This window comes from Rhamphochromis longiceps, linkage group LG15, assembly GCF_057381845.1.
Source record: "Rhamphochromis longiceps isolate RC_006_pf linkage group LG15, R_longiceps_female_GT1.1, whole genome shotgun sequence".
NCBI lineage: Eukaryota > Metazoa > Chordata > Actinopteri > Cichliformes > Cichlidae > Rhamphochromis > Rhamphochromis longiceps.
The window spans coordinates 7,718,979-8,295,694 of NC_140571.1; the positions used below are offsets into that span (position 1 = coordinate 7,718,979).

The 576,716-nt window shown below is 40.6% G+C and overlaps 18 protein-coding genes and 3 long non-coding RNA genes across 28 annotated transcripts in view; 9 read left to right on the top strand and 12 right to left on the bottom strand.

Moving 5' to 3' along the window:
- The window catches only part of LOC146651970 (estrogen-related receptor gamma-like), a 23,868-nt gene extending 25 nt beyond the window's left edge, over window positions 1-23,843 (bottom strand). The window contains exons 1-8 of one of the 3 annotated variants that reach the window (XM_085382277.1): window positions 23,457-23,843; window positions 19,220-19,471; window positions 18,942-19,099; window positions 17,586-17,702; window positions 7,781-7,891; window positions 7,002-7,184; window positions 1,807-2,076; window positions 1-1,692 (exon numbers count right to left, since the gene is read on the bottom strand). The exon at window positions 1-1,692 is cut by the window's left edge and continues 25 nt beyond it. In XM_085382277.1, coding sequence (XP_085238403.1) covers window positions 1,448-1,692; window positions 1,807-2,076; window positions 7,002-7,184; window positions 7,781-7,891; window positions 17,586-17,702; window positions 18,942-19,099; window positions 19,220-19,471; window positions 23,457-23,512 — 1,392 coding nt within the window. In that variant the 5' untranslated portion in view covers window positions 23,513-23,843 and the 3' untranslated portion in view covers window positions 1-1,447. Of the gene's footprint in view, window positions 1,693-1,806; window positions 2,077-7,001; window positions 7,185-7,780; window positions 7,892-17,585; window positions 17,703-18,941; window positions 19,100-19,213; window positions 19,472-23,456 lie in introns of all 3 variants that reach the window. The other 2 variants (XM_085382278.1, XM_085382276.1) reach the window with 2 other exon arrangements.
- Window positions 23,844-35,152: 11,309 nt separating this feature from the next.
- On the bottom strand, window positions 35,153-47,626 carry gpatch2 (G patch domain containing 2). Of its 2 annotated transcripts, none has more exons than XM_085382074.1 (10): window positions 47,419-47,626; window positions 46,358-46,601; window positions 45,434-45,984; window positions 44,549-44,613; window positions 43,408-43,605; window positions 41,290-41,410; window positions 40,938-40,977; window positions 40,614-40,678; window positions 40,399-40,487; window positions 35,153-37,741 (listed from the first exon to the last, which is right to left on the bottom strand). In XM_085382074.1, the coding sequence occupies exons 1-10, from the start codon at window positions 47,466-47,468 to the stop codon at window positions 37,572-37,574; spliced, it is 1,593 nt and encodes a 530-aa protein (XP_085238200.1). In that variant the 5' UTR covers window positions 47,469-47,626; the 3' UTR covers window positions 35,153-37,571. The 2 variants fall into 2 exon arrangements, with proteins under 2 accessions (XP_085238200.1, XP_085238202.1); XM_085382076.1 differs by having other exon boundaries at window positions 45,437-45,984; window positions 47,419-47,625.
- Window positions 47,627-48,424: 798 nt separating this feature from the next.
- Window positions 48,425-51,261, top strand: LOC146651972 (uncharacterized). Its single transcript, XM_085382693.1, has one exon. It carries the CDS (start codon window positions 48,530-48,532, stop codon window positions 50,168-50,170), a length of 1,641 nt encoding a protein of 546 aa, XP_085238819.1. The 5' UTR covers window positions 48,425-48,529; the 3' UTR covers window positions 50,171-51,261.
- Window positions 51,262-57,532: 6,271 nt separating this feature from the next.
- lpin1b (lipin 1b) lies at window positions 57,533-77,475 on the top strand. Of its 2 annotated transcripts, none has more exons than XM_085383197.1 (20): window positions 57,533-57,720; window positions 62,970-63,173; window positions 63,276-63,371; window positions 65,325-65,596; window positions 65,737-65,850; window positions 65,945-66,068; window positions 66,155-66,491; window positions 66,848-66,941; window positions 67,063-67,247; window positions 67,359-67,452; window positions 67,617-67,686; window positions 68,335-68,427; window positions 73,953-74,014; window positions 74,109-74,247; window positions 74,459-74,607; window positions 75,064-75,150; window positions 75,331-75,483; window positions 75,579-75,693; window positions 75,887-75,990; window positions 76,078-77,475. In XM_085383197.1, exons 1-20 carry the CDS (start codon window positions 57,646-57,648, stop codon window positions 76,250-76,252), a joined length of 2,742 nt encoding a protein of 913 aa, XP_085239323.1. In that variant the 5' UTR covers window positions 57,533-57,645; the 3' UTR covers window positions 76,253-77,475. The 2 variants fall into 2 exon arrangements, with proteins under 2 accessions (XP_085239323.1, XP_085239324.1); XM_085383198.1 differs by lacking the exon at window positions 57,533-57,720 and adding an exon at window positions 57,742-60,935.
- Window positions 77,476-78,884: 1,409 nt separating this feature from the next.
- gnpat2 (glyceronephosphate O-acyltransferase 2) lies at window positions 78,885-87,188 on the top strand. Its single transcript, XM_085383199.1, has 16 exons — window positions 78,885-79,033; window positions 80,743-80,943; window positions 81,034-81,210; window positions 81,380-81,509; window positions 81,658-81,785; window positions 81,892-81,967; window positions 82,827-82,978; window positions 83,075-83,205; window positions 83,595-83,836; window positions 84,340-84,597; window positions 84,673-84,752; window positions 84,987-85,127; window positions 85,941-86,040; window positions 86,140-86,233; window positions 86,352-86,413; window positions 86,618-87,188. Exons 1-16 carry the CDS (start codon window positions 79,022-79,024, stop codon window positions 86,668-86,670), a joined length of 2,037 nt encoding a protein of 678 aa, XP_085239325.1. The 5' UTR covers window positions 78,885-79,021; the 3' UTR covers window positions 86,671-87,188.
- A 95-nt stretch (window positions 87,189-87,283) lies between these two features.
- LOC146651975 (uncharacterized) lies at window positions 87,284-89,181 on the bottom strand. Its single transcript, XM_085383200.1, has 2 exons — window positions 88,619-89,181; window positions 87,284-87,993 (listed from the first exon to the last, which is right to left on the bottom strand). Exons 1-2 carry the CDS (start codon window positions 88,680-88,682, stop codon window positions 87,476-87,478), a joined length of 582 nt encoding a protein of 193 aa, XP_085239326.1. The 5' UTR covers window positions 88,683-89,181; the 3' UTR covers window positions 87,284-87,475.
- Window positions 89,182-89,236: 55 nt separating this feature from the next.
- fam228a (family with sequence similarity 228 member A) lies at window positions 89,237-96,152 on the top strand. The gene is made up of 9 exons (XM_085381960.1): window positions 89,237-89,421; window positions 89,692-89,815; window positions 92,289-92,477; window positions 92,556-92,633; window positions 92,760-92,948; window positions 93,121-93,204; window positions 93,303-93,369; window positions 95,745-95,916; window positions 96,008-96,152. The coding sequence occupies exons 1-9, from the start codon at window positions 89,237-89,239 to the stop codon at window positions 96,117-96,119; spliced, it is 1,200 nt and encodes a 399-aa protein (XP_085238086.1). The 3' UTR covers window positions 96,120-96,152.
- Window positions 96,153-96,255: 103 nt separating this feature from the next.
- itsn2a (intersectin 2a) lies at window positions 96,256-141,961 on the bottom strand. The gene is made up of 38 exons (XM_085381959.1): window positions 141,875-141,961; window positions 131,853-131,924; window positions 123,108-123,200; window positions 122,945-123,008; window positions 122,364-122,539; window positions 122,058-122,273; window positions 119,742-119,835; window positions 117,562-117,704; window positions 117,239-117,302; window positions 115,737-115,874; window positions 115,546-115,652; window positions 115,194-115,456; window positions 114,966-115,115; window positions 114,728-114,868; window positions 114,554-114,641; window positions 114,329-114,468; window positions 112,691-112,836; window positions 112,211-112,613; window positions 111,085-111,254; window positions 110,809-110,869; window positions 108,385-108,620; window positions 108,264-108,304; window positions 108,010-108,179; window positions 107,888-107,921; window positions 107,652-107,773; window positions 106,307-106,403; window positions 104,748-104,939; window positions 100,021-100,142; window positions 99,818-99,924; window positions 99,372-99,555; window positions 99,176-99,274; window positions 98,897-99,064; window positions 98,471-98,683; window positions 98,232-98,353; window positions 98,062-98,144; window positions 97,394-97,477; window positions 97,145-97,318; window positions 96,256-96,900 (listed from the first exon to the last, which is right to left on the bottom strand). Exons 2-38 carry the CDS (start codon window positions 131,857-131,859, stop codon window positions 96,749-96,751), a joined length of 5,064 nt encoding a protein of 1,687 aa, XP_085238085.1. The 5' UTR covers window positions 131,860-131,924; window positions 141,875-141,961; the 3' UTR covers window positions 96,256-96,748.
- A 1,732-nt stretch (window positions 141,962-143,693) lies between these two features.
- LOC146651978 (uncharacterized) lies at window positions 143,694-155,123 on the bottom strand. 2 transcript variants are annotated; one of them, XM_085382366.1, is made up of 3 exons: window positions 154,988-155,123; window positions 154,239-154,335; window positions 143,694-151,560 (listed from the first exon to the last, which is right to left on the bottom strand). In XM_085382366.1, the coding sequence occupies exon 3, from the start codon at window positions 151,533-151,535 to the stop codon at window positions 144,891-144,893; it is 6,645 nt and encodes a 2,214-aa protein (XP_085238492.1). In that variant the 5' UTR covers window positions 151,536-151,560; window positions 154,239-154,335; window positions 154,988-155,123; the 3' UTR covers window positions 143,694-144,890. The 2 variants fall into 2 exon arrangements, with proteins under 2 accessions (XP_085238492.1, XP_085238491.1); XM_085382365.1 differs by having other exon boundaries at window positions 154,226-154,335.
- Window positions 155,124-157,209: 2,086 nt separating this feature from the next.
- On the bottom strand, window positions 157,210-164,685 carry ddx1 (DEAD (Asp-Glu-Ala-Asp) box helicase 1). Its single transcript, XM_085383242.1, has 26 exons — window positions 164,484-164,685; window positions 164,311-164,362; window positions 164,149-164,212; window positions 164,034-164,063; window positions 163,808-163,904; window positions 163,609-163,656; window positions 163,414-163,497; window positions 163,211-163,294; window positions 163,018-163,094; window positions 162,853-162,925; window positions 162,665-162,741; window positions 162,464-162,578; window positions 162,179-162,317; window positions 161,920-161,980; window positions 161,663-161,761; window positions 161,449-161,538; window positions 161,143-161,331; window positions 160,893-160,944; window positions 160,567-160,713; window positions 160,333-160,424; window positions 159,852-159,924; window positions 159,656-159,728; window positions 158,703-158,745; window positions 158,523-158,618; window positions 158,109-158,229; window positions 157,210-157,918 (listed from the first exon to the last, which is right to left on the bottom strand). The coding sequence occupies exons 1-26, from the start codon at window positions 164,668-164,670 to the stop codon at window positions 157,788-157,790; spliced, it is 2,394 nt and encodes a 797-aa protein (XP_085239368.1). The 5' UTR covers window positions 164,671-164,685; the 3' UTR covers window positions 157,210-157,787.
- A 19-nt stretch (window positions 164,686-164,704) lies between these two features.
- Window positions 164,705-346,210, top strand: nbas (NBAS subunit of NRZ tethering complex). 2 transcript variants are annotated; one of them, XM_085383241.1, is made up of 53 exons: window positions 164,706-164,886; window positions 165,299-165,350; window positions 166,576-166,612; window positions 169,070-169,147; window positions 169,607-169,654; window positions 170,677-170,720; window positions 177,127-177,260; window positions 178,623-178,756; window positions 182,970-183,068; window positions 185,381-185,519; window positions 185,611-185,676; window positions 185,779-185,907; window positions 186,313-186,376; window positions 186,916-187,109; window positions 188,589-188,864; window positions 193,910-194,035; window positions 194,700-194,851; window positions 194,953-195,090; window positions 200,427-200,505; window positions 202,255-202,359; window positions 202,758-202,894; window positions 206,080-206,166; window positions 207,267-207,420; window positions 212,265-212,450; window positions 215,370-215,543; window positions 215,912-216,045; window positions 219,279-219,341; window positions 221,049-221,171; window positions 221,256-221,358; window positions 221,988-222,065; window positions 222,204-222,358; window positions 228,118-228,230; window positions 231,125-231,238; window positions 236,270-236,383; window positions 239,777-239,934; window positions 241,481-241,564; window positions 243,452-243,625; window positions 244,201-244,314; window positions 245,393-245,516; window positions 251,382-251,458; window positions 251,839-251,976; window positions 265,369-265,592; window positions 265,795-265,905; window positions 273,133-273,383; window positions 280,632-280,972; window positions 282,930-283,154; window positions 288,978-289,180; window positions 293,100-293,189; window positions 295,034-295,217; window positions 319,677-319,816; window positions 328,979-329,126; window positions 332,632-332,766; window positions 344,648-346,210. In XM_085383241.1, exons 1-53 carry the CDS (start codon window positions 164,794-164,796, stop codon window positions 344,921-344,923), a joined length of 7,119 nt encoding a protein of 2,372 aa, XP_085239367.1. In that variant the 5' UTR covers window positions 164,706-164,793; the 3' UTR covers window positions 344,924-346,210. The 2 variants fall into 2 exon arrangements, 1 of the variants encoding a protein (XP_085239367.1); XR_014907717.1 differs by lacking the exons at window positions 319,677-319,816; window positions 328,979-329,126; window positions 332,632-332,766; window positions 344,648-346,210 and adding an exon at window positions 293,858-294,459 and having other exon boundaries at window positions 164,705-164,886; window positions 295,034-295,164.
- A 24,570-nt stretch (window positions 346,211-370,780) lies between these two features.
- LOC146651981 (uncharacterized) lies at window positions 370,781-371,873 on the top strand. The gene is made up of 2 exons (XR_014907662.1): window positions 370,781-371,323; window positions 371,418-371,873. It is a non-coding gene; the product is annotated as an uncharacterized LOC146651981 (long non-coding RNA).
- An 8,117-nt stretch (window positions 371,874-379,990) lies between these two features.
- On the top strand, window positions 379,991-380,642 carry LOC146651982 (uncharacterized). Its single transcript, XR_014907607.1, has 2 exons — window positions 379,991-380,092; window positions 380,187-380,642. It is a non-coding gene; the product is annotated as an uncharacterized LOC146651982 (long non-coding RNA).
- A 23,022-nt stretch (window positions 380,643-403,664) lies between these two features.
- Window positions 403,665-410,617, bottom strand: lratd1 (LRAT domain containing 1). The gene is made up of 2 exons (XM_085382937.1): window positions 410,455-410,617; window positions 403,665-410,019 (listed from the first exon to the last, which is right to left on the bottom strand). Exon 2 carries the CDS (start codon window positions 409,980-409,982, stop codon window positions 409,194-409,196), a length of 789 nt encoding a protein of 262 aa, XP_085239063.1. The 5' UTR covers window positions 409,983-410,019; window positions 410,455-410,617; the 3' UTR covers window positions 403,665-409,193.
- Window positions 410,618-488,634: 78,017 nt separating this feature from the next.
- On the top strand, window positions 488,635-490,891 carry LOC146651984 (uncharacterized). The gene is made up of 3 exons (XM_085382298.1): window positions 488,635-488,932; window positions 489,121-489,183; window positions 489,535-490,891. The coding sequence occupies exons 1-3, from the start codon at window positions 488,831-488,833 to the stop codon at window positions 490,645-490,647; spliced, it is 1,278 nt and encodes a 425-aa protein (XP_085238424.1). The 5' UTR covers window positions 488,635-488,830; the 3' UTR covers window positions 490,648-490,891.
- A 553-nt stretch (window positions 490,892-491,444) lies between these two features.
- On the bottom strand, window positions 491,445-492,749 carry LOC146651985 (uncharacterized). Its single transcript, XR_014907659.1, has 3 exons — window positions 492,213-492,749; window positions 491,909-492,098; window positions 491,445-491,656 (listed from the first exon to the last, which is right to left on the bottom strand). It is a non-coding gene; the product is annotated as an uncharacterized LOC146651985 (long non-coding RNA).
- Window positions 492,750-493,234: 485 nt separating this feature from the next.
- On the bottom strand, window positions 493,235-497,870 carry LOC146651986 (uncharacterized). Its single transcript, XM_085382510.1, has 6 exons — window positions 497,562-497,870; window positions 497,311-497,373; window positions 495,037-495,462; window positions 494,770-494,830; window positions 493,733-493,828; window positions 493,235-493,505 (listed from the first exon to the last, which is right to left on the bottom strand). The coding sequence occupies exons 1-5, from the start codon at window positions 497,661-497,663 to the stop codon at window positions 493,770-493,772; spliced, it is 711 nt and encodes a 236-aa protein (XP_085238636.1). The 5' UTR covers window positions 497,664-497,870; the 3' UTR covers window positions 493,235-493,505; window positions 493,733-493,769.
- Window positions 497,871-549,975: 52,105 nt separating this feature from the next.
- lnc.lemp (lncRNA encoded micropeptide) lies at window positions 549,976-550,710 on the bottom strand. The gene is made up of 2 exons (XM_085382695.1): window positions 550,467-550,710; window positions 549,976-550,271 (listed from the first exon to the last, which is right to left on the bottom strand). Exon 1 carries the CDS (start codon window positions 550,638-550,640, stop codon window positions 550,470-550,472), a length of 171 nt encoding a protein of 56 aa, XP_085238821.1. The 5' UTR covers window positions 550,641-550,710; the 3' UTR covers window positions 549,976-550,271; window positions 550,467-550,469.
- A 2,598-nt stretch (window positions 550,711-553,308) lies between these two features.
- Window positions 553,309-566,519, bottom strand: scml4 (Scm polycomb group protein like 4). 2 transcript variants are annotated; one of them, XM_085382867.1, is made up of 6 exons: window positions 566,396-566,519; window positions 565,293-565,495; window positions 562,211-562,340; window positions 556,626-556,838; window positions 555,407-555,552; window positions 553,309-555,039 (listed from the first exon to the last, which is right to left on the bottom strand). In XM_085382867.1, the coding sequence occupies exons 2-6, from the start codon at window positions 565,488-565,490 to the stop codon at window positions 554,914-554,916; spliced, it is 813 nt and encodes a 270-aa protein (XP_085238993.1). In that variant the 5' UTR covers window positions 565,491-565,495; window positions 566,396-566,519; the 3' UTR covers window positions 553,309-554,913. The 2 variants fall into 2 exon arrangements, with proteins under 2 accessions (XP_085238993.1, XP_085238992.1); XM_085382866.1 differs by having other exon boundaries at window positions 566,349-566,504.
- On the top strand, window positions 557,629-561,350 carry LOC146651989 (uncharacterized). Its single transcript, XM_085382592.1, has 2 exons — window positions 557,629-559,026; window positions 561,346-561,350. Exons 1-2 carry the CDS (start codon window positions 557,709-557,711, stop codon window positions 561,348-561,350), a joined length of 1,323 nt encoding a protein of 440 aa, XP_085238718.1. The 5' UTR covers window positions 557,629-557,708.
- Window positions 566,520-575,976: 9,457 nt separating the features above from the next.
- Window positions 575,977-576,716, bottom strand: part of sec63 (SEC63 homolog, protein translocation regulator) — a 14,617-nt gene continuing 13,877 nt past the window's right edge. Inside the window, exon 20 of the mRNA XM_085382021.1 lies at window positions 575,977-576,716. This exon is cut by the window's right edge and continues 1,380 nt beyond it. The gene's annotated coding sequence lies outside the window, so the exon portion shown is untranslated.

The following is a 576,716-nucleotide window of genomic DNA, read 5'->3' on the forward strand; positions in this document are numbered from 1 at the left end:
GGAAAACAAAGACAGAAAAACGACTCTTCACACAAAACACGCTAACAGATTAACAGAGCGCCATCACCAATTTCCTCAGACTTTATGGCTAAAAGGAAAAGTAGTGCACAAATTTGATCCTACACAGACTTCTATCATAGAAAAGACATCGAGCGCCTCCCTAATCCAGATTATACAGTATGGCAGCCATTATTTATTTTTATTTTTGTATTTTTTACATAGTTAAAGTTATATCTATGGGTCTACACAGCTCTACGACATTATGATCTTCAAGTACAGACTCCACGTTTAATCACGCTGTCTTTCATTTTTAATGATATGATGTTGGTATCAGTGCTGTAGCAGAGAAGCTGGTAAAAAATTATCTTACAATGATATCATTTAAAAATCTTAAAAACAAAAATCATTATCCACTGCAATTGCTCATTAATGCCACATTTATTAAAAGAAAAATAACAAAAGAGCAGAGCCACTTTCTAAATAAATATCACTTCAGTTGCATCATGATATACTCTTTCCCTGAAATTTTCTCTAAACTCCAGATATCAGTTGTTGTTGTATTAGGTGCTGATCATTTAATTGCTTCACTTTAGTCACTGATGTATGAAAGTAGTAGATATGTATATATATATATATGTATATATATATATATATATATATATATATATATATATATATATATATATATATATATATATATATATATATATATATATATATATATATATATATATATATATATATATAAATAATAAGATATTTTTGCAATAAACCACAGAGCAGGGATGAAGGTTTATGTGAATGCCTTACAGGCCACATCATATTACTGTGGATATTTGCTGGTATTATTCAATAATATGAGTCTCTACTCTTTGGCAAGACTTACTCTAGTACCTCCTAGGACATGTATACCTTTTCTATACAAAAAGGACAAACAAAACCCAAGTCATAGTAGGTTTTCTAAATGCACTAGAATGCATATTTTACAGGCTTCGAGATGAATAAAGTAATCCACAAGGATTTTCAAGTATCATGTGGTCATTTGAGAAAAGAAGCTCTAAGTTTGGCATGTAACCGTAGATATCTCTAGAAGGCGACTCTTCTGCTTTTAACGCCACCTGTCCATTTGTCTTCATCCTTTGAAGCGGGTCAGCACTCTTAGTTCGGTGTCACAAACGGCAAAGACGACAACGGCCTTGTCACTAAGACACAGCTTGCCAGTTTTACAGCTTTCTTTTCCGCTTTAATTGAATATTTCATTGGTGGAAGGAAGGGTGTGGCTTAAAAAAAAAACGTTCCTGCCACTTGCAAATTTGAGACTTTACTGTCAAATGCGAACTGATGTGGACAAAAAAACATGGCGTGAAACCCCACGATTACCCGTTATCCTTTACTTCCTCACATGCTAACCCCTGCAGGACGAAGCGAATGGCTGTCTGCGTTCAGGTCAGGCTTTAGCCTCTAGAAGTTCGAGGAAGAGTTTGTGCATAGGCACACGACCGTCCTGCTTGATGCTGCAGAAGTGCTGGATGGCACGAGCAGCTGTCTGACGGAGAAGTGGAAGGGTCATGATCATTTTGCCCGCTCGCCGAGGATCCTCCGGGTGGTGGATGGTCTCGTAGTCCTGCAGGGCTCCGTGAAGGACATCCTGGAGCCTCTGCACTGCCTCTGAGTCCTCAATATGCATCGAGTCTATTAGGAGAGATGAAAGTAAGATCTTAAGCTATGTCAAGAAATTAAAAGGTTTTACTGTAAAAAGAAATGTACAAATTCAGAGGCCAATCTTCATAATAAGAAGCTTCATACCTGAGTTAGCAAGTGCAATAGCTTTGAGTACCACAAACTCCTCCTTCTCTAGCCCCATGGCTTTGTATTTCTTCACCAGCTGCAAGATAGCATTGTTGAGGTCAAGCAGGCCAGCTAGCTTTGACTGCTCCTCATCCATGATGTAATCCTCAGCATACACAAGCTTGTCCTCCAAGGCCAGCGAGCGAAACACCACTCGAAGAATCAAAATCTCCATCCAGCCGCTCTGCAGCAGACTCATCTGGTCCGCCAGAGAGAGCGAAGGGAAGCCTGAAAGGAGAGAGAATAAAGAAAGATTTCCCACATGTCAGCTCACATGTCATGGTTAGTCTTACAAGGCCTGTACAAGACAAGAAACTTTCCTAAGTCTGTGAAAATAACTTCTTTGGATGGAAATAGAGACTTGTGACAGAAAAAACTCAAAAATGAACCTCCTTCATAAACTGAGTGTTGAGCTTGAATGAGGAGGGTATTTAACAGACAGAGAGGGTCTAATGGAAGATGCTATTAGGCTGTGCAATGGGAAGTTCAGTCCTGTCTCTCTACCCTCAACCCCAACTGGTCATAGCAGATGGCTGCCCCTCCCCAAGCCTGGTTCTGCTGGAAGTTTCTTCCTAGAAAAGGGATTTTTCCCTCCTAATGTAAGTGCTTCACCATAGGGCGTCATTTGATTGTTGAGGTTTTCTCTTTATTATTCTTGGGTCTTTACCTCACACTATAAAGCGACTCGAAGTGACTGTTGTTGTGATTTGGCGCTATATAAATAAAACTGAAAATTGAATTGAAGTACAGGATCCAGAATTTTGAAAGTTTAGCCTGATCCATCCTTCCTTTGACCTAGTCCTCAAGTTTTTTGGAAGGGTGGTTACTGGAGTAGTTCACAATTTCCTTTTGTTGCTGACTCAACCTTAAACCACTATAAATTAAATTTTGACTTTCCACATTGTGCAACATGCGACAGATCTCTTAACTCAAACAGATCTTAAATCCCAGCACTAAATACAGAAATTGCAGATCATTGTCTATCCTGAATGTAAAGATCTCGGCCATAACACAATTTCTCACTTTAATGAAACCAGTTTTATGAAAACGTGACTTGAATCTGATAACACTGACTTGCATCGCTTTGGCTTAGAGGGTAAAGCGGGTCACTGGTTGAAAGTCCAGCTCCACCAGTCCTTGTGTTGAAGAGTGCTTGGGAATAATACTAAACACCAAATTGCTGATGCATCAACAGTGTGAGTGTGTGTCCATATGATAAACTAAGCCTGTATAGATTAAATCATTTTATGAATGTGTGCATGAAGGTGTAAATGTGGCTTGTATTGTAGAGCTCAAAACACTACATCTATTTAACATAAAGTTCACTGTGTGGTTCTTACTGTCAAAGACAATTCTTTCCTGTGTCCTGTCCTGAGCCTTGACGCACAAAAGGACTTTAATAGGCTACAGTGGGATTAGGCTACTTATGGGAGTTCTTGCAGTGTTTTCAAGTGCGTTCCTATTTCATTAAACTAATTCAATTAATACATAATAAACCACCTGCAATGATAAACACCAAATGCTCTTTCTCACGTCTTTAGAGCTCCATGCCTATTATACATAACTGTACGGTGATGACACATTGTTATATTGTTATTAGACAAAGCTAACGTTTAGCGTTGTCTCTTAGTTATAAAGTCCTTTGCTTGTATACATTCTGGTCTTACTTTCTGTGAAGCTCAGCTTAGCATAAACCTGGTTATCCATGCTTATTAATATAAGCAATGATAGAGAATTTGCATAAAACAAAATGATTTTACACAAGGGAAGGCCACACGGCAAAGGGCATTACAAAGGACACAGGGAGTGAATAGGTGGTGAATCTAATTACTCTCTGTAGGACGTGCCTGCTTTGATTGACAATTACACCCCACAGGAGTATGATTAAACCCACCCACAGCCCCCGCATAAACCTACATTTACACACATACTTGCACACGTTTACTGTAATTAAATGAATGATTTTACAGAGCGAGGGAGCGGAGTGGGAGGTGTTTGTATTTTTGACACCACTGGTGATTGTTATCAGGATCCACTTCTCTTTACAATCAGTACAGGGACGTCAGTGGCACCCATTTCCCCCCACTATCACTCCCTGATTGATTGGAAAAGCTGTCTGTGCACAATTTTATTGGCCAATAGGGATCAGTATTCCGGCGCAGGATCATCGATCAGAGAGAAAGACCAGCACGAGTACGTGTTTGAGCCTGCATGATGAAATCGCAAGCAATATATTGATAGATTTTGAGGTAAAGTTAAACCATCAATAAAAAGAAAAGATCATGCATTAAATGGACCAGGCAAACATTTACCGAGGGCAACAAGGAGGAGAAAAGTCTTGCACGTGTTTGGATCATATCAACAACGGTGCATGGACAGTCACACTACAGTCACCCTTTAAGCATATTCATTTGACAGCCAACTTGCATCACAGACTCAAAAAGGCCAAAAACAAAGAGGGCAGTTGGTCTTTAGCCAGCTCATCTGCCAGTCCGGCCCTCAGACTTCAGACCACATCACTGTCAATCTGCCTGATAAGAGCAGACAAGGAGGAGGGGGAACAGCCAGGACAGTAGCCACATCACACTCACCTCCCCCTGGGCAAAGAACTCAGATGGCCCGGGCCACTTTGCCCAGGACCCCGATTCTCTCAACAGTGGGGGCCGTGTGTCCTGCCACTCACCCAGAGCTGATGTGACATGGCCATTACGCTGCTAGGAAAGGCCAGTCTTTTTTTAAATACTCGTATTCTGAGTGCATGTGTCTCTTCAATCTACATTTTCTCTTTGTTTCCTGTCAGCTGAGCTTTCTTTATATCTTTTACACCCTCAACCTGTTCCATAAAAGATCCTATTGTCATGTCTGTTCTTCCCTTTTTTGTGTCTTTTATTTTGAGATGCTTGTCATATCCTCTTTGGCCAATCTCATCTGTAATCTGCTTTTTTCTTTATCACCGCTGTGATTTTGATGCCTCTGACACGGTCTAGAAGGCTGAGCACTAAAGGGGCAATGTTTTTAGATAACAGAGTGGTGTCCAGGTTGGGACTTGAGCAGTAACTTTTATTCACACTTAAAAATATCAGATTATTTGAACAGGTCTCACCTGTTTCCACTCTTTATCACTGAGCTTGGCCAACTGGCTCCAGCTTTAAGTGGAAGTAGCATGGATCAATTTATCTAACGATATGTTATAGCGAGTGAAACGTGTGCTGAATACATAGCAGCAGGTTGGGCCTCAAGAGTCGGAATTCAGTGAAATGCCATTTAAAAAATATAATATAACAATAATAATGGAGCCCATGTATTATGTGATTTAAGATAAAAATATATATATCTACATATTAAAGGTTATATGACACTGAAGTAGTTAAAATATTTTCACAGCTTTTTTGTGACATTTCAGAAGTTTGATTAAGATGTGCTTGACATTTTGATTGAATTTTAAAAATCAAAGCCCCCCACCCCCACCCCAAGGTACATGTGCACCGCTGCTCCGCTCTCCCAGTAAACCTTCCACTGGCAAAAGGGCCACAAATACACCCATCACTCGGACTCCCATCTGTCTTGACAGTAAAGAGCCAAACAACGGGAGAAACGCAGACAGCAGGGGCCCCGGGAGGTGAGAAGTGGGTGAGGGGAGTGGGTATTATAAGAGAACAATGGAAACGCTGATGACGGACACCAAACACCAACACACACTCAAATGATTGCTTCATGTTCACTTCGTAGGGGCGAGCATGGAGGCGAATGTAGGTGAGAGAGGGGTTTTTGTTTGTATTGTAAGCATTTTAGAGATGAGGCATCAACAAAAAAAATCCCAGGTGTTTCCCCTGTCGTGTTTTGGGTCTGGACATATATATATATGTGTATATATGTGTATATGTGTATATATACATATATGTAAGAGCAGAATCAAGACCGATGATAAAACTGTCTGATGAGCTGGTGTGAATAATGATTCAGTTAACCTGCAGTTGAATTCAGTTCCACTGAATGTTAATTTTCCACCTTCACAAACTCACTATGCTGTATTTGCACATGTCAGGAACCACGACTCAAACTTAAAATAAAGGAAAACAAAATATGTTTTCACTGCAAAGCATGGATTTTTTGGATGAATGTCCAACTAGCAGGCCTTATCCTTTTTGTTAAATGATTGTTAGCCAGTCAATATGAAATTGAACAGACTTTTCTTTGAGTCACTACCACTTTCTCTGTTTGATCGCAAATGGAACATCTTTTTTTTTTGTACTGATGATTGAATTTTGAAGACATTAGCTTTAATGGTCTTTTTTTAAATACTATTTTCTGACAAATGAGTTGAATGACTAAATTAAATACAATCAGTAATGAAAATAAAGCCTAAAATGCCATCCCTGTTTTCCACAGTTATTACATTTTCACTTCAGCACCAATCTAAAGCAGTCTCCGTACACTCTGATAACGAAAGTATCCCACTCTTGAAGGCGCTGCAGGATTATGAGAACTCATTTCACCAGTTTGGAGCATCTTGTATCGAAAGGTGGTCCGAAACAACCTCTCAAAGTGTGTAAACTGCTTCTGAATTGTGTTCCTTTAATCATTCCTGGGTCTAAACCTGCAATATCAAAAGCAGATCCAGTCTGCATACCTCTGTGGCACATGATTACAACCATCAACAAAGCTGTATTAATCCCACTAAGCTTTTAGAATGCACTTCCCCTCTGCTTTCTACACGTGCATTCAAAGAAGGAAAAACAAATCTCCGGACATCCTTCCACTGTTCCTGTGTCAGAGGAGAAGCTAAGTGTGCTCCAAGTGCCAGGAGGATTTCCATAATTCAGACTGCACAGGGAGACGCCTGCGGCCCAGGAAATGAATTAAAACTTCCAGGTGGCCGCGGCTCATCTGGCTGATATATTAGGAGCACACTTTGGTCAGCAAGGGCACGGCGCATACACACACATACACGCACACACAGGAGCTTGACGGACAGATAACACGCAGCCAAGCCAACATTACCTCCCTCCTCTGGGCTTCCCGTGAGTGTCTTGGCTGCTACAAGTCAGAACAATCCTTCCACTGATCTGATTAGAGACTTAATGGAGCTAATGTGTGCGGTGTGCTTGTGCGAGGAGAGTGAGTGAGGCAGGGGAGACCAGCCGGAATCATACCTGGGATGTGCTTGGCCCAGCCGATGTTGACCACCAATTCTCTGTCAGCCAGGTCGCACAAAGTGGTCAGAGCCTTGATGTCGCTCTCGGGTACCGTGGGATCCGGCATGGCAAAGATGCCCTCTGGCTCAGCAACCAGCAGCAGAGATACCACCTTGTTCTCCACCACACCACCTACAGAGACTAAAATGAGTTAGAGTTTATTAATATCATAACTTTTGATCAATTGATCTCATTGATATTAGGATTTCCTTTGAAGAGAAGACACAAAAGACACACACACTCATGCAAAAGTTAAAAAAAGTGCAAAAAACAAGCATTGCATTGCTAGTGATGCCTGAACAGTCATTATAGTTTTGTATTTTCCTATTTTTTTTATCTGTGTTGCTGTTAACTAAAATGTTTTTATATCTAATTTTAGATTTTAGCTGAGTTTTAGTTGACTAGAATAACCTAAAAAACTTTGCTTTATCCTTGCTTTTCTGGCTTTACTACTGGAGCACGCTCATGTCAGGAGTGACGTCACTCCCAGCTCCAACATCTGACTTCAGAATGCACTGCTAACCTGATGTTTGAAAATGAGGTAGCTTTAAATAAGCACTTAGAATAAAACATTGAAAATTAATTGTATTATAAAGCAATAAAATTTTGTTTGCTTGTGCTTTGACAGACAAAATGACAGAAAACATTAGTGGACTGTTTTGGCTCCCAAACCACAACTTAAACCGTAAGAAATGACTCCATTAACACTTATTAGAACATTTTATTTTTACACTTACATGTTTTTTTCTGTGGCAAGGCATTCTGAGGGTGTAGATATGGGCTGTTCTCGGCATCTATTCTTCTCTTGTACTTTTGTCTGCCACCTCGGACCCGGTCCAGACGCACACCTACATAAACACAAACAGAGGACAATGATGTTTAGCATAGCCACAAACCAGTAATCTTGGAAACTTTCCCAAGCCCGGATAAATGAGGAGGATTTTGTCACGAAGGGCATCCGGCATAAAATCTTGGCCAATTCAAACATGTGGATCATAAAGAATGACAGTCATGTTATAAATATAGATGCCTGTTTGTCCTTTTTTTCATGCTAACGTCCACTCATTTACACAAAATAAATTACTGCCATTTCATTTTGAGTGACATTAAGTGTGTTTGAAACAAATCCTTGTTTAAACTAATGTTTTGAAGGTATATAAATGGCACAGGTAGCTGCTAAGTGTTATATTTAGTTTCTTAGCATTGTTTCACCTCGACCAGATGCTTTTGGTAGCTTGCAACAGAATTCTGACTGAATATTTGATCACTCTTCTTGGCACAATTGGTTGGAATCCAGTTGTGTTCAAGTTTTAACTGTCTAGCTCTTACACTTAGGTTATATATTTGGAGGTAGTCTTCCATACACTTGTGGACTGTACCAGTCCCACTGGCAGCAAAACACCCCCAGAGCATTGTGCTGCCACTACCATGCTTGGCAATAGTAAACACACTGAGCTATTTGACAATAACAGGCAGTAATCTTTGTCTTTTCTGGCCATAAAACTTTTCTCTAGAAGGCATTTGTCAGTGTGGGGAGCTGCGAATTTCAGTGGAGCTCGAAGATGTCAATTTTAGAGGACTGGCTTTTTTTTGGGTTGGCACCGTCTCCGTCCATGGAGATGTAAATCTTGCTTTCCAGTGGCTTGGGAACACTGGTGTTCCAGCAGTTTTCAATCTAAGGCTGGAGACTTGATGGTTCCTGTGTTATTCCTGAACATCATCTCATCTGAGGATGACTGGTTTTCCCATGGACCTTGTACATACATACAGTTGTTTGAACTAATCATCCTGCAATGCAGTTGTGTGCCCACCTAGTGTACCAAAAATACTAGCATTAGCTGATAGCCTAGCACTAAAACCTCTCACGCCAAAATAAAACAAGACAGACTCTACAGCATCAGTGCTGAAATTTCAGACTTTAAAATGGTAGCTTAGAAACCAGCGGTTGATGTCATGGTGGCTATGTCCATCTTTTTTATACAGTTTATGCTCAAATAGCAAATGAAAGTTTCTCATGATGACTAAAAAAAACAAAGTTTGGGTGTCAGGAAAATGCTTTTTTGTCAAACCCAATAAACCCACAGGAAGTTGGTCAATTACCAAGCAAAATATACTGACATCTCAAGGAGAATGGGCAGGACAAGTCTAATGCTGGCACCGCAGCATGCATCCTGTAACATGACACTCAACAACTTTAGAGCAGCTGGTGACAACTGCTCATCTTAACAAGCACTGTGGCAATAACCTAGTCACCATGACGATAGGGATTTAAGTGTGTGTGTGTGTGTGTGTGTGTGTGTGTGTGTGTGTGTGTGTGTGTGTGTGTGTGTGTGTGTCCAAATGAGGCAGTTCGACGAGGGGAAGCTGATGGGATTTATACTCATGGAATCGCCATGTGTCTCTACAAAGACGAAGCATGCATCCACTGAGGTGAACGTGACTCAGGAACTCTTCAGTAGTGGTGTTGGATTGCCCAATCTACACAGTGTAAATAGCCGTAGTGCCCCTGAATAGATACTTAATGGCATTGGCATCAGTAAGAGACACGCCAAGGGTATTTGCTCACTTGACACCTCACAGTAATACCCCACGCCTTTGAGCCTGCAGCCTTCTGTACTTAGTCTTACTTCTGCAGATATTTATGTACCGCTTACATCAACATTAAGAACATCAAATAAGGTTCTCTTAGTCGGACATGCAAGATGTGTTTTGCGGTTTTATCACTTGCATACCAGTGGTTTGTAAAGCTATTTTACAGGTGTGATTTACTATAACATATAATTCCATAGAATTTATTTAAAGAATTTCTACTTTATGAGTTAATGTACCATGAAGAGAGACAAAGGTGAGCTAGAGGAGAGGTTTGTGCATAGCAATCTGCCTGGTAACCTTTACTGTAAGCCAACAGGATATTAACAACTATCAAACTGCATGTGTTTACACTTTTAAAAAAGTGGACATGTCTGACACACAAACACCAAATCAATGTGTACTTATCTCTGCATCATCCACAAATTATATATTACACAGCGCCTATTATTCAGCCAGCCTCATTACAGTCAGAGTATTATGTACAAATTGACAAGTGTCTATTTGTACATAATACTCTCAGCAAATATATCAGTAATGAATACTTCACAGAAGTGTGCGTCGGAGTTTTGCTGTGTGATCTGCTCACTGGTTTGGCACCAGAGTTCAACAATATTTGCATTAAAATAAAAAACCAGAGTAGGGTTCCCAGATGTTTATCTATCTATCTATCTATCTATCTATCTATTTATCTATCTATCTATCTATCTATCTATCTATACACATTTTAGGGGTGCAACAATACATGTATCGGTATTGAACCGTTCGATACAGTGCTTTTCGGTTCGGTACGGTTCGGTACGCATATGCATCGACACAAAATTTTTAATTTATTTTATCAACTTTTCTTCTGACGATGCTGTCTGTGTTGAGAGCTCAGTGGATCTGCGTTTTACTACTCCGCCTAGGCTGCACTGTCGAGCGCAGATCCACTGAGCGCAGCGCAAGCTAGTGAGACAGAAGTTAAGCTTGTTGCAACATGGCAACTGCCTCAACGCTACCCAAAATTGAACCTACCCCACCCTCATTCAGATCTGGCGTTTGGAACTATTTCGGTTTTCATGTGAAGTATGACCCCGATGGACAAAAATAAAACAGTATGTTGGATGTGCCACGCAATGCTCAATTGGTGGGAACTAGTGCGTTAGCGCAGTTAGCTCGTTAACGTGTTGACGCCGTCCAGCCCCACGCACGGGGCGATCCGCGGTAACTCGTTAACGGAGATTTGCTGCGTTATGGCGTTAACGTAATTTTAATGAGATTAACGCTGACAGCACTAGTGGGAACAGAACGAATATGACTGCACATTTACTCCGACATCATCCTAGTGCAAAGACAAGTGGAAGCAGACAAAAACAACAAGCACGCATGCTACAAACTTTACCTGAGTCATTTAGACAGCCGTTAGCACATGATTCTCCTTATGGGGACCTGATATGTTTAATAGGCCTCTTTTTTTAAATTTGTTTACATATTTGGTAATATCCAGCTGTATAATTCAAAAGGGATTTCTTAGTCATTTTTAAGCTAAATGAACAGTTCTTTAGGTGCGACAAAGCAGTTTTCAATATCAACTACTCAAAAGAAGCTGTAATACATAAATGATTTGCATCTCTGTAATATAACTTACATGTGCAACAAAAATAGCATCCAACCATTCACCTAAAGTACAGAACCACGGGGTAATCATACTTTTAGACCGCACATAAAATATGAACACAGCCACTGTAACCTGCTTGAACCCTTGAGCTGAGCCATCAACATCTTACTGTTCAAGATACAAGATTCGAAGTGTTTATTGTCATGTGTCACAAGAGACAAAGGCATTTCTCTGTGCAATGAAATTCTTTCTTTGCTGTCCACCCACAGATTCCGATTAATATATACAATAGAAATAGAACATAAAAATACAAATAGTACAAATAAATAAATGAAGACAGAAAGGGAGACAAAATATGGAGATTTGAAACAGGAATGTGTGAAGACAAATGTGACATGCAAGGGAATAATTGGTAGCTGCTTCCTAAAACAGGGATGGGCAATTCATTTCTCAATGGGCCACATGAGAAACTGGGACTGCTGTGGAAGGCCACACACTAATATTGGTGAAACTGGGACTGTTGTGGAGGGCCACACACTAATATTGGTGAAACTGGGACTGTTGTGGAGAGCCATATGCCAGTATTGGTGAAACTGGGACTGTTGTGGAGGGCCACACACTAATATTGGTGAAACTGGGACTGTTGTGGAGGGCCACACACTAATATTGGTGAAACTGGGACTGTTGTGGAGGGCCACACACTAATATTGGTGAAACTGGGACTGTTGTGGAGAGCCATATGCCAGTATTGGTGAAACTGGGACTGTTGTGGAAAGCCACACACTAATATTGGTGAAACTGGGACTGTTGTGGAGGGCCACACACTAATATTGGTGAAACTGGGACTGTTGTGGAGGGCCACACACTAATATTGGTGAAACTGGGACTGTTGTGGAGAGCCATATGCCAGTATTGGTGAAACTGGGACTGTTGTGGAGGGCCACACACTAATATTTGTGAAACTGGGACTGTTGTGGAGGGCCACACACTAATATTGGTGAAACTGGGACTGTTGTGGAGAGCCATATGCCAGTATTGGTGAAACTGGGACTGTTGTGGAGGGCCACACACTAATATTGGTGAAACTGGGACTGTTGTGGAGGGCCACACACTAATATTGGTGAAACTGGGACTGTTGTAGAGGGCCACACACTAATATTGGTGAAACTGGGACTGTTGTGGAGAGCCATATGCCAGTATTGGTGAAACTGGGACTGTTGTGGAGGGCCACACACTAATATTGGTGAAACTGGGACTGTTGTGGAGGGCCACACACTAATATTGGTGAAACTGGGACTGTTGTGGAGGGCCACACACTAATATTGGTGAAACTGGGACTGTTGTGGAGAGCCATATGCCAGTATTGGTGAAACTGGGACTGTTGTGGAGGGCCACACACTAATATTGGTGAAACTGGGACTGTTGTGGAGGGCCACACACTAATATTGGTGAAACTGGGACTGTTGTAGAGGGCCACACACTAATATTGGTGAAACTGGGACTGTTGTGGAGAGCCATATGCCAGTATTGGTGAAACTGGGACTGTTGTGGAGAGCCATATGCCAGTATTGGTGAAACTGGGACTGTTGTGGAAAGCCACACACTAATATTGGTGAAACTGGGACTGTTGTGGAGGGCCACACACTAATATTGGTGAAACTGGGACTGTTGTGGAGGGCCACACACTAATATTGGTGAAACTGGGACTGTTGTGGAGGGCCACACACTAATATTGGTGAAACTGGGACTGTTGTGGAGAGCCATATGCCAGTATTGGTGAAACTGGGACTGTTGTGGAGGGCCACACACTAATATTGGTGAAACTGGGACTGTTGTGGAGGGCCACACACTAATATTGGTGAAACTGGGACTGTTGTAGAGGGCCACACACTAATATTGGTGAAACTGGGACTGTTGTGGAGAGCCATATGCCAGTATTGGTGAAACTGGGACTGTTGTGGAAAGCCACACACTAATATTGGTGAAACCGGGACGGCTGTGGAGGGCCACATACCAATATTGGTGAAACTGGGACTGTTGTGGCACAACAATATTGTTGTGCAGCCCTCCAAAACAGCCCCAATTTCTCATGTGGCACCTTGGACAAAATAAATTGTTAATGCTTGTCCTAAACTGTATGCCTTATTATCTATTGTAATCCAAATGGGAATGTATTTTACAAAATTTTGCAAATTCTTACAAAATTGAAATCATGTTGTATTAGGTAAGCCCTGAAACCTATGATCGGGGCATGAACCTAATGAGTTTAGATCATAAATCAAGTGAAAAGTAAAGTTATATTCCTATACACTTCTATATATTCTGACTTCCCTTTATAACCAGGGGTCGTGTTCGTCTTCATTTTCATCTTTTATATACAGTCTATGGTCATACTTTTAATATACTGTGCTTCACAAGAGCAAGAAAGAAAACTTAATATCAATATGGATGCAGAACATCAATGACATACAAATAAATTTAGATCACGTGTTCGCTAAGTTTTAAGATTTGTGAAGACTGAGAAGTTAAAGCTGAAGAAGATGAGCAAGGTATTAAAGGAGAGATTGGTTGTGGAAAGTTAATGCCCCCTGACCTGCTGGTGATGTCATAAAGGGCAAGTATGGATTAGCTGGATGAGGATGTGGGTGCCTCCTATGTGTTGTTATTAGATTTAACACCGTTGGCAAACGGGATTCAGTCAAACACTTTTTTGTGGTTTGATTAGTAGAAAAAAATGAGCTTTCATGCAGGTATATTTGTTTCCACTCACATGTGAGAGTTACAACACACATCAGAACTGAGTGTAAGTTTTCACAGTGGAATGTGCTGACAACCAGAGGGCCAAGAATAGCTTTTGTGGATAACAAAACAGATATTCACGCACACCTCCTTCCTGTTCCTCTGAACAGCCCATCTCAGTTTGATAAACAGGGAGTAGTCATATTTATTTTTTGCCTCTTACATCAGACCATCTTCCTTTGAAGGGATATGGACTTCCACATGAGACGCTTTTACAGGTTCCTAAAATGCACCCTGCATACATACAGGTGGTTGAGAAACAGAGAAATCCAGCCGCTGATCCAGACTGATCCTTGTTAGCGTGGTTTAGTGTTTAGTATAAACAATCCCAACACTCCTCGGATATTGCGACAAATATACACATGGTGCTACTAACAGCACTGTGGCGTTATCTTTCCTCTGTCCTGATGCTTTTCTCAGAATGCTGATTAATGCTGAATGATTAACACCCCTAAGAAAAGGTAACTCCAGCCGGGAGAAAGTAGAGATTAGACAGTAAGACAAAACAGAAAGGTGGGGGCTAGTCAGGGAATTGTTGCACCATTGGCCATATTTCTTAGAAACATAAACCATTAAGCCATAAAAACACAGAATCACATAGTTTCTGCTTTATAACATCTATTTTCAAAATAATTTTCACATTTCCTAAAATACTAATTTTTACTGTTCTGAGTAGCACTAGCAACTGTAGAAATGGGGACTAAACAAAGCTTAATCAAATCCTGCCTGAGGTCTATGTGTCTTTTAGCTGTGTTTTTAATATGGCTCTGACTCTCCCCATTAAACCTCACAGCTCCTCTGTCTCTGGCTTTACTACGGCCTCCCCAGGGAAGAGCGGCATTACGATACACGATGAAGCGCATTACGAGGGCGCTTACAGCCAGAGTTACGAGGGGCAGTTCCCATTTCATGGAGGTCCAGGAGTCCCACAAGGCATCTGGAGGAATTTATGAGGGAGGAGGGAAAGCAAAGAGAAGAGAGGGCTGAGAGGTAGACTGGGATGCTGCTGATGCCCCCACCCCTCCCCCGCCACGCACCCATCCCATTAAAAGCAGCTAATTTAGAAGAAGGGCAGAGACAGTCCTGCTCACAAGAACACAGTGGCATGAGCATAAATATGGCTGCTGCTGACTGACATGTTTAAACACAAACACGTGTAAAGATGCTATTATTCTGTATATCAATAACTTACAAGCACATTTATACACAGCTGCAATGACCAGATGCTGTTGTGTGCTTAGCAACGAAGAGGTGGTATTAAATTATCATTGCACTTTATTGCAACCTGGGTCGCATTTTAGCAATTGTTACCCATTGTTTCTATTGGTTTAGCATTAGACCAAAAAAAGTAGCTGGAGTCATCTGAGAAGTTGACAAACCAAACCAAACCAAAAGAGAGGCTGCCCGAAATTATGATAATCTGTCAGCAGACAGGCCATAATATATGCTCTCTAGGTTTTATATGATGGACATTAAGTCTTGAAATTTGTGAGACAGCGTACGTCACGGGAGAGTAGAAACTTGTCGGGCTACTCCCTTATTCCCAGCAGATAGATCCACATATTTGATTTGGCACAGATTTTTACGCAGGATGCCCTTCCTGATCCAACCCTCCAAGGCGTTTGTGTTTCGTCAAGGCCTCAAACTTGGAACATTTCACTTCTCAGTGAACAACACAATGAGCTATCAAATTCCACCGACAGCATCTCTGACTGCTCATATTCACTGAATTTGGGATCTAATCATTTATTTTGCAGACAGAGAAAGTTAGATCCACTTTTATGGAATCTAATGAGAACTTTCTGTGAAGCCCATCAACCTGCAAACTGCGTTTAACATTCAGAGGAGGATTGCAAATGCAAAGAGGTAACGGTATATCTGTTGCAGCAGCCATTGTTGTGTTATGAGCCTATGTTTTTAAGACATAACTCTTAAGGAAGAAAAAGGTCTTTAATTTTAAAAAGAAAATGGTAAAATCAATATAGAGATGAAATCAAACCAGAACAGTGCTGACCCAGAAGAAACAGAACCTTTACTAAGGAAAAAACAAACGCCAATAGCAATAAAGCAGCATGGTGAGTTTTTTGTTAGACCCTGCATGATGCACAGAGGTTGACATGCCTCTGATGCACAGGATTGGTCCGTTTTCTGGGGATCAGTGAAGATAATGCAATGGGTAACTACATCCCTCTTGTATTCTGCCTGTCACCAAAACATAATAAATGAGAAAATAAAGAGAAAAAGCACAGGTTCAGAAAGGTAGCTGACACTTCCCTCGCGTCTTCCACTTTGACCCACATGCCTTTGAAGATTAGAACGCCATCTTTCTAGCTTTCATACGTGGAGATTAAAATGGATGAAGCTATCACAACTGTGTACCCAGCTGAATTAATCCATAGTTTGAAAACACTGAATAAAGGTTTTTGATTTCAATATGGCTCTTGTGAATTACATGGTGTGTGATGCTGACAACAATGCCTAATAATTCTATTTACTCTCTCTTATGCCTTGGATTTCACCCCCCACCCACCCACTCATGCGTTTCATCAGCTCCCCTCTCTCTTCCTTATCTTCTCGTGGACATACGCAGAAGGCAACGAGTGGCCGGTACTGTAGGAGGTCGCTAATGTTTTCCTTTTTGAGTCACTTCTAAATCTGGATAATATGTCACACCGCAGGCACATAGTGACACTAAAGGAGCACCTGACCACACTCACAGAGTACCAGTGGAACATATTTACCACTGTCATCTCATGTTTTTGAGCATGTATGATGAAATTTTGCAGGGTGGACCTTAGCTATAGAAAAAAGGCAGGAACATGAAAGCTCATTGCTAAACTTATTTGATGTATTGTATTGTAGTAGTATTTAATAAGTATAAATACTCTGTAAGGTGACTGGGATCTGTTAGCACAGATCCTATAATTCTGATGTAAGAAGTGGCAGAATGTTATTGATTACTGCAAAACAGCAGGCTCAGTAGGCTTTAATAGGTAACTTATCCCATTCTAGTTTAATCTGCCCTTAAACTCTCTTCTGTTTTACATTTGATGCAGCTCACAGCGCGCTCTGTTATCTTAATAGCTGCTGCAGCACTGCTCACACACCTACACAAGTTGGCACATGTCCATAGGCTATTTCAGAGGAAGACTCATGAAGCAAAGACTGACACAGATGAGCAGTTATTAGCTTTCTCCTCCCTCTCTAAGACACAGCTCTGCATTGTTCAAACTTGTGTTTACCACACATACAAATTACCTACACACACGCACCTCGTAGCCGGAACAGAGGGCTTGAAGTTTAACTGTCAGAAGTTTTAGGTTTCATTTGAGTTTACACAACTACTGTCAAGGGTTTACTAGGTTATTGTTTAGAGGAATGCACTACAAAGTAATTGCAGTCAGACTTGTATTAGGCTTCACTCTCTTTCTCAACTGTCTGAAAGAGGAGATTTGAAATTCTGCCACCGACTGATCGATCTCAGAAAAAAAGGCAGCTCGAGTAAGGTTTTGACAAGGATCGGAAAAGGATTTTTTTTTTAGGATATAGCTGACCTTCTCTCAACATGCCCACTGCCAGACATTTCACAAATCGACAAGCCTGGCAAGATTTCCGTCTTCTCTTGGTGATTTCACATTCATTGGATGCTGGACAGCTGTATTCGATGTTACCTGGAGGATAACAAGTGAGAAGGGGGGAGGGGGGGGGGGGGACTTAGTAGTTGCTTTGCAAACAATGAAGCAGCAATTCAGTATTACTCATTGTCACTGCTATCTCAATGTTATGTCTGAGAAAGTGTTGAGATTACACAGCAAACCTCACTGGCATCTGTAAAGGATCTAAACTGAGGTACTTTTGAGAAACAGAATTTTTTTTCAAAAGGAAATGTTATAATTTAAACCAAGGCTGAGATACTTAGACTTAGAGCTTTTTATTGTCATTGTGCAGTTTCTTGCACAGCGAAATTGGGTAGATTGGGTAGATACGCTGACTTTAAGGTTGTAGTTCTTTAGACTGTTCCTTATTTGCACCATGTTGGATCTCAGGTTTTCTGTTATGTATTTGTGGTCTTACCCCATAACTGACTGATTACCCTAACAAGTTAATTTCACTATAAAGTTGTGGTAAATTATACCAGAGGGTTAATGTATTTGTGGTCTCGACTTGTAACTGACCCTGATTACCCTGATAAGTGATCCTGATTACCCTATTAAGTAAATTTCACTATAAGGTTGTGGTAAATGTCCACATTTTAAAAAAATACAAAACCATACATGTTCTCCACACTAACTGGCAACCCAAGGTGTATGTTAAGTCTGATGGCTTTCTGCCAGTTGGGGGTGCTTTTAGCTGCCACCCTTGATCAGCGATAGGAAGTATCTGATGAGCCAGATCTGCTTTGTCTGATGCGACAGCCAGTGAAGCTTGCTCTGTGAACTCATCTAGAGTAGCCAACTTCTAGAGGCCTAAACTAAACGCTTCCTGTCAGGCTCCTGAGCTGGGCCAAGAGGGGACAATCCCTTTAAAACACACAAACTGCATGCTGCCGGCTCTCCTTGCTGACTTCCTTCAGGGCTGAAGCGATTGCGCACACATGTCAAGCTTTAAACCTAAACTCAGCGATGTTGACTATACACACAGTGGTCTAAGTATAACTGCATATCAGCTGCTTGCGAGCAGATCTTTATTTAAAGCCTTTCTGCAGTTTTGAAGGCGGAAGCTTGTGAGCTAACTGATCAGGGCTTGTTTTTCCCAAAACAAATGATCAGGGAACATCTACACCTTGTTGCTCCTAAAACAGGTTTATATGATGCAGGAAGGCATTATCAGCCATGCTAATCACAATAAATGCGGTTACTGAAACTGAGCGTGTTTGTGAAGGTGTGTTTTATATACAGTGCCAGTCTCACCCTGGATGGTCCTCTTAAAGAAGGCCTTACAAGCTTCACAAGAGGCCACACCATAGTGGTAGCCAGACGCCACGTCACCACACACTAGACATAGGCGCTTGGCGACAGAGCCCAGCATGAATTCGCACTTGACTTGGCCTTCTTCCTCACCAAACCTCCTGGAGAGAAAAAGGAAGAGTAAAAATAAGGGTAAAACATAGATATAGTAATAATATCATTTCACATACAAAATGGAGTAAAACAGATGAAATAAAGGAGAATATGATACATACACCAACCTATTTGCTCCTCCATTACTGGCCAACCCCGCTGTGTGACTAAAGAGGCCTGGTGAGTCCTGCCCATTATTGTGATTGTGGCCTTTGGTGAGAGGACCGTAGCTGGAGTTTGTGTCCGAGGAAGAGCTTCCAGGACTGGGCTGGGCCGGGCTGACATCACCCTGAGAGCTGGGGCTGGGGCTGGAAGGCTCACGCTTTATAGAAGAGGGACAGGTGGGGTCCAAGCCCCTCACTGACATCCTGTCCAGATGCCTGGAGACAAAAAAAAAAAAGAAAAAAGAAAAAAGAATTTAATACATATGATGTGTGTATGCATCTTATTTTAATATATATCTATGTTGGAGAATTTGAAGTCATCTTTATTTAATGAGTCACTTTGATATTGCTATTAATATTTGCAGCTGACCTTCAGGTCGGTGGGCTTTGATTAGTTTTATATTAGTTTTATTAGTTCTGGCATCATCTACACAGATAGCAATCGTGTAATGAATATACTTGAAATTAATATATGGATTCACATCTCTTCACAAACACAGGTATGTATTTGTTGGCTAAAAGGTTTAAAAAAAGAATGAGAAAGGCCATAGTTTCTGTTGAATACATCAGTTTTTTAATTTCACAAATCCACAACGCTTCAACAACACCACATACCAGTTTCCACATCCGTCCGAGTGTTAGAGAAACCAGCCGTTTGTGATTTCCCCCATATGCAAAGCTGCTGTTCATTACACTGCTTTGTTTTCAGAGAAGCGATTGCTTAAGCAAACCTAGGAAAATAGCTAAACCAGCAATCATCCACACCGTCATGTTCAATCCAAATATACTCACATTCCTTCCACTTTTATTGCCTATTGTCTTCAATCTATTTTCTCTTTGTTTCTCTCATTTACCAAATTTGACCTGATAAACTGCCTGAAGCCTACACCAGATACAACAACTGAGCAGGTGTTTTTTGTAAGAAATATAAAGTGGAAAGTACAGCTTTTGTTAGAAGTCAATCCTTAACTAAATGAAAGAATGTATTTATATATTTAAATAAAATCTTTCCATTATTAGTTATATAATAAAAGCTGGAAATAAATCTTCTCCTAGGCCTGCATGTTAAAGTGTGTATCATGGCTCTATTATTGGATTAGGATGTGACCACAACAGACTCTCTGTCACCATGCCGAGGAGAAAAAGCATTTGAAACCAGCTGAAGCGTACAGTAGGCTTGCAGGCATGTGATCTGCGCTCACACACACACCTGCGCACACGCTCGCTCGCATTGTGGCGTCAGACTTTTGTGCGTGGATGTAAAAATAAAAAACGTAGTCTTCACCGCATACACTTCAGATTCCTACGATCGGGAACACACTACACCTCCTGGCACGCACATTCTTACGGACACATTGTCAAAGCATGTGTCTTCATAAACACCCTAACACTTACATTGCATGCAGCTCTTTGACGCCAGGCCTAACTTCCAAAACAAAAACCCCAAAAAAGAAAACTGCTGTACACACACCCCACACACTATCCGTACATCTCTCCCACTCTATTCTTGGCTTGTTGAGGTTGAGGTCCAATTCAGCCGGTTTCCTGCCATGTAAATCAGCAGCTTCCAATCACAACTTATTTGGTAGGCAAAAAGACTGGCTGCTTTTAACCACCCACTGAGTAAACCATGGCCACGCGCTACTGACCCCTCTACAAGCCCACAAAAACATACACGGACACGCACAGTAAGGCACTGAGCAAGACAACTAAGGTCTTGATAGGAAAACCAAACAACTGTACCAGTGTTATCACAGCGACTGCTGCCTTCAAAGAGCTTGGAAATCAAAGCTCAACTGCTTTGGTGCAGTAGAATAAATCCGAAGTAGCAGAATCAAAGACGTTCGAGCACCAAAAACTGTGGCTGAGCTTTTAACCAAGTTGCCTTCTCTAAATCAAATTACAACCTTTAGAAATACTGTTGCAGTTTGGCAACTTTTGCCCATTTACATATCAGAGTAGCATCGCCGTTCATTTGCGATCCTGTTACTCTTGTCTTCCAGCAGATAAAAAGTCTAGGATACACTCTCCTCTGAGCCCAAGCTGCTTTGCTCTCCCACAGCCACCTGCAGCTGGAAACGACCCCACACGGTGCTGCAGAGTGGAAGAATTTTCACCGCAGTACTTTTCAAAAAAAAGTGCTATTTTTACAATAAAATACTGTTGCTTATGGTGCCTTAAATGTTTAATTTTATCCCTATGATGCCATTTTGCTCCTGCACTCCCCGCCGCTGCATCTCCACCCTCTCCAATCCAATTCAAAGACTATAATAACAGCACAGTGAATAGATTTCAGTTTCCTTTTAAAATGACTCACTGGTAGTCTCAATGGCTATCCATCACAGGTGTCCATAATGCTGTGTCGAGTCCCTGACAGGTACAGAGTGAGGCATTTTGCTTTCATAATGAAATTGCATTAGAGTGGGGTGATCAGATGTGATGTGATATTCACTCTGACAGATTACTAATCTACAACTCCACATAAAAGCCCATCAAAAAACGGTTGGTGCAGCTTGTACAGCTCAGTGCAGCAGGGACAAATCATTGTGTGTGTGTTTGGTTGGGGTGGGGTATTCAAAGTTATTATACCAGTATCCAAAACAACTCTAACTGCATCTTGGCAACAGCAACAAGAAGACAAAAAGACGGAGAGACCGACAAGAGGCGGGAGGAAATTACACGGGAGGCAGACAGATAGAGGGAGCGTGAAAAAACCAGAGGGGGACGGAGAGAAAAGGGGCAGTCCTGAGGCTCATTAACCTGGGGGGTAAGGGAGGGGGGGTACTTTCTTTGAAAAGGAGCAAAGTCATAATGCAGACAACAATGACCCGGCTGCGTGGAGGCAGGGAATGAGATTGAGGGGAAAATAGGGAGGGAAGAAAATCTCAAAAACTGATCACAATACGCTAAGAAAATAGAGCAAAATAGATTTATTTAAAAGCCTCGAAGGAAGAGAAGTCTTTGTTTAATACTATAAAACCTCCCCAAAAACTTCAAGGGCCTGATGACTAACCTTTTAGCTCCAAACCTTAGGGAGAGCGATTGAGGTCAGCGGGGTCTCAGCAGTGTTTTTATTACTAATGATCCAGAGATGAGCAGGGATCAGAGGCACCCCGAGCGGCCGTAAGAGCCTTAGTCAGGCTTTGGATGAAGCACAGAGATGCGGCACCCGTGGCTGGAGCTTGGGTCGGCGGGAAACATGGATAGCGTGCCATTCACAGGGATCATCTGCGGCCGCCATCACCTTTTCTAACGTTCCTTATCCGGTTGCTTGTGTCACAAACAATCAGGGAAACAGCGCACTCACATGTCTGCTAGATTTCTGTCTTCGTTCCCGCGCTCTCCCGAGGAATCTTACTCTAAATCAAATATTCGATCACATTGATTACGCCGCCGTGATGATAATGAACCAATTTTTTGTGTTTCTGTTTGTGATTACAGACAAAACAAGCAATCAAAAAAAAAAAAAAACCCCTGCAAACTCGCAATCAAACAGCTGCTTGACTTTTCTTTTCCCATTTGCATTGTTCTTGTGGAGGATTTTTACCAGCCTTGGATGACACAAGCCACCACTAGTTACCTCTAACCTGGCCTTGCCTGCTTACCCTCACTATCAACAAACAAACAATGAACAATGGCAACTGTGATCAATCCAAACAAACCTTCACACTCATAAAAGTTTGATCTCAACGTACCCAAGGCACATAAAACGTTAATGAAAGTGTTCAAAGAGCAAGAGCTGGAAAGGACTGCAGGCCTAAATTAACATGAACGTGAACTCAAATATTTACACAACATCATGTCAAAAGAAGACAAGATGACACAGATAAGGGTGTGTGTGTGTGCTGATGTGTATTCTTCTGAACAGAACAATGAGAACAAGGTAAATGATCAAGACAAGATGAGCAACTTCTTTTTCTTTAAAGGTGGCGTAAACAGTGATGATGCTGCACCACAGAAAACACTTTTTTAACCCCCTCCCCCCGTCACCCTCTGCAATAAAGATTGTCACAGGCCACGTCTGTTTTGCAATAATGATTTGAGTATATCGCAAATACAGAGAAACAGTGAGTCAGTCGATGTGATGAAGCAGCTGTCAAGTATGGCGTGAACACAATCTTGGCTTCATCTGCACTTTGTACTGTTTGAGAGGACACCCTTCAGGTTCTGTGGAGTCATTCTGCTATAAGACAGTACTTACTCTGTGTTAGAGTGGTAGGTGAAACACTCCGGGAGGTAGAGGTCGACTAAATCCATGTGAACTCTGTCACCATGCTCTGAAGAGGAGGAAATGTTCTGTCCAGGGACGTCTGCTTCTGCCCGCCTCCTCCACCTTCCCTGGATCTGTCCTGTCCTTCTGCTCGACAGCTTTTATGCGCTATTATCTATCACTGCACCGTTTCTCACTTTCTATATATTCGGCCTCAAAAGTTTGTCTCCATCTACTGCCTTTCCCTCTATTGTATCACACTATCAGCTCCACTCATTCTCCCTGCGTCTGTATTCCTGTCACTCACTCTTCTCACCAACAGCCTCTGGCTGCCTTTGAAGTCCTGACTGTTGTGACTGGAAGCTGTGTGTGACAAGGGTCTCCAAGTAAAAGCCGGCCCTCAAGAACACCCAGCCACACAATTTGAATGGCCATCCCCCAGAAGGTTGAGCTTGCAACTGATTGGCTGCCCTCTAAGCCAATGAGAGACATGGCTACTGGGGCAGGTGGATAAATGGAGAGGATGACTTTAACATGTTTTAGTTATGAGAAAAATCCAAATATGTAACAGGTATTATTTACTGTTGTATTGCTACTTTAGATTAAAAAGACACTAAATATATCACAAATCTCTTAATATGCATATTAGTGTACATCTTATGGGATAATCTTTATATGGTTCTCTCAAAGCATCGTAACAACAACAACTACAGACAACTACAGGACATTTAAATTGCAATTCAATAGTGTGTGTCCAGTTTCTGCAGCTTATCAGATATATTTAGTCTAATTTGGTTTGAAGTTAGAATGAAAGAACTATGATCAGTAGTTGGTTTATATTTTAAGCAAAAACCTTATATACATATTGAATATTTCTAGGTTCAGGAAATAAGAAGTAAACCAACACTGAAAATGATTTTTAGATGCTGCATTACTCATATCCATTTTTTAAAAAAAAATCTATAACACAGTAGGTGTTACCAGCCATGTAAAATAATTTCTAAATGCTGAGCTGAAAAATGTCTTCATTCCCCTCCATCAATCAAAACAGGCGGCGCAATAAACAAATATATGAATGTCTACTCACACAAAGACATTTGCACGATTTCTACCTTGGCCTTAACTGACTTACTGCTGTTCTAATGAGCTATACCTGGAAGCCTAACGTGATGGCTTTCGCTCGCTAAGCACATGTGCATACAAGATAAGGAAACACAGTAGTTGTCCAGCACAGCAAAAGGCAAAGTTAAAGGATTATATGGTTAAAAGAAACAACACAGCACAGTAAATACAAGAAGAGATTTAACAAAAAAACAAAGTATCTCGACGTTAATGTCAGTGCTCTGATCATGTAAAGTTGTGGTCAGAAATTTACATATACTCATCATCGGCATGAATGTCGTGGTAATTTACTGTTCTTTGTCCCAGTTGGAACAGGTGGCTTTAGTGAACAAGTTTTAACTTATTTTCTATAATACACAGAGGGTCAAAAGTATACATCTCTTTTAACTTGACAAGGCCTTGTTAACATCTTGTTAGCGATCATGATTGACTATAGCCGAAAAGGATTTGTTTGACAGCACTCATTGGATCGACCTATACCCAGAATGATGGGAAAGTCCAAGGAACTCGGGAAAATCTAAGACTGAGTACTTGTAGATTTACACAATGTGGGAAGATTTCTTAGAGCCATTTCTAAACTGCAAATTCTAAGATCATCAGTGCAAACTATTTTATGCAAGTACAGATTATTTGGCAACACTTTGTCAAGGTCAGAGGACCCAAACTGTCACCCTCAGATGAGAGGAAATTGGATAGGATGTTCAGAAACAACCCAACAAAGCTTAAGCCTCCCATGAACTGGAAACTCCTTGAACCCCAGTGTCACCCTATACAGTGAAGTGCCATTACCATTGACTGAGAGGATACCGACCGAGAAAGAAGCCACCGCTCCAAAATTGACACCTTAAAGCTCAACTGAAATTTTGCAGGTACCCACATAGTCAAATGGCTTCTGGAGAAAAGTTTTATGGTTAGACAAGAAAAAGATTGAGCTATTTGACTACAGTGACAAGAGGTATGCTTGGTGAGGTGAGGCGAGGTGAGGCTTTCAAACATAAGAACACTGTACCAGCTGTCAAGCATGCTGGTGGTAGTATCACGCCCTGGTGCCAGTTGTTTCGGTGCCAGTGGTACTGGTACACTGCACAAAATGGATTTAATAATGAAAGACGACTATCTGCAAATTCTTCAAGTTCAGCTCAATTCAACAGCTAGAAACCTGGACACAGTTTAGTCCAACAGGACACACATCAAAACTTGTTTTGCAATGGATAAAGCAGGCTAACATTAAGCTTCTGAAAAGGCATTGCCAAAGCCCTGACCTCAACTACGTTGGAAATTTGTGGACTATGCTCGAAAGCTGGGTTTGTGCCAGAAAACCAATCAATTTAAATGAACTCTACCAATCCTGCCAAGACGACTGATCAAATATCCAGCCAGAATTATGCCAAAAGTTGGGTAGTGGCTACAAAAAGCATCTGATCAAGCCGTAACTTGTTAAGGGAAATTTAAGCAGATATGTTTATATACTTATTAAAAATCATCATCAATCATTCCAAAAAGTACCATGACATTCATGCTCACGATGAGTGTAAACTACCCAACACAAGTACAGGATGTAGCATGATGCTATATCAGAAATCCATCACAACTTTGCTTTATATTGTAAGTTTCTGCACAATACAATAATCAAAGTATTAAAACAGTCAGTCCTCTAATGAATCCTGCCATTCGTCCTGAGAGAGTGAAGCTACTCTAAGTAGCTCAAGGGTTAGATGGGTCTTAGGCAACGCGTGGTAACTACATCCTAATCCACTTTAATGACAAAAACACACATGAAGAGGTCAACAAAAGTCCCTCTATGTGAAGACACACAAGCACACGTGTACACGCAGACATCTGCCATGTAGTGTGTTTGGTTATGCTGCGAGAGACAGATTTACTCACAGTCAGTGTAATCAGTGTTAAAATCAAAACATGTAATTTTAACATTGTAGTGTATTATACCGTGTGACCACATGGTTCCAGTTCTATCTGAATTAACATAGGACACAATAAGTTTCCTGTGGCAACAATGCAGCAGTTTAATGTTTTCCACCGATGCACAACACAGGTGTTGAACATGCATTTTACTTTTTCAGACCAGCTGATCTGACCTTTAGGTTTGAAAGGAAGAAACAACACAAACCCTTGGCCCATCTCGTCTTCTCTGATCGTCACGATGTCGTGTTAGTGCTCTGAGCCAACCCCCTGCTAAACTTCCACAGGAATGAAATGACCTGCGCTAATCTGTAGCTCAGATAAAAGGCCAGACAGCAGACTGCACGGAGTGGGACTTTATCTCATTATGCACCACATGAAACACCCAGCCAACACTAACACACTCTGCATTAAAGCAGCCTCATACACAGATATGTGTAAACAAACATATCAATGCAAGCGCATGCAAACACAAAGGGGAAAGTACATAAGAAAACCTGTCAAGGATAAAGAGTGTGATTTCCAACGTAGACAATTTTATCACAACCATAAAACACAAAAACCCAGACAAGTATCACGAGTCACATCTCCTTAAAGCTGATGTAAGAGATAAAATATTTTTACGCTGAGAAATTATCTTCTATAAACCATTTAGGAAACTTAGAGTTGACATTAAAATGATTTTTATCTGTTTAGTTTGGCTCAGAAAGGGTCAAGATTTTTTTCCCATATAATAAATGCAGAAGAATGAAAAGTTCAGGTTGAAATTAAACAACAGATTAATTATTTTATCAGCAGTTAATATTTTCCTTGGCAACAGCCGAGCATTCTCGAGACACTCAACAACAATAGTAGGGTTTGCCTGAGCCAAGTCATAGCGGCGTCAATTGAACCACTTGAAAGAGAAATGTTCAGATAATTTCCTTATGACTTTGTGCCACTCTATGAAAAGGTGCTGTTTGTTCACTTTGCAGTTGATGTTTTTAAGTTAGACAGATAAGATGTGGCACTCATTAACTTCAGTCAGTTGACTAAAAAATTACAATCAAACAGGTTTAAAGTAAGTTCTCATTCAGACAGCAAGTATTACATATTTCTAAGGTAAAAGAATATGTAAGCAGCCGACCTTTCCTCTGTAAATTGTAAAAACTTACCGTTAACTTTTTTAACTAATTGAAAATCTTATTCTATCCAGTATTTGTCCAAACTCTTTTTAAAACTACACAAGTATACAACCCATTTAAAACATTCACCGGTCAGTCTATTGAGTACACCTGTGCAACTGCTTGCTAACACAAATATCTGACCAGTCAGTCACAATGGCAGCAACTCAATGCATTTAGCTTTGTAGACATGGTCAGGACAAGCTGCTGAAGCTCAAACTGAGTATCAGGATGGAGAAGAAAGGTCATTTACATGACTTTGAATGTGGCATAGTCTGGGTATTTCAGAAACTGATTAGTTACTGGGATTTTCCCCAAAACAACAATCTATACAGTTTCAAAAGTCTTAAAAAAAAGAAAGAAAGAATGAAAGAAAGAAAGAAAATATCCAGTGAGCAGAAGTCTTTAGGTTTAAAAAATCCCTTCTCAGAGGTCAGAGGAGAATGGCCAGACTGTTTGAACTGATAGTAAGACAACAGTAACTCAAAATAACTACTCATTACAACCGAGGTATACAGAAGACCATCTCTGAAAGCACAACAAACTTAATATAGATGCGGATGGGCTGTGGAAGCAGTAAAAACCACACTAGTTGGCACTTCTGTCATATAAGAACAGTGGTTTAGACACTATAACCGACCTGAGTGTTGTTAATGACCATGTCCATCCTTTTATGACCGCAGCATCATATCGGCTCTTAATCATCTTAAACTGGTTTCTTGAACATGAAAATGAGCTCACTGTACTCAAATAACATCGGCAGTCACCAGAATCCAACCTAATAGAGCAAATTTTGGAAGTGGTTGTCATGGATGTGAAGCAACTGTGTGATGTTATCTGTGGACCAAAATCTCTGAGCAATGTTTCTAGCACTTTTGTCAAAAAGTCAAAAGGCGATCCAGCCTCTTACTAGCAAGGTGTACCTAACAAAGTGGCCAGCGATTGCATTTGAGTGTGCTTCATTTGAAAGGAGTTTCTTTTTTGGCCAGAAAAAATGAATTATTTTCATATACACACACATATATATCTCCAAAGCTATCCCCATTGCTCTCAGTTGTACTTTTAAGCTTTTATTAGCAAATGTTAGCACACAGAAGCTAACACAGAAGCTAAACATACCATCTTTTTCATAACCACCAGGCTCTTTCTCTGCATAAACTGTTTTGGTTGTTCATTTTCAGCTAAACTGTGGCAATTTAAGAGTTAGAAGGTATGCTCACCGGAAATGACCGTGCAGTTTCACCATCAGATCCACCCTTTGATCATTAGTCCTATTTCAAAGCAGCAAGATGGTGAAAACAGCTGGAGGCTTCATAAAGGGACATTTAGGTGGGTTATTCCATCAGCATCAAGGCTAATTTATCAGTTTCTCGGCCTCGGGCTATTATAGCTGTCAACTTATATTCCATTGAGGCATCAATATTAATAAACCACATCAATGTAGTCTATGATTCATCAGCTAGTTAAAAAGCTAACTATTAGCCAGGATTTAAACAAGAAGTGACTAACAAAATGTAACTAATTTTTTTTTTTGACCCATTTGCCAATTTTGGCCCCTTTTTAACTATTTAAACAAAAACAAACAACAAATGACAAAACCTGACACTGAATAACAAACCAACTGGACAAACTTGGACAACGACATGAATGGAAGCAAACTGCAGCAAATGAAACCAAACACGCTGGGCTGCAGTTAAACATCAAAAGTATTTTTACACTGCTGAGCCTGAGCCGACGACAGGAGCTCAATATCTGCTCTGGAGGGATGCTGCATGTAACAAAGCACCCAGCTGTCAGGTATTGACCCCTCACACCACATGCATCCAGTTTGTCTGAGAAACACGAAAAAGTATGGGTTAAACAGGCACACTGCATATGTGTGTATGCATGTTCTTCCCAAAAATCACAGCCACCGTCTCTCAGCCTCTGGGTCCAGCTGTCGCATTGACTTCCAAAACTGGACAGTCACTCTTCAGCTCCAAACCCCTCCGTCATGCACATTAGCACCAGCCCTCAGATCTAGTGAGTGTAATCTACTTAGTTTATATCTGACTCACAGTCATCCATCAATTACTGAAACAATGGGAAAGACTATTGACAAACCCTGATGTCCCGCTGCTCCGACACAGCACCTCTCCGGCGCTTAAATGGGAGAGACGCATGAAAGTCAAAGGAGAGAAAGACAAAAGAAATAAGACTGAAAACAAATAAAGGAAACTGCAATGATAGCTCTGCCATGTGCTTTGTCGTTGGATGCCTTTAAATAGATGAATGGAAGGGAAATGATACATAAAATGACAGATTAAGTGGCAGATGAGCATTTGGAATCGGATCACTTTCCCTGTATTGATCTGTGGTACACTGCACAGGGATCAGAGGTCACACACACAAACGCATACATACATACACGCGCACACAGGCTTATGCCAGAAACCTGCGAAAGCCTCTGGGAGAAGCTAAAGCAACTATAGAAATGTCACTTAGAGCTGCTAGAACCTGCTGCAGCTATCCTTAGTGGGTCAGTGGTCTTGAAATGGTTTTTTTTTTTTTTTCACTTATCTAGAGATGTTAAGTCCCTCTGGGAGGGTGGAGGGGGTGAGCCATTCTGGGAAACATACACAGGAAAGCTTTCAGGAAGGCAGGATTTCATTAGGACTCATTTAAGAGTATTTTATGAATATTTGAGACCAAACGCACTGAGTAAGGGCTCGTGTTATTGGTTAAATGAATTGACTAGATTACCCCCTAGTGGAGGGATTGTGTGTGACATTTATAAAACGGGACACTGCTTTTAGCTGAACAAGTTTGATAAGGGATGATTATTCGAAAGCACCGTCAAGGTCCATCGAGGCGCGAGCTCAAAGTCAAATACGTCACTGGTCCGCCGTCCCGTCACCGTGCCATGTTGTCTTCTGGCAGGAGCCCATCTGGAGGTTCTTAGGGTGATTATGTAACCGAGCTTCTTCTAACAACATAATGTGGATTACTACAGCAAGTACCCTTTCGTATTCTCAACAAGCAGCAGCCTATTGGATTAACTGCTCAGCTTCTGGCCTGTGGTCAGCCGCCTCTGTTTCTGTGCGCTTTCCGCTGAAAGGGGAAGAAAACAGAAAAAAACAAAAAAACAAGAACATCTCCCGTCTCTTCTCCTTCGCTGTACGTAATGCCCTTGAGCCTCGAGTCCTCCTGTGCATATTGTCGAGGAGGTTTGGTGCATAGCGTCATTTAGAAGTTACTTGACGTCTTCTCTAAATAAAGTATGCTTGGATTTCATTTACTTAATATGATCATTATTGAAATTCTGTCCTTGGAGATTGATTCTCCTCTTTTTCCTCTGTGTTTTTTTTAAACCAGCATCACAAAACCAAAAAGCTTAAAGTAATTAAATAGATTAAGTAGGGAAAGCTTAATTCAGAAAACGTACCCACTTGAGTATTTGGAGTTTCTGCATTTTCTTTCTTACTTTTTAAGTTAATAAACTTTTTTTGTAAACTTGAACTTGAACTATTTAACTCTCATCCTACTGACACATTTAAATCACATGGACAACCAACCTATCTCTTACTATAGCATTATTAGCTATATGATTAATTTCATCTAAAGGAAAAAAAATAGATTGTTACTTTTGCAAAATTACAATTAGCTTCCATATTTCATTGACCAAAACTCGAAACCTTTCTTTAATATAACTTGCAGCTTATATCCATGTTATTACTTTAAAGCTTATTTACCATCTTTTGACTCTGGTATCAATTTCAAGTGAACATTATTTGTGTTGTATTTAAGTACACCAGTCATTTTGACCCGAATCAAAAATGAAAATAACGCACACAATGAGCCGGCTCCGAGACTTCATTTCTCCAGCTTGTCGTGGGTCTGCCTCGGGGCCTCTTCCAGGACATGCCTGAAACATCTTACCTAGAAGGCGTCCTAGCCGGATGCCAGAACCACCTCAGTTGACTCTATTTGATTAAGAGGTGTAGCGGATCTTCTCAAAGTCTGTCACTTGTAACTGTAATCTTATTTTTTCAGTCACTACCCACAGCTGACAGCCATGGGTGAGGGTGGAAATGTCGATCAGCCAGCCAGCTTCACTATCAGCTCTTCCTTTACCGTAACGGGCAGAAAACAGAGTCTACTACAGTAGAGGAGGGCAGATTGATAGATTGACCATTGTGAGGGGATTGATACTTTGTTTCTATCCTGTAAGTTCACTATGTAGTGAACTGTGTTATAATGGTGAAGTTCTTTAGAAATGAAAAATGTTCCTCAAACGTGCAGCATGTTCTGCACCAATATACCACTTCCCTCTTCTCTTACTCATATATATATGTAAATATCCACTTAGGACAGCAATTTATTCCTGACCCATAGTGGACACTCCACCCTTTTCTAGCTGAGGACCATGGCCTCAGACTTGCAGGTGCTAATTCTCATCACGTCTCCTTCACACTCATATACAAGGGCAAGCTGGAGGTCATCGTCCAATAAAGCCAACAGAACCACATCATCTGCAAAAAGCAAAGACATGTTCTGACAACTTTCTGTGTGAAACCATGAAGGTGATGAATGCGGTGATGGAGTCTTTCCTGTTTAAAATGCCCGACAGAGTACCATGACCCCCAACTGCATGCTGTATTTTGCTTTAATTCAGGACCCATGGCAAATATGACCTGTGAATAACTAGCTTCATTTATTAGAACTGCATAGATGGAATTTACATAGATGGCAGAACTAATGTGGCATCATTAGGATCAAATTCATTGATAAAGCCATAAAACATTAGAATGATAGAAAAGAAAACAAGCCTGTGAGATATGACAAAAAAAGAGAATAAAATACGACCACAAAATGCATAAAGTTCATTCAAAATGCATAATTTCAGTGTGATAATAACAATAATAACAAGAAGAAAATAAGGAAATCTTCAAAATGCTTTCTCAGTCTGACATTGTCGACATTCAAATTGTTAATAGGAGTAATGTTAGCCTAGAAGACTATTATACATGTAGTCCTACATTGTTATTAATGTAATCAAGAAAGGCAGGAGAAAGGGAGTAAAAGCAGGCTAATCTTACCTGTTTATATCCCCGAGCCTTTCCTTTAGTAGAGTTTTAAAGTGCAAGATTTTTGCATGTATTTTCACTGTTCTATTGGTACTTTTACTCAAGAGTATTATCTTTGTCATTGGTGCTTTTTCACAAGTTGTTAACCCTCCTTTACACAGATGCACAGACACGGTTATCCGACCGGTCTCTGGTGAGGATCCACTGATGCGGGACCGGGGCACATTAAATCCTGGGAATCAGCATCTCACACACCTAATGCTGATGTCAGGAATTATTATAAACATTTCACATACCCACACACACACACAAACATACACAGAAACACCATGCAGCCCATCTCATTATCTCACTTACATCTCCACAGGTGGCAAATTTTACCCTCGAGCTCAATGTCAGCATGTCTGCATAAACAAATCAACGCAAAACGCACATAGAGTGAAAGAGCTTATCCTGTCACATTATCCGTTTTTTTCCCTCTACCACAGCTTTATGAATTCACCCTCTGGCTCTCCGTCTATCTGCCCATCCGCCTCAAACCCAGCCAAACCCATTTTATCAGCAGCTCCACAGGTGAGCCTCGTCTCATTTCACAACGGTGTCTCGTACCACGTCGAGCTAATGCCAGGTCTCTTCCTTCAGTTATTTCACCTCCTTCCCTCTTCACACTGTGCTTCTGTTCTTTCTTTCCCCTTATACACCTCTGGTATATTTCAGCTTTTGAGGTGAGATGTGACACAATTAAACGTCTCCCCTTCCTGCCCAACTCTTTCACCAGGCATCGGGGGTGGGGTCCTTGCGGTGACCCCACCTTCCGGTCATCCCCTCAGCCCGTTAGCCCGCTCAGCACAGCGCACTTAATCCCGGCCGTGCCAAGGTAGACCAGTCAAAATGTAATTTTCTGCAAGATTACACATGATAATGACTCGCTTTGGAGGGCCGCCATAAATAATGACTTCCAATTATAGATGCATAACTATCGATCTGTCAACAGAAGCACCGAGGAAGAAGAGAGAAGCCCGGGGGTTGGGTGGTGGTGGTGGTGGGGGCAGAGCTGGACAGATGTTGTGTTTACTGACATTTTTTTTTTTTTTTTTTTTGGGGGGGGGGGGGGGGGGGGGGGGGGTAGCATGCAGACAAAAAAAGAAAAAACAAAACAGAGGACGCTGCCGCAGACACACTTAACAACTGCCCAACCGCTTTACAAAGTCTTACATGAAGGCTCAGAAGCAAGTGTTGATGTGAGCCAATAAAATAAAATTTAAAAAAAGCCTGAGAGATGAGTTCACCTGGGATCAGAGCAGACCTTCACCTGCTCTGGCACACGCACACACACAGACACACACTTCTGCTCCAATTCAACACCACACTGGACTGTTTCGAAGGAACAAAAACAGAAAACACACACACACAAAACCACATCACCAACACATTTGCTGCAATTAAAAGAAACCTTGCATCTACTACTTCTTCGTCCGCTCAGCCTTATTGCTCTCGCTCAGTACTCACTGTCAGTTTCATGCACTGGCTGGCTGGCTGGTCCTCCGCTCTATAGCCGCAGTCAGTCAGTCTCAAGGACAAACGCTCCAGCTCTCCTCGCCTCCGGTCTCTGTAGCTCAGCGATGCAGCAGCACGCGCACGCACGCACACACACTCCCAACACACAAAAATTTCATAAACACACACATTCCCCTCACCCTCCCTCCCTCTCTTTCTGTTCTCAGCGTCTCACTCTGATCCAGTGCTGAGTTTACCTGCCTACCTTGCTCGCAGGGGGAGTCCTGAGAGAGTGTGTCAGACAAAAAGTGTGTCTAAGAGCAGGGGTGGGTGGTGGGCAGACTGTTGGAGGGGTGAGGGAGAACACAAGCCAGCGTACCCTTATATGCAGAGGGAGGAGGTGAGTAGAAGGGAGGGTAGAGGACACACAGGGTTCCTGTATTCCCACAGATACAGAGGAGGGATTTCTATTGCAGCCTTGCAAAAGATGGGAGAAAAAGAGAGGAGGGAAGAAGACAGAGAGAGCAGGAGCATCATATTTCAGTGATGTTGAGTCAGCATGTGCATGGGATGTGTGCGTTTATAGAGTTGGAAATATTTCGAGGCCACGTTCTTATTTGCAGAAAGCTCTCTTCATCAAAAGGGAGCTGCGACCGTGCCGTCTCAAGAGCAACCAGAGAAGAAAGTTCTCCTGGTTTGTACTTAAAGGGCTCACATCCTGATCAGAGTAAGTTGCCTCATTGATGATGTACGTTTTACAACTTGATTTCAGTGTCCTAAACGACTGCGGATCCTGATGCTCTGTTCAACCAACTTCAAAGCCTCAAAAATATTGGTTTAACTCCACAGGACGACTCTCAAAATTCAATCCCGTTGTTGTTAATATGGGTAAATTAGTAAAAGAAATTAAACACTTAAATGCTGCATAAACTGCTGCTTTATTAAACCACTAATCTACATAATACTATGCAATTAAAAAGAGCCCATCATCAGGCCGAAAAAAGAAGAAACACAAAACCAGTCAAAGTTCTATAGGCAAAAAAAAACAAAGAAAATCAGCAATTTGGTACATTTTGGTGTAAGGAAGGCGCTGGTCAAGAGAAAAAGGCCTGAAAAACAACAGAAGAGAAAATTTGACAATCGCAGAATTCCTTTTCCTTGACAAAGAAAAACCTTTTCACAATAATCCAAGACAGGAACACTCTCCAGGAGGTAGGTATATCATTGTCAAAGTCTACAATCAAGAGACGCCTTCATGAAGGGAAATACATGGGGTTTACGACAATGTGCAAACCAACCCCTTCAGAACAAGAAGCCCAGATTAGACATTTAAACTATTAAATTTTTTTTTAAACAAACAAAAAACATAGATGTTCCTAGTGGAAACAGTTGATTTATGGAGAAGATAGGAAAGGCCCATTATCTACAACATAACCACAGTGTTAAAGCATGAGCATGTATGGTTCCAGAAGAGCCTGGTTACTTGGAGTGACGTGCTGTAGTGATGATGATGTGGCTGCTCACCGAAGCAGCAGGATGAACTGTGAAGTGTACAGAGCAATAGTCTCTGTGCAGATTCAGCCAAATGCTGCAAAGCTGATTGGACAGCGCTTCACTGTACGGATGTATAATGACCAAAACATACTGCAAAAGTAACCCAAGAACTTTAGGTCAAAGAAATGTAGTGCTCATAAAAATGCTGAGTCACCTTAACCTAAGTAATCAGGCTTTTCCCCCCCTTTCTTCAAAATCCATCCTCTACCTGGGGCTGCAGTAAAAATGTAGAGATTTTTTAACAAATTATAATCATCAGGAAGGTTACCTTTGAGCCTTCTTACAAAAAAAAGACAATCTAAAATCAAATTAATAAACAATTAATGCGTTAGACTTTTTTGCTTAGTTTCAGATTTAACAGTTTTGGTTTACAGAGGCTAAATTTCTACTGTATACCCTTTTCTTCCACATCAGAGCTCCACTCACATGTCTTTAAACTGTCACGAGTTTAATGAGGTAAGTTAGGTCCTAAGGTTAAAAGCTGTTCAGAGGAAATACTGCTACACTTTAAATATCCTGCACCATTTCTAATCAACATCTTTCTATTTTTTTTCTGGCCCCTTGATCTCTCAGCTGCACTTAAATTTACTTTAGCTATATATCCACAACAATCCGCTGTGTCTGGCCAATATGCTAATGGGGTTAAATTACCCAACAGCTGCATAGTAAATAATACAATTAGGTAAGCAGCCAACTTATTTTAATAAATGCGTCTGACTTCCTGTGTTGTGCCGCAGATGTCTGATTAGACGTTAGCCAGCCCGCACTTCCCCACAATCCTGCGAAAAGGTCTAATCAAGCAAATTAAGCGGAAAGCACCGGTTAAACACAGGTTCCTTCCTTCAAGAGTGTGCACTGAAACGCCAAAATGCTCATATCATACCGTGTGACTGTGTAAAGTCACAGAGCGTGCTTACTCTTGGCTACGTTTGCAGCAACACTGTTTAAAAACCTTAAATTACGTTCAATGAAACGAAAAGCAGGGTGTGGTGAAACTTCGGGCTTCGTGTGCAAATCTGTGCATACTGGTGCTAAATGAAGAGAAATTTGTAACTTGGATTTTCAGCCTTTTTCTTTTTTTTTGGGAGAGAGATTAAAAACATTCTCATGACAAGATTTCTCCAATTAAATCAACAATTAAGAAAAAAAAAAAAAAAAGGAATTGGGCGAGGAAAAACATCCAGATATCCAAACTTACATCAATAAAGCGTACCCTAAATTCATTACAATTAAAAAAAAATAAGAATAATCTTGAGGTATAGCCTTCTCAAACAATTGATTTTAAAATTATTGTGCAACATCAGACAAAAACCCTATCATTGATTCACTAACCAACACAGCCGACTGAAGAACCATTGCTGTCGTCACTGGCGACCTGAAGCAATACTATTTGTATGTAGTCAACAGCACCCCAGTTCTCTGACCAGTAACACTGGCATCTGAGGTAACGGATGAGACATCACATCACATCACTTTCTCCAACATGGAGTTTCTCAAGAAGACGCATTTGCCATTCTTGTCTGTGGATCACTTTCCGTCCTTTACTTTCACATGTTAAGGAGTCTGTGCAGAGATCTCAGTCTTCTTGCAGTTTCCCCAACATGGGAAAGTTTAATTTTTGTTTCATCTCAGGTCGTTTGCTATGATGAGCAGCGTCCTTCTCTTGTTGTTCGTGCGCCTGGATTATTCCAGACCTTTGTGTGTGTGTTTTTAGATAACCCTGAGGAGAATTTCATCTCGTCCCTCCTTGGTGGGGTATATTATCCTGGCCTCACTCTGGGTGTTCAGCTGAAACCCAAACCCGTGCCTTTAGGTCTCTGGGTGGCCCGGATGGGCTCGGTAATGCCTCTTCCCTCAGGACCCAGGCCCATCCCTGGACTCCAACCCATGGTTTGCAGCATGCGGTTCCCCATGTTGGTCTCAGGGATCGGAGGTGCGTTCTCCCCGACCACTCCTGAAAACAAAGTTCACTGATTAAAGAAAGCTAATAATTTCTGTCTACGCATCCTCACTCATACCATGTTAAACACTACGTACAAGTGTCAGCTATAAAGGAGATCTTCAAAGCAGCTCAGACAATGTACGCGTGAAATGAGTAAATAATAAAGTTAGTTTGACGTGCCCCACAAACAGTTTAAACACAAAGCTAGAGACAGTTATAGCATATAGCATTATAGTAAACAACATAACAGGAAATTCAATCACAGGTAAGTGGTACATAAACTCTTCTGATTACTTTCTCTCATCTGTAGACCGTAGCCATCAACAAGCAACAAATTTTTTCCTCCCCCAAATAAAGTAAGGTAGACCTGCCTTTTGTCCTTAGTGCCTTATTGCTATGTATTACTATTGCTATGTCTGTGAATGGAGTTCACAGTGTAAGGAGTGCTTCGAGTACTAAGTCAGAGTAAAGAACGGCTATTTATATAAATTTCAGTCCATTTAGCTGGGACTGTACTAGAAGGGGAAAAAGTACTGGTGGCTGCCAGTGATACCCTCTCAGTCTTCTGGTAGATGTGCATATGGTATGAATGTAGGTGACATCTTTGTTATCATAGGAAACTTGACCTCTAACCTTAATCTTAAAAATAAATAACTGGTTTATAAAACGATGACAAGATACATCAGAGTCAAGGAATACATGCACTGAATACATGAAATTCCTTGAACTACACAGGAATAAATTGGCACCAGAAAAATGTTAAATAACTAGTTTGTCATAGTACTATCAAACTGCTAGCTTTTTTTTTTTAGTCATATAAATCGAGGACAAAACATCTGAAATGTATCCAGTGGTTGGAATATTGAGGCAAAACAGCTGTTTTGAAGCTTTTTGAAGTTGATATGTGCAAAACAATTAGGTCCAATATTAGATCTGTTATGTTTTAATCACACAAGCTTAGAGATCGCTCAGTGAAAAATTTGTACATCTCAACCAGTTTGTGGCTGTCGGCTGTAGCCAGGGGAAATCGGTTGCAAATAAGGTGCTGCACCAAAAACCATCTTGTATTTGCTTTGGTTGCAACACACTGTCTGCAAGAGTGCAAGACTGTCTCGCTTCAAAGTTAAAGTAAAGAATGCGCTCGGCAAGTAATTTGCAGACAAGCATGCAAACTAGTGGCGGCCTGCTTGCGAACAAAGCAATTGCAAGAAGGTTTACAGTGCAGCACCATATAGGTCTTTTTACCTACTGTCAACCTACTTACAACCAGCAACCACTCGCCAACCTTTTTTTTAACATTATACATTTAATATGTGGCAAAACATTTTATGCTTTTTAGTCACTTTTAAAGAAATTAGAAGTGAAAAAAAAAGTTACTAGCAGTATTTTTTGGATTTACAATACATTAACCCTAAAACATTAAAATCCTCTTTCTTATTTACAGATCTGACGTTCTGTCTATCTGGTGGTTCAGCTTTAGTATAAACGTAACCATGTAATTGACTTGGCCACATTTTCAATGGTGTAACAAATGCAAGCAGTGAAGGGAAGATCATCCGTGTCTGTCTCAGACACTGATCATTTTGTCCTCCCTCTTCCTGTAAGTTCCCAGTCCAGTCACAGAGTGCAACCTATTACCCTTTTTAATCCTCCTTTCATTTGTATGCAGGGCAGAGTAAAGCTGCAAGCTCATTTCCAGACGCGACCGTCTGAGGGTTCGAGCACGCCAGGAAGGACATTTGGCCTCAGAGTACAAATATGCGCCAAGTGAGTGTCAGATATGTACACAATGCAACACTGAATATGCCACAATGATACTTTGGCAGCCCAGCAGACAGTGGTAATGTTTTCCATGTGCTTGCTGGGTGTTGCCGCCCTATTTAACTGATTTTATCCAAGTTTTTAAGCAGCCACCTTAAATAAGGACCTCATAAAGTTGAAATTAATCTTTGGTTACACTTTTTTTTGTCTGCCCAATTTCTTTAATGTGTGCTCCATTTCTTCTGTTTTTAAACACAAATGCTTACCTTTCTGTTGGACCTGGGCATAAATTAAAGAAGCCTGCACCTGAGCCAAAGCATGCATGACTCTTTAACCCACAAGTGACAGCCAACTTAATCTCATAAAACACTTCAGTACACTAATGTGGATACAATGTCAGCGTTTAGGTATAAATTACAATCAAAAACAAGATAAAGCTCCAAACTAAATACATTACAGGGCCAACATTAGCATTAACTCGTCCTTCCTCCTCCAAAAGGATAAACTGGCCCAGAGGTAAGAGGAGTAGTTTTTTTTTGGAGGAGGTGGAGGGGATGAGTGGAGGGCCTAACGGCTAATCCAGTATCTCTGCTGTGGAGCGTGATTTAGCCAGCTGACTCTTGTCCAGCAAAGCTTAGGAAGGAAAGGGCTTTATTAATGAGAGAAGGTTGTGCAGGAGGGAGGATATGAAGGGAGAAAGATCCGCTTTCTCAAAAATATGCAGCTAAAGCGCACACTTCATCCCAGTCTGTACAGCAGAAGGTGTGAAGGAAAGCTTGGACACATTGAGCTCAACGAGGAGGAGGGGGAGGGGGAGAGGAGAACAGAAGAGAGCCAAAAATACAATAAAAGGAGCAGTTGGTATAAAGTGCCAGATGGTGTGCTAGGTGAAGCTAGGTGTTCAATACCTGAAGGTGCAGTGGAACCAAGGGGGGCTGCTTTGCGCCTCCGCTTGATATCCCCTGTGCAGAGCGAGCCGAGGTGTCCGCTGGTCTGTCTGTAAAACCAGTCAAGACACGCAAAAATATGATAGCACCCATTTGATCTTAAATAACAAGAAAAGTTCTCATCCCTTAACAAAAACAAACAAACAAAAAACCCAACGAAGTCAAACTGTTCTCACCTGCTTGCTGTTTTTACTGAGCAGGTCCTCCGATGCCCTCTGTCTGAGAGTGGGTCCCAGTGCAACTGAAGGGGCAATGAGGGAGACACAAAAGAGCGAGTTACCCCTGGAATGAACTTTGTATTCTGCATTTTAAAGTCATTTTGGAGGCTTTTTTTTTTTTTTTTGCCTTTTTTAGGTGGGTGTAGAGAGGATAGGAAAGCTGGGGAGAGAGCACAGGTGAAGGAAGGACAGTGAATGGCCTCTGAGTGGATTCAAACCCTTTTATTCCACAATAAAAGGAATAAAAGGGAAAAAAAAGAAAGAGAGAGAGAGACAGCTTACCTGTCCGTGTTCTCTCCTTGAGCCTGAGCTGAACCACGGCCTGTCGGAGATATTATGGTATCATTACACAGAAACTATTGCTTCTCGTCAACCACAGAAACTAGTGCAGATCTCCCAAAGAAAACAGGATTATCAAGATCTTTCTCACATTAGCTAACACACAGGCAAAAGCTGAATGAGGTCTCATCATGCTTCTCTGTTGTCAAATAAAATGCTTTTATGATGTCAGTATAAAATTTATCATATCCTGCAGGTTTTTAAGTTACTTTTATTAATTCTTCAACACCAAGGTTACTTATTTAAATAGCATCTTTCATAAAATGGAAAAAGTGATCATGCAGAAAGAACTCACTCGTGGGTGTCCTGAGTTTGTCTGCTCAATCTTTCGCTGAAGCCCTGACTGGAGGTTCCCTGCAGCCCTGCCTCAGGTACCTGATGGTTGCCATGAAGGCGGCTCAACCGGGCCTGGAAACCTGACAAACACCAGCGCAGGTTCATCATTATTTAACCTTACGATAAGATCAGTGAAATCACTCAATCGGTTGGGTCAGGAACATTTCAAGGTAACAAAACACTGATACATCTTTTGAAATCCCAGCTTATATTTCAACAGGTTTGTAAACAGAGCATTATCCACTGGAAGCTGAGGTAATCTTAGTATGATGTATGGAATTCAACAAATTTATTAGACCACCTGACAATTAAATAGTCCTAATTCACACATAATTACCAAAACGCTTCATTTTTATGGCCTCCTTCGGAGCTTTCACAGAAATGGAAGCATACTGGAATCACCACCGTAGGTGCATTTCATCTAGCATTGAAACATTCTGGAGCTTTTCTTGGGCATAAACACAACAATGCTGACCAAAGAGATTAAACTTTAACTTTTACAGCCACAGTACCTTATTCCAGGCATCTGCAGTCCAGTGTTTGTGCTCCTGGATGTCTCAACAATGGCTTCTTAGCAGCTAGCCTTCTCTTTAAGCCTCGTTTTTTCAGCCCTCTGCTTATTGTCATCCTGAAGACCTTTATATCAGTAGTGATTTTCTTTCTGCCTTTAGTACTTAAAACTTTGAAGCACTGCACAGCTGTTTTCTGCCTCTTCCTCTGCACATTTTCCAAGCATCAGTCTCAGCAATTGATTGGTCCACAGCATACATGACCACACTGTGAGAACACTTTAAGTCTTGCCCAATGTTGTCTCAAAGCATACCCAGCATCAAGAAGTGCTTTAATGCAGACTCTTTTCTTTTCATTGAGTTCTCAACGATTTACCATTTTGAAAAGGATCGATGGATTTCAAACTGAATTCACTCATTTTTCTGTTTAGGAATTCAAGTGAATTAATTTGGCATCTTAATCAAAAATAAGCAACTTTAATATTTTTTCTATGTTTTTTGTAAAACAATACATTTGAAAAATCATGGCTAAGAACAACAATTATATTTTAACAATCATTTTGATTAAACAGCTTGCACATACTGGTGGATAATCCATTGCAGAAACATAAAAAATGGTTTTGGTAATGACAGTACCTTTAATGTAGGGTGGCTGTGGCATAAACCTGTGGTCTAACAAATCTGCAAAGTTGCTCCAGCTTTACGTCCAGCAACTATGCTGTGTGATGTGGGCTCCAGCTTTTGGGCACTGATGTGAAGGTTTCAGCTGAACACCCAGAGTGAGGCCAGCACCACGTTGGTTGGAAAATAGGTAGGAGATGATATGTCACGACTAACAAGGTGTGAAGGGGGGGGGAAGCTAGGTTAAAGGTACTGTCATTACCAAAACTGGAGGACACTCGAAAGAAAGCTTCATGCAGCACAAGTCTGAAAAATGTTCTTTTTGGTGCTGAACACTGCAAACAAAGCCTTTCTTCAGAGATACTCTCTTATTCCACACATCAGTTTATTGCTGTAATGCTGATATGTCAGTGTGAACCGTTTGCCTCCTAGTGGTCTTTAGTGAGACTGCAACAACTTTTCACTACAGTATCTTCACTTTGCCCCTCATACTAGATATTATATTACATTATATGTTAGAAAGCTACTCCTTCCATCTGCTCCAGCTAGGGGGCACCACAGGAGATCGTTGGTTTCGACCTAGTCCCCGTCCTCTCTCTGTCAAACCAACCACATTCATAAAACTCCTCTTTGCCCATCCTCTTGCCTAGGAGCATCATCTTCACATCCTTTTCTCAATGGAGCAGCATATCCCAGTTCTAATCCAGCTCAGAGAAATTCAGTACATGCTTGTTTCTCCCAGTGCAAATCTGGGCATCTTTAAACGAGCTAATGACTCCTTACATTCTTTTACATACAAACCTACAGTCTGTTCTTCACCCCTCTTTAGAGCCACCATTGCTTTGGATGGTTGACCAAAAAAGGGAGGGGGAGAAAAATAATTGCCATTGTGTCCAAGTTTCTAAGTGATTCAAATGTGACTGTGAAAGCAAGCACCAGAAGCCTACCTCTCTGTGCCCCAGGGCTCATGAGTGGGAAGGATCCAGTGAGAATGCTGTTAAAGACAGGGTCGGCTAGATCCAGCTCCTCTGACCCAGTCTCCCTCTCCCACCAGGGAACAACTCCTGCTATCCCACAAGCACCCCCGGGCCCCGGACCGGAGCCCGGCTCACCCTCGTAGAACCAGTCACTCTGCTCATCGTCACCTAAAAGAAGGAGTATGAAAAATGGGACCTCACAGAAAAGCTGCTTAAACTCATATACAAAATGAAATAAAAAGCAATTTCACCATATTTAGAAATAACTGGGACGGATCAATAATCAATAACGACAAAAGAGGAGAACACAGTTTCTAAAAGCTAGCAAGATGTTTGAGAGAAGTGCTTTTATGTTGTTTTTACACCTGCGCTGTTTTTTGCTGTTTAAACTGTACTCTGGTTCATTTCCCCCCTCAGTCCAGTTCACTTGTGCAGGTGTTAACAGGGTAATCGCACTCAGGTACAGAGCAAACAACCACACCAAACGCTTTTAGAGGAGGTGGTCTAAGTCCGATTCCAAATGGCGTGTGAATGCAATCTGAGTCAACTACCAGGTGCATGCTGCAAGTCTGAACTAAACATCTTCACATAGCCAGGAGTGCTTTGCATTCTGGGGTGCGGCAGAGTACCATAGTTATTCACAAACAGTACAAATAGTCAGTGCGTGTTAGCAACTAGCTGTAAAATTAATGTAAATTCCCCATGTTGGACACTCAGCCAGAACACAGCACCTTCATCTTCCTGTACTTAGTTTTTTTGCTCGAGCTCCAGACAAAATAAGTGGACTAAATGTTCTTATGTGGTTTGTACTGACCCATTTTGGTTCACTTTGACTTTTTTTTCTGCGTCAATAGAAACCAAACCACAGGAAAAAGCTACAAGTTACAAGTACAAACTCATCAACTGACTTGGACCAGGGTATGCGAGCTATAGGTGTGAAAATACCCTAAAATTAGATTGCATGCACTTCCTACAAAACACAACCCAACACAACCACTGTGTGCAGATGCGGACCCTTACCCTTTCACAAAATCCTCACTTCTGTGTGCACTTCTATGCAACATGCCAGACAGTTTTTGACACATACCTCAGTACACATCTCAGTACATACCTTGCCTCCCCTCATCATTTGTATAGAGGCCTCCATCACTGCTGTTACTCACACTGCTGGTCTCACTGAGGAAAAAATGGTAGAAAAGGAAATTCAACCAAGTGTTTCTCCACTGCATAACTATATCACAAATCCACATATATCCCATGCATTTGCAAATAACATTAATGCTAATAAATAATACCTTAGACACTTTGTGATAATATAAAACACAACAGTAACGTAAACTCCCCCATGTTGAACTACTGCTGGCAACCTTAATCTTTCCTCTGCTCTGCAGCCTTGATGAGCTCAGCACAGCTATCCACCTGGTGGCAATTTTTGTTCAAGTCCCCCTTCAGCTCACAAATGATCTCAAGAGTAGAATAAGGACTACCTCTGCCAGCTGCAGTTCATGATGGAAAAAGCCTGTCTAGCCCCAGGATGAGAGACTCCAGACAGTTCATTACCATCAAAGCCACAACAATAACCTTACTAGCCCTACAACGAGTAGGGAAACGCTAGATGGTAGTTAGCAAGTTTCCATTTAGATTTTTTTCTTCTTTTTTTCAACTATTTTTCATTCAATAAAATAAGTTCCCAATACATTCTAAATGAAAGCAGCCATCAAAGAACATGCATGAGAACTAACTAGTCTGGAACTGGCAACATTTTAGCTTTAAATAGTCGCTTCTTTTTGGTGATCTATGCACCAAACACATTTCAGACATTTCAAAAACATTTAAAAAAAGATATTAATTTTAGACAACCAGCCCCAAACACTCCCTTGCCTGCAGTACCACAAATTGACACTAAGACTCCATAAAAATCGCACACAGTAGTACATACAGAGGGAGCTACAACATCGGGAATTACGAGGCATAAAAAGAAAGGCAAAACACTAACCACCTGTCACTCATGTCCTCATCCGAGCCCTTTTGCTCCTCCAGCTCCATCTTGTCTTTGGACCCGTCTGTTGGAGAACAGACGGGGTCTTCACTCTCCACCACAACCCCTTCATCAGCAGCTTCCACTCCCAGCCGGTGTGTCGCCAGTTTCCTCTTTTTTACTCTGCTTTTGTTTCCACTTGGCTCTACCAGTCCACCTCCGCAGAACTCCATGGCACCTCTTCCCTCACTTGCACCCAGTCTATGTGGCTTGCCACCAACACGGGCTTTGGGTACAGGCGGTGGCCCAAGCATAGTGGAGGTGGGAGGTTCTGGATCTATGGGTGGGTCCACAGCCATGCGTTTGACCTTACGTCGTCGCCTAAGGCTTCGAGTCCCCTCTGCTGAGCCCAGGACACCCAGGTCATCCGGCCAGAGCGGCCGTTTACTTCGCCCCATGTCGGCTGTGTAGGGGATTCGCCGTTTGGGGCCAAGTTGTTCATCTGAGTCACTGTTGTCACGGGCATGGCTATTGGCAGCAGAGACAGCTCCTGTACTGGCACGGTAGTCCTGCAACAAATGACACTGTGGTGAATACCAGGCTGTGATGCTGATGCTAAATTAAGACACTTGCATCAACACGAGTATGTCAGCTAAGACAGAAGCAACAGCAGTGGGGCCAGATTTATGAAACACAGACACATTTTTACCCAAATAAAAATGTTTGCTATTGTCCAAAACGCCACACTATTTTAATATATTTTGGATCCCCCCCCCCCCAGTTACATTTTTCTCCTCTTCTCAAAACAACTACAGCAAGCCAGATAACTACATCCTCAAATGTAGTAAAACTGGCTCAGCTGGTCTTAGGTAACACTGTTGACACAGGGTTTCAAACAGATGTGTCTTGTCCACAGTCCCTATTCAATTCACCCTATCTCACCTTATGTTCCTCCACACTGGACTCTGAACCCTCACTGAGGTGGCCCGTCTCCCACGGTGGATGTGGGTTGTCTGAGCGTCGTTTCCTACCCCTCCGCTTCCGAGCCTGTCTCTTTAGCAGACAGCCCACTGCCAGTGCATGGTCACCTCCATCACCAAAACCACCACGGGCAGCTTGCTCTGAGCTCTCCTCCAGCGCTGACACCAGGTCATGGACCAGCTCGTCCATCGTTCGGCGAAAGTGCCTGAGATTAAGCAAAAAGGAGGGTAAATACAATTTTATCTCACACCAGGAGTGGACAATCAGATACCTAAAGCACTTACAAGCACTAACGATTTCGCGTGTGCACGTGTATTGGTATAGAGTATAAGAATGTAGCCATTATGTGTAGATTCCTATTGATGGGCAAACCGCAAGGAAACTTAAGAGACGACTCCTGACTAAACAGATGCAAATTGAAATGCTATCACGTCAGCTAGCTGTCGATAAGCCCAATTGACGGTGACAACTTTGGACATGGGAGTAAGCTAGCTGTAAAATATCTGAGACTATAGCCTGGTGATTATTCACATTACATAACGTCCATGTCTTCCCAGCAAGCAAAGCTAGGGCTAACACACGATGGGTGCACTGCTGAAAAACAGTATTAACAAATCTCAGGCGATACCATTTAACAGCCCGCGATTGTGGGTTGCAAGGTTCTCTAAATCGACGCTTGCTTTAGTTTGCACTTTAAGTTGTTAGCTTCGAGGGCTAACGTTTTCTTGCTACTTAGCCAAGCCCTTCCAAAACAAACCCTGAACTACAGAATTTAAAAGCTGACCAACTGCTGGTACGTAACAGCGTTAACATGTAATAACACTCACGGCATTAACTTATACTTAGTTTAAACAAGCGCCGCCAAAAAGTAAACAACAAACACACCCTAAAATATTCAGAAGAGCTTAGCTGCTAGCCTGTTAGCGCAGCTAGCCTTTTCTCTGCCTCTAGCCGGCTGATTCACGAGAGTGGAGTGGACGTGAACAATATGTTACGTCTCCGCGGTTTCAAACACCACCTACCAGCCAGTTCCCGCTTTGCCGATGGTTTTTAGATTAGCTGCACGGAACATGAAAGCCACCAAGTCCCCGCTATCCTTAGCCAGAAACAACGGACAAACACTGACACGCCACTGAAACCATTCTGACACAAAAGCTAACGATCAGCTAACTGGATCAATATGCGACAAGAGGAGGACACCGTGAAAGCAGCAGCAAGGTACTGTGTTGCCTTTGAGTGCTGAAGAAAATCTACAGCATTGCGATGGGAGAAAGAGATCGTCAGAACATAATAATATTAAGGAGCATTATAATTATTATATTTAAATACGCCAAAACTGGATAAAATATATGTATGTATGTGGTTGATAACAACATGTCGTATCTATAAATATTTGCGTACCATTAACTGTCATGTATGTACACAATAACTGAAAAGCTGCTGTTGCAATAATGTACATGAATGCAACATCAAGCGCTTGACTTCCACGTGTATTTACCTGTATTGAACACTAGAGGACGGTGTAGTATAAAACTGGATCCATGGTTGAACTCTGCCCTGATAGCGGCTGGAGGAGGACTATCCTCCGCCTGTGGGCACTTTGGCACGAGCGAGGTGCCCACGGCAGCACCCGCTGCTTGTTGAGAGTAAGAGCAACAAGCGCTTTCACGTCAAAAGTCGTCATAAATTAAGCCTCCAATAACACCAGAAGCTAGTCGCTTTTTAGGGAAAAAACGACGCTAAGGGGGTTTGAAAACTCCCTAAATATAGTGACAAAATCGCTAAGTTGGCAACACTGTTTTCAGGGTATTTAAAAAAAATTCAAAACAAAACAAAACCGTGCATCTCAATGGTATTCTCTGAGCATGCGCAGAATTACGCACAGTTGTCATGTGATCCTTTGAGCGAACAAAGGATCAAAGGCTCAAAGAGCGCTGACGTCATATTCGCAGCCACAAAAGTCTATAAATACCCCCTCTTCACCTTTGCAAACACAGTTTTCTTGGAACATTTTCAGAAACGGCGAGTTGTGTTTAGCAAACCAGAAACTTTTCAGAAAGGGACTATTTTTAAACTTAAACAATTAAGCAAACATTTTTTCTTGTGACACTTTGCATTAAAACGTTTAAAGAAATGTCACACGAAACATTTAATAATTCACAGTCTGACGGAGAGATTCGAGAGGAATCACAAAGACTGTATGGGTTGATGGAGAGAGAAATACCTGACCCTATGGAGCTTCAAATGAAAATTCAACAACTCCAGTTGGAGTTGAGCACCCTAAAGCTCAAAAAGAATTATTATAAAGATAATTTCCATCAGTCAAGAGATGAGCTTAAACACGTGAAGGCTCAGGCTAAAGAAAATCAGACACAGGTGGAATCTCTGGAGGCTAAACTCCAGGAACAGGAAAAGTACGTTCAGACAATGCACCATGACTTTTTGGAAAAGGCGGAATCTCTCATTGAGCAGAACAGCAGCATTGCTGCTCAGTTGTCTCAGATTCAAAGTGATAAAAACGAGCTAAAGAGACAGAACACAGATCTCAAGGACTCTTTAGAGAGACTTGAGCAGCAAGTGGGAGAAGCTCACCATGAAATAATAAAAAAAGAAGAGATAATAGAAAAACAACATAGGAAAGTATTTCGGAAGACAGAACTCACAGTTGAGCTGAAAAGAGAAATTTGTACTCTTCAGCGTCAGGTGAGACAGACACTTGATGAAAAGCAGTTGCAGGTCAAATCTCTGGAGGCTAAAATGCAGGAGCAGGTTAGCACAATTCAGAGGATGCACCGTGACTTTCATGAAAACAAAGAATATTTCCTTAAGGAGAACAGCAGCATTACTGCTGAGATAGACAAATTAAAAACAGCAAACACAAATCTCAAGAAACGTTTGCAAAATCTTGAGTATCAAGAAAAGACAACAGAAAGTCTGACACTGCAAATATTTTGGCTGGAAGAAAAAGTCAAAAAGCAAAATTTCAAGATTGTTCATAACAAAGATCTCATAGATGAACTTTATGAACATCTTAAAATGAAAAGAGAAATAATTAATAATCTTAAGGATGAGCTGAGACGGGAGGAGGAAGAAGAAATATTAGCTGCTGTTCACAACATCACTGGTGAACCTCTGCAGCTGGAGAATTTTGCTCCTGAACCCGAGGAGCTTGTTTCTCCTGTCTCAGAACCATCTCCTGATGTGGTCCCGACACAGGAGAATCTTGCCCCTGAACCCGAGGAGCTTGTTTCTCCTGCCTCAGAACCATCTCCTGATATGGTCCAGACACAGGACAATCTTGCTCCTGAACCTGAGGAGCTTGTTTCTCCAGTCTCAGAACCATCTCCTGATGTGGTCCCGACACAGGACAATCTTGCTCCTGAACCTGAGGAGCTTGTTTCTCCTGCCTCAGAACCATCTCCTGATGTGGTCCCGACACAGGACAATCTTGCTCCTGAACCTGAGGAGCTTGTTTCTCCTGCCTCAGAACCATCTCCTGATGTGGTCCCGACACAGGACAATCTTGGTCCTCAACCCGAAGAGCTTGATTCTCCTGTCTCAGAAGCATCTCCTGACGTGGCTCCGACTAGTGGTTCATGGCGTCATGGTGCCAAACGCCTACTTAAAATAGGTTTAGGCGTTGCCGCAGTAGGCCTTATTATACCTGCAGCTTACTGGGGCTTTTCAAAGCTTAACAGTGATAGCCTATTTAACTCTGTCTGTGGCCTCCTTGAGCCATATTCCTACCTTGATGATCGATTAGTCCCTTTTTAAAGACTAGTAATGATGGACTGCTTTTCATCCACAGTCCAGAAAATCATACGTTGTTCATGTTAGACAACATGAGCAACATTTAGCTAACTTGTGCTCTCATTTTTCTTTTCTTTTGCCTCTCACCCCCCAACCAGTCGCGACAGATGGCTGCCCCTTCCTGAGCCTGGTTCTGTCAAAGGTTTCTTCCTGTTTAAAGGGAGTTTTTCCTTTCCACTGTGCCTAGTGCTTGCTCACAGGGGATCATTTGATTGTTGGGGTTTAATTTGCTTGAACTAAAAAACTTCAACATTCTGGTGAGGGGTTCACATAGTAGGGAGCACTACAAAAGCTACAAATCTTTTAAAAAGATTTGTTAGCAGCAAATAAAAATAAAGAAAACTATTTTTGAAAAACATCTCTTACGGCTCTGTTTATTTGCTTAAATGAACACATATTTTTTGTCATAGAAGAATATACATTGTCTTAAGTATTTAATCATTTTAAATTTAGCCCTGCGCTGCATGAGATAAACTGAGATGAGATAAACTGTGGCACAGACGGCTGTCGGCCTGGCGAGGGAAAGTTCTTCTTCAACCTCCAAACTGAACCCAGTTTGTTACTCGCAGCATCGCAAAATTAGACACAGCAATTTCTTAGAGTCTGGTTTAAGTCCTGAAATGACATCTCCTTACCTGTCACGGTTCTGGGTCAGTTTGACCCAGTATTTTGAGTTGTTATGTTTTGGTGTGTTTTTTGCATTATGGATTGTTTTCTTATTCTCTTGTGGTGCTTTTGTTGGTTATGATGATGATGATGATGATGATGATGATGATGATGATGATGATGATGATGATTAATCTATGTTTTAGTTATTCTTGTTTAGGGATAGGTTTTGTGTTCTCATGTTTATTGCTGGTTTAGTTCAGTGTCTAGTCTGTCTCTCTCTGTCCAGTCCGTGTCTTAGTTTAGTGTGTATTGTTTCCTGTTTTATTTTGAAGGATTGTGTCTTATGTCAGTGTGTCCAGCTTCGATCCCCTGACTCGTTAGCCCCAATCTCTCCCAGCTGTGTCTCCCTCCTGTTTTCCATTCCCTGATTACTTCCCTGTGTATATTAACCCTGTGTTTGCCCTTCCTCAGTGCCACATTGTTGTACCATCGGATTATGTCTGTGTGTTTTATACTGTGTTCACTACCCTTGTTCAGTTCATGTTTTAATTTCTCCAGCAATAAAGTTGAGGTTTTGAGTTACAATTCTGTGTTCGAGTCCTGCATTTGGATCCTCATTTCTGCCTGCCCGCACACAAAGCCCTGACATTACCAGCATAGAAGCATTCACAGTCATTACACTGTATGTACACTATATGTGAAAAAAAAGAAGAAAAACAGAAAGCCAAATATGTCTGTGAGGGTTCTCAGTCATCCAGGTCATCGTAGTCAAGGGAGCTTGCAAAGAAAGGCGTCTGGACTTCTTTAAGTTACTTGAAAACGTTTCACCTCTCATCCAAGGAGCTTCTTCAGTTCTAAGGTCAAATGGTGGAGAGTCCCAGATATAAACCTAGTGGGAGAAAGCCAAATAAGAAATACTTCTAAGCAGTAGAAGGTTGTTGACAGTAGCAAGCTACAGGTCTCTCAATATCTTTCAATATTGCTCTCCCTGAGAACGCTGTGAACAGCTAGGTTTAAGGTATTCTCAGGTATTAGAATTTAACACATTTAAGTATACTGACATAAGTAAGTTAGTGGAAGTTTCAGGTGACCTCCTGCAGCTTGCTGGAATTCTTGTCTGGATTGCCTAAGCAAACACTTGCTTGGTTGGCAACAAGATATCAAGTTAGTGGGGCACCTGAGACACACTTTGTCTAATTAATTGCAGTGTTTTGCCATTCTCAGTGAGAGATGAGAGGCCTTATAAGTGGGTTTTGATAACAATGTCCCGGGGGTACAAGCTGCAGTTTCGTCATCGATCTCACCCTTTTCAGAGAAAGTGACTTCTGTCACACTCTGTGAAGACACTGGGCTTGTCATAGGAAATATGCTACAAAAGGGCTATCACAATAGTGCAATCAGAACACGGGATTAATGAGCAAGGGATTTTATTCCACTTACTTCTTGATTCCAGATACTATATGTCCTGAAGACCATCACTCCAGGAGAGTGGTTCACCTTAGTCCTCAATGATGCTTACTTCCATGTGCCAGTTCATTTTGAACACAGAAGGTTTCTGCATTTCACCTTTTGGGAAGTGTGCATCAGTTTGCTATCCTCCCCTTCGGCCTGTCCCTTGCCCGTTGGATTTTTACGAGGTGACAAGGCCATCCTTGACCTCAATAATCCTGCTGAGAATAAAGATCCCTGATGATTTGCTTATCTGCATCCCCTTATTAATTAACATTCCCAAGACCACATGGTGGTCTTGGGAATGTTAATTAGTTGGGCAAAGAGCTTCCTACATCAATCATAGCAGGCCAAGCTCAACCCTCCAAGACCCAAAGGTTAAAACTTTTCACTATATAAATAAAATGGAATTGCAATTTAATGAATATGTCAATAATTTATAGTGTTTTTAAATATTCCAGTATAGTAGATACATGGATGTTAATGCACAGTAATTGTACACAGCATTGTGTCTGACATTACCTCTAAGAGGGCGCCATGGAGTCAGTAACGTGTAGAAAAATGCATAGATAACAAAACTGGAATCATATAAATACGGTTACACCAGCAAAACAATGTGAGTTAACTGTTACTGTTTAACTTTTGTGTTAACTAGATTGACATTAATGAAGTCAAGGTTAAATTTTAGTAATGGTGGTTTCAAAATATTTTCAACGCACTGATAGGTGATCCAGAAGTAGAGGAGTCATCAGTGAATAATGAAACTGGAGATGTCACTTCTAGAGCAGGACATCTGACTTAATTCTAATGAACCACGTGCCATTCATTCTTCTTAAAAATTTATCACAGTAGTTCATTAAAGAAAACACGAGAGAGTGAGAGAGAGAGAATATGAACTTAGATTAAATAAATAACTCAAACAAGTAAGAAAGGAAACATTCTAAATTCTCATTGTACTGTTTTTGCATCGCACAGTTACTTTTTTTGTGACGTAATTGTGAGTAACTGTGCATCGCAATCAGTGTTGGTCAAGTTACATAAAAAAAGTAACTAATTACTGATTACTTCCCCAAAAAAGTAATCCTGTTACTTTACTGATTACTTATTTTCAAAGGTAATTAATTACTTAGTTACTTAGTTACTTTTTAAAAATAATAATAATAATAATAATAAATTTTATTTATGAGCGCCTTTCAAGTCACCCAAGGACACTTTACAATAGGATAAAACACTTAGTAAAACAATGGCAGAATAAGAACAATAAAATAAAGTACAAGATAAAATGAACAAACAGTGGATTCACAGTGAATATGCAGATTTGAACAGATGAGTTTTGAGTTGGGATTTAAACTGGGGGAGAGAACCAATATTTCTTATTTCAGGGGGCAGAGAATTCCACAACCTGGGAGCAGAGCAGCTGAAAGCTGTGCTTCCCATGGTGGTGAGGCGGAAGGAAGGTACAGTAAGCTGGACAGAAGAAGAAGAACGAAGTGAACGGGCAGAACAAGTGGTGGTTAACAGGTCAGAAAGGTAAGAAGGAGCGAGGTTATGAAGGGCCTTGAAGGTGAGCAGAAGAAGTTTGAAAATTATCCGGAATTTCACAGGGAGCCAGTGAAGTTCCTGAAGAACAGGGGTGATGTGCTGGTAGGAGGGGGTTCTGGTGATAATGCGAGCAGCAGAGTTCTGAACCAGTTGAAGCTTATGGAGGGATTTTTGGAGGAGACCATGCAGAAGAGAATTGCAGTAGTCAATACGGGAGGTAACAAGACTATGTACAAGAATGGACGTAGACTGGGTGGAAAGAGAAGGAAGCAATCTGTTAATGTTACGTAGATGGAAGTAGGCAGAACGGGTGAGGTTATTGATGTGTGATTTATAAGAAAGTGAACTGTCTAGGATGACACCAAGGCTCTTAACCTGAGGAGAAGGGAGAACTGTGGAGTTATTGATGGTGAGTGAGAAATGGTTTGCCTTCAAAAGGTTGGATTTGGTGCCAATAAGGAGGATCTCAGTTTTATCCTCATTGAGCTTTAGAAAATTAGAGGTAAACCAGGATTTTAACTCGGATAGACATTCTGTAAGGGAAGAAGGTGGGAGGGAGGAATCAGGTTTGCAAGAGAGATATAACTGGGTGTCATCAGCAAAACAGTGAAACTGAAGATCAAATTTGCGGAAGATGGTACCTAGAGGGAGGATGTATATTATAAAGAGAAGAGGGCCTAAAACTGAGCCTTGGGGTACACCAGAGGTGACGGGGAATAGACGAGAGCGGAATGATCTTAGTTGAATAAACTGGGAACGGTCGAGGAGATATGATTGAAACCAGGCGAGGGGTGTGTCAGAGATGCCGAGAGAGGAAAGTCTGCTTAGAAGGACAGAGTGAGAAATGGTGTCAAAGGCTGAGCTCAGATCTAAAAGGACGAGAATGGTGAGAAGACCAGAGTCAGCTCCGATTAAGAGATCGTTAGTGACTTTAAGTAGAGCAGTTTCGGTACTGTGACATGAGCGAAAACCAGATTGAAATCTCTCATAGATGTTATTATTAACCAGGTGTAAATGAAGTTGAGCTGCAACCACTTTTTCGAGTATCTTAGAAATGAAGGGTAGATTGGAAATCGGACGGAGGTTGTTAAAGTTGTTAGGATCTAAAGAAGGTTTTTTCAGTATAGGAGTGACTAGAGCAGTCTTCAATAAGGAGGGAACGATACCGGTGGTGAGAGAAGAGTGAATGATAGCACAGATGAGTGGGAGTAAAGAAGAGAGGCAGAATTTCACAAGCCCCGTGGGCATGGGGTCAAGATGACATGTGGCAGGTTTTGATTTACATATTAACTCGGAAATATCAGATAAATCAGGAAGATGAAAAGTGGAAAACGGCTCAAAAAGGAGAAAAGGTTCTGGAGAGGGCGTAGACACAACATTTGATCTGAGTTGCTGGTGGATGTTATCGATTTTCGTAGTCCAGAACAGCATCAAGGAGTTGCATGTTTCAGAGGAATAGAAGTGCGGTGGTAAAGCGTTGGGGGGTTGAATTAGTTTGTTGAAAACTGAAAACAGAGTCCTAGCATTACCCTCATAAGAACTGATAATACCAGAGTAGAAGCTTTGTTTGGCCTTGTTAATGGAGTCTTTATACTGAAGTACATGGTATTTATAGATTTCTGAATCAACAGTTAAACCAGATTTCTTATATTTACGCTCTAGCTGCCGAGCTTTGGCCTTCAGAGCTCGGAGGTCAGAGGTAAACCAGGGAGCAGAGCAAGTGAAGGAAACAGAGTGGGTTTTTACAGGAGCCAGAGAATCAAGGACAGTGCGTAGACAATTATTATAATATAACAACAAATCATCAGGAGTAGAATAGAAGTCTGGAATCTGAAGATTGTCCAAACTGGTAGTGAGAATGTCCATATCAATGTTCTTGATGTTGCGGAACGAAATGAGACGGGTTGGCTTGGTAGAAGAGCAGCAGAGAGTAAGGTTAAATGAAAGGAGGAAGTGGTCAGTTATGGGGATTTTAGTAGCAGAAAGATTCGAGGGAGTAAGACCAGAACAGCAGACCAAGTCCAGGGTGTGTCCTTTAGAGTGAGTGGGGAAATCGATAAATTGTTTAAATTCAGAGCCTTCGAGACAGGAGGAAAAGTCTCTGGTGAGCAGAAGGTCATTATTGTCCATGTGAATGTTGAAATCTCCCACCAAGATCACATTTGGGGAGAGAGATGAAAGATGGGTTAGTAGATTAGCAAAGTCACTGAGAAAGACAGGGTTAGGTTTGGGGGGGCGGTATACAGTAGCTATGATAGTGGGAATGGGTCCAGTCAGCTCACATGCAAGGACCTCTAGAGAACTAAAGGTATCAACATTAACCGGCAGGACTTTCAAGTGCTGGCGAAAAAGGATCGCGAGACCACCCCCACGACCTGAGCAGCGGGGTTTAGAAAAGTAAACAAACCCCAGAGGAGCAGATTCGTTTAGCTGAGAAAAGTCATCAGGTTGTTGCCAGGTTTCAGTTAAGCAGAAAAAGTCAAACTTACGGTCAGATAGGAGGTCTTGGATGAGAGGTCCCTTACTTGTCAATGAACGAATGTTTAGAAGACCGAAGTTGAGTGGAGTATCTTCTTTTTTGCTAATCGCAGTGGGCGCCCTGGGCAGGTGGGCTAGAGATCGATGGTTGACAGCCCGATCAGGGTTCCTGCGAGGGCGGCGAGTAGCAGACCAGAACGATTTAGTTCCATTGGAGTTATGGAAAATCCTGCGGCACCCGCGATGGATGTATCTCTGGCGAGGCTGGAAAGTGATGCCCGGGTGGTAGTGAAGCTCCCGGAAAGGACTGAAAATCTAGCAGCACAAGCACAGAGATGCTAACATTAGCGTGGAGGCTGTTAGGTCCAGAGTGAAGGGGAACGTCCTTACATGTTTAATAGACATTAAAGCTTTAATATGAAAGGAACAACTCTTTTTATCTAGCTGTAGTGTCACTTTTCAAGAAAATCTCACATGGTCAGGTGGGAGACATTTGATGAGCTGACACTGAATGACCTTTGTACCCTTCCTCAGTTCTGCACTCAGTTCTCCAACTTTTGTCATGATGAGTCTGGTTTGCACATTTCTGTGAAGGGAGTAGCAAACTCTACTCTTCTAATATAGCAAATACTTTATGAATACATTTAATCTCTTTAAAATTAAATGTGCTGCTGGGAATCCTTGGCACTCGTGTGAATGTCACTTTGACACATAACACCCACCAAACAGTGTTTTAGACTAAGGAGCCCCCCCATCCCCACCCCTTAGACTAACAAAGGTCATCAGTTCAAACACACTGTGTATAATAGTCTAATATTAATTACAGTAATCACTGGAAGAGTCACTGGGTACTTGGGAGTCTTGGATTTCACCCAATGCAACAGGTGGTCTTGTCTCAACGTGATGCAACAACACTATACTGTCAACAAAGGATCAACACCCACAACAGGTGGCACAGTCTGAACTAATGAGACATTTACATATTAAAAGGCACTGTCAGGCATGTCTTATTAGGTAGATCTCTGTGCCAGTGCAGCTTATTGTGTCATTCTTGTGTGATCATGTCTAAAGGGAAGATGCCCAGTTCCACTAAAATGCAATTTTAGCAGGTGTCCCCCTCATCAAATGCCTAAGAAATCAAAGGGTCTGGTGCATGATGACCACTCCAGACCCAGCTCAGGTTTCCAACCAGGGGGCCTGGGTAAATTTAGTAAGACACTGTTCACTTGCACTCAACAGTCAGACACTTGACATGCGCGGAGAGAGTAAGGATACAAGTTCTTGAGCAGACCAGACTCATATCTATCGAGAGGTGGCAAAGACCAAACATCTGCCGCTGGGATTAAACACACTATGGAATCATGATATCAGCAGAAGATGGAGACGAGTTAGATGAGGCTGCTCAGAACTATGCCACTGACACCACCTGGAGCTGGGTAAAGCGATTTAAGAAAAAAGAAAATCATCTGCATGTGTGGAAAAAAACACAAAAGCATGAATAACGCTTAAAGCAAGTTATACCCGTTTGTGTGTTTCAGCATTTGTGCAATGTGAACATGAATAAAATAGTCACGACAACCTTTCAAAGTCATGCAGTAGGTTCTCTGAGTAGAAGCAGGGAGAGCGGGGTTGTATTTTTCCATAATCCACCAGTGTAAGACTAGACGTTACCACTGAAACTGAAGATGACGGGCTCAGACTCATTAGGTCAAGTAAAAGTTACGAGATACCCTACAGCAGTTGTTATCAACTATATTCACAAATGCATCCACAACACCGAAAGACAGCAGATGTTTTCCTTTTTGTTTTTCCGTATTTGTTTGACATCTTACAGTTAACTTAAATGACTTTTTAAAAACAATCTGCAACCATAAGCCCTGGAAAAGCTCATTATTTTTCCTTTTAGTCTCTGAGTCAGAGTTTAGTCTTTTCAGCCTCTGTCTCATGATCCTCAGGCCAGAATTGCCTCAGCCAATCAGAAACCTATATTATTTTAACAACTGACTCAATTAAAATGTCGTTTAACAAGAATTAGTAATACCTGAGGCAAACTGTGTTGAGTAAGTCCGGTTTATGGTGGAGTCATTTGTAAAAAATGACTGTCAAGCACCTTTCGCTGCATTTTTTGTATGTATTAAAGTGCATGACCAGATCTATGACAGGACAAGCAAACATTTTACCTGTAAATCAGTAATTCATTTAAATGTTAAATGTAGCACGTTGTCTGCAGAATGGACAGTGTGCTATTACACCCTTACATTGTAAGTACAGTATGTGACCACTGCTTAGGAAGGCAGTGAACTGACATCTCACAAGTCATCACTTCCTCTTGGCCTCACAGGGTGTGAGAACACAAAAGCAAAAATGATTTCCCCTTAGCGGGGCTGTCCTAAAAGAACAAGAACAGCTTACATGTTCACCAGTTGAGGTCTATTACAACAGTGTAAATGCACCAAGTAGAAATTTGAAGCTGATGTTTTTCTTCAGCCGAGTAGGCAAGTGAGACTGTCACATGTCAGCAGGTTTCTTGTAGCCTGACACAGGTCACGTCTCTGACCATTCATGTTGAAAATTAAACTGATATCATGTGCTTTTTTAAAAGTGTACAACGCTGGCTGAGTTTGCCTGGCAAAACAACGTGTTCTTGGAAACATGTCGGCAGCTATGTGGCTCATGTATCCTCGGAGGGTCCAGTGACGCCAGCGTTTGTCACCGACATAATGTGTGTCCCGCCTGTTTACGTAGGCACTCTGGGATAGGCTTACCGATGGTACAGATATACATCGGTATGTGTAACATCGAGTGTTTAAAGGACAGGGTGTTTACTGCAGATATTTAAAATAGTTTATGTAAAAAAACAAAGCGAAAGTGTTTTGGCGTTCAGTGTAACAGTGTAAGCATAACATGTTTTACACTGATGAGTTGTTTTGACCCCTTTTTAGGTACACCTGCTTAAAAGGCTTGTTGCTTATATGTGATCATGTGGCAGCAACACAATCCATTTAGGTATGTAAACATGGTGAGGATCACCCACCAAAGTTCAAACTGAGCATCTGATTTAAGTGCCAGACACGCTGGTCTGAGCATTTCAGAAACTGATGATCGAGTGGGATTTTTCCATATAACCATTAGTAGGGTTTACAGAGAATGGTCTGGAAGTGAACAAACATTAATTGAGGCCAGTTCTCTGGGTGGAAGTCTCCTATTGATGCCTCAGGTCTGAGGAGAATGGAATCTGTACCATGAAGAATTAAGGCGCCCCTGAAGGCAAAACGAGGTGCTAACAATAAATAAAGTGGCCAGTGAGTAAAGATGACCATAGGGTGTAATAAAGTAAACTTCTGCAAAAGCGAGATTAAAAGCATCCTGGCCAAAAATATTTGCATTACTTCCATTTGAAATTTGCATTGAGGAAAAAAATGACTAAGAGCGCCTCATATTTCCTGACACCAACCGTCAGAATTTGAAAAAGGATGGTTGCGAAAGTGCAAACCTAAAACAATAAACGCTCATTTTAAGTTGTGATGGAAAACTACTATGAAGACACACACTCTTCCCCTTTCTGCCTCACAGTCTGGAAAAACAATTAGATCGTGTTCACTCAGAGACACATTTTCCCAGACACACAGGCTGAGCTTGGTTTGGTTGCAGAAGAGCTGCACGTGAGGCTTTTGTAGCGTGTAACCCCGTCCAGTATTTGTCCTGGAGCATGAGGGGAGAAGCAGTCTGCTGTCAGGATTTTGGGCTCTGAGGCACAGAGATACAGACAGAGTGGTTTTGGCAGTAATGTAATTGTACCATTAATGACAGTAGAGCCGCTTTTTTTAAATTAGAAATGAAATTGGTGCATTTACATCCTGACTTTGTTTCCTTCTCGAGTATGTTAGTCTTTGCAAACTCAGCGTTTGCATCTTTCTACATTAAATACCTATTTTTGCTTATGTTTAGTGTCCTAATCTCACTAACCACGAGCCGACCACATCCTCTTCGCACAGTCTCACTGGAGGGTCTCGCGCTGTAAGCAAACATGGCATGTGTTACGAGGCAGAGCTGTGATTGGCTAGAAAGATCACCTCACAGCATCAGACCTGACTGACAGACTGGTGACTTTAAACGCTTACGAAGCTTCCACTGCTTCCCGCTGTCAAAGACTTAAGTAAAGTGAGATGTCTTGCTGTAGATTTATTTTTTTTGTTATCAGGGTTACAAGTTTAATGCGACTGGATGTAAACGGTCACGAAAGAGCATAAAGTCACTCTGTAGGCACAGAAGAGCTCCGACAAAGTAAGAAAGAGGGTAATTTTGTTGCCACTGTGGCAATTGAATCGATTTTTTCTTTCTTCTTGGCAACTCAACAGCTCGACGCTGATTGGCCAACTAACGGGTCGGGGTTTTTTTTGCAAGTGACGTCACCCAGTGACAGGACTCCTGAGTGAGAGGAACAGACTCGCTTAGAGAGGAAGAGTCAACGCTTTAACTTAAACGGTAGCGTTTTTGCTCCATGCTCCCAGGAGCTGCATCCGGGCATCAGACATCACCTGTATCGAGGAACAGGAGGTCTTTTAAAATGTTTCGTTGTTTTATTATTCCCGGTTGATGAAACGCTCGTCTCCCGTGTGTTGGTTAAAAGGCAGCCCCTCAGCTCAAACAGGTATGTTTTGGATTGTTTATGTATATTTGACTGCACCTGACTCTGAGATGAAACCGATGATAAACTGTCTTTATTTACTCTGTAGATGTCTGTTATAACCACGCTGGCCACTTGTGTGTCTTTTATCTGTCTTTACGCTCATTAAGCTTTTTTCATTCATCACAAAAAATTCCCGTTTGCCCTGTCAGGAGGTATATGAGTCAGCTGTTTACCATATCGATTAGACCTTATTACACTTTTAGGTGTTTAAACATGCGTTATGGAAGCTGATTTGTCACATCACATGTTTTTTATTTAAACATTTAAATAAAGGAATTTCCTTACATGTAGAAGGTTTTATTTTCTTACATAATCAGGAATAGATTGCATCTTGTACTGTGTGTTTCTGTGTATTGATGTGGGACTGAACACATTATCTGCTAAGCTGTTCAGCCAGACTCTTCCAAATGAACATACCACAGCTAAACACAAGTGGATGGATGGATGGATCCTTTATTGATCCCACTGGGGAAATTATTTGGTCACAGAGCAGGATGTGCCACAGGCATATACTGTGAGCCTTATACAATGAAAAAATTTGCACACAACGGTGATTAAAAAACCCCCCAAACAAATATAATAAAAATGAGATTAAGTTGAATAGTAAACAGTAATCGTACCAGAGAGTAGTGCTAATTACATTAATGAATAGCATCCACACTATAATTCTAAAAATTAATTAATTAATTAATTAATACAAAGAGTGGATCTATTACTTTCTTCCATGTTTCCTGTCATATATACACTGTTCCAGTGGTGGATGCTCAGGCTTTATAAAGGCTCAGTTTAAGATAAATAAGGATTCTTTTCAACTGTGAATAATACTAAGCTATTCTAAAGGATACAAATGTGGCGCTGAAAAAGTGCATAAAAGGTCTTCTTTAGATGGAGGAGCTCTTTTTCTGAAACCCAGCCCAAGTATTTTGCTAGTGTTCAGAGACACTGAGATGAAACAAAAAGAGGAACAAACACAAGACATCTATTTTTAGATTAGGCTGCACTGTACTGTGTAACAGTATTTTGCACTAAAAGTCCTCTGCTTGAAAGTCAACAGTGTCGTAACACAACGCCCCGGTGGAAAATTCAGTTAATAATTTAATACAGCAAAGGTAATTTAGAAGAGATCTTTTATAAGATTTAACAGTCGGTGTCTCTGTTCTTCAGACAGGGCCTCGTCTCTTGTTCACATGTCCTCAAGGGGTAGGATATGTTGGCATTTTTCCAACATATTTAAGGCCATCTTTCCCTGGATCACCACCTCCAGCACTCTCATCCTGTCTGTTACAAGAAGCTATACAAATCGTAATAGTAGTCAGTCTTTACCCTCTGTAGCCTGCTTACGGCCAAATATAAGACGCTAAATATGTTCCAATTTTCACCAGCGCGGGGCTAGAAATGGAAGCTGAACTATTTATAAAATGTTTCTATTTACATTTGTTTTTTAAGGGGAACTCTAAATCCTGTTGGTGTTGAAAGGTTGTTTGACTCAAATGGGCTTAAAAAAAATACATAAGGGGGTGGATGGGGGTTTTATGCATTGAGTTCATGCTATATTTACTGTATTACATTATATACACATGACTTGACAGTCTGGTCTAACTTAGTCTGTCCTTTGACCTTTGATGTGTGAATGGAAAACAGTTGTAAGGCTTTACAGACTCACAGTATGAGGCCCGAGGGGATGTAAGATGTAAGAGAGACAGTAAGGTCAAAAGTGGTAACAGGTTCTTTGTACAGTTTGTAATTACAGATCAGGAAACAGCTTCAACTCCTTCTTCATCTCTTATCCATACAGAAAGCTTATTTTACCTCAGAGTGTTGGAATAGCTCGCCCTATTTCCAGCGGGGTGAGAGTTATGTCACCAGTGCTTTGATTCACGGGCTGAAGATTGCTACGGCAGATGCCCACTCATAAGCGCGTCCACTTTTGAAAGTTGGCCGAGTTCAGGAAGAGGTGACTTACGCAAATAATTTTAATCCGTTCACTTCCCCCAGACCCGTCAAACCATGAATTTCGTGGGCCAGTTGGCGGGCCAGGTGTTTGTCCAGGTCAAAGAGCTGTACCGAGGCCTCAATCCCGCCACCCTCTCTGGCTGCATCGACGTCATTGTTGTGAGACAGCCCGATGGCTCCCTGCAGTGCTCGCCATTCCACGTGCGCTTTGGCAAGCTGGGGGTCCTACGGTCCCGAGAGAAAGTGGTGAGAAGATAAAAAAAAAAACAACGACAACAACAACAAGGGCATCTTTAGAGGAAAAGTTTAATGTTCTAGTTTGTTCAGCTCTCACCCTTTTGCTTTTAGGTGGACATGGAAATCAACGGAGAACCAGTAGATCTCCACATGAAGCTTGGGGAGAACGGCGAGGCGTTTTTTGTGCAAGAAACAGAAAATGATCAGGTAACGATTGGGAGCGTTTCCGCGAAGCATAATCCTGTCTGCATGTAATTATATTTTGATTAACTAATTTGGCCAAATCATCTGATCTCATGTGGAACTGCTTAAATGAACAGGTGAGAAAATGACACAGCAGTGAAGAACTTTATATAAAAAACCCTAAAAGACTGTTATATTTGTAGCCATATAAAAGGCAGTACATTTCGATCGTGGCTCAAGAGTTGGGAGTTCGCCTTGTAATCGGAAGGTTGCCGGTTCGAGCCCCGGCTTGGACAGTCTCGGTCGTTGTGTCCTTGGGCAAGACGCTTCACCTGTTGCCTACTGGTGGTGGTCAGAGGGCCGGTGGCGCCAGTGTCCGGCAGCCTCGCCTCTGTCAGTGCGCCCCAGGGTGGCTGTGGCTACAATGTAGCTTGCCATCACCAGTGTGTGAATGGGTGGATGACTGGATGTGTAAAGCGCTTTGGGGTCCTTAGGGACTAGTAAAAGCGCTATACAAATACAGGCCATTTACCATTTCCGCCTTTATGTGGCCTTTTTGATTCAAATAAAACCAAGATTCAAATGATAACACTTTATTTACACCCTGCGCTCACACACTCCCCATTTGCAACTGAAAAGTGTTATCCAAACTTTCTTTTTCCTACTCGGAATGATAGTAGTTTGAACAAAGTCGCACTGTGTGCAGAGTTGGCACAGCACCCAGGAATTTCTCCCCTTTCCTTTTTTTAAAAACCGACTGCCTTTGTTTATCAGCGAGCAAGAGCTGAGAACGCAGAATTTACTCACCAAGGCTTTATGACCTGGAAGTATGTCAAACACTGGGAGCATGAGGATAAATCGGAAACTGGATAAATATGCTTCTGGAAATTTAAATGTTTGCGGTATTGCAGTATTTGTGAAACTGGCTTAAGTATTAGAGAAATGCTCAGAGCTTGGCGAGTTAAAGATATGTCAGAATTCCTCCAGTCTGACCTACATTTCTACTTTTTATGTTTACAAAACTTCACGGAAAGCCGTTTTTCCTCAGTTTTTTGGAAAGTCAGTGTTTAATTTTATTTTGGTTTTGCGAGGTTCAGTTGCAGCTTTAAAGAGCCTGGTTGCATGTACTCTCATCTTCTTTCTCTTTCTCTCTCTTTTTGGCTTTGTATGCACGTGAGGATGCATGCAGAAAAAGATAAAAACAAGCTCTAAAGTACTGAAGCTTGGGGCTGGCTGTAACGAGGGAAGTGTCTGATTTATTTTCCCCTGGGTGGTGTCAAATTCTCAGGCTTGAACGAGCAACTAGGGGAGGAGCGTTGTTTCTCTGAACCCATTTTCTTGGCTCAGGGAAGCAAAACGTGAGGCATTGTTGTCAGACCACAAATCATGGTGTTATACGTCAGTTTGTCTTCGCTTTCTGTTTTTCCCCTAAGTCTGCACACACATATTTATGTTCCCCTGGATGGACAGCAGGAGACCTCCTGGAAAACTCTTTTCTTTTCCTAGAAGGAGGGATCATAAAAGTGACCAGAACTGAGAAACAGAGTCTGCTTCTGCTTTGGCAAACCCTTTCCTCTGTGGAGGTTTTTGCAGTTTGGCAGTTAATTGCAAACCTATGTCTCAGACCAAAGTCATGCGATACACTAACTATGGAGTGGGGGATTTATTGCAATGATTATAATCTACTTTTATGCAGAGTGTTGTTATCTTTTGTTTCTCAGTGGTTGACATAGCTTCATGTCAAAGCAGGAGATAATAGCTGTGCAGGTTGCACTATCACATGTTGTTCTGCGTTACAAAAATCAAAGTGTGAACAGTAGGGGAGTCAGCAACACTCCTACAGCACCCAATTTCAGTGCAGACCTAAAGCTTTGACAGTAAATCCAAACAGATTTCCTCATGTGGGTAGTTTTTGGTGTAACGTTCAGGCTCTTTGTCTGCTCGGCATTGTTTCACTCCTGTTTCCTGTCTTAACAGGAAGTGGTTCCCTCCTACCTGGCCACCTCTCCTATCCTATCAGATGGACCTGTTTTGATGGGGAAGATCTCCGGGACACCCATACAGAATCTGTGCTCCGTGGCAAGCAATGGCGAGAACAGTAACATGATGATGAAGAAAAGGAGGAAGAGGAGGAGGAAGGCTCGGGCGGACAGCCTGAGGAGAGAGGAAAGTGGAGACTACTCCGCGGACGAAGACATGTTCCCCATAGACATCAGCTCGGATGAAGTGGCAGAAATGGAGAGCAACAGGTAAGAGCTGGCCGTGAGGAGTGAAGGGAAATGGTGAAGGACTAATCAAATACCCATGCAGAGGATGAGGATGATCACCTGACAGTGTAAGAGAGAGTAAAGAAAACCCTGACTAACTCGTCTTTGTGATTATACTCCAGGTCTTCATCTCGGGATGTCTCTAGAGAGGAGAACACAGTTGGTTCGACCAACAGTTCTTTCAAACAGGCTGGCATGTACACTCGTTCAGATGGGGAGTGGAGTCCCATTCAGAGGTGCTCGACTCACACAAAATACTTTCACACCTACAGTAAATGCTATAAATCCATGAAATAAATGTGGAAATGCTATAATCTCTTTTTCTTTTAGTCCTGGAAACTCTCGCCCCACATCTCCCAAGAGTGATTCTGAGCTAATTGGCAAACCGTCAAACACAGACAATCAGAATCCAGAAATGCACTGGGCGTGGGGAGAGCTGCCTCAGGCCGCCATGGTAGGAAAGCCTTAATCCTGATACCCTAATCTGCAGTGTTGTTATTTCTTCAGCTCATATCATCATCCTCTTCTCCACTCTTGTAGCCATCTGTCCTTCCACTGAAGTCCAGCCCTCCACCAGTTTGCCCCGTATCTATCCCGGTGTCTGAAAGCACGCACTTCCGTGTGATTACGCCTGAGGTGTCTTCGGAACAGTGCGGACCCTGCTCGGAAATACCAGCACTGCGACTGCTGATGCCGACAGAGACGATGCACACAGAGGAAATGGTCGATGCAGAATCCATTGGGATGGAGTCTCAAACGATAACTTCGGCGATGCAAGTTACAACAGTGGGAGGCGTGGCAGCTCGTATGGTGGCCGACATGGAGGACACTTCACCCCGTCCACAAGGCAAAGCAGACTCTCCGTCAAAGAAAAAAGGTAAACCTTAAAAAGGTTTCCCCACGTATCATTTAATGCACTGTGTTACGTCGAGAAGCTGCAGCTTCACACTGCAAATTGCTCAAACTCAATCAGTTGCTCTCCGTAGTATAAGATAAGATGCAATATAAGATGGATTTACAGCCAAAAATGTGTCTGAATCGCTGCATATGATTGCAAAGATAAACAGGGGCCAGGTGAACGGATCTGGTACTACAAGGAAGCTTACAGCCTCATAATAATCCATCTATAGACCCTCTCACAGAGATCAAGCTGGCAAATGATTTGCTTCTGGATAAATCAGTCGGGGGGGGAAAAAAATCTAAGAGGCTGAAAATGAATTTGCTCTTTTGCAGATAAAAGGAGTCGCCATCTTGGTTCTGATGGAATTTATCTAGACGACATCACTGAGCTTGAACCGGAAGTGGCAGCCCTTTATTTTCCTAAGAGGTATTTGGACATCACGCACGCTTTCATGTTAAGAAAAGTTTCATACAGTTGTATTTCTGAACTGTGCAGAATGATCAGCGAGATTCTTATCAAAAGTATCTCCTCTTTTTCTTTTTTGCAGTGACACTGGTGCAACAGTGAGGAGCATCTCGGATCCGGGCCTCCACAGCACCAGTCAGTCTCCTCAGTCTGTAAGCTCTGGAGGAGACAGTGGAGTAGACAGTTACTGCGATCCCATGTCTGACCTGCCATCAATTGCCATCTCTTTGTGTGGGGGGCTCAATGACAACAGGGAGATCACGAAAGGTAAACGATCACGTGACATGACACGACTCCAAGATGCACTTTAGACACTGTGTTGTAAGCATGGGGAATAAGTAACGTGTGGGTTTTTTTTCTTCTCCCTTCCTTTTACAGAGCAATTTTATAAGAAGACCGTGTCCTATCAGCAGTTCACAGAGAACCCCTCTATCATCGACGACCCCAACTTAGTGGTGAAAATTGGCTCAAAGTAAGACATTCGAGTGTACTGAATGGATTCATGTGTCACACACTGCGGGCAAAAACAGCAGCGTTAGCACAACTCTTTGGCCTAATGAGCTAAAATTGGCTGAAAAACATGTGTTTTGCTGCATTTATGGAAGGGTTAAAAATACATTTTGTTATCTCCCACAGGTACTATAATTGGAACACTGCAGCTCCGCTTGTGCTGGCTATGCAAGCCTTTCAGAAGCCTCTGCCAAAGGTAAGAGTTGATTGCAGACGCTGCACAGATATTTAGGAGTCAGTAAGTTGGGTTGGATTACATGAGAAGTATTCCCCCTTCTGACTGATCCCGGTACTGCACCACTTTACATAACATAAGGCCTAATGTGGAGTCTGTGGACCTCAAACCTCACTGTGTTCAGTTTTTGCTACTGCAGACAAAATTTACATTGTGTAACAAATGTCTTCCAAACTTTTGCTCTCAAGCTAAATGTTGTTTTCTCCTTTGTTCTCTCCCCGTCTTATTTTATTACTCCCTCCATCCATCTGTTAGTCCTCCTGCCCTAATTACATTCACTCAACCTTACAGTTCCTCCTCTGCTGTCTGACCAGTGTTCTGGGCTACAGCTCTGTATGTTTATTTTTTGTTTTAAACACCCCTCCCCCCTTTAATATCTCTACACAAGCTTTCACTTTTATTCTGTTGGTGTATTTCCCCCCGCTTCGGCCTCAGGCACATTCTTGGTTTTGCCTCAGTGTTTGTTGATTTACGGTATAGTTTGCTTTATTTTTTAAGTGTGTCTTTATGGCTTTGTGTTGTGGTTGCTTGGTGTGTGTGTGTGTGTGTGTGTGTGTGTGTGTGTGTGTGTGTGTGTGTGTGTGTGTGTGTGTGTGTGGTCTGCTTCAGGCTGCAGTGGAGAACATCATGGAGGAGAAGATGCCCAAGAAAGCAGGAAGGTGGTGGTTCTCCTGGAGAAGCAAGAACAGCAGTGCCAAATCGGTAATTTAAAGCGGCAGCTATGTTAATTGTGAACTAGAAAGCGAAAATTTCTGAAGAAATTTTAAGTGTGCCTATGCCGCCGCTAATCAGTATAGTTTGCCATTCAAACGGCTACAGAGAGCAAAACTCACCGGAGCAGCCATTCTCCACCATGAACTATGGTAAAACCAAACACCGCTCGCGCCTCACAGATGACAGCTTACAGTTTTGTGTAAAGATGAGGTGACTTCGTACAGCCCCAATTTGTAGACGCTGTGCGCAGAGGTTCATAAGCAGACCCGACAATGTTTGCATGAACACACTTTGAAGCATTACGTTATGGACCACTTTTCACACATAGTTGCTGTACCCACACAGCCGGCTGTAGCTTTTCATCTCATAGCCCGACACATACACAAAAAAAAAAAAAAAAAAAAACGCTGAGGTGGGTCCACCTCCCCTGCAGCGGCACTGCAGACCACGCCCTGCCACACACATCAAACACGTAAAATAAATATTTATGCACTTTTCATTCACTTTTTGTTTTTTGTTATTTTTACACAGTGTTCTGAATGATTAACAATGGTCTACAGCCAATCTTGTGTATTATTATACAAACTTTGGTTGTAAGATTCAGATAACTATTTAATAAAAGCTAAATATTTTATATGAGAGTAAGAAAGAAAAGTATATCTTTGTCTCATACTCTCATCAGACAATACATGAACCTCTCAATAAACAAAATATTTGCTCAGCTTAAATGACAAACCGCTATTTTACACAGTGGAACACTTATTTTTAAACAAAACCAATGCAGTTCGCCACTGACAGTGCTTACCTTTGCACATCACAGTAAACACTGAACCAAGATGGCGCCCACGCGAACGAGAAATCTGAACTACGGTGTCCTGCAGAGGACAAATGGTCAAAATTGCTAAAATTTACAACATATATGCAGCTCAACAGCGACACCTTGTGACTTATTCCAGTCACTACCTTACATATACATAACGTCTTACCTGACATTCAGTTCACCGGACACTCATACTGAATCACCAGCCCATATAAATGAAAAATAAGTCCAGCAGCCAACCAAGAGTCATCACGAAAGACTAGGGGTTACACGACAGCGTGAGCGGGCCTGGGTGTCAGCCAGCCCAGCCTGGGTGTCAGCCAGCCCGACCTGGGTGGCAGCCAAGCCGCGCTAGCCAGCTAGCCGCCATGCGGCGGTGAAACGAGAGCGTGAGCCGGCCTGGGTATCAGTCAGCCCGGCCTAGGTGTCAGCCAAGCCGCCCTAGCCAGCTAGCTGCCATGCGGCGCTAGCAGTAACATCGTGAGAGATATGGGACTTCTTGATAAAATATGGGACTTCTTGATAAAACGAGCAGATATTTGAAGTTTACACCCCTACATTCTCGCCTGAAAATAGGGGAGGCTGTCATAAAGTTCAAAATCAGTAACTTAGCGCGCACAGCTGTATAGAAACTCCGTCGTGCTAGCTAGCACGCAGTACAGTTATTGTAACTGTCAGCACAACGAAAATAAACTACACCTAAACTCGGTTTATATCTGACCCAAATAGAGTGCAGTTAATAACGTCTTACCTGAAATTCAGTTCACCAGCCGCCTGCTTCTCCTGCATTGGGTTTCCCTTATCCACGATTGAGCTCCGCGTTAGCCACCACCGGTCGATCGGTGTTTCTTTCCCCGCATACGAGGGGAAGAGACATATACCGGTGGCTAACGCGGAGCTAGCTAGCCACCGGTATATGAACAACTCAGTTATTTTTTCCACATCGACCAGCATCATCGGCCCATATAAACGAAAAATAAGTCCAGCTAAGACAAAGACTGTTTGCGGAGCGATCGGGGGTGAAAGGAGTTAGAGACGCCTCACTGAAAGCCAAGCCTGGGTGCTTTTGAGCGAAGCGGCGCTAGCTAGCCGAGCTAGCTAGCCGGCCGGCCAAACTAGCTAGCCGGCTAGCAGCAACATCGTGAGAAATCTGTTGCTAATATGGGATGTTTTGACAAAACGAGCAGATATTTGACGTTTACACACCTACATTCTCACCTGAAAACCGGTCGATCGGCGGCCGCCTCACATGTTTCTTTCCCCACATATGAGGGGAAAGAGACACATACCGGTGGCTAGCTAGCTCCGCGTTAGCCACCACCAAACAACTCAGTTAGTTTTTCCTCATCGACCAGCATCATCGGCCCATATAAACGAAAAATAAGTCCAGTGTGAAACAGTCGCTTGGCGAGCGATCGGGTGGTTTAGCGAGTGTCAGCCTCTTAAGTTTAAGACAAGCCCGGCTGCTTTTTAAGCGACGCGGCGCTAGCTACCCAGCTAGCGTCAGTACACAGGAACTACTTCCGGTAGTTATACAAAATAAAAGCGTCCACAGGGACACAGCGGCCGCCTCGCATTACTCCCGACATACCACTAGAGTGAGCCAGCACACCACAAATGAAGTTTTCTTGTTCTCCATTCATTTCAATGGGAAAAAACTTGCATTAAAATATTCATATTTAAAACACTATAGAAGTAATAAACACCAAAAGTCATAGCAACTCATTCCAGCTCCAGCTGCACACAATGATATATCATATGTGAACCTTGTCTCAAAACTGTGGGGCGAGTTAAGGTCCAAAATTTCAGGCGGAAAAAGAATAATAATAACTAGAAAGCGAAAATTTCTGAAGAAATTTTAAGTGTGCCTATGCCGCCGCTAATCAGTATAGTTTGCCATTCAAACGGCCACAGAGAGCAAAACTCAGCAGAGCAGCCATTCTCCACCATGAACTATGGTAAAACCAAACACCGCTCGCGCCTCACAGATGACAGCTTACGGTTTTGTGTAAAGATGAGGTGACTTCGTACAGCCCCAATTTGTAGACGCTGTGCGCAGAGGTTCATAAGCAGACCCGACAATGTTTGCATGAACACACTTTGAAGCATTACGTTATGGACCACTTTTCACACATAGTTGCTGTACCCACACAGCCGGCTGTAGCTTTTCATCTCATAGCCCGACACATACACAAAAAAAAAAAAAAAAAAAAGCAGAGAGAGCACAGACTTTACACCTGAGCGGCACTGCAGACCACGCCCTGCCACACACATCAAACACGTAAAATAAATATTTATGCACTTTTCATTCACTTTTTGTTTTTTGTTATTTTTACACAGTGTTCTGAATGATTAACAATGGTCTACAGCCAATCTTGAGTATTATTATACAAACTTTGGTTGTAAGATTCAGATAACTATTTAATAAAAGCTAAATATTTTATATGAGAGTAAGAAAGAAAAGTATATCTTTGTCTCATACTCTCATCAGACAATACATGAACCTCTCAATAAACAAAATATATGCTTGGCTTAAATGACAAACCGCTATTTTACACAGTGGAACACTTATTTTTAAACAAAACCAATGCAGTTCGCCACTGACAGTGCTTACCTTTGCACATCACAGTAAACACTGAACCAAGATGGTGCCCACGCGAACGAGAAATCTGAACTACGGTGTCCTGCAGAGGACAAATGGTCAAAATTGCTAAAATTTACAACATATATGCAGCTCAACAGCGACACCTTGTGACTTATTCCAGTCACTACCTTACATATACATAACGTCTTACCTGACATTCAGTTCACCGGACACTCATACTGAATCACCAGCCCATATAAATGAAAAATAAGTCCAGCAGCCAACCAAGAGTCATCACGAAAGACTAGGGGTGACACGACAGCGTGAGCGGGCCTGGGTGTCAGCCAGCCCAGCCTGGGTGTCAGCCAGCCCGACCTGGGTGGCAGCCAAGCCGCGCTAGCCAGCTAGCCGCCATGCGGCGGTGAAACGAGAGCGTGAGCCGGCCTGGGTATCAGTCAGCCCGGCCTAGGTGTCAGCCAAGCCGCCCTAGCCAGCTAGCTGCCATGCGGCGCTAGCAGTAACATCGTGAGAGATATGGGACTTCTTGATAAAATATGGGACTTCTTGACAAAACGAGCAGATATTTGAAGTTTACACCCCTACATTCTCGCCTGAAAATAGGGGAGGCTGTCATAAAGTTCAAAATCAGTAACTTAGCGCGCACAGCTGTATAGAAACTCCGTCGTGCTAGCTAGCACGCAGTACAGTTATTGTAACTGTCAGCACAACGAAAATAAACTACACCTAAACTCGGTTTATATCTGACCCAAATAGAGTGCAGTTAATAACGTCTTACCTGAAATTCAGTTCACCAGCCGCCTGCTTCTCCTGCATTGGGTTTCCCTTATCCACGATTGAGCTCCGCGTTAGCCACCACCGGTCGATCGGTGTTTCTTTCCCCGCATACGAGGGGAAGAGACATATACCGGTGGCTAACGCGGAGCTAGCTAGCCACCGGTATATGAACAACTCAGTTATTTTTTCCACATCGACCAGCATCATCGGCCCATATAAACGAAAAATAAGTCCAGCTAAGACAAAGACTGTTTGCGGAGCGATCGGGGGTGAAAGGAGTTAGAGACGCCTCACTGAAAGCCAAGCCTGGGTGCTTTTGAGCGAAGCGGCGCTAGCTAGCCGAGCTAGCTAGCCGGCTAGCCGGCCGGCCAAACTAGCTAGCCGGCTAGCAGCAACATCGTGAGAAATCTGTTGCTAATATGGGATGTTTTGACAAAACGAGCAGATATTTGACGTTTACACACCTACATTCTCACCTGAAAACCGGTCGATCGGCGGCCGCCTCACATGTTTCTTTCCCCACATATGAGGGGAAAGAGACACATACCGGTGGCTAGCTAGCTCCGCGTTAGCCACCACCAAACAACTCAGTTAGTTTTTCCTCATCGACCAGCATCATCGGCCCATATAAACGAAAAATAAGTCCAGTGTGAAACAGTCGCTTGGCGCGCGATCGGGTGGTTTAGCGAGTGTCAGCCTCTTAAGTTTAAGACAAGCCCGGCTGCTTTTTAAGAGACGCGGCGCTAGCTACCCAGCTAGCGTCAGTACACAGGAACTACTTCCGGTAGTTATACAAAATAAAAGCGTCCACAGGGACACAGTGGCCGCCTCGCATTACTCCCGACATACCACTAGAGTGAGCCAGCACACCACAAATGAAGTTTTCTTGTTCTCCATTCATTTCAATGGGAAAAAACTTGCATTAAAATATTCATATTTAAAAAACTATAGAAGTAATAAACACCAAAAGTCATAGCAACTCATTCCAGCTCCAGCCGCACACAATGATATATCATATGTGAACCTTGTCTCAAAACTGTGGGGCGAGTTAAGGTCCAAAATTTCAGGCGGAAAAAGAATAATAATAATAATAATAATAAATCCGAGCAATAGTAATAAGTGTGCCTTCGCATAGGCACACTTAATAATAATAATAATAATAAATCCGAGCAATAGTAATAAGTGTGCCTTCGCATAGGCACACTTAATAATAATAAATCCGAGCAATAGTAATAAGTGTGCCTTCGCATAGGCACACTTAACAAGTTACGCGCCAGATAAACACCAACCTGGCACTGTTTTTATTACCTATAGGATTCAGCCTCTGAGCGTGGGGCCTGTTGCACTGCTGAGCAGGTTGGGAATATGACAAGCAGGTAAGAGAGCATTCCTGGCTCAAAATTGTCCTTGCTCACTTACTGAGGTTTATATTGAAGCATATAAATGCCCTGTTCACCTCTCTGATGACAGACTGAAAGAAGAGTCATCCTCTAGTGATGAGGACCACCGGGAAGCCAAGCAGAACTCTTCCCTCATACAGACAGAGCCGGTACTCACAACGGGAGGCGTGTCTTATAAGAAAACTCTCCGACTCACATCAGAGCAGCTGGTGAGCACACAAGTTAAAGCACAAGTTTGGATATGATAGAGAGATAGCTCAAACATTAAAAAAGAAGCATAAAAGAATGAGTTACCAGCTTGAGCAAGATGGCAGCAGTAAAGATCCACCTGACAAGCCCAAATGGTGCAGCTATAACACAATTCTCTTCCTTTCTGAGTGGTTTTTCATGGATTTTCACCCCCTTCACCAAATTTCCCAGCTGTCTCTTCAGTTGCAAGACGGGCCTAACGATGTCGTGTTCAGCGTCACCACTCAGTACCAGGGAACCTGTCGCTGTCAAGGCACCATCTACCTCTGGAACTGGGATGACAAGATAATTATCTCCGACATAGATGGAACCATTACCAGGTGCGTGTGTCTTGTTTTTGTTTTTTTTAATGCATAATGGAGTTTAGTTTGGACGGCAAATCTACTGGAAGTGGCTCCAGTATTAGGTTCATCTGCATGCTGTACAACTCTGTGCACAGCAGGGTTCAGTGTGATGAATAAACTCTTCACGGCTATTCCATCTGTAACATTTATTCACTGCTGATTATGAGGCAATTTGTCATTCTGATCAGAAGATTAAATATGCAGCTTCTTGCAAAGGTAGCATTTAATAGAGAGCTAGCAGGTACTTTTCCAGTTATTGTGACAATTAAATCCTCTCTCAGACTAAACAGAGGATGCTTTTATATATTCCAACAATGAGAAGTATTCCAAAGGGTTTTAAATCTGGATGACTATGACATAAAACATCATTAGATTTTTACACAAGTGCAAAAAAATGCATTTTTAATAACGCTTGCTTGTATTTGTCTCCAGGTCAGACACATTAGGTCATATCCTGCCCACACTCGGGAAAGACTGGACACACCAGGGGATTGCTCAGCTGTACCACAAAGTCAGCCAGTAAGAACTACTTTGTTAACAGTCTACTCTCAGTTTTAAAGTAAAGCATAAAGGAGATTTTATAGAAATAAAATAAAGCTCTTAAAGAAATGCTTTTACAAAGTTAAAGAAATTATTTAGTAATTTCAACTCTCTATTGACACAAGTTGGTTAATATTAATCTCTTCCTCTCCACATCAGAAATGGCTACAAGTTCCTGTACTGCTCAGCCCGAGCGATCGGCATGGCTGACATGACTAGAGGTTACCTCAACTGGGTCAACGAGAGAGGCACTATGCTTCCTATGGGCCCCGTCCTCTTGAGCCCGAGCAGCCTCTTTTCAGCTCTGCACAGGTATTTCAGATCACAAACGTGCATCTGTTTTTCTATATTAGTACATGAGAGGATGCAGGAGGAACTCATCGTGCAGTGCTGATTGTGTTTCACAGGGAGGTGATAGAGAAGAAGCCGGAGAAGTTCAAGGTAGAGTGTCTCACTGATATCAAGAACCTCTTCTACCCCAACAAGCAGCCGTTCTACGCAGCATTCGGCAACAGACCGACGGTAACTCACATGCGGCTCTGCAGAGCTTACAAACAGTTATATTTGCTTATAGTTTAGTCTATTTCTCACCATAAAAGTGAGTTTGGATGTTCACTGAGGGTAAATTGAAGCTTTTTAGGTATTTTTTTGCACTGTTTAAGTCTAATATCCAGTATATCTAACATTAAAAATGCCCCTGTTCTTGTCTTTGTAGGATGTATACTCATACAAAGAAGTTGGGGTGTCACTAAACAGGATTTTTACAGTGAACCCCAAAGGGGAGCTGGTGCAGGAGCACGCCAAGACCAACATCTCATCGTAAGTCCTTCACCCAGGTCCCACTGGATTGCTCTCATGGCCCTTACAGCATCACTGCATCATCTCGCTCTCCTCTCTTCTCTTCAGCTACGTACGTTTGTGCGAGGTCGTTGACCACGTGTTTCCGCTGAAGGCCCGAGCGTCCTCCTCTGACTTCCCCTGCTCGGACACCTACAGCCACTTCACCTACTGGAGGGAGCAGTTCCCCCTGGTGGAGAGTCAGGAAACTACACCTCAACAGACCGCCAGCTCCAGCAGCTGACCGACTACCTCTGGCCTTTGGAGCAAGGACTAAATGATGGTGTGCTTGAGATGTAGCAGAGGGTTGGAGAATGATGTGTGCGAGTGTATAATTGTTGAGTTTTCGTTTTGTTTTTTCAACAGAAGATGGAGCACTTTATAAATGGACAGCGGAGAGTAAAACTAGTAAACGAGTAAAGCAATCTGCTGTGAATAGTCTTAATTCACAAGATGGATATAAGCACACTTTTATTAAAAGATGGACTTTGGGGTCATCTGACTAAAAGTATGTATGTGTAGTGAGGAATAAAATATTAGTATTTTATTCAGGCAGCTTAGTATGGATACTATTTTATAGGGAGTGTTGGCAATATATCAGTAGCTAGACTACAATGTATGACCTAGACAGTTCTTTAACACACACTATAGCTGAATTATGGCCTCTGTTTATCATAACGAGAGAGCAGGTTACTTAAATTTGTGCCAAATAGTCAACGTGGAATTTATTTTCTTACTGTGATCATCTGCTCTGCAGGGCCAGAAGTGGTGTAAACATTTCCACATACATACATGGCTTAAATTAAAACAGTATAGTTAAACCAGCATCTTCAGTTGAATTCTACATTTGGCTTCATTTCTGCGTTTATTTATATATTTATTTAACCGATGCCATTTTTTGTCCTCTTTAGTTTACACACAGCCTTCAATCAGCATGGAAGTGCAGCTCTCCACGTGCATTTGTACTATGTAGCAACACATATGTGAGGCGACCGAGCCAGTGAGTGTCAGGACAGAAAAGCACAACACTTTAAAGCATCGTCTTCCTTATTTGCGAGAGGGATTGGTGAAATATTTGTTTTTCTATTCAGAGTCTGCATGTGCTGTGGTGAGAATGTGATTTCAGTTTGTGAGGTGCAGTTTTTCGCCTTTCTGTTATAGTTCATGTAGTCTACGTTACTGTATAAGATGCAGACTGTGTAAGATGTAGCGTACACTTCTGCTACTGCTAGCAGCTAAGAGAGGTCATAGTATTTTAAGAAAAAAAGGGTCTTTATATCATATAATGCGGTCATATGAATATGTAAACAGGGACTGAGTCACTTAACAAATAAAATTGGCAGAGTATTATCAGCCTGTAGTATAGTTTCTAAGAGATGGTGTGTGTGTGTGTGTGTGTGTGTGTGTGTGTGTGTGTGTGTGTGTGTGTGTGTGTGTGTGTGTGTGTGTGTGTGTGTGTGTGTGTGTGTGTGTGTGTGTGTGTGTGCATAATGCTTTAACAATGCTATTATTCTTTCAATGAAAGAGCTAAAGTAGCGTGAAATTGTTTTTATTTTTGCCTTAGCTGTAAACGTGATCTGCATTTTGCTCTCTTTTGAACAGTTGCTTGTTAAACTGGTGCAGTCGGACTCATAAATGACATTGGGGTAAACACTTTATGTGTGAATAGAAACAATAAAGACTCCTCTGCTTGCCTAACTCATGAGATGATCATTGTTCGGCAACAAAAAAATACATAAATAAAATGAAGATTTACAAAAATGTTCACCTTCATTTTTGTGGTTGCTCTTCATTTTGAGACTGCTCACCACTGAAGAAACTGATACCAATTGCTCTTGACTGGTGAAGCATGTTTGAGTCTGTAGCTCGAGACTGAGTGGACAGAGGGGTGGAGGCCAGGGCGAAGGTCAACCAAAAGGACTTCAGTAGTAGTACTAGTAGTTCTACGTGATTTATTAGCTTGTATGGTCACCTTTAGCAGCAATAACTTTACGTCATTGTTTTCTGCATGACTTTATCAGTCTCTTACAACCCTGTGGAAGAATTTTGCCCCACTCTGTACGCCACCACTGTACAATGTTGCTTCATTTCATTGAGGTTTGTGGGCATTTACTTATGCACATCTCTCTTAAGGTCCTGCCAAAGTATATCAATTTTACTATCTTGACTTTGACGGGGATGCTGATAGATTTGCTGAAAGGCTTGGGATCATGGTCCTAATGAATTTCTCAGTTTTGACCAAGCTTTAGCTGTTGGACAGAAGGTCTAACATTTGCCTTCAGAAGACTTTGGTACACAGAGGAGTTCATGATTGACTCAAAGACTGCAAGCTGCCCAAATCATGACCCGTCCACCACTGTGCTTGCCAGTTTGCACAGATATCGCACAACAAATGTGGGGCTGTGCATTACCATCTCCACTTTGCTCTCATCTGTCCAAAAGGACATTGTTCCAGAAGCCTAGTACATTTAACATTGTAACTGAAGCCGGTACACCTGGAACTCTTGGGGGGTTTGCAGTTTCTCTGAGTGTTGCCTTTTAGGGTGAATTTGATGGGAAGTGCACTTCTGGGAAGATTGACAGCTGCCGTGAATGTCACATGTGAATAATCTTAAGCACATCTGAATGCTCCAAACCAGCAAAACTGACAAAAAAAACAACGATAATTTAATCAGTCCCTGTGGCGTGCACGCTCAGTTGATGTTTAATTCTTGGTTATGTTTCCTCCAAAAATATTCAGACATTTTTTTCCACATCAGACAAACTCGAGATCACTTAAAACATTAGCTATCGCACTCAACAGCGCGCGTGGGGTGAGGGGGGTTACTTGGGAGCAGAGGGTTGAGTATTACAATATGCGGGAGGAGTTTCCAAAACCCAGGCACACCATTGGCCCCGGGCCCCGAAGTGCTGCATATTTCACGCAGTGTGGAGCGAAGATAGCGTCCAAGCACAAGAAAGACAGTCATTGAGGCCAGTCACCAGTCAGCTTCAGTGTTAGTGTCCGCAAAGAATGACGAGTACGGTAAGAAGCAAGTTTTAAACGCGTCTGTTTTTATCTTCTCTCGGGCCCGTCGACGCTTTTCTTTAAACCTTTCAAAGTTAGCGGCGACTATAAAATATATAATACCCAGAAGGAGACCGCCTGAAGGAAACCTGTAGCGATGTTCGCTTTTGTCTGCCTTCAAGCAGGGCTTGTTTTTGCTGTTAATTATGCAGGCAGGGGTGTCCTGTGGAGCCTGGCCGCCTTAAGCTGCTCAAACTTTGGCCTACTAAGAAAAACAGCGACTGTATGTAAGCCGCTGTTGCTTAATAGTTTTTCACCAGCCAGTGTTGGCAGGTCACAGCAGCCTGCAGAACAGAGCAGCGAGGAGATAACGACTTTTATGGTTTTAACTCGATAAACTTTGTGATTTAATAATTTAATTTGTCTCAGACCACTTTTCCAAAGTAACAATACGTCAGTTTTTCCTTACTGTTAAAATAAACAAAACTAGTGCTTGTATAAAAGGTTAATAAACAATTAACACATTAATGGGATAACTATAGGGATGCGCCCGTTGTAAAATAACAGTTCAAAATAACAGTGTGGTGAATAGTTGTTGTCCACATATATTATCTTTTACCCCCGCCCCCTCTTTTTTATTTTATTTTATTTACCAAAGAAATAAAGAGTCTTACAAAACTACAGTCTGCTCTATAAGAATTATAGCATTTTTAAAAATGTATTTATTTCTGTAGTTTTTGTCTGTTTTTTTTGTGAGCTTGCAGCTTTAATTCAAGGGTTTTAAGAAAGTTTTGCATTAAGTGCCTTTAGGTTTGAATTTAATAGTTAAAAAGCTGCTCTGCTGGTTTGACTATTAAAGGACATCCCATTTATTTTTGCTTGAGATGCTTTTACCGTATGCTTTAGGTCATCATCCATTTGCAGTGTCCGATCAATTTTGCAGCACTTGACTGAGTCCAAGGCGAGAGTGTAGCCCTGTACACTTAACAGATCATCCGGCTTCTTCAATCAGTACTTACATCATCAAGAAACACCAGTGATCCAGCTTCACTAGCAACCATACCATACCATACCATACCATGCCATAATGTTACTGCCACCATGTTTGGCAGATGATGTGGTACGCCACGGATCATGTTCTTAGTCATGCTTTGGTCTTACTGTCATTCTGGTACAAGGAAATCTTTGTTTAATATAAATACACGCAAACTTTCGGAAGTTGTTGTGATTGGCAGTTTATTATTTTTGCAGAATGAACCAGATTGTAGAGTTTTTTACTATGTGTCTGATAGATTTATTTCAGTTTACATTTAACTTCTGTAATAAAAATTCAAGTGAAAAGCTACAAAATGCAAATTCACCAGTTGGAATCAATGCCACATATTTTATTAGCTTTATGTGTTACGAAATAACAAGGGAACAACCTAACCTTGTCATGAAATTGCTTATCAGTCAACTGTCCAATTAATTTATAACCTCTGAAAATGGGACGCTGTGCATACAAATGGATATAATTCCTAAATGGGTAATGCAGTAAATTTGTTAGACCCCTTGAATTAAAGCAGAATGTGTACAGTATAAAAAATGTGGTGCTAATAAATCCGTATTCAAAACAATCTTGCTCTGTACCCACGTTACTGAGTTGGTAGATTAGTAGTGTTGTTGTTGTTTTCTATCCAACATCTTAACTTTGAGACTTTTAACATAAACCTTACTCCTTCCTTCAGTATAAAGATTCAGGCACTGCAAGCCTGAAGGATGAGGAGGAGTTTACGGATATATTGGAGGAGAGGAGATGCACAACTGATCTTGGCTATGCCCTGAGAACCTTTAACCCTCAACCGTACAAAGGAGCCCCATCCAGCTCCACTTCTGACCTCAAGAAAGCTGTACTGGAGTCCCAGTATCTGCGCTATATTGCCAAAGAGGTCAGTCATTTTATTTATTAAAAAAATATAGTTTTTACTGTTTTGTTGTCAAAATAGTCAGTTTTTCCTCCCCTACATTTTCCCTCTCAGATTGCCTTGGAGACGGGGTCATCCGTGGAGAAGGTGAGACAAGAGGCTCGTGGGATTTTGGAGGAAATGTCTCACAATCTGCAGCTGGGGTTTATCAGGCTGATGGCCTACACTGTCAATAAGGTGTTCAAGAGACTCTTCAGAAGCATCTATGTCAACATGGAAGGACTCAACATGGTCAGGACTCATCAGAAATCAATACACTTTAATCAGTTATTGGCCAGTTTGTTTCAACAGTAGCTCTTTAGAGGTCACACAACCATTCTGATAGATTTGCTTTACTATAGTATTTACTACTATTTACTATACAGAGAACCTTGGAAGTTAAAATTTTCTGTCACTGCAGCTGCAGCAAGCCATCCAGGAGAGTCCTGTGATCCTGATGCCCAATCACAGGAGTTATGTGGACTTCTTGATTGTCTCCTTCATCCTGTTCACCTACGACATCCCAATACCTGTCATAGCTGCAGGAATTCGCAAGTATCTATTTGAATTAAGACAACAAAGTGTTATTTAAATCATACTAATTATACACAACATTATATCCATTTTGATTGCATCGTAGCATCCAAATATTATTATTATTATTGTTTATTTTTTTGTTCCGACTCCTTCTCTTTAAAGCTCTTGCAAGCATGAAGGTTGTTGGAGAGATTCTGCGTCGCTCCGGAGCTTTCTTTATCCGAAGAGCAATCGGCTCTGACAAGCTGTACTGGGCGGTGCTGTCAGAATATGTCCGAACAATTGTCAGGGTAAGACAAGGACTTTTTAAAAGTATTCCTAAGTGCATCTTTGGCAGTCAGCTTCTTTAACAATTAAAAGAAGAAGGCTTCCAACAGCTTAATGTGTTTTTTGTAGACAGGATGTGCTCCTTTGGAGTTTTATGTAGAGGGTTTCAGGAGTCGCACACTGAAGTCTGTGGTGCCAAAGCTTGGTAAGTGTCTAAATGTACACCTTTGTTGTTTTTGTTGCTGTTCCCCAGGATATCAAAGTGTGTGCATCTCATTATTTTGGACTTTTGTTTTTTTTTAGGTTTTGTTGCTTTAATTTTATAGCAGTTAAGCATGATGACCTTTTTCTATGGTGGCCCGGGGAGGTCAAATGCACTGCAAGATAAGAAAACACCAGAAAAAAGAAAAATCCAGCACAAGCAGACAAAATACAACTGAATAAAACAAAGCTGAAATGGTGAAAAAACAAACAAAGAAAAAACAACCCACAACAGAATTTGAATAAAACAATTGAAGTAGGGAAAGAAAAAAGAAATTTCACTAAATGCAACAGAAGAGTTTCTGGAGAGACAATAAGGTGATGGACCAAAACATGAAAACAATTACACTTAGACTCACTTAAAAGATTCATTTAATAATGTAGGTGTTTGCTATTAGCTGTTTACTGTTAGCTTGTCACTTCCACAGCTGGTCCGTCACATTATTGTCTCCCCAAAAACACTTCCATTGTGTTATGTGAGGTCTTTTTTGTTTTTTAGGGTTTGTTTTGTGAGATTTAGCTGTGTTTTTTCTATTTCTGTTGTGTTTTATTACAGGTTTGACCTTAAAGGGCCATTGTACCCTTTTCATTGTACAGTACTTTACTTTTGCACACCAAGGGATCATGCACTCACAGTTTAGGATATTTTAATTGTGAAAAGTCAAACAAGTTTACAGTATTTTTAGATCATTTTGTGTAATTTGAATATTCTTTTCAACTTATTTTTATTTCCATATGTATTTTTACATATTTACTTATACATGTTTTGAGCATCTTGGTGCCACATCTGCATTTGTCTGCAGGTATGATGGACATGGTGCTGGAGCCATATTTTAAAGGTGAGGTGTTTGACATTACGCTGGTGCCCATTAGTATCAGCTATGACAGAGTAGTGGAGGAGTCATTGCTTGCACTTGAGTTGTTGGGTGTCCCCAAACCCAAAGAAAGCACCACCGTAAGTTTCGTCTCATTGCTGACTTGATAACATTTCCCATGTAATCTTTGGTCCTGAAAGATATGAAACTACAGGCCTCTTGCTCTTTCACTGCAGGGACTGTTTAAAGCTAGCAGAGTTCTGCAGGAAGATTATGGCTGCATGCATGTGAACTTTGGCCGCCCCCTGTCTGTTCGACAGCTGTGTGAGGGAAAGATAAATCGGAGCGAGTACAATCTCATACCAAGGTACAGATTTGCTTTTTTTTTCTGTTTATGCAAGACATGGTAGCCATGTGTGCCAAAGTCACAATTGGCTGTAGCTAAAAATTGTGAGTACTGAGTATACACCAACCAAAGTGAGTATTAAATGATTTTATGATTTACCATTTATGTATTCTGTTAATGTAATCTCCATTAGTGATATATAAGCAGTTCAAATGAAGTGCATAAAACACCTTTTACATTTTTGAAATGTGTTTTTATTTATTTTTTCTTACTCATAGTGAGTGTAAAATGAACCAAATCAACAAAAGCATAACAAGTGTAACAGTGATACAACTTAAATGAATATTTTTGTCGTTGTAAACCTTCAAAGCCTGTATGTAACTTTAGAATCTACCTTGTTTTCTGTTTAGAGATCTTCCACAGAGACCAAGTACGGAGATCCAGGACTGTGTGAACTGGGTGGCTCATTTGATTGTGCGAACCCAGGAGGAGGGCTCATTGATCAGTCCTTGGTCTCTGATGGCTTGCCTGTTGCTCCAGGCTCCAATCACAACTTTAACAGAAGAGGGTTTGCAGTGGCATGGGCTCACGGAAAAAACACTCTGGCTCAGGAAGCTGGTGCTGGACTTCAGGGGCCGTCTGAACTGGCCTGGTGAGTGGGCCAGATGGATTTCAAAGATATCAATTTATTTTAATTATACTGTGTAGAAAGCAGCAGCATCAAGCTTAGGGTTAAGAACAATATAGGCTTTGCTTATAGTGGGCATTTAATGAAGCTTGCTTTCCCTTCAGTGACCAGCAGGTGTCCTTAGCATATTGCATTGCTAGACAACCAGACGCTGTTAATGCAGAGGAGTAACTGAGTAGTTTCCTTGCTGTTGCATAGGCTCCTTTTGACCCGGTCCTGTGTGGATCACAAAGATTAGGTGAATGCAAGTTGGCACAAGTGTCCAGAATCACTTAGGAGATGTTCAGTGGATTAATGCACTTTAAGTAACTTATCCTAAGAGGACTCCACTGAACTGTCTCACTTCACAGGTGTCCTGTGTGTGGACATTCACACATGCAGGCACGTGTGCACACTTCAACACACACACATGCACGCATGACTTTCTGAAGGTCATGTGACCCTCAAACTTTACACCCGTTTTGCAGCACACACCACAGACTCAGACGTGATGTCATCCACCGTGGCTCTTCATCACTCCATCGTCCATCATAAAGCGGGCCGTGTCTGCCTGGTTCAGGATGGAGACCCTGCGAGCCAAGATCCACTCAGCCCAGAGGAGGGTGTGATGAGGACGGCGGCGGCGGTGCTGATGCTGGTTTCCTACAGGAATCAGGCGTTGCATGTCTTTGTGCGTCCAGGAATACTTGCTACTGCCATCCACATCACAAAAAGCACACAGAAGGGTAAATGTTAGGTGCAGTTGCAGATTCTGAGTCTCATGAATGGACACATCTTGTTTAACTTTTTTCTGTTCACAGATGAGCTGTTCAGCTTCTTCTGCTTCCTGCGGGACGTCTTCGCCAATGAATTCATCTTCATCCCTGGCAGGGCATCGCAGGTAACAGCCATGTTTGTCGGGATCACGATTATTCTGTGCATGAACTGGGTAAAAGGCCAAGGTCACTGTAGCCTCTCGTTTATCCAATTCCCAGGAAGAGCTAATGAAAGAAATTTTGTGCTTATAGTGCTTCAGTGTTTTGCTACTATCATATTCATACACACTTGTGTGTGATTAACAATGAGACAGATTATTGTTACTCATATTGCATATGTCTGCCCCTCCATCATTTAGGACTTTGACGAGGCATGTTCACTCCTGCAGAAATGTGGAGCAGTCCACATGAGTGAACAGGAAGTGACCGTGTTGGAAACGGGGCTGGAAGTGTTATCCTTTCTGCAGAAGCTGCTGCAACCCTTCTTAGACTCATATCAGGTCCTTCTAACTTGAGTATCTCTCTCTGTGATTAAGTGTATTTCGTGGAGAGTGACTGTTGTGAAGATTCTTGGTTAGATGTTGTAAAGTTTTTTTTCTTATTATGGACCTTCTATTGTATTCTAAGAAATGTCATTAAACATTAACCACTGTTATCAGATAACAGATTATGACTAACAATCATGGCATAGTTTCTAATGAAATAAAGAGACATGCTGTAGGTGCATCTTTGAAACTTGAAAAATTATAAATATTGTCATTAAGACATTTTATGACCATAAAGAGTTCAATTTTGTGGGAGCTTATCTGCATTAGCAAAAGTATATCGAAAACTTTTTGTCTTTTAGTAAGACAAATACAGTTTTGTGTACTTCCTGGTTTACATATATTAAGATTATCTTTAGAGAGGAGATGCAGTTCATATCACTGAGTCTGAAACTAAAGACACGAGTCCTGCTTATGTGATTTAAAATGGATATTCCAAACATCAGTTTATTTCCATCTTGTGTCTAATGTTTATAGACTTATAGATTTATAGATGCACAGTACAATATTTAATGACTTCAAAGAATCTCTTGCAACTTCACAGTAACCATCAAATGGTGGTCAAGATGGTTTACAACTAAACTATTAACCATTTGGAAAACATTAACATCTGCTAACATGAAAATTATTTGTAACATTGTTAACTTACTATTGACTAAATTTTAGGCAAAGCATTTATTACTTTTTGACCATAATTTGACTTTATTTCCACATTAATATACCAACGTTTTAATGATGTTTTGGGGGTTTTTTTCCCCTCATGTCCAGCTGATCTTCAGGTACTTGTGTGAAAACGGAGCTCACGTGTTTACGGAGAAGCAGTTCCTACCTGCTGTGCAAAACCTGGCTACAAAACTCATCCTCTCAGGTAAAACTGAGTGTGTGGAATGACCTCTGAACTCTAGAGTTGTCTGCTACCTGGTAACTTGCAGATAACTCACAGTTTTTTGGGTTTTTTGTTTTGCAGGTGATCTTCACACCTTTGAAGTCCTCTCTTCTGACACACAGAAAAATGTTCTTTCTGCACTGCGGAGACTGGAGGCAGTGACAAAGTTGAGGGCGTGAGTAATGAGATTAAACCTACAGCCCTGTTTGGTTTTAAGCTCATTTTCTTTGGTGGTTTGAGAAGCTGTCCATAATGCTGATGCCAAAGTTACACATGCACTCTTCTCATCTCAGGTCCCAGCAGAACGAATACAAAGTGAACAAAGCAGCTGTCAGAAGAACTGGTGACATACTCTGTAAGATTATTTGTGATATTCCAGTAAAGATAAAGCTGCTGTTTTGTGTCCGTCTTGAGAATTTTGTTCTATTTTTTACCTTGCTGTCTTTAAAATGATCAGATTATTTTACATATACAATTACCGATTAGCTTACAGTTGTTTACTACACCCGCCTGAGGGATCTTTCTTATTTTTGTTTTTGTTCCTCTTCTTTCACTGTAGCTGGGAAAATCCCCCCTGAGAGCCTCCACGCTATACCTGACGCAAGACTTTAGTGTCAAGTAGAGTAAATTCATCTTCAGTATCAGCTCACAGTCCTGCTCCCCCCATCCCCAAACTTGCCTGTCTCTTCATTACTTCTTCTTCCTCATTTTCATCCCTGTGGTCTCTTTAGCAGTTTGACTGTGTAAAGATGCAAATGCAATCTGAGCTCACAGGCAAAATACTTGATCCCGGATGCCAGCCAGACTTAATCTACTGAATGTTGGCTACCTCTGTGTCCTTGCTGACATGCGTTTGAGACCTGAGAAGGCTGAGATGAAGCTAAAAAGCCCTGCAGGATAAATGTTGGTGGCCTATTACTGATTTAGTTTGACTGTAACCAGAATCAGTAGGTGAATAATAACATACTTTCTATTGCTGATCCTTATTTTTTTGGTAAATATATTGCCATAGATGTATTATTAATGACTGAGATAATGAATAAGAGAGCACTTTAAAATAAACTTGGTTGCCAGTAAGATTTGGTATAAAAGAATGTAGCAATAAAGCTCTAAAGGCCAAAACAAGCAAAGATGTCAGGTTTTGTTTGATTGAGACATTTATTTTCTTTACATTTCCATAAATGTGAAACAGTTGTAACAAAATGCACCATAGTTTTATTCGTCTTTTCCCACACGTGCTTAAATATAATTTATTTGATTCCGTTGGTAACTAATTCCCCTCAACAGTGAGTGAAAACCAGAAGTCAGAGTTCAACCTCCTGCCCTCCCTGCAAACCAATCAACACTCTGCTGTACTTCTAACCCCTCAGCAGTTAGAAGAAGGCCCCTTATGTGCCAATTAGCCACGGGAAAAAGATTATCTGTACACGGGTGGCACGTCAACCTTGATGCGTAAAGCGCTCACGGGGTCTTGACAAAACACCGAGATGTATTCCAGCACTTTGGAATTGAGCCTCTTCTCGCCCTCTTTCGCCCTTAGCCGCTCTTTGTCCCACCTCTCCTTCTCGCCGTTCATCTGTGAGAACAGGTTGATCTGGATGGTGCGCAGCGTGGCCGCCAGGATGTAGAAACCTCCCTGCAGCATATGACAGAAAGCGGCCCCGACGCTCAGCGCTGCGCCCATCATGTTGGGCACCGTCTCGCACACCACGCACATGCCCTCCAGAAAGTGTAGCGTGCCTTTCCTGGCCAGGGGTTCGCTCTGATGGAGGTAGCCTGGAGGAGAGGGGCCCTGCTGGGCATGGTTGACCCAGTACCGCGCGCTGTCGTAGAAGTGCGTGGCGGCTCGGCGCAGCGGGAGCAGGGCCAGGTACAGGTGACAAGCGGCTTTGGTCAGAGCGTGGAAGAGCAGCCGCAGCTCAAGCACGGCGTTGCCTGGAGATAAGAAGGTAACAGGGTCAAGCTGGAGTCTAAATTAACACCGTGGCTAATGTCGAGAACCACAAACAGCGTCTGCCACTGGATTAAAGTCTGCTCACCAGCCGGCTGGGCGGCGGGTATACTGAGCACGCAAAGCGAGCTTTCGGCAAGTAAAAGTACCCTGACAACCACCTGACCTAAAGCACAAACCATTCACTCTCTAAATAAATACTCAAAATTGTTTGTATTGCCCCCTCTCCCCGCCCCGTCATCTCGAAGCAATCAAGTGTGGTTGCCTCATCAAAAGAGTTTAATAAAACATTATTAATTATGTAATATATCTTATTTTTTCATTTAAAACGTACAGAAACGGGAGGTTTTGGTTAGTGACGCGATCTGCACCACCTGCGCCCATTTTAGCTATTTGTGTCATTTTGGGACACAAACTATTCCCTAATCTGTAGAGTCTCATCTGCTCAGTGCATCCACCTTTCGAGGGAATACACTCGAAATATGAGCTACAATAGAATCCACAACCACTTTAACATGTTATGTAGAGTGATTCCTGGTCTCTTGTGCCGTACGTTTATAGGTTAGTGGACAGGTGCCATAAAACCATTAAAAAGCCGTTTTCCCTTACCGTCTATAAAGCAGAAAATCCAGAGTAGGGCAATACTCGCTGCCAACAAAGTCCACCAATCCATGTAGCCTCCCCCCTGTGCTGACCCCAGCAACGAAAAGCGAGAAAGAAATGAAAAAGACGAAGTTATGATCTGGCCAAGCCCTGCCCTGCCTCTTTTACGCAGCTAATACCCAAACATTAAGTCGTCGCTTTCTCCGCAGGAGAACCGTCAAAGCGCACCTCAGGTGTCAACCGGCGCATTAAGTCCTAGAAGCAAGGCTACAACTCTTGAACCTACTGCACCGTGTAGCGGAAGTTTTTATTGGCTGGAAGACCCTCATCGGGCGTGAAAGGTGTCGCCTAAAGAGACTTTTCAACCTTTGGGACTTTAAACGAGTTTACCCTCTTATTTTTTTAAATATAAAGTGTTATAAGTAAAAATCTTATAAGAATATTTTTCTTCTTGAAGTGCATCTATGCTGAATTTTTTTGTAGTTTTCCCCACCTTTGCCCAAACATCTGCTAAATATGATGACCTCCTAACATTAGTTATTCAGCTGATCTCTGCGCACATTAAAGAGGATCCAACAGTCAGAGGGTGCATGACTCGTCTAGACTTGCATAATCTGAGCACAGATGTGGGGAAATCACTTTCCACAAATACAGTTAATGCAGAACGCAGAACCTTCGCCATTTACGTACGACGTCTCTGCGCGTGCTCGCCCCAGGCTCGCTTGCGTGTCGGCGTCATGGCAACGGAAACCCTCTTCAGACGGTGGTTCACCTGGAGGAGGTATCTCCTTACTGGCTCCGTTAGAAAAGTAAGTCTGAGCCCAGGGTAAAAGTTAGCAGTCTGCACACTTTTCCAAAATGATGTGTGTTGCACGTGACCTAAAAGCACGGAGAGTTTTGGTAAATTGGCCACACGAACTTCAGTCCTCAAATCAGCACAGGTAAGAAGCAACCACATTGTAATGGAGACGTGGGCTTTTAATGAAATTAAAGCAACTTAATTAGCAGGTATGGAGTAAGTGATGAGTAAATTCAGTCAGTGTTGTTCTTTGACACTGTCTATCGTTTATCACTACCAGCATGTCGCTGACTCCAGGCTGCTTGTTTTGTCGTGATGTAGAGATGAGCCACATGAAGAAGAAGGGTCCCAGTGGTCTGATCGCCGTGCACTCACCTTTTCCTGTCAGCCTGTTAAAATCAGAGGTAATAATAAATAAGAGAGCATCCTCATAAAAGTGGGAGTGTAGTAAAAAGAAAGCTCGGAAGTGGATTGTATATTACACAAAAGGAGCTACTGGGTGGCTCAATACCACCCCGCTTCCCATTATGTTAAATATACTGCTGTTAATGAAACTTTTAATTAAAGAGCATCGGCAGTGTAAGTGGTTTTGCTCGGCAGCACTGCAGTGGTGTTATGTTCTGTTTAAAATTTGGCTTTTGATGAGCACACTTTTTTCTTGTGAACACGGACACTCTGTGCAGTTTGCACTTCACAGCAGAGTGAGACTGTGACCTTTCACCACCTAATAATTTATCTCCAGTCTTTCTTCTTCTTCTGTATTTGTTCTCCTGCTCTCAGTATACGGTATGTGCACGCAGTGCTACGGAGGGCCTCAAGTGCCAAAGTGAATTAAATAAATAATTAAATAAATATATATAAATATTGAATTTTTAATTACACGTAATTAATTAATTAAAATGGGAAATAATTAGTTAAATATATGCATGACTTAAATGTCAATTCATTTTGTTTAAAACATTTAATAAATGAGTTATTTCCAATTTTAATTAATGAAAAATTTAATGAATGTGTAATTCATGTTTAATTAACCAAATCAGTTAATTCAAAGATGATAGTTTTTTTTTCTTCTTTTTATTATATTAAAATATCTCGGGGGTTAAATGTGTGGTTGATGTTTCACTGGCCCGGCCCACTTAAGATTAAAGTGCCCTGTATGTGGCTCACAATGTAAAATGAGTTTGACATGCCTGGCTTTCCTAACTGCACCTCTTCTTTTTCCTTTTGCGTATCATATCTGAACATACAATCTCAGAGTCTATTTTTAAAATGAATGAAAAGGTTTTAGTTTACTGACAGATACGGTAGCCACTGTTACCCGCACTTAAATAAGGACTAAAGGAGGCGCGCCGGATCAGGTTAAATGCAAAACAAAGAGTCTACCCTATCTACTGCAACAATAAAACCTAACAATAAGCACACGTACCTGTGCACTGATGCCAAAACCGCTGTCATAAAATGACCAGTGTCATTATCTTTTACACCAGAGTGTAAAAATGCACATATAACGTGTTACGTGTTAATGTAACTGCGAGAAGCTGCTCGTGTTTCCGTGTAGTGATGGGTGTGGTGGACTCTACATTCGTGTACACGGACATGATCTTCTCTCTATGTGAACTTTGGCTGGATTTCAAGAGTTCGGTCTACACAGGACTCTGCAGTCTGTAAATATATTCAAAGTACTGAATGCTGTGAAAACAAGAGATGTACATTACTGTGTAAAATTCTTGAGATACCCCTCTTTTTTAAATTATTTGCTTAGGAAATGGAAATCTTTGGATGTTTGCTGTTTTATATTCTGTTCTTTGCCAAGATGATCCCAGAATGCTTCAGTAATGTTGCAGTCTGAACTCTGGGCTTTTACTGCAATGGCAGTGTGTTTGGGATCATTGTCATACTGAAAAAATGAAGCTGACACCATTCAGACGCATTCTGGATGATATCAAATGGTGGATCAATATCTGATGGTGCTGTGTTTTATAAATTCATCAAATTTCACAAGATCTCCAACTGTAGAGACTCACTGTTGTAGCTTCCTGACCGCTTCTGTAAATATTGATGACAATTTTAACCAAAGCTCCAAGCTCCATCTGACGTGTTGCGACTGATTTTCAGACCAGTTCTTGTGTAATTTAGCATACCTCAGCCGACCTTCCAGTGAGACCATTTCTGATGAGGCTTCAATTAACAGTAGACTGGTCGACTGAAAGGCCAGATGCATCTCTCAGGTCTTTGCCTTTTCTTTTCCTTCGTTGCTTTTTTTAAAGTCCTGTTCCTTAAGAACGTGACTTTCATGTACTTTCGTGTTTTTCTAGGCCTGCCACTTTTTCTTTTGTCTTCCCCTTGTCCACTATCCTCAAAAATATTAAGGACACACGGCGCACTATGCCAGGATGTCTTCACAAAATAGCTCTTTGAGAATCAATTACCTGGTGCAATTATACTATTCGATCTATTTTATGTCTGTCGAACTGTGTTGTCTTTTGAATTTTCCATAGATTCAACTAAAGAAATGTGAAAGAAATTATGTGTTTTTGTAACACGCTGCTAGTAACAAAGTGCCTAAAGATACAGTTTAAAATTTGTTCTTAGCCATGATGTCCAGTATGTGTATATACAACATAGTTTCAGCCCTTGCATTAGGTGGCTTTTTTATGTCAAAATGTAATAGGTCAGTGTAAGTACCTTAAAAAAACAACAACAACCCATCACTCTGAAAATGGTAAGATACAAGGATAAAAAAATGAGTTGTGGCTCAAGAGCTTTGCACATCACTGTAGTTGGAACCATTCATTTATTATTCATACTGTAATTTCAAGCAAACTTTATGCACTGCACACAGTAACTACAGCGTACAATATACATCTGGTGTTTCAGGAGTGCGTTACAGATGTGAAGCACACCACGGAGAGCAAGAAGAGCAGAAGGAGCAGCTCACAGCAGCGTGAAAGGACGAGGAGCACCTGCAGGTCTGTAACGCCAGAGAAAAGGAATGAGGTGTCTTATGTGCCAGAGTGGGCCACCAAACGGGACTGGCTCTCTTACACCTCCCTCAGACAACTGCAGGTACTGCACTCAGTCGACTCACATCTTCACAGAAAAGATGGAAAGGATGAATTCCTGAATCTCTTTCTTGTCATTTAGGCAAAGATGAAGGCTGAGAAGCAGCAAGTGAAGGAAATACTCCAGCCATTACAGGAGACAGAAAATGGGTTTATCAAGGTAGGGTACTAGTTTTTATTGTACTGTAGTCCATCTAATACAATGACACAGCTTTTTTTCCCCTCACATTTTATTCTTCATTATTAAAAATACCTCCAATATTGATTGAAATGCGTTTTCATTCAGCAGTTGGAGTTTTACCTCAGTCAGCGTGATGTTACAGAGCTCAGGAGGAGAGAGCTGCTCCACAAACACTGGACTGAACATGTCTGGTTTCCCATCCAGCAGAGAGTGAAAGCGCATGTGTCCAGCTGCCCAGAGGCCAAGAGGCGCCACAACCTCTACAATCACTACCTCCATGTCTGTGACTCCAAGGTGGTGCTGAAGCTTAAATTAGTTTTGAAGTTAGGTCAATGACTCCTCATGTTGGTGCTAGAGTTTTTGCGTTGTTGTGGACAGCGATGTTTAGGTTTTGTGCCTATTACTGCAAAAACAGATGAGATGAATGTTTAACTTATTTCACTGCCACGTTATCTCTGATCCACAGGGGAATGTCTTTCTAGAGACCTACGATCCACAGGAGTACGATCCTTTACTTCTCAATATCAAAATGCAACAGGTGAACAACCAGGTGACTTCTGTGACTTGAATATTTCCCTTCAGTATGTTTCATAACAACATTAGAGTGTCTCACGTGTGTGTTACTGCTAATGCATTGATTCCTTAAAGGGGTCATTGGGCCTTCGTTTAAATGAAAGACCAACAGGAAAGAGATTCTACTCATCTTTGGGACCAGGTATCTATATATTTTCCCCTTTTTTGTGTTTTTTTCTAGCCAATCGGAAATTTAAGACAAACTATTATACAAATGCTTAGTCTTCAGTATTGGCTTAGTTATATATATATATATATATATATATATATATATATATATATATATATATATATATATATATATATAAGGTAATTATTATGCTTTTGTTGTCTGTCTTATACTGTTACCATGATGGATGCTCACAATAAACATGGCCAAAGTTTTTACCTGACACTTAATTAGGTACACCGTGCTAATTCTAGGTTGGACCTGCTTTTTCCTTCAGAGCTGCCTTAATTCTTCGTGGCACAGATTCAACATTTCTCTGAGATTTTGTTTCATACTGACATGATGGCATGACACAGTTGCTGCAGATTTCTCAGCTACGCATCCACTAGATCTCAATGGTTCTGTATTGGACTGAGATCTGGTAACTGTGGAGGCCGTTTGAGTACAGTGAACTCATTGTCATGTTCAAGAAGTCTGTTTGAGATGATTTGAGGTTTGTGATATGGAACGTTATCCTGCTGGAGGCTGCCATCAGAGGATGCACAAGGTGCACTGTGGTCATAAAGGAGTAGACATGGTTAACAACAATACTCAGAGAGGCTGTGGTGTTGAAACAGTTTTCAGTTTCAGAGGCCGAAGTATGACATTACATCATAGCGTTACACCAGTGGTTCCCAAAGTTTTTTCGCTAAGCCCCCCTTTCTTTTACAAGAAAATCTTCGCGTATAAAGAGCTAACATCTCCAAAATGTCATTACAGTTAGTCATTACAAGAAGTGTTTGTGAACTAAAAAAAATCAAGAATATGGAATACTGTTTGTCTGTGATTTGGACAGCCCAGCGTGTGCTCCCGACGCAGGTTAAACAAATTCTGTCGTGGAGACCTATCTTGGCACTTGTGCAGGTGAAGTCAAGAAGGCAAGATATGCTTCATCACATATCTAGTATTTGGCTTGGTAGGAAGTTGGTTTGGAAACATATTTGGCGAGGCTTCATCTTCTGCTTTGCGTTCATGTGGGGTCCCCTCTGCAATGGCCCTGGCCCCCCACTTTGGGAACCTCTGCATTACACCATAAGCACGGCTCATATAAGGATAGATGAATCAATGCATTCATGTTATTTACGCAAAAGTCTGATCCTATCCAAATGTCACAGCAGAAATCGAGACTAATCAGATCAGGCAGCGTTTCTTCAATCGTCTGTTGTCCAATTCTGATCAGCTGGTGTAATTGTAGCCTCGGTTTCCTGTTCTTTGCTGACATGGCACCCAGTGTGGTTTGCTGCTGTAGACCCATCTGCTTCAAGGTTTAAGGTGATATCTGTTCAGAGATGCTCTCAAGTGTTTGAGTTACAGTTGCCTTCCTATCCTATCAGCTCAAATCAGTCTGGCCATTCTCCTCTGACCTCTGACATCAACGAGGCAATTTTACCCTGAGAACAGCTGCTCACTGGATACTTTCTTTTTTTCGGACCATTCTCTGTAAACTAGAGATGGATTTGTGCAGAAATCCCAGTAGATCAGCAGTTTCTGAAATATTCACAATGCCCATCTGGCAGCAAACAACTGTGCAAAGTCACTGTGGCGTGGTGTGGTTTGTGGCTCAGCTACAGGGGAGCGGTGGAGCAGTGGGTTCAGGACATGGTGTCAGGGGAAGGCTGACCAGCACAGCTGATTTCCGTTGTATAATCATGCCTTCCCTATTTGAGTAGGATGCCGGGACCTGACCAGGGAGCTGGGTGTACTTGCACTGGAGACAAGCAGCTGTAAAGCTCCAAAAACGGAGTCACTGGAAACTTTGCAAATAAACATTCAACTGCTTGCAAAGCTACGCGCTGTGGGTCCTTTACATCACAGTCACTTAAATCACCTCACTTTTCCATTCTGACGTTCAGTTTAAACTTCAGCACCATCTTCACCATGTCTACATATCTAAATGCATTGGCTTGTTAGCATGTGATTGGCTAGATATTAGCTTTAGTAAGCAGCTGAAGAGGTGTACCTAATGAAGCCTAGGGTGAGTTTATAAATCAGCACAATAATGACAGAGTTGTTTTACTTAGTAAATATATATTTTTTTGAACTGTGAATTGTGTAAAGCAACTCTAGAATCCAAGAGTATAAAATGGAAATATGGAACTGAAAATGAGCACAACAGGTACCCTTAATTTTTTGCTGGATTAATTTATAATAGGTACTTCTGAAAAGTACTTATTAGCATTGAGCATTTTCATTAACTGCTCAGTGGTCTAGGAGTTTATCTCAATCTTTTGCTTTTTCAGTGTAAAATACTTTCAGGTCAAAACTTCTTCAAATGAGAGATTTTTTTTTTTTTCCTTTTCCTATCTTAGGGCAAAAACTCCACTGGACAAAAGCTGAACGGCGAACTAAAAGTCATCGACCTCTGAGTGAGTCTGTGAAGTCTCAGGCCAACAAACGTCTACATGCCTCATCTAAATATCCAGCCTGTGGGTCCATTAAAAGGCCAGTGGTCGTCGAGACTGATAGAAGCAAGTGTAGCAGGTACTTATATACTGTATTTGTACACTATAGCACCATACTGCTCACTGACAAATCCCACTAACAGTTTAAGTTTGAAATGTTTTTCATCCAGGCCTAACACTATACCACTGCACATCAGTGCAACAGCCACATCAGATGGAAGGTGCCACCAGACCAGCTGCTGGTTCTCCAGATGTGGATGTCTGCAGGAAACATCAAGTTAACAGTGACTTTGGCCACTGTGTGCATCCAAATAAAAAGAAACAAACATACATAAAAAACCTACTTCACAATTTTCCTGGACATCGTACTCGAAAGACAAACGCAGAAAAATGTTTTACTGTACATACATTTTATTCATGCCGGTGCCGTTTTCGGGATTTAATGGCGTACTTGCCATGAAACCTCAAGCTTACACCATAAGGCTAACCATTGACATTACATTATACAGCAGTGTGCAGCAGTTGTAATATAAAGATACGTGAGACAGTGTGCGACTGTCCACACGTGTGTGTAACTGGCTGATATGTTGTTATATTCTTTAATTAGCAGTGCGCCGGAAAAAAAAAAAAGAATTTACAAATCGAAAGTGAAATGTAAAAATCCGGTGAAACGTTGAGTCTCGTTTGTTACTTTCCATTTCTGGCTGGCGATTATGAAAATATTGGCAATCATCTCCGTGTTTTGGATCGTTTGAGGTCGCTGAAAAGCTCAGGGTCAGTGGAACAAGCAGGGACAGTAAAATCCCCATTATTGCGTAATGTGCAAGAGCATAAAAAAGGCACTTTAATGGTCCTTCATTACTATTATTAAGTGGTGTGTGTGTCTAATGGAGTATTCAGATGTATTTTCCTCATTTGGTTGGCTCGTAAAGCTGTAGGTCTAGTTTGACGTGAACTTCTCCAGTAGGGACTTCGTGCAGCAGAAGGCGACGGGTTGCTGCTCCTTTGCTCTCCATCTCTTTCTTTATCGTTGCCACGGGAACCTCAACGCGGCCGAGAAAATCTAAAGAGGAAGGAGGAGACTTTTATTTAGTAAGATGATTAAAATGAGAAAAAGAAACGCATCTCATCGGACAAAAAAGAAAAAGAAAAAAAAAAGAAGTTAAGACCGCTGATTTACTTTAATAGAGGAAAACCAAGACTTTAAGTGTTCCTTTAATTCTGTATAGGCAGGAAAAATTAGACAAAAAGCCTAATAATCAACTGTTTTATGCATGAGTGCATGTGCGTGTCCTTTATCCACTGACCATCTGGTGAGAACTGATCTTTCTCGGACACGGTGACGCAGAGGACATCCTGGTAGAGGTCTTTGATGAAAAACTGGCAGTTAAAATTCCACTTTGGGCTCAGAGTGTCGCTGATTGGTCGAGATGTGTAGCACTGAGCTCCCATTGTCAGCTCACAGTAAGGATTACTCTTACCTAAAGAGAAAAGGAGTTAACGGGACTTAATTACAAAGCATGCATTAGCACTGTCATGTTGCCACGGGGCCTCACCGTTGGGCTTACAGGCCTTGAGCTCCTGGGCTTCAATGACTGTCACCAGCAGCCGGCCGATTCCGCTGGACTTTAGAGAGCGTGCTAAAATAAGCAGAAGACAGTAAGATATATGACAAAAACGCAGCATCCATTCATAATTAGGATAATGTTTGAACAATACACACATGCATACTTCAAGGTTCAAATAAGAACACTTTGTTAACCCTGGCAGGGGGCTTGACTTATTGTAGATTTTTAATATGCAGACTGAAAAATGTCAACTCTGGAATAAAAGGAAGTAAAAATAAAGCACTCCATTCAAGCTCCAGTGCATGCAAATGACTACTCCAAAATTAAATGATACGATGCACGGTATAAATATGACACTGTAGGTGAAAACAGTCTAGTGGTCATAGGGACGAGTCGTAGAGTCTGATTTCCTGAAAACTTGTGAAGGTGCTGCACAGAGACCACCAAACAATCATTTTCAGATCAAGCAGATTCCAGGTCAGATGACACTAAGAAACTGCTTGTCATTATATCATTCAGCTCAAGCCGGCACTACAAGGAAAGTTAACAAGGGAGCAGCGGAGGAGATGATAGGAATACCAGCTTGCTCTGCAAAGGGATAAAGTCAATACACTCAATATTAGCTGACATATTTATGAGCGTGTAGCTGTGTTTACCTTGGTAAGCCTTCTCTCTCTTTTTCTTCTCTGTCTCTATGAAATGTTCAGATGCCGCTTTGATTTTCTGGACCCACGCTGCCCTAATGGAAGCAGTAAAAATGTGTGAGTGCTTCACGCAGAAACACGGACGTGTGGTTACACAGAACGCGAGATTTTTGCACACGTGCCTCTCGTTCAGGGTCTCGGTTTTGAGAGTGTAGACGCGATCGATGTGCGAGACGTGGAACAGCGGCTCGTCGCTGGACGGGTCGGGTGGCATTTTCACCAATACCTCGTTCAGGAAGAGAGGCTGGCGGAGATGAAATGCATATCGGCAAATGCAGAGAGAACGTAAACGATGAGAAAGAATAGTTCATCTGTGCATTTATATATATTTTTATATATATTATACCTTAGATTAGCTTACTGTTTTGTACATCTTGAGCTGTATGCTTGTTTTGGGGCTGAATAACTTGTCAGATCCTGAGGAGGAGAAGGGTTTGGCACTGTGTGTGAGGAGGAGGAAATCACTGAAGAGGAAAGCCCACAGCTCTCTGCTGCTTTTGGTCTTGTAGAGCCGACCGCTGTGGAGCAACTTGCGAGGCCCGAGGCAATTAGTCAGCGAGTTGAAGACCAAGTGCTGGGGGGGAAAAAGTGCAGAGAAAACAAGGCATGGCTGAGGAAAGTTGTTCGAAAATAAGCAAACTGTCAAGCGTTGTAGTTAAGAATGGAATTGTTGCTGTCCCTGCATAACAGCTCAAGACTTGTCAGACATGAAATGCTTTGCAGAGGCCATATTTAATATAGCAGCAGGGACTCGAGAGTCGAGATACTCGTTTCTGAGTGTCCTTACCTCTATGGGCCCCTCACACTGCATGTGGCTCTGTATCCATTCGAGCCTGTCTGAGTTCTCCTTCTCCCGAACCCCCTCATTGACCTGAGAGCACAGCTCCTCGGCTCGCTCCAGAGCTTCTCGGAGAGGGCCTCGGTCTGCGTGGCCATCTGGGGTGTGCTCCAAGATCTTACCAAGAAGCACAGCACAGGCAACAAATTAAGAGACATGGAGATGAATATTAAACAAGTGGTAGGCGGGATTCATGGAGTTACATATAAACAGCATTTCTCTGCATACATTTTTGATGAGTAGAGGGTAACGTGTAATCCTCTGCATGGGCTTGAGGAGGAAGCTGGACAGCGGCATTCCTTTACAGCGGTAGTTAGTTGCAATCTTCTGCTCAAGAGGAGGCAGAGATATTTTATTGCATCTGACAAAAGCAAACGTTTTATTTATTTTTCCTTTCACAATATCCATTATCCAAGGCTCGTACTTTGAGGAAGTCTTTAAAGTCAGGCTGGTTGTGGGTCTTGCTCTGCAGCAGCGCTGCGGCGTTGAGCTGGCAGGAGCAGAAGCGAATGTACGGCTGCATGTGCGCGAGCTCCGACGCCAGCAGGTCTCCTATTAGCTGAACGGGCATGTTCTCTCCTCCTGTCTTTTTACGGACACGCAGGGCTCTGGAGGGAGGTCACAGATGATCAGGATGTGAAACACCATTTCATAACCTCACAAAACATAAATAGATGGAGTATCTGATGAGTTCTGCAAGCCTTCAGAGTCTATGGACTTGCAGAAATGAAATAAGTGTCAGTTTTTCTGTGCATTTGCTTTTGATCGTTTTCACAGAAAGAGTTCATAAATGTTTATTCTAGCAGAGCAGTAGGGTTTAATAGTTTAGATGTCAGTATGGTTCATAACAATGTCACACGTGGGACCTACTTGAGCAATTTGGAGTTGCACATAATCAGTTCCCTCCAGTTAACAAAGATAACTGCCATCTCAGCTTCAGTCAGACGGCCTGACTCGGACATGGGCTTGTAGAAGACCTAAGAGGCAGAAACAAATGCAAACAGGTGAGGACGGGAAAAAAATGACAGAAAAGTGGTAATAATGTTCAAATATGCCGATGTTTCCGTCGGTACCTCTAGCACTAGCTCAAGATCCTCGACATAGGTCTCCTCGGTCTGGATGAGCTCGTGAATGTAACCCTGCCTTTTCCTCTCCTGAGGGGTCATTGTGTCGAGCGTCATCAGGTCAGCACACCCTACAGGAGCACATCCATGCGCATGCAAACACACGTGCAGACATGCATGCACGGACATGCACCGGCATGTGCATGGCAAACACAAGCACAAACACTTTCCTCTCAATCACTGATGTGGTGTGTGAGAAAATACAGCGAGCGTTCAAAAACATGTTAAAATCTCCCTTTATTATCACTTCGATGACGTCTAATTTACATTTAATGCACAGAGTGAGGCACATTGTAGTCGCAGTACATGAACATAAGCGATGCCAACGCTAACAACACTGCTACCAAGAACACTAAGGTAAAGAAAAATAAAGCACCTTTCATGGTGGAGTGCTCACTCCTAGTGATTGCATAGGTGTAAATGGATAAAGTAGCTAATGCTTGAGTGACAGAGCAGTGGAAGACTCAGCTGGTAGTTCAAGTCTTTGAGGTTCAATCTTGGCAAAAGGTGGATGTACAGTTGTGGTCAGGAGTTTACATACACGCATCACGAGCATGAATGTCATGGTAATTTGGGGCTTTTAATAATTAATTCCACAGTGGAAGAATTATACAACATACATGTTTAATAACTTTAAAAAACAAGAACTGATTCTAAATGCTTGACTTGATTTTGGAGCTTCTATAATCCACACAATGTCAAAAATATATGCACAGACTCAAACAAGGTTCTACAATAGCTTTTAACTCAACAAGACTGAGGCCTATTAACCTCTCATGATAGTTTCTACTACAACTGGTAGTTTCTCTTTGCCAACATAAAAAGGTTTGACAACTCTCATTCGATTGACGGATACTCAGAACAATGGGAAAGTCCAAGGAACTCAGAGAAGATATAAGAAGCAGAATTATAGAATTACACGAGTTGGGAAGATTTCTTGGAGTCATTACTAAACAACTGCCACTACTTTGGCAAAACCCACGATGTCACCCTCAGGCTGCGTCTACACTAGCTCGGATAAATTTGAGAACGGCGTATACGTCTGAAAACGCTCCACGTCCACACTATCGTTTTCATGCGTTTTCACAGAGTTGTTCAGCCACATCGAAACGGCCGAAAACGCTTACGTCCCAGTACTGCGCATGCGTGAAACGCAAGACGATTCGACCTGCCTTATTTCTGTCTGTCGTTTATTTACTTTCCGGCTCTTTGAAACGTCACGGCAAAATGTCGAGGAAAAGCACCGAGTTTTTTTTAAACGGACTAACAATGAGGTGGAGTTGTTGCTGCGAGTAACACAAAAGTACAAAGTTGCAAAAGCGATTGAGAGTCAAAGAATTTGAAGAAAAGCTACCTGAAGCATGTACAAACTGAATTAATCTTTAATAGGGCTGTCAGAATTGAGAGCACACAAAACAACTGCTGTGTGATGCCCTCCGCTCACACACTCACATGACTGCATCACATGACTAAAATGTGTCATCGTTTTCGAAAAGGCTCTGGGTTTGTTATCCACACTGCGACGCGAAAACTGCGTCTTCAAATGTATCCGCTTTGGAGAGCGCTCTTAAAACTCTGCGTTTTCCTTGACCGAAAATGCCGTCTCAGTGTGGACGGAAGGCCAAAACAGAGAGAAAAAGATACGTTTTCAAACAAAAATGTATTAGTGTGGACATGGCCTCAGATGAAAGGAAAATTAATTAGAATCTTCAAAAACAAGCCAAAAACCACCAAGGCTCAAACCTGACATGAACTAGAAAATATTGGAACACAGTGTCCATAGTGTGTTTTATATCACCATGGACAGAGACAGGGTGCCTACTCAGAAAGAAGCCCCTTGTCCAAAACCAACATCTTTAAGCTTGACTGAAATTTGCAGCTGCCCACATGGACAAGCCAAATTTCATCTGGAGAAAAGTCAGGCAAGACAAAGATTGAGCTATTTGACTACAATGGCAAAAGGTATGTTTGGAGGAATAAAGATGAGGCTTTCAAACCTAAAAACACTGTACCAATTGTTCAGCATGGCGGTGGTAGCATCACGCTCTGGGGCTGTTTCGCTTGTACTGGTACACTGGACAAAGTGAATGCAATGGTGAAGAAGGACTAATCTCCAAATTCTTCAGCTTCAACTCAAATCAGCAGCTAGATGGTTGGACACTTTAGTCTACAGGACAATGATCTCAAACACACATCAAATCTGATTTTGGAATGAATAATGGCCTTCCCAAAGCCCTGATGTCAACCCAATTGAAAATTTGTGGACTACGCTTGAAAGCCGGGTCTGTGCCAGGAAACCAACCAGTTCAAACGAACTACCAATCCTGCCAAGAAGAGTGCTCAAATATCCAGCCAGAATTTCACCAGAAGCTTGGTGATGGCTACCAGTGTGGTCAAAGTCCAACTTGCAAAGCGACGTGGATTAGAGAAAATCTAAAATAATTTCAAACCATTTCTTTTTAAGACATTAAAGATGTATGCTGTGCAACCTCAAAATTACGGCACCATTCTAGCCCATGATGAGTGCATTTAAACTTTTGATGATAACCCTATATGTCAGCAGTGTGGTAGATGTTTCTCTCAGACTATTCTTGATATGCTAATGTTTGCATGTTTTTTTATTTTCTTTTTTTAAATATGTATTTGCTGGTGATATCACAGTTCAGTACAGGGTGGGTGTCATTTTAAGTACTTGGAAGCGTCAATAAATGGCAGAGTGCATAAGCATCGAATAATAAAATCACAATCAATTTCATCTCAGTTGCAGTTCAAGCGATGCGTTAGCAAGCAGCAATCAAGGTTACCGGTGATTTAAGCAACAGCGAGTCTTCACATTGATCCATTTTTAGCAAGGTTTCAATGTTGTTAGTGCAAGAATGAGTGACCCTGTTAGAATACTCTGCATCATACTAACTTATAGCTTTAATTTAGAAAACTAAACCGATGCTTCTTACATATTATTTTCCATACTTTTGTAATCAAACTCTTATTTTCCTTTTATCTGTAGCAAAACTACGCTTTCCACACTTTTGTATCACGGGGGACAAAAGCTTTGAAAGCTCATGTCTAGCTGCCTCTGCCTCGCTCCCTTGGTTAATTAGTTAAAGAAACAGAAATGAAAACAAGGGAGAGAAGAGAGCGAGGGGGGGAGAGGAGGAAGGGGTGTACGGTGAAATAAATTTACATTTAAAGCTGAGAAGGTAGGACGCCAAAAACAAAAACCAAATAAAAAAAACAGGGTTTGTAACAGAGAAGCACAGAACACCAGAGTCCTAAACGGGTGAGGTGGAAAGTGCGGAGGTGGGCCGTTCTTGCTGGCGGCTGGGCTTCCTGTTGCGACAGGGCAATTCGGGATCGCTCAGACAGAAGGGGTGAGAAAGAGGAAGAGGAGGAAAAGGAGGAAGAAGAGACAGGAAAGCCAGCGTTACTGTCCTACAGAAGAAAAGGAGGGGAAAAAACAGATGAAGTGGAGGAATGGAAGGGAGGGAAGTGAGATGATGAAGAGATGGAGAGACAGCAGACGTTAATATAGCTTTAATATTAATGCTGGACACTCACATGCAGGCGCATTAATAATGCATTTCTGGAAATGTAAATGTTATTATTCATCGTATCAGCTGCAGACGGCGATTTCTCGCGCTCTTGTTTCGGCAGCTTGTTTCGCCGGCCTTACGTGTGGCGGGCGTGCGAGTGACAACGCCTTCGCTGGAATTAGAATATCAGAGCGTTTTGTGTCTGTGGCTTCGACAAGTTCATCCTAATTAAAGAGCTCGTGTGTTCACGCTTGTTAACAGCTGCTGCTGTGAGGAGAACACGCAAGCTGTGCATACTAATTCAGGCGCACACCTCTCATTAAGAAATCGGCCTTTTTAAAATTTCTCAGCAGCTACGTATGAATGAGCAGCGAGCGGGATACGCGTGAGGAAAATGACCGCCTTCCCGTGTGTTGCATTCAGAGAGGGAAAGCGAAGCTGCCGTTTCCAGAAATGTGACCAAAATGATGAAAAATGTGTCAGTTTGAAATCAGATCAGCTTTCGCTCTTTATTATTTTGTTGCCCGGGGTGATTTGTCAGCGGCATCTGTTTTAAAAGAACAGTTTGACATTCGTGGGATATACGCTTTGTTCACTTTGTGGTTGCAAGTTAAATTAGAAGATCAATACCACTCTCATATTAGTCTGCTTAATATAAAAACTGCAGCCAGAGCGTGGCTGGATTAAATTAACTAACAATACGATGAGAGAGGTATCCATCACGCTTCATGCCCAAAATGTCAAACTTTCCTTTTGATGATTTGAAATTGTTGATGTTGTCCGGGATACTTAAAAGGCCCAATCATTTTGCCTTGTGGAGAAGAAATTTAACATTTTCTATTAATCAATTTCAGAAGCTTTTTATGGGAATGAGCCTTTTAAGTGTAATGGTTATATGTTCACCAATTTCCTCAATGATTGATTGAACCAACTACTCGAGGCTTACCATCAGTGGTTCCATGGTCTGACATGGATAAGGAATCTACTGTACCTGGAGTGAGCCAAGCCAACCAACATTTTTGTTTGTTTCTACAGCTGATAAACACAACTTATCAGTTTCCATGTGTGCTAACTGTCTTATTATTTTTTATTTAGAAAAAAAAAAAAACAGTCCATCAGTAAGAGGATTAAAGTTTTACTTACATTGCTGGCTGGGGTCTGATTCTGTTGTCATCTTGACATAATTGGTGGGCAGCAACCCTGTTACCCCGTTGGCTTCTCCTTTCCACCAGTCGGGGTTGGTCTTGTCGAGGATGTTGATCAGCTGACCCTTGGAGAAACTCAGCTCGTCCTGATTGGCAGCCGTGTAGTCATACATTGCAATAACTTGACATACTGAGGGAACAGAGTTGACATATGAAGCTTAATCTGTTGCTGTAGATTTGTAGAATGACCCAATGAGGGCCAATGTATAAAAACAGAACTAAGAAAGCCTTAAAGAGACCAAGATGACATTAAAAGTAGGTGAAAATAGTGAAATGGTTTCCCTTGGGCACCAAACATTTAAAAATACTGGCAGCCTCCAGTCTTAAGCCTCAGCCTCATAGTAGATGCACCTCTGTGGTATCAATTTGAAAATCCTCTGTGGTCTTTTAGAAAATTTGACCTCTTATCTTGACCTTGAGGTCACTGAGATTTCTAGTAGATGCATCTATGATCTGAATTTTAAAATCCTACGTTACCTTGTTCTCGAGTTCTTGCATTCACAAACTTGAGTATTCACGCTGCCCACCCGGCCGGGCGACAACAACACCCCATCAGCCTTTTACGGCTGAGAGGTTCAACAACCTTTATTTTGGCTCATTCTACCATTTTATTTCTGCATATTTATTTATTTAGCCACAGACGTTCATGCACGGACATGCACCAGCATCTGCATGGCAAACACAAGCACAAACACTTTCCTCTCAATTACTATTTATTTATTATTTATTTAGCATATTTAGCCACAGGCCAGTCCCAACAGTCACCTCAAGAGGAGTTCGTGCTGGATTTTGGTCATTTTTAAGGCAGAGCCCTAGAATGCTATATGGCACTGCCAGGAACACTAGCTGCGTAGCCTGTTTGAGCTAAAGCTTGCAAGCTGTCATTGGCAGGCATCTGTCTGGAGGACTAAAATTGTCTGTGACTCATTTCTCCTAAATGCTATTGATATAATTAATGGCAAATACTGCCTAGTCTATTTGCACTACCTGGGCACATCTCATGTAAACATATTTGCACTTGTGTGTAATTCCACGTCACTGCATTCATTTTTGAGTTGCTGTTGGGGATTCATTGTGTGGACTCCTAAAACTAAAAACATCGCCATCTGCTTCTGCTGCTTCTATGATCAGTGCTAAATGCTGAATGTTTGCAGGCTGAGAGAGGAACCATGGTAAAGTCTGTGTCTGCTAAATATCAGCATGACAGAATAAGCAGAGGGTGCTAAATGACTAAATAACAGAAATGACACTGAAAGATTATGTTCTGTCAGCTGAAATTTGAGACAGGAATTTATGATTAATGAGCATTTTTACCAAATTAGTTTCAAAGTCATAGACATAAAAGCTTTCCAGCAGTTACTGTCGTGGTTGTTCAAGTAATTTCGACCTGCATCTCTCAGCTAAATATACAGATTTAAAAATGTAAATACAAACCTGACTTAAACAAGATCAGTTATAGTAAATCAAATGCTGTGTTTGCCGTGTGTCAGCATTCACCTGGCAGAGGAGAGGGGGAAGACTTGCTACTGGAGGGACCCAGGAGCTTAACGTGAGAGGAATGAAACCAGCCTCGCTGCCGCTTTTTCCCCCGAGCCTGGAGGGGAGAGAAGAGCCAGTGAGAGTGAACCAATCTTCTGCTGGATCGTTTCTGAATCCTAAATCGAAACATTAATTGATGAATTGATTTTTTTGACAGGCAGAGTTTTGAACCTTGAGAACGCTCTCTCATGATGGGAATGTACATTCACTCTATAAATTAAACTAAAGCTCAGCTGAAGTCTCTGAAACAGCCGCAGTAATGCAAGCTGCAAGCTGCTGAGGGTAATGCACAGATTGACAAAGCTGTGGAAACCCTCTGTTCTCGGACACTCTTACTCATATTGACTTATTGTCTGAACGTACTAACAGCAAATATGACTTCTGCTGTCGCACTCTGAGCTTCAACTCAAACTACAGCTGCAGCCTCAGCACGAAAACATGCAGAGAGAGATGACCCTTCACTTTGATGACCTTTGTAGACGACAGCACTGTTATATTGAATGGGTTGCATTGTTGTATTTCTGTCATGTTTCTCAGGTCTTTGTCTGAATTTCTACGAACATTACTGCTAAGGATTGTCTTATTGCATTGGAGTCACACTGGGTTAAATATGTACACTTGGGTTTTAAGGGGTATTTATTATTTTCTTCTTTTTTTGGGTTGTATGGAAGCTCCAAACGCAATTTCATTGTGACAATGACAATAAATAAATACTACTACTATACCTTAATTTGTTGATTGCTTTTTGCCATTTGACTGATTAACTAGTTTATTAAAACATCCATAGTGATAATGTCTTCATTTTGTTTGCTCATTTTGTCTGTCTATCCAAAACCAAAAGTTCAATTTACTCTCACTAAAAAGACTAAACAAATTTCAGGCGTTTTTTCCTTACAGGACCACCTTAATATTTAAGGAAATATCCACATATCTGCACTGTAATTTCCTCCACAATCATTCTGCTTCGCGTCTAATGGCAACAAGTTTTCAATGACCTTTTGTTAATAAAGCTTTTCATTCTCGTCGCCATATAATCCAGTAGGTGTCACATTATAATGTTCTAAATTCCTTTCACAGAGAGGCAGAAATGTGTCATTTGCAACCGGGAGGTGGATTTAGGAGAATAATGACTCATTAATTGTGCTTACACGGCGCTCGGCGGTGCGATTGACCTTCTGCACTTGCAGCCAAAGTAAAAATTTCTAGCTGAAATCGTAATTTTTCTGATGTTAACAGTTTCAATTTATCCATGGCTCTTTAAAAAAGAAAAATGAAAAAAAGTATAGCTTTTAGTATAGCTTACTTGCAGTTCCCCGAGCCACCAGCCGGTGGAGTTCTTGGCCAGCACCACGATCAGTTGCCCCGGAGACAGGCGAAGCTGATGCATCGTTGAGGCCCCAGTGGTGGTGACTGCCTGCGCAACCTCTGTTGACCAACCAGAAAAAGCCAACAGTGAATTTCGATCATTTAAATGTCAAGAGAATAACAGAATGAGTCATCAAACACCGACTAAGTGTCCGCCTGTGCGTTCATTCTCACCAGGTTTCTTGGTTGGACCTCCAGGTCTTGATGCCTAAAGTTAACAAATGAAATGTAAAGCAGAAATAAAGTAATAATTTAATTTGGCAATTTTTTTTCCACATTAACTCAGCTTGACTCACCTCTGGCAGTTCTACAGGTCGGACATAGTTGGAGGGAAAGAGCCCTGTCTGGTCCCCAACGCATCCTCGCCACCACTCTCCTTCTTTTTCCAACACCAAAACAACATCCCCCTCGACAAACGTCAAGTCCCCCACCTCTGGGCTCTCATATGTATACAAGGCCACGTATTCTGGTAAGGACAACAATAGTACCAGTTAGGAAACCTTCGCTGACTTTAACTAGACCTTATTTTCCACAGATAAACTGCTCTTACCTTCTAGTTGAACTGAATCAGATGTGTCCAACGCATCCACACTATGATGGGAAAAACACATGGTGAAGCAAGTCTTTCAGTTGTTAAAGGTTTTACACAAAAGGGATGTGCGTCTTCTTACTCTGTATTGCCAGCCGTCTCCAAAGCGACGTAACTTTTGGGGAACCATCCCTGCATCCCGTTGATCTGCCCCAGCCACCAATCTTCCCTCTGCTGCAGCACGCTGATGATGTCTCCCTGCGAGAAGCTGAGCAGTGTGGTGATGACGTCTGTCGCCGAACCGCCTGAAAGGCTGAGGTGGGTTTCTGAAGTGGCTGACCATGGCGAGAGGGCCCGAGCGAGCAGAGGAACGGAGGACTGAGGAGCGTGATCAAAGAAACAGCGATCTGTCACCATGGGTACATCTAAGAAATCAATCACTAGACGCTCCCCTCCCCTGGACTTGCAACACAGCTAATTTCACCTTTGGACCATGGGACATGACCTACAAACGCTAGAGCTGCCAACACTGATGTCATCAGACATCTGTAAATGTGTGTGACCCACAGAGAGTCAGAGAGAAGAACTCCCATTGGAGAAAAGCTATAAATATACAGCTGTGCTGTTTCTGAAGATGTGTGTTGATGTCAGCAGACCTATTTCTGATCATGCCACAGTCTAGATATACACTACTATAATAACACAGATGAACTAAGAAGGGAAACATGAAGATTAAATGATCTCATGAACCTTTTTCAGTAACAGAGTGATAACTTTTAGCCATGAAGTGAATGTGCTCTTTTGGTTGAATCAACCAGCAACTACAGGGCGGACGTGCCCTTGTGAGGTCAATCTACAACCACCATGGTGACTCCTGTTTTTGTGTGGAGATTGAGAGGTGTGGATCCAGGCGCAGACAACGATGCAGGAGAGAGTGTTCAAACTTAAAATGAGCCTTTATTGTGGCTGTAAGAATTACTACAAAACCACTACCAAAACCTAAACTGGGGACAGCTACAGAATGATACGCAGACCCTCCGACAAAGAACCACACACTAAATATACACACAAGGTAACAAGGAAATGGCACACAGGAGGGAGACACAGCTGAACCTAATTAGACAAGACAACGGGAAAGCATAACCCAAAACACTGAACACCAGACGGGGGACTCTCCAAAGTAAAACAGGAAATGCAAAACAGAAAACCACAATTCCCAGAATAAAACTTAAACCGAACACACAAAACACTGGGCTGCAGACCCAGGACTGTGACAGTTTTTTAAAACTATAACAACCATTGCATCAACCTTTTGATTTATCCAATACTGTAATTTAGTACCAGATACTTATTAAGAAATATTACCGTGCCCCATAAGCTTAAATTGCACTTTGAGCTTACTGGTAATTGGCCGGTGTTACAGGTAAGTCCATAATTTGTTGGATAAAGACACATTTTATAGTTTTACCTTTGCACACCAGAACAGGGATTTTAAATGAAACAATTAATACATGACTGAAGTGCAGGCTTTCGGCTTTAATTCGAGGGGTTTTACGAATATTTTGCCCAAACTGTTGACAAACTACAGCCATTTTTAATACCCACTCCCCTACAAACTAACACCATTTTAAATTTAAAGATCGTTTTAATACTTGTAAAAACATCATGTTTCCTCCCTCTATATAGTCTGCTGGGCCTTTGCTGCAGCCACCATCAGCTACTGCTTATTTGCCTTCAGTTTTGTCTTCAGTAACTGAAAAGCATGCTCTGGGTTGTTTTTGCAGTATGCTTTGGGTCATTATCCATTTGCCCCGTAAACTGCCACCTGATTGGTTTTACAACATATGACTGAATCTGAGCAGACAGTACAGCCCTGTACACTTCAGAATTCATCCTGCTACATTTATCAGCAGTCACACCATCAATAAACACTAGTGACCCAGTTTCACTGGCAAACACACCCATGCTATAACATTGCTTCCCCTATGTTTGACAGACAATGTGGTATGCAGAGGATCATGAGCTGACTTTTTCAGCCAAATGATGGCTTCCCCAACCTGCTCTGACTTGCTTTTTGGACCTTATATTTAACTTGTATATGTAATTGCAATGCAAACTGATAAAATCTGAACTGAATCAACTTTATCTGTTATTCTCTGCTTCATTTGTCTTGAAATAGCAAGAGAAAAGACCTCACCTGGCCATGAAACTGCTTGCCAGTCAACTGTCCGCTTATTGAGAAAATGGGTCGGTATACAAAAAGTCTGCAATTCCCCAAACAGCTCATGCAAATTATTTTCTTTTTGAAGCTTTTGAATTCAAGCTGAAAGTCTGCATTTCACATACAGAGCAAAAACTATAAAAACTGTCTCACAAATTATGGATCTAACTGTATCTTGCTAACATGCTAAACTGGAAAACTAAAGACCTTTTTAAACAAAGGCAAAAATGAAACAGGGCTTCATTTTTGCTGCTGAAGTAGGTCACAGTAAAGTTTACCTGCTCATTATAAAGAATAAGGAGTCATCTAGCCAGGAAATAAAAGTAAACAACAGTCAGGCTCTACCTGTGAAGCATCAGATTGGACAGGAAGAGGGCTGTCACCTTTTTCCACCACATCGGGGTGTCTGGGTAAAACAAGAGGGACAAACCATTAGGGGAGGATCCAAGAAAAGAATAAAAACAACCTGACAGTGCTATGGCATAAATTACAACGACCTAGGTGGCTGTTATAGACTTTCAGTCAGCAGAAAAAAAAAAAGACCCAGACAGTTCTATCTTTAGTGCAGAGGAGCTAAAAGCCTAGAAACAATCTCAATCTGCTCCTCCTGTTTCATGTTACCTTGTGTTTAGTGGTGGTGGCAGACAGGACATTTTTCCAGGTGAAGTGGGACCACTTTGAGTCGAGGCAGGGGTCAGACATTTCTCAGCGTAACTCTGGGGGAACCAGCCCCTGTTTCCGCGGTAACTTCCGCACAACCAGCCAGGCTCACCGACCGTGTGCTCATCCACCTGCATCACGGAAAACACAGTTCACTTGCAGTCAGTCATTCGCAGCGAGGGGATCAAGATAAACGTTTTGTGATCAGTCCTTAATTCTAACACTTTCAGAATTGATGCTCCTTGAGGAAACGGGGATAACGGGGATAATTGATTGAACTTTAACTCCATCAGTGATTACTTAAAATCAAAATATAATTATAGATTTTTAACCAGGGGTGCAGTGGTTAGTGCTGCTGCCTCACTGTGAGAAGGTCCTGTGTTTGAATACAGCCTGGGACCTTTCTGTGTGGTGTCTGCATGGTGACTGTGGTTAGTCTGCCTTCCTCCCACAGTCCAAAGACATGAGTGGGATTAGGTTAACTGGTGAATCTCAACTGACTGTAAGTGTGAATGCTTGTTAGCCTCTCTGTGTTTCTGTGTTAGTCCTGTGACAGATTGGTGACGTTTCTAGGGCGTACCCTGCCTCTTGCCCTCTAACAGCTGGGACAGGGTCTGGCTGGATAAGCCAATGGATGGATTATTAACCAAGCCAAGGGTGAAACTCTTTCTGTATTTCTTATTCCAAAAAGTAGGCCAACAAAAAGCCCAAAAAATAGCAAAAGAAATCACAGCTTGAAGCTGAGTTAACCTCGTATTCTAGAACAGGAATTGACACGCTGACAATTTGGAATCGTGGCAAATGTGCCAACGCTGGCAGCTGTACTTGACCGCTGTGTCACCTTTGATAAATCGAGCCACTGAACTGGACCGTGCTTGTGGTGTTGCTGCCATTTGGTGCATTTTTTTAAATGGACTGTAATGGAATTATCTAACGAGCCTGACACTGAGCCTAAAAAGCCAACAGATCAGGTCCCACAAAAACTAATTGATAATCAAAAGCAACAATATTTTGAGTAATACATATTAAATACATTTTAAAAAGACGAATATCCTGTGTGTTTGCAGCGCGGGTGTGTGCTTCGTACCTCTATGAGACAGTCTGCGTCTACACTCAGCTCATCTGCGTTGCGAGCAACAAAGGAGTACAGGGCTCTGTAGGTGGTTAGCTTGGGTGCCAACTGCTGCCCCATTTCCTGCTCTTCTTTCCTCCTCTTCTCCTCCTCAACCTCTTTCAGTCTCTTCTCCTCCTCGGCCTCCCTCCTCTTCTTCTCCGCCTCTGCCTCCTCCTCTCTCCTTCTTCTCTCCTCTTCTTGTGCTTTCTCCTGGGCTGCCCGGTGGCGAGCCTGGGCCTCTCTCTCTTCCTCTTCCCTCTGTCTGGCCCTCTGCTCCTCCAGAAGCCTCCTCTGCCGTGCCTCCTCTTCCTCTCTCTCCCTCTTCTCTTGTTCCCTCCGCTCCTGCTCTCTCTTTTCTTGCTCCAGCTTTGCCTGTCTGTGGGAAGTAAATGCAGCTTAATAAAGCCACATTATGTCTAAGCAAGAGTAATACAGACAAACCCTGAGATTCACCTGGCCGCCTCTTCTTCTTCCTCTCTCCTCCTCCTTTCTCTCTCCTCCTCCTCGCGGCGTCTCTGGAGCTCCCTCAATTTCTCCTCTTTGACTCTGTGCAGGTCGTCCAGAACAGCCTGCTGCCTCACCTGCTTCTCCCTCAGCTCCTGATGCCGTCACAGAATGTGCAACGCAAGGAGACATGTAAATATCTGTCTAAGACCTTTGTTCTTATCAGCCTTAAAAGTCTGAAAGAACCACAACACAACAGCTTCTCCACACGATGCACTTAGCATGACAAGATGAACATTGTTTTGCCATTTATGATTTCTCATAAACAGCAGCAACATTCACAGAAACACGCAGGCATGCTGTATGTGTATGTGTATATTTTTTTTCTTTCTAACACAGAAGTTGTGCAGGTTAGACATTCTGTGTGCGTGCGTTTTACCCTCGGAGTGCATCCTGTTTACACAGAAAACACAGACTAGAAAAAATCCCACAGAGAGAAACAACAGCGAAGGAAGAAGGCATGGTACCAACAAAAACCTCCATTTAAAAATAATTCAAAAGAGCAGGAAAAGATGAACGAGCAGATCAAATCATTGCGGGATGCAAAGGAAAGGAGATTTAAGATTGTTGCTTGAAGGGGGGGGGGAATGTACAGAGTGGGAAATAAAGCGACAGAGAAAGAGGGTTAACCTTGATGAGAAGGAAGAGCTGGCTGAGGCAGGCCAGCAGAGACAGAAGGCCTCGGAGGACACAGTCGTCCATATCTCCGAGCTATGGAAATAACAGTGTGACGATGGAGGGAGACAAAATGTTTAGACGATGGGTGAGGAGAGCAAAGAAGAAAAGTGTGTCACAAAGGAACAGGCAGAGACAACAAAAATAAAAAGTAAGAAGACACATCCAGGTAGCAGGGAGAAGAAGAAGACAAGAGAAAGAGAAGAGGCCAGGGGTTAAAAGCTTTAAAAGCTGCTTAAGAAATAAACAAACCAAGAGACAGAGACCAAGAGAAAGGGAGAGCAGGTGTTTTAGTGCTCCAGTTATTAACATCAGACTGATGATAAGACTCTGAAAGGACGTCATTCACAGCTATCAAATGATCAGGCTGTTTGATGACAAACGTAGACTTCAGAGACTGTATGTGTGCAAAAATAGTTTAAGTTTCCATTGCCCAAGGGGTGAAACTCTAGAGCTATTGTGACCAGTTGAACAAGATTTCACAGCAAGTTGAAAACGCCCTGTTTTTGTGCTATTTAATATCAAGCCAGAGCTGTGGGACAAAAACAACAGTATGCTTTTGCTTCATTTAACATCAGTGCAATCCATCTTAAAGCAATTTTGCTGCACGATTATATTCACTACTATGAAACTTCTCTTGCAAAATATGTTGACGCTAAATAAAGTCGGGGTATGAAAAACCCAACTTTAGCCTTAAAGTTAGTTTCATGAAGAAATAGTTTCAGATTGTGATGAATGATTTTAAAGAACTGCCAAGGGAGGCAGCTTAGTGTGCTACATACACGTCTCGGTACAAATACAGAATATAAAGTGCCTCCTACAATTTATGGGTGATATCAGAGGCTATGTTCTTTTTTTCCCCCTACAACTTTGGTCTGAATGAGTCTGTAGTGGCCTGAACCAAACACTGACCTTAAGCTCCTTATTGTACTGCTCCATCTGCGTCAGTTTGTCTGTCGTTTCCCTTTCCAGGATGTCAAGCTGGTCCTTCAGCCTCCGGCAGTTTACAGTCTTCTCCGTCACAGTCCCGGTCAGGGAGGTCAAAGTCACAGCTACAAAGATCAAAGGTCAGAGACATGTCAGACCAGCGGCCAGTGACTAATCTGTGTGACGTGAGAGGAGGCATTTGTCACCCACACGGGAGTTTGTTGAGGCTGATGTTTTGCAGCTTCTCACACAGTCTCTGTTGTTCTGGAACCAGCTGTGAGAGCTTCCTCTGCCACTCCTGCGACCAACCGAGAGGAGAGCGCGTAAAAACACACATGCAGAAAACTGACAGGGCAGAAAACCGAGAGAAACATTTCTGTTAACCTCAAACTCGAGCTGAAGCGCGTTAATCTCTGCAACGCGGGTGTCCCTCTTCTGATTGACGAGGTCCAGCTCAGCCTTCTGAATCCGCCTCTTGCTCTGAGCGTCGCGGAGACGGTCTGAGATCTGCTTGTGCATGTTCCCCTGTGAGACCAGGTAAATGATATCATGGTGCACCCATGCTTTGATTAGCACTGTGAATTGTAGGTGTGAATATTTATAAGTGTTAATGTAGCCTCACCACAGCCTCTAGCTCCAACTCCAGACTCTTCTTTTTCGCCCTTAGTCGAGAGATCTCCTCTTGCTCCCCCTCTTTCTTCCTGCCCAGCTCCTCTCTTTTCGCACGCTCCCACTCGTCCCTCCGCTGGCGCTCCATCTCCTGCTTCGCTGCCTGGAAGTATGAAGACAGAAGGTTATCAGAGAAGACCATCGATCCCAGACAGCATCACCCGACTGCTCCGGCACTCACCTCCTTCCTCTCCAGCTCTCTCAGCCTCTCCTCTTCCCTTTGTCGCTCCATTTCTCTCTGCCTCTCCAGCCGCCTCTCCTCCTCCAGCCTCCTCCGGTTCTCCAGCTCCCTGGCCTCCCTCTCCCTCCGTTCTTGAGCCTCTCTCTCCTCCCTCTCTCTCTTCTCCTTCTCCTTCTTCTGCTGCTCCTCAAGAGCTAGACGTCGTTTCTCCAGCTCTGCGCTTCCCTTTGCAAAGTTCTCCTTCAGCTTGTCCTCAAAGGACACTAAGAGGAGGGGAAAGAAATAGGTGTATTACAAAGTAAGACAGAGGACGTCCAATGGAACAAAACATGCAGAATTCACAAAGCCATACCGCTGCTCTTGTTCTTTTGAGCAGGTTCTATCTCTGCTGTGTCTATTAAACAGGGAGTTATGTAGGGCCCTGTTCCATTAACAAGCTCATTGGATTTAATTCCTCCTCTGTAACAAAAGCAAAAAGAACATTTGTTCATTTATCTATTTGGTTAATTTTTAAAAAAAATTGTAAATGAATCTCTGTGTTACCTCAGAGAGGGTGGTACTAGGTCTTGTGGCAGAGTGAGTGGTAGAGGGCGGCCCGTCTTAGCCATGTCCACCAGGTGCATGGCCAGAATGAACTCATCAGCCTGCAGCTGGCCATCCTTATCCACATCTGCCAAGGTCCTACAGACAAATCACACAGTGCTGTGTGTCAATAAGAACATCATGGTGAGAAGATAATGAAGTTAGAGATTTTTCACTGCAAGCATCCTTCTGCTGTTTCTGGCATTGGGACAGTAGTGGAAGGAAACTTGGGATATAAATCAAGAGTACTGGGCTCACAGACATTCATCAGCTGATAAAGCGGAGGAGAATGAGGGGATCATCACTGCAAACAAAAGGTTTCAGATAATAAGTAATGTTCTTAGTACTGTCAGATATTACAGCTATAACGTTTATAAAATACTACTGAGTCTTATTACTTCAAATGTGTTATTTGCTCCTTTTGTGGCTCACAGTTCCAATAAAATACAGTACGATGCAAAAGTCGTGAGTCACCCTTCATTTCTTTATATTTTGCTGCCAAGGAGCCAGACTTTCCTCTATATTTTAAAGTGGTTTTGAGCACTAGTTCTCCAGGCTTTCTGAAAGTCTGTTTCTTTAGAAGTTGGCTACTTTTGACCTCATTTTCAGTCTAATCCATGTATTAGCCATTTTCAGACTAATTTTTTTGTTGTTGCTGTTGTTTTTTAAGCCACTTAACTCTGACCTATGAATTATTCAAGCATGAAAGAGGTGTACTCGCTCAAGGGATAAACTAGTGTTGGGTGTACGCATAACATAAAACTTAGCAAATTGTCTGTTTAGGCACTTTGTTACCAGCAACCTGTGTCAAACTGACAGCGAACAGGCAGCCAGCATCCTGATTCCTTGAATGTCCTTCAAGAAGTCTGGAAGATTGCTTGCCTAAGGAACGTGTTGTAGAATAAACACATATCAAATATTGACTTTTAAACTTGCTCAAACTGTACAAACTCTGCTTTTGCCTCATATACAGAATTTATGTTTGCACCTATTTCCCATTTCCTAACAGTATAATGAAATGAGGGATGGCTTGAGATTTTTGCACAGTACTGTATAGTCAAATTAGAAATGCTTCAAAGCCAACTTTATAAGTGGTTAAACTCTTTTAACACAGTCAGCGTTGGTATTTACGTTGTCTGCAGAGCTCAATTTTATTATTGAAGCACATAATCAATTATCTGACCATTAAAGAGTGGTACACAGTATTTCACTTAATATAGTTCCATGCTTTTACTTAAGTAAACTCTCCTCTTAACTCTAGTTTACGGGTAAAATTAGCAAATTCTAACCTTTAACCTAAAACAGACTTCACAGACTTTGAGGTCTTGAAAAAAATTGGGGAAAGCGGCAAAAGGGTCCTCACTTTACCAAAATGTCCTTACTTCAATGGTCATAAACTGTCACTGGTCCTCACTACGATAGATAGGCAAGAACATACACAAACATACACACATTACACTCACCAGATGGTAGCTAACTGAGTCTGCGTCAGATTTGATGCCATCAGTGCATTTCTAACCTGAGGTCCTGCAAAGTAACACGTAGATCAGATCAGAACAGCAACGTGAACTCTTACAGTGAATACGTTTGTGTGCTTTCCAAGTTCTGTTAAGTGCAGTTAAGAGCAATTACAGGAGAACGGGAGTGCATGTGTGCAAAGTGAAACTGACCCTAAATTGTTCGCTTTTAAACTCTGACAGGAGCACTCATGTGGAGCCTAGTGGTCCTGAGAATTTCATGTTTGTTTAAATTCATGCGCGTATGTTTGTGTGTGCACAGGACTTACCTGATAAGTAGCCGGTCATGAGCTTGTCTAGTGTGTTGAACTGCTGACGGTACTTGAGTCTTGAGGCCTGAGAAACGGCCCAATCACTAGCGCCCATCTTTGGGGAGTTACTGGCCAAAGATGTGGTGGAGGAGGAATTGGAACTATGGTAAGAGACAAGAAAGGTGTGTCTATATGTCAACAAATCACCTAAAGGGAACTGAAAAAATATTATTATTATATTATATATGATCAGCCTTTTTCTTTCTCCTTAGACCACTAATTGCTTGGAGACTCCCCGGTGTTATTTCTCAGTTCTTAATTAACTGCAGAGGAAGCTGGCGCAAACAGCTAAGCAGACAATGACTTTTGGACAATGAAACAAGACAACATCATACTTTCGGGTTATCATAATCAGCCATTCGGTGGGGTGCGGTGGTTGAATTGTTAGCGCTATCAAGTGGCTGGCTCAAACTGGGTTTACTCTAGGTCCTTATTCTTACAGTCCAAATACATGCATGTTAGTTAACTGTTGACTCCTGGATATGAAGCAGATAAAGTGCTTAAAGTTTATAGAATAAATCATGTTATAAATGTATGGTTACATTTGGCTAGTAGTCAGTGAGACAAGTAAAGTGCTATATAAATACCAGTCCATAATGAGTATGCCAGACCACATGATAGTCATGGTTGAAAATTGTAGCAGAGTGGGAACTTGCAACACTCATTAAGGTTTCAGAAAGACAACAGGAGATGCCAAAGCATTGTTTTTCTGGGTGTATATACGCACAGTAATAAGATTGCAGAAGCACAGACCGGAAAAACCTCAAAGAACTATCAAGCATCTGTCCTAATATTAGAAAGTCTAACAGCTAGAACTGGAAGGTAAAAGCAGCTGTGGGATTAAACTGCATCTATTTTACTTCTTGGTATGCTGGTGCCCTTAATAATGCTTTCCTTACCACCTACACCTGAGGTCAGGGCTTATTGTGTGAAGCACTAAGCTATTCAAAACAATGAAATCAGATACTATTTGCGTTGTTTTCCAAACCCACTCAAAACACCATGAGGTGGACAAAGGATATTAGATATTCAAGAGGACTTGGCTGTCAGAGAAACTGCAAGAGGACCTTCCAAACCTCGGCTGATATTAAAGTACATCATGCCAAAACGGAGATGAAAGCTTCACTGGCACATAAGTAAAACTACAAACCCCTCTAGTCGCAGTCTTATATTTCATTTTAGACATGAGCTAAAATTCAATTTTGATTTCATTTTAGAAGTGAGCAGGCCAAAAACAAAGAAAAAACATCTATTCAGTGGGCACAAAACAGTATGAAATGACACACTATGAGATCATTGATGTGATGGCCTAATTCCCCTAAAGTCACCAGCTAAAAAAAAAAAAACAACCCCCACATGTTTTAAGCTGCAGCAGCAATTTGGGCTTATTTCTGGTGACGAAGATTCAAGTAACTTATTTAACATTTTGTTTGCCTGTTTTATGTTACCTAATATCTTACCCTGAATAGGAATGACTGAAATGGGGACACAGTGGCTTATGGAGACCACAGGGACCAATGATCTACCTACCTTATGTCTAGGTGACTATAGACAGATGACTATATAACATTTACAAAAAAAAAACATTGTAGTTGCTCAGAAAAATAGTCATGACTAATAAACCTTCATAGCATTCTAAGCATTTAAGATCTATAATGACCTCGCCCATTGAGAATGCTTTTGGATTCCTGTTCTCTGACGTTTTCGACTCTAAACAAGACAACTTCCTGCTATTGCCAAAACCCTCTGATTTCAAAATGTTTTTCCTGTACTCAGTGTTATCTGGGAGTTTCATCTCTGTTTGTGCTCTAATTCTCAACCCTTTCCTGCTGAAATCACGGCATGACTGCATCTGTCTGAGTGCTCAAACAAGCGTGTGTAGATAACAAACGGGATGTTTTAAAACCAGTAAACCCTAAATTTAACTGACATAAATATTTCTAAATTCGTCTTTCAGCATGACTTCACTTATGTAGTACACACATGCAGCATTGATCCGAATCTCCCGTTGCGCCACATCTCAAAGGAGCTCTACTGGATTGAGATCTTGCTTAGTTTGAAAGCATTTTCCTAGAGCCCAAGCACATCTTTATTACATGCTAATAACAGTTTAGTAATTTGCTCAGTAATAATCTCACCTGCTCGATCCCAGGTCGAGTAGAGAGTTGGCCTTTGACATGCCAGTGGACGGGGAGAAGGCCATAGGAGAGGAGAAGCCAGAGAGAGGAAGTCCTGTAAATGCAGTTGGAGACACTCTGTTAATGGTAAAATCTCCATTTGGTAAATTCAAAAGAATGTTTCAGTTTACACATGGTACTATATCCAGATCAATTTATGACATTCTGCGAACATGCAGACTGCTGCTGCCCTTGGTGGTACGTACGTCTAATCTTATCTGCTCATACTTTACAGTCGCTGCACACAGACCTCAACCAGCAAGGTTATTAACATCTGGGTAAGAGATTGTGGTTGGCTGCAACCACTTGCTAAAGAGAGTCTCAAGAGCTGTGGCACTGATATATTTTCATCAGAGAGGGAGAGAGAGAAAAATGGAGGAGGAACACCAAATAAAAGGCTAATCTCACACTAACTCTTATTAGATTGCTCATTTCACAGCCAGAAATCGTACTGGAACAGACTGAGTAAGATTAAAGAGAATGGCCACGGAACAGATGGAGGAGGTGAGAAATGAAGAGAACAGACTGAGATGTAAGAGAAATCCAAACAGAAGAACTGCTAATGTATATATAACATATATGTTCCCACAGTTGATATAAATTAACTTTCCTATCTGAACTGCAGCAAACACTGAGTGTGTGAAAAGCTGCAGTGCTGCATCTCACACACACACATACATATACATATACACATATACATATACACATATACATATATATATATATACACATATACATATATATATACATATACACACACATATATATATATACATATACACACACACATATATATATATATACATATACACACACATATATATATATATACACATATACACACACATATATATATATACATATACACACACATATATATATATACATATACACACACATATATATATATACATATATATATATATATATATATATATATATATAGACAGATATGCCTATACTAAATGCAAAGCATGCACGCATCACAAGACCAATATAAGACTTGAGGGAGTAGAAAGATAAGGTGCAGCTCTTTCATGTTCCAAGCGTAATCCTCACTGCTTTACTGCACCACTGAAGCTCAGGACATGAATAACTGACCCTTACACATAAAATATTAACAAATTAAATAAATAAAATCCTGTATGCACCATGCTCCATACTGTTCAACAAAAATCTAATCTCCCTGCAAAGCTGCTAAAAAAGCAGGAGCAAAGAAGTTGCAGATTTCAGCTTTATCAAAATACAAATCTGCGTATTTCATTTCACACGCAACCAAGTCATGTTACTGAATTACACCAAACATTTATGTTGGGTAAACTGGGGTTAGTTGATTAGCTGACAGGTGATTTTTGGTTTATTTATTTATTTTTACTTTGCAGAGAGCTGGTTTTGGTGAATCATCAGAAACATTTTCGGTGGTGAAGATGGTGGCGATACTTAAAAGTTTTGCAAGTATGCGTTTCAAAGTTGGAACATATTTGGAAATATGATTAGGCTAACATAGCTGAAACAATCTGATCATTTAAATGGATGCTCCTTATTAGAGCCATACTGATATATGATTTTTAAGACGATAACTGGTCATTTAAAAAGCCGATAATTCGATATAATTGTTTTTTTTTTAAAACAAGTTTTTAAGTCACTTTTTGGCAAAATTACTGTTAGTCTTCAACACAGTCTAAATTATCTTAAGTCAACTTTCTGGTAATTTCTTTAAGTAGCCTTCAGGCTTTTGAAATTACATTCAAAGCTCTTCTTTGGACGACAGCTATCTTTTGTTCCATTCATAATCTATTTATGACAGGCTGCTAGTAACAAAGTGCATAAAGAGACTATTTAAAATTGTTTTTTTCTCATAAGTTCTAATAAATTAGTCAGGCTCTAATTTTTTTGGTACTTTGTTTTATTTTTGTGAAATGTAAAATCTTCCTACTATACTGGTTTGTTAATCAGCTTTTTGCTGAGTGTCATTTTTAAAGGAATTTATAATATCGGTTTATGCAAGCAATAAGTGCAATCAGGTCATGGGACCTTGTTATGCAATGTGCAAAGTTATGAGCAGATTACAACTGCAGTGGCTTTATTTGCTTGTGAACAAGATAACATTGATGTGTGTCACTGAAATATCGTCATTAAGTAAAATGAAATGAAATGGCTCTGGAGCATGACTCAATATCTTCAGCCTATGTTCACTTTTAGGCTCATTGCTGGAGCTAATCCATTGATCGTTATCTATTTTGTTTTGCCCAGAATGGTTCCCACTGCAGAACCAACCTGCGTTGTTAGGAACGAGTGGTGGGGTGAGGAGGGTGCCGTTGTGGAGCCCACAGTTTCCAAGCGGGGCGATAAATGGCAGAGTCACAGGCGTTGGCAACAGGGGTTGCATTGAGGGCATGGGGGGGTTAACTGGGATGGGTGTGAGGATGGGCATGGCTGACATAGCTGACATGGATGACAGACCAATTGACAGGTTTGGCATAGAACCCATTCCTATATGGAGGAAACACACAAAAAAATCAATCATTTTGTAATTTTTTCAAATGCATAATTATCTAATTTTGGAGAAAAACATGCTTGTACCAAATCGTGCTGAGGAAGCGACGGTTGAACCGCAATTGGAAGCAGGAGGCTGCTTCATGACGACTGGCAAGGCGGAGGGCAAGTTGCGTCCTTGAAGTTTAAGTTTGATGAGCTTCATAGCAATGGAAAACTCCACTTTGTCCATTTTCCCATCACTGTCCATGTCGGCTAAGTTCCTAAAGGAGGGGAAGAAGAAAATCTGGAGTATGTAATGATCTGTGTGTAGCAAAGTGTACATTCCTATTTTTCTTTCCCTCTTTATTGAAACAATAGAAAAAAAATCACTGGGGACAAGGTTGTGGTGGGATTGAATTCCAGTCTCATTTCACACACACACACACACACACACACACACACACACACGCACACACACACAGAAAGCGAGTTCTAATTACAGGACGCCCCCGCCCTCTCTTCACTCACATAGTTTACTAGGTGTGGCAGGCTGTGAAGGAAATAAATGCTCAACAGGAAGCTGAATGCAAGCCAGTGTAACAAAATCTTGGACCTACTGACCCACTTGCTCCTGCTCAGCATTGAGTTGTGACAAGAACTTTGTCAAGTTGTCAGTCAGTGCTTACCAAATCTCAGCCAGGACAGAAGCAGGCAGGCCGGACTGCAGGAAGAATTTTCTTGCTTGTTCTCCTGCAGGTAAACAAAAAAAAAACAAAACATATGCAGCTCACTTACTGCTAATGACACAACCTCCCGTTAAACAGTCTGTTTCTTATGAGAACAGCCTACCTGAGATGTAACCGAGGACGGGGGAGAGGGTCTCAAACTGTTTGTCATGTTTCGCCCTCTCCTCGGGAGTAATGGCCCACACACTGGCTCCACCTGGACAAAATCAAGACACAGTTTTGGTATTTTAAATTCTAAACAAAAAGTGACATTAATGTTGTTGATGTGAGTCCAGCTGACACAAAATATAAGTGCTGGTAATAGCAGGAAGTCAAGTTTGAGTTCACAACCTATTTTTGGGCCTTGGCTCTTTAGTAATAATCTGAGTCTGCTTGTAACCCCTCTGCACAGGATGCATAACAGCATGCCAGGTTTGAATGGCAAACCTAAAGAGTCATCTAAATTCCTGGGTGCTGTACATTATAGTGTTTTTTAAAGATCTGAAGAAGTTAAATTATTTGAAAGGAAAATAGAAAAATAAAATTTGTTAGTCCATCCATCCATCCATTCGCTTCCGCTTATCCTTTTCAGGGTCGCAGGGGGCGCTGGAGCCTATCCCAGCTGTCATAGGGCGAAAAATTTGTTAGGCACCATCTAAATGATCAGTTACAAATGTTGTTTGCGTGGAGCTGCTTGAAAATCTTGTAATCTAATTTATGGCATCTAATATAGACAACAAATACACTTTCTATATAAAAGTACAAGCATACCAGAAAGGCACTATATCTCAGTATGAAAGAAAGTCACCCAGCTTCTCACATAAAATCGATTAATTCTTATTTTGCCTATACATCACTGCTTCATTAAACACTATTAAATCTGGACGAGTAGTTAGATAAACCTGTGGTCCTACAAATGCACAATATCAAGTGATGCATTGATGCGGTATGCTTGGTATAGCCCCCAGAACTTGGAAATAATCTGTAAGGAAGAAAAATGAACATAAAAGAAGAAAGCTCTACAAATTTAAGCTATTATGGGAGGGGAGTGATCCACCCGTCTCCACAAACAAATTCAAACACATTTAAAGTCAGCGATGGATCCCCGGGCAGATGCGCTAATACAAAATTCAGCTTAGTCTTTTATTCCTCTACCAAACCATACAAAATGTGTGCATAATTTCCAATCCAAATGAGATTTTCAGCTGAGATGAAAACTCTCTTAAGCAGCTCACGATGATGATTAATGTATAAAAATGTCCAGTCAGCTTTTTTTCACCCCAGCTGCACTCTTGCATATCTCAAGGTAAGTTGAGGGTTGGCCATGAATTAAAGATGAAGTCTGATGTGCTGTGTGACCGATTCGAAACTCAAGTCTTCCTCAATTTCACGGAACGACTTTTAACAGCGGGGGAGTGAACGATTATGTTCAAGGACAATAATCAATTCATCATAAAGGAAGAGCTTGAATCCATCCAACCATAACACAATCGGGACATATTTTACGCCTTCTCTCAAACTTCTTTCACGGAACTTGGAAGCTTTGAAGACATTTTGTGGCAAAGAACTGACGGTATGCACCGACGGCTCTCCCCTCATCGCAGCAACTGAACAACAGATGAAGATAAGGAGACAATGACAGATAATGAGCCTCGCAAGCGCGTACAGAAGGAGAGGGGTGTATAAAAGAAGTGACACTAGGCTAATGCAGCGAATCTAGAAACAGGTTGGAATGGGAAACCGACACAAACACGACTCAACTGGGACAAACAAACTTTTTCGTGTTCTTTTTTAAGCTCATCACTCTCTGCTCGACAGATGCGCTTTCTTCGTGCTGACAGCTGTTACCATATTGATCACGGTGGTACAGACATAAAGCAAAATGTGCACCAAGATTTCACAAATAAATAAATAAATAAATAAAGTGGGATCTAGTTTGGGAACGAAGGCAACATTAACTTGCAGTAAGGATCACGATCAAACCCGTTTTCTCACTTTTATAATAAAAATAGCTCAAACCAGAAAATGCTAGAGTCTCAAAGATAACAATCAACTTCTTATTGTTATATTAAATATAATAATATTATATTATTATAGTAAAAGGAGAGAAATATTGAAAGACACCTCAAAATCTAATCACTCTAGTCGATTATAAAATATTCAAACAGACAAAAACTGTCTTTTCAGAATATTAGTATAAAAAAAATTAATAAAAAAAAAGGTCTTTTGAGCGATTACGGGATCCTGTCTTCAGAGACATGGCTTCCAGGCTCTAATTTATTCAAGTGCTTCAGGAAATACCACCCTGCCCATGATGGAGCTTCCACTCTAGCTCTAACCCAAACAATCCACTGACCTTTGCTTAACATACTTCATATACAGAAGACTGACACAATGGAGTGTAGAGCTTCAGTAACAGCACGCTACGTAGCCAGAAAATGAAAGTAGAGCAACTTTAGAGTTAAGAGCAAGAAGATCCAATGTCTTTTTCTAAAAGTGGGAGCAGATACAATCAAACACTGATAATGGTTTGTTTGTTTGTTAGGAAATATTCTAGCCAAACCTCTGATATGGTTTCAGTGTCTACACAAACCGCCCGAAACCACCACCAGCAACACCTGTTAAGGTGGACGCTTCCCCCCCGATAAAGCCAATGTTAGCAGCACACAGCGGCCGACCCACTTTTAGCCACCGTCAGCAAAATGCTGCCATGAAAAGGAGAAAGTAATTAATCTCTCACAGAGATGTGAGTATTCTTCACATTGTCTCATTGGCTGTGAAAGCCCCCATTTGAAGCTATTGTAGGTAAGAAAAGGAAGGCGAGATTTAGCACAGTGCCACTGGGACATGTAGCTCGCATGGCCACATCCACAGGCCTGTCAGTCGATTCAGTCTGTGTGTCAGTGAGGGCTGAATGCTATGTGAGTAAGTGGGGCACTGCAAAGCTTCTTACACAGCCATGACCGAATCCATAGGGGTCTTCTGTGGCTTGATACTTATACTGGAAACATGTGGCCACTCGGTATGACTCCTGATAAAAAGATGGTACAGTTACGATTTACTAGTATACATAACCTGACACTGAACACCACAGGGTTCCACACTCTTGATACATATTCACAGTATTTGCAAATTTCAGGCACTTGTTATGAAATGTGGATTGGGTATGTAAGGATTTTACACTAATTTGATTGAATATGATTTATGCTTTTAATAAGGCCGTACAGTACTGAGTCACCCTCGTTTCTTTATATTTTATTGGGGAAATGAGAAATGTGTGCAGTAGTTTCATTACGTAAGGCATAAACAGACAATTCTAACATGGCACGCTTAGGCTGTCAAGGTTCTGGGTCATTCTGACCCAGCATCTTCTTTTTCTTGTGTTTTTGTATTATTCTGTATTATGGTTTAGGTTCTGATTCCTTAGTTGTGCTGTTCTGACTATTATTATTATTATCCTTGTGTTAGTGTAGTTCGGTGTCTAGTCTGCGCCTGCTGTGTTTCCTGTGTTACTTTGAAAGTCCGTGTCTCATGTCAGTGTGTCTAGTTTTGCTTCCCTTGTCTTGTTAAGTCTGATTTCTCCCAGCTGCGTTTCCCTCCTGTCTCCCATTTCCTGATTACTCCAGTGTGTATTTAAGCCCTGTGTCACCTCGTTAATGTACGTTCACACCCTCATACCTGGCTGTGTGTTGTGTCTGCCTGTTAAACCTTGTTGTGATTCCTAGCGTATTTAGTTTTCTGTTCTTTTGCTGTCCAGCAATAAAAGCTGCACTCTCAGTTTAATTTTGCTGTCTTGAGTCGTGCACGTTGGTCCTCCACTCCTGCCTGCTGCACACAGATCATGACATAGGCAAGCTTTCGTGCAACATTTTTAAGTAATTATCAAGAGGAGTTGTCTGGGACTTTAAAAAGCACTTTTGTTGGTGTTGGCTGCCTTTTGTTCATTTCTCTGTCACGATTAGTCCACACTGCATCATGTTGAAGTCCAGGCTCAAACTATGACTGAGCCTTCACCAGCTTTTACAGAAGACTGTAGACACTCAGTTTTACCGCTCTCGTCTGACCTCCTCTGCACATACTGACAAAAATTCGAAGCAAAAATCCTAATTTGGATTCATCACTCCATCAGACCTGCTGACACTGATTTTCCAATGCAGTCTGGTTCTTGTGTAATTTGGCATACTTGAGCCTTTTCTCTCCGTTTCGCTTCCTTAACAAAGTTTTCTTGACAGCCACCCTTCCACTGAGACCAGTGAGGCTTGAGTGAAGAGTACATGGATCAACAGAAGAGTCAGACAATTTTCCCCAATTTATCAAGGACATTTATCAAGAAATTAACTTTTAGATGCCGTTCGTCTGCTGTAGTTTTATAGGCCTACAAATGCACACCATGCTGACATATGCCAGGTTTTCAGCTAACACCTATTTGGGAATCACCTTGTTGGTGCAGAAAAACTATTTTATGCCTGTCACTGTGTCATCTCTTGACATTTTTCACAGATTCAACTCAAGTCTGTAATGTGTAGACACAACACTTGTTCATAACTTGAATTAGGGGCCTTTTTGTGATTGAATGATTCATAGGTCAGTTTTAAGCAAGTAGTCAAGTAGAAGAACTGGACTGAAAAAGAGACAAAAAGCAGTCAATGTAAAAATAAAACATTTAAAAAGACCTTCAGAAAGCCTCAAGAGCACTTTAAAAAATTACAATAAAGTCTGGCTCCTTGGAAGCAAAATATATAGAAAAGAGGGGTTGCTCAGTGTTATGTACTGCCATGACTGAGTCAGCCGGTATCAGTGTGAGTCAGTGTACTGTGTTGTCTTCTATACCTGCCAGTAGCAGGTAATAGCAGGTATTTTCTTAATTTAATGACAACAAGAAGTTTTTGAAAATCTACCTTCAGACATTATTGAGACCAAACAGAAAAAAAAAAAAAATCACGTCCCTAACTCTTACGGAACAGGATCCACAGCAACATCATCTACAGACTTTATTAAACCAACAGTACCACGGCTCACCTACTCAGCCGCCTTTACCTTGTGTGCTTTCACTTCCCTTTGTCAGCCTGTGTGCCGTTGTCTAGGTGGCTGCTAAATCCTAAGGAGACGCTCGAGTCAATACCCCAAACACCCAGCTCTCGTACTCCGAGGGAAACCACATCACTGCTTTTATAACTATTTACATATCAAACACCTCACCCGGGGAGGACAAGTTGATGGTTCAGATAACTGCATTGGATCAACAGTCTCTGCAAAGCTTCGGTGTACGCACAAACACGCACTTCTCCTCTACGACTGTTGCATAAAATTCACCTGTTTTTAAAATTCACTGACTAATGACTGTGCAAATGCCTCATTGCAGGCTCACTGTGTTAATGAGAGTGTAATAGCGCAAATAGCTCTGCCTCCCATATAATATGTTCCCTCGGAGGAGCTCATCATATACCGATTACATGTTTCTTGATTCTCCCCTCCGTGCCATTCAGCTGGATGGGATTAAAGCGCAGAGAGAGGGTAGTTGTGCGTTTTGGTGCTCTGTTAGACTGAAAAATTAGGTGTGTAGATAAGACGCACACGCAGACACACACATTCCCTCTTAGGGGTTTTCCACAGAGGGCTTTGAGGAACGGTAACTATGTTCTGCGATCAAAGGATGAAGACAAAACACACAAACACACACAAACACTACTGAGAACTGTGGTTCACAGAAAGGGCAAAAACGCTGAATCACCTTCAACTCGGAACAATAACAAAGACAGACACACAGAAAGCAGCTAGATAGACTTTCCTGTCATTTTTAATGTGCTCTTGAGCCTTTTCTAGAGCAGAAGGTCTTTTAAACTTTTCTTTCATTCCACTGCTTTTTCTCTTCTTCAATCTAGTCCTTGTACCGGACCACTTTCACAGGAATGTTTTGTTTTTACTTGTTTTTTTTTTGTTTTTTTTTATTTGTTGTTTGCCACCTAACACTGATGTATGAATCACTGAATCACAAAAAATGGCCCCTAACTCAAGAGATGAACTAGTGTTGTGTCTACACATAATAGCCAACCTAAAACTATCTAGATGAACAGCATCTAAAACTCATGTCCTTAAGAAATAGGAAACACACCAGGCAAAGACCTGACAGATACATCAACCCCTTCAGCTGATCCATCTACAGTTCACTGAAGAAGGGTGGCTGTCAAGATGTCATTCTTAAGGAAGGCTAACAGAGAGGACTGGGTATGAGGCTGAAGTGTGCCAAAATATACATGAACTGGACTCTGGAGTGATGGTTCTGAGGGAATCAAGAAAGGCAGAACATGGATTGTTTACATTAGGGCTGCAACGATTCATTGAGTATTTCGAATAATTCGATTACAAAAAATTTTTGACACAAATTCTCTGCTTCAACATTTTGTTTAATGAACAGTGGAAGATGACCTTTAAAAACTTTACTGGGAAAAAGTGAGCACCCATCAACAAACTCTGACTAGAGAAAAAAAACCCAAAATAGCCAACTCAGTAGCTGCTCCATCCGCTGTCACGCTGTCATCCACAGTGAAAAATCTGCAGTAATCCTCCAGAAGCTGTATTAAAATATGCAGATGAACTTTTAACTTGGTCTGACACCAAATTAAATTATAAAGTTTGCTGAAAGCTGACGGCAGCCATCCTTTTTTACATGGACTCGAACAGGGGTGAGTCTAAAGGGGGGCATGGTATGCACTAGACCATATTTATTTCAAGGGGTTATAACATTTTTAGACTGAAAGTGAATTTCTATAAAATACTCTCTCAATTAAATTGTGTTAATATTTAAAGATATAAAAATTAAAGTTTTTTCGCAGGCCAATAAAAATGTCCATGGGCCAGTAAAACTCTGAGCCTGAGGGATTTTAGGGTGGACACTGAATTATTGTTAATATTAATTAAGGTCTACACCATCATACTGTCGTGTTTCGTGTTTTCAGCAGCACAAAAACGTTGCATCAAAGCACAGGGCCAATTTCAGAACACTGATATGTTTGCTTCTCCTCACTATAGCCACCACATTCTCCTTTAAAGGCTTGCAAACACTTAAACATGCAGAAACACACGTACAAAAACTCAAAAGCTTTCCAAGAAGTCAAAGTGAAGATGAACTTTTTATGACTTAGTTTTGATTGCACATGTATTTTATTTGACTTTACTTTAGAGTATTTATACATTTTTGCATTTAAGAAAATGTTTTCTTAAAAAAGAAATTTTCATATGGCACAAGGGGGGGGGGGGTTGACAGATGAAACAAAAAACACTCAAATTTCTAAAATGAAAACAATAATCAGGATATTTTAAAAGTATTTTTTCTGTTTTGAATATTTACTATTGCTCAATAATAAGACAAAAGTATTTCTTATCCGATTACTCGACTAATCGATGGAATAATCATTAGATTAATTTATTACTAAAATAAATGATAGCTGCAGTCCTAGTTTACAGCCATCTGTAAAACATGGTGGAGGCTCCATCATGGTTTGGGGCTTTATCTGCAGCAAGTGTCCTGTGCTGAATTTGACGTCGTATCATGTGGAGCGCACCACAGTATTTGTGGCAGTTCTGATGCTCAATCATCAGAAAGTTTATTTTGTTCATGTGAAGTAGTGTTTTCAAAGGGAGAAACAGTTTGTCACTCATCCAAGTGACTTCTTCAGTCTCAGCTGACTGCAGGTTTTCCCAACCTTACAAAGAGTACATTTGCTGTGATGTCAGTTTCTTAATCATTAATATGCAAATTGTCACAACCACTGATCATTGATGAATGGCCATGAGTACCATTCACCATGTTAATGAATATACAGGATATACAGGATCTGCTGCTGCTGATATCTTGGGATGAGAAATCAAACAGAGATTATGAAACTATTTTACTATCTTTTAATTCAGTCACACTTATTTTGAAAGAACCATTTTACAATTACATTATCTTTTTTTTTTTTAAAAAGCTATCATTTCAAGCTTATTAACTTTTGTTTTTACCTTAAACACTGAATTTCCATGTAGGTTTGCACGTTTCAATAAATCACTGCAACTATTTTCCACTTTCCTAGCAAAATATAAAGAAAGGACTGGCAGCTCTAGGCTTTTGCATAGTACTGTATAGTGAACCCAGTGTCCTCCACAGAGAATGAAGTCCCAGTCCCTTTGTATCTGGTCAAGTTTCTGGATCGCTACTCCAACTGTGCATGCATCTAAGTCCACAGAAATCACTTCTTTGAAACTGATGGGGTTTATAAAGATACAAAAGTCAAAGTCAGAACCAAAGCAAGACAGCAGAGTTAGTCTGGAGCGCTAAACAGGCTGCTGCTGAAATGCCTGTTTTGGTTTGACGTGCAACTACAGTGCATATAAACACCTTTAAAATTAATGAAGACAATCCTGCCATATTACTTTAGACTGACCCTCTTTCCAGCAGGGGTTTGTACAAGCTACAGCTCAATAACTTCCCCCCCAAAAAAGTAGGATTAAAGATGGTTTTACTTAAAGCCTGAGCCTTGTCTCTGTTTGCAGATCAATATCCCATTAACATGATTTCACACCTCACACGTTACAGTCAAAACAAGCAGTCACTCGTAGCAAAAAAAAGGAGTTCAAGCTGACCAAAGCACAAAGCAGATGCGCTCGAATGTTCGGTCTTGGCAGGAGGACGGCCAGAGGGAGAGATTAAAGTTGAATGAGGCATAACACAAACAGCCGCTTATTGGTCTCAGACCTTTTTCTGCCCTTTAAAGTAAATTCCAGCCCTCATTATTGTCTCAGCAGAACCACAGATCTGCCTAGCATAGACAGAGATGTTATGAGCTCAAACACATGTCCAATAAAGACAAAAAAACCAAAGTGTTCTTACCATTCATGGTTGCAGGTGGAAAGCACGGGCAGAGAGGGAAGTCCTCTACTCAGCTGGCAAGCCCTCAGACATCTGCAGAGAAAGAGCGAGAGAGAGAGAGAGAGAGATGTGAGTGTGTTATGTGTGCATTTGAGCGTGTGTGTGTGTGTGTGTGTGTGTGTGTGTGTGTGTGTGTCACGAAGCAAGGGGGGTATAAGTGAGGAATGCAAGCAATGCAAGTGTGAATGGGGAAGACGGCAGAAATGATACACATCCATGCAGGAGCAAAAAAAAAAAAAAAGGGAAAAAAATCAGCTCCTTGTTAACAAAGCAAGGAAAGCAGAGTGAGTGGCCAACATGGTGAGGGATGACAGAGGAGGGGAAGAGGCAGAGGAGAAAACGAAAAGGATGGGGACCAAATAACAGAGAAGGCCTACAGACAATGCCAGCACGGAGCAGTACACAAGAAGAGGACAGACAGCTGAAGAATAGAACTGGGGGAAGAAATGATAGTGGTCTGGGAGAAAGGCTGCTTTTATTACTGCCTGCTCTGAGATTACAGATGGTGACTGTAGTTTGGAAATCTTGATGTATCAGCTTGTTTATTTTGTCTGTGACATTTTGCTTTCTATGTATCTCGTTTGTATACTATGTAATAATACAAATTTCTGGACCTTAATAAGGCGTATGGATGCTCTTAGACAAATATTTGTGTTTTACTGAGATAAATATAGATATATGACTCTAATAAAGCAAGTACAGTTTGAAAACAATAAGAATTTATCACTGTTTGGGTGCAGTCAGCATCTAAAGTGGTATGCCAACAGGGAGCCTGGCCCATCTGATGAGATTAATTGTTGGGATCTTTGGCATAGTCCCAGGAGCAGATAAGCCCATGCAGGTAACATGGAAAACTAGCTTTATGTGTAAGTGGTTTGATCCACTCATAAACACTGTTTGTGTAAGGCATGTTTGGAGGACTAAAAGTTAGGCTTTCAAGTAGGGCTGTTCGATATAACGATATATATCGGATGCTGATATGAAAACATCTATCGGCAATATTTTTTCATTGTTTTGATGGTCACTGCAGAATTTATTTCTTAAAGTTCTCTCTTTCTCTTATATTTAATATAACCACACTATGAACGAACAAGCGACTGTTTTTATGCGACGGTAAAACCATCGCATGGCTCCGCCGTCCGCTTGTTTATTTTCCACATAAACCTTTCACAATAAAGCTGAAGATCCTGTTGAGATTTTTCAAAATAAACTGAATCACGTGAAATAGTATGCACAGTGTTTACAGATGAGAAGCTAAAAAGAGCCGTCAGGTGCTAACAAATAAACCTTAGAACAGGCCAAAAAAAATTGCGGCCGTTTCAACTTACCGTATGTCTAAAAATGTATAGTAAATGTATGCAGTTTGGCCTGCATCGGTCAATCACTCGACTCCGGGTACAGGACGCCCAGCTGAAAACACTTGACACAAGTCAAGTTGCCCGAGATTCACAGAATTTACAGACAATGTAGAATTTTTGTGATATATATCGTTGTCGGGACGATAAATGTGTTATATCGGGATATGAGATTTTGGTCATATCGCACAGCCTACTTTCAAGCCTATGAAACCAGCTGCTAAGCATGGTGGTGTTAGCATCACACTCTGGGCTATTTTGCTGCCACTGCTACTGGTACAATGCACAAATTTGATGAAATAATGAAGAAGGAGGACTACGTCCAGATTCTTCAACTTCACCTGAAATCAACAGCTGGATAGTTGAAACTTGGACACGACTGGGTGGTCCAACAGGAACCCAAACACAAATCAAATCTGGTTTTGGGATAGATAAAGCAGACTAACATCAAGCTTCACCGACCCCACCATATTGAAGGTTTTTATACTATACTTCAAAGCCAGGTCTGTGTTAGAAAACAATAATTAAAAGCCCCAAATTACCACGACATTCAAGCTTATTTTGCATATAAACCACACCTATAGGTAGCAACTCTTTCAATCTTGTTGTTAAGATTCTGTTAGCCGCTCCACTTCACTCCATCCATTTCCTCCTTATTTCCTCTCATTTCTCTTTGCGTGCCTATAGCTAACAGGCAGTGTTTCTCCTCATCACTTTTGATTCTTGTCAGGTCTAAGCAATCTCCTTTTTTGCTTTCACTAAGTCCTTCCATCACAACTTTTTCCTCACTTCACCCCTCCCTCTGTCTTTTTTTATTTCAACTCCTCTATTTCTTATTCATCGTTCATTGAAACGTATCTCTTATGATTCCCACATAGTTTCTTTCCACTCCTACTCCCCTTCCGTTCTTATTACACTATTGCTCCATCATTTGCTTCCCTGTTTTTGTGTGAATTCCTGGAGGGGAGTCTGTGGCTATCTTGTAGTATAAATCACTGTCTGTACATGCCGGCACTGCCAATTACTTAAGAGCAATGAACAGCCCACTGAGGCTTATGCTTCGGTATATTTTGAGTGTCTGCGCCAGCGGCTCCGTGCAAACCCGCGCATATACAACATAGGCAACAAATAATTCACGCGCACTAGCAAACAATACTGACATTTATGAACTAAATTCCCAATTTTATGAAAAAAATACCAACTAAAATAGAAACACAGGAAGCAGTTACAGGAAAACAATTGTTTTATGGTGAATGGAGGCTGACACAAACTGTCTTCTGGGGATGAGTGATGATATAGATTTTAGGGAGTAAAATAATGGGGCTAATCTTCAGCAATGGATTTCACAAACTAGCTCCTTACGGCATGTTAAACAGTACAGTCAGAGTACGATCATCTTTTTCTGCATCACACTCTGCAATAGAATGGTCTTCGCATCAGTGCATTTCAGATAACATATACACACCAATATTTGTCAGTTCTATCAAAAGCAGAAATATCGAATTAACAAAAGAATTCATATTCATGTATCAATGCAGAAGTTATTTTTTGTCATTTATTTGTATGCTTGTAAGTTTTCTACAAGGGCATTTAATTAAATATCTGGATGCAATGCAAGAAATGTCTTACAGTTAGATCTATAACTAAAAGTCAGAGTCAATGTCATCGTCAGTTTTGCAATATGTACAGGACTAGGGCTGAACGATATATCGCATTTGCGATAATATCGCGACATGATCAAGTGCAATTTTCTAACCGCAAAGGCTGCGATTATACTCTGGACATGTCCAAATTCATGGGCTGCATCCTCCTGAGGCCGCATTTGTAGACCGATTACGTCACAGCGACGTGCCGAAGGCTGTCCAAATTACTACCATATCCCAGAATTCATAGCGCGGCCCAGCCAAACTCCAGTTTCCAGCAATGGCGGCCGCTACTAAGTTTTAAAATTACTCATACTAATCTTTCTGGGTCACAAAATAAACTTTTAACATATTTTCAGGCGAGAAAGTAGTTGTGTAAACATCAAATATCTGCTCGGTTTATCAAGATATCCCATATTTGCAAAAGTGCTTCGACGTTTTCAGAGGCGTCTGCTACCCACCAGCTCGACAGCTAGCCGGGAGCTCGAGGGTTACTGATGCGGCCGAGAACGGCACAACTCCCGGCACATCATTTTCAGATCACCGCGGAGTTTCGCTGCTCGGGTTAAACGTAATATATAAGTCACTTAGACAACCTAAAAATGTTATTGTTGGGCTTTTTTCAGTGTTTTGTTTGTTCGTGAGTAAATCGGTTTGGCTGAGATTAAAGTTATTAGATTAGATAAAATAAAACTTTATTAATCCCCCGGGTGGGTTCCCCCTTGGTTTTCACACAGCTGACTAAACGTCAAACAGAAAACTGATTAAACAGAAGTATGAGACAGTCGAGAATTTACGCCAGTGTCTGGTTATATTTTAGATAGCAAGAAGCAGACGGCCGAGTTTATTAAACTCCACCGAGACAGCGGTGACGCTAATCAGAACTAGACCGTCCAATTTCACGCCTTTAAATTTTAAAGGCGTGTTTGTGTGTGTGTTTATACAATTGCTATTATGTTTGCACTTTATGTGTAATGTTACTGACTGCAGAGATCAGTAAGATGTGTGTATTTTTTATTTATTAGTTTTATTTATTTAATATTATTTTTTAATTGAATGACTGTCTAGTAGTTCACAGATGTCGAAAAACTGAGTGTGGTAAAGCCACTGATTTTTTTTATGTATATTTCTGCAATCTGCACATTGTACTGACTTTCATTTTAATGTTTACACCAGGGTTCCTTGTCAGCACTTTATGCTCAGATGTTTGTAAGCTAAAAATAAACTATTGTGTATGTTCAAATATACTGTTGTGATTGAAGAAGTTAAATAAAAATGTCAGTCATCAATTCATGCATCACCTCATGTCATCATAACAGAGGTCTGTCTTCCAGGAAAGAACAGTTTAAAATTAATGTAATATAGTATTGGCCATACTATATGATGTATTGCTTGTCTTTGTTTAATAATACAGAAGACAAAGACCTTAAAAAATAATCGCATATCGCATCGCAATCTTGGGGCAAAAAAATCGCAATTAGATTATTTTCCATAATCGTTCAGCCCTATACAGGACTAACACAGAATCGAAATCCCATAGTGTACAAGAGAGCTATGGAAGTATGAGAAACAGATAAATATGAAGCATGCAAGATTGTGTCGAAATATTATTAAAGCTATACACATTACTGTAGTTCTTTGTATAAAAATATGCGAGTATACATGTATTTTGCACATTACTGCCATCTATGTACAGTGTGCAAAATAAGGGACCATATCAATATGAGACTGAATGTGTATTTTACATCAAACAAACAATATGTAATTTCAGCTTTAATTAAAGCGCATTGCAAGCGTACCGCATTAGCTATTTAAGAATTACAGCCATTTTTATACACATTTCTCTGAGCCTTAACAGTAATTGGATAAATCGATAGGTAGATCTGGAGTTGATTCCACTTGCTGAACTTGTATTTGGTAACCATTCAGTAAAAGTATGAATATGAGGTCCAGAGAGACATCAGTGCAAGTGAGGGAGGCTATCATTAGGCTGGAAAACCAGAGACAGATAGCAAGAATCAACAATCTGGTACATTCTTAAATAGAATGAATGCACTGGTTAGCTCAGCAACACCGAAATGCCTGAAATACCACAGAATTATTTCCATGGTTCTCAACAGCTTCACAACAACTTACAGTACCAATGCAAGAACACTCTCAGGGAGGCACAAACTCCATAAACAACCAAGTGTTTCTCACACCAAAAAAAAAGGATATTGTTCAATGGTCACTCAGTCAACACAACACAGCATACTCTTTAGTTACTGAAGTTGAAGCTGAATACAGAGGCCGACAAACAAGCAGCAACTGAAGGTGGCTCCAGTAAAGGCCTGATAAAGTATCTTAAAGGACCACACACAGCATTTGGTGATGCCCGTGGGTTTTAGACTTCAGACAGTTATTAACTGCTAAATATTCTCCAGCAATCCCCATATTTAAAATTATTTTAGTTGGACCAATTTCTTTTGAGTCTCTAAAAATGGGGGACCGTGCTTTTGCTAAATCCATTAAAGATAAAAGTCTGCACTTTAATCAAATGTTGATTATTTGACTTAAAATCCAGTGTAGTGGTATACAGATGCAAAATTACAACAAAGAATATGTGTCATTGTCCAAAAACATATGGACCTGACTGCAGCTTGTTCCACAAGCCTGAACATGACAACCCACGGATTGTGTGGGAAGTTTTATTTAACAAAAAACCCCCCCAAAAAACGAGATATAGTCTAGATATTATATTCTGGCACAAACTGCCTGTACATAGAAAATGCAGCTCGCCTTTACCGCAACACATTGCGATTAAGCTTATAGAAACACATTGTGCTGTACTTGCATGCCTCTTTTCAGTTCAGTGACTTTCTGGAGCCTCTGTTCCCTATCTATGACTCATCTTTGCTGGTGTGTGGATTCAAGCATCAAAATGATGATGCAAATTATGTTCTTTGGAAAAAAAGAAAGAAAGAAAAGAACAGAAAGCAAATACATGGACCTCTCTTTACACCCAGTAAAGATTTACAGTGCTCAGTCTCCCACTTCACTTGAAGTGATCTCACTTTTCCTTGTTGTTGCCATCTGTTGAAACTGTGTGGCTAACTCATCACCATGTACTAAAACCTCATCAGTGTCTCACCCGAGATGAGGTCCTCTAAGTAATGAAATATTTTCTTAACACATATATACACAGAAAGTTGGCAGTTTGCTCATCTATGTGTATGTGTCTCTGTGTGTGAGTACATGTGCACTAGTGGAAAAAGTAATGTCTTCAAAGTATTCTATGCAATCTTCTAAGAAAAACTAAGTATCCCTCATGATTAGGGATGCCATAGTGATCTGGTGCTTAGCACTGTTATTTTCATATGCAGTCTGGTTGCTGCCTTTCTGTGTGGAGTTTATTCTATCCAGGTACTCTGGTATCCTCCCCAGTCCCATACACAGGGTTAGAGTAATTAGTGAATCTAAATTGGCCACAGGTGTGAATGGTTGTCTTTCTCCATATTTAAGCCCTGTGACAGAATGGTGACCTATCCAGGGTGTCCCCTGCCTCTCTCTACCTATGACAGCTAACATAGACTCCCCTAACTCATTTGTTTATTCACAGCACCTTCAATGTCCCACTACAGCATTTGAACCAGGTTGAGTTCTGGACTGGGCCACGACTGGGCCATCGCAACACCTTGAATCTTTTCTTTTCAGCTGCTCTGCTGTGGATTTGCTGCTGTGCTTGGGATCACTGTCCTGCTACATTAGTCAAAATTCAGCTGTCAGACAGATGGACTCCCATTTGACTCTAGAATACTTTGGTATACAGAGGAGTTCATGGTTAACTCAGTGACTGCAAGGTACCCGGGACCTGTGGCTATAAAATAAGCCCAAATCATCACCCCTGCACCACCATCCTCGACCATTGGTATGAGAGGTTTGTGCTGATATGCTGCGTTTGGTTTTCTCCAAACATGGTGCTGTGCATTATGGCCAAACATCTCCACTTTGGTCTTGTCTGTCCAAGGAACATTGTTCCAGAAGTCTTGTCTAGTCTAAGCAATACTGCCATATTCCTTTTAGAGACTTTCTCCAGGCAACGCCTCCAAAAAAATCCATACTTCTACAGTCTTTTTCTAAGTGTACTCTCACAAACGTTAACACCTAACATGCTAACTGCGGCCTGTATGGTCTGAGATGATGTGTCACTGTGTTAACAAACAACTGAACTGCCAAAACGTCTGCCTCAGAGGTGCTCACACTTGATGATCATCAGTTAATCAAGTGCATTGGATTAGCACCACCTAGCTGCTTCTTACCCGCTTAAATGCTCTTAAAGGATGTACTTAGATTTTCCCAGGACTGCACAGAGTCCTGTGCAAACTTTCTTTTTCACATGGCTCTATGCTATTTGCGTGTACCTAACACTTCCATGTGCAAACATGTATAGGCCTTTAGCAGAGTTTCATCCACCCTTATACACAACCCTGTACCCTGAGGTGTACCTGGTGTCAAATATAACAATATCTCCCGTTGGCTAGGTTAGAGAAGAGACTCCACTGTTTAAACAGGACATGCTATATCCTGGATGACAACGGCACTGAATCAACAAAAGAGGAAAGAAGACACCCTCTACATCAACAGTGACTGTACCTGCACAGGTTCACAACAAAATGGTACACTGATTGAAGTCCCTTGGATGTCTGAAAATAACTTTAAAATGTCATTATGCGTCTTTGATTTGATTTACCTTGCAGCTCGGCCCCTGCTGGTATGGCAGATGTAGTGGAGAGAAACACAGTCATCTCACAATGCTACTTCAAATCATGCCAGATCCCCGAATGAACTTTTGGACACGAAATACTACAAAAATAATCATAACGGAAAATAAACCATTAAAAATTTGAGCATAGAACAAATTACTTTGCAGCGCAAGTTTAGTTCTAGTTTTGGCGTCTTTAAGAAGCAAATGAAGAACAAATGGCACATGCTATTTTCATACTTACACAGGTTGATGTTGCAAAGCCAGCAGTTGCAAAGCTAGCCTTGATGTTACACTGATGTTTAAAAATAACATTGCATTAAGCATTTTGAAAGTTTCTAATATGAGGAATAAGACATAAATCCTTTAAGGGCCAGCAGTGCTGAGGAACAAAATGAATCAAAGAACCTTTGACTCAGCCCAGCATGCTGATTGACACCTGTGTGCACCACACTGGACCGGTCTGACGTGAATATCAATGTTTCGGCCTGTGTGCGCGGAGTGTGTCCAACACACCCTCCTCACACAGAGGGGGACCCTGTTCTAGCGGACACAGCCCAGGAAGCTTTGCGAAGCCTGAGGAAGAAAGAAGCCTGTGTGCATGCGTGTGTCCTGTGTGCATGTGCTGGGATTTTCCTCCTATTCACAAGAGAGCAGACACACACAAGCGCACACATGCCACACACCTTCCCCCCAGTGGGCTGCAGGTGAAAATTGGGGACGCTTCCGACAGAAGAATCATTCTAATCCTTTTGGTACGTTTATGGGTCAGCTCAATGAAATGATTCACTTTTTTTTGTTAACTTCCTGTACACTCCCCCCACCCCCGAAGTGAAAAACACACACTCAGCAGTACCTCCAACCTCACCTTCTTCCCCACATACTTAAGACACAATAATAATAATGCCAAATTAACCTCAATACAGCATCCATGCCACTGTAACTGCTATATGAGAATGGACTCTGAAGCACATCAGGTTCCTCTTTCACCACACCAGCGAACACGCTGGTGTATTGTACACTTATGTGAACGTGTGGATATTACGCAACGCTTTGAGTCTCGGCAGGTGGATATGCAACAGTCCCTTCTGGGATAAAGCACAGATGTCACAGAAATTGCAGTCACATGGACTTTGCCACTTCAGCAAAGAAAGTCTCCTCGTTCTGTTTTCACCGAGGGCAGCAGAACACACACATAAACACACGCACACACAAAGCAATCTCTATAATTAGTCTTTGCTGCAGTGATTCAACACGTACGTGCATAAACATCCAAAGCTGCCCCAGTCATCTCATATATAAGAATGGAAATTCACACCTTTGCTCAACTATTAAACAGCTGATGACACTTTTTTATATCAGGAAAAATAAAGATAACAGACGCATTTGACGGGCTTCGAACCGGAGGCCCTCCTCGTGTTATATTTTCCATCTTTTAACGGAGGAAGCGCCAAATGTAAGTCACCTTTTAGGGAAATTGCTGGGCCTAAGAAGGTGAGCACAGACACCCAGCAGACCGTTAAAGTGACTTTGAGAAATATCACATAGATTTTCTCCCTCAGGTTAAACACAGCAGTGATTTTCAGCATGTTTAATAGTCACAGGGAAGCATGTCATTTCCTTTAAGTAGTACCTGAGGGAACACAGGAATAACCTTTGGAGTTACACCTTTTATCATAAAAACAATATGCCATTCCCTGCTTGTTGTTGTTGCACATAGTATATATATTATCAGACAGTATATATCTAATAATATACATAGATAATTATATTATCTTGAAAAAAAGACTAGTAATTTAGAGCCTAAATCTATTTTGACTGCTTTAAAAAATGAATTTCTCTTTAAATCCAGGTTAGTTTTCCTTTTCCTCTTCTCCGCCTTATTCAAACAAGCAAAATTAATGAGTAAACAGTGAAAAGATCTGAAGAACCAGTTTTCAGCCATATGGGGTGCTCTTCATCCATAACGCAGACAAAAGACTGGCACTAGTGGCTCAGAGACAGGTTTGAGAGCTCCACATATTTTCAGGATGAAACATTAACAATAGGCTGTACTGCAGGTAGACAAACCTCGTTGTTAATACGCTGCACTGCCTCGCCTTTTTAAATGCTGGGTTTAATAAAGCAGGACATCCCACTTACCTTGAAAGAACAGGTAGAGGGGAAGAAAATCTTCAGCGACAGTATCCAGCAAGTCATGCATTTTGTTCGGTATAAGCGTGGGAATGATTTCTATTCTTTTACCTGTTGCGGTAGAATAGCGGTGCTGATCGGCATCCAGGGTGACGATCCAGCTACTGAAGAGGGGAGGATCGATCCAGCAGCCGGGCGGGTGTGGACTGGAAATGGGCGTCTTCAGTTCCAAGAGTCAAGCTACGCGGAAGTGCGCGGAAGACTTCCGGCTTTGTCTTTCAAAAATAAAACTCAAAAGGGAACGAACTACTGTTCAACTCCTTCAGATGTACAGTGCTCTGAAAAAGTTTTAAGTATATTTTTCTGGGAGAATGTGAAAGAAGTAGAGAGATTTATGAAAACGTACATAGACACATAGAAAAAGAGAGGCAAAAACCACCTTAATGACCACCTTCTATTGACGCTTTCTTGTCATTTCTTTAATAATAATTATCCAGGCTTATTGAAGAACATTCATAGCTCTTTCTTTGGATTTTGGCTTTCTTTTCTTCCATTCTCCATCAATATGACCCCACATTGCTTCAGTATTGTCCACCTCCAAGCTCTGCGGAGGCCAATCCATGATCGATAGTGTTCCATTGTGTGTTTTTCTAATCACATATGCTTTTATTGCATTGTGAGTGTGTTTGGGATCATTTTCAAGCTGACAAATTAAACCGTTACCAATGAGATGAGTTCCAGATTGCAAAACATGGTAGATCAAAATCTGACTGTACCTTTCTGCATTCATAATCACATAATTTTTCAGGAGCTGTGTTTGACCTTAACTTTCAGATATGGTTCATCAGTCTTTTTTTAAGGCCTGCCACTTCTTGTTTTCTATTAGTCCTTTAGTTATCCAGGTAAAACTCTCATTGAGATTAGAAATCATTCTTCTTTTGTCCTCCAATTGTCCAGTTTCTTCAAATGTTTTAAGGACACCATGCACACCATGGTGAAATATCCCAAGTTTTAAGTAATAGTTCTTTGGGAACCACCTTGTTGGAGCAAAGATACTATTTTATCCCTGTCAAACGTATTTACCTTTGGCATTTTTTGTGCATCCAACAAAAGAAATGGGAACAAATTATGTTTTTATGACTAGCTTTTCGTAACAAAGTACGTAAATATGATGAATGACAAGAAATTCTCAGTTCTTGGAAGCAAACTATCTCAAAATACTGTAGATGGGTGACTAATTAAATGAAGAACTTTCACACTCTGCCCCTATTGAACTCTTAGATGTAAGGTTGTCTTGAGAGATTAGGTTTATCCAAAGGTGAAACATTTCCATTCTGATGTGAGTGGTGGCTCAGTCCGCATTCTGCAAAACCTCACTAAATGCTTTGCTGTGCATTAATGAAGTCAAGCATTAGGCCAGGGAATTTCTTTAGGAACAACGATGAGCATCCCTCCAGTAGCGTCCCAGAATCAGGGAATTTTGAGGGGAAAATTTAAGTATGCCTATGTTATGCAGTTTTCTGCTCTTGCTTTATATTTTTATATACTTTATTACCTTTACTTAAGTAAAATGTCTAAATACTCCAGCCCCCCACCTTCTACTAAACCATTATCCAAAGATTCCATTAGAATTTTTGTGCAGCTCCACTTCTCACATTAATCTGTAATAGGTCACAAGGCTGCACATAAGCCTGAAAGTTGTTATCTATACCAGTCCTTCACACTGATTTTGTCTTGCAGTAGACATTTGTGTCTTGCTCACAAATCACTTTTTTCTTTCATTTGTCACCTGTATGTTGGATTTTCAGCCACTTATATTAGTAATAATCAAAATCTACAAACAACTTATACAAAACATAACAGAGTGGCACCCCAAAAGACAATTTAGTGATTTGTCTTTTTGAATTTTTTATTTTAGTGAACTGGGGATAGAATTCCTTTTTAAAATCCCTAAAGCCATGTAGAAAAAGTCTTTTACTCGTTTTTCTTTTAATGGTTATATGGTTTGTAGAATATATAAGGTCCACAAAAGGAGTAAATTATGTTAGTATTGAGCACCACCAACGGCCCAATTTTGGCATTACATCAAAATCATACACCAAGTCTAATCTTTAAGCCTCTAATATGAAAATTTCAGCTACAATTAAATATGCAATACTTAGCAAATGTTAGACACATACACAAGAAAACCCAAATATTCAGGAAACCTGACAAAAACTTGTTTAAAAGTAAATATTATATTGTTGTTAATTAGGCACACTGGACTTCAGTAAGAAACTGATCAAGCATAACATTTAAACACCAAGACAATTTTTTTGGTTGGGAATACAAGTATTAATCACAAACACCTTACATTGGTTAGCGAGCTAAAAAATTTGCTTGCCACTGTAATATTTACACATATATATAAATAAAACACACCATGACGATATGACAGGTTCGAGCTTTCAAACCTTTATACAAAATGTACATACAGTGAGCTATCAATGTGTATATTACCTCAAATATGAATACATACATTTATTTGTGTTGCAGGATCAGTTTTAGTAATTTACATTATTGTTGCCATTCTGGAAAATTATCTGAAAAACTTTTGTATATACATATTTACACAATGACGTATTTCTATGTTTGCTCATTTATAAAGTGAAATACATACATATGTAAAAAAAAGAAAAAAGAAAAAAAAAAGAGTAAAATATATAAAACAAAAAGCAAGAGAATGATAAACATTTTACAAACAGTCCAGGATACCTCAATGGATAAAAAGAAAGAAGAAAAGGGAAAAAAAGGAAACAACATCTATGAAGTTCAACATCCAAATTCTTTGTTATAAATTAGAGTACTAAAAGGCTGCTACAGAAGGGAAATAACACATGTGGTTCCATGCTGCAGACATTTGCCCTGAAAGCTTTTGGTCAATATGAGCCATCTTTTCAGGCTTTTAACCCATAGCTCTACTATATTTGTATAGATTGAGATCGCTTTAAAAAAAAAAAAAAAAAGAAAAGAAAAGAAAGAAAAAAGATTGAACTCTCCTTCTCCATCAACAACAAAAAGCTTTTCACAGGGATTAAGGCAACATTATTCAAACTTAATGGTCTATACAAAAGACATTTTTTTTCCATTAACACTCACATTCCTGTTTAACATCCACTTCACTTTCTGCACTTCCAGCTGGCACATGTTCCTGCTCCTCTTTTATCTCTGTGTCCTGACCTACAGTTACCATGTAGTAATCCATGTATCCCTCAGTGTCTGACTCGGTTTTTATGACAGTCTCACTACTTAGAGATGCAGTTTGCACACATCCATCAGAGGGCTGTGATGACTTGCTTCCATTATTGCTTTCAGAGGTTGGACATGCGGTATGCCCAAGGGAGCCTGCAGGATGACCTGGGACTAAATTCTTGGCAGCCTCAGTGTTTAAGTCAGTTCTTACATCATCATTACCTTGGTGATAGTTTGTTTCAACATCCAGTGATGGCATATTGCCATAACGTGGATCATCTTCCTCCTCTTTAATTTGGAGGTTTCCTGGAAGAAAACCGTCACAACCTACAGTTGTGGTGGTACTGGTGGAGGTAATCGTAGGGGTATTCATGGGGGTAAGTGTAGAGGTGCTCATGGGGGCAATTGTAGGGGTATTAATGACGGTAACTGGAGGTGTAAAAATTGGGGTAATTGTTGGGTTAATCACAGGGGTAACCATAGGGTTGATTACAGAGGTAATCATAGGTGTAAAAATGGAGGTAATCGTAGGGATGTTCATAGGGTTGACATTCATCTGCATTATTGTCACTGGCTGCATTTGGATTGCATGATATGTTGCTGGCTGCACACATTGGTTTCCATCCACTCTATGAGCACTTTTATTATTTTGCAGATTTTGTGTTAAGCTCTGTGGGAGTTTGGGTCCAGACAGAAATGGTAACTTGAAGATCTTTTCTATTCCAGTATTTCGATACTGTCTGATCATCGAATGGAATTTGGTTGCAGCAGCGATTGAAAATTCCCAGCGCCTGTGATGCTGTGAGCTAATCTCAAAGTTATAGTCTAGGATGTCAAACAAAATAGCTGGGAAATACTGGTTCCTTTTCGTTGCTGCAAATTTCTGTATTTCCAACAGCACCGATGATGTCAGTAACTTCAAGTTCAGCTTTTTTTTGTCCGCTGATTTTGATGAAACATCAAGGTCCAGACCTATTTTCTTGCAAATAGGATAGAGATTTTTCTGCTTATTCTTTGTTAATGTCACAGCACTCAGAGTATTACTTAACAGCATGGCTTTTTCCTTCTTTGCTTGCATTTCCAGTTGTCTTTTTCGAACCGTTTCCTTCCATTCATTTCTCTGCACAGTGGGAAGCTCTTCTTCTGCACTCTCAATGACTTGAAATGTGCGAGGTGGCTGAATAATGAAAACTTCGCTGAACCAGGTGGGCTCTCCATCATGTGGATTCACTCTGTAGAACTGCACTGAAGGATTCATGTCTAGACTCTGCTTGTCCAAGCTGAAGTTGTGCTCAAGAACATCATTGACAAGCTTGTGCTTTGTCCCGCACAGTTTCCTGGCAAAAGAATACACCTCGCACATGACCTCCCACGTCAAAACACATGTGTCGAGTTTAAGTTTTGGGTGAGCTTTGTCCACACATAGGCTTAAACCTATTTTCTTGCAGAGAGGGTAAGTGTTCAATATTGTTTCTACTGATGCAGAAAAAGAGGTTTGATCATCTGGAGGCTTTTTTACCGTGCTGCTTGCGTTAGTAGAGATGACGCTGGTCACGGCAAGAGGATGGCAAAGCACATTACCAGAGTGAGATTCATCCTGGACAAGCTTGCCATTTTTATCTTGATGACATTTGGGGCAATCTGGAGTATATTCCTCAAAGAAAACTGACAGAGGGAGTTTAAAAAGCTTTTTCTTTTGAGGCAGGCTGAATTTTTTTGACTTCAGTGTTGTAATGGTTTGCATGAGCTGCTCTGCGAAGGCAATGTGAGATAGCTCACTGTTCAAATTTAGATCAAAATTATACTCCAGGATCTCCATGATGAAGTCTTTTGTGGATGACAGCATTGCTTCGGCAAATGTGTTAACTTCAACCATGACGCCGTTGGTCAATAACTTTGGGTCCAGATTTTGCTTTACTCCAAATCCGACATTAAAATCCATATCCAATTTCTTACATCTGGAGTAAGAATACAGTGGGCAATGTTCTCCATGAGGCACTGAGAGGATGCGTTGAATTTGATTGATACGCAATCTCCATAGAACTGAATTTAGGTCATTTTGTTGCTTGTCAGTGGAAGTGCTTACATTTTGGTGCTTGACTGTTCGAGTAGATGCAGCACTACATATTTCTGCATCTGGCTTGTATTGGCAATTCAGTTTCATGACTATTGGATAATCTCTTCGTGTGTTCTTTTGCTTTGCTTGGGCAACCCAGGTTGCCACATTTCTATGATCATTTGCAACAGGAATTTGTGCAAGAATATGTCTAGCAAGTTCAGAATTGACGTTTTGCAAATCAAGCTCAAAGTTGTGTCTGAGAACGTCCAGACAAATCTGCTCAAATGTCCCACACAACTTTTCAGCAAAGTTTGTCACTTCCATCATTGCTCCTTTGGTCAGTTTGTTGACATCAAGTTTGTTTTTCTGTTGACTGCAGCTTACATGCAACTTCAGACCAATCTCCTTGGAGAAGGGATACAGGTTCACACTTTCCTCGGATATTGTTTTCGGTGGACCAGCTGGTAAACCTGGTATAGTTGACACATGTGGGTCTGGTCTAGTTTCACCATCTGAATCAGGGGGATGTGAGGGTTCAACATCAGACTCATCCAATCTTGATATGCTGCTGTCCATGCTCTGGTATCTTGTGCCTATTGAAAACATGGAATCGGGGAGTTTAAATACCTCTTTTGAGAATTTGACTGGATCTTCATATTCCTGAAGCTGTCTTATTTTATTCATCAGTTCACATGCAATGGTGTATCTGTGGCTATTGCTCTCTAGGTCTAATGCAAAGTTCTTCTCAAGAATCTCCATGATGAATTCCTGCTGGGATGAACTCATTGCCAAGGCAAACCGAGCAACTTTATACAGAACAGAATTGGTCAGACAGTCAGCACTCAAATTTTTCTTGGGTCTAAACCCAATATTGAATTCTAGGTTAACTTTCTTGGGCCTGAAGAATGGACAGTACTCTTTGTCTAGGACTAGGAGGATTTGTTTCACACGGTGAGTACGCAGCTTCCACATGTTACTCTCCATTTCCTTTTCCTCTTCTTTCATGTCAAATTCATTTGGTACATCTGTTGGAATCTCTTCCTCCTCTTCATATTCTAGCAGCCCACTTTCATCTGGCTGACTTGGAGATGGCAGGTCCATATCTGTGTCTACGATTGCTGAACTGAAGGAACTATCAGTGGTGGTATGGAAAGGAGCAGAGATGCAAGATGATGTTGGGTTTTCTATGTCATCCTCATTCCCGCTGTTTTCTGAATCTGTGAGTGTGTCTGCTTCTATAGGACACATGTAGCAATAGTCCACTCCAACTGTTTCGTCTAGACTCAAACCCATTTCATCAAATCCAATCCTTCCTACACTATCATTGGCATAATCACTTGACACCATGGCCCTTTTCTTCTTTGCCTGCATGTCCAGCTGTCTTTTTCTGATCGTTTCTTTCCATTCATTTGTCTGCGTGGTGGATTGTCCTTCCCTTTTAACCCCAATAACAGGACATTTGCGAGGTGCCTGAATAACAAAAACATCATTGAACCAGGCATGCTCTCCTTCTCGTGGCTGTACTCTACAGAACAACATTGAAGGATTGAGGTCTAGAGTCTGTTTGTCCAAGTTGAAGTTGTGCTCAAGAATATCATTGACAAGTTTATGCTTTGTTCCACTCAGTTTCCTGGCAAAAGAATAAACCTCACACATAACACCCCAGATCAAAGCACGTGTTTCGAGTTTACGTTTACGGTGTGCTTTACTCACGCGGAGTCTTAAACCCATTTTCCTGCATGAGGGGTAACAGCTCATTATAGTCTTTCTTGTTGCTGCAGAAATAGAGGTTCGATCATTTTGAGTACTTTCTGCCTTTGCATCAGCACAAACATCTGACCCAGTTTGGGGCTGCTCAGGGACGCGACCAGACTGCGATTTATCTTGATGACGCTTAATTCTGTCTTGATAACATTTGGGGCAATATGGAGTATATTCATCTACAGATTTTGAGTCAGGCAGTTGAAAAAGTATTTTCTTCTGAGATGCAGCTAGTTTCTTTGTCTTCATTGCTCCAGAGTTTCGCATAAGCTTCTTTCCAAAGGCATTGCGACTTGCCTCGCTGTTCAAATTTAAATCAAAGTTGTACTCCAGGATTGCTGTGATGAAATCTTTTGTAGATGACAACATTGCTTCAGCAAACGTGTTAACTTCAACCATGATGCCATTGGTAAGTAACTTTGGGTCAAGATTTAGTTTTATTCCAGATCCTACATTAAAGTCGATGCCCAATTTCTTACATCTAGAGTAAGAATAAAGTGGGCAGTGTTCTCCATGAGGTACTGAGAGGATGTGCTGAATTTGAATACGTCTCAATTTCCACAGCGCTGAGTTGAGGTCATCTTGTTGTTCAGTGTCAGTGGTACTGCTTACATCTTTGTGTACATTTTCCTCAGTAGAATCAGCTCTACATGCTTCTGTATTTGGGTTATTCTGGCAATTCAGTGTCGGGAGAATTGGGTAATCTCTTTTCGGGTGCTTCGATTTCCCATGGGTTACACGGGTCACAAGATTTCTTTCTTCATTTGCAGCTGGAATGTGTGCAAGAATATTTCTTGCAAGTTCTGAATCGACACTTTGCAAATCAAGCTCAAAGTTGTGTCTGAGAACATCCAGACAAATCTGCTCAAATGTTCCACACAACTTTTCAGCAAAGTTTGTTACTTCCATCATTGCTCCTTTGGTCAGTTTGCTGATGTCAAGTTTGTGTTTTTGTTGACTGCAGCTGACATGAAGTTTCAGACCAATCTCCTTGCAGAAGTGATAAGGATGGACATTTTTCTCTGACTTTATTTCAGGTTTGGTTTCAGTATGTGGCTTGGGTTCAGTTTCATGTAGATGGACTGGTAAATCAGTTGTAGTTACATCATTTGGACTTAGTTTAGTTTCAGCTTGTGAGTCAGGAGAATTTGAAGGAGCGATATCAGATTCCTTCACATTCGATCTGCTGCTGAGGTCTGGGCTAACAATGTCCATTCTCTGAGATGTCATTCTGAATGATGGAACAGGACGAGGAAGTTCAAAAACTTCTTTAGAGAATTTGACCGGAACCTCGCATTTCTGAAGCTGTCTTACTCTACTCATGAGTTCACATGCAAAGGTAGGTTTATAAGACTTGTTCTTCAGGCCTAAGTCAAAGTTCTTCTCAAGAATCTCCATGATGAATTCCTGCTGGGATGAATTCATTGCCAAGGCAAATCGAGCAACTTTATACAGAACAGAATTGGTCAGATAGTCACCACTCAAGTTTTTCTTGGGCCCAAACCCAATATTGAATTCCAAATTTGCTTTATTGGGCCTGAAGAATGTACAGTACTCTTTGTCTAGTACCAGCAGGATTTGTTTCACACGGTTAGCACGCAGCTTCCACATGTTACTTTCCGTTTCCATTGTCTCTTCTTCCATGTCACATTCATTTTGCATATTTGCTTTTGAATTGTATTTTCTTCTTTTCTTCAAGCTCTCGTATAGAAGTTCTTCCATAGTCAGCTGTGTGGGAGCTCTTTTAAAGGGATTTGTCTCAAAGGAAAACGGCTCATTCTTAAAATGTGGACTTATTTTAGTACCAGTGCTCTTAAGTTTTTTTCTCCTTTTCAACAGTTGGGACACGCTGAACAAAACTTGCTTTTTGTCCTGTTGATTTTGAAGGTCAAGTTCAAAATTATGCTTCAGGACACTGAGAATAATAGAGCTGTAGGATGCAATCAGTACTCTAGTAAAGTCTACCAGTTCTACCATCATACCATTTGTCAATAAACCTGGATCAAGGCTTTGTTTTGCACCACTTTCAAAGCGCAAACCAATTTCTTCACAGTAAGGGTATGAAAATGGGAGAACATCTCCTCTGATTTCTTCTTTTAACTGCGCCCCTAAGCACTCAATTTCCTCTTCATCATCGCTGACATCAGCATGTAGTCGGTCAATCTTTTTTTCAGATGTTTGTGAGCAAGGAATTTTGCTTGTATGTCTACCATTATCTTCTTTCTTCAGCTGGAAACCGAAATACTGGCAATCGGCTCCCACATTCGGTTCTTTTTTGATGCTTCTGGCACACACTGGCACAAAAGAAGAACCAAAAAGAGCAGCAATGTCAAGTTTTTCTTTAGGAGGCCTCCTCATCAGGTCCTTGAGCTTGTGTGAAATCTGAGCTCTAAAATGAATCCGTTGTTGCTCATTTTCCAAACCAAGATCAAAATTGTTCTCCAGAATGTTCATGATAAAGTGGCTTTTACCCTTTGTAACCATTTTAGCAAAGTCACAGATTTCAAGCATGACCCCGTTTGTCAGTAATTGTAAATCCAGTTTCTGTGCCGTGGATCCAACATTAAAATCTAATCCAATTTTATTGCTGTAATGGAATGGTTCGGGGCTTCTTGAGTATTTTTTTACGTGCATAATCCGCCATTGCCAGACAGTGTTGGCATCCATCCTTTTGCTGTCCTTCAGTCTATTTGGGTTGGTGTCCTCCATCTTCAGTTCCATTTTCGTATCTTTGCGCCCCCTATTCCTGTGTGGAAACAAAAATAGTATACATTATATATGAACCATAACTCATTAACTCAGTCTAAATGTACCAATTTTCACACTATAACAGCCAAGAAAAATAATAGTGCACTTTATTCTACCCACTTCATTATAATTTTGTAAGCTTTGGGTTTTGATACCGGGGCACAGACATACTGCAAGACTACAGCTAGCTCAGTACATTGCAAGCCACAGTGTACAACAGTGTGCAGGACAAAAACAAAAAAACAAAAACGCACATATCGATAGTATTTTAACAGTACGGTAGTCCTACTGAATCAGAGCTCCATTAACTTTGGCACTGGTCTACATGTGAAACAAACATGCTTACGCTGCCAGCTTCCCTAAATATTTCTTTATTTTTTTCCATCTTTTACCTTTATCTTTGAGCATATTATCTGTTCTCATACTAGACATAGGGCTGCTGTTTTGAAACTTGACCCTGAGCTAAGAATATTTATTTGTGAAATTTTACATTTTAATTATATTATCTGATTTATACCAGTGCAGATCGGACTTTTGGACTCTTACTGGCTATGATAACAGTAAGAGGCCATGATGAGACAGCCAAAGTGGGACAGACACTTGTAACCAATTGTAGTCCGAAGCTTTGGCCTATTTGTTAATAGGGACTGAGTTCAGGGCCACAGCCATTCATAGCATGATCACATACGTTAAACTAAATTGGTGGGCAAACGGAGGATTCTGATCTTGAATTATTACCTAGAAATTCAGCAATAATGGCTTTTAGCCACATTGCCCAACCCCAGTTACGTCACAAAATAATTCCCAAAAGCAGCCCCCAATTTTTTTTAATATCATGAAGTAATGTAATTATATTTTAATATCATTATTAATGGTTTTTAGCATGAAGACTTTCATTTTGCTTTTGCAACCCCCCCTCAAAAAAAAAATAAAAATAAATTACAAATAAGCAAAGTTGTTATGATGTAATGCACAATTTTTAGAGCTTTTCATTAAGTTTTATTTATTAAGTTCAAGCAGCAACTCGAGGGTTTTTTTTTTAAATTTCTATAACTCTTGGGTATTTGATAACATCAAATAAGCAATGCAGTGGAGTTTTTTGCACTCAGAAATGACATTGCGTGTACTCTTTAGGCATAACAAACCTATTAAATAAGAATCCCTGCATGCAGACTTTTTGAATATTTACATGACTTCATTGTACATTGTGGTGGCTGTAGACCAATCATAACCTTGATGGTTCAATCTCTGCCTGCTCCAATCTCCAGTCTAATTGCCTAAGTAGTCTTGGGCAAGATACTAAACCTCAAGTTGCTGTCTGATCCATTCATCAGGATATGAGTGTGTGTGAATTAATAATAATAATAATGGATACTTTATTGATCCCCGCGGGGAAATTACTCTCTGCACTTGACCCATTCACTCAGTGAAGCAGTGGGTAGCCACTAAGCAGGCGCACCGGGGAGCAGTGTGTAGGGACGGTACCTTGCTCAGGAGTACCTCAGGGTACCCGTTCAGCGGATTCGAACCCCCGACCTACATTAGGATGTAGGCGACTCATTTCTTAGTTAATTAAATGAAGAAAAAAGTTAAATTAACTGACTAGTCTAAAACCAAGAAACAATCCTCCTGGTAGGATGTGCCCAGCAGCAACCAGGAGGTGCACCCAGGAGCTTTAGCTGTCTCTTTTTTGATGTGGAGGAGTAGGCAATTGACGTGTTAACCCCTCTCAAATGACTCAACTCCTCACCCTATGACTACGGGAGCGCCCATCAGACAAAGCTAATTTCTGATGCTTGTATTCGCGATTTCATTCTAATAGTTTTGACAAACAGATGATGCCTAGATTATCATATTTATGGTGTTTCTCAACAACGATGTGCCATCTGGTGGCAGATGGTTATATTAAGTGCTTTAATTCCTCAAGTAGAAATCTGCTACATAAGAATCAGTCCAAGTGTTCACAGCCTTGTTAGTTTGAGAGCTTTTCATCTCTGGTGCATGTTTCATTTCTTGACAAGCTACTGTAATTGGCTGGAATACCAAAAGCAGATGGTAGAAATGTTTTTTTTACCTTGAGCTAGGTGCAGCAAAACTATGAAATATGCACACCAGCCAATTGTGCTATACTAATGTGCATGTTACCGAGTCAGAATCCTTAAAAATCAAAAGGCTTTCATGCTTCATTCTGCAACCTCCCCATTTCTCTACACAACAAAACACATTGTCTAAAGGTGCAGTTTCCAAGTGGAAGCTGTGCACAAAAAAAATTACATTTGGTCCCTCCTAAACATATTTTTATTTATAATTTATTTCAAGGGGCTGTATTATACTTCTGCACTATTTTGCAGGATATATCAGAAACTTCTTTTTGTCCTGTTTTGTCTTTTTTTTGTGTTGACGAAAAGAAAGTAAAAAGTTATCCAAAACCCTACAATATTTTAGATGTTTTTGTTTTGAATATTTTTGTTTCTAATCATTATGATCATTAATTTAAATAAAAAAAAATGGGAATGAAAGATCGTATACTTTTAGTATCGTTCAGCTTGAAGATATGTGTTTACTGCTATCACAGTCTAAGGCACTTCTAAATTCGTTTGTACTGTATGAACAAATTCAGAGAAAAAGACGATGATCTGTGTGTGAAACTTCAGTGTACTTACTCTGGCTACTTACTCTGCCCAACATCAGCATATCCAGCATGTCTGGTACCTGCTCTGGTCCCTTTGCTGTCATCCAAGTAGCAAAGAGACCGTGTGGATACACTGTAGCCCTGCATGAAAAATGAAAAGCTTATTTGAAAAATAATAAATGTATTGATTCTTCAGCTCTTCCTTAAAGAACGATAAAAACATGCAGCCCTGTTAGACACCATCTCACAAACACTGTGGGCATGTGTTTGTGAGCTACACTTCAGTGAAAGTGGGGCCGTTAACCAGGAGAAAAACAAACCAGGTGTTCCTTTGACAAAAGGACAAACTGGGGGTATTTTTTGTCTACCACGGCACTTAAACGAAAGGATACAGACTCTTTAAAAAAAATGAGCAAATTCAACAATAATTAGTTAAAACAGCTTTACTGAATAAAAGTGAAACCTTTTGGACAGTCCTTTCCAAACAAAGCATTTTGACCAGCAGATGGCGATTATTTTGACTGCACCAAATGCTTCTGAACACTGAAGTGCATCACAATAATTCACTGAGCTATCTGGAAAAAAACACAGTCCAATTACTATTACTAAAAGGATGCCATCCATGTATTTAACACGGCAGCAGTGCTAAAAGTGGTCCAGCGGAAGAAAAACCTAATCGAGGGTTTGCATTTACTACTTTCCACCTAAACATGGCGATGTGAAGTCGTTACAAACAGCTACTTCAACGGCAAAGCGACGTCAAAAAGGAGCCCGCAAACAGGATGAAGCTTACCCAAAGTGTGCACAACATTCACACGGCCGTGGTTCTCACTTGGTAAAACTACGCACTTCTTTGCGGCACAACGTTTGAAGGATGCAGCGGAGTTGAAGTCCCTGAATTTCAGGAGGGAGACTATAGACGATGCACAGCACTGTTATGGAAGTGACGTCACAGAAGAGCACCACTACTTCAAAATAAAAGTGCAATACTTGATCGGCAAACTCAATACATTAGATGAAGCAAGGTTTGTTAAAAAACAAAACAAATGCTTGAAAAGTTGCACACAGGCTTGGATTAATCTTTAAAAAAATCTTGGAAATGGTGAAATTTAGTGTTGTAACTACGGAAGAGGATTAGGGCCACTGGGGGAAAAAAGTGGGCACGTCCTTTTTTTTCTTCTTTTCCTGAATTCTGAGGGGAAAAAGTCAGAATTCTGAGAAAAAAGAATTCTGAAAAAGAAAAAAAAGAAAAGATGTGAATGAAGTCGAATTCATTAAGTGGTACAACCGCTTAATAAATGCAAAGGCTGTAGTGACTGCTGTGTCACCTGCTGCTGTCCTAGTTTAGTTTACACTTGTAAGACTTTTATTTTGAAAGCGCATCAATTTGACCGTAGCTCTATGTCTGGGTTTGCTGAATCAGTACAAAGTTAAAAAGTTAAAAGTAAAAAGCTAAAACGATTCCATTTTCTGAGAGGCCCATGTGAAGAAGGGATGCAGTCATTTGTAAGTAATTGCATTTATAAGGCTTGTAGAACTTGTGAAGGTAGGTGGTCAAGGAAGGCGCTCAAGTGTTACACAATCTGATATTTTCATATATTGTTTCAGCTGATGAAATGATAGCTCAGAACAGGACAACTGTCTGCATATGCATACTCACAATCCATGAGATTTAAGCAAATAACCAGAAGCCACCAGGAGTCTTGATGCTTTAACTGAATTTAGAGATAAGCACAAAGAGCAATACACTACCACTAATCAATACTGCCTGATATACAATAATGGCATGTTATAGTTCTTTTTAGTAGTTTTATAAAAGAAAGATAATCAAAAGGATCTCCCAAACAGGTACTGGATCAAATGAATAAGAAAATATTGCATTTACAAAGTAAAATTCACCATCATGTAATTCTTTTCTATTATAAAATCACTAAAAGTGACTAAAGAAAGGAGAAAAAATGCTTAAATATTTTCAAAGAATCATACAGAAACCCTTTATGTCATTTCTGCAGCCATTAGCAGTAAAACCTGGTCATCTCTTCAGGCTTTCAACCCAAAACTCTATTTTTTTGAATCCTTTCCTTAGGTGTAAAGTATTCACATTTCCCCCGCCCCGTTTTTTTTTTTTTACTGCTCTCAGTTTTTGGACCTACAGTTCACATCCTTGTTGTGCAGCCTCAATTTCTAATCCACTTTCAAAGACTGGAAATTAGGCAATTAAACCACACCCAGAAGATCCTGCAGCTTCATCTTGGACTAAATACTCAACAAGCGTCCAGCTCTGTCATAATATGGATGATATTTTTTCTCGGTGTCCAGTTCTGTTATCATATTACCACAATGTAGATCATTCTCCTTCGCCTTAATATGTAGCTTTGCTATTGCAATAATGTTACACATAAGCTATAGAAAAGGTTATTTGACTATAAAGCATATAAAATATAAATAAATATATAAAATACAATTTCCTGTAGTCAATGCTTCAAACAGTTCATGTACAAAGGTGCCTTAGGGCAAGTGAAAATTAATAAAAATAAGGGACTGGGGAAAGGTGGTAAAACTCTGAGTGAAAACTCAGAAAAGAGCATTATTTCATTCAAGGAATGCTTCACTTTTAAAGGCTCAGGTGGAAATAAATAAATATTTGAACTCCTGGGATGAATAACTCAGAAAAAACATTATCGTAAATTTAAAAATTCAATCTTAAAAATTATTTTTCCCCTTTTTCTAAGTACCAATGCAGAAATGTCTTTTAGTGCATTCTTCCAGTGGGCTGCAGGTAATGTGGGCAGAAAAAAAGCAATCTCATTAAATGAATGGCTGTGAGGAAATGGCTACTTTCTATTTTCTCTTTCACGACCTCATTAAACCCCTTTCTTATGAGTTATTAGCCTCTGTATCACCTCTCACACTGTATTTAAGCAGAATGGCCTTCATTCTTTTATTATAAGTATGCTTTAGGGTAATGGACACCTTGTGATTGCCAAATTTAAAATATGACTTCTCAAACCAGAGTTATTTTTTTTAATAATAACATAGGTACCTTTTATTTAATCTACTGCATGTTTCTCTTTCCAAACATGTCCCCACTGCTTCTTAAAAATTTCTTCAAACTGAAATCACTGGACACAAACACAAACTAAATGCACAGAAAAGCTTATAACAAATACAGGTTTGTCTTTCTTTGCTGATGATTAAATGTAAGAAACCAAATCCAAGCTGAGAACGCCACTAACGTTTAATGGAGAAAAGAAAACAAAGTCACTTTCAGTGAAGTTTTACTATATAAATGTCTTAAATGATTCACTCAGCCATATAAACCAAACCAACCAATTAGAATTAAGTATACAGTATATACGGTTTTCAATTCAAGTGTAGCAGGAAGTGACGTCGAAATCATTGTGCCAGCCGTCTCAACAGGCCTTGGCGCTAAATGCAAAACAAAAAATAGTCCTTTGCCATTCAATGCTGAAATTCTGGAAATCCTGACACCTTTTCGTTTATAACTCATGTAAATTAAAAATCAGTTTTGTTTTTGTTTCCACATTGTATATGATTGGCATGTAGTGCTATTCTGCTAGCTGGAGTTAGGTTCAGAAGGCTCTGAATAGCTGGTTGGGTAGATAACCCAGGTGAAGAAAGGATGTTTGGGCTTCTCTCTCCAGGCTTGCCAGCTCCTGGACGGTTGGGGCCAGAACATCTACGTGACCCTTGTAGTTACCACCTAGACAAAGACGACAGGTTTCCTGGTCAAGCTCAACACACGAGCAGACATAATAAATACTACAACCTGCCTCATGATGCTTTAATGCTCATTATAATCCTTCCAAACAACAGATATACTTTAATGTGCATATGCAACCATTCCCGTAGTCTTGTGCAGACATGTTATCCTTCCTTTTTGTCACACATACCTCCCATCGCTCTGCGCTGCCCATAGGTCACCTTTCCATCAAACTCATCCACGGGTACTTTGATGTCTGGCTCACACTGGGTGATGGTGCACTTTAAATGTTCCTCGATTTCTGAAAGGAGCTGTGATCAGAGGAAAAAGGGGAAAAAGAAATGACACAAGCAGAGTTTAAAGTGCATGATGAGGATGTGTGAGTGAAAGTATGTTGTGTGTAACTTTACTTCCCAACTGGTTTTAAAGGTGAATGTATTGGATTATTAACCTGGCACACCCCAAACCTAAGAGTGATTATGAATGCATGTGCTGCTTATACAGTCCTTTCAAAAGAACTGCTGTATCACACATGTTTGTATTTCAAACAGTAAATTGGAGCTGCTGTATCAACCAGACTAGTTTTGTGTGCATCTTTATTCACCTCTTTTTCATTATACCAGATGGTGCATCCTCCATCCTCCTTCAGTCGTGTGTTGTAGCAACCTCTGCCTCGGTTTGGGCAAACATGGTACCACACCTGCACAGGTAGAAAAGTGTACTTAAAATCACATACAAAATTCAAACTTATATGGACTAAACAGACACCTCTACTCCACCTTACCTTCTCTTTCTCCATAGCAACTAAGGAGATAGCCAATCCCATTCTGTAAGTCGAAAAGAAATTACACAACATCAATGCTACGTAGAGATTACATTATAATTTATTGTTTGTCGTCACTCAGGCACGCCATGTGAAAGTTTGAGGTGGCAATGATGATGCAGATGATCTGCTCTTGTGACCTTTAAAAGGAACAGATGGAAGAGAAGAAGATGACAAAAGGAAGAAGAAAGAAAGGAAGTAGATGACTTTGCCTTTGTCATCTACTTCCAGATTGACTTTGGCTGATTACTCCTACTTATTTAGGAACTGCGTTCCATTTCGTTAATGCTTTCACCTTCATAAGGGGCAGCCGACTAGAGTGATAGTATCCTACGTTTATCGTTGTTTAAACAAGAACTCTGTCTTTTTGTTTTCAAAGTGGCGACTTGCTAGAATGATAAATTCTAACCTTGTTTTTTTTTCCCCTTCTTTCAGCTATTGTAGTACATACAGGGATGACTGTCCTTCTATGGAGGTTTCTTCCTGTTAAAAAGGAGTTTTTCCTTCCCACTGTTGCCAAGTGCTTGGTCAAAGGCGATCATCTGATTCTTGGGGTTCCTTTCTTTCGTTATAATATTGTAGGGTTTTACCTTAGAATATAAAGCAACTTGAGGTGGCTGTTGTTGTGATTTGGCGTTACATAAATGATGAACTGGTGTAATGCCAATAAAACTGGATTGAGTTGAATTAAATGCATGTTTGTTTTGCCCTTTAAAATCTAGACTGTAATTGGCCTGAATTATGGAAGATTTTTACTGGTGGAACTGCAGTTTGAATTTCCTGATTAACAGCAAGTAAATAATAAATACATTTATACATATATTTAACCAATACAACATAATCTTTCACACAAACTTATGAATATTAAAATGAATAAATAAGTTAAGTTATAACAAAATAAATTCAGTAGGTACCTTTCAGCTCTTCCCACTCTGCCGATACGATGGACATAGTTCTGCTTCTCATCTGGCAGAGTCACGTTAATCACTGGAGGAAGAAACCATTAACATAAATATATAAAGAAATATATAGCAACTCTTCTGTAATGTTCACTGAATATATAATTTTTATTTGTAAAGTAATATAATTTTCTAGCAAGCATCCATATACCATAAGGAACTCCGTGGATGTCAATTCCTCTGGCAGCTACATCAGTGCAGATCAACAGCCTCACTTCTTTTCTCTGAGAACACAAACAATCCTCAAAAACACTGACTGGTTGCACTTTGTTAACCTCCTAGGACCTGACGTCCACATATGTGGACATCACCTTTTGGGTTATTTAGACCAAAATAATCAATTTTGCTCTACAAGAGCCTGATATCCACTTACGAGGACATTATACTGCTACTGTTCTATCAAAATTTTAAACGAACATCCTCATATGTGGCTCTTATTTTTCTTAAAAACCAAAATAAGGTAAAACAAAAAATCTGGTAATTCTTTGTTTTTACATTCATTGGGCCCCAATATGCCCAAATATCAAAGAGAAATAAAAAATGCATGCCGTGGAAGAGTTCGGGTCTTAGGAGGTTAAACAGCATAAGCAGGTTATGATTTTTGCTTTGTTTAGCTTTTTTTGTTATTTTACCTTGAAGCGCTCCAGGTTATTTTTCCGCTCATTAGGCTTACGATCGCCATGGAGGCAAACACAGGACAACTGGTGACCTTTGCTATTTGGACCTGAAGAAGACACACATGAACTCAGCCATTTGTAACTGGGGGAAAAAGACCAAGTATTCATATTTAACTGTGTCTTTTTTCACTTTCTAAACTTCTGTAGTGGCTCAAACAAAAACATCTAAATTGTTCCAACACAGCCTACCTCCTCCTTGCTGAATGAAGTACTGCTCCATGTTGTCACAGTCAATTTTGGTACGACAGAAGATTATAGCCTGGTCCATTTTGTGTTCTTTAATGGCTCTCACTGTGTACTCGCCCTTCAGGATTTTGATGGCCTCTGACCACATTTCTGACTCACAAAAAGACACACACACACCTTTACTGAAGTTCATATTAAGGTAAGTGTTATCTGTGTTGTTTATGTGATGTGTATACTGACTGGAGTGAATGGACAATAATGATATTTTACACTTTCTATCAGGGTGATGAAGATGAGCGGTCTGAACTGTGCTGCTCAACTGCACCTACCTGCAGTATTGACTCCTGGTCTGGTGTTATCATTTGAATGAACTTCATCAGTCTACCCAGAGAAACAGAGGAAACAGCTAAATCACCACAACTCTAAACTAAGACAAAGACATGATAACAACATACATAGTGTAGAATAAAAAGGTGATTATTCCTCCACCCAAGTCTGAAACACAGCCGAATTGCTTAACTTGATGTTTCAGTACTTTTCTGTTTATTCGGTTTCCTTCCCCGAGCACGAGGAACTCACCCGGATGTGGTTCTTGCCGAGGCGCTCCCACAGATGGTCGCTCTTCGGATTGACGGGCACCACTATGTGGTGGACAGTCTCCGGAACAGAGTCCTCCCCCTTCAGATCCACCCAGGTGGGAAAGTGCATGATGCGCTCGGATAACTTCTTCACATCGAATGAATGCAGTGTCGCTGAGCATACAATGACCTGGAAAATAAAGAGATCGTCACCTAAACTACTAATGCCAGCAAACATCCTTCTACTACAACATCTATCATAGTACACAGGTTTAATTTCACACATGTAATTTATGCTCAGCATTACCTGCAGTCTCTTGCCATCAGAGGTGACCTGGGGGATTTGATTATGGATCCTGTTGATGAAGTCTGTATAACCTGCTGACAGGAGGCCGTCCTGAGATACACAAAAGACACAAAATAGTTAAGGGATTTTATGCTATATTATATATATCAACCATAAAAAACCCCAAAACAAAACATATGTGTAATCTATAAAAAAACAAAAAGAATTCACATACACACTCATCCAGCACCAGAAAGCGGACTTCGGACAAACTCAGTTTCCCAGTGGAAATGAAGTCATCCAATCTACCAGGTGTTCCCACCACAATGTCAATCTAATTATAAGATGACACCAGGAAAAAAAGAGGAAAAATGGCATCCAATTAAAAAACATATTTCAACAATTTGATTTACAGTAATTAAAACTACCGGTAAGTCAACGTTTTTTGTTTTTTTGGGGATGGGAGTAGGCGTAACTGTACGTGTCACATACCCCCTGTTCCAGAGCAGCCAGCTGGTCTTTGGCAGCCACACCACCAATCACCAGCAGCTCCCTGCAATGACAGACTGACAAATTACCAAAATAGCACGGCTCCATCTGGTGGTGTAAAAACGCAGGCAAATGATGTTTTTAAAGGGATGACAGAATAATCTGGATTGTTACTACAAATGCATTTTTATTTCTTTTTTTAAGTCGAGGTTTTTTTCAGTTTGTGTCACTCAGTGTCGATACCACCTCCATGGTGTCATACCTGAGTTTGGGATTATCCACATATTTCTTAAACTGCGTGACATTGTTGAGGGTTTGTTCAGCCAGTTCTTTAGACGGCTCAATGATCAGGGCTTTGGGTGAATTTGAGGATGTTTTCACCTGACTCACGTTGGCACTGCCTGCACAATCACAGAAGAAATATTGTACTTGGCATACTCAAATTTGAAAATGTACCTTGTTTTAACACCAGTGAGTGAAAGAAGGCATATACCGTAAAAGGAACAATCTTGTCTTAAGTGCCTGAAATGAGGTTGAAAGCACACACCTGTCTGAGAAGATTTGACAGCATGACCCTCTGGTGCCTGGTCCAGGGCAACAAATCCACTCTTAGGGGGGTGTTTAAAGTCTTCTCCTCCAAAGTTAAACTTTAGCTCTGCATTCTGTAAAACAGAAAAGATGATGGTGTCAGTCAGGCATCAGTTTTATATGTTCTCTGCCATCACTGTGTTGTCATATCCGTCGATACCTTGAGCACACAGGAAGCAAAGAAAGCTTGATTCTTCAGATTTTGAGGGATTTCAAAAGCCACACCCAGGTCGTTACCTGATGAAAAAAAAAAAAAACACAACATAAACCAATTATGAGTTATTTCTCTATTTCTAACAACTTTGAATAGGTTATTTATTTTTTATAATAGAAAAACTGGGACCATACCATTTTTAGAGAATGAAATTTGGCTCTTTTCTAGATCCAGGTAGCATCCAATAGTGTCATGCATGGTAAACTCCTAAAAAAAAATAGCAAAGAGAACCCATTTAAAAAAATCATTCCCAAATTTCTTTAAACGTGTAAATAATATGATCTTTCATTATCTGTTACCTCCCCATAGCTGTCAAACTGCTTGTTGTTGGATTTCTTTCCAGTCCCACCAAAACCAAACCCATATTTATCAGTTCCTAGAAAGAAAAACAAAGAGTCTGGTGTTAAATTACAGTAGTGCCCTGGTGAAATAAATTGTTTAAAGTGGAGCATTTTCTGCTGCATTAATACTGTAGATGGTAGAAAAGAATACCCAGGTCCAGAGCCGCCTGACTGGTAGACCAACCCACCCGGCACAGGCCCTGGTCATGGCAGGTCACCTCATAGCAGTACTTCCCTAAACAGAAAAACAAACATATAAGGACTGATAATAATTTACACTTTTATGTTTCTTGATCCATCATACGATTATTTGATTCTCTGATCACTCCGTAAGCACTTGTGTACATCACACACCTTTGGTGACACCTTTAGTGGAGCGACAGCCATGCCACTCTTTGAACTCCCTGCTCTGGCAGCACAGTCCATCTGACCCAATTGCTAAGAAGAAAAACATTAAAAGGCAATGAGCAGATGTTGTTTAAAAAATCAAAACAAAAAGCTGGAAAGTGACATTTACATAAACATTGCATGTTTATGATCTGTTCTTACCGAAGGCTGTACTGCGATCATAAGGATTCATCTGCCAGCTGTTGAAAACTGAGACAAAACAAAAGAAGAGCAGGTCAAACACCTGCAGAACACTCTATACTGTCTACCCAACATTAAAAGTCTTAATTTATATGCACACATTTAAGATGGGATATGAATCATGAAGCCTGAAACCAAATAACTGATTAAATATTCTCACTGGCTCCTCCAGTTTTAATAGAGGCTCTGCCCTTTTTGCCCTCCTGCTGATCCTTCAAGGTCTCGTACACAATCTGGATCACAGGGATACTGAAGGCCTGAGGAGGACAATGGGAAACTGTCATGACTCAGTAAGTGTGAAAATAAATATATACAGTGTAGACATACAAAGAAAAAAAAAAAAAGAAGGCATTTCTCCCAAGTTTGTGTCGCTGTTAAGTACTTACTCCTGTTTTGCCACTGCCAGTTTCCGCAGCCTTAGAAGACAGAAAAGTCAGATGTCAGCCTCGCAGCAGAGTGCAAATATCTGTGAGCCAAATGTGTCCAGAGAACCAAGCTTACCATGAGCACATCTCCTCCACCAAGGATGAGGGGGATGGACTCCGCCTGGATGTCAGTAGGCAACCTGAAAACCGATTATACATTTAGTCAGTTTGATATCAAATATTAAAATGTAAGCATACAACAGCATGCATGATTTTGCAAATTTGTAGCTGGACTCACAGCCAGTCCATCTCTTCCACAGCCTGCGCGATTTCAGGCATTACCCCCATTTCTGTTACATAAAAACACATATTAAATGGTTGAGTGGGCTTACGTAGCTTCAAAACGACAGTTGATGTGTAAGCAATTTAAAACCGTAACGTCAAAATTAAGTAGGAATGTAAAAATCTCACCACCAAACGCTGCCATTGCTGCTGCTAGTACAAGTGCAACGCAACCGGATGTGCCGGTCAGCAAATGCTCCCCCTTAACAGCCAAGAAAAAATAGTTCCGGATAGTGAACAAGTTCGTAAAAACAAAGCGGGGGGTTGAGAAAAATTGTCGCTTGTGGACTTGAGATACAAAAGCTAATATTAACATTTATAATAAGCCAAATAAAATCACAAAACCGCTTTTATAGACGGTTAGCAACAGTTCAATTACAAACGCGTTTCTTTATAATTTGTCCCTGCTTGTCGCCGTAGATTTCTGACAGCTGTAAACATGGCCGAAGAAAGCTTAATTGAGGGCGAAGAAGAAAACATTTTATACGATTTACTGGTTATTACTGAATGGCCTCCAGAGACGGACACTCAGGTTGGTAGCTTTCACTTTTGCGGTTTTTTATTCACGGCGTAGCTCTTGTGGTGAGCAGCTATCTGTAGAAATGACCAGCGAAAGACAACCGCCTTGAGTTTCGTGGGGTCAGCCGCCCAGAGCCACGTAGCACAAATACATGATAAGTTGCAGTTGGTTGTCTTGATAAACAAAGTTTCACCTTTCCGTCGCACGTCATACATCACACAGCAGAGCAGCAAGTGCTCATTTAGCACTAGTGTCCTGCATACCTTTCATTTACCTGCAGCTTTTATAATGATCTAAAATCAAAAATCTGCTCTGTCAGAGAAACGACCTATCACTAGGCTTCATTAAAACTCCAGAATGAAATTGGAAAATCAATATCAAAATATGGCAATCGCAGCTCATCTGTTACTATTTTACATTGCAGTTGCGAGGCAACAAGGAGTACAGCACCTCTCTAATTGCAAAAGCTGTGACAGGTAAGTTCTGATTTTCGTTGCCATGGTGTGATAATATGCATGCATGCATATGTTGCATATATACAGCTATACAGCACTTGCCCGAAGCAGTTACATCCTCACATTGATTGTAGCTATTCTAAAATGATCAATAAACTTACCAACAGTCCACCACGCCAATCTTTATATGTATTTTGCTTGATGTTCTTTTATTTATGACACCAGAATACAGTATGGAGATCATAGAGGCTGGAAGGCATACAATCTTCTTACTGAGATATTAAAGTCCATCCAGCATCCAGTACTGTGCAAAAGTCTTGATTCATGAGTTCATCTTGAGTTCATCTATTTTCATATTTCATTAGGAAAATGGAAAACAGGTGTGGTGATTTATTGACACTGCAAATTAAACAAAATCTGTGAAAGTCTATTTTCCTCATTCAAAAATGATCATATCATGTGATAGATCATATCATATTTTATCATATCACAACATGATGCTAGAGTCTGTTATAGATGACAGTTTCTCTTCATATTCTAATGTAAATGCTTCCAGAAACATTGATCCTGTTTGGCTTAATCTCTGAGACTGAGGCTAGTGTTGTCCAGATCTCAGCTGTTACTTTAAGCTGTGCAACTGAGGATTGTGTGTGGAGTTCTCTGATGTTTACATCAGTTTTTCCCCAGGATTTTCAGGATTCCTCCCACCAGAAAAACAATCTCCATGGTAATCTGAATCTCCAAATTGGTCCAAATAGTCAATAAAAAATCAAATAAACAAGCCAGGAACATTTCTGCAATTGTAGTCAAGGTGGAATAACAGAATACTATAAAAAAGAATAAAATTCTAGCCTACAACACTATTCTTAAGAAAACCCTGTTTAATAAACATCAAAATTTTATTGATAAGGCATCATTTTTAACATCATTCTGTTTGCGCCATGTCCCTTTAGCGTTGCCTCCTTATACAAGAGGAAAACCGCTTGCTTCAGTTTGGATGTGAGTGAAGTAAAGCTGAGTCTGTGCTTGTGGCCCAGAGTCCATATGCATATGAGCATATGATAGCATTAAATTTTAAGGCTGATAACAAATTGCCACGTGTGCTAGGATCTCAATAGTTTGCACCAGAAGTGTGTTTAAAAAAACAACAAGCAAGTAAAATCAGTAACAATGAAACAAAGAGAAAAAACTAAACTGTACGTGATCAGACATTTATTAATAACTACCTGTCATACATTTCTTACAGGCCCTTTCCGCTTGATCCTTCACTATTTGTGGTACAGGTAAGCCATTATTATTTTAAAAAGGATTGCTGTCTGCTCCAGGCATGACTTGCTGTTATTTCACCAGTGTAAACAACAAACATGCTGCATAAAGCTGTGACTCTTAGTGCTTAATATTAATCCGATTTTTACAGATACGCATTACATATTTCATAACAATCCCAAACCTTATGGATGAAGTAATGTGATTGTTTTTCTTTGGCTTTGACTATGAAAATCTTGTGTCGGGAAGACTTTTAGTAATGTGATGTACATAGTGACAAGAACTTTATTCTGATTTTGTTTTCTGTCTTGGTAAAAATATTTGAGTATTAAATGCGCTAAAAATTAACACGCTTCATTGCTGTTTTTTAAGTGACGCAATAAGCAGCAGCACTAACAGTGCTACTGAACTGTAAAAGGAATAGTGTCAACTCTTTTACTTTGAGACATTGTAGATCAACAGATGTAACTTGGCAATGCAGATTAAAAAATATCATAATTTTAGTTTTATTATAGGTGAAAAATAAATAATATTATTAATTATTGTGATTTTTAAATAATTAATAATAACATAGTAAAGCTAAATGACGATACAGCCGTTAACATTATATTGACATAAAGTCAAAACATTTCAAACAGAAAGTTCTTGGTATTTGAAATAAGGCCCCTTTCTTGTCTGCTATGTCTTTAAAAAAAATATCAAATTTATCAGAATTTGTTACAATGTACATCATGTTTCAAATGAGATGTTCAAAATGTGGACTTTTTGCATACTGTTTTAATCAGTATGTCCCTCTGAAAAAATGCTGCCCATGCATATATGCTATACCGTCTACCGTCTTAAATGTTTAATTGTAAAAGGCAATAAAAATGCTTTTTTTTTTTTTTCCTTTTAGACGTGTCTCTTGAATATATATTTATAGTGCTATAGTACATTATATTGCTAACTAAGATGACAGCTTACTGCAACCCATAACACAAGTCAGTCATTGGCTTAGGTCAGGGGTGTCAAACATAAGGCCTGGGGTCCAGAATCAGTCTGGGAAAGACTCAAATTTGGCCCACAACTTGGCCAACTAATTTACCCACTGTTGTGAAAAGAGAGCAGCCAAAAGTAGCTTCATATTGACCCACATGTTTTGTAGGTAAATGTTACATCAGTCTGAAAATATTCTTCTCACACTCTCCCGATATATAACACTAACACACGCAACGATTTTTCCTGCGGTAGATTCTGTAATTCTCTAGCACCAAGGCCTGCTTATCCTCTCAGCGGGTGGTTTGCTGGCAACATCAATAACCTTATTAAATATTTAAGAACTCCTCCAGCCATGTTTATGTCCCAGTTCCCCTTCTCTTTCTGTGGATGAGAACGTATTAGCAATTGTTTTGGATAGAATGAGGCTGTTGTCCACATGCTGTGCTATTTGCATTTGTTGAATGGGGGAACGTGTTCAGCCGAAAACACGTTTACACATATTTATATTTGTGTTTAAATATTGTAGAAAACATACGTGCTGTGGCTAATGTTGCTAACTACTGTATTCAAAAACGAGGCTGTACAGACAGGAAAAAAAATCTATATAAATTATGAATGAACCCCCCCCCCCCCCCCCCCCCCCCCCCAATACCCACCCACAATACAAAATTTTCTTTCCAGTCATTGTACCTGTTTGATTTCATAGTGATCTTTTTGCATTTGTTAAGTCACTTAACGCTGACCTTTGAGTAATTCAAGCATAAAAAGGCTCCTAACTAAAGGGATGAACCGTTGTTGTGTCTATACAAAGGACCAGTTTAAAACTGTAGCATTATCAAGAAAGCTCCTCACTGTGAGTGAAGACAAAGTAAACTGTGGCCAGGACGATTATGAAAATGTTCATAATATATAATTTAAATCACTCTCATCCAGCTGAATATGAACATTTTAAAGACTTTAACAAAGGCAAAGTAGGTAAAGCTAAAGCTGTCCAGAGCTCCAAGCCAACCATAATCCAGCAGCCTCAGTATGAGCAACATATCAAAGCAGGAAAGTTGTGGAGTTGAGTGAAAAAGAGAAAGACATTGATATGGTGTTATTGTCTGACGTTATTAACATAATGGATGCACGTAACTGACATTTGTTTTATTATATACAGTAAATCTGTTGCACCTGCCTTTGTTTTGGTAGAGAAGAAAATTGATTGATGAATATCCTGACAGTTATAGTTCTTGGAAAGGAAATCAAAATCAGCAAATCAAAGTCACTCATTTTTAAAATGAGTGACTTTGATTTGAGTTGACTTGATTTTAATAAAATAACATAATGTAGTTACATCCAACAAATTATATAAAACCTATATAAAATCACTTGTAATATAATTTGTATGCACTAGACCTTTTAGGTAAAGTACTCTGTTAATGTACCTACTGATTAATGGTTAACCTGTTATAATTTGTTTTTTCTTCTCGTTTATTTGACCTTGTGTTTCCCAGCCCCTCAAGCTCGTCCCTGCCTCTCGGTCTTGTCCGCCTGGCAAACAAGCAGATCAACTGGCAGCTGGTGCTTGCAAGGTGCAACAAAAACACACATGCTCACTTACAGACATGCTCCGTCTCTGTAATCAATACCTGAATGTGAGCTACTTTGTTGCTGACACACACTAAGTCTTTCTCTCTCTCCCCTTGCCTATCCCCTCAGCCAATCATTTAATTGCACTCATTACAACAGACAAACCAAGTAGAAAGGCAGTTTTTAATTGACTATCGATTCCACCATCCGAGACAGTGAGAAGCGTGGTCAAAGATGCTGCAGATGTCCATTAGTTTGATGTGGCTGATTTCCGTCTGCCCCTATATCTTTTCTCTCTCATTTCATTTCCTCTGAAACTCTTTTTGCTACGCTTAATGCTCCCGATTATTACTGTTCCTTCTCTTTATGTCTTTCTTTCTTTGCTCTTCTGCTTTTCTTCTGTTCTCTTTGATTTTTTTTTTTCAGTGATTCCTGACCCATTCTCTTGTTTTACTCCACAGCAATGGCAAACTGTTGGCAGTGGTTCAAGATCAGTGTGTGGAAATTAGGTAATTACTGAACTCTGTCTCTCTCTTTGAGGCTGTGTGTTTGTGTGTGTGTGAGTGATAGTCTTAATTAAGGGGGTGATTTATCACATCTCGCTTTAACAAAGAAGTCCAATGTCAGCTTGCATTTAAAAGATGAAAACTGTGTTTCGAGCATCAGTACAGAGTGTAATCCATCACAGGAAAATATTTGAATCAGTTTAGTGTACTTTCGTAGCACCCATCTGAAAAAATTCAAGCTAACAATGGAAACACCAATGCTTCCCTTTTCATTTGTGGGTGTATAAGGAAAGCGATCAAAACATACACACGCATGAATATCTGTGTGTTCTTTTTCAGTGCTTGTAATTATTTCCTGACATAAATCCAATTTCCCTGTGCGCAGAAAAAATGCACTCAGTCAGCAGTGTGCTTCACTGACATAATGTAGTGCTTTAAAATGAGCAAAATTTCAAAATGAAAATCTATAGCCGTGAACTAGATATATTAGGATGCCTTACTCTCTGGAGACTAATCGTACACTCATTGTAAAGCGTTTGCTCCACGTGACCCTTTGTGTAACTGGAAGGCGGTTTCATACATGGAGCAATATGAAAAAGCTGAATGTTTCTGTTTCTCAGTATGCTCAAATTTAAATGTAGTTGACCTTTTATGATCAAGAGCAGTCAGGTCTCTTCGCTTTTGCCTCTGCTTGATAGTGTGGGCTACTCTTTTGTCCTTTTTTCACACTGTTGTTGTTTAATCACAACGTTTTATAGCTGCGCTTCATGGCATGAATTGAGTTGTGTGAGTGGGTGTTAAGTCAGTTCAAGGCCTTATCCCCTGAGCTCCTTTAAGAGTCTGTCGAAACACTGCCTACCCCCACTTGTCTGCTTGATCTATTGAGCTACTTTAGTTGGCAGGCCGTCAGTGGCTGTTATAACCCAACTTATACCAGTTCGTATAAGAAGTGTATCAATGTCTCACTGTGCAATACCACCTCTCCTTACTTTTTTTTTTTCTGTGTGTGCACGTTTCCTCCTCAGGTCTGTGAGAGATGACTTTGGCTCACTCATTGGGAAGTGCCAGGGTAAGACCTTGTCCCTGTGTATTATCAGTCACATTCTTGTTCCTGGTAAATGACGATTAAATCGCCATAACTTACTTCACTAAGCACTCCATTTGTTTTATAAATGTGGGGGTTAATGTTGTAGAGTACAGTGTGTGTGCCCTTGTACTCCTTTATGTGGTATGTCAGATGCTTTGAGTTTATTTAAGAGATATCTGGTTTGTGTGTGTGTTTTCATATACCATGTAATGAACTACTCTAGTTACACGTATATGAATAGAAAAGATTGCAATTTTACTGTGTTAATGCCTTAAAGTCTAGAACCCAAAAATCCAACCTTTCGTTGCTTTATTGTTGTTTAATTTTGTATTTATTGTTCTGTTAGTCTGAGCGCAGGTGACTAACTCAGAAATAGAAAACATTTTTAAGGTCTCTGGTGGATAAACTATGCACCATCAACACTCTCCTATCTCTTCTTTTCTTAATTTTTTTATCTCTTGGTCATAATAAATGCCAGAAGGAAAGAATTGGTGAACATCTGCTTTGGTTCTTTTGTGGTTTATGAGCCCTTTTGGTGCTAGTTTTTAATAATGTAGGTTTATTTTGTGTTTTCAGCTTAATAATGGCATCCTTAATTTGCATCAACATCCCATTGGACCTCATGTTGAGAGTTGAACAGCTATGAAATACAAGTTTAATAAGTGAACGCATTTGCCTGAATCCGAGCAAAGCATAAAAAATCTTGAATCAACTCCAGACTTTTTATTTGCTTAATATTTCATAGCATAACAAGGGAACAGGCCTCACCTGGACATCAAACTGCTGGCTGTAATTCAGTTAATGCAATACTTTAGTAATCCTCCTTCAGTTAAAGCTGAAAGTCTGCACTTTGTTTGTGTTAAAATACACTCTAGTCTTGTAGAAAGGCAAAATTGCAAGAATTGTTATTGCACAAATACTCAGGATTCCAATTGTGTATTAGAAATGGTATACACATCACAAGCCTTGCAGCTGACTGACAACCTGTCCAGTCTGCCACCCCATGATAGCTGGGATACGCTCCAGCCTCCCAATGACCCTGAACATACTGTTGGTTTCACATTAAGTTACTGGACATATTAAATATCCTAGCTATACTGTTTTAGGATTAGGAATCCACCAAATAGCTACTGTGGCATCCACCTCTGATGTCAGTATGCCTCTGACAGCAGGCATTACACTAGTAGAATACAACCAGTGTAGCTAAATAATAAGCATTGTGTATTTACAGTGTTTTTATTTATTTAGAACTGTAGCATGTGTATACAAAACCTCATAAAATCAAATTGATGTTAACATCCCCTGAATAATTAGAAGAAATTATGTATTTGGATCAGCAGTCCTTAATTTGGAGACTTGTTTCTACAAATGATCCCACACAATCCTTCAGGGCATATTGTCAGATTTTCTAGATGCATAAATTAGAGTACTGTGATGACGTTGAACGGTGTCGATTCACTGGCGTCTGTGGATCACTGCAGAGTAAACCGCTGTTATGAATCTGCTGTGAATGAAAGCTGGGAAACAAAGGAATCGGAGCTGCTTCGTGTGGCATCTTTCCATCTGCAGCTATCAAAAGTCCACTCTGTGATTGAGGTTGACTCTTAAGCTGTAGTTCTAAATTCACTGTATGTAAATTGAACATTATGTTATGCACAATATTTGTTGTGCTTCTTAACGTCTGCTCTGAGCTTGGAGTGTGTGTGAGACTGTGTGAAAGACACGTGAACAGCATCCGGGATAATCACCTCGGTGTCTACATGATCGCTCATTAAACGCAGCCTTGTTGTGACAGATAAAAACAGTTATTCTTAATTAGACGATGAAATTGTGTGCTGTGTTAGTTTTATTGCCGTATCTGAACATAGGTAAGCCCCAACTTTCTGTGAGCTCAGACGTTTAAAACATATAATGCTGAAGTGTCTTCTAATGCAGTTGGACAGATTTAGATGTTTTATATTTATGGTTTGTTTATTTTTTGTTGTTTTTGTTTATTTAAGCCTACAGTGGTTATGTAACAAATCCAGATATAATCCACCCCCCAGCACTAATGGACCACTTGGTTCATAAATTACCTTACTCAACACCGTTTCCTACATAAGTGTAATAATTTTGATCTGATAAGCTACTGAATAATACTACATTTTAAGGCGCTATATCTAAGCATTTTACTCTGAAAGTTCAGCCATCCCTGGCCCAGACTCATGATCTACTTCTCCTATTTTGGACAGGGCACTATATAGTCTCCCTGTGAAGAGAGTGCACTTTAAGACTGTGAAATCGAACTTGGTTTATAAAATGCTTACATATATAAGACCTGTAGGTCCACTCAGCGAACACTTCAACAGGTCCACCTTGCTAGTACCCGCTTTTTGCCTTCAGAACTGCCTCAGCTCTTTGTTGCATTCAGCCTCAGTTTTCTGTCTGTAGCTGAAAGGAGTGGCTGCTGTAGCCCATCTGCTTGCAGTTCAATTTCATACATAAAAGATGGATTTAGTCTACATTTGCTGCAATGCTGGCATGTTTCCCCTGGGAACCCACTGCTGTTCCCACTGCTCATGCTGATCACAAACCTTTCAGTGCCTGTTGCAACTGCAGTAGAATTGAGCTCAAGCCAATCAAACACCCTCGTCTTAAACCAGGTTCTCTTTCTGACAGAAGCTGTCAGGAGGGGGTAAATCCAGGCAGGTCTGTTAGAATAACAGGCAATATAATGGGATGGTTACTATGGCTTCTAAAAGTGTCTGAACAATAAATTGACAATACTGGCGTCAATTCAAATATGAGAAGTGTCGCTGCCAGATTCCCTTTGCCGTCCTTTATGTTTCTGATATTTCTAGGCATTACAAACAAGAAGGCATTGGTCATGAGTGTATACACTCTTCTTTCACTTTGTTAGGTACAGCTTGCTGGTAATTGGTTGGACCCCCTTTTTCCTTCAGAACAACAAGGTGCATGAAAACATTCCTCAGAGACTTTGGTCCATATTGACATGATAGCAATCACACAGTTGCTGCAGATTGGTGGGCTGCACATACCTGTTGTGTTCATCCCAAAGGAGCTCTATTGGGATGAGCTCTGGTGACTGTGGAGGGCATTTGAGCTTTGTGACAACAGACATCAGAAGTAGTAGAGTGTGGTCATAAAGGGATGGTCAGGAATAATGCTTGGATATGCTGCAGCATTTAAATGACGGGGGACCAAAGTGTGCCAAGAATCACCACCACCAGCCTGAACAGTTGACATAAAGTGAGATAGATCCATGCTTTCACGTTGTTTACGTCAATTTCTGACCCTACCATTCCAATGTGGATGTATGCAGGAAAATTCAAGTAGATAAGCAATTTGTGAAATACTAAGACCAGCCAATCTGGCACCAACAACTAAGCCACATTCAGAGTCACTTAAATCGCCTTTCCTCCCCATTCTGATGTTTGGTTTAAACTTCAGCAGGTCTCTTTACCATGTTAACGTTCCTCAATGCATTAATTTGCAACTAGGGCTGTTCGATGTAACGATATATATCGGATGACGATATAAAAACGTCTATCGTTTCATTTTATGCTATCGTTTGTTTCGTGGTGTCGCAAAATAAACTGTTTACGGCAATATTTTTTCATCGTTTTGATGGTCACCGTAGTGGCTATATTCATTTTTTTAAAGTTCTCTCTTTCTCTTATATTTAATATAACCACACTACTGACGGACAAGCGCCTGTTTTTATGCGTTGTGGTTAGCAACAACGACGGTAACAGCATCGCGTGTCCGCTTGTTTATGTTCCACATAAACCTTTCACAATAAAGCTCAAGTTCCTGTTGAGACTTTTCAAAATAAACTGAATCACGTGAAAGAGCCGATTATTTACGGATGAGAAGTAAAAAAAAGAGCCGACAGGTGCTAAAAAATAAACCTTAGACTCAAACTTAAAACAAGCTTTTCCCCGCAGCACGCTGTGTAATAAATACTCACAAAGAAAACGGTGGCCGTTACAACTTATGTCTAAAAATGTGTTGTTTCATGCATCAGTTAAAACACTCGACTCCAGGTACACGACGCGCAGTCGAATTTACAGAAAATGTTACATTTTTGTGATTTATATCGTTATCGAGACGATAGAATTCTTATATCGGGATATGAGATTTTGGTCATATCGCACAGCCCTAGTTGCTACCATGTGATTTATGGTTTATGAGATATTTACATTAACAAGCAGTTCAACAGGTATACCTAACAAAATGGCCAGTGATTTATTTATTTATTTGGACCTATAGCTGTGTTTAAAATGGCAAACAAATCACAACATGTTTTGAATTCCAGTTTTGTGCCCATATTTTTTTTTCCATTAGTTTTTCATGTTTTATTTTTGTTTTTGTCATCTCTGCCGCACCTTCTCAGTCTGCATTGTGTCTATATTTGTTCTGTTCCGGCTAGTTGTCATTGTGGGCCGTTAATGGTTCAAAGTGTGGATAACAGTAGCCCCTGGGCCTGTGTAAACCTTAGCCTCCCTACTCTTTTTTTCAATTCATTTCATCGCTTTTTTCCCTCCATTTTTCTTTTACTTCATTTCATTTCACGGAGATTTGTCCTAATGGATTTCACTGTGATCCTGCCTTTAATGGCATTTGCGTTTAATGGATAAGTGTGTGTGTGTGTGTGGTGTGTGCTTTACCGCCTTTTCTTTTTCTTGTGCAGTCGTTTTTGTGTGTTCGTTTCAATGCGTCTACACCTGTGTATCACTCTGCCAGTCCAGTCCCCAACCCCCTCTTCAACTCGTCCTCATTGCCTGCTTCTGTTACAGCGGAGTTGTCTCTCACCTATGTGCATAATTCATAAGAGTTGAGTTCTGATAAATGCATCTGCAAGGCCTTAGATGGAAGGCTTCTGTTGGGTCATTGGGTGCAATTCTCCTCAACTTCAGCATCTGCCATCACTAGAAAAATAGACAGTAGCATCCAATTTTCCAGCTCCCCAAAAAAGCCATCTATGTGGAAATGGAGCCCTCTCAACTGCAGAACCAACATACTGTATACAATTCATAATGGGAGACAAGATGGCAAGAGAGGCAGTGTGAGAGGGAAATAAAAAATAAAAAATAAAAAAAAAAGAAAAAGAAAGAAAGAAAGAAAGAAAGAAAGAAAAAAGATTGAAATATAGAGCCTAAAAGAAAACTAGAAAAGAGTAGCGGAGGCACTTGGTACTTATGGTTTTCATAACGGCTACATGTTCTTGTCTGCTCCTAAGCTGAGTGTCTCAAAGGTGTGTTAAATTGCGCACTTCCTTCCTAAGGTACGCTCTGATACTTAGGCCTTCAAATCTGGGGAGCTATTGTGTCTCTCAGTGTGTCGGATTCATTGTTTCCCCCCTCTCTTTTTCGCTCAGCGCCCCCCTTTCTCTCATTTTCTCTCTCTCTCTTTGTCTGTCTCGCCTCCCACTTCTTCCCTTTGTTCTTCATTTAAAATTCTAGTCATACAATATCCAACGCCTCCATTAGTTTGCAGTATTGCCCACCAGGGGTTGCAGCAGCACTCTGCAGCCAAGAAATTCAGTACAGGAAAACGCCAATAGCGCTGTTATGTGATATCAACAAAAACATAACTTCCTTTTTAGAAATTTATTGCTTAGACACAGCACCCGTGGTATCATATTATGTTTCACACTGTTCTCCAACTGCAAAAATCTGAGACTGCGCTAAAACTTGCATCTAGTTTAATGCCTGAATGATTATTCTGCTGAGTTTGTGCTCATGTTTGCACAAGTCTTCGCCCATTTACCCCCCAACCGCTCCATACTGTTTAATGTGGCGATCAGGTATTCAAAACCGGCTCAGGATCAGAGGCCTGTCAGACTGCCCAGGCTCTTCTATCAGAGGGAAGGATGACAGCGAAGCCTTGAGAAAATGCCAGCAGGCACGGATGTGCTTCATCACAGCGATATGGTTACACTCACAGCACAGCTGAGCCAGCAGATTGCTAAAGCGTAGTCTATACTTCAATAAAAGTTCAATTTATGGTCTCCGTTCTCCTCCCCACCTTTCTCTCTGGCTCTACCTTTATCCTCATCTCCCAGTGTGTGTGTGTGTGTGTGTGTGTGTGTGTGTGTGTGTGTGTGAGTGAAAGTCTGTGTGCATGTCTTTGATAGACAATTACTGAGGTTTTACGTTTTGAGTAACCTTCCAAGATGATCTGGATCGGACCTTGCACACATTGTGTTGATGTGTCGCATTAGCCTTATCTGACTCCTCTCATCCATATTCATCATCAGCACACGTCGGATCACAAGGGATTATTCGCAGAGTTTTTCATCTGACTTAATTTGTAATCTTTGGTTCCTTGAACGTCTTGTCGTTCTTCCTTTCTGTTTTACGTTCTGTTTCATCACCTGCTACAGTGCCGAAGGACCCAAATCCCCAGTGGCGAAGGGTGGCGTGGAGCTATGACTGCACTCTGCTGGCCTACACTGACAGCACCGGCACCGTGCGCCTTTTCGACCTCATGGGCAGCGAACTCTTCGTCATTCCGCCGGTAACAGTTCTTCTAAGAAAAGAAAAAAAAAAAGTCAATGTTTCAAGCTGTGTGTGTGAGTCAAAGTGAAAACCAGCACCTTCCTGTTCTTAGTTTGATCCTCCTCTTAGCTCAGGATCCATCAGCACAACCGTGCAAGTATCATAGTCAGAGTTATTCCATGATTCCCATCTCCATAGTTTCTTCTATTTTCTCAGATGATTGCTTCGGCTACAGTATGTTATATCTTAACTGAATGCATTTGTGGTATGATATATGGAGGAAAGCATCAGTTTTGAGTTCTGGAAAATAGTTTCTTATTCTGCCAAATTGGAGATTCGGTGCTACTTCTGGCTGCAGGAGGATTCAGGCCCGTAATCTTACCTCCAGAGATGGGCTGAGCTGTGCCGTTTCAGTGCAGCACACATTTTGCTGGGCACTTTGAGCTGTCTGTCACTTTTGAAGAAAATGTCTCCTTGTCAGACACACTCTGTGCTCTCTTTGCCCGTCACTTCTGCTTTCTAATTCACTCTCTGTTTCTTCTTCTCCATTGTGTCCCATTTCTCCGCCCCCCATCTTCATCACCTTCCCTCTTTAATTTTTCATGCTAGCTTCTCTCTGTCTCCCCCAGAACCTCCTGTATTTCTCTCCTCTGTCATCCTTGCATGTGTCTCTCTTAGTACCTCTCCCTGCACTTTCAAGTCCATGTGCTATTCCTCCCTCAGTTTAATGCCCTCTGTGTGCTGCATATTATCATTCTTCTGTTTCTGTCCATCGTTCCTTTCAATTTTTCTATCCGCCCTGTCAGAGATGGCGAGCGCAGACGCCCGTCTTCTCCCTAGCCACGCACTCATCTTTCAAAGCCTGTGATCCTCATTCCTTTAGTGCATCTCTGCTTTGTGCTTGCACACTTGCATCAGAACCCCCCCCCCCCCCCCCCCCATCCCCCTCTTCTGTACTTTGTACTGTTCCCCTTGTTTGTCACTGTTAAGTTCACACAGTGGCGACTTAATGCTATTTCTGGAAGGGATGATAAAAAGTCAATTTGACAGAAAGTGTACGCGTGTATGAAAAAATGACAGTTTCTTCCCTTTTTCCCCCACGACACTCAGCTTTTGTCTGTCTTCTGCTTCTGTTGTTTTTCATTCCCTGTTTCATTACTTTCTTTTTTAATCTTTTGCCTGTTTTTTTTTCCTTTGGCAAATGCAGCTTGTGTGATGTAACTTTAGTTGTTTTTAAAAAAATAAAAATAAACAAGTAAAAAAAAAAAAATTTGTGAGGGCACAAAAATCAATACTAACGATTAAGCAAATTTTACATATTTTGATGTCTTTTGATACCATGTCAGTGATTCTTCTTTGTTTTCTTGCTTTTTAAATCCAGGTGGCGAGCTTCCCCGGGGATTTCAGTTGTGCAGTGGCAGGCCTGATCTTCCTGGAGTATACAGCTAGTGCTCAGTGGTCAGCCGAGCTCCTCGTGATCACATATGGTGGCAACCTCAAAAGCTATCTAGTCAGGTGAGACACAAAAATGCTGGATTGAAACTTCCTTTTTCCATTAGGCTGGGTCACACTTTGATTTTATGACTTGCACAACACCTTTGACCCATTAGAAGGCCTTTCATTACTTACTCTTCACATTACACTTCACCTGCTCTCACCACTTAAATTTCAATTACCACTTTTTATGTACTCCTCTCTTTGTCTGACTTTTTAATTCCTCTCACTGTCTGTGTTTCATTCCTATGTATCACTGAGGAGTAAGTCATGACAATAACTGTATTTTGTTACAAAAAAAGGAATATTACTGAATGTGTAATATGGAGTATGTAGTGGACTAAGGGCTTAAGTGGCAATTTCTTCCTCTACATTTTTGCTCCCAACCTCTCTGTGTGTTTGTGTCACTGTAATTGAGCATTAGGCCAGGTCACCGTTTCAGAGTGATGATGATGCTTATTAACCATATGTGCAATATGTCAGTTAGAGAGTCTGTTGTTGAACAGTCACAACACAATAAACCTGCATAAATGAGCCTTTTCTTCACTGCGCTGTCACAGCTTTACACTTTAGAACCACACAGTGTGCTGAATGATAATTGCAAATTGATGTGATCAAGATCATTCACAGCAAACAGATAATTGTCAGTTATCATTAACACCTCCCAATTAGAGATGTTGGTGCATTTCCAGTTTCAAGTGCCTGCTTATTGTTTATTGCTATCTAATTTCATTGCATTTTTTCAAGCTAACAACTCTCTTAGACGAGGAGACCTTTTCTGCTTTGTTACTATATGATCTAAATGCATGCATTCTAGCATTTATTCATTCTTATCACTTTTTTTGTTTAAAGCTTTTTGTGGTGTGTCTTAATACTATACTATACTTGAACATTTTAATACCATTTCCCTTTTCAAATCAAATCAAATCAAATCACTTTTTATTGTCACATCACATGTGCAGGCACACTGGCACAGCACATGCGAGTGAAATTCTTGTGTGCGAGCCCCACAAGCAACAGAGATGTGCAAACACAACAACACAAATGAGCAAAATACAAGAATGGCCAACCTGAAACTAATAAATATATGTACAATATATAATAGTGTATGCATTTCTGGATGTGTATACTAAATATTTTCCTGTGTGTGTGTGTGTGTGTGTGTGTGTGTGTGTGTGTATACACATTTTTGCAAATTAAATAGTAAAAAAATAAAATAATAATAATAATAATAATAATAATAATAATAATAATAATAATAATAATAATAATAATAATAAAATATATAAAATATACAGAGTTGAATATGTGCAAAACAAGTGGCATTTATATACAGTGTGGAGTGCATAATGTTGAAGTTCCAGTAGTGAAGCTGAGGTGTCTATGAAGTGTTCAGCAGTCTGATGGCCTGATGGAAAAAGCTGTCTCTCAGTCTGCTGGTACGGGACCGGATGCTGCAGAACCTCCTTCCTGATGGAAGCAGTCTGAACGGTTTATGGCTGGGGTGACTGGAGTCCTTGATGATCCTCCCCGCTTTCCTCAGGCACCGCTTCCTGTAGATGTCTTGGAGGGAGGGAAGCTCACCTCCAATTATCCGTTCAGAGCACCGCACTACTCGCTGGAGAGCTTTGCAGTTGTAGGCGGTGCTGTTGCCATACCAGGTGGTGATGCATCCAGTGAGGATGCTCTCAATGGCACAGCGATAGAAGGTCCTGAGGATGCGGGGGCTCATGCCGAATCTTTTCAGTCTCCTGAGAAAGAAGAGGCGCTGCTGCGCCTTCTTCACTGTTTTGTTTGTGTGTACTGACCACGTAAGATCCTCAGCCAGGTGTACGCCAAGGAACCGGAAGCTGCTCACTCTCTCCACAGCAGCGCCGTTGATGGTGATGGGGGTGTGTACTTCTCTGCACCTCCGGAAGTCCACTATCAACTCCTTTGTCTTTGCGACGTTGAGGGTGAGATGGTTGTCTTGACACCAGTGGGTCAGGGCGCTGACCTCCTCCCTGTAAGCCGTCTCATCACCGTTGGTGATAAGACCCACCACTGTAGTGTCGTCCGCAAACTTCACAATGATGTTGGAGCTGTTAGTGGCTGTGCAGTCGTAGGTGTAGAGTGAGTACAGGAGAGGGCTCAGTACACACCCCTGTGGAGCACCAGTGTTCAGTGTGATGGGGGATGAGGTGATGCTGCCCAGTCTGACCACCTGGCGTCTGTCAGACAGGAAGCTAAGGATCCAGCTGCAGAGGGAGCTGCTCAGTCCTAGATCCTGCAGTTTCCTGTCCAGCTTCGAGGGAACGATGGTATTGAATGCTGAGCTGTAATCTACAAACAGCATCCTCACATACGTGTCTCTCTTCTCCAGGTGTGACAGGGCAGTGTGTAGTGTCAGGGCTATGGCATCATCAGTGGACCTGTTGTGGCGGTATGCAAACTGTAGAGGGTCCAGTGAGTCGGGTAGTGCAGAGCAGATGAAGTCCCTGACCAGCTTCTCGAAGCATTTGCTTACGATGGGGGTCAGGGCTACAGGTCGCCAGTCGTTCAATGAGGAGATGGTGGAGGATTTGGGTACAGGGACGATGGTGGCCATTTTGAAGCAGGCTGGGACTACAGACAGAGAGAGGGAAAGGTTGAAGATGTGCGTGAACACTCCAGCCAGCTGAGCCGCGCATGACCTGAGGACGCGGCCGGGAATCCCGTCCGGACCAGTAGCTTTGCGTGCGTTCACCTTCCTGAAGCACTTCCGCACATCCTCCTCAGACACAGTGTGCGCACTGACGTCATCCGCGGTGCGCAAACTGTCCGGTCTCATGGTGTTCGCTGTGTCGAATCTAGCGTAGAATACGTTTAGATCCTCACACAGAGAGGCCGTGGTCTGCGGTGTGCTGGTTTTCCCTCTAAAGTCTGTGATCGTGTTTAGTCCCTGCCACATACTCCGAGGGTTGTCAAACTGTTTTCTTGCCACTCCTCATGCAAATGGGCATTTTGAATACTTGATTAATGACATTCTAATAGCTATGTGCTTTCCTAATAGCTGTGCACGCCTTCCTTTTAACATTATCACTGTTGCATTATTTCAGGGTCCCCCCCCCCCCCCCGATCTTGTTTGTTATTTTGCTAGCTCTCCAAGGCATAGGGTGAAAGTTTTAATGTGTGTTGAATCTTGATAAGACGGCTTTGAGCGTGCATAGCGGCGTTTGCTAATAAGACAAGGGGAAAGCTGATTTATTTTTCTATTAGAGGCGGATAAATGGTGTTGGATGCTTTTGAAACATCCAAACTCTGTGTGTGTGTGTGTGTGTGTGTGTGTGTGTGTGTGTGTGTGTGTGTGTGTGTGTGTGTGTGAGAGAGAGAACTAGAGAAGGAGAGAAGGGGGGTAATTAAGATGTGGGAGACATTTGCACCAGATTTCCTCTGAAAGTGTTTTTAAGCTTATACTCACTCTTCCTCTTCATATGACTGCATTCCAATATTGTCGCTCAAACAGTTTAAATTAGAATTTCAGAATTATAGCTGAGGTTTGACAATAAGTCACCTCTCTCACCCTCTTACACTGTGCCAGCATTTCTTTTCTGCGTGTGTGTGTGATTGGTTCAAGTATTACTGATGTTGTGGGGACCTTATTTGTTTTCATCATCACAATATAGGGATGTGTCTTCCTTATGGGGACAACATTAAAAACCAAGTCCCTTATTAAATAGTGAAATCATCAAATTTTCAGATGCAGACATGGGTTTATGTTAGGTTTAGGTTTATGCAAGTTGTGCTTTTTTGCATACATGTATATCTTCACATGCATGCTTTACTGTGGTACGAAGACGTGCATATGTAGAGGAAGCCAAAGTCTAGGAATTGTGCACATCCCTCGGCTATTTCCCTCGTTCTCCCTTTCTTTCCCTTCCTACCTTTCATAGTCTCTTTCTCTCCATACAATGTACACTGAGAGGAAACATTTCCCCAGCGAGATATCTAAACACAAATTACACGTCATCCCCTCTAGCACCAATCTAATTTAGATTGCCCACTTAAATTTGATTATTTATTTTGCTATGTCTCATTTTAATTGCAGCTGGGAGAGAAATTGCTCTGTCATCTTCCTCAAAACAGCTTTGTCGCATCATTAACACTTTCCACATGAACACTGGTGTTTTGATTGTTTATGTGCCAGAGTTCAATTATAGGCAACTTGCTATTTTAATATCATCTCTGTCGCTCTGTGTCACCCTCTCTGTTTCAGCATGGGAACCAATCAGAACTTTCAGGAGAACCACAGCTTCAGTTTTTCCTCCCATTACTCCCACGGGATCACCTCAGCTATTTACCACCCTGGCCACCGGTATGTTAAATGCTGCCAACACCCCGTCAGCCCAGATATCCTGTTGAATAAAGTTGAAATAATAAGTATTTTGATAAAGAAAAAAGAAAAGCTTTGAGCTTTTAATTTATCATTGGCACCCTAATTATTGCCCATAGCCTCGACTTGACACCCTTAGACATTTTATTCTTCTTGTGGCCTCTGCCATTCAAGCCCACTTCCATTAGAGCCGCGTTTCATCAAGAGTGTTTTTCATAGCTTTATATTCAGACATCTACAGACATCCTCATAAATCCCTTGAATCAATTTTTATGTTGAAACCCACTGCCGACCATGCGATGCAGAATGATTTCAAAGCCTTTCATCATTTGATATCTTGGGCCGTCGTCAATATGCTCCTAAATATGTATTATATTGATCAGTGAGCTGGATGTGTTTACTGCATTAAACAAACCTTTATTTTGCTAAAGGTTGCTTTGCAGAAAGATATATGATAGAATGTATAAAATAGATTATCACTTGGGAAGTCCAATAAATAAAACATTCTTGTACAGAAACACACATTCATATATGTATATTCTGCACAGGCAGAATATGTTACTCTATGGCAGCGGTCCCCAACCCCCGGGCCTCGGAGCGGTACCGGTCCGTGAGTCGTTTGGTACCGGGCCGCGAGAGTTGAGGCTCAGGTGTGAAATGTATGGTTTTCAGGGTTTTTATCGGTTTTCAGCGTTATTTTGTTATCGTTTTTATCGTTAACTCTGTTTTCCTGGATCTTTTCACATGTGTTATGAATAATTCTTCTTTTATTTCGGTACCGGTACTAGTTTATTTTGTTGTATTTATCCGCGACACCTTAAAGGCCAGTCCGTGAAAATATTGTCGGGCATAAACTGGTCCGTGGCGCAAAAATGGTTGGAGACCGCTGCTCTATGGAATAGGTCCAAGGGGTTGCTCAGGGATAAATTAACCAATTACTTTAATGTAGTACCTGCAGGAATTTCCTGTGGCAGCCGAGCAAATGTGGCCTTTTACACGGCTAGAATTAAAAAAGTCTGGCTTATATCCGTGACCTTACTGTTCTCACAATGGCACCCATTCTGCACAAACCAGATTTAGTTTGGCAGCTTAATGGATTTTGGCAGCTACTGTCTAGTGTTTTGCCAATTGATAGATGCGATAAAACTTTAATAATTCCCATGCGGGAACTGGGTTAGCATCAGAGAGAATTTGATAGATAAGGAAGGGAAGAAGGAGAAAAAGGTGATAAACTGGGTAAAAGAGAAAATATTTCAAAAACTGAGTGTAATTATGAAAATGGTGCATAATTTATTTTGTAATGCATGCACACCTTTGAGTGAGTAGTATCAGAGAATGTGCATCAGAGGGACAAGAGTCTGGCTGAATCCTTTTTCATGAAACAAGAAATCAGAGTATAGAAGGAAATCATATTGGAGGTTTTGCACACTCTGTCCTGTCCTCAGCTGAACTATGGACACGCACACACATGCATATACTGATAAGCACTCACTGACGCATCACCCTCCCTACCCCGGATCCAACGCCACCTCCAACGCTTACCTCCCCTCTGATGTGGACATCGGGTCAGCTGGAGGCGCAGTCGAAAGATTGCAGCGGTCCCAGATCAGATGTACACACTGGAACACTTTCCCATGTTGCTTGTCTGTGTTTATTGTGCTATGGTGTGTTGATATCTGTGCATTCCTGTATTATCCTTTTGTGTTACACATTTCGATGTTTTTTTTCCTCGCTACCTAGCCTGACCTGTCTCCCCAATGTGATGTTTGTGTATTGTATGTACGGTCGGCAAGGTCTGTCATCTCGGTTGTGGGCAAAAGACCTGCAACTGACAAATAAAGGCTATCTCATCTCATCTCTCATCTGCCAGTTTGCAAACTCATCTGTGAGATCTCAGCTCCAGCAAAACAGTCTATTTCTGTGCACCAGGGGGCAGTGTTGAGCTGAACAGCAGTCCACCATTCACGCCTATCTCTGAGTTCCTGATCAGTATTGTATCGGGCTCTTCTCACTGCAAAGAGAGAGCCTCTATCACTGTGGTGCTGCTTGTCTTAACTACTGACCCACTGATTCCAGTCGGACTTCTATCCGATAAATAAAACTGATATCCCCCGGTTTGCTAAATGGTGCTTTTATACTGTGAATTTTCACTGATCCCTTGGCTTTGACCCAGGCTGAGGATAGCTTCACAGTGACAATTTTAACTTTAAATCCTTGATATGCAGTTTAATTTGAACTTTTGGGGCACAGTCGCGAAGGTGGTATCCACAAATGTGTGTGTTCCTGTTTTTCAGATTGCTGCTTGTAGGCGGCTGTGAATCAGGCGATGACAGTGCATCCAAGGCCTCTTGCTGTGGCATCACAGCCTGGAGGGCTCTTTCTGGCTCACCACACTACAAGCAGGTCACCAGCTATGAGGACGATGTCAGCATGGCAAGAAGTCACACATGCACACACGTGTTTATGCAAAAAAATAGATATATTTATGCAGTATGTAACACATTACATATTCTGTTTGTGTTAGAATCAGAAAAGAGGTTTCTTCAGGATTCCCAGTTTTAGACTCTTTTCCAGACAAGGAGACGAAAAGGTAGGGCTGCCCTCCTCTGTGTGCCTGATGGAGAATTAAGCTCAAGTTGTGGAAGCTGGTGAATATTCTCTTTAACATAATGTGTGTGTCATCATTGGTCAGGACGGTGTGTTTCGCATGAGCCTGAGCCCTGACGGCACCCTGCTGGCTGTCATCCACTTCTCTGGTCGTCTGTCTCTCTGGGACATCCCGTCCCTTAAACAGAGGGCAACATGGAGTCAGGACCTGCAGGTATGCCTCTGACTTACTTGTGATTTAAAGCATCCATGATTTTGCTTAAGTAGAGTAAACCTGTGTGCACTTCCATTTGTGTGCCGTGGGAATATTTTGTACATTAGATGCTTGGCTTACTGTATTAATGTAATCTCTTTCTGGCCAAGGTGTGTGGTGGGAAAGATTGCGTGAATGTGTGTGTGCTTCCGTCAGGCAGAAAGTGACATGGCAAATGGAGAACTTATATTTTCAGAATGCTTTGCGGATTTATGCGGCGTGTAAGCATGTTCTGCTTCATTGCTGGCACAGCTTCTGTCTGTGTGTGTGTTAAAAGTGTAAACAGGGTTAGCCGATTAATTTCTTCTCCCATCGCTCTCTCTTCTTCTTTTCCTCCCTTCTTCATTCCTTCGTTCCTCCCCGCAGCCAGGATTTGAGGAGATCAACCCAGAGTGGAAGACATCGCTGGAGAGAAGGAAGAAAATAAAAGGTAGTTTGGCCCGAAGGGCGAAAGACAGCCTAGTTGGCTGCTGACATAGCAGTCCAGCCTGGATACAATTTAATGATCTTTGACGTGCCTTATTCACCGAATTATACAGTTATTAAACATACAACCATATAGTGTGTGCCAAGGATAGCAAAGGCTGCCCATGGCTGTGTATGGGTGCGTTTCTGTGCTTGTGTGTGTGTGTGTGTGTGTGTTCCCGTTTGTGCAGCTTTGACAGTTTTGGGCCAGTAGTGATGACAGCTGTGACAGCTTCTGTAAGCAATAATCTGTGTGATACTTCATCTCAAGAATGACAAATGATGTCACATGTCCACATGTGTAAATATATCTTAGAGGAGGAAAGTAATTCAGAAACACTGTGATCCCAGAAAGTGGGGCCACTGATGACAAAAGCTGTACAACGCACGCGCAGACAAACTTTTATTATAAGTAGGGGAACCATCTTTTCTGTTCCGTTTAGGTCAGCTTCCTCTGGTAGACAGTCACATCTTTAACACTACCCTTATGTCTCGCTGTCGCAGATAAGGAGCAGTTCTATCCGCTGGTAGATGTGAGCTGGTGGAGTGACAACGTGCTGATTTTGGCCCGCTGCTCTGGCTCTGTCACCGTCTCCTCTGTCAGGACATTGCGCAACCTTCTGGGGAAATCCTGTGAATGGTTTGAGCCCTCACCTCGAGTCACTGCTGCACATGATGGGGGCTTCCTCAGCTTGGAGGTAAAAAAAAGAAAGAAGAAAAACATGTAAAGATAGAGGTGTTCACGTGGTTAAGCAAACAGAGTTTGTACAATGGTGCAGGCCTCATGAAAGCATCCTTTTGCAGTTGTTAGATGATAGATTTTGGACTTCAGGGCTTTAAAATGCACATGGGAGAATAGAGGACAGTTCTTCATCTCTTTTATCAGTTTTCTACACTGCTTATTGAGTTCAGTGTGGCACAGGCCTGAAGCCTGTCTGAACAGGCAGTGGTCTGGAACAATGAAAGAGACTATATGGGCCACATGTTTGTCATGAGGACATCACTTATTTCATTAAAATTAAAGAAAAGTGTAAAATGGGTGTGACTGCACATTTTTAATAAAAGGTACACCTGCTAACACAAGTGTGTGCTCAGGTCCTCTGACAGCTGAGGTGATTGTGTGTGATTCATTTTTTTTTTTCTGCTAAAAAACTACATCCTTATATCCCTGCAGGTATTTCCAGTTTTCTAGTGTCATTGTGTGTGACAATGTGTAATTGTGTATCTGTAGTGGTAAAGGGATGAAAAATGATTTCCTGCATCTTCATCCTCAGACAAAGACCATGATATCACATCACCCTGCTCTTTGCTTAAAGTAGTGTGCTTTTTTTGAAAAAAATTTTGAAATCTGATTGCGTAGAGCACAATAAAAAGCGAGCAATTTCTTTAGCTGCTAACTCTGAGGAAAGGTTTCATCACCCTGTCTCAGTGCAGAGTGTGTGGGGACGGGGGATGGGCATCTCTTGTTGTATCTTACAGCAGCGTGTGCATTGATAATGCCCTGAACATGGGGTTGTGCGTATGTCTCCACAGATGTGGAGTATTTTCCCTGTTTCTATTTTATGATGATTGCTGCGCACAGCTGTTATACAGGTGCTAAACGTGTCACATTTTTATGAGTGAAAATCCAGAGGGGCATTGCTCCAAAATCTGAGTATTTGCCACAGTGCGCAGTTTTAAAATGGGCTCCCAACTGAGGCAATCACAGACCTACAGATCAGGTTAAGACAAGTGAGAGAAATCACTTTGGACAGCTAGGATTTAGATTTTTCTATTGAGCAGCTTGACCTTGCTGCTGTTTTGTGTTCAGACAGCCTGCTGAGCTAGCATGAGGGCGTTAAATTAAGTGTCCTTACCAACTTAAACACAGCTAGATGTAAACTGTGCTGGGTGCTTCATTTATCATCCGCCATTGAATGCTGGCACCGACGTGTCCATATGCAGCATCAGAAAGTCACTCTGGGCAAAAGACTGTAAATCTGAGGCTCAGTCAGTTGGAAATGCGTCGTCTTCTGTTTCACAGCCCTCATCTTATGATCTTGGCCAATGAAACAGATGTATTTTATGTGAAAAGACAACTGTGGCTTTATGATCACTTTTAAGCCATGTATTGGCAGTGTCATTCAAAGTCTTGCGCTTCCACCCTCATTTCAATTTGTCTTGTGTTTGTTTATCAGTGTGAGGTGAAGCTGGCCCAGAAGCGTGGGCGCCTGGAGAGCAGCCTCAGTGGGGGAGCCAGCGAAGATGAGGAGGGAGATGATGGTGGAGAATCTGATTCAGACGAAGAGTCCTCAGCCAAAGCCCGCTACTTTGGCTACATCAAGCAGGGCCTGTATTACGTGACAGAGATGGAACGGTTCGCTCCACCACGGAAACGCCCTCGCACAGTTATTAAGAACTACCGTCTGGTCAGCCTGAGGTCAACCACTCCGGAAGAACTGTACCAGAGGAAGGTAGGAGGCTAACACGGCTTGTAAATAAATGCAGTCTGATGAGAAAACGAACTCTTTTCTCCCACCCACAAAATACGTTTGTGGGTGTCACTCTAAAGGCAATAATTTTATTGAACAGGTAAAAGCTCACATTGTGCCCCACAGTGAGGATACCCTGCTATTTAGTCAGCAGGGTGAGAGCTAAATTTAATAAGTGGGTAGCAGATATAAGTTACGTGGGGTTTGTCTCTTGAATTTCAAAGACTTCCTCTGAAGCCTGAATCTCTATGGTTACATTTTATGTTTCACTTTGAATTGTGAAAGTGGTGGATCATGAGACCTTTGTATGGCTGCAGAATAAATCCAGCCCCTCTAGTAAATGGCTATCACTGAAAAGCTTGTGATGAAGCCTGTTGAAAAAGATGAATTTCCATTCAATTTTCTGGAGCCATTTATTGTATGTTCATCACTAAACAGTGAATCCTGGCTTTGATGATCCCCCGACTGATCTGTTGCCGATCCCCTGCATGAATCCTCCTGCAGATTAGGGATCTTTGATTCAGTTTACCATGCATCTCTATGCGTGATTACAACTTCAGATTTTCCTTTTCACTACTGCACATCATGCGTATAAAAAATATGGTCAATTTCCAGCTCGCCTATGCATGCTTATGTCTCAGCTCTGGTAGTTGCCACCTACGCCTCTCTAAACTGTTGCTTTCCAGTGTGCCTTGGTTTTGACAGGTCTGTGGATTGCATTCTCTTACTGTGCACCTCAGACAAGGAATATTTAGAGAAATATCTAAACTTAGACAAACTTATGTGCAGGGATGGATTTCATGACATTTATTGTGTATTTTACTTTATGTTTCACTTGCATTTGTTGCATGTTGTGGGTCTGTATGGCTGCCAGCTCTATTTTGGTAAAGACATTTTGGGACTTCCTCGAAAAAAAAAAAAAGGTTAATAATTTAACCATAAGAATTGTTATGATATTTGTGATAATATGGTGATTAACTCAACTAACTAAATCCACAAAATCCCAAATCTGTGGCCATCTACATTTACAACTTGCATTCAGAATCCAGTCAAAGCCTCGTTGATTTCAAATAGAAATTCAGAAATTCCTCCACAAATAGTGACCCAGGTGGCTGCTGCCACTCATTTAGGGCTGCTGAAAGTTTTAGTTGTCGAACTGTCCAGATGTCTCTGTTGAAAACTCTCTAGCATGATCTGCCTTTGGTGCATCAGCTGTGTGCTCGGCCAGCAATTAGGATGGTGGTAACTCAGTTCATATCGACAGTAAATGCAAATAACTTTGGTATTGTCAAGGGAACCATCTTTAAAGCTGAACTTGCTATTTTTTGTTTTTTTTGAAACATTCAGGGAATAGGTGCTGTTTGTAGACACACAAGGCAAAGTTTGACATTTCCTGTTGCAGCTGTGTTAAACAGAGTTCTCAGAGTGAGGTCGCACAGTTTTGGTGAAAGTACAGAGTCAGATTTCTCTTACTGTTTACTTATTCATTGCAGCACACGCAACAAAATGCTTACGTGTTTAGGTTGTGAAGAGCTGTCGTCAGTGCTCATGCTGAGGTGTCTTCATGTGTTGGATTTGAAGCCTCAGCAATCTAAACAACAATTCCAGTGCTGATGTGCAGTTCTCTGCCTTGTGTGGTTTTATAAATTCATACTGGGAAAGAAATTAATATTACCTACTTAACATGTCAAATATACTCCATTTCTAATTACACAGTCCTTTATGTAAGGCCTTTATCATATTAACACTGATACTGAGTCATATGTGCCTCAGTGCTGTGCCAGTTAATCTTTTTTTTTTCCAATGTTGGATATCACATTTAGCATGAAGCTCTTCATTTCTTTTTCAAATCAAATCAAATCAAATCACTTTTTATTGTCACATCACATGTGCAGGCACACTGGCACAGCACATGCGAGTGAAATTCTTGTGTGCGAGCCCCACAAGCAACAGAGATGTGCAAACACAACAACACAAACGAGCAAAATACAAGAATGGCCAACCTGAAACTAATAAATATATGTACAATATATAATAGTGTATGCATTTCTGGATGTGTATACTAAATATTTTCCTACGTGTGTGTGTGTGTGTGTGTGTGTGTGTATACACATTTTTTGCTACTTAATTTAGCAGCATCTGAAGAACGTCATCTGAATCCATTTGGCCATTGACTGAATTGTAACGGGCTGATCTGCAAAATTGGTTTCTGACTAAATAAATCCTGTGCCAGCTCAGTGAAGTGCTATTGTTTTGTTGGATCGGCTCCAAAGTGCCTTTGAAGAGAAATGAAAACCAAGCAAGATGTTCAGCCTGCTTTAACGCTATTTTTCAGACAGGGGATTCTCTGAAATGCTAATTGCTGCATTAGAAATATGGCTGTTGGTGCTAGTTGCTACAAATTGCAGCAAAGACAACAACATGCTTTATCATAAAGCCCAGTGAGAGTGGTATCGGCTCTCAACCGGCGCAAGTTTGAGCACGGTTCATCAGTCATTTTTATGACCCATCATCCACTGCCTTCTTCATCATTGTCATCATCATTAGATGCCATTAGTCATCACCATCAATCCTAACAGTGGAGAGTTACAAAGTAATACATCATTATTATCTCTTTGTAACACTTGGTACTAGCAGCACCATCCCAGCTGCTGCTTCTGCTCTCCTGTTTGATTTTTTTTTACATTTTTTTTATTTGTTTGGTTTTAATTTGTACAACATATAGCTCTATAAGTAATCATCATACACAATCATACACATATAATAAATATATGTGTATAATAAATATGTGAATATTTATTATGTGTATGATTGAGTTTAATGTGTGCATGGATATGGTATTTATTTATTTTTTTACATGCGTTTTAATTGTCTTATATATGCTTAGTTTAATTTGATATTTCAATAGCTACGCACACACAGACACACACACGCAGACGCTTTCACTCAGTCGCAGAAACCAGAATGACCCGATCTCTCCCCAGAGATTCACCTCAGCCAAGGTCTGTGCTGCAATTGACTGTGAATAGACTCGAACAAGTGATTCCAGGTTATTTCCTCAAGTCAGCCTGTTCATGTGTTTAAGAGTTTGATGATCCATTTGTTGGCGTAACCCTGATTGTATGAGTAGAATACTGGCAGAGCTGCTAACAGTTTTATTAGCTGAATCCAGAGAGAGAAGGAAACATTTTTGATGTCCTCCTACGTGAGGTTTAACTGTGTGGGGTTCTTATTGCCCTCCAGGAACCACAGTCTGGATAATGTGTTGCTTTGTACTCCTACACAGAAAAAGAGATGGATACTCAGTGTGTCTGTCAGCCAGTGTTCTGCCACATATGCACTTAAGCACAAATTGAGTGGGCTTGCAAAAAAATATCCTTTTGATATTGGGCTGAAAGATTTTGTGAGACATTGATATGATAAAAAAAATCTTTTATTATTATAATGTGCTGACATTTATTCCTAGCCAATAAAATATTATTAATAATGACAACATCAACAATAAATAGAACGGGACAGTAGCATGTGTCCATTTTCATAAAAACTCATAAGACCGTTACAGTTAAAATACGTGATTGTGCTGTTAAAATTTATTAATGTGGAAGCAGAAATGTTCCACAGAATCAGTTTGTCTGACTTGTTCACTGCTTTAGATTAATATCATCATAATCTGAATATGATTTTTAGCTAGCCTCTGCATGGTAAGTAATATGCTTTAGCATGCTAAATAAAACTAAATAAGGGTAGAGCTTCACTTTAAAATACTTACTAGCATGTGTTGTAAAATAGAAGCTAATGTCTGATGAATTTATTGGCAAGGTCATATTATCAGCTGTGTGACAATCTATTGGCAGTGACATTGTAAAGGAAGACGCATAACATTTTTAAAAAGGGAGAGTAAAAAGGAAGAGAAACACCCTTCAACCATGCTACGAGAGTTGTCATTGCAAGGTCTGTCCACCAGAGGGCAGAATACCAGAGGCTGTTATGAACATGTGATCTGAGCAGCCTGGTAGTGTGTGTGAGTGTAAAACTGAAAATAAGTAACGACACATAGCAAATGTTAGCGTCTGCTTATGTTTTTGGAGTCTGAAAGGAAAAAAATCTGAATATCAAGGAGTATTTAGATCACCAAATACTGCATTAGTTTTAAAAATCCTGTCTCAGGCAGGCTCTACTTTAAAGCATCCGCTGTGCCGATGGTCAGTTGTGATTGTGGTGTAGCTATTTTGGCTTTTTTTTTTTTTTTTTTTTTTTTTTTGAAAGATGGTGCTGATGCTTTGTGTCATTTTAAACGGCTTCTGATTTCTCCTTTATGTTTTCTAACTCGGGCTATTTGATTTTTTTTTTTCTTCAGATATCCCCAGACATGAAATTCCCTTCAGACATTCTCCTTCTCCCTCTTTAGCAAACCCAATTCAGTCTGTGTCACATTGCGCATTGCTACACTGATTGAAATCTGCATGTTCCAGCTGTTCCTATTCGGTCTTTGGGTATTCTGTGTGCATACAAAAAGGCTGCGGTGTAGGCATAGATTTATTCAATACCTTGACATCCTTGTCCTTCAGTGTAATGGAAAATATGTCTGTGGACAATGCTCCCTCTATCTTTTTTCCCTTTCTTTTTTTTTGCAGTGGTATTTTGTAGAAACATATACTTTAATGTTTTCTATTTAATTACATTGATTTAGGAACCCACAGCATGAATCATTTCGATACCCCTGGGATCAGGATTGAATATAGCAGAAAATGAAACTAATTGATCTTTGTTTTTGGGTGCTTTTATTCAAATTTTACATTAGAAACACATAGTTCCTCTTTGTCAGAGGTGCTGCTTGGCCAATTCCAGGACTAGCTTCTCATTATTTCCTTTTATTTCACAAACACTCATCATCATCCCTACTAAATCATTGTTGAAATGCTTGTCTTTCCTGATGATATGGATTTGTTTTAGTGCTGTCTGTTCCACTGTCTGGAAGAAACATTCATAATTAAAGAGCTCATATTGTGTTTTTGTTTATCTCGTAGATTGACAATGAGGAGTATGGTGAAGCCCTGTCTCTTGCCCAGGCATACAGTTTGGACTCTGACCTCGTCTACCAGAGACAGTGGCGGAAGAGTACCGTCAGCATAGCCTCGATACAAGATTATCTGGTAAGACATCAGTCAAAGGAGACACATACGTGTGAGGAAATGAGGAGGAGAGACGAAGGATTGTATCAGAATTTCTGGTGTTAATCACAGTATATTTTGTTGGTTGGCAAGGGGGGAAAAATTCAGTGCATTTATGTGAATGCGTGGGAGAGGCACACACTTAAATGGTAAATGGCCTGTATTTATATAGCGCTTTACTAGTCCCTAAGGACCCCAAAGCGCTTTACACATCCAGTCATCCACCCATTCACACACACATTCACACACTGGTGATGGCAAGCTACATTGTAGCCACAGCCACCCTGGGGCGCACTGACAGAGCCGAGGCTGCCGGACACTGGTGCCACCAGGCCCTCTGACCACCAACAGTAGGCAATGGGTGAAGTGTCTTGCCCAAGGACACAACGACCGAGACTGTCCAAGCCGGGGCTCGAACCGGCAACCTTCCGATTACAAGGCGAACTCCCAACTCTTGAGCCACGATCGCCCCACAGCCACGATCGCCCCACAGTGCAGCACAAGTCCCCATACTCTATTTCACGCATCATTTTTGCCAATTTATAGCAAATTTTTTCACCCTCTCATCCTATTTCTGTATCGTATTTTATCCCATCATTTCTTCTGAACTCACTCCATCTTCTTCTGTTTCCTGCATCCCACCTAGAGCAAGATCCGCAAGCGCTCATGGGTGCTGCATGAGTGTGTGGAGCGCGTCCCAGAGAATGTTGATGCAGCTAAAGAGCTGCTGCAGTATGGCCTGAAGGGAACCGACCTTGAAGCCCTGATAGCCATAGGAAAAGGGGAAGATGGGGGCAGGTATAAAAACCTCTTCTCTTCACTCACCATAGACTTACTCTGCTTGTCTCATTTTGTTTATCCGCGCTTCTTTTTTCTGTCATTTCTTTGCCGTCTCCCAGGTTCATCATGCCAGGCGACGTCGACCTCGATGACCTCCCTTATGAAGACATCCTTTCAGATGAGCAGGAGCTGGAGATGAAGAAGGAGAGGGAGAACAAGAAGAGACGAGAGCTGCTGGCCAAAGTTGACTTCAGCAGGTACACAGCCAGTCAGACTGCCGCTTGTTTAATCAAACAGCAGATGGACACATAATTGTCAGGGCAGACCAGAAATGCTGGCAGTTTTCCGAATAAACAGAATGTAAGAGAGGGTTCATTTAAACCTCCAGCTAAACTGGTAGTTTAGAGTCGAGCTGGCAAGCACGTCTCTTGTTTTAGTATCTTAGTTACTTAAGCTAATTACAATCTTTTTATTTTATAGTGTGATACTGTTTTTTGACTAAACCATTGGGAGTTTTTGAGATTATTTTTCTACTGATCTTTGAAGACAATGAGCTAAAACACCAGCTTTGTTCTTAGAAGCATTTGCTGGGTGGGTGGACTCATTTCTCTAGAGAGGAATCTGATGCTGACCTGTGTGAGTCACCTTGTTGGCAGGTTGTTACTTACTGTTTCTAAAGATTAAATTAAGTCATTGTTATTACCTGTATCAGCTAAAATATTAACTGTACTCCAAATGCTTGTGGGGAAAAATTGAGAAATTGTGATTTCAGTATTTAAGGTGTAGACCAGGAAACTGGGAGGAGGATGAATGGGTTAGAGTGCTGCCAAATTTATCACTGATTGTTTGACTGGGTTTCACACCAGAGAGGGGATCATAAAGGCAGGGATGTTAATGAGTTTGAGGAAAAGAGAGAGTGAGAGAGCGAGACGGAGAAAAAGCACTGGTGGAGATTAGTGGGTAATCTGCTGGAGGTAATTTATGCTTTTGTTTTCAAGTGCCCAGGGATAGACTAATGAAAAAGCCTTTAGTGATCACTAATCACCTCTCATAACACACATGCAAACAAATTCACTCATCCAGGTATCAAGAAACACTCTTAAGCTGAATTACACACAACTACTGAAGTGACCAGCCACAAAAAGGATGCGCTGGGTGCATGAGTTAAAGCGCTTGATGCACATTTAAATTCATATCCGTTCTATGTTTTTGCAAACAGGCTTTGTGCAGGCGCACATTTCAATCTTCTGTAGCTGGATCGGGCTTTTTCTTTTGTTCGTACAGTAAGCAGTGAGCCTCCTGACGGCTTTTAAATGAGGAAGAGCACAAACGTCGTTAATCCTTTGTAATAGCTGCCCTTCACGTCGCTGTTCATTTTTTTTTCCCTCCCTTTGGCCATTTGGTCATCTATATCTTACTGTGTAATAAAACTGTTGTGCTTTATTGGAGAACTGCACTCCACTGCAGCTAAATAAAAGATGGAGGATAAGAAAGAGGACAGAAGAGGTAGTAAAAAAAAATCGATAATGTACAAACATTAAAAAAAAACATTACATTAAATCTTCGGTGAATAAACTTATTTAAATATACCAGTTTTTCTCCTTTATCTGTCTTTGATGCAGAATGTCTGCCAGGCAGCTCACACACGTGCCCCCAGAATGTGTTTTTGTGTGAGTGTGTGAACACATTCGGGTTCCCCCACTAATGCATCTACCCATGTTGCCTTGAGGCCTGCGGCAGATAATAATTCTCTTAATTTCTTTTTAACTACACCACCATTACAGAAATGGCTCAGTATCGATCACAGCTGCTTCACAGTAGTACTGCATCTGTGCGTATTTTGTGTGGGTGACACGCATGTGTAGATAAGGACTGTATTTAACTAGTAAATGTGACTCAGAGTGCATCTTTAATCCTGCTGTGTGTGTGTGTGTGTGTGTGTGTGTGTGAGAGAGAGAGAGAGAGAGAGAGAGAGAGAGAGAGAGGGAGGGGGAGAGAGGGAGGGAGGGGGAGAGGGGGAGAGAGAGAGAGAGAGGGGGAGAGGGAGGGAGGGGGGGGAGGAAATTGTGTGAAGAGAGTATTGTCTGCGTGAGAGAGAGAGAGAGAGAGAGAGAGGGAGGGGGAGGGGAGGAAATTGTGTGAAGAGAGTATTGTCTGCGTGAGAGAGAGAGAGGGAGGGGGAGGGGGAGGGGAGGAAATTGTGTGAAGAGAGTATTGTCTGCGTGAGAGAGAGAGAGGGAGGGGGAGGGGGAGGGGAGGAAATTGTGTGAAGAGAGTATTGTCTGCGTGAGAGAGAGAGAGAGAGAGAGAGAGAGAGGGGGGAGGAAATTGTGTGAAGAGAGTACTGTCTGCTGCAAGGTGTTTATGTTCTTATCAGGTCAGAGTCAGACCTCAGTCAGAAGTCTAATTTTCTCATTTGTTCCAGCTTTGGACTGTGCTTGTGTCTGTGTGGAAGGCTGTTTATGCTTTTATTGTAGCATCTAGATGTATTAAATATATGTGTGCACATAGATCTTGAAGCAGTTAGTCTCTTTACCTTAGTTTACCGCAGTTATTATTATTTTTTATTTAAGAGCTATTTATTATAAGGGCAATCTGTTAAAAACACATAAAAACCTTTATAAAGACTTGTGCACTGTGCTGCCTTTTTAGTGTATAGCCAGGTGGGTCCATTTGTATGTATAACAGTGTATTACAGCACACACTGTTTATGCTGTATCTCAGTGGAATTCAGCTGTAAGATTAGCAATTTAAAAGCAAGAGATGTTGACCTGAATCAAACATCCAGCCATGTCTAAGCCATATTGGTGGCTGTTTCTGCAATACTGCACAATGGTGTTGCTTAAAAAAATGTTTTTTAATCAATGACCAGTCTTAAACTGGAAATTATATTCTGTATTTATTATTGTTATTATTATTAATATTATTATTTATAAAATTATACATTTTATTAAAAGATATATACATAAAGTCCGTATAGATACCGTTTTACAGTACTGACATCGGCATGCTTACAGCTTCTTAAAGCTGCTACCAGCACTATGGAGTTATTTCTATACATGCATGTGCAGCATGTTTCCTACTCCGTGCTTGACTGTGACCGTGTTTTTTGGGTCTCACTCATCATTTCTCATCCTCCAAACATGGTGGGTGGAGCTTATTCCTTATTCCATCTGACCACAGCACCTTCTCCCAAGCCTTCTCTGAATCATTTAGATGTTCACTGGCGAACTTAAGAAGAGCCAGGGGGACCTTGTGGGTGCTGCAGTATTTCAGTACATTGGACTGTGGTCCCGGCTGCCTTCAGGTCATTAACAAACTCCACCAGTATAGTTTTGGGTTGATCCGCCACCTTTCTCATCATCTTGCTCTTGCATGGAGCTCCAGACCGAGGGTGATTGATATTCATTTTATATTACTTCCATTTCCAGTTAATCACTTTTCAGCATTTGATCATTTTTTAAAAATCTTATTTTCATAATGAAATAAATTAATCATTTTACAATGCCCCCCAAACTGCAGTAACTTGGATGATCTTCTATCTCTTAAACAACTCTGAAAAGAAAGTGTTCTGCTCCTCATATCCACCTTTACCTGATATACTTTACCTCACCAAACAAAAGCAGGTGCAACAGATTTGTATAAGAAAAAGCAAATGCCAGGTACTTGCATCATTTCCCAGCAAATTTAGGATGTCACCTGTTCTAAACATTCTAGAAAAGGTTCAATGTCAGCAGCTGGGCATTGACCAATTTCTCTTTTTGATTTGTCGCCATAATTGCTCTTGTAATTGCTTCAGTCTTTTTTTACTGTTCACAGAGGCTCAATTCAGGCTGCTGTCTTGTGGCTGGCTCTGAGCTTTGGATAACATTAGCTTTAGCCAATTTTCCTTTTATTAACATCTTCAAACTGGGCGTATTCATCTGGGTGAAGGTGATTTAAGTGTTTCATTAGATTTGTTGTTACGAATGTTTTCATGATAGTTCCCTTACGGTTTATGGGCTGTGGATGTCTAATCCTTTGACATGTTTTTTTTATTTTTGGCATAACATTGGTTAAATACTATTCAAAGATGAGCAGAGACCTGTTGGAGTGCCAGTGTCTCAGTAGTGTTGCATATATGTTGTGTATATAGAAAAGGTTAAACGATAAGAGATCCAAAAGATATCAAGTAGCTACCGAGACATTTTACTTTAAATAATATCTACCTGCTCAATAAAGAAAACAAAGATGCCCACAGGGTCAGTAATATCTTTAGAACATACTCTATCACTTATAGCATGGCTAACAGTACATTTTGACACATTCTGTATTATTGCATGTCATTTAATAAACTATGTCAGAGTAATAGAAGAGCTTAGTCAGAACTCCTCTCAACCAAATGAAGTTAGAGATATCCTGTCACCTCCTTTTAGATTTCAGAGCCTTTCTTGGAAGTTATCATTAAGCCATCATTCAAAACCTCAGGAGAGCAGATGGCTAAAATTGCTTTCTAACATCTCATCTCTCCTCCTTCCCTCGCTTGCCACCGCTCTCCTTCCTCCATCTCCACTTTTCTTACGTTGCTCTGAAGAAACGAAGCACGGCAGTAATTACCACTAGTACTAGCACTAAGCCGGCGCTCTTTGATGTGCCAGAGTGTGTGTTGAGCCAGTGTTAATCTCTGTTAGTCTGTGTAGAGGACCCCGATAAGACCTGATAGCACACTCTGTAATGAGGGATTTGGGATTAAGACAGCAGTGGAGAGGTCAACTCCCCTGTGGTCACATCGCAGTTGATCCAGGTCAAGTTTATAAGAGGGGTTGCACCCTGCTTCACCTGGTTGGATTGTTTCTTTGTGAATTGAACTTGGAGGGTGTGTGAGCATGTGGTTAAAAAATGTTTTATTTTACCGTATGTTTGAACCGAGGGGGTGCATCTGACCACTCCTAGCCTTTTTCAGCCTTGCACTCTCTTTCTTTTGGTTGTACCTTGAGTGATTGAGTTTTAGGTAGAGCCTATATAGCACAGTGCCTTGGTGTTTGTGGCCATCCTCTTTATTTATGGTTGTGATTAAATGACATTGAAAATGGATTTGGTTCTCACTGGGCAATCGCTCACCTCATTGACGGCTTGCATCCTATACATAACACCTGAATGAGTGGCTCTTGTGGTCATAAGGAGTTGATTTGTTGCTGTTGGAAAATGATTAGGTTTAGAGGGCATGGTATGGTATTGTAGTCACCAGTCCCCAGCCTTATTATATAGGTCCCCGTGGGCTTACTGTGTAAGGTCAATTTACAGTTAATTTAAAGCTAGGGTGTGAGTTAGTGCAGACGACAGACTGAGCTTGGCGTTTGATTTGATTGCAGTTAATTTCTGTAGTCAAAGTCATTGTGTTGGAGGTCTCATGTCAATTCCCCGGGCGCCTGCTTAGTGGGCTGCCCACTGCTTCACTGAGTGAATGGGTCAAATGCAGAGAAAAACAAGTAATTTCCCCATGGGGATCAATAAAGTATCCATTATTATTATTATTATTATTATTATTATTGTGTTGAATTGTTTGTGCTGGTATGGTGCTGATTTGCGTGTTTAAATATGATTGCATGCTTAGGCTGACTCTGGAGCAGAAGGAACTGTGTCGGAGCAGACTGAAGCTTCTCTCCTACCTGGACCGGCTCGCCACGTACGAGGTAACAGCAATCAGCCCTTTGACTTAATGAACTCTCCACATTTTCCCATGTAAATGGATTTCATTAGGATTGCAACTAACCACAGTTATCCTTATCAAATCTTTTGCTGTTTACTTTTTCAGCCTGTCGAGTAATTAACTTGATGCATGTTTGAAGACTAAAGAGAATCTCAGTAAATATTCCTTTTGGGAGAGCTGGACCCAGTGAACTTATTCAACTGTTGCTTAATATTCTGTTGTTTAGCTGGGGCATAATATTCTCCCGAACAAGAAACTCATTAATTGAATTTCCAATATTCAGCCCCAACACTTTTAATTTTATTTACATGTAATGAAGAAATTAAGTAAATTGAGGCTCTGCGGATCAACAATGCAATATCATCTTCCTAGAATATTTAAATGTGATGCAAAAAAACATTAATTGAAAAAAGTCTGGTTTTTTTTTTTTTCATCATATTTAAAACTACTGCGAGCAGTGACTTAACGGGTTTTGATAACTAAACTCAGGAGAGACTTCAGAGGAAAGAGATTGCATTTGAGGAACCATTAATTATTATTACATTTGTATTAAAGTAGAGTTTATTTAATGAATCTAATATTAATGAAGAAAAAACTTTGTTTTCATTGTAGTCTTTATTTCATAGTTGTTTTCCTACTGGCAAACTAATGCGTTCGACTTTAATGAGCAGTCTGTTCAACACTAATAGGCTTTTCTCATCTGCCATCTATGATTATTTATACTTAACCTCCATTTTTTTTAAATTGAAATTATGTCCATGAAAGACATTTTAAGTATGTGAAGAATTTATACATGATCTGGTAAAAAGCTAGCAGTGACACTGAGAAGTATTATTTTAACTTCACTACTAATAGGAATCCAGTATCACTGCTTCAGCGCTACATAGATGGATAGATACGTGCTTAAAGCAGACACTTGCAACTACTGAAAACTGTGGATTTCAGATTCACAGTGAGTAATGTTAACATGCAGACCCTTATCACGGATGAACAGGACCCTACTCGCTCCCATACACGAGAGATGAGATTTTATCCTGCTAGATATTCGACTCAGACAGAATGACGTTTCTCTCTTCATTCGGACATTGTCATGGTAACTGCAGTACTCGTCAGATTCCTTTTGCCCCGATGCATTTTCTCTGGCTGTCTATGAATATGATATTAGCGTTTTTATCATCCAGACTTGGGCTGGCTCTGTCTGCATAGGACCCCATTCAAAAGCTATCCATCAGACACACACACGCCTCACACACTCTTCTGCACAAAGACAGACACACACACATGCTCTGGCATAATGGATACTACAGAGATTTTATAACCACAAATACACATAAATCCCTCTTTCCAGGACAACAAATGGTCCATCCTGACATATGCTCACACACACACATACACACACACGCACTTAGATGACTCCAACTAAAAGGACAAGACAGCTGTAAGCCACAAAAATTAAATAGCATCTCTGTTGGCTTTGCTTTAGTGCCTTCATTGGCAGTCACATCTTCTACTTGCACTTTCCCTCGCATCTTTACTCTGAATTCCTTTCCATTCATAACATTTATTCTGGAAAGATAACCCTCTGACTCACAAATTTCTTTTCATGAACTGTAAATGTATGCGTGTGTATGTGTGTGTGTGTGTGTGTGTGTGTGTGTGTGTGTGTGTGTGTGTGTGTGTCTCTCTCTCTGAGTATTTTCTCTTTCTTTCTCTCTTGCTTTATACTTTCCAGGAAATACTTGGCGGGCCTCATGCAGCGGAGGACAAATACGATGCAGACTTCTTCAAGAAGTTCCGAAGTCAAAACATTGTTTTGTCAGCAAGAAACTACGCCAGGGTAACCTTGGCCTCACACTCCTACAGAATGTCTCACTATTTATCTCTCTTTGCATCTTTTCATTTTAACTGTATGCGTCTTTGTTTGGAGCTAGGGATGTGACTGATTCTCTACTTTAGATCAAGCCTGCGATTTTTCGATGGAATATTTAGGTTGTTTTATCAGGCTTATATTATATTATAGTATTTTTTTAATGAGTGTACGTGATGTGTTGGTTGTATGTTTGTTGTTTGTTTTGACATACTGCGAATCAATTTCCCATCAGGGACAATAAAGTTACCATTGACCATTGACCATTGACATTGACCATTGGTTAGCTCGTTTAGACACACACGAGGGTAAAATCGAGGCACCAATTGACATTAAGCATTTTCTAACATACATTTTTTTGGCCACAGGAGAGCAACGTGCAGGCTCTTGACATTCTTTTCACATATCACGGAGCAGAACTCCTCCAACATCGACTAGCTATCCTTGACAACTTTCCGGAAACCACCTCTCCACACGAGTATACCACCTTGCTGCCGGAAGCCTGGTAAGACGTGCACAAATACGCACTTACAAGAAGGTCCATGTGTATTTACTTTATACAGACACAAATGGTTTACCAAGCGCTGCACTCTTGCATTATAGATGGGAAAAACTCATTGAGATGGTCTGATTTATTTGTCCTGCAAGAGTAAATGGAGGAAGCCTTTCTGTGTTGACTTTTGCTGAGACTCGGAGAGAACCAAATGAAACGACTCATTGAAAAATCATGTTTACTCCGAAAGCTAGAACATGCATTTGAAGCTTGGTGTGGTTCAAAGCGATATGAGCTTCATAACCAAATATCTGCAAAACAAATATAATCTGTAGGCAGGGACAAGATTTTTGGTACCTGAAATGCACCCAAAATCCCTGTGATGTCTGAGTTGTATTGAAGAGTCATGTTTGTGCAAGCTTTGCATGCAGGTAAATAGTCTCCATAAAGAACAAAAGTAGGATTTCATTTTTACTGAAGGAATAAACGGGTCTTGCATGGGGAGTGCCTTACTTTGCATGTAACAATATTTACGTGGCTTTTGTGTTGTGTGCTAAAGTGGCATCCACATGGACGACAGGACTCAAGGTTTCCCAGGAGAAGAGTGGATTATAACAATATGCTCGGAGTCGGTGGTTTAATTTTCTTGTTGCTGATGAGACACGAGTTGCTGTTTCCCAAACCGCTGAAGCGAAGGTGTTGAAGTAATCCAAATGTATTCTTTAGTCCCCTTTTACAACAATTCACACTCTCGATATAGAAACTGCATTGTTTAAAAAGAAAAAAGAAAAGTATACCGCCACTGGGATTTGCACCCTTTCTAATGTCAGAGAATCCACAGTCACACCTTTGTAGAATGCAAGAGTCGCACATCCCTCTACATTTTAAATTAAAATGACCTAAAACTGGAATCGCACCTCAGTCAGAGCGTGCACTCAAGAGTCTTTCTCACATTCTCACAGTGGGAATCTTTTTGCCGTCATTAAAAAGCACACACATACACAAGTTTATTCTGTCACTGCACACATGTACGCACAGCGCCGCAGCTAACGGGCTGGCAGAGACAGCAATGAAATAAGAGGAGAGAGACTTAATTGCTACTTCTAAATTTACATTCAAACAAAGCCGAACACCTTCAAATGATACTTGCTTGAACAAATGCAATTGTCTGTTATTACAGTGTTATTCCCCCTGGTTTTCACTCTACACTGCCTGTTTTGTTTTTTTTTGCTTTGGGCTTGGAGAAATGCTGAATAGGAGCGAGGAGTGATGGAGGGTTGTTTTGGAGGGAAGAAATCATTCCTCACCTCTTTATGTTTCACTAATAGCAGTGACTGGATTTAAATTTTGAAATGGAAAAGAACCAAGGAAAATAAATTTTGAGCAGCCAAACACAGTGTTAAAGGAATGTGATGCAACGCTGTTGTAAACATGGTCCTGGCCCGCCCTTTTTGAAACTGGCATTACATTCAAAATGAGCATATCATTTGCAGAAACAGGATTTTACAGATATATTCTCTCTGCCACTGCTTTATAAAGAAACCATGTATTTGAGGGTGGCAAATTCATCACCTTAAAAAAAAAAACCCCTACAGATATAGATATAATTTTTAATATAGTTTCCACATACGCACACTACAACACAGCTCCCTTTTATTAGCCGCGACTGAGTTTGTATGGAGGTCAGGTGCTTGTGGGTCTGCAGTGAGCATCCATCATGGCTCTGCCGCTGTGGGGCAGTTTCCTATTTTCCCCAGCTTGTGAGCACCAAATGCTGCTCCAACAGCGCTCGCTTCCACACTGCAGCAGACGGAGCCAGCTCAAGCCATCTGGTGCTTACTCCCTATATACTGAACTTGCTTCATTGGAAAGGGGGGGGGGAGGTAATACTCTCCTGTAATATTGATTAGGTCTGTGAAGGGACCTGTAGACTTGGAGAATACTGAATGTATTTTTTTTTAAGGAGTCTTTGCCTGTAGCTTCAAAGGGTCATCTCTGTGGAAACCAAAAATAAACTCCACCCCCAGGTTTGCTCTGCATCTCCTGTTTTCAATCCTGCTCCCCTGCCTCTCTGATGCGAAGTAGATCAGGGATGCAGGCACAGAATAATTCATTCCTCCTATCGATATCTGGCCGCTCACGCCGATATTTACTTTCCACTCTCTAACTACGCTGTCTTTAATGAGGAAAGAGCACCTGGGAGTTAGGGAATGTCATTAAAAAAAAAAAACCCACACTGAATGAGGCTGATTTTATGCGGGACTTCTCGATCTCTGTTATCCTAGTGTTGAAGTTCCAAGCTTAATCAATGAACTGGCGCTGGAGTGTTGGTGAAAAACCCTCCTGCTTTGGAGTGTTGACATAAATCAGAGCTGCTGCTTGCTTCTTATGTATTTTGTGATTGGAGAGAATTTATGACCGTGCTAGAAAACTGCTGCAGCGTGTGTGCACGCTCGGCCTTTAACTGCACCAAAGCTGTAGATGATTTGTAGCCCACGCTATCTCCTTGAGTTTTACAGCCACAGTACATATTTTTCTGTCCACAAACAAATAGATAACAAGAAGCCATGCATTAATCCTAGAAGAAAAAAGAAACAAACCCAAAGCAAAACTGCTTTTGTTCAGCCCGGCGTCTTAGCATTCGAGTCGTTACGTTGTCTGTGTCCAAGCGTCGGAGTCCTGTCAACGCTGACACGTGAAGCTACAGAGTCATTCTTCACTTTGGCTTTCTTTTTTTTGCGTGTCCCCTATTTATCTTCTTTAGACCTGTCACACTCAAGGAGACCAGGAAGAAGTAAAGCTTGGGACCAACGTGGCGTTTAGAAAATAAAACTCCCCGCTATTTACAACTGAGGCACGATTCAGACTCTCTTCAGAAGTTCTTTGACTTGTTTATTGTTGTGATTTTGTTTTTTTGCCTCCTCCCATTTCTTTTTCTTATTATACTCTGCTCTTTCCATTTCCCATATGTTGCTTGCTCTCTAGTTTTGCTGTAGTTTATGGCTATGTTTACTTTGAGACAGTAAATGCCTTTGCTGATTTATAAGGTCCCATTATGCCTGGGTGGGTAGATGTCGCATGTTGCGGTGTATTGCTATTGGTGTGCTTTTTCCTAAAAACTGACCCCTCTCTCTTGCTGTCTTTCTCCTTCTGTCCTCTCGTATATCTTGCTTTTTTTCATTTTCTTTCATTTACAGTCTGGATGACAGAGGTGAGCTGGTGTTGATTCCGTGGGACGAGCAAAGACACAGAGAGATGGACTGGTGTGAGGCAGAGGAGTGCAGGTAAACAGGTTACATCACCCCTGAGGCGAATGTACTGATTTCTAGCTCTGTGCATAAAGTATTATTAAAGCCAACAGTTAAACAAATGTGACGTAACGCGTCATAATTAACTCAGCCCGTGTCCGGGATAACAAAGCCCCTCGCAGTGTAGAACTGTTAAAATTCATGCTCCAAACAGGCCAGATGCTTGTGCTGGCATCATTTTGTGAAACAACACATGACATCCTATTATCCAAATGTTAAACACAGCCATAACCAACTAATACCAAATCTTGTTGCACTGCCAATTTATGCCATTTGCCTGCTTCTGTAGGGAGGCCGGGCTTCATTTACAATTTTATTTTTTATTTTTTTTGTTGCTCGTCTGTTGGGAGTCATAACAGCAGTCGCACACTGTGGTATATTTGGCCAGAAATTACAGGATGAATGTTTGATAATGTGATTGGAGCAACATTCCTGGCAACTAGGTTTAAGGCAGTGTTTTTTTTTGGTGGCTATGTTATATCTCTGCTCTTCCAGCTCTGTTTCCCTCCTTATCTCTCTCCCCTCTCTTTGCTCAACTCCTTTACCATTGAGTCAGGTGATATTCTGTGTTTTTCTTATCAAAAATCCTACAATGTTAAGACTGTCTTTTAAATACTAATATTTTGGCATCCCTCCCTGTGCATCTGGTTCATAAATGTGTTACTTTCATTTAAAAAAGGAAGAAAAAAGAAGCAAACAAACAGGCACTGTAGGTAGTAGATAAATTGTACATTTTTAGGGGAACATTTTCAGCAGAGGATCAGTTGCTTTTGTAATTATTCAGAGCAGCACGATCCTCTCTGTGCTATGTTTTTGGGTAACAAAATAGGTTTATGGCACAGGAGTAAGGCTTTGACTTTTGGCTCCATAAAAAATAATTGTATCAGTGCATTGTTTTAATCTGTTTGTAAGATTTTTTTCTTTTTCTTTTGATAAACACATAATTATGAATTAATAAAAGTCATTTTTCTCTCATTAACTGTTCCCGCTCTAGCTGATTAGCTAAAAATCATTAAAGGAATAAAGTGAAAATGCAAGGGAGCGCAACTCTTCATCCATGTCTTTTTCTTTTTAAGAGCGGTGCTGGAGCAGAATTTGTTTGACGATGACAGTTTCCTGTATGACGAAGCCTCAGACCTGCTGAGATTCCGCACAGCCACGCCCTCCAAAGAGCTGCTTACTGATTGGTACATTAGCAGAGCCCAGGATATCGACTCTTGCTCCAGACAGGTACAAACATTCTGTGTATCCGCTTGTAGCTTACAGTCAGTCACTATATGTTTATTTTACTATGCAAAAGTGTTGAGCCACCCCTCGTTTCTTTCACATTTTTCTAGGAAATTTGGCAAAACCAGAGTTTCAACAATTCTAATGAGCCTGAAAGTCAATATTTGGTATTCTTACCAATTTTTCTTCAGCATAGCCTGCACTGCCTTCAGCAAGCTTTCTTTTAATTTCTTTTACTAAGTAGTCTTCAGGAATAATTCCCCAGGCTTCTTGAACATTCAAAAATCTTCTTTGGATGTTGGCTGCCTTTTGTTCTCTGTCGAAATGATGTTGAGGTCCGAGCTCTGAGGAGGCCAATCCGTGACTGTTAACATTCCTTTTTATGTTTTTCTATCCACATATGCTTTACTGGATTGGGAGTGTATTTGTGTTCATTGTCATGCTGAAAAATGAATCCATTGTTAATGCTTTCTAGATGGTATTGTATGGTGGAACAAAAGGAAAATCTGATGGTAGTTAACTACATCATTTGACAAGATCTCCAACACCACTGGTTGAAATGCAGCGCCAAACATTGATAGAGCCTCCATCGTGTTTTAGAGATGGTCTTAGACACTGACTGTACCTCACTCCTGACCTCCTCTGTACATAGTGTTAATGATTTGAACCAAAAATTTAAAATTTGTATTTAACACTCCATTAGACCTCTTGCTGTCATACAATTCTTTCTTTCCACTAGTCAAAATATGCCTAATAATACAATTTTTGTATATATACAAAGTTGTCTGTTATGTGTAGACACAACATTCATTGCTTGATCTAGGTGTCTTTTTTATGGTTGAACGATTCAAAGGTCAGTGTTCAGTGGCTTAACAGACAAAAACATTCTTCTGAAAATAGTCGAGTACAAGGACTGGATTGAAAATCAGTAAAAAAAAAAAAAAATGCCAAGAACTGTTGCTCCAGAGCACTTTAAAACATTACAAGAATTTCTTACTTTGACCTGGAAGCAAAATTTAATGAAAGATTGCATCTTACCCTTCCTGTGACAGCAGAACTTTTACCTGACCTTGCAGACTGTAATAGCAATAAATGTTTTCCCGCTGACCTCTCATGGCCTTACAAAGCCTTTATTTGTAATTTCAACCTCAACGCTCAAGCATTCAAGCTGTTTTAGAGACTAAAATGATCAGGTGACCTCGCAACTTTTCAATTAGTTTGTTCATCCCTTATTACCGATGCAAATCATTTCCAACTGGTCATAGTTCTTCTGTTAGGGGAAACCTTTTACGTAGACTGTTAACGTTCCTTCTGCTCGATTGGATCTTACAGCTGGGCAGCGGCAGAAAGGAATTAATAGACATCTGGCTATTGAAAAGACAATTGGTTTCGCACACTTCTTTTAGATGATGAGGGCAGAAAAATATAACGACTGCAGACTGCAGAGGGTATGTTGCCTGTCTCCATCAGTCAAGGTCACTTTGATCTGATCTGTGACAGTTATTATCATATTTGCCATATGGACTTCTAATGAAGAGAACCCGAGGCTTATGTCATCCGCGTTCTGATGCTGCAAGTGAAAAATAAGACTTGATAGGACTTGTTTAGTGGAGTAATGGGACGTAAACGCTAGAGCAGCCCGATCTCTCCACCCACACTATCCACGCTGCAGCTCCGTCCCCTTTTTACCTCCATCAGAGTGATGGATCAAGGCTGTCACAGCACTCTCTTTGTCTTTGTGAAAGGACTAACTAGGGTGCAGTCATATCTTTCCCCTTCATTTCTCCGTTTTATCCCTTCCACTTGCTGTAAAGAGGCTGGCGAAATAGAGATTTTGGGGTCCATTGCTCATTTTTGAAGACAACTGGGGAATCGTGCCTTTCATCATCCACTCAAGAGAGAAGGAAAGGGAGAGATTCGAGTGCATGTGTAAAAGGAGGCCTTTGTTAGTCTCAAGGAATCACACCAATTCCCTCTTTCATTCTCTCCCTTGTTCATTTTTAATTAGACCTCATCTTCATTTGCTCTATCACATCTTACTCCAGGAGTCTCTTTGGACTGTCCCGAACTCTCACGTCTCTGGTTATTTCACACATTTAGTTTTTTCTTCACACGAGCAGCAGTGACACAGAAATACATCAGAAAATCTCTGCTGCCATTTGCTGAAGTGTTCTAAACCAGTCACAAAGTGGCAGGAGGCGAGACACTGATGGGAAGATTGACAAGATGACTCAGAGAGAGACACGAGCTAGGGCAAGCAGAGAATGGAAGTGCAGCCGAAAGAGGAGATAAATGCTGGGCCGATGCAACAGCCCTTGTTAGGTTAGTGTATTACAAACACAGAAAGAGGAGAGGGCAGCACAGATAGGTGTGGAGATAAAAAGGGAAAGCAATCTCATGGAAAGAGCTGTCTGTGGGGAAGAAAATCACCAGTTATAAGGGGGTAAAAGGGTAGGAATAAAGGATATTAAAACAAAGTGGTTGTTGTGCTGGCAACGAAATGGCACAAAATGAGAGGGTGGCTTTGAAAACAAGACAGAGCGTGGGGAGGCTGGCATACAGAAAAGGCAAAGGGGCAGGCTGGGAGTTCAAATGGAGGCTAGTGTGGTGACTGTTACTTCGAAGAGGTGGGAGGGAAGGGAACAGGATTAAAATTGAGCAGAGCTGATGAGAAAATGTAAAAATTCCGTTTGAAAGAAAGGAGTGTGATAGGACGAGGGTGAGAGACAAAGAAGCATCAAATTGAGTTGGAATATTACAGTGAAGAGTGAAATCTGCCGTTGTGGCGAGGGGGGGGAGAGCACAAAGAGAGAGGGTCGTGTTACAGAAAGACGAGGGGAGGGGATGGAGATGAGGTCGTAATTAAAAAGTGTGAGATTTCAACATCTGAATTGTCTGTGGTTAGCTGGGGAATCTATCTCTGGAGAGCAGGGAGGAGCGGAAAGAACAAGGAGGATCTACACTCACAGTTAGATCAATAGACTTCCCCCTCTCATTGTATCTAATTGCTCAGACTCTGAGTCAAGGTGATTTGGGTTTTGGGTTGAATGTGTGTGTGTTTGTGGGGATACTTTTTGCAAATGAAGACATGCAGTTATTTATTCAACAATAAGTAATGTGTGTTGAGATAAGCTGAAGACAACAAGATTGCATTGATTGTGTATCTGTGTTTCTGTGTGCCTGTGGGCACTTGTGCCTTTGTGTAGGAAAGATGCAGCAAGGATGTGTGCGCTGTCTCTAAAAGGTGTAGAAAAGGCAATCATCACCGCAGGACCCAGCAGCATCTGCTATTGATTGGCTAACATCCACAGGTGGCCGAGCATCAATTGGCTGGGCGTATTGCCGGCATATAGCTGGTTGCATATTGATTGGTTGCTTTTCTGGATGGAATTGTATCGATTAGGAGCAGCAGGAAGCCCAAAACCTCAATGTTTTATTGCTGAAGGTCTAATGATTGGATATTAGTAATGACTGACAGCTATTATTTGCTTTTGGATTGGACGGGATATTGTTTTTTCCACGTCCCAATCCAGTTATCTCGGCAACAATTTTTATTGAACGAACATTGCTGCAAACAGGCTTTTTATTTGCCTTCTGCCCAAGTGTCATGGTTAAGAGGTTGGGTTAGTGTGTGTGTGTGTGTGTGTGTGTGTGTGTGTGTGTGTGTGTGTGTGTATACACAGTTTGGCCCATAAGTATTCAAACAATAATGACTTTTCTAGTTTTGTTTCTGTACACCAACACTATGGATGTTAATTGAGCAAATCCATAAGTGATTGAAGATTTTTAGCTTTAATTCAAGGAGTTTAACACACCTTCATCAATAGAAGCACGGAGGCTTTAAAACAAGGCGAAAACCACTGGTTGCACAGAAGAAGAGGAAATTCGGGACAGAACATCTCAAAGAGCCTGCACAGTCCTGGAACACATTCTTTGGGAGTGTGAAACCAAGATTAGCTTGATTTCATTTCTATAGATGCCCCTAGAGTCTTCTCATCTAACTCACAACATGAAACTATTAAAGTGCTCCATAAATTACATAACATGCTCTCTGTTGACACATTTTATTGCCATTCAAGTTGCGGAGTCAGCAGTCTAAGCAGACACGGGGTACCAATGTGCTCTCCAGCCAGGTGAGAGATGTAATCTCAATAGCGTGTATTGGGATCTCCTCCCAGTAGGACATAACTACTCCAAGTCAGATGCCTGAACCACCTCCACTGGCTCCAGAGTAGTGACCCCTATAACTAACCTATTCAACCTGTTCCTGTGAGAGGGTGGTGTTGCCCCAAAGTATGCATGGCAAATTTTTCATCACTGTTGACAATTATGCTGTTGGTGGTTTATGAACGCGTTTCTTTTGTTAAACAATGGAAGTGCTGATATGCTCTTTATCATGTAAGCTAAAGGCCTGAGACAACAGATCTTGGTACAGCTGGCTGGAAATTCGTTCGTTCTTTCTCCCACGTTGCCAAAACGGCAGCCGCTGAGTGTACAGTGCATTGTTTCACACGCGACCGTTTGACCTTTATCAGGTCTTTTATCACAACACCATCTGTGTACTTGTGATACACAGTGTGAACGAATGCATGCACTGAAGATATTATGGAAGTATGAAAGTACCCAATCTGAGGCACAGTAACAGTGTGTTTAATATCTCACTGACAGTGCTCGTTCCTTAAAACGTCCAAGTATAGGAGACGTTAAGAAGTTAGTGAAAGTGTGATGTTGACCACTGATCTTGTCTTTTTTTTTTTTTTCTTTTTCAATGTACTTTTAAGTAGAATTCATGTAGTCAGCCTCCTCTAGCGTGTTTTTCATTTGGTTTTCTTTCTTTCTTGTCTCAGGTGGACTGCGCCCTGTCGCTGGTGCGCCTTGGGAAGGAGCGGGAAATCCCCGGGCTGGAGCGATTATGCGATGACTTGGTCACCATGGAAACACTTGTGTATGAGACATCATGTGAACTGGGTCTGACTCTTAAAGATTTTCAGCAGCTCAGCGACATTGACAAACTCCGCCTGCTCATGAAAAACGTACGTGACTTAATTTTCCACCTGCTTAACTGCACACTGGGAAAGGTTGACCCCCACCACAGAAACGGTTATACTTTTAGCTGCACAAAATCATGTATGCACAGCAGGTCTGGTAACTGAAAAGCTCTGTACAAAAGCTGGAAGATAAAATACCAATAAAAAGTTTGGACACATTCGGTACGTGTGTCCAAACTTTTTACTGTTTCTAATTGTCTTTGTTTTTATCTTCATTATAATGAATGTCATTCATTTCATAATTTCTTTCTTTTATCCTTTTCAAATGCAAATAATTTCTTTCTTTTTTTTTTTCTCAGTTGAAAAACGTTGTTTTCCTCACGCGACGCTGTTAAATTGCGTTTCCCAGCCCGCTTGCTTTGTTTCACAGCCTGTCTGGGTGTTCATTGTCTGAACAAATAGAAAGCTTGCCTCCCATTTCTCTGCCATTACATTTCTTCATACAGTTCCACGTTATAGTTACTTTATTGTCCTTGATTGTTGCTTAAAGAAACATAATTTATGCTAATTGCAACTAGAATAGGCAACAAACAGAAAAATTTAAAAGACTAATTGAACGGCAGCCTCCAAGTAAATTAGTTCCTTTTCATTCCTGAAATCACTCATATTTGATGATACGAGCTTCCTTTCCAACAGCAACATGAGAGCTATGAAAGCTATTCTATATAGCAGGTACTACAGTTACAAGTCCCCTTGGAGTACATAATATGAGCTGTCCTCTAAATTGTAGCTAATAACTGCCAGCTTTAGCCTATGAGGCCCATTGCCAGTAGTATCTGCCACACAGGCAGGCAGCCAGCAAATGTTGTTGACTGCACTAACACATGCTGTTTGACTGGTACTCCCTCTGGACGCTCTGTGTGTGTATGTACATGTGTCTGTGTCTGTGTGTGTGGTTGTGTGTGTTTGAGTGTTTACCAAACTCGCCTAGATTAAATCTCCCTCTTTGCCTGCGTCTGATGTCTTTCTTTATCAGAGAGACAGTACAGCAAAGCAAAAATGTTGCGCGTGGGTGTACAAGTTTGCATTTAGCATTCAAGTATTTATTTATTTATTTTTTTTCAATCTCATTTTCCCTGCTGATGCTCTCTTATCTGTATATCCTGAGTCAGAGCTGTCGCAAGGTGGGTGCAAGGCCTTGCACGAACTTGACATGCATCTGCTCAAATCACATCGCAGCCCACATACTGCAGCTATTATGGTTCAAGTTCAGGCTTAATTGCATGGCACAATTTCATGTAAATGCGGTTTGAAGTACTTTGCAATTTTCTAACAAACATTCAAAAACAGAGAAAAAAAAATATTCGACTAACTTTCCTTGATGTTCCACACACACGCACACACTCATGTCTTGCGTTCTTATCTGTAACACAGCACCATCGTGCAGACATCCCATCATTCCCAAATTCATTCTGCAGCTTGATAAACACACAGCAGTGTCAGTATTATTGTCTTGGTTAAAAGTTTAAACTTTTGGACTACATTCACTTTTAACCCTTAATTTGCCAGAAGAAGCAAAGACTAGCTTTCTGGGGATATGAGGTGAATCGTGGTTGCAGAAAGCATTCACAAGATAATGCTGTCTGAACATGGACAGGAAAAAAATCAGCCGTGTCAAGATTTTACAATGTACACATTTTGATATCGATTACTACCCAGAAAGACACATTAAGACAAAGTAAAACCACCTTTAGTAGTAGTTGTGTCTCCTGGACCGCTTTACGTAATGATGATACTCAAACTTATACACACACACACACGCACACGCACACACACGCACACTCATAGTCACAAGCTGAGAGCAATACCAACCATGCTGTTGCGGCTTGTAACAAGGAGCACTGCAGCAGATGGTATGACCCCCACAGAGCCTTGATCTCAACATCTTGGATTCAGTCTGGATGCCATAAAGAGATGGAGGCATTCGAGATGGCATAAATCCACTGAAGAACTGTGGCAAGTTCTTCAAGGTGATTAGAACAGTTTACCTGCCAAATCCCTTCAAAAAATAAATAAATAAAATGAGTATGAGTACCTCTTAAAGGCAAAGGGTGGCTGCATCAAATGCTTATTTGATTTTTTTTTCTTTTTACTGAAATCCATATAAAGTTAATTGAGCAATAAAAACTGATAATGGCTTTTTATAAAGCATTTTTATAGCGTCATTACTTTTAGTGCCCTAATGCCAAATGCCAAAAAGTCTTCACTGGTACAGCATCACAAAATTGCTGCTCCCAAAGTTGGCTATTGGAGAGGATGCTGTAGGAAATTTATAGGTGATTGGTGCAAAATCTGTCTTTTTCACTGTGGAAATTAGCTCAGCTTGTGCTATGTAACTGCTTGGTGTTTGGATCAGAAACCTGGTGACATGTCAGCAGGCTCTTAAAAGCCAGAAAGGCTTAGCTCAGTGAAATATGTGTGTCTCTGTGTTGATAGTTTAATCAGTGTGTGATTTAGAGAAAGCTCAGACCCCTTGTTATTTGTGATCAGTGCAGTATTTCCATTATTTCCATGTAGTTCACAATAATTTTTGTGCAACTGACAGATTGGCTTTCTAAATTTAGCCCATAGGAGTATATGCTATATGACTGCAAACAGAAAGGTATATAACTCATTAATAGTCTTTTATATAAAAGAAAACAAATGAATTTAACAACCATTCCACCCAGAGGTTCTCCTTTATTGGAAGAGCTAAGTTCATTTTATTTACATAAACATGTAAATGTAAAGCGCAACAAATGAAGAGCATAAAATCAGTGACTAGAGTTTCTTAGGCTAAAATTCCTACCAGTAGAATACTACTCACTTTAAGTGAATTATCTATTCAACACACTAGGTCACATTATTTTTAGTATCCTGCCTGAATTGCATCTTTAAGTATCTTTAATTTCTTTCTGTTATCAGTCCAGCACCGAGCACTACGTGAAAGACTCCTTCCAGTGGATGGTGCCATTCCTACATCGCTGTGAGGGACAGAAAGAGGGTTCTGCTAAATCTCTGCTCAGAGAATACCTGGTCAGCCTGGCCCAGGAAGACCTCACCCTGCCCCTCATCATTTTCAAGCACTCCAAACCTGATGCAAGTATCCGTATACATACACACACACAATGCACAAGTGTAGTCGGCGTCACACTTGGGTAACCATAAATGGAGAGACAGGAAAATGAAAGCACATCCACGCAGACATTGCAGCTCTGGCTGTTTGTGTGATGTCAAGGCCGATGTTGTTGCCCCTGCGCTGTAAATGCTGTATTTATGACCCCATAAGGACGCAGCCAAGGACAGGTCTCTGGGCCATTAGAAGCCATGAACCACACACACACAAACACTCCAGAGGAAGAAAATGCTTAAATTGATGCAATGCTTCAGTGTGTAGGTACAAATAAATTACGGGGTCAATCACACATTGATATGCACATACTGACTCTTATTCTTCTCTCCTCCAGTGCCAGCAGAAGATTATTGGGGACCCAGACCAGCTGATGGAGGTCGCTTTGGAGTGCATCTACAGCTGTGAGAGAGACGACCAGCTCAGCCTGTGTTATGAAATCTTGGAGTGTCTGCCACAGAGGGGCTACGGGTCAGACGCACGCATCCACGCACACAAATCGCACACAAATTGCACACACACGATGCCGTGCACGATAACGCACAAGTCAATAAGTCAATTGGGCATATTCTGGTAATGACAGAAGTAAGCTTTATACATTAGATAAGCCATGATATAAGGATATTAAAGCAGTCTGGCGCTGCCTCGCCCACAAGAATACATTGCTTCCAAGCAACCCACCTTTTTCCTTTCCTTTCACCTTTCCATCTCTCTTAGGACCTATCAATAAACCTAACTACTGCCTTAGGTGCTGCTCCTCTCCCCTTGTAACTTTCTTTCCCTCCTCCTCTTCTCTCTTTTACGCTTAGCTCTGACTCCAAGGAGCCATCAGTTAGCGTAGCTACAGTCTACACAGTATTTCCTACCTGATGGTATTGCTGTCTCTGCCTTTCTCTCCCCCACCTCTTCTGCAGCACATTTTATTTCATATAGCAAGAGAGGCTGTCCTTTAGGTTCCCCATGAGGCTGTGTGGGTATGTAGTGCATTTGAAGGAGACTGAGCGGATAGTGAAGGGCTGAGGATGGGAGGGGGGGGGGTCATTAGAGTGTCAAGAGTAGCTGAAATTAATCCTAATGACTTATTCTTGGAAGAATTATCCATCCAGTGTGCACATTATTTGAGAAATTAAATGACCACTTTTGGCGAGCTTTGTTGTTTATTGTTCACTTGCTACAGTATGACAGCCATGATTTTCAGCAATTAGATCTTTTTCCTTTAGCAACTGGCTCACGTAGCTCCAGTTTGATATGCATTGCTGTGAGTGGCATGTATTTATTTCCCCTAAATAATGCCACAGTGGGGATAACTGTACTGAAACAAGTCACTGTTATGGGCAACAAGCAATGTTTGGTTGGGGACATGATTTCAGCCGCAGTGCAGCCTTCCACTAAACTGAGCAAGTGTAACGCAGACAGATAAGCGTGTCGGTTTTACATTTTAAAGTTGTGAATTAAAGATACATTTTTTTAGCACATGTCATGGTGAGTTATCGATCATCAATCTGTCCATTTACAATTCACAAGAATTGTCACTGATGAGCTACTACATCATTGATGTTCTGGTTTCCACTTTTCCTTATCATAATATTCCATAATATTATTAATGTAGACTAATCTAAGCTATTTGCTGGGTTACTTTATTTAAATCACAAAAATGTATTTTCCCTCCTTAAAAAAACATGAACATAAACCTTTTTTATGATCTTATTAGCATTTCTAAGCAATCAGCAACAAACAAATTGTTGGATCTGTTTTTACCTTAATGGCACACTAGCTAATCCTGAAAAGCTACTCAATAATGTATACATTGCTAGCACCCGTATTAATATTACTTCTTTTACTATCAGTGAAGTTTACATCGATAAATGTAGCTATTTTATTGATTATCCAAATATGAGCACTGCTATTACTTTACACTGTATTTAGCTAGCTATTTGTTTTCAAAGATATACCCATGATCCATTTAAATGTGAAAAAGCTTCTCGTTGACAAATTGTTAGCAGACTTATTATAGTTTTGTATCCTCTAATGACATTTTATTTATTTATTTTCTTTGTTTTGTTTTTAGTTTAGTTTTTATTAGATTCAGTGTTAATTTTAGCCTTTTTAATTCTTCTTCTTATTGTTATTATATGTAGGGATATGAAAGAGGCAACACTTATAGAAATCAGTGCAGTTATTACAATAAAAACACAGAACCGTTTGAATGCTGTTGACTCACAGTCTTGTAAACATCCAGTCTCAATAAACATGCCCATCCATGCCTCATCAGGCATATTTTAATTTAATTGAATAGAGTTTTCCAAGTTTGCAAAATTGTTTTATTTAGTTAATTCCCCCCCCCCCCCAAGAGTTTATTTCCTTTATTTCTTTTTAAAAGTACCAAGAAAGTACCAAGTAGTTGATCTTTACAAAAAGAGCACAATGAAATGACAAACTTTTTTTTTTTCTCATGGCGCAAAGTAAAAAGAGGAGAATATTTAAATAGGATGCAGAAAACTGATTTCCTTATGTTTGCGACACGTGGTTTACTGCTAGTTGCATTGATTTTTAATGCCGCTTGATATTAAAATGAAGGAACTGACTACAGCTGTTTCTAGAAACAACCACAACTTTTATAGATCACCCCCAGTATATTTTACTGTATATTGTACAAGTTACCCTCTTTATGTCTCTCATTTAATATTTAATTGCTTTATAATATATAATAAATTGCAAGTTTTAATGAACACTCCATTAAAAAAAATCGCTTTATGGTTACACTTTTGCTTTCGGTGAGCATAATACCCATATATGCATTTCAGACTAAACATTTCCTTTCTGCTAGACAGGCCAGCTTTCTGCAGTGTTTGGTTTAGGAGTGCTGCAAGGTGCTATACTGTATATGCAATGCTTTCAATTTAGCATTTCTCTCAGGAGTGATGTGTCTGACTTACTAAGCTGAAAATTGCTACCCCGGCCAAGAATATTACAGATTTCTGCAAGCTAGGAGAGAAACCATGACTTAGTAGTTTCAACCCAATTTTCTGATATTTCTTGTGAGACAGCTTAATTAGGTCTAAATCTGCTCAGAAGAATGTAACGTGCGTTCACCCTTAGAGAGTGGGAAATCCAAAAATGGACAAGGGATTAGACAGTGATTGAGGAGAGGGAAAAAATAGAATGAGGGAGAAATGGGTATTAAAAAGAGGAAGAGCTGGAGGTGGAGATGCACAGACAGTCAGAGATGGGGGTGAAAAAGCAGAGAAATGGAAAGGTCAGATTTTTTTATTTTTAAATGAACAAATAAATAAATAGATACATTTTAAAAAAAAAAAAAAACTCACTCGCTCACTGACACACATTCACAGTCACTGATGCTCATAAACAGAAGGTTGTTTCATCAGGGTCAGTACTCTAGTGGGGCGCAGGCCAGCCTGACCCAAAATCCTTTGCCTCAAGGCAAAGCATCATGGGGTTTTATTTTTAGTGGAAAATCAGTACAGCCTCACTGGTTGACCACATACGCACACATTTACGGTACAGTGTAGAAACTGTACTGCCATAAATACGCACACAGGCATGCGCTTGGGGATTAGGCGTACACTTTATGATGCAAATCTTTTTCCTACTTTGCGTTCTACTTTATTTATTCCAATTTAATTTTAGTAACACAGACTTACAGAGAAGTAACAACTCTTTTTGTGTGTTTTATTGTTCTACAGGCCACAGACAGACATCACTCCATCACTCCATGATCAGGTGGACAAACTTGAGAAGCACCTGAGGTAAAGTAATACAGTCTGTCAGCTTTCACTTCCTCCTCTCTCTTGTTGTCTTCTGTCAGCACAAACAGTTGGATTTACAAGTCAGAGCTGGTTCCAGACTTTGAGGTATGAGGATTTGCTGCTTTTTCTTTTCCTGTAATAGACTCGATTTAACATTGTGTGTTTTGATCTTACTTTAAAAAAAAAAAAAAACTTAAGTATTCACACTCCAATGTTTCTTGTCTGTATTTATTGGCAGGGCACATAAATTGTTGGGAGGAACAGCTCTTTAGTTTTTGTGATTATTGCTGCAATGCTTTGGAAACGTTCAATGTGTAGAAATGCTTATTGCTTCCCTCCCTTTATATGTGCCTGATTGGATGGGGGTGGTGGGTGGGTACACATACAACTTGCGCACATGCTCAGTATCAAGAGTCCGGTGTGTGTCCCATGGCACAAGCTCAGGCAATTTCTCTGTTACAGGTTTAAATCGGCCATGTGCCTCTGTCTCTCTTTCTCATCCACCCTGCTCCTCTGGGTGAACTTGCAAACACAAAGCACTGATGAGGAGGAAGGATGAAGGTGGGGATTGGGGGAGGGAAGGAGGGCAGGAGCCTGAAGGAAATGGGAATGTGGATGATGATGAAGAGGAGGAGGAGGAAGCAGCAACAGGAAGCAGCGTTAAGGCTTAGTGTGTCCTTTCACATACAAGTTTACTCACATATTTGCACACAGACATAGGCAGCTATGCACAAACACACGCCGGGGTGGGAGGTGGGGGTAGTGTGTTCGTGTACGTTTGTGTTGAAGCGCAGTGACTCACACGCTCGTATCCAGATGAATCAGGCAGTAAATGCAAAGTGTCTTCTTACCGAGCGCCTCCAGAATGAAAGCCGTTTTCAGCTGCTGCCACTTGCTGGTGCATTAATATGTGCATAGGAACATGCAGACCCCCCCTCCTCCGACACACACACACACACACACACACACACACACACACACACACACACACACACACACACACACACACACACATGGACACTTCACACTTGAGCAAACATGCACACACAAACACAGTTGTAAATATCAGGGCTTGTTGTATGTCTTACACTCACACATATAGCTACACACACACACACACAGAGGCACCTGTTTACTATGGTAATGAGTTGCAGCAGAGAGTGAACATCTGTAGCAGCACGACCCTGTTGAGGCTGGTGGTGCCATGCTAATCCCTCACCGACACACATGCACACACACTTTCACTGTTTCTCTGTCCCTTGGTCATATAAGACTGCATGCATTCACGTGCTCCTAGGTGCTGTCACTTTGACGTGTAGTTTATCACGCTGCTCTTCAGTCTTGCTCTACGTTTGCTCCATCTGCACCGCGACTCGCAAATGACTTTCTGCTGCCAAAATAATAAACAGCTTAGAGTTTAAGTGTCTTCTGTCTCTCTCCCTTGGATCGCTCACAGGTATCATTTTGCCATGTTTTTGTCTTGCTTGGCGTTTCCAACTGTGACGCTTACTGATGCCAGTCATCCTGTCTTTGTGTTTTTTGTTTTTCCTGAATTAATGTTTTGAAAAATGTAACTTTTGTTTTTTCGTTGTGGTTTCATTGTGTGATTTTCCTAATCTTAGTTTGTGTGATCATATTAGTGGTTTCCCCCTTAATGACAACAGTGATTACATGTTATATTTGTCCATCTATTCCAATGCCTAACAGTGTGGTTGAGGTTCTGGAGAAACATGGTCTACAGAAGCCCATCTCGTATGTGAAAAACAGCCAGAACAATGACGAGGAAGCCCACCAGCTAATGGTCAAACTGTGTCGTCACACCGGCCGCAAGTATGAGCTTTGAAAAGTACACATGTATGAATAGACACATAGAAATAAATGCCACAAACATGCTGAACGTTTGTGTGTGTCCAGAAACCCTCCAGTGAGTGAGAATATGTGGAGAGTTCTACTACAGGACCTGCTGGATATGCAGCAGAACGTTTACACTTGCCTAAAACCAGAGACGTGCCATCAGGTAAAACACTTCAGCAATATTGGGAAGATTTGTGTTGGCAAGGTGCATCCAGTATTCACTCTGATTTTAATTGGGATTCTAATTTTAGCTAGAGACAGGTGGATCTCACTGAGGAACCAAAGACACTTTTTATATTTATTTATTTCACTCCAGTTGAGTTCATAATTTTCAAAACTGACATCAGGCTGTACTGTGGAAAACTTGAAATTAGCTAGCTAGTGTGATCACGATCTCATAACAAAAAGTTTTATTGTGGGTTTTGTAAACTTTTTGGCAAAGAATATTCACTTCAGCTGGCTAATGGGATGAACGCTTGTTTAGAGCAGTTCCTCATTAGCGTTATCTTGTTGTCCATTATTTATATACAGTTTTATTCAAAACACGCATTATCCATAGGTTGTTAGGACTTGTACTAACATTAAACGTGTAATTAAATGTGTTAATGTGCCTGCATTTTCATTTTGTGCCTTCGGTGACACTGTGGTCTATAATTCACACATTAAGCTGCATGTTACCGCTCTCAGGGAGAGTTCAGATAAAATACTAGAGTGCTACAATGTTACAACTTTTGTTCGGTTAAACGCTGCCTCTCCCTGCATAATATCTCTCCTCCTCCCTGACCGCTGCAGGTTTTTGTCGAGTCCCTGCTGTGCTCCAGCCGAGTGGAGAACATACGCCTGGCAGGACAGCTCATGCACTGCTCCAAGGTACATTAAATAAGACGCTCCTTCGCAGAATTACACTCCAGCTTCACCCTGGGTTGTCCGAATATTAAACTGCTTATTAATTTAATTAATTAATTTCACTGTCTCACTAATCCCCACATTTCGTATTAATGTTTCCAGGTCAGTCAGGATGTTCCTGTCAGCTTGTCTTTTCGGGGTAAAGGTTATGCTCTGAAGGTGGCCTATGACAACAGCGTGGAATTAGTGCTGGCTGCTGCCAGGGAGTACTTCAACTCATCCAAATTGCTAACAGACCCCTGCATGGGGCTGGCCAGGTGAGCAGGAAAAGAGAGAGTATTTCCTTTCCCCAGTTCTTTATCTTTAAGGTATTAAGGTAAATTAATTTTAAAACTTGTACAGTAACTACCAAAAAGAAGAAGTGTTTATTTGACACAATGTTTGCTTCTGTGTAGGTAGGTGAATGTTATTGCACTTCTATGGCACTTATGACCAGGAACAAAATAATGGTGTCTCATTATAATTTTTCACCTACTACATGAACTGTATACACAGTGCCATGAGTTTTTGTCCCCTAATGATTTCTTAGGTTTTAGCTTATTTGTCACTCTTGCACGCTTTGGATCCTCAAACAAGTAAAATTAGACAAATATAACTCGAGTAAATAGAAGATGCATTTAAATGATGATTTCATGTGTAGGGAAAAAAGATATACGAAAACAACCAGTTATTATTTTTATGGGGAAATTAGCATTTTCTCAATTAATAAATAATTCAAATTATCCTTTAAAAAAAACAGTTTTTATTTAAACAGGCTATATTTCTCCAATATTAAAACTGATTGATGATCTCAAACGTTTAAGTGCAAAAACCTAATAAATTAGCAAGGGCCCAATACTTTTTACAGCAGTGTATGTATGTGCATGTGTGTGTGTTGCTGGCCTCTGATCTCAGAGGGGGGCCGGTGGGTGTCTAACCTTGCCGTCTGTTCCTAGTGGGGAATTGGGACAGTAATTGGGTCGTCATTCATTTATAGGAACTAATACAAAGACCCCCCTCCACACGTTTGGACATCACCATCAATTGTAACACTTCCACTGTGTGTGCATGTAAATCTGTGCACGTGTGCGTTATTTGGGTGAGGGTGTTGGATAAAACATGGTGTGTTAAATGTCTGTGGTGCTTTGAAATTAATAGTCCACACATACTGGCTGCCCACCAACTAATGGTCAGACTGTGTCCTTTAGATTAAAATAACTGTTCCACAGACACACATTTTACCCTGTGTGCTAAATAAGACACGCACTAGGACAGTTAAACAAACTACACCTGACTTTGCCCTAAACAAGTGTGGTCAGTAGCAACGGGCAGAAGGACAAAGAGACTCGACTTAAAATAACATGGGGATCCCCTGAAACCGATAAAAATCTTTGCATCATAATTTTCTGGGAATAAACACACAGAAAGATAAAGAAAGAAAAGAACAAACATGATAAAACAGATTAGTACATGAATGAATTTACATATATATAAAATAAATATTTGTAATTATGCAAAATATAAAAAAGGGTATCCTTTGCAGTGATAAAACAACAAAGAAATTTAGCTGCTAGCATTGGCAGAGCAACGAGCAGTTTAGAAGGGCACAGTCACCATGGTAACTTGAGCCGATCAGGGTGCAGACGGCTAAGTGATGCAGTTTTTCGGACAACTTTTACGAAGGAGACCCCGAGTCTATAGACTGAATTAGTTTTTTGTTTTTAAAATCTTCTTTATTTCAGTTTTATTTATATATATTTTATTTATATAGCACTAAACCACAGCGATAGCCACCTCAGAGTGCTTTATATTTGTAAGGTAAAGACTCAAGAATAATTGAGAGAAAACCCCAACAATCAGACAGCCCCTTATAAGCAAGCACTTGGCAAAAGTGGGGAGGAAAAACTCACTTTTAACACAAAGAGACGGGGAAGGTCAGGGTGAAGGGAGGGAGACAGGACAAAGTAGTGTGGAAGAATAATATTAACTATTGCTTAAACAGAGAATGGTGTCTGAACACACAGGGACTGTAAAAAGGTGAATGAATTGGATATTACGTAATTGCAGGAAAGACGTCCTACATATTTGTTTAATATGTACATTGAAAGGCATATCCATCCAGAGTAAATATCTGGTTAGACACCATGTTAGGGCTGAGTACAATATTTCCACTAAGTGACCATCATAGTGACCCGAATGCTTTTTAGCATTAATATTTGCTGTTGAGGCTGCGTAATCTAAATACAAAGTGAAACATTACTTAACACTAACCTGCCACATTTAAAACTGGTTTGATCTAAATTTGATCAGTATGGTCGGTCAGCTTCGCTTGAGGTAAACACTTTTTGATCTTCTTCAAAAGAAATGTGAGCCTTCATGAGCAGGACTCACTGTGGTCATCTGAGGGTATCCCTGCTCCTTTTTTTGCAGGGCTTATGAAAGTTATTCAGCTGTTATTAGCTGGCTTAATTTGGAAAAAAAAAATCATCCTTTACTCAGAGTGCTTTTAATGCCTTTGAACACTGTTTACTTTTTATTACTATCATTTTCTGTTTCCTTACAAGGACTTTGATGACATTTCTAATATGTGCCTCACAGCAAGAAGATTAGGGCTTGAATCCAGCAGCCGGCTGGAGCTTTTTATCTGTGAGGGACGCGTTCTCCGGTGTCATTGAGGGTTCTCTCCAGATACTCCCATGGTCCAAAGACATGTGCATTAGGTTAATTTGTGATTCCAGATTGTCCATAGGTGTGAATGTGAGTGTAAAGGGCTCTGTGACAGACCGGCATCTTGTCCTGCTAAGCAGCAGAAAATGCATGGACAGACTAAAAAGAAAAACAAGTGTTAGTGTTGGGTGTTAAAAGTAAAGAAATCCTTTATTTTGGAAAGGATTTCTTGCTTCTTTTGCTTTTTTTTAGCCCGTATATTACCAGCTTCAACGGTCTGAGCAGTTACCATACTGCTTTTGTCTTTTAAAAGTGAAAACTTTTTCCTTATCATCCACTAATTATATTAGTTTAGCATTTTTGAAAGATTCTCTTTAATATTTCCATTTCCTGTGTATTTTTGCTTCCCATCTCCTGTTTAATAAATGTGTTTATTTTTCTATGTTGTTCTTTTTCCCAATCTGCTTATAAACTGCTTCCTGTAACACATTAAGTGTTACTTCTTCGTTGTCATTGTTCCAGAGGTAACTTCTAATAGCTTGTTGAATTTTTTCCCTAAATCTTATATCCTCTAATTAGGATTTCTTTAATCTCCATAAATCATTACATCTCCTTGTTTTCATATTACTGGAGCATGATCCTTAAGTCGTACTACTTAAATAAGCTTAATTTAATGGAGTTATGTTGCAATTTTTGTGAAAACATGCAGCTCAAAATGCTTCATATTGCAAGAATAAAACAACACAAAGAAGAAGGTGTATTTGTATGATCCCACAACTGTTATCATGACTGTGCCAAGAAGGACTGGCTGTGAAAAGAAATAAATGAGGAATGGCAGTTGAAACCTGTCACGTTATAGTCTGCATACATCAAAGTTTGATGATGTATCAAAGTTTATTAAATGGGAAGTCCCCAGTCTGCAGACACTTTTGTGTTTTGTCGTTGTATGTTCCTTACTTTTTACCTCATCAGCCATAAAAGGCTGATGAGGTATTGTTGTCATCCTGCCGGGCGGGCGGACAGCGTGGACACCCGAGTTTTTAAATTGGATAACTCGAGACCAATGCGACATAGGACTTTGAAATTCTACTCCATCTACTAAAAATCTCAAACCATTTTGAGTCCCGGTAACCTTGACATCAAGGTCAGATGAAGATGTAAAGTTTTCTGAAAAATCTTGTGAATGTGATAAATGAAGAATGTAGTCACCTGGGTTTTTTTTTTTTTTTAAATTGATGGCATACGTTTAGCTACTAAAAAACTGAAACAAGTTTGAATCTCAATGATCTTGAACTCAGGGTCGAGGTTAGAGGTCAACTTTTCTGAAAATCAATTAGAATTTTCAAATGTATACCATGGGTGCATCTAGGCTAGTGGATCTAATGTATCTAGGTAAAACTGTACTGGTGGCTGCCAGTGTTTTCTCCTGTAGCTCAGGAGCAGGTCATCTACTAATTGGGAGATTGGTGGCTGCTGGAGTCTGAATGCCATATATGTTAGATAGAAATCACCTATGCAGAAAAAAGGCGTAGCAAAAATGCTTGTGTGAGTAGATGTGAATGTATGAATGGTATGGATGTATAAAGCACTTTTAATGGTTGCTACTCATGCTGAGTAGAAAAGCGCTGTATAGGAGCCAGTCCATTCACCATTTACCTTCTCTTTCCCCTCAACCCTTAAGCGGGGATTGCTGCCTCTCCATGAGCCTGGCTCTGCTGGTTCTGCTGGAAGCCTCTTCCTGTTAAAAGGAAGTTCTGCCTTCACCAAGTGCTGCTGATAGGAAATTGCCTGATTGTCTCTTTAAGATTGTGGGGTCTTTACCCTACAATTCGTAGGGTCTTGATAGGACTTGATGCTTAAGTTGTTAAAACATCTTAGTGAGGAAAAAGAAAGGAGGGAGATAAGGCAGATGTAGGCCCAGCAGGGATGATTTTGATCCTTTTTGTTGCTGGTTGTTTCTGTCGTACGTGTGAAAGCTCCTCTCACAAGTCCTCGTGTGAGTAGGAAAGAACCTGAGTGTATATGACACAGAAATGTTGGAAGATAAATGGGGAAAAAAACCAGGATGTCAGTACACTTCTGTTTGATGTTCTGGTGCAAATGAAGGGCAAGGTCTGTGCTGCTGTGCTCCATTGATAACTTCTTTGCAAACTTGTGTTCTCGTGTGTCTGTTTAGCACAGAGTAGTTAATCTGGAAATCACAGTGTACATGCTGCAAAGCACATCATGACTCTTGAAAGCGAAATAGAAAAATTTTTTTTTTCCACTGATGTCTTTTCTAAGGCTGTGTCAATACACAAACACACTCACACACGCTCGCCTGGAGATACTTCACAGCACGAGTACATAATCAGTATGCCCTCTTTCTGTCTCTCATTCGCCCATCCACAGCCCTTTCCTCTGCTCTCATCCATGCCAGGACAAACCTCTTGTTCCTGGCAAGAACAGCAGCCATGCTCAAAGAGTGGGGAGCTGCGTGTGGAGTGCTTTCCAGAGTGTGTGTGTGTGTGCGCGCGCGTGTGTGTACTCTACTCAACAGTTTTGAGTCAGTGTGTTTTTAAGAAGTAGAGGTTGCATTTCTCATTACACTTACAAGGATTATGAGACATTTCTGTCAGTTGTCTTTGTTTACCCACCACGAGAGTAAAACACTCTTGAGCGAACACACATCCCAAGGACAAGTTCCCTCGTCTCCGCTCAACTGGTGCTGACGTCAGAACTCTTAAGCTGCAATTTTATCTGGGATTTGTGCTATTTGCAAATTAATCATTTTGCTTTTTTCTTCCTCTTTCACTCGCTGGTATATTTTACTTTGCTCTGTATACACTTGCAGGCACACACAATTTGCGCATTCAGTGTTATATATGCGGCATGATGTGCTACATAATCCTATTAAGGGTAATGAGTGCCGCTCGCGTTTCAAGAGAAAACTGTTCTATTGTAGATCTGTCAAATTAGTCTAGACTTTGTATTTAAATCCATTTGAAAAGTGTCGCCATGTTTCTCATCATGATGTTGAAACTTCACAGACTTCAGGCTAGATAATCGCTTTTTTTCTACAGCTCTGAAATGTGTACCAATTTAAGTAAAGCCCCTTTAGTTCTTCCCACTCATTTTATCAAGCGGTAAGTTATGTTTTGCAATAGTTTTCTGCAATGCTGTTAGATTAAATGGACCGAAGGTAACTACATCACTTTTTAGGTGCATCAGCTTTTCACTGAATTTTCACTTTCTGTGCTTAGAAAAGTTAAGTTTCTGTACTCCTAAAATTCAGACTTCCTCTTTGTGTCACAAGGTCATATGATTGGGTAGCAATGGAACAAATTATTAGTCATTCCCTGCTGTTTTAACTGCTTATTATCTTCATCAGGGGGTGTCTCCAGCTGATCACAGACTGTCCTCCATCCATCCAAGAGGAACTGGACCTCATCAACGCCCTCAGCCAGCTGGAAGACTTCAACGTCAGCATTCTGCCCCTGCAAGGTAGCATGAAGCGTTTGTCTGTCTGGGAAGCTGGGAGATTTCAAATGTGCGCTTTTGTGTGTATCTGAATGTGTTGTCGGTGCGTTTCAAATGGTTAGACATTCAAATGTTCTCATAGACGATTAAAGCACACCGTTCCCCACCTCCATCGCCTCGGCTCACTGTCCAGCCTGTCTCCCTCCCTTCTGTCACGTCACGTTCTCCGTTCCTCCATATGTTGCTGTTTCTTGTCACTGTATCAAAATATATTGTTATTTATGGATCGACTGTTGAGCAAACAACATCTGGCCAATGGCCTAATTAGGAATGAAGTGTTTAGTTTGGACGTGTGCGCTCTGTCTTACACACACACACACACACACACACACACACACACACACACACACACACACACACACACACACACACACACACACACACACACAATGTTTTATCCTTCAGCTGTAAAGCTGACCAATCTATATTCACCTCCATGTTCTTGCTTTCGTTCTTTTCTGGCACCCTACATCTGTGGTTCCAGGCTTGCCTCCCTTTTAAAGAAAACCTTGGCACCAAAATAAACCAGCTTGGCCCCTCATCGCCTCACCTTTACAGCGAGGTGTTGTTTGCCCCCAAGGCCTCCGTGCTCTCCCTCCTTTGCCCCCATCAAATCGAGCTGCCAGTATAAAACCACTGTGACAGAGAGAGCCATAAATTGCACGGTCTCTCGTTCCTTCCCACCCTCTCTTGCTCTCCGTCCCTCTCACCTTCTTTCCTCTCTTTACATTCATCACTTACCTCTGGGGTTTTCTTTCTTTTTCCTAGCTCCCTACTTCCTTCTCTTCTTCTTTTCACTGCTTGCTTAACGTGAAGGGCAGAGGGCAGAGCTTTGGAAGAATATGAAAGAAAAACAGTGGAAAAAAGAATGAAGCACTGCAATGGAGAAAAACAGAAACTGTTGTAAAAGAAAATGTGAAAATCTTGTTTTATTGTGACACATGCATGCATTAATTATTATGTCTTAGGTCAATATCAGTGCTTAGGGGAACATTGAATTCATGGCTTTGAATCAAGGTCATACTGAAAAGAACAGTTTTGTTTTCTCCTCAAAGTAATAGCTCTACTCTAAGTTCCCGTTCTCACAGATAAACATGCACAAATATGAAGTCGGAAGGATTTGAACATAGGTAATCCATCTTAGGCTGTCCCCTGCAGCCCTCCTATAGAGCCTAAGGCGATGCTTCATATAAACCACCCTACCCACAATTCCCTCTAGGCCTCGCCCAAAGTCATTCAAAGCCATAAAGATCCTCAGCAGGGTGCACAGAGGCCTGCAGAGGCTCTAAAGATGGCATTTCTCAGGGTTTCAATACAACTTTAAAGAAAAATGGAAATGCATCTGAAAATGTTTGAGGTGGTTTTTTTGAAAAGCACAAACTCCCTACTGTCCTGCGGATGATATGTGCTGCAGGTTGTTATCAGTGAAAAATGATGTCAAACAATATGCAATGAGTATGAAATATCTAAGACTGGAGACTGATTGTGAAAGATCAAAGGCTTGCCTTGTTGTAGTTTCTAAATCTCTCGCAGATTGGAGTACATGGAGATCCCAAACTTAAACTGTAAATAATATACTTGGAGTATGAAGTTTGTTTTAGTTTCTGTGCCACATGCAGCCCAATTGGATCTCGAGTGATATTACAGCATTAATAAAAAAAAATGTTCACTTTCTTTTAGTGTAAAGAAGTACATTCTGGAAACGTTCACACTTAATGAACCATCCATTTACAAAATGGATGATGAACAGCCTCGGATATCTTAAGAAAAAAATAAGAGCAATTTCCACAATATGTCTCAGTTTTTACACAGTCATACTCATTGGAATGAAATACTACTGTCATAAATCAAAGAAATGTGTCTGCACGGCTCCGCGGCTTAACCATCTACTCTACACAGTGGTGTGGCACACAGGTAGTGTGTGTGACAGGGACAAGGCTGTGACACTTAATGATTCAGACACAGGACTCTCATTCATTTAAAGGACGTATTTGGGATATATTCTAATTATTCTTATGACCTACAACACAATGCTTCCTAATGTACAACATATTGAAAAGTTCTACAGTTAATCAAATAACTAAGACCACCCTCATGCTTTTTTTTTTTTTTTTCAAATGCTTCAACTATCTAATGGTCTGATAGATGCTTCAGAGAACCCCTTTAATATTAAAACCACTCAAAATGCCTTATGAAAGATAATATTTTAGCACTGGCATGTGAATGACTGCTGTATACTCATGTTTTAAAGTACACACAATATTTTTGTCCAATTTTGGTTTGTTATATAGTTTTTTTCTTTTGTTTTTGTTTTTTAAATTCTGAAGTGGCTGCATCCAACAATTACTGCCATATTTGTTAACTATGTGTTCAATTTTCAGTATAACCGGGCAAAATCGTCCCATAGGAGAAGACAAACACAGTTTTGTTTTGTTTTTTGGACACTTGAATTTGTCATTGGTCCCACATGGATGAATTACATTAATCTGTTATTCTTTGAAGCTTACTTTGCTGTTTTTTTTAAAATTACTATTCAACACGTACCACATACAATTTTAATACTGACTAGATACATGGAAATTTTGACACATCCACGCCCTAATTTTAATAATATTTAATTATGCAGAATAAGTCAGCAGTATCCACCAGTCTATCACTGAACTAGGGCTGGGCTACATGCGTATGAATTATACAGCATTATATTATTTTTCTTGACATCTTGACATCTGCTGCTTTATCATTCACTGTTCATAATTTCCTATCACTTGGTCATCAGCCTTTACTTGTTCCAGATTGAATATAGTAATTAGCAAAACAAGTCTGAAACCCATCCCCGCTGTCTTCCGTGTTCCCTCCAGTGCGACTGCGATCAGACCGTCTGTCTCTCGTAGAGGAGTGCATCGCCCACTGCTCCACAGCTTACAAGCAGTCCACCACTCTGCTCAATCTGGCCTCACTCCTCAGAGTTTCAGGTACTTGCAGACACGCATGCACACTCACACGTGATCAGGCACTCTAACTCTAAATTTTATCAAGCTAAAATGTGTTTGACTATAATTTTCAATAAACCAGATCGAGGCAGTTTTCCAGCATAAGAAAAATCCATCTTCATAAGAGGTTTATTTATGTGTGCTTATGGCTTGCAAGCACGCAAACACACAGTACTGTGCAAACGTTCTCAGCCAGGTCTACTATCTTTATATTTTGCTAACATGAAACTAAATTGTTTTGTATTTTTTAAGTGGTCCTGAGTAATTGTTCTCCATGATTTATGAGGAGCTTTCAGAGTTATTTTTTTGGACATGGGCTGCTTTTTCACTCATTTTTAGTGCAGTATTTGTACCTGATCATTTTCAGAGGAAAGTTTTTTTTGTTTGTTTGTTTGATAAGTCACTTAACAGTGATCCATTAATCATTGAAGCATAAAAAGGTGCCTCCCTCAAAGGATGAACCAGTGTTTTACAGACAACTTAGCGAAGAGCCCATTTCAAGTTGTATCTTTAGGCTATTTCTTTAGTTTAGTCAAAGATAACACAGTTTGACAGGTATAAAAATAGTCTTCTTTCACCAATAAGATGATTCCCAAAGAGTATTCATCAAAACCCTGACCTAGCTCAGTGTGGTGTGCCGTGGATCATTAGAAAATTTGAGGTAACTGGACAAGTGGACGAGAAAAGAAGAGTGGTAGGCCAAAAACACCCCACCAAGTGAGGAGTATCAGAGGTATGCCAAATTACAAAAGACACTGAAATGAAAGTCAGCTGTTTGATTAAGTGATGAATAATAATTTGACATTTTTAGTTAGTCGTTATGCGGGGAGGATGTCGGGGAGAGGTACTACAGTGAGTGTCTGGAGCCATCTGTAAAACATGGTGGAGACTCTAGCATGGTTTGGGTCTGCTGTGTTCTCACAATTTATGGAATTCTGAAAAGTGTCGTCAGATTTTGATCCACCGTGCAGTAAAATCTAGAAACCATCTGATTAGTACAGCTTTATTTGTCAGCATGACAATGATCCCAAACACACTGCCATTGTAGTAAAAGAATACCTGGATTAAAAAAACAACACAAAGCAATAAAAACACAATGCAACACTATCTGTTATGGATCGACTTACCTAGAGCAGAGCCCTCAACATTATTGAAGGTTGATGGTCAGTGTGGAATTATAAACAAAAGTCAGCCAACAGCCAAGAAAGAGCTTTGGGTGTTCTTTAAGAAGCCTGGAAAACTATTCCTGAAGACTGCTTGGAGAAAAAATTATAAATCTGTCTAACAGAGACGTTGTCGAAACAAATATTTACTTTCAAACTCGTTAGAATTGTATACACTCTGTTTTTGCCTTATATACTGCATTTACATCTATGTCTGTATATTTCAATAAACCACTGCTTCTATTCAACATTTTCCTGGCAAAGTAAAAAGAAATGAAGGGTTACTCAAGAGTTTTGCAAAGCATTGTATGTATACTGAACGAGCAAACAGACTTACCTTGTGAGCTCTCAAAGCTGCCTTTTTTCCTGCTGTCAGGCATTATGCAGTTTGACAGTAAGAGACAGATTCTGTACAAGGCCATAAGGTGTGTATGTCAGCATTTGAAACTTTGTCAAGAGGCCTGCTGCTGCCTTGGAAAGGCAGCCTATTTATACGTTTTAAGTTTACCTGAAGAAGTCTTGATTTTGTTTTGTGGTAATTTTGTCTCCAATGTAGTCTCAACAGTGCATTCACTGTTCAATGAGTTGTTTATGAGACTGGCACGACAGCTGATCTACAGAGACTCTGTTCTCTTTTTTTTAATCCCATTATACTGGAATTGGCTGCAGTTAGAGTGTGATCACAGAGAATTCTCAGTGAATAGCAGCTAAAAAGCTAACATAAATATTTATACCTTCTTATAGACGTGGCCAAATTTGTTTAGAAATTGGAATTTTGGTAAATGTAGTATTGACTGTATGCCTAAATTAAGATGAAACATGAATTTTTTTTATTTTTTATGTTTTTTTATTTTTTATGATTTTTTTTTTTATTTATTTTTTTTTTTTACAGGGTTAAAAAAAAGAAACTATTTTGCTAATATATGCTGATTGGTTAAAGATACATGACAGGACAAAATCCGTTTATGACACCCTTTTCTAAACTATAACTATGGGGAGGGCAATTAAGTCAAAACAGAAACCTAGTAGAATATGTAAGTGTGACAAGCAGCTAGTTGTGGAGGTTTAAGGTGACAGAAATGCTTCTCATTTGGTGCATGAAATCAAAAGGCCAAGTGGCTCAGAATGGTTTGTGGCCTGATACTTACAGAAGGTGTTCTGCTATAGTCAAAACCCTGAACATTCAGTTTAATTCATTTTTGCACAGTTTTATTTGTACGGCACCAGCTCACAACAGCAGTCACCTCAAAGCTTGTATAAGGTAAAACACCGAAAATACTAGAGAGAAAACCTCAGTAAATAGACACCTTATGATGAAGCACTTGGCGATGGTAGGAAGAAAGAACTCCATTTTATCAAAAAGAAAACTGCAGATAACTGTTTTTATATATCTGTTTTTTATATTAATAATTTTTGTTGTTTTTTATATATATATATATTATATCTATATATATATTTTTTTATATCTCATGAACCCATTTTTAGGCTACAGTCTCATAGATCGTAGCCCTGGATCAACAGGCAAAACCCCCTGTGAAAGTGGAAGTTGCAAGATTGAGATTTCTACTTAAAACTTCTCTCCTTCTAAGATGTTCAGTTGTTGTGCCTGTCTTAGCTACTGTCTAGGCACCCCTTAGTCAGTCTCTTTGAAGCTGTTTATTGTCTCATGCTGGTTGAAAGTCTTGCAAAATATAAAAGCATTGATCTGTCTTTTAATGTTGACATAAACTTGTAGGGGGTATTCATCTTAATGACGTCTTTTTTACTTCAAAGTTGTCAGACTCATGTTTTGTAATTTGTAATATCTGCAAGACTTTGGCTATTATCCACATGATACTAATAGTAGAACTGAAGTTGTCGAAGAGCTATGCCTAAAGACTGAGCCAAAGGACAGACTTCAGTCCAATTATTTTGCATAACCTAGCACGTCTTTGACTGCTAATGAATGTGCAGTAAGTGCGAGAAAATGGGAAATGAAATGGTGTTTATTCTCAGTGCACATTGCAAATCCTTCCATGTGAAACGCAGCACTTAAAGCAACAAACTACAGTCACAAATCAAACAAGGTTAATGTACTACGTTTCAGCAAAGAGGTTTAATTTCCTTAAGATTTTCACTCTTCCTCTATACGTTCTCTCAAGTCGTCTGACTCTACACTGTCCTTCATCCCGTCATGTTTAAATTCCTCAGGAATTACCACGTTTACAGACTCTCGACTCGAAAAATCCTTGTGCAGTGTATTTGCAGTAATACCAAAAGCAATTTAATTCTTTATGTTTTTGTGGTATTTTTCATATCTCCTGCATGTTTGTCAGACCGCTGAGCTGTATTTTTAGCGAATGTGGCAACACGGTAATGGAATCCATTTTATGCACAAGATGTGACATGCCGACTTCAGTGCTTTCAAATCTTTTTTTTTTTCTTTTTTTTTTTGAAAGAGAACTACAAGAAAAAAACATGAATAGTAGAAGCTTGTATACTTTGACCATTTTAGTTCCAACCCCCACTTTTCCAATGCTGAAAAAGTGAAAACCAAGATGTCCTTTTTCTGCACAAACTGCACAAACTTTACCTCTGCCTCTGTGCCCGTGTTTACTGTTCATCTTTTAAGAATATAAGATAGACAGACACACAAAAAAGAGTCAGTCTTTCATGCTTCTTCCCTATTTTGTCTTCTGTCTCTTGGATTCATGGTCCTGTCGTTTCTCTCTGAGGCCTGTCACCAGCTAAAGGAAACCTGCTAACTGGTCTTGTGGCATTTCTGTGTCTTTGCTGCTCACATTCTGTCAGCAGGAAACCCTCGCTGTGTGGTTTCAGAAAGGGCGGAAAAAAAGAGGCAAAGGGAGATGAGAAGAGCAATAAACAAATTTTTAAATAAATAAATGCAGGAGGGAGGCTTTTGAAGGGTGCGTAGCTCTGGGGCTCTGTGGTGAATATTTAATGCAGGTATCACCAGCACGCCGGTTAAAAACCCTTAGGGTTCGGTTCCTGCCCCTGCAAAAAAGTGATCCATGAATCATTTCATTTTATGGCATAGAGGTGCAAACGTTGTTTATGTATGAAGTAATCGCTAATTATAATATTCCAAATGTAGCAAATTTTTCCGACTTGGGTAGATGATTGTTATAATCCACTGTAGGGTTAGATTAAACTACACACGCTCCTATTTGTCCTCTTTCGCACATTTTCATTAGAGTCTTTGGTTGGACCATCAAGGACAGGTAAAGGTTTCAATTGGATTTCCAAGATGTCTGATTTTTAGATCAACTTGAAATAAATGCCAGGGAATGTTTTGATTTAAAGAAAAAAAAAATGGTGGAAAAGAGCACAGGGTGAACAAAGATGTGCCGCCACACACATACACAAACCTTGTCTATATTGAGGTCTTGACAGCTTTTGAAGATGCCATTTCACCAGTCACCCTGAAAATATTTGACAAACACCTCTTTCCCTTCACAGTAAACACAGCATTTCTGTCATCACACGCACACATGCATGCACGCACGCACACACGCACAAACAAACAGCCACCGACCAATTCAGTGCCATCACATTTCTTCATCTCAACGCCAGTTCTTTGATCTTCAGCGCACAGGTTTATTCAGAAGTTGTTCCTGACCATGCCTCTTTTGATCGTCCCATCCTCTGCCTTTTGTTTATAGAGCTTACACACAGATCAAAGGTTGTCCTGAGCTGCCACATGAATGTTATGTAATATGCAGCCTTATGAGATTTGCGGTTTAGTTTTTGAATGTTGACATTTGTCAGGATTAAGAAAACAAATTCAAAAGACTTTTAAAAAAAATCCATTTGTACTCATTTAAATGAATATCTGTGTTTGCATGCCTAGGGGAAGATGAAGCAATGAGAAAAGGCAAAGTGCTGACCCTGCTTGCAGAGCAAGCTCTGCAATGTCTGGACTTCAAGGCGTCGTACATCCACTGTCAGGACCTCATGGCTGCAGGTAACTGTGAAGCTTTGCTCAGACCAGTAGAGGCTTTAGGGAAACTATAATATATGTGATATGTAAGTAGGATTTAAGTAAAATGACCACTGAAATATGAGAGAAATGTTTTACCTCATTGTTGATAACTGGTATCACTCTTAGACGGGGGCGTTAATTACTTTGCATGTTAAAACCTTACTAAAAAGAAGCCTTTTTTAATATTATTAAGCTTGTTACAACTCTCATGCAGTATAACAAGAACAGAAGAAGACTGACAGGCAATAGCATTTAGCAAAATCCATTGAGGTTGATGAACAATGGAAAAAGACAGAAGTCTTCAGAGAGAAAAGGGATTATTAATGATATTTAAATGATAACAATGGGCATTGACTGGCATCAAACGGGTGTCCTGGTTTTAAATACCTGGGTGGTGTATTGACTGTGATATCAAAGTATACTGACATCCAGTCAAATGAGCTACAGTGCTTAACAAATTTAAAGAGAGTATTAAAGTGCTTCCACATACAGGTGGATTAACCATTACAGACACATAAAAATGGTTTTGGTAATTACCAATGCTATTAATTTAATGGAGTTGTGTCATAAAACCTTTATTTGGTGGTGGTCTAAAAAATGGCTAAAGGTTCAAACATTGGAAGTCAACTGAACTCCCACACTGCACACTCCCTCAGCATCTCTGAACAAAGCTGGTCCCACTTGCAGTTCTCGCATCAGAATATGAAAAATATTTTTATATATGAACGTCTTTAGGATCAACCACCTCCATCAGAGTTTTTGATGCCTCTGATGACACTACAAGTCAAATAAAAAGGTTTCAGTTGATTATTATTTCTGCCACAATCAGTCTTCTTTTGTTTATGCCATCTTAATTAGTTGTACTCAGGACACCTAAGTTTATGAATGCGATAACTCGAGAAAGAGACGATGTAGGAACTTTAAATTGATACCATAGGTGCATCTACTAAAAATCTTGGATGAGTTTGAATCTCTGTGGCCTTGACCTGAAGTTCAGAGTACGTTTTCTGAAAATCTTATAACGTCAGAACAAGGTAACTTAGGATTTTGAAATTTATACTGTAGGTGTGTCTGCTAGGGAGGCTAAGGGGTAGTGTACAAGGCCGCTATTTTCCTTTAAACTCCTGCTCTGACCACCTGTAACATGCACGATTTCACCACAGACCTTGCGCAGAGAGCAAACTTCTACTTTTAAACTGATCCAAGTTTAATGTGTGAAATCATAAGAGAGCTGGATGTCCAAGCATGTCCAGTTTTCAAGTCTGAAGGCAGTGTGTTAAGCTAAGAGACAGAAAGGTCGAGCGATCATCATTTTTCTCAACACTGAGACAATGGGGGTGGGGATGTCTTGTTTGATGCTGTAATATTTTCCACCACAGAAAAATTAAGTCCAAGGGGGGAAAAAAACTTAAATTTCACTGTGTTGTTCTACAGTCCTGAGTAATGGGAGAGTGCTTAGATGAGAAAAAAGGTGTCTTAGAGAGAGAGAGGGTGTAATCAGATAAGCAACAGTATTCTCTCTCTATGAACACAGCAGGAATAATTGAATCTGTTTGTAAAAACGAAGTCAAGGCGGCGTGTTGGTTTCTGGCTATGATGAAGCTGGAACAAATGTAGCTCAGCTGTTATAATGTTTCAGGCTGATATTTTCTTCAAGGAGAAGTGTGCAAAAGTAAAGATTTAAGTATTTGTTAATGTCCCAAGGGCTTTGAAAGTTACTCTTTCCTGGCTCGTTATACAGGGTGGGCCATTTATATGGATACACCGTAATAAAATGGGAATGTTTGGTGATATTAAAGTCCTGTTTGTGGCACATTAGTATATGTGAGGGGACAAACTCCTCAAGATGGGTGGTGATCATGGTGGCCATTTAGAAGTCAGCCATCTTGGATACAACTTTTGTTTTTTCAATAGGAAGAGGACCATGTGACACATCAAAGTTAATGGTAATGTCACAAGAAAAACAATGGTGTGCTTCGTTTCAATGCAACTTTATTCTTTCATGAGTTATTCACAAGTTTCTGACCACTTATAAAATGTGTCCAATGTGCGGCTCATTGTGTTGGATTGTCAATGCAACCCTCTTCTCCCACTCTTCACACACTGATAGCAACACCGCCATTCAGCTGGCCCACGACGACCAATCCACTTTCCAGGAAACTGTTCATCTAGGAATGCTCGGACCTGGCACCCATAATGTGGTGGTGCACCATCTTGCTGGAAAAACTCAGGGAACGTGCCAGCTTCAGTGCATACAGAGGGAAACACATCATCATGTAGCAATTTCAAATATCCAGTGGCCTTGAGGTTTCCATTGATGAAGAATGGACCCACTATCGTTGTACCCCATGTACCACACCAAACCCTCACTTTTGTTGTTCCAACAGTCTTGGAGGGATCCATCCAATGTGGGTTAGTGTCAGACCAATAGTGGTGGTTTTGTTTGTTAACTTCACCATTCACATAAAAGTTTGCCTCATCACTGAACAAAATCTTCTGCGTGAACTGAGGGTCCTGTTCCAATTTTTGTTTTGCCTATTCTGCAAATTCTGTGCGCTGATCTGGGTCATCCTCGTTGAGATGCTGCAGTAGCTGGAGTTTGTAAGGGTGCCATTTGTGAGTAGCTAATATCTGCAGAAGGAATGTTCGACTAATGCCACTCTCCAGTCACATGCGGCAAGTGCTACGCTGTGGGCTCTTGCTGAATGAAGCTAGGACAGCCACTGATGTTTCTTAATCAGTGACAGTTTTCTTGCGTCCAAATTTTGGCAAATCCAACACTGAACCACTTTCACGAAACTTAGCAAGCAGTTTGCTAACTGTAGCATGAGAGATGGGTGGTCTCGTAGGGTGACCTGGTTACTGCGTTCACCAGATATCAACACAATTTCGATCTGCTCCTCACGTGTTAACCTCTTTGACATGTCAATGGCTGTGAACAAAGAGAGACTTGTGAATAACTCATGAAAGAATAAAGTTACGTTGAAACCAAGCACACCATTGTTTTTCTTGTGACATTACCAATAAGTTTGATGTGTCACATGGCCCTCTTCCTATTGGAAAAAAAACAAAAGTTGTATCCAAGATGGCCGACTTCTAAATGGCCACCATGGTCACCACCCATCTTGAGGAGTTTGTCCCCTCACATATACTAATGTGCCACAAACAGGACTTTAATATCACCAACCATTCCCATGTTATTACGGTGTATCCATATAAATGGCCCACCCTGTACTTTTTAGATTCTGTTCTTTGCTTTAATGTTCTGGATATTCGCGGATTATTTTACAATATGCATTTTGTGTTTGATGCTTTGTCATTATGTCTTGATTGGACTTGATCTTGTAGTTACATTCTCTTTTTGTTTCCCTCCAGGTTACAGTCCAGCATGGGAGGTGTGCAGTCTGCTCGGTCAATGTGACGGTTATGGAGACCTGGAGGCCCGGCAAGAACTGTTAGCCTTCTCTCTCACACACTGCCCCCCTGACAGCATCCACGGCCTCCTGGCCGCCTCCAGTGACCTACAAACTCAGGTAAACCAGCCAGGCGGTTTATTAACAGCATTGTTATATCGTTTTCATGTTTGGCTGCTGCTGTCATTTTGTTTGCCCTTTCATGTGTGTCCAAAATGAAAATGGTTTGTATAGTGAGCTTTTGAAGCAAATACGTGCAAGAAGAGAATTTGTGATGGTGGGAAAGTTGAAGGCTTCCAAGAATGAAAATTGAAATAACCAGTGGTAGAGCAAAGTGGGCGCATATGACAGTAGTGAGACACTACAGCTGCTAATGGGAGTGAAGGGGGAAATATACAAGAGGGTTACGAGCAAAACACAGGTTGGTTGTCCAGTATTAACAAGCAGTTACTGTAGCAACAAAAATATGAGAACAAGTCCTTTAATTTATATATGGGGCTGGATATACGTTAGCATAAGCATAGCATAAGCTGAACAGACATCTTTTTAAGATTTAGGTAAGATGTGTGAGTAGCTTTTCAAACGCGTTCAGAGGAATATCGTTGCCATTACTACTAAAAGAATTTACTGTTGACTTCATGTGTTTGTGCCTTTAAAGGGGCGGCTTTGCTATGGTGACAAAGCAGGTAGAGGTGATACGTAAACACATTTTTTGTATTAGCCAGTTTAAAAAAAAAGACGTTTGATAGAACCAGCAGTAAAATTAGGACTGCTAAGGAAGTTTTTAAATGATCAATGTAGACAACAATAAAAGTGCCTCCCAAGCCTGTGAGTCAAGGACCTTTAAGATAAATAAGATAATTAGACCTTAGTATACATATACAGTATACAAACGTTAAATCACCAATCACATGGAAGCAACTCTGTGCTTTTAGTCATGTAGACACGGTCATGACTTCTTGAAGTCCAAACAGAGCGTCAGAATGAGGGAAGATGATTTAAGTGACTTTGAATGTGGCATGGTTGTTGGTTGGTCTGAGTGTTTCAGAAACTGCTGATCTACTGGGATTTACAAAGAATGGTCTGAAAAAGAGAAAATATTCAGTGAGCAGCAGTGCTGTGACAAAAATACCTTGTTTGTGCCAGAGATGAGAGGAGAATGGCCAGACTTGATAGGAAGGCCAACAGTAACTCACTGTACCACTGGTTACAACCAAGGGATCCAGAAGAACGGATCTCTGAACGGACAACACGCCAAAGATGGGCTACAACAACAGAAGAGCATTACAGGTGTCACTCCTGTCAGCTAGGAACAGGAAAGAGAGGCTACAATTTGCACAGCTCACCAAAATAGAACAACAGAAGATTGGAAAAAGATTGCCTGGTCTATTGTGCTGCAACATTCAGATAGGAGGATCAGAATTTGGGTAACTGACAAGAAAGCATGGATCCATCCTGCCTTATATTTTTGGCATACTTCTTGACTTTTTAGTCTGAACACGCTTATCCCTTTATGACTACAGTGTACCAGTCTTATAGTTACTTTCCGCATGACAGCACACCATGTTGAAAAGCTTAAATCATCTCAAATATGGAGGAAACCGAATTTGTTATTTCTGGCAAAATAGCTCTAATCTCTTGTTTTCCTCCTCCCTCTATCCTGCAGGTGTTGTACCAGGCTGTTAACTATCAAATGGAGCCTGTAAATACAGAGACCGGACGAGAAGTTGACGAGACAGACTCTTTAAAGGTAAATGTAATTTTTTTCCTTACAACCCCCTCATTCTGTTTTCCATCACATGCATGTTCTTGTTTGAACTGCCTCCTCTATCCCTGTGTGGGTTTGTTTCTGTCCTGTTCAGTTTGTGTGTTTTCCTGCCGCTCCATATTTGATGAGGTGTAAATCTAGTGTTACGGTCCTCAGCTCCCTTGTTTTATTTATGCCTTCCTTTCTCCTCCCCTTCAGCACTGCCAGCTTTATGATGCCTTGAGTGGGTGTTAATGTTTCATGACTTGCATTTCATCCCCCTTTGTGTGCAAATAGGTGCTCATTTGAAGCTGTCTGTTATCATTTTATTATTGTATTGATGTCCCTCACTTGTATATGTTTAAGCTGCCCAAATGTGTTCTGTGTGTGCACCGTGGGCATGTATTTATGCAGCTTTCGGTGTATGTGTATGTACTGAATAGCTGATTTTTATTATATCTTTTTATCATGCGTATATGTTTTCTTCATTTCATGCTCTTACCCTTAATCCCTTGCTAAATAAAGTATTGATGAAAGGCACTAAATGATTTGGCTCCAGCCCACTGGATCTCCCAAGATGGCTTTGTAAAGATTTTCAAATGTATAGAAAACAGCACTTTATTGAATTTTGTGGTGTACTTATTAATGTACATTACATTGCAAAAGGATTGCAACTTTCATTTCCAAATATTAAATGTTAAAGATTTTTGTGGAAGAGGAAGCTCTCAGAGAAGATTAATAACTAAATACTGACGCTGCTTTGAGAGGGGTAGTTCAGAAGACCAACAGAACACAAATACCACAATTGTGACTTAACTGTGACAGCTTCTTTGACTACCTTACTCTGTTCAAAGTCAACAAAATAGACCACTTCTGAAGCACTCTATCTATATCTGAAAAATGTGGGTTAGGTGGCAGATGCTCCGTTTCACCAGCTAATAAAAAGTGGAGATACTAAGAAGTCCAAAACAGTTTTGTTTGGTTTCTATAAGCATGGAAGGATATAGAAAGGCTGGGATATGGAAGCAAATTAGGACAAAATATTCTTTTGATCATAATTTTGACTGTAGAAATCTGAAGGAAAAATAAGTCAGAAACCCAGGACAAACATAATTCAAGCGTTATTTTCACAGTTCTGTTATCTTAGAACTTCAAAATAGTCAAAATTACTGAGATAAAAGTCATAACTCTTTATCACTCATCTTTGAGTGTTTAGCCAACATAAAACTTCTAATCTTGAGCTAAAATTAGCCAGCACTGATCTTCAGCCCATACAGTGGTGTGCCTCTAAGATATATACTAGGTGTGTTTCGAGTGGATTGTCTCATCTAACTCTGTGTTAGATGAGATAAATTCTGTTGCTTTAAGAAGGAAGCTTTTGCTTTGTCAAGGAGCGAATCACTGAATAATATTTTTAATTCAGTTGTATAATCTTAGTGACGAAAGTATTAGTGACAGAAATACTTGTTGTATTATGAATCTGTTCTACATCTGTGTAGAATTTTCCTCTGCCTGTGTGACTTTTGGAAAGTTTTCTGAACAAACACAATACAGAATGTGTGTTTCAGAACCAGAAGGGCCCTGCTTGAATGCATATTGTAATTCCTCTATGCACTACATAAATAAACCAGTAAAAGAAAAAGAGCCCTGCACTTATTAAAATGGCTTCTCAGAAGTACCTAATAAAAAATAGAATACAATATTCATGGGTCTAATCTAGCAGTGCCGATCGAGCGATGCTGTGTTTTTATTTACAAAAAGGAGGTGTTGTATGCTGCACACTGTTCTCAAACTGTAAAGCCCCTTGTCGTGGGTACTTCTACAAAGGCTCCAGAGTGACACAGTAGAATATGTTTGCCATTAATTTTTCTTCTCTTTCTTTCTCTTCAGCCCCAACCTCGTGTGGGCTCCTCTGTGGGGACAGCAGGAGACCTCCTGCACAGGACTACAGCGAAGACCATGGAAGTCCTGACTACTACAGGACTGAATACCAAGGCTGTTTTGACTGCAGTCAGTGACCACCGCTGGTGGAAGGACTCACTCAATTACCTCCGGCCGCTGCATGTAAGAATCCATTGACTGTGTTGTTTTATTAATTCTTCGCTGCAGATGAAGATTTTTTTTGTAAAGTTCTTAATGGGTGCACTTACCACCTTGTAGGTTTAAAAAGTACAGTTTCTATGCATTTTACTGATATAAATGTATTTATATTCTGTGTAATAATCATGATCAATTAGCCAGCAACAGCGTAGCAGCGGTTATGGATGTATCCGCCTTGTTTTTAACTCTACAGACTAATGGGCTGCATAGACAGATCTCATGTCTGTCTGCACTCCCATACCTCACATACTTTTGCTCGCAGACTTCAAAAATAACCAATCAAGAGCTCATCTCCTGCATAATTAATTGGCCCTCCTGTTGAATATTTCAATATCTGGTGGCTGCACGGGCCCGACGGTCGCCCGGGTGGAGATTGATGGCGTCTCTGGTGTTGGCAGCAATTGGGAGGGGTGATCGTGATTGCGGCTTTCTAAAGAAAGAGGAAAAATTGCATGGATGTTAGCTGTGGGACAAGGAAAAAATATGACAGTGTTGAGGGCATGTTGTGAAAGTTTAATGATGTTTTGATGGCTCCTCAGGGTCGTGGTTCAGGAGCCACTAGCCAGGAAGGGGCATGTGAGAACGCCAACTTGGAGCGTCAAGGCTGCAGCCCCTTTTATCAGGATCTCATTGAGGATCCCTATGTAGACACGGTGAGTGGCTTAAGACCAGTGTTTCTCGTAGCTCTTTGCTTCGTACATTCTTATCAACCTTCTTTCTTCTTATGTTTTGTTTTCTCACCCCAGGGCATCCTTTCAAATTACAGCAAAAACTGCATGAGTAGGCTTATGACTGGGCAATTAATTAGATTTTCTTGCTATGACTTATACATTCTTTAAAAAGCAGCGTTGAGACAAAATGAATATTGATTTCAGACTGAACAATTATAATGCCAAGTACTAACAGAAGGGACTTTGGACTACTGGTATGATGCTAAAAATAATCCAAAAGAAAAGAATGTCAACAGAAGGAATTATAGGGATACAAAAGAGTAAAAGTAAGAAAAGGAGTAGATTGACCTTTGTACCTGGGAAGTGGTTGCCTCTGGGCTATGACTGGGCTTTTTACTCAGAGACACAAATCATACGGAGAGCTGAAAGAGCGGACGGGAGGGGAAACGGAGAAGGCCGATACATCTCCTCTTATGACATTTTAATAGGCTTCTCCAAATCCCTTCCTTCACTTCATCGCCAGCATCCATCCATCTTCCATCATCCATCTACCAATAATTACTCCCCACATCCATCTGCCCATGAGCTGGCTGATCAATGGGATTAGTTTTTACCTTAACAGTTGCAATGAAGGGAGTGGGGATTGAGGAGAGACTGATTGAGAGAGAAAGAGAGACAAATGCAACGGGACTGAAAGATGGATAGAGACAGAGTGGCGAAGACAGACAGGACACACTCTGCGTTGAAGCGATAGCTCTGAGACCGAGCAAGAGCAGAAACTTTATTGTCCGCCACTCAGACACATGAGAAATAACTTGTATACAAGAAACCTATAAATGACTTTTCAAAAGGGCCTGATTTTGAAATGCTTTACTTGGCTCTGAAGTTCATTTGTTCACTCAGTCTCTCATCTGTCTGACTCCTTGAGAATGAAGATATTCAGTCATCTTCATCATGTCTCGCTGTGCTTTTTCTAGTCTGCTCAGATATGGGGAGGGAGGGTTGCCTTAATATAAAGAAAAGTACTATATCACTCTTCCTTTGTCATTCTTTCTTTTAGAGTCAAGATGTGTATTCATTCTACAAAGAAGTGCCTGCAGAAAACTTTGCTGAGGTTTTGTTGAGGACTGGAAAACTGGCTGAGGCAAAAACTGAGGGAAAAACCCCGTTTCCTGCTACAGAAGGTAAACATGTGGCCTACATAGACATAGATTTTCTAGTGCATCAGCAGAAGCTTCTTTCTCCAACCCGAGCCTCTGATTTATTTTTGGTATTCAGGGTTTCTGACTTCTAATTTCATAACCAACCTTTAATAAAATTTATAACCTCACTGTTTGTTATTCTTGGTGTACTACAACTCAATTCTACTCCAGATTGGATTTTGGAATCAGGCTGAATCTGAGTGAGGTTTTTGAGGGCTAGTTGTTCAGACTTTTTGACCTTGTCTGTCGCTGCTCACTAAGTCAATGTGCTTACCACGGTTTTTGCTGTATAATTTAAATTTGAAATGGTAGTTATTGGTACATTGATTTGGCAAGATCTCAACTGTCAGGTTGCTTGTAAAAATTTTTTCCAGGATTTCAAATTATTATTATGATAATGCAGCTTCTAAGTGTTTGATTGAGGCTGAATTTTGTTTAACTTAGCTTTTTCCTCAGCGCTCCATCTTAGTGAAGCTGGATGGTATTTGCACAGCGTAGTTGGCTTCCTCCTTGACACCCTGCCCTCTCCTCTTCTCATCTATCTTAGCCTGGGAGCCCATATATGGTCGACTAGGGGACAACACGGGAAGAATAGCCTCACTGATTAATTAATGTATCCGCACGCATCCCACCGCATCAGTAAATAATGCTGCATCACTGCAGAGATACTAGAGAGATAGCATCAAGTCAAAACATCAAGGCCACACTGCATGATGGATCATAGCTGCTCGCAAAAATCAATGACACTACAAAAACAAACGTGTGTGTGTGTGTGTCTGCATGTAATACAAATGCATGTAAAATTCCACACTTGCAGTCACATTTTCACACATCCACACTTTTCAGCAAATCCAACTTCTCTGCAGTTGCCGCTGTCATTCAAATGAATATCTCTCTTTTCTTAAAAGTCACCTTCCCTTCGGAGCAGCTGCAGAGTGTGACGTGTCGAGAAAGAGAAAAGCCACTCTGGACAGCATCGCGTCCGATAACAACCTTCGATTAATGACTGGTGTGTCGGCCCGCCGCGCTGGCTGTCCTTAAAAAACAGACTAGGAGATGGCCTTTAAGAAAATAAATATATCGATTTTTCACCTGGCCTAGATAAGTTGGAGGTAATTAATGATGACACAAGTGGAAAGTGACTCAATGGGATTGAGCTGAGTAAGGTGCAGACACAAGCACTTGATGTGAAGACAAGTGGGGAGAAAGAGAGAGGTAGACACACACACATATTTGCACACATGACTCCAAACTCCACTGACACACAGCATGGAGTGCTGCCATTTGCCAAATGTTGACCAGGCTCTAATCAGTTGTTTTTCCCCACACTGCCTGCACAGGTGAAATAGTAATAGGTTAGTGTCTCACCGACCTACTAACAATGTGCTCGATTTAGCTGACACAGAAGCAGGAGTGTGTGTGTGTGTGTGTGTGTGTGGATGCAGACACACAAAAACAGCCCATCTAATGCACCCACTTCTCTGTGTGTTATCTCTATCACTTTCTCTGCACTCACTCACAAACGCACACACACAAACACTCACTCACTCACAAGAAGAAATGTTGTATGCTTTAAAGGCAGGGTTATCTATTTAGTGTGTGTGTCTGTGTGTGTGTGTTTACCCCTCTGGTAATTCCTGTCCCGATGGTATCTGTAGCTTTAGAGAGGCGTGTAATCAGCTCATTCTGAGGTGTAGCTCATTGAAACCCGTGGGGTAGGAGAGGAGGGGAGAGAAAAACGAGCAAAGGAGAAGGGTGGGAACACTGCTTAAGAGAGCTGTTATTTGTCCTTAAACTAGTTCATTACTTCGCTGCTGCTCGCACATGCAACGGCGTGCACCTTCAGCTATGCCCTTCCAACCATGTGTGTGCACATATGCATATTAGTGTGCATTTTGTTCTACAGTGTGACTCTTCCTGTGCCCTGCCTCTGTCTCCCTCCCAGTGTCCATGCTCTACTTTTCTCTGTCTGTTTCATTTTGTCTCGGGCTCTTATCACCAACGCAGGCTTCTGTTCTCCTTGGGTCTCAGACTACAAAGTGATTCTGTCTGATCCTCTCTGCTGCCTCCCGCTGTTTCCTCAGAGTATGTTTGTTGGTGATTGATTAACTGAGAGCATCCGTGCGCTTACAGTGTTTGGAATTTATCAAGTTCATCTACATATTTTTAATTGTAATCATGCGAGTGCTGTTGTGTGTTTTTGGTCTCATTGTGTCTAACTATTGTGGCCTAGAGGGAAGCTGTTTGGGTTAACTCCATCCTTGTGCCCAGAGCTCTGTAGACACTCCAAAACCCATCAGCCTTAGGGGCACTGCATAAACATGGACTGGTTCCCAGTTTCATACTCGTGCTAACTCTGAATGGGATTAGTTTTTGTTCACTTATGAAAAGCTAATCAATATGCATACTAATTAGTTCTCAATCATTAAATGTTTGCTGCTGCTGTACCACCATAAACCCCACAAGTTCACAAGTTCTGCACGTGAATGCAGAATTTTAAAAGTAAATTTTAAATGGTGATCGTGCAGCAAACATTTCAGTGTTTTAAAAAAATCTTTGTGATTCTGTTTGGGATTTTTAATACTGTGTTTATGTAATATTGGCAGGAAAAAAAGAACAGAAAAACTTCAGTCCCATTACCAGTCATGACAGCCCTGTTGCCCTGCCAGTGATTCTGAGTACTTTGGCATGGTCAGTTCATGATGGGCTTTCAAGTCCAGAGTACTGAGTTATAGAAGCTGAAGTTTCAGTGGCTAAGCAGCCATCTGCCCAATGTAGGGGTTAGTGTGTGTGTCGCCATGGCAGTTGAAAGGCATTTAAGTTGTGTCACATAATACCATACTTGTATCTGAATAACTACAAATAAGCCTCAAAGACTCATTTATGCTCGTAAGGGAAAACTTAGTGGAAGGCACGGCATTTCAGTAGTTATGCTATCACCTCACTACGAGAAAGTTCCTGGTTCCCAGTACACTGACTTCCTCCCACAGTCCAAAGTTATGCATACATATAAACTGGAGGTTAAATGACGTTTCTAAAATGTCTTTGGATGTGAGTGATTCAAGTGTATAGAACCCCGTAAAGCACTTTGATTGATCAGTAAGATTAAATAAATGCCAGTTCATGTATTAGAATGTGCTCTGAAAGCCTGCCTTTCATTATATATACAACGTTGTACATATAAAATCACATTACATTCATTATGCTTCAGAAGACTGCGACTGTGGAATACATGTTGGAAGCATTTACCTTGGTCTGTCATATGTATATACTGTGTATCAGGTGTCGTTTTCTTCTGTAGCTGCTTTATACAATAACTTATATGAGGTTCATATAGATTGAAATAATAAGATGAAACTTGCAATATGAAAAGAAGAAGCCTCAAGCTTAAAAAGCCGATATATAAACTGTATAACCAACTGTTTAGTCAGTTCATCTATATACTGTAGGCCTGAAAGTGCAAGATCAAATCACCAAATTACAAAACAACCGCAGGTGTGATTGAAACCAGAACAAAGGTTACGATCATAGATGGGTTTGGTCTGAGCCATATCTACTTGCAGGAAGAAAAGAGGGGCGATCAGCCTGCTACTTGACGCCTTTCATACATATTCTGTTTTATTTTTTTAATGTATTTGTGTTTGTGTATATATATTATGTATATATACTATTTTAATATAATTTAGACTTGATCATAGAACTCATAGGCGCTGTCCCATCACAATAGAATCTCACGTTTTTTACTACCTTCTTTTACTCATGCAATGCAAATAGCTTAGTTTAGTTAAGTTTGTGTTAAGTACTTAGTCTGCTTTGTTTATAGACCTGTTGAGGCCTGTAGTGAATCTCAATCTAATCTTTCTTATAAAGGCTGGTGTTGTTTTCACCTTGTGAGTCTGCCGGTGTTTAATCATAGCTAAATGTGGTCCTGCTGACAGCTTGTGTAGCTGTGATTGAACTGAGATGGCTGTGTTAGAATTGGAGAACCCTTTTGGGGGGCTAGGCTGCCTCCCTAAGAGAAAGGTGCAGCATACAGAGTAGGGCTGAACGATTATGGAAAATAATCTAATTGCGATTTTTTTGCCCCAAGATTGCGATGCGATATGCGATTATTTTTTAAGGTCTTTGTCTTCTGTATTATTAAACAAAGACAAGCAATACATCATATAGTATGGCCAATACTATATTACATTAATTTTAAACTGTTCTTTCCTGGAAGACAGACCTCTGTTATGATGACATGAGGTGATGCATGAATTGATGACTGACATTTTTATTTAACTTCTTCAATCACAACAGTATATTTGAACATACACAATAGTTTATTTTTAGCTTACAAACATCTGAGCATAAAGTGCTGACAAGGAACCCTGGTGTAAACATTAAAATGAAAGTCAGTACAATGTGCAGATTGCAGAAATATACATAAACAAAATCAGTGGCTTTACCACACTCAGTTTTTCGACATCTGTGAACTACTAGACAGTCATTCAATTAAAAAATAATATTAAATAAATAAAACTAATAAAAAAAAAATACACACATCTTACTGATCTCTGCAGTCAGTAACATTACACATAAAGTGCAAACATAATAGCAATTGTATAAACACACACACAAACACGCCTTTAAAATTTAAAGGCGTGAAATTGGACGGTCTAGTTCTGATTAGCGTCACCGCTGTCTCGGTGGAGTTTAATAAACTCGGCCGTCTGCTTCTTGCTATCTAAAATATAACCAGACACTGGCGTAAATTCTCGACTGTCTCATACTTCTGTTTAATAAGTTTTCTGTTTGACGTTTAGTCAGCTGTGTGAAAACCAAGGAGGAACCCACCCGGGGGATTAATAAAGTTTTATTTTATCTAATCTAATAACTTTAATCTCAGCCAAACCGATTTACTCACGAACAAACAAAACACTGAAAAAAGCCCAACAATAACATTTTTAGGTTGTCTAAGTGACTTATATATTACGTTTAACCCGAGCAGCGAAACTCCGCGGTGATCTGAAAATGATGTGCCGGGAGTTGTGCCGTTCTCGGCCGCATCAGTAATCCTCGAGCTCCCGGCTAGCTGTCGAGCTGGTGGGTAGCAGACGCCTCTGAAAACGTCGAAGCACTTTTGCAAATATGGGATATCTTGATAAACCGAGCAGATATTTGATGTTTACACAACTACTTTCTCGCCTGAAAATATGTTAAAAGTTTATTTTGTGACCCAGAAAGATTAGTATGAGTAATTTTAAAACTTAGTAGCGGCCGCCATTGCTGGAAACTGGAGTTTGGCTGGGCCGCGCTATGAATTCTGGGATATGGTAGTAATTTGGACAGCCTTATAATCGCAGTATAATCGCAGCCTTTGCGGTTAGAAAATTGCACTTGATCATGTCGCGATATTATCGCAAATGCGATATATCGTTCAGCCCTAATACAGAGTTGCTGTTGGTAGCCACGCAGAGGCAAATTTTGCATTCAGGGGATTCACTATTAAAGTGCACTTTGATTAAGTTTGTGCTCATCTGGAGAGCACTTATTAGAAAAGGACCCGTACTTTGTCTTTGACTAATAAATACGATCTGTATTTGAAACAGGTTGTGTGCTCGCAGAAATGAACACATTCAAAGCTAAGTCCACTGTATACAGGTAGATGTAGACATACATGCAGTAGTTTAGTAACCTTTCAGGGATTTTAAGTTTTTTTTCTTCATTTGTGTCCAATATTCCTTCTTCTAGTCCTATATAGTGTTTCCTGACATATTTCTAGAATATTAAAACATAGGGGTTTTTTTGGGTTTTTTTGGGTAATCAGTGCTTTAAAATCGTCTCACCTCTCTCTGTCTTTTACAGTATTGCTCCAGCTGGCCAACGATGCATTTCCCAGGGACATGATGCTGGCTCTGTCCTACTTACTTGCTCTGCCTCAGGTAGGGGGACACTCGCACACGTCCTGGTAACAAAAGGAGTTGGATTTTATTTTATTGAGACCATCAGATAGTTGAGCTAATGCATTTTGTCTGCATGATCTATTTCATTTGACATTTTACACCTTTGATTTGACCTCTCATGTTATTAGACATTTCACAAGTTGTAAATATGCATCTCTCTTTGTGTAACAGTGTGAGAACAGTCCACCGTCATAGGCTAGGCTGTGCAAAGACTGAAAACAGAGGCGAGATGTAATGCAGTAGTCTACTTTCATCTCAGGCCTCTTGATTTAGAATATGTTGAAAGCAAAGAGTCAATTTGTGAAAATGCCACTGTAATTGTTTGTCTTGCATGTCCTTATATTTGTTCTTACCTGCAGGTGCTGGATGCCAACAGGTGTTTTGAGAAGCAGTGTCACTCGGCCTTGTCGCTCCAACTGGCTGCCTACTACTACTCCCTGCAGATCTACTCGCGCCTCATGCCCTGCTTCAAGGACAAGAACCACACTCTTTACCAGGTCAGTGTATTTCTGTGTATGACGGAGTGTTTGGGTGGTTGAATGAATAAATGTTCTGATGTTACCTTGGGAAGACACTAGATGCATGTCTGTGATGTTGTGTAGCCAAAACTGTTTTGTTCCACAGCTCGGAAATACACAAAGAGCGTTTCAGAACTGGGGTGTTTGTTTGCACGTCATCTTTTATTTTGAAAAAGAAAAATCTCTATGCTGTTCTTGTGTATGACTTCTGCCCTGCCTCATCTGCTCTACAGCATGACTTGGCTTCTGTCAAAAATAGATTTACCACATATTTTTAGTCATGTGGTGCAGAAAGCTGCTTTTGGGATGCTTAGAAAATGCACTGCAGTGCAGCTGTTGAACGCACAGACAAAAGAATCCAGTTTTAAGCAGCTAGGACACAAAATCTTGATGTGTTGTGAACAGATTATTTTTAGGTCTAGGTCTTGAAACTTTAGAGCCTCAGTGCAGGATTTAGCTGTTTAGGCAGTGCATTTTACTGGTTGGGAGGATCATAGCAAAACAGTGTTTCACCTGTGGTTTAAGTTTGTTTCAAGGTTGCTTCAATAATAAGTGGAGTGAATATAGATGTGTGTATGGCTTTTGAAATGAAATTTTATGTATGCTTTTGTTTGACATTTATTTAAGGAGGAACTAGTATCATAGACATTAAATGTCAGAGCAAACTGTCCACAATCGCAAGAAATGCATCTGTGTGAGTCTGGGTGATCTAACAGTGCAAACGTGATTTGATTTATAAATAAAGATTGAGCCAGTTAATTTCAATAATAATCAGCATTCTACCATAAGCAGCTCAGATTTGTAAGTCACAAAGGAGCAGGTGAAGAAGGACAAGGAAGCCAGTACTGACCAGTATAATACAGTGGGAGTGTAGGTTTACTGCATGTGTGTTTCTGTCCAGAAAAAGCATGGCCATTCGCATCAATGAGAGGCAGCTGAAGGGGAATCAATATGTTTAGATAGGGCAAACCCCTTTGTTAGAAATTGATGGACACTGTGTTGGGTCTGGGAGGTCGGGTAAGTCTGACAGCTCAGGTGGAGGTCTGTATTATTACAAACTATACCTCCCTATGAACCTGAAATCTGTGTGTGACAGGAGGGTGCGAGTTTTTTAGAAGACTGGAGACGAGGCAGATCAACTCGATCATATAAAAACAATGAAATGTAAGAAAAGATGCATAATATTATCATCCAGTGTAAGGTTTATGCCACATAAATGCCCTAAATTAACAGTACTGGTAATTCCCAAATGCATTATTTATGTTTCTATAAGGGTTAATCCAGTAGTATGTGCAGGCTCTTCAAATAAAATGATATTTTTTAATGCAAAAATATAATTATTGTAATTATCTATGAAGTTTTGAATTCACTGTCATACTGTCAACAGAAACATTGTTTCATTGGTTGAATATTATGCTTGATGCAGCGTGAATTCTTTTTGTCTGCCAAAGTAAGGAGCAATATATAATTTTCAGTTTTAAATAGTTTTTTTTCATGTTTTCATGACACGTGTACTCACACTCATATATATATATACACACACTCACCTTTGTTTTCTTTTTCATACAACATACATTCAGCTCTATCCTAGCCCTTGACGTTTGCCATTATACTTCAGTATTACTCACCTTACCAGTTAGCTGTTCTCATTCTCATTTGATTCCTTCAGTTATCTTTCATTGCAAATAAATTAATGGATTTGAAGACTATTTCGCTGCACATTTTGTTATGACGACAGAATAGTGAGATCAGCGAGGCTACAGGCACAATTGACATGGTTCAAATGCCGCTTGGCTGCGCAGATGTAGGAGGACAAAGTAAGATTTTTTAAAAAAGAGTGACAAAAAAATGCCAAATAATAATTAGCCATCAGAAATGGAACAAACTGGGAAAATGACTGTAATTATTCTTTTAGACATCTGAATACTAATGCAGTTTAATTGTGCTTTAGTTTAAACCAGCAATGCATTGTGTACCAGCTATTGCTCTTGAAGAAGTTTTAAGCATGTTTCTGTGTGTACACAGCATCTTCTTTTTCTAAGTAAGGCAAGAAAAACAAGAGATCAGAAAATGTGATTGAGAAGTGAAAGAAGAGGCTGCAAAGTGGGGGTGGGGATGGGGGGTGATTGGCAGAGAATAACTGAAGAAATGGCTCTGACCTTTTCTTTGAGTGGACCCTGGCTCTCATGGGTTTTAGTGCAGGTAGAAGAAGGGAGGTAAAATGTTGAAATAAAAGAACAGAAAAAAGGAAAGAGGCCAGCAGAAGAAGTGGATAAGTGTGTCCCAGTTGACATTCAAGGTTAGAATTGCACGCTCTCACATTCCCGCTCACACAAGCACACCAGTAAGTTGCTCTCCGCGCACACACTCATCCGCACGCAGTGACGCACACACATCCTTCCTGCATCCTAATGGCAGTAATCACTCCCTGAACTCCTGCCTCAAGTGAAGTTCAAGTCCATTAACTTAAAATATATACAGCTTTTTCCTTCTGCTCCACACTTTAGCAGTTGTACTTTCATTTTTAGCTCATTTCTTCATTTTTTTCCTTTTTCTTTTTTTTTTTTAAAGTTGTCATTTCCTTTTCCTTTTTTTCCAGTCTTAGTATGTTCTACAAGAGTGAGTGCTTGTTATCATTATGTTCCAGGTCTCGTCTTCGCTCGCCTCTCTTATTGAAGAAGTAGTGGCCATTTTTACCATCAGTGAAAGAAGCGTTATTGGAAAAAAACTTTCAACCTATCTACTCTCTTTCTCCACTTTCACATATTTTTTCCTATTGGATTTTTTTCCCCTCTCTCCTCTGCTGTGTGCTTTTTTTATGTTTCCTTTTATGCCCCACCATTGTCAGTTAAGTCAAATGGTTTGCTTTGTTGGTATGACATTTCTGGTTTATGCGTTTCCATGATGCTTCTCTCCATCCACATTATGCTGCTCTGTCCGCTATCGTTTCCTGTTCATTCTGCGTTCGGTTTAGGCTTTTTTCCCAATAGGCCTGCCTCACTCTTGTTGAATCTCAGGCCTCTCTATTTACAATACTATCTTAACTGTGCATGCTTTATACAGTTTTCTTGTGCTTTCTTTAGCTCTTGCTTTCTCTTATCTATTAAGGCACACATTGTACTTAATGTGATATTGCATTTCAGATATGTATGACAGGGTGCGCGTATCTATATTTCATGCACACGCTTGCTTTGCATTGCAAATGAGGTTATGGGGGGAAAAATTACCTACCAAAGCATGTGTTTTTTATATTTGGGCATACGTGAAGCATTTGTGCGCCTGCTTTTGTTTTTTGCATTCATATATCACAGTTGGCACACATTATTGTATGCGCTCCAGTTTAAGATCTGTTTTCCTGTGACAGCGGGGGGCACATTTGTATGTGCGTTTGTGTGTTGTGGTGTGTCACGCTGTCTCACAGTGTTTCCCACTTGGTACTTGAAGAGCAGTAACACTGTCTCAATAACTCTCACGCTCTTTCAATTCTCTTGTCGCTATCACATAATTCCATGCCCAGGCAATAAGACGCCAAACACTCAAGCCACAGAAGTCATTCAATTGCAAATAGAAATGGAACTCTCTGTGGATTTACTCAAGGTGTTTGATGTGTTTTTAAAGCCTCAATGAACAGCTTGTTTTTATATTTTATTTTTTTTTAGATGTAGAGGTTTTGTAATGGGTACTGCCTTCAAAAGGAAAATTACAAAATACGATAAAGGAAATGATTACAATCAGTTTTTGGATCAAAACTAGTCAAACATACAAATGTTGCATGTTTGACTAGTTTTGATCACATTAATCACATTAAACATTCATAAAATGCAAATTAGTAAATGTTACACATGCTATATTAAAGCTCTTATTTATTGTTCACTGTCAAAAGGAGCCTTATCTAATCAGCGTATAACTCAGTATACAAGTATTATGTATAATACATAATACTTTTTGTTTTCACTGACATCATTCATACAGAGTTGCTTGGGCTTTCCATAAATGTCTTAGCAAGAGGTTAGCGTTAAAAATGCAATCATTAAAATCAACACCACTCACAAGTTGGTATATTGCTATAAATACTGAGTCTTGTAGGAATCCTAATTTTCCCAAGAATTATGCAATATTTCTATAATATCTGATTTATAAACCTGACACAACTCTAGGGGGAGTTGTTGAGTTGGTGTGTTATAGCAGTGTTTCCCAACATGTGCCGCGAGAAATAGTCAGGTGTGCCGTGGAAGATTATCTGGTTCCGCCTGATTAGTAATGGGCAGAAGAAATTACATGCTGTGAGACCACGCTGCGCGTAATAGCAATAGGTAAATATTTAAAAAGAAAACTAGTCAATCCGACCCAGATGAAGGCCCTAGCATGATTAGTGCTTAGAAGAAAGCAAAAAAAGGTATACTGGGGACAAACCGAGCCAATTCCGCTATACTTGGTGCTCGGGGAAAAATGATCAAAATGCTTTTCGTGACATTTTTGTTTGGTGATTTTTCTAATGTGAAATATGTGCCGTGGCTCCAAAAGGTTGGGAACCACTGTGTTACAGTATTTCAGCTGTATTTACCTACGTATTACTGCAGTAATTACCCAGTTGTATACTAAAACTAGTATTTATAATTTATCATGTAGAACATGAAGTCTTTGGGATCATATTGTACATGTTGTACATGATAAATTATCTGTTTGTTTACCATTGTTTAACATTAGACTTAATATTAATTGTTGACATCTGACAATGTAGCAGTTTTGCTAAGAAGAAGCTATGAAAAATATAAAATTACATAAGGTAAAAAATATCTGATGTATTTAGCAATGTATTCAAAACATTTAATTTACAATCATATCATTCTTTTCTCTTTGATTGCCTCTATTTATATATTTAAGGTAAAAAATCACTGTAATAAATTTGAGATTCATTTATTAGCATTCAGCATGTTCACTGAAGGTAAGGCCAAAGTCTTAGAGAGACTCTAAATACATGAAAGTATAACCGATATGCTTGTTGTCCATCATAAAACGCTGAGATGACATTTTCTGTCCAATTTTAAAATAGGAGTTTACCCATGTTAGCCCTGTTCAGCTGTTTTGTAGCACTCGCGGCATTTACATCTCCAAACTTCTTAAAGATTCTGTTCCCACTATTGACTTTGAAGGTCCTTAACTGTTACTTTCCCATCTGATTATGGCACCCAAGCATGACGGAGCGACTCGTGGCTTTGCGATACGGAGGCTGGGTTTCCATTATTCCCTAAGGCTTAATGAACCGATTTCCATTTGCTGCCACTGGAAGTTTTCATCAGAGTGGTTCAAGTGTTCATTTGCTAAATAGAGGTGCTCCTTATGTTAATTGCCCTGTTTATGGTTATATTGCAAAATAGCCTGTTTTTATGTAAGTGTTGCGGTCTGTTTACCTGTGCTTGTCAGTTTTGTAATGTGTGAGTGTGTGTATTATTGTGTGCGTTTGTGTGTGAGAATGCGTGTGCTTTGCATAATTGTAGCTGCGAATGTGGATCTGCTGTATGGCAATGTGCTGACTAGAGAGATTGAGATTTTTTCACTCACCCATTTATCTTTGCCTGGAGCTGCCATTCTCTCGCTTATTGAGTATTGATCACACACACACACACACACACACACACACACACACACACACACACACACACACACACACACACACACACACACACACACACACACAAACATTTAAAGCATACCCAATTGTACTATATAAACACAGAACCAGAGTATACGATCCGGAAAACCTGCTTAGGTCTTTGTATATCTCATTATGACATTTAGTTTTAGAATAAAAATCCCACTAATCACTATTAGATGCTTAAGTTTCAGTTTGTATTTGAAGATGGAGTCACTGAACTGGAAAAAATATTTCCACAGTTATTAACTTTATAGATTTGTTTCTGATTCAACCTGAAAGCAAAGCTCAAAGTGCTCTCTCCATAGCATTATGATGGGTTTTTAAACCAGCACCTTGCTTACATCTAGAAACTTTTGATACTGTTTGGTTATTGCATAGGGATTCTTTTCTTTTTTACAATTTCAAAAACGTCCACAGCAAAATTCCAGCTGCCCGTGAAGGGAGCTGACCTTGAAAGTGCTGGACCGCTGTGCCAGTTCACTGTAGCTGAGTTAAGTGGAGTAATGAGTTGGAAAGCACCACGATTCCAATGACTTTTCCTTCCTCTTTTTGTGCACATATCGCAATGGTACAAATTGCAGTCTTGTAGCACAATCATTAGCAGTCTATATTTTACCCATGAGAACTCTGTAAAGCAGAGCCACTGCAGAAAGGGTCCTATTAGACAAATATGTCCTCTAAAAGCACTGTTGCAGCTGACTGGGAATGCTTCAGACCAAGTAGTCTCCAAACCTTTGATTAGATGCATAAGTTTGACTCTGCTAAGTTACTCCTGCTCCTCTTGCTTGTGCTGCTTTTCTTACGATCACTCCCCTTCATGGTGTATTGTGACCCACAGTGCAGCCACGCCTATTTATGGAGTAATTATTCCTTCGGAGGTGATAACTCATTTTTTTCCGCCCTGTCTTCTCACTAATTATGCGCACATACTGTATACACCATTTACAGAATTAGTGCTAATGAGGCCACTGACTGTATAGCTAAGTGTTAAACAAGACATAAATAAAACTAATTACATCATTACTGGGATACTGTCTGGAGAGAGAGAGGGGGAGACTCTTTATGACTTCTATTCAATCCTTATCACAGAAGGCAAGAGAGAATGTGTTAAATACTAGGTTAATCAGAAAAATGTGCGCATATGAGTGTTCTGTAAATATAAATGTTACTATTCTGTTATTGATTGCACTGTTGGACTTTCAGACTGCTTGGAAGTTGAGAGGTAATATAGTTTCACCCACATTAGTGATGCGAATCCACAGGAGGTGATGTTTCTTGCAGCGTTGGGGAAACTTCTTTGCCAAACATCTAATTATTTTACACTGGAGTGAGTTGAATGACAACCAGTAAATCCTGGGAGGAAATATAGCTTAGCAAAGTAGAACATAAAGTACTTTGAACTTATTTGTTTAAAAAAAAAAGTGATGAATCGATAAATATTCATCACTTTTTACTCCCTGGAGTAAAGGAGACGGTCTATACGAAATAATAACTAAATGGAGAAAAAGTCACATGCTTCAGAAAAGGGAAGGAATGCCCATTTGCTCACTGGTTGACAGGCATGTGCCGTATCATATTTATATCATAATATAAATGTATGATACCATGATGACATAAATGATGTAGCAATGCCTTTTAATTACACTTCCCAGCAGGCAAAACAAGGAGACTAGTCTGACAAAACACAATAATATAAAAGCGTAAAACAGATTAACTTCACCAAAACACACCAAGTACAGCCAGGCTAATAAAAAGGAGACACTTGCAATAAAAAGGAAGAGAAAATGCTGCCTGGATGTTACTGATGGAGTTTCATGGTGGAAAAGGAGGGCTTTAAGTAACTAGTTTAAAAGCTTGAACCAAGATACAACGTCCCAGACAGCTTTATTATGTAATAATACCGTGCAGCTCCTGAAGACTTACAAGGCTAAGTCAATTTTAAGTGTCAAGCACTAGGGCTGAACGATATATCGCATTTGCGATAATATCGCGACATGATCAAGTGCAATTTTCTAACCGCAAAGGCTGCGATTATACTCTGGACATGTCCAAATTCATGGGCTGTATCCTCCTGAGGCCGCATTTGTAGACCGATTACGTCACAGCGACGCGCCGAAGGCTGTCCAAATTACTACCATATCCCAGAATTCATAGCGCGGCCCAGCCAAACTCCAGTTTCCAGCAATGGCGGCCGCTACTAAGTTTTAAAATTACTCATACTAATCTTTCTGGGTCACAAAATAAACTTTTAACATATTTTCAGGCGAGAAAGTAGTTGTGTAAACATCAAATATCTGCTCGGTTTATCAAGATATCCCATATTTGCAAAAGTGCTTCGACGTTTTCAGAGGCGTCTGCTACCCACCAGCTCGACAGCTAGCCGGGAGCTCGAGGGTTACTGATGCGGCCGAGAACGGCACAACTCCCGGCACATCATTTTCAGATCACCGCGGAGTTTCGCTGCTCGGGTTAAACGTAATATATAAGTCACTTAGACAACCTAAAAATGTTATTGTTGGGCTTTTTTCAGTGTTTTGTTTGTTCGTGAGTAAATCGGTTTGGCTGAGATTAAAGTTATTAGATTAGATAAAATAAAACTTTATTAATCCCCCGGGTGGGTTCCTCCTTGGTTTTCACACAGCTGACTAAACGTCAAACAGAAAACTTATTAAACAGAAGTATGAGACAGTCGAGAATTTACACCAGTGTCTGGTTATATTTTAGATAGCAAGAAGCAGACGGCCGAGTTTATTAAACTCCACCGAGACAGCGGTGACGCTAATCAGAACTAGACCGTCCAATTTCACGCCTTTAAACTTTAAAGGCGTGTTTGTGTGTGTGTTTATACAATTGCTATTATGTTTGCACTTTATGTGTAATGTTACTGACTGCAGAGATCAGTAAGATGTGTGTATTTTTTATTTATTAGTTTTATTTATTTAATATTATTTTTTAATTGAATGACTGTCTAGTAGTTCACAGATGTCGAAAAACTGAGTGTGGTAAAGCCACTGATTTTTTTTTATGTATATTTCTGCAATCTGCACATTGTACTGACTTTCATTTTAATGTTTACACCAGGGTTCCTTGCCAGCACTTTATGCTCAGATGTTTGTAAGCTAAAAATAAACTATTGTGTATGTTCAAATATACTGTTGTGATTGAAGAAGTTAAATAAAAATGTCAGTCATCAATTCATGCATCACCTCATGTCATCATAACAGAGGTCTGTCTTCCAGGAAAGAACAGTTTAAAATTAATGTAATATAGTATTGGCCATACTATATGATGTATTGCTTGTCTTTGTTTAATAATACAGAAGACAAAGACCTTAAAAAATAATCACATATCGCATCGCAATCTTGGGGCAAAAAATCGCAATTAGATCATTTTCCATAATCGTTCAGCCCTATCAAGCACTTATGTTATTCTTTTGTTCTTACATTTGATTTATGCTATTTATGTAATGCTGCTGCTGTAAATAAAGTCACACTTCATCTGGGTTGCCAGACCATAAGTCTGGAAAAGAAAGATGCAAAATGTGCTTAGTTTGGTTTGCACTAACAGATGCTGCTGTCTGCAAGGTCCAGTCACAAACTAGAATGTAATATAATGTTTTTTTTTTCTATATCATCATAAATGCAGTGCATATCACAAAATGTCTTGAAATATTGCATTATTTCTTACAACTTTGAGGATATATTGCTGACCTGGTCACAGCTGACTGCTAAATTACGCTGGAATAAAATATTAAACACTTACCATATGTGGAGCACAGATTTTAATGAATGGCTGTGCATTGAATGCATTGTCTGGGTGGGTCTTCTCTGAGGTTGGTATCAAAGACAAAAACGTTGTGGCACTTATAAGAGGAGTGTCCGACGTGGGTAATTTGGTCAGTGTTCTTTTGTTCAGATTTCCAGTTGAACCTCTTAAAATGTGGATGTTGAGGCGTTGATGTTGATAGTGATAAATGCCAGTCATCTAGTGTCGCACATGAGGTTGTGGATATTTATGAATCCCAAAAGCTTATATGTTAATAATGCCGTTGATCCCCTGACTTTTCCTACGGTGAAATTTCCTGAGTATAAGTGGATGAGATACCATAAAATTTGCAACACTTATTCAAGCTTGCAGCTGTCTGTCTGCTTTTTAATCTTGACATTTTACCTAAAACCGCTGTTGTGCCTACAGCCTCACAAAGCTCATCAGACCTTGTCAAGAACTGTCTACTCAGCCATACATTTTACCTGGATTTGTACAATATGCTATACCTTCTGAAAGTGTTCCCATGCAGTAGATATAAAACATGTTGAACACGCTCATATGACTTCTCATTGCGCCAGCGTGCATTAAAGTTTTACATGGTGCTATTATCTGCAGGCGAAACACTGGGAGGTAATGAGGAAAACGGCACTGAATGATAGCACATTAATATTTAATCAGGATGGCGAACTTGACAAACTCACAAATATCACTATGAAAATATTTTATTTGATAATTCAAAGGAGTTTTTGATGGGTACAGAGTTGTGACTGAAGTATAATAACATGGGAAATTAAGACTGAAATGAGAGCAGAAGCGTGTTTGAAAAGATTTGCGTGTGTGACAGAGGCTCTTTATTTTTACTCTGTTCCCTCTTAAGAAGCATCACAGTAAGGTGATGGTGCTGGTGGGGGAAAGAGCCTGCAACACCAGTGGAATAGCTGAAGGGAGAGGTCTGGCTCCCCCGTCCCTCCCAGCTGTGCACACACCTACCTTATTCCATTATACTTTACATACGTTTTATACGTTCTTCTCTTTGAAGGAGGACAAAATCCCTTTTGAAGATATTTTAAAATAATGAAAAAAGCAATCGCATACATAAGAGGAAAAAGAAGAAAGAGCAGAGGTCTTACTTGCTTACTTTGAAGATAACTGGGATCGTAAAGAATACTTATTAGAAAGACTAAGGATTTCAGAGATTCTTTAATAATGAGCGGTGAGGGATGGAAGTTTGTTTGTTTTTTTTATTAATTTTTTTTAAATTCAAGGGGAAATATTTTTTCAGAGGGGTAGCGGCGTAATCCTGATGGGGGGTAAAAGCACAGAGAGAGTGAGCGAGTTAATGCAAACAGTATTTCATCATGTTCTTCAAACATCAGCCTGTCCATCACAGTTTCAGCAGACTTTCTTTCTCACTCTGTGTTCTTTCTTTTTTTGTGTCATTCTCCTTTCTGTGAAAAACGGTGTCCAAGACGGTGCCAGCATTTAGAAAAAGAAAAAAACAACTCCCCCACCCATTCTACCCTTACTTTCCTTCTCTCATCCCTTGACTGCCTCCTCTGACTTCATATCTTTCCTTGCTCCACTTTTAATATTCTCCCCTTTCTACCTCTGTTCCTTTCCTATCCTGCTTTTGAACAGTGAATCCGCCACCATGTCTGCTGCTGAGGCCACATCTAAAGGCACACAGGGATAGCGAGAAGAGGAAGAGACGCAGAGAGACAGACATACACCTCTGTTTTCAAGCTCACACATTTCCAGCAGCCATAATTACCTTATGCAAATAAGATCATGAAGTAAACCATATCATCCTGCTGGGCGACAACATATAAGGTGCCAAAAACCAAATTCAGGGGCTTATTTAATTAGAACAGAGGCGATGAGAGAGATGCAACATTCACCTGCCTGTAAGTTTATATGCAGGGGTGCACATAAGTGGTCCGCAGGTGCGCATTCAATGTCAAAATAAAAGACGCGCACCAGATAAAAAGTTGCAAGGCGCGTTGGCGTACATATAAAAGGCACTGTTTTTGTCCGTTAGAGTGGGATGTTCACGGCATATTCTGCTCCACATCTCTGTGCGTTCATCATTTGTTTGAAGCCAGCTCACCTTCTGCAACCACTTTTCCGAGAATACGCGCTTCTTTTGTGGATCGGACTCCTTCTGATAGTTCTTTGGAGGTGGAGGAACACCAAAGTAATTGCTTAAAGGAGCTTCTTCGACATCTTTAAGAGTTCTAAACAAATGTCTGTCCTCCTCCAGAAAATCTTATGTACGCAATCGCACGTTGCAACTTCTTATCTGGTGCGTGTCTTTTATTTTGACAGCGAATGCGCACCTGCGGACCACTTATGTGCACCCCTGTTTATGTGACAGTTTTAATCATAAATGTGTAGCCACAATCTAACTTCCTATTGGCCTGAATCAAGGTGACAGCTACGGTTCCTGATACGTTTACCTGTAATCTGCCGATGTGGAATAGAAATAGGTGTATATTTGAAATTGCGTGATTATACTGGGCTGTACCAAGCAAATTGATATAAGTCTGGACCAAGATGGTCTGTCCCCACCTTTTTTCTAAATTATTGCCATTTTTGAAAATAGCCTCATTAGTTTTTCACAGCAAAGCCGCAGAAACCTGTGAAGTTTTACATGCCACGCAGTGCAGCAGTGTTTGAAGCTCAGTGTGTGACACTGTTTAATGATGAGCTTTAAGAACAGTGTGCATTTGGTCCAACATGGCTCTAAAACCGTATAGTGCACCCTAGAATTTTATTTCAAATCAAATTATGGGGAGGAAAGAGAGACTCAGTTTGTCTTTGCTGGATTTTATGTTAAGTTGCGCTATATACAGAGCATGACTTCTGAAGAAGTTCAGAAATTCAAAGTAATTTGCACAACAATCTGTGGTAATTGGACATTCGAGTGAATTTCATTTTTATTTTAAGCATAAAATACAGCCACGTTAAAAACAGAGTTTTAAATCACTCTGTGCAGTCCTGTGAAAAAGAAGTACATCATTGTTGCTTCCATAGGAATTAAGATAAATAGCAGCCAGGTGTACAATACCACAATATACCCAGGTGTGGACGTACAAGCAAAGGCACAATTGGAAAAAGACCGAACAAGAATGGCTTGTTTGGTCAAAGTTTCAATGGCCTAGTCAGCATCCACATGTGGCGCTCTTCCACATTGTTTCCTTTATCCCGTCTACCTCCCTTACCCCCAACCGGTTGTGGCAGATGGCTGCCTCCTTATTGTAGGGTCTTTACCTTCAAATATAAAGCGCCTCGAAGTGACTGCTGTTGTGATTTGGTGCTATATAAATAAAACTGAATTGAATTCCCGAGGCTGCTTCTACTGAAGGTGTGTTCCTGTTAAAAAGGAGTTTTCCCATTATCCTCAAGTGCTTACTCATGGCAGGCCATCTGATTGTTGGGGTTTTCTCTCAGTTATTGTAGGGTCTTTAGCTCACGGGGCCTTGAGGTGACTCTTGTGATGTGGCGATATGATACGATGAAAAGAAGAAGGGAAAAATAACGGAAAGGGGAAAATGAAAAGAAAATGAATTCCTGTGGCAGGACCATAAGAGAGCGGTGCAAAAACATCAATGAACTGAAGCAATGTTGTAAATACAAGTGGGCCAAAATTCTTCCACAACAATAAAGTCATACAGGAAACAATTACATCATGCTGTTGCTGCTAAAGGTGGTTCCACAAGCTGTTGAAACTATAAATTTCTGTAATGTAATATTAGAAATTGAAAAACTACAAACCATCTCCATTATACAGCAAAAACCATAAATTAAAGCCAAGCAGCCAAACTGCTAAGAGACCCACAGTGCCTGTACTTTTTCGTATACCGCTACTCCTCCTTCTACTGTTGAAGTCTAAAGCAGACCCTGGAACCATGAGGGTAAAAATGTGAAATTTATTTTCCTTCTCACAGGCTGATCCAAAGGAGCTGATTCGATTGGTCACACAGCACGTGTCCTCGTATTCAGATTGGCCCGAGGAGCTGCAAAAGCTGATCAGCCAGCTGCATATGTACAACGAGCGTCTGACAGACTTTACCCAGGCACAGGTGTTGCAGGGGCTCGGCCGTGGTGTGGACGTTCAGCGGTTCAGCTCTGACGCTGATTACAAGAAGGAGACCATACTTGGTCTCACAGAGTAAGTGTGGCTTAAATGTTGGTACTTTTGGATTTGCACTGTAATTGGAAAGGTGCACTTTTTTTTTTCCCTTTTCTTTGTTTCTACTCTGAAAGATTGTTCATACCACACACTTGGACATGAGTGGGAGATAATGTCAATTTCTGCTTTAATTAAATGAAATCTAAAGACTTTCTTTCTGTTTTTGTACCTGTGTGTTTAGGACACTGGATGATGGTGTGTACAGAATCGCTTTGTCTCTGGCTAAGCGCTACAGTGTTCCTCTGTGGGAGGTCTACATGACCCACCTCGAGTTCCTCTTTACAGATAGCGGGTATACACACACACACAAACGCGCACGCGCTCTGTTTAATTACATTTGTGCACACACATCTGTCTGTCTCTTTGTTTTCATCTTCAGATTTTAAACTCTGAAAAGTGTAGCGACGCTCCCTTTCAGTTATAACAAAACTTACCTACATAAAAAGCCAAAACACCGCAGGCTATATCAAACATGTTGGGAATATGTGTGTTTGTGTTTTGTGAGTGAGAGGATGTGAACCATCATTTATTTGCTCTCTGACTTCATAGCTGGGTGACTGACTAGCTCTGCACCTTTGCTTGTTTATACAGAATGCCAAAGCTGAGGTTGTGTATGTGTGTGTTGGTACGTGTGCACACATGTGGCTCCGTGATAAATATCCACCTGTCACATTCCGATATAAGGAAATGGTTTATGGATTCCACTTAACAATAAATTACAGCCTATACTTTTCTCAAACCTGATCACAGCTATTCTGTGTGTGTGTTTCCTTCAAAACCTCAAGATCATGACAAATGTGTGAGGAATATTCTGCATCTGCAAAAGGCTTATTGATTTAACAAAAGGATGCAGGGAATGTTATAAATAGAGAAGAAATTTAAAGGGAAGAATAAATAGTCAAAACGTGTGCAAAAAGAATTTAGACTTTTATTGATCGTTGTAGGCAAATAAATTGTTTATGTTTTACAAATCCCACATGTTTAGGAGAAGCAGTCAGCTACAGTGCAGTGCCCAACAACTGAGTCCTTTGCTGAGGCCTGTATTTAAGTAGCATGGTTCACTTTACTTTAACAGTTGACCTCATTGCCAGTTTGCATATCAACACTTTAAACAGTATTTTAAATAGTACAGTACCGTGCAGAAGACTTGAATCACACCTCATTTCTTTGTGTTTTGCTTCTAAGTTGCCTTTTATGTGTTTTTTTTTAAAGTGGTCTTGAGCAATTCTCCAGGTTTTCTGAAGGTCTTTCAAAGATTTTCTTTAAACATTTATGTATCTTAGCCTGGTGTCCTTAAAAAGAATTTGCGGAAACTGAACAAGTATAAGACAAAAAGAGGAGGTAGCAGGCTTAAAAACATTATCATAATACGATAACAGTAGCTGATCTTTGATTCCATGACCTGATCGGCACTGTATATTATCTGGGACGGAAAGGGTAAGGTTGTCAACAAACTTTTTTCCTAAGAAAAAAAAAAACAACAACAGCTACAAATAGGTTGGGGTTTGAAGCCTGTCACCTTTTAAAGTTTCCCTCAGAAACAATCATGAAATGGAATCTGTTTCTCCATTAGAGATACCAAACATTACTGTCTTTCAGAAGAGCTGGCAATTTTCCTTTCCCATGTGATGGCGGGGTAAATTGTTAAAATCACATTTTTTCGCTGACATAGATCAACGCTCTAAAGTCAATGTAGATCTCAATATGGTTACAGAAGAACAAAGTTAAAAGTCCATAAGTATATTTCAGATGAAGAGAACTCTAAGGACTCATTATTAGTTTAAAGCACATCCACAGAATCAGTGTGTGCTTAGGGGGTGAGAGTGGGAGGCAAATAGATGGCGGGAGAAGAGATGGATGATAGAGAATGAGTGTCCCTGAGACAGTCCTATTAACACAAAATGTATGCTTCAGAAGAATCAATGTGCTGCTAAACACTGCCGTCGTCAGCTGTTCTCTGCCTCCGTGTATAAAGCTTTGTAGATGTTTACAAGTTCTCTTTATGGACCTGCTTTTTAATGACATCCTAATGACAGCTATAAATCTATCGAAGAGACTTGTCCAAACACAGAAATGGGTTCACATATTGGTCAGTGGAACCATCTGTTTACAGTTTTGGCTTTAAATCTCATGTCTAGCTCCACCTTTACATATTTGTTTCACATAATGGTAACTTCTTCAAATATTGATGATTTTGTCTGTTGAAAAAAAGACTCATCTTGAGCCACGCCAACTGAATTTGTGAAGCACTTTAAAAACTGCAACCGCTGACCAAAGTGCTAAACATAGGAATAAAAATCACTACAACTAAAATACAAAAAAATATAAAATAAAAGCATCAATAAAACACAGAGCACAATTAAATATGAGTGAATCAATAAAATCAACATTTCAAAGTAGTTTGAAAGATGAGCAGAAGAGGTGGCTCTGAGGAGCGGATTTAAAAATCATCAAGTCCTATGAACTCCCATCAATGATACCACTTATATGTACTTCACTGTTTCAGATCTTCATATTGAGATTCAGTTTTTGAATTTCAGGTAGATTAATAAAACTGATCCAAACAAAACCTCATTTGACCCTCAAAACGACACAGCTCCAAGTTCCTCGTGTCAGTTCCTACCTGCTGCCAGCGGCTGCTTGTGATGTATTTTCTGCACATCACTGTGTTCCCATCATGAGAAATAAATAGTCTTTTGTGGCACGTTCCCTTCAGACTAATCCCCAGCCAAGATGTGTTTTGCTTTGAGCCTAATGAGGAATCCTCTGAGACAGAGAGAACACCTTTAAAGTTTGTACCAGCTCTCTTCAGGTGCACATCTGGTGACCTCATATGGCAAATTAAAGTTCACATCATATCAGATAATGGCTGTGTTCTAATGCCCTAACAGTACAGCTCCAAAGGTGCCAAATGTATATCACTATATAGTCTTTAACACTGAGTTGATTAGAACTGCTCCGTCCCAGCTGATAAAAATCCGAATCAACAAAAAGAACTTCAAGGATAATTTTTCTTATTAACTTATTAACTCCTACAATGTTAGAACCCAAACAGAGATGATGATCTCAGATAATATTTGTGTTTCTAAAATCAACTTCACCAGGACTTCTGCTTTGCTCTGTCCAACCTGGCCACTTGACACTTCAGACAGTTCAGGAATCTTGCAGGATGCAAATTATATTTATACTACATCTTGAAAAGAATATTAAGAAAACACAGTCTTCCTTTCCTGTCAGTTCAGCTGCACTTTAACTGCTATTTCTGAATAGATTTGTTTCTGGCATTATGCATATTGTGTATTTCAATACTTTTGTGCCAGATATGACTAATTAGCAAGTGACTGACTTGACTTTGAATTTTTTGAATTTTCAGTATAAATTAAATTGAAAAATAAAAATATCCTGCAATATATATTATGTTATATATTCCTCTCATAATATTGCATGCCCATAGATTGCATTTTTAAAAAATATTCTCAGCTAATGATGACAATTAAAAAAAAACAACCCACATTCCTAGCATTCAGGGGTAATGTGAATCTTGCTTTAGCTATACACAGGTTAGCTGCAGTACTGCCTGTATTGAGTTGAACGTGTTTGCTCTGTAGAGACTGTTGATGTACTCTGCACTGAGATTCTTTAAGGATTGAGCCTGGACTTCGACCATGACCTCGGGCATTATTCTAGGCATGCTTTTTGCTGTCATGGGGGACAACCAGAGAGCAGAATATGGACAGTGAGGTGCAACAGCATAACCTTTGGTTCCTCTGATGTTTTCACTTGTACAATAAAAGTATACCTGACCGTTAAAACAATGGATATTTTGGTGTCTTAGGAAGGTCATTTTGACATGCTGGCATTTATCCCTCTATGACATGTGCAAACTTGTGCCACAATCTCCCAAACAAACCAGACGTCCATCCCCAACTCAGCTGTTCCTGGGCTGTTTTTGAAGGTTAGATTCTGAATGTTATGAAGACATGTTTTTAAGCTATTCTAGAGGCAGGATTTGAATTTGATGAGTTATTTTGATTACAAAACATCTGTAAAAATAAAAGCTCTCAGATTTAACGTTATTTCTAATTTAAATGAGAATTGGAACCAGTTCAATGAGGAAAAAAATACGTGTATTTGTTAATGTGAGTTCAATTACAGCACACGCTCTCTGTATGTAATTACTTCTTCATAATAATAGTGAGAATTTGGTAGTGACATATTTTTGATGTGTTTCAAAATGTGTATCAGGGAGAAATATTTTGGAGTTTTTTCACTTTACATGACTCCAAAGTGCAAAAACACTTTCACAGCCCTGTGCTGGACAGTCATTTGTAACCTGGTTAATAAAGCAGAAACCCCCCCCACAATTATAACAGCACTGACATTTTAAATGATCATTACTACTCTTCCAAAGCTCACCTACACTTTTGTTCTTCTTGCCACTTTAATTAAATATGACTCACAATTTTATTATACACTTAGGTCTATCAAATGTGGTTAAAGTGCAGAATTTCAGCTTTAATTCAAAGGCTTTTACAACATTTACATTAATTGTTTAGGAATTACAGGCATTTTTATGCAAAGTTCCCCATTTTCAGAGGCTTTTTTTTTTTTTTGTCCAAAGGCTAAAAATTATTAGAAATTGCAATGTGAGACATGTTAACTTTTTATTTTATGTCAAATGAAGCAGACATAATATTAGAAGTGGATTCAAGGTGTTGAATTTGTATTTTTTTCTTCATTGTAATTTTAAATATGAGACCCCAAAAAGATGTCAGTCCAAATGAGGGAAGCCATCATTCGGATGAACTTAAATCAGCAGCTCAGCAATGCCAAATGATGGTGGTGGATGATGACACAAAACTTCCACTTAAATTTCAGCTAAAATACATGCAGACAGAATTAGTTTCTGGTGGGAAAAAAACCCATCTTCACAACATCTAATCAAGTCAAGAACCCCTGAGGAGGTACGACTATCATTGTCATGAATGGGATTACAAAAAGGTAAAAACCAGTGGGTCCACTCAAAATCAGGAGGGCCAGATTAGACCTTGCCAGAAAACATCTAAAACTGCACGCACAATTCTGGGAGAAAGAATCTCACTGGAGAGATGAAACCAAGATGAACTTGTACGAGAAAGAGCGAAACAGCTCAGGATGTGAAGTATATCACATCATCTGTCAAACATGGTGGAGGTAATGTTATAGAATGGCAATATGCGGCTGTCAGTGGAACTAGGTCACCAGTTTTACACCAGTAAAGAAATGGGATATTCTTCTATTTTTTGGGTTGGCTGTGGTTCAGAAGGTAGAGCAGGTGGTTTTATTCTTGGCTGCTCCAGTTTGCATGCCAAAGTACTGTTGGGCAACTAAACCCCAAGTTGTTTCCGACGTGTTCATTGGAGTGTGAATGTTAGGTAGAAAACACGCATAGAAAAAAAATGCTTTTATGAATGTGTGCAAATAGGTGAATGAGGCCTGTAGCAGAAAATACTTTGAGTGCTCAAGCAGAGTAGGAAGCGCCATAATTGAACTAGTTCATTTACTATTTACCATTTTAATGGTCAAGTTAATCTCAACCCAACAGAGTATATTTATTGAATTATGTTATTAAAATAAAATACAAAATTCATAAAGAGTCACAAACAAGCAGTAACTGAAGGTGGCTGCAGTAAAAGAAAGTAAAAGGAGGAAACAGCATTTGGTATCCATGGATTCAAAACTTCAGGCGATCATCGACTAAGTATAAAGAATAACCTTTTGTTTTAAATTCTGTTGTGCTTATCTATTAATTTTGAGCCTCTGAAATGGGGAAGGGTCTACAAATGTCTGTAATTTTTGAAACCCCCCTGAATCAAAGCTGAAAGTCTGCGCTTCAATCATAATATTGACTGATTTTAAAATCCACTGTGGTGGTGTACAAAGCTGACTTCATCCAGCAATTTATGGACCTAACTGTTATTCTCCCCTGGACAAATTGGCTCTTTACTTCAGCAGAGTTTTATAACAAACAAGAGAAGACTGCAATGTGACGCTCCGGATATCACAGAGAAATAACCACAACCAAGATAAAGTAGCAAACTGTGTTGTGTGAGCAGCGAAATGCCACCAAGCAAACGGCAGTAGGTAAGCCACTACGCAGCAAACTTTTAATAAAGCTATCAGGCTCTATATATGTTGACCGAAAACACGCTGCCAGCTGTGGATACTGAGAAGAAGATATGCTCCTAATGTGAGCAAAGATGCAGTGAACACCTTTTGTCAATTGAAAGAATAGAGGGGCAGGGAGGAGATAACAAAGCAGAGCTTGGCATGAAAACTGAGCACTCTCTGCCAGCTTCTGTGCCTTTGTGTAGTTGCTTATAATGCCCCTCAAAAAAAAGTCCTGGCTGGATAAGTCGCAATTTCTCTTGCAATTCTTCTTGCATCGCAGTGTTTTTAGGCACTTTGGAGCTAGCGTGATTAACTAGTGAAACATCAGACTTTGATTGGGGTGACGGGCCGCCTGCGTACGCTTAAGAGGGAGACGAGAGGAAGAGCGAGCGAGGGTGTCTTCACTCTAAGTTAGTCGTTCTGTTGACTCCAGCCTTATTAGAGCCCCTGTTGTGAGGATGATTAGTGTTATTTACATTATCGAGCTTATTGTCAGCTGCCGTGCCGCAGCCAGGCTCTATATTTTTTTCATTAGCGAAAGCCTGACAGAGAGCCCAGAGGAAGCATTGTTCCCTTTGATGTTGTCCCGTTCTGACAGATAAACAGACTTCCACTCACACAAACGCACTCCCATGAAGCCACAGATTGCTCGGAGCCCCTCGGTGACTTCAAGCAACTAGCTTTACTTCGCCTTTGCCTTTTCGTTCTTTGTATCGCTCCCTGCTTAACTTTTGTTTGTGGTTCTCCAAGTTTTTTTTTTTTGTCATCCTCTTTCCAGTGTTTTTGCTTGTGTTCTTTTCACTTTTTCTTTTGCTCTTTAGACCACCTGCTGATCTTGACTGAGATTTGTAGCAAAACACGCTTAGCAAGGATGTGCACACGTCTTGTGCAACCTGTATGCTTTGTGATAAGCCTGCAGATTGCTCTTGTGTTTTTGCACCACTGTTTTTAGCGCTACTGTTTTCAGAAATGACTTTGGAGCCAAATAGTCTCCATTGCTGGTAGTCTTCTCTTTGATTTTCTGTTGATGAAATGTGTGGGTTTTTCTTTTTTTGGTTAGCTGTGTTTTTTTCTCATCTCTTTCAGGCATAGTGGCTATTGCTGTCTATATGAAAGGCTCAGATCTTTTCCTTTCTGATGCCTGAAACTTCAAGTGTTCACACACTGCGTACCAATAGATATTTTTTTGTGAAGCCATTACAAACAGCAGGTTTTTACAACCACATATGTAAAAGCTTTAAACTGATAGTAGGCCAGGCTATTGTTGTGTGTTTACTACAAATCCAGCTATATAAAATTATATTTTCATTTCATTTTCTGCACATTTTTCCCTGTTTTTCTTATTCCATTCCCGTTTTCTCTTCCACAGCCTCTCCACCAAGGATATTGAAACCCGGAGCGAATCCCTCAGCTTGTTTGAGACTTTAAAGTGTAACCCTCAGGCCTTTTACAGCCACATGATGAAATATGTTCTTCCCACTGTGGAAGGAACCGACCTCAACCGCCTGCTCTACTACTACACCTTACTAGATGCTGCGGGCTGTGAGCCTTACGTCACCACCACCATTAAGCCAGACTCTCATGTTAAACTGCTCAAGAAGCTTCGAGCTGTTGCCAACGGTGAGGTGTACACTGTTTTTTATGGTGATTATATAGTATATGTAGTTCATAACTGGCATTTTGATTGTTGTTCTGACAAATCCCCCAGCTAAAACGTTTTGTTACTGACATAACCACGGTTCTCTGAAAACCAAGTGGGGAATCTTATAAAGGGGAAGTGACTTCTTGCATGACCAATCACAGGAGCTCCACTAACACCATGTTGGTCTAAGATAGACCAGTCACTGTAAGGACACAGGGACCCCTGACCCACTTTAAAATACATTTTAATCTATAACAGTTAGTCAGATTTATTTAGTACTAAGCATGCCATTACTGTTTTACAACCCTGTGCCAGGAAAATGATAGATATGAAGTCCAAGCAATAAATCAGATTAATTCAAGTGGAATTTATTATTATAAAACAAATAAAACGACAATGAAGCCTGCAGTATCAGCAATATTGGCAATGAAAAGATGTAGTTATGGTTTTAAAAAAATTCTTGGCTTTTATGTTTCAGGATTTAATAAAGATCATCTGGTCCTTAGCATGTTTTAAAGTTAGGCAAATACAGTTTCAGCTAAACTATAAAACATACACCACATCAACCCATGTCATTATTTAACAAAAACTAAGCCAATATACAGAAGCAGTGTGTGAGGAACTGAGTACGTCCCATGATTCCCTAGCTTGTAGAAGCACCTTAAGCAGTAATAACTTGAAGTAATTATTTTTTGTATGACTTTATTAGTATCTCACATTGTCGTGGAGGAATTTTAGCCCATTCTTCTTTACAGTGTGGCTTCAGTTCATTGAGGCTTGCAGGCACTCATTTATGGACAGCTCTCTTAAAGTCCCACCGCAGCAAGACTCCGGTTGAAATAATGGAGGTTCTGAATGTTGTTTCCCCGGGGACATTCACTGTGGCTCAAGTGAAAAAGAAAAGTTTGGACATGAAAGATGATATGAAAAAGTACTAACAGACTGCAAGAAAAAGAAGAAAGTAGGCAAAGGACAAGGAACATGTGATCCGTCAGCTCTAGAGGAGAAACTCACTGCAATGAAATATAAAGAAAAATCCAGATTCTCCAGCTAATAGCAGGATAATGTGAATGGTGACATTTCACAATAATATAAATAATTTTTAATGAAGATAATTTAAGAAAAAAAAAGAGATATTTTATACATATATTTTTTAACTTAAAATGTTAAAATTTACAGCCTCCCATTTAGTATTTTGCTTTCTTTACATGCAGTTTCATTTTTAATTTTTCTTATTTAACTGTAATTTTGGCTTATTGTGTTTTGGAAAACTGTAAATAATGACCAAATATGACGACTACTACTACTAATAATGATCATAATACTACTGCTAATACTTGTAGTAATAATCATAATAATGAAAACAATGATGATAATGATGATCATGGTATTAGTAGTACTGCTAAGGGTAGTATTCATTTTAAATACTTGGTTTTAGACATCCTAAGACAGCCAGACCTTCATTTGTTTGTCTGCATGGTCAGAGACTTTCTGAGAAATCATTGAAATGTTCTTACGCGTGATTTACGTACACACTGAGCGCGAGCGAGGGTTATTATTCCACAAGCCTTGTGGTTTGTTCTGATGTAGCTTTGTAAACCTAAGCCATGTTTCCATGTTGTTTTTAGGCAGAAGAGGCTTTCTCCTGGCAACCCTTCCATGCAAGCCTTGTTTGGCTTTTTTTTAAACTGTACTGCCATAAGCTTTAACATTTTACATGCTAACTGAGGCCCAGGGAGTTTGAGATGTAGATCTTGGGTTCTTTCATTTTCATTGAGTATTGCACTGTCTGACCTTGGGTGAATTTGCTGAAATGTCCACCCATGGGAAGATTGGCAGCTGTGAATGCATTCGCTTTAGAATGATGAACTTCAAATTGTTTGGAAAGGGCCTTATAACCCCGATCAGCAGCAACATTTGCTTCTCTGATGATATTGCTGATGTCTTTCCTCCATGGCCTTTTGTTAACATACACCTCAATGCTCCATTACCTGTGATAGCAGTAAAGGCGTGTTTAGCTTTTCACACAATGCTTGTGCATTGTGTCTTAGTTTTTGTTAAAATGATAATGATGTGGTGCAATATATCATGTGTTTTGGTTAATCTGGGGTTGTATTTACCTAATATAAGACCTGGTAATGAATTGCTATGTTTTTTTTAGTAAGTAGTAAGTTATTGAAGTTGCAAATGCAAATAGCTGATGCCAGGCACAGAGAATAGAATACAAAGTGCGTCTGTGGGCCAGCATTTTTAGACGGGAGGTCCCAGGTACACGAGTTGATGACCCTCCCATGTCAGGCAATTATCCAGTCCTACAAGGAATGCTAGACTCTTTGACAGGTTGTCACTACTGAAAAAAAAACCCAAAACAAAATGAACCAGAAAAAAAAAATCATGGCAACATTTCTTGCTTTTAAATTTCTGTATAATTCCACTTATTTAAAAAGCGTTTTGTGTGAAATCATGAGGGAAGTCATTTTGCATTCGGCAAACAGGGTTATACTTTAGAAAAACAGAGTGCTGCCATTTCTATTTGCAGACTAAATAATAGCCTTCGTTTACTGAAGAATGCAGTTTCTGAAGAGTGAAACGCAACAAAAAAAACAAATTCATAGGGATAGTGCACCTGTTACTGGTGGGTAAAAAACACCTCTGGCCTGTGCTGTCAGGAAGTAAAAGTCCAGACTTGAAGACAATCTGTCTCGACATGACTGATGACTCACACACAGATGCTGACATTGCTTCTGGTCAGCGGTTGTCATGTGGAATTTTAAAAAAACAACAACTGACCGTCTGAATAAAGCTAGTCGCTAACGTTTGACTGGGAAGAACAAATAAAACACCTCCGATGACATCCTGATAGTGCCAGTTACACATATTATCCTTTGTCTGATTCATCTTGCCCTTTGATCTTATTCTGCTTCCTTTTTTTTCTATTAGCTCATGTAGATGTTTTCAAAGATGAAGAGTAGCAGGGTTGAACCATGCAAAACTATAACGATATGGCTGTGAAGTGAAAAAGGAAAACAATTCAGCATCAATCCTATTGATATACCAAGGGTCTGAGAGAAAGCATTGCACTCGGTCCTCTCCCAGGACATCATGTCACTGGTTCAGCGCTCCAGGCTAGAGTGCTCAAACTTTGTTGCGTACGGGTGAAGCTGGTGTCACTTCTTGGAAAAGTTCAGTAAAGGTCAGCCAGGTGTCAGCTGTGTTTTCACGCCTCACTTCCTCCTTCTGCTCCTGATAGCGCCACAGCTTTTACTGGTGACACATGTCTCTGTTTAACACACTGAACCACACATGCCCAAATCACGTACACACACAACACTGAGACATCCACATCAAGACTGGGATGCAGTTTAACATAAAGTAAGAAAAATGAAATTAACTTTAAATGCACTAACTCCCACTGCTGCTTTTCAGTTTCACTAATGCACAATTACTGCCACATCACTATATTAGCATCTCGCTGTTTTCTCCCGTTTGTGCTTCTATCGCTTATTTGCAACTCACAATGACAGCGGCTGAAGGTTTACCACTCAAAGAACTGTTTTTCTAGGCTGAAGTTAGAGATGTATAAGGAAATTGCAATCACATGTGCAGGTGGTCTGAATGGGACCTTTTATGAAGCAATCCAAATATAAGCCCAGCTCTTCACAGGGGAGACATAAACCTTGTAAACAAAGCAAGATGAGGCTCAAACTGCATCTTCTGGGCAAAAGGTTCCTCAGCAGTTGATGATCTGTGTAGAAGATGAACAGAAGACTAGTTAGTCAATAGACAGAACAATATGAACTCAAGGCAATTTTACATTGTTAAGTCTACATTTATTTTTACAGTGTTGTACAAAACTCTTGAGCCTTAATTCCTTTTTGATTACCTCCACTGAGGAGGTTATAATGAAACTTTATAGAGCTATTTAAAACTGTTTCTTACTGCCACTGGTGTACTGACAGCATAGTGTAAATGTTGTCAGTACACCAAGTAAATTGTAAATCTGATGTCAATTTGGACCTCTGGCCTCTTCTTCAAGGTCAAATAAGGTCAGATCTTCATAAAATGCCTTTTATCATTAAAACTAGTAAAAATTATAATACCTTTTTTGTAATGCCAATATTTAGGGAATGATACTATTATATTGGTATTCTAAATATCTAATATTTCTTATAGTTTGTATGCAAATATGTCACATTTGACCGTATTTTTACATTTCACATCTGCCTTTCTTTCAAGTTGACCTTAAACTAAAAGTATTCGAATTAAAGCATTGTCAAGAGGAAGTTAGAAATATACTGTAGTATAATATTATATAATACCCTCAAGTTAATATTGTTATTAACAAATCAAGTCCCCTTATCTATTACCTACTCCAACATAATGTTTGTATAATCAGAGTCAATATCTGTTGCTACCCTTATCTGATTTTTACTGAACTACAAACTTCTATCAACTTTGTAGTTCTGCCTTGGTGGAGGTTTGCGCTCTGCTCCTAGAGTACTTCCTTTTTTATATTTTTCTCCCCACTAGCCAGACTTTCTTGTAATTTTTTTTAAACTGCTTGTGAGCAATAGTTCTTCAGGTTTTCTGAAGGTCTTTCAGATTTATACTTTGGACACTGCCTACTATATCACTCATTTTAAGCCCAGTCCTTGTACATGAGCATTTCCAGAGAAATGCTTTTTATTTGTTTAGCCACTTAACATTGACCTATGAAACCAGAAAAGGCCTAACTGAAGGGATGAAGCAGGGTTGTGCCTACACATAATGAAAAACTTGGCAAAGAACCTATTTTAAATTGTATCTTCAATTTTGGAGAACTTGTTACTAGCAGCCTGTCACAAAAACCAGCTGGTTTCATATGCTAGATGTGGCGTGACGATGAGACACCATAGAAAATAAATAACAGTGAGTGACTTCACATGGCCACAGGCAAAATAACCGCAGGCGAGCTCAGCACAGGACCTGATAATAAACTCCCAAGCAAGTGACTGAAGCGGCTACCAATGAGATTCATGAGTACTATTGATTGAAACATGAACTGGTAGTAAGTACATTAAGAGGTTACCTAGGTAGCCGGAGCCTTGCATGTCGACCGGATGTCACCTTCAAAGTAATGTCCGATGAGTGAATTGGTTTCAGTGGACTCAACTTTAGGAAAGGGAAACTGGGAGAGAAGGTTCAAATTACACAAGAATGCAGTCTTTGGAATGTCCTTCAAGAAGCCCGGAGAATTAATCCTAAAGACTACTTCCATAAATGACAAGAAAGCTTACTTAAAAGAGTTCAGGCTGTGTTTAATAAAGGTGGTCTTACCCAATATTGGCTTTCAAGCTCAAGAGAATTGCACAAACTCTGTTTTAGCCTTATTTACGATATTTGCATAAATTTTGCCACATTTCAATACATTTCGGCCCCTATTTCCCATTTGTCTAGTAAAATATAAAGAATCGAAAGGTGACTCAAGGCTTTTCCACAGTATTCTGTTTTTAAGAAATATTTCATACAGAATGCAGAATAACGTCTTGATTTCAGGGAAGCATGGATAGAGCTGCTAATGTTGCCCTAAACCAGCTTAAAAACACAGAAAATAAAAGAAAATGGATGCACTAGTTTTAAACAGGCAGCATAGGTGCTGACAGTTGCATAAATGCCGTTCAGCCATGGGGAGAACCAAAGTCCATGCTTTATTGCACCACATAAGCTACCAGGAGTTGCAGCATCATGAGTACTAATAGATTAATGCACACGCATATACACACTAAGCCAGATTGACTTTATATGCATGCACAAGCGCATATAGTGACTTTGTGACAATAACACTTTCACGCTAACACTTTCTGTACTGTATGTCTCGCTCTCACTCACTCATTCACACACATGCACACACATACTGTTGAAACATAACCCACGTATTCACACTTCCTGCAGCAAAACTGATACACAGGCTGTTGCCGTGTCTCTGGGGCCTCTAACTTTCTACCAACACTTTCCAACTCTTCTGACATGCTCATTCAAAATGACTCATTTGCAGTCCTGAACAGACACATGCAAACTAGCCCACCCAGATGTACTTACAGAGGCTTTCAGATGTGTTGGAGACAGGTGGTGCTCATCACATTTTCAGACACAGTACCAGGTGACCGTCTGAGCGGGCTCTAGTGGAAAGGGGGAAAGAGAGGCAATATGAGGAGTGGGTGGGGCAGGTGAAGCCGGAGGGAAAGAGTACATATGTAAGTATTTGTGGTTTACATGTCTGTCTGGGCCTGTCTGGAAGGTGTGTGTGTTTGTGTATGTGGGTTCAACCTGGAAAGTTTTGTGTGTGTGCGTGTATGCTTGTGATTGTGTGAATGATTTCAAGCAGCATTGACAGAACCTTCCCCACAGGCAGACCCGTGTTAAAATATTTAAAGCCCAGACAGGCCATGTAGCGTTGCTACAGTAATGCGTCTGTCTGATAGCGCTGGAGACCAAGAGCACACCACCGGCTCTCTCGCTCTCTCTCATACACACACACACAATGCCTACTCCGGGGGTACTGCAGTGGTAAATATGATGCATGCAGACAGTTTGACAGTCAAACTGTACATGTTTGCATGCAGGCAGAGACGGCCGGCACCCCTTTCACACGCAGGTCACACGCGATCCTTGTTGTTCACATCTGCTGTTTACTCTTTCCTGAGATGCTTTTCATCTCCTGATGCTTTTCTGTCATGTGATGGAATATTCAACGTCCTGTGCAAATCTCTCGTCTGCTTGGTTGTCACAGAAAACAGAAAGAATAGTAATACAGAAGCCATGCACTGTATGCACACTATAAAAATGGTACATTGTGTTCCCCTTCCGACACAATGCAATTTTATACTCTGCCGTGGAGAATAAACATGCTTATTGTTCATATGTAAATACTCTTTTTACAATTCCCATTATTGATCTTGATGTTGTAGCAGTAAAAGGACCTTTGTTATGCCATGTTTAAAGTACCTTGAGCTAAACATAAAGCTAATGTAAAGCTACTACAGCTTTTTGTAAGTGTTCAACATCAACCTTGCATAATTGAGACATACAAAGGAGTGTCAAAGATCCCAGTACACAAGGACAAGGGAGGAGCATCCAAGTATACTTGTTCTTTTTTTGATGATATAGCTTGAGACTTCAGTGAAGAGGCAAACACATTTTTAAGGTGAAAGTGTTGTAAACGTGTAATATGTCTTTCACGCTTGCAGGTTTGAACTATCGGAAGCTCACGGATGAATCCTCGGATCCACTGGCCACTCTTCAACCAGTGCTGACCAGTCAGAATGTGTTGTCCATCTCCAAACTTGCCAATCGTTTGCCTTTGCCCGGCAGTGGTGGGGCCACGGTGTCCGCCAGTGCAGTCCACGCAGTATGGCTGCAGAAGGTGTTCTGGAAAGGGGACCCCCAGCTGCTGAAGAGACCCCCTCAGAGCGACCAAGACTACCTACACGCTTACGACACTTGTGCCAAATACCTGGACAGGCTGGCCCCTGGCGACGCTGTCCGCTTCCTGGATAACATCACCTTCTCTCTTGATGCATCTAAAAACGTAAGCCTTAATTGGACCAAACAGAGGGGCATTTTTTTCATAGAAATTATTCTATGACGGGGGCGGGGGTCGTTTGAGCAGAAGAGGCTCTATTTTCTATTACTTTCTCAGGTAGGAGCTGTGATAGGTAGACAGTCTCTGGTTAATTGCAGCACAGAAGGTAGTTGGTTTCTGCCGCAAAGGAAGGATTCGTATTTGGTTAAAGGGAAGATTGCGGGGATTTTCACTCACTACATCAAACTGTCATTTTCCTCACTCCTCACTCATCATCGTCGTGCCGGTCTTCTCTAATGCATGTGGCCCAATTTCTGGAATGCCAAAAGCCCTCTCCTAATTTCAAATACATTATTCTGTTCCCATCCACTTTCTGCAGCCTCAAAGCACATACCAGTCATGATTTATAAAAGAAATTATAAAATTTCACAAGGAATGTCAGCCACATAATTACAGGACTGTGAAAAATTGTCCTGCAGTAGACTTAAAGTGCCTCAGTGCACCTTATCAATAGTAGCCTGCTGTTCTTTTTTTTCCTTCGCCCTGGCACCCTGCCATCACCCTTCTCCAGACCTTCCCTTTTTTTTCTATTTTTGTCCTGTGTCCCTTCTCTTTCCCTACCACTCCAAGAGAGCTAATTGATCCCTCTTGACTTCAGAGCCAATTAAACTCCAATTCCCAGGAGGCAATGTTTTCCCTTTGTGTTCTTTAACATGCAGATTACCTCTCAGGAAGACACCGTCCACTCCCTCTGCCATTACCATCCCTCTCTTCTCTTTCTTCTGTCCTCCTCGGACGTGCAAAGGGAAAATCGAGTCCCTTCTCACATTTGGGAATGTTTTCGACCTTTTGACCATTGGGTGGCAATGATGAATTGATTCACCGTTGCCATCGTTGATTAATTTCCTACAAGGCCAAGGATTGAAATGCATGCAAAACTTCCCATTGGACATTTTTTTCTGAAGGGAAACAGATTATTGATCTCAGCTAACCTCTTTGGTGGATGCATCCCATCTTACTCAACTTCTAACTTCTTTTCTAACCTTACCCGAGACTCTGACTGATGTTGGCTGTGAATACCTGGATTTGATTCAGTAGGATACACACTTCATAACACATTTGTACAAATACAAACAGAACAAAGGGCGATCGTGGCTGTAACCGGAAGGTTGCCGGTTCGAGCCCCGGCTCGGACAGTCTCGGTCATTGTGTCCTTGGGCAAGACACTTCAACTGCCACCTACTGGTGATGGCCAGAGGGTCCGATGGCGCGATATGGCAGCCTTGTTTCTGTCAGTGTGCCCCAGGGCAGCTGTGGCTACAACTGTAGCTGCCTCCACCAGTGTGTGAATGTGAGAGTGACTTAATAGTGGAATTGTAAAAAGCACTTTGAGGGCCCCGAAAAGCGCTATATAAATGCAATCCATTATTATTATTATTATTATTATTATTATTATTATTATTATTATTATTGTTAAATAAACTCAATTTAAATGAGCGTCTTACTTGCCAGAGAAATGTTCTGACGATCTCGGTGAAGATTACTGCAAATTCAAAATGGGGTATATGTAGCACATGTTGAAAGTGTGAATGTGTGTGTGTCTTGTCGGGGTCTAAGTTTGTGCGTTTCTGTGCAAGCATAAAAACCTCCTGTAGCCCGAGGCCCACTCTTCTCCCCATGAATGGTTAACCTGCTCAGTCTGAATAAAATCAATTACTCCAGGCTGGCAGCTATGATCCCTCTCACTCAAACACACACTCCTTATACACATGCACATGCTACTTAAGTTCCTGATAGTATTGAAATGCAGATAGATTAGGTTGTACCTACCTCTCTTTAACTCGGTCCATTTTAAATGAATTTACGAGTATAGAACTTGAGCACCTCTCTCTTTGCTCAATTCAACACCTCCCCAACTTCCACCTCTCTCCCATTCTCTTTCTTCCATCCATTTCATGTCCAGTTGAGCATCCAAGCGAGGTTGGAGGTGATAAAGCGAGCCACCAAAGCCCTGCGCCAGCTGGGTGAGAAGAACAGGAAGAGAGGAGGTGATGACAGTAGGGAGCAGGAAGGGACGGACCCTGCAGGAATGACTTTTGATGAGGCTCTAGCACACCTGCAGCAATCTCAGGCCCACCTGGACACTCTGAGTCATCCCTTCATTCTGTCACTCAAAGACAGCCAGGAGGTAAGCCCCATCTGCCAAACACTTGAGCCATTTTATTCTTTTTCGGAGAGTGAGATTTGCTCTTTGTGTAAATGTGCTTTTAATGATCCATTGAAAGAACACACAAAGTTTAAGAGCGATATTTGCCAGCTGGTTAATTAAATTGGGGACAAAATTATTCTTTAGCACGCAGTACAATGTATCATGCAATCATTCTAATCCACAAACTTAAGTGGTAAATAATTACAACTATTATCCAGCCAAACCCAGTTTGTTTTCATGGGAAACACAAAGAAACACAAAGAATTTGCATAAAAAATGATGCAAAAATCAAAAACGCATGAGCTGATCTACTTTTCAAAGAAATGAGGCATGTGGCTAGTCACACAAAAATGGTTCCAAAATAAAGCTAGCTTGTTTGTGTGGATGGATTATTAATATCATTATTTATGTTTTTGTGTGTACTGTATATATAAAAGAATCATTACTGTTAAAAGAGCAAATTCTTCAGTTGCTTCTAACTTCTGCTTTTAACTGATCAGCTGATCAGCAGCATCCATGTATAAACTCAGTCAATTCAGAAGTCTTACAGTCATAGTGCTGTGCAAAAGTCTTGAGCCACCTCTCATCTCTTTATATTTTGGTAAAATGGGGGAATGAGTTTAGCGATTTCTTGAAATGTGCAACCATTGATGCAAATACAGCATATAAGAAGAGTTTGTACCATTCTAACAGCCTGAAAGTCAATATTTGGTACAACCACCTTTATTCTTCAACACAGCTTGAACTCTTTCAGACAAGCTTTCTTGTAATTTATTTGAACAGAAAGCCTATTTTATGCCTGTCAAACTTTGTTATCTTTGGCATTTTTCATAGACTCAGCTAAAGAAATGAGAACAAATTATGTTTCTGCAACAGGCTGCTAGTAACGAAGTGTCTAAAAATAAGTTTTAAATGAGTTTTTTAAGCTGTCTGTTATTAGTAGGCACAACAGCGTTTCATCCCTTGAGCTCGGTGTATCTTTGGCTCCTTGGAAGCAAAATCAGTGAAGAAATGCAATCCCCACACAAATGCAATTGCCTATGGAACGGTAAGTTTAATAGGCCCTGAAGTGAAGAAGACATTTGACTCTCACTTCTTACTTCTTTGCCAGTTCATAAGGTCACCTTTGGCTGGACATACAAATGGTGCCTGCATATTTTATTTATTTATTTATTTATTTTTTAGAAAGAGGGGCAATACATATTAATGAACATTTTAACAAATGTAAATATGCCAGATTATAGCCTTGGGCTAATTTCCATCTGCATATACAGTACTTGTAACGCTTGTGTCTATGTGTGGGTATGTGTGTTGTATATTTTGGGGGTGGTTCTGCTCGGCTAAGCTCTTCCCAGCCTCAGAAAGGCCAGTCAAGGGTATATTAATGTAAATCTGTGGTCTGCTGTTTCAAATGAGCCCTGCCGTATGGACGCATATACAGTACAAGCACCATGCTGTATCTCATTAAGCAAAGTCACACTGACTTACCCCACTGTCACCTCGCTGTGGCTGTCTGTGTGTGTGTATACACAGTCTGAATCTGGGGCTAGAGGGAGGGGACATTATAACTTGGCGAGCTAAGTGTTGCTATGCGACAAGATATCATTGAAAACTGGTGATTTCTGACCCCCACACTGTGCAAGTTAATAATATTTTGTCCCAGTTTTAACTGTGTTTAAAAGCACATACCCTCCATAATAGAGTGGAAGACACAAGAATTACCAGGCAGAGCTTTAGGGCAGAGTCACTGATGCATACATGGGCGCACACACACATACACAAGCACACACACAAACACTGCATCCTCTATGTATAACTTTCCTTTTTTTGGTGGAGGATGTAATTGTATCCTTGGAGATGTATTAAAATAATGGATATAAGAACCAGAAAGGGGCAGATAGGTAGGGAGAGATAGATACAAGAAGCTCTGTAGGCTCTGTTTGGCTATACTGTGGTCGTTTATCAAGTGTACGTGACCAGCTGCTAGAAATATTGTTAAACCTTTCTAACACAAAGAATCTAACACAGAGGCCTTGACCTACAATAAGGACATCAAATGGCATGTTCTTGATATTGTAAATAGTGATTTTTAAACTATTAACTCGTGCAATTGTGAGAAAAACAGCAAAGAAAATAATAACAACAGATCGTGTGATTTGTCTCTGCAGCAGCAGGGCTATTCCTTTCTATGTTCCATATTCCTTTTGATGTGGTGAATCACATACTGTGGGCTATGAAAACCATGTCCTTGATAATTACACTTTAGAGTAGTATATAATATTAACAAAATTAACAATAGCCTTATTTTTCATCCACACACTGAGGCTGCACAATGATACACAGAGTGGCTAAGATCTCCATTATCCTACCAGCGTCCCCCGTATCCTCCAGGTGAAATGGGAATCCCTATTACATGCCCTTTTTTCCCCTAGCTGCTACTCTTTGGAGGAGCCTCATACCCGCTACTTTCTTTGTCCTTAAACTCTCTTGTGATCATAGCTAAGGATTGGAACAGAGAGCAATGAATTGAGAGCTTAGTTTCATGACACACTCATCATGTCATCATCATGTCCATTTCCTCTAACTGGCGCTTTACTTAAAGTGCTAATTTTTTCTGACAGGCATTCGTGGTCTGGCTCTTGGCACTGAGTGCTGCAGAATGCATCCGTGAAACTAAAAGGATATCCACAAAAGAGATGTTACACAACAAGACACTCTTCAGGCTTTAGCTGATATTATGCTTTGAAATTGAATATACAGAGAAAATATCATGCATATTTGATATTCCTAGCATAAATATGATGTCAACATAAGGAATGTATGTATTTGAGTAACCTGAATACTTACCAGCACATTAGTTCGGTACACCTGTTCAACTGCACATTAGGGCAAATATGCTAATCACAGAGCAATACCTAAGGGCATTTAAGTATGAAGACCGGGTCAAGACGACCTGCTGAGGTTCAAACTGAAAATCAGAATGAGGAAGAATGGTAATCTAAGTGACTTTCCACATGGCATCATTATTGGTGGCAGACAGTCTAGTCTATTTCAAAAACATCTGATCTATTAGGGTTATTCTGCAAAACCATTTCCAGGGTTTACAGATAATGATCCAAAAAAGAGAAAATCCAGTGAGCGGCAGTTCTTTGGGTGAAAATGCACTGTTGATGTCAGAGGTCACAGGAGAATTGCCAGACTGCTTTGAGCTGATAGGGATAGTTAGAACAAAGGTATGCAGAGCATCTCTGAATGCACAACACGTTGAACCCACAGTCATCGGTTAAAGATGGGCAACAGTTCACACAAGCTCACGTTGTCAGGTAGCAACATTGGGATAATAGAAGTCCAATTTAATGTAAACAATATGAATGTCGTTTATACACCACAATGAGCCTGATTAGCTGACTCATGTTCAACCCTTTGCGACCATAATGAGCCCATCTTCTAATGGCTCCTTCCAGTAGGATAACTCACCATATCACAGAAGCCCAAATCATGTCAAACTGGTTTCTTGAACATGACAATAAGTTCATTTCAGATGCACACCAGATTGCAGTTCACACCATATTTCAATCCTTTGGGGCATGATAGAATAGGAGATTCACATTATTGATGTGCAGCTGACATATCTGCAGAAAATATGTGATGCTGTCATGTCGATGTGAGCCAGAATCTCTGAGGAGTGTTTCCAGCACCTTGTTGAATCTGTTTAAACATGTGCCAAACACCTTCACTGTTAAAATAGCTTATAGATTTGGACGATTTCCAAGTGGTATTTTAATGGTGGATTTGGAAAAGACACACAAGACACAGAAAGCAGACATTACATTTCCTGATACTGCGACTGAACTGTCTGAATGTAGCTTCCTGCTGAGAGGAAAAAAAGCGACCTTAGTTTAGGAGGAGGGTCTTTCAATGGCTTGAGCTCAATTCTACTGCAGCTGCAACAGGCACTGAAGGGTTTGATTAGACTGAATGTTGGAAGGTTCCCTGGGGAACATGACAGCATTGCCGCAAACGCACACCAAATCCATCTTTTATGCATGAAATTGAACCGCATTTATGACTTCTGCAGCTGCCTGGGCTGAAGTTTCCTTCTTGCTCTCTGGACCTGTCTTAATTTTTTCTAGTGCTTGACTTGTTGTATGTCACTGACCCTGAAAGTATTTACAATGTTGTTTGAAATTGGACACATGAGGAACACATTTTAATTGAAGGTTTTTGCTCATTAATTAGTGTAAATATTGAACTGGGATGACCAGTAATCATCCCTCCAAAACAATATGCAGTGCTTTTACTTTATATGCCATGTAAAAAAAAAAAAAAAAAGGTTTATAGAATGAATAGTGAAAAGTGGCCATGGTTCAACAATGATTAATAAAACAAATCAAGATGGGATAGAGTAATTACTGAATCCTTTCATGCATATACTTTGAGAACTGGAGCGAGGTGTTTAAGTTCATGTTTTTCTTACAACTAATTAAAATATGGATATCTTTAGAAGTGCATTATTTTTCAAAACTTATTCTGAAGGAGTTATTTATTTGGTCATTAAAGTAGTAGTAAAAACAATATGCTGAAACTCATGAAGCATGTTTTTTTTTTTATATTAGGTGCACTTACTAACTGCTAGTACAGTGCCGTATTGGACACCATGTGTGAAAGGAGGAAAGTATCAGCAATTAAATAACCTTTAGCTTCTGGCAACTCCAAAGACCTTGTCAGCCTTATCCTCTGGCATTTATGCTTGTAGCGTTTAGCTGAAAAGTCAGATAGGGGTGTAAAATGTAATAACCAGAGGCATGTGACCATGCATTAATAGAGCCAAAAGCCTGATAATGACACTCACACATTGAAAATGTCTGCATGTGACACAGAAGAGTAAATGGTAATGTACAGTGCCAGGAAAAGCATTTGTCCTCTTTCTGATGTCTTAGTTTATTTGCATATTTGTCACACTTAAGCTTTAATATTAGACTCAGATACCTGATTAAATGCAAAATGCAGTTTTAAATTTTTCATTTATTAAGGAAAAAGGTTATCCAAACCTACTTTGGCCTACTGTATGTGAAAAAAATAATTAACTCCTAAACCTAATAAGTGGTTGCGCCACCCTTGGCAACACTATCGCCACCATGTTGGACTGGTGGGTTGATTTTTTTTTTTTTTTTTTTTTTTTAATGAATTGCTGTATTACTTTTAGATGTAACGGGACTCAAACCTCCCACTCATCAGTCCACAGAATATTTTCATATAGATGTGTTTTTCTTTGGTAATTGTGAGACGAGCCTTTCTGTTCTTTTCGGTCAGCAGTAGTTTTCGTCTTGAAATTCTCCCATGGATGCGTTTTTGCCCAGTCTCTTTCTTATTGAAGAGTCATGAACTCTGACCTTAACTAATGTAAGTTAGGGCTGCAGTTGTTCTGGGTTCTTTTGTAACCTCCTGGATGGGTCATCAATGCACTCTGCACAGCTTTAAATTTGCAAATTATTACATTCTGTTTTTCAAAAGAGGTTATGATTGTGAACCTAACTAAATACATTTTGTACTCCCTACGACACACGTGTCCTTGATCTCTGACAATTTTGTGCACTTTTTTCACAGTGCCTTTTCTCCCCTTAAGAACTCTTTCTGTCATCTCATTAATATTAGTTTGTCTCTAATGTCTTAATATTTTATGGCCCCTAAAAAGACTGTGATCTTGTACGTTGAGATTAAGTCTACTACCTCAGTCTTTAATCATTATTTTTAACATCATTGTGTTTCGCTACTTTTTTCCATGTTTTGTTCCTGTTCTAGGAGCAGCTGCGGGCCTACAGTCAACTTTACGATTTGTCCCGTTCTGAGAGGTCAAAAGTCTGCGAGTTAGCAGTCACTATGGCAACTGATGGACAGCCCCTGGAGCAGATTGGAGAGCTTCTGCGCGTCACTGTTGGATCCTTAGACCTGTCTCTCAAAAGTGTCCTTCACGATGCTGTGGAGAGAGTAGTCGCTGCACTCAGGTATTTTATTTTCGATGTCAAGGTTCTTGATGTTCTACAGTATATGCAAAAAAACTCTGAGGTGTCAAGTGCTGACAATACCTATGTACATACTGAGATAGTTTGCAAAGATATGCACTGCCAAATGTTAGTTAATCTTCTTTTAGTAACTTCCCAACAATGCCCCAACATGCACAATGACAGAGAATCTTGAATCTTGAAATATGCATAATTTTGAGAAAAACAGCACTTTCTGTAATGGCTTGGTAATAACATGTTAATAATGGATTAATGTTTGATAAGCAGTTTGTTAATAAAGAGGCATTAACTAAGTAAATGCAATATGCAATTACCAAATTAACAACCAAGTAGCAGCTTGTTATTACTAATGTAATAAGAGACCACAAATGGTAGTAATGTAGACATTTAAAAGGACCAATGAGGCAAAATGACTAGTGCAACAATGTAATAATCTTTTTTTTTTTTTTTTTTTTTTTTCTGGTTTGATTTTTTTTTTTATTTCAGCCTACAGTCATGTGAAGGAAGGAAGCTTTCACAGGACTCTAAGCAGTCCTGTGAAATATTAAGTACATCTTTACTGTTTTCAGAGAAGTTAGGATGGTAAATAGCAGTCAGGTGATGCTGATCAAATTTGTGAGCGCCTCAGTAAAAGCAGAGGTTTTGGCAGTTGGTGTAATAATGTAATAATAATGTAACAATGTAATAATCTTAATTATTAACTCTAACACATAAATATTACTGTTTTTATGGAACTGTAATATAAAGCGCTACTCACTTTTTTCCCAAAAGGTGGATGAGCTATGAAACTGTAATCATGAGGTGAGCAGCTTAGTTTAAAGCTGAAAGCAGGGGAAAACTTGTAATCTGGGATTCATAAAAAAACAAAAACAAAACCACAGCTTTCAGAGATTCTCCATCTCAAGACAACCAAACGTTGGTAACTCTGGTTCTCCTCTTAAAACATTTTTAGCTAAAGCTCTTTTTCAGTAGAAAAAACACACACACATAAAAAACCTGAAAAGTTGCCTTCAGCTGAATGCTCTGGACTGCACTCTGCCATTTCACTTTTACCATGCTGTAAGGGAGCTCATTCTGTAGTCTCTTTATAAATGCAGAGAGTGCTAAGACCTTCAAAGGCCGGGGTTTAGAAGCACCAGCATCCACAGTTGGCTGCATTGGCTGCCAATTGTGACCATTTCTCCACTATATATAAGTGTGTGTGTGGATTTTTTTTTTTTTTTTTGGAGAAAAGGGTGTCAATAGCATTCAGAGACCAGTTGATCAAATCCATAATTCTCTTTAGGTTTTAGAAACAGACTGTGAGAGAGTAGAACTAAGCAGGGAAGATAAGGGAGAGGAGAAAAAGTGTGTCCGCCTCCTCCGAGAGCCAAAAGGATCACATACAGAAACCTGTACAAAGAGATCAAACCGCTACACACCTCTTACTGCAATCAAATTCTTTACTGCAGCCTAGCTAAAATAGCAAAAATAAATAAACAATGTATACATCTCAAGCTTCAATTCAAGTCAAAAAAATATCTTAATTCTCCGCCTGATGTCTGAAGCTAGTGATTATTTTTGTGGCTGTAAATCATAGCTTGTGTTGCACAATGCTAGACCCCCTGTTAGTCCCAAGTTGTTCAGAAAATTGTTAATATTAGGACAGTGTTGAAAAATTACAGTTGTACAGTAATCTTGTGTGCTGTGTGCTATCAAACATACCACCAGCTGTGACAAGCAGAATAAAGGAATAGGAAAATTTAAGATGTCAGGTTGCTACGTGTGGCTCCCTTTTGTGCTAATTTAATCTTTTTTTCACATTCGCTGTTGCGCCTTGCCAAACAACATTATCATCTACACGTAACCCTTTCATTATCTGTCAGTGCAGATTGTATGGAAAAATTAATGTATTTTTATAACTATCCAGACAAAGCGAAGTGTCTACATTCAGCTCAAAAGCAGGCTTTTGAACATACTGTGCGCCACCTGCTGACACCACCTACGACCTGATCTTTGTTGGTTGTTATCTGAAAATATACTGTATATATATCTGTCCACTTTGGGCTGAGCATGTTGGTGGGAAGAACACTGTCAAAACAAATGCCTGAAGTGTTGAACTGAATCTGCAGTAGCTGCCTGTGGGAGTTGGGCTCACAGTCTTTTATTGGTGTTTTCCTGCTCCCAGAATTCAAAAGGAAGGCAGAGATGATTCACCAAGATGTGTCTGCAGATGTGCTAGATGTAAGGGCCGCGGTAAACACTTTGTATAACATTGTATAACATCCAACGAATACATGTATATGTTTGTTACTTAGTTTCTTGAGAAGAAGTGAGCTAAAACCCATTATAGAGAGTTGTTTTGATTTAACATACTGGAAGATGATTTTTTTAAATGATTTTGCTTTTTGCTCAGACAGGCAGACCAGCGAGCAGGGTTTTACTGACAAAACCAGATATCATCAGGCCATCTGATTGGCTTGATAAATGAGTATCACCCGCTGTGATTATAATCCTGCCTCATTTCCAGCTTTTTTTATAGCTGCTCAATGGTGCATGCTTCAGATAAATGGCACCTGAATCTGCAGACACACACACACGCACAGGCACTCACACACACATTTGTATTTGTATAGACTTGGAGGTCATTATCCCTAATGAACACACACACATACACACTTTATTGCACATGTTCTTCCCTTTTCTCTGATTCATTATCTTTTTTATAATTAATGCAGCCTGATACAGCTGTTCCCCTCCAGATCTCACTCTGCTCCCATACACACACACACACACACACACACACACACACACACACACACACACACACACACACACACACACACACACACACACACACACAGAGTCTGGGTGTGTGTGTCAGGTGCAAGACTGCACACAGAGAGAGTCCTATTTATTCTCTGGGGGTTTTCTTTACCTTGAACACGTCACTCCGTGTTCTTACATTATGAATATCCCTTTATGCGTCGACTGCGTGTGGCTGCGAGCGTGCGTTTCCGTAGTTTCGGGGCTTTCTTGAAGCATTGTGTTTGGCAGTTATGAATGAGGCGGTCTTGTTTTTGGCTCTCTCAAAGCCTTGAGTCTGGTACAGCAGGCATCCCTGAGCCTCACACTAATAGCCGTCTTTTGTATCTGTCATAACTGCTTTGTTTGTGTGTGTTTAAATTCAAAATGTAAGTAGTGAAACCCAATAAAGAAAATGCTGCGTCATCTTTCCACTTCTTGCCCAGATCATCTGTATGTTGTGTGCGTATAAAGCGCGCGCGCGTGTGTGTGTGTGTGTGTGTATATTGTGTAGGCAGTTATATGTATTGGCCGGGGCATACGTTTATTTGTGTATGTGTATGGATACAATTCCAGCAGAAAAGTGGAAGTGAGTCGGGGGAAATCACCTTTTTTCCCTCCCCTTTGTTTCTTTCTTTCGTTGTGAAAAATGGCCTGTGAACATATGGTGCACACACACACATACAGCAGCACCCAGAGCCACTCTACAAATGCACTAATGATGTACCTTCTTAAGCTTACCTACTATTATGTGGAACCTCATCTCATTACGCCTCTTTTTATCATCTTTAAATTATTAAAATTAACGTGTTCTTGTAAATTTCCACCGGGCTCGATGAGCTTGTCACATTGGAGATGGCTATTAATGGGTTTTTTTTCTGTTTCATCTTGTCTGTAAGACTTGAAATAATTTTATGATTGTTAATTTAACAAAGGTTCACTACCTTCAAACATTTAATTGCCGCCAGACACATTTTTAACTAACACCGTCCCTGAGAAGGAAGCCTTTGATTTTTTTTTTTTAAGTTGCTGTCCCTTGACATTGTGCTAATTTGAAAATCTTATCTTAATTAGCTGATTATGTAAGATGATCGTGGTGATGTGGTTTGTTTTTCAGTGGAGACCCATGCGCCCTGACAAATTACCCACAACCCCTCAGGGTCCTGGAGGCCATGGTGACTGCTGTGCACAACAGTGTGCAGAGTGGGTAGGTTACATCTGTCATCTCATACAACATACTTACAGTGACCCATTCTCTGATTTCCTTTGTAGTCCCTAAACTAAACTGTCCTCACACAGCCAATGTCACAGCACTTAATCGCTTGTATTTTGAGTTTTATGTAAATCAACTAAGCCTTAAAGATTTTCTTCAGCTTTTGTCACCCTCTCTTTGCACTCTGCATCTTTTCAGTTCTATTCAAGGGCTGAAATTAACACCTGCTGAGTGTTAAATATCTGATAAATAAATGAAGATAAACTGACAAAAGGCACCTGGCAGCCTGTCTTGTAGCTCTTTTTGACGACGAAAACATTTTGACAGCATCTATTGCACCCTGGTCAGCTTTTTCATGACAAAAAGACAAACAAGGCACATGAAAACAAGGGATCTGTGACAAAAGAACCTTAAATTAATGCATTATAGTGCAGTCATGCCCACTGCATTACTTTGGAAAATGTGAAATTTCAAAGAAGAATGGCATAAATAGTAGACTTTTAACTTCTTACTGACAAAGACATAACATATAGCCGGTTACATGCTAGAGTACGTAACAGATAACCTAAACTATTTGTTTTTATTATTGGTATTCTATTCAATGTAATAACCAAAGATAAACATATGGAGCTACCCACTATAGCAAACTCTTTTTTTCCCAGATTCCCTTCCTGACCCAAACCCAAAGTGAATTTCCGGCTGGAAACCTCCGCTTGCCAAGCAAAAGTGTTAACCACTACACCATTGGAGGAACCTTTGAATTCACAGACATTTGCTGTTTTTCTTAATTAATGATAAAGTTCTTAATTGTTTTGAAAATGTCCTTATTACTACACAAGCGTTTACATCATGTAAAGTGGAAGAATTGAGATATATTGTTAAAATTTCCCATTTTACTGTTAAGTCATCTCAGTAGTAATGGTAATTTTATTTATATAGCGCATTTCATTACATGTGATAGGTGAAATCCGCGAAGTAGTCAACTTAATTTTTTTACAATTATTATAGATGTTTTAAGGCTGTAAAACCCCTCACTATACACTTTATACATTTTTCTCAGACAGGTATGAACATTTTCACACTTTTCTCTCTTGTTTAAAGACCCTCAAAGTTCAAACCTTCGTAGAAAAATAAGTCGGTATTATAGAATGAAACCAAAGATCAAACCCTGTTTTCAGGTCCAAAACATGGGAATAGAGCAGCTGCGAGAGAATTCAACATTAATGAATCAATGGTACGGAAGTAGGGGAAGCAAGAAGAATGAGTTGAGTAAAATTTGACGTATCTGACTGTTTTGTTTCGCTTAATGTGCTTCATAATGCGACGTGCCTTATGGTCCGAAAAATACGGTAACTTCTATCTTCCTTTAGCATGTCCAGAAGTCCAACTTTTTGTGCGACGGTTAGCATCGTCCTCTGCCTTTTGGGTGCTACCGCAGGTGTCTTTGATGGTGCAAAAATTTCGTCGACATTGTTGTGTTTGTTGGGGAGAAAACTTACACAGATACAGGACTTCAGAGTCACATTGCTAGCGATCGAAGATTTATGTAAATTTGACAACTTTGACACAACGTAACTGTAGCTATAGTTGAATCATTTAGTTTGTAAAAAAAACCAACAGAATAACATACTCAGTTTCCTACAGCTCAGTTTAACGTCCTCAAATCTTTGTGCAAACTGTCTAACAGGCAATTTCTTGTTTCTTGAATGAAACAAGTAAACTACTTGGTAACATTTAGACATCTTAGTGTGAACTCTACACCTTGTCTCTCAATCTCTGTCTCTTTATCTGTACCTCACTTTGCCTGCTGTCAACCTCCCTCTCAAATCCTTCTGCAGTGACAGTACCGTCACTTCAGATGACCTCCTGGCTTGGCTGCGTCCATTCTGCGGTGACGCATCTCTGCCCGTTCGGCCTCGCATCGACGTGCTGCAAATTCTGGAGAGTAACTTCAGCCTCGGAGACAGTGACGTTCGTCTTCTGCTGCTTTACAGGACTCAGGCTGTTCTCAGGGACAGAGAGGTAATGTTACTGATGCTCTCACACGTGTTTGAAGTTATGAAGATTTAACCCTCATGCTAACAAAGTGAGAAATATACTTTACTTGACAAACAAAGTGCTCTACAGAAGCACATGGAAAACTATCTACAGATGGGTAGAGAGGTCTGAATTTCCTGTTGTCCATGCTTGTACAAAAGAAAATAGAAGCAGAGAAGATAAAAAGGAAAATGGAAAGAGAAGAGAATCATTAGTGTGAAGACATACAAAAACGAATGTGTTAATTTTAATAGCACCATCAAAAAATAGTATTAAATGGTTGTGATCATACAAAAAAACTTGAATATAACATCTCTGGGATTATTCTCGTTTATGATGGACTCAGACAGTTGGAAAAATCCACAGTCTCCAACCTAAAGACCACAGGGAGTCGTTTTCAGTGGGCACATGGCATGGATAACTTGCACAGCTTCATATCCAAGTTTTGGAGCAATACACTGTCGTCCAGAAAACTGTCTTGCTCATTTCAGCAATGCTCTGCTAGACAACATTTTGCATTTTGCAAATCATTAAATTATATTTTTAATTACATTTGACACAACTTTGTTTTCTCTCCTTTTTTTAAAAAACAAAAAACAAAAACAAAACAGGATGTCACATTTAGTGTAAAATAAAGTAGCTCCATTCTAAAAGATGTCAGTGTAGGAAAAGTGCCTCAGTTTCTTGACAACATGAACACATGTCAGTGGAATCTACTTAACTTTGAATGTGTGGAAACAAGTTCTTAGATGTAATTAGAGATAAAAACTGAGTCTGAAGCTTGTAACCCACAGTGGGTTTTGCACAAGCTCCTACAACCAGGTGTTAAAAATCATACTAAGGGATAAATGTTTAGATTTGAAATAACTGCATAAATATATGTGAGTATTACTAATCCGTATGTGTCATTTGCATATTTGCAGTAGTATGTAACATATGTATGTATGTATGTATGTGTGTGGCTGTGGCTCTCCCCTCCTCCCTCCCTGGTATAGCAGACAGCTGACTGGCTAGTCACTAAGTTATTTGACTGACTAATTAATGGCCCAAGCTGGATAATTAGTGTGTAAATGTATGCAGGCAGCCTTGGGCCATTGTCAGCGCAGGTAGACAGGTGTGTGGGCCCGGACTCTTTAACTAATTAGGCGAACTCCTAACATTTGGCAGGTTCTGATGAAATATACACACACACACACACGCACACTTAACAGAGCGTACATGCAAGGGATCTGTTAATTAATCTTTTAAAAGAAGTCACGTTGTAAGAACCAGACTCGTTTCAGATGAAGTGCCACTTTCTCTCATCTCTCCCTAAGGCAGCCAAAAGGCCTTTAAGTGTGAGAGTGGGGTTCTTGTAGCCAAATGTCTGTTTTAACGTTGATTATTCAAGATTTTTGACTGTTGAAAATGCTTTTTGTGTTTTCACATCTGTACTGACACTCTCGTCCAAACGCATGCACAACAACGCGCACTCACTCTTTTATTTATTACATTTTGCCTTAATAATTGTAGCAACTTTTCATTGTGTCAGCTGCTCGACTGGAAGCAGTTGCACATTAATCATGTTGGCTAGGCCGGTACCACCCGTAAGCAGAGCTGGCACTGACAGCAGGAAGCTGCCCCAAGGCCACGCCGGAGACTTTGTTGTGGCCCACTCTGACCTTATCATGCTGGCTTACAGCCTGAAAGGGAGAAAAAGTGTAGGAAAAGGGGAGAAGTGGTGCTCGCTTAGAAGAAATAAAAAAAAAGTCAGATTCTGACAAAGGTGACAGGGGAGGAAGAAGGAAGGAAAGAAGTTGGTAATGTTCCCCCTCTCCTCCCTGGTTCCATAACTAATCAGCGCAGCTCCTTCTTAAAAGCATCCCACAGACTACATATTCATAGAAAAATGCCACATCTATAATACGTACTAGTATATACCCAGCCCTCCTGTGTCATATGCACATATTACTCAGATAGACATGCAAAAGGGTTGCCTGCTGTGATTTCCATGACAACCACGGTCTCGAGCCACAGTTTGAATTGAACTGAAAGCACTAGTATGTTTCTGTAATGCTTCCTTTTCAGCTTCTGTGTGTTTGCTGTTCTGACAAAGATATCTGGATGACACTGTTTTCAGTGATCAAAGCACAGTCTGTCTCTCACACACACACACACACACACACACAGTCTTTGTTTGTCCTTCAAGCTCGAGCCCTGGGAGCGCTTTTGCGGTTGGTATTTCTCGAGCTACTCTTGTTCCTTCTTCTTCTTGCTATAACTTGGTATTGCTCTATCCGTATTTTTCACAGTAGAACATAAAAAAATTGTATCTACCTCTGCTTTACAAACAGCCTGTAAACAATGCTGCCCAATTCTTGGCTGATATAGATTTCTAGCTCCTCAACAGTCCTGGGTCGTCTTCTCAAATTTATCATTTCATGCTGCTCCAAATGTTTTCAGTTGGTGGAAGGTTTAGAGTGCAGGCAGGCCATTTCGTCACCGTTCTTTTTGAGCACTGATGATGCCTTTCAGATGTGTAAGCTGCCACCTCTATAGGTACTAATACACTCACACACCATCAGAAATGCAGGCTTTTAAACTAAGCAATGATACGAATCCAGATGTTCCCCCTCTACTTTAGTCTGGAGGACACAGGATCCATGTTTTCCTAAAAGAATTTCAGAATTCCACATTTCCTAAGTGGCTTTTCATGAGTTTTGGCCCAGAACAACTGTGCCATTTCTGGATCACGTATGGATAGTAGTAAAATAAACATTAAAAAAATCGATTTAAAATATATCAAAATGTATGTTAATGAGGTTTTGGAGCAAAGATGATAAAGTCATGGATACGAATGATAATGAAAGGTTATTGTTGGTCTGCTGTTATGCATTATAATTGTATTGTGGATCATCAGTCCTGTCAAACTGACTGCTAACCTTTTGGTGGAAGGGACAAGCTGAAAGAAACTTAATTTCAGTCATTAATACCAGCTCACAATGCAATTCCTTTGGTTGTAGACAGCTTCCAGGCTTTCAGCATGAAGACTCTAAATCAGAGAGCCAGGCTTTGCCTGAAGGTAAAATGAATAAACAAAACCACAGATTAAACAAATGAGATATAATATGCTAATCAGCGAGCTTTAGAAGATACTAGAAGCGGGATTTTGTTGAATTTAGTCAAATTGATTAACCGCTTCTCGCTCTGAAAGTAGATGTTTACAAAGACATGAATCGCACATTATTTTGGCATGTTGGAAGTTTTTTAAGTTATAAACTGCAAAATTTTAGTTACTGTTCTAAATTGTGCTAATAGGTCAGAGCTTGTCCAGTATATACTATATGCGGACAGTAGTTACTTAAAGACCATACAGTCAAAGGGACTTGTTGAAGGCAGCTGTCCACTGGGATGGTTGCCTTAAGAACTATACTTTTTTTAGTGCCTTTCAGACAACCAGTAGAAACACTGATATGATGTATTAGCCAACTTAGAGCTAGGCAGCAAGCATAACCAGCTGGAGGATATCGGTGATCATGATAACAACAGAATTGCAGGGGCGATGTGTGGTTGAAAGTACATGTTTTTTGCTCTTTTAAAGTATAGTAATTAACATTGCAAGTATCTAGTTTCCTGATATACGTCTTAAGAGTGCAAGGTGCCATTAACCTTAGACAGAGGCTTTCTCTGGCAAGCTGCTCCTGAATCAGCTGATGCATCTAAAACTTTGGAATAGGATAGAATATAATAGCTCTTTATTATCATTATACATGTACAACAAAATTGTGGATTTTGTACTTGCATTACAAGCACATGCCAATTCAGATGCCACTTTGTTGTAGGTTTATTTTTCTTTTCGTTAGGCTTAATGAGTTAGTAGCAAAAGCTTTCACTGTTTCTCTGTTTTTAGTTGAGTTCAGCTAATGTTAGGACTTTAACATTTTCTGTAATGTTAAAGCATGATGTTTCCAACCCCATGCTTCACAGTAGGTATAGTGTTCTTGGGATGCAACTCAGTATTCTTCTTCCTCCAAACACGACCAGTTGAGTTTATACCAAAAAGTTCTACTTTGGTTTCATCTGACCACATGACATTCTCCCAATCCTCTGCTGTATCATCCATGTGCTCTCTGGCAAACTTCAGACGGGCCTGGACATGCACTGGCTTCAGCAGCGGAACACGTCTGGCACTGCGGGATTTGATTCCCTGCCGTTGTAGTGTGTTACTGATGGTGACCTTTGTTACTTTGGTCCCAGCTCTCTGCAGGTCATTCACCAGGTCCCCCCGTGTGGTTCTGGGATCTTTGCTCACCGTTCTCATGATCATTTTGACCCCACGGGATGAGATCTTGCGTGGAGCCCCAGATCGAGGGAGATTATCAGTGGTCTTGTATGTCTTCCATTTTCTGATGATTGCTCCCACAGTTGATTTTTTCACACCAAGCTGCTTGCCTATTGTAGATTCACTCTTCCCAGTCTGGTGCAGGTCTACAATACTTTTCCTGGTGTCCTTCGAAAGCTCTTTGGTCTTGGCCATGGCGGAGTTTGGAGTCTGACTGTTTGAGGCTGTGGACAGGTGTCTTTTATACAGATGATGAGTTCAAACAGGTGCCATTCATACAGGTAACGAGTGGGGGACAGAAAAGCTTCTTACAGAAGACGTTACAGGTCTGTGAGAGCCAGAGATTTTCCTTGTTTGAGGTGACCAAATACTTATTTTCCACCCTAATTTACGAATAAATTCTTTACAAATCCTACCATGTGGATTCATGGATTTTTTTTTTTTCACATTCTGTCTCTCACAGTTGAAGTGTACCTCTGGTGCAAATTACTGACCTCTGTCATCATTTTAAGTGGGGGAACTTGCACAATCGGTGGCTGACTAAATACTTTTTTGCCCCACTGTATATGTGTGTGTGTGTGTGTGTGTGTGTGTGTGTGTGTGTGTGTGTGTATATATATGTATATATATGTATATGTAATCTATATGTAATATTGCCACTATTCCCCAAGAATAGCTTCTTGACAGCCACCCTTCCACTGAGTCCATTTCTGATGAGGCGTCAGTGAACAGTAGACATCTTACTTTCCTCACATATCCTAACTTGATTTACTGAGTACAGTGCCTGTAATATTTTTGTCTTCAGCTGGTTACGTTGTCATTTTTATGTCACACAGCCACACAGGCGCCCATGCATTCCGGTGTGCCAACTCATGATAGAGGCAGACGTGTGCTATTATGATGGATGCTGTTTTGTTCGGTGGTGACCAGACTGGGTCAAGTTGGGCTGTGTCAGTGGAAAGGCCAGTGCATGATTCACAGCCGCTGCTTCATAAAGACCCAGAGATGATACATCAGAAAGAGGGGAGAGAAAGGAGAGAGGGATAATGATGGATAAAAGATATGAAAAGAGAAAGGAGTGAAAGTTTCAGATCATGTTGAATGAGAAAAAGGCAACAGCGTTTCGCTTAGCTTCCCGACACATCCTCCTTAGCATTCCAACATACTATGTAGCCAGAAGACGTCTAAAAAGGAAGATATTAATGTGCCCAATTGTAATGCTGACATTTAGGCAGTGCAGGGTGGGGGTGAAATGGGAGGGGGTTGATACAGGAGAAGAGGCATAGAGACTGTAAGAGGTGAAGTCAGGCATAGATTTTGTGACTTAATTTCGAATGATTAGTCATAAGAGCAGGGCATTCAAATGTCAACACTGTCAAGATGTGAGGGTCTGTTTTGCCTCTTTGATGGGCCTTTGTGTATATTGTCCATTTGGCCTTTTTGTCACTAACAGCCGTGTACTTAAGGTTATTTCTTTATGACATTTCAAAGACAATCAGGAAACGTCGGAAAGCAAATATGCGTGTAAGTGTAGGTGTGTGCGCTTATTCTGCGTAGGTGCACACTGTACTTTGTGTGCACTGTGCTTGTTGACGTAGCTGCCATCTCTGCTACTGCCTTGATTTCGTATTGTGGCGATGTTAATTAGTATTCCAAATCCCATGGCAGTGCTAGCAATAATGGCCACACACACACCTACACACACTCAAGTGCAGTGAAAGAAGGTGGCTCTCTGCATTAAAGCCTTCATATAGCTTTTCACTGTAAATGTGAAGGAAAATCACATGCATGTCTGTGTGGGTGAATAAGCAGTGATCACAGATTGATGCGACGTGTCTCCGTCAATGTCATGGATCATTTGCCGTGAAACACTGCTTTGATGCTGTTTGGACCAAGCAGTGTGTCATCTATATAATAATATGGATGAAGTGAGGTGAGCAGAATGTGCTCTGCCATTCCCTCCATAAGCTTCTCTGTAGCTACACCCCCTCCCGACCTCACACATTAAATCCAACCTAGCCTGTCTGACTTTTCCCGAAGGCGGGTCTTCTTCTCCTTCCTTTTTTTCCCCCATTTCACATTTCAAAATGTCATGTCCTTTTCCCCACTTGCAATTCATTGATTATTTTTTATTCATATTTGATAAGGTTGAAATTATGGGTTAGTCGGCCAAACATATTCCCAAAGTATATAATTATTCAGGTCAATCATAAAAACACATTTTATTCTTTATATTCACTTTCTGCAGTATCCAATTATTTCCTCTTTGTCCGTTCTTTTTCATGGCCTGTCTTGATAGCAGAAAGTTATATCTAAACACACTCCTGATTCTTGTTTCCCGCAGTCTCTTTATCAGTCTTTGCTTTTGTTTCGTTGATAGAATTTCCATTTTTATGCACCAATTAAGCAGAAAATTATAGAATACATCTGTTTGTGGGCTTTCATGCATATGTAAACATGACAGGCACAATATTTGAAAAGGGCTTAAGACCTCAGTGTGTTTTAAGTGTTGTTACAAGTGCATATGGGTTTGCCAACACATGGACAAACATATATGTTTGCTCACACCTAAGTGCATCTGCCCTCCCGCCATATCATAAAACACCCCCATCACAGCTGCTGTATATTTAAATATTAAGGCAACCGTTTGAAGTATGCAACACCCGAGTGCTAAGATAAGCCTTTGCTTGACATGAAAGACGTTGAAGGATGGCATACTATTTTGTTGGAACTACAGTCTTTGTTTGATATGACAGGAATACAAACAGGAACACAAGTGGGATTGTTTCTGGTTGACAGAACAATGGTGTTGTTGATTATTAACAGGCACAACAAGGAATTGTGTGCAAAAAATAATAAATAAAAAAATAATTTTATAAAAATGACAGCGTGTTGCCGCGGTGGGGAACATGTGAAGAGGAGAAGCCGGACAGGGAAGCTGGGAAAGATTTGTCTGATGAAAGCGAATGAGCCTGTACTGTGGGAAGAGGGTTTTACAAGAACAAAGAGCGAGCAGAGTCTCTTTCCAAGTAGATAAATAATAAATGTGATGGGGTTGAGAAAGCTATCTTATGGCCACAGCCTAATGCAACAGATCAGGGGTCATTGTCGTGATGGCAAAGCCCCAGCTATAATTCCACTTGTTTTGGCAGCTTTTATCTATCCCCCTTGGGCTCTCTCTCTTTTTTTGAAAACTTTATTTATGCTCTGTTTTTAACTTGGAGCAAGGAGAGATGAGCACAGTGCTTTGTCATCTTGGTGGGATCACTGATGACTTGGAAAGAAGAAAAAAAAAAGACCCTAAACACCAGAGAGGAGGCAGAGCAATAAAATAAACAAGAAAAGAAGGGATGTGCAGAGGGAGACAGACAGGAGGAAAAATAAGAAGAAAAGAGCCCGAGGACAGCTGAAGTTATAGGAGTGGGCAGCGCGGTGCCAGATGAGAAAGAGGGAGAGAGACGGTGAAAACTGAGATGAAGGGGAAGGGACTCTTGCGATGTTATCTTTTTTGGCATGTTCTTTGCTGCTTCGTAGCGCCAGGTAAACGCAGTCTTCAGCTCACATCTACCTTTGAATTTTTGTTTAAACGAAATTTTACACATAAATAATTTAAGCAAATTCCCATCTTAAGTTACGCTATCTTCCTCACACCTCGAATATTCATCGAGCTATGTGCGCATGCATGATTAAGGAGAATGAGCAGTTGTAACACTGGTTTTAATATGTTACCGTGCGCCGCTGTGTGTCGAGATGGTTTTAAGCGACAAGCTTGTTCTCTCCTTCTAACACTGATCTACTCTTGCTTTCTAGCCACTCCTCTTCTGTGTTTTGTCTTCTGAGCTCTCCCCCCTCCGGTCTCTTATCTTACTCTTCTTCCTCTCTTGAGGCGTGCGCCATTATGTACACCCAGGTGTCATGTTATGCAACGTGGGTCTACTAAGTTAGTGCACAGAAAATGCAAAACGAATAGAGGGAGAGGTTAGAAAAGCTGTATTTGTTTGTCATTGCACTCAACTTGTCATGTCATGCATACACAAGGGTATTTGTGTGGGTTTTTGTTTTTTCTCCACAGGCCTGTGTGTCTTTATCTCTGCACTTATGTTTCCCCTGCATGTTTTATGCGTCTCACTTTCAACTCGTAATAAACTCCTGAAACCCCTACAGGCCTCGAGGCTTTGCCCTTTTGGTGTTTGCTTCTCTTTGCGCTCTCTCTCCCTCTTTTTTTTTTTTCTCCCCCTAAACCTGCCCCCTCTTATCAACTCCGCTCACTTCCTCTGCATCGCTCATTTTCTGCCTCACTCTTCCCAGCCCGCTTTCTCCCCTCTTGTGAAGTGTGCGACCTCTGTAACTTTATTTTGCTCGTCGCTGGGGACATTAGCCAGAGCAGGTCAATGAATATTGATGAGCTCATTCAGAGCGCTCTCAGTAAAGGCCAGACAACGAGATCTCTGCATCCCATGGCTCCGCTGGCACTCCCAGTCCGATACACTGACATGCCCACATCCCGTGTTCTCTCCCTTCACTTTTTTTTCTTCTTCTTGCCTCTCAGGTCAAGGACTGAGATAATTGCCAAGTCATAGAGAAGATTATCAGGTAGCTTTGTTGATGGGGGCAAAGGTTCACACAGTGTTTCACTAATAGCCCATGTAAATTTAGGAAGAAACGGAGCATCTGTGACTTGAATTTGATTTTGAAGAGAAGCAGACTCATGGGTCACATTAGCTGAACGAGGCTGTCAGGTGTAGTGTTGCTTGTGATGCAGAGTATTTCAAAAAAAGAGTTTACCATGCACATTTTTGTTAGTAACCATTTTTGATTAATCGGTGCATGGCAATTGCAATCATATGCATGACCTTATCATATCGTTTTAAATTTTAAAATGTCATCATGAATTACAATTTGAAATTAAGTCTAGAAATATGAAAAAGGTTAATTTTTTTGAAACAAAGGTCAAAAAGCAACATTCTCAAGTATTACCCAACAGAAAAGTACATTAACTGCACACTTAAGGGTGGAGATGAACTTGAACAAATTAGTGCAGTCTAACCTATGGGGATATTGTAAATAATGGAACTTTAATTTAATAGCCACAAAAACTTGTTACTTTATCAGCGGAAGTAAGGAAGAGGAGGCAAAGTATGGGGTTTTTTGTGGGGTTTTTTTTTTTTTTTTTTTTTTAAGAAACAATAAAATCTGGTTCAGAAATGTGTATATGTATAGCTTTTGAGATTAACTAGCCTTCCTGTCATGTTCGTGTTTAATCTGACCAATTTACAACTTAAAACACTCATAAATACCGTGTTTTACATCTGATTGCCTCAAGGCCTTATAATATCCTCCACACTATGCACATGAACATATAAAAGCGATGATCACGTCTTTCATTGACTTTTGAGTGTTTTAATCAACCTTGTTACATCTGTGGTGCGCCCCTGTGGGGTCGTTCAGTCAACAACCCACGCAAATGACCCACTGAACTGAATTTGGTGGTGAAAAATGTTTGTTATGCTAATTTAAGAGCTGTTAAAACAGACCGGTCAATTTTTAGCAGGAACACTAAAGTAAGGAGGTGAACAAAACTGGAGGGCTAGTGGAAAGACAAATTGTGTCTTGTAATTTATTGATGCTTTTATTTTTTGTTGTAATTGTATTATTTTTATTCCTATGTTCAGCACTTTGGTCAGTGGTTGCTGCTTTTAAAGTGCTTTATGAATAAAGTTGGTTGCTCACTTAATTTGGAGCAACTGGTCATGACAGTCCTTACCGCAAAACTTCCGCAAAACAGTTTCCTGGACCAGAAATTGGTTTGGGTGGTTGTCATTTACTTTACATAGACAACCACCCAACATATTACATATTGACGCAATTAGATGCCCAGGTATTTATAAAAAAAATGCTATCCCCCTTCATGCTGCTCGTTTGATAGAAAGGGGGAATTGAGAGTGCTCGTCGTCGTGATTGAAGTAAGATGTGATGAGTGTGGGAGAGAGCTGCCAAGACGGACAGTGATGGACAGCACTCATCATTAACCCGTCGACCACAGTGTCACACCGGCAGGTGATGATTTGTTAACTATATACTTCCACCAGTCACTCAGTTGCAAGGAGGGAACTTGTGAGGAATGAAGGGATGGTGTCATGTGGTGCTGGTCTGCATGCGTGTGGTGTGATCTAATAACTGCAGCATAAATGGAGTTTTTATTTAAAGTTGCACTGACGGTATGAATGAGCGCTGTCTTGAAATATCAGTGTCCTTATTACTTACATCTTTCCACCATGAGGATGATATTTTGGTAGGGATGGGTATCGTTTAGGTTTTATCCGATACCGGTGCCAAACCGGTACTTTTGAAACGGTGCCGGTGCTCAAACGGTGCTCAAACCGGTGCTTAAAGAATGGAGAACACAAAATTGGTCCAAAAACCTCTCATGGTCAGCTGGTTTTTTGTAAAAAGATAACAATGTTAGCCTTTTCTGCAGCTATGGGGCATATATGGTATCACTCTTGGCTGGAAGCAGTGCTTAAACAATGGAAAAAACACAAACTTTGTCCAAAACCTCTCATGTTTAACTGTTTCCCACTTTTTCTTTGGTCATTTTAGCCTTTTTGGCCAGGGTGAAGGGAGTATCTGCCATCAAACAAGAAGACAGCCGCATGTAGCTATGATGATGTTTGCTAGTTCACCTTACATGCATTAATGTAATAACGTGGTTAGCCTACTCAACGTAAATTACACACGAACAACATTAAGCTACTCACGCAGAAAAGAACGGCTGCTGCTGCATCATCATCCTCATCATTTCTGCTACACTGGCAGGGCTAGGGGCCAGGATTCTCCTCTTCGTGTTTTTGGGGGATGTTGCTAACTCCGGGTCCGATAACAGGCAACCCACCCGCAGTAGATGTGCTCGGTGTGAGGTCTCGCAGCAAGCTATCAAATACAGCGCATTTCTGGGCTTTTAAAAAAACCGCTATGCGTCGCCAGGTGTTTCATCGGATTCGAGGTGTTACCTCCTTTGACAGTATCACAGTATCAGCTTAAAGCACTTGTTGCAGGCTGCTGAGTTTGCATATTTTGCTGTGAAGTACAGCCAGGCTTTTGACCGCTTCGCCTTGGGCATTTTTAATCTGTAGCTCTGCTCTAAAAAAACGTACGTACCTGGACCCGCCTACTATCCTCGGAAACGTAAAATGATTGGCTAGAAGTGTATCACAGCTCAGGAAAAAAAAGCACCGAAATAAAGCACCGAAATGTGCGCTGCTTTTCGGTCTGGTTACTACCGTTTATGTCAGAACCGGTGCCACACCGGTACCCATCCCTATATTTTGGTGTTTGTTTTTACAACTGGAGGGAGGACTACCAAACAGTTTTTATCTTCAATGCTACCAACAATGACCGTCACAGGGCTCCTCTCAGTTACCATGACTGGCATGACAGTTTGTATAGTGTGTAGGGTTTTGTGTTATCTATTAGCAAAAATGGATTTTAGTTTTCTTAATTATGATAAAGTTATCGATGATTATTGTGTTTTGATTCATTCATAGTTCAACTTAATGTAGGCAGTAAGTCATCATCCAGTTAGCCAACCGTTTTGCTTTGATTGTGCAGTATGAACAATGGGGAAAAACAGACTGAAGGCATACAGAGATTCACATTTTACCTGATATCCTTGGGTCGTTTAGCTCAAGCAATGCTGTGCCTCAGTTTTCAAGTATTTGTGGCATTAGTTATTTACCAGTTAACAGTGAATTTGAAGTTTCTATTATATATGCCTATCTAAATACTCTATATATTATTTTTTTATATTTAGTGATGTAACATTATATTTAAGTTAGTGCTGTCAGCGTGCGTGGGGCTGCACGGCGTCAACGCATTAGTGCAGTTAGCTCTTAACGTGTTAGCGTCGTCCAGCCCCACCCACGTGGCGATCCGCAGTAACTCGCTAACCGAGATTTAATGCAGTTACTGCATTAATGTCATTTTAAGAAGATTAACGCTGACAGCACTAACTTAAATTTATATATGGGCTGTGCATGATTGTGTTATATAGCACATATTATCCACAATTGTTTACACTGTAGTCAGTGTTGTTCATTATAGATTCTAGCCATAGGGTGTTTTGTTAAGGCAGACAGAGGCAGAGCTGTGACTCTGTGCTGTTTTTCTAAAATGAACCTCTGATGAAAGTTATTGATGTTGAGAGTTTAAATGGTAATTATTAAACTTTAAAGAAACTTTAAAAAACCACTCAGAGCTTGACCAGCAGCACTGATTGTTGAGTCTAGGAGTTATTTGTCAGACTTCCCCCTTGCTGATTGTGAGTGATTGAGCTGTTTGTCTTCTACATTTACGGACAACTGAGATTTTATTTTTTTTGAAGCCATGATTTGATTAATTAATAAAAAAAAAACAACTAGTGCATGTTGAAAATGTAAGCATTAATCATCAATCACTGTCATCAGAGCTGTATCTGATACGACTGCAGTAGGTTCCTGTCTTGACTGTAATCCGTTTAGTCTGCAGGTAATATATATAAAAGCCTTTTACTGCATTAAGTAGTCGCTCTGTTTCACCGAATGTGAAAAGGAATGACTGCAGAAGTAGACGATAATTTAGTGGAGGTGGTCAACAGCTGTTGAATATTGCAGCCTTTTCATTTTCGGAGAGCTGTCAAAAGGAAATGTAGATATGAAGACTGTTTTCAGAACTCTGGTTGTCCCCTCAAACCTCCAGCAAGTAAGCAATTACTCCAAGGGTTGCTCTGTTAAATCAATAATTTAGGGGGCGATCGTGGCTCAAGAGTTGGGCGTTCGCCTTGTAATTGGAAGGTTGCCGGTTCGAGCCCCCGCTTGGACAGTCTTGGTCGTTGTGTCCTTGGGCAAGACACTTCACCCGTTGCCTACTGGTGGTGGTCAGAGGGCCCGGTGGCGCCAGTGTCCGGCAGCCTCGCCTCTGTCAGTGCGCCCCAGGGTGGCTGTGGCTACAATGTAGCTTGCCATCACCAGTGTGTGAATGTGTGTGTGAATGGGTGGATGACTGGATATGTAAAGCGCTTTGGGGTCCTTAGGGACTAGTAAAGCGCTATATAAATACAGGCCATTTACCATTTACCATAATTAAACCTCAGCCTATGAACACTTTGGTTAAAAAAAACCATGTGCAGTAGATTTTTGTCAAATGTTAAGCAGGCCCCTTATTTCCCTATGTTTACTGACCATGTGATCATACCTTTCTTTCTTTTATGTGAAGCTACAAAAGGTATCTACAGACTGCAACATCGTTATGCCCACAATCAGTTTTGAACTAAAAGAAGAAAACGTAGGGTCATAAATAAGTTTGTAGGGTCCTGGGAATTTGTTTTAATGGAGTAATGAGTAATTTGATGGGAGGCAACTTGTCTAGGAGCAATCGTTGTCCAACTTGGACTGACTGCAACCGCTCCCAGACAGTCTGCAAATAATTCCTGCCTAATTTATAAGAAGGCAGATTCCCAACCTGTTGCAATCAGTCTGAGTCACTCTGGATTGATGAGCACAACTAATCTGCCATGCTTCTGGCTATAAAAGCAAGATCTTTTTGCAGATAAGCTGTCTTACAGCAGCTGCGTCACTGCTTGTGGAGGAATTCCTCAATTTCTGTGAGGTTCTGGGTGAACTCTTGCTGGGCTTGCCGATTTATCTTTTATGACAGATAATTATCACAAACAAGACTGTATGTAATGGCCAACTTGACCCCATTCAATTGCAAACTTATAGCAGACTAACAGCAGCGTATTGCCATTTTATTGTCACCTTATTGCCGTCTTGGTTCACCAAGTGCTGCTGTGAAGATGGGATCTGACTGCGAATGGTTGCAGACCTGCTTCCCCATCTTTGAAGAAACCATTTCAAAGGCTGCAAGATCAAATGCTCATTTCACACAGTTGCAGTAATTCTATTTATCTGGCACTCTACAACTACTGTTGTCCCTAAATAGATTTTTAGCATTAATTGAAGCTTGGCAGTCAGTGGACTTTCCACCAACATAATCACCCCAAACATACACACGTGCTCATACACATATGCTCAAGTCAAATAAAGCCTGATTTGGCTTCTTTTTTTTTTTTTCCCCTTAAAATGTTGCTTTATGTCAGTTCCCGGTTTTAAATTTAAAAATTCCATCAGAATGCTGTCAGAAATTGAGCAACTACCAAAAAAATTAATGGGGTTAAATCTATGAACAGTATAATGATGTTATTATTGAATACTGACTTTGTAGGTTGAAGAACTGTGATTATGGGCTTTATGGAGTTCTATTTATAACACTTTATATTTTTACTATAACAATAATATAAAATATCAACAATTTACAAACTAGTGCAAAAATGAGTACTTTTCTGTCTTCTTAACATAAACCAACAAAGGAATACCAAAAAAGAAGGTTCCTCTGCTCTGTAGCTTGTGCAACTTTTTGAAGATATTTAGATTATGCACTAAAAAAAAAAGAGTCTAGTAACTCTTAACCAGCTCACCTGAAAGCACAAACATTAACACTAAGCTTGGTATGGCATAGCATGGCCTGGTTGGGCGTCAGAAACATAAGTGAGTGGCATAGGCCCTAAGCTGGCATAGCCAGGTGGTCAATTTAATGTATGGACCATCAGTCTCTAGTCTAGTCACTCGCATTAGAACATGTAGGCAGGGAGGGAGGGAGAAAACATACTGTCAACCTCAGGTGCAAATAATGCATTGCCAATTATGTCTCTGGGTCGTAACAAGAGGAGAGGCAGTCCTTCAAGCCTTGGCACCCACTATACTCTAACATAGCTTCATAGCTTCATGCTCAAGCAACAGCGGTATGTTTGCAAACTGTAATAAATGTTATGCCGTACCTGTCAGGCACTTAGTAATTACCTCAAACCTTGTCGTGCCCTTAAACATCTATGTTGCACTGTACACTGCTTTTAGGGTGGATGTTGACAGTCCTCAATAAAATGGGTAGAAGGCAGGTTTTTCAAGGAAAGGCAGTCCTTTGCTTAACTTTTATGCTCTTTACCTATAGACCATTTCTTTTAGTGTTGTTTTGTATGCTGACATATGAAATACATTAGCTAACATGTCAAAGCATAAAAATTTACTTTAACAGTATATAAGACAAAAACTTTAACCCATAAAACCCTGCTCAGGTTGGTGCTGTGACCTGCAATAATAGTGTTAATAATGGTATTTTTGCTTGTGTATTTTCATGCTTGAAAAATGAAAGTTTTTTACAATTTGTTCAAGTTGATTTAAATATAAGCCTTTTAATAAAGGAATATTTCTTTAGTTTTATGTGTACTGAACTAAGTCCTCTTAGTCACTTAACCAACAACAAGCTATTATAGATTTGTTCAGTTCATTTAAAAGGATGCCATAAATTGTAAAATGATAAAATGTACTGAAGACGGCATATGGGGCTCATTTCATTGGAATATTATGTTTACCCCTGAAGAATTATTGTTCAGCATTTAGGGTATTCGTTCTAAAATTATCTACAGTATTACCTTCAAGTGTGATGAAAGCCGTGCATATTTAACAGACCACAGCTGAACACTTTGATGCTGGAATATTTATTTAGTGGGATCTTATAGCTTAAGGAAAGACTGTGACATATGGTGAAAACTGTTTCACAGGCGTTTATGGAGCTTTGTTTCTTTGCTTCTTCTCTGCGTGCATGTTTGCATGGTCCTCATTGTGTTTTGTGTGTGTCTCCCCATTAATGGAGTGAAAGCAGTCTCATGCAAGTGACTCTTTCATCTGTCTACCCCCTCAAACACACTCGCATACATATATAGTTTCTCTTTCTAAAGCAGTAAACGTCAACTGGACTCGTCTGCTGCGGTATTTTATACTTCATCTCCATTTCTATCCTCTGAGAACTGTATGTGTTTTTGCCCATGAGGTTTCTGACAATCTTTTTTTTGCTTTGCTATTGATGTGGTCCTATCTCTTTCTCACACACTGGCACTCTTCCTGTCTTTTTTCCCCTCCTATTTTATTATCATATGCTGATAGCAGAGTTAGAATGCATTGCAATTTTTCAATTTGCAAAGCGAGAACCTTTTGGACTACACAACACTGTTTTTGGCAAACTACAACCAACTCTGATTACTGTTAGTCTTTTTCAAAAAGGTGAAAGCAGTTTTTTTTTTCAGCTTTAGGAAGATTTACAAGGTATGACATTTCAGTACACATCAATGGGCTTACTGAGTGTATCACAGGCTACATAACTTTCTGCACCGACTCCATTGTTCCAGCTCAGACTGTTCATTGTTACCCAAATAACAAGCCGTGGGTGACTAAGGACATCAAAGCCCTCCTCAACAACAAGAAGAAGGCTTTCAGAGGGGGCAACAAAGAGGAAGTGAGGAAGATCCAGGTGTTACTAAAGGACAAGATCAGAGAGGCTAAGGACAATTACAGGAGGAAGCTGGAGTGGAAACTCCAGCAGAACAGCATGAGAGAGGTGTGGAGGGGCATGAAGACCATCACTGGATTCAGGCCAACCAACAGCAGGGGAGCTGAGGGAGGTGAGAATAGAGCCGACGAGTTGAATCTGTTTTTCAATAGGTTCGACACCACAGTGTCTGCTCCCACCCCCACAACCTCACCTGCAGTCAGCCTGGAATCCAGAGCCACACCACTGTGCCAGCCTCTCTCTTCACATGTTGCCTCCTGTGAGATTCCTGACACCCCTCCCCCACCCATCACCTTCACTCAATACCAGGTTGAGATGCAAATGAGGAGACTTCACTCAGGCAAGTCTGCTGGACCAGACGGAGTGAGTCCCCTTGTCCTCAAGACCTGTGCCCCCCAGCTGTGTGGAGTCTTTCATAAACTGTTTATGCTGAGTCTGAGTCTGCAGAGGGTCCCGGTGATGTGGAAGACATCATGCCTCGTCCCTGTACCAAAGACGCCTCGTCCCAGTGGCCCCCAGGATTACAGGCCCGTGGCACTGACCTCCCACATCATGAAGACCCTGGAAAGGCTCATCCTGGACCAGCTGCGACCCATAGTAAGACCACATCTGGATCCCCTTCAGTTCGCTTATCAGCCTTGTCTCGGAACAGAGGACGCCATCATCTACCTGCTCAATCGTGTCTACACCCATCTGGACCAGCCGGCGAGCACTGTGAGGGTCATGTTTTTTGACTTTTCCAGTGCTTTCAACACCATCAGGCCGACCCTCCTGGGTGATAAGTTAGCAGCGATGCAGGTGGATGCTTCTCTGGTGTCCTGGATTGTTGATTACCTGACAGGAAGACCACAATATGTACGTCTCCCACAGTGTGTGTCTGACAAGGTGATTAGCAACACAGGGGCACCACAGGGGACTGTCCTCTCCCCCTTCCTCTTCACCCTCTACACCACAGACTTCAGCCACTGCACAGAGACCTGCCATCTTCAGAAGTTTTCTGATGACTCTGCGGTGGTTGGATGCATCAGCAGGGATGATGAGACAGAGTACCGGGCTGTGGTCGACTCATTTGTCACGTGGTGTGAGCAGAATCATCTGCAGCTCAACGTGGCAAAGACCAAGGAACTGATCGTGGACTTCAGGAAGACCAGGAAACACTTGACCCCTGTTTCAATCCAGGGGGTCAGTGTTGACATTGTGGAGGACTATAAATACCTTGGAGTACACATTGACAATAAACTGGACTGGGCTAAAAACACCACAGCACTTTACAGGAAGGGCCAGAGTCGTCTCTATTTTTTGAGGCGACTGAGGTCCTTCAACATCTGCCAGAAAATGCTGAGGATTTTCTATGAATCTGTTGTGGCCAGTGCGATCCTCTATGCTGTTGCATGCTGGGGGAGCAGGCTGAGGGTCGCAGATGCCAACAGACTTAATAAACTGATCCGTAAGGCCAGCAATGTTGTGGGGATGGAGCTGGACTCCCTCAAGGTGGTGTCGGAGAGGCGGATGCTGTCCAAGATAAAGACAATGTTGGATAACACCTCCCACCCACTCCATGACATGTTGGTCAGTCACAGGAGCTCGTTCAGTGAGAGACTGAGATTACCGAAAAGCACCACTGAACGACACAGGAAATCATTCCTGCCTGTGGCCATCTCCCTGTACAACGCATCCACTTAACACACTGTTTGCTGCTACAACTACACATGTTTCTTTTCCAAATATTTATTTATAAGTGACTTATGTATGTATGTATGTATATATTGTACTATTCTTAGTTAGCGTATTGTCTGTCTTGTCTTAATGTTGGTTTAAAATGGAGCACTGTAACAAAAAATAATTTCCCCCAGGGATCAATAAAGTATTCTGATTCTGATTCTGATTTCAGTCAATCTTTCTAACTCATGTAATGCTGTGTAAGCTTTTAGACGAGACCAAGAGAAGACTGCTGTAGATTTGAAAGGAAAATGTTTTTCCCATCTCCCTTAAAGCAGGAATTTTACCACTCAGCAGTGCAGCATGTTGATATGTAAGGCTCTCCTTGGCTGTTTTGTCTTCATTTCATAATGTGTCAGATATTCTTCTTGTAAAACAATGCAGACTTTTAAACTTTCAGTTATACTGATAAGTCATGTGAACAACTAAATAAACCCTAACTGCTTCCAAAAAAGGAACGTCTCATATATTATACAGCCCTTACTTATCATTTTAAAGTTTAAAGTTTATGACAATACAATTAGAAAAAATGTTAAAAATGTCCTTTGGACAGATGAGAAGAAATGTCAAACCAAGCACAGCACAAACGCCTCATACCAACTGCTGAGCTCGGAGGTGCAGGCTCATGATTTGTTTGGGGTTTTTTGTTTTTTCAGCAGCTGCACGTGAGGACCTTGCAGTCACTGACTTGCCTGTGCCAGAGTATTCTAGAGTAAAGTTTGAGGTTTTCTGTCCCACAGTTAAAGATTGGCCCAAACTGGGTCATGCAACAGGATAATGATCCCAAGCAGAGCAGTAAATCTAAAATCGAATGGCTGAGCTGAAAAAGAAAAAAAATGTGTGGGCCTAATATCCTCCACAATGATGTGACAGACTGAAGAAGTCATACAGAAGATGATCACTTCGTTATTGCTGCTAAAGGTGGTTCTACGAGCTACTTGATCATAGGGTGGTTCTACAAGACACAATTTGAAGATTTGCAAAAAGAATTCCAGATTTTTGATTTATCCATCATTGTTTACTGTTATGCAACGTTAAATACACTCAGGCAGAAGGTCAGAAGGCAGCAGAATTTGTGGCTATATTTTATATAGGTTTTTCCCTTTGCATGTTAGTGATTTAGCATATTTGTATTTTCGCTTACAGTGTTTCTGTCTGGGTTTCCAGAGCCAAGTCACGATTTCCAATACAGATAGTGTGTGTTATTAATAGAGACTGTGTTATCCTGGGGACCTGAATATTACTGCCATTCCCGCAGTTTTTCAGATGTTGGTGAACGCCTCATTTCTATCTCCCTGTCCCTACTTTTTTTAAACATGCTGGCTTCGAAATCATAATCATTTTAAAAAAGAGCCTCATTGTTTCTGTTTCAGTTTTTAGCGTTTTGTACAAAGTGTTTCTAAATCAATGATTTGTCTTGAAACTTCATAGCAAACATTAGTAGATGGAGATGGGCATTTTGCAGTGTCCCATTGCAATTGCATATCAAGACACACACAAGCAGTTTCAGTTCTTCATCCTGCTGAAAAGGCTGACAGAGGGTAATAAACCAGCTACTGGTAACTGCTCATTGTCATGTTTCATTTACTTCCACCTCCCCCTGTCTGCTTTCTTCATTTCCATGCTTTCTTCTTGTTCTCTATGTTCATGTATATCTTTTTGTTAGCACCGTGGCTACCTCCAGGCATAGTGGGCGAGCAGTTTAGCATGCTGTTGTCATAATTTAACAGCAGCGTTGGCTGTGCCAGCAGAAAAGAATTGGTTTTTTATACTTAAAATTACACGCAGTTTGTACTTTCACCCTGTGCAACCATTTCTCTCTGTCGGTATTATGGCATATCATATTGTTTGCTGATCTCTCAGTGGGAGCGGCTGCAAGTGGTTTACAAGAACTGAAGTCTTAATTTCTGTTTTTTTCCACACTTACTCAATTTGGTTTTAAGGGAAATGTGTGGTAGAAATTTTTTCTACACCTTATCTGTAATATATAGTATTTCCATGTGATTATTTAAAAGAAATTAAAAAAGAGCAATCCATACCATTTCTAACATACGTTTTACTGCCTAAAGTGTCTTTTGCTGCCTCTTCTTTATTGCTAAACAACTAAAGCTTTTTCAAGCACTGCTGGTTAAAGCTGCTGTTTTCGGTTGATTTGTTTTATTTTCACACAATAGAGAAATATTGCACAGTGGATATGGTATGGTATTTTTTCCTGATAACCTATAGCACTTTATGTTTTCCTTGGCTTTAAAAATAAACCATTGTTTCTGCAGCACTGAGGTAGTTCTATGAACATAGTAATGATTCCCACTTATGTGACACCTGATAAACACAACATTAAGGCCATTCCCCGTGCTTTTCTTTTATCACGCTTACTAAAGCCACATACACAGTACTTAGGATGGAAAAATCAATGCCTGACCTGCTGTTGCTGTGCTATGATTGGTTCTGTCTTGAGGGGGAAAAAAGTAAAAAAAAATAGTTACTTTACAGATGTTGTTATCCATACAGGAGATCAGTGCTTGATTTAAAAAAAAAAAAAAAAATTTACATAAAAAAAAAAAAAGACTTTTTAGATAGTAGGAATGTGGTGTGTGGGTATTTGCAGCCTTTGTATGCACACAGGAGATTTACAACTCCACCACTGGGAATGACACAGATCCACACACCACCTCACATCTGCAAAAAACACAATATGTTTATTAGTTTCACATGGCAACTAATTTGGTCAAAATCTTTGATGAAATAAAACAAAAAAATCTCAGCATTGATTTGTAATTGCGGTTTGAGTTTGGCTGTGGGCTGTGATTTGATACGTGACTTATAAATATGAAAACGTCCGACATATTCTCTGAACAACTTAAGATGAGAGGGGTGCACAACAACGCAAGATTATTGTATTAACAAGTATGTTGAGGTTAAAGACAGTATCACGAAGTTTACCCTTTTTAACTTATGACGAGTAAACCTAGTCTAAAGCAGGTTATGTTTAGAATTTCTGTTTAAAATCACATCTTTAAAAAAAAACACACATTTCAATGACTACTTTGATTTTTCATTCTCTACTGAGAGAATATGTTTTATTCTTGCAACATGGTGAGCCGCAGCTTAAAGAGGCATACTGTAAAGTTGGTCCACAGCAGAATTCAAGTTTATTTGATCCAGAAATTATATTTTCATATTCATCCTATATATCAGATCTATTTTATACAGATGAAATTAAACCTAATAGACCAGAGATTACAAAACTTTACAATGTCTTCACCTTTTAAATTTTTTTTATGACAGTGACTAAAGTAGGTTGCAGTTGATTGGCCAGTTTTTTGCCAAAAAATAGAGCTGACAAGTCAAATGTCCCGTTTAACTGAAGCAGATAGCTTGGGTTGACAAAGACAGCTTGATAACCAGTGTCGTGATTCGTTTTATCTCTGACTGAGATTTTAGGTTTTGCCAGGCCAGCTAACACAAAGAAAGTCTGGCTATTTAAAACTTGCTTAGTAGTACACATCTCATAAAAGCCTGCAAATGAGTCAGAGTCAGATTTAGGGTGAGTAACGTGGGGGCTACAGAGATTTAGGAAACTAATTCTGAAGAAAATCTGGGAGGAATTAGCAAAATGTGCTATTTTGAAAGCAAAAGAAAAGAGTGACGAAAGAATTTTCACTGCAGGCAAGCTGGTTTTAAATAATTGTCAAAAAACATAAACTTGATTATTACAGAGCTACCTGCGGGTAATTAAAATGCTTTATTTTGAGCACACCTGATGAATTACTGTTTCCAGGCATTACAGTATTTTGGTGCAACACCTTTGGCAAAGAAGAATAAATATAATTTGGAACAAGGACAAGGATCCTCGAGGCTTCGCTGCATGGTAATAAGGGGAAGAATAATCAGAACAAACACAATAGGGCTCCGGCTGCTTTGCTCCATGTAGGGTCTTAATTATCACATGCTATGTTGCCTTGCTGTCTAAAAGCATCAATATTAGAATGGGCAAAGGGTGGGAAGACGTGGAACGCAGATTGAAAGTATCTGACAGTGCTAAACAGTTTTTAAATAGTAAAGAAATTTTGATGTACATCATATTTACATTGGTTTATTTCCCTCGCTAATATATTTCATGGCATCTGCTAACAGTTTCACTCCCCCCTCCCTCTTCCGTTTGCCCTCCTGCACTCTGTTCATTGTACAACGCCACAGAGGAAATGTTGGTTTTAATCACTAGGCATAATTAATTGACATCCTTCCTTGTTAAGAAAATAAAAGCCTCAGAGCCACAAAGTAATTGACAGAGTTAATTTGGGGGACAACTGTAGGTGAGTTTTGACGTGTGTGTGAGTGGGCAAGTGAGACGATGCAATCTGATAGCCTTTTGTATGCGAAAGAGTTTCTATTTGGATGCATCTGGGTGCACTCACCGTTTATCATTTTTCCATTCCAGGGGGAACATATAATCAGAATATTATCGGGGAATCCCAAGGTCTCACATACCCTTGAATTTTCATAGATAATGAATAAATGTGTCCATAAAACTTTAAAAAGGCATCAATAGTTAGAAAATGTTCAGTATTCATAATGCATTAAAGCAGTAATAATGATGAACAAGCTCTGGGTTGCGGTTTACATTCAGGGATGGATTTGAGAGCTTTAGATTGCAGTGAGAGCTTTTTACAGGTAGATAAGATTCCATTTCTGTTTCCCAAGTGACCTCCATTTCCAGAAGGTCCAGAGCTTAAGCTTTACTCATTTATTGCTCCATCCTCCATCACAAGGCAATTGACTACAACACTGGGCGTGTATCTGTTATGCTGCCAGTGGTTTAGTGCATGATTAGACATTTATAACATGTCTCAGAAGAACTTTAGTCGATTGCCACGACTTTTGCTGTTTATAACAGCATTGTGCAGTAAAAATATGTTTCTGTATATTTTTGAGGTTGATTTTTCCATTGAAGCATATTTTCGAATGATTCTGGGTTCATTTTTCCCCCCCCCTTGGCTGTATATGAGTGCTTTAGAGCTAGATGTCAGCCAATAAACGAGTGGGATCTGTGCCGTGTGCATGGATTTAAAACCATTATACAAGTAAAGTATCGCTAGGAATAGAATACAAATCCAGTCGTATAAATGTGAGCGCTCCACCAAGGCTGACACCGTTCCCCGAGTCTGGCTGCTAGTGATGCATGTGTGTGCGTACATGTGTTTGTGTGTGTGACACAGCCTGTCTTGCAGCAGCCTTGCTTTGGCAGGTCATAGTTTTCCCCTCAGAAATCAGCCGCTCTCTGAACTGTTAAATCACACTAGAAGCCAACCTTTGAGAAGAAAATTAATTACTTTCCCTCCTCTCCCCCTCCTCTCATTTCTTCCATATTATCCCTCCCTCATTCCTTTTCATTCTCTTTTCTCACATTCTTTCCCCTCAGTCGTTTTTTCTTTTTTCAAATAAAGTTGGCCACAGGTGACTTTTTTTTTTTTTCTTCTTTTGGAAAATAACAATGAAATGTGCCATTACTCTTAAAAGCCTTATTCTTTCCATTTGCTGGCTTTGTAGCTTTGATGGAGCTCTAGATTGACTGCGTGTGACTGTGCAGTTCATTTGCATCTTGCTTTGGCAGGAATATCGTGCCCGCAATCTTTAGTGAAATCATTATGTTGTCAAGTTTGTTGAGAGCTTTCTTAATTTGAAATCAATGAAATGGGCTCTATCCATTTTTGCGTATGGTGTGTAGTGGAAATAGCCCGCGTACCCGATGACTAAGATGAGCGTCTCAGTGGATGATGCTGGCATTCGCTGTTATGTTTATCATCAACGACACACATAAGGCAGAATTTTAATAGAAACAGGCATGCTCGATGTTCAGTGTCCTGGGTAAAGCTTGCAGTCAATGTTCTCGAAGCTACCATTTTGTTTTCATTCCAAATTGATTTGCCTTCCTCACAACCCGGTTTCTCTTTTTACCTTTTTCTCAGATCCAGATAGAGGATGTGGAGAATGAAGAAAAACGATACAGCCTTTTCCAGGAGCTTTTGGAAGCGGCGCAGAAGTGGGAAGACTTTCAGTTGCTCATTCTTCTCCTCCAAGCATGGCCACCTATGATGAAAGAGGAAGTGTAAGACAAACGTCCATCTTATTTCGTGTTAATGATTTAACAGTGATGATTTAACAGGACAGTGCTGTCATGGCTTCTATAAAGACTGATTATCAGTTTAAAAAAAAAGTTAAGTATTGTAAGTGTTTAAAAACAGCTGTGGAGTAGTGAAGACTTATATGCTGAACCTTATCTTTGACAGAGCCAGGCTAGCTGCGCATCCTTCCAGTAAACTATGTGAGCTCTGCTGTTGGCTCTTGTCTAAAGTTCAGTGGACTGAATATGAGACAGAGCAGAATTAACTGTCAGCAAGAAAAGAAAAAAGCCTCAAAGTATTTTTTTGAGCACATCTATTGTGGTTGTTACATACTTTTTAAATGTTTTTTAAGCGTTTTTATAGTTTTTAAGGCTGTATTCGTGTTTTGCAAAAATCTTGTATCTAATTTCTTTATATTTTTCTTCCTAGTTGACTTTCTTATGATTTTAATGTGGTCCTGAGCAGTATTTCTCTAGGTTTTCTGAAGTTCTTCAGAAAGTTTGGAGCTTTTCTTTGGATGTTGGCTCTTTATCCACACATTCTCAGTCCAGTCCATGCACCTGACAATTTTCAAAAGAATGTTTTTATTTTTTTAAATATATATATATATATATATATATATATATATATATATATATATATATATATATATATATATATATATATATATATACACACACAGAAAGGGATTGGCAAGAATACCAGAGGCGCAAAACACCAGCTACTGGTAGACAGAACAATCAGCCGAGACTGCAAGACCAGACTGACCAACCTGTGCACTGCCTGGATTGATTACAAGAAGGCCTATGACTCAATGCCCCACAGCTGGATACTGGAATGCCTAGAATTGTACAAGATCAATGGGACCCTAAGAGCCTTCATCAGGAACTCAATGGGGATGTGGCGTACAACACTAGAGGCTAACTCCAAGCCCATAGCACAAGTCACCATCAGGTGCGGGATCTACCAAGGAGATGCTCTGTCCCCACTGCTGTTCTGCATAGGCCTGAACCCCCTCAGTGAGATCATTAACAAGACTGGCTACGGATACCGACTACGGAACGAAGCAGTTGTCAGCCACCTCCTGTACATGGATGACATCAAGCTGTATGCCAAGAGTGAACGAGACATCGATTCACTGATCCACACTACCAGGCTATACAGCAATGACATTGGAATGTCGTTCGGACTGGAGAAGTGTAGCCGGATGGTAACAAAGAGAGGGAAGGTAGTCAGAACTGAGGGGATTGAACTACCAGAAGGCAACATTGCAGACATAGAGGACAGTTACAAGTACCTGGGGATCCCGCAGGCAAATGGGAACCATGAAGAGGCCGCTAGAAAAGCTGCAACCACCAAGTACCTGCAGAGGGTCAGGCAAGTCCTGAGGAGTCAGCTGAATGGTAAGAACAAGATCCGGGCCATCAACACGTACGCCCTGCCCGTGATCAGGTACCCTGCTGGGGTAATAGGCTGGCCAAAGGAGGAGATAGAAGCCACTGACATAAAGACAAGAAAGCTCCTTACCATGCATGGAGGGTTTCACCCCAAGTCCAGCACCCTGAGGCTGTACGCTAAGCGAAAGGAAGGGGGCCGGGGATTGGTGAGTGTCAGCACCACAGTCCAGGATGAGACAACGAACATCCAAGAATACATTGGGAAGATGGCCCCAACTGACCGAGTGCTCAGTGAATACCTCAGGCAGCAGAAACCCAAGAAAGAGGAGGGAGACGAGGAACCATCATGGAAGGACAGGCCCCTGCACGGTATGTACCACCGGCAGATAGAGGAGGTGGCTGATATCCAGAAATCCTACCAGTGGCTGGACAAAGCTGGACTGAAAGACAGCACAGAGGCACTAATCATGGCAGCACAAGAACAAGCTCTGAGCACAAGATCCATAGAGGCTGGGGTCTATCACACCAGGCAAGACCCCAGGTGCAGGCTGTGTAAAGATGCCCCAGAGACAATCCAGCACATAACAGCAGGGTGCAAGATGCTAGCAGGCAAGGCATACATGGAACGCCATAACCAAGTGGCCGGCATAGTGTACAGGAACATCTGTGCCGAGTATAACCTGGAAGTCCCGAGGTCAAAATGGGAGATGCCCCCAAGGGTGGTGGAGAATGACCGAGCTAAGATCCTGTGGGACTTCCAGATACAGACGGACAAAATGGTGGTGGCTAACCAACCGGACATAGTGGTGGTAGACAAACAGAAGAAGACGGCCGTAGTGATCGATGTAGCGGTTCCGAATGACAGCAATATCAGGAAGAAGGAACACGAGAAGCTGGAGAAATACCAAGGGCTCAGAGAAGAGCTCGAGAGGATGTGGAGGGTGAAGGTAATGGTGGTCCCCGTGGTAATCGGAGCACTAGGTGCGGTGACTCCCAAGCTAGGCGAGTGGCTCCAGCAGATCCCGGGAACAACATCGGAGATCTCTGTCCAGAAGAGCGCAGTCCTGGGAACAGCTAAGATACTGCGCAGGACCCTCAATCTCCCAGGCCTCTGGTAGAGGACCCGAGCTTGAAGGATAAACCGCCCGCAGGGGCGTGCTGGGTGTTTTTATATAGTTAAGCCATTTAACCTGCTGATCATTCAAGGGATGAACAGACAATCCAAAATTATCAACTGAAATTGTCTTTTATGTGTGAGCACATAACTGCACCTAATTCTCAATTTTCTAGTAAAATATAAAGAAGCAAGAAGTGAGTGGGTCGAGACTTTTGCACAGTACTGTGTGAAAGTTTATTTCCCCCTGTTTGTAATTATATCTGAAATATCACTATGTGCCCAGAAATACCAAAGAGGCAATTTCTAGGAAAATATTTTATAAATATAAAACATAAATATCCAATAATGCAGTGTATTAGTGTAGCATATAATGGTGCTGGGTGGAGTAACTCTTCCTTTTAAGTGTTTAAATATATGGTGCTTCATGGCAATACATACGTCTTTTCAATTTGTTCATCATTACTTGCTACATATTAAATAAGGTTGAGTTACCATGGTAACATGTCTCCAGAAGGCAATATGACTCTTAGGAAGGCACGTGAATGGACTAATTAGTGGAGTTATAATGTGTTGACAATAGTATTCATATTCCATACATGATGCGTGGTATGGGATTTCTCACAATGCCATGTTGTTAGCCTTATTATTCACACGTTCATATGTACTGAATTTAAACTCAAACATGTAAATATTTCATTGTCTGTGGTTTGGAGGTAGTAATTAAAATATCCCATTGATGCTGACTGTGTGGAGAATACTATTAGTGTCGCGGCTCATATGGTGTCAATTAATTTTCTCTCATTTTTGTCGCCTCTCTCTGCTGGTGCCCTCTCAGCATCTTCAGTGAATTTAAAGTTAAAAATATAAGTGCTGTTTCTCTGCTTTGGGTCAAAGCAGCCACTTAAAGTGAGTGATTCTGTGTGTTTTGTTGCTTCACAAACACCCATAGACACTTTTTAAAATGTAGTTTCTTTATTAGATTTGTTGCTTTGGGAAATGGGAACGCATGAGGACACGGACATTTTAATGGGCAACTTCTATGGACTGCCTTTGCATTTTACTAAGAGCTGGCGGTGCCTTTTATCTCCTAGATGCTGTGTACATAGACTTTTAGACTCGGAAATCACAGAGCCTCGGGCTCTGTCCTTCTTGCACCAGCTGATGTCTTATGAGCCACAGTAAGGGTTGGCTATATTATCAATAAACCCTTATGATGTGATTGCTCTTCCCCTGCTCCATTGTTCTCAATTAAAAGCGAGCCGTTCTCTGAGGACCACAGAGACAAACTGGTTAATGTTCCTTGGATTTTATCCTTCCAGCTCAATCAAAGCAAGGTTCTTTTGCAGTAGTTGTAATACACTCGTGATAACTTGAAACTTTATTTATAAATGTGTGTATATTTTATAAGTGTGTGTAGGATCAGTCCAACTGCGCCTTCACAGTTAACTAAAAGTGAAAAACTAGTTCATGCATTTATTACTTCTCACATACAAGGTCTTAAATAATCAGGCCCCATCTTATCTTAATGACCTTGTAGTACCATATCACCCTATTAGAGCACTTCGCGCTCGCTCTGCAGGCCCACTTGTTGTTCCTAGAGTATTTAAAAGTAGAATGGGAGGGAGAGCCTTCAGTTTTCAGGCCCCTCTTCTGTGGAACCAGCTTCCAGTTTGGATTCAGGAGACAGACACTATCTCTACTTTCAAGATTAGGCTTCAAACTTTCCTTTTTGCTAAAGCATATAGTTAGGGCTGGACCTCCCTTAGTTATGCTGCAATAGACATAGGCTGCCGGGGGATTCCTATGATGCATTGAGTTTTTCCTTTCCAGTCACCTTTCTCACTCACTATGAGTTAATAGACCTCTCTGCATTGAATCATATCTGTTATTAACCTCTGTCTCTCTTCCACAGCATGTCTTTTATCCTGTCTTCCTTCTCTCACCCCAACCGGTCGCAGCAGATGGCTGCCCCTCCCTGAGCCTGGTTCTGCCGGAGGTTTCTTCCTGTTAAAAGGGAGTTTTTCCTTCCCACTGTCGCCAAAGTGCTTGCTCATAGGGGGTCATATGATTGTTGGGTTTTTCTCTGTATCTATGAAGCGCCTTGAGACGACTTATGTTGTGATTTGGCGCTATATAAATAAAATTGAATTGAATTGAATTAAATCTATTGACTCAAGGTGCCAGTAAGAGTAGCAGCAGGATTATAGTATCACATTAGTGACACAGCCTTATATACAGTGACAAATGTAAGCGCATAAGTAGCATGCTTAATACTTTAGTTTAAAAGTAAAAATAAGTAAAGTAACCAGGATGCTTTATCTTGGATAGAGCTTTTATACAGGTTGTTTATGTCATGGTCCTGGGTGAGTGACCCAGTGTTTTGTAGCTGTTTCATTTCATTTCTTGATTATTTGGTATTTAGGGTTGTCACTGTTAATATTTTTGGTTCTGTTCTAGTAATTCTTTTTCTCAGTTTTTGTATTTTGAGCTCCTTCTGTTCTGTGTGACTGTGCCTGCCCTGGTCCCACGTCTCCGTGTTTCCTCCCTGTTGCCATGTCTGATGTCTTAGTGTTAAGCTCGTGTCTGTGCATACCTGTTATATTTCCTGTTTTACTTTGAAGGTCCTTGTCTTATGTGAATGTGTCTGGCTTTGCTTCCCTAGTCTCGTTAGCCCTGATTTCTCCCAGCTGTGTTTCCCTCCTGTCTCCTATTCCCTGATTACTCCACTGTGTATATAAGCCCTGTGTTTTCTTCTGCTTGCTGCTGCTTCGTCTGTGTTGTCTCCCCCAAGTCTCTCTGTGTTGTCTCCCTGTGTAACCTCTGTGAGTTTCTCCTTCTGTGCATTCAGGTTTCAGTTCAGTTTCATTAGTTTTCCCAGTTTAGAGTTTCCTTAGTTTCTGCATATGTCATCTCCGCTCCTGTTGTGTTCTCCACTCAGCTCGCTCTCATCACAACCTCGGCCTGCATTTGGGTCCTTACCTCACCTCCACACAGCTTGCCTCGTCAGCCATGACAGTTTATAGCCCTCATTTTCTCCATGTAACGACATCAGTCATTTCCATTCAGCATTTGCTCCTTCTATCATATAAAATGCAGCTAACACGTGCTCCAGCGATACTCAGCTTGGTCCATTTTTGACTTCTGGGCTGCTAGTATTAATGCTTCACGTGCCTTCATAACCTGGTTGTACCCAACAGTTTGTTTTTGCCTCAACTAGTAAAACGAACTTGATGTTTTTAGCTGTAAAGCGAGCAGTTTTCTTGCATATTGTACAAGTGTTGCCTAAGCATTCTACTTTAGAGGTTGTTGAAGTAGCTCCCTTTTTACTAAATCATCATTGGAGGCTGACACGGCTCTCACTCTTAAACATGCTTATCTTGTTGTTGTGCTCGCACGGCGAAGCTATATCATTAATATTTTAATATGAAACTATTTAATTACACAAAAAATTTATACCGGTATCACGCACGCTACGATATGGTCAGTCTTCAGTTTAAACTTGGGAAGTGTCATAACCCCAGTTATGACAAATGTTTCAGCGAAATAAGAGTAAAAGCTTTCATTTCCACCACAGCTGGAGGACTGTGGAAATTAGGCACGTAAGCCCATTGTTGTTCAAGATTGAATGGATCCAGTGAATTAATTCAGATGTTTGATGATTATCTGTTTATGCTCAGTCGCGTTAAAAACAAGCGGCAGGTTAACAGCGTGTTAACACGTGCGTTCCTTTTTAAATATCTCTTTTTCTAAAGAAGGCAGTAAGCATTATCCACCTCTCATTCTCGTAGTGCGCCTGTTGACTTCGGTTTTATATAAATGGAGCTGTACAGTGTTTGATCAGCAGCTGTCTTCCAGTACAGCAAACTTTGACTCCACAGTAGTTTCATCTGCTGAAAAGCAGGTAAAGCTTCTGAGTCTCTTGGAAAGATCTGACTGTGGAAATAGGCAATTACTGTAGATACAAACTGGTGAAGAATAGATTTTTATTTTATTTTTCATCTGGACTCTTTTGTCTGTCAGTTTGAGTCATCTTCAAGCTCATGGTGTCCATAAAGTACAAAAGAGGATAAAGTTGGTTGTGGGAGATGAAAACAGTTTCCACCAGAAGAACATATTTTTTTTTTAGCTATTGGCAATTTAATGGACAAAATGAAAAACATTATTCAACAGTCCATTCATAATGGACACCAGGGATGTCATTAGATGTGTTGAGACTGATGTAAAAAGCCAACACACACACACACACACACACACACACACACACACACACACACACACACACACACACACACACACACACACACACACACACACATATATACATATTCAGTAGAGAAGCACTAGAAGAGATTAGGGGTTTGTTCAACTCTGCTGCTTCAAGGTCACCCCAATTTCCAATGAAACTCCACTGCTTTTGTGAGCCTGATAGCTACAGTCGGACCTCTGTGACAGTCAGCTATAATCATTTGTTTTAACCACAGACTGTTTTATCTGTTGTCTTGTTGCATCTGTCTTGTACATTCAAATGTGAGCGTAAAATCAGCCTGTACATATGTCTTTTTGTTTTTTCTCATTTGTTTTGGCATCCATACTTTGTTAATTTGCTACAACATGAATAAACAGCAACTGCGCTGTAATGTACTTACTCCAAGCCCGAAATTCTGCTCAGAGCCACATCTGCTCTGCATATTTTGTTCTTTCTTTCTTTTTGGTGCAGTGATGGCTACACGTGGAGCTCATAATTTGGAACACAAAACTCAGAATAGCTTAACCTTCAAACGCCTCATTTTAGATGCTGACTGCATGAGGACTTTATCTCTGTGCAGAACACATGGTTAACCTTAACTACTTGTCTGACTCAGCACTTAATCCTGGTCGGGATGGAAGTGTGCCATTGTGTGTGTGTGTGTGTGTGCGTGTGCGTGTGCGTGCCAGTATGAGGATTTGCTTCAGTGAGACCATAAGAGGCTGTTTTGGGAGCCATACTGAGTGTTGCATCTGAAAAGCTTCTCCTTTAGTCTGTCCACATAAACTGAGTCATGATTCAAAGCACGAATGGAGGCTGGCTGTGACTCACACTGCACCCTTTGACAGATTTGGCGAGCACACAGATGCTCAAAAAGTCGCATGCAGCAGTACCTTCCTGTCCCCTGGAAAAGTACAGAAAGCAGTAGCGTGCCAGCAGCACAAGCGGATTCTGTTTGTTCCCATGGCCGTATCATCCAAAGGTGAAGCAGCTCGTCTGGACAAGACACCCCGGAAGTGGGATGGAGAGCTGCCTCTTCAGCTAACAGACAGACACAGGAGCCCTGCTGTTCTCCCTGCTGTCTCTTTATCGCGCTCTGTCTCTTTATTTTGACGGGCCTTTCCATCGTTCGCTGACACTCGGTTCTTTTGCAGAGATGCTCACACACTCACAAGCCTACTTAAGAAAATGCTTAACCTCCTAATCTGACTCTAGAGTTTCTGCTTCCCATCATACGACCAAAGATCGGTCCGAATGCAAAACATTATCATTTGATACAAAGCGCATATTCATATCAGATTCCTCATGATCTCCTCTTCCTTTGCTCTCCCCTCAATATTTAATGCACTGCTTGTCATTTTAATCACATACACAACTTCCAGCAGCACTGGCGTGTCAACATGTATTTTCGAAGCACTCGAAGTGCCTCTACTTTTCTAACAAGTTCAAAATTTATTTATTTTTCTCCATACATTGTATTAATATTTACAACCTCACCAGGACTCAGAAATGTGCTTTGATTCCCCTCGTGTAGCCTGATGCAGATATAATGAGGCTTTGGTTTTGCATTAGACTACAACCTCCGCAGCCACTAAAATTAATAACTGTTGGCAGTTACAGAGGCACTAATATGACTCTGTGCCATGCTAAGGGTAATAGTAATAAAATTAATTACTTCAACAGGGTCAATGCATCAGTCGTGGCATATTTAAACCGATAATGAGTTGTTCCATGGTTTTTGATTTTCGTCTTCCATGCCCCCGTGTATTGATAAAGATCCATGAAGGTTACACCGGTGTTTGCCGGCTTTGGCTGAGGGCGCGCATGTGCTCTAGAGGTGCTAGCAAAGGTCTTAAGAGCTAATGAAAGATTGTGTAAATAGTGTGATGCCTGTCACTGGCATTAACACAGAGGTGAGGGAAAATATAGCGTGCAGGTGTTTAATATTAATTGCACGAGAATATGTACTTAGATGTTAGTGTTGGAATGAATTTGTTTAACTTTAGGCTTCTTGATCACCTTCTCTGCTTTCTTAACAGCCTGAGATTTGAATGGAAGTTGATGCTGTTATTTTTGCGCATTTTTGTACACTTTGGTGTATACGCAGTGATCATCTGCCAGTTGCTGTCTCACAGTATTACCATTTGGTCACATGGGGGTATGTACATAGGAATGGATGAAAAGCACTAGAGTAATTTTACATGTTGCACTTTTGTTCTTTTCCAACTTTTCTTGACATAAAGACACCATCAAAGGCAGCTGTTTTCCCTGTGTACTGTTTACCAGTGCATTTCCTCTTTATGTCAATCAGAGAGGACAAAGAAGCTCAACACAACTCTACACACAGGCACACATTTGTAAGTCTTTGTTTCTCTCTTGTCTGCAGGGCAGAGTCAGAGCATAACCCCTGGGTGGTGCTAACCTCAGCCTTACTGACCCGCTGCAAGGGATCAGAGGTCAAAACAGACCTGGGTCAGCAGGTTGTCACCATGGTGAGATCTCTCTATAACAGCAAACACAAGCTCCCTGTGCAGGTAATCAGATAATACTCTGTATTTTTTGTTTGTGAACGTCTAGCCTTTTCTTTGTTGCAGTAAACTTGAAAGTGTGTTAAAGCAGTAAATCTTTATTTATTTCAGGAAAATTAAATTGATATGGAAATACATTCACCAAAGTACTGCATAAGAGTCCTCTTACTCACCTGTACCTCTGCATAAAATGAAAATAACAGCAAAAGAAAATTCATTTTTTATTTAATGCCAGCAACACCTTTCGCTCCAGTTAAACAAGGGCATGTTTACCACTGCGTTGCATCATCTTTTCTTTTAATAACACATAAAAAGCATTTGGAAACTGAGGATACTATTGTAGTGTTGAAAGTGAACTTTTTTCCTCCCATTCTTGCTTGCTGTGGGAGTTCTCTTCTTAACAGATCAGGCTTCTTTTGTCATATTATTTTTATTCAGCTTCAAAGTGTGCCAAATGTTGTCAGTGCTTGAAAGACCTGGATTGCAGACAGGCCATTTCAGCACTTGCGGCTTTTTGAATTCACAGCTGCAGAAGTATGTATGGGAGTGTCTTGCTGAAACAAGCAAGAACATCTGAAAGGCAGTATATGTAGACGGTACAGCAACATCAACCCTCCTACTGACGTATTTCACATACACAGACTAATTGCTGTAACCTTAAGAATAATTTACTGCAAGAAGCAAATATAATTGCAAAGCAATATCAATTATGTAATTATTATTGGTAGCACTTTCTATTAAAGCTCAATAATAAAGGGGTAATAGTAGTGTAATAAGTGGGAAACAAGCTTGTAGCATGGTAAGTTATTATTATACAATTACCAAAGTAATAACCATGTAATATCCAAGTAATATATGGTAGTAACAGTGGTTACAGTTGAGTAATATTACCCTGAAATGTATGTAATTGGATAATAAGGGCCCCAAAACTGGGCGTAACAATGTCGAAATAGAGCTTGGTAATAAAGTGGTAATAGCAGGGTAACAAGGAAGAAACAAGAACGTAATAATGTGTCAATTTCAAAGTTATTACCAATCAATTACATGTGGTAGTTTCTGTGTAAAAAGCACAAAACAGACAGAAATAATAAATAAAAAGAAACAAAGAAAACCAGAAAACCCATACTCAAATATGATGAAACCAATCAGGGTAATTTTGAACCCCACAGAAAATAACTGAAGTAAACACAGATCCAGGCAGCGTGTCCCGAGTTTACCCCGCAGTTTTCTATACATGTTCAAAAGATCTCACCTGGGAGGCGCCCAGGAGGCATCTTGGTCAGATACCCAAACCACCTCAGCTGACTCCTTTTGATGTGTAGGAGTAGCTCCTCCAATGCTCCTTGCCCTGTCTCCAGGGCTGAGCACGAACACGCTTCACAGTAAACTCATTTCTGCCACTTGTATCTGTCATTTTATTCTTTTAGTCAATACACAGAGCTCCCGACAAACCGTAGGGTGAGGGTAGGAGCGTAGATCGACCAGTAAATCGACGGCTTCGCTTTCACGCTCTGCTCCCTCTTCACCACAACAGTGTCCTTATCACTGCCGAGACCAATCTGTCTGTCAATCCCACTCTCACTCCTTAACATTTTTAAAAAGCACTTATCAAAGGACAAATGGAAAACAATGGTGTGGCGTCATTAGGAACAAATTGAGTGGCAAAAGTCAAAAACTTGGACCCACCTATAAGGTTTAACAAAAACTATCCCTCTGGGGCACGCATGGACCCAGAGGGTCAGTAGGATGAGACTTTAATGGTGCCTTCACAGATATTAAAGTTAGCCATACCATAAGCACTAATGAACCCCATTACCATCTTTTGAACTGCCAGATACAAAACCAGCCGTTCTCTGTTTCAGTCCAGAGGATGCAGGTTTATTTTTGCACTTGTGGTAAACTGATAAACTGTGTTCACTGGTTTTAAAAAGAGTTTGTGACCCCAAGCAGTGATTTCCATTACAGAATCTGTTTTTAGTGCAGTGCTGCCCGAGGGGCCCAAAATATCGGTTTCATAATTGGTTTTCAGCCTTTGGGTACAGAGATTTCTCTGGATTCTCTGAATCTTTTAATCACAATGTGTACAGCACCTTCAGTAATAGCACTATCAAGCTATTTTCAAGAATTATTATTCTAATTATTTTTAAATTATTTGTATTTTTTTTCTTTCACAGAGTAGGTAACTCCTCCACATCTTTAAATCTCAAAGATTTGAATGTGTGTGGGATGTTTTTTATACTCAGTCGCGTCACTTACTTGTTTCTAATTAACCTAATTAGTCGTGAGCGCCTCTGCCCTGTCTTTTTAAAATGGATTTATCTAATTATTTACTTAAGCAGTACACAAGTTTTCCAATTGACTGTTATCCATAGTTTTTTTAAAACATATTTCTGGCATCAAATTCAACATGAATCAATTTTTTTTTTTTAGTTGTGTGTTCAGGTTTTTAACATTTGACGTGTCGTCTTTGTTATATTTTTACGTTTTGGGTTTTAAGTGTTTGCCAATTATTTCATGAAGCTGTTTTGTTGTTGTTTATTTACAATTCATAGTGCTCTGGGTTGTATGGGCATTTGTATTCCACTTTATGCTCCTACATTACTTCATGTGCTGTTGTGTTTAATTTATATGTAAAAGTATTCCAGTGATAGAAGATAAGCACTAACATGGGACTCTGAAAGGTGCATGATCTTTGTTTTCATCACTTACTATTTTAAAATTAGTATGGCTCCTAAACATCAGTTCATCTTTTGTCACCATTATTATATTTAGCTTGTTCACGCTCAGTAGAAACACGCTGCAGTGCCATCATTTTAACCAATATCTAAATACAGGAGGCTAAAGGTATTAAGTATGTAACCCACAGCAATGTGTTAGCATCAGCTCAGTGCTCTCTGCAGTGTACTATATGCACTAGCCTCCCATTGATATCTAACAGCTCCTAATGCTATTCATGCCCTGCTGAGCACCATGCAACTGCTAAGCCAAATGCCATTCTGTATGTCTAGGGCCAGCTGACTGTGATATTAGTTTAGCACTAATGCTATTCAGTGTGAATAGGCTAGTGTCTGCCAGCCTGTCTAATATTAGTGTGGGATGGGGGGGTGGGAGGTGGGGGAGGCCTTTTACTCTGTTCTGAGCAGCTTTAATTTGAATCTGCTGGAATGAAACCGGCAGAGCATGGGGGAGTCAGATTGCATTGTGATATCCGTACATTACTGGATGGGACTGTGTGTCTGGCGTGTGCATATGTTTGTGTGTAAACCTTTTTAAAAGTATTAGGTGCCTCTACATTATATGCACATCGATTAACCTTCACTGTTCTCTCTGTTTCTGCTTCCCTCTTTTCTTCTCCCTTCCTCATTTTGACTCTGTCCCCTGATTGCCTTGTGCTATTCTCATCTCTGCCTTCGCTTTTGTCGTTCACCCTCTGCCTTTCATCCATTCATTTGCACATTTATCAATTCATCTTACCCCCTCCCAAATCTGTCTCTCTCTCTCTTTTTTTCAGTGTATTAGACACATAGCTACCCTGCTGCTCCAAAATCAGCCAAGCCTCCTGCAGCCGGCACTGAAACTGATGTCTGAAAGCGGTGACGAGCAACTGCTTCAGCTGACTCTTGATCAGATCAACGGCATGAGCACAGTAAGTGTCATTGTAATAGTCTGGAGAGTTTGTGTTCAAATGGAGACACAAAGGAGTTTGCTTTATGAACTGCAGATTGGCTGGTGACATTTTTGTTGTCACTTATCCTTTAAAATTGTAAAATGTAAAAAGAAAAAGTGCTTCACGGCTTCCTGGAGCTCAAGGAGGTGTTCCAGATTTCTTTTCTTCTTTTTAATCAACTGTTAACCCTTTAAAGCCAAGCATATCATAATTGATGCATGTGGTTTTGAGACTTCTACATAATCAGTGTGACTTTTTTTTACCCTCAAAAAATGATATAATTTGCATGACACATTTTCAATGACTAAATTGCAAAAATATGGCTAATGTAGCGAATGTGATACAAATTAAAACTCATATATGCAGATTAAAGTTTGATATATTTTCATATATATTTTGTCTAAAGGTTCAATGTTGTGGAAGTTTCCATTCAATAAAGCCTGCAGACAAACGGTGAGCGATCGCTAACATCTTTTAATCAAAACAAGAACAAAAACCCAAGCTTGGTGAGAGAAGCCATCGCTGGGGCAGTCGATCAGTCTCTCCTGGCATGGCCCTGGGTTTAAATACTTCCTACAGGAACAAAAGGCTGTACACAGCTGTTTTCACACCTTTGGTCTTCCCCCAAAGAAAGTTCATACTCCCTTGCAATGTCTTACATTGGTTGAAGAGACAAAAGGCACTTCCCCCCACCCTGGGTTCTTTGTGTGTGAATGCTTCCCCCAAACTTCCTGAGATACAATCACCCGGCTGTTCAATGGCATGAATAAGGTGTGTGACATTGAGACATGCTTAAACCCAGTGGCACCAAAGCATTATACAATAAAATAATATGAATAATACATAAATGAAAGAAATTCCTCTACATTCAACAAACACTCCAATATCAAAAAATTAAAGATTTCTGGCAGTTATTTCATGGTTTAGGTTTTAAAAGGTTAAAACCCAAAAGTTTTCAGTGTGTAGTAATGGTGAAGAGCTCAAACTGTCTTAGCCCTGTCTGCCTAATAAATGGCTTAAAAAAGGCATCTAAATATCAAATTAGGTTAATGCGTAATATGAATTATTTGTTTATTAACCTTTATGGCTTGCGCTTTAGAAAAAAAACTAGTGTTACCCATTGTGTTTTTGGAGCCTTAAGGTTTGCCTTTTGACCAAAAAAGTGTGACTGACTGAGAATCCAGAGACACTGCATGCTGAAAAGAAGATAATGGAAAAAGGTCTGGTCTGTTGTCTGAACATCCTCTTTCCCACAGTTTAAATTAAGTTCTGCTAAATAATTTCAACATCCTTACAAACCCAATTTCTCTACTTGCCAACTTGTCCTCTAGTTTTGGGAGGCCACCGTCAGATAAGAGCATAATCGTTCAAGACTGCGCAGGTCGCTCTCCACTGTTTCTTCAATCAGATAAGCAATTGTCACAAAGTGGGCTTCTCAGACCCAGCAGACCTTCTCTTTGTTCCTGGATCAGATAAGAGAAAGCCACACTATTAACTGACAGAGCCTCCATTAAATCAAACGATCAAGCTGCTATATTGGAACACCTGCTCTTAAACCTCAGTGAATAAGACAGCGGAACTGAGGAAAGTTAGGGTTGCTGGAAGTGGTGAGAGAAAGGATTTGTGATTTAGATGTGGGAAGAGAAAGTCAAATGGAGCAGGAACGGGTGTCGAGACAGAGAAATGGGATGAGAATGGAAATTACAAGGACAGCAAATGTATAAATTGTAACGTTGAAAAGGGACCCGGGCTACAGTAGATAGCACGCGGGAAAGACAGAAAAGATAAATCAGGTAGAGTTAGAGAAGGGATATATGAATGGAGGAAGACTGGTGGCGTGTCGCTGCTTTGAGAAATAATCTTACGTCTGCCAAGTAAAAGCTGAATGAACGGGGGCATGTTCGGAGCGGCACAGAACAGTGTTCATCTAGAGATAACATCATCACAGACACAGAAAAATTATCTTACATCTAATACATCTGATAGTGTGTTGGCTCCACGCTGCTCGCTGCTCATTGTCTGCATGTGCCTAGTGCCTTTGTGCATCCCTTCAAGTGTGTGAGTATTTCTGTGTGTGTGTGTGTATGTAGGACTTGTTTTGATTTCTACATGTTTTCAAGTGCATTGCTTCTGATTACTTAAACTTGCTTTGAAGGTTGTGTTCACACAAATGCTATTGCAAAAAACAGAATTTTGCAAAAAGGACGTTGTGTGCAAGTCTAGTATGTTTAGGCTTTGGGCATAATGAAACACTCAGTCTGATTCAGTACCAGCGCTCCTCATTGACTGTATTTAAAATCTTAACTCGAAACTCATAATTTCCATTAGGTTACAGTAATTGAATAAACGAACTTAAGCTCTCGTGTGACATCGTGCACACGCTGAGAGCTGCCCACCATATTGGACGTGATACGACCAGCAGTTGTAAGGAAAAAATGTTTATTCTCAACTGGTCAGTGCTAGCTGTCATGAGGTTAAGGAAGTGGAGGCTGTACATTAATCAGAAGGTCAGTGGTTTGAATCTTAATGTTGAGGCAGTCTTGGGCAAAATACTTGTGCATTTGTGTGTGTGTGTGTGTGTGTGTGTGTGTGTGTGGGTGTGTGTGTGTGTGTGTGGGTGTGTGTGATTTGAGCTAAAAAGCACTTAGGCTTAGAATAACGTGCTTGTATAAATGAGACATGTAGTACAGGGCGCTTTTAGTGCTCAAGTTGTGTAGAAAAGCACTACATAAGTACCAATCCATTCAGAAACTACTGATTTAACTAAGTGAATCACTGTAAAGCTTAAATTATTTGCAAATTCAAAACTTTCTGAGCATGAAGTGTTTCCTTAGTTTAATGGGGAGAAAAATCTCACATAAAGTACTGCAAATAGTTTCTATCCATGCAGATAGATTTGCTTTTGATCTGCCAAGGGTTTAAAATATCCAGCTATACAGCAAAATATTCAACATTTTGGTTTTGGTGTATCTTTTTAAAACATCTGAAAAGTTACTTGTAAAAATGCAACTTGGGCCTTCAGAAGGAATTATCTTTGTAATCTACATTATCCTTGTAACATGCTGTTAACAGTTTTTAAATGCTTGCTTGTTTAATGCCAAGAAGTTCCAATAACATTTATTAGGTTTGTGAATAATTCATAGCGACCGGAAAATATATATTACTGGAGCTGAAGCACAGCAGGGTTAAATTGTAAACTGTCCACATGGTTAGTTACCACAGCGTGAGCTTTTTCATTTAATTTGATTGTTAGCAAGTGCAAGATTGAATGTTGGCACTGGCCGTCTCCAGCGGACGTCCTCCCTTTACACTTCAGGATATTGCAGAGCAACTCTGCATCGACACTCTGAGCCTGTGGGAGAAATTACAACACCTGCAAAGTTTGGGGGGAAAAAAAAGTAAAGTCTGCATGTCGGCAATGATGATTCTCAAAATGAAAGTTGGGTCAGCTCATAAGGTGATGTTTGCCTTCTGCACAAGCCTGAGGTCCACAAGGAAGCTGGAAATTGCAGATGCACACAGGGATCAATCCAAAAACACTGCAGCAACAGAGGAAGCTGTTCATGCACAAGAACTCGAAGGGGACGTTGGTTAAAATTGAACTGGTGATGGTTCTTGGACTCAAGGAAATTTTTGACCACACCTTGTAAAGTTCATGTTGATCCACTTCTAAACGTGATGGCTTACACATACTGTTTCTATTTTAGCAGCTCTACAAATAGCCAGAACTTATCAGGAGTTACTGTGCAGCTGCTGTTAGCAGATCAGTATCTCAGGAGGAACAGAAATAATTGATTTTGATCAATCAGAAAATTCACTGAGTCAACAGCCTGTTAATTGACTGCAGTTACTGTTCAGTTACTTTTGGTTTGCATTTCATTGAGATTTTGTGTTTAGCCACGCTTTGTTTCACTCCATCATACTAGACAAGGTGCTGCTGCTGTGAGTTTTATTATAGTTCTCGTTTAAATAACTAGCCCGAGGTTGCTTTTTGGTCACAGTGAACTATACATTTGTTTGCATATGCCACTCTGAGTGATTGGCAGACTTTATCTTAAAGCACTGCCTACAGTTTTCTCCTGGCAAATAGCTTTGTATCTAGTATAAATCATTGTTTACATTGTTTTACCATCAAAACTTTTTTGCCACAGCTGAAGGTCCCTGAGGTTATCATTAAGAAAAAGAAATTAATTTAGAGTTTAATTAAGAAAATGTAATTAAGAGAAATCACTTGACCTAGGAAGCGAATTCAAAACAGTAACTGATTCATCCACAGTGAGATATATGTATATGTGCAGATTTTCCTTCACTTTTCCTGTGTCTTGCGTTGCTGCTGTGTGGTAGGTGAGTAAATGGGTATGCTGAGCTCTGCAGGAGGAGACCACAGTGGGCGTTGGAGAACTAAAGAATGGAGGAAAGGAGTGGGAGTAGTGCAGATTATTTGAAAAGGAGACAAAGAAGTAGAGAGCAGGTTATGGAGAAGGGAATGTATTCTTGATGCCGAAAAATACAGTGGAGGCGTTTAATTCTCTGCTTTCACACTGTTCAAAGTGTCGACACACAAGTCTTCAGCTGTACTCTCTTCCATATTGTCCATTTCTCTCCTCCTCTTGAAGATGTATGGAGTTGGGAGGAGGGAGTCAGGAGTTAACACAAGCCTGACTAATGCGAGTTCTCCGTTCTGTCTGTAAACACACACACACACACACACACACACACTTATACAGATTCCTCTCAGTGCTGCAGCAGTCCTTGTGCCTTTTCAGCAGCTTATGTTTTTTGTCCAGGCTTTTCCATGATTCTACAAGGCTTACATTTTCTGTGTGGCACATGTTCGAGTCACAGTGACGACAATGGCATATTCAATAGCCTCGAAACTGCGGGTCTTTAGCCAAAAACCATAACATTTTCCATCTGAAGTGGCAATAGCAGGTTGTTTTGAACCGCGGCTGTCTGTGGCTCAGTGAATTGATAAAGTTGTTGTCTGCAGATGACTGGTTTCAAAAAGAGAACCATGTAAAACTAAATTTGCTTTTGATGGCTATGATATTTTTCTGAAATGGAAAAAAAAGTTGTGTATTTCTGCGTAGATCTACAGTACTGTGCAATAGTCACCCATCATTTTATTATATTTTGATACGAAATGGGAAATGGATACAAACATACATGGAAATATAGTATATAAGGCAAAAACAGAGTTTGTATCGGCAGTGGTAGTATGTTTGGGAACATTGTCATGCTGGAAAGTTAAGTTGTTAAACCGACGTGATCCAAACAGTAGGGTACACCTTTCGCCATCTTACAATGCTGTGATTGCAGCCATTCCCCAACTCTCTGCGAATGGTACTCATGGCCTTTCAGTGGGTTTTGGTCAGTGGTTGTTGATCAATGGTCATGAGAATTTGCATAATTATGTTTAAGGAACTGACCTCCCAGCCCATCGTTCCTTCAGTGGGCTGGTTTCAGGCATTATGCAAACATACTGTTTATAAGACTGGGGAAACCTGCAGTCAGCTGAGACTGAAGAAGTCACTTGGATGAGTGACGAAACGTTTCTCCCACAAAACGCTACGTCCAGATGAACAGAATCAACGTTTGGAGATTTACTTTCCTGGATGATTGAGAATGCATCAAGACAATTGTAGATCAAATTTCTTCCATTATGAAAAGGCATTTAAAAATTGTCATGTGTTTGTTAGGTATAGACACAACACTGGTTCATCCCTTGTTTCATAGATTCCTGCTTTGTTTGAGTGATTCTTAGGTGAGTTAGATGACTTGACAAACCAAAAAACATTCTTGTGAGAATGGTCAGGTACTAGGTACAGGTATAGTAGTGAAAAAGTAGCCAATGTCCAAAGAAAAACTTTGGAAGACCTTCAGAATCTCTCGGGACCTATTTTACCACTGTAAAACTGTCTCATTGGATGCAAAATATAAAGACTCAAGACTTTTGCATAGTCATGTAGTTTCTGTTGGTTTGAGTCTCAAAAGGAAAATGTACAATAATTCTGATAGTTAGGATAAATAGGCTGTTGGTTGAACAAACCAAGCACTTTAGTGGTGTCTCTGAGCTTTGGGGCTGTTTTCTGAATTTTTGCTCATGCTTTCAGTTGGATTAGAAAATCGTAGCCATTGTGAGGCTACTGAACCACTTTAGAGTAGCCACATTAGCCACAAGTGACCCGTTTGGTTCCCATGTGAAATTTTCCAGTAGCCAGAGTGCCTTCCAAAGCCTGACAGAAAAACAGCCAATCACAGGAGTGGCTCCCCAAACGCTGATCCAGTCTTGCCAAAATGATTCTGTGAAAATATTCACAGAATCAAAGAAAAGATGACATAGCCTAAACTAGATAGCTAGCTAGATAAACATGCTGTGTAATGCACTGCTACAGTGGTTTGTGGGTTTACTTGTGTTTACCACCCAATGATGGGCCAGTTTTAGTGGTAGTGCTTCATCTTTCTATCTTTTCTTTTTTGAATTTATTAACAGTTTTAATTCGAACTTGTGCTCCCTTGTGTATGTTTTTAATCAGTTAGAAAGAACTCAAAATCCCGTTGAAAGAGTTGGATGCACCTTGTCCATCTGCCCAGTGTAGTGAGGACAAAAGGGGCATGTGTGCTTGTGTTTGATTGAGTGATTATGTGTCTAATTGCTTGTTTAAGTGGGCTTGTTTACAGCTTTTTGTACCACATTGAACCTATTAATCTAGCTCTGTTTGCTTGCAGCTCACTGCGTTGATCCCTGAACTTCCTCACCGTGTGTGTGTGTGTGTGTGTGTGTGTTTGTCTCCTCGTATGCGTCAGAGCCCACTTTTATTTTTATTTTTTTGGCTTTAAAGCCTCTTCTTCTGTCACTTTCAATCATGTTGTGCTGCAAGCAAGAACTGTTTGGTGTCATTTGTGTGTGCGCACACTCAGTTTGGTGCACCGCTAAAGCCTGGGGACAGCTTGGATGGAGGGATAGGAAACAGAGCCTGGAGAAGAAGAAGAGGAAAGGAGATAGTTGTGTGTTGTCTGGCATTCCAAAGAAGCTTTATGATTTAAATGATAAAAGAAGGCTGGGGCCATGCATTATGTATTAGGCATTGTACGTGTTCAGTAATTCCAATTAAGCTCTCAGCTGGGTTTAGCTCAGTGAGAAAGAGCTGAGAAGGACGTATACAAGAAATGAGAGACATGCAGGGTAAGAAAGGCAAACAAGAGTTTAAAACACTGACCAAACTAATCAGGTAACGTTCAGTGGCCTCTCGGAACAAGCCAGGAAAAGACTACCTTTTTTTTCCCTTTCGTCTTTGACGGCGCGAGACAGCAAGAAATGAGAAGGTAATAAGAGCAAGAGGGGGGTTGGACATCTGATGGCTGCAGCTCAATGTGTCAGTTCTCTTGTCACTCTGAGTGTTTGTTCACTCACTCAGAGTGCACACCAGCTGCGGGTGCGAGCACACTCACAGGAGACAGAAGATGCCTCTTGTTTACGCATCTCCGAAGAGAGAGACTGGGTGTTGTTTGAACCCTCGAAGACGGGTCTTTAACCTGATATAGATGCAACACAGCTACACCCCTATGAACAAAAATAGATCCACCTCAGGACAGGTTTTCATGTTCTCCGAGCTGTTGACCTGTGATACAGAAAGAAAGGCATGATGGATGTATTCCCTGCACAATCAGATCCTATTCACACTGATCTGTTTATTAAGACAAGACCTGGACAGACTGCAGGGGGAACTCAAGAACTCGGTGAGAGAGAGGAGAAAGGATGATGAGGGAGGAAAGGGAGAGGGAAAGAGGCAGTATATAGTCACATATACAGGTTTGTCAGAGTTGCAGCAGATGGCTAGCTGTGGAGCTGAGTCAAAGGATGATGTTGTAATTGCCTTTCACATGAAGGATCTGAGTTTAAACAGATGTTGTGGCAAGCATTCACACTGCCAAAGTGTCCCTGAATGAGATCCTGAAATCCCACGAGCTGCAGTTGGAAAATAGATGCAGCTGCATTGGTGGGAAAAAAAAATATTTGGAAAGGTTTGAGCGAACAGTGCTGTTCCTCACTCTTGGACAGATGATTGGATGGAGACCAGATGCTTTGAATATGTAAAACAACACAGTGTATACGGTATAATGTATAAGAAGGATAGAAAGATTTAAAGTATTGATTGGTTTTTATTATCTGCAGCTTTTTTACAGTAGGGATAAGCACTTGAATGTGACACAGATGTTTGTGCAGTAAAAAAAAAAAGGATATGCCGTTATCTGCTCCACTTTGATATCAAGATTCCCCTCCATCCCTCCATCTCTCAGGTGCTTCTTCACATCTATTTCCAGCTCAACTGTCAATCCAACAATCCAACTGACTCTAAGACTCAAATCTGCTGTCTCTCTTGACACTGTCAAACAGTAATAGCCTGGGAGGGGTGGGGGTGTGTGTGTGTGTGTGTGTGTGTGTGAGAGAGAAAGAGAGAGAGAGAGAGAGAGAGAGTGAGTGAGTGAGAGTGTGTGATTCTGCATGGAGGACCAGGCCTGTGCTCGACTGATGTACTCGCTTTCTTTTTCCTTGCACAACTCCCATAACCAGGAAATGCAGAGGAAAACATGATTTTTTTGTGTTTATTTATTAGATTCAGTGTTTGTGCGCGTGTTTACAATATTTGCATATTTCTGTCCCTACACTGGTCACCGTGCACAGGAGCGGGGCTAGATCATTGTCCTCTAAATTCGTACACATCTCATGCAGCCACAACCAACTGCATCTGATAATTAATTTGTGTGTTGTAATGCTAATCTAGTCTCCTCTGCAGGTATGATATTTAGAGCTTCCGCAACTCTGGCGCTTTTGTTTCACACTCCCCAGTAGTTGATAGTGTGCTACATATCAGTCATAGCTGATAAGGTGTATAGCTTATTTTAGCCACACGTTATCATCATTGCATTTGCTATAGGCGTGAGCTCTCATTACAGCCAGGCTCCAGCAGGTTATTTCAGTGATTAACAGGCTTTAAGGTCCAATCAGATCAAATCTGAGGTTAATTGCACTTAGAACATCAAAAGGCACTACAGAGCTGCAGAAGATGACGCCTGCAGACTTATCGCGGGTTTATGAGCCCCTGACTTTTTTTCATACCACCACAATGAGGCTGATAGATTGGGTTTTCATTGGTCAAAAATATACTGGTTGGCATAACCTGCTCAGGATTAATTGTAATGATCATAATCAGATAAAAATCCTTATCAAATACATCTCACCGGACGATTAATTACATAAACCTTGCTAGTGCTGGGGTGGACCACATTTTCCTTCAGTACTGCATTAATTCTTGACGATATAGATTTAACAAGGTGCTGAACACTTTCCTCACAGATGTTGGTATGCACATCCATGATGTCACTCTCCCATTTCACCACATCCCAACTTATTCGATAGAGATCTGACGGTGATTGTGGAGGCCTTTTGAGCACAGCGAACTCATGGTCATGTTAAAGAAACCAGCTGAGATGATTTGAGCTTAAAGGGATGGACATGGTCAGCAACAACACTTGGACAGGAAGGCTGTGGCATTTGAACAGTGCTCATTTAAATGGTGTTTACTTGGTACCAAGGGCCCAAAGTGTACCAAGAAAATCACCTTTCTTCCTAATTCTGATGCTCAGTTTGAACTTCTGTATGTATGTGGATCTCATTTTTCTCAGAAACAAACAAAAAAAAAATAGCAAAGAGAAATTAAAAATGCTTGCCATGAAAGAGTTTGGGTCTTTGGAGGTTAATCTAAGATTCAATAAGTATTCCCCACATGAATAGATGAAGTACAGTAACAGTAGAAAAACTGATTTAAAAAAAATTGAGTCAAGCTTATTTGGAAGAAAATACTCCAACATGCAACTTTTTCTTCCAAATAAAGGCATTTTTGCAATCTGGCTAAACATTTGTCTTGTTTGCAGCCTGTTTCATCATCTCACCTTGTGTTTCTTGCCTTGTCTGACTTTATTGACACACTGTCTATGCGTTTTCACATCTCAAGAAATCCTTTCTTCAGTGTAGTGTTACCATAACCACTTGTTCTTCAGTGCCAAATTGCACACATTTATATAAATGACACTTTTTTTTCCTACTCACACTTCTGAAGAATAAGAATCAGTTGCTCTTTTGCATGTAAATTTAAAAAAAAAGTCATCATTCGTGACATTGATCTTCCACAAAGCTCCAGAAATCCCATGTAGAACATTTGTTCAGAGTCTCTGTTGAGGTTGCAAAATGAAAAATAAAGCTGAAGTGTGAAGGTGTTTTTGAAGTGCTTCTCCTCAGTTCTGGTGTGCATTCAGCCCCTGAAAACAGTCGGTGGATTTAAAAATGTATGTATCTGACTCTCTCAGTGCATGTCAGCCATTCTCCTCTATCTCTATGCCCCCCCCCCCCCCCCCCCCCCCCCCCCCCAAGCTCTCTTCATCATACATTTTCCACACTCCTAACCCCCGCTGTCTCTCTTGTAGTTTTTTCCTCCTTGATTCTCATTATACACAGATGACCTCCTCATCCACCTCTGTTCTAGGTTCAAAAATTTCTCAGTCTGTCATCTTTCCTTTCCCCAGCTTGTCATGATTCATCTGGTCTTGTCTCTCAATAGAAGGCCTAGAAATTAAATTAGTAGTCATGCACGTCACACTAGTCACATGCCGACTCTCTCTCATCCTTTGGCAACAGGGCAATAATGACCTGGCAGGGTTTAAAACGCATTAAATGGAAAATGCATTAAATCCACTATACTGATGTTCCTTCCCAGACCTTCTAACATTAGCACGAAGTAAAAATTACTTTAAGTTCAAAATATCAGTAATCTCCCCCTAGGAGACAATGTCATTGTAAGAGACAGCAGCTGAATAACTAATGCTTATCATCACATGAGCCAAGTGATCCTCTTAAAGGCTCTTTGTGTGTGTGTTTAAAGGAGGAATTGTCCATGCAGGGGAAAAAGATCGAGTTTTGGCTCTGCTCACCTTCTCCGCTACACTAGAGAAGACATGGGCTCCACATTTATAATTGATCTGCCTCAGCTCCAAAAATACCCCAACAAGGACACGCTGTTGTCTGCGTGTGCATGCACACAAGCGTGTAAAGTTGAGGAAGTGCAATCTTAATAATAGAGTTAGCAAACAGGTGAGAGGGTGCAGAGGAGAGGGGCTGAGTCATGGAGAGACGGCCCTCTCAACCCCAGCACTCAGCCTGGCTTCTGCATGGCCTGTAAACCACTCTTAGCTGCCCTAACGGCATTTAGCTGTTTGAATTTGCATGTAATTCATTGATGTAACCAGGTGGATGATGGGATTAAAATATTATATAAAGGTCTGTTTATGACTCTATGAGCATATGCTCTAAACACTTTTAGTAAGCGAGAAGCTGCAAATAAAAGGAAAAAGAGAGGAAAAAGAGTTGTGTGTGTGTGTGTGTGGGTGGATTGGTGGTTGCGAGAAGCTGTGTGTGATCGAAAGCACATGCGAGAAAAATGGCGGTCAGCCGCGGGTCAACACAGGATGTGACCTGACACTGAAAGTGTAACATTGTAATCATACATCATTCAAAGGTTCCTGCTGCCGCGGCTGCATTGAGCTGCAAAACGCAGTGGATGGTACAAATTCAACTCCACCAGCTGCTTTCAGTCTTCAGTCAGCCAGTAGATGTTTAGGGTTGATACCTGGAAGAGAAATTGGATACATTCATTCAAAATTTTTGGCTGTTTATCTTGACACGTGTTCTTTTCAGGGATAAAAAAAAAAACAGGATCACAGTTTAAAAGGAAACTTAGTTTCTCTTGATTCTATCCCCACATGTGTGTTTACACGTTCTCCTCCCCTTTTCTTCTTCCTCCAGGAGACGGCTTCCTCCTGTGATGAAGAGCTCCTTTCCTTGCTCCTAGATGCTGGGCTCCTGGTAGGCTGCGTCTCCTCAGCCCTGTACCCCCTGCTAAGCTCCCACATGCTGTCGCACCAGCAGGAGGGCGGTTGGGATGTGGAGAAAGCCGCCGCTGAGCTGATGGCGGCGGGCCACGGGCCTGAGGCAGGTTCCCTGTTGCTGGCTCACCGCGGAACCCACTCGGCCCAGTTCACCTTCAACTCCGCCTTGGCTGTTCTCGAGAAGTGGCTGTGAAAGGAGACGGGGAGACAGTTTGGACCGCAGCCACAGAGCGCTGTCGTAACCTAGCCTTAGGGAAAGAGTAGGAAGATGCTGAAAAAGGACTGCAATTAGATTGGAACGAGATCTGAAGAAGCAAAACTAAAAGCAGTCAATACCTCTACATTTACCGGTAGTTCTCTAATCAGGTTTGAGGTTCATCAACAGAAGACATTTCAATAGCGCTGTCATCTGTGAAGGTATAAGAGAGGATACCTTTAATCCTGAAACATCTGCTCAATTAGAAAGACGATCTTTCACACACAGAAACAACCTCTGCTGTCACTCAGTCATGGATGAACGTTGAGACCGAGGCCTAATCACAGAATGCAACGGCTGCTCGGATTTATTTGTGTGTGCGCCGTGTCCTATTGTGTGATAAAGTAATTGAGCAGTGGGTAGCAGTGGGTGGATATTAGCCTATTGTTCCGTGACAGGTTTGCCTCTTTAACGTCCCATCGTTAAACACCCTGCCTCTGCTCCATTGTTTTCCCCCTAATAATGTCTAATAAATTCCTTCTAAACAAATTAGCCCCGCAGCTGCCCCCGTGCTGAGTGTACGGATGCACAAATACTATATATGACACACACCAGTGAAGTTATGTAAAGCTTATAATGATGAGGAATAAACGTGCACGCACGTGTGTGTGTGTGTGTGTGTGTGTGTGTGTGCGTTGATGTTGTTAGGTTGCTTTGTTTCATTTGAATAAATAAAAGCGTAAAATGCGGCTCTATTTTGTCCCACCTTTTAGAACCGAAATAAAGAAAACTGATGAAAAGGAGCGATTGTATTATTTTCATTTTTTATTGTATTGTGTTTCTTTATTCATGGTGGAAGAGTGCACAGATGGGTAACGTTTCTTATCAGTATTTTTAGTTCTCTTTTTAATTGAATGGGCTTTAAGATTGTATCCGCCTCATATAATGAATGCATTCAAAACATTTGCATCATAATTACAGCATTTTGAGGAGTGATTTGCAGGGCAAAGATTTAGAAAATGAAATCCAAACCCCTGGTTTATTTATTAATTTATTTTCTGTCAAAGCATTGGAAGTATGATTTTTATTTTTAGGCTGCCTTCCAAATTAAACCAAAAGAGCGGTGCTCGCTGCAGGTCCCCAGAGCAGCAAATGAACTTTCTCCCTCGCACAGAAAATCACTTTAATGAATACAGGGTTTGGATACTGATTGTTTCTCTTCATATGCATGTCCTTTTAATCATGTATCATTGTGTTATGCCAGGACAAAAAAACCCCCACTGGGTCTACTTGGAAAATAATCAAATAGGAAAGTTGCAACATTGGAGTCAAAATGACATGATTCTAGTTGCATTGTTTGTTTGTTTGTTTGTTTTTATCTTCATAGATTTACAGTAGCGTGCACAAGTCTTGAGCCACCCCTCATTTCTTTATAATTTGCTAAAAGAAAAAGGAAATAGGTTCTGTCTTTTACAGAAATACTGAATACAGTATATAAGGCAAAAAAAATAGTTCATACAATAATACTAATATTCAGTTAAACCACCTTTATTCTTCAACACAGCCTGAACTCTGTTTTAGACAGGTTTTTTTTGTCATTTCTTTAAGTAGACTTCAGAAATGGTTCTCCAGGCTTCTTAAAGGACATTGAAAGCTCTTCTTTGGATGTTTCTGCCTTTTGTTCCATTCTCTGTCTAGATGATCTAGATGATGTTGCACTGTCTTTCAATCGACGTGTGCATTTACTGCACTGGCAGTGTGTTTGGGATTCTTTTCATCCTTAAAAAAAATGAAACCAATGCCAAACAGATGCTTTCCAGATGGTATTATGTGGTGGATCAAAATCTGATTGCACTTTTCGTGCACGTTTTGGCAAGATCCCTAACACCACTGGTTAAAATACAGCTCCAAACCATGGCAGAGCCTCCACCATGTTTTACAGATGGCTCTAGCAACTCACCGTTGTAAATCTGGCTCCTTGCAAGCATACAGAAATGTCATTTAGCTCTCGATTTTTGTACAGTGCTTCATCGATAGGCAATTTCTTAGTTATTTTGCTTTTTTACCTATAAGTTTTTCATACTATAATGGAAACAGGACAGGACACCATTAAATGTACATGACTAAATATGCAACATTCAGAAAGTTACATAAGCAAAAGAAAACATTTGTATTGGAAAGCATTTAACGCATTGGAACTGTGTGACTTAATCGCAGTGGACTGTGACGACAAAAACAGAAGAGCACCCAAAAAAAAGCATTAAATCTCTAAAATCTCTGTTTGGTTTGCACCATGTTCTTCAGGATAAGAGGCTTATTGGGAGAAATTGTTTAATTGACTTCATATTTAAAACCCATCTTGACAGGGGCTTTAAAAACACTGTACTCATGCCTGCATCGTGCCTTAGCTAATTATCCAGATGTTGAAAACCAGCAGTGACTGCTCTTGATGGCTACCGTATGGAATTGTGGCTTCGGTGACTTCGAGATGCATTTTATATCTGTTCAGGCAGTAATAAGCCGATCATGTTTCCATATTTGCTCGTTAACTTTCTCCAGCTGTACTTAATCCTTTAATTTAATGAATAAACTTCACAATGATTTCTGCATAGCTTTTCTGTAAAGACTCTTCTTTTTCTGCTGCCTCCAAAGACTTAAAAGTTAATTACCTGAAATTCCCCCGTGGTTCAATAATAGTTTTTGTTTGCGATCCCCTTATCTTTCTGCTCCATGAGTGCACAGTGGTATTTACCCGCCTAACCCCTTCTGTTGTTTGCAAAATACTTTTAGGCTAGCGAAAAATAAGAATATATATGATTTCATATTGTGAAAGTAATTCACTTTGGCATGCAACATTTAAAGTAGCTGCCGGAGTAGAGCAGCTTGTATTTCTGACAGGTTAGAAATTGAATAAAGGTCTGTTGCTTGGAGGTATTTACCCTGACAGCAATACTGCTGTATATCAAGCCCATTCATAAGAGATGGGCCAGTTGCGGGTGGATGGTCTATATATCAAACAAAGGAGTTATGAATCTCCCACCTGTGGAGGAGAATATAGGAAATCCTTGTGTCAGTTACGTGTCTTGTGAAAATACCAGCAGACACAAAGTTATGAGGGTTTTTTTCTGTGTTTTTTTTAGGCTTGCTTTTAAGGAAATGTCAGCATTAGAGTATGAGATGAAATAATACTGTAGAGATTAATGGTTCGCACTTACAGCATTCCACTCCTACTTTTCTACTCCTACACACAGGTACTCATTCCTTTGCAAATTCTGTCAGCCTTACATATTGAATTCAATTGGTCTCAGACGGTAACTGACCCAGGTTTATTCATACCCTTGAGCTGCAGCAGTGGCCTGCTTTTGGTCCTGGCCAACGTGAAATCAGCTCTTTGTGCTCAACTAACACAATTACACGAAGCCCTGCTGTAATCAGCGTGGACTGTTAAATCCTGAGGTCATCGCGTTGATCAAATCAACACGATCTGAAGCAAACCTTTAGCTTTTAACAAAGTGTCGCCACTTGTGTGAGGTTTATATAAAATACACTGCACTGGGCGAACACAGCCATCAGTACTCACAACAAGAAGGTCAGAATACCGCATTTTTGTAAGGCACCACCCAAATGACACTTTGATGGATGGATGCACTCAAATGTCCTGCCTGTGGAACTCTGGACCGGTTCCATGACGAGGACAAAATCCTCATTGTTTCTCCTGAATCCAAGGACTAACAGGTAGTTCCCTGGCATCGGCTTTACCAGGGATACTGAGGAGTGTGATCCCTTTGTTAAAGAACACTTTCGTTAAAACGGGATCCACCCCCTCAGCTGTCAATCCAGAGGTAACAACTTACAGAAGCTGGAACTCTGGACAAACCTCATCCACCCAACTTTACACTATGACGTTTATAGACATAGCTGCTGTCAAGGAGTGTCTGCGTTCCATGCTTGTGCGAGGTTAGTCATCACACTGTGCTACTCAAGATGTATTCAAACCAGCTAGGGTTAAACATGCTTGGACAGTGTACAGATGCAGTGTGATCGTTAAGGCTAATGAGCTGACAGATGATATCCCAGTGGGATTAAGCTGTGAAGACACGTTTCAGTTTTTTTTCCAGATTTTTTTTGATCAGTCAAGTTAAGTTATGCAGGAATGTGTCCCAAGTATATTTGTGTGTTTTCCCAGCTCCAGCTTTTAGTCTTCTTTCATTACGAGCGCTAACACCCTGTGAATCTATTTTAGAAATTAAAACCACCTTGTAAAACTGTCATTGTGCTGAAAAGCTGATGCCGATAACGCCACGCAAAAAATTAACCGGGCCCTGACAGTCTTAAAGCCCCCCTTTCAGCTCGCACCATCTCCCATAATTACCTGAATTATTATTTCACGTTTATTGACTTTCATCGCGGTTTAGCATTCAAGTCACACCTCTTTACTAACACGTATCTAATTCATATAGATTAGTGCTTAACATGCACTCAGAGATGTGCCACGAAAATGGGCACGTGTCTGTGTGCGAGATGTTCCTTTACTCATGACATTGAGTTTCACTGCTGATAGCCTGCTGTTACGTTAATGACTGGATCCATTTAGATTAATGGTGAAAAAGCCAAATGGTTTCAGTTACATCCAACTTGACTGGCTGTTTGTATGAACTCCTCACCTTTTTTTTTGGTAACATTGTTTGTCCCCAAGAAGTAAAAAAAACCCCCTGTTTTTCACTCTGTTTGTACTTGTGATTGTGTAGACTGCAAGAAACCCTGGGAAATGATGTTAAGGTCTACCTCCCCCACTGCTGAGGTTTAGTAAACACAGTGCTGCAACCTGTCAAGTGTCAGCATCCTTTTTCTGTATCTGTCAGACAAAGCTCTTGGTGCAGGTGGTGCGAGCCATCATCGCAATCCATCCAGAAGGTGAGAGAGCGGGGCGGAGGAGAAAAAGGAATTTGTGTCCCCTCAGGGGGAAGCTGAATGAGACTGGATCTTGCAAGCACTCTCTCCTGCTGAAGTGAGGGTATCTGTTTGAAACAAAAGAATTTAACTTGCATCTTCGAGCCCTTTGTAGAGACTGCAGTGTGAGAGAAGAGAAGCGCAAACATGAAAGGAGAGAAAGAGACTAAAAATATTGTATTCCAGGAAATCCCGCACAATCCCCCCTACCTTGACAACAGACTGAATCTTGGGAAATCATTCACCCTCCAAGGCTACGTTTGTTTCCTTTTGCTTTTTCTAGTTTTCATTCACACTGCCTTTGACCCGCAACCTTGCCCTCCACAGAGTGACTATTTGTCTATATTTGTAGTACACTAAAATACATGCATACAGACAAAACGCTTCTAGCAGATACTGTAGGTGCAAGACAGCTTTAAAAAAAGAAGTAAAGGCTGTAGTATTGACTATAAAGAATAAAAGAAAAGGTATGAAGTGGGAGGTCAAATAGGCAGGGGGGATGGGAAATGACCGAAGGTCAAAAATGACGACTGAAGAGAGAAAGAAGAGTAAGTAGGAGAAGGTCCTGCTGAAGATATTACTGCAAGATTCACAGCACATTGGCTTTAGTAAAACAGAATAGCAAAGATAAAAAAAACGAAATCTACATTATATAAATTTTTATATAACAGTAAAATGTGTTTCATACTCAAACATTAAACGACAGTACCGTGCAAAAGTCTTGAGCCATCAAAAGCAATGTGTTTATTTGTTAAGCCACTGATCTACAAATCATTCAAGGGTAAAAAAGTCCCCTAACTCAAGTGATGAACTGGTGTTGTGTAAGCACATCTTGACAAGCCCATTTTAAATTAATCTTTAGGTGCTTTGGTACTAGCAGCCTCTCACAAAAAATATGCAATTTGTTCCTGTTTCTCTTTTCTGAGTCTATAAAACATAACAGCTAAAACATAAAGTTTGAGAGGCATATAATTTGGTTTTTGCACCAACAAAGTGATTTTCAAAGAGGTATTAGCCAAAAATGTGGCATATCTTGAAATGGTTTCCAGCGTGTCCTTAAAAGTTTTCAAATTATCATCCAAATGTACAGATGAGGTCATCAGAGGTGCAACAGTGAGTGTCTGCAGACATCTGTGGATGACTTTAGTATTGCAGAACTTGTTAAAACTGATTAGTAAACAAAAGTATCTATTTATTTTGATGCCAGAAAACATGGCTTCGTTTTTCAGCATGACAGTTATCAATCATGGATTGGCCTCCCCAGAGCCCAACATTACCGAAGCAGTGTGGGATCATCTTGACAGAGAATGGAACAAAAGGCAGCCGACATCCAAAGAAGAGCTTTGAATGTCCTTCAAGAAGCCTGGAGAACTATTCCCGAAGTCTGCTTAAAAAAAATGACATGAAAGCTGTTCAGCGAGTTCTGACTGTGCTGAAAAATAAAGGTGGTCACACAAAATATTGACTTGTACGCTGTATTTCCAACTGTGTTTGCACATATTTAAATAAATCGCTGCATTGATTTCTCAGCAAAATATGGGATGTACTATACAGTTATCTATAAAAAGTGTCAATAACAAATACACAAAATAAGTAGTGCTGTCAGCGTTAATCTCGTTAAAATGACGTTAATGCCATAACCGCATTAACGCGGCAAATCTCCATTAGCGAGTTAACGTGGATCGCCCCATGCGCCTGTGCAGCCCCTCGCACAGGGCGATCCGCGCTAACTCGCTAACGGAGATTTGCCTCGTTAATGCGGTTATTACTGCATCTTACTGAGATTAACACTGACAGCTCTAAAAATAAGTATTGTCATGTAGTGTGCTAGTTTTGGTACTAGCTATACCTTTAACTTGAAATATCAGCATATTCAGAAACTCCGTATTTAAGGAATCTTCAACTTTACTTGTAAAGCTTTTATTCAATGCTTCTCACCAAACCGTGTCATTGTCATGTTAGTGCAATTTTAAAAGAGTAAACCGCCAACAACATTATAGACCGAGATTTTTCCAGTGACTCAAAGATTTCCATGAGCAAAAACCTGGAGACAGGTGGAGAGAAACCTTTTAATGGTAAAAACACATTGGTACAACCAGACTCAGGAAGAGAAGCAAGAACAGAACAAGAACAGTTTTCCAACCAGGGAGAGCTGGGCACCATGCAGCAGCAATTAGCACTTAAATCAGTGGAGGCAGTTCAAAAACTTCTAGCACAGGTATTTATTTCCTGCTGGCTCACAACTGAACTCAAAAGTGGACATACCACAGGCTGACTAAAGCTTGGTTTATGTGCACACAAAAAACAACATAGCGACCATGTAAAGGCTCTACTTGCCATCAAAAAAAATCCACATGACACCTTCAAGTGTCCACGGACAGCGATGGAGTGTAAAATTTGTTGAGCTACTTTTCCACCGAGTGCCAACTTCTGTTTATCTGAACGGTTCAGTGCGGAGAAATGTTAAGCTGACTACTTCCAGGTTTGTCTCATTTTCAAGCAGCCACAAATAAGAAAACACTTGAACAAGCATTTCTGTGAAGGATGTTGTTTGGGGCAGCTGCTTGTGGGGCTGACTGTTAATGCTGACTCAAGGTAAGCCCCAAACACCCACCCGCCAAGCAGCCTTTATTTTATATACCCCAGTATGTCTTCCAGTATCTCTTTTCTTTTCTTTTTCATAAAAATCATTAGCTCATTTCACATTTTATGACAGCAACGGGTCTCAGAAAAGTTGGGACAGGATCATGTTTACCTTGTGTTGCATCGCCTTATCTTTTAACAGCATTCTGTTAATATCTGACAGCCTGGGAGATCCAAAATTACAAACCTGGTCTCCTCTATTATGAATGATGACATATTCAAAGTCTTCATAATTTTATGTTTAATGTTTTTTGTGTTTTTCTGAAATAGTTGTAAATCTCGACCTTGTGCATGTATCAGCACTACATGATTCCCTAATGTGTCTACCGCTTGGCTCTTTAGGGACAGAGGCTGGAAAGCTACTATCTTTAGCATTTCTGGAACTGGAGCTTTTAGAAAAAGTGGACGTCACCATTGGGACCTATTTTTTCACAGATTTCCAGTCGATTCTGTTCCTATTGTAATGTGTGAGCATTCTGTGTTGTATCGACATGCTGGAACTACTTTACACCTTTTAGATGTATTATAAGGTACATCGATATAAACTGCACCACGGAATTAAAATAGTTAATATTGTCAGAATGTTACCTAGTAGACAAGGTTCAAGAATTATTCTGGCTTTGTTTACTGAACTCCAATAACAGAGTGAACCATTTTTCATGTCTTCTGTTAATATCTGTGTAAAAAGAAACATGAGTGGTAATTATCTGAAGAAAAATATGTAATTACACTCTTCAGCTTGAACAGAAGTATCTTCAGCTTTACAGTTTCTGGGGTCGGTTCCTAATGATTATCATTAGTGGAAGTCATGTGAAGTGATGCTAGAACATGTTAAGGATTGGTTTGTGGTATAACTAGTTAAGTTTACCATATGAGCTCATGAAACATGCCAACAAAGAGAAGCATGTTCCAAAAAAATAAACTTTTTCTTAACAGTCATTTCAAAACAATTATTTTCGTGGTTTTACTGTTACTATTTAATTTCAGTGGCTCTCTACCTTGAAACAAATGTTGAACCTTGATGTCTCTCTGACTCAATAATGCTGTTACTTTTGACTCTGGGAGAGAGCTGTTAGAAATCCTCTTTTCGACTTATAAACCATCTTACTCGAATTTTAAAAAAGTGTAAAAAATGAGGCCGATCACTGCTCAATAGTCAGTTCAAGCAAATCGATGCAATGAGCTGATTTGCACTGGAGACCTTTGAATTTCTCGCGCACAGTTGGTAGAAAGGGTAACATTTAATTATAGATCAATACGATGCCAACGTAATTCTGCTGAAGCAGTTTTGTTCAGCTTCTGCAAAATGCTAATGTGAGAATAATGCAGGAAATAAAAGAGACCCTCGTCTGCATTGCAAAATCCCCTTAATGTGATAAGACAGGAGAAGCACTGGGTTATGATGACACCCCACAAATGTCTGTGCGGTCGAGTAAACTGTTTCGATAACACCTGTTTTACGCCACTGAGAGTAAGAAAGAAGTCAGTAATAGATTGTGTTTCACACATTGGCGTCAACACCCCATCCTCTTTTACACGTCTTCACATCCTCCAAGCTGTTACTAACCGCTTGCCGTATGTTTCCCAAACAGGCAGACTCATCAGCTGTTTAGCGGGAAGAAAGAGGGAGCTGGGAAGGAGGATGGGATAGAAGAGTGTGGGTGGAAATGCAAAAACTGGGGATCCAGAATGACTGGAAGACTGTTTGTGCGTGGCAAGAAGCAAAGAGCGAGGAAGGTGAAGAGAGGGAAAGAGGATGTGAGTCAAGCTGATATGCCAAATCAAGCACGGGAGATTTCTCAGCCCTGCTGGAAAACTGTCGATTTTTTTTTAAACACATCACGTAGAGGCGGGTGGGAGTGAATGCAGGAAGAAATTGAGGGATGGAGCACTGGAATCAATATCTGGGTAATAGTTCATAATAAGGAGTAAAGGTTTCATCAGCAGTGTGTGTGTGTGCAGGCATGTATTTGGAAGCATGCGGCCACCTGTGTGTGCTTGCATGTGTATGCGTGTGCCGTTTAATGTCTCTTCTTCTGCAATCAGCGGTTCATTGACGTCGACCTCCTCAGCTGAATGAAGCAAATTACCTGCTTTGCCAGTGATTGTTAACTTCTCACCACTACATCACGAGTCAGAGTAGCCCCCCCAACCACACGCACGCACGCACCCTCTACCTAAAAACACGAGTCACTTCACATGAAGGTGAAGATAGAATTAAGAAGGCTTTTGATGTGTTCTGGAGTGTAGGCAGGAGGATTAGATTTACTGTTTTAGCATCCTAATTCTTTCAGGTTTGGATTTGTTGTGCAACTGAAGTTATGTAAATGCTTCAGTGTTTTTTTGGTTTGTTTTTGTTTCTTTTGTTAAAAACACTTTTAAATTACTCCCCCCTTTTTGGCCTCTTCTGAGTTGCTTAAAAAGAATTCATGAAGGACTTCTACGGTGACCCTGATGCCCTGCAACTGGAAAAAACCTAGAAAATAGTAGAAGAAAAATGCAAAAGCATACAAAACAAAACTGAAGTGCTTTTGGGGGAGACATTAACATGTGAATGACTGCACTGAGACACACTAAAAAGAAGCGGATGATTCATGAATGTTGTGAGGGGGAAAAACGGTGCAGGTAATGTGTGTTTTGATCGCATGACTCATATAATGCAGATGCATATTTGCTGTTTACTGTTAGCTTGTCACTTTCACACTGTCTTCACAAAACAATTCTGTTACATTTAGGGAGGTTTTTTAATGCTTTTGCAACATTTTCTTTTTCGTTTAGTTCAGTTGCAGTGCGTTTCACCTTTCAGGGCAACCGTAGACTCCATCCTGTGGTTGAGCGACAAAATCTCCAAAGCTCCAGCATGAGGACAACAATGAGTTTGAGCTGTTGACTTGGCCTCAAAATTCCCCAGATCTCGATCCAATCAAGCATCGCTGGGATGTGCAAGACAAATGATTTCAATTACCTGACAACTTACAAGACTTAAAAGATCTTTTACTAACATCTTGGTGTGAGATATCACAGCACATCTTTAGGGGTCTAGTGGAGACCTTGCAGGTATGTTTTGGCTGCAAAACAGGAGCAAACACAATATTATGCAGGTGACTATAATGATGCTTGACTAGTGCATGTCCTTCCATACTCTACTAGCTAAACACAGCTGTGTCTGTGAAGGTTCTCAGTCATCCAGGTCATCGTAGTCAAAGGAGCTTGGAAAGAAAAGCGTCTGGACGTCTTCAAGCAACTTAAAGAAGTCCAGACGCTTTTCTTTCCAAGCTCCTTTGACTAAACACAGCTGTCCAAACCTCCTCTCTTTGGAGCTTCCAGCATTTTTAGGGTTGACAATTAAGTTATCCTAAACCAGCAAAGAGACAGAGGGCATTACCAATCTGTGATGCACTCTACACATGTACACATGTACTTTCAAACTCGGGCTTCCTGACCCCAGACAGTAAAGGTGAAAGAACATCCACACATTTACAAGAATGAAGAAGAAGAATGATTATTTCAGGAACTTCTTATTGATAAACAAATTAAAATAGCATTCTTGAGGTTGTCCTTTTTTATCTAAAGGTGAGGCAAAACACTGTTCAGAGTGCATTCATAGTGCTGCCCATATATATTTGATCTTATTTTCTTTAACAAGTATGTTACCTTCGCAGGGGGACTTTGCTCCGAGCAAAACTTTTTTCAAACAATCCGACATAATGACAGAGAAACCAGCGACAACAGGAGCAACAAGTGTTTGGAGGGATTTAAGCTAAGGAAGAATGAGGCAATCAGTTACCATGGTGACGGGAAAGGAGTAGAAGGAGGAGTGAGGGGAGTGCAGAACAGTTTCATTTGGAGAGTGTCACTTACAGGCTTTGATGATGATAAGGACTGCTGCTGGGGTAAACAACATCGGAGCATTAAAATACTGACAGAATTGGGCACTCCAGAGGATCATGCTGCACTTTTCATGTCCTGGTTTTACTAATTTCTTCCTCCTTCTTACTCACCCTCTGAAAACAACCGGCTTTCCGGCTCAAAACCCCTCAACCCTTACAGTCCACAACAACACACCCAAGCATGTGCAGGCACTCGTCCGTCCGCCCTGGCTACCTGTTACGCTCTTCCCGCAGGTGTCTGATCGTCCTTGTGATGTAGAGCAAGGATGATCGTAACCATGGCAACACTCTGATGCAGGCTTCAATCGGTGTGCGGGGTGGGCATTTGATATATATGTATATATATATTTATTTACAGATGGAGTATATTTTGTTTGTGTCTGTTTGGCATTCTCTGTGTATAGGGGGAACAAAAAAGCCGGTCAAGTGTTTATCAGATGTTCTTTGAGGAGGGTGTGACGTCCTCCAGGGTTTGTTAATGCATCACGCCGTGAGTCACACTCATCCAGGATGGATGTCATCAGGCATGCTCCAGCGAGCAATTCGCTCACTTTCACAGGCTGAAAGTGGGAGGGACTGGGGAGGGAGGGGAGATGAAAGGAGAGTGATGGACTAAAAAAACAAGAAGTGAGGCAACAGATAAAGAAAAAAAGGGGGTGTGCCGAAAGTTCAACGAAGAGGAAAAAAAGCAAAAATAAATTAAATAAATAAAAAAAATGATGAGATAACACTTGTGCTAAAACCAGAGTGGGAGGATAATCTAGAGCAAGACGAAGAGATATGATGAATATAAAAAAGGAGTATGGGAAGAGAGCAATTGATAGGGGTGTGTGTGTGTGTGTGTGTGTGTGTGTGTGTGTGTGTGTGTGTGTGTGTGTGTGTGTGTGTGTGTGTGTGTGTGTGAAATTCAGAGTGAGAGAAAGCGAGGCAAACGTGAGCAATGGAGTATGTTAAGCTGAAATCTTAACTAACAGAAGCCTTGGTGTCACACTGAGAGGAAGCACTGAAACCAGACATCAGGGCTTTAGGCTAATTAAGAAAAGAAAGAAACTATATAAGAGTGTGTGCATGTGTGTGTGTGTCCTCTCTGTGGGCTAGGTGTGTGTCCCTGTGTACCTGTCGATGTGGAGAGCTGGGTGTTTGTGTTTGTGCTTCGATAGGTGTTTGTGCTCTCTTTGTCTAACCTCACACACTCCCAAGAAGAATCCCATTGCTCTCTCTCTTCTTTTCTATAATTACCTACTAACCGTATCTCACCCACATCTGCATCACATGTCAATCTGTTTTTCTCTTTGTTTATGTATTCCTATTCATGCGTGTGTGTGTGTGTTTTATCAGCTTAATTGCCAAAGATATACATCTGGCAGTGGAAATTAGCTTTGGAGATCAGGCAGCAACACAATTTTGTCTCCTTGTTAGCTGGGTCATAGTGTTGATTGCTGTTCAATGTGACTCGGCTGCAGTGACTTTGTGGAAGCTGTAATCCATTTAATAACATGACATTCATGTTCATTTTGTTCAAATCATTTTACTCGATAACTTCATGTCTAGAATATGCTGAAAATAGATGTTTCAACAGCGAGGACACAACCAGGCTGTGCACACACCAGGCTTATGCTATCTTAACCGATAAAAAAAACAGACATGGGTCACATTGAACCAAAACGATTTGTCCAATAATAAATGGGACTCTTCACTGTCGTTACCTTTGTGATTACCACTCTTGGTAAAAAATGAGTTTGGTTTGTTTACCTGCACTGCATTGCTCACCTTTTCTTGTCCTGTTGATGTACAGAGATGAGATTTTTTGCTTTTTGTGAAATTTTACAAGGTAAGTGTTCATCCATCCACCCATCCAATTTTTTCTGCTTATCTAATTCAGGGCCGTGGATCAGGATCTGCAGTCAAAGGTCGAAGGAACAGACATATTTATTTCAACTTGTGCTTCAAGCTCATGCCATCTTCTTAAACTTTGCTGCTTTACCAGAAGCCCAAACAGATTCAGCTTTGTTGAAGTAACACAAAGACAACTGTGATGTCTGTAAACCAGAGAAGCCCATTAACCACAAGTCTTCGCAGTCTGACTGGACAGAGGCACCAAACAAGCACACTCATTTAAAGAATTTTTCTTTCAAGAGTCATTTCCAGTGGACCAGCTTCTACAGTTTTTAACATATACGTGATAACAATGTTTCACTCCTGTTCAAAAGCACAAACGCAAACTACTCACCCATCAGAACTTCCTCTTGCTTGCTCTCAGCAAAGTCAAGTCCTGCCAGTATACTTAACTCCTTCTCTTCACTCCTTCCTCCTTTGAGCACTGCTTTTTTGCTTTGGGTTGCTAAACGTAATTTATAATGTTGCTACACCGACAAACTACTCTGTAAGATACTTGCTAAAGCACAAATTGTTGCAAAGTTGAAGTAAACAATTTCATGCACTTTTTCCACAAATAGCAGAGAGCAAGGTCAGGAAGTACAAGCAATATATTTCCTAGCATGCCTATTACCTACTACTAAAAGGCACCTTTTTATGATCAGTGAAGGGTAACATTTAATTAATAAGGAAAAAAAATACTGTATAATGGATAAATAAATTAAAGGCAGCGCCACGACTTAAACATATAATGGATTTTTGTAGAATCTGTCCAAAGTTAACTAAGGGTAACAAATACATGCACGTCATGCAATGTAGAGGAGCCCATAGAGCAGGGGTGTCAAACTCAAATACACATCCATCCATCCATTTGCTTCTGCTTATCCTTTTCAGGGTTGCGGGGGGCGCTGGAGCCTATCCCAGCTGTCATAGGGCGAAAGGCGGGGTACACCCTGGACAGGTCGCCAGTCTGTCGCAGGGCTAACACATAGGGACAGACAACCATTCACACTCACTCGCACATTCACACCTAGTGGCAATTTGGATTATCCAATTAACCTATCCCCACAAGGTGCATGTCTTTGGACGGTGGGAGGAAGCCGGAGTACCTGGAGAGAACCCACGCAAACACGGGGAGAACATGATGGTGGAATTGAACTCAGGACCTTCTTGCTGTGAGGCAACAGTGCTAACCACCGTGCCACCGTGCTGCCCATTTTTTAAAACCAAGCTCCTGTGGGTGTAATATGTAGGTGGCCCAGTATTTTTGTCCATTTACTGTTTACAATAGAGGTAAATGATTAAGAAAAAAACTTCAGAAGGCTTATTGTTTATACTTGCAGAGACTTGGCTACACTTTTTGACTCATTTTGGTGGGTAATACCAGCAGATTGCTTCTTTCAGTAGTAGTTCAGTGTCCATCAGTGGCAGAGTCAGGGTCAGTGTACATTTAGTTTTTGTAGCTCTTTTGCTTCAGCTGTCACACTTATAGCTTGTTGTCTCCGTGGCCCCTGGAGAGTTTCTGGTCAATTTTGCGTATCTTCTCACCACTCACATCACTTCTTGAACACCTGTACTCATTCTGTCAGCATTTCTGTGGCTTGGTCATTGTGACCGCTTGGTTCTCTTGTCACTGATGTCAGTGCATGCAGTTCATCTTTCCTCCAAGTGACTAAGCATGTCTGTCTAGATCTTGTTGGTTCCAGATGTCTGAGCATGACTTGAGGCAGTTTACTTGTCAAAAGTGTCATTGTCACGACTGTGGTCATTTTCAGGAACTCCAGTCTCCTCTTACCATCCCTCTCTCACACAGATTTTCTTCAGCTCTTTCACATTTTTCCTCACTTGGAGAATCTTATAGATAATAGATGTATTGATTGTATTCTTTTTTTTTTTCTTTTTTTGCAAACTGATTTACAGCAAAGGTCATGCACACTGAGTCAGCAAAGGGTTTTATTGCAGCTCAGTCTGGTAGATTAGACCTCTGCTCAGATTGACAGGAAGAGGAGATATGCTGGGATTAATTGAGATCACCAAAATTTATCTACATATCTCAAAACGATAAAGGAGATAATTACAGTCTAAACACTGTAAGACAACTTTGATGAATAAGTGAACAGTTTGAACACCTTTCAAAAGAAAATACTAGAAATCAGCAGATAAGCTAAACTCTTTGGATATCTTCAGTGTTGGGAAGGTTGCGTTTAAAATGTATTCCACTACAGATTACAGAATACATGCCCCAAAATGTATTTTGTAATGTATTCCGTTACATTTCTCAATGAGAGTAACGTATTCTGAATACTTTGGATTACTTAATATATTATCATGCTTTTTACAACTACATAAATGTACTATTGCTGTGTGATTTATTACTATTACTGAAGGTTACTTGCCATACCAATACCAACTAGATTGTTAAATCTTAATATAAAATGAGTAACAGTAGGGTGGACATTACATAAGGCTGCACTTTTTGCAGCGATCTCGTACTGAAAACTATTCTGCGCATTAGTAACACAGGTCCGCGGCTCCGAACCGTAGTAAATGGACCTCTGGCTAATATGTCGGGTTCCGTGTCGGGCTTGTAACCGAAAACGAGTTTTACTTTGTTGTCTGGGTCAACTTTGCTAGTGAGACACAGAAAGAGGCGTTGAAAGGCTGCTCTGATAGAATTTATTGTTTTGGAGGAAAACACGAACACAGTGTACAGTCGAGTCTTAATAGCTTACTTACAACTGGGCTCGTCAGGCACTCTTTTTGGCTGCAGTGGTTATTATTATATTTACGTGCTTCCATCTCACGTTTCTGGTTGGTGACGAACTCCTACTTTACGACTCTCCTTTTTCTCCCTCCTCGCGCTCACAGACACATAACTTGTATGACAGTCCCTGCAGCACGGACTACACTGCCCATGAGGCTATATTCTTTAGGGCTAATAGAGAGGGCATAGCCTAACATATGAAACAGGAAAAGACCACGGTGTATTCCATTTATTTCAATAAAGTAACTGTATTCTGAATACCACCTTTTTAAACGGTAACTGTAACGGAATACAGTTACTCATATTTTGTATTTTAAATACGTAACGCCGGTACATGTATTCCGTTACTCCCCAACACTGGATATCTTCCACAGAACCACAGAACTTCCTTTTTATGCCACTGCTGTCCTCATACTCCAGCACAACGAGGTAACAACGTCCAGAGAAAAACATCAGGAGAAATTCATGTTATCTTGGCAAACTTTGAAAGGTATCCTTTTGAGTTTTATCAGTTCAAAATGTATTTTTTCTTTACTTGATCTGTAATCACATTTTTGAGGCAGAATGAAAACTGCAGATTTTGTGCCTCATGTTACAATAAAATCACATCAGAAAGGGATCTTTTTGTGCTCATAGGAATGATTACAGCAACAAGTACCGACAAGCACCCTTCAGACATACTCGTGGGCATGTGAATACCAGCTTATGAACCTTTGCTTTATATTGATTTGCATATGGTGTTTTTGCCCCTACACCTTAGTAATGTGCAACATTACTTTTGCCAGCAGAAAAAAGAGTAAGTGTGGGACCGGATGTTGTAGAGGTCCAAACTCTGGCTATACATGCCTGTGTCAGTGCATCTCCAAAGAACAGTTAGAGTTGCATTAACAGTAAAAGTAAACACTAGCTGTGAAAGAAAGGACGTGCAGTGTAGCACAGTATGCTGCCTATGAGACTGTGTAGCCACTGAAAACCCACACTGTCAAAAGCACCTTTACCTCCTAGGACCTGGTGTCCACATATGTGGACATCACATTTTGGGTTATTTAGACCAAAATACTCAATCTTGCTCTACAAGGGCCTGATATCCACTTACAAGGACATTATACTGGCACTGTTCTATCGAAATTTTAAAAGAATATCCTCATATGTGGCTCTCATTTGTCTTAGAAACAAAAATCAGGTAAAAAAAATCAGGTAATTCTTTGTGTTTACATTCATCAGGTCCCAATCAGCCCAAATATCAAAGAGAAATAAAAATGCATGCCATGGAAGAGTTCGGGTCTTAGGAGGATAATGGGCACAATAACATCACAATTGGACCACGGGGCAATGAAAGAAGGTGGTGTGGTCTGCTGAATCATTTTCTTTTACATACTTGGACTCCCCCCCCCACCCACCCAAACCAATGTGCCGGTTACCTGGGAAAGAGATAGCAACAGAATGCACTGTGGGAAGAAAGCCACCAGAGGCAGGGTGCGTGATAATTCTATTCATATAGATTCTACTTTTACAGTCTACCTATTGTTGCGAACCACATGCACCCATTCAGAGCATAATCTTTTATGATTACAGTGACCTCTTTCTGCAAGATAATGCACACAACACACTGCAAAAAACTATCAGTTTTTGGTTTGAGGTGTATAAGAAAGAGGATAACTTACAGGACTTAAAAGGTCTGCTGCTAACGTCTTTCCACCTGCTACCATGGGGCACCTTTAAAATTCAGACTTTACCTTGAATGCAACTGTTTAGGAGGACGTGCACAGTACTAGGCTTACTATTGTATATTCGCATATTTCTGAATGTACAGAATTTACAATGAATTAATCAATAGTGAATATAATAATGAATGAATTGATAATGAAAATAAACATAGAGCTCTTATCATTTTCATACTTTGGTACCTCGTAAAGGTCATAATTGCTGTGTTAAGCAAGGCCCGCGGCACTAAGTAAACCGGTGTAAATTTATTCAATGCAAGCTTTAAATCAGGTTCATTTTCACTGCCTTCCAGTTTTTCCCCTTTGACCACATCCATCCATCCATCTTCTTCCGCTTTATCCGGGGCAGCCTAAGCAGAGAAGCCATTATTAAGGAAAGGAAACAGGTAGAAAAGGAACAGATATGCCAAATTACATAAGACTGGTCTGAAAATCAGTGGTAGCTGGCCTGTTGGAGTGATGATTCCAAATTTGAGATGTTTGGTTCAAATTGTCATCAATATGTACGGAGGAGGCATTTGTAACACACAGCGGAGGCTCTGTCATGGTCCGGGTCTGAATTTCAGCTAGTGATGGAATTACGATGGAATTACAAATGCAGAAAAGTATTGTAAATTTTGCCTTACATACGGTATTTCCATGTCTGCTTGCACATGTTTAATAAATTGCTGCACCTTTTCCCCAGAAATATGAGGAGTGACTCAAGACTTTTGCACAGTAGTGTGAGTGTAATAGATATTGTGAAGCAACTGTGAAACCTAGCATGTTTTAAAAGACATCTTGCCTGTCTCATTCCCAGTGTTGCTGCTGATTACCCGTCCTTTGTTTGCTCCCACACTCCTCATTCATCTCTTATAGCTCACATTCATGTTTGTAAATTGAATTGTAACACACACCTCTACAAATCAATGCGTGTTCACTTTTCAACCTTAATCTTCACCAGACATCAGTCAATGCGCACACACAGAATCAGCCCAGCACGATTGGTCGGGGTCGGGGCCGTGGCCTCGGTTCCACAGGGAGCTGCAGCCAGTCAAAGGGTGTTAACCTTAAACGATTGTAACACGGTGAGGAGATCAAAACAACATTTTCCCACCTATTTTCACAAATCGGATCCAATAGTGGTGAAAAATGAGAACTGAAAAAAACGATATCCGCGAAAGAAGACTGTGGCTATGGCTTGCTTTGGTTTCTTAGGAAACTCAGGTGTTGATTATATCTGAAAAGTATAATTGAGTTCAGACAGATTAATGCAGCTCTCTATTGCATCTAATTAAGCTGACATCTGTGGCAGTTTGTGTACTTCCTAATCCCCCTCAACAAAAACAAAATTTTTCTTGTGGCGAAGCCCTTTCTAATACTGCACTAATGGATGACACACTTACCTGCAGCGCATGAGCTTAGACTGACTGCCTCCCTTTCCTCTTTCTTTCTGCGCTCGCTGGAGCTAAGAGGTGCTGCATATTGGTCTGATTACAAGCTGATTGAGCCTACGCGCCTCTCTCTTTATACACAATCAGCAATGCATTGGACACAATAATGTAAAAGCTTTCTATCAATTTGCTCTTCCCATTTCATTACCATTGTGACTAAATCCAAAAACAGACCATGTTGGTTTGTATTTTTGTGCACTAATTTCACTGATTAGGCAAAAGTAAAAAGCCAAGATGAAAGTAAACAGCAATTTAGATCAATTTATGTTCCAGAATGGTTTTAAGAGTACCAAATGCCGACTCAGTAGACAAAGAGCCATTGTGTTTGTACCTTCCTCTTTCTGGATGCACACCACTTGAATCCTTCCCCATCTTTGAAAGGCAGACTTAATACTTTCCAATCTCTGAAACCAAAAGTTACTTTTTGGGTTGTCCATCAAGTGAGCCACAGTAAGCTTTCCTCTCGAAGGCCCTCACTCATTATTAGCTTGCCAACTGGAATTTTTTTCTCCCGACCGAGGTTTCAAGGAGTTGAAAGGCATGCATGCCTTGTGTGAAGGGAATGTATCAAAGCAAGAAAAAAAGGCCTGTGATATTTTCAGTGTCTGGAATGTTACCGTTTCCTGTAATGCGTTGAAATGTGTCAATATGTGATTAAAAACTACGCATCTGAGAAGACAGAGTGTATGTGTGTGTGCGTGTATCTGCGTGTGTACGTTTCCAAGTGGATTTTTAGTAAATGTATTCTCTAGTCTTGGCTGGCTGAAAGGATGATGACTGTAATCAAGCTGGTGCCTTTCCATCACACCAAGCTCAAAAGCAGCAATGACATTTCCAAAGGTGCATGCTAGATGGAATATTAAAACGCCGTGTCACGCCAACTCTTTTAATGGCTTGTCTTTGTGCCTTAAAAGCCGCTTGACATTTCCTATCGGGGTCCCTGGAGGTTTGGTTTGGCTTTTGAAGTTTTGCTAAAGTTTAATCCATTGCTTTGGATTTTTACATGCTCTGTGTGTGCGTTTTTTTTGTCTCCCTCTCCCGCTTTTCAGTCTTGCTGTGGCAAAATGAGCTCTAACTGAGTGAGACTAGCACGGGTTATTTTTTTTCTCTGTAGCTGACACAGATTACACAATGAATTTAAAGGATCCAAGATTCTCCGATGGGCTTAAGGAATGACAAAATATGTGTAGTAAAATGAGAAAAAAAATGTTGGGGAGCAGAAGGTAGGTCAGCATCTCTTCATTATTTTATCAGCTTGTTGACTGAAATGGAGCAGGACAGCCCCTCAAAATACTCTCTGTGCACACGCACACGCAGCAACACACCCGCTGCTGACCTGATAAGATCAGGGGTAACAGCATACATGCCTGCCAGAAACTGAAAAAATAGACCCCTGGGGTTCTTTGGGTAGTGAGTATCAATCACATCTTGTCACACTTTGCTCTCCCTCACTGTTGTTTTTCTTTTTTCGTTCCTCTCGGCAGTAGCCGCTGTCCTCTGTCCTCCCTCCGTCTGAAGCTCCTTTGCTTTCTGAGGATCATCCAGGCACCAGACACATGCTTGGAATCAATTGTCTGATTAATACTGGAGACAAACACAATTAAAAATTGATTTGTGGCTCATTATTGACCAGTGTGAATAATTAACCAAGGTCTCGCTACCGTGCACGAGAGCATGCTTTTGTTCCAAGTAGGGTGCATGCGTGGGAGTCTGCATCCACAGATTTTGCAGATGCTGTATGTTGCTTTATTACAAGTGGCGGCCGCATGCTGTATAGCTGCTGCAAATCTTTGTCACATCATTCTTGCTTATATGAAAACTGTCAGTGTCTAAAGTGTTTCAGGACTAATGAGTGTTGATTTTTAATTTTTTTTCCTGTGGTTCTCTCCGAAAGTGGACGAGTCTCTGGGGAGCATTCAGTGTAATATAAGTGTTAATGTCAAGTGTTAATTTCACACCTTTGTCAGCACTTACATAAATGCCCGTCAGAGCTCTTTTAACCCCGTTTTATGATTTTGGACTTTTAAGATGTGACCTCCAGAGATAATGTCCGTGTGTTGTTGAAGGGGAACACATGCCGCTGCATCTCTCAGACCTTTAAATCTGAGACATGGAAAAACGAATGTTAGCACTAATGGAAAAAGAAATCACACCGACAGCCTAATTGAGCACATTCTGGTGTCACTATATTTGCACATTGTTGATTGTTGGTGCAATTTCAAGGACATTTTGAAAGGCAGCCCATTTTGCACTTCTACCTATGAACTGTTAAAAGACCTCCTCTGTGGTCTCCCTCTTTTCTTCCTGTTTGTATTAAACAGACAGCTCCATATTCAACATCTTCTGTCCAGTGTGTCCACAATCTCTTCTCTGCACATGTCCAAACCATCTCTAACTTTGTCTGTGAAGGTTCTCAGTCATCCAGGTCATCGAAGTCCAAAGAGCTTGGAAAGAAAAGCATCTTGACTTCTGTAAGTTGCTTGAAGATGTTTCACCTCAAGGTCCCAGTTCACACGATAGCGTTTCATAGCGGGTTCACCTGAAACCTTGGCTGATTGTGACCTACACCCGTTTTCACACCTTGACTCGTGCGATTAGGTAGAGGATCAACAGGGGGTTCATGACCCCTTTGGGGGACACTCCCCTAGGACTTAAATCTGGGACTCTCCAGCATTTGACCTTAGAACTGAAGAAGCTTCTCGGATCAGAGGTGAAACGTCTTTAAGCAACTTAAGCAGCTTTGCCTTCCAAGCTCTTTAGACATCTCTAACTTTGTGTACAAACACTTAACCTGAGCTGTATCTGTGATATACCCATTTCAATCTTATCCCTCCTGGTTATTCCCAGTAAAAATCTTAACATCTTCAGCTCTGTCACCTCTCTTCTTCCGTCAGTGCCACAAACTGCAAATCATGCATCACAGCAGGTCTCTCTAGCACCTAAAAGCTTCCCTTTCATTCTTGCTGCTATCCCTCTCTCAACAATCACCCCTGCCACTCATCTCCACACACTCCACACATCTGTTGCTTCGGATGGTATTTAAACTCATCAAACTGCAGCGTCACAGTCACACCTGTCAGACACATGTATGACGTCTTGCTTTCATTAACTTTCATTGCTTTTCTCTCCAGTGTATACCTCCACTTCTCCAGGCTGTCTGCCAGCTGCTCACTACTCTCACTACAGATCCCAGTGGCACCTAAAAACGTCATAGTCCAGACTCCTGATTGACACATCTGCCAGCCTGTCCATCATCACAGCAAACATAAAGATGCTGATCCTTGATATAATCCCAACCTATCTGCCAGTCTTATTGCACCCCTCACCACTGCCTTGCTGTCCTGGTATGTGTCCTGCATAAGCCTCACGTTTTTCCCTGCCTGTCCTGAATATCAGCTCTGGGTAATCTAAAAGCTAAAATATTGACTCTGTATTGTTGGTATAATAACACCGTGACTCTGAATTGATGAGGTAAGAAAATGAATAGGTGGATGTTATCACAGTGACTGTGTACAGTCTGGAAGAACTTGCTGATAAGATAAAGATTTGTCATTGTTTCATATCCTGTTTACCCTCATAGTGGTTTTCAGCCTGCGATAGCTAATCAGTTTAAGATCCTATATTGCTTCATCTAAATACCTCAGCTTGAAGAAACAGGCCCAAACTGAGAAACTGATGATGTTTTCAGAGGGCTGAAATAACCTGATGTTAATAATTCAGATGTGACAGAAAGGTGCTGGAATGCATCCTTCTTCCTTTCTTTAAAAAACCACAACAAAAAGTCAGTGTCTCAGCTTAGCTGCTCCTTTGTAGATAAATTTCGTAATTTATTTTATTAAGGAATTCAGGACAAAAGAAATAGCAGCGATTACTGTGCTGAAGTATTGGATCCCGAAGTAGTCTAATTACACCACCATCGTAAAAAAAACCCCAAACACTAATGCAGGACTTATTTGACACATTATTCTGAACTGGTGCATGTCCATCCTCACACATAAGCACCAGTACATATTAAACCGCATCCCCTGTGAACAGCTGACCTAAAATCGTCAATCAAAATGAAAAATATAAGCGCATGTAACCACAGCTAATGATAGAGGTGTCATTTGTGCCACCCCACTGAGTGCAACAAAGCTCGCAGCACGCCACATACAGTGTATTTCTCATATCATTACTTGAGCTCCATCCACAACAGCAGGGAGAAATTGCTGCAATGTGTCCATAGCTGAATGCCTCTAATGCCCAACTACAAAGAGCAGTTTGTATTTAACCTGAGTTTTAATCAACTATAATAATGGTTCAGTAACATAATGAACAACCTGTTGCTGGTTTTAACTAAATCGTTAACTTATTAACATAAAGGCTGCACATGCTGCACATAAAGGCGTAATTGCAGAGAGGCGGACACTAAAGTGTATTTAAACAGCAGGAGCTAAGGAGATGACGGAAACATCCTATATTCAGTCTGCTGTGATATTTTTCTCCGGGGTGTCAGATTAGCTGTCCAGTTATGGGCATTTAGCATGTTTTAAGCGCTACACAGATTTGTGTTAAAACGGCAAGAAGAGTTGCTGTAAAAATATGGCACAACTGGATTGCAACTAACACACAAGCGAGGAGGATGTCAGTCAAGAACAGCGTGTACGCTGGCACAATGCAAGAAGAGATGTGATTGCTTGTGTGGGTGTTCCATAGGTGTGCAGGGGCTTTAAAGAACTTTTCCTTCGTACTACACAAACGGAAAATTAAATTTCCCAGCAGAACATGCAATAAAACCTAATCTTGCTCACTTCACACTTTTGCTTTCAGTCTTCCTTGGATGAATATGTTTGCAAACTGTTGATGTATGTCACCTTGTAATCACTGTCCCCTTTAGCCCCACTTACATCACCTCTGTGCATGTGTGTGGGCTGGGTGCATTATTGGTTACACAGAGTTTTTTCCCCCCCATTATCGCCTCTTATCATCAGAATAAACGAGATGGCCCCCGAGGTGTTACGCTGCATCCTTCTTTATTTCTTTATTAGACCAGCTTGTTGACCTGTTGGGGCCCCTTGCTAACTCTCTCTCTCTGATTCTATGCGTAACCTGGGTGTCTATTTGGATAGCTCCTTTAAGCTTGATAAGCAAGTATCATCCGTAGTTAAATCTGTTTTTTTTTCAACTGCGCCAGATTTCTAAAGCTAAGCATTATATACCACACAGGGACCTGGAAAAACGTATCCACGCTTTTGTGACCTCCAGGTTCGATTACTGTAATTCTCTCTACTGTGGTCTCCAAGCCTTCTCTCTTCGAAGGCTGCAACTCTTTCAGAATGCTGCTGCTCGCCTTCTTACTGGAGCTAGAAAATTTGACCCTATTAATCCGGCTCCAGTTGATCTACACTGGTTACCAATTAAATATCCCATTGAGTTTAAAATCTTGCTACTCACTTTTAAAATCCTAAATAACATTGCGCCCAGCTACCTCACTGACCTCCTCAATCTGTACACTCCTTGTCGTGCATTAAGATCTTCAGGTCAATTACTCCTGGCCCAACCTAAGTTTAGACTGAAGACCAGAGGCGATCGTGCCTTTGCTTCAGCTGCATCCAACCTTTGGAATAGCCTCCATGCTTCCATTCGAGCCTTGGACTCTATCCAATCCTTTAAATCAAGATTGAAAACATTATCTATTTGATTTGGCTTTCCTGACCAGTTAATACCCTTTTAAATCTTTTAAATTTTAAACTTTTAAATCTTTTATAAAATTTTATTAAATGTATTATTTTATTATTAATTTTACTGCTGTCTTCTTAGCGGATTTTGTATTTTGTATAGACTAACTCTTCTGGTCTGTTAGTGCCTCTATCCTGTCTGTGCTCGTGCCTGATTTGTACCCTGTTCTTGACTTATGTTGACTCTCCATATTACTGTGAAGCACTTTGGTGTGTCTTCGGGTTTTTAAATGTGCTATATAAATAAAACTGTATTGTATTGTATTGTATTTCAGACGCATTGCATTTGCTCACTGGTTACACCTCTGTTTCATAAGCACTGACAACTCTCTGCGACTGATGGCAGAAGGCAAAACATGCCATTTTTGTTGAGTGGGCAGTAATTATTTCTTCTATCGCTCTGGTAATTTGTAATAAAAAAAACACAACAACAACATTTTTAAACAAATTACATCCTTTTCTCAGATGAGCTGAGTTTATTTTCACAAGACTAGGTAAAAATAAACCGCTATGAACCCAAAGCATGTAATTTTGTCCTATGCGTCCCTCGTGTGGTGTCTTGGTAAGGTAAAAAGCGAGCCTGAAAAGTGCTTGTCAGTTAAACTCAAGTTTGGACTGTTCAGAGTATCGGGAAACGTCCCTTCTGCCCTCTGCTTCCCGACTGTGCTCTAAACAAATCAGAACTTTATCTTTTTTTCTTTTCTTTATCTTTTATATCACACCTCACTGTCATTTCTGACATTTCGCACAACTAAGTGTAACCCACATAAAATGGGGGTACCACTTTAAGGACTGATATGAGGAGAGATGGACAGCCTGCCCAACCAATCGAAATGCACAGGTCCCAGTATGTTTTGACCAATGGGAGAGCAGCCTGCCGCTGTATGTCCCACCTACGTGCTCTGTGTTCGCTGCTATGTGTGGAGGTAGTCGCATGCTGGCAGGAGAAAAGAGAGACTGAAGCTTTTGAGCTGGAAAAAAGTATTAGATATAAGTTGCAACCAACTGTGTTGCACATAAGTTCACTGGTTATCAGCTAACTTTCATGTTAGAAGTAGCCGCAGTGAGTAAACAGGCAAATGCTGCATTTTTCTGGTGACTTTAGAAAGTACCACGTGGAGGTAAACTGTTAGCCTTTGTTAGCTCTGGTTGCTATCAACTGCCTGGAAGTTCATCTCAATCTGCTTCCAGAAGCAAGAGCCCTGCATTTTCCGACCGAGAGACACTATGCCATTGTCTTCGGCCGTGATGCGCTGAGATCGGTCAGGTTTTTTTTGTATGCTGAATTGTTCCTGAGGTGGATTCCTCCAGTGAAATAGATGGCGAGCCTTCCCACCTGGACTTAGAGAGACTGAGATTCGCTTCTTTTCCACTTGATGATCTGCTGCACCTTGCGGTGTGGTAGGACTGTATCACTCACACTTTCACGCACAGCTGGTTATACATAAGACCACTGACTGACATTCTTTCATCCCTATTTTCTTTCACACCCTAGGAATTTTTTGGACTTTACCCCTTGGACATTTTTTATTTGGGACTTTAAATAATGAGCTGTTGTGTAGAGCATTCTCCACATGTGAAAAGAGTGTGAGATTTTCATTTGAATGTACATTGGATTTGTGTAATCTGTTTCTATAAGAGTTAAGGAGTCAGGTTACTAGGGTGCACCCGAGCATTGAAACCCGAACATTGAAAACCAAAAATAACACTTGGCCAAGTCATTGCTTTAGTAGTTTGTGTTTTACTTTTCTTTTAATTTTTGTAAGTTTCCTTTCTACCATTGTAAAGTGTCTTTAACCTGTGCTTGTCAACCTTATGGTTTATGTCACTAAAGTTGGCTGGTTCTTTTGAGTTACATTCTTGTCTCTGTGTCTCATTTGAACACACCCCTGTGCTCCTATAGTCGAGCCTATTGGCCCATTGATATATTCTTTTCAACAATTCCCCTTACTGTGTTACAGTGAGAGCTTTGGCGAACCAGCCAGGAGCATGGTTGTGTGTGTTTAAGTGCTAGACAATTTGTGTGTGGTGTTTAAAAGTGCTTAATCTGAGCTATAACTTCTAGAGAGAAAATGGATGTTGTGCTAAGTGAATCCGTCAGAATTCCCAATTCTGTAGTTGTTAGTGGGATCACAGGATCAGAGACTGATGAGGAAGTGTCCACTTTCCTCCAAAAATATGGTTCCATCAACCGTTACTTTCGTCTAGACGATCCTGAGTCAGATTACCATAAGCACATGATCATCGAGTTTACACATGAGACTGCCATGCACACATTGGAGCCACTGTTACCTCTGCGGCTTCCAAGTACAACCCAAGCAGGCATCGTGTATGAGTTAAAGGCCTTAGGAAGTGTTTACTCCCTTGATGCCAGAAACAAAGCCACTAAAATGTACATGGAACAGCTCCGTGAAATTGCCAAACTGAGTGGAAATTCATAAGAGGAGATGTTAAAGGAAGAACTTAAAAATCTGGTTTCATCGGCAGGAAGTGCTATTTCCCAGTCATCTCAAACTGGTCCAGAATCCTCAACTGTACAGAGCCCACTTCCACAGAAAGACTTAACCAGCAAGGGAGACGTTTCATTTTCTGAGGACCCTCAATCAGGTGTACCTCTAGACTCCACAGTTTTGACATCACCAAATAACGCAAGTAAATCTCTTACCTCTCCCAATTTCAGTGAAAACCTGACTGATTTCAGCCCCTCACAGACTCTTCCAGCTTCTTCTGGGGCCGCTTCTAGCCCCATAATTGATGTTAATCCAACTGCTGTTCAGCGAGTAGTTGTTGAGCATGTAGTGCGCAGCAATGAGAGCTCACCCCAGTTCGCATCATCTGGTAGACTCAGGGCTTATTCGGGCAAGAGCCCACGTCCTAGCCATGAGGCAGATTATGATACGTGGCGAGCTAGTGTTGAAATCCTTATTAGAGATCCTTCTGTGTCTGATCTGCACTGCACACATCGTATACTTGACAGTCTGCTTCCTCCTGCTTCCGAGATGATTAAACATCTGAGTCCACAGTCTAGACCCTCTGCTTATCTTGAGTTGCTTGACTCTGCCTACGGAACAGTCGAAGATGGTGATGAGCTGCATGCTAGGTTCATGAGCACATTTCAAAATGATGGAGAGAGAGCTTCTGTTTTCCTGCAGAGGCTGCACACTGCATTAAGTAGAGCCATGAGACGTGGTGGTGTGTCCGCTCATGATTTTAACCAACAGCTCTTAAAGCAGTTCATTCGAGGTTGTTGGGAGAATGCACTAATAATCGATCTTCAGCTAGAACAAAAAAAAGAAAACCCACCTTCCTTTGCAGAGCTGCTGCTTCTTCTTAGGACAGAAGAAGATAAACAGGCTGCAAAACTGAGCCGCATGAGGCAGCATTTTAGTCATGCTAAGTCTGCCCAAAACTCTAGAAAGCAGCACGCCACGTCACACGTGCAACTCGCACACACCACCAATAATCTGGTGGACAAATCTGATCTTGAGACGCTAAAGCAACAAGTTGCTGACCTCAGCATTCAGCTTAACAGTCTTGTATCTGAGAATCATAAGACGAAACAACCTAAGCAGCAAAAAGCGAGGTCCGTCACACCTGACACCCACGGTGTGAAACCAAAAGTGGCCAGTCAGCATCCCTCCACATTTAAAGCTAACAGTAGACCACGTCCATGGTACTGTTTCCAGTGTGGGGAGGATGGCCATGTCGTCTCAGTTTGTGATAAAGCGCCAAACCCTTCCCTTGTAGCAGCTAAGAAAAGACAGCTGAAAGAAAAACAGGCTGCTTGGGAAGCCTCTAATGCTTCTCGAAGTGAGGCACATTTAAACTGAAGCCTACTCCCATAGAGGGACATATGGGAGTGGAGTCTTGCAATGTCAGTCCCAAAATCCTGAAACCTGCCATTAAAAACGTTAAAGTGGAAGGATCAAAATTTCCACATGGCCTTGTAGGAACTAAGACCACAGCTCAAGTAACTATTGCAGGAAGAGACACAAACTGTCTTTTGGACACGGGTTCACAAGTCACAACTGTACCCCAGTCTTTTTATGAAGAACATCTTGCAGATCTGACCATTCATCCCTTAAATGAGTTGCTTGAAGTGGAGGGTGCCAATGGCCAGTCTGTCCCTTACTTAGGATATGTTGAGCTTACCATCACCTTTCCTAAAGAGTTTGTAGGCTCTGATATTGATGTTCACACTCTGGCCTTGGTTATCCCCCATCTCCGCTCTACAGCCCATGAGCAGGTACTCATAGGCACAAACACCCTTGATGCCCTCTATGCTAATTACCAGAAGCTTTCACCCTTTCAGCCTTTGTTTAATGGGTATCAAGCAGTTCTCCAAATACTTGAGATGCGACAAAGCAACTTTAACTCTGGTAGCCTTGGTTGTGCAAAACTGACAGGTAAGATGCCTGCAGTCGTTCCTGCAGGACAGACTGTTGTCCTGGAGGCCTCTGTCAATGTAAATCCCGTGAACATGCAAAGAGATGTTGTCCTTGAACATCCTTCAGCTTCTTCACTACCAAATGGCTTGCTAGTTTCAGCAATTGCAGTCACTTTACCACGCAAACGTCAGTGTCTTCTCCCTGTCGTAGTGAGAAATGAAACCAACCATGACATTGTCATACCCCCCAAAACACCTTTGGCAGATGTTAATGCTATCTTGCAAGTGCTACACAAAGAGCAAACTGTCAGAGAACCAGACTGCTCTAAATTTCAAGCTAAGTCTTCCTCAGAACTGAGCTTTGATTTTGGAGATTCGCCCTTACCCACTGAATGGAAGGAGCGAGTTACAAACATGTTAAACGACATGCCAAATGTCTTCTCTCAGAACGAATTGGACTTTGGACACACTGACAAAGTCAAACACCATATCAAACTCAGTGATGCGACACCCTTTAAACAGAGAGCACGTCCCATACACCCCAATGATGTGGATGCTGTGAGACAACATCTACAGGAACTCCTTGATTCTGGTGTTATACGAGAATCTGAGTCCCCGTTTGCTTCCCCCATTGTTGTCGTTCGTAAAAAGAATGGCTCTGTTCGTCTGTGTGTAGACTACAGAAAGCTGAACCTGCAGACCATCAAAGACGCTTATGCCCTTCCAAAATTGGAAGATGCATTCAGTGCTCTTGCAGGTTCTAAGTGGTTTTCGGTCCTAGACCTCAAGTCTGGATACTACCAGGTCGAGATGGAGGAAGCGGACAAGAATAAGACCGCATTTGTTTGCCCACTTGGATTTTGGGAATTTAATAGGATGCCCCAGGGGATCACAAATGCACCTTCGACGTTCCAGAGATTGATGGAGAAGTGTGTAGGAGATATGAATCTCAAAGAGGTTCTGGTGTTCATTGATGACCTGATTGTCTTCTCATCATCCCTGGAGGAACATGAACAGCGTTTGAAACATGTCCTGCAACGACTGATGTCATATGGCTTGAAACTGGCACCAGAAAAGTGCAAATTCTTTCAGACCTCGGTAAAATACCTTGGTCACATTGTTTCCGCAAGAGGAGTAGAGACTGACCCTGACAAAGTTGAGGCCTTAAAGACCTGGCCTATCCCCACAAATCTTAAGGAACTTCAGTCCTTTTTAGGATTTGCTGGATATTATCGAAGGTTTATTCCGGGGTACTCTGTCATTGTCAGACCACTTAACGAACTAACCTCGGGCTACCCACCAATTAGGAAGCGGAACAACAAGCCAAGGACACACGCAAATTCAGAGTATCGCAACCCAAAGGAACCTTTTGGTCAGTGTTGGACACCTCAATGTCAGGAGGCCTTTGACCAAATAATAGCAAAGCTAACCTCCGCTCCAATCTTGGGATTTGCAGACCCCCAGCTTCCATATGTTTTACATACGGACGCCAGTACCATTGGCCTTGGTGCTGCCTTATATCAGGTACAAGATGGACAGTCCAGGGTCATAGCTTTTGCAAGTCGTGGTCTTTCAAAGAGTGAGAGGAAGTACCCAGCCCATAAGCTGGAGTTTTTGGCCCTTAAGTGGGCAGTCACGGAAAAATTCTCTGACTACCTACAGTATATGGTACAGACTTTGTAGTAGTGACTGACAGCAACCCTCTTACATACATCTTGACCTCTGCAAAGCTTGATGCAACAGGGTATAGGTGGCTGTCCAGTCTTTCCACCTATTCATTTAGTCTTCAGTACAGAGCGGGAAAACAAAATATGGATGCTGATGCGCTCTCGTGTCGTCCTCACAGTCCACCAGAGGATGATTATGCATCTAAGAAGGAGAGTGAGAGAATCCGGCAGTTCACACTGTACCATCTGAGCAACCCTGAGAGTCCAGAGACTGTTCCCTTGGATGTAATTCAGGCTATTTGTGAGCGCCATATGGTCACCTCAGCCGTAGCTAATGTTGGATCCACCACTTCTGGGTTGACCTTAGTTGAATCCCTCACTCACCAGTCCACAGCTATTCCCGACTGCTTCCAACAGGAGCAAGTGGATGGGCTTCCCATTGTCCACTCAATTTCTGAGAAGGAGTTGAGGCAAAAGCAGACATTGGACCCTGCTATCAATGCAGTGATTGTACTCTTGGAGACTGGCGAAACTCCACCTCCCAGCCTTAGGTTAGAGCTACCAGAACTTCCCCTGTTACTCAGAGAGTTAAATCGGCTTGAAATACAGAACGGGGTGCTCTACCGTAAGCGGCAAGATGGTCCCAACACCTCATATCAGCTTGTGCTCCCTGAGGAGCTAAGAGCCACAGCACTTACAAGCCTTCATCATGATATGGGCCATCTTGGAGTCGAACGAACAGTAGACTTGGCAAGGGCCAGATTTTATTGGCCGAAAATGCACATGACCATAGAAAAAATGGTCAAATCTTGTGAGCGATGTATTCGTCGAAAAACACCTCCAGAGAAAGCTGCTCCATTGATAAACATTAAGACCTGCAGACCTCTCGAACTAGTGTGCATGGACTTTTTATCAATAGAGCCAGATCGCTCAAACACGAAAGATGTATTGGTCATAACTGACCATTTCACAAAGTATGCTGTGGCAGTGCCAACTCCAAATCAACGAGCACAGACTGTAGCAAAGTGTCTCTGGGACAACTTCATTGTCCATTATGGTTTTCCCGAAAAGCTTCTTAGTGATCAGGGTCCTGACTTTGAATCAAAGACCATCAAGGAACTCTGTGAACTTACTGGCATGAAGAAAGTGCGTACAACCCCCTACCACCCTAGAGGGAATCCGGTTGAGAGATTCAACCGCACTCTTCTCCAGATGCTTGGGACACTGGATCGGTCAGATAAACTCCACTGGAGAGACTTCGTCAAGTCTCTGGTACATGCTTATAATTGTACGAAGAGTGACGTGACTGGATTTTCCCCCTATGAATTGATGTTTGGGAGGCAACCAAGACTGCCCATTGACTTAATCTTTAGGTTGCCCACTAATGCTACTAAGCAGACTCATTCCCAGTACGTCGGTAACCTAAAATCTCGCTTGGAAGAAAGCTACCGGATTGCCACAAATAATGCACAAAAGAATGCAGGTCGCAACAAAGCCAGATTTGACCGACGAGTGGTTGAATCAACATTGCAGAGTGGAGACAGAGTTCTTGTACGAAATGTGAAGCTGCGTGGAAAACATAAGCTGGCAGATAAGTGGGAAACGGATGTTTATATTGTCCTTAAGCGAGCTGGAGAAATGCCGGTCTACACAGTTAAACCTGAGGGTAAAGATGGACCTGTGCGAACTCTACATCGTGACTTGCTTCTCCCATGTGGATTTCTGTCAGCAGCTGCAGAACCCGAGACAGTCAAAACCCATCCAAACAGGAGACCCAGAACAAGGCAGTGTTCCGTTGTCGAGGGTGAAGATGAAATTCCCTCTGATATGGATGATGTATCTGATTGGACATTTCGCCCTCTCATTACATCAAAGTCCGATGTATATGTCCCAGTACATGAAACTCACAAGTTGAGTAAACCTCCTTGTGTGGTCAGACAATCAGCAGAACCAGAGGTGCCTACAGTTTCACTTCCACCTGATCCTCCTGCCACTAAATCCCTTGTAGAGGAAGGTGAAGGAATGATTCAGGATGTACCTGACCGTGACAACTCACCTGAACGTGACAACTCACCTGAACGTGACAACTCACCTGAACGTGACAACTCACCTGAAGCAAACATATTGCATGGGCTTGACTCAGCCAAAGGACTTCCTCAAAGTTCAGAATTGCAGCAGTCTGAGGAAGCTCCTCAAGATGATGGGACGAGCTCTGATGCAGCATGTGAAGAAGGATTAAGTGATGTGAACAGACCTGTTACTGAACAGCCTGAACCTGTGATGATCCAGAATAATGGACTTCAAGATACTGAGCCATCTCTTCGTCGTTCTAACAGATTGCAAGCAAAGCCCAAGAGACTGCATTATGTGACACTTGGGAATCCTCTGATAACGGTGGTGAATTCTCTTTTTCAAGGCCTAAGTGAGGCATTGACTAGCTCTTTAAATGGATTTGAAGATCCAACTAGTAATTATGTTGGAAAGGTCAAAGCAGTGTAACTCAGTGCCACCCTGCAGATGCCCAGGGACGGGCATACCATCAAGAGGGGAGGGTGTAACCCACATAAAATGGGGGTACCACTTTAAGGACTGATATGAGGAGAGATGGACAGCCTGCCCAACCAATCGAAATGCACAGGTCCCAGTATGTTTTGACCAATGGGAGAGCAGCCTGCCGCTGTATGTCCCACCTACGTGCTCTGTGTTCGCTGCGATGTGTGGAGGTAGTCGCATGCTGGCAGGAGAAAAGAGAGACTGAAGCTTTTGAGCTGGAAAAAAGTATTAGATATAAGTTGCAACCAACTGTGTTGCACATAAGTTCACTGGTTATCAGCTAACTTTCATGTTAGGTTGCTATCAACTGCCTGGAAGTTCATCTCAATCTGCTTCCAGAAGCAAGAGCCCTGCATTTTCCGACCGAGAGACACTATGCCATTGTCTTCGGCCGTGATGCGCTGAGATCGGTCAGGTTTTTTTTGTATGCTGAATTGTTCCTCCACCCACCACCACTTCCCCTGCCGGTGGCGGACTCCCTCAGGTGTCGGTGTGTTGGTGGTTCTTTGTGTCTGGGGGTGGGCATCCGGGTACACACCGGCTCACTCCTTGGCGGCCGCTTGTCGGGGCCTGGGGCCTGGGGCTCGCTCGGGCCCCTTTGGAGGTGGGGTGCCCCCGGCCTCTCGGCCTGGGGCTCGGTCACTCAGGCACAGCTGGGGGCCGGCGGAGCTCACGGGCGCGTCACTGCAACTCCCCCTGACTTCTGCTCCGCGGCTGCTGGGCGAGCCCTCATCTGGGACTCTCCTCAGCTCTTACTGGAACAGTGGCGCGGCTGCCCCTCTGTTGGTCTTCCATGGTCTCTTGTGTTCTGGGGGCCTCTGGATGTCTGGAGTTTTGATCTCCTCCATACCTGCTTCACACCCTGGAGGACGGGGCTGTGGCCCCCCCACACTCCCTAGCAGATCATTACATGGAGAAACCTTTGGAATGCAAGCATGCTGATCCACACAGGTATGCACACATGGGTATTCACAGACGCGGACTAAAGCTTTCTTGGCTGCTGCCTCAAAGCACACTGTGCGCTGTCTATCTTGCGTGCTGCACAATATCGTTTATTATTTAGTAAATATTGATATCTATGACTAGCTAGTTTATTGTGATGGTGCTTTGTTTTCTCTATTATTATGTTGCTCTTTGTTGTTTGCTGTCTCCTCTGTTTGTTTTTTTTTTTTTTTCTCCATACAGGTGACCCAGGAGTTCTTTTTTTTTTTTTCTCTCTCTTCCCCCCCCTTTTCACCGTCTCTTCTCCCCTTTGGTCTTCTTTCTTTCTCTCCCCCTCTTTCTCTCATTCATTCCCCCTGTCCTATTTATTAAAAAAAAAAAAAAAAAAAAAAAAAAAAAATGACAAAGGATGAACTGAAGCTCTGCCATCACGTAATGTCGCATACTGCCGTTTCTGATGTCATTTAGAAAAAAAAAAAAAAAAAAAAAAAAAAAAAAAAAAAGAATTGTTCCTGAGGTGGATTCCTCCAGTGAAATAGATGGCGAGCCTTCCCACCTGGACTTAGAGAGACTGAGATTCGCTTCTTTTCCACTTGATGATCTGCTGCACCTTGCGGTGTGGTAGGACTGTATCACTCACACTTTCACGCACAGCTGGTTATACATAAGACCACTGACTGACATTCTTTCATCCCTATTTTCTTTCACACCCTAGGAATTTTTTGGACTTTACCCCTTGGACATTTTTTATTTGGGACTTTAAATAATGAGCTGTTGTGTAGAGCATTCTCCACATGTGAAAAGAGTGTGAGATTTTCATTTGAATGTACATTGGATTTGTGTAATCTGTTTCTATAAGAGTTAAGGAGTCAGGTTACTAGGGTGCACCCGAGCATTGAAACCCGAACATTGAAAACCAAAAATAACACTTGGCCAAGTCATTGCTTTAGTAGTTTGTGTTTTACTTTTCTTTTAATTTTTGTAAGTTTCCTTTCTACCATTGTAAAGTGTCTTTAACCTGTGCTTGTCAACCTTATGGTTTATGTCACTAAAGTTGGCTGGTTCTTTTGAGTTACATTCTTGTCTCTGTGTCTCATTTGAACACACCCCTGTGCTCCTATAGTCGAGCCTATTGGCCCATTGATATATTCTTTTCAACAATTCCCCTTACTGTGTTACATAAGCACCCACCTCCTCACAATTACCTATCATTGTGTTGTCATTGCCTCCACCATCCTATTATGTACAAATGAACGAGAGGGTCTGACAGTGTGTCAGGCCAGAGAAGATAAGATGGCCATTTAGCAGGCGTTTGCTCTCCTATCATCTGTCTAGATTTAATTATACTGTTAGCTCTTCTCTCAGGAAAGGCTTTGACGCCACTATGTCAGGAGAGCAGAAAGTCTAAGTGTGATCTGTTTTAGCTGAAAGTGTACAGCGCCTAAGCTTTATTGAGAATTGGGAAGGATTTTCTTAGCTGGCGATGCACGTGCAATTATTTCACTTATTGCGGTGGTGTTAAAAATACCCCGTTACACTCAGACCTTGATTTAACATGACGCCACTGTGTTAGAAAAGCTCCGTCTGCAGCAGATGAAGAGGAATGCAACTGCAGAACCTTAATGCAGCACTCCCATCAGGACAGTAAAGGGTGTAAAACATGCACTGCAGTCATAGCTGAAGGCGAAACAGGAGTGATGTTATATAATGTGACAATACAATGTAAGCAGAAGGGTGGGGGTTTCGTGTAATGAGCAGGGAGTCCTTCAATCCTTCAAACCAAGGACCTGAGGTCTGGAAAGCCAGCTATGTGAAAGAGTCCTTGAACAAATCACTCAATCTCCACCGAAAGACAATTTAGCTGAGGCGATCAATATTCATTATTATGGATGGAGTAGTCTTTTCAATCAAGAGGAAACATGATTATACATACAGGGAAGCCATATGCATGATTTCCCGAGGATAAACGCACAGATAATAATCTTGTCTGAAACTACAGGCAGCATGAGCGTCTGAACCGAGAAGGCTGTTATGTAAATAGATGTAAATTCTGAAAATGAGGTGTCCTCTCTTTTTAACAGCTGAGATATACTTTGTATACTTTGACTTTTTATCAGTTCCATGTTGTTGGCCTTTCCCTCCTCCGTCCTCTTTTCTTGTATCTGTTGTTTCATTAGACCTGATCTATTGTTGCGTTTGCTCTTTTCGGCCTCGCTCCTTTTTCTTTCGCTATCAGTTGTGTGCCAGGTGGTGAGCCTGTGAAAGCTGCCTGATTTATAGCAGCGTAAAGAACCGTCCCGGACAGGAGTCTTCCACTGGGTATTATTCAGTAAATGTATGTTTGTGTGGGTTTGTGGGGGAAGTGTTTTGGTACATGCGAGCGAAGAGAAAAAGTTCAAGCTATTTGTGATCAAAGACGGGGTTGCATTTGTGTTGTTATCTCATTCACTTTTCTTTCTTCCCTAACGTGGCTGCAAGCTTTTGAAGCAGAGACTTTCTCTTTCACGTTGCTTTTCTTTCAGTTAAAAAAACAAAAAAAACCCCCCAAGTTTGAAGAGCATGTTTCATTCATTTGCTGTTCCTCTACTTCTCGAATAGCAACCTAATATTTAACTACTTTAAGTTGATCCACATTTTGAGACCTCAGCCACAAAGGGCTAGTTGCTGGTTGATCACCCCTGGCAACCCTGGCTTGTTAAAAATAACTGGATGGAAGTGGATGCTGACTCTCCTTAGGTGAAATCGGTTGCAAATAAGGTGCACCAAAAACGTCTTTGTGTTTGCTTTTGTCGTTAGCAGGCTGCAGCGGTTGCTTGTAGTTTGCATGGCTGACACCGGCTTGTCTGCAAAACCTCTCAGAAGTGTTGTAAAACTTGAGAAAGTGCAACATGAAACAGAAATGAAAGCCATTCGCCTTAATTACAGGTTAATTACGCCCTTAAACAATCAATCAATCAATCAATCAATCAATCAATCAATCAATCAATCAATCAATCAATCAATCAATCAGTCTTTATTTATAAAGCACTTTTCATACAAAAAATGTAGCACAAAGTGCTTTACATAGTTAAAAGCAGCCCACCCCACCCTCCAACTCACTCCCCACACTCTCATTAACATAAATGATGTGAATACACACACACACACACGCACACTTAAAGAGTAAAAATTGGGCTGGGTTCGCATGAGCCAAGTGAGGAAACACTATAACAGGGAGCCGTCTGCACCGCAGCCTCCAGGCTGGGCACACAGCAGGAGGGAGGCAAAGGAGCCCCCCAGCCAGGCTGAGAGGACCCCCAGAGACCCAGCAGCCACGGTCGATCACAGCCCTGGTGCAGAGAGCCCCCTCCGAGGAAACACTGGAGATATGACACAATAGGATATATACAGGGTAAAATGATAAAACAAATAAGAACAGGATACAATATAAATATAAATATAAATATAAATAGAGTAAGAAGATTAAAAAATGAATAAGAATAAAATCAATAAATATTAGGTAAAGCCTAAATTAATAATAGAATAACAGGATAGAATAAATAAGCATAAAATAAATAAACGCTAAGTAAAAGCTAAATTAAAAAGGTGGGTCTTGAGCCTGTTCTTAAAAACATGTACGTTCTCTGCGGCCCTGAGCTCCTCCGGCAGGCTGTTCCACGGACGAGGACCATACCACTGAAAAGCTGCCTCTCCGTGAGTATGTGTCCTGACTTTAGGGACAATCAAAAGGCCAGTACCAGAGGACCTCAGGGTCCGCGAGGGTTCATATGGTAAAAGCAGATCTGAGAGATAAGAAGGCCCAAGACCATTAAGACATTTAAAAACCAATAAAAGAACTTTAAAATCGATCCTGAAACACACGGGGAGCCAATGCAGCGATTCTAAAACCGGTGTAATGTGGGCCCGCCCTCTGGTCTTCGTCAGCACACGAGCTGCCGAGTTTTGTAAAAGTTGTAAAGGTGAAATATTCTTTTTGGGGAGACCAGAGAGCAGGGCATTACAGTAATCAATGCGACTGGTAATAAAAGCATGCATCAACATCTCCGTGTTGGCCCGAGAGAGAATAGGGCGGACTCTGGCTATATTTTTTAGATGATAAAATCCAATTTTGGTTACATGTTTAATATGTGGGATAAAACCAAGCTCAGAGTCAAAAATAACACCCAGGTTTTTCACTTGTAGTGAAGGACATAGTGAAAATGCCTCTAATTTAGACAAGAGTTTCTCTCTCTGAGCCTCGGGACCGACGATTAAAACTACAGTTTTGTCCTGGTTAAGCTGTAAGAAGTTTTCTGCCATCCAAGATCTTATATCTAAAATACAGTTAAAAAGGGCATCCATTGGTCTGGTGTCATCAGGAGACACAGAGATGTACAGCTGCGTGTCATCAGTGTAACTGTGAAAGTTCACTCCATGCCTCCTGATGACACCGCCGAGAGGGAGCATATACAAATTAAAAAGTACAGGGCCTAGAACCGACCCTTGAGGCACACCACATGTCATTTTATGGATCTTAGAGGAGCATGTATCCATACTCACCATAAAAGTTCTGTCTGAGAGATAGGAAGTGAACCAGTTGTGTACAGCACCAGAGAGGCCCACCATGTGTTTCAGTCTGTTTAAAAGAATAGCGTGGTCTACTGTATCAAAGGCTGCGCTTAGATCCAGTAGCACCAGGACTGAGAGCTTTTGGGAGTCCCAGTTACATCTAAGATCATTTAAAACCTTTAGGAGAGCAGTCTGGTTTAAACCACAGCACAGAGACCAGTGTTTTAAAGAGTGAAGAAGGGATTGGATCTAAAAGACATGTGGTGGGTCTCACTGTGGAGAAAACTTTCTGAAGGTTCTCAGCATTAACCACGACAAAGCTGTCCAGTGTCTCCTCAGGTACAATCGAGCCCTCAGATGTGTTTAAAATCATATCGCGATTAGATAAAATATCAGATCTGATGGCGCTGATTTTTCCCCTGAAGTGGTCTGCAAACTGCTCACAGCGTGAGTCTGTGGGGTTCTTTGGGAGCTGTTAAAATCAGGGTTAAATAAATGATCTATGGTAGAAAAGAGGACCTTGGGATTATTTTTGTTATTACTGATTATTTTGGCGAAGTATGAAATTCTTGAGTTCCTTAATGTATTATTGTACATTTTAAGTTGCTCGCAAAATATTTGATGGTTGATAGTATTTTTATTTTTCCTCCATCTCCTTTCTGCTGCCCTGCAATTTCTTTTGGGTTTTTTTGACTTCTTCGTTTCTCCAGGGTGATGCATGTTTTACGTTAATCTTTTTGGTGGTGAGTGGAGCAACGGAGTCAAGGCTTTTCTTCAGTTTGGTGTTGAAATGATTAAAAATCAAATCGCAGGGTGCAGGTACAGTGGGGCAAAAAAGTATTTAGTCAGCCACCAATTGTGCAAGTTCCCCCACCTAAAATGATGACAGAGGTCAGTAATTTGCACCAGAGGTACACTTCAACTGTGAGAGACAGAATGTGAAAAAAAAATCCATGAATCCACATGGTAGGATTTGTAAAGAATTTATTCGTAAATCAGGGTGGAAAATAAGTATTTGGTCAATAACAAAAATACAACTCAATACTTTGTAACATAACCTTTCTTGGCAATAACAGAGGTCAAACGTTTACTATAGGTCTTTACCAGGTTTGCACACACAGTAGCTGGTATTTTGGCCCATTCCTCCATGCAGATCTTCTCGAGAGCAGTGATGTTTTGGGGCTGTCGCCGAGCAACACGGACTTCAAAATCTCAACCCCACAGATTTTCTATGGGGTTGAGGTCTGGAGACTGGCTAGGCCACTCCAGGACTTTCAAATGCTTCTTACGGAGCCACTCCTTTGTTGCCCGGGCGGTGTGTTTTGGATCATTGTCATGTTGGAAGACCCAGCCTCGTTTCATCTTCAAAGTTCTCACTGATGGAAGGAGGTTTTGGCTCAAAATCTCACGATACATGGCCCCCTTCATTCTGTCCTTAACACGGATCAGTCGTCCTGTCCCCTTGGCAGGAAAACAGCCCCATAGCATGATGTTTCCACCCCATGCGTCACAGTAGGTATGGTGTTCTTGGGATGCAACTCAGTATTCTTCTTCCTCCAAACACGACGAGTTGAGTTTATACCAAAAAGTTCTACTTTGGTTTCATCTGACCACATGACATTCTCCCAATCCTCTGCTGTATCATCCATGTGCTCTCTGGCAAACTTCAGACGGGCCTGGACATACACTGGCTTCAGCAGCGGAACACGTCTGGCACTGCGGGATTTGATTCCCTGCCGTTGTAGTGTGTTACTGATGGTGACCTTTGTTACTTTGGTCCCAGCTCTCTGCAGGTCATTCACCAGGTCCCCCCGTGTGGTTCTGGGATCTTTGCTCACCGTTCTCATGATCATTTTGACCCCACGGGATGAGATCTTGCGTGGAGCCCCAGATCGAGGGAGATTATCAGTGGTCTTGTATGTCTTCCATTTTCTGATGATTGCTCCCACAGTTGATTTTTTCACACCAAGCTGCTTGCCTATTGTAGATTCACTCTTCCCAGTCTGGTGCAGGTCTACAATACTTTTCCTGGTGTCCTTCGAAAGCTCTTTGGTCTTGGCCATGGCGGAGTTTGGAGTCTGACTGTTTGAGGCTGTGGACAGGTGTCTTTTATACAGATGATGAGTTCAAACAGGTGCCATTCATACAGGTAACGAGTGGGGGACAGAAAAGCTTCTTACAGAAGACGTTACAGGTCTGTGAGAGCCAGAGATTTTCCTTGTTTGAGGTGACCAAATACTTATTTTCCACCCTAATTTACGAATAAATTCTTTACAAATCCTACCATGTGAATTCATGGATTTTTTTTTCACATTCTGTCTCTCACAGTTGAAGTGTACCTCTGGTGCAAATTACTGACCTCTGTCATCATTTTAAGTGGGGGAACTTGCACAATCGGTGGCTGACTAAATACTTTTTTGCCCCACTGTAAAATCACAGGGGGGCATTCGTCTAAAACCCTGGTAAAATTTGCAGCCACTTCAGAGGTTAGATAGCGCCTCCTCACAGTTCGCACCGAGGTCTCTCGCTGAATAAAACCGGTGACGTTAAAAAACACACAGTAGTGGTCAGAGACAGCCAAGTCAACAACAGAGGACACGCTGGTGGACAGCCCATGGGTGATGACCAGGTCCAGAGTGTGTCCTCTGTTGTGAGTCGGCTGTGTGACGTGCTGGGTAAAATCCAAACAGTGAAGAATGTTTAAGAATTCTTTTGCTGCAGGGTCAGAAGGATTATCTATGTGCAGGTTAAAATCACTGGTTAAAATTATCATATTATATTTTGAATGTATGTTTGTTAAAAATTCTGTGAATTCCTTGATAAAAGCAGCGCTGTCTTTAGGTGGTCTATAAATTGTGACAGATAAAACTGGAGGGCTGCTGAAAACAATAGCGTGGAATTCAAAAGTGGTAAAATGATCAAATAAAATTTGTTTGGAGGTGAGTGTGTTGTTGGCTAAAGATGCAGTCCCACCACCTCTCTTACCACTTCTAATAGAAAAAAAGAAATTAAAATTTGGTGGGGAGGCCTCAGTGAGAACAACTGGTGCATCCGAACCCAGCCATGTTTCAGTTAAAAGTAAACAGTCAAGTTTATTATTTAAAATTAAATCATTAATGATAAAAGACTTGTTCAACAGAGAGTGGACATTTAAAAGTGGAACAAATATAGGAGCTGGGACCAGGGGCAGACAGATCAGCAGGTAATGTCAATTTGGGGTAGTGACAGGGCGGTGTGCGGGAGTGCTGTACGCCAAATGCCAAATTGGCGGACAGCAAACACAAGCCATATTATTAAGTCTTACCATCGTAGTTGTGGCTAACCCTTTGCAACCATTACTCTTTAAATCTTTAAAGCCTGAACCATAAAATCATTGCCTGAAATTTCTTTTCTTTTCTTTTTTTTTTTGGAAAATGGAGCATTTATAGAACCTGACAAAATTAACAAAAAAATGTAATTTGCTTTCATTTGTAGCATATTTGCTATATGCAGCATTTATTTATTTTTGCAGTTTATCGCTTAATGAAGTATCGTGCAATTTATTTAGATTTTCTTTGGGGACAAAATAATCACACTGATGATTGTGAAGTCTCAAAAACTGTATGTTTCCAGGTGTTATGGGGTTTAAGCTGGGTTTGATGCCAAGCAGGCTCAGTTTTCGGATTACATTGCACATTTCACAGTTTCACTACTGCTTGGCGAAACTGTTGGGTTTGCCAGCGTTCATGGATAACTTGACATCTTGCATGTAAACCAGTAGTGGCTGTGATAATCTTCAAGGCACTAAAGCAATAGCAAAGAGCCTTGTACTGCAGCACTGGATATTTTATCGTGACCAAGCTCAGATAGTGACATTGCAGGCAACCGCCAGCAACTACTCATCAACTGGTTATGGAATTCAAACTTTTTCTTAGCAACCAGTGGTTACTAGAGGCCACTGACCAGTTTCCAGGACTGCATGAATGGGGGTTTAGTAATCGATTTTAATTAAATAGGAATTAATCGCAGAATAAACATTTTTTTCCTCATGACTGGTGGCTTCCAGATGGTTGCTGACTGCTGTCAGGGCTGCAATACAACATTAATTATTGTTAAACTCTGGCTTTCTTTCATGTGTCTTTTGTCCATTCTCCTGCTTTCTTCTTTTGCTTTCTTTCTGGCCAATCAGAGCAGATGTCTGCCTCTCGGTGAGTCTGATTATGCTGGAACTTTCTTCCTGGTAAAAGGGAGTTTTTTTCTGTATTATTGTAGGGTCTTTACCATACAATAGTAAGGGTCTCTTTTTGATTTATAACGGCCTTAATATTGTTTGACTGAGGTATTCTTGAAAGCACTATAAACTATAATGTTGGTTAGTGTATTAATGGTTATTGTGCACAGATGATGGATGCTAGTCCTCCAGCACTACTGTAGCTGTGACTGTTGAGTCACAGCTACCCACTTTACATTGGGTTGTGTGAATTGAAATATATTTTTTGCCTGCCACACTTTGTATTTACAGCCATCAGCAGATCAGATGCATCGCTGTGCCTAACACAGCATACATGCATAGATTATTACACTATGTTAGCATAATCAATCTATATAAAGCAGCAGGTTTCCATCTTTTACCCGTTTCCACACAAATTGAGTTCAGGTTCTGTTAAATGTATGGTACCTGCAATTTCCAATATCCAATCACTGTGTATTAAATGAAAGTTAGAGGATGACTGAATGCAAACGGTAGCCAGATACGGATTTAAATGGAAGTGTATCTTTTTTCAATGACATGCAGGACGATGTTAAAATGATTTGTTCTGCAAAGCTATGTAGTTTTGTTCACGTTATATTTGCCAAGACGATGTTTTGTGCGTTGGGAAGGGCAGCTAAAAGGTTATTGCATTTCTATTGTAAATTATGCATTTGAACAAACCATTCCAGGTTTACTAAAAAAAAAGAAAAAAAGACAGATAGCTGAACTGAAATACCATCTTTCACAACACATTTTTCAAGAACACAGAAAACAAAGAATCAAAGAGAAGAAGAAATGAGAACAAGGACAAACTTACGACAAAATTAATACATTTGACACATAAAATGAATAAGTTTGTGGTGATGGTACTTTGATACACACCACTTAAACATTGTTGCAGGCCAGGGACCATTGTGTACTTGGCACCGCTAATCAAAGCAAAACAACATGTGGGACAGAGCCTAGCATCCACACTCCCCACATCCCATTCTGGCTAAGCATCAGCTGGATGCACTGGATGAAGTCCAATACACAGTAGCTTCACCCTGTGTCACATGAACTCCCAAGAAAAACCCCAGATTCCATTTCTATTCCCTGATGGGGGAGAGCTGCTTTGGCAGCATGTGGTCTGCCTTAATCTATGTGTGTTTCCATCTGCAAGTTTTTGGTTTTTGTTTGCATCACCTTTTGTCCACACACACTCACACAATTACTGTATCTCTGTCACCACTCCTTATTCCCCTCGTTCTCAAAATTCCCTCTTTGTTTTTACTCACATGTTCCTGTAGACCCTGCAGATTGCGTCAGTTTTTGTGGTTTTTCAGAAACTGGGTTTTGTACACTAATTGGGATACAAGTGCACATGTCTTGCTTGCCTGTCTACCTGCCTGTTTTAACTGTCTGTCTGCCCACCTGTCAGCTGGTCTGCCTCTCGTTTTCTCTGTTTCCAACATTTCCTCAGAGTAAAATAACCAAAAGGTGCTAGGTTGCTAAGGTAACCAGTCTTCCTATCATTCCAGGATCAATCACAAGTGTGTTCAACAAGATTGTTTTAGGTTAAAATCCATTATTTTGGCAGAAATGAGTCACTCTCAAAGTAAATGATCCTGCAAAGGTCTATAGCAACACGGTAATAATTTAAATTCTCACAAATACAACAAAAAGTGTTATAAGTGAATGAAACAGTGTTGGCAAAGCACTGCTCTTCAGGAACTGTTGTCGTTTGAACATATTTTCTATAGCCAAGAGTAGATGTTGAAAAAAGATTACCAGTCTATTGTTATTCAACGTCAAAATATGTGCTTGGCTGCCAAGTAACATGCTAATTTAATATGTAGACTCTAAATTAGCTGTTACTATTATCTAAACAGCAAGATATCTGATAATTAAATTAGATATGCTCCAAATACCGCAAAAACAACAAATATAAAGGTCCAGTTCAAGGTGCTACACAATACTACTACTACTACACTACAGGTTGCAACACTAAAAATCTCCTTGTTATTGTTTTGTTCACCAGCAGACTGACACTTTGGCCTGTATTTTGCATTAAAAATGCCCACTTGTCTGCAAACAGTCACCATTTATACTCTGAGCAATAGAAAGAAAAGCCTTGGAAAAGTGCAGGCAAACCGGAAACTCATAATGTTTGCCCTCTTATTAAAAGTTCCATCTTACTGCTTCAACTTATGTGTTGCACTCTTCACATTTCCACTACTGCTTGGTGATTAGTTGGTGAATATTTACAGACAACTTGAGGTCTTCCATGCAAACCTGGGAGCTTGCTATTCACCAAAGCAATCACAAGGTTAATGGTACAGCACTATATAACTGTAACTACAGGGGTCCAACAAACTATGGCAACGCGTCATGCTGATTTCTTCGGAAGCTTGTTTCTCTCTCACTATTATTTTCTTCAGACACCATGAAAACTAAAGAAAGCACAATAAATAGTAAATATCTCTGACCTTGTTAATGTCTCTCATGCCAGTGTCCACACAGTCTTGAGCTAGCGAGGAAAAAATGCAATAATGTCTGATAGGTTTGTAGCTTGAACCCATCCGCTGGAACGTTGAAGGCAATATAATTACACTGCAAAGCAAGACACAAGTAGGCAAGCCTTCTTCATGTTTCTCGTGCACGGGAGAGAACTGGACAGGCACCGTTCCTTCGCTTGACCCCAGTTGCTCTCGTCCGTTCTCCCGTACCACTGTTCTTTTATTGAGGTTACATGAATATGCATAAGTTCATTAACATATGACGTCTACATACACACAAAGAGTACCTTGCCTGTGTGTGTGTGTGTGTGTGTGTGTGTGTGTGTGTGTGTGTGTGTGTGTGTGGACTGCTGATCAAAGGGTCAAACATCCTTGGTCAGGAAGAGGGTAGCCTCCCCCTCCCCCTAGATGGTTCATCCTAGATAACACGGTGAGGAAGTCCTGCAGTTCATCTAAACAAAGAGCACTTAGACTAGAACAGACGCAACTACGTTAATCCTACCATAAAACAATAAGACACGGTATGACCTCTCATGCTCCCAAAGTGCTGTCTAATACACACAAAGTTTGCAGACTATCAAGGATCAAAACCTCTACCAATCTACAACTAATTACAAAACTCTAAGCATATATAAGTAAATATTTCTAAGCATAAATGACAATCAACAATACAAATCTAACAATGTCCTCTTATTGCCAATGTAAAACAAGTATATAACATTGTATACACAATATACATGAAAACCATTACTGTGTACGCCTCTCGCACCACATGCAGAATAACATTACTGTTGTGGCTGTAGCCGAATCTGTAGCTCTGTATCCATGCTAGTTCTGGCCCACAACGCTATGGTTGTGCTCTCAGTTAATAAACTCTGGTCATGTGACCATCACAAACTCTACCTCAACCAAATGTTACAGCACTTTACACTTTATAACACTTTTAACAAACCCTTGTTTTGCAATCACATATTTTTGACGTTTTTAATTAATGCTACCCTTTTTATGGTCTTATCCAATACATTTTTAACCCTTTCCAACAAACATATGAACTAAATTAAACATGAATCCACAGAAACATAGCTCTTGCTAAATAGTTGAGAAATTCCCATTTGCTGACAGGTTTACCTGCTTATGTTACCTCACGCCCATCATTAACCCTTCATACAAACAAATTAATTCTATACTTATATAAATAAATATATAAACATCTTTTATTACATTTTGGGGATTCAAAAATATCTTATTGTCTATTTCACATGTCTACAAGGGTCTTTTTAATTGAAATGATTTTAAAACCAACTATTTCTAACCAAAAAAATCTTGTGAATTATTTCTGTAAACCAACTTTTAATGTTTAAAAACACAGTGAACTAATGCAAGGCCTTTATTGTGAAATTACTGCATCTGCACTTGCCTAGTCACAAGCGTATAAAAACAGATCTATCCCGATTCAAGGACTACACTAGTTAGAAGACACAAAAATGAGTCTTTAGAGACATATCTTCTTTCATGTTGAGGTTCTCTCTGCTCATTTGTATTGATTGCTATGCTTTGAATGGCTAATTGGGTCAAACTTTTACCACAACAGAGTCATCCAGAGGCAAATAAGATTAGCAGCAGCCTAAGAAAGCAAATAAAACTACCCACTCCAGCTGGTGTTACAGTACATGTTTTATCCACATTTATAAGTTTAACAAGTTCTCCAGTGAATGTTTCCAGAGTCCATGCAATTTATCCCATAAGAGCACAGAGCAGGCGGACACACACACACACACACACACACACACACACACACACACACACACACACACACACACACACACACACACACACACACACACACACACACACACACACACAGGCAAAATTACGCACAGAGACACACTGGGGGAAAGTCTGGCAATGGTTAGGAGTTAATCAACTTTTGTTTTCATCTCCTTCCTTCATCCTCTCTCCCTCTAAGATCCTCCTGTGGCAAAAAATTGGACCCAATAAGTCATTTGCAGAAGCAATTGGCCGGGGCTGGATGGAAATTGTGCTCCGTCACAGTGTGTGTGTCTATGTGTGAAAGTGTATCTTCTGTGACTTATTGTTTTGCCGCAACATTCATTCAAGAAAAGCTCTGCGTGGGCTCGGATTTTGCTGCTCAAGAGTCTGGCTGTGTAAGGCAAGGGCTTATGCAGTCAAGCTGCTGTACATGGATTAATATTATGTACAACTTGAGTAGTTTTCTTGAGTTTATAAATAGAGACAGAAAAAAAAGATCCATTAATTCATAATTTATGCTGACTTTGGCAAGTTATTAATTACTAGATCTTACAACTTTGCTCTGAGAGCAAATTAGTGGATTTGTGTTTTTTTTTACCTTTAGTTCAAATGTGTTTCTTTGGTTCTTCTGAGGCTTCCGAGGTCTGAAAGGACACTGAAACTATACCTAAGTTCTATTTTGTGCTCATTGTACTGGTTACCATAGGAGTTGGCCTTATACTGCAGATAATGAAAGGGACTGCATTTGTTAAGTGATAGCTGCACAGATATCACAGATATATCACAGAAAAAACACTTGGGAGACAGCCCAGTGTCTATTTTAGTTTGTTGAAAAGCACTTCTTGAAAGTGGATGTGTTTTTTTTTTCTTTTTGCTGAATCATGGTTTTGCACTAAAGCATCATTGTGTTGTGTGTGTGTGTTCATGAGCGTATATCCGATTTACTCATCTGCTTTATTGTTAAACCTACTTTGTGTGTGCTGCCTGTGTGCGTCCTTTGCCCTTCACTAGGAATGCAGAACCACTCTATTTTTGTGCCTCATATTTCTCATCAATATTTCACTTACGCTCCCTCCATTTACCTCCCCCCTTTTTGCTGCCTCGCTCATTCTTGGGCATCAGAATAAGGTTTTATCTATGCTCCACCACACACCATTGAAGGACTGGCTGGCTCGATGGAATCCCGCAGGGACGATATGACTTGCGTCTGGTGCTATAAAGAAACTGCCACCGCCAGATGGTTGCAAACAATCCTTTTGCTGTTTTTTTTTAACCTTTATTTACTCACAGTAGGTTGACAGAATCCAACGCAGGCTTACACAGTATTCAGCTGTCCTGCAGATCCAAGCTCTGTGACACGGGGGTCATTCTGCGAATTCACTGCAGCGACGGAATTCGAGGGCAGACCGGTCGATGGTAGAGGTTGACTATAGTTTTTCCCGATCGCCCCACCAGGCATGTCAAATCATATCCCCCCTGCTGAGTCAATTCCAACTGCCCCATCAACACTAATGACAACATGCGGACAGAAGAAGACAGGGAGGGTTAAAAGAACAAGGACCCCCTGCAGTGCAACATAATCGCTGCACATCCCCATGCTGATGAGGCAAGGGCAACCGCTGCAAATGTAGGTGAAGCACCAAACATTTAACCTTTAAACAGAAATACCTGTGAGCCAAACTCTTTCACTTTGTACTGCGTCTCTGTTTGGGTTCACTTCAGCACCTCCGAGAGCAAATCCATGCTGCAAGTAAAGTTAATTTGTGTCTCATTGAAATTTCTTTGGAATATTTATGGAAAGATTTAGACTTGAGTTTGGCTTTTGGCTACACCGCACGGTCTGAAGACAGCGTTTAGCGGCTGGTGTCAGGAACATGTAGTTTCCTCTTTGATGTCAAATGGACAAACAGTCGACCAGCCAGGTAAGATGAATCTTTCATGACACTGCTGACCCTTTTCCCAGCACACTTAAGTGTAGATCTGTCTTTGAACACACCCTTAGAGATATGATGCTATTGCAGAGTGTAAGGATTATAATAAAATAATACGTTTGAAGAATATGATACTTTAAACAATATATAATAAGCATAAGCGTATAATCAGTTCAATTTCAATATACCCAAGTGTAGCCTTGTTTCATCATTTCAGCTTCACAAATAACATCCCACTGTTATTTGTTGAAATGAGATAATTGAATCAATGTTTCAGTTTACTGAATTGTTTTAATCCAATTAATCAACTCACTAAACCAAAAGGTTTGGCAAAGTCCCTGCATCTCATAACGTTTGTCACCGAAACCTCCAGAATTAACTGTATCCCTAAATTATGAGGGCAAGCGGAGCGTTTACCAGACTGACTATTTTATAATTATATACTTCATCATTGCCAGCAAATACTCAAAGTCTGAAGTCAAATCCTGTCTCAAAAAATATTCCTGTATACTTATTTTGGATTCCAAAAACCATCTATCCCTTTTCTAATCCACCTATCTCAGTGGGGTCATGAGGGCTGAAGCCTTTCTCAGCTGAGACCTGCTGCACTGTCAGTACATCACAGACCACCACTCACAGGTGGGAGGACATTGAGCTACCTGATATAACCCACACAACTCCAGCAGACCAGCAGGTTCAAAGACAGAAAGTTCTTGACGGTGGTGACATGGCGCAATTTCACCACCCCAATTCCATAAGTATTTCTGGCACTTTTTGCCCAGTAACACTTACACCTCAAAAGTGAGATGAGCACTGAGAGCGGCAAAGTCATGCTTGACCCACCGGGTCACTCTGGAAACTTCAGCTGTGCTGAAACCACACATGTGAGTGCGTGTGTTTGTATTTTTCTTGCCTTTCTGTGTATCAGAATAAAGGTGTGATTATAGAGGGCATTAGCCCCTCTGCCTGCCTTTATTAGGCCACACATGAGGAGCTTTATTTCATCAGAGCTGACACCCTCCCTAGGAGTCATTTCTTTTTGTAATTTTCTGCTCGGTTTCATGTTCCATTACCGGCAGATTATGCTTTTTCTCTGTCTTGCACATACACTCATTTATGGATGAGCTCATGCACAAACACATTTGCAGAACTTACACACACACACAGCTGCATACACATATTGTGAGTGCTCATGATCCCGTGCACTATTGTTATTGGATCACTGGTTGGTGAATGGTAAATAGGCTAGAGGAGCTTGCCTAGAGGAGAGGACAGTAGTTAAACCAGCAGTGAATTGCTTTCTATACCATGAAAGTAAAATCAATTTCGAAACCCATTACCTGTATGGATGATTTAAAGGCACTCTCTGAGAGGAAATGCGAATTTTATTCCCTATTTCATCATTTTCTCTCCATGTATTTATTTGTGTGTGTGTGTATATTCATGCGTGTGTAAATGTGTTATGTGTTTTTGTGTGCATTTCACTATCAAAAGTCAATTTAATAGTCATGTGGACTACAAAAAACATTTATAATGTTGTATTTAGTTTTGTAGCAGCTCTGTCAACCCTGACAAAATAACTGGTGTGATAGCACAGTGACGTAACTGGGTTTATTTTAAACGCTGAAGTCACCAACACAGCACGCTGAGGATACGAATGTTTACAAGGGAGAGCAACTTAATGAAATACACTACTGAGCCATGGTGTAGGGTACAAGCCTGAGAACTAGACAAATCTGTGAACTGCTGTTCAATTTGCTCCATCAGAAGGCAAGATCCCGCTCTCATTTAAAGTGAGTTCCACCCAGTCTTTCCTATGTAAGTCATAACTGTTCATGTATTTTTCTATCATTGAGAACTGCATCTCCTCATTTGATCCGTTGATTGGTTGTAAGTCTATCCAAATGTCTCTAAAGGTTTACTGGTCCCATACTGATGATAGCATTTGGAAATCGAAGATGAACTGAGATGTCCCAGGATGATGCACATATTAATACTATACAGTCCTTTGCAAATGTCTTGAGAGCCCCCTCATGTTTTTATATTTTGCTTCTACAGAGCGTGACTTGTTGAGCAATAGTTCTCCAGTTTTTCTCAAAGTGTTTCAAATTATTACTTTTGACATTGGCTGTTTTTTTTTGTTTTGTTTTGTTTTTGTGGTGGAAAAGTAAAAAAAGTACCATCAGCTTTTGATCAACCATCTAATCCCACCTGGAAAGTGTTTAATTGGGAGAGGCTACAATACATACAACACACTGCCAACACAGTAAAAATATACCTGGATAGAAAAACACACAGTGCAACATTATCAGTCATGGATTGGCCTCCCCAGACGCCGGACCTCAACATTATTGAAACGGTGTGGGGTAATTTTGAGATAGAATGGTACAAAAAGCAGCCAACATCCAAAGATGAGGTTTGAATGTCCTTCACAAAGCCTGGAGAACTATTCCTGAACCCTGCTTTAGAAAAATGACATGAAAATTTATCTAGGAGAGTTCAGGCTGTGTTAAAGAATAAAGGTGGTCTACCAAATACTGACTTTCAAGCTCATTAGAATTGTATAGTCTCTGTTTTTGTCTGTATTTTAATGCATGTTTGTTTGTTTCAATAAATAGCTGCACATATTTCCCATTTTCATAGCAAAATATATTAAAAAAAAAGACTTTTTTATATGGCTCAAGACTTTTGCATATGCTGCACTTGCTAGGTTACATGTTATGATCTAACGTAATGTTGCCTCCTCCCACAGCATCTTCTTTTATCTTTTTTTCTGCCACACTACCCGTGGTGATCGGAACTTTCCAATCCTGGATAAAGGAAGAAATTTCATAGTTTAGTTATTATTTGGCTGCTGCTCTTTTAATTACATCATCCTGTTGCACCTGTTGTGACAAATAACACAGCCAGGTGCTTATCGTGATGCATGCTGTTTTCTTCAAAATGTCACATAATTTCTTTCTTAGTCCCTCATGTTAAAGGGACGGACTTATTAATCAAAGCAGTAAGTAGCATAGAGAAGTATAGGAAAAGCAGTTATGAAAGCATTAATGATGCATTCCATTTGGGGTGGGTCCAGGCTTTGTGCGCTGCTTCACAGTCACGGCTTCCTGGGACACTTAATGGCAGGAATCCATCACTGATGGACTTTCATTTCATTGAGTCAAAATGACTGCAGTGAAAAAGCTTACATGTGTGATTTCTGTGTCCCTGCCAGTAACAGCTGATGCAGTTTTTATGATCCATATTGATCTTAATACACCTTAAACATTTCTTTTTGCATTGCCCGATCAAGTATTTAACTCTGTGCACTGTGGGTACAGCTGCTCCTGGCTTTGATCACGATCTGCTCCTCTATGTCAGTTATTGCAGATTTAATAATTAAGCACTAAACATCAAACTAGCTGGAAATGAGAGGCTTAAAGTTGATGGCTGACTGAGTATCAACCTCCCTCCATGTTTGTCAATTCAATTCAATTTTATTTATATGGCACCAAATCACAACAACAGTCACCTCAAGACGCTTTGTATTGTAAGGTAGACCTTGCAATAATACGTACAGAAAAAACCCCCCAGCAATCAAATGACCCCCTATGAGCAAGCACTTTGGCAACTGTGGGAAGGAAAAACTCCCTTTTAACAGGACGAAACCTCCAGCAGAACCAGGCTCAGGGAGGGGCGGCCATCTGCTGCGACCGGTTGGGGTGAGAGAAGGAAGACAGGATAAAAGACATGCTGTGGAAGAGAGCCAGAGATTAATAATAAGTGTGATTCAATGTCTTGTCACCTTCTGTCCTGTATGTGTACCCATTTGTACACAAGTTATGAAGCCATCCATCCATCCTCCCACCACTTAGATAATTCAGAGTCAATGAATGGATGAAGTCACAAGTTTAGATTTTTTTTCTCTCGCTCCTTTTTAGCAGGGTGTTGGGGTACCTTCGTGGAGCATGCTGACAGGAGACAAGATGGAGCTTGAGAGCACAACTTGTTCTTTTAGTCAAAAGCATGGTGTGAAATAGTGGGCAAGAATAGAAACCCTACAAGGGTCACTGAGAGGTGAGCGTGAGAGACTGAAGCCTACGGGAGGAGACAAGAAGTGATGGAGCTGAAATGAGTGCGAGGGAATTGAAAGGCAAGAAAAAATATATATAAAAGAAGGAATTTAATGTTTTTTTTCTAGGGACATGTCACTAAAAGCATCATTGTCGTAGTTTTGTTTTCTTGACCGGCAAAATTGTGACTAAAAGCAGTACCTGTTTTAGAGTTGGGTGAAGGTGTGAGTATTTGTGTCTGGGGTGCAGCCATATTTTAGTAGGTGTGCACGCACCATCATTAATCTTATGCTTAAGCAGCACTCATCAACTTGTCAACAAAATGGTGTGTGTATGGGGGAAGGGGGGGGGGGGGGGTATGTGGAAATATGTGGAACATTAGGCTCTGTTAAACAACATCAGCACTCGCAGAAGAGCATCACTGGTGTTACTGATGAGGGAGCTGTGATTCATTTTCAATCTCTTCATCTTTTCACTGGTAAGCATGACTGGCTCTGATAGTGTTCATTTTATTTTATTTTTATCATTGTTTCTTATTTGTCACTTACAATGGAAGACATGCTTGGCAGATTAAATTTATGACTCCAAAGTCACAAAGTAGTTTTGTCACCTTAACTGCTACAGTGAGTGATTTGGCTCCAACTGACACAACAAAATAACAGATGCTTTCAAGATATTTTACTTTTTGAGCCACTTACCGGTTGTGATCTGTAATCTACACCTGATCATTTTGAGCTGTGTTGTGAGAACAGAAGAGCGTTGTTGCTTCACTTTTGCTGATTTGTTAATAATAACAACATTAAAGATGATTAAAGATTTTACATTTTTCTATTTTCATGCGGTTATTGTGTATGCATAGGTATAAACATTACATTAAAGAATGTAACGAAGACTCTCATTGTGTTAAACTTTGACCCGAGGTAAAAGATTCGTATTGTATGTCTTTTCCCTGATTACTTTTCTTTGACCTTGGTAGAAATTATTTTAAAGAGAAGTGCAAAGGAGAATTCATATAAGATAACTCAGACAATCTGACCATACTTATACTTAAAGGTACTGTACAGTAAGCCATTTTTTGAGGTTATGTAATGTAAAAAAAGATGCTGTACTCATAAATAAACATTGATTATCCTGCTTCTTCACTTCAAACCTCATCTGCTGAACTGAAGTCGAGGCTCTCACATATGAAAACATGCATAAACATGCCTAATAATTACTTATTGTCAGGAGATTAGACATATGACTCAGCTGTGCCTGGACAGCTGACTGCGAGCTGGCTAAACAACAACGACACCTGGTTGTAAGCTAACATTAAGCTAGCAAACGTTAGGCTCGAGGATTCTGAAAATCACACTTTTCCTCTCATCTCACATTGTGTTCACTAAGTGTTGGGGTCCACAATGTCAGGCCCACTCCAAGGAAAGTTTCACTAATGCTTGCTAGTAGCCGCTAACAGAGGCTAACAACTGCTAACAGCAGCAAAAAAAGATGCGTTACCTACAGAAAATGTCTGCATATCCTGAACAACTCACCTCAGCCTCGATGTCATCGATCAGAAGTGAGCTTCACTGACTCACTGACTCGTATCAGACTCCTTTCAAAAGTTTTACAGCCTCCTCCAGAGTAAATGGACCTGGATACCCAGCTGAGGAAAACAACCTACAATCACCACAGAGCCACAGATAGTATCTTAAATCTGCTGGCATGTAGCGGTGAGTTTTTATGCACTTTACCTGGCCTAAATTGCATTGTTGTTTATAAAAACACATATTCTTAAGCACGGACAGTTGTTGCTCTTCTACAGTCCACTCAGATTCCTTCCCACTCATCCCTTATTATAAATTTCAGCATCTATAAAGTAAAACATATTAATAATAATAATAATTCCGAAAAGCTGCCAACACAGTAACACCCCAAAGAAGGACATGACTAGTGCAAACTGAGTACAACCTTCACTTTGCTCTGAAATTGTGCTATAGCTAATTATCTTAAATTTATAGAGCACTTTTCTAAACCCATGTTAACAAGCAGATTTTAATAAAGTGGCATAATGTTCATAGTTTGCCTGTGGTTTTAACAAATTGTTGTTAATATTAGCATCAATTATTGCATAAGATGGAAAAGGCACACAGCAGCAATTCACAGAATGATCTGCTTCACTTGTCAGTTAATCTGTGGCTTGTTGTTGTGAACAGCTGGATGGTGCATCACTTTAGATGCCACTGATTGCTTCTCCAAACAATGGTCCAGAGAATCTTATGTTTAAAAGCTGAGCGTTGGAGCAGCTTTACTTGATATTTATTTATAAGAATTTTGATCAGCTTTTATTATGGCTCCCATGCTTCAGTGTCACAGCATTAGGAACAGTTAGGAATGAAACACTGACCATTAGACTCACTAGATGTCAACCCAAGTTTTACAGTACCTACCTTGACACAACAATTGAATTTGGTCAAAAATGTCATAATATGTGCAAAGCTGTCATTGAACTTTGACATAAATTTACCTTTTTTACATTTTTCCTCATTGCATAATACGTTTTATGTTATGTCACAGCTTTGATGTCTTTAATATTTCTCTACACTTTAGAGAAAAGTAGGCTACAAAGAAAAAAACTCTTCACTGAGCGCTAGCACAAAAGGACGTGCATAAATTAAAGCAGCTGAATTGCTCAGAGTGATCACTGACATGATTAGTAAAACAGTCTTGACAAGTGTGCTTTCCTGCCTTTTTGTATCTCTGAATTGTTCAAAGTTCAATACAAAACCTGTACAAAAAAAGGAAAAGAAGACAAAGTGATGCAGTCTCTAATTTAAGAGCCATAACAAGTGATGCATTCTCAAATAGATTTTCAGTGAGCTGAAACCAAGTGTGCTTTGGGCTTAGGTATTCCCTGCAGTTTTGGGGTCCCAAAGCAACCTGGTTGGTAATCACTCCTTCCTTCCATCTTTTTTTCCTCATCTTTGAAGATTTGCCTCAACTTCATCATAAACATCAATGTAGCCTTCTCATTATTAGTTATTAATTCTAGCGTATTTTCTTTTTGGAGTTAAGAAAACAGTCAACGGAAAATTTTACAGTTCTGACAAAGAGAAGGAAAACAACACCAAGTTTGATTGTTGCTCACAGCTAGAATTATTTCAGAGTTCACAGATTTTGTTTTCCTTTAATCAGGTGTTTGCAGTGCCCTGCCACCATTTACAGAGCTAATTTCAGAGGATTTTACCTTGTTTGCCTTGCTCATCATCAGACATCATGCTGCTTTTGTGTTAAAGTTATTTACTGTATTAAAGGCAGGTTAAATAAAAGTTGAAATTGATTGTTCTGATTTCAAAAGACTTTTTAAATGCAGTAGAAAGTCAATAAATACTGAGCTATATTTCCTATTTTCAAATTGCTATAAAGCATAGAGTTTTTTTTATTACCCAGTATTAATAGACCGAATGATTGCTGTTGTAAATATTCAAACACACTGTTTCCCTGGTAAAGCTTCATGCTTGTTGACCAACCTCTCACCCATTAAACAGCCTTTGCAGGACACACACAGACTTAGACACACTCTTTAGTTTTTACCCACACAGACAGAGATGCATGCAGAGATAGGAAGCTCATCACGCCCTCATACAAACTTCTGAAAGGTTAAAAGAAAATCAAAGACACTCTCCCTTTCTGTGAACACAGATTCACTGAAAGCATTATTCAACAGCGTGCAATTGTAGAAGAAAAGAGGAGAATTTTTTCAGGAATAAAGAATAAAGTCATGAAACAGTAAAATATAAACCTTTGCTAAGGAAACACTCTGGAGTAAAGCAGGACAAAAAATGTTAAGAGAATGACATTTAGTAGCGGGAAAGTTGTGAAATGCTCATAATGACATTTACAGTAACCTTTTGCTGTGACTTTTTAAGAAGGGTTAAAACCACAGAGATGGAAAGATGGGGCTGTGTTGGGTCTTTTCATTAATCAAAGTGCGATTGTGCTGGGCCACAGCCTGCGGGCAGTTTCTTTTCTCACTCGTTAAGAAGTGAGAGGTAAGATGACGCCACACGCATAAAACAGTCAGCGCTGCAGGGTGGGCTGATGGGCAAAGCATTTGTCGCTTAGCCGGTCAAGCCAGGGTCAAATCCTGCGGAAACCTATTAGAGCCGCTGAGTTTCTGTTACTTTCTGCCCTCCGCGGGGGAGCTAACAACATACAATCATTAATATACGAGCGGTGCTCTTTTGATAAGAAAGTTTTCACTTTGGATGAATGTTTTATCATTTCCAAAATGCTCATTATTATGTACAAATGTGCTTTTGCAAACCATGACTATGCACAGAAAATACAGACAAAAGCTGTAAATGGGGCAGATTTAATTGCTTTGTAAAAAACGGATTATGAAAAAAGCCTAAAAGCGAATGTGGTGAGACATTTATAAAGACAATTAAAAAAATAAATAAATAAAGTGCTGTCAAAGGAGTGAGAAGTGCCTTCTGCTGTCAACTTTTTAAAATTTCCTCTCATCCACTTTCACCTTACAAATGTCATCCTGCCAATACATGAATCCCACAACGGCCTCACCGAGATAGTTCATTGTTTTAGCAGGGAAATAGCTTCTTATTTGGTGTTGAGAGCAAACATGAAGGTAATGTTTGTGCAGCGGTACAACCAAATGAATGAAAGGAACTCTACAACATCTGAAACAGCTGTTGACAATATTGTGCTGACATTTAGCGGTCATTGATTCCTGACACTGAGGATAGAGCGATGCAGCTGGAGCAGAACACATATCCTGAGGCCATTTCAGCCCTCAGCTCAGTGAAGAACAGTGAAATGATGGAAAACCTGCACTGAAGAAGTGGCACCGTTGGGTTTTTAGTCATCCGCAAGGTTTTTTTTTGTTCTTTTGCTACTCACATTTAACAACAAACGTATTGCTATACAGAGGACTTAACACTTAACCCATCTGTTTACCATTAAGTTACTTTTAATGAGTACACATATTCAAGCACAGAATGCAATTTAGAGATCCTGTTTTACATGACTATTCCCATTTTAGTCAACCTTAAAATTTGGAGAGGATCCCAATACTTTGAGATTAAACTAGTGCTGTCAGCATTAATCTCGTTAAAATGACGTTAACGCCATAACTGCATCTGCGTTAGCGAGTTACTGCGGATCGGCCCATGCGTGGTGCTCCACGGCGTCAATGCGTTAGCGCGGTTGGCTCATTAATGCGTTAGCAGCGTCCAGGCCCACGCACGGGGTGATCCGCGGTAACTCGCTAACAGAGATTTGCAGCATTGATGCGGTTATGGCGTTAACGTCATTTTAATGAGCACTAGATTAAACATTATCTAAGATACTCATACATGAACATAATCACCTTATAAAAAATAATACGTTGCTATAGATTAAACAACAAGAGTATTGGAAAGCAAAAAAATAAAAAATAGTACATGTTATTAACCTCTTATCCAATTCAATAACCAATCACCAGTTAATTCATTAAGCATCTTTTAGCAAGTGGAAGTCAGATAGTAGTAGTAGTAAAAGAAGAAGAAGAAATAAACGCTTTTGTAGTGTTTTAGGGTAATGTTTCTAAGATTTTGCATGTAATGGAGTATTTTTTAAATGTTGTACAGGATCTGAATATTTTTGCCCCAATAGGCCATTAAATGAACAAATATAAGGGGCAAATCATCACATTGTCTAAGCCAAACATCGCATTGCTTTCTCATTGAAACAAAGAACCTTTCCAGATGACCTTGGCACATTTCAAACAGTCATTTGAAATTTGACTAGGAAAAACTGACATTAACTGACAACAGCGTTTACTCAGTGGTGTGGTAGTGCAGACAAGGGATCGTGTTTAAACAGAAGTGTTTATTTGCATGTCAGTTGGCCCACCTGTTGTATGTAACCTAGGCGGGGCACAGTTAATGTTTCCATACAAGTCTCCTTCAGCGGAAGAACTTGTTTAGAGGTGGGGCAAGCTTTTATGATTTTAGCAGAGGATTACTGGTTTGCTCTTTGTTCACACAAACTCTGAATGAGAGCAGTGGTTCCTCCTTTTACTTCAAGCCTTCTTTTGTTAGGACGAGAAACACTGGGCTCTCACACTGAATAACACAAACACACTTCTCTGTTTCTCCTGTTAATAAATGACATTTTCTCTTTACATTCAGTGTATTTTACTTGTACTATTCTCTTTTATTTCAATACACGCTGGCCACTTGTTCTTACATTCTGTTTTTTTTGTTTGTTTTTTGGGGTTTTTTTTACCTTGGTAAGCCTGTAGAGGTAATTTCCTTCAATAATAAGCTCATTTGTTAATTGCAAAAGTGACTGATTAGAAACCTGTAGTGCTTTTGTGATTTCTAGTGACTGTAGGCATCTAATGAACCGATTTACCCACAAAGTTCACGCTGAGGCGAGGGGGCAGGGACGCAAGCAACAGAATGCCAAAAAAGCTAATTTCCCACAGCGTAAAAGTCTCCAAAGACGTGGCTCATAGGGCTTTTACAACAAGCGCAACAGTTCTTTGTTTTGTTATACTTTTGTATTTGAGAAAGGGTTACAGAGTTTTCTGAAACAGCAAACAGTAGGGAGAGACGCAAACAGTGAATTTGTTGGCGATGATGTTGAACCATGAATTTAGTGCAGTGGGAATGCAAATATCAGTGCCCATCCTCATCATAATAAAGAAACACTTAAATGTAACACTGTGGCTCACTCATGTTGTTTTTATATTCTGCACCATACACAGAATAAGCTATGATAAGCTTCGACTAAACAGGCTGTATTTGTCAGCAGGATAAAGTCATTGTTGGTATTTTTATTTCATAACATTTGTTGACAAGAAGGAAAAAAGCAGGAAACCAGATTTATCCTTTAAACTATATGGATGCATGGATTTGGCTGCCAATAATGCAGGATGCGGACACTGGGTTTTAAAGAAGCATCGTTCATATACAAACCCGACGTATGTTTAATCAGTCCGCCCCATAATGAAGCACTTTGAGGACACTGATAAGCAGGTTTAGTCTGTAATTCCAATAACAAATGCATTCGGTTTAAATATCAACATGTAGGTGTGGGTTCAGCTATAGTAATGATGCGTATAATATATAAAAAGCAAAACAATTTTACAGCAGATGTTAACAGGAAACCATTGTTACCAACATTTTAACAGCGTGTAAACCATTTGCCACTGCCTCATCTACACCGCCAGCTGTGTTGTTGTTCCGTATGGTGCCCATCTTAAAGAACGGTGGCAGGAGGAGGGAAAAAAAGAAAAAAAGATATTCAAATCTACTGGGAGTCCAGACCAGTATCTAGATTAGAGGGAGATCCTCTTAAAGGCATCATGTAGACAGGATAGTCTGTCTTGTTCCCTCCTCCCAGAACATCTCCTCTGAGACCACTGATTTAGCTGGCAGCAGGCTAGCTGGGATCTGCTTTGTCCAGATGCACACACACTGACGACAAACCCCTGTGTGAATTGAAGACATCCATGCCAGGAACAATTGATGGTCTCTAGTGAGTCGGTTTAAGCATGTGTGCATGTGTGTGTGTGTGTGTGTGTGTGTGTGTGTGTGTGTGTGTGTGTGTGTGTGTGTGTGTGTGTGTGTGTGTGTGTGTGTGTGTGAGAGATGAAAATAGACAGAGAAAAGAAGAGTTAGATTTGTTTGTTATGTGTTTGTCTTACATGACTTGCTATTAAAGCTAACAGTTAGCTTTGAGCCTTAGAGGGTTTGCACAGTCACATAAAAATGCAAGCACACAAAACACCTCAGCGGATACACATCAAAACAGTGTCCATGGTTTCCATAGTGAGAAGGGGTTTACCTTCACTGATGGATAGAAGATGCAGCTCACTGTTGCTACACATGCACACAACACATGTCTGACATACTTACACACACACACCACACAGAGTCATTTGCACACGCAAGCTGGAACACACTTCAGGCAGTTAGGTTTCACACTTTCACATATGTGGTAGACTATATAAAGAGCAGAAACGAATGCACACAAACACAGTGTGATGTCAGATGGCAAAAGCCTCTCCTCGAGCTAACAATGTGGTGCGATGTCTGCCTAAAATGCACATGTGTGCGTGCGCGCGCACACACGCACCCTTGTGAATCTTTCTCTGAGGCCTATTAGTCACAGACCACAAACACACACTCTAACAGTGGCTGCCCCACTACCCTGATTTTTTTAAGCTCACGGGGGATGACTGACACACACATACATGCGCACACATAATCACCCACCTGAGGCAAGCTCAGTTTACCACAGAGTCTGTTCAAAAACATACTAAACAGCCAGAACACAGAAGAAAGCAAAAACATAAAACAACAGTAAAAAGAGTTTATCTGGATCCATCTGGATTTCATGATCGTTAACAGGGAGAACATGTTTGCCTTTTGTTTTTTTACTTTGAATAATTTTGTAAACGTGCTGATTTCAATTTCAGCTCATTTTTCACACAGATTGGTCCGTTAATGTGGTCTGCAAGGAGTACAATGCAAAACAATTATGGGGAGGTGGTGACAAGTGACAAGTAAATGGATTTCGAGGAAAACAAGAGGAAGCGTGAGAGAAATGTGCCAATAGAATCACAGGAAAGCTGGTACAATCACATATTTAGGACAATAGCTAGAGAAAATCTTCCAAAGGCAACATTTACAAGGCCCACAAGCTCATTAGTTTATCCTTTGACATGAATTCATCTGCAGGCTGACAATGCAACATCTGCACACACACGTACAGGGTGGACATGAGACATTTTCTGATTGGGAATGTCTCCACAACAATCAGTTAAAGCAGTTAAAACATTACACACACACACACACACATCCTGGGTAACCCTGCATACATGCTCTCTCTCTCTGTCGCACACAAACTCTTTGTCTGCCTTTCCCCTCAGTTGGCTTCAGCTAAAACAACTGCAGCTCCTGTTTTCACGACCACGTTGAAAAAAAAAAGTCATAGATAAAATCATTAATACCTAAGGGAGAGCTTAGCTGCTCATTTATACATGCAATTAGAACAGAATCAAGTGGAGGAGACTTAACAAAGGAACACCACACAGAAAAATCTTTCCACAAACCTACTCTCTGGTGTTTCATGGAAGATATTGTTGCTTTTTTGATTTTGTTTTTTTGAGACGTGATTTACCCCACCTTCAGTGATACATCAGATCACAATCCCAAGAAAATAAAGGCACTGTCTGACACTCATAGCAGAGGAGTAATAACAACACTGCAGAGATAAAGGCATTGCAGACTAATACAACATCGGTGCCATAAAAGCACACAGTGTGCTCCATCCTGATAAGAATTATACTATTATACTGTATGGAGGACATCTTGTTTACAATGCAGATAGAAACTATGTCCTACAATGCCAGCATAACTTTACTAATGTGGCTGTATGGCTGGTAAAACATCAGAGAGATCAAAATGTTTGGAAAAGACTGAATAGCAACAGGATAAAATCCACACAAATGAATATAGCCTGTGGACATAAAAAAAAGGTTTTTTCCCATTGACTTAAAGCAGCCGCCTATACTGCAACTCTCAGATTCTATATGGATTTTTCATAAAGCCTTTATGTGTCTGATGCAAATGACCATTTTCTACCTCCAAATGATGTGGAGATATAAGACGCTTATTTGGCCGGAGGCAGGTCAGAAGGCACTAGAACATCAATAATTCAAAAGTGTGTGTGTATGAGTGTGTAAATGTGTGCATCTGAGAATGTGAGATGGTACATGTGTGTTTATGGGCGACCAAACAACACCTGATAGACCAAGTTCTTATTTTCAAATTTCAACCTCCATTTATTTGAATCAAAAAAAAAAAAAAAAAAGAGAGATCAGGGTTAAATCCACTAAACTGAAATACAAAAATAAGGGACTCAAATCGAAATCAGTATATGAACACAATTTACACATACATCCAGTGCTGTGGAGCAGGATGACAGCATTGTGAAAATGACAATACTTTTGATATGGCAACAAGGGAGCTTGGTCAAGCCAAAATGTTTTGTTTAGGCAACTGCGTAATCAGCTAGGACTGTCTGTGAATTTGTGGCTTGGATCTATGTCGTGGTCTGTCCAGGTTTTAAAGCTAACAGTAAAAAAATAGAAGGGAGACTTCTCGAGAGCCATCCCAAATCCTATCTTTCAACCCCTCCCTCCCTCTCCTTCTGCCGGTCTCACCGTCTGGTCTGCTGCAGCAGGCACCCTATATACAGAAGGGGCCAATTCCATTATCCCGAGAAATTAAACAGAAACCAAACCGAGCCGTGCGCGCAATGTGGGGAGGGGTTGTAAAGGTGATTTCGCTTATCGGGAACAATGCGTTTCTTAGAAATCGTGTGTCCCACTCAGCACGAATTCTAACCAGAATGGGCGTTGTCTGTTTATATGGCCGCGCTCTCTTTTCTCTCAACACTGTATTTTGATGGAAATTCCACAGGGCGCCTTTGGTCCAGAAAAAAAGAAAAGAAATAAAACCCAGGCCCCATCCGTGACAAACAGACAGTCCAACACCAACAGGTCCTTGCACGTGTGCGTCCGTGTGCTTGTGTGAAAGTACGTTATTGTGTGCGCAAAAGTGTGCGTCCGTGCGCTTTGGCAAAGAGGAGGCAGGGAGGGCGGGTGGAGGAGACGATATCAAACGGAATCCCTGATCACTCCTTGCCCCCGTTAACCAGAGAGAGCTCTTTGAGAATTCCACTGGCGTCTACTCGCCTTCTCTCCCGGATCATGTCCTCCAGGCTGCGGAAGACCAGAGTGTGCACCTCGCTGCCGGACAGATGCACTTTGAGGAAGTACTGCTGCTCCGCTGAGTGCGCTTCTCCCCCGGCTTTGAACTCCCGTTTCCCAAAGCGGCACCAGGCAGCGAAACTTTCCGAGTTGGTCCAGCATATCTCCTCGCTGTTCAGGCCCACGTGTCCCGCTGCGTTCTGCATCACTAGGTCAGGGGGTAGCGGCCGATAGCGGTAACGATTATTGACTATTCTCCCGTGGCGGCCGTTGCTGATCTCAAGCAGGCTGTCTTTGCGGATTTCGCCCTTGTGCAGATGAATGATTTGGTCATCCTGCTCGAAGATGACCCAGTGGGGGGCTTGCGCGGTGGCCACCAGCTCCAGCAGGTCCCCCGGTTTGCACATAGTCAGCAAAGTTTTGGCCGAGTACACATTCAAGTCCTCGTTCTCGCGCAGCTTGGAGAAGATGCATTCCTGGGAGCAGAAAGCCGAGTACTCCACCTCGCTGACCGATAAGGGTCCCTCCTCGGTCGGGCTGTGGTCCTTGGTGAATCCGCAGTCAGACGGAGTGCGGTCGTCCACCTCCTCCTCTTCGTCAGAGAAGAAGTAGGCGACGCCGACTCGAAGCTCGTCCTTCTCCAGCCCGGACGGATCCCCCGTGGGCAGTTCGCTGTAGTTGAGGTGGGTGATCCGATCCAGTTGATTTCCCATCAATGACCTGGCAAGGGAGAGGCATGGACTGCGGTGTCTGAGGGGACAGGGAGAGAGCACGGGAATGAGAGCGGGTGTCATAAGCTGTAAAATACGGAATCAAACAAACGTGTTAAACGTTCACACAACAAGACCGTTGTTCACAAACGCTTTGCTACATGTGGATGATTTTGCTCGGTACTGGAGAGAAGTGGAAGAAAGCCCTCAACAGTTCTCAGCACTATACAGAGAGACAGGAAAACTCGAAATAGTGCACTGATGATTTACTGCCCCTTGCCCTCTTTGCACATATGAGTCAGCCACTAATTAGGGCACAATGTATAAAAGCTGAGGTGATTCACGTGCAAACAAAAAGAAGAAAAACGGAACAAGAACGGCAGCTGAAACTGATGAGAGAAACTGCTGTAAATAAAAGGCAACCTGGTGCCTTTACGCATAGCGCATGGCAAGAGAGAGTGAGGGAAGAGGATACCTGTGCGCTCCCAGGGCAAGCGGTTAAATATCCTTGTGGTCCATTAGTACAGAGGGCCGCGCAGTCCCCTGCTCTCCTTCTTTCTTTTTGTTCCTTTCCCCTTTCTTCTCACTCTTATCCCTTACTCTTCGCACCGCTCACTGTGCGGTCTGGCTGTCGTGAGCTCGTGCTTCACTTCTACCAGAGTCACCTCCGTTTAAGTACCAAGGAGAGCTCCGCCTCTCCCTCCGCGCTCCGCCTTTAGGTTGTTTTACTGGAGCACAGTCACGGCTCCATTACCGCCCTGCCAATGAAAAATGCCGAGGAGTATGCCAGTCAATCAGATGATCCAATTAGGGGCGCTTAGGGCGGCTGGCGGCGATAGGCGACTGTTACCGTGGCATGGTTTTTGTTGTCAGAGAGCTGAGGAATTCTCTACATGATCAGCGGAGTCCGCGTATAAGTTCAAGGCAGCAGTCACCTGCGATAACAACTCGCATGCCTCATGAGGAATATATGAGAAAAGTTCAGATTCCTGTGCTCTATAAACATTTCTGCTATCTCAAAAAAATACTCCCCAAACTGCATCCTTATCATATCCATACAGTTACTGCAGGACGTGACAAATGTGTACATCTCTTCCGGAATACAGGAGTAAGTCCCATCCTCCAGTTCCCATGAGCATCTTGTAAATTATTTCCGCATGCCTCACCTGCTTCACTACACTGCATCACTTGTACTCTCATATCTGTCAGTGTGTGCCTGGTAGAGACCATTAAGGGAGGGGCTGGAGGCAGGTGTGTGTGTGTGTGTGTGTTTGCGCGTGTGTGTGTGAAAGGCAGGAAGAAAACAAAGGAGCCTACAGAGACATTAATACAAGGTCTACAATATTTCACTTTGCACTGATGTTGCGTCTAGGAACAAAATATGTCTAAAATGAAAATCATATCAAATTTCAACCCGGCTCACTTTCTGCATATTATATTGTATACTTGCATATTGTGCATGCAAAATAAATGTGCGTACACTTGTGCCATCTCCAGTCTGCGGTGATGTCTCCGTTTTCATCATCACCTCCCAGAACAGATAGCCATCTTGCCATTTATATCAAACCCTCTCGATGGAGTTAATGTTTTCTCTGTATACCTCTGCTTTGGAAATCTGCTTTCTGGTAGCATCTGGAGAGATCCATAGAGTAGCTTTCTTTTTCTTCTCCCAGATGGCTGGAGATAGCAGCTCTCCAGTTGCTAATATTGAACGGTCCTTGGTCTTTGTTTCCGCTGGTGACAGGCAGAGCAAGTGGAGGCTTTTTCACTAAGTGAGATATGATTGTACATATTTACACACTCTCACCCACACAAATAAAGGGCAGGCACACACAGTCACACATGTATTTCCTCCTGTGTGTCTAGCCTGCCATGTGAGAGCAAGAGTGCATGCATCTGATGGATCGCCTGCAGTGAAGCTGCAAGCAGAGTGGTGCAATTCATGATGCACACTATGTAGCCCTTTGTGTGTTTTTATGTACTAGAGAGTTAGAGAAATGCAGTAGCTAAAACATAGCTGCTACGTTTCAAGTATGCTGCCCCCCCCCACCCCCACCACCACCAAAACACACACACACACACACACACACACACACACACACACACACACACACACACACATAAGGTGTCATGGGACTGTGTGCAACAGCTTTGGCTGCGGTTCCTACAAGCATGTGGTCCTGCCACCTATAATTTACATTGAGCATAAATGAGTTTCCTTTGTAGACACCGCCTCTTCTAGATAGACTCATATACTGTACTCTTTTTCTTTCACTATCTTCTTCTCTCTTCCTCTCTCTTTTACACACACATGCACACACCTAATCATATATGCAGCTGGCGTAATAATATGGCAGGGTGCAGACAGTACTGGAATAACTACTGAGACAGGGTGATATTTCATAACCCCAATAATTGGATACGTCTCTATTCTCTAATTACTAGCTAAATCATGTAAGCCGCGGTGCCATACCACGCAGATAAAACAGACTGACGCACACATGTTCGCGGCCAACTGTCCACAAATTTATGTACAAATGGAGTCGTGTCTACCTCACATGTGAACGATGAGAGACTCACAAACCAGTGTGCACACAAATGCATGTCTGTCTTTTGTAGTTACAACAGCGCAACAGTACATATAGCAGCTCATCCCACTAATGGATCCTGTAGTGCTGTACCCCTGCAAACTGTGACAAATGCGTCATAGTATTATGGACAAAGAGGCTGAGAAAGTTTTCAATATATGCAATATAAATGGAGTGTCTTTTGAAAAAGAAACAACACTACATCAAGTCATAAACCCCTGAGGCACAAAAGGTGTTTGTGTTCATGTGGAGTTGCTCTTGTGGGGTATGGAAAGACATTTTAAAGACCTGCATGCTGTATATCATTTGCTACATTTGTGGCATTTTAGGATTTTATCCTTTAAATGACTAAAATAGCATATAAGAGATCACCTTTTTCTCAGTTTCTCGCTTCAACTAAAACACCAAGGTAGAGGAGAATACAATGTAAGCTTTTTGTGATACTCTATTGATCCCCGCAGACAGAATAATCTTTTTGCTTCTGCATTTCCAGGCAGGTCAAAGACCAGGGTCAGCTAAAGAGCAGTGTCAGGTAAAATTACTACTGCTCTTGGGTGCCAGGTTTTTGTAGTTGTTGGAGACAGCCTGCTCAGTATAAGAAACAGTTAAGTGATTACGTAAAGAGCCAAACATTACATTCTGCAGAAGAGTCAGGCAGCGCATAAAGGTTGCAGCTGCATAAAATTACTCAGCAATTACCTTCTCTGTCTTTGTGACATACTGTACCATGTCCCACATGTAAGTGCTGGATGAAAGTTATTTACTTCATCAGTATTACATGTGTATATATTTGGGATTGTTATTGCTGTAATTAATATAATCACTTTGTATTTATTTCAGCCTTAAACTTGTCAACCTATAGTTACTGGGAGATATTGGCAATATGATGTTGGTCTGTAACATCTTATATGTCGCTAAAGGAACGCTAATCATACTAAGACAGACACAAATGACTGCTGCCGTTTTCGGTCATTTATATCACCTGAAAAATATGAAAATATGTGATTATATGAGTATGCATTGCAGTTATATCTTTTCATCATATCATTTCTGACTATACAGACGGTAGGCATTAACACATCATCGTCAAAATCCATAATCCTTGTGAAGTTTTCTTCTAGATTATTATTCCTTAATCAGAGCATAATGTTCTAGTGATTGGAAATTGATAGCAATGATTCTTGAGTCTTTCCATAGTTATACACTTGGTTGCACAAAATAAAACATTTACCGTGGCTCCACTGTAGCTACATTAATGTATAGAAATCATACATTTTTAAACATTTATTGAACCTCAGTATTTCTGCTGACAACATTGTTTCAAAGGAACCTGCTCAAAGACATGTTACAACGCAATGAATCAGGATTTCTGTGCATGGTGGATGGTGGCGAGCCATGGAATGTTTGTGAAACTAATCCCTTGGGCAGAGACTGTCCAATGGTGGTTGGACAACCATTAACTATCAGACACAGCAGAGTTGTGGACAGTGGTCAGATACCAACTATAATCTGGTCAGATACCAACAAAGTGTCTGGTGACTGTTGCCTTTTTGTAGCCTTCTCTAAAGCATGAAAGCCAACATGGATTCAACCTTGTGCTTATCTGTTCCAATCTAAACTGCAAAGCATGCCTGACTAATGACCTTACGACTATCAACATTATGTCACAAAGCTAGTAGTGTAGAATTGGCAGCACTTTATAATACAGCCAGTGACGGGCACACTTCCCCTAGAATGAAATATGATTTTTTGTTTTTTATCTGAAATTAAAATTTATAAATTTTCATTTACCTCCAAAAACTGGTAATGGCACTAGAATAAGAAAGAAACAATTTAGTGGGGAACATCATTTAGCAATTTTCCAGGTTATGTTTGATAACCCATGTCATTATTTTCATTCATTTCTCCCGCACCATTTCAGTGACTTCTCCACTTCCAACCTGTGTTTCCTCTTCTATCTTTTGAGATTAGTCCACATATTTTAAAGTCCTGAAAGAGTTTGCTGTTGATATAAAGTCAATAGTGAAGAGGGAGAAGAGGTAAAAAGGACTCAGCCTAATCTTACAACTTGACCCCTTTAAAAAAAAAAATCAAGGACTCAGAGGAAAATTGATGTGCTGATGTGTTTCCTGAAAAGCTTTACAGGGTTTGTAGTTTTAAAAGCGGAACTGAAATCACCAAGTCAAATTCTTATGTAATTATATTTGGTTTCCAGATAAGGTGAAGTGCAGGTTGACTGCATTATCTGTAGGCTGGTTTAGACAGTATGCAAACTGTAGCGAATCCATCAGGGGGGCTGTGACTAATTTAATGTGTGCCACCAATTTGTGCTCAGATGTCTTCATTGCCAGCGATGTCAGGACCACAAGCCTGTAGGCTTTAATGTTAGATATTCTTCTTGAGTTCGAAATAGGTTTGGAATTTTTGAGGCAAGCAGGTATCTTGTTGGGCTGAGTGAAGCATTATAGATGTCCATGAAGACTGGAGTCAGTTGTTATGAGCAGTGACTTAGTGAGGGGTTAGATGTGTGGGCTTACTGTTTTGTTTTTCTCCAGTTTAAAAGGTACCATACCTCTGTGAATAGTGGTGAGAGGTTAGGAATAGCTATTTAAAAAAAAAGCACTCAAACTGTCTGGTAGTTCAGGATCTGCCTTGGATGGGGTAGCTTAGTGTCAGCAATTGACAGCAGCTAGATTTGAAAACTGAGGCTGTGTCCACATTGGCAGCGATGCGGTGATCAGAGACCACAGGTCATTTAAAGTCACTAGAGGCGAAATAACTGCTGGTGGCACAAAGTGAGTGGGTCACAAGATCAGCTTCTCTCTTAACTTAAGGAGAGCAATTGAAGTGGCTACCAATGACAGCAAAGGATACCGCTGATTGACGAACGACCTGGGAGTAAATACTATAGGGTTACCTAGGCAACCCAACAAGACTGGAACATCGACAAGCCAAAATGGTTCAAAATCTTTCAGCTCCAATATAATGACCAAGGTGGTTGTTCTCCCAGGTCCTCCTGAAAAAGAGGTTTTATTTTAGTCAAGTCAAGTCAAGTCAAGTCAAGTCAAGTTTATTTATAAAGCACATTTAAAAACAACCGAGGCTGACCAAAGTGCTGTACAATAAAATACAAATATAAAATACAATAAAACACAAGTACATAAAACACCTCACTGATAAAACAATAAATTAAAACAATAAGTTAAACCTTGCTAAAAGCCAATGAGAAGAGGTGAGTTTTAAGAGCAGTTTTAAAAGTTCCAAGGCTTGTGGAGAATCTGATGTGAGGAGGTAAACTGTTCCACAGTCTGGGTGCAGCCACAGCAAAAGCCCTCTCTCCCCTAGTCTTTAGTCTGTACCTGGGAACATCTAAAAGCATCAGGTCTGCTGACCTCAAAGATCTCCTGGGGCGGTAAATGCTAAGAAGCTCTGCCAGGTAAGGAGGTGCAGTACCGTTAAGAACCTTAAAAACCAACAGTAAAATTTTAAAATCAATCCTAAAAGCAACTGGGAGCCAGTGGAGAGAGCAGAGGACCGGAGTGATGTGGTCTCTCTTTTTGGAGCCGGTCAGCATGCGAGCAGCAGCGTTCTGCACCAGTTGAAGGCGATGCAGGCAGGAACGATCTAAACCAGCATAAAGGGAGTTACAGTAGTCCAGCCGTGAAGTAATAAAAGCATGGACCACTCTTTCTAGATCGTTCCTGGACAGGTAGGACTTGACTTTAGCTAAAATCCGTAGATGATAAAAAGATCCCTTGACTACGGAGCTGATTTGTTTATCAAATTTAAAAGCACTGTCAAAAGTAACACCGAGGCTCTTAATGGAGGAAGTACATTCGGAAGTTAGGGGTCCCATAAAATCAAAGGAAAGGTCGGGGTCTTTAGGAAGCCCAAACACAATGACTTCAGTTTTACTTTCATTTAGATGTAGAAAGTTAAGAGCCATCCAAGTCTTAATGTCAGACAAACAGGAGAATAACGGCTGCAGAGAGTCCTTACAGTCTAACCTCAGAGGGAGGTAGATCTGAATGTCATCAGCAAAGGTGTGGAAGGACACATTATGTTTGCGCAGCACATCGCCCAGAGGGAGCAAATACAGAATAAACAGCAGGGGGCCTAGAATGGACCCCTGAGGTACACCACAAGTTAAAGGAGCTCTGGGAGATGACAGGTCACCGAGGTGAACAGACAAACTCCTGTTATCCAGATAGGACTGGAAAAACTTTAAAACAGTACCTTTCAGACCGACACAGTGTTCTAGGCGGGATAACAGTATGTTGTGATCAACAGTGTCGAAGGCTGCTGTCAGGTCTAAGCAGGAAATTAGCATGCTAGTTTCCATTTAAGATTGCTTCTGACAGAAGCATTTTTAAAAAACTAGAGCCTGCAGCTCTGCTATAACTTTGGAAATAAACAAACATGGAAAACAAAAAAGCACTGAAGATTGGACAGTTATTTTATATTCCTACAGCTGACATATAATGATGTGTTACCTAATGGCTAGCTACTGAGTTGTTGCTAGCCTAATATAAACATATTAGCACACTGAAGACTGAAGAAATTGTTCTCAATGAAAGTTTATATTGAGGGTCCCAGAGGGGCAGAAACAAACACCAATATATATGTCAGGAAGAAGAAGCTGAAAACAGATCAATTTTAAGCTAAAAGAACATCTGATTTGATACATCCATAACAAGAGGCTAGCCATTAATATGCGGCTTCATGGTTTGTATTACTTGTCATGAAAACATCCTGATCCTAAGCTTAATGGCCACACTGAAAGGCCTGAGAGGAATTCTTTTATGATGTACTCATATGTTCGGTGCTTGGGACATCATGAGCCCATGGGGTGTTTTGCAAGTCAAGAGTTTTCAAAAACTGAGCTTAAATATCTGAGAAGCTAAGAATGAGTACTTGTTATTTTTAGGGCCTCATTTCTGTTCAGTAAAACCAGACACAGAGCATTGCAGTAGTCAGTTAAAAACATGACAGCTTCAGTCACTGACACTCTGAGCTGGAAGCAGGGCTGATACAAAATCACTTAACAAGTGGAGAGAATGTGAATGACGTTTGAAAACGTCAAGCGGCTACAGTTGCAATAACTGCTGCCGCCAAAGTGGGCAGGACCAGAGTTAAACTTTTCCCAACTTCCATGCAAGCAATTGAAATGTCTATCAATGAGCGTGCAGGAAACGTCTGACTAGCATGTAACCTGGTAGTCAAAACATTAGAGAGTAACCTCGGCAACCCTGGAGCGAATCCTTCCTGTGTGGATGCAGTTTATCTTTTACATATCACACAGTACAGCAGCGGTTCTCAAACATTTGCAGATTAACTATTTTAACCTTACACCCACATACCACAAAAACAATCTCTCCTTTGCTTACACACACACACAAAGCTTTTTTAAACACTGACTATTAGTAATGAAGAAAAACAAGCAACTCCAGTGTGTGACATTTCAGAAAAAAATAAATAAGTAGTGAAGCAAAGTGAAGAAGTGTCCTAAGTTGTCCAAACAAGCTTTACTGTCAGAAGATATTCTGAGAAACATTGTGACATTGTGGTTTGTTTTCATTACTCACAGCGGTGAAGAATGCAAGCCTAAAATGCTTGGCTTGGTTTTCAGTCTTGTGATATTTGGTGCTTTGGTTTAACCTGGCAGTTATTTCACATACTTCCATGTTTTATTAGTAGTGTAAAGGCAGTTGCACTTTATAACACAGCCCAGTAAATACTTACTGGTAGAGACACTAAATTATCCTCCTAAGACTCGAACTCTTTCATGGCATGGATTTTTAAATTCTCTTTGCTATTTGGGCTGACTGGGACCCGATGAATGTAAAAACAAAGAATTACCAGTTGTTTTTTTTAACCTGATTTTTGTTTCTGAGAAAAATGAGAGCTACATATGAGGACATTTGTTTTACATTTTGATAGAGCAGTCGCAGTATAATGTCCTCGTAAGTGGATATCAGGTCCTTGTAGAGTAAAATTTTGTATTTTGGTCTAGACATCCCAAAATGTGATGTCCACATATGTGGACGCCAGGTCCTAGGAGGTTAAAAGCTTAAAGTGGCTTAAACCTCCAAATCAAATTTCATAGTTACCTTCACTACTGAGGTCACGTTTTTGGTAGCGTTTGTGTACGTGTGTGTCATTCTATCTGTAAACACAATAACTCAAAAAAGTTTTGACAGAATTCTGATAAAACTGTGTCGATGGGGGTCATGTTTACAATCCATTAAAGTTTGACTTACATCCGCAAAAGTCTTCAAGGTCAACTTAACGATTTCTTAGTTGAAAATTGATAAAAAGCCTTATAACTATAATTCTTACAAGTGTGGCGTGTAAAGTCAACATATAAAAAGTACTGTATAAAGATTTAAAATATTATTTCACATTTAACCTTTGACCTCTCCTTCATGGCCAATAGATTGATCTGACAGTCAAAGTGATAGTAATGATATACAGAACTATTTAAAACTGTTTCTTAATGCCATTGTTTTTATTGACAACATTTAAGGTTATTGGAACTGATATATGTGGATGTCTAAAATATTACATTGTTTTGTGTTATTTTCACATTTACATATCAATACTTAGTATCCATTACTTACTCCTACATAATGTTTGTGTAATCATAAACATCTGTTATGCTACCCTTATCTAGTTTTTAACTCGACTTCAAACTTCTTACAGTGAAAAATTAAACGTTATATCAGAGCAAGCACCTTGAACACTGTCATGGGAAAGTGAAATTCACAGAGAAACCCCCGGATCCCCCCACTGACCGCTGCAGCACCGGGCAAACCTCCACCACCCCACTCCTGCTAAACAGGTGTAAATAGACTTAAGAGCGCCAGTACTTACTGCCGCTGAATGATGATGTTATTTATCTGCTGTGTTTTACTTGCATCTATTTGAAAGAGCGAGTGTAAACACAAAAAAATATTTTATTTTATATGCTGGAATATGTAGAAAATAGGTTTGAATCTTAAAAAACTTTCTTCAGGTCAGAGAATGTTGCATATAATTTAAATTATGTTTGATGCAATGTGCATAAAATTAAATGATTAAAACTAATAAGACAATTAAACTTTTTTTTTCCATTTGATTCAATTTAATATGATGGATTATGCAAAGAAAATAGATTTAGACTGTAATGTCTATTGCTTTATTGCGTATTATGGTCATGTATCATATTTTAAAAAGTAATAAAGTAACTAAATTAAAAGAAGATTTGAAAATAAGTAATCAGTAAAGTAACAGGATTACTTTCTAAGAAGTAATTACTAATTAGTAGCTAATTACTATTTATAGTGAGAAGTTGGGCCATCCGGGAGGGGCTCAGAGTAGAGCCGCTGCTGCTCCACATCGAAAGAAGCCAGCTGAGGTCATTCGGGCATCTGACAAGGATGCCCCCTGGGCGCCTCCTGGGTGAGGTGTTCCAGGCAAGGCCCACCGGGAGGAGGCACCGGGGCAGACCCAGGACACGCTGGAGAGATTATATCTCTCGGCTGGCCTGGGAACGCCTTGGTGTTCCCCCGGATAAGCTGGAGGAGGTGGCTGGGGAGAGGGAGGTCTGGGCCTCTTTGCTTAGGCTGCTGCCCCCGCGACCCGGCCCCGGATAAAGCGGATGAAGATGGATGGATGGATGGAAGTAACTTGACCAACACTGCTTACAACGTACTCTGTTTCTTCTTTCCTTTAAAACTTAAGTTGCTACCCCCTTATAAGTAGCTATAAATACTGGTAGAGACACCAGAATAACTTCATTTTAATTTCAGATAAAATACATTGAACTCTATTTAATATGAGTAAAATTACATCCTCAGTTATGGGTTGTTTTATAAAGTGCAACCTAACAAACACATTTATTTAGCATCTTCTCCCACAATCTGTGTGGCCAACTTTGGGAGTCACTGCTACATATGTTGTTTTATGGTGTCTGTCAACTAATCCAAGCTGAAACACATCTGACCGAACTTGACTCCGTTAGTTTTTGTCATCCACTCAACATCAGTAATATGTGTCTCTTCTTTAAGCGGGGCAAAAGGTCAATTTTTCCCCTCACTTTACAACCTATTTCTCATGAGAAAGGAGAAATAGGCGCAGTATAGTTCAGTGGGACTGTCTCTGACTGCAGACTTGCTCTAACAGCATTACAATCTGTATTTCTTTCTAATTTATCTCTCTCTCAGCTACCTTACTTTTGATTGTCACGAGATATTGTACATGAGCCAAAAATGCAGATTAAATATGCAGACAAAAAAAAGGTGCTGGAAATCAGCTGGGCTGTCCTGTCATATTAATTGTGCCATAAATAGAAAATGTTTGCCATCATGAACAAGCATCTGTTCCTCCAAGTAATAACAGACAAACAATTAGAGAGGATGGATATTACTTTAAAAGACAAAGCCAAGAGTTTGGTTCTTTTCCGGAAAGGGCATAAACAGGGCGAATGCGGTTGCTTTTAGTTGCTTATTGGTTGTTTGACATTATAGCTTTAACAGAAATGTCTAAACATTTGAGTCTTTTATTGGCTGAAGACCCTGGTTCATGTCCAGACAGTCACATATGGTATCAAGCTGTCCCAAGACATCTTGCAATTCAACAAGGGAAGAAATTGGAATAGTTTGGTCACGAAACATTCCTTTTGCCAATATGAAGAATTGAATTGGCAAAAGTGTTTCTGTACAACACCAGTTCCAAGAAATTCTCCCTCAGTGTTTCTCCAGATATAGCCAGAGCTCCTATTGTGATACAAAACAACTTCATTTGTTGCACTGTGTTTGTTTGTTTTTGTGCAACAATGTCCATCTACTATGAATGTGTTTGTGATCGTTAGATTTTGTTGTCAGTCACTTGTGTTTATTTTCTGATTTCTTTTTATTATCAAACATAGGACAGACAGTTTAGTCCCATCTTGAGATTATATATATATTTTAGCTGTATTTTATCAGAAAACTTCAGCGAATATATTCTTGGAAACCGTTATATTTGTGTGTTGGCGGGTGTGCGCGATCCAGTGTGTTCCAACTCTGTCTGTATTCCATTGAAAAGTAGGTCCTCCTTCAGGTTTTATCTGCTCTCCACAGGCAGCAGACTGTGAGTCACTCAGGAGGCCCTATCTGACACATCTGAACCATGGCTGTAGATGTTAACTTCTGCAGATTCAACATCTCCTAGTCCTGCTAGGGTCATTGTGCTCTGAAAAAGAAACACACAAGTATGTAAAAGGTACAAGTCTAAGACTAGACTGACTACTTAAGTTACTAATCTTTGCTTCTACAGTTGGGTCAACAATTTCCAAAAAATTTTGCAAGTTTTGCTCTGTGCACAACTACTGCAGAATTTAAATTCAGCTAAAAAAAGGATTACATGTTTAGGAAATACAGCAAATTCTAAACACAGTCTTCCATTTTCAGAGGCTCAAAAATAACTGGATAACAGACAAGCAGTATCATTGCCAGAAAAGACTTGTTCCCTTGTTATTTCATGAAAAAAAAAAAAAAAAACAGTAACGGAGACACAGTATCTGAAGTGGAATCAGGAAGGAATTTCTATTTTATAACTTTTAACTATAAATAGATGCCAGTGCCACTGGCTGAAAGTCCAAAATATATCTATCAAAGAGATATCAGAACCTGTAGGAGTAGCTAGTAACCAAGAGCCTTGTACATAAAAAAAAAAGAATGAATACACTGACCAGCTCAATGAAAACAAAAGGCTCCAAACACTACAGTGGTTGGTAAAAGTGGATGATGATGGAATTATTTCTATATTTAAGATAAAATGAGTTAATAACAGCCTTGAGGCAGTTTTGTTGTCAAAGTCTACAGTCAAGAGAAAAACCACTAGTTACACTGAACAATAGAAAGGATTAGATTGAAAAACATTTAAAAAGTGCCTGAATAGTTCTGGGTCACAAGTATTTTTTGGTGATGGGATTGCTGATAGAAGAAACAGGATACACTGTGAAGTGCACAGGGTTGTACTCTGCTCAGATTTAGCCAAATGCTACAAAACTCAGCACCTCACATTGCAAATGGATGATGATCCAAAGCATACTGCAGAAATAACCCAAGAGTTTATGAAGGCAAAGAAATGGGATGTTCTTCAGGAGCCCAGTCAGTCACCTGATCTCAGCACAACAGAACTTTACAGTTACTGAAGTTCCAACTGAATGCAGAGAAACCACAAACAAGCAGCAACTGAATTTGGCTTACGAGAGCATCTCAAGGGTGGAAACAGCATTTGTGATTATTATGGGTTCTAGACTTCAGTGCAAAGGACTTTCATTCAAGTATTCAAAAACAATTATCCTTATATTTCGGATTATGTTAGTTAGCCCAATTATTTTTGAGCCATTTGAGTAGAGATTTTGTGAAACCCCATCAGTTAAAGCTGAAAGTAACCACTTCAATGACATATTGACTGTTTGATTTAGAATCCACTGTGGGGTACAGAGGCAAAACCAGAAAAAGAAGTGTCTTTATTCAACAGAATGGACCTAACTGTATGTCCCAGGAAAAGCTCTTTCACTAATCACTGTGCCTGTTACCTCACCCAGCTCTTTGCCATCTAATCTCACTAGATAAAGCCTGCCTGTCCTGCTCTGCGCTCCACACTTTACCATCAAGTCAGCACTCATCAGGCTGTCTTGCTCTCTGCTCCCTTTATCAGCTTCAGCTTTGTTCTCCAGCCAGCTCCAGCATGTGCTTTGATTGCTCTCCATCTACTCACCTGTACCTTTCAGGGCCTCCTTTCCACGAGTTCACATCTAGATGATAACTATTTAGCTACTGATAGAATTTACTTTAAAATGGTGTTTGTTTAGGTTTTTTTTGTTGTTGTTGTTTTTTACAAACCTGAAAATGAGGGGAAAAAAATCAAATGTGTGTTTTTAGTGTTTACAAGCACCAATTTTCATTTATAAGTGAATAACGTTGTTAGATAATGCTGCATTGTTTGCAAAATAATCATGCTTTCTAATAACTGCTCATCACTGCTGGTGAGCTAAATGCCACTTTTGCTTTTGTTTCACTGCAAGATGGCAGATAAATGCAAAATGGCAACAGCTTAACAGTTACAACACACCAATGTGTCATAAAACAAAACAAACGGTCAATTCAATTCTATTCAGTTCTGTTTATATAGCACCAAATCACAACAACAGTTGCCTCAAGACGCTTTATATTGCGAGGTAAAGACCCTACAGTAATACAAAAGTCACACAACTGAAAAAATCTATCTAGTACATGAACTCTATTCCCACAAATATCTCTCTCACACCGAGTTTATACTAAATGTATGTCATTCGATCCATTTCCCCCCAAATTGCTGTTTGCTATACGTACAGAACACAGTAATCTTACACTCTCTGAATTCCCTGTAAGAGTTTTTGAGCTTGAAGGAATCTTCAGACAGATTTGATTTATAGACTGATGCATCTAATGCACAATAGTAGCAGAAGGTAATGATGTTAATTCTTTTTGCTGGTCTGCTCATATCAAAGTAAGCAGGCCAGGCCATCACTTGTCCCCCACCGACCCCACCCCCTTGTCTTTCGCTGCCAACCCATCCCCTCTTTTTCACCCTCTCTGGTCGGTGTTGTACATTGGTATGCAGGGTGATGTTGGCCAGTGTTTGCAGGGGAAGGATAAAGCAGTAATCAGTGCCAATGAAGCAGTTCTTGTCCCAGAGCACAAATGTGCCAACATCAGCAACCCCACCAAAGCATGTGTATCAGAAGTGCATGTGAGTCCCCCCTTTTTTTTATGGGAGAGAGCGAGTAGTACCAGTGAGGTCAAGCAGAGGTCATTTTCCTGGACACAGCTCTTATATCAGTGCTCTTTCTCTCTTGTGTGCAACTGTAGCTGTAGAATATGATCACACCCAGTGAAACACAGCCTGCTAGCTTTTCTATTTTTTTTCTGTCTTAATCTCCATCGCACTGACACAGGAGGAACAATTATACTTTCCAACCCCCCCAAAAAACAAAACAAAACTTTGTGTTACACTAATCCAGTGGTTCTCAAACTATGGGGTGGCCCCCACTGGTGGACTTTCTGATAAGGTGCATGCCAGAAAAAGTTTGAGAGCTAATCAAACACAGATTCTATACCTGCCTTAACTGTGGACCTGCAGGCCCAATTTGTATGTTCCTGATGCAACTGTTGTGAAAGATATTCCAGGGTGAAAATATGGAATGGCTGTTTTTGTTTGGTTAACATTTGAGGGGTCAATAAACAAGGTGATACAGTGAGTCCAAAATCTACAATTTATTATTTATTAAAATCTCGGGAAAGGTGAAAATGGAATGTTTTAGTGCCAAAGTGCCAACGAGCACGGCACTAAACCATTATTCGCACCAGCAGCCCAGCTAACTGCTTATAGGACGGCTGAGATAGCGGCTTCCAGCTGGCAGCCCCTCAGTGTTAGCGTGTGTAAGCAGTTCTCACCCAGTTAAATAAAGGTTGCAATAATTAACGCTCGGAGAACAGTTGCCTTAACTGTAATTATCTTCATCTGCTGTTTTGAACCAAAGCACATTCATCATCCTGTTTTCTCAGCCCATTAACGCACATTAACCGACTTTTATTTATTTATTTCTGTTATCTCCGTCAATAAAGTTGTTTGATTTAAACTGTTGACTGAATGCTTGCTGAGTGAAAAGTGTTGACTGAGAGGAGAGCTCCAGATGGTGGTTGAAGGACATATCATGTAGTGACACTGCTTCTCTGTTTGGGTCCATTCAGCCTTAATAATTAGAGCCAAGAGGCCATCAGAGGTCACACTAGAAAAATTATAGCCTTTACAGCGTGTTTTAGCATAATATTAATCAGCTCCTGTGTGATAAGAGCCAATCCAGAGTCAACTTTTGATGGTGATCTCAATATGTACTCTTGGTAACATCAAAAAGATATGAGCCATGTTATTACATATTAAAATACACACAAATACAAATACACACCCACATAATGTTATGTTACGTTTTAAATGCGCGGAATAATTATTATTATCAGCTGAATTTTACAGAGCGCTTCAATCATGAATTCAAATGAGTTTGACTGTTTAAATGGCTAAAGGGTCAGCTGTTTGACTCAGCAAGTCTTCCTGATAGCAAAACAGGAATTAGCATTCATGCATATAAATTACAAATTAGGTTTTTATTGTAGAAAGATTGGTGATACTAGTTGCTCTCATTTTGTGATGACACAGATTTCACTGAATTTCACAAACGAACTTCATTCCCACCTCATCGTTTACTTTTTTATTGGCTTGAATTTGACTATTATTGTTATTATTGTATCATTCACCACAGTGCATTTCCAGTGACAAGCATTTTCAAGCTTTGCCTTTCTACTGAATATCTACTGTGAGGAAATTTTAGGTAGTGAATAATTTCTGGGTTTTTTAGTGGAAAAATGGATGTTCCACTATTCATTTTGTTTTGTATATTGTGACAAAGACCGTTCTACTTTTCCTACTTACAATAACATATCAACAGCAGCAAACATGGCAGGCCCAAATTACTTTAACTATGAAAAAACAGTATAACTGTGTGGTAGAACTTGACCCAAGCGGCTAAAGAAGGGCAGGAGACAGATGCTGTCCAGTGTAGTGAGTGATTTATTCACCATTTTTGTGACCAAACAATATTTATAAAAAAAATAAGAAGATCAACTCCATAGTTAACTCAGTACAAATAAATATAACTGAATTTAAATAAATGGAAATTAAGCTCACATGCACACAGCTACACTGACCTGGTCCATTCTCCTCGAACACCTGCGTTCTTCTGTTTAAATAGTCAACTTAACCAAACAACCTCACCCCCAGACTATTCCATTACGTAGGTAAGACAAACATTTCCCTACTCAATCCTATACTGCTACTCTTTACTAGCAATAAAAACTCTAGGGTGTAATCAATACACATTACAACAATAAATCATTTTCTCTATAAACACACTCTAAAATCAACTTTATTAAATTACAAGGATTCAGAGGTGTGGACTCGAGTCACATGACTTGGACTCGAGTCAGACTCGAGTCATTAATTTTATGACTTTAGACTTGACTTGAAAAAATGTTCTAAGACTTGTGACTTGACTTGGACTTTTACACCAATGACTTGGGACTTGAATTGGACTTGAACCGGTTTACTTGAAAAGACTTGATATTTTACCCCAAATACAAAATTTAACATGCATATTATATAGAGATTGAAAATGTGACGTCATTCACGGGTAGAACCGCAAAGGATTCTGGGAACTCGTGGCAAGCGGTACTAGCGCATGCAGGCTTTCAATTAAAATCAGTTATACAGCGATAAAAAGAAACACAAAAATGTCAAGAAGCTGTTGTATTATTAACTGCAATAGCCGGTCGCATGACAGCCACGGGAAGCCGACGGGTAAAGAGATCGGTTGTTATCGGATTACGTCGTTGAAGAGAAATTGTTCGAGCCATGTTTCCGAAGTAACAAAGACGCGACGGATGGCCTGGATCGCAGCCATTCAATGATCAAATATAACGTCCCAGAACACTCCAGCTCACAGGTTACTCTGCTCCAAGCATTTACACTAAGGTCAGTCTGCTGTTGTAGTTAATGCATCATTTTTCTTAACATAATTGGTGATATAGGTTACAAGCAAGTCTGGCGCTGAACAGAAATTGTCGCGCTATGCTCCTTTGTTTATTGTGCATAAATAGTGAATTGTCCTGACACAATATTGCGTTTCGCTTCTGTTATTATGGTACATTGACAAAAACATATACTTTTATTCACAGGATAAAACAGTTGTTTTGTATCACTAATTGTCCAGTGCGATTACAACATACAATATTATTGTCACTGCTACATTTCTGTGATGCTACCAGAAATTATTTCCACTGCTAATTAATTACCATTGAGCTCAAAGGTCCTATTAATAAACGGTTAACGAATGTGTATTTATGACGACGATTTGTGAGACTGGTAAACTTATGATACGTACGATGGTCTTTACTTTCTACACTGTGCATTTCAAGGTCCTGCACCCATCCGTCGGTAAACTGTACCTGGGCTTGTTGCAGTGACCGGAAGTTACTAAACTTCATGAGTGTATGCACTCACTCCAAGAAGCGTATAATTATAAATATGCATATAAATATGCTACGATGAGATAGCTGACTTCATCTAACTAGCAAATGTTTTCCAGGCTACGTTGGTGATGCAGTTTTTTTTTTTTAAATGATATTTAAAAAAAAAAAATCATTTATTTATGTATGATATTTTTGTCATGCGATTTTAAAGCCAGTCCTACAACCGCATCCAAGAATAACATGCAGCTTATCTCAGAACTGTCGGTGAAAATTATTCTTGGAGCTAGGTTTAATTGAGCTGCATTTTAAAGAGGTGCAATTTCACAATTTGCGTGTATAGGGGCAGGGATAGCTCAGTAGGTAAAGTGGTCGCCCCATGATCGGAAGGTCGGCGGTTCGAATCCACTTAACGGCTACCCTGAGGTACCCCTGAGCAAGGTACCGTCCCTACACACTGCTCCCCGGGCGCCTGCTTAGTGGGCTGCCCACTGCTTCACTGAGTGAATGGGTCAAATGCAGAGAAAAACAAGTAATTTCCCCATGGGGATCAATAAAGTATCCATTATTATTATTCTAAGTTCACTATTTTGTCATGTGTTGAGAAAAACACAGATTTAAAAATTACATGGTCTAATATTTACATTTAGCATATAACTGCAACATGCTTTTTTTCGTTTTTTTTTAAAGACTCGAAAGGACTTGAAATTCAAAATTTCAGACTTGTGACTTTACTTGGACTTTTACACCAGTGACTTGAGACTCGACTCTGACTTGCCTGACATTACTTGAGACTTGACTTGAGACTTGAGGATAAAGACTTGAGACTTACTTGAGACTTGCAAAACAATGACTTGGTCCCACCTCTGCAAGGATTCTCCCCTTTCTTCACCTGGCCTCTTCCCTATTCCCAGCAGGTCCCTGAGGTCTTGTGACCAGGTCTTGCTGGTTGTCCAGCATCCTAGATTAAAAACAAAAGGTGACAGAGTATTTGTTTCTGTGGCCCCCAGACTCTGGAACTCTCTTCTATTGAATTTGAGATCTGTAGACTCTGTCAGTTCTTTTAAAAAACAGTTAAAAACCCATCTTTTTAAACTTGCCTTTGGTTGATGTTGTTTTATGTTCTAGCTTCTGTGAAGCACTTTGTGATTTTATGTTGAAAGGTGCTACATAAATAAAATTTGACTTTACTCTACTCTTCCTGTGACCTCAGACTAACCCGGAAGCTATAAATACAGGAAGTGAAACTACATTTCCTCCTATTGTTCCTGGAAAACAGGTAGGTACGGTGAGTTTAAACCAGACAATCAACAGTTGAAATAAATAACATGTTAACGTGTCAGAATTGATTTAAACCAAGATGTTACATTGCATAGTCTGTAAAAATGCAAGACATAAACAAACCCAGGATAATACATGTTTCCCTACTACAGAATACATTGAATAAATATGGCTAAATCAAAACAAGAATGTTAACTAAGAATATCAAGTTTTTAACTCTGGACAAAAGGCGTTCTCACCCACTTTGTCACAAACTGAAATCTCCTTTGCTCTAAAAAACCTGGAGTTATACACAACTCAAAATTAGTTACACACAATTACATACACACTACTTAAAATTACTTACAGTATAATTATTTCTACTTCCCTGTAAAAACTAGAATTCTTAAATTCCTATTCTAGTGTATATACTGCTAAATATTGAGGGCAAATATATTTACAATCACAATTTAAAGTAATATACATTTAAATTCTATTGTATTCTTGGGGAATTACACCCTTAGTCACAGCCTGTATTATTGAATAAGTCTATAGTTTCTTTCTACCACAAACTCATCCATAAGGAAAATTTAATAAAAACATAGCCAATCTTTTTAATTTATAATTTTCTTTATCCAAATAATGCTGTAAATGTCACTATATCTACATGAGGTAGACCTGTTAATAACTGACTTCATCATCTTTGCGTACTATGAATAGCTTGTGGCTGCACAAATCTCACCACGATGAACGTATACCACTGGCCCTGTGTCACTTTAAGTATTTTCTGCAGTGCCACAGCTCTCCTTGGACCAGCACAACACGGTAAGCAAAAGTGTTATCTCCTCTCAAGTTTATTTAATTCGAGGTGCTGTGTATTTAACTTGAGCCAATTCTGCACCATCTGCCAAAGGACACTGAATTCCCCCTTGGGAGAAGCTTTTTGTGGCAGATGTGCTGAAGAATGCTTTCATCAGGAAATGCAGAATACACAGCTTTTGCAGACAAGCAAAGGCACTGATGATAAGATTGGTCATGCCAGCCGCTACCAAGCTTACTGATAACATACTGATTTCCACAAATTCCAACCCCTTGCAATCTGTGCTGAAGTTCTGTGTGCCTGGACTGAAAGTCAGTTGCCACAGCTTGAATCTCAAAAACAGATGCCTTTTTTATTCAGAGCGCTACTTTGTTTGCTGTTAATTGCTATGGAGTTATGTTGCACTATTCACATCACAACCATCTTGGAACAAACAGGTTTACCTTTACTGCTCTGGCTTCAAAAATGTTTGTGCTGAATTTCTTTCACAGCGTGACTGTATGAGTGTGCGGATAGATTCAGCATGTGACTACCTCCTGTGTGGCCTGGTGCCTTGTCTGACAAGCCAGCCTAATCTGCTATCAAACAGCCTTACAGACCTTTGCCTCCTACAATGGCTGCCTAGCCTTGATTAGTGTGTGTGCAGTGCTTACGTGTGTGTGAAACGAGAAGTGGAAGAAAATAAGGTATGATTTAGTGGCTTCCAATCAGGAGTAAGGTAGAACATTGCCGTTATGGATTGCGGGCCCTAGAGACTGTACACACACATGCACTTACACATCCCAGTGCACACCTACTCAAGGCCAAGCATGCTTGCACACTCAGGCACACAAAGATAAATTAAAGGCCGGAAACTGCTGGGGAATTACCAGTATATCCCTGTGGTAAAGTTGTGATGGTTATGATGCAATCTCGCCCCAGTGGCTCAGTAATGTGTCATGAGGCACACACTAGTAAAATCCCCTTTTCCAGCCACAGAGGCAATAAATTCAAAAGCTAAACCTGTGTTGGATCATTGTACCTTCTTCATCATGCTTTTCTGTATATTTTTTCAGCAGCATTTTATTTTGGACTTTGTGTTTACCATCCTCGGTATTGATTCCATAAAACACTGCTATACATAAAAAAATGGGGATAATCAGCACCTACCATCTGCTCATTTTGCAGAACCAGAGAACTACGGGCTTACTTTAACAGTAGTTAATCTGTTTGAAAACATGTAAAATATCTATTCAAAAACTTGAATCCAAGCAACAAAAGCAAATGGAACAGAAACACAAAGCATCAACACTTACAGAGTCACTACTGTCTACAAACCTGGCCTCCTGTTGAGCACTTCAGACCCAGTGGAGGGTTATATAAATGGGATTTCTCCAATTCAAAATGATCTTCAGTCCCCTGAAAGGTCAGGACTGTTACAATCAATTCTACCTATCAATAGCACAGATTCGCACATTACAGTTTACCAAAGTTAAACTTGATGGTTAACTTTTGCAGGTATGTACTTTTCGGACAGAAAATCCCTTGGTTCAATTAAGTGAAAACAATTTAACTGCTGGGGTAAATGAGCCTTTGCTCTTTTAACTTTAAGCTTTGTGCACCACCTCCTCTAATAAATGTGTGGCTTTTTAAAATTTTTTTTACAAAAATTCTCTTTCAGGTGCATTCAAGGATGAAATGCAGAGATTTTGTGCTGCTGAGAAATAAAGGTCCAGTTTTTAGACCTACAAAGTCCACATTAGGAGGCTGGAGTTCTAGCAGTGGGATAAGTTGAATGTTTATAAGCCTCCGTTTGATCTTTTTTGTATTGCACTTGGCTTAACCCCCTCACTTTCCCCCTTGCTTTCACTTGCTGTTTAGGTTTTAGCACTAAAAACTGCTTGGTTAGTGTTAGATAAAGACGGCAGTTTTCTTAAAATATACAACTACATAACAGTAACTCTGCACACTGAAAAATGATGCGTTGTGATTGACAGCCCCATCTCACTAATGCCAGAAACCAGTGTATCACATGCTGCTGCCAAAGAACACCTTTGAGTATGACTGAGACAGGTACGAAGTCAAAAATGACCTCAATCTGAGAAAAAATACAGAGTAGATGTAGTTACTTGCCTTAACTCAATGCCTGAAAAAACATGAAGCCATCTTCTGCTAGCAACATTACCGAAGTTACGTACCATTTAGTAAAATTGTACCTTTGTACTCAATACTGTTCCAAAAGATGTAGAACGAATACTTTGAGTTTTAAGGGCAAAAAAGGCAGCAGCGAGAAAAAGTCAGTCTGTCACTCTCACAAAGGTGCACAGCTTTCTGCTTTTCACAATCGTTTAACAGTTTCAACTTGTCACCTTTGCTCACTGTATGATCACAGAAAGCACCGATTCTACAGAGAGGGAAATAATACAGGAGCTGAGTTTGGATTGAGGACTCGAGGTAAAGAAATTAAAGCCACTGTGCTGTAGAAGCAACATGCTGCAACAGATTCAAAAGAGTTTGTCTTAAAGCATCTTAAAACTTATCCTCATAAGTACTATTATATGCGTTCACAAACTATTTGCTTTTTCTCTTCCATCTCAGTACATTTAAAACAGAAGAGCCCAAAACTATGCCCAAGGAGAACTTCAGTTTAGTTTAGCTTACCACCAGAAGCTCAGTGAAGATTGACATGTGCATGATAACAGCACAAACTTCCTTTAATATACATAAACCTTGAATCTAATAAATACAACTCCTAAAACACCTTTTTTAACTGAGAAGGTTAAAATTACATTTATTAATCTGTGTATTATTATTATTATTTTTTAGAAGTTATTGAAATCTGGTTCTGTGTGTTTTTTCTCCATGCAGAAAGCAACAAATTTACCAGTAAAAGGAATGCCCTTCAAAGAAGCTGGTGCTACAGAAGAAATGAAATAAATGCTAAAAAAAATTAATTTCTTTTCAGGTTTGAAAAAGAGTTCAACTTCTTTTACAGTGGACCACATAAGCCCACCAGAGCATAATAAATGCAGGTGCTCTTTTGTATTTTGCTCCATTTTTGCTGTTAAAACAGAAAAGAAGTAGACAAAAATATCCAAAAAAAGAAATTCAGATAATGTTTCTCTTAATAACTCTGGTACTAAGCTGAACACAGGTGGCCATAAACAACATGTTATATAATGTATTTTGTGTATTGCGATGGAGATTTCATTCTGTACCTTACTAAAATGTAAGGTCTATTGACAGAACCCGACTTTCAGATTACAAAGGGGAGAATGAAATCCCTTTGCAGCATCTGCTACTAAAACTTCAAGATGTTTTGAGTAGATATGTGAAATGGTGATCCATTAATGCCTGATGCAATATCAACAAAACCAAAATGTGAATGTATATTTTTTTGTTAATGGATTTTTACAGAAAATCTCTTCATGCACATACAGATATAAACCAATCAGGCATAACATTATGGCCACTGACAGGTGAAGTAACAATGATTAGTGTGGCTGTGTCCTCTTTCAGCAGGGTAATGCACTCTGCCACAAAGCAAAAATGGTTCAGGAAAGGTTTGAAGAGCAGAACAAGTTTGAGATGTTGACTTGGCTTCTAAATTCCCCATATCCCAAATCCAGTCAAGCATCTGTGGGATGTGTTGGACAAACAAGTGTGATCCATGGATGACTCACCTCTCAACATACAGGGATTTCAGGATCTGTTACTAACATACCACAGCACACCTTCAGGGGTCTAGTGGAGGCCGTGCTTCGACAGGTCCGAAACAACCGAAACAATAATGGGAAGGTGGTCATGATGTTACGTCTGATAGCTGTAAGATGGCACTGACATGTCAGTTAAAGTAGCCCTGATTTCAAATCTGCACATAATAATGAATTATCTTCTATTTTCTTCCCATTTTCCATTGTTGCTATAACATGAATAACTTGTGGAAGATCACACATGAGTTGATATACAGTATCAGTATCCAGTATCAATAATATACAGCAAAAGTCTTAAGTTACCCCAATGTCTTATTTTTTTATCAAATAAGAAATGGGTGAAATAATTTAATGAAATATGGAAATAAAGTATTCAAGAAAAAAATGAGTTTTTAAAATTTCTTAGAAACTTGAAAGTCAACATTTGGTATGCCCACTTTTGCTCCTCAGCACTGTGTAAACTCTCTTAGGCAAGCTTTCTTGTCATTTCTTTAAGTAACCTTCAGGAATAATTCTTCAGGCTTCTTGAAGGACATTCAAAACCTTTCTTTGGATGTTGGCTGTCTGTTGTTTCATTCTCTATCAAGATGATCCAACACTGCTTCAATTCTGTGAGATCTGGGCTCTGGGGAGGCCAGTCATGAAAAAGCCTCCATCGTATTTTACAGATGGCTATAGACACTCACTGTTGTACATCTCTCCTGCCCTCCCCACACATACTGAAGATGATTTGAACTTAAAAAAAAAAAAATCAAATTTGAATTAATCGCTTGGTAAAACCTGCTGCCGCACATTTTTAGTCCACTTCTTGGGTGATTTGGCATACTTGGCTTCTTGACAGCCACCATTCCACTCAGACAGTTTTTAATGGGGCTTCATTGATCAGTAGATGGATCAACTGAAGGTCCAGCTGCATCTCTCAGATCTTGTGTCAGGGCTTTCAGTCAGGATTTTTTTCCCCCTATTTCTTACACGATTTAAAATTGGTTCTTTGTTATGTTGTCTGTTTAGTGAAGACACAGCACTGATTTATCCATTGAGTTAGGTGCCTTTGTATTCCATCACATGTCAGTGTTAAGTACTGACATAAAAAAAGTCCTCAGAAAAAAGTCAGGTACCAGGACTTTCAAAAATTTCAAAAGATCACGAGAAAGCCTACAGACCTACTGCACTCGACCACTTAAAACAAACAAACAAACAAACAAAAAAACCCTAAGCAGACATAAGAACCCCATTTTGAACTTGGTCCGATCTTCCAGCGCTATCAGACTGAAGAGAGAGCTAAATTGCTTGGGTGTAACACTTTCAAGTCATCAGAAGTGTCGGTAGTAGACACTTTAAATTGTGTTTGGTGTTTTTTCCAGTATTACGCATTTACAACAAACCCCCATTTAACACGAAAGACATCCCAAACTGCCTGAATCACAATAACACAAGTCTCTGCATAGGCTGTGAAATCTTTGAATCTCATTCAAAACAGTTATAGGACTGCAAGTCTACGGCTGTTCTGAAAGGCAACAATCAAAGCCGTGGCTGAATGTATGAACTAGTTTGTTTTGAGCACACAGACGACTTGATTCATCATAAACTACAAATGACTGCTTGCTTTGTTTCTTTTTTTTTCAAACAGAAATGTATCGAAAGAGGTTCGTTTTAATGGTTTTTTAATGTGTGTGTTTTTACAATCCCAGACTTTTTCTGGTGATAACTATCAGACCTGTAGTGACACAGTCCTGCTGTTTAGGGCAAAAAGATGCCTTTAAATCCTCAAGATTTCGATTTATAACACACCAATATGATTCAAAAGTCCTGTGGCCTGTGCACCTTAAAACGAGTGGAGAAGATTATGAAATACAGGGCAGAGAACTGAGAAAGAAAAAGGTCAGACATTTACTGCCTGAATAGATTTTTATTCTAGACAGACAATGCAGGAGTCTCCTGCTTCCCTCTTTCCCCCCCGAGGCTTCGCATAGCCTGTTAAAATATTGAAGGCTAAATGCAGACCCTCATGAACAGGTGCACAAGCTCTCTCACATACACACACACATACAGACCGTTGGGACTACATTCAAGCATAGCCTCCCTTGATATTTACAAGCTGGACTTTAGGTTAATGGTTACCTCTCAATGTGAGCATGTGCAGCTATAATATTCTCCTCAAGACAAAGTCTCGAGTGCTCCCCTCTCTTCTGCCTCCTGTCCTCTACCATCTGTTTTACCTTTTCCTGTTTTACCCTCCATCTTTGTGTACAGCCCACTCCAACTTACTCTTGACCTCCTTTCAACATCCTTAACTCTTTGTTTTTCTATCCCACTGACTTTTCTGTGTTTACATCGCTCTTTATTCACATTTAACAATCACCAGTTCACGTCTCCGTTTTCCTTCTCTCCCTCAAGCGTCTTACTTGTGAATGCATCCGCTCTCCTCGCTGACATTTCTAGTCAATAATCTTGGGATATACCATGTGCTTTGAATCTAAAAAGCCCTGCCTTTTTGCAGCTTTAGTCTGGCTCTCGCAGTATCACCCCTTCTCCTTCTCCATCAGCTTCCCATGATCATTTCCTACCCTGAACCTTGCCACAACACATCCTTTCCATCCCCCCCTTACACACACACACACACACACACACACACACACACACACACACACACACACACACACTTTTTTTTAAAAACCATTGGCAATGTCACACAGTATCCTTCAATTTCTCTCTACTTTTCTTATACCTTCATTCCTTCTTTTTTCCCCCCAATCCCTCCTCCCCTCTCTCTCTTTTCCTCTCACTCTGTGAAGGAGCCTTTGTTAAATTTATGAAAGAGGGGAAAACTTGGCAGAATAAGAAATCAATCAGTGAATGCCACCAAAAATAAGCACAAAAGGTGAATACTGGCTTACCCAGACAATAAAGCCATGAGTATTCTGAAAGACTGCACATCTTTTTCAGAATATTTCAGTAGTTTTCAGTGATGGTGTCGCATTCACTGTGGAAACATTAGCCATCCCGATGCAAAGGCAGGAGGCATTTGAAATTACACTTTTCAGAGTTCTGAATTATGCAAAATTATCCATTGAGCCAAAGGTTAGCTGGATTGCAGTAAACAAAATATAAACATAAGCGTTATTTCTTTCTTCCCTCATTCACTCTGTTGGTTGCAGACACTTTCAAACAGCAGTACAGCTGGAGCATCAGGGAAGCCGACTAAAGGAATAGGGGCTTGAAAACAAGCTGGCAACATTAATTACATGGTGATACCTTAAGCAGTTGTTGTATGAAATTAAATGAATTCAAATAAATTCCAATCCTGGATAAAAACATTCCTGTAGGTAAGAGAACAACAATCAATATTCAAGGGCAAAGAGAAAACACAAAAAGGTGGAGCGAACATTTATCAGAGATTACTTTTGAATTGTTGTTTGAAAATGCAGGTAACTGTTATGCTATACAAAGCACACACTGTATGGTATGGGCCACCTACAGATTACTATTACAGGAGCTGCTTGGCCATGGAAAATGCTAAGATGTGTAAAATGTCCTTTGTTGTTATGTTGTTTTACAGTTTTGATGATTTGAGCATTTTTATGATCAGCCAAATATAATGAGAAGACGTATGACTAATGCACCAATTTCTTAAAAAAAAGAAGTCATTTTCAGAGTTGGCACAAGTACAGATATTCTGTGCTTAAGTAGAAGTACAAATACTACTGTTAAAAACGCTCTAATGAAAGCTGAAGTTGCGACTCAATGTATCTACTAAAGTAAAAGTAAAAATAGTACAGCCTTTAAAATGTACTCAAAGTGAGGGACATTTCTATTTTTGTGCAAAGCTAACCGTGTGGAGGTAAAGCAAGAGATGACACGAGAGCTCTCAATTCTCACTCCAACTTTATTCTTCACCTAGCAACAACTGAACTCCTCCGTGCCCCAAAACGCAGCAACTCACTTCCCGTACACTGGGTTTGAGTGGAGCCCTCTAGTGGTCCACTGCAACTGAACCTTGTGCCATAGTAAGATAATAATAAAATAGTATCAGTGTGATTCTTTTTAATATATGCTCAGCTTGAATCTGAAGAAAAAGAAGGAAAAACACGAGGACTTGCATGTAAGCTTTAAATGAGCAGTCCTTACCTTTAAATCTAACCTCTCTTCTTCCTCTCCTTTCCCGTCTTTCTAATCTTTCTCCATCTCTGAAGTTAATCCTCTTTCTTTTCTCTCCCCATGAAATAGAGCAGCTGGGCCTTTAGCTAGCAACACACTGTGCAGACAAACTGCACACAAACAGTTTGTGTGTTTGCTGATGACCTGCCACTTAAAAAATAAAAATCAGTTCCTTTATGCTCACTCCTCTTTTGTAGGGCTAGCTAGTAGGGGCGCAACGATACTCGTATTGATATTGAACCGTTAGATACAGTGCTTTCGGTTCGGTACGCATATGTATCGAACAATACAAAATTTGTAATTTATTTTATCAACTTTTCTTCTGACAATGCTGTCTGTGTTGAGCGCTCAGTGAATCTGCGTTCAGCTACTCCGCCTAGGCTGCACTGTCAAATGAATGGCTTGTTATCAGGCCTTTGCCAAACACGATGGCATGCTGAAGAGGTAATCAAACCATTTGATTCAGCTGTGTTGAAGTAGGGATGCATCTAAAAGCTGCAGGACGGTAGCTCTCGAGGACTGGGATTGGGCACCCCTGGACTAAAGTAAAACAGTATGTTGGATGTGCCAGGCAATGCTCAATTACATGGGTGGGAGCTAGTGTGTTAGCGCAGTTAGCTCGTTAACGTGTTGACCGTCTAGCCCCAAGCATGGGGCGATCAGGGGTAGCTCGTTAACGGAGATTTGCCGCGTTGTGGCGTTAACGTCATTTCAACGAGATTAACGCTGACAGCACTAGTGGGAACACAACGAATATGACTGCACATTTACGCTGACATCATCCTAGTGCAAAGACAAGTGGAAGCAGACAAAAACAACAAGCATGCATGCTATAAACTTTACCCGAGTCATTTAGACAGCCGTTAGCACATGATTCTCCTTATGGGGACCTGATATGTTTAATATTGTGGCGAGCTCAGACAAGGAGGAGACGGAGGTGTCGTTTGGTCTTGCTTCCCGTGAGCTAGCCAGGGAGCACAGCCGTTTATTGACATCTGCCGAAGAACACTGCCGCTAGCTAACTGCTCAGCGCGGCAACCGCACAGCAACAACAACAACACAGGGCGCCCTCTGACCCCGGAAGGACACACCGTCGCAGCGAGAGGGCGTCACCCGTCACTATGGCAACATAAAGAAAACATAACTGTACAAACAGAACCCCGAACAGCCCTGACCCGCTACAATATGCTGCTGAGAATATAGCCCAAAAGAAGTGTATAGTATTGCTTTTATTTTGCTTCAGTTTTACCAAAAACTGAAGAGTCCCTGCCCGAAGGGCTACCAGGGATTTTGAAATTTTGAGAGCCCTGAGATATATTTATTTTTTTAATTGCTTTTGTTTCAGCAACATTAAATTTAAAAACTGTACTTTTGAGTTAAAATATATATTTATAAGTTTAATAAATGACAAATTAAAAAGGCATGAACATTTTTTTTGTTCGAAAAAATATCGAACCGTGACACCAAAGTATCGAACCGAACCGAACCGTGAATTTTGTGTATCGTTTCACCCCTACTAGCTAGATGGTGAAGTACCGCAACCCCAAATTAGGGACATCTGCAGTTGTTCCGGTGTTGTGGCAACAACAAAACAAAAAGAAAACAAGGAAAGAAAACAAAACACTGGCCCACTTTTAACCCCTGACTTTGGCATACGTCATGTCTTTTTATGTGACATCCTCTGTTGATTAATAAACGAACAGGATTACCATTCATGTGTTTCTCTTTAGGCTCAAATCAGTTTGATGTTTGGAGGCTCGCAGTGACAAAACAATAACTCCCTTCAAATGTGTTAAAGCAAGAGTGACGTGCCTGTTTTGAAAATGTAAGAAGTATAAAGTACAGATTTTTGTTTTAACATGTAGGGAGTAAAAGTGAAAAGCATACAAAAAAATCCCTAAGTAAAGTATATGTCTGTGAAGGTTCTCAGTCATCCAGGTCATCGTAGTCAAAGGAGCTTGCAGAGAAAAGCGTCTGGACTTCTTTAAGTTGCTTGAAGACGTTTCACCTCTCATCCGAGAAGCTTCTTCAGTTCTTCACTTCTTCCTAAGTAAGGTATAGACAACTGAAAACTGCACCTAAGTATTTGTACTCGTTATTTGCCACCTTTGACAGGTGATTTTCTGCTTTCACTTCACTTCTATTCATTAAACAACACCAATTCCACAAAATAATTGCAAATCTCACAACCCCATATTTTAATTCACCGTAATATGTTGAAAACATTTACTATTTTATAGAAAATATCATTTTTCATTTGATGCCAGGAACACATCTCAAAAGCTGGAACAAGATCAATAAAAGGCTGGAAAAGTAAGTGGTACTAAACAGAAACAGTTAATAATGGTAATTGGCAATTGGCTGTTACCTACAGCTCAGTAACAGGATTGGGTATTACAAAAGCAACTCAGAGGGGCAGAGTTTCATAGATATAAAAATAGGCACAAATTTACAATTTACAAAAGCAACAAAAAAGAGAATAATGTTCCACAATCTAAGACTATAAGATTTTCATAATCTACAGTAATATCATCACCAGGGTCTCAGAATCTGGATACAGAGGTTTTAGACCAGCAAATGCTTCCATCCAAATGATGTCTTTTTCAGGGAAGTCCTTGCATATTGTACTGTAGCAACACAATGCTAAGCCACATACTGCAGCTCTTACAGCAGGATGGCTGGTACTGAACTACCTTTCACCAACTAAAAAACATTTGGCACATCATAAGGAGTGCTTAGCAGCTTGAATCCTATATCAGACAAAGAAATTGGACAACATTCCTGTCCCAGATGTTCAGCAGCTGCTCTCATGGGTTCCAAGACGTTTACACACTCGGGTTAAAGGAGGAGGCGATGCTACACAGTGATAAACATGTTCCAACTTATCTACTGTGTTGAGACCTCAAGTTTGATTTAAAATTGTACATTTTCTTAGTTTTTACATTTGATATTTTGGAATTTTTAATATTTTTTTAGAATCAGGGTTTATGAGAAAAACAACAGCATCATTGCATTCAGTTTTTATTTACATTTCAAACAGTGTCCCAACTTTTTTCAAAATTGGGGATTCATTTGGAGTAAGGGTAGTCCAGACTCTTTCCCTTATTTTAATGTTAACTATTCTGCTTGTCATGTAAGTCCATAAAATAGCAGACAAACGTGTAGCTGTGACACCAGAAAAATATTTACATAAATAAATAACTCAAACATTGTTATTTATCTTAAATTTTTTTAGCATCTCTTTTAGCGTCTAGGTACCTGTTGCCCCTGCCCCACCACAATGTTGTTTTAATTCTGAAAAAAATTCTGATGTGTGTCTTTCTTTGTTGTTGTCGTTCTTTTTGTTTGTGGGCCCCCAGGAACACGGAGTCATAGGGCGGGTTTTGCCTTTGGACACAACCTTTTTTTTTTTTTTTCAAAAATGCTTTTGATGAATGTTGTTGCACCAATTTTTCATTCAAAGGTTCAATATTGTGAAATTTCAGAAAGTCTTTCATGTTAATCCAAGATAGATCCTTGACAGTCTTTTTTCTCACAAGCCAGCTGATGTGTTGAGTGTATGTCTAACACCTCGCCTCATGGCATCTTGTTTTGTTTTTGCTTTACCTTTGCAAGATCAGAATTTTTACTTTGAATTTCTCTGCACGGAGACCTATATGTTCCTGTGACTCTCTCCCATCTTCCTGTGCCTTATTGTTGTCCTACATCACTTCTCCGCCTTTCTTTCAGCATCCTATTTTCTTCTTTCTGTGATATTTTCTTGCCGTGCGGTGCCTGTCATGCTTTTTGCTGTTTTGCTGTCAGTTCAGTCAGTCTGTGGCCTATGCTACTGTATGCATATGCAGTTTCATTACGGATGCTCCCCACAGACAGCAAGTTCAGCTTTGTATGGCCGTCTGCTTCTTTCTAATATCCCAGGAGATATTGTCTTGTGTGATGTTTGTGGTGCAGAATGTCTGAATGTGTGTGTGTTTGTGAGGCAGAGCACAAGTTTCAGTGTGCCACACAGATTGCATGTTCTGAGTAGATTGGCTTTTGGCTGTGCATATCTCTGTTTTTGTAGGTACATAGTCTAAACTCATTGTGTTGGTGATGGGTGTGATGTAAAACATGCATGTTTGATCCGTAGAAAATAACCTTTTATACTGTCATACTGAACCACAATCCCCTTCAGTATAATCAGTTTTGTTTACTATTCTTTCTCATTTTTTAAAATACGTTTTTCACATATTTTGCCCACAGATCCATCAATTTCAAGCCCAATCTCTAACCTGTTTCTGCTGTGTCTTTCTTATATAATAATAACAATAATGATGAGGATTTTCAGCTTCCATCACAGAACAGAATCTGCTTTTTCAAAGTTTTTAATGATCTCTTTATGTTGACAAAGTCATCTATGCTTTTATTACATCCAGGGTGGATGTCAGCAGTTTGTTATATGTTGGATTGAGGAAACCATTAACCATCACAATTACAGATGGTTTAAAACACTGTTGCTAGATTCCTGGCTGGTAGATGGAAACATGATTATATTTCACCCATTCTTAAATCTTCACAGTGGTTTCCCATAGAATAGGAAACCAGGAAAGCTGTTTTGAAAATGTCACACGGGGAACCACAGCTTATAGATAAAGTTCTACAAGGAAGATGGGACTATTTATACAGAGAGAGTGATTAGGGAAGTGGAGACAGGAAAAATGAGACGTGCAGACAATCAAGACAGTGACGGAGGGAGTTACACTCAAGCAAGACACCAGAGAAGACAGGAAATACCCCGAAAGATGATTACTAAGCACAGAGACAAGAAACCTAAAGTGACAGAGGCACTTGGGAGGCAGGAATAACAAGATCAACACAGAAACTCAACAACAATATTATTAGAAAACTGAAACAGAACACATCATATATCTTAAAACTCGATATTATTAAAACTAAAACTGACAATACTAGTGTAATAAAGGGAACAAACGGGTATCTGAAAATACAGTAAACACAAATGTAAGCCTAAACACAGTAATACCTAGAAAACACTAAACAGCAACTCAAACTCAGCCTCAGCCTTGAATTGCAAATTACAGCATATTTAAGTTTGACTAAGACCACCAAAATTAGCATCACAGTGAAACATAATCTAAAAAAAAATAACTAAAAAAATAACTAAAGTACTATGAAAGTACTAGAATGAGTAAAACTATTCCGGTACTTTCAAAGTTCAAAATAGCGAGGGTAACTTCCCGTTATCTGGATTAATTTGCCCCACCTTGTGATGATTACAGTTGTTTTTCTATCAAATGAACATAAAATGAAAATTCAAGTGTAGGCTTAAACGTTTGTAAATCTGATATAATGTCCACAAGTACAAATAGGTACCCTGTTTTGGAATCATACATTAATGCTTATAGACTTATAGAACCATAGAATTCCCAATTAGCTGGTACATCCAATCTGGAATTTGGATTACTAAAAGTTTCAGATCAGCTCATCTAAGCCTGGGACATAGGGTTTTAAAAGATGCTCCCCTGTGTCTTTGAGTTTTTGTTAAACATCTTGAACTTTGTTATATTTATAGTGTTTTCTAGCCTGAATAAAGACCCACTTTTTGTTATTTAAGCCTGCCTCCACTCCATTTGGGCCCAAACCTGTGCACTCCTCATTCAGTGACAGCTTACTCTTTACTTAATCTTTCAATAACGTTAACCAATTGATATCCAAATACATGTTCAGGTCCAGCATTTTTTTTTAAATTGTTTTTTGCCTGTCCCGTTTGGTTCTTTTGCCATCAGAATTATTGTCTAAAGGCGAAGAAAGATGCCCAACGGATTTACTTTACCAAATTGACCATCCCAGCCTTGCCGTAATGGTCTATTTGATTCACCTTTTATTGTTTATTTTATTTATTTTTTATTTTCACTTGCTAGATACGGGACAGACTTGAATGAGGAAAACAAAAGGGAGAAAGGAAGGGGGGGGGGGGGGACAGCGGAGAAGAGGGACGGGGATAAAGGCACAAAAAAACCAAAAAACAACTAAATAAGCAGACAAAAAATACATATATCAATCACCTGGATCACCTGTTGAGAAAGAAAAAAGAAAGCCAGCATTTTTGCAAAGGGACGAATGAACTAATTACCAAAATAGTTTATTTTAGAAAATGCAATTAAATGATTTTGTTCTTCAACACGGATTGTCATAAAAAGGATCAGTGGATGTATCTATTTAAGACGTTAGATCAAATAAAGCAGATAAACATAAAACTTTTTTTTTTCAAAAATAAAGTTTATCATTAAATATTTTTCCTTAATCTTTTTTTTGTCTTTCACCTTGACCTCCTTCTACGAGAGATGACAGCTGTGATTTTAAATCTTTGCATTAATGGCCATCTGTGTTGTTTCCGAATCATTAACCAACAAGAAAAATGACTTTTAAATCACAGCACATGACTTTTAAGCACATTTAGGGTGTCATGCCAGTGATGTTTAAGCTTTTTGCATGTCATTTCATGCTCCCTTTGTGAAAAGATAACCTTAAATTAATAAAACTGGCATTTAATTAAATCATGGCGGCGCTGGCTTAGGTAGTAGAAAACCAATGAAGGAAGAGGCATTTTATTTCTCTATATGACTATATAAATGTCTAACCAGGCCCCCATTGTCAGCCGGGATAGCCTCCAGGTTATTTAGCCATTTATTTAACCATCTGGAGTGATTACATAAGAGGGAAGTGGTCGTGAAAATAGTTAAATAAATGGGTATTTAACAAGTTTTTCCTTTACAATTCAAGCTGTATTTAAAGTGGTTCAGTAAGGCCCAATGCAGATCAATAAAGAGCAAAACCTCCGTATAGAGTAACTGTTGACATTTGACTCTATCTCTAGAGTCAAATGTCTACATTCAGACATTGTTTGACAGGCTAACACGTGGAATCTTCTTTCTTCTGAATAAATGACAAATGCAAACAAATGTAACATTTCATACACACAGTGAGGTTCAGTGATGCATTGCCAGGTGAAAGACATTTATTGGCTATAACTCGACATTAAGCTGAAGTGCTTTGAGTTTGTCAGCTGTAATGGTGGTTGATCACATAAAATGAGAGAGTACGTATTCAGATTTGGAAATCATATGAGCTCAGTAAAGCATAGCTAATGAATGTGTGTCCATTTGAACAGACTCTGACTGTTAGGCTTTAAAAAAGACCGGGCACAGGAGCAAAATGAAAGTCACAGAGGGACGTCCTAATCTCTCCACGCACACAGACAGGTCATCACTTGTCAGACAGCCGAGGCAAAAGGTGAAATTAAACTTGAAAGTTATACTTGTTGGCAGCAGCGTCTATTTGCATTTAAATGTGTTTGACCTCCCCAGCAGCAAGGCTCTGCTTCGTCAGACGGGTGGCGGTAATTATGCCCAATTACAAGTATCTGCCTTTTCTTTTAATTCCCAGGTTGCCCATGCATGCTGAAAAGGACTCGTCATTTAAAGCAGGCAAATTATAGACTACCCTGGTGAAAAGAACATCTTCCTTTACTTTTACTTAAATGCATGCATCCTGGCACAAACACCAGACCCACAACTATGAAATTCAGACTTACATATTCCTTGCTGTGTTACTTTGGTTTATTATCCTTGAGTAAGAAAAAAGATCCAAGATGTTTGCTGTAAATATCATCTTTTCAAAAACACAGATTCTGTTTCTTTCAAAACATCCAGTCCTTTCCATTTTACGGTTGATTCACACGGATCAGTATGCTCTGTTGCACTTTCTTTGTTGTAAGTTTTACTTGTTGTTTTCGTCACTGCATCGTGTCTTTTTTTGACTTGAACCTTCACAGAGCAGCCATTACCACTGCCCACTCACTCACTGAATTAAAAGAAAAAAAGAAAGAATGAGTCAACAAATGACTGACTGGTACTTATGCTGCTAAATAGTCAGAGGACTGAGATAAGCACATATAATGGATAATTTCAAATGCACTTAATCCAAAGGCGTTTTCACTAATGCATTGCATCCCTCAATTTTTGAGTTAGTGAGAATGCTAATGTCCCATGCTGCTGGATGAGACATTACTGGCTTTTTAAATTCCAGCTCCTCACTGAGGTCAGATTGTGCTGATGAATGCAGACTCTGTCCAGGCAACTCCCTAACCTAAACCCCACTTGTTATTTCCACTAGTGCGAATGTGTCTAAAGCATCTATTTCCTGTTGATGATGGGAAAAATATAATCCTATCCTGTTTCTTCTTCAAATGTCTGAGGTTTTTGTGTGAAAATTGAGGAAGTAAAGAAAGTTAGTCTAGTATCATTTTTTTCAGGCATGAGTGAAGATTCAGTTTTGCCTGTACATCAGCTCTTATAAAGTACAAGACCACACTATTCAACATTACATACAATACTGTTTCTGGGAATACACATTGGAAGTAAAATGTGACTGCTGGTGCTTCTTTGGTCTGCTCAATCCCTACCGACTCTGACCTCTGATCTTGGTTATCTCTGTCATCTGAAGCAGCTTTCTATCAATAGCATGAAGATCCTGATGGAAAGCATAGTTCATAACATGACATCTAAAAAGCTCAGAGTTCCCTCATCAATACACATAATATAGCAGTTATGGAAAATGATACCTGTTTTAACAAGGGAAAGGATTTGCCTTTAGCTCGGCTTTTAGGTGAGGCTATAGAAACTTTTCGGCAGAAGAATTTGAGACTCTTTGTATCTCAAACTGTGAGTGCACATCATTAAGTACAAAATATGTTCAAACATTTTAAGAAATGACCAAAAATACAATTCTGGAATTTTTAAACAATCCTGCTACATACAGCATTGTTTGGCCTGTTCATGCTCTTGATATACATAATCACATTGGGGAAAGTTACCAAAAACAAAGTGTGGCAGATGTTGTATATATTAATAAAAATGGGTCATTTTAGGTTGTTGCTATGTGGTTGCTAGGCATGTATAATTCAGTTTTTGCAGAAATAAACAAGTAGTTTTTTTTTTTTTTGTGGAAATAAAATCATAAACTGATTTTATGAGGTGTTGTAGATTTGTAGGTGCATAAAAAGTTCAATTTATCCTGTTGCTAGGTGGTTGCCAGGCAACTTGATGGCATCATAATATTTCATGCATAACTGAAGTCTTGTGGATATAAATGAAATGTTAATGGGTTGAAATAAAAATTATACAATGGATTTATAGGTGGAAAAATATTAAAAAAATAGGTCATTTTGGCCAGTTAGTATGTGGTTGCTATAGCCAACAAGATGATTTTATAACAACTGAGTTATAGTTTGGTTCCTCAACTCCTGATCATGTAGGAGGGATTATAATTTAACATTTTGTACTAGTGCCACTATTTAGTCTGGCAGTACTGAAACTTGGGATATCGATACAACTAGGGATGATAATTTTTCTCTTAGTTGTATCATAATATCTACCACATGCATAATAAATACATATGAAGCACCATCAAGTCTTGAGTTGTGGCTATAAATTATACTGTTTTGATGTCTCAAAACTTGTGATAAAAGCTAGTTTGGCTTTGGCTAGCACTGCATTTAGCTTTTTCAATGCTACAACTCTGACAACTTTCCAAAACCAGACACTTGATCTTTTCTTTTTTCTTTAAAGTGTGACCCACTTTGTTTGGGTTAGAGGGGTTTCAATCAAAACCCAATTATAGTTGCATTCACAAGCGCACATACACATGATTGAATCCTCTGGCCTATAGTTATTGGATTATTTGCCCTCAACTGTACACATTATCATCAACTGTATATTTTTTTCATTATATCAAATAATTGACTGGAATCTCTTGAACTGCCTGTACATCCTTCCTCACTTGGGGTTTGTCACTTCATTTGGCTGCTTATTTATTTATTTATTTATTTTCTGTGGGGATTTATGCGTGTGTGTTTTATGTGTGCTTGTGAATGTGTGTTCTTACATACAGCAGAGCAGCAGAGATAGGTGATCTTCACATTTCCTCATGTAAATAGAATCTTGGTTTCATTTACGAGGGCTTTGTGAAAGCTTAGTGATCAAGAGCTGATATGCCTCAGAATTTGCACACCCACATACACAGTCACAAACACATGCGCAAGGACTGAATGATATATGCTTATGGGCACACACACCTACCCTCAGTCAGTGCACAGTGGATCTTTTAACCCTCCTGCCATCCTTTAAAAAACTCACACCCATCACCCTAGGGACCATTCTCAGCCACGCCATAAAAAGACCATATATCCATATTTTATTCCACTTTAAATTAGCCAACCTTGTAAAACTACTTCTCCCTGAAATATTCATGTAAAGTTTTAATTATATTTTCGTTGTTTTAACCCTTCAAATCCCAGTGTTATTACATGAGCGCCCTGTGTTATAAGCCCCAAAAACCAAAAAACGAAACTAAATATTTCCACAAAAAACCAGTTGAAGTAATATGTGATTGTCATTATAAGTAGGCCTTTAGATGGACCAAAGATTGGCACCAACATACATTTTGACCTGCCATTATTTTTTTTGCATTTTTTTTGCAATTTAAAAATTAAAACTTCAAGGCCCTGAGTCTTCATTGACATCCAAGAAAAGAAGAAAAAATAAAATCATTTGATGATAATTTGGGGTTGAAAAATAGCGTTTATAATGGAAGTCAATGGGCAGAAAATGGTCCCCAGGGTGATGGGTGTGGGGATTTCTGCTGCTCAGCCATTTTAGGCTGATTTAAGGAATTCACACTGGAATATTAACATTGACAGGTAAAAACTATCCTGTGGCAAGTTTGGTTATATTCCGCTGAACACAGTGGAAATGGCAGCCATTTAACACATAGCAGTGGCACAAAAAGGTCCCAAGAAGGCAGGAGGGTTAAGTTGGTCTCAGTGGTAGAGCTTTTAATTTTTTCTGACAGGCTGTCAACAGCAGAACTTCTGTTTCTTACACAAGCATTCACACGCATGCGTTTTATAGGGCAGAAGATCCTGCAGCTATTAGCAGTAATTATGACTGAGTGAGCATTTGTTACTTACACATGAAGGAACACAAACAGCAGAGCACAGAGACAGGAAAAATGGGATTAGAAAAAAGGAGCTGTTCGACAGAGTTTCACACAGACTTCATTGGCTGAGATTTGTTTTATGTTACAGCTGAAGGGCATTTGTATTTGTAGTTCCCCCAATCTTACAGAAATCACAGTTCAGAGAACAAAGATAGGTAAGTACTGTAGGACCATAACAGAATGAAAAAGAATTGGCAGAAATGGGCTATAAAGTAGCTCTGAATGGTAATATATCCTTGTTGACACAAAAGCAAGGCAGAGAGAATAACGTACATTTAAAGCTACTGTGCGAGAAATGAAATCCACTGTTATAAAATGTGATGCATACAGAAACAGGAGCTCAATAGTCTGCACTTCGGTCGTAAAAGGTAAGGAAGTGGTGGGAAAGCATCCCCTCCAAACAAAACCACAAGGGCAAAATTCCAGATGACAAGCAAAGACAAAGCTGCACTTACAAAAATCTAATTGTGAGCAAAAAAACAAACAAAAACAAAGCGGTGGATAAGATCCGTGAAATGACCTATAACGTAAACAATAATTAAGATGCACTGTAGAGAACAACTATGTCTTAAGGGAGAATTATATAATGACAAATGGTATAAAGGATTTATACATTCACAGAGGAAATACGCTTAGAATATAAAATATTTAGATTGTATATATTGTGGAAAAATCTGAAAAGTTCTTGTAAGCTGACTGATGATTAAACCTTTGCCAGCATCAAGAAAAAAATATCTAAATCTGACCTGTCAGATAAATTTTAATTAAATGTCAAACATGTTAATTGGTATGGTGAGTTGTAAATAGATGAGAACACATTATTAAAACCAGTCGTAGATGAGATCCAATTTCCCCAAGCTCAGTAGTTGGACAGCTACACAAACTCATGACCTCTTTACTGGTTACATGTTGCTAATGCCAGCTGCCCTAATTCTTTGTGACATAGATTCAACAAAGTACTGGAAACATTCCTCAGAGATTTCGGTCCATATTGACATGACGGCATCACAGAGTTACTGTGGAGTTGTCAGCTGCTCATCCATGGTGCCTGTCTCATGTTCACATCCCAAATGTGCTCTAATGGATTGAGTTATGGTGACAGTGGAGCCCACTTGAGTACATTGGACTCTATATCATGCTTAAGAAACTGGTTTGAGATGATTTGAACTTTGTGGCATGTTATCTTACTGGTCAAAAAGGGATGTACATGGTCAAAATAATTACTATGTGAGGTGTTTAAATAATGATTAAAATGACTAAAAGCACAAAAGTGTGCAAAGGAAATATCCCCCACCATCATCACAGCCAGAAAACCAGTCTTAACCATTGATAGAAGACAGAATGGTTTCATGCTTCCATTTGTTTATACCAAATTTTGAACCTACCATTTGAATATTGCAGTAAAAAACAAGAATCAGTTTCTTGCTTTTACCAGACCGACGTGGCATGCATGTGATCTTTGGCTGAAAGAACAGCCCTCAGAAAAACCTGGGATTTAATTTGAGTTTTTTCTTTTGCAGTGATGTTTTTCACCTTTTGGGTTTATTGTATTTAAATGGTAAATGGCCTGGTCCCCCCTAGGGACCCCAAAGTGCTTTACACACCCAGTCATCCACCCATTCACTCTCACATTCACACACTGGTGGAGGCAAGCTACAGTTGTAGCCACAGCTCCCCTGGGGCAGACTGACAGAAGCGAGGCTGCCATATCGCGCCATCAGCCCTTCTAGCCAACACCAGTAGGCGGTAGGTGAAGTGTCTTGCCCAAGGATACAACGACCGAGACTGTCCAAGCCGGGCTCGAACCGGCAACCTTCCGATTACAAGGCGAACTCCCAACTCTTGAGCCACGATCGCCCATCATCAATATTTATCTTCAATTAAACTCACTTATTTGCTATTACCTTTAATTTCTTGCAGAGGTGGTGTTATTTGAGGTAGTACAGGGAATCTCAAAGAAACAGCTATGAAAGGCAGCCTTTGATTCTTAGTTTTTATGTGTTCAAACGAGGCCGAAACGAAGATTGACCTTTTGGAAAATTAAATAAAAGGCATTCACAATAAAGTTTTTACCTTGGTGAAAAGATGGAGTTGTCCATCTGCTAAATATTGCTGCAATTTTTTTTCCAGTGCGCAACATAATATTTAAAAGCAATTCCTTCTTAAAAAGAGAGAAAAGAGAGATTGTATTTTATGGAGACACATATGATGAACACAAAGAATACTATCTGCTGTTCCAGTAATTGATATCTTAAATCTGCAGCAGCAGTAAATGTTTAGTTCACATGTTTAGATTTTTAATCTTCTCTGCACCGCTGGTTGACCCAGAGTGGAGCTTTCACTTTTCTTTCATTAGAAGTCTTCTCAAGACAGTCTGAATGTATACAGACAATGTTTTTCTGACAACTCTAGTTAATCTTTTTGGGTAGATCCAATTACATGTCAGTGAATTTTATTGATATGTTGGCTCATGGTTTGTTCCCAGCTTATTCCTGTCCAACTTTGAGTTTTGATCTGCCAGAATAAACTGAAAACACATATGGCGCTGTAAGGGCTTGTAGGCTAATTTCTGATGTATAGTTGTGGTGAGATGTTTGCATACACTCATTGGCATGAATGTCATGGTGATTTGGGGCTTTTGATGATTTCTTTGAAGTGTTTTTTTTTTCACCAGGGAATGGTTGTATAGGGTCAAAAGTATACATATAGGCCTCAAAATATACATACACTTCCACTTTTAATATTTGTTTAAATTCAGTAAAAGGACTAAATGTTGTAGTCCCTGATAATGGGGCTACAACTAGTCCTTTTACTGAATTTAAATGTACTTTAGTAAATTACATCTCAACCAAATTCTTTTGATAGTTATGAATTTCTGGCACAATTCTGACTGGATATCTGACCACTCTGTTCGATTAAATTGAGAGTTCTTTGACACTTGTTTGTTTTTCTCAGAATGGACCAACTTTAAAGCATAGTCCACAAATTTTCCACAAAATTGAGATCAGAGCTTTGAGAAGGCTATTCCAGAAGCTTAATGTTACCCTACTTTACTTCTAAAAGCAGGTTTGCTGTGTGTTTGGGATCATTGTCCTGTTGGAATGCCCAGCTGTGTCCGAGTTTCAACCAATTAGCTGAAAGAAGCTGAAGAATTTGGAGGTTATTCCTTCATCCTTCATTCAGCCAAGCATGATGCTACCACCACCATGCTTGGCAGCTGGTAGTGCTTTTAGGTTTGAAAGTCTGACTTTTAGTCTAACAAACATATCTCTTCTCTTTTTGACCAAATCGCTCAATATTTGTCTTGCCTGACCATAAAACCCTTTACAAGAAGGCATTTGGCTTGTCCACCGGGGCTGGCTGTAGCTCAGGAGGAAGAGCAGGTCATCCAATAATCAGAAAGCTGATGGTTTGGTCACATGCCAAGTATCTTTGGGCAAGATACTAACCCCAAGTTGCGCTCTGATACTTGCATCAGAGTATGAATGTGTGTAAATGTTAGATAAAATGCACTAAAGCACTGGAAAAAAAAACCCAAAGTGCTCATATGAATGGGTGAATGAACCATGTTTTATAAAGAGCTTTGAGTGGTCCAAGAGAGTAGAAAAGTGCTATAAAAGGATTAGTCCATTTACCATTTACCATGTTCAAATAACTTGTAGTTAGATACAGTTGTTTGAACAGATGATCTTGTAATCTGCAGTTGTTTAAAATGGCTCAAGAAGCATTCCTAACTTGTGTGAATCCATAATTCTCTTTCTTAGATTTTCACTGTATTTCTTGGACTTTTCCATTGTTCTGAGTATTTGTCAATCCAGTGATTGCTGTCAAATTAATCCTTTTTATGTTGGCAAAGAGAAACTAACAGTTGTAGTCAGTCATGATCATGAGATGTTAAAAATACGCCTTCATCTTCTCAAGTTCAAAGACACTGTAGAATCTTCACCACCAATACCAGTGAGTGTATATATTTGAGTCTATGTGTATACTTTTTTGTGTGGATTACAGAAAATCCCAAATCAGCTCAAACTTTTGCACCCAATTCTTGTTTTTTAAAGTCATTAAAGATGTACGCTGTACAGCCATTCCACCTTGGAAAAAGGAGAGTGTGGCGGAGGTGTGGTCCCGGGCGCGGCTGCAGGGGAGGAGTGGTGCAGTGAGCTCAACGGGGCGGTGCTGGAGATGCCGGTGAGAACAGCTGATGGCGATTTGGACTGATGGTGGTTTCCTTCCCTTTTTATAGTGAGACGGAGAGAAGCGGGGGAGAGGGAAATCAGCTGGGACCGACAGCTGTCAGACTGTGCTCAACCATAACCCAGGGAAAACTATAAATAAATGTGGAATCTGGTGATAAAGACCTGTGTGTAGTGCATTTCACAGAGAGTTCATAGGAATCATTAAAAACCTCAAATTAGCATGACAATCATGTGCATGATGTGTGTATGCAAACTTCTGACATTAGCTGTAGCTACTACAAGTTATATACAATTATGCTGGATTGCATGTGTGCAGCATTGGTCTGTAGATCCCGTCTATGCATATATTTAGACAGTGGCTCAGGGAAAGTGTGATCTATTTTCAGCCAACAATGGGAGCTTTTGGTGGAGATGTGTAAGCAGAACCCAAAATGCTATAGGGATTTTCCTAACTAATTAATTTAATGCAAATTGTACAATGTGAATGTGAATAATTTTATATCATTTGCCTCTGTGAACAGATCCATCCATTACATTTATTCCATAGCATATAATTCACACTCAGTTTCCCTTGCTGCAGGTATGTCTACCCCTGCACTTCTATTTTGCAATTTTTATTTGCAATCACAATATTTCTCACGTCTTACTTTATTTTAGTTATTTACTTTTAGTGCTCTTATTTTGACTTTAAGTACTTAGCTATAGTGTACAGTGTTGAATTATTCCATCTTATTGTTGGCTTGTTCATTATTGGCAAAGCAGTTTAATCTATTCTAACCTTCATAAGAGGTGCTATACAAATAGAGCACAAGAGCATCTTTCACACCACTCTCAAAACACTTCCATATATAATGGAAGTGTTTGGAGAGATGCCTCACAAGAAGGGTTTACAGTATGTGTCTTTTTAATATCCTGTGGCTTTGACTTTGTCATTCCTCTGGGACTTGATTGACAAACACAAGTCCAGGCAGATTTAAGGTGGATATGAAACTGAGACATACGATCAATTTGTAATAAAAAATAAACAAATTGCATACCTTTTCCCCCTTTAAATTATGAAGGCCTATGGTGATGTAGTGTAGATGGCAAGATGTTCCTATCTTAAACCTTTAATAAGTTTATCAAATTGTTAGTTTATAGAAGGCGGTACTATATCTAAATACATTACTGCCATTACTCTCTCTGTCACGTTATACATTTTAACTTTATACTTGAATATTCTACACATGCTCATGATGCATAAAATGTAAGGGTACTCACTCTTTTCAATAACTGCTGTACAGCTTCCTGTATTTAGGGCTTCCACATGTCTCCTGCTTACTGAAGTACACAGTCATTAACTTTCACATACAGACTTGCAGCCTCTTTTATAAATTGCATCTCCTCTCTGTGTATTTGATTTACACTCTCCTGAGAGGTCCATCATATGGAACAAAGCACTGAGCTGTACCATGTATTCTATTAATAAATGGAAAGACAGTGAAACGGGGAGAACCTGTCTCAGTGGTGTGTGCAATGATCAATAAATAGAGGACAAAAGAAATAGGGGTGGAAAAAGGTCTTGCCTGAGGAAATGTTTATGCAGTGGTGCTTTTATTTCTGTCCAATGTGTCTGTTTTTTGGGCATGCTCACAACTCAAATTCCTTATGTAAAGCTTGCTCTTCTCTAGCTTTGTATCCTATGCATAAATGTGCATTGTTTAGTCTGTACGTGCACTTATCAGGCAAGTTTTATTCAGCTGGATTAATAGTATTGTTAAGCAAATACAATTTCCTCAATCAATACAATTGATGTAACTGAAGCCTTAATGGTAAACAAAGGAAAATAGTTTTTGACATAAAATGTGCATGGTTATTAGGATATATATATATATATATATATATATATATATTAGGGGTGCAACAATACACAAAATTCACGGTTCGGTTCGGTTCGATACTTTGGTGTCACGGTTCGATATTTTTTCGATACAAAAAAAATGTTCATGCCTTTTTAATTTGTCATTTATTAAAATTATAAATCCATCCATCCATCCATCTTCATCCGCTTTGTCCGGGGCCGGGTCGCGGGGGCAGCAGCCTAAGCAAAGAGGCCCAGACCTCCCTCTCCCCAGCCACCTCCTCCAGCTTATCCGGGGGAATACCAAGGCGTTCCCAGGCCAGCCGAGAGATATAATCTCTCCAGCGTGTCCTGGGTCTGCCCCGGGGCCTCCTCCCGGTGGGACATGCCTGGAACACCTCACCCAGGAGGCGCCCAGGGGGCATCCTTGTCAGATGCCCAAACCACCTCAGCTGGCTCCTTTCGATGTGGAGCAGCAGCTGCTCTACTCTGAGCCCCTCCTGGATGGCCGAACTTCTCACCCTATCTCTTTTTTTTTTTTTTGGCCTGTCCCGTTTGGCTCTTTTGCCATCAGAATTGTTGTCTAAAGGCAAAGAAAGATGCCCAACGGATTTACTTTACCAAACTGACCATCCCAGCCTTGCCGTAATGGTCCATTTGATTCACCTTTTATTGTTTATTTTATTTTCACTTACTGAATACGGGACAGACTTGACTGGGGGAAAGAAGGGGAGAAAGAAAGAGGGAAAGAGAAACAGCTGAGAAGAGGGACGGGGGAGAAGGGCAAAAGACAAAAACCAACAGAACGGGCAGAGAAAAAAAAAAGCATATATCAATCACCTGGATCACCTGCTGAGAAAGAAAAAAGAAAGCAAGCAGAAGAGAACAAGAGTAATAGAATAAACAACATCACAATGATATATGGGAATATGACAGTAAATACTAAATGTTAAACATTATTGTGCAGCACATAAGATCAACAGAACACAGTGTGCTTTGAGGTAGGAGCCAAAAAGGGTGTAGTTTGTGGGTGTGATCACCCGTGTGTACACCTGTGAGCATGGACGCGCTTGTTTTTTGTTTTTTAAAAGGTTCCTTCATGTAATAATCTGCTAGAGGGTGTGGGGGGGCCACAGCCCCGTCCTCCAGGGCGTGAAGCAGGTGTGGAGGAGATCAAAACTCCAGACATCCAGAGGCCCCCAGAACACAAGAGACCAAGGAAGACCAACAGAGGGGCAGCTGCGCCACTGTCCCGGAAAGAGCTGAGGAGAGTCCCAGATGAGGGCTCACTCAGCAGCCGCGGAGCAGAAGCCAGGGGGAGTTGCAGTGACGCGCCCGTGAGCTCCGCCGGCAGCCAGCTGCGCCTGAGTGACCGAGCCCCAGGCCGAGAGGCCGAGGGCACCCCACCTCCGAAGTGGCCCGAGCGAGCCCCAGGCTCCAGGCCCCGATAAGCGGCCGCCAAGGAGTGAGCCGGTGTGTACCTGGACGCCCATCCCCGGACACAAAGAACCACCAACGCACAGTTACTCATATTTTGTATTCTAAATACGTAACGGCGGTACATGTATTCCGTTACTCCCCAACACTGCCCGTAGCAATGGGCCAGACACCCCATATTCCCGCAACACCTCCCACAGGACACCCCGAGGGACACGGTCGAATGCCTTCTCCAAGTCCACAAAACACATGTAGACTGGTTGGGCAAACTCCCATGCACCCTCAAGTATCCTGGAGAGGATAAAGAGCTGGTCCAGTGTTCCGCGACCAGGACGAAAACCGCATTGTTCCTCCTGTATCCGAGGTTCGACTAACGGACGAACTCTCCTTTCCAGCACCCTGGCATAGACTTTCCCAGGCAGGCTGAGGAGTGTGATCCCCCTGTAGTTGGAACACACCCTCCGGTCCCCTTTCTTAAAGATGGGGACCACCACCCCGGTCTGCCAGTCCACAGGTACTGCCCCTGATCTCCACGCAACATTGCAGAGGCGTGTCAACCAGGACAGCCCTACAACGTCCAGAGCCTTCAGGAACTCGAGGCGGACCTCATCAACACCAGGTGCTCTGCCACCAAGGAGTTGTTTAACTGCCTCAGTGACCTCGCCCCCGGAAATTGGCGGGTCATTCCCCTCATCCCCAGACTCTGCTTCCTCCTCGGAAGACGTGTCAGTGGGATTAAGGAGGTCCTCGAAGTATTCCTTCCACCGCCTGACAATTTTCTCAGTCGACGTCAGCAGCGCTCCGCCAGCACTATACACAGTGCAGGTAGAGCACCGCTTTCCCCTCCTGAGACGTCTGACGGTTTGCCAGAATCTCTTCGAGGCAGTCCGAAAGTCTTTTTCCATGGCCTCTCCGAACTCCTCCCACACCCGAGTTTTTGCTTCAGCCACTGCCCGAGCCGCATTCCGCTTGGCCTGTCGATACCTGTCGGCTGCCTCCGGAGTCCCACAGGCTAACCAAGCCCAATAGGACTCCTTCTTCAGCCTGGTGGCTCCCTTCACCTCTGGTGTCCACCATTTGGTTCGGGGATTACCACCACAGCAGGCACCAACCACCTTGCGGCCGTAGCTCAATGCAGCAGCTTCGGCAATGAAGACGCTGAACATGGTCCATTCGGACTCAATGTCCCCAGTCTCCCTCGGAATGCTGTTGAAGCTCTGCCAGAGGTGTGCGTTGAAGATCTCGTGGACTGGGGCCTCTGCTAGACGTTCCCAGCACACCCTCACTACGCGTTTAGGTGCACCAGGTCTGTCCAGCGTCTTCCCCCGCCACCTGATCCAACTCACCACCAGGTGGTGATCAGTTGACAGCTCAGCCCCTCTCTTTACCCGAGTGTCCAGAACATATGGTCGCAGATCTGCTGATACGATTACAAAATCGATCATCGACCTAGGGCCTAGAGCGTCCTGGTGCCACGTGCACTTATGGACACTCTTATGTTCGAACAGGGTCTTCGTTATGGCCAAACTGTGATTAGCACAGAAGTCCAATAACAGAGCACCGCTCGGGTTCAGATCAGGGAGGCCGTTCCTCCCAATCACGCCCCTCCAGGTCTCGCTGTCGTTACCCACGTGAGCATTGAAGTCTCCCAGCAGGACAACAGAGTCTCCAGGTGGAGCACCCTCCAGCACCCCCCCCAGGGACTCTAAGAAGGCTGGGTACTCTGAACTGCCACTCGGCGCATAAGCGCAGATGACAGTCAGGACCCGTTCCCCGACCCTAAGGCGCAGGGAACAAACCCTCTCGTCCACCGGGAAAAACCCCAACGTACCGGCAGCAAGCCGAGGGGATATTAGGATACCCACCCCAGCCCGCCGCCTCTCACCAGGGGCAACTCCAGACTGAGACAGAGTCCAGCCCCTCTCCAGGAGACTGGTTCCAGAGCCCAAGCCATGCGTAGAGGTGAGCCCGACTATATCTAGCCGGTACCTCTCAACCTCACGCACTAACTCAGGCTCCTTCCCCACCAGAGAGGTGACATTCCATGTCCCTATTGCCAGTCTTGGCAGCCGGGGGTCAGTCCTCCAGGGCCTCCGCTCCTGGCCGCCACCCGGCACACAATGCACCCGACCCCTATGGCGCCTCCTGCGGGTGGTGGGCCTGCGGGAGGATGGGCCCATGTCTCCTCTTCGGGCTGTGCCCGGCCGGGCCCCATGGACTAAGGCCCGGCCACCAGACGCTCGCCCTCGGGCACCCTCCCCGGGCCTAGCTCCAGGGCGGGGCCCCGGTAACCCTATCCCGGGCAGGGTAAACTGTTCCCTCGGTGTCCTTTTCATAAGGGTCTTATGAATCGCTCTTTGTCTGGTCCCTCACCCAGGGCCAATTTGCCATGGGAGACCCTACCAGGGGGCAAAAGCCCCCAGACAACATAGCCCCTGGGATCCCTGTGACACACAAACCCCTCCACCACGATAAGGTAGCGATTCATAAATATATATTTTAACTCAAAAGTACAGTTTTTAAATTTAACCCTAACCCTTGTGCGTGTTTTTTATTTTGACAGCGAATGCGCACCTGCGGACCACTTATGTGCAGCCCTGGTTATTTAGCTCGTCATATTGCAGCCACAGAAATTCTTTTGTCCATGAAACCATAAAGCTGCACTTTCTTTTTGCCTTATAGTCTGATTTGTCATAACTTCTCCGTTTTGTGTTAAGCTTTTCTTTGGCTGTCACTTCTTCACCCTGACCTGTCTTATTTGGCTCAGCAGAACTAAAATATATATCTGTCTGTGAAGGTTCTCAGTCATCCAGGTCATCGTAGTCAAATATAAATCCTGCTGCTTTTACACACGCACTCACATAAGCTCAGCGATTCTCTGCGCGATCAACCTCTCACATGTTTAAGCTGCGGGAGATTTCACTTGTCATGTTTGTGCAGTCGCTCATGTCAGTGCTGTCGCTCTCTATACACAGTTCGCGCGATTGCAAAGTGAAAGCAAAAAAACAAGCGCAAATTCAAACGCGATTTCAATATGTCACATATTGACAGTGGCTCACCGATGCCAATGACATAATTACCCAGCTACATTTCCGAAAGAATGCAAAAGCATTGACATATATTTTTCCTTCCTACAATAGCCCGACGGGCAGGGCAGAGATAGATTTTGGTACCCCGACTGAAAAAATCGCTAGCACCGGGACGTTGGGCTAGCGATATTGCAAGCCCTGTATCTGATTGAGGAATCACTCATCTTTGGAAAAGAGAGTTTATTACAGAGAAATGTCTCTTTCCAAAATAAAAGCTATACTATCCGCTTCTTCTGGGCTATATTCTCAGCAACATATTAAACAGCTGTCTAAATGACTCGGCTAAAGTTAGTAGCATGCTTGCTTGTTTTTTTTCTGCTTCCACTTGTCTTTGCACTAGGATGATGTCGGCGTAAATGTGCAGTCATATTCGTTGTGTTCCTACTAGTGCTTTCAGGTTAATCTCGTTGAAATGACCTTAACGCCACAACACGGCAAATCTCCGTTAACGAGCTACCGCCGATCGCCCCGTGCATGGGGCTAGACGGCCAACACGTTAACGAGCTAACTGCGCTAACACACTAGTTCCCACCCATGTAATTGAGCATTGCATGGCACATCCAACATACTGTTTTACTTTAGTCCATGACTCGCTTACCTTCAGGGTCATACGTCACATGAAAACCAAAATAATTCCAAACGCCAGATCTGAATGAGGGTGGGGGAGGTCCATGTTACAAGGCGAGCTTAACTTCTGTCTCGCTAGCTTGCCCTGCGCTCTTCCTTCTGACGATGCTGTCTGTGTTGAGCGCTCAGTGAATCTGCGTTCGACTACTCCGCCTAGGCTGCACTGTCGACCCTAGGCGGAGTAGTCGAACGCAGATTCACTGAGCGCTCAACACAGACAGCATCGTCAGAAGGAAAGTTGATAAAATAAATTACAAATTTTGTATTGTTCGATACATATGCGTACCGAACCGAAAGCACTGTATCGAACGGTTCAATATCGATACGAATATCGTTGCACCCCTAAAAACACCCAGCACGCCCCTGCGGGCGGTTTATCCTTCAAGCTCGGGTCCTCTACCAGAGGCCTGGAAGCTTGAGGGTCCTGCGCAGTATCTTAGCTGTTCCCAGGACTGCGCTCTTCTGGACAGAGATCTCCGATGTTGTTCCCGGGATCTGCTGGAGCCACTCGCCTAGCTTGGGAGTCACCGCACCTAATGCTCCGATTACCACGGGGACCACCGTTACCTTCACCCTCCACATCCTCTCGAGCTCTTCTCTGAGCCCTTGGTATTTCTCCAGCTTCTCGTGTTCCTTCTTCCTGATATTGCTGTCATTCGGAACCGCTACATCGATCACTACGGCCATCTTCTTCTGTTTGTCTACCACCACTATGTCCGGTTGGTTAGCCACCACCATTTTGTCCGTCTGTATCTGGAAGTCCCACAGGATCTTAGCTCGGTCATTCTCCACCACCCTTGGGGGCATCTCCCATTTTGACCTCGGGACTTCCAGGTTATACTCGGCACAGATGTTCCTGTACACTATGCCGGCCACTTGGTTATGGCGTTCCATGTATGCCTTGCCTGCTAGCATCTTGCACCCTGCTGTTATGTGCTGGATTGTCTCTGGGGCATCTTTACACAGCCTGCACCTGGGGTCTTGCCTGGTGTGATAGACCCCAGCCTCTATGGATCTTGTGCTCAGAGCTTGTTCTTGTGCTGCCATGATTAGTGCCTCTGTGCTGTCTTTCAGTCCAGCTTTGTCCAGCCACTGGTAGGATTTCTGGATATCAGCCACCTCCTCTATCTGCCGGTGGTACATACCGTGCAGGGGCCTGTCCTTCCATGATGGTTCCTCGTCTCCCTCCTCTTTCTTGGGTTTCTGCTGCCTGAGGTATTCACTGAGCACTCGGTCAGTTGGGGCCATCTTCCCAATGTATTCTTGGATGTTCGTTGTCTCATCCTGGACTGTGGTGCTGACACTCACCAGTCCCCGGCCCCCTTCCTTCCGCTTAGCGTACAGCCTCAGGGTGCTGGACTTGGGGTGAAACCCTCCATGCATGGTAAGGAGCTTTCTTGTCTTTATGTCAGTGGCTTCTATCTCCTCCTTTGGCCAGCCTATTACCCCAGCAGGGTACCTGATCACGGGCAGGGCGTACGTGTTGATGGCCCGGATCTTGTTCTTACCATTCAGCTGACTCCTCAGGACTTGCCTGACCCTCTGCAGGTACTTGGTGGATGCAGCTTTTCTAGCGGCCTCTTCATGGTTCCCATTCGCCTGCGGGATCCCCAAGTACTTGTAACTGTCCTCTATGTCTGCAATGTTGCCTTCTGGTAGTTCAATCCCCTCAGTTCTGACTACCTTCCCTCTCTTTGTTACCATCCGACTACACTTCTCCAGTCCGAACGACATTCCAATGTCATTGCTGTATAGCCTGGTAGTGTGGATCAGTGAATCGATGTCTCGTTCACTCTTGGCATACAGCTTGATGTCATCCATGTACAGGAGGTGGCTGACAACTGCTCCGTTCCGTAGTCGGTATCCGTAGCCAGTCTTGTTAATGATCTCACTGAGGGGGTTCAGGCCTATGCAGAACAGCAGTGGGGACAGAGCATCTCCTTGGTAGATCCCGCACTTGATGGTGACTTGTGCTATGGGCTTGGAGTTGGCCTCTAGTGTTGTACGCCACATCCCCATTGAGTTCCTGATGAAGGCTCTTAGGGTCCCATTGATCTTGTACAATTCTAGGCATTCCAGTATCCAGCTGTGGGGCATTGAGTCATAGGCCTTCTTGTAATCAATCCAGGCAGTGCACAGGTTGGTCAGTCTGGTCTTGCAGTCTCGGCTGATTGTTCTGTCTACCAGTAGCTGGTGTTTTGCGCCTCTGGTATTCTTGCCAATTCCTTTCTGTGTCCCGCTCATGTATTGACCCATGTGCCTGTTCATCTTAGCCGATATGATGCCTGACAGGAGCTTCCATGTAGTACTGAGGCAGGTTATTGGTCGGTAGTTGGAGGGGACGGGTCCCTTCTTGGGGTCCTTGGGGATCAGGACCGTCCGGCCTTCAGTTAGCCATTCCGGGTGTCTCTCGTTAACTAGCAGCTGGTTCATTTGTGCTGCCAGACGCTCGTGGAGTGCAGTCAGCTTCTTCAGCCAGTAGGCGTGAACCATGTCGGGCCCTGGTGCTGTCCAACTCTTCATACTGGAGACCCTTTCTTGGATATCTGCCACTGTTATGGTTACTGGACCCTGTTCAGGGAGGTCGCTGTGGTCTGCCCTCAGATCCTCTAGCCACTGAGCATTGCCGTTATGGGTTGCATCCTTCTCCCATATGCTCTTCCAGTATTGCTCCGTCTCCAGCCTTGGTGGTGCTGTTCTCTTATTGTTCCCTTGCCACTGAGAGTACACCTTTGCTGGTTCTGTGGAGAACAGCTGGTTTATTCTCCTGCCTTCTATCTCTCTAGTGTACCTCCTCAAGCGGCTGGCCAAGGCTGTGAGTCTTTGCTTGGCAGTTTCCAAGGCCTCAGGAATGGACAGCTTGCTGTATTTCTTAGGCACCTTATTTGTCGCACCTTTCTGCAACTCCGTTAGTTGGCTAACCTCCCTCCGTGCTACTTTGATCTTGCCCTCTAGCCTCCTTCTCCATGGAGGGTACTGCCCCTTGTCGCTGTTCAACTTGTAGCCAAGCATCTCACTGATCACTGCTGCCGTATTGTAGATCAGCTTGTTAGTGTCGGTAATCGTGGTTGTAGGTATTGCCCGTAGTGCTGCATTAACATCATCTAGCAGACCTTCTGAGGGTACTTCACGTAATCTTGGTAACCGGCTACGGGGGATCCAGGTTTCAAGCTTGGCCATGATCCTATTTTTCAGGTCAGTTCCTCTCGCACTCAACGATCCTTGAGTTTCGTCCGAAGGGTGGCTGGCCTCTCCCTTAGAGATAGGGTGAGAAGTTGGGCCATCCGGGAGGGGCTCAGAGTAGAGCCGCTGCTGCTCCACATCGAAAGAAGCCAGCTGAGGTGGTTCGGGCATCTGACAAGGATACCCCCTGGGCGCCTCCTGGGTGAGGTGTTCCAGGCAAGGCCCACCGGGAGGAGGCCCACCGGGGCAGACCCAGGACACGCTGGAGAGATTATATCTCTCGGCTGGCCTGGGAACGCCTTGGTGTTCCCCCGGATAAGCTGGAGGAGGTGGCTGGGGAGAGGGAGGTCTGGGCCTCTTTGCTTAGGCTGCTGCCCCCGCGACCCGGCCTCGGATAAAGCGGATGTGGATGGATGGATGGAGGTTCAATTTAGGGTAGCATTGAGGCAGTTGCCATGTTGCAGCAAGCTTAGCTTCTGTCTTGCTAGCTTGCGCTGCGCTCAGGGGATCTGCACTCGAGTAGAGTATTTGAACGCAGATTCAATGAGTCAGGAGAAAAGTTCATAAATTAAATAAAATTTTTGTATTGTTCGATACATGCGTACCGAACCGAAAGCACTGTATCGAACGGTTCAATATCGATACGAGTATTGTTGGACCCCTAATATATATATATATATATATATATATATATATATATATATATATATATATATATATATATATATAAGCTGGAGAAATACCAAGGGCTCAGAGAAGAGCTCGAGAGGATGTGGAGGGTGAAGGTAACGGTGGTCCCCGTGGTAATCGGAGCACTAGGTGCGGTGACTCCCAAGCTAGGCGAGTGGCTCCAGCAGATCCCGGGAATAACATCGGAGATCTCTGTCCAGAAGAGCGCAGTCCTGGGAACAGCTAAGATACTGCGCAGGACCCTCAAGCTCCCAGGCCTCTGGTAGAGGACCCGAGCTTGAAGGATAAACCGCCCGCAGGGGCGTGCTGGGTGTGTGTATATATATATATATATACACACACACTCAACAAAAATATAAACCCAACACCTTTGTTACTGCTCCCATTCCCCATGGGATGGACGTAGAGACCTAAAATTCATTCCAGATACACAATATAACCATCCCTCCCAAACAGTGGTCACAAATCAGTCCAAATGTGTGGTAGTGGGCACATCTGCCATATTGAGATAATCCATCCCACCTCACAGGTGTGCCACATCAGGATGCTGATCTGACATCATGAGTAGTGCACAGGTGTACCTCAGACTGCGGGATGGATTATCTCAATATGGCAGATGTGCCCACTACCACACATTTGGACTGATTTGTGACCACTGTTTGGGAGGGATGGTTATATTGTGTATCTGGAATGAATTTTAGGTCTCTACGTCCATCCCATGGGGAATGGGAGCAGTAACAAAGGTGTTGCGTTTATATTTTTGTTGAGTGTATATATATATATATATATATATATATATATATATATATATATATATATATATATATATACACACACATATAACCTGGTCTGCCGAGTCCATTTGGTAAGCAGACTTGTACAACTGTTTCTGATTGAGAGTTTTGTCTGGATACAAACAGAGGACGTCAGCATCAATGTATGCAGTTGTGTCGGGAATGGAGATGGAAGCCGGACTCTGCACATTAGGGAGCAACCTAGATTCAGACATGGAAAAACTCTGACACTGCTGACTCGCCTTTCTCCCACAGTGGATCCTGGTGACAGGTGTTCCCCAAGTAAGCAACCATCACACACCCGGATTGGGACCAAAATGAAGTTGCTGCTGAAAAAATGAAGTTGTTGCTAATCAGACACTTTCCAGATGGTACTACATGGTGGATCAAAATCTGAAACATTAAATGACACATAAAATCTGTTTCTTTGCCCAATTTTGGGAGGTAATGAGCCCGCCTAATAATTATGCACACATTCATAAAAGGCATTAATTACTTTAGGCCACACTTTCCCTAAAAACAAAAACATAATTATAATTGAAACCAATAGTAAATTACATTTTTTTAGGGTTCAAAGTTGGAAATGTGGGTAGAAATGATATAAAAAATATCCACTTGGCAAATAATTGTGCTTGCAGTATATCCAAGCTTGATGTGAGCCCTTGACTATTGATTATTGCAGCAGGAAGTGCTTTCACACAGATGCTTACAAGTATTCATTCTTCTTTCCTCTAGTCTTTGTTTCTTTTGCAAACGCGCGCACACATGTGTGCGCACACACACACACACACACACACACACACACACACACACACACACACACACACACACACACACACACACACACACACACACGTAATACACAGATGTATCATTTGCATCGCAGAAGCAGAAAAGCGAAAATTACCAGATACAAGCAGCTCCATATTGAAAAAGCTCTGTGAAAATTATTTTTGCTGCTCTTTTCACAGCCACAAAAAGAGCAGGCCGGAGAGAAATATAATAGCAGCGCAGGGTGTTGATGAGCACATACCATGAGGCGTAGAAGATGGAAAGATGAAGTTAGTGTGCTGAAGCGTTCAAAGATTGAAAGAGGAGGAGTGAAGAGAGAGAAGGGTGAAGATGAGCAGGAAGAAAGAAGGAAGAGGAGCGAGACAGAGGTTACAGAGGTGGCTGCTACATCCAGAATGATGAAAATTAAAATGAGGAAAGGAAAGACAGGGAGGGCAAAAAGACAGCCAGAGAGGAGGAATGGTGTCAGAAGAATGCCCTCACCTTCCTTTTTCTCTGTCAAGTAATATTTATTTCTCCCTCCTTCCCTTCCCCCTTTGCAGTAAAAGAAACCTACAGCCTGTTTGCTGGTCATGCCTTCAAGGCCTGATGCTTATCCTACTGAAGCATTACATTAACTGACGACTTTGTCTGTGTTTGTGTGTGTTAGAGAGCTCTGAGGGGGTTTAAGTCAGATGGAGGATTTCCTTCCTTCATGGACACAGATCTGGGAACAGCTTTCCCTTAAACCAAAGCCTTATTCTAACCATCGAAGCAGAAACGGAACTCCTGACTTATAGTCAGCGTGTACAAGCAGCTTCACCCTTAGAGCTGTGGAAATCAGCTGACACACACACACACACACACACACACACACACACACACACACACACACACACACACACACACACACACACACACACAGAGAGAGAGTCTAGACACAAACCCATGACTATGTTCTCTTTTCTATATCAGCAGGTTCCATCTTTGATGGTTTCTTTTCATGGTTGGCCACACTGTCTGCCCACTGTGCTTGGCAAGATTTTCCCTTTTATGTCATTTTGTGTGTGTGTGTGCGTGTGTGTGTGTGGATATAGGTGACTATACGGTGTGTACATAATATCTCAGTGCCATTACTGTGCTCTGTGCATATTGCAGAGCAACCTGAAGAAGGCACGATTAGCATTTTGCTGCTGTGATTAGCATTTTCCACCCACACTAACCAGGTAATGTTCCCGCTCAGTAAACAGCTGGTTAACGTGAACATTTAATAATAATGTTAATAATAATACTGGTGTGTGTGTGTGTGTGTGTGTGTGTGTGTGTGTGTGTGTGTGTGTGCTGCCTAGCTTTCTCCCACTTTTTTTTTTTCAGTACACCGTGTGCGAAGAACATGTTTCCCTGTTATCGCTCGTATAGACAACATGCTCCTCCATATAATATTTGACATTAACACTATTAAGATGTCTTGGGTGCAGATATGGATGCATGTGATGCATTCCAATTTGCGTGCACATTTGCATGAGATTGTGTCATTTATATGAAAATGCACAATCCTGGAGGAAACGTGGGTTTAATACAGATACAAATGCCTTTATCTGTGTCCATGCTAATGTCTTAATGTGCGTGAGTGCATATCTGCGTTGTTTGTGGGTAGCCGGTGTGATATATGAGGGGGCTGACCTTTTCGGTGCGCTGATACTAGATGAATAGTTCATTAGAGTGTTGAGGCAACAGCTAACGGTCACATCCTCAAACAGTGGACAGGCGCTCTGAAGAGACCAATTAGGATTGATCATCATGTAGTCTGGAAGATGAGTGGATGGTGGGGTGGGTGCAGTTTTCTCTGTGGTGGGGTTGGGTGGACTGTCCCGGGCTCTGTGGGGCCGGGCGGCGCTGCTGCACTGGGCCCGGTCTGGATGGGCCTGGGCCCCCTTTCCCTGGCGGGTCGCGGAGTATGGGGGTGCCTACTGGGGTCAGCGGGGGAGCTGGCCCCAGGGAGGGGTCACTTGCCTTGGAGTAGGGGTATGTCACCAGGGTGCAGAGGAGGCTACCCCCCCCCCCCCCCCCCCCCCCCCTCTGTCCCCTTCTGGCTGCCTCTGCCTCAATTTTATCCCACAACTTAGACATTCACATTACTCACACTCTCATTACACATACATATAGGATCTTGGGGGTGGGCACGATACACGGAGTCCAAAGTACCATCAGGGTGTACACCCCACCCCTGGCATCGTTGCCCACCTCTCAATTTTAAATACACGTAGACATTGAGGGCTAGCAGGAGGGACCATGCGCTTACCTGCTGCTCTCTGGCAGGTAGCTCCAAGCCCTCCTGGGTTTTAAATGCACCTTAGAACACACATGCATCAACATTACAATGAGCGGGTGGAGGGAGGTTTGGAGTCTTCTCTCACCCCCATTCTCTGCGACCTGCTGGAGCAGGGGGGCTAGGACTAGGAGGAGGAGTTGGCCGTCCGACTGCGGTCTGGAGTGTGGAGCCTTCCTGCTGCTGCGGAGTCGGGGCGGTCTGCCTCCCCCCACCGCAGGGAAAAGGGAAACACCACCTGGGTCTGGGTGCAGTTCCCCCCTCCAGGGGCAAGGGCACCTAGACCCGGTTTGTAGAGTACGCTTGGGGAGTGTGATCGTGTGTACAACGTCTCTTTATGTCTGTCTCCACGTTGGTTGAGTGTGGAGTAAGTGCATATGAGAGCATGAGGGTGGGAATGGATGTTTGTATCTGTGTGTGCCTGTATGTCTGTGTCTATATGTCAGGTTGGGTGTCAGGCGCCACCTCTCTGGGGACATCTCAGGCCCTCCAAGGTTTGGAGGCCTATCTCCCCCTACCACCACTTCCCCTGCCAGTGGCGGACCCCCTCAGACATCGGTGCGTTGGTGGTTCTTTGTGTCCGGGGATGGGCGTCCAGGTACACACCGGCTCACTCCTTGGCGGCCGCTTATCGGGGCCTGGAGCCTGGGGCTCGCTCGGGCCACTTCGGAGGTGGGGTGCCCCCGGCCTCTCGGCCTGGGGCTCGGTCACTCAGGCGCAGCTGGCTGCCGGCGGAGCTCACGGGCGCGTCACTGCAACTCCCCCTGGCTTCTGCTCCGCGGCTGCTGAGTGAGCCCTCATCTGGGACTCTCCTCAGCTCTTTCCGGGACAGTGGCGCAGCTGCCCCTCTGTTGGTCTTCCTTGGTCTCTTGTGTTCTGGGGGCCTCTGGATGTCTGGAGTTTTGATCTCATCCACACCTGCTTCATGCCCTGGAGGACGGGGCTGTGGCCCCCCCACACCCTCTAGCAGATTATTACATGAAGGAACCTTTTAAAAAACAAAAAACAAGCGCGTCCATGCTCACAGGTGTACACACGGGTGATCACACCCACAAACTACACCCTTTTTGGCTCCTACCTCAAAGCACACTGTGTTCTGTTGATCTTATGTGCTGCACAATAATGTTTAACATTTAGTATTTACTGTCATATTCCCATATATCATTGTGATGTTGTTTATTCTATTACTCTTGTTCTCTTCTGCTTGCTTTCTTTTTTCTTTCTCAGCAGGTGATCCAGGTGATTGATATATGCATTTTTTTTTTCTCTGCCCGTTCTGTTGGTTTTTGTCTTTTGCCCTTCTCCCCCGTCCCTCTTCTCAGCTGTTTCTCTTTCCCTCTTTCTTTCTCCCCTTCTTTCCCCCAGTCAAGTCTGTCCTGTATTCAGTAAGTGAAAATAAAATAAACAATAAAAGGTGAATCAAATGGACCATTACGGCAAGGCTGGGATGGTCAGTTTGGTAAAGTAAATCCGTTGGGCATCTTTCTTTGCCTTTAGACAACAATTCTGATGGCAAAAGAGCCAAACGGGACAGGCCAAAAAAAAAAAAAAAAGGATTGATCATCAACTCCTATTAGTGTTGTTATTCTCTGACGTGGTGCGAGTGCCTAATGAGAAGTGTCACAGGAGAGACGAGAGAATAAATGATAGATACACTGTATCATTCTCCTTTGGGAGCAGTTTTCCCAAAGCTTTCTGGGTACGGAGCATTATTTGGGTATTAGAAGTAATAGGTTTTCCAGGCTGTTCTTGTCTGTTATACAGAATGGATAGTTAAAACACCACCAGTATGTTCTTTAGTAAAAGCTGAATAAGTACATAGCACAGCCCGTTTACACCATCAAGCATCTCAGATCTGCTATTGCACGGTAATGTGTGCTGTCGCTCTGTACTTAATGTTTTCTGTGTCACAATAGGGTTTAAAATAGGTAGCTGCGATTAAAGATTTTTTCACCTCAGCTTTTATTTTTAATTATAAGTAATTTTGTGATGCATCGTAGAATAAAGAACATTGCACAGTGTTTACCAATTTTCCCTTTTTTATTTGTAATATCCTCCATTTTCTCCATGAGAGTTGACATAGACCAAAACAGCAGTTTAGGTCTATGTCAGAGGTGCCCGTTAACTGTAACCCTATTAATACTGTATTTTAAAGTATTGCTTTGCTTTTTCCTTTCCTTTCCACCATGCATTTTCCAGTGTGGGCTCTCTGCAGGCACTCTGCTTCCTCCCAAACACATTAGGTTAACTGGTGATTCTTAATTGTCCAGAAGTGTGAATTGGAGTGAGAATGGTTGTGTCTGTGACAGCCCCTTGGCACATTGGCAACCTGTTCATGGTGTGCCCAGTCTCCCTCCCCATGCTGGAATGGGCTCCAGCCCCCCTGAATTGGATAAGTGGAAGAAGATGAATGGATGGACATCATTACGGTGAATGTACCTGCTGCAATCTGGGGAACTTGGATAATGTTTTCTGTAGAGAAGAAGCAAGTCAGAAGCACGTCTCATGTATCATGAAATAGTGTGAGGGAATGAATGAATGAACGGCACTCAGGAGCAATTGTCTTTATGTTGAATTGTGTTTAATTACGGCACATTTTCATAGTTGATGTAAGCAAGTACATGCCATGTCTGACATTCTGCACCTAAACTCTAGATAATCATAAAAAAGTGTACAGTTAGCAGGAAGGGGAAAAAAAACAGCTACAATCTGGGTTTGGAGTTTTGTTGCTGTTCCTTTTTTTCTTTGTCTGACAGAGTTTCATGCCCATCCAAACCTTGACTATGCACCAAATAAAGTATATATGTATATTCATATATACTGAGAAGACCATCAAAACTGTTTCATTGGGTGATACTTAAAGAGCTGCTACCCTCCCTCTAAAGAGCTGCTAATAAAGAGACTTGGGGGTGTTTGCCTTCTGCCCCATAATTACAATCAAGCCTAATTCCTGGGTGGAAAAAAAACAGAACATAATCACTGTTACCAGGTTCTCTGAGAGTGAACGGTTTAGTTCAGCCGTGTCATTTTATATTAGCTTTTAAAACACCAAAGCGTGTTCTGCAGCTATGCTTGAGTGATTCAGAAAGCACGCCAGTGGTGAGATATACACAAGCCATAGAAAAGAAACTTCCTGAGAATGTATTTTATTAAAAAAAAAGAATAAAAGGAGGAGAAAATGCAGATGCAAGAGGTTTTCAATTTTCATACCATTACGAATAACACCCCGAGCACTACTGGGAGTATATCATCAACAAGTAATCAGTGTGCATGATGGGCTGTATAGGCTTCCTGACCAGGAATGGTGTGATTTTTGATGAGTGTTAGGCCATCTTTATTGCTCTTGCTCCCCTTTAGCCTCCCACCACCAGTCTCTCAGAACCCCCGCACCTCCACTCCACTCCTCCCCCCTGTGATGGTGACAGATCCAAGTGGCACGGCTTATCCCTGCATACTGGAGCAGCTCTTTGGATCATCAGCCTCTGTGGCACTAAGAGCCAAAGATGAGAGAGGGAGTGGAAAGACTTCTTTTTTTCCCTGTTTTTCACCCTCCATCCAACACAATACAAAGCTAATATCCCCTCCTGTGTTTTGTTTTTCCATTCCCCTAAAAATCAACATTTATCTGCATCTGCTCCTTTGACTCTGACAGGTGACTTTGACTCCTGCTGACTTAACTCTCTGTGTTTACAGCGAGTCCAAAACAAGGAGGTTGAAGAAATATACCGAAAAGCATCGCGGCTTCTATCCTTGTTTAATTACAGTGATGTCAAAAGTTAACAAGATAAGATTAAAAAAGACCTTGACAGCTTAACGCAGCAGATCGTAAGATTGGTCATGTGATATTTCAGTTCCTCACATAAACAGCTTATCAATAATCGATTGTGCTCTGTCCGTTTCGACCTTCACTTTATCACTGGTGGTTTTGTTTAACTTAATAACACATTTCTGTTTTCAACTTGTAACATTACAAATACAGCAAGCTTGAATTGCTACTTTTTAGAAAGGGTCACATGGTTTAAATTAACCAATAAAGATATTCCTTTTCATGTCGGAGCGCTCAGACTGTCGGCTTGGTCACCTGGAGGTTTGTTTCTGCTTTCGTTTTTTTTTTTTTTCAAGCAGACAGGGAGACACCCCTCCCCAAACGGTAAGAGAGCCCTAATTAATTTTTCATATTAGTTACTTTTTAAATCTAACTCTAGCCAATAGGCCTTGGGCGGTGCTTTGAATATGTGCATTAATGTTTTCATGCTCTCCCTTACCACTGGCTATGATTTAATAACATCTTCCTCAATGCTATGTCCAGAGCTTTTCTCTTTTTTTTCTTCTTTTTTACTAGAGAGCCTTAATTAGCTACAACTTTGAGCCTCCTGTCTCCATCTCTCCAGTCTACTCACCCTCCCTCTCCCAATTTCTTTTCTTTTCTTTTCTTCTCTTCTCTTCTCTTTTCTTTTCTTCTCTTTTCTTCTCTTTTCTTTTCTTTTCTTTTCTTCTCTTCTCCCACTCACAACTTGTTGTTGTCCTCCTCACACACTCCAGTCACGCATATGTATAAGAAATGACACCTCTGCCTTGGGTCATTAAAGTCTGAAGTGTTTGTGCATATGTATGCATTTATCTGTGACTGTGTGTGTGTGTGTGTTGCTATGTGTAACTAATCTGATATTCACATGTCCTTTCTTTAACCTGCACCATGCCACAGGGAATAGCTGAAAAAGTAGATAGGCAGCCATGCACACACATACAAAACATTTGATGCATCTTTAACTTGGTAAACACTGTGCAGAGTTTATGCCTGTAGAAAAAAAACATGCAGAAATAGGAAAGCAGTGTGATAGATAAACAGGTGAGACGAGGGAAATTGTCCTCAAGCTCTTTGTTTTTATATCAGAATTTGCTGAGATAGCATCTTTTAACAAACCTCCAATACAGATGAGGTGCTGTTGAAGTATGAAAGTATGTGTGTGGTTAAGCAGCTGCAGATTAGTGAAGGTAGGGGTGCACCAGATTGCTGTTAGAGAAGCAGTACAGCTCTTAAGCCGTGCAATATCTTGCTGGAAAACAGGAGCCATAGTGACTGTGTGTGGGTGTGAATGTGTGTGATATTGTAGCTTGCCTATACATATGAGTCATGTGTCACGTGTTAATAAATAAAGCCTTTATATCCCACTGAAGCACACTCACTGTAATCATGGAGACTGTCGGAGCAGCCGGGGTCCCAGGCCACTTTGCTGTGACTTGATTAGGATCATTTGAGATGATAAATGAACACGCGCACACTCAGACACGCACTCACATGCACACAAACTGATTGCATCTGCTGAAAAACAATCTCTCCCTATAGCTGAGCCACTTTGCGCCAGTGGAAGAATAGGGGAAAATTACCAGTCAGAAAGGGCAGCCTGCAATCTTACAGCACACGAAGGGCTTTTGGTCTAATTTGAAATAATTCTAATTTAGAATGAGCCTCGTGGACAGCGTGTATTATCCCACCATGCGACTGTGCCTGGAGAACACTCCACTAATCAGGATTTGAGTAAAGTGTGTTTCGCCTGCAAAGAACCAAGGGACTGAAGGAGCGACGCCATTGCAGCCCACACAAATGGTTCCTCAGCTGTGCAGGGGACTCCTTAAGGGGGTGGTTGATATCAGCACAGGAAAGTGTTTACTCGGCTTTGCATGAGCTGGAAGTTTTACTCAGTCAAATCAAGTAGAAGTGAAGCATTTGTGACACACGCCAGCAGATGCTCGATGGAAGATTGTTATTGAAGACAGATTTTCTGCTTCAAAGCTTTTATATGTTTCCGTGGTGCAGCTTGTTTTTCACTTGAAAGACAGCTTGCTTTCTCTTTTTTCGTGTTGCCGAGTATTTTGGTGCTGCCAAATCAACTTAGTTCTTCTGAATTGCTAAAACACCAACTCAGTAACTCAGTCCTAAACACTTTTCATTGAATCAATTGCCATTTTGTCAAAACCACAAAAGGTTGACAGAATTTGCAGGTCTCATTCACTCTTTTTGCAAACACTGAAAGACATTCCCTCAAACTAAACACACACTAAATACAGCTTTGCACACCACTTGTGATAAATAATAGTAACTGGAGATGACAGGTGTCAGACACAGTTTGAGATATTACCAAAAACACCCGGTGCAATCTTTATTGATTGTGCCATTAGTGCCAAAATGAATTAAATAAACACACAATTAAATAATTAGTTAAGTGTGTCAATATTTAATGTTATAATTTAATTAATAATTCAATATCTGACTAATTAAATAGCAATTCATTTTATTTAAAACATTTTTATAAATGAATCTTTTGATTTTAAATAGTTAATGATGCATTTAATTCATTAAATATTGAATTAGTTAAATATTATTTTCCATTTTTATTTGATTATTGAAACCATTTAATTAATTAATTAATTAATTATGCATTCGTTTCATTTATTTTGGCACTCGTGGTCCTCCATATACTAATCTACAATCGTTTAAATGTGTCTGTATGTCTGTTTAAGAGGCCCTGGATAAGAAGGAAGAGGATCAGGAGGTGAGACTGAGTGGCTGCAATCAACCTTATTCTTGCTTGTGGGATGACAATAAAGGCAAAAGTAGAAAGAGAACTCGGGAGATTTCATAATCAGCAGATTCAGAAAGGAGAACAGGTGGGGGTTGGAAAGTCCATTGCTGGTTTCACTGGATTTATGTTCTTGTGTCATGGTCCCCAGCTAGTTGGCACAGACTTATTGTCTCTTCTACCCTCCACCTTCTCTTTGATTCCGTCTCACTCTCTTGCTTCTGCCCTTCAGTGTGAGTGGGCAGGTCTTAATGGCTCAATGAGGTCTTCCTGGAGGCGTGTTCTTCAAATACCCCAGCCTTGCCAACAGCTCTTCACCCACAGCTTCTCTAAGTGGTAACAGGTTCAGGCTCAGCTCAGCTTTTTAGCTGTTTTCTGTTTACTTATCCTCACCTTTTGTCTCTTTGCTTCAGGTCTTCCTTGGTGTGACAGCCAGAATAATGTCTGTGTCTCCTGTTTCCAAGCTCTCTGGGTAACTTCTCTGGACTTAGAACTCACATTCAGAAAATAATCTGAATTACCTTCCCACTCACCACCTGAAAGGAAATTTCCCCGCCTGCCCACTAGCCCCAGATGCTCACCTCCAGCTCCAATTTTTTCGGCCCATTCCATCATCTCCTTTGGGGGTCCACTGCACTTCTATACATTTAGGCCTTTGTTAATAAATCACGTAAACTTGCCTCGTCTTTATATGTTGTTTTTATTTTTTGCTGTAGTGCATGCTGAATACACAGCACTATTATTAATTTTACTAGCTGTGCATGCAATCTAAAAGCACTTTCTATTTTTCAGGACAGACAAAACTGTTTTGTTTGATTTTATCAGAAAAAGTTATGGGATTGTAGTTGTTTTTTTCTCTTTGTCTGTTTTGACACAAAGATGGATGGTTTACACAGTACAATGAAAAAGTATTTTCCCCCTTTCTGAGTTTTTCCCATATTTTTCACACTTAAAAGCAAACACGTTAATACAAAGAAAAACTGAGTAAATACCAAATGCAATTTTAAAATAATGATTTCATTTAAAAGCTTTCCAAATCTACTTGACCCTGTGGGAAGGTATGAAAGCCGAGTTCAATTTCACTAGACACATCCAGGCCTGATTACTCCAGAGCTGTTGAATTAAAAAAAAGCACTTAAATTAAATTAAACCTGTCTGACAAAATGAACTAAGCTAAAAGGTTTCAAAAAGCAACACATCATGCCACAATTTTCACAATCACCGATATCTATCACTTTCTAAGGCACTGGGACTCCAGTTAACCATTTAAGAACTAAATGGAGAAAAGCTGGAACAGTGGTGAAACCTTCCCAAGTGTGACTGTGAGATTATTATACTATCTTATACCACATTATACCTCTAATTAAAGATTGTGAAATCATTATGGAGTTTTAGGTTGCATTATTCTCCTGACTTAGAAGAAGGTGATAACTATTACATTTATTAGACTGATTTGTATTACATTAGACTCCTGATTTATTGTGAATGAATTACATTGTTTTATGATGCATTAAATTGCTGATTTATAAGAAATACTGTTTTCAGAGAACCATGGCCTTATTTGTCTTATTAGAAAAGAACAGAACATACTGCACAGGAAGCCAAGGTCATACCTTAGGCTCACTGAGAGATAGAAAGCATGTGGATGTTTAGGTTTTTATGACTAGGTGGGGGCCACCAGAGGCTGTAAGAGACTGCTGGAAGTGTTGTTCTTCCTTCAGCCCAAAGATCAACAAACTGGGATATTTAACAAGGCACTGAGACTCCAGTTAACCATTTGAGAATTAAATGGAGAAAAGCTGGAACAGTGGTGAAACCTTCCCAAGTGTGACCAACCTACCAAAATTACTCCAAGAGCACAATGATGATCCAGGAGGTCACAAAAGAACCCAGAGCAACATCTCAAGAACAGCAGGCCTCACAGTTAAGTTCAGAGTTCATGATTCAACAAAAAGAAAGAAACTATGAAAAAATTGGTGAAAACCACTGTTAACCCAAAGGAACACGGAGACACACATTTGCCTAAGAAATAAATAATTTTGGGAAACTATTCTGTGGACTGACGAGACAAAAGTTAAAAAGATTTGAATCTCATTACATTTGACGTAAACACATTATTTCATAATGAAGCATAATATCAACACTCAAAAATGATGGTGGTAGTGTGATGGCCTGGGGCTGCTTTGCTGCTTCAGGAACTGGACAACTTACCGTAATTTATGGAACCATGAATTCTGCTCTGGGATTGTGCAGCAGGACGATGGCCCGAAATAGACCAGCAAGTCCATCTCTGAATGGTTGGAGTGGCCCAGTCAATGTTCAGACTTCAATTTGATTGAGATGGTTTGAGATCATCTTAAACAAGTCATTCATGTTCAAAAACCCTCACATGTAACTGGGTTAAAATAATTATGCAAAGAAGATGTCAAAAGGTCACAAAGGCTTGATTGCAGTTCTTCCTGCCAAGAGTGGCAAAACCAGTTGGTAGGTTTAGGGTGCAATTACCTCTTCACAGTCTGTCTATATGTCTATAGAACTCGTGATAAAAGTTCTTAGTAGAGTTACATCATTGAAAATGAGCATAATATTGGTTTATATGTTAGTGCCAGTTTTTTGGGACTTATTAAGTGTAGTGCAGTACTTCTTTACCTAGAAGAAGACCTTTAAATTTAATTAAACCAACTGAACAAAAAAACTTGTGAGGGGAAATGTCTCTTTGACAGCACTCAGACTTCTTCATTGTGGAAAGGGGTTCCCCAGGTACTACATTTTTAGAAGAAAGCCAAAACCCAGAAAACTAGAACTATATAAAATCCTACAACTGCCAAATGTCTGAATGTCTGGAGGACGAAGCAGTGAAGTAAAATAAAAGTGCCCTAAAACTGCTCTTTTGAATATACAACATGAGAATGAAGTGAGCCAATGCTCCCACTTCCAGCAGAGCACACAGAACTGCAATGCATGCTGTATAAATTCCAGTGTAACACAGAGACACACAAAAAATGCATAAAGAGTCCCTCAGTGTTATTATTCAAAAGGTTCTGTCTTGGCTCTTATCTCCAGACACAGCTGCGGGATGGTTTAAAAAAAAACGTTTTGTGTGAAAGTGTGGACTTAGTTTGAGGGGCCTCTGTCGGCATCAACACTTTCTCCAAAGTGACAGAAAACACAAAACAGAGGCAAACGGCTTATATCAGCTAAAGATTTCACTGAACTGAAAATAAGAAGCGGGAAATTTATTTGAAACTATCTAATCCTTTGACTGGTCATCTGCTTTCGGTCTCTTTAATTAGATAACAGGCTGTCTTTTTTCTTTCATATTCCTTATCTTATCAGAGGGCACAGGTGTGCTTTAAATGTTCACATATTTTTTAGCCTCCTCATAGAGTCCAGTTTTTACCATTAATCCTGTTCTTCTCCCTCCCCATAAAGTCCACGCCTCGAGTCCAGTCCATCCCTTGATCCCCCGTCTTCTAGTCTCTGGCGAAAATAGTTGCAGCTACGGCCATTTTGACCTACTTCTAGACAATACCCGTTCCAGCCTCCCTCCGCCCATTCTTTTACTTCCTCGCTGAAACAAGTTTCAGTCTTAGCAGATGCAGTTAAGTTGGGAGGACGAAACACTCATGGGGAAGTCACTGTTCCCTTGTGTGTGATTGCCTGAGAGGTAACCTATTTAGGGAGCAGAAAGGGGAGGAAAGTTGGTGGAGTGAATATCAATTTAACTATAGCCATTAGTACTATTACTGACTCAATATCCTTAACTGCATATGTTTAAAAATATATAGCTGACAGAACAGATGAAGGATGAGACATGTTCACTTTACATTCCCTTAAAAAAAATTTTTTTTACCCTGTTACCCCATGTGGGAATAGGCCACCAGGATGCTTTCAAATTCATCCAGCACCCTTCATACATAAAGAGAAGAAAGGAGGACTACTTTACTGCCCCCTTATATTGTAGTTATTACTGGTTTTACATCCAGTACAGCCTAAAGTCTCTATGGTTTATACTTCTGACATAGTTGCATTGCTTTTTGAAATGTAATTAAACACAAACTACAATGATTTGATTATCTTATAATCTCATGTTTTTTCACAATAGAAACTAGAAATCATTTCAGTTGTTTAGACTGGGAAAATATAACATTTCAAGAAAAATATTAGCTTGGGTTGCTGCCCCCGTGACCCGGCTCTGGATAAGAGGAAGAAGATGGATGGATGAATTTGATGGCAGCTACATCTTTAAAATGCTGAAAGAGGGACAACAAAAGATTGGAGAAGCAAGTGGTGCTAAAAAGAAAAGCTGGTGGAACATTTTGCAGCTAAGTAGGGTAACAGGCAGCAGGTAAGTAGCCGGACTGTGTCTAAAAAGAGCATCTTAGAGAGGCAGGCTTCTCAGTAATAAATATAGGAGGAAGTTCACCAGTCTGCAAACAAGTGCATCTTATATATTGTGGAATAATCTCAGAATAATTTTCCTCACAGCAAAAAATAAAATAAAAATGCTAAACTTTGACATTTATATTACATAACTACATTAAACACTGTCTTTTTTTTTTTTTTTTTTTTTTACATCATTCTGGCAAAGAGAACTTTTATTCGTTACCCAGATTTCAAGGCATTTCTCAGAGTTTTATCAGTTATAGGTGAAACACAAAGTAGTATCTCACTCCAGCAGCAGAACACTTACAGTTTTAGGGCTGCAAATTTAAGGTCAAATATGAGACTCAATGACTCTTATAGCATTCTATCTATTGGAGTAAAATTGAGTTTTATTGCTCTGTGAAAACTGATTACAAACTCTAGTAGAAGAAAAAAACATGCAAGAGTTTATCTCAGGCCAGGAGGAGTCTTTGAGAAGAATTTTATCCCCTGCGTATCTGTACATGTAGTCTGCATATCTTGTACAACAGTAGGCTTTTTTTCACCCATTGACAGTCCTTTCCTTGGTCTTCCAGATGGCACTGTTGGCAGGCAGCATGTTTGACAGCAGTGGCATCCACCCCATTCAACAGTATTGATCCAAGCAGCGCACACAATCTAAGGGAGCTATCCAGGATGCACAGCAGGCTAACAAGCAGCATAATGGTACAAGGTCATCTCTGAGAGAGCAAAAGGAAAGAGAACAAACCATTTTCTCAACGGTTTACACAGTTTTCCTCTTTTAACCACAGTAGGGAGTCATTAAGTACAGTCGACACATAAGGACTTCAATTCCTTAGTGACATGTGCTACATCGAGAGCGTGCTTTACTGTATGTAAACGAACAATTTCATGTCATGAACAGTTTCGTGACATGAAACATGAACACTTGCGTCCCTCCTCGCCTTGCATGTTGTTAAATAAAGGATCTGAAATAAGACTTCAAGCTCCACCCCCCCGTTTTCCTTCAGATTCACCTTTAAAAGTAACTGTTACTTTACTAAGTTAGTAGTGCTAATATTAATGTCAAGAAATCACAACATTCCCTTCTTTTCTGTTCGCCACTGAGCATCACTGAGACTAAGATGAGTCGTTAAGTAGGGGTTAAAAATCAGACAGAGTGTTGGAAGTTAGTACTTAGGATCAAGCAGCAAACATTATGGCTTTAAACTGTAGACAAACACTAAAGATTTTAGTTCTTAAATGACCACAAGGCTGACTCAAAAAGAAAACTAATCCCTCTCAACCCCGATATTAAATCACCCAATTTTATCATAGAAGTAAACATGTCTACAGCCTGGTACAAAAACAACTTCGGTGTCGTTGTGACTGGGGTTAAATTTTTATATAAGTCACCCACTGGCTTAGGGTTATCCATCTATGTGTGACACTACAGGGGCACTGTATGGGAGTCTGTATGCATGAACTGGCACTCTGAGTGGCCAATAAGATTAGAAAAGTATTACATGAATGCCAGTGCATGTAAACTGGACCTCTCAACTACATCTGCAGTATACTGCTTATGCATATCTGCGACAGATCCCCATTTCATTTCAAGGAGAAACTAAGATAATTTATATAAAAGGTAATGAGTGAAGTGGGAACAGGTGGGGAAACCAGCTCCAGACAACTAGTGAACCCAGTGAGATGGGGAAGTTGAACAGAGACCAACATTTACCAAAATAAATAGGGAAGAGCAATGACACAGAGAAATACAGTTAGCTTGACACAAGGGGAACAAGACAGACATAAAGACTAACACAAAGATGAAGCTGAAGAAAAAGAATGGGAATGCTTAAGGGAACTAATAAACTTTGAGTCATCTATAACTAAACTAAGAGCTAGAAGCAAAACAATAAGGAACTAATGCCAAGCATCAGGAGTACATCAGAAGTAAGTACCAAATAACGCAATAACAGAAGCTATTAAATAATACAGAACATGAACCTTAAAACCCAAAAGGAAATAATTAACTATAAAACCAAGAGCCCAAGACCCAGGAACCATGGCAACATGGTGGCTATCTTTTTTTTTTTTTAATTTCTTGTGTTTTGTTTTTGTTTTGTTTATGATGAATCTTCAACTAGATTTGGACACAAACTGTGGATTTTTTCACAAGCCTGTCTACTAAAATTTATGTTACGCTTATGTAAAGTAATCTACTTTTTAAAAAAAATAAAAAAAATAAAAAAATAACAACAACTATAAACTGGCAACACAGTGCTACAGCAGTTACTGTGCCCTCACAGCAAGAAGGTCCTGAGTTTAAATCTGGTGGCCACCTGGGGCCTTTCAGTGTTTTGAGTTTGCGTGTTCTCTCTGTGGATCTGTGGGTTCTCCCCATGTGCTCTAACTTGTGTTATAGTCCCAGAGTTTGATTTTTCCATCCACACAAATCCCATGTCACTTGTCAGACCAACATTTTTTTCCTAGTACCTTTGCTTTTAATAGGTAATAGGTTGCTTTTAATATTTCAGTGTTCATGTATCTTCATTATTTTTGGACCTTGAGTGTGAAAAGCTATTTTATGACCTTGCCTTTGGATTTGTGCTTTTGGATTCACTAATCTGAACTCTGATAAATCGGATTGTTAGCTGCTTCAGATTTAATTTTTTTTGTTAACAAGAAAATGTTGAAATTGAACTTCAAGGTGTTTAACACACTAAAATATTTATCAATATGAATGAGTTGAATGAACTATCGATGCACTTTTAGGGGACAGGGGTAGCTCAGTAGGTCGAGTGTTAGCCCCATGATTGGAAGGTCAGTGGTTTAAACCTACCCTGAGGTACCCCTGAGCAAGGCACTGTCCCTACACACTGCTCCCTGGGCGCCCAATAGCTGCCCACTGCTTCACTGAGTAAATGGGTTAAATGCAGGGAGGAATTTCCCCATGGGCATCAATAACATATACTTTCTTTAAAAAACTCACTGGAAACTTTATTGGGCATCAAAATCAGAATCTTTTATTGTCATTATGCCAAAAGCACGATAAATTATATGCTGTCCAAATCAGTGCAAAGAAAGCAATCTAACTATTTGAAAAGTTTAGGTCAAGATGACTTGCTTTAGCTCATACTGATTATCAGAACTAGGAGCAAAGCCGGCATGATTGCTGGTGCAAGACAATCTATTAGGATTTTCCCTCATGAGATTTTTTTTTAGGTTTTACAGAGAATAATCCAAAAAAGAAGAAATATCCAGTGAGCTGCAGTTCTCTTGGTGAAAATGCCCTGTTGATGTTAGAGGTCAGAGGAGAATAGCCAGACTGCTTCGAACAATAGAAAGCCAGGAGTAAATCAAATAACTTCTTTCCACAACCAAGGTGGAAAGAATGGCAAGAATGGCAACGAATAAGAATGGCATCTCTTAACACACAACACCTCAAACCTTGAAGCAGGTCAGCTACAGCAGCAGAAGTTCACTCTGGGTCTCACTCCTGTCAGGGAAGAACAGGAAACTGAGGCTACAATTCACATGGGTTCAGTAAAATTGGACAATAGAAGACTGGAAAAACACTGCCTGATCTGATGAGTCTCAATTTCTGCCGCAACACTCAGATGGTAGGGTCAGAATTTGGTGTAAACAACATGAAAGCATGGATCTACCCTTCCTTGTATAAACAATGTAGGCTGGTGCTGGTAAAGTAATGCTGTGGGGGATATTTTCTTGAGAAAGTTTGTGCCTTTTCGTACCAACAGAGCACCTTTGAGATGTGGTGGAGTTTGAGATTCACATCATGGATGTGCAGCCGGCCAGTGTGCAGCTATTGTGTGATGCTATCAAGTCAGCATGGACCAAAATCTCCAAGGAAGGATTCCAGCACCTTGGTGAATCTGTGAGCAGGGTGTCACTCATTTGGTAAAGGTTTATGAAAGAGCAAGGATGTGTAAATATTTAACTAAAAGCCTTAAAGAGTCCTGTTCTTTGTATGTCCAACCATCAACTACTCCCAGCTTCCTTCAGTTAAAAGTCATTTTTTAATGTTGAACAGTACAAATTGTTACACAGTACAAAAACATCCGAGCTGAATGCAATCCAGGCATTAGTTTATTTTCTTTAGTGGTGCCACATATGTATAACCGTATTCTGATTGATCTTTTGGTTACCGCGGGTTCCTAGGCTTCCACTATACCTATTTTGTGGCGGCAAATTGAGTTTACCCCATTACCACCCACCACAACTTAGATTAGATGTATCAGCCCTGATATATGTTGGATGATTCAGTCCCTCCAGTTATACAGGGCTGGATGTTTCAATCCCCTTGGCTCATATAGAGCTGCAGCCACAGATATACAAAAATTACTTTCAGCACAAAGTCTTACACTAAATCTGACTGAAATCTCCTGTCTGTGTTCAACCGGGCAATGCCCCTTCAGTCAAAACTTTTGAAAAATATCTTTGGCAGGTTATATTGCTCTTTCAGTCCAAAGGCGCCTGTGGGTTTACCAGCTGCAAACGTTTGTCTGTGAGTACAGAGACCCATTTAAGTGTCTCATCACACACAGAAGCATCGGGCGCACTTCCCCCCCCCAACCCAACCATGCACTCTGTCTGTGTACCTGGCAGCACATCCACTCATGCCATTTACATTTCAAAGTGAGACACATTTGCACAAACGCACATAGTTACCATCTGGCATTTCTGGTTTCTCTCATACCCACCTATTGGTTTCCAGAGCATATGAGCAAAACCTACATGCTATTTGCATTGGGATAAGGCTGTAAATGCTTCTGTTGATGCTTGTTGGACCACAGCGGTAGGAGTGAATATTTTTGCATTTTTTTGCCTTTAAATTAGGGTTGTTTTGTGTGTCACAACCCATGGCTATATGTATGTGCGTCTGCTTAAGCACCTGTTTACACACTTTACAGTTTATACACATCCAGCTATACGTGTCACCAGCTGTTTCTCGTGTGTACGAGTGCGTGTGTTTGTGTGCCTGGGTTTGCTGGCTTATGGTAGATGCCGTGGCATTGAAGAGGCCTTATCTGTCATGTTCAGAGCACTAGCTCTCACAGGAGATAGAGCTCTCAGCCGGAAGCACGAGTGCAACTGAAAAGACTCCTGACACACACCTACAGCTCTGGCTCAGACAGCGAAAGAATGAACCGAAGGGAGACATGATGGTAATATCAAGAAATAAATTTCACAGTGAGAGAAGGGACAGCAAATGAACGTTTGCGCGTGTGTATAATGATGTGTGTAACGTCTGTGATGCAGGATTCTCATCTGCAAAATGCGTGTTTGCGCTAACACACGCGGGATCTTGCTGGAACACACTTTTGTCTCGTTTTCATGGGCTTCCATTGTGAAAGCGCCAGAGGTGATGTTTGCACATTTACCCCGCAAAAACACATTATGAGCAAGTGTGTTTACGTAAGTGTTTGTAAGTGTCCCGGCCTCCATGAGCCCCTGAGTTGTCCATAAGGCTGAATGTGAGTCGGGGGTTAATGTGCTCACCCCTAGGCAGTGGAAGCGGCTTTCACTCTCTATTAAACTGTCCTTCATGTGGGAGCAGATGAGCCTCATTATATCAGAGTCCCCAGCTAATGACCACTAATCCCTTCCTACTGAGGAAAAAGTGAGTGAGAGGCAGGAAGGTGGGCTAAGCTCTGCAATCTGAGGAGAGATGGATGGAAAGTTGAAGATGGAGAAACTGTGACTAGAGGCTGGAATTAATATTATAATGTTTGACTGTTATTGACCTCCCCCTCTCTCCTTCTACACCCTCACCATTGCTGCTGACACACATACACCCACACACACACACACGCACACACACACATACACAGCCCACATCAGCACTCCTTCTCCTTCATTCCTTCATGCGGAGATCAGAGTGATGATCTCAGAGTGAGGGGAAACGGACTGTGAATGCATTAATGCCATCATCATCATCAGGGGACACGAAGCTTTATCTGTCATCATCCTGCGACAGCTAGGGCAGTTCTCCACAGGCCAGGCTATTACTCTCTATTACCCATCACACACACACACACAAACACACACACACACGTGGGTAATGATGGGGTGCATCCTTGGTCGTCTTCACCCTCCAAAATCTGATACATAATGTTTTTCCATCACAGTCTGGTTAAAAATTTATAAATCAATTTTCCTTTCAAAATACTGCTCGATCGACCAGAAGCCTTAAGAAATTTTTTTCCCCACCAGAGTCTGGCTTCAGCTGATCTACACTGAAATGAAATCGTCCTCTCTGTGCAGTACCCAGTTACTGCTATCAGTTGGTGATAGAAATATCTGCACACACAAACACATGCAAGGATAAAGATAAGGATAAAATTGAGAGAAAGGCAGAGTGGAGAAGAGGAGAGCGTGAGGATGGCAGAGTAAGGAGAGATTTTTCAGCAACCAGTATGATCAATATTTCTCCATTCTTCATTCTATTAGAGCGGCTCAGAAACAATTTTCCATGAGCCTTCACTCACTCTGGAATAAAATCTTCATTTTCTTTCTCTCTCTTACTCTTACAGTCATGCTTCATTTTCACTCTCCCACAGAGATAACAGTAATGATTTCATAACTGTTATTTAAAGTGATTGTTACCGGCCTCCGTCGAGGTGACAGTGAAACCTGCAGTATTTGTATTATCTTCCGTTTTTATTTTTATTTTGTGTTAGATACCCATCGTATTGTTTCATCAGGTTGGCGAGCTTTTTCTTCATCCTCATCAACAAGTTCTGGAGTAGAGAGTGAAGATCTTTTAACAAACTTTCGTTATGTTTGACGGGTGATTAGTAGCAATTGTTCCCATGCATGCACCTATATTTCCATGTGAACTGTAGACTCAGAGCTGATTTATTCCACATCAGCTGGCACAGACCTGAGGGAGGGCAACCTTTTCTGTCAGCTGTGGCACTTAAATAGCACAATAACTATAATGAAGAGTTCAAAGGGATGATTACATGGTACATCATGCCATGACAGCTAAACTCTCTGAAAGATGGCACCTGTTCGATGCAGACTTACACCTAAGTAATATACTTTCAGATATTTAACTTTTTCTGTGAAACATCAGTTTACTGCATAGAAAGTGGATGTAAATATGGTATGGGCTGGCATTTATTTATATATTATATATCTTAATGACCACTCAAAGGACTTTACACAACAAGCTCAACACTAAATTAGAAAAATCTTGGCTTCTCGTTCATGTTACCTAGAGAGTGCATACTTGTGACTTTGCTAAACCCCATATAAAGTTTTAGACAGGGGTCTCAAACATAAGGCCCAGAGGCCAGAATCGGACTGGCAAAGACTTCAATCCAGCCCACTGGATGGAGTTTGAAAAATGTGAAGGATGGCATACATTTTGGACTTTTAACAGTAACCGAAGCTTTCCTACTGATAAAGATCTCCCCCACAGGTATTCATACTACACCAAAGTACTTAAGTAATGTTTAAACAATTAAATGACAGAAATGTTCAAATTTTTTTTCACTACCCAACATAGAAATTTCTGAAAAAAATAGAACTTTCTGTTTTATAATTACAGGACAACGTCTTTATCATGTACATAAAACAAGACATTCTGTTGAATTTGCTCTTCTTTTTCTTATGTTTAGATATATCAGGATTAAATGTGTAGTTTAGTGTATTTACACTGACACAGAGGGAAGTTTCACTGCTCCAGCCCATTTCAGATCAAAATGGGCTGTATGAGGCTCCCTGTGTAAAATAAGTTTGAAATCCCTGTTCTGGAGGATAAACGAGAAGGTAATATGTTACAAACATGATTAAGTATTTTGGTAGCCACAATCATTTTAAATGATTAACCTGAGAAAATCTTCCACTGTGTTTATAACGCATGTTAGGTTTCGAAGTCTGACTGATGTCCCATCAGCCTTTATTATTACTTTGCATGAGTGATGTTAGTGAACTCACATTCTAGTCATATGTCTTGATGCATTCTCAATCATCCAGGAAAGTAAATCTCCAAAAGTTGACTGAAGAAGTCACTTGGATGAGTGACGAAACGTTTCTCCCACAAAAACGCTACGACCAGATGAACAGATTCAACTTTTGGAGATTCTAGTCATACTGACCGCAAGTCAGAGTTTACCTATATGTACATGCTTCAAGCACTCCACTGACCTGACAGAGCCAATGAGAATCATCAATTCAGCTAACATTTATGTCTTTAGGTGGAAACCTACAAAGGCACTGGGGGAACATTCAAATCCCAAACAGAGAAGGTTTAACCCAAGTACCTTCTTGTTGTGAGGTTACAGAGTTAACCACTCCACAACCTTCTAGCCACCACATGTTAAACTAAGATTCACTAGCTGGCACCACATCCACATTTTAGGTTTGACAGCATTTCTGGTAGGTAATGGCAGATGGCTTGAACACGAATTGAGGCTGTGGTTTGGCTGGTCAGTGGCGTCACTCGATGAGTCATGAGAGCGTCTCGTTCACAAAACTCAAAGACCCCATTTTTCAAACCTGGCAACGAGGGAAATGCTACAAAAAACAATGCTATGGTCCCCCAAGTCTGATGGTGTACTGTTGCCTCAACGTCCACCTTTGTTGTAGCGTTCGTGCTGCATATTAATTATGCCACAGGACACTCGGACACGTTGCTATAACAACAACATTGCACATAAGGTGGTACTCAATTGTAAGGGAAAACCAAGTCGATCCGAGTTGAGTCATGGTGAGTCGCTTTGAGTAGGTACTAAGTACTTAAGTGCTAAATTAGAATTTTGATTAAATTACACACACTGTCTTCAGCATTGCTGCTCACTTTTAGAGAAGAATTGCACATTTAAATCTGCAGATTTCCCAGTGAAAGTTATTTCAACTTTAGGTTAGTTTTTACAATAATAAACCGTTTAGATATAATTAAAGCCATTCTTGAGTCATCACACGTAACTACTGTATGTCTACTCATTTTCTTTTTTGCAAGAAATTGCCACTTTACGTCAGTCATAAGTAAACTCAAAGCAAGTGTTTTGACATTAGCATCGTCTCGTCTCATTGGAAGATTATCCACTTGTTTCAGAAGTATAATTCAAGGACTGCAAAGAAGCTAAAACTGTAGTAATCTGGATGCTTTTTGGACACAAACCGCTTGCACTAATATCTCAAGCAGTGGATTCAAGGGTGTTTCAGTTCTTGACTCAATCAAAAAAAAAAAAAAAAAAAAAAGCACAGCAATTTTCTTTAACGATTACCCAAAGCCAATCACAGAGGTACTGATTAGTGCTTCAGCGTCTGCTTTGGCTTGATAGCGCTCATTTCAGGAAATGAAGCCATCTCTGGGAAAATAACATATGAAAAACACACATGTGCACTCAGTCCAATAACTCGCTCAATCATGTCGAGAGAGTTGAGGACAATTTTAATACAAACTTTATTTGGTGCCATTAGTCAGATCACTTCTGACAGCGACAGTGTAGCATTTCTAACAACCGCTTTGCCAATTAGGAACCATTCCTTCTGTTATTTGTGTGCCATTGAGCAAATATTTGAACCAGTAAAGTATGGGGCGCCGTTTGTAAACTGAAACATGCCGAAATTAACAGCAACATTTTTCCACATTTAGCTCTAAATCTTACAAAAACATGTTTTTTCGAGTCATTTTTTACAACATTTAGTAAAATATTTGTAACTTTTCATATTTAAAACAGGATTTTAAATGTTAAATCTAAATGCTAAATGTTAAATCTAAATGTTAAATGTTAAATCTAAATGCTAAATGTTAAATGTAAATATTATATTTAAATGTAAATGTTAAATGTTAAATGTAAATATTATATTTAAATGTAAATGTTAAATGTTAAATGTAAATATTATATATAAATCTAAATGTTAAATCTAAATGTTATATATAAATCTAAATGTTAAATCTAAATATTATATATAAATCTAAATGTTAAATGTTAAATCTAAATATTATATATAAATCTAAATGTTAAATGTTAAATCTAAATGTTAAATGTTAAATCTAAATGTTAAATGTTAAATCTAAATGTTATATATAAATCTAAATGTTAAATGTTAAATCTAAATGTTACGGGAAACTAAATATTTAGCTAATATGCAAATTTATTGTACGGGTCAACGGAAATACCAAAATAAAAGCTTCAAGAAAACCTCCCGCGCTAAAGTGTGCCGGTCGCGGTCAGGTTCTGTGTTTGCGCTCCTCTTACGGTCACTTTTGACTGCCATGAGCTGCTTCGACTATTCCCTACCAGCATGTCCAGCGATTTAGCTGAAAACATTGGAAGAGCCGTTTTGTCGGCCATCCAACGATTCAGCGGTAATGCACCCTCGACCTCACAAACGCCGCAGCACTTGGTAAGTTTATTGTATAGCATTTTGGACGGGTTGATAGCAGTGTTAGCAAAACTAGCAAAGCTAAATTACTTAGCTAGTCCTCAATTATTTCATTTGGTAGGCAGCAGACAGAGATCGAACATCATACAACTCTATTTATTTATTTGGTAGGTAGGTAACAGTCGTTCTTGATGTAAATGTTTCCTTAGGAATCCAGCAATGCACCTGGACCAAGTAGACCTGCCGTCTCCACTGGGATACCATACTGCTCGGTAGGCCTTCTTACACATATCATTTAGCTGACTAATTTCTGTTTTTTCTTTGGTGTAATATGTCACCTTAAATTAAATCCTGTCAAAGTAATGATTCTGATTCTACATACATTTCATCTTCTTAGGGGTCCATCACTAGCAGTGTCACATCACCACCAACAACATTCACAAGTTTTACGTCATATTTTATTACTGTTTTTGCTCTGAAGTGTCTTTTGATTGCTCACTTTCATATTTTAAAACTATTGATAAAATATTACTCTAGCTAATCTGTCACAGTACAATTGCCTCAAATTACCCATCTTTTGTTATAGAATTGTGCTCATTGAGATTTTCTGTGCCGTGTTCTAGGATGGTTACCAAGGAAGGCTTCAGATTTCCAAAGAGGAATTGGAAAATGTTCTTTCCCTGAAAACATCTTTTACTGAAGCTGCATCTATCCTTTCCATCTCCAGGCCCACTCTGTATAAGTTACTGCAAGACTATAATATCTCAGAGTCAAAATTCAATGTAATCAGTGACCATGAGTTAGATCAGATAGTGTCCCAGATAAAAACTGAACATCCAAATGTTGGAGAAGTGATGCTGATGGGTCATCTGCGTTCCAAAAACATAGTGGTTCAAAGATGGCGTGTAAGAAAGTCACTGCGGAGGGTGGACTCGGCTGGTGTTCTATCCAGGAGAAGAACTGCAGTTGCTCGGCGAGTATATTCTGTGCCTCATCCAAATTTCATATGGCACATAGATGGAAATCACAAACTGATTCGTTGGAAGTTTGTTGTTCATGGTGCAATAGATGGATACAGCAGGATGTTGATGTTTCTTCGGTGCTCCAGCAATAATCGAGCTGAGACTGTGAAAGCCCTCTTTACTGCAGCTGTTGGACAATTTGGCAGACCCCTGCATATCAGGACTGATCACGGAGGAGAGAATGCTCAGATTTGGGAGGACATGCGAGCAAGCAGGGGTGAAAGCTCTGTCTTAATGGGAAGTTCTGTGCACAACCAGAGGATTGAGCATTTCAACCGAGACTTAAACAACAACTGTAGCCGCATTTATGCACCTATATTTTATGAATTGGAATCACTTGGTATCCTAGACTTAGAAAATGCAACAGACCTATTTTGCCTTCATTATGTGTTTCTACCACGAATCAACCGCACTTTGAAGGAATTCAAAGCTGGATATAACAATCACTCTGTTTCCACTGAAGGTAATAGAACTCCCATCCAGCTTTTTGCCTGCGGAACTCATGTGTCTCATCGTCACAACCCAGAACTTTCTACAGCAGAGGTCTCCATACCCTCCTTGTCAAACTCTGAAAGTAGGTTTGTCCCATTAAATGACAGCGATTTACAAGAGCTATATACAAGCATTCACCCTTTTGAAGAAGACAACAATAATGGTAAAACATTGTTTCAACGAACACAGCAGTATATTTTTAACAAACTTGTAAATGTGTGACCTCAACCACAGGATACCAGCGATGTTCTAAAGAGTGATGACACTTAATATTCTTAAATGCTGTACAGCAAATGCAGTTTTTGTACTACTGCAGAAGCCCCTCCCCTCTAGCAGTGATGCCTCCTGCCACATAAGGACTCAGAGTTAATGACTGACAGTGACTCATAGGCTATTCAGAAGGCTACAACCACTTTTAGTTTATGGGTAAAACCAGTTATTCAGATTGAAGTAAAGATCAAATTCACACTGTAATACAATATAACAGTGAAAATTATCAACACTGAACAGTCAGTCTTTAAATCAATTCACAAGATTATCTACAGTATTGTTTTAATCATTGTAAAGTTGCAATAGTCTTAATAAATGTTGCTGTTAGATGTCTAAGTAATCCTGGCTTGTTCTACAAAGCATGTTTAGTATACTCTGTGCATAAACTGTTTTGAAGTGTCCTTGTTTAAAAAAAGAAAAGCTTAATAAAATTGTATTACACCAGTGACTTTATTGATTTGTCGTTGAAAATACAGAGTTAGCATTTTTATAAATCTATTGAAGCTTTGAAAATTATTACATTTCAACATTAAATGCAGTCAGAATTTATTTCAACTATCTTGTATGAAGCAAAGTTACTTGAAACTACAATTAATGAACAGGATTAGAGTTAACAAACCCACCATTTTAATTTCACTTTTTTTGGAACATGTTTAGATGGTGCTGAATAAAGCTCCATTCATGAGTGCTACTAAGAAGCAGTAATGAAAAGCATCATCATCAGCCATTGTTGTTTCATTCACAAAAAGCTGAAGCTCATTTGCACATGTGTGTGCAATCGGGAGATGTTTGCTTTCATCGTGAATGAATGTTATTTTAGGAGCTGGTTGAAAACCTATGGCTGGAACCTTGCTGCTCCCGGTGGCAAAAGCCAAGATGTGACCAGGCCTCAAAGCCTTCACAAATGCCTCTTCATCCTTGGTAAGAGTCCTTTCTCCAAGTGAGTCTCTCAGCTCTTCATCTAAAAACAAAGAAAAACCACCGTTAACCTGGGGACACTAAAATAGTTAAAGCTTGAGCTAACAACTAAATGATGGCTAATGTTTTTATAAAAAATACAGAGGTTCTGTCTTTGCCTTGCTTGTCAGTTGTAAGCTATCATACATCTTTATTCCTGTTTTGTGTGCGCGCATGTGACATAAAAAGACAAAGTTTTACTTTAGTGTCCCGAATTGTTTCATGGCCAGACTACATTATGTGAATTTCTGCTTACTTTCGACACACTGGAGAAATTCCCGAAATTTGACCACCATCAGCTCCTCTCTAACTCTTCTGTTGCTCCCAAGGACAGAATAGCTTGGCCTGAGAACCCCAGCAATTAAACTGGCTGTCAGATCTTTGTCCTCCCCCGATAGGTCAAGCAGAACACGCAAACTGGGGTTCTCTCTCAGGAGTGATAAAATCTAGACAGAAAAGTTTAAATAATGGTTAAATTTCAGTTTTAAATATAAAAAGTAGCTCACTCTAAATGATTATAAAATAATGACCAATTGATACAGAAAAAATATAAATCTCACTCCATAGTAGGACAAGCCATCAGTTGATCGAAACAGCTTTGCCGTTGCAGAACTGCAAGGTATAGAGCTGCATTTTTCACAAACAGATCTTTATTGGCCATGGTGACTGTGAGTGGAAGACCTTCAACTTGATATCGCCATGAGTCGCAGCAGCTGACTGCTTCCTCCAAATCATGTTGCGTTGTTGCATTTACAACCTAAATATTTAAGAAAAACACTTTAAATGTTTGTTTTTTACCAGTGTACACAAATACTGCAGATGGTTCATTTTAATTGGACTCGAAACGTTTTTGTTTTGGTTTATTTGGCTGTATTTCACCAATATTTTTTTTTTTTTAACAAAAAGGAAACAAATTGAAAATATAATACATGGAATTGCCTCTAATAACCAAAAGTGTATTTATTATATATTATAAAAGAAGACCAGAAGACTTGTGAATATAGGAAATATTACAATATTCTTGTTATAATATTGCAATTCACCTTTTTCAGATTCTCTCTTAACTCAGGGTCACCTATATCATCCGGTGTTAGGTGTACTTGAAGAATGTCTCCTGACACAATGTAGTCTACTACATGTGGAGAGAGAAAGGCAGGTGCTTCTCCACCTTGCACTATTATCGTGGACAACATCCTGCCAATGGTTCGATATACTCCATTTTGCAAGTGTAGGATGTTAAATTTCAGTGTGCATCCATTTGGTGTAGCTGAAAAATAACACACAAAAAAGTATATTCTGTACAGACCCCAAACTGATATCTTGAGATTGACAGACAAAAATGTATTACTTTTTTTTTTTTTTTACTGTTTCAGACACACAGAACATAACAGATTTATTATCTGTAGTCATGTATTAACTTGTTAATGTTCTGTCAAATAATGTTCAGATCAGGTGGTTGTTGCGTTTGTAACATTATAAAAACGAGTGTCGTCAACAAGCCTTTAGGCCTTGAGTAAGTAAGTAAGTTAGTTAGTTAGTTTGACTGTGAAATCCTATTACCTTCAAAAGCACCAGTGTCCTGAAAGATGGCCTTCACCAGTAAACGGAAAAACTCCCGCCTTGGCCCCCCAAGGTCAGCAGCATCTTCCTCTGTATCATGTTCATCGCTTGCAAATGTGACATAAAGCATCTCACAGCTTTCTGCAAACTTGGGTCTCTTGAACTGACGCAAAGCAGTCGACCACACATTGGCTCGACTGATATGGAGTTGTCTTGTTCCTGGTGTAATGACTTTCTCACTATGAGCTCTAAGAAGACCTTCAATTTCTTCTTTGCTGAGCTTCTTAAAAGACCTATATAAAAAAGGGACAATGACAAACAGATCTTGGGGAAAAATGGAAATTTGCTGTACATTTGACTCAAGTGCACAGAGTTACAACATATAATTATGTTGTGATAGTCCATATTAAATTAGTCAGAAATGAGCAATTACCTTTGTAATTGTGTAACTGCAAAAAAATGATGCAAGTAAAGATGCAAATAAAATATTCAATTATCAAAGGTTACTTTCAAATCTTACCTTGAAATATGAACTTCACTCTGTCTATCAGACTCTTCTAGGAGGCTACGCTGAATTGCCTCTTCAAGAGCTTCATCTTCCTCCAGAAAAATAGGGCTAAGTAGATAAGAGATATTAGAAATCATAAAACATGTCAGCCTTGAAGAATTTCTCACACTACATCATTAAAAAAAAAAAAAAAAAAAAATTAAATGTAAATCCTAAAGTTGCAGTCATTCAGCAAAAAAAACCCCAAACATGCAAATTGGAAACTTGCATCAAAACAATATCCTAAACAACATCTAAAATGAAGGATTTCTTTAACCCCTAGACAACAGCTTACACAAATTCTGCCACATTATATGGAAACATCTGCTGTCCCTCTGCCTGTCCCTCATTTTCACTCTCTTGAATGCAGCTCTCTGTTTCCTGATGCTTGGCCTCACTTTCACCTGGTGTTGTAGACAACGCATGATGCACTGAACAAAGGAAAGAAGGTCAGCATGACTTGCTTCATAATGTTAACAGCCTTTATATATCCTTATATTAGTTTAAGTGAAAGTTGGGCACATATTCCTCCTTGGCTGTAATCACCTGTGATAATTCGTAAACATTAAAATGGTAAATGGCCTGTATTTGTATAGCACTTTTACTAGTCCCCCCTAAGGACCCCAAAGCGCTTTACACACCCAGTCATCCACCCATTCACACACTGGTGAAGGCAAGCTACAGTTGTAGCCACAGCTGCCCTGGGGCAGACTGACAGAGGCGAGGCTGCCATATCGCGCCATCGGCCCTTCTGGCCAACACCAGTAGGCGGTAGGTGAAGTGTCTTGCCCAAGGACACAACGACCGAGACTGTCCGAGCCGGGGCTCGAACCGGCAACCTTCCGATTACAAGGCAAACTCCCAACTCTTGAGCCACGATCGCCCCAATCGGACAAATTAACGATGCTCTCATCAAACAAACCCCCCAGGAATTATTATGCACTGCAGTAACAAAATCTAACTGGTCATCGAGCTTAGAACCTCACTAGGTTTTCATTCACATCACATACCTCGTCTTCTCCGGCAGACTGGACTTTCAAAGTCACTATCAGACAGCTCTTCTGGTTCCTCCTGAGGGAAAAGAAAGCATGTTCTACATAAAATCAAATACAGTTGCACCAAATCACTGGTAACACAGAGGCACATGGCTGCACTAAAAACTGTTTACACCTGCTGAAATTGCAATATTAATTAATACAATTAATAAAATTATGTTAAGGGAACAGACTCACTTTTTAGACAATAAATATTTCTGCACTGCAATATAAAATGTTTACCTGTGCAGGTTTTTGTATCCCTGCCATTATATAGAGGCAGGTGGTGGAACAAATCGAGCCAACTTCTTGGCCACCCCAAAGAAAACTGCTAGAAACATTTGGTTTCATTAGTCGTTTACATCCTCTAATTGTACTCAAATACTCAAAAGGGAATGTCTGGCCAGTTGACAGTGCAAATGTTCTTCTGAAGATTGCTGCTATTTCTTCTCTAAGTTGTGCTTCAGACCAGTCAGATGTAAAGGAGATCTTCCCAATAAGGCCATCTTGTGCTAGTTTTGCTCGTGAATCTCCTCTCGGTATGAGAAACGTTGATGTTGAAGACAAGGGCAAGCACACAACATCTTTTGTATAGTGTTTGCAGGTCTTGTTTTTTCTCACAAAATGTGAGCGCGTAGCATGAGCTTGAGGAACTGATGGAAGAGGAACCTGAAATGAATTCAAACACAGATACAGATAGACACCTATGCATTACAATACATCCGTAAGGTTTCTGTTATCTGTTCATTAAAAACAAACAAACAAACTGTAGACTCAGACCATCTTACTATTGTCTACCCATTACACAGAAAACTGAACCTTTTGTATCTTAGCATTTGGTGATTGTTGGTCAAGTTGGTGATTCAGTTCCCAGGTGCTCTAATCTAGAGCTCCCAATGAGTTTATCCGACTATGACTGTGTGCGAACGTTGGACAGAAAAAGTGCTTGTATTAATCTGTGCATGTGAATGGGTAAATGAGATCTGTTGTATAAAGTGCTTTGAGCACTCAATTAGAGTAGCAAAGGCCTGCAATTAGGTCAGTGTGTATTTGGACCCTAACAAGTTTTATTTTGTTGCCCGTTTACTGAAACATATTCCAATCAAAATTATATCATGGACATGATGTGCAGACTAAGCTTTAATTTAGGGTATCCATATTAAAATGATGATGTCATTACCAATTAAGCAGATAAAAGGCCAGGAATTGATTTGAGACGTAGTGTTTGCATTTTGAAAATTTTACTGTGAACAGACAACATGCGGTCAAAGAGAACATAACAGAAAAAAGAAAATTAAGAAATTAATACAGCCACTACAGTGACCATCAAAACGATGAAAAATATTGACGTAAAATTTATTTTGCGACACCACAGAACAAATGATAGCGTATAATATGAAATGATAGATGTTTTCATATTGTCATATCGAACAGCCCTAATACAGAGGGTTCACTGCAAGGTGCAAGCCACTCATAAGCCTCAAGAATAGAAAGGCTAGAATGGACTTAACAAAAAAAAAAAAAAAAAAAAAAAAAAAAAAAAAAAATCTAGTAAAAGCCAGCTAAATTTTGGAAAAACATTCTTTGGACAGATAAAACCAAGATCAACCTCTACCAGAATGATGGCAAGAAAAAAGTATGGAGAAGGGTGGAACGACTCATGATCCAAAGCATACCACATCATCTGTAAAACATGGCAGAGGCAGTGTGATGGTTTGGGCGTGCATGGCTGCCAGTGGCACTGGTAGTGTTTACTGAATATGTGACACGGGACTGAAGCAGCTGAATGTGTTCAGAGACATACTTGTCTGCTTAAGTCCAGCTAAAAGTAGTCACATTGATTGGACAGCATTTAATAATAAAGATGGAAGATGACCCAAAACATACAGTCCAAGCACCCCATGACTTTAATAAAGTAAAGAAATAGAATATTCTTGAATGGCCAAGTCAGTCACTGGATTTTAACCCAATTGAGCATACATTTCAGTTGTTGAAGACTAAATTTAGGACAGAAAGGCCCACAAACAAACAGCAACTGAAAGCCAATGCAGTAAAGGCCTGGCAGAGCCTTAGTAAGGAGGAATGCCAGCATCTGGTGGTGTCCATGACTTCAAGACTTCAGGCTGTCATTGCCAACAAAGGGTTTTGAATAAAGTAATAGAAATTATCATTTTATTTTCAGTTATTTAATTTGTCTAATTACTTTAGAGCCTCTGAAATGATAGGATTGTGTTTACAAATTAATTTTTCCCTCTCACATTTTTATGCATTCATTTAGTCCAACCCACTGAATTAAAACTTAAAGTCTGCACTTCAACTGCATTGGAGTAGTTTCATTTTTAATTCATTCTGGTAATGTACAGAAGCAACATTAGAAAATGTGTCTGTATCCAACTACTTATGAACCTGACTGTATATCAAAACCAGTCAGCTAAGATAAGATAACATACCTTTATTAGTCCCACAAGGGGAAATTTCATGATAAATGAATTAAATGATATGTGTAAGAAGGCCTACCGAGCAGTATGGTATCCCAGTGGAGACGGCAGGTCTACTTGGTCCAGGTGCATTGCTGGATTCCTAAGGAAACATTTACATCAAGAACAACTGTTACCTACCTACCAAATAAATAAATAGAGTTGTATGATGTTCGATCTCTGTCTGCTGCCTACCAAATGAAATAATTGAGGACTAGCTAAGTAATTTAGCTTTGCTAGTTTTGCTAACACTACTATCAACCCGTCCAAAATGCTATACAATAAACTTACCAAGTGCTGCGGCGTTTGTGAGGTCGAGGGTGCATTACCGCTGAATCGTTGGATGGCCGACAAAACGGCTCTTCCAATGTTTTCAGCTAAATCGCTGGACATGCTGGTAGGGAATAGTCGAAGCAGCTCATGGCAGTCAAAAGTGACCGTAAGAGGAGCGCAAACACAGAACCTGACCGCGACCGGCACACTTTAGCGCGGGAGGTTTTCTTGAAGCTTTTATTTTGGTATTTCCGTTGACCCGTACAATAAATTTGCATATTAGCTAAATATTTAGTTTCCCGTAACATTTAGATTTAACATTTAACATTTAGATTTATATATAACATTTAGATTTAACATTTAACATTTAGATTTATATATAACATTTAGATTTAACATTTAACATTTAGATTTATATATAATATTTAGATTTAACATTTAACATTTAGATTTATATATAACATTTAGATTTATCATTTAACATTTAGATTTATATATAACATTTAGATTTATATATAATATTTAGATTTAACATTTAACATTTAGATTTATATATAACATTTAGATTTAACATTTAACATTTAGATTTATATATAACATTTAGATTTAACATTTAACATTTAGATTTATATATAATATTTACATTTAACATTTAACATTTACATTTAAATATAATATTTACATTTAACATTTAGCATTTAGATTTAACATTTAAAATCCTGTTTTAAATATGAAAAGTTACAAATATTATACTAAATGTTGTAAAAAATGACTCGAAAAAACATGTTTTTGTAAGATTTAGAGCTAAATGTGGAAAAATGTTGCTGTTAATTTCGGCATGTTTCAGTTTACAAACGGCGCCCCATAGTAAAGCTGACTTAACTGACTGACTGGGACAGAGTATAGAGGTGAAAACAGAGTAAATGTGAAAGACTGGTACAAAGTTTGTGAAAAAGAGACCAAGAAAGAGAAAATCAATCTGAGGGCGTGTGCGTGAGAGAGAATGTGAGTGACAGGGTGTTTGCAAGGAGGATTTGCACAGTATTGATCTGTTGACCCTATGATCACTTTGATTAAATGTCACTCTCTTCAGTCAGATTCCCTGATTTAATTGATGATGATGAATTGATGGTGACGCTGCGTATCAGATTTTCCCTCTCCTTTAAGAGTCTTCCTTTTTCTGCAGAGCAGTCAGCCGGACCCACCATGCCCCATTCAATTTAGTTCAACAGCCCTTTTCAAAACAACCAGCCCATCATTAAATGTGTGAAGCGCATCCAAGGCAGACTCAGAGTATTTCTGATTTAGATGCTTGGCGGATGGACTCTTTTGATCTTGTGAAATGAAAGCAAATCTGAAAGTTTGATACGTTTGTCAGAAACAACCATTCATACGATGCATTTTGGAACTTTTTCACTAATTTTGCTTGTTCTTCTTCACTTTCTTCCCCTCCTCCACAGCAGAAAGTTTTAATATGGTTAGAATAGAAGTCTGGCACCTTTTAACAACTTCCACAATTTGCAAGAGCTATTTCTAGGTCTGTTATTGTCACTCAAATGTCCTAATCCTCCAAGGATGCAATGACCTGTGGAGGAAATCTGCTGCTCTGGGACTCAGAAGTGGATGGACAGATGGATAGATGTGCACAGGGATGCGTGAAAGAAGGTGCCCTGAAAATTGGATTTCTCTCGCCTCGGCCTCTTAGACAAGGGAGGCTAAAAACAACAGGAAAAAAACATGAGAGTGTGAGAATGGAGAAGTAAGGGAGATGGAGGGGCATTGCCAGGGGCCCTGTCAGAGAATGCGCTGAAACGTGGAGTGGCTCTTTTTTCTCTTGCCCAAATTCCACACCCCATTAGCCCACCAAACCAGCAACTGGCCTTGGCCTCAAAGGTGGAGGGGATGGCTGTGAGTGCTGCAGGCAGAAAAGGGTAACACATACCCACAAGCCGTCCTCGAGAGGCGAGTGAGGCAGGAGCGTCGAGATGAGGCCCCAGCCTGCCAGATGTAGGATGCGGAGGTACTCAAGTGAGCCAGGGAAGGAAAGAAGGATGGAGGAAGATCGGGAGGAAAGAATTGGAATAGGATACACAACTCATGATAAACACATCCATCCTCATTATTGTAATAACCCGCCTGCCACGCACCAGTGCAGCCTCACTCGTCCCCCTATCTATGTATCTCACCATCGGTTCACTTTTTCTCTGCACACACAAACGCATACACACACTCGCACACTGCTGGCAATACATTTCAAATAGATGTATCAGTGCTCAGAAATCCTGAATTCAAGTTTTATAAACCGCCCTTCTTCTGCTATCCGTGCAGACAAACTGTCTAATCTCAGAACTGCAGAACAAAATCACTTTTCGATGCAATATTGTCAGCCAGGAGAGGTTCCACACCAATACTTCTGTTAGATTATGAGTGAGTGTTTCCTGTGGCTCCCGCATTGTAAGCTCATCCTGCTCTTTCCGTGGTCCATGAGAAAAGCTGAGGGAAGCACTGGTAGGATTAGTGCACTAGCCATGGGGCTTAAGGCACTAAAACACACACACAAACGCATCTTTTTGTTAATTCATCATCCTCGGCTCCCCACTCACACGAATTTATAAGGTCCATATAGTCAACCCAGATTCTCTGTATTTGCCTCATTCACTGTTTAGCTAATGGCTGATATTGTCACGGGCTGCGATGGCAGACCGTGGAGTGACAGTGAAAGCAGGGCCCAAACACGAGACTCTAAGTGAAGGACAGTGGATTTATTTACAGGAGGTGAAAAACACACAACTATATACAAAATCCCAGCACTGTGGTCCCGTGGTGATTCTCCCTGAATCCCACACAGTGCAGATGTCCGTGAGAAGTGAAAGGTGGCGACTCCAAAAAACTCCAATTCCCACACCGTGACTTTAGAGGCGTACTCCGCTCCCGATTCCTGGTAACACAAAAGGCAGAGGGTTAGCAGGGGATCTGTTTCCGCGGAGGTTACGTAAAAGCTCACGGCAGTACTGACGAGTTCTGACTCAAGGATCCAGCGTCGGCCTCAGCTCAGCTGCAGTCCTAAATGCCGTTCCTAGACGAGCGTAATCTGCTGCAGCTGGCAGAGGACGACGAGCGGCAGGTGCGGCCGTCTCTCGAGTAGACCACTTCCGGGTTCGCAGTCTCCTCAGCGAACCCACACCTCCGGAAGCTCACACAGAGACACATGGAGAGATGGAGAGCAAACCAATACAACACACGGAAAACATAAACATAAACATACACTGAAAATGCCTGAGCCCTGGGTCCCTAGACCCAGGCCATGACAGATATGTTAAAGCACAGCAACAACAATGTGTCTTAGGCCACAGTCACACAGGCCTAGAGACCAGTTGGCAACCCATTAAACAACCTGTGTATGAACGGTTGCTGGCAGTTACAAGATGAAATTGGTTGCACAGAGGTATTCAATGCTGCACTGAAAATCTCCATGCAATTGCTTTGCTTTCTAGCTGCTACTGTCAAGATCTTCCATGCAAACTACAGGCATATATGCTTGCTATATATGTGCTAGCAAGCATAACTCCACCATATACCTTATCTTGAAACTGCCAGCTCCAGCAACCTCTATGTGCCAAGGGCTCACTAATTGGTCTTCAGGCCTGATTGGGGCTTTAGCTATCAACTGTTCAGTCACACCTCATGCCCTTTGAATGGGAGTTTTGTCATTGTGGAAGGCACTTTTACCATCAGAATGCTTCATCAACGGGACAAAAATGATCAATTAGAACAACTTTGTATTGATTTACAGTGACCTTTCTTCTAAAGGACAAATTGAGGTAAATCATACCAACAAAATGCATTCCTGCACTGCAGGTACACAGTGACTATCTAATAAGTAGTGAGAGAATCAACTTAAAATACACTTGTCACCTTTTGAAAAAATGAACATAAATATAAATGTTCACTAACAAATAACGCAACTGATATCTTTCTTAATAATAAAGGCAAGGCTATAATATTAATTTTAATGCCAGGAGCTGAGTGTTACAACAGCTCCCTTCATGGATCCAATTGTAACAAAATATTTGCAACTAAGCAGCTCACAAGGAAACACTCTTCTGCACAGTTTACCTCAATGTAGTTGTATCCAATAACGTTGACAATGCTTAGCCTACATTTTTTTTAGATGTCAGATATTGTAGGCTGTGAATTTAAGAGAAAAATATATTTCTATTTTTCAGAAAAATTGGCCACTATTCTAGTGGTGACTAGATTTTAATTGAGCGATTTGAGTTATCCTTCAGTTATCTAATTGTCAAGAGATGTATTCTAAAGACACTTCTTCAGCTGAGAGTCAGAGAGTAGAAACACACACGCTGCAGCTTTTATTTGCAAGGGCGGTCACAGAGCGCTCGCACCCGAGAGTGGGGGCTCAGGGACTCGCGCTCTGCCACTGCTCGGGTCTTTATTTATATACAAAGGTAATACAACAGTGAATACAGTGAATGCACTTGTAGGAATGTTGATGTGTATGTGTGTGTGATTCTGAAGGACGCAGCCCCTCTTCCCACTAGGGAGTGAAGATAAGAGTGTTCAGCACCTGCTCTTGCTCTTGACGAAGGCGGTCTCCTCTCCTCCTCTCCTCCTCTCCCTTAGCTTCCCTGCTTAGCCTCTTATGTCCTTGTCTAGTTTCGTGTTTTTTTGTATTACTTTTCCCTGGAACACTCACAGTCTGTTCTCTAAAACCTAAAAGAGGAATTATGGATTTGATCAACTGGTCCCTGAATGCAATTGACACCCCTTTCTCAACGAGAAGTTTGGGGTTGGGTGAGCCTAAGTGCTGAAGAAATCTACCTATTCGGAACCATGGTAACAGGGTTCTTGCTGATCGGAGCTGGCTTGGCCTCATGCTCATGCTACTCATGCTGGGCTCCCAGGAGCCTATTTCACTGCAGGGCAACCTGCACGTGGCGAATAAAGCCTTGATTGATTGATTGATTGATTGGGAGTGAAACCGCTTGTTCAGCTCTTATTATCGCTGTGGGAAGAAACTTATAAAAGAGAACAGAACAAGTCTTGTAGTGAACAACAGTCTAAGTCATCAAAAGGTCATCATGCAGTATTCTATCATATGCAAACTTATATCATTAAAAGTCTATACTGACTACTAAGTACAATTCTCCACTGACACTAATGAAACAAGAACAGTTTCTACAGGTATTAAGATATATATATATATATATATGTGTGTATTTATTTTGGTCGCACATATATATATATGTACATCATACAACCATTCTAGATAGCAAGACCTGCATTAGCTTGGGTTGTTCATTAATTTAAAAAAAAAAAAAAATCAGATTACAGAAGGATAGAACTGTGATGTAAGTTTAAACTGAGTCATCTACCCTGCAAGTAACAGAAGAAAAATACTACATATTGAAAGTCACTTCTTTGAGAATTTCTGGAGGAAGTAAGACTGCACTTGTTACCTACACAGAGAGAGAGAGAGAACCATAATGAGCATGTGCAGAGTCAATGCAATTACTCTAGCTTGTTTCTGCTTTGAGGAACTGAGTGTGTTACAATTGCCACTGTCACTATTGTCCAAGGTATATCCTAAAATTATCCCAAGAAGTTCAGATGGAAAAAAAGACACAATCTGCTGATAAATGTATTCTTTTGTGTCTCTGTGAAACTCTGCACTCCTACACTATTTTGGTTCTTGTTATGCTTCTGTTGGTTCATCAGAGACCGAGAGTGAGGTAAGAGGGGGGGGAATAATCAATATCTCCTCCTAGCAGATCTCCATCATCTGTGTTATTATTGATATGAGTTTGTTGGGGCCTCTGGGAAGACCTGGCCTGTTGATCACAGCAACTGACACAGAGAGAGAACAAAAATATGGGTATGAATAAAAAAGTATGACAGAGGGACCAAAGAATTTCATAAAAATGTGGGAAATGACAAATCATAGGAAACTAAGAAAACAAAGACTTGCTCAGAAAATGAAATATATTACTCAAAATTATAAGAAAACAAAATTATAAGAAATAAGATGGGGTTGTAATTAAGTGATCCAGAAGGAGCGTGTACAATAATTAGCAAATTTGGGTAAATCATTACTGCCCCCATGAGACTAAGGCTACGTTCACACTGCAGGTGAAAGCACATCAAATCCGACTTTTTTGACCCTATGTGACCCATATCCGCTCATGGTATGACAGTGTGAACAGCACAAATCTGATATTTTCAAATCCGACCTGGGTCACTTTCGTATGTGGTACTGAATCCGATACATATCTGATGTTTTAGAAAGCGACTGCTGTTTGAATGGTCAAGTCACATTAAATCCGTCTTTTACGTCACTGACACAAGACAGACGCCAATTATAAGCGCTGGAGAAGCGCCCGATAAGACACTGCGAACACTTCCTGGCTATCCAGTGTAGATGTTAGTGAAACTGTTGGGAAGACAATGTTGGAGAAACGTGAACATTTTATTTGTACTGTATAATCTGCAGATTCTGACAGAAATCTGCAACTATCCTTTGAAGCACCGCTCCTCTCTAAAACAGCAATAAGGATCATTATTAGGCCATATGTAAATAACAAAATAACTTTATAACTTAAAGCAAAATTGGGAAACGTAAAGTCCGAAACAAGTCTTTATATTCAGGGCCATCAGTCAAACAATACTGTTTGCTCTGGGTCTAAACAGAGCGCGCTGTGTGTGACGTCTTCTTTTGCGCATGCGGGCCGCTTTGAGGGTTCACACTACAGCGCGTTTGCTGTCACATTTTATTTGTAGTGTGAACAAGCACACACAAAAAAAAATCAGATTTGATCAAAAAATTGGAATTGAGCATTAAGACCTGCAGTGTGAACGTAGCCAAAGTGGTCCTCATCAGCCGCCTTTCACCATTCATAATGTCAGGATAATAGTAGGATACTTTGTTGCTTTTCTTCCCTTTATTTTTAAAATTAAAGCTATATATATATATATATTTAAATATCCCAATTCTTTGATCTTTGGGCTGAAGGAAGAACAACACTCAGTGTTGTCAACAGTCTCTTTATTCCATACAATTCTCATTATTCCGTACAACACTTCGACCATAAACATCCGGACGGGAGATGTGGACAGGAGGGTGTCCGCCAGTTCTCAAAGTGTCTGACCATTTCTCACATTCTTATAGCTTCAGCCCCCCTCCAAAGTCCTAACACCTAAACATCCACTTTCTTTCTCTCTCTCAGTGAGCCTAAGTTATGACCTTGGCTTCCTGTGCAGTATGTTTTGTTCTTTCTAATCAGACAAATAAAGCCGTAATTCTCTGAAAACAGTATTTCTTATAAATCAGCAGTATAATGCATCATAAAACAATGTAATTCATTCACAATAAATCAGCACTCTAATGTAATACAAATCAGTCTAATAAATCTGATAGTTGTCACCTTCTTCTAAGTCAGGAGTATAATGCAAACTAAAACTGCATAATGATTTCACAATCTTTAATTAGGGGTATAATGTGGCATAAGATGATATAATAATCTCACAATATCTAGACTATAGGAAAAGTTGTCAAACTGTGGTTACAGTCTTGGAGGTGTGGTTAAGAGCAAAAGAAAAAGAAATCAATGTGAGACTACAATGTGGTAAATGGACTGGTTTTCTTTGCAAGTGCTTTCAATCACCCAATCACATCTTGCTCAAGGATGTTTAGCATGAAGACTGCAGCAAACAGGGATCGAACCACCAAACCTTCTGATTAGAAGGTGACGTGCTCTGCCTCCTGAGCCACAGCCACCTCTTGTGGCTGAGTGTTGTTTGTTCTAGTCTTTGGCCAGTGTAACAGTTCTCATAGTGGAAAAAGAAAAAGAATGGCACTAAAGAGAGAAAGTAAGAAAAGTTTTGTGCAGCTTGTGATTGAGAAAGGGCTAGAGAGTTCAGACTGCAACAGCACTCCCTCATGCTTTAGTCCAGAGTGTTGGTGAACTCTCTGCTGGGGGTAACTGTCAGGCTGACAGCTGGTATAGATCCAATCTAACCCCACTCCGTCTGGCAGCTTTAGTAATTGTTCAAAAACAAGTGGCCCTGCCCAAGTAGAACAAGGTGTATGTATGTGTGTGCTGGTGGTCAGGGCCTTTGGATGCTTGCACAGAGCACATGGAGGAGCAATGGGGCGCCTGGCCTCTGGCTTCAACTGGTGCCAGGTGTTGGAAATTACCTGCTGATTTGTGCATAGGCTGCAAAAAAATGTTGCTACACAAATACACAATCACACGGCTCAAAAGCCAACATAACTGCCAATAGGACTAGAAGAGTGTTACACAGCAGAAAGTTATATAAACTTATGTAAACTTTAAAAAACCATATGGTTTTTTTAAACTTTTTTTTTTTGCTTATTATAATACACCTCCTTTTTGTGAATGATACCGATGCATGAAGAAAAATATATGTTATAATAAATTCAAGATTTTGTGCATCAATGCAATGTTTGCACATATTTTGTTACTAAAAATATAATCATTTAATACCTTAAGTAAAAAATGGAGAGTTACACAAATCCAAGAAGCCCAGAGGGGCACATGAAGTAGACCTGGAAGGGAAAATGTTTTAGTTTACTCTGTAGTTTACTCTGTACTCCTCTACTTGAAATAAGTCACATTGACATTTTTCTTCTTTAATGTTCTTTAAAGAAAGAAAAGCAAATCCAAAATACAATTATCAGTTTTCCTCAATTATCAGCTCAGTCTTTTCATCAGGGTAATTGTTCTTAACAGGCTCACTACAAAAGGATGGTAGGATTATCAGTGACATTTGGTTTACTATTAAATTCAGAAGAAAGTTATTGAGGGTGGTTTTTTTTTAATATGATATGAAATGATATGCATTAATTGATATTTTTTTAAAAACAAGATCTTAGAGCTTTTTTTCTGTTTGAAGTACATTAGTATAATTTTTCATGAAATTCAGAGCACCCAGCAGCATGCCAGTGCTTTTGGACACTACAAATGTATTCAGTTTGATTTTAGATAACATTTTCAAGAGGCTTTTCAAATTCCAAACACTATAAAAATGGGTAGTCAGATGATTATTTAGCATAATCAAATGTGCTTTATTACAACAGTGTATACAAACCATCATAGTAGGGTGCACAAAATCCCCTCGTCTTTTTAAATGGTACTAGAAATAATCAATAGGGCATCAAATTGATAATGTGGATAAAATCAGTAAGAGAACTTGCATAGACAGTATGACTTGTATCTATTGTGAATCCAGGGCTTACTGAAAAAAATGTAACCATTTCATTATTCTGTTCTGGGAATAGGGTATACAGGAGTACTGCAGAACAATAAAAGCAGAGGTGGCTCAAGGCTGCGTATGCAGCAAACTGGGGTCAGAAAAATACAAAAATAGGCAGTAGGTAGAAAGAGCAGGATGTTTCAGGCAAAGTACTATTAGTTTATGAGCTGAGATAATGTGGTAATTAAGAAACATCCTCCACTTTAATAGAAGGCAGTAATGTACATTAGGGCAAAGGATACAGAACACAGAATGAGTCCTTATTACAAAATCTGGTGAGTGTCGTGCTGCCATCAGCTGAGATATGCAGCACTCAGATACTTTTCCAGATGGAGGAACCAACTCAACACCTAGTTCCAACACTTTTCACCAGCAATGCGTTCAAAGAGCAGATGTCCAAGAGCTGACCAGTGCAAAAATGCCTTTTGTGCCAAGTTGCTTTTGTGATACAGAATATAGACGGGTAAGCTGCGGTCACTGACAGTCATTTCAACACACCACAAAACCAACACATTGCTGGGCATCTCAAACACTTGTAGGTCATCGGAGCCTGTGTGATCCGTCTTCTTATATGGGCTCTCTTTCATAAATCCAACAATAATCAAAATGAGTTGTTCTGCTTTCACTTCCCTTCTGTAATGTGTCTTCATTGTACCAAGTTTCAGCACACTACTACAGATAAAGAAGACACATGCTGTAAAACACCTGTATCAGTCAGACTTTCTCTCAATGGCTCTGTTTCCTTCAGTCACTCTTATCTCTTCCTCCAGGAGCTGAACAGAACTGAGTTCCTCCACCACAGTCACTTTTCTCCAAGTTAAATTAGACAGAAAATTCATATTTATACTTTAGCGATTGTGAAAGTCCCCAAACATTTCCCGTAAATTATAGTTTTTTACAATTGCTAAGCAACATTTACTGAAACCTTCCACTTGTTTTCTCAAAATTATAAACATAAAAAAACTATTTTCAAACATTATTCACAAAATGAGTGATCCACAAAGCACTTTTATCTGTGCTCAAAACCAGTGTTTTCAAATCACACAAACACACATAGCCACTCAAAATTAGAACAAAAACAAACGCAACATCAAAAACTTAAAAACCGTCTTCACAGTATGCAGCTTCAGAAAAGAGACTCGAAAAAAAATCCCTGAAACGCATGTACCTTATTGCACAATGATTCTGAATAAATCCCAACATATTTCCTACTTTTCTGTCATTTAGCAGTTCTAAACAATCACCTAAATCTTACATTTATCTTGTTTTCACACAATAACAGAACAGTAAACTCAAACCTCATGTCAAGTGGAACTGGAACTAAAAGAAATCATAAATTATAGGTAAGGAAGGAAAACACAGAGCAACCCATAGGAGATGCACAAATGTTTTGAGCAATGCCTCAGTCACACTAGTGTATATATAGGATGGCAACCTCCTTGCAACTAGGAAAAACCTGTTGCATTGAATTTTTCACATCTGCTGACTGATTGCAAGTAGTTGGCCAAGAGGATCATGCAATTGCCTCTGGGCAACCACTTTCATTTGCAAGCTGACTGAAACTTGCGATAGGACATCAGGATGCCTCATGGTGGGCAACTTGTCTCCAAACAACTGCAGTCCAACTTAGACTGAATGCAATAATACTCTGATTATATTCCCATATAAAAAGATGTTTCTCAAGAACCCATGCTATTAAGTAATTAAGTCACTATCCTGCAGCAAATACCTCACTATTCACTAGCTGCAACCTCATTTAGGTTAGATGGCATTTCTAATATTTATTGGCAGATGGCATGAGCATAAATTGAGGCTGCAGTTTGGGAAGGCCTCAGAGGGGGACTGGCACTGTCTCCCAGGCCAGACAGATCCCCATGTACTAATGAGAAGTGAATAAATTGAAAAAAGGGAGGGGGGATGAGGCACAAAAACAAGAACAAACAGCTTGCAGTGCAGAGATCATATATGGACAGAGAACTGGAAGGGGCATGTATGAGGTGTGGTCTCGCTCCTGAAATTCAGATAAATTATCTCCAACTCATGAAGGAATTTGTGTTTTACATCTGAGAGTTTCTTGTTTGACTCTGAATGTAAGTAGTTGATGTAAATTTCTGTGTATGAATACAACAGATTTTCGACAGATGGCAACAGACTTGTGATTTTCATTGACTTATCAAAGTTAATCACTGTATTATCAGAAACAGATTGCATGCAATTGCTACTTTGACCCCATTCAATCAGAGACTGATGACAGACGGACTCTGTTTTATTGCTGGCTTGATGTACCAAGATGGCAACTGATTACAATTGGTCAGAGACTTGAGCACTGCCTTCAGCACTGGGTCATGTGACACAACTGAATGTAATTAATACAGGTGATGACAATTAGCTGACAGTTAACTGAGGTAAAGAGTGAAACTAGACGTAGATTTCAGAAAACAAACCTTCAAAGTAAAACAGGAAGTAAAAGACAGGGGAAGTGAAAGATGAAGGAAGAGACAAGAAAACAGAGAGTGAATTAAAACAACTACAAAGAATAAAAACCAAAACATGAACAATTGACAGTTAATTTTAATACTAACAACTGCTTTGATGCATACTCACCACATTCAGAACACTTGGAATCTGGACTTCCTGGAAAGGGAGGAACGCTGGTTTGAGCTGGGAGTCAAGGAGGCCATTTATGTGAAAAGGGAAAGACCATCTTTGAACCAAGGAGGCAGCCTAGAGCTACACGTTTTACCAGCTTACAATGCTATGCTTGCAGCTATTCCCCTGTATGTCACTGATACTTATGGCCATTGATCAGTGCTCATGGTAATTTGCATATTAATGATCATGAAACTGTCCTCATGGCCCATTGTTAGTCAACTGTGCTAGTTTCTTCACTATGCAAATTTACTGTTTATAAGGTTGTGGAAACCTGCAGTCAGCTGAGACTAAAGAAGTCACTTGGATGAGTGACAAAACGCTTCTCCCACTCAAAACGTAAGGTCTCGATGATCAGAAACGACTTTCTCGGGTTGTTTTGTATCCATGTAATACCACAACATAATGATAAAATAATAGTAATAAAAACATGTCTTTTCAAGACTAAAATACATGCAAGCTACACATTTCACCTTAATTAACCTTGATGTGTCCCATCTTTGATGAAGGACGTGTCATTGGAAAAGAAAAACCAGCAAGGCAAAAAAGCAAACAGACAAAGACAACCAAAGCATTTGCAAGATACTGTCTGTCTACTTCATTTCACAGTTCCACTGAGCTACACTGGCAGCATCATTTCTATTTTGTTTGGTCATGCTGATAGTACTGTAGGATACTGAGTGATATAAAAAAAAACCCAAAAAACCCCCACCACTGCTGGCTTATCCCTCTGTGCCCATGGAGCCACCGAGCAGATGGAACCACAATGGGACGCTCAAATAAATCTTACATGCTAGTCTTTCAGGTTCATGAGGCACAATCAGGCTGAAGTGTGAACTTAGCATAAGGGTTGATAGACAAGGCGAAGGAGGAAGAGCAAGATTAGGAATAGTTATTATAAATAATAGTGAAGTAACTATAATAGATGTCTTGTTCTTAAAGTGACTAACTATGGGAGAGAAACATGAAAATAAAACTTATAAAAAAATTAGACACTAAAAAATTCTTAACACTACTGTCAGTTTAGGTTTGATATCATTAGCCATCTCTGGGGCCAAACTTTCCTTCCCAAAATCAAATTTCCATTGAGAGTTGAAAACAGTCCAAATTCTTTCAGCTCCAATAAAATCATCAATGTGGATGTCCCCCAAAGTATTATAATGAAGTTTAATGTCCAGGCATCAATGAAACAGAGGCTTTAAAGGTTTAATGGAAATAAAAGTTAACAGGAAGTTAACCTTTGGCTAGTTCCTATCTAAAGATAGTAGCATATACCATACCCTCACTTAAACATTTCTAAAACCAAAAATTCAAACATACAGCTCTGCTGGTGTTTTGGACATAAACACAAATGCAAAACTAAATAGCAGCAACATTTGAAAGGTTAGTGAAGTTTGGCTAGCTGACATTTATTAATGTGCTACCTGGTGGCTAACTAGAGAGCTATGGCCAGGTTAACATACACACATTAGCACAGAAGATAGAGGATGAGGGTTAAAATTTTCCTCTAAAAAAAAATAATTTCAAGGGGTGGGCAGAGAATCACAAATCGTATGGCAGAAAGAATACTGCAAAAACAGGCCAAACTTGAGATGATCAGATGCACAAAATGAGGTTAATCATCAATATGCAGCTGCATGGTTTGGATTACTTTGGCTGAGAGCTATTCTTTTCTTAAGCCAAGAATGACCGCTGAATATTTTTAATGATAATAAAAATATCCATCCATCCATTCGCTACCGCTTTTCCTTTTCAGGGTCGTGGGGGGCGCTGGAGCCAATCCCAGCTGTCGTAGGGCGAGAGGCGGGGTACACCCTGGACAGGTCGCCAGTCTGTCACAGGGCTAACACACAAGGACAGACAACCATTCATACTCACATTCACACCTAGTGACAATTTGGATTATCCAATTAACCTATCCCCACAAACTGCATGTCTTTGGACGGTGGGAGGAAGCCGGAATACCCGGAGGGAACCCACGCAAACACGGGGAGAACATGCAAACTCCACACAGAAAGACCCCGGCCTGATGGTGGAATTGAACCCAGGACCTTCTTGCTGTGCGGCAACAGTGCTAACCACCGTGCCACCGTGCTGGCCCATTATAAAAATAATGGATTGCATTTATATAGCGCTTTTCTAGACACTCAAAACGCATTACAATTCCACTATTCAATCACTCTCACACACTGGTGGAGGCAAACCACATGTGTGTGTGTGTATATATATATATATATAACACCCAGCACGCCCCTGCGGGCGGTTTATCCTTCAAGCTCGGGTCCTCTACCAGAGGCCTGGGAGCTTGAGGGTCCTGCGCAGTATCTTAGCTGTTCCCAGGACTGCGCTCTTCTGGACAGAGATCTCCGATGTTATTCCCGGGATCTGCTGGAGCCACTCGCCTAGCTTGGGAGTCACCGCACCTAGTGCTCCGATTACCACGGGGACCACCGTTACCTTCACCCTCCACATCCTCTCGAGCTCTTCTCTGAGCCCTTGGTATTTCTCCAGCTTCTCGTGTTCCTTCTTCCTGATATTGCTGTCATTCGGAACCGCTACATCGATCACTACGGCCGTCTTCTTCTGTTTGTCTACCACCACTATGTCCGGTTGGTTAGCCACCACCATTTTGTCCGTCTGTATCTGGAAGTCCCACAGGATCTTAGCTCGGTCATTCTCCACCACCCTTGGGGGCATCTCCCATTTTGACCTCGGGACTTCTAGGTTATACTCGGCACAGATGTTCCTGTACACTATGCCGGCCACTTGGTTATGGCGTTCCATGTATGCCTTGCCTGCTAGCATCTTGCACCCTGCTGTTATGTGCTGGATTGTCTCTGGGGCATCTTTACACAGCCTGCACCTGGGGTCTTGCCTGGTGTGATAGACCCCAGCCTCTATGGATCTTGTACTCAGAGCTTGTTCTTGTGCTGCCATGATTAGTGCCTCTGTGCTGTCTTTCAGTCCAGCTTTGTCCAGCCACTGGTAGGATTTCTGGATATCAGCCACCTCCTCTATCTGCCGGTGGTACATACCGTGCAGGGGCCTGTCCTTCCATGATGGTTCCTCGTCTCCCTCCTCTTTCTTGGGTTTCTGCTGCCTGAGGTATTCACTGAGCACTCGGTCAGTTGGGGCCATCTTCCCAATGTATTCTTGGATGTTCCTTGTCTCATCCTGGACTGTGGTGCTGACACTCACCAGTCCCCGGCCCCCTTCCTTCCGCTTAGCGTACAGCCTCAGGGTGCTGGACTTGGGGTGAAACCCTCCATGCATGGTCATATATATATATATATATATATATATATATATATATATATATATATATATATATATATATATATATATATATATTACTTGGAATAAGAATTATTCCAAGTAATCAGGAATAATCCTTAAATGGGTCAAGTAAAAGAAAAGATGATCTTTTACACTTTATATTTTAGTCAATTGAATCAATTTTAGATTTGGTGTACTATAATCTAATGATATCTACTAAAAAGAAGAATTTAGTTGTCTAAATTATGTCTGAAAATAAATAACGTATTAACAAAAGACTATGACTGAAACAAGAATCAAAATTTGCTGTCAAATTTAACACTGATACCACAGAAGGAGCAACAGAGTAAACATTTTCACAAATGGGTTCATTGAAGGTTTCTTTTGAATTAGCATTTCAGAAACATCCTCCAAGGAAACTGGGTGAAAAGAGTCCATGGTGTGGGATCATGACTAAAGGCACTATCAAATGGAATTATAGGTTCTCTAATATAATTAACTTAATTTAAGATGAATAACAATAAATAAATTATATTTATTCTGTTTCACCAACCTGTCTCTGGTATGGGTCAAGGCAGATATGCTCTTTCATATCACAGGCTACATTTATGGCCCCCAGGGCAGCAGGGAAAATATTCCAAAACAAAGTGAACCAACCCATAGGGCTTTTATCTATCCATCTATCCTGAGATCTCTGTGTGTGAACTTTTGACTCTGTGTTACCACCTGGGGAATTCTATGTAATTGGGTTCCAGCAGTGATTATTGAGTCAGTGAACTGAATGCCTACGCTTTCTAAATGAGCACATGTAAAGAGAGTTCAGTGTAGAGTTTTTAACAAAAAGTTCTCTTTAAAAGAACCAAACTTCATCCTGTCTGAGTTGTAGAAAAGAATGGTGAAAACACAAAGAGAATTCAGATTTTTTTTTTCATTTTGATGACATTTAAAAGAAAACTAATTTCTCTTTCTGAGCCACTTCAAATTTAATGAGGCCCTCATGCCAGTGTTTTAGCTTCCACACCTCCCAGTATGCAACAGTCCATTTTACATGCAATCTGTAAAAGTAGGACATTTCCCTTCCATTTAAAATAAAAGCTGCACCGACACATTTCAACTTTTACTTTGAAGGTCAAGTAAAATGCAAGCCTTGCATCACACTGTTCACACTTTCACTGCTACTTGTTGAGAAATTGGCAAGTAGTTTTAGACAAATTTACTTTCTCCATGCAAATGACACGCAACTGTAACTAACTCCTAGAAAGGAGGGTTTAGACGTAGCACCGTATCGTTCTATAGGAAGACCATTGGAGTTATATATATATATATATATATACATATATATATATACACACACACACACACACACACACACACACACACACACACACACACACACACACACACACACACACACACACACACACACATATATACATACACACACATATATATAGATATAAGGAGGTTCAGTTTTATTGCCAGATATTATCATGTTTCTCACTGCCGTTGCATGTCATCTGTCAAAAGCGTGCTTGATACTTGCAAGAGGTTACACAAATTGAGTCTTTTGTGTTTGTAGTGCTCAGGTTTTACTTATTTGTCATTGCATGGACATGAATGTGGTCAATCAGAGCTTCTCAAATGTGACTTACAGTTTTTTCTGATTGCTTAAGCACATGTTATGTAACTATTGGCTAATTTAGCAAAACTCTACACACAAATAAAACAACCTGTCACCCAATTATCCAAACATTTTAGTTCTCTTGCAAAAGCAAACACAGCTAGATTAACTCTTCACACCTTTGTAAAAATGGTGTTTCCGTATCAAACAGTACACACAAGCCATCATCTACTAAGCACACAATGCGCCAACTGCACACCGATGGTATGAATACAAAACACATCTGGCGTTTGCCTTCCCTGTGCACAAGGTAGGCTATGTCAGTTTGAGCTCATACTTCTGTCATAGATCCATAAGCATGGAGGGATCCAAACTTCAAGTACTGGTGTTTATTCAAACACATCAAAACAAACACAAGTGTTTATTTCCAAGTATAGGATTATTTGCAATCGCCATAATGACTATATGGGTTACGTGGTCTGCAGTGAACATGCTTCCTCTGCCCCCTCCTCGTCTTCCTCTTGCTCCTCCTTGTCCTTGTCGTCCTCTTCATCCTACTTCTTCACCTCCACGTCCTCTTCCTCGGCCTCCTCTACTTCTCACTCTTTCTGCTCCCACCATTGTACTCCGCACACACAGCTTACCTGTATTATAGTGCTTAGGCTGATTGCAAAGTGAACGAATTATCTAAGAAAGTTTTCACATGTGAAAGTGTGCCAGACAGTTGGCAAATTAGTGTTAATGATAGCCATACATGTGTATACTTTTGCTAGGAGTGTGTTGGAAATTTGGAAATTGAGTGTTGTGCAGTGAATTGTGCCTACAGTCTTGCAAAGTGTGTGTTACAAAATTGCAAACTGAGTGCAAAGCAGTTTTTGTGCTTTTAGTTTTGCACACTCAGTGAGTGGTTTTGCTATAAGTCTGACTAGTTTTAGAAATTGTGCTACAGGAATCACAGTTAGTGTTTAGGCATTCGGTAAAAACTGTAAAATAGATCTTGCACTTTTCCCCTCATCCTCTTCTTATTGTCATCCCCCCCTCTTACACTCCTTTTCCTCCTCTGTTTCTAAGAATATTCCCATCCTTTGTTAGAATCAGTCTTCTCCTCACCCCTGCTGTCTGTGTGCCCTGAACTGGCTCATATAATTGTTTCATCGCATCATTTGCAACAAGTCTGAACAATTTTGCTCTGTTTTATGCAAGCAATGACATGTGTGCTGTAATTATGTTTAACTTGTGCCATCTGTGGTTACCATTATGCATTTCGGTGAAAGTGTGTTTAACTGAGTGTGAATGTGTTTAGAGGTTTGCAAAAACAACAAATGACATTTGCAAATTGTATCAAATTAGGTCAAAATTGTTTAAGGGTTTGACATAAGATCAATTCAAATAAATAGATTTAGGATGCTGAATGGCATTTGGTGTTTTAGAAAATCTGAAAAAAATGTATTTTAACAAACACTTTTAGTTAGTTGATGCTGTAAAACTGCTTTGATTTGCATGTTTTTGAGACAAGTATGCTTGTAATGTTAAAACAGGAAATACTGTTGCTTAACAGTATTTTAACCGCATAATGAGATGTTTCTGGATATTTTTAATAAACTTGAGCTCAGTGGTAGATGGCAGACATAGGTAGACTGGTGGAATAAAGCCACAAAATCCCACAGGAAATAGTGAGCACCACCTTAAAGACAGAGTTTTTTCCTTGTTGTGATCAGAAATGCAGCAGACTGGATATTTTTCAGAGATCACTGTAGCGTGAAAGGACATAAAAGACCAGCTATATATAAAAGAAAATTCTTAGCTATAGTGAGTCTGCTGAAGCAGCATGGTCTGAAATGTACAATATTGTGTGGTGGATTTGGTTTGTGGCAAAAGTCATCTACAATAGCAGATAAAGAAGTCATATGGGAGACAATGAGATACCAGAGAAAAATAGGATTGGTATCTTTGTTTAAAGATATCTGGAGCTATAAGCACATGAATATGGTAGGCAGTGTTTTCAGATATACTGGTTTGATTACATGTTAATACTGTGTAATCGCAGAATATATCTGTGGTCTGATATTTCAGTTACATTGTATTCAAAACCATTGCTTCATGTTAATTAGGGCCACGGTTCATGTTGTTTGAGTGCACGGAACAGCAACTTGCCAAGTTTGTCCTTTAATACGTCACCCATCTGTAAATTATTGACAGCTGACAGCTAATAATTAAGCTTTATATTTCCTGTCAGAATTTGGTTTGAAACCGCTGAGTATGCTTTTTCAATCAGCAGGTCAGCCTCCAATTAGCTCGTTGTTGAGGCTAATAGTGACTTTGGAAATTATTGAGTTTTGTGCGAACAGGCCGGAAGATAAAGTGCAGGGTCGTGTTTGATAACTCAAAAAGGGGGATTTTCTGAGATACTGCAACATATTAACTGAGCTTGCTGTTTGTGTCACAGGCATATCTCAGTGAAATACTGGTGAAGGAATGTACTCATTTGATAAAACCACTGACAAATGCACACTTTCAGTCAGCATTTTCAGATTAGATGGGAAGCGAGTGGTGCTGCTTGCCAAATGGTCTTGTATATCTGTACCAATATAAGGTATCTTCTACCATAATCATATATGGTTGGGTTGTATATCACTTAAGTCTGTGGATCTGATATTGGAGAAGGATTTCTTTTTTAATGAAATCATAGCAGTGCTACGCCTCAGCTTACTAGTACACTTACCTATTGGATCAATTTCAAAATACACACATCACAGGATTTTCAGAAAACTTGACTTCAGACCTATTATTATTTTTTACCGTTTTTATCGTTAACTCTGTTTCCCTGGGTCTTTTTCCATGTGTTATGAATAAATCTTCTTTTTTTGGTACCGGTACTGGTTTTATTTTATTGTATTTATCCGTGACACCTTTAAGGCCGGTCCGTGAAAACCGTGGCGCAAAAAAAATTGGGGACCGCTGCTTTAGGTCAAGGTCACTTAGACTAAAATTTAGTGTCTAGAAAAGCGCTATATAAATGCAATCCAGATTTTTAGTACATGTACCTATGGTTTCAATTTGAACATCCTTTGTACCCTCATTCTCAAGTTACTGCATTCAGAAACCTGGATGTCCATGCCGCCCACCCACCTGGCGGGGAGACAACAATTCCACATCAGCCTTTTACAGCTGAAGGGTAACAATTTAAAACAGTGTGAAGGTGGAAAAAAGAAATAAATAAGTAAAAATACACCATTCTTTGTGCTTTGTATCTAATTTCAACTTCAAAGTCTTCATGACAGTAAATGTGTACATCTGTGTCACCAAGAGCTTTGCAGTCACCACCATAAGACGCAGACAAACATGGCCACAGGCTAGTGGTGCTTCTTGTCAGTGAATAAATTCCAAAAATGAACAGATGTTCCCAGCTTCCCTGCTCACACTGCAGAACAGATAGCACAATTCGTAAAGGAAATAAATGAACATGTTTAATGTACATCTTCGCTCGGGACTGCCGTTATGCACTGGATGTCTTCTCCCTGAAGCCCATTACATCCGCACAGACATATATTACTTAGTTTGAGGACACACATTAGTCATGTCCACAAGATGGTTTTAAGTGTGAAAATTGGATTCACGTTAAATGGGACATGAGAAAGAGGCAACAGGGAGAAATGGCACTCGTCCAAACACTGATATTGGACACATACCATTGACTGTGTTGCACTGCAGTAACAGGAGCGTCAGAAATGCTCACTGTAGACAGCTTCATATCTCAAGTGGAGTATGCTCTCTGCCCTATTTGGTCTTCTTTTGTTGGCCTAAAAAAGAAGAAAAGCATGCTAAAGAATGAAATAGAAAGCCTGCTTGGGGACAAAGTAAAAATCAACATTCACTCAATGATTTAACATGGCAGATGCCCTAAAACAAGGGGAGATCGTTTGCAAGAAATACAGGTATCTTGTGTATGTATAAAGCACTTTCTAGCAGAACATTTTTTTATGATGTATGCCCATGAATAAAACATTACAACAGTTACAACCTTCCTCCTAAGGCTGGTTCACCTACTCAGATAAAAAAAGTCAGATTTGTTATGTAACTTGAACAAGGTTACATACCCCCAGATCCTCGTTTAGACAGCCTACAGAATGACATCAACGCTGAAGCATTTTTCAAAAATAAAATTAAATGTCTATCAATTCTGACATTTAGACACTGTATGGATTAGTGCAGGTTGATTTGATTTGTGACATACATTTCACCACACTGCATGATTAAACATGTTCTCCCAAGAAAGCCTTGGAGGTGCTTTCAAGCTTCAGTAATCAATATTTTTATATTAACCACAGATCAAATAATGTGAAAGGTGTCGCTTGTAGTGATAAACCCGACCCACTCAGCAATTTTGCACACCTCGGTTGCATTAGTAGTGCCCTTCAGCTCATTGTTCTGGGTTTTACAGCCTGTAAGTTTTTAGTCGGGTGTCAGCACTCTCATTAGAGTTTTTTCAGCATAAAAAGCTCTTTGGAGTCGACCCGGCATCCGATGGCAGACAGATAAATTTATAATGAAACATTTAAATGCTCAAGAGCCACATAAAAACTTGACTTGTGCTAGTGTTATGCTAATTCAAGTTAGATGCTTATATTTTCTATGAGTTTGTGAGGTTCCGCTAATATAAACTAGTTTCTTTTATGTAAAAATGTTTAAAAAGTCACGAAGACCAAGAAACAAATGTGAAAAAGTGACTTTTCACAGGACAACTAAGTACACTTATGCTGCCTCCACAGAAATGTAGAGGATAAGTAGCAGCCAGCTGCTGCTAATCAAATGCATTTGATTAAGTGACCATCAGCAAGTTTGAGCACCTCTATAAAAACAGACTTTTTGGCAGTTTGCTGGTCTGGAGCATTCAGCTGTGTGTTAACACAATATCACAAGAAGTCTTTGCTGCTTGAACACTTTTATTTGTAATATATCATATTTATAATATGAAGAATTAGCTTATATGACTTTACCAAACTTCAACCAAAGCATAGGCAACTAAAGTATGTCTCATTAATCTGATTTAGCTTACTGAAAGCTCTTACCACACTACCAGACATAGGCAGTGTGTTATGCAGAGCAATACAGGCTTTGTTTATGTGGGTTATAATGTAATATTATTACAAAATAAATAATACAAAAAAAGGAAAAACAGTCAATTTTCCAAGGGGCCTCCTGCCATTACACACATTTTTGACAGAAAAGGATTCACTTCTTTCTTCAGATATCAGTGGAGCTGGTTCAGTGTCAGGAGTCACCTGCTAATCGGAAGGATGATACAGTCTGCATACCAAATATTCTGGGGCATCTTAGGGCAAGATACTAACCACAAGTTGCTCTCCAGTACATCCATCTGAGTATGAATGCGTGTGAATGTAAGATAAAAAGCACTTCAGAATCAGAAAGGGTTTTATTACCAAATGTTGAGCAGGTTACAACATTAGGAAATTGCTGCGGTACTTAGTGCAAAACATACTGTCAGACAACGCTTAATAAACATAAAAATTTAAATTAAAAGTGCTAAGTAGATAGATATATACATGAATGCAGGTGGTGAGCAGTGCAAAAATGGAATGATTGCAGTGGACACAGTGTAAGGTCATGTGTTTGTGGTGCGAACAGTCATATGGTTATTGTTCATGTGTCCAACAGCAGAGGGCAAGAAACTGTTCTTATGGCGAGAGGTTCTGGTGCGAATGGACTGGAGCCTCCTGCCTGAGGGGACCAGGTCAAACAGACTGTGTCCAGGGTGAGAAGGGTCAGCTGTGATCTGAGCTGCACGCCCCAGTGTCCTGGAGGTGTACAGGTCCTGCAGAGATGGGAGTCTGTAGCCAATCACCTTCTCAGCAGAGCGCACAACACCCTGCAGTCTCTGTTTGACCCTGATAGTGGCTCCAGCGTACCACACGGTGATGGAGGAGGTGAGGACTGGCTCGATGGCTACAGTGTAGAATTGCAACATCGTCCGTGTTGGCAGGTTGAATTTTTTCAGCTGCCTCAGGAAGTACATCCTCTGCTGGGCTTTCTTTATGATGGAGGTGATGATGGGCTCCCACTTCAGGTCCTGGGTGATGGTGGTACCCAGGAAGCAGAATGAGTCCACAGTGGTGATGAGGGTGTCAGTCAAGATGATGGGGGGGAGTGGGCCTGTGTGCTTCCTGAAGTCCACAATAATCTCCACTGTCTTCTGGGCATTCAGCACCAGGTTGTTGTGGCTGCACCAGGACACCAGATGTTCAACCTCCCTCCTGTAGGCAGACTCATTCCCGTCCAAGTCCAATAACGGTGGTGTCATCTGCAAACTTGATTAGCTTGACAGACTGGTGGGTGGAAGTGCAGCAGTTAGTGTACAGGGAGAAGAGCAGAGGAGAAAGAACCTGAGGGGAGCTGGTGCTGATGGTCCGGGAGTCCGAGACATTCTTTCCCAGCCTCACATGCTGCTTCCAGTCTGTCAGGAAGTCAGTGATCCACGGGCAGATGGGATCAGGCACATTCACCTGGGAAAGCTTGCCTTGAAGATGGTCTGGAAGGACAGTGTTGAAGGCTGAACTGAAGTCCACAAACAGGATCCTGGCGTAGGTTCCTGGGAAGTCCAGAGCCATGTTGATTGCATCATCTAATACTTTGATCGTCTAATACACTTACATAGAAAGACCATACAAAAAAGCGGGTGTGAATGGGTGAATGAGGCAAGTTGTGTAAAGTGCTTTCATTTCTACAGTAGAATCACTGTGGAGATTGCTTTACAGTCTCTGTTGGCTGGTTTCCAACTTTGCTGGTGTCGTGTTCTTACCTAAACACTAAGAGAAAGAGCATATCCTGTCCTCATAAGGATAGGGATTTGTGTTGGTTTGGGGACCTGTAGCCTTTAAGTTTGTGTTGTTTAGATGGTAATTAGGAGACAATGCATTCCAGGTCATTTTATAGAGAAATGCAAAAGTAATTTGACAAGTATATGTAATGAATTACTTTCTTGTGGGATTAATTAAGTAACATAATGCATTACTTCGAAGAAAAGCATTCTGTGTCATTTGTATAATACATGACCCCAACACTGATCAAAACAAAGAAGGGAAATACTTCTAACATCCACAAAGGTTTGACCACACAGCATGCAATCACTTTGCACAAATGTAATGTCTTTGATATGCTGCTTCGTGATGGTGGTAACTCTCAGAGCCAATGAGAATATAATGAGAATTTATAAGAGAACTGATAAGGAATCAAATCGATAAGAGATATTGATAATGGAATCGATAGATTGTTCTCAAGTCCCATCCCTAACAGCATGTTGTGTTTTATAATAAGCATAGTTCTGGAGAGAGGAATACTCTTGCAATACCCCGTCTAGTCTTTCCTGTCTGTGCTGTTGCTCCCTAACAATGAGTGTCAGTAGCTGTAGTGACGCTGGCTACCTGTTTGAGGATCAGAGTGCACAGGGAAGTGGAACTGATTGCATTTCAAGCACTGCAAAGTCACAGTTAAACACTGACTAAGTCTTGTTCTGCAGCTCGCAGCTCAGTCTCAAACGGAGAAGGATTGAGGAGTGGGCAGGCTTGCCTCTACTTTATTCAAATCATAACAGACTGCTGATACGGATACATTTGTTGCAGGAAAAGAAAACTGAGGAGAAAGACTGTGTCTGCTTGAGAAATGTGCGCTGTTAATTCTGAGAATATACTGTGCTTTTGATACATCATCTTCTCTGTTTATGTGTGAAAAGAAATGAGTGTATTTAAATTGGATGAGACATATTCAGGCAACATGCATCAAAATAGCAAATCTCACCATCGGCGACCTTCTCTCCCTCACTCCTCTCCTCCATTCCCCCAAATCCAATGTGCTGTCGGTACACAAACACAAACTCAATCTGCTTCTAATGATTGTTTTATTGACGAGGCGAGGGTCTATTCACTCACGCAGGCCTGCAACAACTACAGGCCAAATCAGCTGGAGAGGGGGTGGGAAAAGACATTGAACAAGCCGAAGGAGAGCCACCGGGAGACCATCTGAGCTGTATTCTCAACTAAATAATAGTCTGGACTAAATAATGGTGAACTTAGCAGGGCTTCAGTGCCAAGTACTTCCCAGCCAAACTACAGAAAAAGTCTTCTGCTTGAATGTTATGTACAAGTGGATCTGATTCAGCAGCATCTCCTTTAGTTTTCAACATTTCTATATGGTTAAAAAGTTGCCGGATTTATACTTATGTATAGTGCTGTAATTTATTTGTTGGGGTGCTAGGTTCTGAGAAGGGATTAAAGGGGGATTTGGCAGGTGGGGGAACCCTAAGATCGGGTGTAGCGGTGCAGTATGTGGAAAAGAATTGCTTAGAAATAAGTCACATTAAAACTACAGGCTGTAATCTGCTGACCTGTGCTGCCACTCTGATATTCTATCCTTTTTGTGGATTTGGCCAACAGAATTCAACAAGAAACAGAGATTACATGAGCTATCATTACTTGCAACTCCCAGACAGCACAAAGCTAGATTAAGAGATAGCATTCAGGTGGTGAATAATAGTCATCATCTACTAATTTTGATGTAACCTCACACCAAAACTGCAGTCTGCTTTGCACCAATCTAATTCAAATATCACCTCAGTACTTATAACTAACCAGTTAAGCCTGCACTATTAAACTGCAGCGTGCAGTATTTTCATGCAACCTCTGGATAATACAAAATTAGCAAATATCAGCAATTATTTAGCCCAGCGGTCCCCAACCCCCGGGCCACGGACCAGTACCGGTCCGTGAGTCGTTTGGTACCGGGCCATGAGAGTTGAGGTTTGGGTGTGAAATTTATGGTTTTCAGGGTTTTTATCGTTATTTTTTGTAATCATTTTTATTGTTAACTTGGTTTCCCTGGGTCTTTTCCCGTGTGTTATGAATAAATCTTCTTTTTTTTGGTACTGGCTTTATTTTGTTGTATTTATCCGTGACACCTTAAAGGCTGGTCCGTGAAAATATTGTCAGACATAAACTGGTTCGTGGCGCAAAATAGGTTAGGGAATGCTGATCTAGCCTATAAGATCCACTCCAACTAGAAAAAAAACCCTCTCAAAATCATACATTACAACTAAGCTTTAACCCTCGAGTTTCAAATTTCAATTGCTAAGTGGTCCTTACTTTTGAAAATAATATCTCAACCTCAGTTTATGCTCTTCTATACCACTAGCTTCTGAAGTACTGTGACCAGAACTTTATTTACATTTGCCCCTTGAACATACCAGAGGGACAATAAGGAAAAGGGCATGTGTTGAAGGTGTCCAGGCTGTTGGAGGCCATGGTTTTCCTATTACTGAGCAAGTCATCAACTGCAAGCAACGCCAGGCTGCAGGGTGCTGAAAATTAACTCAACAGTAATATGCATTAACCTGCCAAATTTAACTGCTCAGTACTTGAAAGTGCTGAAATGCCATTCCAGATCATTCAGGCCTATAACCATAAACCGTATGGATACCTACGAATACATGCAAATAACATACAAATAAAATGCTAGTTGGCAGGTTTCAGTCCATTAGCAGCACAGCAAACCATATGATCTATGATATAACTGGATTCAAATGCTCTGTCACAAACACAGTCGAAAGTTCACTTACTTAAATTAGCAAAGGTGATGTCCGGCAAGCATCTACTGACTCATTCACTCACTCAAATCATCGATGCAGAGCTACCTGAAGTTGACGACTCCTTGTGAGTGAAGGAGTAGTTAAAAGTAGCCGTCTTTTGGAGTCACTGCTGTTTCAGAGGCCTCGGTAAACTGTGTGAAACATTATACCTGTGAAGCATTAGTATATTATGTTAACAATGTAGCAATGCAGCAGACATCCTGATATTTCAGATCATCACTGTGAATAACTATATGTCTACAGAGTAGTTTTGATGATTTCACGAATAAACTTCAGACCACACTCGAGTAATGAGACGTTTCTCTGTGAGCTGTGTACTGTTTTCACTTTATACATTTCTGACACCCATTTCCGTGATGGAATCCCCACTGTGATAAATCCTGTACTTGGATCATTTCTAACAAGGATTAAAACTTTTCGAGCCATGTAAACTTTGAGCCTGCAGCGATTATCATATCCAAGAATAATTCTTGACAGCTGGCCTCAGCTATCATAATAAGATTATATCTCCATGAGATGCAAGCACAGCTACCATTACCCACCCATCTTCAATTAAACTTAAGAAGTGTGCATCGTAACAAGCATTAGAAACTTGAAAATTTATACATTTACACTTGATGTCTGAGGAGTTTTCGCTTCTTTTCTCTCGAAGCACACATACTGTCGATGCGTGGCGTGACAGTTGTGAGGGCTGAAATCATTTTGTTATTCAGCCCAACACAGCACAGTTTTAACCTACATGATCCCGAGACAACTGTGCGTTTGATTTGTATTTCGTGTTGGCCACTCCCTCAGCAAATTTACAGCATCCAGTGCCAGGTGCTAAATATTGCAGATTGAATCACAAATTGCCTTTGTCCACGGGACTTTTATTTTGACACGAGGAGCATGCTGCATAAATATTGGATAAGAGTGATGCTAGTATAAACACCTATTATTTATTCATGAACGTCTCCTGAAACATGTCTTGACCCTTTTAAGAAAGTGATTTGCAAACTCATTTCAAAGAAAGGAGATTCAATCTTTCATTTCAAAAGGGACTGGTAATCTCAACACTGGAAACTAAAGTGTAGCACACACACACACACACACACACACACACACACACACACACACACACACACACACACACACACACACAATAAAAAAATTGCAAACCATCTGATCCCTATATCTCTGAAAACTGCAAAGATCAGACAGAAGCACATGCCTGGCCTCAGAGATGAAAACGCTGGGAAAGAAATAAGATATATGTACGTATATATATTTCTTTTTTATCAGGCCTGTGTGTCTGTACGATAAATAAGCACTATTTGAGTTTTCTGCAGAGAAAAATGCATAGCTCCTTATGTCAGTACAGACAGATTTCTGAATTAATGAAACATGTCAGAGAAGTTTTCTGCTAAAATCTCTTTATTGGTCAGAGTAAAGCCTCTGCAGTGCAGTGAATTAAAAACACAATTCCTTTAAAGGTCAACTTGCCGATAAAATCAACAAACTTTGTCACGGATCAAGATGCGCAATCGTTAAGGTGGATGTTCCGACTATGCTGTACCCGTATTGTGTATTTACCCTCAGCTTGTGCATTTGAATAATGATGTGCACCAGGGGGGAAAAACCCACACTTGGTATCATTTCTCTGTATCTTGCTGCATTCTCCTGCAGATTTCCCTCTAAACACAGCCACTCAGTCCTCTCACATGTCCTCATAGTGTTGGGGAGAGAGGTGGGGAAAAGTCCTCTTCACCAGAAACAGGGAACCAACATCCATAGATTTTTTTTATTTATACATCTGGGGAAAAATACATCAAAGTGTGTGTACGTGTGCATGTTTGTGTCGCTGCTGTAGTGGCTCAGAAAGAATGAAGTTGCTGACTGGTGCTGGAACAGGCCTTGTAAATCTGCTTTTATATCCCCCCCCCCCCCCATTTTATTTCCCCCTCTATCATCTCATTGTCTCCTTTTTAGATGTTTGAGCCCTTCCAAGAGAGAATCACTGATTAGGGGGTGCGTGTATGTAGGTGCTTTTCTCTTTCACAGAAAGAGAAGGACAAGGTTGAGAAATAGGTGCCTTTCTTGCCACGGTGTCACCATTTTTGGGGGGTGTATGTGTGTCACTCAGCTTAAGTAAATAAAGCCCTCATGCGTGCTGTTGTGTTGCGAGCTCGCTTGGGTATTTGTGGTGTTTTGTAAGAGCAAGAGGATCAAAAATTCCTCTCAAAAGCTTCCCTCCCTCTCTTCTTTTTGCAGCCTCATTTTGACGCCCAGTGCCAGCGCTGCCAGCGCTGCCAGCAGATCCGCTTTGTACTGTATGTCTTTGTGTAGAAACCAACACCCTGCATTTGCCCATTACACTGCAACTTCAATGCGCAGCATGTAGCACATTTGTCCAAATTCAGTAAATGTTGAAGCCCTGTGTTTTGCTGCCGTTTGCAGCAGTCGTCTTGTGGATGGTAGGGGCTACTGAGAGTAGCTTTGACACAAAACGGTGACAATAAGGGGAATAAAAACACAATGTGTTCATTCATTCATTCAAAAAAAAGTACTGACTATAGTAGATTAGTAGTCTATCGCCTCTACTTTGTGGATATCTTCTGCAAAAGCAATAAAATGCTATTGAAATGATTTCCGTGCTTATCAAATCGGTGACCTCTGAATAAAAGGATGAAGTGTGGGAAGGTCTGAACATGTCACTTGTCTGGATATGTGATGTCTAGACAACTAATACCTGGTGGGAGCCACTGTGTCTATATGCAGTGTAGGTCTTCATAAGTCTGCTCATTATGATGGATAGGCTGATGCACCAGCAGCAAGCGTCTTTATTGCAGTTACAGTGAACGCATTTCTACACTGTGACACATCTACTGCTCAGCTTTCCTGTAAAGTCAGGAGGAAGAGAAGGAGAGAGGGGAAAGATAGAATGTTTAAATTAAAATATCTGCCCCCCCTATGATTAGTCTTGCTTATGTTTTGGCATGTACAAATCTAGGGGTAAAAATTTAGGACTGAGTGGGACTTTCCAATGAAAAATAAAGATTATGACTGCTGTCTGATTGTTTAGAATGGTTCGTATAGGAATGTAATGTTATGTGTAGCCAATACGATATATCTGAGTGCTGCATAAACAAATCCCCTTGTTTGATGTAGCTTATCGGATCGACGGTACTGCAGCACTGCTGAGAGGCTAACTCTGTTCAGGGAGAATGACAGCATGCATTTATCACAAGTCTCTGCAAATTAACATGCTAGCGTGCACTGAGCTGCTAGCAGTTGCTCCTGGGGCACCTGAGTTGTTATTGTGCATTGAGTGAAGGTATTATCATTGCCCTGACTTGGCGCTCTGACAGAGGTTAGGGCTAATCATCCTCTGCGGGGGAATCAATAGCCAGCACAATTCACTGGGATGGGCCTGGAGGAAAAGAAGAAAGCAGGAGAAGGGAGGCTGATATATATATAAAAAACACAAGGTGTTGTTAAAGCATGTTGGCAGTTTTAGAATAGCATGCTTATTAAAAGTATTGCTTAATACTGATGACATTTTTGCAAAGCACATTTTCATATAGACTTATACCAAATTATTTAATGTTTTAGTTACTGATGTGAGTAATTGCAGCATTCCTTGTTGATACATTCAAATAAATTTTTAGACCTAAGATGTTAAAAGTCTAATTCATACCCTTAAAAGTTAATCAAATTTCCCTTCATGAGTGGTTCATACATTTGACAATAATCTCTTGGCCTCCTCTCCTGTAGTTATTGAACGACTTCCACATATTAACCATTTTTTCCCTCTTCCTGAGAACTACAGCAACTGCCCATTAACCAGCAGACACACTGTATGACCAAGTACACAGAAACTATTTTGTGTTTGCTGATTTTTATTGAGCTATTTGAAAAGTTGTATTTTAAATTACATGCCTTAAAAAAGCTTCCTTCGTTTTCTGCTCGCTAAACTTCTGTACCACTAGCTTTTGAGGTACTGTCAAAACAACTTTATTTACATTTGCCCCTTGAACATACCACAAATGCAATAAAGAAAAAGAGATGTGTTGAGGGTATTCAGGTTGTGGGAGGCCATGGTTTTACTATTACTGAGCAAGTCATCAACTGGCTTGATGTCATCCTCATGGAACTTATTTTTTTTAGTTTGCTATACAGTCTTGAGTCTGCAGTTATTTGAATGAATATATTTATGTGATAAATCAAAAAAGCAAAAGTTCAAATTATGTCACTTAAAAAGAACAAACTAATAAATTGTTGTGCAAAAGCTTCAAGTTACCCATCATTTCCTTAGATTTTGCATTTGCTCTTCAGCAGCAGGTCTCCAGGTGTCAGGCCTTTTAAAGATTATTTCTGGACATTGGCTGCTCGGTTAATCATTTTCAGTCTTTGCGTCTGACCCTTTTTCAGAGAAATGTGTGTTAAGCAACTTAACACTGACATATGAATCATTCAAGTATAAAAAAGGCCAGTGCTGTGCACTAGCAGTCTGCCACAAAAACACATAATTTGTTCAATTCCAATTTCTTCATATAAATCTACAAAAAATGCCAAGGATAACACAGTTTGACAGGCATAAAATAGAAAAGAGCTATTAGCTGAAAACTTGGCATATCACAGCATGGTGTGCAGTCTGTCCTCAAAAATCTGAGGTAACTGGACAAGTGGAGGATGAAAAAAGAAGCGGCAGACCTAAAAAAAATAGAGTGATGAGTCCAAATTTAAAAATTTTGGTTCAACTTGTTGGAGGAGAGAGGTACGTCAGTGAATGTCGTTAGCCATCTCCTAAACACGATGGCAGTTTGGGGCCGGATTTTAGCCAGTGGTGTAGGGGATGCTGTCATAATGGATGGATTTATTAATGTAGAATGATCCACCATGCATTACCATCTGGAACGCATCTGATTGGCAACGGCTTCTTTTTCATTATTGCAATGATGCCCAAAACGCTATCAGTTATGGATTGACCTGCTCAGAGGCCCAACCTCATCATTATTAAAACAGTGTAGGATCATCTTAACAGAGAATTGACCATAAGGCAACCAACAGCCAAAGAAGAGCTTTGAATGTCCTTCAAGTAGCCTGGAAAACTATTCCTGAAAACTACTTAAAGAAATAATAAGAAAACCTGCCCAAGAGAGTTCAGCCTATGTTGAAGAATACAGGTGGTCATACCAAATATTGATGTACAAACTCTATTTTGCCTCATGTCCATAAACAGCAACACAAAATAAAACACTACTGGGAATATTTAAAAGTTTTTCCCAACATCTAAAAATAATGTTTTCAGCAATGTTTAACAGAGTTTGGCACTTAACTGCTCGCCTCTTTCTTTTGTGCAGGTGTGTAGTATCAGCAGCTAATTAGTAAGATTTTCTCATGCGAGATGTCTTCTCTGACAGCACACTCTCTAGCTACATAGATCTTCATTTGTCCAAGACTTCTTCGTGTTACTGCCTGATGCTGCATTCAGGTTTGCATCTCTCATCAGCTGTATTCATGTTTTAGGACGTTGTCTGTATTAGTTTAAAATGATTGCATTTATTGAAATGTGTGATCAGCTTTAAGCAAATGTCACCAGAGAATTCACCTTATTTAAGGTTGGAAATATTAATGTAATTTGTAGAGCTAAGTAGAGCTAATGGATTTAATGGACTGTTGTGCATCCAAAATCGTTAAAAGAAGACACTGTTTTGGGTGCCATTTTTTCAGGAATCATGTAACATTTGCATGTCTGTGTTGATAAATCTTATGACTTTTGGTGACAGTTCTTAGATATTTCTCTAGAGGGTCAAAAACTCTGTCCAGCTACCATTAAATGCATCATAATTGTTAGCAATTACAAAATATGAATGATTGTAATTCTACTTGTAAGAATGTTAATTAAAAGTATTTTTAATACATTAGAAACTGTTCATTTGCTCAGGTGCATTATACTGATAACCGGGTGGCTGGTCTCTTAATTTGTCAAGAGAAATTAAATGATTCATTCAGCTATTAAAATCACTAAAACATTCAATTCAAGGCTCACAAACGCCCAGAGACACTCAGCCTGCAAAGACTGCTGCTCATGTTTTCTTCAGTGGATTCTTTAATCTGTGATGATGACCTGTCCCAGGTGTGCCCTGCTTCTTTACAAAGGCAGACTTCCATGACTGAAATGGAAAGGTGGTTAACAGGATGGATGGATGGATGGACAGTAGAATCCAAATTGGCAACACTTAATGATGTTTAAAACTGACAGTTCTTCTTATGACATTAAAACAAATTTTCGTTCTACAGCCTCATTAAATGGATGTTAAAAAGTAATTTACACTGTGTCCTGTGGGAAGGACAATTATGCATGATTGCATTTGTTTTTGATATATACACACATATATATTTAAATATAGTTTGATCTGCCTCTTTGTTTTTCTCTTGCAGTCAAAAGACATTGGACCCAAGCCAGTTTCGATCAAACGGAAATAATCATTGTTTTCACACAAGGAATCAAATAGCATAAATCTAGAAAGCGCACTCACTGAGGCAGCAGTGACAGCCTGCCTGTTTCATTTCATAACAAAAATTAAAGCAGATTAAAATTAAAACCAAAATTTTACCAGGTAATCCATGCATTTCGTTGACAGTGAATTACAAGATCAAAAAGCAAACCCAGCGAAGCGTGTAAAGTCCAGACACAGTCGCATGCAGACTCACATGTTATAATATTCAAAACAAAAACAAAGTATAACAAAATATAGTGGTCTGTCACCTCCTTTCCCCCTCCTGATATACTGTCTTTCTAACTGCAGCAAAATGTCTGAACCACAGCAAATTAATTGGGCAAACAAAGTGCACGCTGAGGAAAAATTAGACCCCCCGTTTCTGTGTTGCATCCATCATTTTTGCTTTCGTCTGTCTCTTTTAGGTGCTGCTCCGGTGCTTGATGTTGCAGGCAGCAGCTCCCACCTCTAGGGAGAAAAATAGTCTGCGATGCTTTGGTGAATATTTTGTTCTGCCTCATTGGTACAATTTGTTTGTGGAGAGCTGAAAAGTGCCTATTGACATATTAGATATTTTTAGGAATGAAATACAAAGTAGCCAAAGAGTAAAAAAGAAAAAAAAATGGAGTGAAAACTACTTGAAAGTGCCTGATGATGGTGTGTTAGGGAAGTTTAATGATTCCATCTTTGAAACGAATTTCTTTTATGGCAAATTCACAAAAATTGTCAGTCTAATATTGCACAATTTATTAGAAGTTAGAGGCAGAAAAGACAAAAACAAAAAAATGTTCAAAGTTTTGAATGTTTAGTCCGACCTCATCTTGTCACGAGCTCGTTTTCCAGATATGAAAATCATGCTGGGAAGAATCTCAGAACAAACATGTAAGAAAAACAAATCCCCCACATGCTTTTTTTTTTTGCTCCATATGTGCACACGCGCATACAAGCATCGTACGCTGGTGGCAGCAGTGTGACAGACCAAACACCCTGAGTGTGACGGCTAGTAAAAGATTCATGTGTTATAGTGAAGACATGCTGGTAATCCATGTTTGACAGCCTCACAAAAAATGAATCTGGCTCTACCGTGGCTAGCCTACTGTATGTCAATACTGAAATATGAATGCAAAAATGAACACATGATAAAGGACATAGTGAGCCGTGTAATTACAATACATAACTCCGAAAGAGATCCTGGAGGGCACTGGTGTTTGATGTGCTCACATATCCGCTCTGTGTGTGTGTGTGAGACAGTCATAATACGACAGCTTCTCTTCATACTGTGAGTCACCCGCCAACTCAATATGAACAGCTAATGCAAGAACACACACACACACACACACACACACAGAGATTAAATTGCTAAAACCACATGCATGCAAAGTGATAAATAATAACCATTTAAAGAAATATGAGGTTAGTAAAATCCAAAAATCCTTGTCCTCTGAATTCACATGAACACATTTTTCTAAATGCAGTCATGCATATCATTGTTAATTATTATTAATTTTTCTTTATTTATTTATAGCTAAGAGAGAGATGAAAATCAACATTTTTTATAGAGTGAATGCATAGACGGTGACTTGTGAAGTCCCATTTTGTTCCCTCAATTTTACCTTTATGACTATTATCTGCTGTTGGAAGGGAGTTCACTTATGTAGCTTAAATGAAAAGCTGCAAAGCTGTTTGTTCAGTTCTTACAAAAATCTAAATGCAGAAATGAACAGGGAAGTGATTGTGGACAAAATCATGACGATCTAAAAAATTATATGTACAACAGTGATAAAAAAAATCAAAGAAAATAAAAAATTAAATTGATTACAAAAACAAAAGCAAGATTGAGATTGTGTACGAGTAGTGCAAATTACATTAATAAAATAATATGTACACTATAAATTAAGAAAAACAGTTGCATGAAGGTATAATACAGAATAAATAAACATATATTAGTTTGTACCTGTTTATTTTTGGATTAAATAATAATAATAATTTGTCATGAATCGCTGTGTGCAGGCAGGAGAAGAGTACCCAAACGCAGATTTCACAGGGGCAAAATGTGAAATCAAAAACACTGCTTTATTGCAGAATCGGAAGCAATACAAAACAAAACTGGGAGACTCTGGGAAACACACAGCATGAGGGAGGAAGCGACAGAGGACTAAGGGAGACGCTAAATACAGAGGGATAACAAGGAAGTGAGAACACACGAGGAACACAGCTGATACGAATAACCATAATGAGACAGGGGAGGCTGGACTGAGCAGAATAAACATGAAAACGCGGGACCTTCACAATAAAACAGGAAACATGAAGTGGGAGTGGAGGAGAGGCAGACGAGGAAGCTAGGGAACACAAGGGAGAGCACAGACATGACCCGCTGGGGAAACGTGGAAAACATGACAGAATAAAACACAAAGAGAAACACGACACGAGAACCCACACCACAATATAAACACAGACACAGAGGGCAGAGACACAAGGGGAATCCAATAAACTAAACGGAACAACCTAGGAACCGTAGAATAAATAACAAACTAACAAGATACAAGAAACACAAGAAAACTAAGAACGCTTGGTCAAAATGACCCAGGACCATGACAATAATATTATGAATTAGTAAATAGTTATTTTACTTTGAAGGAGCTAGTGTCAAATGAAGACAGACTTTCTCTTCTAAGATAATCAATTAGATGATGAACTTTTTATTTTCCTGCTCTGGTTTTAAACCTAAACTTTCGTCGCATTTAAGCCTCATAATAAAAGCTTAACTCACACCCAAGATGTTTTTGGCATTCAAAGAAGAAAAGTGCTTTTATGTGAGAATTTGACTCAGTTCATTGTGTGTTTTTTGTTTTGTTTTGTTTTTTACGAGAATCCTTAAGGACCTCAAGATAAGTCAGCTGGCTTTCATATTGATTGCATAACATAAATTGATGTGATGTGGTCCGTGTGCATGGAAATATGTACGGTGGAGATCATGACTTTGAATTAAAGGCTCTCAAGTTTGTCCTATTAAAATTATGGCACACTTAGCAAAATTAAGGACATTAAAACAGATCTGAGTAATGCAGACGTCTCAAGGCATTTGACATACTTGAAGTCTGAGTTTCAGCAGACCAATCTCTTCAATCATATTTAGAGAAACACTTACATTTAACTGCACGAGAAAGACACTTTTTTCCCCACAGACACTAAAAATTAAAGTTAAGCTATAAAACCAAACTCACCGTTATGCAAACAAACGGTCGCGCAATGTCCAGGTGCATATATTTTATGAAAAACTAATAATCTAATGGGTAACTGCTTTCATTTAAGACAATGAAAGTGATATCGCTTGCTAATTTCATATTAAATATATAACTACTAAGTTACTTTAGATAATAGTGACAGGAAGAGAGCGACGATTCTTCTACACAAGGAGACATGCGATATTCCCCCAAGAAAACAAAACTCCAGCTCCACTTATCTCACTCGAACACCTTTAAGCGCCTTGAGTGAGGAGGCAAACAGAACATTTCTGCTGCTCAAGTGACAGTATTGATAAGCATGCCATAGCTCACCTACTCTTAGGAAAATCACGACCAGCTATAAATGCATGCAGTACTGAGCGTGCCGATACAGCCTTAACTTTAGAGTTTTGTAAGAGGCAATGTTTGCAGGAGTTCTGGCATATCATCTGTCTTCATTTGATTATCCAGACAGCCAGAAAGAGACTTGTATTGTTGGGACATGAAGGACTGAGCCTCACAGACATTCAGGAACTGCAGCAGGAGGATTTGTTGTTTGCTGAAGTAACGCTATGCCATATCAAAGCTGAAACATCAGGGAGCTAATGCAATCCTAGTAACAAGCAGCCTTTGATGCCACATTTGATGGCGAGCAGATGTTCTGCAGGTGATAGTGCACTGCTCCGTGTGTGTACACAACTTGTGTTTGTGCTTTTTGCTGTGCATATGTCTAGAATTTTTCACTAAAAGCCAAACAGTTTCTGTCTCCCCTCTTTTGTCTGCAGGTGTAAGTGCTGCACCAGAACAGGATTGGAAAGTCAGAAATGTAAGATCAAAGTAAAAAAGGGGCAGAAGATTAAAGAGGGCAATAAGGCTGGCTGCAGCTGAAATGAATGGCTTTTAGCATTGCTTTATGCCGCTGTGAGGAAACATCATCTTTTTGCTTCCGTGTCTATCCTCCAGCAGTAAAGGTGTGAAGGCAACTGTCAACTTTTCTTTTCTTTTTTTTCTTGCAAAACACCATTAAGAGTTCTACTTTGAGAAACCAAAGTGGGCGCAAAGTGTCTTCATCCCCCCTGGCAAACACAATTATGTCTGAGTATGATTACAGATCTGATTAAACTCTTTGTGGATAAATGGGCAACGCTGATTACGATCAACCTTTTATCGCTTCAAAATGGGTTGCCCTCAAGGTCCAAGTTGAGAGAGTTTCAGCTTTACAAATTTCCCAAATGAACGAAACGTACTTGAGAGGTGTTCCCTGTCAATGTGTGAATGCGGGGTAGGGATGCAAATGGTTTTGTAAGAATTTCATTAGGCTGGTATTATTCATCACTTTCTCAAATGTATCCTTGCTCAAAGTCATTTTGCCATATTCCCTCAACAAACTGAGAGTGCTTTATTTTATTACAGTCAGTACCATCAGAGGGTTCACTGAGTGGAGTGGGTTGGGAAGTTAAAAAAAAACCTTTTTAAAGGTTGATTAAATCATTCAATGAAGAACTGATTAAACTGTCAGCAGTGTGGCAAAATAGAGAGCAAGAAAAAGAGAGAGGTGAATGCCAAAATTCATTTATTTACCCCTAGGGTCATTAATTCTATTTTCTCCCTCTGTATGCACGACTGATCCAACTAAACAGTGCCTTAAACAAGTGGCAAGACAAAACAAGGCAATGGGCTCTGGATGCTAAATGGAAACTAAATGAAATTAAGTTAAAGGGGTAAAATTCATACATTCTCTCACTGTTATTAAAAAGTTCCAAAAAAATGAGTTGAGTTTTAATAAGTTAAGAGAACTACCTTAGTACCTCACACTTATTTAACGTAGCATATATGGTGACAGGTGATGGATTTCCAGTGATTTAGAGGTTGTAAACTGAATACCATCCTGCCTACTCTATTTCAATTAACCCTTAACCGAATGCCCAGCTGATTGCTTTGCTGCGCCTTTTTCGTGCAGCTTCCAATTTCGTTTTTTGTTAGAATTAATCAGCGCAAACTACGTTTTGATTTGTCACGACCTATGGCACGCACGGATCGGAAAAAACAGACGCTGCCAAAGCAGAAAAATTGGGACCAATCTCCCTTTCACTCATTTGTCGATACTTATGCAGCACCGGCTCAATTTTCTTTTCTGTGACTTGATTACAGAGAAGGGTGGCATGAGTTAACAGACTTCGAAAGAAGGCTTGATACAGATGACAGAACATTGCCATTTCGGGAGGCAGAGAGGTGTAAAAAGATCGAGTGGATGAACCCTTGGCATGTAGACATAAAGTCCCTGACCTGGAGATTTTAAAATAAAGTCTGTCTTTTGTGAGTTTCCAGAGATACAGAAAGGCTAGACAAAATATTCATCATCCAACGCTTTGGTGGGTGTCCTCGGTATTGTTTACCAGGCACAAAGCCAAAATGTGCTATGTTTAGAAGGCAGTCTGGGGATATATGAAATACATGGCCCAACCATTCTGCTTGTTGCACTCTGATTTTGTGTAGCAGATGCATTTTGATGGTGCTTCAGAGATGTGCCAAGACCTCTGAACACTGGACAGCATGTGTGGGGTTTTTTCTGCCCATTGCTGGTCCACAACACAACAGTAAACACTACAGTTATTGCAGATTATTACAGTCTTCGTGGCCCTGTAACTGATCAATTATGGGGTACAATGAGCAACTTTGGAATATTCTATGTATTGTACGACAGCGGTAAATGACACCCGTCGACAAGGTGCCAGTTCCAGTGCCTAATCTAGAAGTACTTCCACACATTTTCACCTGCAAAATCATTTGCCAGAAAGCTGGCAGCAGAGTGGGTCCTCTAATGGCTTGTAAAATTGGCGATGCTGATGTCAGTGACTAAGGAAGGGGCTCTACAATCTAAAAAGAGGCTGCATGATTCAAGGGCTATTGTGAATCATTTATGCTTCCTATGCTACTGTTAAAAGATAAAATTCATTGGTTTAACCCTGGCATGCTCTTCATATTTCATGTCTTGACAGTGGTCTGGTTGGATATTCATCCAGACCAACAATTTTGTCATAATAAGTGTTTAAATTTAATTTTGAACTACGGATCCATTTAGGATACATAACTTACCTGTACAAAAGGCCAGCCAGTTCGCAGAACTCATGAACGGAGCCACATCTGCGGAGTAAGATATCAGCATACTGCTGCCGTTTAGCCAATGAGCGGTGAGGCAACCCATTCTCTTCGCCAATCAGAAGACACAATTCTACCTCATCACTACGCACACGTCGACGGAGAGAGTTCGGTCGGAGCTGCAGGTGGGAAGAGTCAGCAGAGTTTACTCACCGTGTGGATTTTCGTTCCTTCTAATGCTGTTAGCGGTGTGCGTCCATGAGACTGTAAGTTTCTGTGTTTTATCGTGTTTGTTCTTTGCTGCGGCCATTATCCTCCCTTGTTTAATCCTTGGCGCATACTTTGTTTACCGATTGTTACTGCCGTTTACTGCGAAGCAGCCTCTGCCGTGCGGTCATTAAGGGACCGTCACTAATTTCTCATGTTAGCTCTGATGTAAAGTGCCTAGTTAGGATTTATGTAAATAGTAAAATTAGCATTTGTTGACACTCCCTTATTTTGGTTGAATGTTCCATTATCCAGTATTGTTTGTATTGTTGTATTACACATTTAATTCACTCTGTTCACATAATTATGGAAGACTTTTATGTTCTTTCCAACAGAAACCACACCATCACTCACCACACGGCATATAGCATTTTACAGCCTGTTAAATCCCCTCACTCACATTATGGATGTGTGCTTCGGATTCTTGTTAATAAATGAGTGAACGGCAGATACCTGAGTGGCAGTGGATTTTGTGGATACGCCATCTGTTCTTATCGGACAACCCTGTTGAGATTGTGGATTCATAGAGTCAGCACCTTATCATCTACATCATTCATAGTCAGGAGGTCAAGTCCATCCCTCTTAAAGTGACCTCCTCCATTACATTACCCATTGGACACAAATGAATGGATGATTATGTTCATAAGAAGAGGAAGAATATGTATTTTCTAGGCTTTACAACACTGTGTTTTAGAGAAAACATCTGTTATAGCATGATATTGTGTTCTGTTTGACCATATGAATCTGAGAACAAATCTATGTTAGGTTTTTCTGTGGTACAGGATGACTTCATCACATTGAGGATCCAATGGACGTGAACCATGAAATCTTGGATTGGAACTTCCTTCCTTCAGCCAAAGCACTGAAGATGGGTCATAGATGGTTCTTCCACATAGGCAATAAACAAGTGACTAAAGAAGAAGCATTCAAATGATTGAATGACCTACCCAGTCTCCAGATTTCACTCCTACAGAAAATCAGTGTAGGGAGCTGAAACTTTGAGTTGCCAAGCAGCAGCCAAGAAACCTAAAGGATTATGAGCGTTCCTATAAAGAGGAGGGGGCTAAAATGCCTCCTGAAATGTGTGCAAATCTGGTGACCAACTACAAGAAACATCTATCTGCTGCTCTTGCCAAGAAATACCAAGTCATGTTCTGCTTGGGGATATTTCACTATGCATATTTCACTCATTTACATGCAAATCAATTCATAGCATTTATTTAATGTTTTTTTTCTGGAGTTTTTGTTTATATTCTGTTTTTTTCTCTATTAAAATAAAACTACCATAAAAATGAGAGACTCTTCATTTCTTTGTAAGTGAGCAAATGTACAAATTCAGCAGGAGATCAAATACTTATTTCCTCCACTGTACTGTTTTACAACTTCCCTCTTTCAAAGACCAGCAGATGCTTGTTCCTGTGGGAACCTGGGCGAATATGATGGGAACACAAACAGTTCTTGTGTCACTGTCAAGTGTCAGTGTCAAAAATGCACACAGACATGGCGTGCACAGTTTTTCTTGATGTGACCCACATTATCTGTCCATCACAACAGATACAGATCAAATTTGACTCGGAAAGCTTCAGTGTAAAAGAAAAATGTAGCACCTGTACACTGGTTTAAAATATTTTCTTTTTTGTATTATGGGTCAATTTAGAAAAAGTAATTAATTTTTAGGCTTTAGGGAACTTTTGCTAAATGCTAAAATGAATTAAATTTGACCCAAACAATATGTAAGTGTTAAACTTAGACATGATGCAATGTACTTTTTAAGCTTATCCAGCAGGATTGAGAGTTTCAGCTCAAAGAGAGACAAGTTATTTTTCTTTTCTTTTCTTTTTTTTAGGAACTATTCTTAATTTCTCCAGGTGATGTTAATAAACTAAATTTACCAAATCCAAGGTCATATAAGTTAGCGTTTCCGTGATACACAGCGTAGAGCTTTTAGATACTATATGTGCCCTCAGAATAGTACCATGGTTAATAAATACCTTAACCACAAGAATCCTTTCTGCTCCTTCAAAGCTGAGATCAATTATTGACAGGGAGCCTTTACTTCCCTCTTCCGCAATAAAAATAAAAAGGGTAGCAAACTTCCTTAAGTAATAATAATCATAACACAAAACTTTATTGATCCATGCTGGGAAACTCTCTTTTAGCTAAACCCTCGCCACAGGCCATCCCATAGCCTCGAGTGAAAGAAAAGGGAAGCGTAAAAGAGAATAATTCCTCTCTTTCTGGGCTTTAGATGACGCTTAGATTTTCAGTGTTTAAAGACGCTTGACAGTTCTGACTGCTGAAGAGACTGAGAAATTCAGCTTTTTGGGCAAAGCAAAGAAAAAAAGTGATGATTATTTTCTGGAGAAAAGAGAGTACAATTAGGGAACTCTGAAGTGGCATTATGAGAAATGTTGTAAAGAAATGCTGTTTGTTCTCTCTGTAATTGCCGGGTTGTTTAATATGATAGCAGCCATGTATTCTCAAGGTGCATAGCAACAAGCTCGTTCTGAGCATGTGCATGTACACCAGTCTGTGAGTGTGTGTGTGTGTTACCGTCTCGTTTCAGAACACGATTAAGATGCACTTTAGATTCATTTCAGAGCCGCAAATTGCTGCAAGGTGAGACTTGTGGGTCGCATCAGTACGTTAGACATGTGAACCCATCCCATCTCTCAATTCATTTCACTTTCACGAAGAGAATGGTGCAGAACTCAATAATGACAATATGCAAAAAGCCCCAGAATCTAATTTCTTCACTATCCATCTGAATTACAATGCCATCATTATTATTCCAATGCTGGAATTATACACTCCATCGGCTGGAATAAGCAGTTTCCACCGACAAGCTGACTTTGTGTATTGGCCTTTTTGAAACTGTGTGTGTGTGTGTGTGTGTGTGTGTGTGTGTGTAATTCTGAAAACACCAGCTTTCACACTGGGATGTGCACTTTTCCACATTATAAGGTTAATTTTTTCTGGCCTACAGTCACCGAACAAAAGATACTGTGTGAGTCAAAATGTGACTTTCCCAAAAAAAGGGAGTCTCTGTCAAATGTGTGAAAATGTGACAAAAAACAAAACAAAAAACAGAATACATTAAAAGTGATGGATTCTCCTTTGGGAGTGTCAGTGTGTTTAGATCCTACCACATTAGTTTCAATTAAGCCACAGTTGGATGGCACACTGTCTCTGGCCAGCTGTGAGTACATAAGGACAGTACCTGCTGTTGTCAAGCTGTCCTCACATCACACTTGCATGTATAGTTAGAAAAAGGAGTTTGCCTTCATTTCATGGACTGTTACATAAATTATTGTTTAAGAGTTAGCCTGACACCGCATGAGCTGACATATACTCACCGTCAGTGTTGTCGCTAGGACACCGTAGTTTGAGTCCCATCTGGATATTTTTTCACTTCTTTGGTTGCTTTTGACTCAATTTTAATTTTTTGCTCACTCACTGGTTGGAGTGAGTGAGCAACTTGTTTAGTGCTATGAAGTATACACCTTCACAACAGAAGCCCTGCACATTGAAAAATGTCAATTTGGGAGTGACAGACTGGTCTCAGTAATACCATAAACTGTTGTGTCATGCTCGCTGCACACAACTGAGACAGGCCAGTGGCTTTGGCAAAAGAGTATTTTTTGACACCCCAGGAATAAGAACGGGCGCTTTAAGAATACGGTGCCTAATGGCTTTCATAGATGAATATGTTTTCTCTCAGAGCGAAACAGCCTTGATCCAAGCCATTAAAAAAGATCGGGCTCATATTGAATTCAGCAATGTGAAATTTGCATGCTCACTCTACAACAGTTTGGGAACTTTGGCCCATCGATTTATACAACAAAATGTATGGTTCATTCACTGCTTTTTCATTTAGATCTTCTATCATTGATGCTGTTCTGAAGTAGATGTAAATTACTTTTTTGGAGAGGTGGTGGCTCATGCTTTAAAGTCACAAAAGAAAAGCAAAAAGCAAAATGTTTTCTTCTGAAAAAGCACAAACAACGAACGCTCTGCTGACTGTGTCCAAATTGTTCAGGTTTATTCAGAAGTAAAATAGAAAGCTGAGAGGCTGTGAATGGGTGGACAACTCAAACCAAGCCCATATATAGTTTAAGAAAACATCCGTCATTCATTTAATGCTTTTACCAGAGCATCTTGAGTGCATCCATTTAATATGGGCACTTCTAGTGGGAAATGAAGGTCTAAACCTTGAGTGCCACGACCACTTCTCTCCTTCCATTACAACTACACTTTCCTGCCAACAGTAAGTTGACAGGAAAAACAAAAGATCCTGCTAGGATTCATTTCAAACAAGCAGTCCTCCAACAACATCTAAAACAAAAATTCAAATTGTTTCCAGTTTGTATTCTTTCTCGCTGTTTGTGCTTGCTCTTTGGTGAAGTCAAAATCTCAAAGTAATGGAGCCAGCGCTCATTTCACATGCACCTGTTCACACCACGGCTAGAAAGTGCTTACCGTATTAATGTGTGCAAATTAATGACTGCGTGTGATATAAAATCCATGTCTAACAATAACAGACCCATCATATTAACACTTGATATTTAAGGTTGTCTCACTTACACTGCTGGCATCAGCTTTTTTTCTTCCAGCAGTGTCAGAAAAAAGTAAGTAAGTAAAATAGATAATAAAGTAGGCTCTGTTTTAGGGTGTCTTTACCTTGTGTGCAGTTTTCCTCAGTTTACAGGTAATATGTGTCATCACAGTGGCAATAAATAAATAAATGTTTCATCTGTAAAGCAGTTAAAAGGTGAAATATTGTAACAATTTAATATTCAAGATTCAAGATCCTAAATCTTGAATCTTGAATACTAAATTGTTACAATTTATATAAATAGCTAATGGTTTTTTAATGTAACTAATGCTCTGCTACTATACACCAGCTTTGAAAATCATAAACATGACTGTTGTTTTTATTAGCTAATTGTTAAATTATGAACCTTTGTATTAATGTCACAAATGTGTTGAAAAATTATCAATGTTATCAAAAGACTATCAATTATTATTATCTTTAAAGTTAACTTTATGTGGATAAAGAAATTAGTTTCAGTTCACTGAGCTAAAAAGCTAAAGAAAGAAAAGAACTAATAATGTGGAGAAAACACTACTGTACTTGATGTCTGTGATAAATAAATATATTAGTGCTAATTTATTTTTATGGCTTAAACACTTAAGGCAAAATGTGATGTATGAAATCTCCCTGCACACAGTCATTTCTCTACTGTCAAACAGGATGGAGATACTGCCGCTATCTCCCTTTACATAAAAGCCTTCTGGAGAGGATGTTAGCAAATAAGCCTTGATCAAATAAAGTGAGACATAATCACATCACAATTTAAATGGAAATCTTTGCAGCATCCAACGCACAGTGTGAGTATTTATCTGAGACATGGCCCTAGTCATTCATAAACATGCAAACACTCACTGGTGTGTGAGGTGGATTGGATTAAGGCTTGGCAAAGCCTGGAAGCTCAGGTGTTTGTTCATGTTTTATGTACTCGTGTTGCGTTTATATTTCTATGAGCTGTTTTTAAAAGCATTAGAAAAAGTATGTTTTTCTGCTCATTTACATACAAATGCACACGCAACGGCTTTGTCCATAGTAAATGAATGAAAGAATGCATAAAAAATATTTCTTTTGAAAAGCTCTTAAAAAACATGTTAGGATTATTTTAATTAACCTCAGTGTTTAGCGCTCTTTAGCAGATGTTAGCAACTAGCATGCTAAATTGGTTAAATAACCTTTTTAGATGTTAAATATCAGCAATGTCAAACACTCAGCATAAAGATGGGATTTATCTACTTTTACCTAAACACTTGACACCAGATGTGATGCTGAAGGCAGTTCAGTGCTCACATCCAATAAATACATATGCTAGATTGAAAAATGGCAATTTTAAAGATTATTGCATTTTTTCATATTGCAATCTCGGCATTGCCTTTTGAAAAAATGTGGCTAACGTTTTATGTCTTTTTGCCTTGTTCTGTCAATGTTTATTGAATATATCTCCAGCGATGTGTGAGAAGCAGAAGTACAAGAAAACTGGCAGGAACCAGAAAGAAGTCTTTCCCCTCATTACCCTTCCTCCCATATGACACAAATGTGACATAAGAACAGCTGCTGTAGTACAGCTGCAGACTCTTTGCTTTTTTCAAAATACACCACAAATCCCATCTGCATCTTTCGGACTTTACCTAGTCTTCTTTTTTTCCTCTCCCTGTTTTCCAGTCTCCCAGTAGCCAGAGGGCACAATCACACAACCAGAAAGTCAATCAGGAAACTTATTAAACATGACACTCGCTGAGCGCACTCTATATGGATGAAGGATATAGGCTGTAAGGTCTACCTGCCAATTAGGAGAATAAAATCAATCATAGCAGTCAATGTAAACTCTTTCCCACTTTTTCCATCCCTTCTTCTCACTTTGTGCTTCTTCATTTCCTGTGCTCACAAAACCCTCTGGCCTTCACTGAAAATATTCTCTACCATAAATGCCAGTACTGCTGTTGCACACATTCATGCACAGCTCACTACAGAATAAACAAGGAAACACAGTCCCCGTCTACACAGGCATGCAGACACACACACACACAGAGAGAGACTACTACACTCCAGAAAGCTATTCATCACAATTTAGCCACACCATTAGACAAAGAGAGCCAATAACACCCTCAATAGAATACCATCCCCCCCCCAAAAAAAAGAACTAAACAAAAAAAGAAAAAAACCCACAGCCACACACTTTCTCCTCCATGACACTCATTTTCCTCTCCATTTGTCATTACCGTCTCTCACACTTTTTAATTCTGGCTAAGCTGTCATCCATCTTTTGTCCCCTTAAAAACAAGGCTATACCATTCAGTGAATATAAACTGAAAGTCAGTGAAACTAAAGGAAAAAAATATGCTTTTATTTTTAAAGGCAATGAATGTGTTATTTAACCAGATTACTTAATGTAGCCACAGTAAGTTGTGTATTTTCAACCCAATTTCCAAATCGTTGGAAAGCTATATCACATGTAAATGAAACAGAATGCCATGATTTTCAGTTCTCATAAACTCACATTTTATTCACAGTAGAATAGAAAACATATCACGTGTTTAAACTGAGAAACTGTTGTCAACCCCTTTCTTGCGTTTATTACGGTCTTGTGATTATTCAGACTAGACACGATTTCCTTTGTGTCTAGTCTGTTCCTGGTCTCGTCTCTGTCTTGTCATCAGCATCTCTTGTTGTCATCTGTAGCGTTCCCGGTCATATTCCTGTGTCTGTCTGGTCTTTCTGTGTTCTACCTGGTTTCCCTTTCCTTTCATGTTGATTCATTTGTGGTCCAGTCCCAGTGTCAAGTTTATGTGTCTTAGTCTGAGTCTCTGTGTGCGTTACTTCCTATTTTATTTTGATAGTCTCCCATCTCATGTATTATGTTCAGTTTTGCATCCCCTCTCTCATCAGTCTGTGTTTATGTTGCCTGAGTCTGTGTATGTGTGTCCCTGTGTCTTCTGTAAGTTCTGTATTTTCTTGTAGGGTCCCAGTTTCCTTAGTTCTTAGCTCATAGTTTTCTTCTTTGTCTGAGTTTGTGTGTAATTAAGTTTCTAAATTCATCTGCATCTTTCAGTTAATCCTTTTCCCTCTGAGTCCTGCTATTGGGTCCTGCCTGGCCTGCCACACAGTGCATTAGAATAAAAACTGTTACAGGGGAAACATAAGGCTGGAAAATCAAGCGGTACAACAAAGAAACAGCTGGAGGAACCATTTTCAACTAATCCACTTGAGTACATATGAAAAAAGAACATCTTAGAGAGGCAGAGTTTCATCAGTCTTCATCTGTAAATATTAGGATAATTTCCTGTAAATGTGAAATTCTGAAGACACTGAATATCTCATCATCTAAAATGCATAATACAAACAAAAGATTCAGGCAATCTGGAGAAATCTCTGTGCGTAAGGGACATGGCTGAACATCAGTAGTGGACATCTGTGATCTTATAAACAGGCATGGAAACCACTTCATGGGGTCAGGAACACTTCAAAAAATCACTGTCTGTGCCATGTACAAATGTAGTGTAAAGCTTTGTCATGTAGGAGCAGAGGTGGGACCAAGTCATTGTTTTGCAAGTCTCAAGTAAGTCTCAAGTCTTTATCCTCAAGTCTCAAGTCAAGTCTCAAGTAATGTCAGGCAAGTCAGAGTCGAGTCTCAAGTCACTGGTGTAAAAGTCCGAGTCAAGTCACAAGTCTGAAACTTTGAATTTCAAGTCCTTTCGAGTCTTTAAAAAAAAAAAACAACGAAAAAATAATGTTGCAGTTATGCTAAATGTAAATGTTAGACCATGTAATTTTAAAATCTGTGTTTTTCTCAACACATGACAAAATAGTGAACTTAGAAAATATACACAAATTGTGAAATTGCACCTCTTTAAAATGCAGCTCAATTAAACCTAGCTCCAAGAATAATTTTCACCGACAGTTCTGAGATACGCTGCATGTTATTCTTGGATGCGGTTGTAGGACCGGCTTTAAAATCGCATGACAAAAATATCATACACATTAAAAAAAACTGCATCACCAACGTAGCCTGGACAACATTTGCTAGTTAGATGAAGTCAGCTATCTCATCGTAGCATATTTATATGCATATTTATAATCATACGGTTCTTGGAGTGAGTGCATACACTCATGAAGTTTAGTAACTTCAGGTCACTGCAACAAGCCCAGGTACAGTTTACCGACGGATGGGTGCAGGACCTTGAAATGCACCGTGTAGAAAGTAAAGACCATCGTACGTATCATAAGTTTACCAGTCTCACAAATCGTCGTCATAAATACACATTCGTTAACCGTTTATTAATAGGACCTTTGAGCTCAACGGTAATTAATTAGTAGTGGAAATAATTTCTGGTAGCATCACAGAAATGTAGCAGTGACAATAATACTGTATGCTGTAATCGTACTGGGCAATTAGTGATACAAAAAACCTGTTTTATCCTGTGAATAAAAGTATATGTTTTTGTCAATGTACCATAATAACAGAAGCGAAACGCAATATTGTGTCAGGACAATTCACTATTTATGCACAATAAATAAAGGAGCATAGCGCGACAATTTCTGTTCAGCGCCAGACTTGCTTGTAACCTAAATCACCAGTTATGTTATGAAAGTGACGTATTAACTACTAAAAAACACTGACCTTTGTGTAAATGCTTGGAGCAGACTAACCTGTGAGCTGGAGGGTTCTGGGACGTTATATTTGACCTTTGAATGGCTGCAATCCAGGCCACCCGTCGCCTCTTTGTTACTTCGGAAACATGGCTCGAACAATTTCTCTTCAACGAGGTAATCCGATAACAACCGATCTCTTTACCCGTCGGCTTCCCGTGGCTGTCATGCGACCGGCTATTGCAGTTAATAATACAACGGCTTCTTGTGTTTCTTTTTATCGCTGTATAACTGATTTTAATTGAAAGCCTGCGTGCGCTAGTACCGCTTGCCACGAGTTCCCAGAATCCTTTGCGGTTCTACCCGTGAATGACGTCACATTTTCAATCTCTATATAATATGCATGTTAAATTTTGTATTTGGGGTAAAATATCAAGTCTTTTCAAGTAAACCGGTTCAAGTCCAATTCAAGTCCCAAGTCATTGGTGTAAAAGTCCAAGTCAAGTCACAAGTCTTAGAACATTTTTTCAAGTCAAGTCTAAAGTCATAAAATTAATGACTCGAGTCTGACTCGAGTCCAAGTCATGTGACTCGAGTCCACACCTCTGTGTAGGAGTATTGGTGGAAAGCCACAATCAATGCTGAAAGATATCTACAGGTTTTAGAGCAATATAAGCTCCCATCCAGAAAACGTCTTTTCAGGGAAGACCTTGCAGATTTTAGCAAAACAGAGCTAAACTGCATCTATTACAAGAGTATGGCTTTGCAGTAGAAGAGTGCAGGTGCTGATCTGGCCTGCCTGCATCAACTGAAAACATTTGGCGCCTCATGAAATGAAAGGAGGAGGTAGCATCTTATGTCAGAGAAAAATGGCACAATATTCTTCTTTTCTGAAGAAGAAAGAAAAAACTAACACATTTCATCCCCTGATAAGACACAATAAAGTAGTGGACCTAATCCTTGATGGGCAGGAGTGGCAACAATGATTAATAAATCAACATTAACAAAAAGTATGATGTCCAGATACAAAGGTGACCAAAGTAATAAGCTAATGTTTTTTTTTCTATAGTGAAATGTCTCAGTTTAAACAGCCAGCTGATTGATTGATGTCTTTCCTATGTTCTATTGTGAATAAAATATGGGTTTGTGAGATTTGCAAATCACTGCAATCATTAAAAAATAATTTATACAGGGAGTGTTGATAGTTTTACACAGCTTAATTTAAAAGCTTCACATTAACTTAATAGTATATGACCCAAACCCTAACTTTAGAGTTAGCATGTTAATTAAAGTAATCAAGGTAATTAAAAGCCAACCTTAGAAATTAGCGTTAATTGTATCCCTTTTAACATGAATCTCTTAAAATCTCCACACAGAACAAATTGATGCTGAGCCCAGGCAGATTCAGAAGGATTTTGATGTTTAGTATATTTTTTCTGAGTGCTGTATAAGACAAATAAATAAACCAAGACATCCAAATAGTTGAAACCCGGAGAACACTTTTTTAAACATTTATCTGTCAGCTTAACCTCTCCTGATCCCCCTTCAGTATCCTCTCCACCTTCTTTCTCATCAAGCCACTGATGAAGTGCTTCAGGAAAAAAAGGACTTTTTAAAGTCTTGCCAAAAGCTTGTTGAGACATAGTAATAGGCCCACTAGACTGGTGATGATGAAAAAGAGAGATCTGCTCACAAGATCTCATTTCAGAGCCAGTGACTGGAATGCTGTAGGCAAAAAGTTGATTTGTAAGCATGAACTAACAAAGATCACTAGCACCACCTATAGATAAGCTGTGAGGGTGCACAACTTCAGGCCAATGGAAGTCATGGCAAATCAACATGAAGGGTGTAAATGTGTATTTAGATACAAAACACAGGTACAGATGTGAGATATAATTTTTTGTGGCTGGTTGTGGTAGTTTGCACCTTTGAAGATGCTGTTCACCAGACAGGAGCTAGTTTTACTAGCTTGTACTTACTCCAGGTTTTATGTCTCCCAGGGACACCGGGGCTCAGTACGGTACCATGACAATTGTAAAAATGGCTAATTGTGCCGTATTGAGGTGTGTAAACCATATTATCCCAGTAATAGTCATACTTTTGGATAACTTAATTGGTTTTAGCAATTGTGTTACTGAATCGCCATCAACGTCTACAGCCTAGACAGCGACTCTAGTATTTTTCCCAGTTATGAGTTTGCCTTTAGATTTCTATCAAATAGAATAACAGCTTGTAGTCTAACGTGCTTTGAGTTAGACTACAGTTCCTAGTTAGACTAGGAACTGCTATATAAATGCAAATCCATTTCGATTCCCCAATCCAGGAAAAATCCTGGATTCTTGCATCTTTTCTGTGAGTAATCCATTGATACATGATTGGTATCAAATAACAGGGGGAAAAATGCAAAAACGAGAAAGAAGAAAAAAAATCTGTGTTATTACACAACGAGTCAGTAAAATCCAAGTAGTGCTTGTTATGTGGAGATATATGAGAAGTGATTCCCCAGAATTTTTTTCAGGGGCTGTTTTAACCAGTGTTCATCGCTATTATGTCGTAAATAATCTCACATACACACTCATGCAATTTTATGTCCCAAAGTAATAAGACAAAACCTAGCAAAGTCGTGACACAGCACCTGAAAGATCCATCTGGCATCTCTACTGTTCACTGAAGCCTCATCAGAAATGTCTCAGTGGAAGGGTGGCTGTCAAGAAGCCATTCTTAGGGAAGGGAAACAGGGAGAAAAGGCTGAGTTATGCCATCAGTGGTATCTTATAGAAAGATGCCTTCAAATCTAAAATTATTGGTTGAAGTTGTTGTCAGTATTTATGTAGGAGGTCATGAGAAAGGTACAACATAGAGTTGCAACAGCTATCTGTAAAACATAGTGGAGGCTTTGGGGCTGCATTTCAGTCAGTGGTGTTGTGGAGAGGTTGTCAAAAATTAATGGAATTATGAATGACACACTGCCAAAACAATGAAAGCATACCTGGATAGAAAAACACACAGTGGAACACTATCGGTCATGGATTAGCCTCCTCAGAGCCCGGACCTTAACATTATTGAACCAGTGGGGGTTCATTTTGACAGAGAACAGAACAAAAGGCAGCCAATGCCCAAAGAAAAGCCTTGAATGCTCTTTAGGAAGAACAAGAACAAAGACCAAATACCAAATACTGATTTTCCACGTTATTAAAATTGTAAACATTCTGCTTTAGCTAATAAACTGCTGCACTCTTTTCCCATTTTACTAGCAAAATATCAAGAACTGACAGGTACCTGAAAAATTTTGCATAATACTGTATTTTAAATGAACCTCTGCCTTTTGATCCTTTCCCGAGTCTTGGACAAAATGACACACACACACAAAAAAATCAATTAGTGTAATCATGGCTCCCAATGGAGCTGTTTAAGGTGACTTTGGCGTTCATCCAGCAGATGGCGCAGTTATTCACATAATAAATTTTTATCGATAGAAACGTCAGTAAAAGTTTACTAGGCTGAAGGAAAGAGTGCTGCGTGTTTTCCTTTCATTGTGAGTTCCTATGCTATAAGGAGAAAATTATAATCCCACTTATTTGTAATAGAGTTTAGGTAACTTTTAAGTTGTAAGAGTGTAGTGCCAGCTTCAATAATATATCACCACATTATCTGAAGTCCTGAACATCATTGTGGAATAACGACTTTCAACATAGGAAAAATAATAATAATTTATTTGACAAATACAGAGATGGAGACATGTTGGCAGAGAACAGCACTGGGGACAGGGCCACCACTCCCTTTTTGTTAGCAGAACAACAACAACAAAATGCTGTTGCTTCCATTTTCATGGAACTGGTTTAGAGTGAATTAGAGTCTTAAATTGAAAGGCGTGGCAGACAAATACAGGTAGTGCAGCATACAGGTAGGTCATCTTCAGATTTCCTTCCCTCGGTCACAAACATGGTGTAGGATCCACATCCAGAATCCAAGAGCCTCATACCGCAGACCTTACAGGAAAGACACATTTTTAGACAAACAAACTGTGACAACAGTGACTTGTATTACGTATATAAATTCATCACAGCGATACTGTGCAAATAACAGCAAATAATACGCATCACTTTGGTCCACTCGAAGCTTTACTAACCGACATATCCTAAGCTCTGTAACTCAACAGCGTGTCGTCATAAATATGGCATTACCATTCAAGCCAAATCCAGTTTCTTCTGTGTTTCTGATAGCTTTTCCTGGAGTCGTTTTTTCCTCCAGTCCAGAAACCTTCTCCTCATTCTGTTTGCCTGCCACCCCGCCAAGAAGCCGGCAGCGAAAGAAACCACAACGGCGACCTGTAGTGTCCTCTCCGAGACGTCTGCCATGTTCACCTCTGTCTGACAGATGCACACATTTGTGGAAGCATGAAAATCTTAATACAGGAAGTGAACTCCTGCGAGTCTTTTTCTTCTTCTTGTGCTGGGTTTACTAGCAATTAGCTAACTGCTCAAGCGTGCCACCTACTGGCTGAAGTGTGTAGCAGAAGGTTAGCAGACAAGCTAAAGTTGAGAAAATAGCAACTAAGTACCTAAATACTTAATTAACTAAATAAATAAATTCTTTATTACGACCATTCTTCTTATAAGTGTTGAATACTGACTAAGTGTTTACTACAGTGTTTCTTTTAATTTCTAGATACGTTTTTCAAAATATCATAGACTCGTGGTTACTTTATTAGGCACACCTGTTTAGCTACTCATTAATATAAATTTCTAATTACCCAATCACAGGATAGCAGCTGAATGGATTTAGGTATGTATGCATGGTCAAAACAACATTGTAAAGTACAAACTGAGCATCAGAATGGGGAAGAAATGGGATTTAAGTGACTTTGAATGTGCTATTGTTGTTGGTCTGAGTATTTTAGACACCGCTACTCTGTTTGGAAAGAAAACAATATCCAGTGAGTGGCTGTTCTTTGGGTGAAAATGCCTAGTTGATGCCAGAGGTCAGAGAATAATGGCCAGACTGCTTCAAGCTGTAACTGTAACTCTAATAACCACTCATCGTCACAACCAAGGTATGCAACTTTTGGAATGTGGTGGAGTATGACATTTGCATCATGGATCTAGAGCCAACAAATCTTGTCATGCTATCATGTCAACATGGAGCAAAATCTTGAGGCAAATTTTCAGCGCCTTATTGAATCTGTGCAATGAACTGTTAAGGCTGTTCCGAAGCTAAAAGCAATAGCAAGATTTACCTAATAAAGTGACATGTGAATGTAGCAGTCAATTCCTGTGTCGCTGAGGTTTGTGAATTTTTCCCTTTGTGATGCTTTTAGCCTCTGCTATAATTGATTAATCTTTTCTTTTTATAATTGAATCTGTAAATGACCTGTTTGGTTTTCAGTTTTTATCATGTGTTTCTATATCAACAATCAAATCACAGCTTAAATGAACACTTATTAGTAATATAGTAATAATAGTAATATTAGTTATTGAAAGTGCAAAGAAAAAAATCTGAAAATTGGAAAGCAATTTGTGGTTGCTTGTTGTAGCTTGTTTTCACAGCGAAAGGTTTTACTAAATACTGATAAGCAGTAACGCGTTACTGCCCATCTCTGTAATCCAATTACTTTTGCGACGTTGGTGACAACAGCTGTGTGCAGATCAACAATGGATAATATATCCAGTGCGGGACAGAGTATGAGCGTGCAGCGTTTAAAGCGTGGAAGTACTGACCTTATTTTGAGTTTGATTCCATAAAAAGTGACAAAAACATAAACTCGCGGATTCTTCAACTGACCGCTGCGGCTCACCTGCACCAGGGCAAACCTCTGCCTACCCTACTCCTGCTTTACAGGTGAAAATAGAGCAACAGGACCACTAGTCTTTGACTTTATTTATTTTCTGCTGTGTTTTACTTGCATCTATTTGAAAAAGTGAGTGTAAACACAAAAAATTATTTTATTTTATGTGCTGGAATGTGCAGAAAATAGGTTTAAATATTAAGCTTATTTCTTCCAGTCAGAGAATGTTGCATATAATTAAAGTTTTGCTTGATGCATAAAGTTAAACGATTAAAACTAATAAAACAAGTTTTAAAAAGAGACTTTTCCATTTGATTACATTTTGTATGATGGATTATGCAGAAAAAGTAGAATTGGGCTGAAAAATCTATTGCTTTATCACCTATTCAGGTTGTAAATCGTGTTTTTAAAAAGTAACTAAGCAATTAATTACTTTTGAAAATAAATAATCAGTAAAGTAACGGGATTACTTTTTGGGGGAAGTAATTAGCTACTGATTACTTTTTTCAAGTAACTTGACCAACACGGCTGATAATCAATCTGATATTCTAACTGCTCTATGATACTGTGGGATAAAACCTGCAGCACCAGTGCATTCTAGCCTTTGCACCATATATGAACATGATCATTTGATTTGCAAAGTGCAGTTCTGTCTACTTTGCAATATGTATTATTGCAAAGTGGAAGTGTTTAGGAACCACAGCAAGTCAGCCAGACCACGTGGCAGACCACATAAAGTTACAGAGCTGGGTCACCGGGTGCTGAGGTGTGTAAAAGTCATCCACGCTCTGCTGATTCAATAAAAGCAGTTTCAAACCAACTGTGGCATTACTATCAACACAAAACTGTGCACCAAGAACCTCATGACATGGGTTTCCATGGCTGAGTAGCTTCAGTGGATGTATTATAGGTGCCTCACTTCACAGTAGTTCATCCCATAAATGTACTTTTTGTAAACCTTTGTACATTTATACTTACAATTGGTTTTCAAAAAAGAGAAGAAATTCAATTAAATAAATTCAATTGATAGTATTATTTCTGTCATTGGTAATTTTCTATACATGCTGATATCCCAGAAATATCATATTCTCAGTTCCTTGGCTATGATACATCCTGCTTTGTCTGTTTTACCATACAGCTCCTATTTCAGATAAATAAACACAGTTTTATCTTTCATCCTTTATGTTAACTAACAGCACAAAATCCAGTTAAATAAGAGACAGGATTAAAATAAAGCCAGGTTTATTTAAGTATCAAACAGTAAAGAACATCAAAATTCAATTAACATAGGTCACTAACTCAAAAATTGACAACATCCAGAGATTCTTAAATTTGTTGAAATAGCTCATGTGCTAAATGTTTGTGTTCATTTCTTGCATGTCTTTAAAATCAAGTTTGATAAAGTGAAACTGGTTTTTTTAATCATAAAAGGTACTAATCAGTCTGTGTTGTACAAACAAAGCATTTAAGCATTGAAAAAAAACAAAATTAAAGTAAGTAACAAGTACTATACACATTAAAAAAGGCATTGTTTAACCAAGTTTGACAAATACTGTGTATGACTACCTTTTGTACAATGTCACACAAGAAAACTGAATTTGGTGGCTGCATAGCCCTGATTCTGACATGGCAATGTTTAAAAGAAACCAAAAACAACCCCCAAATGTTAATGCTCGAGACATTTTACATACAGCAGTTTCCCTTTTTAACAGTTAAGGGATGAAATCCTGCTCCATTCTAAATGACTGAAGAGGTAACGTATGAGAAGAATGTAACCTGAAGGAAGTCACAGAGGTGAAGTTTGCGAGTAGATATGTTGTAAAATGTAGTGATTGTAGTGGTAGTATCTGTTTCGGTGAGCACCCAGTTGTACGAGGTTTATTAAATTCGCTTTGTCTCATGCTACATTGCAACCTCAGTGGAAAAAAGAAGTCATATTTCCTTCCTGTCATTATGAGCACTGTGTGATTACAGACATCTACGACTGGTAAAAAATCTTGGTCACTTCACTCGAACTCCGGTGTGGTTTGTGGTCAGAATCTTCACGTTAACAAATCACTTCTTTCTTTATTTCTTTATTTTTTAAAACTTTTTCCAAATATGAGCTCTATCACTCCTTTCTCATGAAGTTTTACACATTCCAGTATTATAAATGTACACTTTGTATTGTCAAGTCTTTGGCACATAAACCATTTGCTTGGCCAACAAGTGTGCACTTAAAGTTCAGAGATGTTTGAGAACTGTGCTCTCAAAATGGCTCAGTAACAGCGCTGTTTTGTTCTAGATTATCTTGCAACAGACTTCCAAATCGACTTAATGAACAGTTTGAGTTATTAATTACAAGTCATGTCACCAACTTTAACCTGGATAAACGTGACCAAGTGAGGATAAAATGGACTATCTTAAAAGTCCAGCAGCAAGACTTTGTAAAGTTTAAATGTGTTACTGAGGTAAAGCACCCTAGAAGTTTATAATGATATAATACAGTATCCAGTGATTATGATCTGCACAAATTAACAATGCCCAAGCTCAAAAATTATTATTACAGGTCGTACTTCAATATACCGTAGCTGCCATCTGTTTGGCGACAAACTATTTACAATCTATAGCAGTTCAGGTACAAAGTAAAGAGAGACAAAAGTAAAATAACTGTTTGAGCTCTTAAATGTCCTAACATGTACAGTCACAGTGTCCAATCTGTGGACAAAGTGTGGTGTAAATGTAGTAAAAGCCAGCATATATTTGGATCAGACGTTCGTGATGTATTGCTGATGACTTAGAAAGGTTTCGGGAATCGGCACCGACTCGTTGCTCTTAAAAATTAACGAGGCGATCGAGGACTCGGCTCACAACCGGCTCTGCTTGAGCCTGTCGATGTGGTAGCAGAGTTTGAGCGCTGGTCCCAGCTTCAATCCCAGGTACTTCATCATCATCTCGCTTTTCAGAAGAAGTAGGGCGTCCCCATCTATTTCCTGGAATATAGCAAGATATAGTTGTAAAGCAACGGAAAAAAAGGATTACTTTAAATATTCCACTCAAGTGCTGTGTGAGAAATGGAGGCAGCACAGTGACTTATTTAAAAGGCTCGGGGACAAACCTTCGTGCACTTTAAAAATTCTTTAATAATATTCATGCAGTTTCCATTTCAGCTCATTTACATTCAGGACCACAGGGCACTGGGTGACAGATAATTTGAGCTACAGCTGTCATATAAGAGATTTTTAAATAGAAAGCATACCCTGCTTCTTGTAAGCTGTGCCCCAGTGCATGTTGGGAAATGAGCTCAGTTCCAGTACATTTAGTATTTAAGTTACACGGCATTAAGCGGGTCGGACTTACATGCTTCCTGAATGCTTCCGCATGGGGTCCCAGAGCTTGGGGATCAGCATCTTTAATGAACCAAACCACATCCTCCACACCCCAGCTGGAAGGGTCCTTACCAACAGGACGCTTGCACTCTCCAGCTTCTGACATCGGGCTGTAGGCTAGATAGCAAAAGAGGACAGGCAGGGTGAATTTTTATTCTAAAAAACAAAAACAAAATTGATGATCTCATAATGTTGCCTGAAAAGAACTTAGAACACAGTCTATAGACTCTGAAGTGATGCGAAAGAGCCTTTACTGCTCATCTGGGTTTTTGGTTTTTTTTGGCTTCTGTAAACACTTAAGAGATAACGTCTCAATCGCTAGTTTTGAGTTTTATTAATAGCGCAGCAGTCTTTTATTTTGAAATTTCACCCAGTTAGATTTACATAGATGATGAAGGAGGGTGTAATTTAGCTTGTGAGTAAAAAGTTACTGAGCAGAATACTTGGTTTCTCAGCCAATCAACCCCTTTCTTTCCTTACTTCCTGTTTCGAATAACGTAGATGGCGTCGGCCAAAATTCTCAACTCATCATTTCAAAATAAGTCGGCAAAACAATGCTTGTGAAAATGCTAGAAGTAGCTGGCCTAGCTCTGTCTGAAGGAAATATTACAGAGACACTGTCACCTCCTAGGCTAACCAATTAGGGAAAACGACAATTAAAAATTGTATATTACAATTTTACAAAGTGTTACCTTTGAGTCACACTGAATTTAGGCAGTATTAGCATGTGTACTACTTATGTCAAGCTTCTTCTCATGGGTCTTCCAGAGATTGCTGATCTCAGCATATTTCGGTAGAGGTCTCAGGTTAATCTTTTTGCATTGCACAAAATTCAATTATATTGAAGCTAAAAAACTCCAGGGTTTCTCACACTAAAGCTACAGCACACCTGACTGTGTGACTTTACTTGGGCAGATCTATGATGGAAACCCATCCCAAACCACTTACACCACAAATGACATTATTATGCTGTAAACTAGCACAACTATAGATGTAGGCAGATGTTAAAGAAATGCATATGAAAATAAATGCAAACATCTCTTGAATGATGAGTGATCTGGGCCTTCATTGGTCTAAATAATTTCATCTCTAAAGATATGGATAACATAATTACAATGCAAGTATAAACCAACACTAATGGCACAGGTGATGTGCATGGAAGTGCACCTGGCAATAATTTATAGCCTCACCATTTCTGTTTCCTTCCTGGTGACTTCCTGGGCTTGACGCTTGTCTGCACATGCCTGCTGTAGCAGAGCAACTGCTGCCACGGTAACCGTAGGACTGCTTCATCTGATACTGTGACGTCGTGACGCTGAATGCAGAATCACTGGGATCTATAGCATAGCGCCTCGAGTCCACCGGTGGGTCACATAAAAAATCATCAGCCAATGGCGTCTCCGCTGGGGAGGGAAGTACAGGAAGTGGCATTGTTAAAGCCAAACCCAACAAAAAAAAAAGTTTCTTTTTTTAACATGACCATTGCAATTATACTGTGAGATATCCCATCATGGTTATCAGAGGATGTACCCTAACAACCCTGAATGAAACGACTTTCATGGATTATCATGAAAGCTTGATATGCCTGAGTTGCACTGAGGCAATGGCAAAAAAACAAGGTTAAATTAAAAAGCTAATGACATTTCCTGTTGGCCTTAGCTTTAGACTGTGTTAGGCGCTAGTTGATATTAACAAGCAAAAAGATGCTGAACATAGTACTGTCATGGTCCTGCGACCATGACTCAGTGACTTTATGTTTATGTACTTATTGTTATTACTTTCATTATTATTCATGGCTGTTTTGGGATGGTTTGTGTTTGGGATTTTAGACACTGGGTTCTGGGTTTGTGCTCCCTCTGTTGGTCCCTGGTGTTAGTGTTCCCCTGTCTCGTCAGGTTAATCAGGTCCAGCTGTTTCCCCCATCTGTGTGTGATTTCCCAGTGTCTCTTTGTGTATTTATAGCGTGTGATTTCCTCTGCTCCTCGTCGCGTCGTCTGTGTTCCTACCTGTGTTACCCTGCGTACTCTGCATCTACCCTGTGAAATCCTCTGCGTGCTCTCCCTGCTGTTCTCCCTTCGTGTTCAGGTTTGCCACTCCTTTGTGTAGTTTCACCCAGTTTAGTTCATCCGTAGTTCTGTTTTGCCATCTCCTCTTTATGTTTGTTATTATCAATAAATCACCCTCACACCTGAATGAGTGCTGCGCTTTGAGTCCTCCTTCCACTCTCCACACGGCCGCTGCCCCGGACCGTGACAGTACGACGCGACCACAACATGGACCCAGCAGCGCTTAATCCATCCAGGGAACTACGGGAAAATTTCATCGATGCCACACAGGAGCTGATCGACCTGTGGCTGGAAAGCCCGGGTGGCACGTCCCAGCGCGCTGTAGAGAGGCGGCTACAGCGTCTGGTGACCGGTCTCCCATGGCTTCTGGGCTCGCTTTGTTCGTGGGAGCGGGAGTTCCTCCTTCTGGACCTCGGTCTTCACCCCCCGTCTGCTTTTACTTCCGAGCAGTCCGAGGCGGTGAGCGAGCGACATGTTCTGGCTTCCCCAGATTCCGAGACTCTGTTTTCTGGGGCTATCCAGAGCGGGATGGGAGACTGTTCGGATCGCTTACCCACCTTCGTGGTAACGGACCCTTCGCAAGTGGGCGTGTACAGACCCTCTGTGAAACCGAGAGACTGTTTCTCTGCCGCTCCTTCTGAGCCAGGACTCTATCACCATTCTCCGGCTCAGTTCTGTGTCCAGCCACAAGCTTCCCAGTCTGTAGCTCAACCATTAGCCTCCCTTAAGCCACAATTTTCACACTGTTTTTCCACCGCCGTTTCTGAGCAGGGAGACAAACTGTTACATTACGGACCTGTTCCTCAACAGCTGGCAACATTAGTGACTGTTACTCACTCCGGGGCTTCCCCAGAGGCGGGGTTGCTGCCCTCAGCTTACTCTGGACCCCTGGTGGCCAAGATGCCAGCTGTGAACTGCACCGGGCTGTCACTGCCTGAGCAGGGTCAGTGCTCTGCGCAGCTGCAGCCCTCCATATGTGTGCCAGAGGCCCACGTGCCTACTGGTTTTGTTTCACATGTGCCAGAGGCCCACGTGCCTACTGGTTTTGTTTCATGTGTGCCGGGGGCCCCGGTGCCCACTGGTTCTGCGGCTGTTTTCGCTGGGGGGCCCGAGGAGCCCGTCCAGCCTCCTGCTTCGCCCACTGGGGGGCCCGAGGAGCCCGTCCAGCCTCCTGTTTCGCCTGCTGGGGGGCCCGAGGAGCCCGTCCGGCCACCTGTGGCTGCTTCTCCACCTGTGGCTGCAGCGCCGCCTCCTGCAGTATCATCACCTGCAGCGCTACCACCTGCTACTGCCACGCCTCAGCCTGAAGCTTCAGCCTCGCCTGGTTCTGGTCCAGCTTCATCCTCACCTGGCCCAGCTTCAGCTTCAGCGTCTGCTTCGCCTAGCCCAGCTTCAGCTACAGCTTCATCCACGCCTGGCCCGGCTTCATCCTCGCCTGGTTCTGGTCCAGCTTCATCCTCACCTGGCCCAGGTCCAGCTTCATCCTCACCTGGCCCAGGTCCAGCTTCATCCTCACCTGGCCCAGGTCCAGCTACAGCGTCTGCTTCACCTAGCCCAGCTTCAGCTACAGCTTCATCCACGCCTGGCCCGGCTTCATCCACGCCTGATTCTGGTCCAGCTTCATCCTCACCTGGCCCAGCTTCAGCTACAGCGTCAGCTTCGCCTGGCCCAGCTTCAGCTGCAGCTTCTTCATCGCCTGGCCCGGTTTCATCTTCATCTTCGCCTGGCCCGGCTTCGGCTTCATCTTCGTCTGGTCCATCATCAGCATCGTCTGGTCCAGCCTCCGTGTCTGCATCCTCGCCTGGTCCAGCCTTTGTGTCTGCATCATCTCCGCCTGCTGCGGTCCCGGCTTCCGTGCCCTCAGCCTCGCCTGGCCCAGCCTCGTTTGGGTCTGGAGCTAAACGGCCGTTTTCTGGACCGCTGGCTAGGCTACTGGCCGAGCGCCGTCGCCTGAGTGGCCGCCGTTGCCTTCCGCACGGCCGGCCCCCGGACCGCCATCGCCTGTGTGGCCGCCGCTGCCTTCCGCACGGCCGGCCTCCTGAACTCTTTACGCGCCGCCGTTGCCTTCCGCACGGCCGGCCTCCTGAACTCTTTACGCGCCGCCGCTGCCTTCTTCGTGGACGGCCTCCTGAACTGTGCTTTGGACTCTGCTCCCCTGTGGGTTTTGTGTTCATCTTTGTTTTGGGACTCTGGGGCCTCCGTCCGTGGTCGTGGTCCGGTCCCTCCGTCCTGGGCCCCCTGCCGCCCGCCCGGATCTGGTGGTGTGTTTCTGTGGCTGTCGGGGGCCAGTCCTTGAGGGGGGGGTACTGTCATGGTCCTGCGACCATGACTCAGTGACTTTATGTTTATGTACTTATTGTTATTACTTTCATTATTATTCATGGCTGTTTTGGGATGGTTTGTGTTTGGGATTTTAGACACTGGGTTCTGGGTTTGTGCTCCCTCTGTTGGTCCCTGGTGTTAGTGTTCCCCTGTCTCGTCAGGTTAATCAGGTCCAGCTGTTTCCCCCATCTGTGTGTGATTTCCCAGTGTCTCTTTGTGTATTTATAGCGTGTGATTTCCTCTGCTCCTCGTCGCGTTGTCTGTGTTCCTACCTGTGTTCATCCTCTGTGTTACCCTGCGTACTCTGCATCTACCCTGTGAAATCCTCTGCGTGCTCTCCCTGCTGTTCTCCCTTCGTGTTCAGGTTTGCCACTCCTTTGTGTAGTTTCACCCAGTTTAGTTCATCCGTAGTTCTGTTTTGCCATCTCCTCTTTATGTTTGTTATTATCAATAAATCACCCTCACACCTGAATGAGTGCTGCGCTTTGAGTCCTCCTTCCACTCTCCACACGGCCGCTGCCCCGGACCGTGACAAGTACAAGCTATTATAGCTTAAAAATCATTGCATAAAGCTCAATGTATAGCCTCAAAACACTGCAAGTGTGGCTGTATTGTTCAAACTGGGTGATAGATACAAAAAGTAGAAGGACTGTGATGACCATATGAAATTTATAATGAGTCAAGAAAAAAAGATTCTTAATATCTTACTATATTTTCAGACCAGTATAAAGCCTTTGGGTGTATATAGTATATTAGACAGCTTCCTTTCACCAGACTAGAATAATATAGAAAGAACTGTATAATAAATACAAAGCTAATCTTTAGGTAAGCTGCATTAAAGCCCCCGCGGTCTGTAACTGTATGGATCTGAAATGGATGAAAGAGTCAGTAATTCCTCAGAGTCTGCTCCCTTTGTGCCAGCTTTTCAGCTTGTCAATAATGTAAATGCTTGCTAGTTAAGTCAGAACCAGGCAGATACAGATTTTCCTAATGACAGATTTATAACATTGAAATATGCTACTAAGATTTTGCATTACTTCTGCATTATGCTCATGCAAAGGTTAAATGTACTGCTATTGTGTTCTGAAAAATCAATTATGATTAAGATCTGGGCATGCAAATTTGAAGGATTACACACCCCCACATGCACACAATAAGGCACATGTGCCCTACAGAATGTATTTTGATACTTTTCAAATATAAGCAGTTAGATATATAAGCAGTATTTTGCTGCATATCTACGAGTTCATTGCAACAGCTAAAAAGTCGTCTTTGATCTTTACATCATAACGTATTACTGCGGCACATACTATATATATATGTGCGTGTTAAAAATAAGATTTAGAAGATTAGTCACTCAAAAGGAAATGTATACTTCCAATATACATAGATGCTCCTGAAATGCTTTTTTTCCACTGGAGGAAAAAAAATATCAATATCTGTCTGGGTGGCACCACGGGGATCGTGCTGATTTTTTGTCTGCATGCATATGCGCATGTGCACTTCATCTCTGTGTCTACAGTCTGACATCAAACACTTTTCATGATTTGCATGAACAAAGAGCAAACGGCTGGTCCTTGACGCATGAGATTTCCCCCCTCTAACCTTAAATACACTAAAGGCAGCCTTTAAATATTTGCTTATTCAAAGCAAGGCTAATCTTTAGGGTGGGAAAGATGTTTTTAAAATGAAAGAAAGCATGGTTGTATGACTTTTGTTTCCTATTTAAAAGAATATTTAAGATTCGTACTTCTAAAAATCTTATTTTCTAAGCAACTAAGGAAAAGAGGCTGGGAAGATTGGAAGGGAAAACAAAATATGTAACTGGGTTATGTGTGAAGGTGTGAGCCCTTTATCCTAAATAAATCCACATATGCTTGTGGTTTAAATTAGATAAATAAATTAGGGACAACCAGTCACTAGTGTATTTAGAGAACAAAAATGAAACATCACATTGGAAAAAAAATAGACAGAAGCATTTTATCTTGCCCCTCAATTAAAGTCAAAGGCAGAGTAGTAAAGGATGGGGGGTTGTGGGGGTGGGAGATAATACAAGAAGTAGACAAAACAAAAAAGAAGGTGGAGGCCACAAAGTCACACCATCACTTCAACCAGTGAATGCACAATGAGAATCACATTTTGAAAAACCACCATTGGTTAGCTTTCCCTCAATCGTTCTTCTTATTATTCTGGGCCATAGTTCACATCTGTTTGCATGCATATGTGTGAATGAATGTGAGACCGTATGGTTGATTATGTGTATGTTGGAATATGTATGTTTATCTTTAATGAATGGCTTATTTCTCCACTATTGTTATTATTAATGGCCAAGCTTCTTTATGGAAAAACTGATCATTATAACTGTGCGTGTCTTTGTGTCTTTTTACCTGTCAGGACCTGTGGTGTGGCAGAATGGGGGACGATGGCAGCGTCCTGTGGGATGGAGCCCATCTCTGGCTCTGGTGTGCTGCTGGGAGGAGAATTGGCTAGAGGGGACATCACCATCCGGGGCTTCAGCTACAGGGGAACATACACATGCAGTCGCTAATTAGAGGTTCTGCATGTTGAAAACTGACATGGGTGAAAGAAAATCCTTAGCTATAGCTGTAGAGTTCCTATAATGCAGCACATACTATAAAGTCTGGTTAATGGGCTAGGCTAAAGCCCATTACTGTAGATTTACAGCTGAGGACAAAAGCATCTTGTTGTGAGCTTTGTTTAAAAGCAGGCAGGCAACCACAACAGATAAACTCACCAAACACTTTATTAAATACAGTCTCGGTTAAGCCCTTTTTTGCCTTCAGAGCTGCCTTAATTCCTTGTTGCATGGATTCAGCAATGTTGGAAACATTCCTCTGAGACTTGTGTCCATACTGACATGAGAGCATCAGACAGTTGCTGCAGACTTGTCAGCTGCACATCTATGACGTGGATCTCCTGCTCCACCACATTACAGTACAGTGAACTCTCTGTCATGTTCACGAAACCAGTTAGAGATTATCTGAGCTTTGTGACATGGTGCCCAGAGCAGCCAGCAGGTCATAAAGGGATAGGGATGGTCACCAACAACAATCAGGTAGGCTGTGTTGATATTAAGGGGCCAAAGGTTTGCAAAGAAAATATCCACTATACCAGGGGTGGGCAACTCCAGGCCTCGAGAGCCGGTGTCCCTGCAGGTTTTAGATGTGTCCTTGAACCAATACAGCTGAGTTGATTGAATATTTCCTTAACAAACAACTGAATTATACCTGCTAAAATGGCTGGTGAGTGTAGAAAAATCACAACTTACAATACCGAGATACATTTACCAGCTTTAACTTTTTTCATACAAAATGTCATCACTTCTGCCCCAAGTAGAGGAGCTTAAGTATCTCGGGGTCTTGTTCACAAGTGATGGGAGAAGGGAGCGGGAGATCGACAGACGGATTGGTGCAGCGGCCGCAGTGATGCGGACGCTGTACCGGCCTGTCGTGGTGAAGTGAGAGCAGAGTGTAAAAGCGAAGCTCTCAATTTACCGGTCAATCTACGCCCCTACCCTCACCTATGGTCACGAGCTGTGGGTAGTGACCGAAAGAATGAGACTACGAATACCCTTCCTCCGAAGGGTGGCTGGGCTCTCTCTTAGAGATAGGGTGAGAAGTTCGGCCATCCGGGAGGGGCTCAGAGTAGAGCCGCTGCTCCTCCACATCGAAAGAAGCCAGTTGAGGTAGTTCGGGCATCTGATAAGGATGCCCCCTGGGCGCGGTTTTCCAGGCATGTCCCACCGGGAGGAGGCCCCAGGGCAGACCCAGGACACACTGGAGAGATTATATCTCTCGGCTGGCCTGGGAACACCTTGTTTTTTCCCCGGATAAGCTGGAGGAGGTGGCTGGGGAGAGGGAGGTCTGGGCTTCTCTGCTTGGGCTGCTGCCCCCGCAACCCGGCCCCAGATAAGAGGAAGAAAATGGATAGATGGATGGATGGATGTCATCACTTCATCATTTTATCCTTTTTGAAATTCTATGAAAACTCTCAATTTATGCCCAAAAACGTGTTTTGTGAGCTCACAGTCAATTTGGCAAATTTATTACTGATGGTTATGCGTGTTGAATGTTTATGCCAAAGTTTAAGAAGTTCCCTTAAGATGTTCCTTAGACACCTCATTCATGAGCATGGGATACGGTATTCCATTCATTCACGTACTATATAGTACTGAGCCACCCATAATTTCTTAATAGTTTGCTAGGAACATGGAAACTATAGGTGCAACGATTTATTTAAAACTTTGGAAATACAAATGGAAATAGTATATAAAGGAAAATATTGATTCTCTACTATTCTGATAAGCTTATAATCCCACCTTTATTCTTCAACACAGCCTTCAACTCTCATATGCAAGCTTTCTTTTCATTTCTTTAAGAAGTCTTCAGGAATAGTTCTCCCGGCTTCCTGAAAGACATTCAAAGCTCTTCTTTGGATGTTGGCTGCTTTTTGATGCGTTCCCAGCCAAGATGATCCCACTCTGCTTCAAAGATTTTGAGGTCCAGGCTCTGGGGAGGCCAATCCATGACTCATGGTGTTCTGTTGATTGTTTATCTATCCAGGTATGCTTTTACTACATTTGCAGAACGTTTGAGATCATTGTCTTTCAAGACATCTGGATCAATGTCTACATAAGACCTGTTACCACTGGCTGCCAGTCAGCATACCTCAGCCTTTTCTACCTGTTTCCTTTCCTTAAGGATAACTTCATGACAGCAATCCTTCCACAACAGATGGTGCAGCTGAAGTGCCAGATGCATCTCTCAGGTCCAGTGTCATTGGCTGGAATTTTTCGTATTTCTTAAAGACATCACTTTCAGATGCTGTTCATCAGCTGCAGATAGTTTTTTAGGCCTACCACTGCTTCTTATGTCATCCACTTGTCCAGTTTTCACAGTTTTTTAAGGATTAACTGCACACCACGATGACATATGCCAAGTTTTCAGCTGATAGCAAGGAATGAGGGCTGCCTTAAGACTACCCAGCGCTGTAGGTGATGAAAATAGTGGGCCATCATGAATACAGACATTCGAGCAAAATAAAGAATGAAAGCTAGGTTAAGTATATGTTTCACAAGGAAGAAAATGCCTTAGTCATTCAAAGGAATGAAAACACAACATGACAACATGAAAACTGTGTGAAAATTCAACTGTGTTTGCTCACAGGAAGACTCAACGGAGTGCACTCTGTGTAAAAAGAAAAATGCATTAAAAGCATTTTCAGTTGTTGATCACATATGTGAGGGAAGTGGTTTGTATGTATAACCACCAAGGGTTCAGGGAAATACGTATAGATTAGCAGCCTCAAAACACAGATGACCTATACTCAGTACTGTATATGATCGTATGCTGTACCAACAAAGACTCCTGCACTGCTGTGTAGACACGGTTTCCCTCTTCTATTAAAGGAATGCCCATCTACATGATTAAACTAAAAAATTAAACTGACCTTAAAGCCAGGCTTCCTGCCTCTTTTCTTCGGGACCTTAAGAGGTGACAGAGTTTCAACATAGTGGCTCTGGAACTCCAGCTTTCGGATAGGAGGGCGTCCTCGCTTCCTGCCAGGCACCTTACCTTGGGGCCCCGGTATGAACTGGGGGTCGAGAGCGGAAGCCTGCATCTCCGAGCCGGCGGACAAGGAACTCATCAGACCTGAGAGACAGCGGGAGAGATTATCAAACTCAAAGTGGCAGCTTTTTAAAAAGCGTGCAACACTGCTCAGCTGCAAATCACAGTGGAAACTCAGAGGCTCACTCACACACACTCACCGCCCCCCTCCTTCGAAACACACCAAAAATATAGGAAGTAGTAGAAACAAAGCCACATAAAGCTTTGTACTTTACTCCACCCCTCCCCCCCCAACCCTCCAGCTGCAAAGATTGCAATAAATATCATTACTGCACTACGAGAGAGAGGGAAAGAGAGAGAGACAAAGCCCCGCAAGCAGGCAGACACACAAACATAGGAAATGAAACCCACAACACCCACACACACTATCAAACAATCAATGAAGTGCGCTGTCACACAGACACACACACATTTACACACGCACAGGCAGTACTTTCAAGTGTTTGATTGAGTGCCATTAATCCACACTGCCACTCTCAATCTATCTCAATCAATCAATCCATATTATTTTGTTTGGGGTTTTTTTTAATTATATAAAAGAATCAGCTGACTTTGCCTTTGAACACGAAGCTCTGTGCTTTACTTCTCAGAGCTCTCCTGCCAATTTACCCGGTCAGCGGCACATTACTCTTTCATTTCTGTAAATGGCTAAACAACGCCTTGATGCAACTTGACTCCAGTGCAGACAGACAGCAGTCTGCAAAGTATTTGCCACTGCAGAGGGAGAGAGAGAGAGAGAGAGAGAGAGAGAGAGAGAGAGAAACAGGAACAGAGGCAGACAGACCACGTGAATACGTACGATGCCTTTCATCCTCTCTCTCTCTCTCTTTTCCTCAAATAGAAAAAGCTTCAAAGTGACCTGCTGAGCGTTACTTACCATGCACACAGCTGTCTGTGCTAATTGCCGTCTCTGTGATGCCTCACCTCAGCAGCAGATTTATGGATGTCCCCCCCCCTTCTCCTCTGACAGATCTCGCTTGCTCCAGCAGTCTGCCGCTGCTGTCCTCCGCTGCCACACACTGACTGTCAAGACACCGGCAACTCCGCGTGCCTCTCTCTCTCTCTTCCTCAATCTCCGACACAACCCCCTCCTCTTTCTCTTCTACCCTAACCCCCTTCCTGTGTGTCCCCTTTCAGTCGCCATAGCAACACGCCTCTAACATCCCGTGGCAGCCGGCAGACGTGCTGAGCTCAAAGCACTGTGTGTGTGTGTGTGTGTGTGTGTGTGTGTGTGTGTGTGTGTGTGTGTGTGTGTGTGTGTGTGTGTGTGTGGCAGTGTGGGACAGTAATGTAATTACAGTTGCTGCATCTCGGGGTTCTTCTTGCCTGTCTTCAGAAAAAAACAACAAAAAAGAAGGCTTAGAGCGGGTGACAAAGGATTCAAGCTGTGCACTGTTTTGTGCTACAAGCGTATGAGTTACACACAGTAAAATGTCTGTTTTTTCATTTTTGGAGAAGAAATTTCTGCACAGGAAGATTATTTTCTTAAAGAGTCCAGACCAAAATTGGAATATCTCGCTATTTGTTTTTCCTTTGCCTGATTACTTTTGAATCCATGAAGCTTATGCAGACTGGCTTTAAGGTAAAGAGATCAATTTTCCCTGTAAACATCAAACGGTTCCAGCAGAAGCCCCACAGCCCCTTTTGGTTGCGATAAAAGATCACACTGCTGTCAGAAACTCAACACTCTTCCTTTCATTTATAGTCTTCTTTGGCTTCTATGTCAGCTAATGTAACGCATTTCTTGTTTTATCTGTAATGAAAAAGAAAACAAACATGGAAAGACAAAGAAAAGGGGCCAGCCAACGGCTTGTCTGTGTCTCTAAAGTAAAAAAGAAAAGAAGAAGAAAGCAGGCTCGAGAGGGCTTATTTGCTCTTAAAGGTTACAAGTGTACCAACTCGGGCTTTTCCCCTCACTGCATATCGATTAGTTACGCCCTGGTTGCAATGCCGGTTCCCGTTCCAAGCTGTATTTGTGGGGTTTTAACACTCAATCAGAAGCAGGTTAACCTTTCAAGAAGGAGCCTCAATCCCTGACGCACGCAGGGCGCCTGCATTCGCGGCCTCTGCGAGCGTGTAAAGAGATTTGTCAAGAGTCGGCTGCAAAGCTTCGCTCACGGGATGTTTTAACAGTGAATATTAGGTGCCAGGTGAAGTCTACGTGATAATAAAAAACAACAACGACAGTAAACAGCAAGATCAGGACAAATACTCTGTAAAACTGTACACATACACGCACTGTAATGGCCTGAGTGCGCAGAAGTGAGAGCCATAAATCATAAAAGTAATTACGCGGTGAGATTAATCCTGATGTCCCTCTTCAATCAGTCCTGTCTCATTACGGCACATCACATTAGAGACATAGACAGACTGAGACAGAACAGATAATCATCTTTTACTTAAAAAAGAATTGGATATGAGGGGTGGGAGCCCATTAACACTCACCGAGTCAATATGAGACAGCGCCAGTTTTTGGGGGGTTTTTTGCAGGCAAGCAGAAAGATTTTCAGCATTGCACGGGACCCACCACTCCCACCCAGACCCCCAAACACAATACGGTTGGGATCGCAGCCTAATTTGTTTATGGCTAATAAAACAATTAAGCAATCAGTGAACCCCTGCATGCGATTTTATTTTCCTGCTGAGGGACATCGGAAGTCAAATGTTGGAGGGAGCCTGGTGTTACAGACTCAGTCATGCAGCGACGATCAGCAGTGATTAGCATAACATAATCACTGGCTTCGGGGCATGGAGATTTGTATCCGCTTTCACTTACGCAGAGGGGACACAGCAATAAAGTGAGTTATAGTTATGCCTCACTAAACTGCACACCTAGACACACACATAAACAAACAGTCTAATCACCGCCTTACAGACACACACAAACCTAAATGCATGCATATAATAAGTGCAGTAAGACAACATACCCTTGCTTGGCAGCAGAATAGATTAGTATAAGTGTGTTTTTGTCTATGTATATGTGTGTATGTGTTTTCTAATCAGTGTAACAATATAACCCCCCCCCCCGAATTTATTTACAGCTCAGGCAGGGCGTCACCATGGTAACAGACAGTGAAATCGGATTCTGCACCAGCGTCGTGTGATAAGGTGGGAATAAATAAAAGGATAAACAACAATGCGTGTATTAAATAGGCGAGCTCTCACACTCCGCCTGCCCCTCCTTATCTCTGCTGAGCCCTTCTAACTACACAGCACACTTCAGAGAGAAAAGTGGAGGTGGGGAGTGTTGCTCTTTGCACCAACTATGGGTCATGGCGGTGGTCTTGGAGGGGGGAGCTCTCTGACATAGACTAAGCCACACACCTGTACACACACATCTGTATGTAAAACTAGGCTTAGATGTGGTCTGTGGTCTCAAAAATATTTGTAGATGTTGAATTATTTATAACATGTGACACAAACTGACAGGACATCTTTCCAATATCCTTCTTATTGTTACAAATTTGCTTTTTTATGCATTTCTGCTTCACAAGGTAATAGGAGAATGTAAAACATACTCCCAGTCATGTCTGTCTACTTTGTGTGACCTTAATAATATTATATATTATATTATAAAATGCATTTCTATTATATAAAATTCTAGATTTTATGAATAATATCAAATTTTTTCATTTTATTTTTGTTGCAATGGCTGGAGTTGAATCTCTACGTATTTAGCATCCATATTTGTCTTTGATATACAATCATCTGCCACTTTGTTAGGTATACCTTTTCACCTGCTTGTTAACATAACATTTTATGTAAATAAGAAATCACATGGTACTGACTCAGTGCTGTAAATGTGGCATGATTGTTGGTACCAGACAAGTTGGTCTGTGTATTTCAGAAACTGCTGATCTACTGAGATCTTGTACTGATTTCCACTCTAGCTAATCATAACATTACTGTTAAACTCGTACTTTGTGTGTCGGAGTCCTGGATCTTCATACTCTGCACGGCTGACTCTGACTCTGGATCCAAGTTAACCAGATGCCAGCAACTGCGCCCCCTGTGGTCACGTCGATCTTGACGCAGGTGCAGACGCACACCTTTGCTGAGGGTGCCAGGCAGTCTCATGCCCTCAAAGTCAACCGCGTGAGGGCAAAATGCACCACACTGGAACGGCAGAAAGAAAACGCACAGAAATAATCATGTGTACATGTGGCTGATATGCTTAGTTTTTCCATTATTCCATTTGTCAGCATTAATCAAGTCTTCTGAAAATTAATTTTAGACCTTTGAATCCAAAAATGAGTGTGGAAATGGAAAAGAGCAAGCAACTTAAGGACAGATGGAGTAAGACAGAAATGGACAGAGTGAGCAGAAGAAGCACAAAAATTAATTGGGATGCCGATTGGGTAATTATACTAGTGCACGCTCAGAGGTCAAAGGAATAAACTGGAAGTTAATGGGAGAATATGGCTTAGCTAATGATAAAAGTATGTGGAACAATTTGTCTTTTATGCTGTAAAGCGAATGCAATTCAGCCTCCGGGGTGCTGGATTACTGATTAATGTGAACTAACGTGGCTTTAGTCTTCTTTGTACTGAATGGAACAAAAGCGAATGAGAGGGAAGAGCGGAGCCGAGAACTTGTAGACTTAATGGAAATGTTCATATTATCACCCCACGCTGAGAGCAGATCTTGTTTTCTGTGTGTTGTTTGTTAATTGCTATTTCAAGTTTACAGAGGACCTGGTTATATTTATCGCTCTCAGGCTTAGATTAAATAATCCTTGCAATTTTTAGCTGCTTTTGCTTTCCTGAAGGCTCCATATGGACTTCCACCAATGGAAATTTAGCAGGGATTCTAAACCAATCAGTCTAATCACAAAAATATATTAATTATATGCAGCTTATGCTTATACAAAGACTGGCACTGCAAAGCTCTATGGATTATCAGCAAATACAATTTGATGAGGAAGAAGAGAGCGTCACAGTGTCATAAATATCCTAAGCCTGGTGACAAAATTAACTTATTTAAATTGCAATCAGATATTACAAGGTGACTGTGTTTGCTAAATAAACATATTGTAATTAATCTTCCCTGTCGTCCTCAAGCGATTCGACGGGAAGGAGAAGACAGAGAGGAAAGTCATTTCCTTCAGACGCAAACAAAACGAGATAAGGAACATCAGCAAAAAAGATTTTTGTGTACAGTCCTTGTAAAATTCTTTTCTTCGCATTTCACTCATATCCTGTCTCTCTCCCTCCACTAACTCCCAACGGGCACAGCAGATGGCAGCAGGTTTCTTCCTGTCAAAAGAGAGTTTTGCCTTCCCACTGTCGCCAAGTGCTCAAAAGGGGTATTGTCTGATTGGTGGGGGTTTCTCTCTATTGTTGTAGGTCTGTCCTTGAAATATAAAGTTATATAAATAAAACTGTATTGAATTGAACCCTCTATAATAGGGATGTCATGGAACACATGGGAATCAATTTGATACTAAGTGTGTGTGTGTGGGCGGGGGGGGGGCAGTATTAATAGAAAAGTCTTAATCAGAAGGAAAAACTACATATGAAAACACTGCTGAAAGTCTGAAATTTATGCCTTCCTTCACATTTTCTAAAGCCATAGGTGTGGGGATTCAAGTCTTTCCTGGGCATGTTCCGGTCCCCGGACTTTATGTTTAATATCCATGCTTTATAGGATCTGTAATGAATTATTCCCAGAGGAAATTATGTGAAAAAAATTCCATGGCAACAAGAAGGACAAAAACTCTCTCGACAAACATGTTTGAGTTAAAGCTATTTAAACAATCAGAAAGTAAGAAAAAAGTTTAAAGTGCAGGGAAATGGGGAAAAAACAGGAGCAACTGAAACAGTCATTCCAGCCATGCTACGAGGTTATACAGGACTCCTCCCGACAATCATCTTGACATGCTGACGTGTACATTACAGCATGCTTATATTTGCTAATGAGCACTGAACACAAAGTACAGCTGACGCTTTTACCAAAAATAGAGCATCAACTGAAAAATGACCCAATGATGGCACTTTGGACAAAAAGATTTTCAGTCCAGTAGCTGTCAAGATGTTTGACTTAAAACCATAAATATAAAGGGAAGCATTAGGGTACACCGTGTGTGTTTGTATAAGTGCTCACACTAATACATCCTCAGCATCTGTCAAACATTTCTCATGAAAACATAAGCAAAAGGGGTAAAAAAAATGAGATGACATGAAAAAGGTCACGTAGCGCTGGATGAAGATTTGACCAGATCACTAAAGTCAGTAATGGGGTTCATCTAATTTAGGGTTTAAGAGCGCAGTTTGGACTGAGTGGAAATGACAGAAAATAAAAAGAGAAGTGAGAGGTGGCAGTTAAAGGAGGAGACCAGATAAAAACTGGACAAGGAAATGAGAGAGGGAGGAGGACAACGTGGAGAGAGAGGCACATTCAAATGATTGAACTCTTTAACTCTTTCCTCCATAAAGATGGCGTCTGACAGCCTAACCTGTACCATTAATGGTGGGTTTTGACACCTCACTATATATTTAATAAAGAGGTAGTTTGAAAACCATTAGAATAGTTTCTGGGTTTTTCCAAAGGCAGCAGGTCTGAAATGTGATAGAAATTGCTTGGCTCAGAAAAGAGCTTCAGGGGTTACTCCAAGTAAGGGGTAAAGGGTTAAAAAGTGCTATGAATGTTATAGGAGCATTGAAAAAGCACAAACAAATTCCAGCTATTTAATGTTTTTTTGTTTAGTTTTTAAATTAATGAATAAAAAACAAAGGAAAAATGTAGAAAAACAACAAGGGAGGGGGGGAGGAAGAGAGTAACAAAAAAAGGAGTGGGAGACGATAAAACACTCTTCAGTGTCGGACTGTCGGATTCAATCAGGCTGCAGATGAAAAAATCTGCCATGAACCTCAAAATTCCCATTTACAAAAAAAAATGTGAAACATCAAATAGTTATTGTAAAAACACACAAACACACACACACACAAATCATGCACCATGAAACAACTCGAATGGAAAAAAAACCTTCAGATTTGATGAAATGCAGTGCAACCGACACACACACACACACACACACACACACACACACACACACACACACACACACACACACACACACACACAGGGGAATGCTTCTGTTTCTGTCTACAGGATCTGGGTCCCATAAGAGCAGCAGGCTGCTTTACCTTGTCACTCTATCAAAACATTGTGTTTTGGAGCTTCGCCAGGAGTGTAGCCGCCGGGTTTATTTTTTTGTTTTTTTAAATCATACACTCACAGACAGAACCACACACACACACACACACACACACACACACACAGCTGTTCTTATTCAGGTAAGCCATGAGCGAGACACATGTAGCGATGGAAAAAGCACCAGAAAGGCTCTGATTTTTTTTTTAAAAAGGTCTTTTTTGATTAAAGGCTGCGGCTTTGCTCACGCACATAATCATCAAACGTGCTGCTCGTGCTTTACGAGTGTCACACTCCATCCCTTTGCACTGCAAATCCACCCCATCCATTTTAACAGAGTAAGACATCCATAAATAGGCTGCTTAATACCATCCATGCATCCATCCATCCATCCATCCATTCGCTTCCGCTTATCCTTTGCAGGGTCGCGGGGGGTGCTGGAGCCTATCCCAGCTGTCATAGGGCGAAAGGCGGGGTACACCCTGGACAGGTCGCCAGTCTGTCGCAGGGCTAACACACAGGGACAGACAACCATTCGCACTCACATTCACACCTAGTGGCAATTTGGATTATCCAATTAACCTATCCCCACAAGCTGCTTAATAGGTAAAAGTTAAAAAGATTATAATTGCTACTTTTTTCACACAAGGAGCCTGAGATTATATTTTTTTGTAAAGAATCCCTGTGATACCAAAATACGTTATTGCTTATGAGTTATGGTAGAACAAAAAGCCTTGATATTCAAAAGAAGAACACTGAATATGTAAATTAAGAGCGTGGAATTTCAAAGAAGGTATCTGTATTTTATTTGATTTGCCAGTGAATCTCACCAGAAAATAAGACAGAAGAAACAGAAGTGGATTATTGTGTTTGTGTATTAAATAATGGTTTGCTGTCTTGGAAAATGTAAAAGCTTAAAAACCAAATCAAAAGATAACTTTTTAAAATAATTTTCAGCTCTGCCAAGTGTTGCCAGCTTTGGTAGCCAATGTGGAATTTTGGACTATGTGTATATGTACATATATATATATATATATATATATATATATATATATATATATATATATATATATATATATATATATATATATATATATATATATATATATATATATATATATATACATGAAAAAAATAGTGTATTTAATGTTAAAGAACCACAATGTCTACATTTCCCAACGCATTTCACAGGTGACCATCTTTTCATTATTTTTTTAAAAAAGCTGAGAGTTTAATGTCCTTCTGTACTCTATTAAAACACTAAGTGATCTTTAACAATTAGGCATTAAATCATCAGACTGAGCTCGAGCTCAGTGGAGATTTGCTACAATGACGACTTTAATTACACTTTCTGTCATTGATCGCAGGCCCTGGCTTCCCTGGCTTCTCCACCCACCGCTGTACAGGTTGTTTTTTTTTAGCTCAGGGTCAGCATGTTTATAAAAGGGAAACAGCACGAGAAACTCTGTAGACTTTGCTTCTCTAAGTGAAGCAGCCACGTATTAAACTTTTATTTTCAGTCAGATAAGCTGGCCTGGCTTCAACCCTAAAGAAAAACTCCAAGATGTTCAGGCAGTCATGACAGCAGAGGTGAAGCCTTCATTACTGGATGCTTTCCTTCCAGTCATCCTTACTTCTTTCCTTTAGTTGATGAAGGGATTAACAGATAACTGAAAGCATATTCAAATGAAGAGCTATGCGTTACCACTTACACTAAAAAAAAAAAGCTGTTTGCCTGCAAGGTAGGCACATGGGGGCCCACATGGGGGCCCACACCCCACTGCAATCAACCTTTGTGATGCATGATGGGAAAATAATTACTTTGCCATTAATATATCACACAGGCTATATATATATATAGTTTATCATTATCTTGCCAATACAAGGACAATCAAAGGAGCATGATCCTGTAATAAACAATGCTTTAATATAATTATCGGATCTCTGTTGGCCCAGTGTGAGTGTATTTTGACCTTGCAGGTTAGACTAATGAAATTAGCACCCGTGCGTTTGTGCGCTCTAAGTCCAGTAACGTCAGGATGTGAGAGGGTCGAGTCTGTAGTAGGATTTATTTACCTATGTCGAAGCGGTTGATTCATCAGCGGGGAATCAATTTCTCCACAGCAGGCTGGCTGAGCACACAGTGCAGCATCAGATGCAGCACAAACACCGGGAAAGGAGGGGGGGCACGAGTCCGGGTTCCACCCCTGCAGATGCGGCAGGGAGGCGAGCGAGCTCAGTGGGCTGCCGGCGGGAAGCAGAGCGGCAGACTTCACCTTCCTAACGCGCCGTCCGATGCTTTTCAGAGACAGGAGTTGAAAGATCCTGCAGGGCGGAAGCTGAGGGGGAAAGTGCGACTGAATTGTTGGTGTGCATAATTTTCCTATCTGGCCTTAAAGCTGTTGCCTATTGCGTTTTATCTCCACCGGGTTCAGGAGAGCGGGAGAGATGGCATGGTAAATAAAGTAGTAGCACTCAAACTGAAGAGGTTCAGCCCCCTTTGACAACACAAAAACACCCCTCGGTGGGCATGGAGTGCGGGAGTGTGAGCCCAGTCCAGACAAAAACAACCGACACGGGTCTAATGAGTCATTTGATTAACATTTTACGTGCCTGAGTAGCTTTAAATATTCATAAGGCTTCTGTCAGGCTCATGTTGATGTAACCATAATTTACCCCCACAGTGCCGTTACACATGGCTACATATTGATATTATCCAAATCACGATGCTATCATAGAGAACTGACTCCAAATTTGCAAATTATACTGACAGGGAATTCCCACCTGTTCCTATGAGGAGGAAACCAGTATGTGTGGCAGTTGGTGATCAAGTGTCATTTAGGCCACAGGATTTTAGCTATTCGGTGCTTTAGTGATATGAAAGTAACTAGTTACATTTCCAGAAACAAGTGGCACTCACTGAAAATGGAGTGTATTTATGCCGACAAATGTACGAAAATTATCATAATAAATGCACAGTTTGACAATAAATGAAGCCCTTATTTGATTATAGACATTTTAGGTTTAACTGGCTTTCAAATTTATTTGGGTTTACTTTCGTTTTAATATTAATATATTTATTTCTGTATTTACTTAAGAAATACAAAACTATCAGCCCACCTTTTTATTCTCACATAATTTTTTTACATATTCACTTCATTATGCAAATGAGGATGTTATATAAAGTGGTCACATGTTTACTTTCTAGCTACCAGGTTCATTTAGTAACCTGAGCTAAAGCTAACACCGTCGATCTGCAATAAGTTACGCAATATTCCTTTTAAGACCAAATACTACAAATATAAATATATACAAAATTAAATCCTGTTCAATGCATACAATAATAAACCAGCTCATTTAAAAGATTTTATTTGAAATGATTTTTAAATACAAATAATATAGTTTTTCATTTACAATGACAGTTCCTTTGTAAACAAAAGTGGCAGATAATCATTGGGTAGTCATTTGTCCAAACTGAGGCAACTTGCCGGCCAGTTGCCTGGATAAGGTCTGTCATGGGTGGGATGGCGTATTTTACCTCACTGCATTCTCCCTCCACAGCATAAATCACTGATGCTACATTCTATTGCAGAGTGATAAATACTCAGATTACAATATTACTTGTTAGTGCACACCTGCTCTGAACACAACTACAGATGGGTATAGTTTGCACATGTGAGATTGTGTGAATGCGTATGTGGTGCGAGGAGAGCATGCTTAAACTTTCATCTCTCCCACACTGACATGATACACTAGTAAGCACTGTAAAAAAAAAAAAAATAAACAAAAAAACAAAACAAAAAACACACAACTGTATGGATATTTGTGGTGATAGATTACACATTACTGAAACTGCCAAGTTGCCAGGATACAGCAAGAGCCCACAGAATTACTCAAAGTAGCTCTGTTCTTTTTTTTTTTCCTTCCCAAAGTCTAACACATGTAAAAATCAAGGTTAGATTACAACAAAACCAGACACATTTATGTATTACATGATTAACGGAAAAATTATCAATGAAAGTGGGAGCCTGAGCTGCTCTGTGTGCCTCAGAAAAATGGAAAACTCCCAGGTTTGGTTAAAAAAAAACCCAAA

Bases quoted from the DNA above. Each gene is read 5' to 3' on its own strand.
- LOC146651989 (XM_085382592.1), top strand. From the start codon at position 557,709: ATGGACCCAGCAGCGCTTAATCCATCCAGGGAACTACGGGAAAATTTC.
- LOC146651986 (XM_085382510.1), bottom strand. From the start codon at position 497,663: ATGTCCAGCGATTTAGCTGAAAACATTGGAAGAGCCGTTTTGTCGGCC. The intron at 497,374-497,561 runs GTAAGTTTATTG...ATGTTTCCTTAG, and splicing joins CACAAACGCCGCAGCACTTG to GAATCCAGCAATGCACCTGG. The intron at 493,829-494,769 runs GTATGTGATGTG...TTATCTACTTAG, and splicing joins AGTCTGCCGGAGAAGACGAG to CCCTATTTTTCTGGAGGAAG.
- scml4 (XM_085382867.1), bottom strand. From the start codon at position 565,490: ATGAGTTCCTTGTCCGCCGGCTCGGAGATGCAGGCTTCCGCTCTCGAC. The intron at 562,341-565,292 runs GTCAGTTTAATT...GTTCCCCTGTAG, and splicing joins GCAGGAAGCCTGGCTTTAAG to CTGAAGCCCCGGATGGTGAT. The intron at 556,839-562,210 runs GTAAAAAGACAC...TTCCCTCCCCAG, and splicing joins CACACCACAGGTCCTGACAG to CGGAGACGCCATTGGCTGAT.
- LOC146651978 (XM_085382366.1), bottom strand. From the start codon at position 151,535: ATGGAACTGAAGATGGAGGACACCAACCCAAATAGACTGAAGGACAGC.
- lpin1b (XM_085383197.1), top strand. From the start codon at position 57,646: ATGATATCAGCAGAAGATGGAGACGAGTTAGATGAGGCTGCTCAGAAC. The intron at 65,597-65,736 runs GTAAGAGCTGGC...ATTATACTCCAG, and splicing joins GCAGAAATGGAGAGCAACAG to GTCTTCATCTCGGGATGTCT. The intron at 74,015-74,108 runs GTAAGAGAGCAT...CTCTGATGACAG, and splicing joins GTTGGGAATATGACAAGCAG to ACTGAAAGAAGAGTCATCCT.
- lnc.lemp (XM_085382695.1), bottom strand. From the start codon at position 550,640: ATGGCAGACGTCTCGGAGAGGACACTACAGGTCGCCGTTGTGGTTTCT.
- lratd1 (XM_085382937.1), bottom strand. From the start codon at position 409,982: ATGGGAAATCAACTGGATCGGATCACCCACCTCAACTACAGCGAACTG.
- LOC146651975 (XM_085383200.1), bottom strand. From the start codon at position 88,682: ATGGATTGGTGGACTTTGTTGGCAGCGAGTATTGCCCTACTCTGGATT. The intron at 87,994-88,618 runs GTAAGGGAAAAC...TCTTATCTCCAG, and splicing joins GATTTTCTGCTTTATAGACG to GCAACGCCGTGCTTGAGCTG.
- gpatch2 (XM_085382074.1), bottom strand. From the start codon at position 47,468: ATGTTCCGTGCAGCTAATCTAAAAACCATCGGCAAAGCGGGAACTGGC. The intron at 41,411-43,407 runs GTAGGCTTCTGG...GGTGTTTGTCAG, and splicing joins GAGCCCTGGGGCACAGAGAG to GTTTCCAGGCCCGGTTGAGC. The intron at 40,488-40,613 runs GTGAGAACAGTT...CTGGTTTTACAG, and splicing joins TCAGTAAAAACAGCAAGCAG to ACAGACCAGCGGACACCTCG.
- gnpat2 (XM_085383199.1), top strand. The intron at 81,786-81,891 runs GTAAGACAAGGA...TGTTTTTTGTAG, and splicing joins ATGTCCGAACAATTGTCAGG to ACAGGATGTGCTCCTTTGGA. The intron at 83,206-83,594 runs GTACAGATTTGC...TTTTCTGTTTAG, and splicing joins GAGTACAATCTCATACCAAG to AGATCTTCCACAGAGACCAA.
- ddx1 (XM_085383242.1), bottom strand. From the start codon at position 164,670: ATGTTAATATTAGCTTTTGTATCTCAAGTCCACAAGCGACAATTTTTC. The intron at 163,295-163,413 runs GTGTGTGATGTA...TTTTCTGTTTAG, and splicing joins CACTAAAGGTGTCACCAAAG to GGAAGTACTGCTATGAGGTG. The intron at 162,926-163,017 runs GTAACAGATAAT...ATTTTTTTTTAG, and splicing joins AGTTTGACAGCTATGGGGAG to GAGTTTACCATGCATGACAC.
- itsn2a (XM_085381959.1), bottom strand. The intron at 107,922-108,009 runs GTGAGTCAAGCT...TGTTAACTTTAG, and splicing joins GACCTGTAGAACTGCCAGAG to GCATCAAGACCTGGAGGTCC. The intron at 107,774-107,887 runs GTGAGAATGAAC...GTTGGTCAACAG, and splicing joins AGGTCCAACCAAGAAACCTG to AGGTTGCGCAGGCAGTCACC.
- nbas (XM_085383241.1), top strand. From the start codon at position 164,794: ATGGCCGAAGAAAGCTTAATTGAGGGCGAAGAAGAAAACATTTTATAC. The intron at 170,721-177,126 runs GTAAGACCTTGT...CACCTGCTACAG, and splicing joins ACTCATTGGGAAGTGCCAGG to TGCCGAAGGACCCAAATCCC. The intron at 251,977-265,368 runs GTCAGTGTATTT...TCCTTCTCACAG, and splicing joins AGAACCACACTCTTTACCAG to GCTGATCCAAAGGAGCTGAT.
- LOC146651972 (XM_085382693.1), top strand. From the start codon at position 48,530: ATGTCACACGAAACATTTAATAATTCACAGTCTGACGGAGAGATTCGA.
- fam228a (XM_085381960.1), top strand. From the start codon at position 89,237: ATGTGGGGAAATCACTTTCCACAAATACAGTTAATGCAGAACGCAGAA. The intron at 89,422-89,691 runs GTAAGTCTGAGC...TATCACTACCAG, and splicing joins TTACTGGCTCCGTTAGAAAA to CATGTCGCTGACTCCAGGCT. The intron at 92,949-93,120 runs GTGGTGCTGAAG...TCTGATCCACAG, and splicing joins TCCATGTCTGTGACTCCAAG to GGGAATGTCTTTCTAGAGAC.
- LOC146651984 (XM_085382298.1), top strand. From the start codon at position 488,831: ATGTCCAGCGATTTAGCTGAAAACATTGGAAGAGCCGTTTTGTCGGCC. The intron at 488,933-489,120 runs GTAAGTTTATTG...ATGTTTCCTTAG, and splicing joins CACAAACGCCGCAGCACTTG to GAATCCAGCAATGCACCTGG. The intron at 489,184-489,534 runs GTAGGCCTTCTT...GCCGTGTTCTAG, and splicing joins CTGGGATACCATACTGCTCG to GATGGTTACCAAGGAAGGCT.